The 471,067-nt window shown below is 34.7% G+C and overlaps 7 protein-coding genes, 3 long non-coding RNA genes and 1 pseudogene across 18 annotated transcripts; 7 read left to right on the top strand and 4 right to left on the bottom strand.

The window, feature by feature from the left end:
• Window positions 1–9,538: 9,538 nt before the first annotated feature.
• On the bottom strand, window positions 9,539–35,426 carry LOC141388639 (transmembrane protein 26). The gene is made up of 8 exons (XM_073958715.1): window positions 35,143–35,426; window positions 18,837–19,120; window positions 18,592–18,772; window positions 18,368–18,522; window positions 18,106–18,304; window positions 10,181–10,237; window positions 9,892–10,104; window positions 9,539–9,824 (listed from the first exon to the last, which is right to left on the bottom strand). Exons 1-8 carry the CDS (start codon window positions 35,334–35,336, stop codon window positions 9,632–9,634), a joined length of 1,476 nt encoding a protein of 491 aa, XP_073814816.1. The 5' UTR covers window positions 35,337–35,426; the 3' UTR covers window positions 9,539–9,631.
• A 16,849-nt stretch (window positions 35,427–52,275) lies between these two features.
• Window positions 52,276–54,801, top strand: LOC141388635 (uncharacterized). Its single transcript, XR_012408908.1, has 6 exons — window positions 52,276–52,306; window positions 52,382–52,491; window positions 52,558–52,786; window positions 53,266–53,421; window positions 53,541–54,068; window positions 54,139–54,801. It is a non-coding gene; the product is annotated as an uncharacterized lncRNA (long non-coding RNA).
• Window positions 54,802–68,315: 13,514 nt separating this feature from the next.
• LOC141388629 (uncharacterized) lies at window positions 68,316–341,576 on the top strand. Its single transcript, XM_073958657.1, has 5 exons — window positions 68,316–68,883; window positions 69,707–73,480; window positions 79,764–80,235; window positions 329,681–329,829; window positions 341,266–341,576. Exons 1-5 carry the CDS (start codon window positions 68,852–68,854, stop codon window positions 341,291–341,293), a joined length of 4,455 nt encoding a protein of 1,484 aa, XP_073814758.1. The 5' UTR covers window positions 68,316–68,851; the 3' UTR covers window positions 341,294–341,576.
• Window positions 80,273–326,766, top strand: Syx1A (Syntaxin 1A). Of its 4 annotated transcripts, none has more exons than XM_073958685.1 (3): window positions 80,273–85,113; window positions 103,460–104,878; window positions 319,523–326,766. In XM_073958685.1, exons 1-2 carry the CDS (start codon window positions 84,239–84,241, stop codon window positions 103,473–103,475), a joined length of 891 nt encoding a protein of 296 aa, XP_073814786.1. In that variant the 5' UTR covers window positions 80,273–84,238; the 3' UTR covers window positions 103,476–104,878; window positions 319,523–326,766. The 4 variants fall into 4 exon arrangements, with proteins under 4 accessions (XP_073814786.1, XP_073814785.1, XP_073814788.1 ...); XM_073958684.1 differs by having other exon boundaries at window positions 319,518–326,766; XM_073958687.1 differs by having other exon boundaries at window positions 80,273–104,878.
• Window positions 341,577–354,287: 12,711 nt separating the features above from the next.
• On the bottom strand, window positions 354,288–362,366 carry SMC1 (structural maintenance of chromosomes 1). Its single transcript, XM_073958656.1, has 14 exons — window positions 362,290–362,366; window positions 361,985–362,206; window positions 361,552–361,921; window positions 361,268–361,436; window positions 360,312–361,205; window positions 360,125–360,253; window positions 359,600–360,055; window positions 359,422–359,535; window positions 356,071–356,326; window positions 355,695–355,999; window positions 355,515–355,636; window positions 354,944–355,447; window positions 354,699–354,876; window positions 354,288–354,640 (listed from the first exon to the last, which is right to left on the bottom strand). Exons 2-14 carry the CDS (start codon window positions 362,163–362,165, stop codon window positions 354,578–354,580), a joined length of 3,741 nt encoding a protein of 1,246 aa, XP_073814757.1. The 5' UTR covers window positions 362,166–362,206; window positions 362,290–362,366; the 3' UTR covers window positions 354,288–354,577.
• Window positions 362,367–379,487: 17,121 nt separating this feature from the next.
• LOC141388631 (NADP-dependent malic enzyme-like) lies at window positions 379,488–418,470 on the top strand. 3 transcript variants are annotated; one of them, XM_073958660.1, is made up of 5 exons: window positions 379,488–379,643; window positions 379,826–379,993; window positions 403,770–404,105; window positions 404,171–405,332; window positions 418,285–418,470. In XM_073958660.1, exons 2-5 carry the CDS (start codon window positions 379,856–379,858, stop codon window positions 418,401–418,403), a joined length of 1,755 nt encoding a protein of 584 aa, XP_073814761.1. In that variant the 5' UTR covers window positions 379,488–379,643; window positions 379,826–379,855; the 3' UTR covers window positions 418,404–418,470. The 3 variants fall into 3 exon arrangements, with proteins under 3 accessions (XP_073814761.1, XP_073814760.1, XP_073814762.1); XM_073958659.1 differs by having other exon boundaries at window positions 379,491–379,643; window positions 379,795–379,993; XM_073958661.1 differs by having other exon boundaries at window positions 379,605–379,687.
• Window positions 418,471–424,427: 5,957 nt separating this feature from the next.
• LOC141390920 (guanine nucleotide-binding protein subunit alpha-11-like) lies at window positions 424,428–425,655 on the top strand. Its single transcript, XM_073963851.1, has one exon. The coding sequence runs from the start codon at window positions 424,514–424,516 to the stop codon at window positions 425,564–425,566; it is 1,053 nt and encodes a 350-aa protein (XP_073819952.1). The 5' UTR covers window positions 424,428–424,513; the 3' UTR covers window positions 425,567–425,655.
• An 8,043-nt stretch (window positions 425,656–433,698) lies between these two features.
• On the top strand, window positions 433,699–434,650 carry LOC141390918 (uncharacterized). The gene is made up of 2 exons (XR_012409515.1): window positions 433,699–433,886; window positions 433,957–434,650. It is a non-coding gene; the product is annotated as an uncharacterized lncRNA (long non-coding RNA).
• Window positions 434,651–434,790: 140 nt separating this feature from the next.
• On the bottom strand, window positions 434,791–435,783 carry LOC141390919 (uncharacterized). Its single transcript, XR_012409516.1, has 3 exons — window positions 435,464–435,783; window positions 435,243–435,376; window positions 434,791–435,181 (listed from the first exon to the last, which is right to left on the bottom strand). It is a non-coding gene; the product is annotated as an uncharacterized lncRNA (long non-coding RNA).
• Window positions 435,784–452,349: 16,566 nt separating this feature from the next.
• On the top strand, window positions 452,350–456,857 carry LOC141388627 (uncharacterized). 4 transcript variants are annotated; one of them, XM_073958654.1, is made up of 2 exons: window positions 452,350–452,368; window positions 452,590–456,857. In XM_073958654.1, exon 2 carries the CDS (start codon window positions 452,599–452,601, stop codon window positions 454,912–454,914), a length of 2,316 nt encoding a protein of 771 aa, XP_073814755.1. In that variant the 5' UTR covers window positions 452,350–452,368; window positions 452,590–452,598; the 3' UTR covers window positions 454,915–456,857. The 4 variants fall into 4 exon arrangements, 2 of the variants coding, with proteins under 2 accessions (XP_073814755.1, XP_073814756.1); XR_012408907.1 differs by lacking the exon at window positions 452,350–452,368 and having other exon boundaries at window positions 452,379–455,067; window positions 455,147–456,824; XR_012408906.1 differs by lacking the exon at window positions 452,350–452,368 and having other exon boundaries at window positions 452,379–455,067; window positions 455,130–456,824.
• A 5,894-nt stretch (window positions 456,858–462,751) lies between these two features.
• Window positions 462,752–464,314, bottom strand: LOC141390917 (guanine nucleotide-binding protein subunit alpha-11 pseudogene; annotated as a pseudogene).
• Window positions 464,315–471,067: the final 6,753 nt, after the last annotated feature.

The raw sequence follows: 471,067 nt of genomic DNA, 5'->3' as shown, positions 1-471,067 counted from the left end.
TGAGTGCGGCATGCCCTTGTAAACATAAATAAAATCCCTTACAAAACCTATGATTTTGGGAGGACTTTTTTTGCTGGGTACGACTAATAACACTTTGCAACAAAATGGAAGTGAAAGTCTGGGGCATGGAAAATTCCTGTTGGGGAAGAAAGGCCTTGGTGAGTATATTAAGAACCCTGAAGGACAGATCCGCCGTGAGTCGAACTTCAGCGTTATGGCGTGATGAAGTTTTTGCTAGAGACCCTGTAAGCCATCAGGAATTAGCGTTATATCTTTGTTCACTGTTGCTTTAGCTTCTTTTTGAGATAACATGTTTGCAATCAAATTGAATGAGGATTATTTTCGTAAAGCACTTCGACCTTCTAAAACGAAATAGACCCATAGTTCCTTTTGGGGATATACATACATATAATCACTTTCTGAGTCGATTTATGCATGTCCGTGCGTCTGTCCATGTATTTTTGTTCGCAACGTACAGGTCGCATTTTTTGTCCGATTCAGCTGATTGGGGACTGCAACTTTTTTAGCCATAGGAAGAACGCTTTTGAAAATCGGTTCAGATTTGGATATAGCTCCCATATATATTTTCGCCCGATTTCACGTATTTGCTGCACCAAACACGCTATATACGTCCAATTTTAATGAAATTTTGAATGTGAGACTGAATTCGGTCTACAAATAAATGTGTCAAATTATATAGAAATCGGGTCAGATTTGGATATAGCTCCCATATATATTTTCGGCCGATTTCACGTATTTTCTGTACCACACACGCAATATATGTCCGATTTCGATGAAATTTGGAATGTGTGACTGAATTTGGTCTAAAAATAAATGTGTCAAATTATATCGAAATCGGTTCAGATTTGGATATAGCTCCCATATATATTGTTACGAATGTAACTGATAGGTTTAATCATGTAATTATCGTTTAGATGAGAAGATTCTGGGCATAGAAAAGAAAATGTCGGAACTGGAAATTAAAGGCGGTCCAGTGAGAGCTATCCATAACGCGTTAAAAATTAAGTATTCGTGATCCAGAGATAAAATTTGCGACGTATGCGGCACCGATAGGAACATTTGCAGAAACCGTGTCGTTTGCCCTGGCCCAAGAAACCGCGAGGATGCTGGTGAAACCTAAAGCTTACAACGTGAGGAGGCTGCAAGTTGAGGACAACAATTCCCAGACCGTTGTCGATCCGCTAAAGGATGCACTAATGCGTGTGAAACGAGGGGCTGGCAAAACGAGAAAGACTTGCTACAACTGTCGTAAAGCTGGACACATTGCACGAGAATGCATATTGCAACGACCAAGGCTCAGATCCACCTCACCGCCTTCAAAACGCGACGACCAACCGCTGGCCAAGAATCTGGAAAGAGAGACATCAGGTGAATCAAATAAAATTAATTCCGTCAATCACGAGGCGCCGCTGGCAGAGGATGAAAACGATGGTCCCACAATTTCTATAGCCATAGTCCAGCAGGAGAATCACAACCTAACGGTTAAAGGCTTCATCAATGGTGTATTGCGTACCTAGACATTGGACACCGGTGCAACAAAGTCCATTATTAGACCGGATTTGGTAAAAGGGAAGGTATTGCCGTTAAATGGAGTCAAATTGCGAACGGCCACTGGCGAGACTGCAACAGTACATGGAAAGGCCTACCAAAGGCTGAGCATGGGTAGAAAATCTGTAAAGTTCGATTTTATAGTGGCCGATATTGTGGACGAAGTTATACTTGGCGTGGACTTCATGTTTGCCTTCGACATCAACCTGGACATAAAGCACCGTATGATGACTTGGTCCAATGTGGAAATACCGATAAATGTGGGCTACAACGAGAAAAGCAAACATCGCCCAAAAGGCAGAATCCGGCGAGATTGCTGTCGATGTCCGTACGCTGAAGGTGGAAGCCGTCGACAAATGGCGAAAAAGCGAAGATGTACGTCGAGGAAAGGTCCATCGAAAAGCAGCCGTACAGCAAGGAAGGACAAGTCCGAGGGAGACCAGGTGGCACTTAGGAAGGTGACCACGAAGAAAGAAGGTATAGCGTCGCGATTCCTGGAGAGAAAGCAACGACGTCCAGAAGAGCAAACATCCAAAGCTGACGGCGTAGAGGGTACGTCTAAATTGGTTGCCACCACTACGGAACGAGAACTGCGTCTAGTCAAGAGGAACAGGCTTAAGCGGGAGGCAGTGTTACCAATGCCCATACCACCGAGAGGGAACTGTGCCTATTCGGGACGAACAGGCTTAAGCGGGAGGCAATGTTACGAATGTAACTGATAGGTTTAATCATTTAATTATCGTTTAGTTTGTTACTTCTTTATTTCTTGCATTTGTTTGTTGTTGTAATTACGTCATTACTGTCCCTGTCGGACTTTTATTAACCAGTTGATAAAATGGTTGATAATAGATCGATAATTTGTAAACTGTCTAAAAACTGGCTGAAAAGTTATCTAGAGATGAACCACTTTGAACAGAAAATATTTTCGGCAATTGTCCATGTCTAGATAACTTTTCGACCAATATAAAGTTAGTCGAAAAGTTATCTAGAGATTAACCACTCTGCAAAGTATTTGTGTTTGTCGAAAAAATAAGGCACAAATGTATAAATAATTCGCACTTGCTTTTTCTTAATATTCTTCGTATAAATGCAACATCCAGTTATAGAATACAGTGTTGATGGACTGAACATATTCGTACATATTACTCATATTATTCTGGAATTAAAAAGGAACACAAAGGAAATATACAAATTTGCCTCTTCTTCTCTCTAACAAAAAAGAGAGAGACAAAGAGAGGGAGAGAGAGAATATGAAAAGTCAAAAATAAAAAACACACAAGAAACAAAAATTGTTTTTTTCACATTATGTTTTAAACTGACTACAAATAGGCAAAAAAAAGTTAGTTTATTACCAGTCGAAAAGTTATCTGGCGTTGGACAATACTGACTTCTCAGGCGCTCATCGCCTTGTAAAATTAGTCAGTTGGCATAAGGAAAAATTATCGATAAAACGCCACTTATGTTTAAAAAAAAGTTCACATTAAGCTAGCTTCCAGAATAATATGAGTAATATGTACGAATATGTTCAGTCCATCAACACTGTATTCTATAACTGGATGTTGCATTTATACGAAGAATATTAAGAAAAAGCAAGTGCGAATTATTTATACATTTGTGCCTTATTTTTTCGACAAACACAAATACTTTGCAGAGTGGTTAATCTCTAGATAACTTTTCGACTAACTTTATATTGGTCGAAAAGTTATCTAGACATGGACAATTGCCGAAAATATTTTCTGTTCAAAGTGGTTCATCTCTAGATTACTTTTCAGCCAGTTTTTAGACAGTTTACAAATTATCGATCTATTATCAACCATTTTATCAACTGGTTAATAAAAGTCCGACAGGGCCAATTGTATTTCCCCCATGTATGTATGTGAGTATGGTTGTTCGCTTAGTGCGAATGTGCGTCTGTGTGTTCGCTGCACAGATTCGAGGTGTTGCCAGACATGTTCGAGAGGATTCTCGACCAAGGAGATTTTGGGATATAAAACAGTTGGAACGAGTTAGTTGTGTTTTAAGCGTTGAACTGAACAAATCGGTTAAAGAAGTGCTGCGTGCTAACTAGAGACAAGCTGCGTGCTTAGTAATTAAAGTCGGTTCCGAATAAGTGTAATAAAGTAAATAAAGCATTGTAGAAACGTAATCTAAAACGAACCCTGTTTTATTTGGTACAAATCGTACTGGGGAATAAAACAACGTCTACACGGAGATTAGTTAAATCTAATTCCGTAACAATATTTTCGGCCGATTTCACGTATTTTCTGTACGAAACACGCTATTTATTTCCGATTTCGATGAAATTTGGAATGTGTGACTGAATTCAGCCTAGAAATAAATGTGCCAAATTATATCGAAATCGGTTCAGATTTGGATATAGCACCCATATATATTTTCGGCCGATTTCGCGTATTTGCTGCTCCAAACACGCTATATAAGTCCGATTTCAATGATATTTTGAATGTGTGACTGCATTCGGCCTGGAAATAAATGTGCCAAATTATATCAAAATCGGTTAAGATCTGGATATAGCTCCGATTTATATTTTACATATTCACAGTGGTGTAAGGTATCATATAGTCGGCCCCGCCTGACTTTGATCCTTTCCTTACTGGTTCAGCTTCGAAATGTTCTGCAAAAATGTCGCTCAGAAAATTTTGGGTGCGGCTCTCATTGACAACTAATCGATTTTGTCGCGTTTTCGTTGTCATTTTGTGCATTTACCCTGTTTTTGTTCAGAAAAATACTATATATTGTTTTTTGTATATTCGTATTGGCTTCAGTAGCGGGAGCACTCTGCCCATTTTCCAGACTTCGGGATTATGAGTTACTCATTACTCCCGGCACATCCAGCTGTTTCTGCATTACCATGGAGATTCCCTCAGAGCCCGACGCTTTAGATGACTTAGTTTCCTAATGACAACATCGGTAAAATGATATTTAATGCGACGTAGTACTTTTCGCTTCGCCATGTCACTCTCAGCGTGCTTGTAACGTCGCCAAACGTAACTGAGGTCCTATCTTCCTTTTTCCAGGGTTCGAGAGTAACTTAACCAATGACCACAATTCCCTTATTGTGTTTATTATTGTACACATAGGTGGCGTTTTATTGGGATAGCTGTTGCATTTTTTTACAAATAGTCTGTCTCAATCCCATTGTTGTTGTTTTAATACTTTAAATTCGTTGTTTTAAAATATTAAATAAAAATAAAAACGCCACGAATGTTCTGATTGAGAAGCACTGGCACAGGCCAACAAAATTTTGTTATCCCACCTTCGTTGTAATTCAACGACTCATAACAGTGGAGAGGGGTTGTCTTGTTTTGCAAACACGTTCGTTGGGGTTATATGGGTTTGCCAAAGAAAAACTTCTCATTGAGATTTTTTTCTTTGGTCACGCTTATATTTCGAGCCGACGCACATTGGGGCAAGATTCCAAAAAACGGAGATTAATTCAGGGAAGCATTTGAGTGAACTAATGTTAATATTTGTCGAATGTTTACACTTCAATCAATATAACGGAATACAGTTTTGGTACAAATTGAGGGATTGGAGAGGTATATTCGAAGCCCTCATAAATGGGTACCATAAAAACTATGACGTTTTTACGGGTTTGCCTTCATTTCTTATTTGATGAATCCAAAATCTTCTAATATGATAAATTATTGGTTAAGCTAATATTTGGCAAAAAATTATTAAGTTAGGTCAATATTTTAGTGTAGCTCCCATACAACGGTATCTCCCGATTTTATGTATTTCGAGGGTCTTGACCACATTTTTTAGTACATTTATCTGTAAATTAGGATTTATAGTTCTGAATGCCTAAGAATTCATAGTGTGAAAATTTGTCAATATAGGTCAATGTTTTGGTATAGGCCCCATATAGAGGTGCCGTCAAATTTGGGAGTTTTCGAATATTATATGCATATATTGCAACTAAACTGGTTCAAATTGTGAATTGTACATTTTGAAGGGATTGAAAATATTTCTATCAATCATCATCTCTATATATTCTCGTTTTGGAATAAGCTCCATATAAAATATTCCGCTACTTTTTAACTCTAAATACTTTTCAAAAATAGGGAAAATGGCTACATTTTAAATTAATTTTTAATATGCTTCTAAACTTCTTTTGCCATAAATATGTTTTTCTAAGACTTAGATTCCTAACTGAAGTTGACGATTCCATTCTAAAAGGGGCACTTTTGATGCGTAAAAAATATTACTCTTTATATACCAAAATTTAATTTAATTTTTTATGGTGCTCTTTAAATTATTAAAACTTCTTTAGCTTTATGACAGTGTAACTGTGAAGTAAACAATATATGATCTTGACATTTTGGTTAAAGACTTACAATTTTGTACCATATTACCATGTAACGACAGTTATACCAAAAATCGAATTAAATTTATTTTAATTAATCTTCATTTTTTGCTATTTCACCCCTTGTGCATCGCCATCATTTTATATAAATCATTATATATAGTAACTATAACATAATGGTAGACCTGCACAAGTTATGTAGGGTGACCACAGACATTTAACCAAAACACGACATACTGTACAACAGTAACAGGGAAAATGAAGACAAAAACCCCAAAATGCAAATATTTGACCCACAGCTATTTCCACCATTTTTGACATAACTCAAAATGAGCAAGTAGGGAGCAAGTTTTGTTTGCACAATATCAAAGAAAACAATCAAGAGAAAAATACAAAAAAAATTCTCACGACCTTCTCGACACTCTTTTTTGTTATACTCCAATACATTTCAAAATTATGCAAAATCTGGACACATTTTGAGGAATTTTTTAAACACATTTCTACAAGACTTTTTCAGTACAATTTTTTCCTAAAATATTAAGAATTACCTCTGCTTGAAATATCTATTTTGAAAATGCCAAGTTTATGTAGCAAAAACTACGTTATGGCGATTTAAAAGCAGCAAAATTTAATACTTTTCACCTGTTTCTTAAACTTTAAAAATATGTTCAACTTTAACACTGTGCTACACGAAAAGTAAACAACATACGACTTTGCTATTTTGGCTAGTGAGGTAGAATTTTGTACTCGTTAACCCTGTCAAGACAGATTATCAAAAATTTGTGTTTCAATTTTTCAATTAAGAGCCGTTTTTTTCAATCTTGCCCCAACGTGCGACGATTGATGTTTGGGTGTAAATCATTTTTTGTCAAATTTTCTCCACTAATAAATTCGTTGTTTTAAAATGTTAAAACAACAACAATGACATAAAATCAGACTATTTTGAAAAAAAAAAATGATTATTGTACACATCCTAATGCAATTACAAGGTGAACCTGTACGCCCAGCTGATGTCTTCTTTTGCTGTCAAAATACATTTTTGTTTTGACAAACAATTACAACGATCGTCGCATAGTGGTTGATTTGTAGGACTTCGCTAGATAAAATTTTTTCAATATAATCCCTTTAGGTCATACATCTCAATTAATTAAATTAAAAAAAAATCACAAATAATGGCCTTCGCCCTAAAAAGACAAAACCTTAATAATAAAAGTTTTTTAGTTCAACCAAAAATATTCTTGTGCAACTTTCTTCCAACAATATTTCGTGGTTTTATTCTTCTTTGGTGCATTTCTCGCTGCTAAAACTGTTGACAGCAAAAGAAGACTAACACACATGTTTGTTTTTATTTTTTGCCTAAGTCCGTGTTTAGACGTTCAAACTGGAATGGCAAATTTTCTTCTCAATTTCTTTTAAAATTTCCTTGCTGTTTAGACACGCAAATACGAGGGCTGTTCGGAAACTTCTTAGCCTAGCACAAAAAGCGCGGTATAAACAGAAAAAAGTTAAGTGTTTTGGAAACTTCCATCTCTGTTATGAACACATGTTAAATTTTGTTTCGATCTGGCAACTCCTTCATATAGAAACAGGTGTTCAAAAAAGACGCATCCGCAATTTTTTTACAATGGAAAAATTAGAAAACTGTCATTAAAATTACATAAAAAAGGTTTATCGGGACAAGAAATTCATAATGATATGGTGAATGTGTTAGGTGAAAGTGCCCCTTTATATGCAACAGTAAAAAATTGGGTTGCTGAATTTAAACGTGGTCGTACAAGCATTGAAGATGAACCACGTAGTGGACGTCCAAAAACAGCAACAACAACAGAAATTGTAGCCAAAGTGCATGATATGGTATTAAATGATCGACGAATAAAAGTGCGTGAAATTGCTAATATCATGGCCATCTCAAATGATCGAGTCCATTTAATTTTGCATGAAGAACTACAGATGAAAAAAGCTTTCTGCAAGATGGGTGCCGCATTTGTTAACAGTCGATCAAAAACGCATAAGAATGAACATTTCTCAAGCTTGTTTGGATCGTTTTAAGCGAAATAAAATGGATTTTAAGCGTCGTTTCATAACTGTTGATGAGACATGGATCCACCACTATACTCCAGAGACAAAAGAACAATCCAAACAATGGACTGAAGCTGGAGGAAGTGCCCCAAAGAAGGCAAAAACAATTCAATCGGCTGGTAAGGTTATGGCAACCGTTTTTTGGGACTTTCAAGGTATTTTATTGATTAACTATCTGCAAAAGGGTAAAACAATAAATTCAGAGTACTATTGCAACCTTTTGGATCAATTAAATGTACAAATTCGAGAAAAACGTCCTGGCTTACAACACAAAAAAATAATTTTTCATCAAGACAACGCACCAGTTCACAAAAGTGTTAAAACAATGGCTAAAATCAACAACAAACAAGCAATTACAGTTGTAAACCACTATTTTGAAGACTTTGAGGAAAACTATTTTAATCAAGGGATAGAATTGCTAGAAAAGCGTTGGACTAAGTGTATTGAAGTTTCAGGAGATTATATTGAAAAATAAAAATATTTTTGAAAAACTAACTATTCTCTTTCATTGAAGAACCGCCCTCGTAGTGTTTGTGTTAAATTTTTTATTCTTCTTCACACTCATTTTCTCGTTTGATCATTCAAAGACAATGCTAAGGCGACAATGCTTATAGAAATTAAATTAAAGTTCATTAAAAATTAAATAAGTACATATACATACATATACATACATATGTACTTATTTAATTTTTAATGAACTTTAATTTAATTTCTATAAGCATTGTCGCCTTAGCATTGCCTTTGAATGATCAAACGAGAAAATGAGTGTGAAGAAGAATAAAAAATTTAACACAAACACTACGAGGGCGGTTCTTCAATGAAAGAGAATAGTTAGTTTTTCAAAAATATTTTTATTTTTCAATATAATCTCCTGTTTACTATTAATTTTTACAGATAATTTTTTGTTCAATTTAGTTTTCATCACAAAAGTTTTTAATTCAAATGTATGCGTTGTTGTTTATTTGCCGGCGGAGAAAATAAAATGGAAGAAAATGCAAAACAATCTGCAAAGAATAAAGAAACAAAAAATAATTTGCAAGTACAGGGGTATGTGTACCCCCTCTTATTCCACTCTACTCCCTCGCCAATAAACTCAATTTTCTTTCCCATTAATTTTGAACGTCTAAACATCGACTAAGGAAACATGGGTTATGAAAGTGATTACTGTGTCTGCATCTACATATGAATTGTGTAAGGACAAAGTCCGAATTATCTGTTATATTTCTACCTATATTTTAATGCAAGCAATATAATAGATTTTAATTTTGTTTATTTATTTATTTTTCACAAAATCATTCTGTGTGTAAATGCTAATACAAATAATTTAATTTAGTCGATTGTTACAAAAGATTTCCTTAAAACTAAAATCGTAAATGTTCTATTTTTATGTACGTTTATGCTATAAAAATAACATTTATACCAAATTTCTTACTGATTACCAAAATTTACGCCCTCTTGGCGTTATGACAAATTTAATGTTTTCTCCATAAAATTATTACAAATTCTCTCTAAAACCGTTCAAATCAAAATTATTTTTTTCCATTAACGGTAATCCAATGAAAACATTTTTTATTCCTTTTGCCAATAGCAAAAAGAATTTTACCAAAAAACAAACTGTTAAACCAATTACTGGAATTGGTTTTTACCAAGTACAAGCGTTTACGAAGATTCCGAGGAGGATGTATCCGATGAATCACTGCTTGAGGAGGAACTTGAGTCACGTCTACGTCGTTTCGATTTCGTCTTCTTCTCATTGATAACTTCGTAACTGGGCAAAGTGGAGTGACTGGAATCAGTAGAACTGCTGGAACTACTCGACTCCTCAATGACGGCATCCACTCGCTTTGATTTCCTTAAAAATAATAAAATTTGAATTAATTTTATTCCTTTTAAAACGACTACTTCAATTTAACACATACTTCTTTTCGGACTTGTCCGATTTTTTATTGTGCTTGGATTTGCGAGCCTCCACAACATCACTGCTGCAAGGAGATTTACTGCGATCCCGCTTAGCTTTCTTAGCCTTTTTATCTTTATGTCGGGTTCCCTTTTCAGGATCACCTTTGGTGGAATAAAGATTTTGTGAACTGGCTGTCGAATATCCCGTATCTTTGCGCTTACGTTTCTTACTTCTGTAAAGTGTTAACAAAGCAGGAAATACATTATTTATGATTCTCCGATAAAATTATATATTTAATTTCAACTTACTTATCTTTTTTGGCTTTCTTTTTATATACAACCTCGTCGTCAGAATATTCCTTGGCTCTGAAATAACATGTTTTAAAAAGTGCGAAAAATCAATGTATTAATAAAATACTTATTTCAATAGTCATGCGTCAAAATCCTTCTCCACTTAAACTCAAAAAAAATTGTGATAAAATATTTTACAAGAAGATGGCGAAGATCCCAGGGAAACAATCCCCAACAGTATTGACTGTATTCCGGCATGATAACAATAAGTCGACTGAAGTATAATAAAACAGCAGTTATCCCCACAAAGTTCATACGGCTTGTCAAATGATAATAACTAATACTCCTCAATTAAAAATGGAATAACTCTCATTGACCTGTTCTGAATATGTTGCCAACTGATATGTTTGGAAATTGCTTGTGGTGCTGCTCAAGGGTTTAATTCAGCTCATCAGGCATATTTAGATGTGGTTCTAAACTAAGCCACCGCCAATCTATCAAACTTCCGAACTGGAAGGCATTACAATTCATGAAGGAAAAAAATCTTCGATTGAATATGTGTGTGTGTTAAAGAAGGATTCTATGAAGACCAGAGACACTAGGCTGACTTGATATTGAAAAGGCTTCAAAAATACTTTACAACTGCAAATTTGCAATAAGTTTAGTATATATACAAGTTGTCAAACTCAGTCTTTGTCTTGCACCACATCTAAATATGCCTGATGAGCTGAATTAAACCACCAGCGAAACGATCGTAGCATTGGTTGGATGTGTGTGGACTTCGCTAGATATCACTTTTTCAATACAAAACTCCTTAGGTCATGATAGCTCAATTAATGCAATTAAATAAAAACTCACAAATAAATAACATTCGTACTAATAAGACAACAATTAAATAAAAGTTATATATGATATAAAACCATATCATATATGTAATGATATGATGATAAAATTGGCGAGAAACACAAGCTTATGTCATTTTGGTTATGTTGTGTGGCTTTAAAGCTTGTTTTTAGTTATATGTAGACATCGGATTTTGCATATTTGCATATTTTTTAATATTAAAGATACGAAGATTCTGATTGGACCAAAATTCGTTTCAAAGAAATCTAAATTCAATGACAGGGTCATATTTCGTATTTATTTTGCATATTTGCATATTTTGCATATGCACAAAATATGCAAAAAATATGCAAAATATGCAAAAAATATGCAAAATATGCAAAAAAAATATGCAAAATATGCAAAAAATATGCAAAATATGCAAAAAAAAATATGCAAAATATGCAAAAAATATGCAGAATATGCAAAAAATATGCAAAATATGCAAACAGATTTTGGCCGAAAATCGTCATAAAAGTCGTAAAATTGTCATTTAAAGTTGGAAAAACCATCAAAAAATACATAACAGTGTTCTAAACTAAGACTGTTGACCGTATAATATCGTTTTTTTCAGCAGATTATTATGTTATTGAGACCATTTACGACAGTGTGGTGTAGGGTATAAAAATATGGTATCGTAATACCATTTTTTTTTTATTATTAAACTATGTAAAAATATAAAATTTGATAAAATATCAAACGTGTTATGTAAAATTCAATATTTTCTTTTTTTGGCTGGTTTTAACTCAAAGGACCAAATCGATCTCGGATTTTTTAGCCAGGGAGCCGCCTAAACCTTTTAGTATTATTAGATTTTAAGATTGCCAAAGTTTGAGCACAATTCGAATATGTTAACACGTGGTACTGGGGCCTCGAAGTTATGAAAATCTATTTTTTGCTATTTGGCGACTTCGAGGGCCTATATATGTGGAACGGTTAAAGGTACTTGCCCGTATTACGCATTTAATTAAAAGCTATTCTGTTCTTAACATTTCTTGCTGAACAACAATGTACGTAAGTGTTACTGAATTCGAATTAATAAACCCAATGTCCCGAAAAAGGCCTAAGGGCAAAAATGGAGTCTATTTAAAAAAAAACAACTTTTTTCTTCTAATATTATCGAATTTTAGCGAATGAAAACGAATATATTTTACTTTATTTGAAAGTGTTGCCTATTAGGGCGAAGATCTATTTTAATATTAATTTTAATTCATTTCTCGTTGGAGTCGAGCTTAATGACCGATGATGTTTGCAAGTGAAAAAGGAAAGCCGAAGATTCGAACCACCATTATGTGAGATGGTTCGCCTTTTGTAGAGACTCATCAGACATATCGGCCGTGGAATGGCATCGCTATCCATCAAACATTTCCTTTTTTAAATGCAATTTTGTTTTTACAAAGATGGACATTTGTACATTCATTGTATGGCTTCAATGACAAACGCTTACATTTTGTTCATACATATTTTAACTTACTTATGCCCGTAATTTCACCTATTAGTTATCTTTGCCTACGCGTTTGAATTAAATTGTGAAATGATGTGGTAATATTGGTGATTTTCATTCATTATTTCGCAAAATTATTGCCACATAGAAGTGTTTTACAACTTTTAACACATTGGCAACGATTAACCAGGTAAAATCCTTGGTGTAAGTAACACGGCCGTTTTTGACTCAGTAATTATACCTATGCGTTGAAATTATAAAATGTTGCTTACACGGGATATATCTGTGAACATGAAGGGACTGACATAATGTGGTTTTGGAGCCATCTGATGAAAATTTGGTGATAAATTCGACTCCTTGCTATCGCTCACAATTTTCAAGTTATTTACCATCCTTTACCCCTCCTGGTAATTGATGTTCTGTGGTCAAGTTTCAGAATCTTTTTCAAGAAATTCGGAGTTAAAGTTTAGTCTCTTGAACAACAATTAAGTCTCACTTGTAATTATGCCTGGTAAACCTTTTTCTAGGAATTTCGGCAGTTGATGTTTGTAAATTTGGATCGATTATTTCTGGAGAAATTTCTATCTTTGCTTTGTTAAGATTTTTGTCGGCCTCTTGTTCTTGGGAAGTGGGTTGGGCAGTAGTTTTAAAACACTCTCGCCTACTTCGATCTTGGATTTGTCAATCGCAGACTACTCTTATAGGAATCGTTTGAATATGTTTGGTTGATGTCCGGATGTGCTTCCAAACTTGCAGTCAAAAATTCCTCTTAACAATTTTCTAACAAGTTTGTACGGTGGTACAGAAGCTCTCTAATATCTGCTCGAGCTCTTGGACCCCGTGACTCCCAAGAGCTACTGTCAGTTTCAGGAACGCATACGCTTTACCCCCATGTGATACCAGAACAGCATCCCGTTTTTTCTTCTCTGTTTTGAGAATATCTGGTAATAGTTTTCCATGCCAGTGCACACAAATAGCCTCGTTCCTTGAAGCTGTTGAGTTTATTTTTCACGGTTTATTCTCCTCTGTTCACGGATAAAGCTTCAAGAGATTTTATATTTGTAGGGATCCTCTCCGATAGCTTCTACTGTAGCCATAATGATACTAGTGACGTTCCTATACACCTTACAGGGGTCCAGCACCAATGACAATTGCATAGTTACGATTTTCTTGAAGCCACGCTTGATTGTTTTCGGGACAGATGGTTCTTCAGATTCTACGATACGTTTAGCATAAAAACAAGAGCTAGACCTCATTGAAAATCTATTGAAATACGAAAACATAGACAAACAAGTATCAGAAAAAGGAAAAAGCAAAATAATAAATCACCTGTGATCTTAGTCCTGAACTTGTTGGCTTGGCATTGTTTGATCCAACGGTGCAAAACGCCGTAAAGAGCCAAAAGGCAACAAAAATCTTAACAGAGCAAAGATTCAAATTTCTTCAGAAATATTCGATCCAAACTTCCAAAAGAGCAACTGCCGAAAATCCTAGAAAAAGATCTGGCATACTTCTTGTTGTTCAAGAGATTAAACATTAACTCCGAATTTCCAGGAGGCGCAAAGTATGGTAAACAACTTGAAAGTTGCGAACTACATAGCAGAGCGTTCTTCAAGTAGTCAGCTGTACCCAGATAGCTCCAAAACCACATGATGTCTGACTCTTGAATAAATTTAATTTAGAACAAAATGTCAAAGACATTTGTTTTCATTCCAAAAATTGATAAAAATGAAGAAAAGGTTTGTAATAGTCTCCATTTTCGCACAAAGGCGTACCTAGTCACGTTTTTCGGGACATTGCCTTTATTATCTCGAATTCTGTAATATTTACGTAGTTTGTTGTTCAGCAAGAAATGTTAAGAACAGAATGGTCTTTAATTTAGTGCTTAATATGGACAAAAACCATTTAACCATTCCAGAGAAATGGGTCGCCGAAATCGCTAAATAGCCAAAAAAAATCGAGATTTTCATAACGTCAGGGCCCCAGTGGCACATGTTAACATATTCCAATTGTGCTCAAACTTTGACAGTCTTAAAATCTGACCCAACTAAAAACTTTATGTGGTTTCGGCCTTAAAAAATTTGTTCCCTTTGAACAATAACCAGCCCAACGCTACAAATTATTACAAAGAAAGTATTGAATTTTACATAGAGCGTTTGATATTCTATAAAATTTTATATTTTTGCATAGTTTAATAATAAAAAAATTGTATTACAATACCATACTTTTATACCCTACACCACACTGTTGTAAATGGTCTCAATAACATAATAATCTGCTGAAAAAAACGATGTTATACGGTCAACAGTCTTAGTTTAGAACACTGTTATGTATTTTTTGATGGGTTTTTCAACTTTAATTGTCAATTTTTCGACTTTTATGACGATTTTCAGCCAAAAACTGTTTGCATATTTTGCATATTTTTTGCATATTCTGCATATTTTTTGCATATTTTGCATATTTTTTGCATATTTTGCATATTTTGCATATTTTTTGGCATATTTTTTGCATATTTTTTGCATATATTTTGCATATTTTTTGCATATTTTTTGCATGTTTTTGATATGACCCCAAATATCGAAAAATTGACCCTTAAAACGCCTAGATCCAAAATTTGAGTCCAATCGGATGAGAAATAAAAAACATGCAAAAATCCGATGTCTAGTTATATGTATATGTGCTTATAGTGACTCCAAAAAATTCCAAAAATCTCATATGTAAATTTTAAAAGCTTTTTGTGAGTGAGCTTTTTTTATCGAATCACCTTATAATTAAGATTTTATCTAATCTTAGATAAAAGCTCATGAAAATATCGATACCTCCAAATAATAGTATACTAAGTCTGAAAAGTGAGTTTTGCAGGAAAAGCTCTCAAAGTTTACAGTTTTCTTTGACCTTCACTACTATTCTGAGTAAACATTTGTTTATAACTTCTGTTCGGATTGACCGATCATTACCAAAATTTGACAGAATTGAAGTTAAAGGACGTAAAATGTAAAAATGTAAAGAACTTGAAAACATGCTAAGTCGACTTAGCATACTATTGTTTGGAGGCGTCGATATGATACAGGGATACGAGGTTGTAAAAAAGTCATAACCCTAACGACCATTTGTTGGGTTGTTTACAGTGGCTTGATTGAGACACTTTCAAAACATGGTTTTTGAACGATTTTACAGCATATACTGGCGACGAAGACCGCTGACCACTCCTCTTTTTCTTGATGTGCTGGAATCATGTGAAGTCATTTGATCCCCAGTCAGGGCTGTACGGCGCATGACCCATCAATTCCACGTTTTGTCCGGTCAAGCAGGCGCTGGTTTGAATCGATGTGTGAGAGCTCGCATTGTCATGATACCGATGTCACCGATAAAACAGTTGATTTAATGTGCAGAGAATTCGCAAAGATGGCTCAGCGAGGCTCATATTGTGGTGATGTCCTAGAAAGTCTTTTGAACTGTCCGAACATCAGAAAGGTTAGACAGTAATCTGACGCGGTGATTTTGTTGTTGTAACACTATTTGATATGTCTGTATGTAGCCACAAATCTACTAGATTTAGTTGAGTAAGTTTGGCAGTTGAAAAGGCGCAGTGTTCTGCACGGTTTCACCGAACCTTGCCCTATAGGAATTCATACGAGCGTAGTTGAGCCAAAACTACTCAGGTTTGTTCTGGTTTGTCATGGCAGGTGATTTTCCTCAGGTGCGGTAGATGTTCTCCCAGAACGCATTCACCCGATAGTTATTTATGACATCTCCGACTGGGCATGTTGATCTAGGGTTCTTTTTTTAACGTTCGATCTCTCTTTCTAGATCATGAAGATCCCTCCTGACATGCCTGGTGATTAGGATGGTTCTCACTGTAACGACAAGGTGGTTAACGCGGTTCATTTCGTTCGAGCATGCCACATCTATCTGCGGCAAGCTGAGATGTAGGAACAAGGTCCTCAAATCCCTAGCCAGCAGCACTTGGAGTGCAGATAACCAAGTGCTGCCGGCTAAGGATTTGAGGATCTTGTTCCTACATCTCAGCTTGCCGCAGATAGCTGTGGCATGCTCAAACGAAATGAACATGCATGTGACCCCTAGAGTTTTTGGGTAGCTTGTGTTCGGAATTCAGCTACCATCGACCATGACATTAAACTCAGTTCTCCCCTCTGTCGTCCATGTGGTGAACAGAGTGGCCGTAGATTTAGTGTCGTATATTTGCATATTCCTCGAGTGGAAAAAGGTGGGTATTTGCTACGGGCGACAAAAGCGAAATCGGTCTGTAAGATTCACCTTTGCTGGCACACTGCTTCCCCCATAGATTTGTGTTGAATAGACTGCTGCAATAGGAAAGCTATCTCCCACCTTACTTCTGGTTCGATCCTTCCTCAGTACGTTGTAACCATCAAAACGCAAAAAGGATACATTTTCGGGGATTGGAACAGCAACGGCTGGCATTAAGTGCTTATGGAGAGCTTATGGGGGGCTGCGGGGGAGTCGCTATTCTGAATGCGACTCACTGGGGGCTATGTTTACACAACATGCAGCAACATAGTCCCTCGCATGGACAAGTCCAGAATAACCCCTGAGATGCGCCCACTCCCGACATCTATTGCATCTCACCAAAGTTTGGGTTTGGGTGAAGATGCGGATGAGGAAAACCGAGCACATATAAATTGGTCGTGCGTCCCGGCACGAACCAAAAAATCCGGAGCAGGTATTCCGGGAAAAACGATACAAATGCAAACATGTGTACACTGAGGTGGCAACCGCTGGCCGGAACAGGGTATTGAGTGGTTCCGGATCAATGCGGTATCGAAGAACCCGCCGCCGTGGTATTTATGCTAATCAGTCATTTGAGTTGGCGTTGGCAGGGTAATTAAGAGCTTTTGGGACATAATCTCAGGAATATGGAATCGCCCCGAAAGAAATTTTACTGTCTTAAATGGGGCCGCAATCACAACATGCTGCAAAAAATTCATGACGAGAAGTTATCCTAAACTGCACTTGTGTCAAATATATTGGAATTGTGTGGAAGAGTTACCCGAAGGAGTGGAACGAAAAAGTCCATATTCGAAGCTGTTTGGACATAATTATACTAGAAACAAATTTGGAAAAACTTGGAATTGTGTTGAGATAACCGAAGGACGGACCGCTATGTCCCATCTTCGAATTTGATCCAAGTTCGTAGAAAATATTACGAGAACAAAATTGTGGACCAAATCGAGATTTATGGTGCGTTCCAACCAGCCAGACAGACGGACATGGCCAAATCGACTCCAATTTTGCCGAAATGGATTTCGTCCAAACATACTAAAACCACTACTTCGATGAGGCACATTTTCACCGTATTAACGTGTATACCCTCATAAGCCTGAAGAGTGTGTCTATAAAAACGTCTTAGTTGACGGAGAACATTGGCCACAACGACACAGTATAACTTACTGAAGGACATCAGTCTTTTAAGTTGTCAAAAGCCACCCTCATCATTAGAAAAACCTCAAGTGGTTACAGAATACAAAGGCCCTTTGGAACGGAGATAAAACGACTAAACTCTGTCATTACTAAATTAATTTATAAATATCTAATTCCATAAAATATATCCATATAAAATAAAACAACAACTACGAACCTTTTGATTTTTCGTTTCATTTCACTGCCACGCTCCGAAGAAATCATATAAATGCCATTGGGGTCATCATCATTGCGCCGCTTTGATTTGTATTGGCGTTGACGGGCAGCCGCTTTCATTTCACGGCGGTTCTTCCAAAATTCTGCATTAACAACATACAAACGATATAATTGCAGAACAATAACCAGGGAGTTTTTGCCTAGAAACAAAAATCCAATCAAGATCCATATGGAAATTATCCTCCAATTAAATGAATACTTACATGTGAAGAAAACATTCATATAGCTAATAATGTCATATTGGAAAATAATGAGCAAACGGAAGGTCAAAAATGGAGCATCCTGCAGTATAACGTTCAACACAATGCCCCACACATCGATGCCACAACAACAATTATTGCAACAATCTGTGGGAGGTCTAAAAAACAAAAATAGTAGTTACTATTAATTGAATAATAGCCAGAAAAAAATCATTCCGGATACTTACTCATCCTTCTTATTAGAACCCCCTCCACGAGGTCTACGTGCCCTGGTGGCTGATAGTACTATTGTAAACTGCAATAAACTCCATGACCATATCCCCAAAGTCAAGTAAACCAGTAGAGGTATTTTTGCTATGGAATCATCTTTGTAGGAATCAAAAAATTCTATGATATCGGCAGCAGTACCTGTGGTTCAGATTTTATTTTATTTTAATTTTGCATTATATCGCCATATGTTTATACCACTTACCTATATAAACCAATAACAATTGACTTAATTGATCCCTAGTTAGGTCACCTTTGGGCAACATCCATCGGCCCACAATTAAAATTAACATTAAAAATTGTTCTATCAGCGTTATCCAGGTGTCTTCGTTTACTTTCGGCACACCTAATGCTTCGGTTATAATTACATTTGTAGTTGAGTTACCCTCAATACTTTTGCCCGACAAACGTCGTTCAACTTTGTGGAACTCCAATAACCAAATTGCTGGAACAATACTTCCCAAATACAGGAAGACTGAAGGACAAAACCTAAGAAATAAACATTGAAAAATAGTTTAAATAGATATATAAATATAGAGCAACCAAATAAATATCACGCAAGTGCTGAGGAGAGCTAATACTGCTACACGGGTTGGGACAAACAGCTTAATCCGCCAACTTACAACTCGGTGTCAATGTGTTGGAAGTTATTTTTGAGAGCTGCCCATTCAGATGCGGTGGCTGATACATAAACGGGGATTTCGGGTCAGCAGTTCCGCAGCTGTTCTACTGAGCCTTCGGGTCAATAGTTCCACTGGACCTTCAGGTTTGGTTTTTAAAAATCACTAACGTGGGTAGAAACTAGACCGTAGCCTTAGACTACCACCCGAACGCCGACTACTAGAACATCCACAGCCGAACATCGAACCCGATTTAGCCCCCAGAAAAAGGGAGAATATTAGTCTTATCATTCTGTAAGGTTTAGTGGGTCATCCGGCCCCCGCACAGTGGGAAAAATACAGATTTAGTGTGCAGAAAATTAAAGTCAATGTTTTATTCTATGTTTATCGATAATTTGGATAATAATAGCTTTATATTGACAATTTTACTTCATTTATTGATACGTTGTGTACATTTTTATTTTTTATATATATTTTTTGGAAAGCTTTCATACAACGGTACCTCCCGATTTTCTGTATTTTGATATGTTCTGCCACATTACCCATCTGAAATGGCTTAAATTTGATATTTAGCCTCAGTTGGGTGTACAAAATATTCCGACAGAGAATTTTCGGTACAGGTCCATGTTTTGACATAACCCCCATAGAACGGTACTATTTTAGTAGTTTTAAAGTTTTTAGCCACATTATTCAACAGAAGTAGCTGAAATTTGGCATTAGGTCTTCTTTTGGGTTCTAAAATATTCCGACAGATAATTGTCGGTACAGGTCCACGTTTTAACATAGCCCCCATAGCACGGTACCGCCCGATATTTGGTATTTTTACAATTCCCGCCACATCATCCAACTGAAATGGATGAAATCGGATTTGAATATACATACTTTATGGTGGAGGGTATGTTAAGAGTTCAAAATCATCCCATCCTACTCTTTTTTAATAATAAAAACTTGCATTTAGAAGTTTGTTTGGAGACGCTTTACTACCATCATTTACGTACTTCCCCCTTGTCCCAGGAACCTGGGACGGACATTTTTAATTTTTATCTGCTATGCTGTGACCAATTCCAAGTGATATCTGATATGTTAGATCAAAAATTTTCCTGGAATTATAATTTTATTTGGACCAAATTTAACGAACATCCTGCGATAACGTGGGCATTTTTTCTTAAAATGGCACAAAAAAATCAAAATCGAAAAAGTCGCAGGAAGTAATTTCAGAAGTTATATAACAAATAAAAAGATATATAAAAAATAAAACAACAAGTAAACAAGTATCAGTCGGCTTTGCCGACAGAGATATACCCTCAGCCTGTGTGAATTGAAACGTCCATCTATTGGCAATATTGAATCTACGTATTACGGATTTTGTGGCCCTTTTTGAAATTTGCCTACAAAAAATATATTTGGTTTGAAGCTTAAAACTGTTGTGGAGGATGTACTTGAAGGAATGGTGTCGGTCCAGGTTTGAAGTGGATCTTATTTTGGGATTGATTGCTTTTGATAGATTTTGTGCCCACCAGTTATTTCAGTTGGTCACCGTATAACTTAGAGGTTTTGGCTCACGATGTGAGGAAGCATGGACTTGCCCAAAGGTTCTTCGAAGTGATCCTAAACTGCGCTTAAACAAAAATGTGGAACTTTTGTCTGGGAGGTACTCTAAGGAGAATACTGATTTCTGAAATAAAACTACATATGGACAAAATATTAGGAGATCGAAGGAGAGTTGCTCCGTTCAGCAGGTATAGCGCGTACTATTTTAGTGGATTTTTTTTTGGTGGTGGGGGGAGTCAATGAAAGGTGCGCACCGATAGTGCCAATCTTCAAACATAAACTTAGTTCCGACAAAATATTACGAAGGCCAAATTTTGGACCGAATCGGCTGATCCGTTCGACAGTTATCGTACGCATAGTGCCATAGAGATTTTTACAGCTTTCGGCCTATTTTCTCATGAAGTATAGATTTGCCCCTGACAAAACTTGCACCGTCGTAATGGTGTCAGCGAATACAATTTGCTATAACAAAGATAAAAGCGATTCGAAGGCAGGCCTTAAACTGCATTTTCCGAAATTTTGTATGGGAGGTACCTGTAGGAGTTGACATATATAGTCCATATTCAAGCCTGACCTATGTCTCGTAGAAATGTTTCGATATGCAAAGTATGGACCAAATCCTTTACTGCCTTCAGGAGTTATCGTGGGCGCAAATTTTCCGAATAATTCGGAACTTTGTGGGAGAGGTACCTAAAGGAATGTACCGATATTGCTCACCTTCGGATTTAAACTAAGTTTAGACAAAATATTATGATGACCAAATTTTTGACCAAATAGGCAGATCCGTACGAGAGTTATCGTGCGCTCCAGCCACTACACATTGTACCAAAGGGGATTTTTACAAATTTCTGGTTATTTTCTCAGGAAGTATGGACTTGCGCCTAATAAAATGTTTACCTTCGTAATAAAGGCAGCGAATACAAGTTGCTGCAACAAAAATCAAAACGATCCGAGATCAGGTCCTAAACTGAACTTTTACGAAATTTTGTGTGGGAGGTACCCGAAGGAGTGGATCGTTATAATCTATATTGGAACCTCATCTATGTCTGGTAGAAATTTCACGATGTGCAATGTTTGGATTGAATCGGTTACTCCCTTCAAGAGTTATCATGCACACAAATTTTCCGAATACTTTCGAACTTTTGGTGGGGAAGGTACCTAAAGAGTGGACCGATATGGCCCATCTTCGAACTTAAACTAAGTTTGAACAAAATATTTCGAAAGCAAAAATCTTGGACAAAATCGGCTCCTCCGTTCGAGAGTTATCGTGCGCAGCATCCGTCAACACTCTACTTTAATACAGTACTAATGTTTCCTGTCTTCTTTCAAGTCCATTTTTTGATTTTCTGTACGCTAGATCGTATTTTTTCCCACTGTGCCCCGTCAAGCTGACTGCTGCAGCTGTACCAAAACCACACATTCTAGAGTCCTCCCCAAGCCATATGTCTACCCTAAAAGGATTGCTTGCGAGTCTACAGTAAAAATCCATCACGCTGAGACTAATCATTTTATGAAGTGATCTGGTAAACCCATAGGTACTGGTTCACCATGGACTCCAACAAAACCGAATTGGTGGATCAGAACCCCTGCATTTTTTTTGGTCGACATTTGTAGCACAGTGTTATGATATTAACATGTGGATATTTGAGTGATGTGGTGTTATTCTAGGATATATGTTAATATCATAACACGGTGCTACAAATGTCGATCAAAAAAAACATGCAGGGGTTCTGATGCACCAATTCGGTTTTGTTGGAGTCCATGGTGGGCCTATATATATATGGGTTTTCCAGATCACTTCATAAAATGATTTTATAACGTTAACTACATATAGGGAAAAATTAATTTCTTGAAATTTCAAGTTTAAACGGACTTATAGTTTTCTTTCGTTCAAACTTTAAAACGAGCCATTTTTTTTTTAAATCGGTTAAGAAATTACTATGTTACAGTGCGAAAAATCGCATGAAAACAAAAAAGTTATTTTCCTCGGGCTCTATGCTGCGTAGGGTCTGCAGTGGGTTCTTTCGTACCGGATTGAACGAAACCATAGTGTTTCGGCTAGCGGCTGCCAACCCAGCATCAAGCCTATGCTTCTACTTAGGTTTCTATGCTGCTACAACAACAAGAGTATAATTATTCATTTTTTCCAAAAAGGAAATTATGTTAGCTTTCGAAAATGGGAAATATTAATGAAATGCATTGAAAAATAAATGTGTATAGGGTTGGCGGAAATCAAACGTCTCCACTTAAAATTAAGGACTTAAGGGCGATTATGCAGATCTCTCTTGACGTGTCTGGGTGGGAGAAGCCTGCCCGTTGAATCGTGACAGTGATGCTCACGGCGATAACACCCATCGATAACATCCTGTGGTACAGATGCACCGGTAAAACCTCATGAAGAACGTTCACTGTGTCATGAGGAGGCATACTGTTGCAGTCCTCAGGACGGCATTCTGGCGGGTTTGAATATTCTTTCACTGCGTAGTGCTAACCGTTGCGGACCACGCTTGCGCCGCATAGCTTACCACAGACCGGTCTATTGCTTTGTAAGAGGTCAACAATGTTTCATGGTCAGTAGCCACATATCACATATGTCATCGACGATCCGCATCCATTACGATCTCTACGGCGTATGGAGGGTGTGAAATTTCAGAGTGGTAGAGGCTAAACAGTTCCGGAGATATCACCTCTCCTTGGAGAACTACCTGTTTCACTCTACGGGTTTTGTTTCACTCGTTGTTTCTGAATACCACAAATGGATGCACGGTGCTCTTGAACCAACTTTAAATGAAAAGAGCTTACACCTGGGAAGTTTTTGCGGATTTTGTAACTATAATGTTCATAGATGAGAAAAAAAACAAAAAAAAAACAAGTAAAAAAGTGTCAGTCGGCTTTGCCGACAGAGATATACCCTCAGCCTGTATATATTGAAACAATTTTTTTTCCAAAAAACGTATGTATTTAGGGATTTTTAAAAATTTTGGGAATTTGAACCGACAAACATTTTCATTAGGATTAGAGATGAAAAGTTTTGCGGAGGAGATACTAAAAGGTATGGATCTACATTGACCATTATGAAAGTGGATCTCCAGCCACTACATATGGTGCCATAGGGGGTTTTTACACCCTTCGGGATGTTTGCTCAAGAAGTATGGACTTGCCCCTGAAAAAGTGTTTACCATCGTAATTGAGGCAGCGATTTCAAGTTGCTTTAACAAAAATCAAAGTGATTCGATAGCAGGTCTTAAAGTGAACTTATCCGAACTTTTGTGTGGGAAGCACCGGATGGAGTGGACAAATATAGTCCATATTTGAACCTGATCTATATCTAGTAGATATATAAGGATTTGTAAAGTATGGACCAATTCGGCCACTCCCTTCAAGAGTTACGGTATGAACAAATTTTCCGAACATTTTTGAACTTTTGTGGGGGAGGTACCTGAAGGAGTGGACCGATATGGCTTATCTTCAAATTTAAACTATGTTTGGGCAAAATATTACTAAGGCCAAATTTTGGACAGAATCGGCAGATCCGTTCTAGAGTTATCTTGCGCTCCAACCACCTCACACGGTGTCATAGGGGTTTTTTGCAACTTTCAGGCTATTTTCTCAGGAAGTATGGGCTTGCCCCTAAGGAAACTTGTACCGTCGTATGGAGGGCAGCGAATACAAGTTTCTAAAACAAAAATTAGAGCGATTCGAGAGATGGCCCTAAACTGAACTTTTCCGAAATTTTGTGTGGGAGGTACCCGAAGGAGTGGGCCAATTGAGCTAATATTGAAACATTATCTAAGTCTGGTACACATTTTACGATGGGCAAAGTATGGACCAAATCAGTTACTCCCTTCAAGAGTTATCGTGCGCACACATTTTCCGAACATTTTCGAACTTTTGTGGGTAGGTACCGGGAGGAGTGGACCGATATAGCCCATCTTCGAACTTAAACTAAGTTTGGGCAAAATATTACGAAAGCCAAAATTTGAACCGAATCGGTTCATCCGTTCGAGAGTTATCGTGCGCTCCAGCCAGCCAGACAGACAGACGGACATTGCTCAATCGACTCCAAATCGTCTGAAACACATTTCGTCCAAACATACTTGGGGTCTAAAACTATTATTTCGATGAGGCACATTTTGCCCGTATGAAAGTGTATATACCCTCGTTAGCATGAATGCTGAGGGTATAAAAAATCCGGAGGGTTTTCACAATTTTCTTGGAAACCGCCAGTCCTATCGAAATGGGATTAAGGAACATACATATATATATATATATGTTACCATTTTTGAGATATAGAAGTTCAAATTGGGACAATTGGAAAAACCTAAAAAAACCCTAAAAATGTGAACTTTGATCTCGATTTATTTAAAAAGAGCTCCGAGATTTTTTTATTTTCTCATCTGTCAACATTGTAGTTTGAGAATCCGCAAGAACTTCCCAGGTGTAAGCTCCTTTCATTTGAAGTTGGTTAAAGAGCACCGTGACTAACGTCCACACATACAGCATTAACCAACGTACGACTGGAGTGTGGTATTCTCTATTTTCTCGAACAGCTTGAGGTGGTTGACGGGATCGAAGGCCTTCGATAGGTCAAGTGCCACTATGATTGTTCCGTCGCACTGCGAGTTCAGATTCAGTCCTCTACTGATATGTGTGGATATGTCGTCTTTCTCTCCCGGATTCGAGAGTGATTTAACCGTTGCCCAGAATTTTCATAATCCTATATCAAGGTTACATTGCTTCAGGTGGTCTAGCCACTTCTCCCGCTTATGTTTGTCTACCCGCAAATTGACTTCAAGAGTATATTCTCTAACTCTAGGGTCCTCATAGTTCGTACGATGAAGCTCATTATGCTCATTTGCTTGTCCCGTCGCCTCTGCTGTGAAATTTGGTCTTATTTCGACTATTCGACCAGCAGGTATGTAGCGAGCGCCTGCTGCAGTGATAATGTCCCGGAAAGTTCTCTTAGCTACCCGAGGATCTGAGGGAATGGGCTTCTCTCTGGAGCGGTGATTGGTAAATTCTCTGAAATCTTGATGAAAGGTGGTCTGAGCCAAGGGAAATGACGAATTTACAATATACGTTATTTACCAGACCTGGTGCCACAATGGCACAATAAAACAATTCATATCGTATACCCCCCTGCAGAGGGGAAAGAGGGGAGAGTTATACGCTCATGTTTTCTTAAAACAATCTTCGCAGCACCTCAAAGCTTAAACCAACGCATGATCTTGCTATTTGCACTTCCTCCATACAAGTGGAACCACTGTCCATTAGGGTGGTTTTAAAGTGTTTAGTTTTGTTAGATTTTAAGATTGCCAATGTTTGGGCACAATCGGAATATGTTAACACGTGCAACTGGGGCCTCAAATTTTCCATGGCCCTATATATAGCTAATATCAAAATCCGATGCGATTTTCACAATTTTTTGTAGGATTCGGTTTTTAGCCACAAACATGAACTGGTAAAAAAATGTTCATTGATTGGACCATAAATGTGGTTTTTAGAGAATTTTCGTAAAAATGCACCTTTGGTCCCATACAAACTACTATGGAAAACTTCGATGTCCCAGTGGCACGTGTTAACATATTCCGATTACGGGCTTTAAGGAGGTGCCGCATAAATGAATCCGACATCGATTTCCCCTTTGGGTTAAAACCAGCCTACTGCGCATCGAAGACAACCCACTGCAAACAATTTCAAAAACGATCCGAGGCATACGGTTTTGAAAATTTGTATGGTAGGTACCCGCAGGTTTCGACCATATTCAAACCCAATCTAATAATGTAAATTTAACATACGTTTTTGTATGTTTCTAAAATTCCAGTCGGTCTAGGCACGGTCTTGGGAATGTATTTTAGCTGAGGCTATAAGAAAGTATATTGAAAGAAACTAAGTAATTGCGTTTAAAAATGCTAGAATGTTTAGATTACACTGTACAACAAAATTAAACTTTTTTAAAATTACAAGAAACCCCGTGCTGATTATGAAAGATCACCGAAAAATAGAGACACGTGTAGGAGGTCCAATATTTCGCTTTGTGAACTGTTTTGTAAATATTCGGAGTAAGATTCCTCGTAATCCTTTGGCAATATTATTGAGAATGCTCTGCGGAACATTTATGTTAACCCTCTAGCGTCTCGCTAAAGGGGTCACTTTTATACCCTACACCACTATGTGGGGAGGGTATTATAATTTGGTTTTGGCCAAAAAGTTTGTAAAAGTTTGTCATAGACCCATACATATACACTCCGGTTCATCTGAGTAGAACTAACCATAATCCAAATTCTTAAAAATCCATCGAGTGCAATAACTTAGTTGACTAGCTGTAAAGAATAATTTTTTTCGCGCTACATTAAAGATTTTTGGTATAGAGATTAAGAACAAATACGAATCTGCTCGCGCGCCAGTTTTTGGTTGTTGCGGACAAAAGTTATGGCGGTTTTATTTCGGCTTTTAAGAAATAAAATATTATAGAAACGCTCGAAGTGACTTCAGCGAGTAGATTGCATATGCATAATACATGTAAAATGTTACTCAGAATTCGCGAAATGTACAAAAAATTGATAAATTATTGAATATAAGTCAACTTTTTTCAAAATAAAGGTCGACTTACAGGTGATAAAATTACGTAAAAATTTGTTGTGGATCAAAACCTTATAGCGAATGAAATGAGATTAAAATCATACAGATTGGTATTATCGTTTCGATGTTACAGCCAAAACAAGCAAATATTTGGTCAAAAAAATAATTTTTTGTTTGAAAAAATACTTTTTCACATGGGAATCAGTGTTCGGAAACAAACAGTACCTTATCATAAGGTACCGTACATGTACACAAACACTAAAAAAAATTATAAAGTTTATGTACACGTACACAAACATTACCCAACGAGATTCGAAAAGTTCGTCAAACACACATGTTTGGTACGCAACCTCCACCGTAATGTAACAACCACGTACCCAACCGAAAAGGTTGCGTACATCAGCGCGTACATTAAAAAACCACGTAGAGTACATCATAATGTACCTTTAGAAAGAAAGTGTTGGTAGGGTACACTTACATTTGTTTGGTTAATAAGGTATTAAAAATATTAACTTTAATTTTTGTGGAATATATTCAAATGAAATACAAGTAAATATAAATGAATATGTATCTTCACTTAATTAGGACGATAAATGCCATTATTTAAATGTCATAAATACATATGCAAGAAGTTAGTAATGCCTAAACAAAACGCTCTCATCATGGTTCATTTTCAATATTTTAGCAATGTCAAGAAAGCATCGAAGAACAGTTTCAAGTAAGTTGTTTTCAGTATAAACATCATTTTACAAAAAGAAATGTTACAACACCACATTAAGAATTACTTTTTGCTTTTTTGTGTTTTTCCAAATTATGAATTGGCGTTGAGGTACCCAAGGACTGGTACCTAGCTGTGAAGGCAACATCCGTTCTTTGGGTCTGCTATATTTTTAAAGTTTGTTTACAGGTAGAATTATCGGAGTTTTTGGTTTTGATAAGTTAGAAAGTCAGAATTAGGTGGAAATATTATTCCTCGCACACCAAAACCATAAAGTACCTATCCCTTCTTTTTGACATCATAAAAATTATGACTTAAAAAATTGTAAACCACAATATTGTTTTTTACCTTTCTTGTGTATTGTAATAAATTATAACCATTCAGGTACCACATGAATGATCTAGTTTTTGAGTTTGTTACAATCGTAGTCTTACTGTATAATTTACGGAAATTTTCGCGAAAACCCTTTGGAATAGTTGCAGGTAATTTAAATTTTTAAGAAAATTCATTTTTTGCAAACTGTATATGCAAAAAAACCCCGGCAATGCTGTTTAGTTAATTTTTAAACGTTAAGTGAAAATAATTATAAAAATGCCAAGACCAACAAATGTTGTTCTTCGTGATATGTTCAGTACAAACGAATCAAATCAAACAGTGTGTAATTTACAAAATTTCGTCAACAATGTTTTAAATTGGCATTCCGCAAATTTATAGCGACATTTGAAAAATGTGCATCCCGATTTGTATGCGAACTATATTGATCAAAAGCGGGAAAACGTAAAAGAAAAAAGTGTCATCAAAGTATTATTAAAAAAGTGTGAATACAAAAAATATTGAAACAGCATTGGTGGAACTTTTTACAAAAAATGGACGTCCTTTACATATGGCCGAAGATAAAGCCTTCAAAGTTCTTATAGAACCTGTTTTAAGTGTACTCGTGATAACGGTAAATGAACATAACGTAATGGAAGAATTATCGCTTTCTCAAAAAATATTAAAACGGAAATCTCAAACGATCTTAAAGGGATATTATTTTCCCTTAAGATGGATGTCGCGACAAGAGTGGACTTAAGTATGCTAGGTATTAATGTTCAATACATTAAACATGGTAAAATCGTTGTTAAAAAGTTGGTTATAAAGGAGAAAACGGTTATGTATATTGGATGTTCAAAAGGAATATGATGTTAATATACGTAATATTTTAACGATTACAACCGACAACGGATCAAATATGCTCAAAACTGTACGAATCCTGAACTCTGAAATGCAATTGTCGATAAATAATGATGCCGTGGATTTCGAAGAAGATGAAGATTATATCGATTGCCGAATAGCTATTGACACAATTGAATCAGATGATTTTAACATCTCATCGAACACAATTACTAGCATTCGTTGTGGTGCTCACACTCTCCAACTGTGTGTAAACGATGTTCTGAAACAGTCGGCAATAAAAGACAATGTCGATAAGATACGATTCGTGGTAAAAAAAACAAACTTAGAAGTAAAATGATTTTAAATTTTCTAAGAAGTGAACTCTACATACAAAAAACCCATCATTGATTGTGCAACACGTTGAAATTTTTTCAACATATAAAATGATTGAAAGAATCCTGGAAATGAAGGAAATTATAAATACACTAAGAAAGGATTATCCTGGTTTATTTCTTGAATCTGAAAAATGGTCTTTCGCAACTGAATTCTTGGGACTATTTAAACCTATTTACAATGCTACCGTTAAGTTACAAAGCGAACAGTTGTGCTATAGTGAACTATACATTATTGTTATGGATATAACATTTCAAATTGACGCTTTACCGGATAGCAATATGAAAACCCTTCTCAAGGAGTCCTTGAAGTTAAGAAAGGATAAACTTTTAGAAAATGAACTGTTTAACGCAGCTGTGTTCTTGGATCCACGAATCAAAGTATGCTTAACTTGCGAACAAAACCAAAGGGCGAAGAACTACATACTATCGTTATACATATATACGCATGAACTCAACAGTACACAATACAAGCCACTCAATATTAGAGGAAACTCCATCACCGAGCAGACCACATGCAGCCAAATCTTTTTCCGATTATCTGCAAATTATAGATCCTACCACAGAAATTCCGAGTTCATCTAATTTACACAATTTAGAAGCTGTTTTTGCCACTTATGAGCGGCAATCAAGATTACCACTAAATGAAAATATAATAACATTCTGGTACTCTCAGAAAACCATCATCAGTGAGATTGCTAATATTGTACAGGCAATACCGTCAACCCAAGTAAGCGTGGAACGCTTATTTTCTGCTATGAAATACATATTATCTGATCAGCGCAACCGCATGTCATCAACAAATCTTGAACATATATTAATAGTAAAAGGCAATGGGGATTTCAATTATGAAAGTTGAGCTTTCTTCTGTTAAATTCTATTTTCTTTAGTATTATATATAATCTGTTACATATTTTATCACATGTTAATCTTTTATATATTCGTTAATTTTTTATAAAATAAATAAATGTTTTCATATTTACTGGTTAAATATAAATATATATACTTTTGTATTTTATTTATATGATATTCACTCTTATTTTTATGGTTGTATTTTTCCTCATGCCATTCATATTTAGTATTTCTTTATAAATATCACTCAGGTGTACGCAACCTCTTCATAAACATCACTCAGGTGTACGCAACCTCTAATTGTTTTTTAGAGTACATAATGATGTACGCTACGTGGTTTTTTAATGTACACGCAACATTTATAACGTACGTACCCAACCATTTCGGTTGGGTACGTGGTTGTTACTTTACAATGGTGGTTGCGTACCAAACATGTACGCTACGATTATCGTTGGGCACATGTACACAAACGCTAAAATTTTTTTTAATGTTTGTGTACATGTACGTTACCTTATCGTAGTGTAACTTTTCATGCTAGGTACGCTACAAAACGTTATTGTACGGTACCTTAATGTAAGTTTTCGAACGCTGATGGGAATACTTCCTTCATTTTGCTTAAATCTCCCAAAATTCATATTAAAGCTTTCCCATTGAGGAAGATAATTGGGTTGCTGAGGATATATATCAAGGCTTCTGATATATATCTCAAGATTTTATGTAATCTTAAGTAAAAACTCATCAAAATATTATACAGGGATACGGGGTTGTAAAAAAGTCATAACCCTAATATACATATGGCGAAAAACAAAAATCCTTTGCAATTCCATTTGAAAAAAATTAAAAAATTTTTTTGCGAGCACATTTACAATTTTTGGCATAGAGGTTAAGAAAAAAATGCTGGTTTCAAATCTGTTAGCGTTCACAAAATTGGACGATGCGCGCAAAAGTTATGGCGGTTTTTATTCTCATATAAAGAAAAAATATTTAAAAATATCTTATTTGTTGTTATGAGAAAATTTATGCATAAATCGTTAACAGCATTCCATATCTATTCGTAGATGTTTATATAGTTTTTAAATCTATTATTATTTTCGCGGAAAATCAACAAATAGTACAAAAAATTTTAAGAAAATCCAAATTATCCTGTCCCAGATTCCGTACAAACATTTAAAAATAAATTAAAAAATATATGCCGAATCTAGACAATGCGTAGAAAAATATGATACCAAATTTATAGAGATTGGGTACATAAATTGCATATTATAGCAACAACAAAAGAGAAAAACTTATTGTTGAAAAATATTGTTGCAAATATATTTTTTGGTTTGATTCGAAAAATTAAAAAAAATATTTAGGAGTTCTCCAACTATTTCGCTGAAATCCCATACAATAATTAATGTGTACTACTAAAACTTCATCAAGAAATATGGTTTATCATCGTGAAAGCTTATTTGCTTACTGTGATAACTTGTAAGGATAGGAAATTAAGAGTAATATTGAAATTACAATCATTCAAAAAATGTGTAAATTAAAAAGCCTATTATTCGCGAATAAGTTAAAATCAGTTGATGCGCATCCGTTTTTGGATACAGCGAATCAATCTCTTTCAATATTTATGCATATTTCGATGTTTCACTCTGCGGTCAAAGTGTGCCGCCGGTTGCATCACACAATGCAAAAAACATTAAAGTGGGTAAAAATCGCGCAATTTGCATACGATTTTGATGCGCATCCGGTTTCAGTAGCACCCATCAAAAATATGTTTATCTACACCTATTTCAATCAGATTCTTCAAGAACCGCGGATGTGCCTCCACTTTCTATTTTTGGTAAAAATCCTATATTAATCGCGAATCTCTGTAATTTATAACACGCGTTTTCGCAAATATTGTAATCGCGTATAAAGGATTCCATTTACGTAAAAAAATTTAAAAAAATCGCGGTTTGGTACGCGGATTTGTCAAAATAAATTTTTGCTGATTTTCCTATTTTCAGGGTATCTATAACCGAGGTTTTAGTGGATGGATTCGATCGCGGATGGGCTCATTAGATCCGTCGCGTAAAAAAACTAAATTCACGCGGGGTACAAAGGAAATTGAATGACACTTGTAAATTTTAAACGCTAAAAATAGGTTTTTTTTAAAAAAAATCACACACAAATATTGGACTTTAGACTCCAATTACTAGGATGCTGTAAGGAGCACACTCATGAGATAAGCCATAAACGACGTAAAATCACGAGTTTTATAATCCTATTATGAGTTTGGAATATTATCTTGTTGCGCGTCCGGATTATTAAAAAAATTCAAAAAACCCCGAAATTCCGGCTTCAAAATGTCAGCATCAATTTTAGGTGGATGTAGTGGATATATCGAAAAATGATACACTAGTATCATATTGCCCATGAAGTATTCTTTGAGTCTTTCTTTGGGCATATGTCTATAAAATGTAAGGTTAAGCCAGAAATCGGAATGGAGCATAAAAAAACTTGTTGGCTTCAACCCATTTTTACCTATTTTTCTACATTGATGCCAACACAGCTTCCACGTAAATTAGTTTTAATGGTCGATATTATGGGATCCCTCCTAAAACACTTCATTATACCCTCAGCCTTTAGGCTATGAAGGGTATATACACTTTCATACGGGCAAAATGTGCCTCATCGAAATAATGGTTTTAGACCCCAAGTATGTTTGGACGAAATGTGTTTCAGACAATTTGGAGTCGATTGAGCAATGTCCGTCCGTCTGTCTGTCTGTCTGTCTGGCTGGCTGGAGCGCACGATAACTCTCGAAGGGATGAACCGATTCGGTTCAAATTTTGGCTTTCGTAATATTTTGTCCAAACTTAGTTTAAGTTCGAAGATGAGCTATATCGGTCCACTCCTTCCGGTACCTCCCCCACAAAAGTTCGAAAATGTTCGGAAAATTTGTACGAACGATAACTCTTGAAGGGTGTAACCGATTTGGTCCATACTTTGCCCATCGTGGAGCGTGTACCAGACTTAGATCAGGTTTTAATATGGACTCAATCGGTCCACTCCGTCGGGTACCTCCCACACAAATTTTTGGAAAAGTTCAGTTTAGGAACATCTCTCGAATCGCTTTGATTTTTGCATTAGCAACTTGTATTCACTGCCCTCCATACGACGGTATAAGTTTCATCAGGGGCAAGTCCATACTTCCTGAGAAAATAGCCTGAAAGTTGCAAAAAACCCCTATGACACCGTGTGAGGAGGTTGGAGGGCAAAAAACTCTCGAACAGGTCTGCCGATTCGGTCCAAAGTTTGGCCTTAGTAATATTTTGTCCAAACATAGTTTAAGTTCGAAGATAAGCCATATCGGTCCACTCCTTCAGGTACCTCCCTCACAAAAGTTCAAAAATGTTCGGAAACTCTTGAAGAGAGTGGCCGAATTGGTCCATACTTTACACATCCTAATATATCTACCAGATATAGATCAGGTTCAAATATGGACTATATTTGTCCACTCCATCCGGTACCTCCCACTCAAAATTTCGGATACATGTTCACTTTAAGACCTGCTTTCGAATCACTTTGATTTTTGTTGAAGCAACTTGCATTGCTACCTCAATTGCGATGGTAAAAGTTGTTTCAGGGGCAAGTTCATACTTCTTGAGCAAACATCCCTGAAGTTCTAAAAAAACCCCTATGGTACCATATGTAGTGGCTGGAGATCCATTCTTTTTAGTATCTCCTCCGCAAAACTTTTGATATTAAATCCTAATCAACATTTTTGTCAGTTCAAACGCCCAAAATTCTTAAAACTCCCTAAATACATGCGTTTTTTGGAAAAAAAATTGTTTCAATATACACAGGCTGAGGGTATATCTCTGTCGGCAAAGCCGACTGATACTTTTTTACTTGTTTTAAATAATGTTTATCATACTATATAGAATATGCTAACATTCCGCGAATTCTGAATGGGTGAAACTCGGATTCATCGATTGTAAAACATTTTTGTTTTTCGCCATATACATATTTTTGAACTTTAATTAGGATATACTAAAACTTTTCTTTTAAATTTTGCAGAAAATTGCCCCAGTTTACATCTTTTATAATACTACAAGCAAGAACAAATTGATGTGATCCATGAATGAGCAACATAAATTCGATTTTATTATCCACCTGGCTGTCTGGATGGATATCCCATCAACACCACTTTATTTACAAACAATGAAATCACACTAATACACCAACACATCATGGCAATACAAACAAATAAACACGGACAATGAACACTAATCGCCAAAACACTAAAAATGTTGTGGGAAAATGCGATTTATGTGAACGCATATCCATCCTTCCACCCGTAGGAACTATGGTTCTGATATTCCATTAAACCAAGTCAACAGCAACAACAACAGCAAGTAAAAACAAAGGTGTGTTCCTATATCCACTAAATAGAGTGGGAGAGACAATGAACATTTTGTGAGATTTAAGGTTTAATTGAAAATCAAAGAAGAAAATCCATGAATGAAATGTGACAGACAGAACAGAAGAACATGACGTCAACCAATTGTTTACTTTTGAAAAAAAAAAATCATAGAGTTTTGTGAAAATTTTGAAAAAATACATCACTTAATTTAGTAATGAAACAAAGGGTTTGAAAATAATTATTACCATCTCCACTCTTGTGTCTTCTTTATGAATATGGTAAATATGCCTTCGAAAAGTAACAGCAGCAAAGGACAACTAAGACTCCAGTACATCATGTCATCTTTATTTTTGACCACCTGCCAAATGGCTATGATACTGTGGGCACTGAAAATGATACGCGTTAGCGTTGCCTTAATTGTCGATATAATTTTGGCCATGTCGAATTTTTATTTTTCTGATTTTCTTAAGATTTGCTTCTTAAAATGCACTTGAAATTAATTCATTTTTTATTTCATCAATTTTTTTCAGATTTCTTAAGTCATCACTACCACCAACATCATTATCGCCATATTTAGAAACCGTTTAAACGAACTTTACCGTTAGAATCACAAACCGCAACTGAATGCAAAGACTAATCGTTCAATTAATTTTCACTAAAAGGATCTCTCCTGGAAAGTTCATCGTTTAAAAAAATGTACGTTACAGTGTTGTAAAAAAGTGTGTTTGTTGAAAACCGGTTATTTGAAACCGTTGGTAGACTTGATGTGAACTTTTTATTATGTCATGGCTAACGTAGGGTATAATGTGAGTATGCCAAAACTTATAATTTACGTCAACATGGCGAAGTCCTGGCTACTCCGAAATCATTTCAATTGAATAAATCTCTAATAGGTTAGGTAAGCTTGATAAGAGAGGTAATACAAAACAAGTATAAAGGCCGGGCCGAACTTTTTACACCCTCCACAATAAAATGCTAACAATTTAGTTGCAAAAATGTTTCGACCAAGGATACCTAAATTTTCTAATCTAATCTAAAAAATGTGTTCATGTGGTACCTTAATATGGGGGCTATATCGAAGTGTGGACCTTTCTTGACAATTTTTGGTGGAAACATTTTGGTGGTAGTTCCGACAAAAAATGTAGACAAGACCCTCAAAATACTGAAAATCGGGAGACCGCCTATATGGGGGCTATACCAAAACATGGACCTATGTTGAATAAGTTTAGTGACCACTGAGAACCTCAAATCAAATTACTGCTGGTTCGTTTAAAAATTATGCTAAAATTCTCAAAACTCCGAAAATCGGGAGACGCCGTTATATGGGGGCTATATCAAAACAGTAGGTCCCTGTATTGATATAGCCCCCATGTTGACGATTTTGCAGGTTGAGAAGTTTCGCGATCACATAGAACCTTAAATGTCAAATTACAGCTAGTTTGGTTAAAAATTGTAGCTAAAATCCTCACTGAGTACCTGAAATGTCAAATTACAGCTGGTTCGGTTAAATATTGTAGCCAAAATCCTCAAAATAAGGATGCCTGATCCTGCCTTCAGGATCAGACTTACATTGCTACAAGAAGATCATCTGGGGCCGATCATCCTCCCAGGTCTGAGTGGCTTATGTGGTTTCTCACTAGAAGGTTTTGGGGGGTTTTGGCCCCGGGCTACCTTGCAGGCATTCCCAGGTTGACTCCAGTTGATTACCGGACAGCTTGAGACCACCGATTTTTTTAACTTGATTGGCTCCGGTGTAGTCAAAGCAGTTTTTGGACTAGTGACTAACCCGGGCCAGAGAGCGGAATGCGGATACATCCTTTCAAAGCGCTTGCCGAAGCGAATCATTAACCTTATCTTCCGAAATTTAGCCTGTGAGATTTCTCCTGGGATTTATCCACAAATTCACAGCTCTTCTATATCCGTGCTTGTCCTTTTTCTCCCGGGCGTTACTACTGTTGGTGGTTCGTCTCATCCACCAAGGCATCCTGCTTGGGAAGGACAGGTCTGTCGGCACTGACCCACCTGTCCCCCCCCTGAGGGGGTTGCTCCCTGATCACCCGGGCTAGTGCCCGCTACAACAGCTGAGGAGGACATCTCCTTGTTTTATTGAGATGGGATAACCGTAGTGTCCATCTCACCATCCAACAGAGGGATATTCTTCCAATTGCTCATGGGAGAACTCTCCCGACTCAGATCTAGAGACACACTTTTCCCTAAGGAGATTGATCAATTCCCTGCTCTGAGTATTTAGGGAGTCATTCAAGTCGCCCACAGTCGGTTTAGAGTAATCGTCCCATATCGTATATGTCTATTGCATCAGGGGCAACCTTTACCGTAGTCGTAGCAGTGGTCTTTATCAAGAGTGTTTTGTTTTTATTTGGGGTGTTTTTTGTATTTATATTAATTTAGTCCATAGAGGGTTATAACTGGGAGAACTGAGGACGATCATGGCATAGCCCTCCAATTCCATGATTAGGGCTAGACAACTAAGCTTGCTAATCGTTGAGGCGACCAGGCATTATGAGGTCCCGTACTATTACACTGTGCAACATTTTTAAGGTGATATTGTGCAAACAATTCGAACTGAAGATTTTTTGAAAGTACAGACCCAAACGACAAGAAACCTTAGTTTGGTTTTGTTGTGTCAGATCCAGCTCGGATTTCATAGCCGCATCTAAACATGGTTAAATATTGAGTTTTTAAAGAAATTCGGGGCTATATCTCTGAAACCAATGCGAATCTTCTTCTGACCTCTGAAGCAAATTTGTAGATAAAGACAAGGACAACATATTTGGAGAATTAATGAACTCGAAAAACTACATCATTTGCCTCAAATTTCAAAATATATGCAAAAATTACACAATTTTTATACATTTCGCACCGTATTTCCAAAACCGTTAACTTTTTCTGAATATTTTCTTTTGGAAAAATATTCCCTCGAATGTTTTACACAACTCTTCAGAACATGTCATTGTTGTAAAATGCTTCTATGCCGTTGTTTTTAGCACATTTTTCAACGACGATTTAATAAAAATATCAATAATGTAGTGAAATCCGAAATGCGAGAAAAAACTGTTGGTGTGAACTGCGTTTGAAATACGTGTTGTAAAAGATATGACGCAAAATACCGCTGAAACAACATGAAGTAAGCATTTTAGAGGTTCAGAATGTTCTAAAGAATTGTTGAGAACTTTATTTGGAAGATTTTTGCAAAAGGTTACTTGGTTCAACACCCAATAGTTTAGCCGATACTGACCAGAATTTCAGCAATTATGTAAAATTTTCTATATTTTATAGATTTTGATGCTCTAGATGGAGTTTTTCTTATGTGGGTTTTTCAAAAGATAAGTTCTACTAGTTTAGGGCTACAATATTGTTAAAGACAGCAAGGCCAAATTCCTATTCGTTTCTGAGATAAAAGCCTGATAACTACAAAAAAGTGTAGATTTAGCCCGGTTTAGATGAGGCCATAAAATCCGAACTGGATCTGACAGGACAAAACCCTACTAGGGTTTCTATAGTCTAAATATGTACTTTCAAAAAATTCAGACTAGAAGTTGTTTGCATTTTCAGTGTTGCATAGTGTTACAGGCGGTACCCTGACTGAAAACCTGAAACACCGATGCGTACGTGGCGCTTAACACCCCGGTATTGGGGTTTTCTGTTTAGGTAGGAGATCGCTACCCGATCTAAGTACTATAAACTATTCAGTATATCTTGTTGGTTCGCGACAAGATCCCTTCTTCTTTCGTGGTGGAGATTCTTGTTTCTGGATCTTTAATATAGAAACCAAGTTTCGTTCTCCCTCTGGCGCAGCCTCATCTGTGAAACCGCAGCTTCCAGCGTGCGTCTGTGCTAGGGTTTAATAGACCCGCATGTCTCTATCCTGTTAGCGACTTCACTTGTTGATACAATATAATCTATTGACTCACCCGTTGAGATCCGTTTTTGTAACAGTAAATTATATGTTTGTAAGTTCCTTTTTCTGCTTAATCTGGCTCTGTGTCTATCTCCAGCTGTACGACTGTGGCTAATTCGATGGGTTGTTGGGATAGTTGGTAGTCGGAATTCTACTACCATCGCCCATGACATTCAACCCATCTCTGCCGTACATGTGGTGAACAGAGTGGCCGTAGTGGCGGTCATATTCCATGCGTGTGAAATGATGGTAAGATTAATCAAATCGGAGTTCGGGGAAAGTATCTGACGCCAAGATCGCATACTTTACAATCTCAATGCCGTCTGGAGGTGGTGGAATACACGAGAGGTAAAGGTTGACAGTTCCGAAGATATCAATCCACATTGAGGAACTCCCTGTTTCACTCTACGGCGCTTGGACTTCCTGTTCTTGAGCGGTCTGCTGATGTAGAAAACTATGGAGAGATGGTCTGCCCAAGAGGAAAGACGGATTCTCATTTACCGTGCAAAATATACATCTACTATCTGCTCAGCCTGCACTATACCCCTCTGGTCGTTTCAGAGGACCGAATGCCGCAACTCATGATGTGCATTAAAGTCTCCCAAGACTAGATGGTTATTACCTTCCAAAAGCGGGCTAATATTGGGCTAATATTGAGTACAGCTATTTATCGGCGGAATGTATACTAGGGTGGTTTTAAAAAATCGATGTCGGATTTTTTGCGACATCCCCTAAAGTGTTTGGTTTTGTTAAAGTTTAAGATTTCCAAAGTTTGAGCACAATCGGAATATGTAAACACGTGCCACTTGGGCCTCGAAGTTTCCATGGGTCCTACATATATAACATGTATTAAAATCCGAACCGATTTTCACAGTTTTTTGTAGGATTAGTTTTTTAGCCACAACAAATAACTGGTAAAATTTTTTCGTCAATTGGACGATCAATATGGTCTGTAGAGCGTTTTCGTGAAAATTCGCCTTTGGCACAATACAAATTACTATGGAAAATTCGAGGCCGCAGAGACAATTTAGGGGTTGCCGCCTAAAAAATCCGACATCCATTTTTCCCTTTGAGTTAAAAGCAGTCTAATGTATACGTTGAGAAACACTACCTCGACAGGGTAGCAGTCGGGTATCCGCATGTACAGGTCATTATAGTCAGGCTCAAGCGAGATACGTCTCTATTGAACAGACTGGTGAAATTGGAAAGCTAATCTCCAAACCTCACTTCTGGTGCGATCCTTCCTCTGATGACAACGACTCACTGGGGGATGTGTTCACGCACCATGCAGCAACATTATCCTAGCCGTAGTCCCTAACATGGATGCACCCAGAACAACCAATGAGATGCACCCACTCCCAGCATCTATTGCATGTCACCGAAGTTTGAGTTTTAAACTCTTATTTAGTACACAGAAGATATTTTAAGGTCTTCTCTAATATGCAGAAGATCTTCTCTAGAATTGTCTTCTATAGTAGAAATAAAACAGAAGACCTTTTAAGGTCTTCTACAGTAGACAAAGGATCTTTTTAAAGGATCTTCATTCTAAAAGACAAAAGACCTTTTAAGGTCTTCTCTAGTAAACAGAAGATTTTTTAAGTCGACTGTAGTAAAAAAGAAGACATAAGACCTTTCAAGGTCTTCTATAGAAGACAAAAGTCCTTTTAAGGACTTCTTCAGTTGACAGAAGACCTTTAAGGGTAAGCTATAGAAAACAGAAGACCTTTTATGGTCTTATCCAGTGGGCAGATGACTTTTTAAGGTCTTTTCTTGAAGACAAAATACCTTCTCTAGTAAATAGAAGATTTTTAAAGTCTGCTGTAGTAGAAAGAAGACAGAAGACCTTTAAAAGTCTTCTCTAGAAGACAAAAGTCCTTTCAAGGTCTTCTCTTGTAGACAGAGGAGTAAACGCAATAGGGTTATGACTTTTTGACATGTTTTCTCTTTTTTTTTGTGACCATATAAAGTATATATATTCTTGATCAGGATAAAATTCTAAGACGATTTAGTCATGTCTGTCTTTCCGTCTGTTGAGCTATTATTGAGCTAGACCGCTATATTTTTGTACCCGAGTGTCTTTCTTCCATAGGTCAATAGGGAATTTTAGCTATATTTTTTGACCGAACTACCTGTAATTTCACGTGTGGGGTTTCCAGTGGTCAAAAAAATCCCCACTAAAAACCATCAACATAGGTCCATGTTTTGGTATGGCCCCCATATAACGGTACCTCCCGATTTTCGGTATTTTGAGGATTTTAGCTACAATTTGTAACCGAACTATCTGCAATTTGACATTTGAGGTTCTCAGTGGTCATGAAACATCTCCACCAAACATCGTCAACATAGGTCCATGCTTTGGTATGGCCCCCATATAACGGTAGCTCCCGATTTTTGGTATTTTGAGGATTTTAGCTAAAATTTTTCACCGAACTACCTGTAATTTCACGTTTAAGGTTCCCAGTTGTCACATAATATCTCCACTAAAAACCGTCAACATAGGCCCATGTCTTGGTATAGTCCCCATATAACGGTGTCTCCCTATTTTCGGTATTTTTGACCGAACTATCTGCAATTCGAAAAACTGTCCACATAATTCCATGTGTTGGTAGTAGAGTTGGGCAATCTCGTTCAATTGAACGATCCGGATCACTGTCCTCGTTAAAGACGAATGAGTAACATCATAAAAAACCAACGTGTGAAATTAAGTATACGCAGTTTTTTTAGAGAAATTACTGGTGTCCATTGAACGAGATAGTGATCCGGATCTTTCAATTAAACGAGATTGCCCAACTCTAGTTGGTAGAGCCCTTATACAACGGTATTTCCTGATTTTCGGTTTTTTGGATTTAGCTAAAATTTTTGACCCAAGTATCTGCAATTCGACATTTGAGGTTCCCAGTGGTTACAAAACTTCTCCAACAAAAATATAGGTCCACACTTTGATATAGCCCCATAAAAGGTTCCCGACCGATTGAATACATTTTTTTATGATTTTTTACCTTATTTAGGTATCAGTGGTCACAAAATATCTCCGACTAAAATTGCGGACAGGAAAGAAAATAATTATTTCTTTTTACTTCAGAATATTTTATAATGGAGGGTATAAAAAGTTCGGCCCGGCCGAACTTAACACTTGTTTACCTGTTTTTTTTTAATAGTATGAAATGAAAAAAAAATCTCAATAAAATTAATTCCTTTTGCGCGAAAGAATGACCTTTTTTCTTTTAATGACTAAAATAAATTTTATTCTATTTAAATATTAAAAAGGACCCGCACAGAACACTTTTAATTTTCATGATATTGAAATAAACTTATATATAATATAAAATGATAATACAAAGATAAAATTAGTGAGAAACAAACGGTTATGTATTTTTTTTTTTCATCGAATCACATTATAATTAAGATTTTATATAATCTTAGATAAAAACTCATCAAAATATCATACAGCGCTAGGAGGTAGTAAAAAAGTTATAACCCTAATACGCAATCGTTGAAAATTCCGACCAATTTGGACAAAATATAATCCATTTCCTGAAGTTGTCGATTTTTGGTGCTCCTTCTAAAACGCTTATACTTTCTGTCGGTGACACTGTTTGAGCCGCTGTTCTCGACGGGAAGTTTGTCTTCATTAGAAGGCTTAGGATTTCTTCGATTGTTTCCATCTCTTTTCCCCATTGCATAAAGATAGAAACTTTTTGATTTTTGGGATATCATTTGCGCTAACAACATGTTCACAAAACAGTTTCCAAGTGTTTCGTTTGGCGCCTTTAATTATTGTATTCCTTTAATTTTGTTTGATAGTTGTCCCAGAATACAGCTGCCTGTTTGGCGTTTTTCCCCATTGTGAAGTCTTAGACCTCTTTGCTCTTGTTACGAATTTCGCGATTTATGTAACGCAAAGAACCGAGATACTTTTTCACCTTCGAACAAACTTAACGGAAATTCCATTACGCTAACCCGGTTCTTCTAATGACACTATCCAAGCAACATATCATACAGGTAGGGCATTAAATAGTTACTTAAACCATATAAACTATAAAAAGAATAATACACTTCCAATACAATTTTGTTCATTTTAAACGTTTCTCTCAGTTTTTATTTTCACAACCTGTCCAAGTCATTGTAGTATCCGTTGGACAGACAAACATTAAGAAACACCACAGACATTGTTTGTCCTTTGCACCCCTCCTTTGTTTTGTTTTTCCTTTTTTTTTTTTTTTTGCTGAAAATCTTCTCCAACCTCTCGTCACAAATCCCACAAAGTCAACGCATTAGCACCACATTAAATGTCTCATTAGAGACATGAGCGAAAGTTATTAAAACGCGGCATGCTCGTCGCAGTTTGACTGAATGAACCTTGGCCGCCAAAATCTAATACAGGGAAAGTGATTTTTATGAGGCTCGCACACCCACCCATTATTATCTATGTCCTGGAAGTGTGTTTGCGCTGCACTGTTGTGAAAAACCATGACACATATTTGCGATGTAGTTGTGCAGCATAACCCACGTTAAGTTGTCATCAACCCCCATTAACGGTCATAAATTTCTTGGCTCTAAAATCTGTCTTCAATTGGCCAACGAAGAAGGTTTTTGTGTCATCATTTCGTTGTTTAGTTGTCAGTTAGTCTTGTCGACTGAGTGAATCTCAACTGTTGATGTATTGGAGCAGAGGAAGTGGTCACAGACACCCACATGTTGCATTTCTCAGTTTTGAATAGTGAAAAAGATTGTAACGTTTATCACATAGGACACACATTAATTAATTTGCCGTCAGTGTCGGTAAATAATTTGGGTTATTAAAGTGCCAAATTGCAATCGATTCTGGAGGAAAATTTCAAAATACCCATTATCAGGCAGTAGTGTTGTTGGAAGATTATAGAAAGAAATTTCCATATTGTGAACATTTATTATTTTTTTTTTTGTTATCGACAAAATTGAAAAAAATAATAGATTATTGCATTTCTGGAACATACCAAATGTCATATAATTTAAAGTACAGGAATATAATTTCAAGTATTGATCCGACTTATTTAAATGTATGGCAAATACATATTATTCAATTGAGTTACGAAAATAGTCTTTCAATTTATTTTTAAATGTAAATACGTTACTGAGAAGCGGTTTGAAACTTACTTCATAAAGGGAAGTGGTATATTGAGAGACATGTTTCGACATTTTCAAGCTATTAAGTTTTCTTCAGGACGTAAATTGAAAATTTCCCGAGGGTGTTTGTCAGTTCTCCTACCGGGCGCGTCCCCACCAGCGGATAGGTGGATGTGAATGGTCATATACGAGGGAAATCACTTGTGACATGGCACGACCACCTACCTTTGGAATCCTCAGAGTTTCCCGCGGACAAAAAAACTGACCACGAGGGTGTTCCCCTAGAACAAAAAAGAAATATGGAGGACAAAGAAGAGATAAAAGTTACGGTGCAGGGCCTAAATAACCAAGTACCGGCGGGGAAAAGTGATCTGCCTGCGAGTCACACCTCGCCATCATCAAGCGATCGTGAGCAAACATTTCCCACAGATGTGGGTGCCTTGTGGTCGACTGTACTGCGAAAGGTAAAATGGAGGAGGAGAAAGGGTAGCAGCAGCAAAAACAACACCACCGTTGTGGAGAAGCCCGTTAATGAGGACGTCCACAAGATGGTAGCGGAGGTAAGAGAAAGCATATCTAAATTTACGACGGAGAAAAAAGCGCTGTGGACTGGAGCTCAGAGACGAAAGTACAAGAAGATCCAGGCGCGGCTAGACAAAGAACAGCGTTCTGCACCTAAAGAGATCAACACTCCCTCCACTTCCACGGAAGCGGCGAAGAGGTTCAGATCTACAGAGGAACAAAATACCGCCAAACCAAGTAAGAAGAAAAAGAGGTTCCCACACTCCAAAGACATAGAACAGTAAATATTGGACATAGTGCATAATGCAGTTCAATTTTACTATTAAACAATAAATGGTGTTTGTGTATAACAGACAACTAACAGAACACGATGGCAACAAAAACAAGTATAACATAATTTTATGTCCAGTGCCATCTGTCGATGTATAGTAGCATTGGAAATGTCCCATCTTGTATCTCCTCTTTTATCACGCTGCATTGCGAGAATATAGTTATTTTGTTCGTGGTAACTGAAACATACACAAAATCCACCACCATTATTCCACTTTTATCATCCACTTACCACCATAAAGACTGCCTGATTTTATGGTAATTTTTGCATAGGCATTGGGAACCACCGTGGTGCAGTGGTATGCACGTCCTCCTTACACTCATATTGTCTCCGGTTCAAACCCTGACCAGAGCATCAAAATTTTCAGCGATGGCAAATCCCCTCAGTGTTATGTCGGCTTACATTTCCGCAGTATTTCAACTTCACTAAAAAGTGGTGTCGTAAGACACGCCGTTACGGCTCGGCGATAAGAAGTGTTTCCCACATTATTGAGTCAATATTAATTGGTGTGCACTCATTGATAGGAGAGAAACCACCCATGTCCATTCCGGGGTATTGTAGAAGATATGTTTGTATATATTCTACTTTTATCCGTTCACCCAATGCCAAATAGTACTTAATTTAGTACCATTTAGCACTTTTCGTATATATTTCCAAATCACCTCCTTATATAAACAAAATATCTCAACCGATATTAGCATAACAATTTTGAAGATTTTAACTTTTAATTGTTCACTTTTAAGAAATTTTAGTAATTGTCGTAAACTTATTGTTCTAATTTTCGAAAACCCTTTAATACAACTATTTTGTACTCCGTCCCTGTCCCAATTTCTCGCTCAGAATCCTATCTCTACTCGTTCGCGTAATACGAAAGGTAATTTTTTTTTTTGCATTTTAGTACTTTTTTCATACGAACACACCTGCACTTCAATAGGAACCCTCACTCAGAAATTGAAGATTCTAAATTTGACGTTCAAAAACCCAGCCAAATCGACCACCTACACCACAAGACTAACCCGCACCCAAAATTTCAAGAACCTAGCTTCCGCCGATTGTCAGACAAACATTATTGCTCTGGTATTAACATACGAGTTTGAGGCAGTTATGAAAATAGGAGTGAATAAGATACGAGAATATATTTAATTAATATTTAGAGAACCGCGACAGCATATTGAGATAATAAGTGGTTGCGGTAATAAAACAGGTTGAGGAAGTAAGGCATCGATATGTACACATGGCAGAACTACCAGGTAGTGGTATCACACCAGCTGATCGAATATGAAAAGTCAAAGCCCTTTATAAAAAAATTATTTTTGTTGTAATTTCCCCAACAACATAAAGAAAGTTTTGACATAACATATTCAAAATTTTACGATGCCACTACCTGGGTAATTGTGCCATGTATGTACATAGTATAGTATATTATTTTTTATTCGAGTCTTCTTCTTTTCGGTGGTACAGGTATAGAACGTGAAATGATAACATTGATAATTCATAGAACTATTATTGTCTTGTTCTAACTAACTATTGCTCTGTTCCTTTACGCAAAGACATAAATACAATAAGATAAGACATTTTGTTTGCTATCATTCTTCAGTGAATGGCTTTTGAATTTAACATAATTGGCCTTTTCCCGTACTTTATAAAGTAGTAAAAGTCGTAAAAGTTGTAAAAGTCGTAAACGATTTTCATATAAATTTTGTGTACGGGAACGCAAAATGTGTAAAAGTGGTAAAAATTGTAAAAACTTTTTAGTTCTGGAACAGAGCTAATGTTATATCACGATATGGTGATATAACATTTTTTTTCTTTTATAAATTTTTACGTATTTAACCGAATTTACCGATCCAATTGACATAGAATTATTCTTGAATAGATCCTTGAATTCATAAATTTCGTTTCTGATACCATTACATGAAATGTTCCTCCTTGGTTGCGATTTTGAATAAACTGCAACCTGTTAAGGGTAATGTTTCTATACAAAGTTTCGTAAACATTTTTTTGTTGCATGCATTTTGTCTAGTCTTATACCCCGGTTATAGTTCATTTAGACTAGTCATAAATCCTCGACTGGATTTAATAAATCCAGTGCAAATCTCATTGCATTTAGATATACCTTTTGCAGGATTTAAATGGCAGTCAGCTGATTTTTGTTCATAGCACAATTACCAAGGTAGATGCATCAGCCCATCTGAACGAATGTGAAACGTTGTTTAATACTGAAAATGTTAGCACATTATGCTACTAATGCTAACTAAAGAGCAAATAAAGAATTATTTTATCGCAGTTTGCCCATCTAAAATAAATAAACGAATTATTTTATCGTTTAGACATCATAAATATTAGTTTTGGTTGATTAAAATCAACTTTGTACATCAAAACAAATTTAATTTTTCCGCCTTGTTTACAAATTTTTACATTTTAAATTATTTTTAGTGTAGCAATTCACCGATGCATCTACCTTGTTTCTTGTGCCAGCTTGCAACTTTTTGTATTTTCTAGCAACATGTTGCAAAAAACAGAGTTGTATACGAGGATTTATGCCAGATTTAAAACAAATCCACTCAATAGGAGGATTTATTTTTGTATGGGAAATCTGGTAGATTTTGGCTAGATTTAGCAAATAAAACCTGATAATGCGCTAAATCCGGCTAATGGTGTCATATCTAAATGGCATATTACACTATTGAAGGTTAACCCACTGGGTTTAATAGATCCAGTGGGTTTATCTTTGCTGGTTACACTTAGCTTTTCGAGGATATAAACTGTCAGCTGATGTTTGTTTACGTATACATACAGAATAACTAATAAAGTCGTGTTTTACACTTTTACGATTTCTCGTATGAGATATCGTCCCCTCATTGGTCATATTCGATTATTTTACACGCAGGGATACATTTTTTGTAACTTGGTATCAAGCGTACTTTTTGTTAAAAGTGTAATGTAAAAAAAAATAAATAATTTTATGATTTTCAAATAACTTTAGATTTATTAACACCATAACATCTCATGCGACCAATCGTAAATGTGTAAAACACGACAAACTCTGTTGCAAAAACAGTTGCAACTTTTGGTAGTTTTTGAGTAGAGTTGGATTTTTTTGCACAAATACCGAATACAACACTGTATTTTTTGTGGATTTGTGCCGGATTTAAAATAAACCCAGCCGTGAGAGGATTTAATTTTTGTATGGCAAATCTGGTCAGATTTGACCAGATTAAGCAATAAATCCTCATGAAGTGGGTTAACCCGGCAAAAATCTGTAGTGTAACCGTGCTATTAGTTGTATTTATGTCTTTGCTTTACGTGCCTGAGGTTACCATTTTTAACCTGTAAAGTGTTCCCTTACTTTTAATAACATACAATTTATATGAGAGCAGTTTACCACTTTTACCATTTTCTGCCACTGTTACCATTTTTAAAAGTAAAGGAACAAACCAAATGAATGTACAATATGCTACAATGCGAAGTAGTAAAAAAGCAAAAAAGAAATGTAAACAAAGATAAAGAAAACGAGACTTGCTCGAGGTCTCTCAACAGTATAGAACAGAGCCATGTCGTCTGTATAAAAAATAAATAAATAACAATAAACAAATTAAAAACTAAATAACAAACAGAGAGCTGTTCATACGAGGGCAGTTCGGAAACTTCTTAGCCTAGCACAAAAAGCGCGGTATAAACAGAAAAATTTAAGTTTTTTGGAAACTTCCATCTCTGTTATGAACACATGTTAAATTTTGTTTCGATCTGGCAACTCCTTCATATAGAAACAGGTGTTCAAAAAAGACGCATCCGCAATTTTTTTACAATGGAAAAAATTAGAAATGCGTGCTGTCATTTAATATTTACATAAAATAGGTTTATCGGGACAAGAAATTCATAATGATATGGTGAATATGTTAGGTGAAAGTGCTCCTAAATATGCAACAGTAAAAAATTGGGTTGCTGAATTTAAACGTGGTCGTACAAGCATTGAAGATGAACCACGTAGTGGACGTCCAAAAACAGCAACAACAACAGAAATTGTAGCCAAAGTGCATGATATGGTATTTAATGATCGACGAATAAAAGTGCGTGAAATTGCTAATATCATGGCCATCTCAAATGATCGAGTCCATTTAATTTTGCATGAAGAACTACAGATGAAAAAGCTTTCTGCAAGATGGGTGCCGCATTTGTTAACAGTCGATCAAAAACGCATAAGAATGTACATTTCTCAAGCTTGTTTGGATCGTTTTAAGCGAAATAAAATGGATTTTAAGCGTCGCACTGTGGGCGAAATCCAAATCTAGCGGGGAAAAATTAATAACTCCTAAACTAATTAAGGTAAGCGGCTATAATTTGGTACAGTTGTTACTTATTTGTATAGGTATGATTACACTGAGTATGGCGAATATAGGTCACCGTTAAAGCATATCGTCCTCGTAACGGTACCTCCGCATATAAGGTATTTTGGGTATGTGGGCCACATTTCACTGTTAATTTTGCTGTATTTTGGTATTTAGGATCTTCAGGGGGTACATAACAATAGTTCCTATGATGGGGGTCTTAGGTCCACGTTTTGGTCTATTCCCGAGATTATCGTTATTTTGAATGTATTCTTCATATTTTCGAATCAAATTGGCTGTACTTTGGTATTTCGGATTCTAAGCACACCCAAAACCTCTGTACAAAAAATGTTCGACCTACATCAACGTTTTGATATAGTTCCCATATGTAGGTATCTCCCGATATCCAGAATTGAGAAGGTTTTAGCAAAAATTTCCAACGGAAATGGCTGCAAATTTTGTTTCCGGATTTTTAATAGACAAAACATCTACACACCAAACATTATTCACTTAGGTTTACGTTTTGGTTATGGGTACTTTACACGATATGTTTTTTGCATATGAGTTGTCACTTCTCCCATACAAAATGTATATGCAAAGTGACAACTCATATGTAAAAAAACATATTGTGTAAAGTACCCATTAGGGTGTCCAAAACAAAACGGTTTTCGGTTAACCGAAATTTTCAATTTTTTCAAAAACCGGTTTTCGGTTTTCAAAAATTTTCAAAACCGGTTAACCGGTTTTATTATATAGGTACAAATTTGCTCATAATTGATATATATTTGATTAAAAATGTGCGGCAGGGGGCAAATTAAGTATAACGACTTCGTTATTATATAATTATATCATAATATCCGTGTTATTTGACAATAAACCTCAAAGTGGGGACAGCAAAATTAGGACCGAAATTCTTCCCTAAGAATAGTAAAAGCCCTTACAAATATAAAATTGTGTACCAAAAGATTTAAGTTTACATTTTATTAAGTTCCGGTACTTCGTCTTGCTTTGCCAACCTCAAATTATCGTGAAATGCCTGAAAATTCGGCGGTCATTTGAATAATGACTAAGTTGGACCAAACATTCGTTTTAAATTGTAGCTACTATAGCTCTAGTGCACTGTATTAGTTCCAAAATGTATGAGTAGCTTCATACAAACTAACGTATAATATCACGTATACGCAGATTTTTCATACAAATGGTGTGTACCATTGGAACTGCGTAGTGAACTATATTGGCAAAACTCAACATTTTACACAAAATATTTCTAAAATTTAAAGGTATCTGACATTTAAAACTTTGCCGTACCTTGTGTTAGTTAAGTTTAGCTTACCTTCAAGAATACAATTGTAATGAAATATTAAAAATATTACTATTTTTTTTAAACCGGTTATTCGACACAAATAACCGGTTTTTTCGGTTAACCGAAAATAACGTTTTTGACGGAAACCGGTTTCGGTTTTGTAACTCAAAACCGGGTAACCGGTTTCGGTTTTGGACACCCTAGTTTTGGTATATCCCCCATACAAATGTCCTACTTTATATTACGTATTTTCATGTAAAAATGGGTTTATAAAATTGTTGATAACATGAAAAAAGGCAAAAAAAAAGGCAGACGAAATTTTGGGAGTAGATACCTCGGAGTATGTAATTTAATATTAAAAAAGTCCTGTAGTGTTTCCGTGTGTTTCCCATAAGTTGCACTTTACTCAAAATGCTCTAAGTAGAAAAAATCTCATATAAATATTTACAGATTTTTTTCAGAATATTTACAACATCAAATAATGCTACAATTATTTTTTTAATAAACACTACTTCCAAGCTATCTGAAAAAATTCAATTACGGTCATATTTATTTTCATTTGTCCATATTACTTGTCAATATACAAATCATCAAAAAAGTCGATTTTATCACTTGCAAAAAAACTCCTAGTAAATGGACCGTTATAACGGCCAATAACCATTAAATGCAATATTGATTGTTATTTTTAGGTCTACCAGTATGTTTGGAAAAATACTGCATTAATGATTTTTACTTAGCTCTTGGTCAGTTTTCGGACTTTTTCCCCGCTAGATTTCACTTTCGCCCACAGTGCGTCGTTTCATAACTGTTGATGAGACATGGATCCACCACTATACTCAGAGACAAAAGAACAATCCAAACAATGGACTAAAGCTGGAGGAAGTGCCCCAAAGAATGCAAAAACAATTCAATCGGCTGGTAAGGTTATGACAACGGTTTTTTGGGACTTCAAAGGTATTTTATTGATTGACTATCTGCAAAAGGGTAAAACAATAAATTCAGAGTACTAGTGCATCCTTTTGGATCAATTAAATGTGCAAATTCGAGAAAAACGTCCTGGCTTACAACAAAAAAAATAATTTGTCATCAAGACAACGCACCAGCGCACAAGAGTGTTTTAACAATGGCTACAATCAACGAATTAAAGTACGAGTTGCTTGACCACCCACCTTATTCTCCTGATTTAGCTCCCAGTGACTTTTACTTGTTCCCAAATCTAAAAAAATTCCTTGCTGGCAAGCGTTTTACCTCAAATGAAGATGCAATTACAGTTGTAAACCACTATTTTGAAGACCTTGAGGAAAACTATTTTAATCAAGGGATAGAATTGCTAGAAAAGCGTTGGACTAAGTGTATTGAAGTTTCAGGAGATTATATTGAAAAATAAAAATATTTTTGAAAAACTAACTATTCTCTTTCATTGATAGGCTAAGAAGTTGCCGAACCGCCCTCGTAATGTGGAAAACAGCGGTAATGTAAGTAGAGTACAAATTGGTAAGTAGATATTACAGTCTAAAACGAACGCTCTTAAAGTACTGAGCAGTAGTATATACAAACAATATTATTATTGTAGACTGCAAATTTGTGTAACTAAATTTTAGTTTTTTTTTTTTTTTTTTAATCACAGAAATTAAAAATTATCCTCTATGGGAACCAGGCAGTGCGGTGGTGAAAAAATGTGGCATAATATAATCATCATTATCCAGCGGGTCCTCATTCAATATGCCTACTGATGATAGGTAAGGCGAATTATTCCATGAAGTGTCATATTCCAATTCATATATTGCGCTCATTAGGGAGTTCTAGTGCGCAGCCAGCGTTTCTATGGTGGTATGGTAAACTTTCTATGGTGGTGAAGAGCATACTTATAGAAAGGTATAACACCTGCAGAGTTATAAATGTAAGTATTGGAGTATCTTTTATGCTGATTTTCAAAGTTTTTATTGATGCATTTTCTTAAAACCTTTCTGTCGAGTATTTCCAATTCATTGGCAACTATGGGAGAAATAGTAAACCAGATTGGAAAACCATATATAAGGATGGATCGTATGGCCACTTTATATAGCAACAGTTTGGTGTTCTGTGGTAAATATTTGCTATTTAGAATATATGAAAACTTCCCCAGAATTTTCTTTGCTTTTATTATGTTAGATCGCGCGTGGACGTTGAACTTAAGCAGATTGTTGAAGTTGATGCCTAAGTATTTCATGGATGTTTTGAAGGGAATGTCTACTCCCTCCAGTTGCAAACTCAGCGTTTTGCTCTCTGGTACTACATACCTGGGGCATTTCCCAGATGCATTCCGAATACATATCCCGACGGATTTGGCAGCATTAATTTGTATTCCCCAACGCTTGTAATAGTCGTTGATGATGTTGAGGTGAGTTGACGCATAGTTTAGGGCACAAGATGGCGATGAGTTATGTGCGTAGATGAGACAGTCATCTGCGAATAAGATGGCTTTTGAATGGTGAGAGACATGCGGGAAATCGTGAATAAAAATGACGCTAAGATACTGCCCTGCGGGACACCACTTTTTACATCTCCCAACGAGGAGCACGTATCTTTAATTTGCACCATAAATTGTCTTGACGTGAAGAAACTCTGCATTATTTTTACAATAAAAGGATCAATGCCAATGTCAATTAATTTGTATAAGACTCCGATGTGGCATACTGAGTCAAACGCTTTCTGAATGTCCAGCGATATGGCGACCGTGCATTCTTGGTTGTTTAATTTCGACGTAATGTCATTGTGGAATTTAAGTAGGGCATGCTGAGTAGAGTGACCTCTCTTAAAACCAAATTGGAAATTAGAAATTAGATCAAGTGGAAATTCATTTTCAATCTTTTCTTTTAGGGCCAGTTCAAATAATTTCCCTATGTTTGATAGAAGAGAGATGGGACGGAAGTTGTCCATACTATCGGTGGCGGCCTTTTTTTAATTGGGATCAATTTGGCGATCTTCCACTGTGAGGGAAAATACCCATTGTTAATACAATTATTGAAGATGCAGGTAAGTAGATTTATTGTGGAATCCGGAAATCTCCTGATGATGAAATTGGAGATTCCATCAGGGCCATAAGATTTTTTTTTTTGCATTTACATTGCCAATTATACATTTTATCTTTTCAGGTGAAACGAAATGGTATGAATCTGGATTATCCAGAGCGTTATAAGCTTCATCAAAGGAGTAAATGTGCGGAGAAGTTGAATTTACACACGATGACACTCTAGAATTAAGATCATGAACAGGAAGTACGGGCAACGTTTCTTCAAAAATTGATGAATAAAAGTTTTGAAAATTAAGAGCAATGTCTGAACTATTTGTTATTGTATTATCTCCGACCTGTATTTTACTGCAGATGGGGGACTTGGATTTTCCAGTGATTTTTGCTATTTCCTTGAATGCTGAAGGACTTGGTTTAATTTTTTTCAGTCTGTTGAAAGTTTCCGAAATTTCAATATTAATAAGCTCTTTAATAATTACTTTCAAAAGCTGTATTTGTTTCGAGAGAATGGCATACTCACGGGTTGTTCTGTTGCCGTAGCGATGAAAAATTTTTTTTGAGATCTCTCTGCCACTGATGTTTGATCTTCAGAAAAAACGTACTCTGTCAGAAAGAGGCAATTTTCCATCCCTCAACTCAATTTTTTCTGAATGTGAGCTATGAACATCCTCAAATCTTTGATTAAAGTTGTTAATTATGCAATCAATTTCTTCATTTTCCAGGTTTCTGCAATGTGACGGCATTAATTGACGAGAAATTACGTCTAGATCTTGACAAAAGTTATCCCAATTAGTGTTTTTGTACGATGTAAAACATTGGGGAGGATTCAAAGATATATGAGGGTGTTCGAATTTTAACTCCAACTTGATAGGGAAATGATCCGAAAATGTCGGTTTAGTGGATATAGAGTAGTTCTGGTTTGAAGTATCCACTAGATGAGTACTGATTAAGAAATGGTCTAAAAAAGATGGACCATTCGGATAAGAAGGACTCGAATCACATATCCTGATGACCTCCATCGAATTATCGTCGAGCCATGAAACCAGAACTCTTCCGTTTGTATTTTCATAGATGTCGCCCCATGATGGGCTTTTTGAATTTAAATCGCCGCCAATGACAAAACCGTCGAAGTTGCTGGCCAGTTGAATTAATTTGTTCAGATCCGACTCTAGTCTTTGAGCAGGAAAGCTGCAGGGAATATATGCAGATCCAACCAGATATTTCTTGAGTGAGCCGTTGGAACGCATTTCAATTTGGATAAAAAATGTTTTTAAACCAATGTCTCCAGTGGGAATTCGTTGAAATTGAATTGATTTTCTAATGAGAACAGCAACACCAAGTGGAGAATTATCATAAATAAAGTTGTACCCATTAATCTTTACAAATTTATTTCTTCTTAAATGACATTCTTGAACAAATGCGATATCGATGTTGTAAGCATGAAGCATGTTAGTTAGCTCTACTTGCCGACTTTTTTCAACTAGGGATCTAAAGTTGAATGTAAGAAAGTTTACAGATCTATGGTCCATAATTAGATCTTACTTTTGACAGAAGCTTTTGAAATTGCTTTCTAAGAACAACTTTGCTAAGAACAACTTGATTTCGTCTTCCAGAGAGAGTTCTTCCGGTTCCATGAAAAAGTTTGCAAGCTCTAAAAACTGCTCAATGAATTGTGGTCTTGGTTTAGTTGCCGATTGTTTATTGTTTTCGTTTCTAAACATACTAGAGAAAGATTTGCCAGGAGAGATCTTGCCGGCGTTAAATATTTGGGATACATTTCTTTGAGCTGTCGCTTTATCTTCAAGGACTTTGGTCACCTTGTTTTTCTTGGCTTGAGCATATTTTTTGTAGGCGGGACAGCCTCTGAAATTCGCTGGATGCCCGTGCTTACCGCAATTGACGCAAAATGATTCAGTCGTGCCGGAACTCGTTCTTTGGCATTCATCAGGAAGGTGTGTTTGGTCACATTTTACACATTTGTACGATGAATTACAATTACGGGAAACGTGTCCCCACCGCTGACATCTGAAACATTGTAGATCAGCACTTTTCTTTTTGGGTTTCTCCCAGTAAACCTTTTGGCTAAAAATTTCATTGATGTGAGTAACTTCACCGAATTTCTTTCCTGGGTGTAAGGAAACCAACATGAGACCTGTGTCCTTTTTTATTTTTAATAGACCAAGGAGTTTTATATTTTGTTACATTAGAAACGGTGTTTGGCAGAAGTATATTCAGCTCTTGCTTCACTTGCTCAGGAGAAGCATGATCATACAGACCACGAAGAATTAAGGAAGTCTGTTTAAGCTCCTTCGGTGTATAAGAATAGGAATGAATATTCTTGTCTTTTAAATAGGCCATCATTGAGGCATGTACACTTGGATCAGTGAAGTATATTTTGCTTTTGTTTTTATTTACATTCCTAATTGTGAATGCAGATTCAGGTAATGACGATCTTAATCCATCAGCCAATGTCGTAATATTAACATTAAAGACAAAAATAGGCGGACACCATGAAGGTTTGGTTTTAGTTTTTGAGCTCACATCCTTGGGCTTGTTTGGAACGGAATTGCTGAGAGGGGGTGAAACATCTATGTCGATGTCAGCCAAAGCACCAAGAATACCATATTCATTCTGATCTTGCGGGACAAAGTTCTTTATCCTTGCATTAATATCAGAAACGTCTACATTTCTAGAAGACATTGCAACGTCTAGCCGTTGTCGTTTGCGCTCATTTTGTTTTATTGTTTTTGTTTGTGTGGTTATTGCATTTGCCAGTGCCGGTATAGGCATTAGGGTTATGACTTTTTGACATTTTTCCTCAAAAATGATTTCCTGTAGCAGGGATGAATGAATTTTTGCCTATTAATCACTATGCTATCGTTTATTCCATTGAAATATAAAAAAAGTTCACGCACAAATAGATTTTAAAAAAATATTTTTTTGAAAAAATATATGAAATGAAAAAAAAAATTTTTTCAAAAAATTATTTTTTGTTGCACGAATGAATAAATATAAGCCTACTAATAACTATAATAACGTTTATTTCATTCAAATTTAAAAAAGTCGCGAAAAAAGTCACTTTGAAAATATTTTAAATTTTTTGTTTTTTGTTAAAAAATTATATTTTTGAATAAAAGCGTTTACGACATTTTTACGATTCTCAGAATTGAAGAAAAATAGTGAGAAATAAACTTTATGTCATTTTAATTATCTCATGTGGCACTAAAGTTTATTTTCAATTATATATCTGTTTTCAGTGACTTCAAAAAATTGTCCATAATTTTAGCTGTGTTCCAGAACTAAAAAGTTTTTACAATTTTTACGACTTTTACACATTTTACTCGAAAAAGCGTTCCCGTACACAAAAAAGTTGTAAAATGTTCACTTCTCTTTAAACAAAAAAGGCGCTGAATGACGCTCTCTAAAAAACTTTTTACACGACAAATTTGGTCGAGTAAAAAAATAGTAACATGGTTGCCGGCGTCTGATTGGCTGATACGCCGACTTTGACATTTGTTCCAGTTTTTTTTGACGTATTTTCCATTTTTCCGTTCCCGAACTATTTCAAAAAACTTGTGTGTGATAACAAATTTTTTGCAGTTCTCTCTTTTACGAGTTTTACCATTAAAAAGTACGGGAACGAAGCTTTTGATAAATTCAAATTTTAAAATCATTTTGTGCGTGAGGTTTTTTCACCGAATCACCTTAAAATTAAGATTTTATGTAATCTTATGGCAAAACTCATCACGCTATGATACAGGGATATGAGGTTGTAAAAAAGTCATAACCCTAATAGGGATATTTGATGTTTGCGTAATTACTTCCGCGCAATCAAAATCCATATCAGGAGGGCGAGGATCAGGTTCCTCCATTGCAAAACAATGCAATAAGGATGCCTGTGCGTTTGTTTGATGTTTGAAAACTCAATATAATTTGGTAATATTTTTTGGTTAAAAAAATACGTCTTGTATGTTCAACTGTTGCCACCTTTTTCATGTATATACATAAATACAACAAGATAAGACATTTTTTGCTATCATTCTTCAGTGAATGGCTTTTGAATTCAAAGACATAGAACTGTAAAGATTGGACATAGTGTAGAGTTGTGTCGTTCATGAACGAACCGGCTCAAAGGAACGATTCCGTGAAAAGAACGAACGGATCCGTATCCAGCACATTCGTTTATGTCGTTCATTTAGATCTCTGATGGCCAAGCATTGCTGCTTACAAAATTTGCAGCAGAACCACCATAATTAGTTTTACACAAAAAATCTACTTACGCAAGCTGCGTTAGCGCAAGCATCACAAATTTGCACACAAAAAACAACAATGATTCAGTTAGCTCATATCGTTCAGTAAATCATATCGTTCATCTCGTTCTTTTAGCTTTTTTCGTTCATATTCAAAACCACCACCACGTTCAGAAAACCAACTCCAGTTTTATGCACACAAACAAACTCACACACGCTGCGTTAGCACAAGCATCACAAATTATCACACACAACACAATCAATGGTTCAGATAGCTGATATCGTTCAATAGGTCATATCGTTCAGTAGATCATATCGTTCATCTCGTTATTTTAGCTTCTCTGGTTCTTTTTGCTTCTTTCAAAATCACCACCACCACGTTCAGAAAACTCACACAAGCTGCGTTAACGCAAGCAGCACAAACTGACACACACAAAACAATCAAAGTAAAGAAGAGGAACCATGAACGATTTTTAAAAGAAAATGATGGACTAAAATGTTTTGTCGAATGAAAAAGAGCCAACGAACGAAGTGAAGGACCCGGATCTTTTTGATGAACGGAATGAAAAAGATCGATCCGCTCAATGAACGAGATTGCCCAACACTAACATAGTGCATAATGCAGTTCAATTTTACTATTATACCATAGATGGTGTTTGTGTATAACAGACAACTAACAGAACACGACGGCAACAAAAACAAGTGGTCTGTTCCAGTACTACAAGAATCAACTAATTTTTACTTTTTTTGTAGATAACACAAAGGAAAAAATGTTATCGTAGTAAAAAATAGTAGCTTCTTGCAGGTTCTGGAACAGAGCATATTATAACATAAATTCATGTCACCATATTGGAACATAACATTAGCTCTGTTCCAGAACTAAAAAGTTTTTACAATTTTTACCACTTTTACACATTTTGCGTTCCCGTACACAAAATTTATATGAAAATCGTTTACGACTTTTACCACTTTATAATGTACGGGAACAGGCCAATTATGTTAGACCTCCAGCGCCATCTGCTGATATATAGTAGCAATGGAAATGTCCCATCTTGTTATATTTTACGCTGCGTTTACAAATCACAAAACAGTTGAGTTCATGTATTGATTGTCAAAAACCCAAAACATGTCTGTGTGAAGTAGGCGTCCAGACATGGCAGAACTACCAGTAGTGGGATTCTGTAACTCATTTTTGCTGTTACCGACAAAAATCGGTAAAATGAAATCGCAAAATGATGATTAAAAACATAAAGAAAAGTTGTCATCACTGTTTGTGTCGGTAGAGACTAGCGTAGAGCTGGCAAAAAATCGATGGCACTATCGATAAAATCGATTGTTTTTTAAAAATTAAATATCGATAGATAGTTTTGTCTATCGATATTATCGGAACAAAACCACCCAACCCAAAACTCATTAAAATAAATGGAAATTTCGCTGCTTTTCGGTTTTGTATGTGTGAGAAAATAAGCCTGGGGCCTAATTACGACATTCGATTCGATCGAGAATTTGCTCGTGAATGAAAAAATCGAGCTATGAACACCTTTGTGCTCTCCAAAGAAAACTAAGAAGGTAGATGGTAAAAAATTTGTTTATTTTAAAGCAAAAACTAAAAAAGCAAAATTATTATCGAAAAAATGTAAATATTTGTTGAAATCGTTGAATAATACTTTCGGAATGAAGATGTGCTAGAAAACTCTACGAAATTATTTATTTTTGTAAAACTTTTTGACTTTGATGTAACAAATTTCTAATGCATATACCTTAGTAAATGGCGCGAATAGGTTTTCATAGTTTGATTTTTTCATTCTCGAGCAAATACTCGATCGAATCGAATGTCGTAATTAGGCCCCTGTAGTCACACGTACATGTTTTTCGGATAGGTAAAATGTATTTTTTTAATATTTTTATAAGATAAAAGCAATTTGTTATTCTCCTTTGCATTTCTGTGAACTACTTGTGCAAAATGTCAAGAAAAGCATTGACATATCCGCCATTTTCATCTCCAAATTAATAGTGTTGATAGCTTACCGATAATATCGATAGTAATCGATATTTTAAACTATTATATCGAAAATATCTAATGTTGGGAATATCGATGGTTTGCCAGCTCTAGACTAGCGACTACTTTTTATTCATCGTTAACTTACCGAAAAATTTCGTTAATTATCGAAATTATAATCGTTTTAATTTTACCGACAATTATCGATAACAGCAAAAATGAGTTACAGAATCCCACTACAGGTAGTGGTATCACACCAGCTGATTGAATATGAAAAGTCAAATCCCTTTATAAAAAAATTAATTTTGTTGTAATTTCCCCAACAACATAAAGAAAGTTTTGACATAACATATTCAAAATTTTACGATGCCACTACCTGGGTAATTGTGCCATGCGTCCAGACAACTGCAAAAACAGTTGTAAAATTACGAATGAAAATCGTCGATTTATTTTTGTTTTCCGTTCACACATTTTGTTTTTGTTCCTTTTCGTTTGTTTTCAACACATTTCAATTGCTATCTCACTTAATTTTGCAAAAATGTCAAAAATTAGTTAACACGGCTGTCTGTGAAAAAATGATGGACAGCTGGGAGACAAACGACAAATATATGTATGTGTTAGTAAATCAGAGTTGTATTTGAAGACAAACTGTCTGGTGTAAACGCCTAGTTATGTGTTTGTTGAATTCAAAAAAGTTTCCAATAAATTCAATCACATTAGAGTTTCCGTTTGCTTTGTTCCCGCATTTTTTAATGGTAAAGGTAGTAAAAGAGAAATCTGTGAAAAATGAGATACACATACCAAAAAATCTGGAACATATGTCACAGTCGGCATATCAGCCAATTAGAAGGCGGCAGCCGCGTTATTATTTTTTACACGCTCAAAATTGTCGAGCAAAAAGTTTTTAAAGAGAGCGCTTTCAGCGCCATTTTTGGTTAAGGAGAATTGAATCTTTTACTACTTTTTGGCGTACGGGAACGCTTACTGGTAAAAAATGTGTAAAAGTCGTAAAACTTGTAAAAACTTTTTAGTTCTGGAACACAATTTTTCTCTGTTCTCCAATTAATCCAAACCTTCCCATCACTAGTTCGGCTTTCGACATTCAATCCAACTGCACTCCACTCCATTAAAAATTTCCGTCTCGTGAACTACCACAAAAATATTCGCAACTTAAGGTTTTATTCCATTTTTTATAACAAATTCTTAGAAATGTATACACTCCCTCTTATTTTTGGAATAAATGATATCTCCAGCGGCGGGTAGGGATCAACCAACTGTTTTTTTTTTTGTAGGGATCTCTAAAGCAACTGCTTATAAATTGTATCCAACGGAGTCATTTTTCATAACTCCGTGTGGACTGCATCGAAGGATGTTGTGAAATCATAACTCCACATGCACAACTTCCAAAATTTTTTGCTGGGCGGATGCAAACGTTTTTTCTGGGTAGCTTATATGCTCTGTTCCAGAACCTGCAAGAAGCTACTATTTTTTACTACGATGAAAATTTCTCCTTTGTGTTATCGGAAAAAATAGTACAAATTAGTAGATTCTTCCAGTTCTGGAACAGGCCATATTACTACGATAACAATTTTTCCTTTATGTTATCGAAAAAACAAAAATGGGTAGATTCTTGCATTTCTGGAATACCCCGGTTACACCGGATTAACCCAGTGGGTTTGTATTTCAAATGTCAATTCCATAGCGCAAACGTCAAATAAATCCTCATGAAGTGTGTTAACCAGGCAAAAAACTCTTATGTAACCGTACTAGTACAGACCATATACTTAATTTATTTAATAATGTTAATGCAAAGAAAATACGAAAAATGGGACGTTTTAAAACAACACATTGTTTATATATGTACATATTTTTTATTATTAGATCTGTTCGGCGTCTTCGCAAGTAAAAAGTATTTGTAAGTTCTTGCAAGTACATGCAACAACTTCTCACTTCCCGTTTCCTGGTCAAATTTGTTATCGAACAGCATTTTTTAAAAGTTTGTTCAAACTTGTACAAACTTTTGGGTTGTCGAACAGACCTATTATTTTTTGTTTGTCTTGGTCTGTTCCAAAACTCCAAGAAGCAAAATGGAGTGCATCCTAGCTGCGCGCTCTCTTGTAAAATTCATAAGTGAATTCATAGAAAAAGATCAGTACAAGTGCCTTTGGATCTTTACCATTGTATGTCTTGGTAGTAGCTTCTTGTAGAGCTGGTAAAAAATCGATAGAACTACCGACTAGAGTTGTGTAGTTCCGGAACGAACTAGTTCCAAGGAACTATTCCGGACAAGGAACTATTGGAACTATATCCGGCTCTTTCATTTATATAGTTCCTTTAATTCATATAGTTCCAGCTCCAGCCGTGCATATAATTCCTTTCATTTATATAATTCATTTTCTTTTTCGATCTTTCACGTTCGGTTCCTTCATCATTCAGATGCGGCCACATTGTTAAATAAACTAAATCACATCCTCGTTACATTGCTGCAATTTATTTATTTGTATGTCAATTAATCCACCAAAAGATGAAAACAAAAAGAAAGAGAAAGATTCGTTAAACTACTTCATTCACGGAACTATTTGGAATGAAGGAAATAAAAAGAACGAGGAACGAGAAAGATGCATTGAACTATATCGATCTCGGAGCTATTTGGAACGAAGGAAGTAGAAAGTCCCTGTTTATACAGGGAAAGTTGATGGGAAAGAAAATTGAGTTTATGGGCGAGGGAGTAGAGAGGAATAAGAGGGGGTACACACACCTCTGTACTGGCAAATTCTGTTTTGTTTCGTATTTCTTCGTATACAACCTGAAGTTGGCTGCAGATTTGTTTTTGCATTTTCTTTCATTTTATTTTCTCTGTCGAGAAACACGCAACAGCGGATACAATTGAAAAAAAAACCATTTGGAGGAAAATCTATTTTTTTTAAGCTAAAAGAATTCGAAATAAGTGGAAATATCAAAATTTAAATGCAATTCAAGGGTTCCTTTAATAATTAATTGTTTATCACACACGTCCATTTTTACTTTTCATTACAATTTTGCCTTGGCTTTGTTTTTGAACGGCGCAATGAGAAAATGAGTGTGAAGAAGAATAAGAAAAATTATAAAATTGACACAAACTTGATTTCCGTGTCTAAACAACAAGGAAATTTTAAAAGAAATTGAGAAGAAAATTTTTCTTTCCAGTTTGAATGTCTAAACACGGTCAAAAAACGATGAAAGAGAAAGATTCATTGAACTATATCGATGTCGGAACTATTTGGAACTATGGAACTATATTAAGGAACTAGTTCCTTTTGGCAAAAGGAACTAGAAAGATCGATCCGCTCCAGGAACTATATTGCCCAACTCTACTACCGACAATATCGATTACTATTTAAAAATTCAATATCGCCAGATAGTTTTGCCTATCGGAATAAAACCCCCTAAGTCCCAATTTACATTAGGCGAGTTTACTTGCGGCAATTGTCAGTTTGTGGGTGAGAGAGGGTGTTAAGAGGCAAAGGGTTACCATATACCTCACCTCTCTCTCCATCAAACTGACAATTGCCGCAAGTAAACTCGCCTAATGTAAATTGGGACTAACCTGAAATCCATTGAAATAAATAGAAATTTCGCTACTTTTTGGTTATGTGTGTGTAAAAAATAAGTCCGTAGTCACATGAAAACATTTTTCGGTAATATAAAATGTAGTTTTTACATTTTTTATAAAATAAAAGCAGTTGTATATTCTCCTTTAAGTGGGGTACACACGATCAGTTTTGACTGGACAGTTATCGATAATTGCAAAAAATCGTCATTCAAAACTGACAATGTGTACCCAGCTTAATAGTTCATTTAGAGGCATTTTACACTTGCATTTAAAACAGGTGTTTTGGGAATTTACGTCATTTATTTGACAGATAATCTATGGAAATGACAACTTAAATTACGCATGTTTTATAAATCAGTGCAAGTGTAAATTGCGTTTAACAGCGTGTTTTTGTAAAAAGTTTTTGCCCATTCGTTCGTCGATTTCATGAACGAAGACACAATTTGGTTTTCATAGCGAATGACGTTTGTATTCGTGTGACAAACAAATGAAAGCTTTTCATTTTCATAATTTTTTTGGGCTTCCTAACAAAATCAGACGAAAGAATACGTCAGAAATAAACGAATGGAAAAGACCCATCGTTATGAATGAAAACTGAATTATTTGAGTAATAAATGACACAAAACACATGAAAACTGGAGGGAAATCTCATTTTATTTAATTTCACAGAAGAACAAAAGAAGAAGTATCGCCGATTCTTCATATTATGTGAATTATTTTTTGGCAAATTTGTTTACATTTTTGTCTGCCTTTTTGTTTGTCATCTGTTTATCGCCATCAAGCAACACATATTACGCACTGATGCAGATGCAAAATTCACAAAATAAGCATTATGGAAACCCTGAAATATAAAAGCTTTTCCGAAATAGACGAAAGCTTTTAGATAAAAACGAATGGTTCGTAAAATTTTACAAGAACCAAATTTTGAACGTATTCGTTTTAATACGAACGGCAAGCATTTTTACAAAAACACGCTGTTATAGGCCGTTTACATATAACCGGGTTAACCAAGTGGGTCTGGGTTTCAAATGTCATTTCCATTGTGTATACTTCAAATAAATCCTCATAAAGAAGGTTAACCCTGCAAAAAAACTATAATCTAAACGCCGTATTAGACTAGCCATAAATCCTCGACTGGATTTAAAAAATCCAGTACAAATCTCATTGCATTTAGATGTACATTTTGGAGGATTTAAATGGCAGTCAGTTGATTTTTGTTCATAGCACAGTTACCAAGGTAGATGCATCAGCCTAACTGATCGAATTTGAAAAGTCAAAAGAATGCTTTGCAAACTGAATTCGTTACAAAAAACATACGTCAAATTGCAAATTTATTGTTTAATACTGAAAATGTTAGCACATTATGCTACTAATGCTAACTAAAGAGCAAATAAAGAATTATTTTATCCTAGTTTGCGCATCTAAAATAAATAAACGAATTATTTTTATCGTTTAGACATCGTAAATATGACAGCCTGTTCATGTATGTCGACCGAAAGGTTTCTTGCGCTTCGGAAGTGGAAAAAAATCATTTTCTGTTCATGTAAACACCTTCGAAACGAAAATCTATGCGACCGACAAGCCCTACGAAATAACACGTAAACGTACACTTTTCTATTAAATTTGGGTTTATGTATTTCGAAAGGACTGTCTCTTATAGAAAGAGAATGTCAAAATCACTCACTTGCTTTGTAGCTGCCGAGTAGAACGTAAACTCGCGAATAACACCGAAAATCTTAAAACAAATTTATGCAACACATTCTTGAAACAAAATAAAAATTTTACAGATACGTTTCAATGGCGCTTTCATTCATTATTGTGAAGAAATCAATTAAATAAAATAATTCAAAATACCGACACATTTTATTTTTCGAACAAAACAAATCACACATATTCCAACATTTGTATGTATATGTGGATTTTGTTTTCATTTCTCATTTGGCTCTCATTTATGGAACATAGTTGTACAAATGTACATTCAAATTAGTAGTATTTCGCATAGGATACGTAACGGCAGTCGCACGATAGTTTGCGAAATACATGAACGCATTTTTAGACGGAAGCGAGTGACTGCTTTCCTTTCGTACAGGTTTCCGTGCGACATACATGAACAGGCGGTTAGTCTTGGTTGATTAAAATCAACTTTGTACATCAAAATAAATTTAATTTTTCCGCCTTATTTCCAAATGTTTACATTTTAAATTATTTTTAGTGTAGCAATTCACCGATGCATCTACCTTGTTTATTGTACCAGCTTGGAACTTTTTGTATTTTCGTGGTCTGTTCCTTTACTTTTGAAAATGGTAAAACCGGCAAAAGTAGTAAAAGTTGTAAACTGCCCCCATATGAATTGCATGGTGTCAAAAGTAAAGGAACGCTTTTCGAGTAAAAAGTGGCAAACTTGAAGATTCTTGCACGTAAAGGAACAAAGCTTCTAGCAACATGTTGCAAAAAACAGAGTTGTATTCGAGGATTTATGCCAGATTTAAAACAAATCCACTCAATAGAAGAATTTATTTTTGTATGGGAAATCTGGTAGATTTTGGCTGGATTTAGCAAATAAAACCTGATAATGTGCTGAATCCGGCTAATGAAGTCATATCTAAATGGGCTATAATAGTGCATTTAGTAGAGCTGGCAAATCATCGATATTGTCAACATTAGATATTTTCGATATAATGTTTTAAAATATCGATTGCTATCGATATTATCGTTAAGTTGTCATCGCCATTAATTTGGAGATGAATGGTCTGTTCCTTTACTTTTGAAAATGGTAAAACCGGCAAAAGTTGTAAACTGTTCCCATATGAATTGTATGGTCTCAGAAGTAAAGGAACGCTTTTCGAGTAAAAAGTGGTAAAACTTGAAGATTCTTGCACGTAAAGGAACAGAGCTGAAAATGGTGGAAATGTCAATGATTTTCTTGGCAAAACTATCTATCGATATTGAATTTTTAAATAATAATCGATATTATCGATAGTGCTATCGATTTTTTGCCAGCTCTAGCATTTAAGGGGAGTACACACTATCATTCAAAACTGACAGTCAACGTACTTTTAGGACAATTTTCCTGCAAGTAACAACTTTTATTTTGCTAAAAACGTTTGAAATACAGTATATACGGTAGAATTTAGAGATTACAAAATAAATTTGTCAGTTAGTCTTTGATATTCACGAAATAGACCTCGATGACTGTCAGTTTTGCTTGTCAGTGTGTACTATACTTTAGACTAGCCGTAAATCATCAACTGTATTTAATAAATCCAGTACAAATCTCATTGCATTTAGATATACCTTTGGAGGATTTAAATGGCAGTCAGCTGATTTTTGTTCATAGCACAATTACCAAGGTAGATGCATCAGCACATCTTATAGAATTTGAAACGCCAAAAGAAATTTTTGTAAATTGATTTCGTCTCGAAAAACATTACATATTAATTGTTTAATATTGAAAATGTTAGCGCATTATGTTACTAATGCTAACTAATAAGCAAATAAAGAATCATTTTATCGTTTAGGCATCGTAAATATTAGTCTTGGTTGATAAAAATCAACTTTGTATATCAAAGCAAATTTAATTTTTTCGCCTTGTTTAAAAATTCTGACATTTTAAATTATTTTTATTGCAGCAATTCACCGATGCATCTACCTTGTTTCATGTGCCAGCTTGCAATTTTTGTATTTTCTAGCAACATGTTGCAAAAAACAGAGTTGTATACGAGGATTTACGCCGGATTTAAAACAAATCCACTCAATACGACGATTTATTTTTGTATGGGAAATCTGGTAGATTTTTGCCGGATTTAGCAAATAAAACCTGATAATGCGCTAAATCCGGCTAATGATGTCATATCTAAATGGCCTATAATATTGGGAATATCGACGGTTTGCCAGCTCTAGTTTAATCATTAAGCTATCAAAAAATCTATGGCACTATCGATAATATCGATTATTATTTAGAAACTCAATATCGATAGATAGATATCGGAATAAAAAACCCCAAACAAGAAATCCATTGCAATAAACAGAAATTTCGCTGCTTTTCGGTTAAGCTGGGTACACATTGTCAGTTTTGAATGACAGCTTTGCGGGTGCTTGCTAGTGTGGCCGTTTATTTTTGTCATTCATCATGCAACCACAAAATATTTTGAGGTTGCTGGACGGTTGGACTGTTATCGATAATCGCGAAAAATCGGCATTCAAAACTGACAATGTGTACTGCACTTTATGTGTGTGTAAGAAAGTAAGTCTGTAGTCACACGTACACATTTTTCGGTTAAATAAAATTTATTTTTTTTTTAATTTTTTATAAAATAAAAGCAGTTGTTTATTCTCCTTTACATTTCTTGGTCTGTTCCAGTACTGCAAGAATCTACTAACTTTTACAAATTTTTTCGATAACATAAAGGAAAAATTGTTATCGTAGTAAAATATAGTAGCTTCTTGCAGGTTCTGGAACAGAGCATCTGTGAACTACTTTTGCATAATTTCAAGAAAATCATTGACATTTCCGCCATTTTCATCTCCAAATTAATGGCGATGACAACTTGGATCGATATTTTAAAACATTATAGCTGTGTTCCAGAACTAAAAAGTTTTTACAATTTTTACGACTTTTACACATTTTACTCGAGAAAGCGTTCCCGTACACAAAAAAGTTGTAAAATGTTCACTTCTCTTTAAACAAAAATGGCGCTGAATGACGCTCTCTTTAAAAACTTTTTACACGACAAATTTGGGCGAGTAAAAAAATATTAACATGGTTGCCGGCGTCTGATTGGGTGATACGCCGACTTTGACATTTGTTCCAGTTTTTTTTTTTTGACGTATTTCCCATTTTTCCGTTCCCGAACTATTTTAAAAAACTTGTGTGTGAGAACAATTTGTTTGCAGTTCTCTCTTTTACGAGTTTTACCATTAAAAAGTACGGGAACGAAGCTTATATCGAAAATATCTAATGTTGGGAATATCGATGGTTTGCCAGATCTAGCTTCTTGTCGTTTTTGTCCTCTACTTTCCCACATGCACAAAAGTTGAATAATCGCTTTATCGATTGTCGATTTGTGGATCCCTAATGATAAAAGAAACGTCAAATTGCGACATTCAATAAGAATGTTATTTGAAAAGCTATAAGGAGAGCATACTGAACACAAGAGACCTCAGCGAATCTTTATTGTCGTTAACTATTGGAATTTACTTAAATTTTTTACTTAAACTCTTTGAATTACTAAGAGTCGTCACTAAGATTAACAATTAGTGAATCTTTGAATAAGATTCCTAGTGTCGGATAAACTCGTGCCTGTGAAACACCAAACACCCACAACCACAACAGTCATTTTAAGCGGTGGACGACGAACAACATCAATCTACCAACCAACCAGCAACACATTTAGAAGCACATCGTGCCGTCGAGCAAGTGACGGTGTATTAATCAAACCAGCGTTCCAAAGGAGCTATCAACCAATAAATCCACAAGTGTTCAACACACATTTTTATCCAAGGGATAAGATCTAATCAGTGCTTTGGCGGAAGAACTCTAAGTAGAAGCCCCCACAACAAACAACACACCAATCAACCAACGTCTACTCACGATAATGGAAAAAGTGTCAGCAAAACAAAATGAAAAGTAAGTGGAGCAGCTGATGTCTGTGCTTGCTCAAAGGCTGACCACCGGTGGCAGCAGGCGCACAGTGTGGCAGACAAACGGACCAGTGTCCGGACGATCTATTGTGGCAAAACGCCAACTTTATTACTAAACCCCTGCCCCTGTCTGGTTAATGATCGTAGTTTTGTCATCTCTTCTATGTTCTTTTGCTGCCCAGTATGTTAGGTTATGTTACTCTGTGTGAAGTGAGTGCAAGTGTATGAAAGAGTGTGTGCGTGTGTCAGTGTTTTGATATAAAATTTGGGTCTACGTTTATGGCTATAGAAGCGATAATGCAGACTTCTAAGTCAAAATTGTGATGGATCTATTGATAAAGTGAATGATCCCGCTATATGGATTGGTATCGAAGGAAAGTTCTGTCAAAAAGCCTGTTTGACAAAACGAAAAACCTGTTGAATAATGTTCTACCCCACCGAATATTAGAGGGTGATGATGAGATGATGCGTTGAAGGAAACATTACGCACACACATACGCACTAGCGTATACAGATTCTAGTTAGGATAGGGCAGTTAATTTTGTGTGTTGCTGACATGCCAGCCATCCATCTATCCCATAAGAACTCGCCTGGCCGCTGAATAGGAAACCAATAAGAAGATTATTAACAGTCAAATAACCGCAACTTGTTTAGCACAAGTTATTAGAAAACATGTTTCCGTGTGTTTAGTGTGTGCATGATCTTGTTTTGAATTGCTTATGGACAAAAAAATACGTTGTTGTTTTTGTTTATATTTGAAAACAACAAAAGAAGACAATGAATTAATTTTCAATTTTGTTTATTTTCAGTTCAAAATTATCATCTACCACAGCTGCTAAGACAAAAAAGCAGCAGCAGAAACAAAACAAGCAGGAGCAAAAATTACAACAGCAGAAGGAGCTTCAGCAGCAGCAACAACAAAAGCAAAAACAGCAGCAACAACCACAACCCAAACCAAATCCTCAGCAGCAAAAGCAGCAACAAAAACAAAAGGAGAAAGATAAGCAGCAGCCGCAACAGCAGCAACAACAACAGCAAGCTAAAGCGAAAGATCAACAAAAACAAAAAGAGCAACAACAGTCGGCTCAAAAACAAAGCAAGAAGCAACAAAAGAAACAGCAGAAGCTGCTACAGCTTGATCAAAATGGCCAGAATGATGACGGTGAGTTGTCCGAGTTGGATTCTCAAAATCAACTCTCGAATTCGCCATCGCAAAATGATTTTGGTGGCGATTCATCGTCGCAAAATGACGATGGGATCGAAGCCTATGGGAACAATCAATCGTCGCATTCTCTATACGAGTTGCAGGGTTTGCCACCCCTGTCTCAATATGAGCTCCCGGAAACAATGTCCACCAAAGCACCATCGTTTTGGGAATACGAGTTGCCTAGAGAACAATCGTTTTGGCAATATAAACGAACCGAATCTCTTACAACTCAAACTCAGCCTTCGACAAAGCCACCATCCCAGCCTCAGCAGTATGAATTGCCTTTGGAGCCGTCTGTAGCTTTTCCCGAGCTACCAACATCTTCATCGCAATCGCATCACGCTGCACCCAAGGTGCCATCGGTTTGGCAGTATGGTTTGCCCATTGCTCAGCAACATGAGCATCCAAAGCCTACTCCGCCTCCACCAACTCAAGAAGAGTTTCCAAGTATCTTGCCACATAATGTGCAAAATGAGATACCAACAAGGAATCTGCCTTTGCCTCATATTGAGTATGCAAAGGCGGTATTGTCTGCCCACAAACTGCAACAGCATCATCAACAACAACAGGCAAAAGCCAAAGAGCAGCAACAACAGCAAGAACAAAACAATAAACAAGAAAAACAAAAAGAACAGCAACAAGCCGCGGCCAAGTCGAAAGATCAGCCACAGCCTCAACAACAACAGCAGCAGCAACAGGCTAAAACTACCAAACAAAGTAAAAAACAACAAAAGCAGCAACAAAAAACTCAACAGAAGCCTGAACAACAACAGCAAAAAGAAACCCAACAAAACAAAACAAATCAACAACAACAGCAAATGGAGCAACATGACAATAAAGATGATGTTGAACATCGTTTGGATTCACAAATGCAACAACAAAACCAAAATGCCACCAATTCGCAAACCACAACTGGTGAACTGTCCGAGTCATCTTCACAAAATGAATTGGAAAAGTCCGTTTCGAATTCACCAGTGGAAAATCAATTGCCAAATTCATTGGAGGCATCTGTTCAACAGCAAAATGAAATGCCTCACGTAGATATGGCGGCAACACAGGGCGAAATGGCTCTCCAGCATCAACAGCAGCAGCAACAACATCATCAACAGCAAATGCAACAACAGCAAGAACATCATCCACCACAATCACCAAACGATATTCCCCAAATTGCCTCTCAAATGCCATCATATGGTTTACCAATGCAACCATCACCACAGCAAATGTTCGATTTACAATTCGAACAAGCGAAATTGCAACAACAACAACAGCAGCAGCAACATTCACAGGCACAGTCAATGTACGATGTTCCCCGGCCTATGCCAATGCAACCGTTCGATATGCCGCTAACTCAATCGGTTTGGCAATATGAACAGCCCGATGGCCCAATGCCGTCCCATTTCCCATTGCCCAAACGAACATCTATGTCACCATTTGAGCAGATTCCACCACGACCACCACAATCTTTGTGGCAATATGAATTACCCAAAGCACCATCACGCTCTTTGTACGATATGCCTGAGTCCCCTTCGCTGTCGCAATATCAGCCTCCGCAATTCGATCTACAAGATCCCTCGCCTCAGTCGCAATATGATCTACCCAAGATTCCTTCGCGATCACTATATGACATGGCCAATGCTTCACTGATGTATAGATACGAAATGCAAAAGACTGCTGCGTTATCGCATAACGACATATCGAAGATGCCACCTACACAAATGCCAACGGATCTGCCTAAGGTGCCGCCACGCTCACTCTATGAGATGGCCGATTCAACGCCACAATCGCCATATGAACTACCGCAATCGCCATCACGGGCGCAGTATGAGTTGGCTAAGGCCACGCTGCAGGCTCAGTTATTGCTGCGAGAAGCGTCGACGTTGTCACCACAGGATTTGCAAAAGTTACCCCCACAAACAATCTATGAACTTCAGAGGGCCTTACTATTAACGCAGTACAGTGAGATGACACAGGCTCAGCAGTTGGCAGCGGCACAGGCGCAGGCGCAAGCACAAGCCCAGCAGCTGTCGCAGGCCCAACAACTGTCACAGGCTCAACAAATGGCACAACAAATCCAACAACTGTCCCAGGCTCAACAGATGGCATCTCATTTTTCCACGCAGAATGCAAGATCTTTGTATGACCAACAACAGCAACAACAACAGCAACAGCAGCAGCAGCAACAACAGCAACAGTCTCAAAAGGGCGTTCCATCCCTCGTACCCTTTGATTTGAACGACAACCATCAACAATCACAGGCACAATATCAGCAGCTGCAAAAATCGCCTTCTCTTTCGCAATTTGATATTCCCAAATCAACATCGCCACCCCAATTCGATTTATCCAAGACACCATCTTTGACACAATTCGATATGCCAAAATCCTCAACTCCTCCACAATACGACATTTCAAAGTCGTCATCATTTGAGGCACCCAAGGAGACATCATCGCCCTCGCAGTTTGACCAATCCAAACCATCGCCCAACTCGCAATACGATATGCCGGATTCATCACAACAATCCCAACAACCTCAGCAAAACGAGCAGACAACTAAATCTGATTCGTCTACAAATCAAGATGACGAGACACCCAAGACACCATCGCAAACGTCGCAAAACGAAATGACAAAATCAACTTCACCTTCACAATTTGAGTTGCAAAAGTCAACATCTCGTTTGCTCTATGAACTACCAAAGGGTCCTTCACGTCTTCTCTACGAACTGCCCAAGGGACCAAAGAGTGCCGAGAAACATGATATTTCTGAGAAACGCGAAAATCATGTAAAGTCGGACAGTCTCAATGAGAAGCACGAACGTTGGGAACGTGGTGATCGCAGCTTTGACAAGAGCGATCGTTTCTTTGATAGAAACGACAGATGGGAAAGAAGTGAGAGATTTGACAAAAGCGATCGTTTCTTCGATAGAACCGATAAATGGGAGCGTGGTGATAGTTTCCTCAGGAGTGACAGTAGATATGATAAAACCGAGCGATTCGAAAGAAGCGACAGCCGATTCGATAGAAGTGAAAGATTCGGTGGTATCCGTGATGAAAGATTTGACCGTGGAGGTGATAAACTTGATAGAAGTGATCGCTTTGATAGAAGTGATCGTTTTGATCGCAGTGATCGTTTCGATCGCAGCGAAAGATGGGAAAGAAATACTTCTGGTACAGCTGCAGGTGCTGCTGATGGCAGTGGTAGTAAGCTGGAGAAATCTGAGCGGCCATTTGACTATCATACAAGACAATTGAATACGTATCGTTCGTATATTGCCAAAAAGGATAGTTCTTTGACGGAGACTGGTGGATTGTCGACTAATAAGAATAATACTTCATTGGATACATCGATTTCGGATGGCATTAAACCGAATATTAAAGCCAGGTAAGTTTTGCTTTGCTATACTTTGTTAGTGATATATGTTTCAAAATTGTTTTTTTTTTTTTTATTTTATGTTAAAATGTTTTTAAATAAATGTCGGTCGGATAAGACTTTCGAGCGGTCAAATTTAGGAAGTGTTGGAACTCATATGATTAGAATTCGACAAAATGTTAGACTACTTTTCTGGGAAATTTTACAATACATTTCTTGTACGTTATAAGAATGCTGCCCACAAATTTCCAAAAACATCCCAAAGTGACGACCTATTTTCATTTTAGCTCAGTGGACGTACTTCCTATCACAAATCCGAAATACACAAAAATGCATCTACTATTTTAGATATGTTAAAGTTAAGGCAACTTAGGATAACAGACCTTTTAGGTTCATAGAGATATAAATACCAAAATGTGGACCTATAACAAAAAATATCTGGGAGAAAGATTAATGCTCCTAACGTAGACTACACACCGAATTTTAACTAATTCGGCGTGTTAATGAGGCTAAAATTTAAAAATTCCGAAAATCGGGCAGCTCTATGAGGGGCTATATCATAACCGATGTAGCCCATTTTAAATATCAAACATCCTAGGAGTAATATAAACTTATGTATCAAATTATAGAGCTCTCTCTTAAATATGGCTTGATTTCAACAGACAGAGGGACAGGCGGAGATATTTATATCGACTTAGAATTGTGTGCTGAATCAAGAATAATAATAATTGTTCCACAAACATCTCAGATGGGACAAGGGAGACTTCTCTAATATCAATGAGTGTACCTCGACTCATATTAGGTCAATGATATGGCACCTACTGTTTATCGTCGAGTCCGAACGGCGTGAATGATACTGATCAAGAATATATGTACATTATATGGTCTCCGACGAATATTTCGATGTGTTACGAACGGAATGACAATCTTACGTATTAGGGTATAAAAATAAGTCGTTCAAAAAGGGAATAAGTGGCTGCACACCAAACCAAATTCTGTAGTTTTCCCATCTTTACTGACGCTGAAAGTTTTCAAGAACTTAAAATGTTAAAGTGAAGGAAACAGATGCCTATTGGGTTTATTAGTGTCATAGGGTTTTACAGGACTGGCTTGGAAACCAGTATCATCCTCAATACTAAGGGAAATGAAATTTTCTAAACTGACCCCAGCCCCACACCAATTTTAGGCAGTATTTTAACAAGGCCACAGGTTCTATAAAGAGAAATAAGAAAGAGATTCTATCTCATGGGTAGTGACAGAGGAGATCTTCACAGAGACTGTAGCACTCAATATCGTTGTCCTTCCACTTGTTGCTCATAGATCTGTACTGTCAAGATCTCGGTACCTTGCATCATTGTCCTCCCACTTGTTGCTCGTAGATCTGAACTGTCAAGACCAGATGACCCTTTAAGGCAATTCTGATCTCTGACTGAGAGTAAGAACGCTGCTCTACGTCCTGATATTACCGGCCAGATTGATCTCGATCCGATACCGATATTGCATTGGAAGTTGTTGAATTTTTCGAGGAAGAAGCAAAACAGTGGTTTGACACAGTCAGCCCTCCACTAGTAGGTCGGAAGATTGATAACCCCGCCTTGTGGTTGACTTACATTCTGATTTCCCTTAATTTAACGGCTTACTACCCTGGTTTTTTAGAAAGATCTAAGATTGAGTCTTTATGCCAAAACACTCTTGCGCCTTTTTAGGTAGCCTGGCTATCTATATACAATTTCGTCATTCCCACTAACAAGTTTAAAGGTTTTGACACGTTTGTGTGAAAAACGCTGTTATCTCTAGCATTATATAATAGGGTGGTTTTATTGCTCATTACCACCAAACTAGACATCCATAAGTTAAGTTGGGACCGACCTATGCAAGCAGTGACGCTCCTATTCAAGCAGTGTATTACATATTAGTATAGATATAGAGTGTTCAATTGCACACCATCTAGTATTGGACCAGCGAGAGAGTTTTACTAATGTACCTTGCATTAGGTCCGAGAACATAGACAGAAATTTTCCACTGATCAAAAAGCAGTTTAAAATCAATGAAAATTCCAGGTTGTGATGGCCATCTTTGGCTATCGCTCTAGGATTAGAACTTGTAACGTATAATTATGTAAGGTGGAATTTCAGATCGATTACCGCCGTTTTCAATATGTGCCAACTCTGACCACCTACACCACCTCCAATATTTGAAGCGAATATATTCTCTAAACAATAATTGCCAATTTCCCAAAATGAGCTTCTTTCCCACTCGGACCGCCATCTCGTTATGATCCGATCAGCAGCATGATAATAAAATGTAGATGCACAGTTGCCTCAATTTACCATCAAGTTTGTCTTGAAACTTTGATAACCTCTAATAAAGGCCCCTAATCGGTGAAAGTTTGGTATACAAATGTTAGCTCTGCCCTAACGCGGGCACGAACGCCTCACTGAAGAGTGTAACATGATCGTTGTGCTCATTGATCTCAATGATCATGTTACAGTCTTCAGTGAGGCGTTCGGGCCCGCGATAGGGCAGCGCTAACATTTGTATACCAAACTTGAGGCAAGATTGAAAAGCATACATCAGCTGCAAGGGCAAACGATAAGCACGGTGCTCTTGAAACAATTTTAAATGGAAGGTGCTTACACCTCGTAAGTTTTTGCGGATTCTGAAACTACAATGTTTATAGATGAGAAAAATCAAAAAACAAAAAAAAATCGCCGGAGCGCTTTTTAAATAAATCGCGATTTATGTTGAAATTTTTAGAGGTTGTTTAGGTTTAAGCGATTTTGCGTAGAAACCGCAAGTCCTATCAAAATGGGACTAAAACAAATGATGTAGCTATGAACATTTTCTACAAGATTGACCTTTATGGTATTCTCATCGGTTTTACCGTTTTTGAGATATAGAAGTTCAAATTGGGACAATTCAAATTCAATTCAATTCTGTATAGCACCCTTATAAAACAATGTCATGACGGCAAATTCCCAACTTAAACATATATATCTAAAAAAATGTTACAACTTAGGATAAGTTACTTAAGTCAGTCTTGTAGAGAATTTTCACAGCTTTAAGATTTTCTCAGGTCCCATATCGATAAGACTTACCGTATTCAAGCAAAATCGCGAAACCCTAACAAAAAAACCTAAAAATGTAAACTGAGCTTCTTTATCTCAAAAATGGTACAGGCTGGGAACAAATGATAAACGTCAATCGTCTAGAGAATTTTTACAGCTACAACATTTTCTTTAGCTCCATTTCGATTGGACTTGCGGTTTCCAAGTAAAATCGTGAAAACCTAAAAAACACCTAAAAATGTGAATTTTGACCGCGATTTATTTAAAAATTCCTACAGCGATTTTTTCTTGTTTTTGGATTTTTCTTATCTATGAACACTGCTGTATCAGAATTCACAAAAACTTTCCCTGTGTAAGCGGTTTTCATCAAAAGTTAGTTAAGGCGCACCCTTCATGACATTGTTTTATAAGGGGCGATACAGTCAGTGCATTGTCCCAATTTGAACTTCTATATCTCAAAAATGGTAAAAACTACGAAAATACCATAAATGTCGATCTTGTAGAGTATTTTCATAGCTACAACATTTTCTTTAGTCTCATTTTGATAGGACTTGCGGTTTCTAAGCAAAATCGTGAAAATCTAAACAACCCCTAAAAATGTCAACTTAAATTTATTTAAAAAGCGCTTCGACGATTTTTTTGTTTTTTGATTTTTCTTATCTACGAACATTGTAGTTTCAGAATCCGCAAAAACTTCCAAGGTGTAAGCACCTTCCATTTAAAATTGTTTTAAGAGCACCGTGTAAGGGGTTTGGTCAAGTTAATTTCAGGATGGTGAATCATATTGCGCCCGAAATCCTGTGTCAAGCACTTCATATCCCTATTCCTCTATATATTTCTACATTGGGAGCGGTATGTCCCGGACTCCTTGCTCTGGAATTATCTGGTAAGTTCCGAAATTGAGAGTAATTCCCGACCCATCTCATCCACCATAGTTCAGTGCCGGGTGCCAAGATCTTAGAAATTGTTCAAACACAAATCTTCTCAGGGAGTTCAGCGCGCTGCCTAAATGTGATCCCCATCAAGTCCACATTAACATCATCTGAATATTAATTTCTTCCACAATCTCCCCAACAGCAGTAGCAATCGCAGTCGTTACAATTCTTTGTCTGGAATTGTAACAACATTCCTGCAGCTTAACTGCGATGACCTTCTTGAAAATATCAATGATACAGTCAATTTGAGGAGTCGAAGATGAATTGTGGTTGCGGCGATCTTGGAAACGAAGCTGAACTATACAAGGCAGACATAGCGCTGGCTGAGCAATTAAATTCTCCTCTCCATCATCGGACCACCCGACTTCATACTCTCTAAACGTCGTACTTTCGATGGTTAAGGAAAGTCAATTGGCTAAGAACTACTCAATCCCTCTGATGTTCGGCTAGCAGAGATAATTTTCCGTGACATCATCACTGCTGTAGTCGCTCGCCATATTCCAGCCTGAAATAGAACCTAACTTTCCAGCAGAGGCGATGGAATTTGCAAAGGAGGGTGATAAGTTACGCACCAGAGTCAGAGAACTGACACTGGTGGCTAGGGCATCTGAAGTGCGTGCTGCTACATTGAAACTGGTAGTAATAACTTGGGGAAAACTGCTAAGGAGCCATCGAACTCTAGATAAAAGGTTGATTGGACTTCTGGTTTAAGAGAAGAAATGCACTGATTTTTAAAAGGTCAGTCTATTGAGCACCCCTAAAGCGACCGGACGAAGAGAATATTATTACGTCTTGCGAACTCGTCCGGCCATCATCAACACAGATTCTGGAAACACTATTCGTGGATATCAAAATAACTATCCTCCAAACAGAGGCAACACTATGTGTAGGATGATGATTGTACGCTCTATGGGTACTGACGTTGATAACATTTTTGCTCGGCTGAATGCATATCTCATTGTTCGCGTAGCTTCCTTCCACACGAAAAATATATGAAACCACGTGGACTGCGGAGACCACTTAATAAAGTTCTAAGTCATCAAGACCCTAGTCGGCAGCACTTGAGGAATAAATAAAGAAACTTTGTAGATCCTTTACAACACGATCCTATATCTTCTTTGGATAATCACTATGGACCGGAAAGTCTCCGAGTGACGCAGTCACACTTAGTGGCTGCACATCCCAAAACCTAACCTAACGTAAAACACGATACGTATGTCTGTGGAAGCTATACGCCGCCATACAGTGCGAAATATGAGCACCTTAGCGGAACTTTACCAACACCGTTTAATGCAATGGGCTACTAAAATTTTGCAAAAATGATTCTCATAATTGTGGGTAGTGTGGGGCTCAATATGGGCCACATATACCCGCGGTTTCCTGTAGTGCTCAAGTAACGCTGGCGTTTTAGATTAATTTTTCAATCGATTTTGCATCAAATTGGTATATTGAGGTTTCAGTGGCACAAAATATTTTCAATATAGGTTCAGGTTTCGGTATTGCCCACAACGAGCGGTACCGTCAATATGCAATATTTTAAAGGTTCCATGCACATTTTCCAACCTATTTGGTTGTATTTTGGCATTTTATATTCTTCGTAAATAGAAAACCTTTGAACGAAGTTTTACCAACGTGACACAAACGTGAATCTAATTTTTTCGTATAGCCCAAAAGTAGGCTTATACCATCCATTTTATTTATAATGTCTCAGATAAAGTTAACATTGGCATTACAATTTTTACCGTATATTATTATTTGCTCCACAGCATTTAAATGCTGCACAATATATAAACGGCCAAAATTTTTAGGTCCAAACAACGAAAAATTGCGAGGGGATTCTTTAAATCACAGAAATCATCATTATATAAAATTTTCAATGTCAATTTGAAAAAAAGTTCAATATACACGAACACTGCAAATGACTGCATCCAATTTTTTGTTTATCAAGAGAGAAATAACCTCTTTACAGACTATGTGCTTATAAAGGCGGGAATCGGTTTTTAAATCTCCAAAGAAACTTAGAAATCCAATTTTACAAACTTCGTACATTTTTAATGCAAATCGCATAAAGACAAAAAGACAATTGTGAACTTTTTAATGACAAAATTTTGCAATATTGCAATTGTCTTATAAAACGTTATGGGGAACAATTCCTGGGTGTTTGAATGCGCCAATGTTTTGTTAACCTTTGTGGGGAATGTTGATTTCCTTTTTCCTACATGTTTACGATATTAATTTTATACCTACTTTTTACTTATGTAAAAACGTTTCACTTTCTTTGTTTTATTACAGTCACAATTTCAGTAATTACCGACACAGCTCGGAGATTTTCGAAAGTGATGAAGATGATATGGATGATTATGATGCCGACAAAATGCCACCCATGGAGATGGATCCCGATGATCATCCCTTGCAACATGAATACTGGTTGTGGTATTCACGTAAAGGTGCACACCGTGCCACCGATTATAGTAAATCGTTGCGCATGGTTGGACGTTGTGCCACCATTGAACATTGGCTGTCACTCTATTGTAAATTGAGACGTCCCACAGCCTTAAATCCCTTCCGTGAGTTGAGTCTCTTCAAAAAGGGTATACGTCCCATGTGGGAGGATCCAGCCAATTCCAAGGGTGGTCAGTGGTTAATACGTTTACGTAAAAACCAAATTGATAGAGCGTGGGAGGATATTTGTATGGCCATGTTGGGTGAGCAGTTTATGGTTGACGATGAGATTTGCGGTGTAGTATTGACTACAAAGATTCCGGTAAGTCCAAATGTTTGCTAATTTTTATATTCCCGACGAGACGATTATTAATCGATGATGATGATGATGTCAATCAACAAGAACCATATATGAAAAGGAAAGTTGGATCATTGTGGTAAATGTTTTCGAAAAAAATGGACGATATGTCCATTATTTCTGTGGTGATATATCTGAAATGTGAAGAATTTCAAATTTCTAAATACAAATGTTAAATGGCAAATGATAAAGTGATTATCGTAATAATGAGCGCCAGTATAAACGTAGATTTAAATATATTTTTTATACATATTTATTTTCTATTACAATTTTCAAGCAAATTTATACTTGCGTCTTTATTTCATGATGAAAAATACATCAATTATACGTCTGGCATGCTAATGAACGCTAATTTTTACTTTTTTGGGTTCATAAATGGATTTTATTTAAACTGAATCTTTTTATAGGAAAACCAACCACTGTGTTGTTAAATCATATATTAACATTCCTATATACATATTATGGCTAGCAAATCTAAAGTCCCGGTCCGCAATAGTGTGATTTTATTAAAAGATTTCAATAAATTAGTCGCTCTTAGATCGAATTCCATACTAAAGTAATTTTACGAAATTGCTGTAGTAGGGAAACTCGATCTAAGTACGCCTAATTTCATGAAATTATTTCATTGAAACTACTCAAGTGTGGAACGGGACAAAGAAAGCTCTATATATATTGGTTTATAAATACTAAGAATGGAAATATTGGTCGTTGTTGAAATCTGACCGAATTTTTTGTGTTCCTGAACACAAAACTATAGATTATTATTACAAATAAGGTATCACTCTTACGTCTTTTATGCTTATACATACCATGATTAAGAAAATTATCTCGATTTTTTTACATATATTGTATGAAAATGACAACTTGAATCCACTGGTTAACAAATCCAGCATAGTCTAAACGTACTATTACAGTGCGTTCACATATAACTGGATATTGGTAATCCAATGGGTTTTAATAGCCAGATCCATTGTTAAACGTCAAACAAATCCTTACAAAAGAAGTTAATAGCTGGTTTACCGTAGAACTATTTGTCGGGTTAACCTTCTTTATGATGATATGAAACCCACAGAGATTACTAAATCCAGTACAATTTAAACGACTGTTCCAGAATCTGCAAGAATTTAAAAATTTTTACTACGATAACAAATTTTCCTTTATGATATCGAAAAAATTAGTCAAAATTAGTAGATTCTTGCAGTTCTGGAACAGACCATAAATGTACTATTACCCGACAAAAATCTAATGTAAACATGGCATTGAAATTTGTCTTTCGTTGTTTAATTTTTAATCTCTCATTTCTAAATTTATCTTTCGAAGTTTCAAGTTAACGGTTTCTTTTTATGATGGGTATTCGATTAAAACCTACAAATAGTTGTTTAAACTGGCAATGCTGTTCGTTTTGACAATTCTCACGATTCTTCACTTATCGATAACATCCGATTAAACAAATTTTCGATTTCGATTTTAAACACCAAAGTGACATAAAATTTTTGACGTAATGGTTGGAAGCAAATAAAATAATCCGTAGTGAAAACAAAAAAAAATCGTGTTGCCGTGTAATAAATTGTGTTCCATTTTGTTTACAAATCAATCAAAATCTCCTGGGCAATACATGAAATGTGAGGAGGAAATGCAATAATCAATTGTGCGTGGAAACTGTTTAATTTGACCGGAAGATTTTAAGATTTTCCACTTTTTTCTTCTGTGGAAAGGGGTTAAAACAAAAAAGGTTAAAGAAGAAAATTGCAAAAAAAAAAAAGTGTCAGAGGTGCTTGCTTGCTGCACAGAAAATAAAGAGAACAAAGCAAACACTCCCTCGCTTTTTAAGAGTATTTTCAACGCATACTCCTCTCTGGCGGAAGATATTGGATTTTTTTATTATTGTTTTTGCGGACCCATCACTCTTTGACGGGCTGGTTGGTGTACGAACGTCTGGCATAGCTCCCCAATTTAGTCGAGAGTAAACCTTTGCGACGAGAGCAACGTTTCCCACGTAACGTTTTCCCCAAGCAAACGGGTGTAGCAATGTGAAAAATTCCCAAATTTCAAAGTGAATAAAAAGAAAAATCCATTACTGCTACAAGAATACAAAGAAAGTTCTGTGAATTGCTTGAAGAAAAGAAAAACGAGTTTAACAACAACAACAAATTGCAAATTAAAAAAAGAAATTCTTGTGATCATTTTTTGAAAAATTTTGAAAAAATACACCCACCGTTTGTTGAATTGGAGACAACCGACCAAATCAAATAGCCTACGCGCCGTGTATAAGCAAAAAAGTGTGCTATTAAAGCCTTAACCCGGAAAGTCTCTTTCTATAACGGCCGCCTGACGAAACAAAAAAAAGTTTTTTGCTTTAATACGTTTACGGTAGGCTTTGCGCAGAAAAATCGATATTTTTACATTGATTAAAAATCCCTCACCAAACGACAAGCAAGCAACAATAGCATCAGCAGCAGTAGGCATTATCAAGGCGTGTGAACCAAAGTGAAAATTAATATCCTCCTCCTTATTCAACGAAAAAAAGCAATTAATAAGTTTTGTGCAATAAAAATAAAAGAAATAACCATAAGCCGAGTGTGTATGAGTGTTAAACAAAAAGTAAAAGAAAATTCTAATCAAGTGTTGAACACGAACGACAGCAAGAAGAAGAAAAAGTAGTGGCATTGTGGTGTGGATACCAAAGAACCAACAACAACATCACGACGATACTAAGCAAAAAATACAACAAAAAAAACCTTAACACAATTGATTTACAACGGGATTTCTACAACGCCCCCTCTGCCTGCCGCCTTGTTCTTCCATCCTTGAGTGTTTTTTATCTTAGTCAAGGTTACGAAGGAATAAAATTTCAAACATTCCACAATAAATCGAATAGAAAAAATACAAAGTTTATTGTTTCTGCAAATAGGAAATAAAATAAAACTATCAACCAAATATTTGGTGCGTGAACGTCAAAGGAAATTATAATTAAAAAAACCCCAAAAGCAATACACACAAAAAATACCCCAAAACCAGTCTCTTTCCTTAATGTGAAATAAAGAGCATCACTCATTGCAAGAGAGTGAAGCCCCCCACAGTGAGAGTTTGACAAAGAAAAAACAAATACAAAGAGCACAAGTGTCATTCAATAAGATAAAAGAAATTGCTTGGTATAACAAATACTTGCAAAAAATAATAATTGTTTAACACATATATAAAAATAAAACAAACAAAAGGCAAACAATAAAACAATGTGTAGAATTTTATAAAAACAAAACTACGAATAAACAACATATTTTTGTAACAAATTTTCATTCACCAAAAAGTGAGTCACGTTTCGAGCCATATCAACTCAACGAGAGATAGGAGGCAGCAATCAAACAAAAAGAAGAAGAAGAAACAAAAAACGACATTCTCCCTCTCTATACGTGTTTTGTGCCCGGCTACCATCCCCCAAATCCCAACCACAACGACCAATGTCAGTCATCAGCAGCACACGCTACTCCACAAAAATCTCCAACAACAACAACTAAGGGGAGACCAACATACTTTTGATGCTCTCCAATCCCAATCAGAAAAAATATTGCCAGTGTATAATCATTAAGTGGATTTTATGTTAGAGTGGCATTGAAAAATCTTATTGGAAAGAGAATTAAAATATAAAAGAAACGAAACAAAAAACGAAAAACAAGAATAATAATACGACAAAAATATTTAACAAAGAGATCATCGATTAATCAATAAACAACAACAAACAAAATATCACAAAAATTCAACAAATGCCAGTTAAAAAAACAAGTATTGAACCTAGAAGCAGTGGAATTTAAACACCCTAGAATTATAATAGTTAAGAAAACCTTGGAAACATATTCAAGGCATCGAGGAGAGGCTATCAAACGAAGAAAAAGTAGCAACAAACCAAACCGGTCATCAACAACACTACCAGTAGTTTAATTTAACCAACGTTAATACCGCCGCCAGCACCATGACAAAAGACAGATTAGCCGCTTTACATGCCGCCCAATCGGACGATGAGGAAACCGAGGAGGTGGCCGTCAATGTTGACGCCACTCATGACTCTTATATGGATGACTTCTTTGCTCAAGTCGAGGAGATACGTAATATGATTGAAAAAGTCCAAGAAAACGTCGAAGAGGTAAAGAAAAAACACTCGGCCATCCTCTCGGCGCCCCAGTCCGATGAAAAAACCAAGCAGGAGCTTGAAGATCTAATGGCGGACATCAAGAAAAATGCCAATCGTGTGCGTGGCAAACTAAAAGGCATCGAACAAAACATCGAACAGGAAGAACAACAGAATAAATCCTCGGCCGATTTGCGTATACGCAAGACGCAGCATTCGACATTGTCGCGAAAGTTCGTCGAGGTAATGACCGAATATAATCGCACACAGACCGATTATCGTGAACGTTGCAAGGGTAGAATACAGCGTCAATTGGAAATTACTGGCCGTGCCACAACCAACGATGAACTTGAAGACATGTTGGAACAGGGCAATCCGGCCGTCTTTACACAGGGCATTATCATGGAAACGCAACAGGCCAAACAGACACTGGCCGATATTGAAGCCCGTCACGCCGATATCATGAAACTGGAGACATCCATTAAAGAGTTGCATGACATGTTTATGGATATGGCTATGTTGGTGGAGTCGCAGGGCGAAATGATTGATCGCATTGAATACCATGTGGAGCACGCTATGGACTACGTGCAGACAGCAACTCAGGATACAAAGAAAGCTTTGAAATACCAAAGTAAAGCTCGCCGAAAGAAGATTATGATTCTGCTTTGCTTGACTGTGTTGGGTATCATAGTTGCTGCATATGTTAGCAGTTATTTCATGTAAATGCCATATAAATTCTATATATTTCTAATTAAAGCGTATTATAATTTGAATTTTTTAAATTTATTATTATTATTATTAATTATATATAATATATTATTAAAAACAAAAACAAAATTAATTAGAAAAGCGAAAAGAATCAATGAAAATTTGCAATCCAAAAAATGTAGCAGCAGCAGAAGAGGAAGAAAAAATTTTTTTCGAGGAAAAACAAAAAATCTATTGCAAGAAAGGAATATTCTTAATATATCTACCTTACCTTACCTAACCTACCTACCTTATCCCTTCTACTACTACTACTCCTACCATACATATTATAAATATTTATCTCTGACAAAGCAAAAACAAAACAAAATTTACTACTACTACCTATATAAAAAATAATAACAAAGAAAAATAATTATATATCTCATATATTTATTAACAAGAACAAGAAGAAGAAAAACGATCAACAAATAAGGAAGAAAAGCAAAACAAATCCGTAGTAACAATTTCTCCAAACAAGCAAAAACATTAACTACTTTACATAATATTATAAAAAACAAAAAAAAAATATTCAAAACATAAATTATGGGAAGGTCAGCAGCAGAAGAAGAAGCATAAACAAATTATGATAATGACGATGAAGAAGAAAGACGAGAAGAGAACAATTTACAAAAGTAAACATGTTGTTGTTGCTAGATAATTAATTATAAACAAAAAATGACAACCACGAAACAAAATCGAAATACATAATAAATTGAGCAAAAGAAAACAAAATCCAAAAAGCCAGAACAGAAGAGAGAACAGTTTTCAAATTTTCATTACTACTAGGCCTTAAGCCTTAAATAAGCAATTATTGAAATTAACAACAAAGTGAAAAACAATTACTTTTAAATATTAAAAAAAAAACAAAATCGAAAACCAAAAACAAATATTTAACAAATACCAACCTGCCACAAAAAGGCCTTAAAAAACACATTATTCTTCTTCTAAGCCAAACTTGTTAAAGACAGGGCTGCTCTTTCATTCAACAACAACAACAAAAAAGACACTACAAGTTTTCTGGTTTTAGTTTTCAAATGGATTTCATTTTGACCTCCACAGCAGCTGCTATAAATCAAAACAATTTTAAGGCCTTTGTTTTTTGTTCTCTTCTTCATTAGTTAGTTTCTTCATTTTGTGATAGAATTGTTTTCTTCTTTTTTATTAATAGAACAAATAGAAACTCTACTATAACAGAATTAGTGAATATTTTTATATCAAATGATTTTTCTGCCTGTCGTTTTTCGCTTTTGTTCTTTCAAAAAAGGAAAAGGCAAGTTTAAAAACAGCAAACTAATTTTAGTTTTTGTCTACTACCTCTGCTCTATGTCTATACATATATCATGAATGAAGAAAACATAAACTCCCCCTATTCTCATCCTCCACTCCCCACAGAACCTAGCTCCAATGAAATTATCTTCTTGTAATTAAAAAATAGTTTCAATTTTATAGCTAAACATACTTACATACATTTATACATAGATGTCTAAAGTAACATTTCTTATATACCTACCTATTTCTCTATATTCTTTTCACTTGGAAAAGACAGCAAAACAAATTAGTTTTATAATAATTATTTTATTATTTTTAAAATAATCTATTGTGTAATTTTTCCCTATTTATTGTTATAACCTAAAAAAGTAGAATCTCTATCAAGAAAAAAAGAAACAACAATTGGAATTTAATGTTTTTGTTGTAGTTCATATATATCTTAATATGAGTTTGTACCTTCTTTATTGTTGGTTCCTTTTTTACTTTATTTGTTTATTTTTTTTTTAAGTTTTGATCGGTCAGAAGGGTCAGAAGGAACATTAGGCACATATAAAACTTGTTAATAAATTTCAAATAAACTATTTGAAATTATTTAAACTATTTAATTAGTTTTCTTGTATCCTAGAAATTTATTCAATTTAAGGCATTTATTACTTTAAATTTGCATATACGTTTTCTAGGCGGAATAAGATGTTATTCCCAAAAGACTTCAACGCATTCAATGTGGTAGATATGCTAATGTTTGTAAAATACATACATACTCGTACATATAAATTTCAGTCAATTTAATTTCAATCCAGTCTAAAAGCCATTCGGTTTTATTTTTTTCTTTAAAATTGCCACTGACTTGTGATGTGTTAATTCTTTTTGAGAAAATGACGTACCTCTCTCTGACCGGTCTATAATATTTTGTATTGTTTTTTCTGTTGAAATATTTTTATGAGAAATAGCTACATACATACTTACATTTATTCAATACGCTACTGTTTCAAGCAAAATAGAAGCAACAAATGAAATGCCACAATTTTTGGATTAAATATTTTTAACTATTCTTAGTGAATTTTTTGATTAGGGCGAAGATATTTACAATAATTTAAAGATTAGTTGGAAATGTAGCCATTTTTTTTTTTTGTTAAAATTGTAGATAAAGTAAATTTTTGGTCTCATACAAGATTTGTGTGCAATATTTCTTCTAAATTGAAGAATCTTCCGAGAATGGAGATCTTCTGATCCTGTCGATGAACTTTGAAGTTGGCGAAAATACATTTAAACTTATTACATTTTTCGATTAGGGTGAAAATATTTTCGTTTCCAGAGAAATATTTATAGTAATTTACAGTTTTGTTTGAAACGTAGCCAATGTAAATTTTTGACAGAAGTACAGAAAAAGTGAATTTTAAATCTCATGTGACATTACTATGAGAATTGCGATCTGGGCCAGAAACACGTTGGGAGTCCAGTAATAACGCTGTTCCGATATTTTCTTCGACAATCTACGTCAATTATGCGATGTAAATTGATGGGAAAACTGTGATATTCTTATTATAGTCCAATAGAAAAAAAAATTCATGTGTAGATTTGTCCTTCGTTCACCATCACTAGGTCTAGTATCAGATTGTTACTCTCGTAACTTCTGATTTATTATATGATACACTGCCAAGTTTCCATTAATTGCCAATGTCATAAGTCTTCCGTGTCAGATTCGCAGCTCTCATAGACAGCTGTTGGTGCTAAGTCTTCTATATCTAAGACGAATAAGGTCATCCTAATACCAAGATGAACCGTATGCATCTAAGGTCTCCGTGTGATCTCTCTGCGTATTATGACAGTTATTGTAATCTAACCCAATAGCGGATCATTTATCTAAGTTGGTACATTCAGGTGTATAATAAAATTTCATACAAATTTACAACATCTGAATTTGCATGTTTTATTGCTGCCAAGCAGTTGACTCATTATCCTTCGATACATTTGGGCCATAAAACACACCTTAGCATGTAATAGTCCCCAGTGTTTTCGTTCCATTGGCGAATCCTAAATATTATCAATAGTGTCCTGTTACATAGACTACCGCGAACATTTTATCGGACGCGACATTTCTTCTCAAACCTGTTTTTTAAACCTTCAGTCTTTAGGTTAATGAGATAAAAATATGCCGCCTCATCGAAATAATGGTTTTATATCCCAGGTATGTTTTGAAGAAATCCGTTTCAGAAAATTTCGAGTCGATTTAACTATGTTCGTCCGTCCGTCTGGCTGGCTAGAGCTCACGACAACTTTCGAACGGATAAACCGATTTGGACCAAAATTTGGCTCTCGCAATATTTTGTCCATACCATATCGATCCACTCCCCCGGGTACCTCCCCCACATAAGTTCTAAAATTTTCACTAAAATGGTGGTCACGATAAGTTTTGAAGAGAGTAACCAATTTGATCCATACTTTGCACATCGTAATATTTCTACCAGACATAGATCAGGATCGAATACGGACTATATTGGTCCACTCCTTCGGGTACCTTCCACACAAACTTTGGACAGACAATTTCGAGTCGATTTAACTATGCTCGTCCGTCGTAATATTTCTACCAGACATAGATCAGTAGCGAATACGGACTATATTGGTCCACTCCTTCGGGTACCTTCCACACAAACTTTGGAAAAAGTACGTACAAACAGCTCGTCTCGGATCGTTTTGAAATTTTTTCCAACAAGTTATTCTTGCGATCCAAAATTTTTTCGGAGGCAAGTCCATACATCCTGAGATAGTGGCCCAAAAGCTCCAAAAAAGCCTGCCGGCACCAACTAAATGGTATGTAAGTTCAAACGTTTTACATCTATTTTTTATAGACTCGGGTTATGTACGATTCCACAATTTCTTCGGGAGCAAGTCCATAATTCCTGAGAAATAGGCCCAAAAACTCAAAAAAACCTATAGGCGGCAGAAGTATTATGTTTACTTCATTTCTTTAGGTCCGAGGCTGAGTGTATATCTTTGTCAGCACATCTGACTGATATCTTCGTACTTGTTGGAGTCTTATTTAATACGAGAGTATTAAATAAACACGAAACAGTTTTTTTCAGTATCTGGGTTTATCGGTCTAATCCCGACAGTCTTGTCCGAGGAGAACTTGTCGGTTTACTTAAAACATAACGTCGGTGCTCTTTAAAATAATACTCGGAACTCAGTCAATTTCCCTTATAGAGATAGTCACACCGAGTCTTGGCAATTCAAAAGGCTTTCCATATATGAAAATTTAGCTTAGAATGAATACAGCTGTGATTCATTTTATCTTAGGTTATGATTTGTGGACGAGTGGCCGTTTATTGGTAATAGTCACTCACCATTTGTGTTAATGAGACATGATCAAAGTGTCTTTACATAAACATGCGACAAAGAATTTGTCATTCTTAAGAATGGAAAGAATTGCATACTTCCAATATGATGCTAGCGTTAAAAGAATGATTTTGTCTAAGCCACTCAGGTGTTAGCAACTGTGGCATTTGATGGATTTGTGAGGAAAAGTTGTATATTATACGGGGATTGAGAATTTTTTGGGATGATTGGTTTCATGTGGTTAAGGTATGTCTTTGGATTCTTAGAGAGTCGTGATTTGAGTTAGAAAATTATATAGGTTATCTCTTCATTTATTGATTTGGTTTGCAATAGAGTCCACTGTTGCTCCTCTAAAGCCATACCTTATTGGTGGATAGCATGATTGGGTTTGTAGTTAATAGGAGGATTTAGCCTGGGAATCGCCTAAATTTTATTGTCACAAAGTAGAGTTTTTTTTTTCTTCAAAGAAATATGTCTTTTTACAAAAGTAATGGATTTGAGGTCTGTTTCAAAGTAAGACAGTCCAAAGGAAAATACAAGAAATTTATTACAGATAGTGTTTTTCTTTTATTGTGGAAATGTTTACTTTCCAACCGCCTATTTAGGGAAAACATAATAGGGAATAATGAAGTTAAGTCATTGGGGGAATACTCCAGACCGAAGCGATTATAAGAAAACTTAAAATTTAAAAATAAATTTGTTTGCTTAGCCGAAATATGCTCCTATCCATGGGAGATAGATAGTTTTAAATCCCAACCAAAGTCCGGCCATTATTTTTGATTGACTTTTCTGCGAACTTTGGCTAAAGGACATTTGTTCCAAAGTTTAAGTGGTTGCTTTTATTTTGTCTTGTTACGAAATACATTAGACCTTTTTTGATTATTTATTGTTTTGTTTTTATTTGTTTCTTGTATATCTCCCCACAAATGTAATTACATATTTCTTACTTCTTTCCTATAAACTAAGTAATTAAGAGAAAAAATGTAAAAAATAATGCATTTAAAACTTTTGTATTATAGAAGAAAATTCTTTTGTTGTTAAGAATAGTTCTTATTTGTTTTGTTTTTTTTTTGTTTAATTTTTTGTTTTATCAAAATAAAACACAGAAGACATATGATGACGTCACTTCCTACTAGGACATACATACTTACAGCTACAAAATCACAAAACAAAAACAAATTATAATACAATTACTCAACATAATAATATGTATATTATTAATAATAATAGCAACATTTAACAATGCAAACAAACAATTATTAGCAAAGCAAAAATTACAAAAATAGAAATCACAAATACTTAGAGACAAAAACAAACACCATACAAAACACAAATTAATAAAAACACAATCACCCAAAACGTGTAGAGATTTTTTATGAATTTTGTTAATTTTTTTATATATATTTCACTTTAGATTTATAATATTTCTTCTTTTGCATATTCTATGAATCTCTTGTTTTGCTCTTCAATCTCTTTTTATCTGAATTTATTATTTTTATTATTTTTGTTTAGAATATCACTCTCAATCTTACCTCCCTGTTTATTTTTTCTTAAGAGATAAATTTTGTTTTGTTTTGCCTTGTGTTATCTTTGTACAATAATTTATTTTTTTATATATATGTATATTTTATTTATTGTTTTTTTTTATATTTGTATATCAAGTTAGTTTATAAGTTTATATTAAAACAAAATACAACAAAAAAACTGCATATGTGTGATTAGATTGTGTGTTAAATTGTAGTTATCACCAATTTGGTTTTTTTCTCTCTCTATAAATATTAAATGAAATATATTACACTTTTGTACAGGCTGTTCTATAATCAATGAATGAAAGTCAAATGCAAAATATAAAAATTTTATATATTTATAAAGTTTTATGATAAATTTTATGGTCAATTAACTAACTTTGTAATATGTTATGAATACACGTTGGAATTTTTGCATATTAGATTCCAAAAAGTTGCATTTTAAAGTTGTGTTGTATAAGAAAAGTTGTGTATTAATAAATATTGTTGTTATAAATATGAAGGAGTGTCGAAAACAGAATTTGTCTATTCTAAATTTAAAAAGTATGCAAAAACTGATGTTTGGTATGATAGTTAAGTATACAGACGAACTTCTCTATAACGAATAATTCACTGCAACGAAAAAAAAAAATCGGTTAGCACGCTTAACTGATCGCCATTAAATCTCATATATAAGATTTTTGGATCAAATCGAAAAATTTTAAGGGGTAGGATATAAAAAAATTTTGGTATGCCCTAATATACATACAATTTCATACGACCGAAATGTGCCTCATCGAAGTTATGGTTTTAGACCCCAAGTATGTTTGGACGAAATCCTTTTCAGACAATTTGGAGTTGGTTTAGCCAAGTCCGTCTGTCTAGCTGGTACCGGGTACCTCCCCCAAAGAACTTTTCGCAAGGGAGTAACCGCTTTGGTCCATACTTTATACATCGTAATATTTCTAGCTGACATAGATCAGGTTTGAATATGGACTATATCGTTCCACTCCTTCCAGTACCTCCAACACAAAATTTCAGAAAAGTGCAGTTTTAGAACTGCTCTCGAATAGCTTTGATATTTTTACAACAACTTCTATTAGCTACGCCCATTACGACAGTACATGTTTTTTGAGGAGCAAGTCCATACTTCCTGACAAAATGGCACGAAAACTGTAAAAACCTCCTATGGCACCATGTTTAGAGGCTTGTGCGCATGATAACAGATCAACCGATTGGGTCCAAAAATTGGACTACGCAATATTTTGTGCAAACTTAGTTTATATTCGATGATATAGCCCCATATAGCCCCATATAAAGGTGCCGCCCGATTAAAGATATTTTTTAGATTCATTTTTTTTACTTTATTTAGGCATTTGTGGTACACTTGCTCACAAAATATCCCCACCTAAAACTGTGAATTGGAAAGAAATTAATTATTCTATTTTAGTTCAGAATATTTTATGGTTGAGGATATAAAAAGGCCCTGCCGAACTTAACAATTTTTAACTTGTTCAATAATCAAATGGAATAAAACTTATTCCAGTTGTTAATAGGCTAAAGGTCATTCATTCGTGCAACAAGAAATATTTTTTTGAGAAACATACTTTTTCATTTCAAGGTATTTTGCAAAAAAAAAAGTGGTTTGTGCGTGGCCTTTTTAATAATTAAATGGAATGAACATTATTCATTCATTTTCGCAACAGGAATTCATTTATGATAAAAAGGGTCAAAAAGCCATAACCCTAGTGTGCCTAGTGTGTGTGTGTATCTTCGTCAAAAGCAACTGTGGAAAATGCATCACATGCCACAGATAAGGAACCAATGACAAAAAAAAAAGATATTTACGCTTCTTCCACTTTGCTCTTCCTTTTCTTCCTTCTCCACAAAGCCAATAAACCATAAATTTAATTATACGCTGCAGCAATAAGAGGATTTGTACATTCTTTTGTAGCAGAATTTGTCCTGCTCTACTAAACATAAAGGGAAATAGTTGTGTCCTTACACCTACTTACCACCTCCTTCGTGCTAAGCTATTTTCTCTCTTGCTCGGTTCACTGCCTCGGGTACCTCGCCCACAAAATTTTGAAAAAAGTGAAGTTTAACAGCTGCTCGCGAATCGCTTTGATTTTTGTTGTAACAATTTGTATTCGCTGCCCCATTACGATGGTGCAAATTTTGTCAAGGGCAAGTCCATACGTCACTAGAAAATGTCCCGAAAGCTGTAAAAAACTTGCCTACTGGAGCTAGATCAGCCGCTTTAATTGTTGTTGTAACAACTTGTATTCGCTGCCCCATTACGACGCTGCAAAATTTTTCAGGGGCAAGTCCATACGTCACTAGAAAATGTCTCGAAAGCTGTAAAAAAGCCCAATGGAGCAGGAGCGCATGATAGCTCTCGAACGGACCAACCGATTTGGTCCAAAATTTGGGCTTCGTAATATTTTGTCGAAACTTAGTTTAAATTCGAATATGGAGAACATCGGTTCACTCCCTCGGGTACCTCCCCACTAAAGTTGAAAAATATTTCCTAAAATGGTGCGCATGATAACTCTCAAAGGCAGTAACCTATTTGGTCCATACTTTGCACAACGAAATATTTCCAAGCGGCATAGATCAGATTCGAATGTGGACTATATCGGTCCACTCTTTAAGGTAGCTCCCCCAAAAAAGTTCAACATTTCGGTTTAAGTGCAGTTTACGAACTGTTCGAGGATCCTTTTGAAATTTTTATCCAAGTTATTCCTTGTGGGCCTGTTTACATTGATATAATATTTTTCGGTGTCCAACTGAATTGACTGGTAAGCGCGATATCTATCGGAAGGGATGATTCCCAAAATAAGATCCACTTTCAAAATGGACTATGTCGGCTCATTCCTTCTGGTACCTCCTCCGCAGCACTTTTGAGCTTTAATTTAAATCCATATTTTTGTCGGCATACGTAGCTAGTAATTCGAACGAATTTGAATTCGAATCGTTTAAGAGAAACAGGCCAATATTTTTTTTAAGGGAAATGAAAATTTCAATTCAGACAGACTGAGGGCATATCTCTGGCGACAAAGTCGACTTAAACTTTTTTCTTGTTTAACGAATTTTCTTTTAACCTAGAATTTATTCGTCCCCAGCAGCTTTATTATCGAGAAGTTCGACTGTGCTAAGACATTAATACTATAAAAATATGTTTATATACGAGTATATGTTGTATGAATTCATTGACTAAAACCTTTTTAAAGAAATTGTGGATACACCTTAAAATTATTGTAATTATTTTAGTAACATTTAAATATTTCAATACCGTTCTCATAGAACGTGTTATCCTTCACCTCTAAGCTGAGCAGAAATGAAATAAATTTATGGTGAGTATTTTCAATACCTGTCTCTTAGATGCTTGAAAAAAAAAAATTAGGGTTATCTCTTTACCATCAGACAACATTCAACATAAATTTCATATACATTATTCTCATCTTAAGCTCCGTACTTTACAACCTTCAAAACAACTTGTTAATATTATTTTCACTGCCTGACTTTTGGACATTCATTTTAGAACACCCTGTATAAAGTATTATAAAATAAAACAAGATTAGAAAAAACCAACAACAAACAAAAATCTCAGTAACAAAATGATGCTAAAAATGCTTCCTTTTGATAAGCATATATTCTAATATCCTTTTTTATTTGCAAAAGACAAAAAAGGAGAATGAAATTAAATCCCCAATTATTACAAAATGAAAAAACAACAACAACAAAACTTAATATTATATAAATTTCATTAACGAAAATAAAAAACACAGCAACAAAAAGCAAATAAACAAATATTGTAAACTAGTTTTTAGTAGTAGTTAATTTAAAATTCATAGAATTTTTAATTGTTTTCTTTTCCCCAAAATAAAAAAAAAAACAAAAACTTAAAACTTACAAAAAATTGTTTAAAAATTATACTCAAAAAACAAAATCACAAAAAAAAAACATTTTTCCAAAAAAATCATATTTAAAAATAAAAGAAAAAAAACTATATTATTAAATAAAAATTAATTATATACAACAACAAAATGCATAATTCTCGATATTTCAAAATAAAGTTTTAAAACGGACGTTTTTTATTGTTAAAATAAAACGAAAAATAATAAAAAATATTCCTTACCCCATTGGTTTTATTTCATTGCACATTCATGGACGGACATAATCAAGCGATGACCCATTGACATTATTCCAAGCTCTGCAAATAGAACAAACGTATCCCCTTCGAAAAACAAAATAAACAGGTAATCAAATTTCATGTTTCAAACATTGTACATTATTCTTCTAGATTCTAGAAGCATTCCGAAAACATTTCTTGTAAGTTACCATCCATCAATGAATGTTGTTGTATTATGTATTATTTTTTCTCTTAGCTTTGGAGTGTAGATTCATGTTTTTGTTAAAAAAAGTCACGACATAGCTTCCCCTTGTTCCCTCCTCTTTTTATCCCCTCTTGACTTCCGAGTTTAGTTAACTTTTTTTTTGTTATTTTCTCAATTTTATTTTCCAAACAAAATACAACTACATACATTTGTTTGTGTGTGTTTTTTTGTGTATTAAACTAATTGGACATCGATTAACAACGATATTTGTGTTTCTTCTTTTTTACATTTTACAAAACATGAGCTCTCCTCTTCTCCACGACTGTAGCAACTGACGACTGACCTTATTTTCAAAAGATATCATCAACATGAAATTGATTGCATGCCGAAAGTCTCTTTTCAAGTCATCAAACACACACAATTACATTTTACAACAAAAACAATTACAATACTAAACATTCTACAATTGAAACTAAAAAACTAACTGACCCGGATGCAACGATATGTTAAAATGTCAATACAATTTAACTTTCAACACGATTTCGGGGTAATTAAAAAATTGAGTGGTGGTTTTAAAATAGTGAAAATTTAATTTATTTTACATTCGGCGGGACTTTTGATTTTAGAGTAAGAATTATTGGGGAGTTACGATCAGTTTTTGGTTTTAGAATTAGGCCGCTTGTTGCAATACCATCAAAGTTGTATTAGGGTTGCAGTATGAGTAGCTAACATGTCGGAAAAGTTTTTCAGTTATCCTTTGGTTTTGGAGGCATCTAAAGATAACGGGATTGGGCGAAATGGTAAACATGCCCCCAAAAAACGTCGTTAGTTCAAGTCTTTGACAAGACATGTTTTTATGGTAAAATGTTAAAATTCCATAATAGCAGTGGGAGTTTGTTAAGTGTAGAGGTGTATTGCTCTAGGGTCTTTTGTAATCAAAAGACTTTTTTCCATATTTCCCGAGAAAATGGGCGGGCCGAAAGCTTAAAAATCCCATTCAGGATACTGGGTTGTTCCAAACATTGAATATCGTAATATGAATGCGTTTTTGCAATACACTTTTTATATGTTCCCACAACATCCATAAAGCAACGTCGCCCAAGAATTTCCATCAATGGTTTAGTATGTGTGTATGTATGGGTGAAGAAAACAACAACCACATGATGTTTATCGTTTGTTTTTATTCACCTACACTGTAGGTGAGAGAGAGAAGCAAATGCAAAAACAACCCAGTGGGCACCCTCACAATATTGTCTTTGCAAAGAAGTGCGTCTCTGCTCCAAAGCAAACAAACGGTCGCACATAAATAAATTTATAGACTCCCAAAAAACTATTGCCAGGGAAGAAAGGGAATAAAAGCAAACAATCAAATGCAAAAATTGATCTCCTACATTTCTGGTGACTAGTGAAAACCCCTGGAGATAGATGTACCTGCAACATAACCAAATGTCAATCACTACTTTATGAGAATCTCCTGATGTTGTGGACACGTTGCTCTTCATCCACCCAACCAATGACTCCAGTCTGCACAACTAGGGATAACTGGCGAGAAAAGTTCGATTTTCTGATAGTAACTGTGTTTTTACGTGATAATTAGTAATAATTATTACTAATGTTGCAAATTTTCACAGTTGTATAAAGGAAATGTTGCTGAAATATATATGTTTCAGCAACATAGACACCTAGTGTGTCTAGCAATTTTCAAATTTCAATAACACTGTCCAAAAATGATATTTTGTAAAAAATTTTACAAAATATTGAGAATGCAGAACAAGAAGATTTTCCATAAATTAATGGTGACTTTTGGAAATGTTTTTACAATGTCATGTTTTAGACCGCTATTTCCCTTTAAGTCCTTCAAAAATCCTTCTTTGAATCAAATGCTTTAAAGTCTTGGTCAGCGAACGCTGATTGAACCAAATTCGAACCGAAATATGAAAATATATAGATTCCTAAGTCTTTGGCTCCGGTCATCTTTCTTGATTTAAGAGAAGCTTGGCTATTATTATTAAAGATTTGGCTTCAATTGCAAAGCAAATAAATAAAATAAATAAAGATATCATAAACTCTTCTTGGTGGCTTAGACACTTTAAACGCCAGTCTCGTACTGTCTTTCACCTTTTGTAAGTCTGTTTAAATTGAAGTGCTGTAGAGCTATTTAGCATTCTTTTATAATTTCCACAAATGTTAAACACAAATCTATATCCATTTCAAATTTCAATAAATCAATAAATTTTGTAACTAATCATACCATCATTACCATAGAAACTCTCTAACATTTGACTGCCAAAACTGTATAAAAACGCATTAAATCATCTTTCACTAACGACCAAAAACAAAAACACAGAAAACAAGAATTACTATGAGAAAAGATCACTGATTTGAAATGAAAATTAATTAACATGGGAGGAACATGTTGATGCAACATTTCAATGTGTTGCTATAACATTTCAACATGTTTATTTATCACTGCAGCATTTTAAAGCAACATGTTTCCATATTTTATTGTATCATTGCAACATTATGATACAGCATTATGATACATAAATGTCCTTTTTTTAATTTTCTTTTCTCATTTTAAAAATGTTTTCTGTTTCAATCATTACAAATAAATCCAATAACAATTCTAAAAAAACTACTACTAATACTATTACAAATAACAAATAATTGTTACTAATCTTAGTTGTTAATCCATATGAAAATAATCACTGTAATTAAATAAATGTTTAAATGTTGTATGCAACAAATAAAAAAATATTTAAAAATGAAAAAAAAAACTATACAATAAGCATAACAAAACGAATTACTAACTACAAATTAACACACAATACTCTCTATTCTAACAATTCTTATTATGATTTCTTATAAATTCTTGACTACATATGTAATATACTACACATTATATGTAAATATGTATTATATATTTTGTTTTTTGTTTTTGTTTACTTTATTTTTATATCGAAACGCTCTCTCAAATGTTCAATGTTATTGCCATTATAATAAGCAGTAATGAAAAGAAGATGATATTACATTCAAAGTTCTAAATCTGCGGATACTACGTTTTTGATGACTTCAACTTTTTTTGAATTATCAGAAGAAAATTTAGGAACTCCTTTGTCCTCGTACTCGATAATTTTTACTAAATGTTGCTGAAACACAACCTTTTTTTTGCAACTTTTCCTTTGTACAACTGTCAATTTTAGAAACATTTGTAATAATTGTTACAAATTATGGAGTACGCGGACATGTACAAGTTATGTCTGAAAACTGCCAGTGGTACTTTTTTACTCGACTTTTCCATTCCCACAACTCTGACTAACTACTTAGGCGTCTACAAAAGAAACTTTGCTTTTATATCCACAGCCTTTAGGCTCAAGAGGGTAAATACACTTTGACACAACCAAAGTTGTGCCTTATCGAAATAACGGTTTTAGACCCCAAAGTGTGTTTGGACGAAATCCGTTTCGGACTATTTGGAGTTGATTTAGCCAAGTCCGTTCGTCCTTCTTTCCGGTTGGTGCGCACAATAATTCTCGAACAGATCAACCGAGTTGGGCCAAATATTGTTTGATAATATTTTGTCCATACTTAGTTTAAGTACAGTTTAACAACTCGTCTCGGATCGATTTGAATTTTTTGGAAAATGTTTTTCTTGCGGGCACTGTTACGACGGCGCAAGTCCATATTTCCTGGGATACTCGTAATGGCCCAAAAGCTAGAAAAAAAGCCTGCGGCTCCAACAAAATTGGATAGTACGTAAGATAACCCTCGAAGGGGGAAACCGATTTGGTCCAAAAGTTGTACAACGTATTATTTCTTACAGACGTATTATTTCCGAATATAGGATCACTCTTTCGGGTACCTCCCACACAAATTTTGGAAAGAGAGCAGTTTAAGGACTCGTCTGGAATCATTTTTAAATTTTTGGCCCTAGTTACAACAGTACAACTTTTTTTCGGGGGCAAGTCCATATTTCCTAAAAAATTGGCCCAACAATTAAAGAAGTCCCTAAAGACGTCAGAAGTATTGTGTTTATTTCTTTTCTTTAGGTCCGAGCCTGAGGGTATATCTCTGTTGGCACAGCAGACTGATACTTTCTTACTTATTTGCAGGTGAACTTAGGAAAGATCTCTTTTTGTGTATCGTGCTAAGGTTAGATTATATTAAAGGAGGCGTCGCTGTCGCTACTTCGCTCGGAGACATTATGGTGCCTTGAATTCATCCTGGAAAGTGTTGAAATATAATTTATAGAAAGTTAATACTGTGGAAAGAGAGAAGATTTAAACAAAAAATAATATAAATATTAAGAAGATATAGTGTTTGCGGTGGATCGTGGTGCGGCAATTTCTTCTTGTTGAAGCCATTTAAGACCTTTGGCAAAGAGAAAGAGACTTTTTTTTGGCTCGGTTTCACAGAAGGATCTGTATGCTCACCCATAATTCGCATGCCTGGCTGGGAGAAGCTTGATCATTAAATCGTGACAGGGATGCTCACTGCGATAACACCCAAGCTGGTCCTGCAACCTTCGTCTCTCCATGAGAAGGAACCCTGTTGCAGTCGTCAGGGCGGTATTCTGGCATCTTCGAATATTCTCCCATTGCGTACGTAGCGCCAACATTTGCATACCACGCTGGCGCCGCATAGCTTACCACAGAACTGCCTATTGCTTTGTAAGAGGTCAACAAGGTTTCTTTGTCAGCTAGATGATAGTTCTATTTGCCGTAGAGTTGCAGCGTGATCGTAACTGCAACTGCGGTTGACAAACTGCGCCGTAACTGATCTAGTGTGGAGATATGCTGTAGCACGTTTAGGGCAGGTTTTGGAGTGCTGTTCGTAGTACAAGTAATTAGAATTGATGTCATTCTTTGGACGTCTTTAAGGGATGACGTGTGGTCTCAGTTCCCAGATCTTGCAAATGAAATTCTTAAAGGAATACAGCGGCGCTATTAGACCTTTCTTATCCAGCCCATAATGATGCCGAGGTACTTAGATTCTGAAGAGGTCCACTGTCCAAAACCTCCTCATGAAAAGTAGATACTTTTTCTCCCATTTTAACCCAGATATGCCCAGCGTCCTATATGTAGGACACACAAAATTCTTGCTAATTTGATATGTTATGTTTATCAAAGTACCGTTTATTTTGGTGATATACTCAGTACACATCTGTAGCTCTTGGGATATTATGTGATTCCATTATTTTGAGCTACTATTTTTGAGTTTTGAGGTCTAGTTCATCGAAGTTGCCACCGATCGCTTAGTTTTTACAATGATTTGCGTTATGACCGATTAATTATTGGGTAGTTTTATAACGAAAACATACACGATGTGGAGCCTACTACGAAAAAACGTTAACTAGATGCCGAAAAGGTGTCTTTGGACTATATGTCAAATGTTTTGTGTCCCATAACTCCCAGTTATATGATAAAACCCTGTGTCAAAAAGTGGCCCCAAAAACCACTTTTTTCAAAAAATTTTTAAAAAACATATAAACATACTGTTATTATTTCACATTTGCTTCTAAAATAATATAAAAATACTTTTAAAATGATCACGATCAAGCAATGGGCATATCTGGGTTAAGTCATAATGTCCACTAGCATCGCTTTGCGTAAAGTGCTATGGATTTCCTGAAAACTTCAAACCATGGAAAACTTCTTAAACACATTAAAAATTATGTGTTTGTTGTGTAAAACTTCTTCACTAGTGATGTTGACACCCCGCTCAGACTCGTTCATAAAAATGTGATGCCAGGCTGCAATACTGACTGACTTCCCAATTCGGCCCGATAATCGGAAGAACCGTCCGATTTCAAATACTAGTTGGACCGTTCTCTATTCGGAAGTCATATGGAGTGGTTGATGTGTTCTCAGACCGAAAGGTCGAATGACAATCGGATATTTTTGCCTACTTTCTGATCGGTTTCGGTCCGAACTCCTCTTATTTACCGACTCTCGTACAGATGCCAGTCTGACTTCGGAAGTAAAGTCTTATGCAATTCTGAAGCTTTTACAGACTCTTCGGACGGAAATTGGTCAGAAATGAAATCCCGAATGAGATTTAACGTACAAAAAAGTGATCTCGCTGCTATATCGCATACGAAATGGCCGACTTCAAATATTCTACTTTTAAATAAAAATTCCTATTCCTTAAGATGCGATAAGACTTCTATGAAATAATTAAAAATAAACAATCATTCAAGGTCTGCATTAGCGTAAACACCCACATAATCATCATTGTAGCTTTGAAATATTGGACCATCAATATTGGACCTGAAATAAGAAGTCCGTCAATAATTTAAGGCCTAATGACCAGAGGTCCCATTTCGTTTCAAGAAATTAAGTTCAAACTTCTTTGTCGTCCCTCAATTCCTCCGACAAACTGTACAGAATTCGTGCAGAAGTCGGTCAGACACGTCGGAAAAAGCCTCCGGCTTTGAACAGATTGGCAATAAATCGCCGTTTAGGTGATTGTTTGCATATAGGCTTTTATATGAAGTCAGCCTATGCCTCAGTTACACTATCTTTTAATTAACAATTAAATCTGTTACAGCATGGAGTTAAAGTTTTGAGTTCCTTTTGGGTACTGTTCAAAATAGTTGAGCTCTTTTGATTGAACTAGTTCATTATCGACTATTTCAATTGTTCGGAACAGAATAGTTCACCGGCTCTGAATCATTTGTTCATTTACAAATTTAGAACGTTTGTGTAGTGACGTAACTGTTCAGCAAATATCTAAATTTCGTTTATCATTTGTTCGGCGTTTTGTTCAAAATCACAATAATTTGGGCTCACAACTACTAAATCCAATGATAACTCTCAAGGATGATTTCTATTGATTTTGAAATTTTGCACCAGATTAATAATCTTTCATTCAGTGATCTTACTTCAGCGAACTAAAAGGACTGGCCTAGTTCATGTGCTCCTTTCAATGAATCTTTAAATTGAACTAGTTCTTTCGTGAACTAAATACACCTTATATAGTTTAAACATTTGATATAAGGTGTATTTAAATAATCAATTCAAATGATGAAAAATCAATTTAAAAAGAATTTGTTAATTCGATTTTCGCTCTTCTTACAAAATCCTTCATTTTCTTTTAATTCATTGCAATACTTTGTGTCTTTGCAATGGAATCACACGAGCCGTTTTTCTTCTTCTTCTTTTCAAAGTGAACTCTTGTTCACACTGACTGGATAAATGTAATGTAATCTCACTTAATTTCATTGTATTTCGTTTTTCCCTTTTGTTTTATTTTTTCTTTTTGACCTTAATGACTTTTTCTGCTTAGACATAATGGCAATTGTTTTGTGTGGCAACATAAAATAGAAAAAAAAACACTGTGAGAGAGCGTGTTGTATTTTATCGATTACTTTTAAATCTGTAATTGGCTTTATAACAAATGCTTGTTAATAACAAAACACCCATCTACACCCCTCCAGAATACAGTTCCAAGTTTTATTAATCTATTATTTTGTTTTTTCTACAAACTTTTTTCTTTTTTCCCCATTTTTATTTTCTTTTCATTACGTTTCTGTTTTCTCATTTCCTTTTTGTTGCATATATTTATGTTGGCCATTAATTTTCATCCATCTTTTTTACCACCACACACCTATTATTACATGAATAAATGAAAAAACTATTCTTGCATGATGCTGTTGTTGACATTTCAATTTTCTTGCTATTCCCCTTTTCCTCTTTGGTCTCCAACATTGGCTAACTATAATTTACCGTAATTACCAACTCCAATAAAAAAACATAAAATTATGTTTGCTGCAATTAATTAATGCATTATACAAAATGTTGTGGAAACCGCAACACCAACAACAACTACAAATGTTTAATGGAAAATAAATGACTTCCACATTATAGCATGTTATCCAAATAAAAATAGTACAATTAATAGAATTAATGATAGCCAGCCCCCAACACCCACCCACACACACACTTCCATCCTTGAGCCTTGAAATATTTATATTTGTTCCTGCTAATGTTTTTTTGTTAGAAACATAAAATGAAATAATAAACCAAAGAAATATTTTTATTTAAAAAATACTCTATTCTTTTTTTAATATTTGCAAGTTTCCTTTTTAACATTTTTTTCAAACAATTGGAAAACTATTTTTTTCTGTCAAGCACTTGGCAAGTTCTTCAATAACATGTTGTAGCATATATGTACCTTTCACAATCAGTTTTTCATATCAAAATTGCACTATGGGGTCTTGGCAACAAAGCTGCCGTGGAAATGCAACGCGTTTCATTTTCGACCACTTTTCCGAACCAAAAGCAAACAAACTGCAATAGCCATTAAAAAAAGACCAACAACATAAGCAACTCGCCCACAATACAAAAACAAAAAAACTCTCCAGCCTGGGAATGCAACACCTTTGTTTTCCGACGATATGTTTTTTTCCTTTCTTTTCTAAGCACTTTTTCTTTCCCACCCACCACCACATACACTTGTGACACCTTTCGTTTCGTACAGTCATAACAAATGAATGGCCTTAACACCATCGTCTACACAGCAGCTACTAAAAACCGCAACCAAACAACAGTCAACACCTTTTTTTCGTACAACACTCTGTCTGTGATTCACACACCCAAACACACGCCCACGTACATTTGTTTGTCTTGTAAATTGTCCTTTGTCGAGGATAAAAACCACCAGAACACACATTACTACTAACCACATTAACAAGAATAACAGACTTTGCTACACATACTCTCTGAATGCATTTGACACAACAGATGACACTTCTTCTATTCTATTCTGAACTACAACAACAACATCACACACTGTCTATCCCCTACTATTTTATCTTATAACAATAAATGGGGGAAACCCCTTAACTGCAATGCGATTCATACGGGTGTTGAGAAAAAAAATTAAACAAAAAATGGAGCCATACTTCATAAATTTAATCAACTAACTACCACCAACATGGCTTAGCCAAATCGTCGTCAAATCTCTGCCAGAAATGAACCACAAATGTCACCAGTGTGAGTCTGTGTTGTCTTCTTCTATGTACGCATTTTCATCATTTGTTCGTTACTAATACAACATTTTCGACAGCAACCTCAGCTACTTCTACACTAACAACAGCAACAAAAATAACAACAACAACACCTTATTAACATCCTTCCTACTATACGCAATACCTCTTCTTGAACTAATCCATCCATCAAACCGACCGACTGCATAAATTAGACGACAGCAAAATGTGAAACGGAATGTTGGGAATAGAGAGAGAGAGAGCTAAAAGATAATGGATATAGATTTGCATAAAAAAGGTAAGTTTATTTTCTTTTCAATTTAATATGAAAATATATTTATATATTTTTCTTCCTCTTGCGAAACGTTGAAAATTGTGTGAGTCTTGTAAATCAAACAAACCAAACGCAAAATATATTTTTACAACTATTTTGTAATGGGAAAATTATGAATAAAAAACTATTAACTGAATTGAACTGGAAATTGTGAAAATTTGTTAAAAAAATAAATTTTTTTCAGAAAAAATTTGACATTTTTTTTTAACTAAAAAATAGCATAACTAATTCCGACTTTGTTTTAATTCGATTTCTCTCTTTAGAGCAAAAGACAAAAAATAACCGAAAAATAAAAATGAGTGCGGTCAGTGAATGAGAGAAATGAGAATCGTTCATTCTCCTAGCTAGCATTTTTTTCTTCAAATTCAGACTGAATTTATTAATATTTTATTAATTAATAATTTATTAATATTTTATTTCTATCATAAAATTCAATTTTAAGCCCTAGGGCCGATTAGAATTAAATTGCAAATTGAACTACTTCATGTTATATATAAAAAATATAAACATCATAAAAGTAAGTTGTAATTATGATAAATTATTTGAATATGACATACTGAATGTTTGACAAGTATTTTCAAGAATTTTCTGCACAAGTTGCCGATGCTGATTACGATTTCGGATGCAAAAAATATACAAAAGTTGTATGGACATGATTCACAATAACATAACATTTTGTCGAAAAATATTCGAAAGGATCATTCGAGTTTCGTTTAGAATTTTAAAGAAAATTCTTTGGAAATTCTGAGGGAAATATTGATTTTTTGTGGCAATTTCGGACAAAACTGTGAAAAATCCAATCAAAATCCGCCAGAAAATTAAACCAATTTTTCTCGCGAGAATATTTTTCCTTTAGAGTATGTGCAGATTATTTGGCAGATTTTCGGAAAAACAAGTACAGGAAAATACACAATTTCTGATGAAAATTTAGATAAATTGATAAATATCCTGATCAAACGTCAGAAAAACTCGAATAAAATATAATGACAGAAACTTCGGCAAAAATTATAACTTACAGAATATTTGTTCTATAAGCCGAACTAAGAAGTGATTTTTTATTATAATAAATATTTCAAATTCCATCGAAGACGGTACGAGTCCTTCAACCATTAGTGTAAATCGGCTCGGATTTTAATAAGCTATATATAAAGTCCAAATTACTTACAATTGGCCTGGCCACATATGAATATTGGAGCAACATCAAAATCTGGCCCGATTTTCATAATTTTTTGTAGAAATCGTTTTTTAGCCACAACAATAAATTGGTAATTTTTTTCATAGATTGGACCATAAATGCGGCCTTTAGAGAATTTTCTTGAAAATTCACCTTTGGTCCCATACAAATTACTATGAAAAAAAGATCACTTCGCTGACACGGGTCCCTGTCGGACTTTTATTAACCAGTTGATAAAATGATTGATAATAGATCGATAATTTTTAAACTGACTAAAAACTGGCTGCAAAGTTATCTAGAGATGAACCACTTTGAACAGAAAAAATTTTCGGCAATTGTCCATGTCTAGATAACTTTTCGACCAATATAAAGTTAGTCGAAAAGTTATCTAGAGATTAACCACTCTGAAAACAGAAACATGTACCGTCTGCAAAGTATTTGTGTTTGTCGAAGAAATGAGGCACAAATGTATAAATAATTCGCACTTGCTTTTTCTTAATATTCTTCGTATAAATGCAGCATCCAGGTATAGAATACAGTCACGGCTGCCAGATTTGGCGATTTATCGTCATTTTGACGATTTTTTGGTCAAAAAATGATAAATGACGATTTGACGATTTTTACCCAAAAAATGACGATTTTTGGATATTTTGCTAATGCAGTCATAAAAAATGTTGTAAAGTATGAAATTGTAAAAACTTGGTTGATTTTAAAAATTAATTGTTAAACAATAATTTTTATTTTTTAACTTAGAAGCTTGAAATTTTGCCAGAACATGTATTTTAGCTATATGTATCAGATTTCATCAATGGGAAAGGAATTGTTAACTAGAACCAAACAGAATTCAATGGAAACAAGCAAAATATATAATTGCCCTGCTCAAGAACCTGCAACAATCTCCTATTATTTTGGTAAATTTATAAAGGAACAAAAATCAAAATTTCAACAATAGTAGATTCTGTTCTCGGCAATTAACTGCGTTATATTGAGCTTTGTGCAGAAATTTTAAAAGTTTAATAGATTTGTTTTTGAAAATAGTTTTATTGATTTTTCGACATCCTTAACGAATTTTCACATTTTGTGAATAAGAAGGATCCAGCAACAAGCAACAATTGGATTCAGATTTTCTTAAAGTAAAGCTTTTGGATTGTGAGGAAATGTTTGAAAATAAGGTAACGGATTTATTTCGCATTTGTAAAATTTGATTTGAAACGTGTTGATGGTGGAGTAAATCTTCAAAAAAAAAAAAAATTAGTATTGTATGGCATTTCATCATGGAAAGACTTACGCCTGAACAACGTTTACAAATAGTTCAACTTTATTACGAAAATTCACGTTTATTGGGGGATGTGTTTCAAGCCAATTTTTGTTAGGTGAGGAGGCCTATTTCTTTCTGAATGGGTATGTAAACATGGAAAGTAGCCGCATTTGCCTTAAGAGAAACCTAAAGAGGTTCTAGAGGTATCACTTCATACAGAAAAAACAACTGTTTCATGTGGTTTGTCCGCTGGTGGAATCATCGGTCCATATTTCTTCAAAAATGATGTCGGTGAGAACATAAGCTTCAATTGCGACCATGATAGCCGATTATTTGATGTCTGAAAATGAAGCTCGTGACCTTGGCCACTTTTTGGTTTCAAGAAGACGGCCCATCTTCTCCTACATGGCATCAATCAAATGATTTATTGAGAGAATACTTCGATGAGCAGAAAATTTTACGTTTTGGGACGGTCGATTGGCCAAGATCGTATGATATCACATGCCAAAGAATGTTCTTTCAAATGATAATAAACATTTTCCATTCAAATGAAATTTTCTATGTTTTTTTCTTTACCTCTAAATGGATCACCCTTTATGTATTTAAATTCTGTTCATAAGGATTCAATGTAGAGTATACTTAACAAAACAAAGTGTTTGACACATTGATTAAACACTACATGTTAAGAACGTTGACTAAAATATTTATTTAAAAAATCGTTTAATTAATTATTTAATTTAATACTAATTTGAAATAAAAACATGTTTACTAACTTGAATATCCATTTTATGTTTATTTTAATTAAAAATATATTTAAATATTACTAAATATCCCCATTTTAATTTTTGACGATTTTTTTGACGATTTTGTAAAATAGATTTGACGATTTTAATTTTAAAAATCGTCATTTTGACGATTTTGCATAAAAATAATCTGGCAGCCCTGAATACAGTGTTGATGGACTGAACATATTCGTACATATTACTCATATTATTCTGGAATTAAAAAGAAACGCAAAGGAAATATACAAATTTGCCCCTTCTTCTCTCTAACAAAAAAGACAGAGAGAGAGAGAGAGACAAAGAGAGGGAGAGAGAATATGAAAAGTCAAAAATAAAAAAAAAACACACAGAAATAAAAATTGTTTTTTTTCACATTATGTTTTAAACTGACTAAAAATAGGCAAAAAAAAGTTAGTTTATTATCAGTCGAAAAGTTATCTGGCGTTGGACAATACTGACTACTCAGGCGCTCATCGCCTTGTAAAATTAGTCAGTTGGCATAAGGCAAAATTATCGATAAAATGCCACTTATGTTTAAAAAAAGCTAGCTTTATGTGAGCTTTAAATCGGCCACAGTCCCTACAGGGGTTATTCTTAACTGATCACCATACAATTTCATATAAAAAGTTTTTGTATAAAATGGAAAAGATTTTGGGGTAGGCCTTTCAAACAAATTTTTTGTCGTTTTTTTCTTGGGCTGCCCTAATCTACCTACCAGTATTAATGTCATCTAGTTATATCTTCAGCCCATAGGCTAACGAAATAATCGTTTTGACCCCAAGTACATTTGGACGAAATCGGTTTCTGGCAACTTGGAGTCGTTTAAGCCATGTCCGTCCGTCTGTATGACTGGTTGGAGCGACAACAACTCTCGAACGGATAAACCGATTTGGTCCAAAATTTGGCCTTCGTAACATTTTGTTCAAACATAGATAAAGTTCGAAGATGGACCACATCGATCCACTCCTTCGGGTATCTCGGCACAAAATAAATTTCGAAGGGAGTATGTAACTGATTGGGTCAAAATTTTGCACGTCATAATATTTCCTCCATTTCTTCGGGTACCTCTCACACAAAATATTGAAAAAGTGCAGTTAATGACCTGCTCTTGAATCGCTTTGGTTTTTTTCAAAAACGTGCATTCCATGGTACAATTTTTAGGAGGTTAAAGCCCACAATACCTGAGAAAATGTCTGGAAAGCTTTAAAAACGCCTACGGCTACAATATTCAATGGCTGGTGCGCACGACAACTTTCGAACTGCATACCGGATTGTTCCAAACTTTGCATTCCGTAATATGTTTGAAAATTTTAGACAAAGTTCGAAGATGGTACTTATTGGACCCTTCCTTAGGGTACCTCCCTCACAAAATTTTCACATTTTGGTTTAAGTTTAAGGTCTGTCCGAATTTTCTATGGCAATTTTACCCGAAGGTACTCCTTGTGGTCCAGTTTACAGCTATGCTTTTCATGGGCAAGTCCATGCTTCATGATTAATGTTCCAAAAGCTTTAAATTATACGGTGACCAACTTAAATGACTGGTGTGAGCAAAAGGATTGACTCCTAAAATAAGACCTATTTCGAAAATGGACTATGTCGGTTCATTCCTTCAGGTACCGCCTCCGCAACATGTGTGAGATATCGCATTGTCAATGATTCTCTCTCTTTTTTTGTTTGTTTTTTGAAACAAATTGTAGTGTACCACTCAGAATTAATCTTCCTACTTTATTCAAGCGGAATGGTTGCCACATGGTCAGTTTTGCCGAAGAAGCAGTCGAGCATTTGCTTCGAAGTGCTTTTTCCATGAACAACTTTCGTTGCTTTGAATCGTCTTCGAAGACCCACATGTTTGTTTTGTTTCGGACGTTTGTAAGTCTTTTGAAGCACCGCGGTCGTATTTTTTCCAAAATTTCTTTGCACCAATCGACGCGAGCCTTTTTTGAGCTGTTGTTGGCATGTGGTGGATCCAACGCAATGCAATATCGAATGTATGCTGGTGAAAGAAATGCCAAAGGATTCCTCCATCTCACGGTATGTCACATGACGATCTTGTATTATCAGTTCACGTACGGCACTACGATTGAATTCATTAAACCAGTGGTATAGGTGTTAAGTTATATGGAATAATTAGTTTTCTTCCTGTTACGAATGTACCAATGCCAACAACTTTTGTCCATTGGAAACCCTAAATTCCTAATTTAAGCTAATTCGGATTTTAGAGAAAAACTTTAAAAACCTGAAATCGGTCATACGTTTTTATGGGACCATTCCAAAACGTGGACCTTTCTCAATTTTCGGTGGAGAAGTTTGTTAACCACTTTAAACTTTGAATACCAAATAACTTAAACAACTGAAGTCGGGTGGTATCCTTATATGATGGAGGCTATTCCAAAACATGGACCTACATATGTCCATAAGATATGTAAGAGACTTTTTTTGAACACCTTGATCCCAGAACTAAAAATCATAGCTAATTCGGTCTAAAAACGCAGACACAAAAGTCAAAATACCTGAAATCTGGTTTCATGTTATATGAGGGTTATTCGAAAACTTAGACCTATATGGAAAGTGGACAAGATTTTGACCACTTCGAAACTTTAATGTCAATTTATAGCTATTTCGGTCCGAAAATGTAGCTAAAAACGTGAAAATACCTGAAATAAGGGGGATATTGCAATTTTTGCAAGGGGGCTATGGCAATTTTTGTTAAAGATTTTTTTTGACCCCTAGGATCCCTAAATGCCAAAATATTCGGTCCGAAAATGTGGCTAAAAATTCCAAAATACCTTAAATCGGGCGGTACCGATATATGGGGGCTATACCAAAACGAGGACCGAACTTAACCTACCCGCTAACCAAAGACACATCTTTCCTAAATTTCAGCGATGTACATTTCCTATGCTCATGAGGATAAGGAAGACGAACAGAAGCACAGGTACACTATTGGCAACATAGTGTGCTTTGAATTAAGTGCGACGAAGTCAGCAACTTTCAGTAGTTGGGCGTTCCACTATGAAGATACGATTTTCCAACAGTTGGGTTAACGATATTGGTGACAATGGTCTTCAAGTGTTCCATATACCAGATTTAAAGATTTATCTTTTGTCTTTTATTGTCTTCAGGCGAGGCATGAATGAACTCAAAAGATAAAACTGATGTTTTTATACGAATTACCATTATTCTTTTGTTCATGGAACCACACACACACTTAACTGAAAATAATATTTGATTTAAATTTATTATGACAATACATTTAAGCAAGTATTTATTTTCATTTCACTTCAAGATAATTTATGTGAGTCATTAAAGCCGATTCCACTCATACCAGCACAAATCAAACTTTAAACGTTTTTTAATTGAATTTGCATCAATTCGATTTGACACAAATTCGATTGAACTTGTGTGAGCTGCCATATGTTTAATTGGCTAATAACTTGATCGACGGTCAAGTTGGAATAACAAAATGCTGAGACACACACTTTCCGCGGATCACAATGATTTCTACGGACTCGGCGATAAACAGTAGGTCGGGGTGCACCTCTGGATATGAGAGAAGACTCCCTTGTCTCTTCTGGGATGTTTGTGGAACAGCTATTATAATAATTTGAAGTGTGGCTGTTTGAATTTAAAATGCTTTATGGAAATATTTACTCAAATCAGTTGTAAAAAACTTACAGCCTTGTATATTCTACACACTTCTATTCTAATCAGAGGAGGGGAAAATGCCTTACTTTTTCAAATGATTAATTACAACATATTAACATTTGTTTTTAACATGTGATCAATCGACCATATTGAAAAACATCAAAGTTAAACAAACTCTGTTCCAAGTTTTAACTAATTAATGCCAATTCATTACATAGAAGAATTGACAAATTAAAAAGGGAGAATAATTACAAAAAAAAAAAAAAAAAAAAAAAAAAAAAATACATTCAATGAATTACTCATTACTTAGGAAAGCTCTTCTTTTTTATATCAGCCATATGATAATGAATCATTCATGGCATGACATAATTAGAATTTATTTGTCTCTTTTTGAATAACCAGTCTAGAGAGGGAATAAATGACGACACAGCGCCATGTACTTCATGCTAAGAAAACTAATACAACAACATCTCAGCATCATTCATGACAACACATTACAATAACAATTGAGAAAACGAAATCATTTAACCCTATGCCAAATACCATTGACATCGAACTTTAATGTGTGAAACGAATCACTGTCCAGAGGCAAAATTTGATGCGGACATCATCGACTTCCATTGTTGGGGTTCATGTTGATAATTTTATCAGCAGCAAGCGAGTGTGGCGTTGATCGCATTTCTCTTGTTGTGTTGTTTGGAAACAAATTAAAAAAACTAATATTTTTTATAAAGAGAAGTGCCAATTTGCAGCGGTCTACTTATTTGGATGTTGCAGGCGAAATCAGGATAGTTTTTCAGGTGACTCAGGCTTATTCTTTATTCTGACGCAATGTTTCGAGAAGTCCTACTTGACTTGAGCTTTTCATTGACTTTTGAACATATCGATTCGTTATCTTTCATGTTTCAAATTCCTGTATCTGTTGTTGCTAAATTCAAGGTTTTTCGCAGCATCAACATCTTTAAGCCTGATTCCCTAGTCGGGTTGTTACTGTGGAGGAAACACTTTGCTATTCTTTCTTAAGATATTGTTTTTATACTCTCCGCCATAAAATGGAGGAGTATGTATATTAATTTCGGCGACACATCGAAATTTAGGTCTTTTAAAGGTTTTAGCCTCATTACTTACTTAGTTGGTCCTCAGCAGAACATTTGTCCAATAAGCCGAAGTAAAGAAAGATTTTCATTCCCCTCTATTTTTGTTTTCACTGACTATAGGCCACTTTATTATATGCAATATAGGGTGCAGACTTCTACCCCTATAGTTAGAACACAGTCTTATATTTCATGTTGACGGAGCACAGAATGCTCAGGTTCCAATCGTCGGGTACGCATTCTTCCTGCCAGGTGTGCTTTGATTGAGCAATTGGGCCAGTTGAGTGGAATATGCTTTGGCTATCTGTTGTGATTGCAGCTTACCGATGTCCAACTGCCGTTTTCAGCCTCATAATAATAAAAACATCCCATACGGTACAAGGGGGACTTCTCTCATATCAATGAGTGCATCCCGATTCATATTAGCTCAATGATATGGGATCTACAGTTTATCGCCGAGTCCGAACGGCGTGTCTTAAGACACCACTTGTAGAGAAGTTTTACATGGCTGAAATACTCAGGAAATGTCGCCAACATTACTGAGGGGTATTTTGCCACCGTTGATAATTGTTTGATGTTGCTTGGCCGTGGAATCGAACCCACGACCTTCCACGTGCAAGGCGGGTGTGCATACCATTCTACCACGGTGGCACCAGTCTCATTATCACATCGAAATGGCTAAAATTTGGTTTTAGGGGTCCAAAGTCCTGGCACCTTGTTGATTTCTAAGAAGATAAGACTATTTTTATTGACATTCGAATTTGATTATGTGGTCTCAAACAAAAGAATCCCAGAACTCCCCAACCTATACATAAGGCCGGCTACTATATATATTTCTGGTCCAATATTGAAAACCTGAATATTTATCATCAGAAATGGTTTAATTGTTTTCTAAAGTATTTTCCAGCATGATTTATACACTTTTGAAAGCGATCAAATCTCTGGCCATTGCTGTTTTGTTTCGGGCTCATACGCATAGATGAATGGTTCGACTCCTGCTACGATCTTATAAACGTTTTTTGAAGCACCGGGATATTAATTTTGCACCAATCGATACGGGATCCAACGAGAACAAACCTTTTTTGGGGCCCGGTGTTCATATCATTGGAGCAGCGAAAGTCCTGGCACCTTGTGCGGACGATTTCTAAGAAGATAGGACTATGTGCATTGTCATTTGAATTTGATTATGTGGTCTCAAACAAAAGAAACGTCCCCAACCAAAACATAAAGACGGTAAATTACGATTTCGGGGGCTACTATGTATATTTCTGGACTAATAATGAAAAAGCGAATTTATTCGAAACGTTCACAATCGTTAAGATAAGAAGCTGAACATTTTTGTCGGCAAGTTCTTATTTCCTTTACAAAATTCTGAAAACTAAATACATAATTTTTGGGAAATGAATTTCGAACGGTTCAACACTTTTGAGCTTTAATTCAAATCAGTATTGCGGTCTACCTACTACTACTACTATTACAAACCCAGCAAAATGTTTGATGCCAAAGATGCCATTCAGTCATGGGTGAAAGTGATCTGGCATGTCATCTTTTTAGCATCTTCATCGATGAATTTTATATGAGCGTGGACCCCAAAAGATGCTATTGATTTTTGGATCCAAAGCATGTCATTTACACCGATGCTTTGACATGTCATTTTCACCAATGCTTTGGCATGTCATTTCAACCAATGCTTTGGCATGTCATTTTCACCAACTCTTTGCAATGACACTATCATTACGACGAGAATTTTAACAACGTTGGTTGTGGTTTCGATTCTCCGACAACATCAAGCTTATTTTAAATAATTAATCGTATATCTGTAGATAATTTGTATAAATAAAAACTCAAAATTCATCCTCTATTGGATCGATGGAATGGGTTCAAATGCTGATGAAAAGATCGGATCTTTAACGACTTCCTTTGCATTGGTTCAAATGCTAATGAAAAGATCGGATCTTTCATGACTTTGTTTGAACCAATGTAAAAGATGCCATGAAATCACGTCATCGCATGGAGCCCCTTCCTTCAAATTTTGCTGGGAACTAGTCATTGGAGCAGCGAAAGTCCTGGCATCTTGTGCAGACGTTTCCTAAGAAGATAAGTCTATGTGTATTGACATTTGAATTTTATTATGTAATATCAAACAAGAGAAACGTCATATATATTTCTGGGAAAACGCGAATTTATTCGAAACGTCCACAATGGTTAAGATAAAAAGCTGAACATTGTTGTCGGCATGTTGGTACTTCCTGAAAAAGATAACACAATTCTGAAAACCCCCTTAATACATAACATTTGAGAAAACGATTTTCGATCTGTCCATAGATAGAAATCTTAATTCACAGAGGTTGAGGATCTTATTTCTTGCTTAGTTTGCACCGAAATCTATCTGAACTCTGAACGTAATTCATTCCCAGCAAAATGTTCGATGCCAAAGATGACATTCAATCATGGGTGCAAGTGATCTAGCATGTCATCTTTTTAGCATCTTCATCGATGAATTTTATATGAGCGTGGACCCCAAAAGATGACGTTCTTTTCTGGATCCTAAGCATGTCATTTTAACCAATGCGTTGGCATGTCATTTCCACCAATGCTTTGGCATGTCATTTCCACCAATGATTTGACATGTCATTTTCACCAATGCTTTGACACGTCATTTTCACCCATGCTTTGATATGTCATTTTAACCAATGCTTTGGCATGTCATTTTCATGTCTTGTTTGGAAAATGGAAATGCTGTATTGAAATATGGTTTTCATGAAAAGCAAAACTCTTTATTAATTCAAACGAATTCATGAAATAGCTACAATTAATTTATCAGTTTAGTTTTTCAAAAGTTTACATCCAAAATGTAATCACCACCGCTGCAACGCAAAAGATTACTTCCTCCGTTCTCCGCAACTGATATTCTTTCATCTTACAAAAGGTTTTTTCAATTATCTTCCCATCACCAGTTCAGATTTCAACATGGACTCTAAATGCACTCCTTTAAGAATTTTTATTTCGAAAATTACTTTTATTTTATAATTTTGTTATTTTATAACAACATTTTGGTAATTTATACTCTTTTGTTTAGTGACGGAAATATGTAGGGATCTACAACCCGGCTTGCTTTAGGGATCTCTAAGAACAAAATGTAACGAACGGGGAGGAGAGACTTTTTATGGAAAATACCATTTATGCTCAATTAATTTATTTTTAATTGTTTCTTTCCAAAAGTAGTTTCTTCTTTATTTTCAGATTCTTGTTCCTTTTCGTTTCGGACTTTTTTTCAAATTCCAAGAAGCGAGATTTGATTGATTTCATTCTATGTCAGATTTAGAACAGACAAGGGAACTTTTAAAATAGCAATGTGTGCAGTCCGATTCTATTTTTAGCTCCATTGGTTGTTTGATATGCAGGAAATGTTATGTCATGTTCACACGAGCGTTTCAATTACGTTGTTCGCTTGTCGAACGACGTACACGAATTAACCCGTTTCCACGACACTATTCGTATTTAACAGAAACATAAACAAAATTTCCTTAATTTTTGTTTCATTGTTTTCACGAAAATTTGAACCGAAAACACATAAAATATACATTAAATGAATAGGAAAAGCAATAGACTTTCCTTCAAATGTATCTTCTATATTTAACTACACATTTCATTCATTTTTTTCATCAATTCCGAATAATTTTGTATTTTCAATATCTTCTATATATATATAAAATTCTACTGTCACGGTGTTCGGCTTTGAACTCCCCCGAAACGGCTGGAACGAATTTGATGAAATTTTGTATATGGAATTTGTAGGTCTGAGAATAGGTTTTTAACTACTATTTATAGTGGTCAGTGGAGTGACCAGAGTACCTCCCACACAAATTTTTTTAATAAAACGTGAAATCAAAGATATTTTTCAACCTATTGTTTAAAAATTGTTTGCAATGCTATGGTAATTATTGCCCTGACCCTGAATGGTCATCGCGGAAGTGAAATATCGCGGTCCACAATTTTTTTTCAAAAATGTATAATTGCAGATAATATCCTTAATGTTAGTACGCGTGTCTTTAAAAGCGCTATAAACACTGGCTTCAATAAGTTAGACATTGCGGTCAACTTCACAATTTTCACAGTAAAATTCCGATAATTTGAAATGGCATTTGACCAAAATTCCAAAACAATCGATTGGGAAATCAGCCAAAGTTTTTCAAAATATCGAAATAACAGCTTTCAATGCAAATTCTCATAGTATAACGGGAAGAAGTGGTCTCGGGTGACCTCCCCCACAGCTCTTTTGACCATTGGTAAACATGACATTGGTATTGTGGTCTACATCATCAGTTGTTGTGTTGGTAGTAGAAATCCGTTGTAGAAAAAAGTTGTAGTTGTAAATGTTTATACCGGGACCTCAAAAACGGGGCAGCAACGCGGACCGGGTCAGCTAGTATTTTTATATTTTTCTATTTTCAAAATAAAAGTGAGGGAGACATGTCAAAACAATGTTTGTGTATACAGACTTTCAGTTATTTGTTTCCTTTTTGTTTCTGATTACGCGATTTTGAACTAATGGACAAGAAATTTGTGTGGAATTAAGGAGGAAACACAACCATTTTCCTTCTGCATCTATATAAAATGTTTACTTCATTATTTATCATTCATCTTTTTCCTTTATTCTAAAAATTTTTGTGTTTTCAACAAATTTTGAATTTAGACATGTCATAATTAATTTATTTCGATAAATGCTCTCATTTGTTAGAGATGGGACATATTTTATCGTTGTTCGTAGAGTATTTCTACTTGAACAACGTAGAAAAATCGTCGTTCGTTCTCAGAATTTTGTATGGGGGATCAAGTAATTTATTCGTATTTGAGGGTCGAACAACGAATAGAGAACGAACGACGTACCGTGGAAACGGGCTATAAGACAACATCACGACGACAGTTCTAACAACTTTGGTCTGTTCCAGAAACTGCAAGAATCTACTTATTTTTACTACGATAACAATTTTTCCTTTATGTTATCGAAAAAAATAGTAAAAATTAGTAGATTTTTGCAGTACTGGAACATACCAAAATTAAAATAAACAGGTGTGTAAATAAAAACACAAACATCATCTCTATTGGATCGATGGAATGGGTACAAATGCTGATGAAAAGATCGGATCTTTCACGACTTCCTTTGCATTGGTTCAAATCCTAATGAAAAGATCGGATCTTTCACGACATCCTTTGAACCAATGCAAAAGATGACATGAAATCACGTCATCGCAAAGAACCCCTTCCGTCAAATTTTGCTGGGATGGGGAAATTTGTGAAAAACATTTTAGAATATAAGCTTAAATGAGTTAAAACCAACCATAGATCTGAATTAAACTAATTGTTAGAGAATGGGATATGGAACTAACGAATCTCGTATTTAGTTCCCTTTGCCAGACGGAACTTTCAATAACAACGATTGTGTGTTTTGATATCCAGAGGCAGGGCACAGAGTAGAGCAGAAAATAATATTTTTTATCAAAAAGCAAAACACCACAAAAACTTTTGCAATTATTTGTTCTGTGTGCTTGTCTGAGATTCACTCACATCGATGCCCCATCCATCCATCAAAGCCATATAAACCAGCTAAAGGCAAAATGATGTAAAAGGGCGTTAACTAACGTCTGTCACATGCAGTGACTTCAAACACACACAAACTTATATTGAAATCATTGCTTTGAGGTGATTGAATTTTGAGTTGTTCACATAAAACGCCACACCAATAAATATCTGCAGATTAAGGCCAAATTGTGTAATTTTGAAAAAAAAAAAATTAAAAGCCATTAAAAAAATTACAAAGCTGGAAATTCACTCAAATATATGAATCACATCCAACAAAAGCTGTGTATTTGTGGATTTCTTTGGGGGGAGAGATAAAAATTAACTATTTTTTATCAACTGCTGCTTATCTTGGCAATAAAGAAATCACAAAATGTGGCTTTGGCATGAAATCTATATAATTTATGGCTTTTTATGTGTACCCTATACTAACTAAGCTAGAGAGGTTACAGCGAAAAAAATAGCAAAAAATAGCGCTTTTTTGCTCAGTGTATAAAATAATATATTAGAGAATGCGAACTTCAGCTGTACAAAAGTATTAAAGTAAGCTATACAACCCAATTATAAATGTTCTATTGCGGGAGAGTTCTTACTTTCACTATCTCGCCCTATTATAAAGGGAGACACCAAAAGTGGAAAGGGAGACTCCAAGTGATCATTTATAATTTGGCTGATAATTTATTTTTGATAACACTAATCTGTTTTCCTGGATTTGAATATGCAGTAAATACTTTGTACATTTTTCGATAAAGTATAGAAATCCTAAGTTAACTCTACTCCAACCTTAGCCAAACCAAAGTTCGCTCTATTTGCTTTGATTCATTGGCTTGTTTTGTTTATCAATTAATTGTACTCCACATGTGAGTGATATTGGGTATTATCTTTATTTTTTGTTGTTTAATATTAATTCACCTGCTCTTATAAAAATCGTTTACAACCTGTGTGCCCACATACATAATATTTCCAAAGTCAAATTCCCCGCCAGTCTATGTTCATATCTTTTTCGCAGTTGTGAGTGTCGATTCCAATGACGTATGCTTGCAAAACATTGACAAAGATAAACAAGCCATGTGAAGTCAAGTCGTCGATATGATGAAGCAAATTGCCAATAAACTTGCAAGCTTGAGGAATGACGGACGGGGGTTTTTTGTAAACACACAAAAAAATGGGTTAATGTCATCAAATGAATACAATAGTAATAACGCTTGAGGTATTGTTGTCGTCCGCTTGTATATACAATTAGTCATAGTTGTATTCACATGTTTGATAGCAGCCAGACAACCCACATGGTAGTTGAGGTAATGTGAATCAGTGAAGCAATTTAAGACCTGAATTTAACATGCTTCGCGTTGGTCAATAACGAATGTCAAGAAACATTTTAACATTACAGTTAAAAAAATGAGAAACATTTTTAAGTCATTTTGTTTTTCATTTTCAGTTATTCAAAATCGGCTCGGGTGAAAACATTGGATGATACGGATAGTCTTTTGAAATATTGGACGTCGATCTTGTTTGCAGCAAGGCGTATAATTGTCATTCACATCTCTGCCTATTTGTCTGATACCTCTTTTGGCATCTTGTGCAGACGATTTCTAAGAAGATGTGTGGTCTCAAACAAAAGAAATGTCCACAGCCCAAACCTAAAGGTGGTAAAATAAGAGGAATTTTTCTATTTCAACCTAAGGATCGTCTATCAGTTAAAATTGCCTGCGTTTAGCTGAGTCCTATCTTCATTTATGGTTTGAATTTGAGTATGTGCTGGTCTCATCCAACAGAACCAAAGTCCCCAATCTAAACCTAAAGGCGGTAAAATAAGAAATCGAAAGCTACTATGCATATTCCTGACGCAATAATAAAATCGAGAATATTTATGGTCAAATATTATTTTATTGTTTTTCAAAGTATTCTCCAACATGATTTATACACTTATGCATGCGCTCAAAGCAATTGTCGAAACACTTTTTCCGCTCCGATTAAGACACCTCAAAAACATAGTTTTTGAACGCTTCAACAACATCTTTTGGGGATTGCTGTTTTGCTTCGGGCTCATACCCATAGATTAATGCGACGATCTTAACAACGTCTTCTGAAGCACTGTGATCGTACTTTATTTTCAAGTTTCTTGCACTAAACGACACCGGATCCAACGAGAACAAACCTGTTTTGCGGCCAGGTGTTCATGTCATTGGGCCAACGAAAGTCTTGGCACCTTGTGCAGACGATTTCTAGGAATATAAGCCAGCAAAAACTCATTACCAAGTAATGGCTTTATTCAGTAAATTTTGGCAGTAGTAACTACTTAAAATACACCGTAAAAGTCATTATTTTTACATGGGGATGTCGTAGGAAGGAAGTACCTCCTTAAATATGTTTTTATACCCTCAGCATTTATGCTAACGAGGGTATATACACTTTCATACGGGCAAAATGTGCCTCATCGAAATAATGGTTTTAGACCCCAAGTATGTTTGGACGAAATGTGTTTCAGACAATTTGGAGTCGATTGAGCAATGTCCGTCCGTCTGTCTGTCTGGCTGGAGCGCACGATAACTCTCGAACGGATGAACCGATTCAATTCAAAATTTGGCTTTCGTAATATTTTGTCCAAATTTAGTTTAAGTTCGAAGATGGGTTATATCGGTCCACTCCTTCCAGTACCTCCCCCACAAAAGTTCGAAAATGTTCGGAAAATTTGTTCGTACGATAACTCTTGAAGGGGTTACTTTATTTGGTCCATACTTTGCAAATCGTGAAATGTCTACCAGACCTAGATGAGGTTCCAATATGGACTCAATCTGTCAACTCGTTCGGGTACCTCCCACACAAAATTTGGGATAAGTTCAGTTTAGGACCTGCTCTCGAATCGCTTTGATTTTTGTTTTAGCAACTTGTATTTACTGCCCTCCATACGGCGGTACAAGTTTCATCAGGGGCAAATCTACACTTCCTAAGTAAATAGCCTGAAAGTTGCAAAAAAAAACCCATGACACCGTGTGAGGTGGTTGGAGTGCAAGATAACTCTCGAAAGGATCTGCCGATGCGGTCCAAAATTTGGGCTAAGTAATATTTTGTCCAAACATAGTTTAAGTTCGAAGATATGCCATATCGGTCCACTCCTTCAGGTACCTCCCCCACAAAAGTTCAAAAATGTTCGGAAAAATTGTGCGTACGGTAACTATTGAAGGGAGTGGCTGAATTGGTCCATACTTTACACATCCTAATATATCTACCAGATATAGATCAGGTTCAAATATGGACTATATTTGTCCACTCCATCAGGTACCTCCCACACAAAATTTCGGATAAATTCACTTTAAGACCTGCAATCGAATCACTTTGATTTTTGTTGAAGCAACTTGCATTCGCTGCCTCAATTACGATGGTAAATTTTTTTCAATGGCAAGTCCACACTTCATGAGCAAACAGCTCGAAGGTTGTAAAAACCCCCTATGGCATCATATGTAGTGGCTGGAGATCCACTTCCATAATGGTCAATGTCGATCCATTTCTTTAAGTATCTCCTCCGCAAAACTTTTGATCTTTAATCATAATCAACATTTTTGTCGGTTCATATGCCCAACATTTTTAAAACCCCCTAAATACATACGTTTTTTGGGAAAACTTTTTTTCAATATACACAGGCTGAGGGTATATCTCTGTCGGGAAAGCTGACTAATACTTTTTTACTTGTTAAGTACATATTTGACCACATACTGGTAGTCGAAAAAGGTGAAAAGCATATGTTCTATTTTCAGAACAATTGAAGTGAAATTATATTCAAATTCAACACTCCACATTTTTAGTTTTTTCTTTTTTTTCGCTTCCTGCTGGTTTTGAACACACGAACTTCTGATTTTTAGCCAAACGCTAAACACATCCATGTACATCAACATTTCTTCGTAATTTTGTGAACAAAAAACTCCCATGCCGACGCTGAGCTTTGAACACACAAACCTAGGATTGGTAGTCGGACACACTAGCTCTGTGCCACCGTACTCATTACTTAGTAAGTAAGTAGTAAGCAAGGAAGTAATTGGTTATGTGCAAACCATTATATATACTGCCTGATAATGCGGAGTGTAATGAGCACTCATTAATCCGTAATGCATGCAGTAATGGCATGAGTTTACCAAATTTTTGCTGGGTGTGTATTGACATTTGAATTTTGTTATGTGGTCTCTTCCTTCTGTACGTTTTCACATTCCTGTTTCAAAAACATGTTCTGGAGATTGCTGTTTTGATTCGGGCTCATACCCAATAGATTCATGATTCGTCACCTGCGACAATAGCACGTTTATAAGTCCTATGAAGCACCGCGAGCGTATTTTTCTTGAAATTTGTTGATCGACAGGAAATCCAATGAGAATAAACCTTTTTTGTGGCCAGGTTTTCACTCAATATCGAAAGTATGCTGACGGAAGAAATGTCGCAAGGTGCCTCTATCTCTCTCTATGTCACATGTCGATCTTGCTTTATCACTTCACGCATGACACCAATGTTCGCTGCCACAACGGCCGTCTTTGAACGTCCTAAATTTCGCTTGGTACACATTTCGCATGCTACAATTTTCGGAACTCATTCTGGCTCCTTTACATATGGGTTTTCCACATTCCCGCTTTTCCATTTATCTCTTTTTCCTGCAGAAAATACATATCTCCTCTTCTATTTATACCACCCTCGTGCGCTACGTTTTGCTGCCGATTGTAGAGTACCGCTATATGTCGCATTATTCTCTCCGGAAACCGAACGACACTCCCGTTCATACCATGGTATCCAAATATGCATTTTGTGGCTGTTTACGTGGAGTGGGCCATACTTTGCTCCTGTGCTGATATGTTATCGGGACGAGTAGTGCTTTGATTAAGCAATTGGGTCAGTTGACTGGAATATGCTGTGGCTATCTATTGTGATTGCAGCTTACCGATGTCAAAAATTGTTTTATTGTTTTCTAACCGATTGTCGAAGCACTTTTCCCACTCTGATTAAGACACCTCCAAATTTCTTGCACCAATCGATACGGGATACAACGAGAAACTTCTAACACCGATCGACAGGGACAACAAGAACAAACCTTCTTTGCGGCCAGGTTTTCATGCAATATCAAATGTATGCTGGTGGATAAAATGTCGCAAGTTGCCTCTATCTCACATGACGATATTGCATTATCAGTTCACTCATGGCATCTATGTTTTCTGGCACAACGCCCGTTTTTGAACGACCTTTCTTTGAGCGAGCGTTGTCCACGACTGAATGGCTTCATCGCCATACAAAGATTTAATTTCTTCGATGCACTAGTGTCGTGAAAATCCACGTTGAAAGTTTTCAAAATGATCACACGAAAATTTCACAAGTTAATTCCATTTTTTTTTGCAAATTTCATTAAAATCTACTAAAAAAGTTGCCAATGACCATTAAATTTCTTAAAATCGGAGGAGTTATATGGGGACTATACCGAAATGTGGTCATATCTTGATAATTCTTTTGCTACATTATGTTTATTTCACTATGAACCTCAAATGAAAAACTCAGATGGATCGCATGTATAGAAATATCTTTATCACAGAGAAAAAAGTTTTCTGTTTTATTATTTGCGTTTCAGAAACACACATCGAAGCCGGCAATACAATTTGATTGGATGCAACACAAAGATTGTGTAAAGCTTCACTATAGCATTACAACCTGCTAATATATTTTTTTATTTTTCAAAACAATAATTAAATAGGGGATTTCCTGTCATTATTCGCTTGCGGAGAGACAGTAAAAGACAATGAAAATATCATGAGAACCTTCCTCTTTTTGACATTTACAAATAATGAGATCATTTAAATTAAATTGGCAATGACAGATTTGAATGTTACTCCAAAAACATTTAAAAGATGACTTCATTTTGATGATCGTTGTTCGTCGTCATTAAACAATAAACCAACAAAATGTGTAAAAAACAGTTAACATTTTTTTTTTTGCAAATTCATTTATTTATTCACAACTTTTTAACACTTGTCTGTTGGTGGACTCATTTGTTTTGTAGGTTGGTCGACTCTTTTAAATAAGTTTGTGTGAGAGAGAGTAAGGAGAGGCTTTGTTTGCTAAATCCACAACACAATGACAATAAAAAAGTAAATAAACAAATGAAAGTCAAAATATAAACAATCTCAATACTGCAAATTGTTGTTTTTAAGCAAAAAATATATCTACATTATAAACAAAGTTAAAAAGAAAACAAGGTACTAACAAGAAATATACAGTCAGGGACAAAAGTTTACATACACCCCATAAATCTCGGGTTTTAGGACAAGTAATGACTTTTACGAAATTCCAAGTATGCAGTTTTATTTCTTCTCACTAATAAACAATATCTGAAACAACAAAAGTATAATCCATAATACAAATAACGGTAAATTTTACAAAAACCAAAAAATGGTGGGGACAAAAGTTTACTGTAGGTAAACATCACCAAATTTTTTTGCATATGAAGTCATAAAGGGGGATTTATTTCTTGTTGATCTCTGAGAGTCAGCAAAAGACAAAGAGAAATTGAAAAAAAAAACACTGAAATTTTCTCAAACAAACAAGGTAAGCAAAGCAATTTGTGGAGCATTGTTTGCCAAGACTCACAAATCAAATTGATGTTGTTGTTGCTGCCCGCTTTGTTTGTTGTATTTCATTGTCTAATCAAGAAAACTGAGTCATCATAGCTCCACTCCATGGCTACACATGTGTAAGTTTGAATGACTATTTCTCATAGATAATGAAAATAGAAGTGCAGACATAAAAAACAACAAACATAAAAAACAAAAACGAAGCACCAGTACAAAATCTACCATTCCCCACCACAACAGAAAACGAAGTAAGGCCAAGTGAGACTGAATTTATTTTATCTTTATACCTGGGAGTAATGAAACAAGAAAGAAAAAATTCAAAACAAAAAAATTAGCTTTAATTTCGTTTAAGCATTTCTTCGTGAAATTAGTGTTTGTGTGCGTGTAAGTATTACATCAACACCACCACAACTAGAAAAATGCCATAACATAAACAATAAACAGTGTTATGTGAATTTTAGCGTAACACCGCCACACTCATAGCTTGAAAGAAAGAATCGGTAATGGAAGAAGTGGCAAAACAGCTGCATAAAATAAATCAACAACAAAAAACTGGTAACTAGTTTTTGTTTAATGAAATGCATAGTACGCCACACACATCACCCAACATTCGCTCTTGATTTTGTTAATAACTCGATGTAAATGAAATGATAATTTTTTACTAAGCGATTGGGTAATGGTGTTACAAAATTCCGAAAGCTTAGAAATTGTGGAAAATAATATAAGGGAACTTGTTTCCCTAATATCCCTGGCATATAATGTCAATTTTAATACAGGCTTTAGATATTGATTTCCATTTCTTGGAATGCGGCTGCTTCAATGGGATGTAACTAACCACAGATCTACTGGAGTTAGGTGAGTAGGTTTTGCAGGGCAGTTGAAAAGGTGCAGTGTGTCGTGTGGGCCGCATGCTGCACAGATGTTTTGTACGGTGTCATGGATCCTTGCCCTATAGGAATTTAGACGGCTGCACCATCCCGAGCGTAGTCACTGTCATGTCACTGCGTTGCTGTACTGGAAGAATTTTGCCTGGTGTTATTCTCAGGGCGGCATTCTGACAAGTTTGAATGTCTTTCCATCGCGTTGCACTTACATTCGCGGACCAAACTAGAGCCACATAGCTTACCACAGACCGGTCAACAAGGTTTCTTTATCTGCACCCCAAGTGCGGATTTTGTTACGGTTAGTAAGTCAAGTGCCACCATCACTGTTCTGTCACACGGCCTGATCTGGTGGAGTCATCTACTGATATGTGTGGAGATGGCGTGCAGCGCTGTTGTCGTGCTGTGCTGCTTATGGAACCCATGCTGATGATCGGTAGTTGGATAGCTATTTCTGACGCTGGGAAGGAGTAAAGCCTCAAGGGTCGTTGCTACGGGCGATAAAAGAGAAATCGGTCTGCCCTGCTCATTTTCCAGACTTTGACAGTTGTTTTTGGAGCTCAGTAGTGCGATTCTATAACACATTTTTTGAGTAAAATTAAAATGCTTATAAATTCGGTAATTAACGATATTTTTCGGTAAGTTAGCGACCAAGAGAAAGTAGTCGTAAAGTTCTACCGATAGCAACAGTGTTGTTAACTTTTATTTGAACTTTTCATTCATAATTTTGCGTTTTTATTTTACCGACATTTGTCGTTAACTCAAAAAATGAGTTAGAGAATCGCGCTACTGTAGTCGATTATTCGTAGACGACCTGGAACTCGATATTTGAATGTGGCCAATTTGAAGATGATGGGCAAATCTATGATTCGTAGATCGGTTTTATAACTAATCGGGAATTGTGGAGGATCTAACGTTCGATGTCCACGTTTTGAGATTATTGGGAACTCTGTGATTCGTTGATCGATGATTCCGATTTGATGTTCCGGTTTTTTTGAGTCCCGTGTTCATATTATGGTTGCTCGGGTACCCAATGTTTGTTTTGCAGCAGTTTTTTTTTTGTTGGGTTGTATGCACATTATCATGTTGTCACATTACACGAGGGGTGCGATGGTCCGGGTAGTCCTCGTGGGCAAGTTCATGCCTCCTGACCAAACCAAACCTGGTCTAAAAGCTCTTAAAAGTCCAACGTTGACAAACTAAAATAGCTCGTTGGCATGTCCATGCTTTCAGACACAAAGACCTAAAAGATGATTGGAACGTTGACAAAAGGAATGACCTCCAAAATTAGACCAGTTCCCTTCGAATTTAGTTCAACGCTTTTACGCTTAAATTATTATGGCTTTGTTTAGGGTAGACTGTATTGATCTGTCAGCGGAATAATCAGGTCCATTGTTTGTGATATATACCACATCCAAAACTTCTTTTGTCACCTACGAACATGTTTTTTAATTTAAAAATTATGAATCTGTTTGTAGGACATCTAAGTCCACCACTTTTGTAGTGGTATTCTTGCAATATAGGAGGAATTAAGTTTTTTTGGTGTTGATTATTCATTGCATCTGCAACCGTCATAACCAACGACTCAAAATTTGCGCTGGAAACTTCCTGTTCATAGGATGAGAGTATTTAGTTGTCGGCATTGTCGGTCAAAAAATTAAAAAAGATAAATTGTCTCGTTTAAAGAATTTTGATGAACCTAATAAGCCCACAAAAAATATGTGAAGTAAACATCGATTTTAAAAATACCATTTCCAGAAAAACACATTCAATGTTTTTATTTCCAAAACACAACGGATTCTCCTCTTTTGATGCTCATACTTCAGTCAAATGTTGTAGTTTTTTTTTTTTTTTGTTTACTGAAGGGGTAACCCTTACATTTCATACACATTTCCGAACTCTAAAGGTCCCACTCATTTATCAGTGTGTGCCGTCAGTCCGATGAACCCTTTCTATATGTGTGACTGACAAGTGTGTAGCAAGAACCATCAGTCAAGTCTAAAAATCTTTTTTGTGTTCCTACACCAACATTATTTCCTGTTTTTCAAAATTGTTTATTGACAATTTGAAAATAAACACAATACCTGCAGACTGATGGGGGTTAATTTTGAATTCAAAACTATTTTGATTTCCATCAGTCTTGCAAGTCACACATACATATGCACATTCTCAAATTTTCAAAAATTTACACATACATTCACAAATGTGACTGATAGGTGAGTGCCCAGCTAAACTCACAAATGTCATAATTTACATTGAATGGTCCATTCGTTGATTTTTTCTCTCCCACACATCACTTTATAGTTTATTAATTATGCGAAAATATCATTTGCAATTGCCATTCATTCGTGACGTTTTCGTTTTCCTCAAAACATTAAATTTCAGCAATTGTTTTTGATATTCGGTAGGAAGTTCATTGAAATTATCTTGCGTTAATTGAATTCAAAACAGAAGACACTCGCCGGTCGTAATACATTGAGCTGCGATCATTGAAATGTGAATTCATGCGTTCAAATTACGAATTTTCCAAAACCTTGAATGGGTTTTTTATGCAGCAACTTATCTGATTGTTGTTGGTGTTTTTTTTTTTGTATTGCTTTGTGCGCTGGAAATTGTATATCATTGTTTATATTATTATTTGTTGTTTTTTTCTTTCTATGCTGTAGTGTTGTGTTTTGATGAATCACTCCAATGAGTGGTGGTGGCCCTACCAGTAGCCATGAACTCCGCAATTTTTTGTTTTTCTTTAACTTACCTTCAATGGAAAACTTGTTGTTGCCAAACAAAACTTTCATTTTTTTCTTCTCAAAATCATTATTTTCATAAACTGCAACAGTTCAGCTCAGCGTCATGAACTGTAAGCACCAGGTACAAACAGCTCTATCCAAACAGCAGCGCAGCATCAAAGTTTATTTGCCAAGAGTGTGCGTTTTTTTGCAATCTTCTTTTTCGTGAATGATTTTTTTTGTAGGTATTCATGGGTGTATGTACCCCTGTATGTACCTGCAATTAACCTTGTGTTACAAGTTATGAGTTTATTTTGACTTTTGAGTGTCGTTTTGAGCCCTCTCTTTCTTCTATGGAAGAAAAATATTTAGTAGTTCCAATGAGAAAGGAAATGAAAACGTAAAACATATTTTTCTAACTGGTTTTAGGTTTGTTTTTGTACCCTCCTTTACTTTGCACCGCACAAATTCACAAAGTCTTGTCAACATTAAAGTCGTCGCGTCAAGTGCCAACAAATTCCCAAGAACAAAGCATTGGACTTTTCACACTTGCTGATTAAAATGCGAATATTTGAACTGGTGGAAGATGGTTGTGTGTGTTATGCTTGAAAGTTTTGGGGTGAAATTTTGTAGTAATTACTTGGAATTCATAAGAGTTTGTGAAAACCATGCGGAACCGTAGGTCTTATTTAAATGCTATACTTAAACCTATTAGTTTTTATAGGAAGACCTTTGTTCTTCTAAGACCTTTGGCCCTCTATAGGAAAGTATTCTATAAGAAAAGCCATGGCCTTCTATAATAAGCCCTTTGCTCTTCTGTAAGACAATCTTTGTTCTTCTATAACATCACCTTCTGTTTTCTATAAGAACACATTTGGTCTTCTATAACAAAGTTTTGATCTTCTATAAGAAAACCTTTTGGTCTTCTATAAAAAGATCTTTGGTATGCTATATAAATTCTATAACAAGACCTCTGGTCTTCTATAAGAAGGCCTTTGGTCTTCTATAAAAGACCTTTGCTCTTCTCTAAGACTCCTTTGGTCTGCTATAAGAAGGCCATTGGTCTTGTATGAGAAGACCCTTGTTCTTCTATAAAATCTTTAGGCTTCTATAAGAAGATCTCTGGTCTTCTATAAGAAGGCCTTTGTTCTTCTATGAGAAGACCTTTGTTCTTCTATAAGAATATAAGAAGCTCTTTGAGCTTCTATAAGATCTCTGGTCTTCTATAAGAAGACCTTTGTTCTTCTATAAGAAGACTTTTGTTCTTCTATAAGAAGGCCTTTGGTATTCTATAAGAATTCCTTTGTTCTTCTGTAAGAAGACCTTGGGCCTTCTGGTAGTAGACCATTGAATAAGACTTTTGTTGGTCTTCTATAAGAAGGCCTTTGGTGTGCTATAAGAAAACCTTTGGCCTTCTATAAGAAGATCTTGGGCCTTCTGATAGATGACCTTTGGCCTTCTATAAGAAGACCTTTTTCCTTCTATATGAAGACCTTTGGTCTTCTATAAGAATACTTTGGTAGTCTATAAGAAGACTTTGGTGCTTCTATAAGATCTCTGGTCTTCTATAAGAAGACCTTTGTTCTTCTATAAGAAGACCTTTGTTCTTCTATAAGAAGGCCTTTGGTATTCTATAAGAATCCCTTTGTTCTTCTGTAAGAAGACCTTGGGCCTTCTGGTAGTAGACCATTGAAGAAGACTTTTGTTGGTCTTCTATAAGAAGGCCTTTGGTCTGCTATAAGAAGACCTTTGGCCTTCTATAAGAAGATCTTGGGCCTTCTTTAAGAAGACTTTTGTTCTCCTACAAGAAGATCTTTAGTCTTCTATAAGAAGATCTTTGGTCTTCTATAAGAAGACCTTTGGTTTTCTATTAGTCGACCCTAGGTCTTCAATAAGGAGGACCTTTGTTCTTCTTCTTTGGTTTTCGGTAGGGGTTCTATAAGAAGAACTTTGGTCGTCTATAGAGGAGCTTTGATCTTCTGTAAGAGGAGCTTTGATTTTTATAAGTGGACTATTGGCCTTCTATAAGAAGAGCATCTTTGAAAAGAGGACCGTTGGTCATTTGTAAGAGAACCTTTAGAGTTTTGAGTCTTCTATATGAAGACCTTTTCTCTTCGATAAGGAGGTATTTGGTCTTCTATAAGAAGACCTTTCTTCTATAAGAAGACATTTGCTCATTTATAAGTGGACCTGTGGTCTTCTATAAAAAGACCTTTGGTCTTCTATGGGAGCATTTTGGTCTTCTATGAGAACACCTTTGGTCTTCTATAGGAAGACCTTTGGTCTTCTATGAGAAGATCTTTGGTATTCTATAGAAATACTTTAGGTCTTCTATGAGAAGACCCTTGGTCCTCTCAAAAAATACCCTTGGTCTTCTATAAGAAGACATTTTGTCTTCTATATGAAGACGTTTGGTTTTCTATAAGAAGACCCTTGGTCTTCTATAAGAAGATATTTGGTCGTCTATAAAAATACTTTTTGACTCCTATAAGAAGAACATTGGTCTTCTATATGAATACATTTGGTCTTCTATAAGAAGTCTTTTGGTCTATTATGAGAAGACCTTTGGTCTTCTGTAAGTAGACCTTTCTTCTTCTATAAGAAGGCAATTCTTCTTTTTCTACAAGAAGGTCCTTCTTCTATAAAAAAGACTTTTAGTCTTCTATAAGAAGACCTTTGGTCTTTCACCATATGGTAATTAGGATGGCCCTCATGGTAACACCTGAGCAAGTACGGCAACGAAAGCATTGCACTCTGTTGCTGTACTGGAAGAATCTTTGTCTCCTCATGTAGATGGCACACTGAACAGGCAACCTGTTGCTGTTCTCTGGGCGGCATTCTGACAAATTTGAACATTTTTCCATCGCGTTGCACTTACACTCGCGGACCAAATTGGCCACAAACTGATCTTTCGCGTTCTAAGTGGTCAACAAGGTTCCTTTATCTGCACACCAAGTACTGCCGGCTAGGGACTTGAGGACCTTGTTCCTACATTTCAGCTAGTCGCAGATAGTAGCTGTGGCATGCGCGGACGACGTGAACATGCTGTCCAATGTGACTCCTAGAATTTTGGGATAGTTTATGGTAGGAGTTCTGCTAGTGTAGCAGAGAACTTTGTGTTGTTGTTGTAGCAACATAGAAACCTACTTAGAAGCATAGGTTTGATGCTGGGTCGGCAGCCGCTGGCCAAAACACTATGGTTTCGGGTCAATCCGGTACGAAAGAACACGCTGCCGCGGGATTGGCAGAGATCTTTGGTCTTCTTTGGCGTCTATGATTTTTCTGGGTACAAATGTATGAACGTTGAATTTGTGCATAATTTGAAGATTCGTGGCTTTGATAAGCGCCTAAGGCAGCAAAGCTAAAATAAAAAAAAAAATCGCAAAATTTCTGTCGAGCTAGCTTAATTCGTAACCCATTGTAGCAAATCTACCCACGTTCAATAAGATTGGTTTTTCGAACTTTTCAATATTCTTTTTTTTGCAATATTTACCCAAATGACCAAAAAGAACGTGCCAACTTTGACTTTGTTTCAATCAAATTTCTGGTTAGTTAAACAATTGCTTAAAGCAATTTCGGGAGGTTTTTCCCCCTCCCCCCGTTCTTAGTTTTGCCTTCCGTTATGTTAATCAAAGTTTTAAAAGTAGATTGCCTTTCGTTGACTTCCTGTTATGCTAAACCCAAGTTGCTTGTCTTGTCGATTGAAAAAAAAAAAACATTGAAAGTTATTATTTTCCACCATTTTTGCTTCCCAATTTCTTGTTGTTTTTAAATAGATTACCGGATATTTTTGATTTTGAAAAAAAAGAAAAAATACCAAAACAATGTTATCAATTTTTTTTTACTTATTTAAAGTTAAGAGATTTTTCTGGATTTTATAGTCGCAAATATTTTGCAGACAGTAGTTGAGTGAGTTGCCATTCATTCTAGCGAACTCTGAACAAACCAATTTTATACAAATATGAGCACAAAACGTTTGATGACGAAAAAATGGTGTCATAAAATCCTTATATGTATATACACATGTGTGTATATACGAGCGACAGAATGTCATGCTGAACGGATGACAGCTTAACGCCATATCTTTCATGTTTCATGAACCAACCAACCATCCAACAAACAATTTTTTGTTCCCCTTCCCCATTTTGTGCCATTTGTCCGAATGTGTTATAAAACACATAAAATACTTACATGGCTTACAACTTCGTTTTTTTCGGCATGACTTCTTAAGAAAATATGACAAGGAAGCAAGGCACAAGTGGCCATAACATGAATGAACTTGCGTCATCTGGGACAAAATCTTATGGTTTTAGTCTTGTTGGCCAACACTACACATACTTGACCCATTTTGTGCGAAATGTGTTTTTTGGTTTTTTTCTTTTTTGTTATAACCCCCTTCTAACTCCCTCCCCTTGGTCATAAACTAAATTCCTTGCCATAAGAGCAACAAAAAAGGTTCATTCGCCTCTGGAATCCTTCATGATTTACATGAAAACATTTAGAGCTTGTAAGGCTCTGTATAATCGTAATGTATTTTTCTGCTTCTCCTTCTAGCTTCGTATATTGCTGAAGGGGTGGGAGGGAGGGTGTTGAGGCAGGGAGGCGAAGTAAATGAAAATATAGACTTTTGGAATGTTCCAAAATATTACAGCTAAATGTTTATGACATTACAACAGCCTTTCACTGTGAGCTCCGCATGTGAAATGCTTACACATTCTGGCCCATTGACTACAGCCAATGGCCGTACTTTAACTGCTAACACACTTACCTCCAACCAACCAGCAAAAAAAAGGGGTAATAATGTGTCCTTGTGTAGTTAGGAAACACTTGTGAGCCGAGAATTAGCACAGACTTTGGGAGAATTATTTAATGGCATTTTAGAAAAAATATTTTTTTTTCTTTTTGATGTGAATATTGTTTGCCTTGCATGAAAGTTTGTGTTTTAGGTATTGTTCGGCTGCAGGCTTTTTTAAATAAATAAAACTAGTTGTTTATTAAATTTTGTTTTTATTATCCAATATTTCGATTGGAATCTCCAATCATCCTCAGGGAATTGAAAGAGAGTTTGGTTTAATTGCTTCCAAGAGCTTTCTTCAAGAGTTGATAGCTGAGGGATGGGCTCACTTCCGTATCGTCAGTTGCTTTACAAATGACTGCAAATCTTTGAAGTATTATATTTCTTAACGCCGTTGTACTTAACAACTGCGAAGGTACGCGTTTCAAAACGTCAAAAATACGCATTTTTAACGCAGGTAAAGAGCAAACATGTATCATTTTTATTTCTGGTGCATTTATAGTTTCATTTTCGAGGAACAATGTATGAGTGTGCAACTGAAATATTTTGACGAAGTTTAAACAACACAAAGCAACTGACCTATCCTCCATATGTTTATTAGGATGACTGTCACGGTAACACTCGAACAAGTACTGCAAAGAGAACGTGCCATTGCCTTACTGTCCTCGAAGAATTTTCGTCTCCTCGTGTAGGTAATCCACAGAAGACATGACCAGTAATCGTGAATTTTTTACTACTTTTTACTTTTGTTGAGGCATATTCAAGTCCTCTATGTGTGGATTTTTGAGAATATATTTGAGGAATCTTCAAGAACTCTATGTTTGTATTTTTATAATTATTTCTTGAGGAATCTTAGCACCAACTAACCGTGCATTTTAGCCAATATTTTTAGAGGAATCTCCTAGCCCTCTATGTGTTTTTTGAGGAATCTTACTAAGCGTGGATTTTTAACAATAATTTGTTGTGGAATCTTCAAGCCTTCTATGTGTGGTTTTTAAGAATATTTTTTGAGGAATCGTAAGACCAACTAAGCTTGGATTTTTAAGATTGTTTTTTGAAGCAACTCCATAACCACTAAGCGGGACTTTTAAGAATATCAACTAAGCGTGGTTTTTTAACAATATTTTTGAGGATTTTTAAAAATATTTTCTTAAGAAATCTTCAAGCTCTCTATGTGTGGATTTTTAAGAATATTTTTTGAGTAAACTTAAGATCTACTAAGCGTAGATTTCTAACCATACTTTGTTGTAGATTTAGTGGCGGATATTTTCACAATCCCCGCGTGAAAGTAAAATAGGAGTTCAGACTTTCACAAATGATATCAGGGGATGTACCTGATGCAAAGATTTTAAAATCATCCGCCATCTGGAGGGGGTAGAATACTAGGTAGAGGTAGAGGTTAAACAATTTCGGAGATATAATTTCACCATTGGGAACTCTATGTTTCACTCTACGGGGTTTGGACTTCTGGTTCGTGAATTTCACGTACGACTGATTATCCAACGTTTAAAACTTTGCCACAGGGCTCGATGTCCTCAAACAGCGTGGAATGCTTGACAGTAACAAAGGCTTTTGACTGGACGAACGCCACCAACACTGTCCTATCGCACGTCTTGTTCTGGTTGAATCCTCGGCTAATATTTGTGGGGATGCCATGCAGGGCTGTTGTAGTGCTTATCAACCCCGTTCTGATGAACGGCAACAGAATAGCTATTCCTGAAGACTAAGGCCTCAAGGGTCTTTGCTACGGGTGACAGAATCTAAATAGGTCTGTATGATTTACCTTTGCTGGCATTCTTGCCATTTGCGGGACCGCCCTGCCCATAGACTTCGGGCAAGATGTGGGTGGCTAGCGACAGGTTGAGAAGTTTAGTGATATACTCGACTCTCGGCACAGCTGTTTCAGCATTACCATGGAGATTCCTACGCTTTGGATGATTTAGCGTTTCTGATGGCATTTGCAACATCATCCATTGTAAATTGTAGTGGTTGATGCGCGGCAGGAAAACATCTAATGCGACGTAGCACTCTTCTCGCCGCCCGGTGTGCTCGACAAACTGTCGATTAAAATTACTTCGCACTTCTTCGGATTAGTCGGCGTAACAACACCAAACGTGACTGACAGGCTTCGAGAGTGATTTAGCCGTTGTCAAAAATTATCTATTCCGGCTCCAATGTTACAACTCTTTAGATGATTTAACTACTTGTTTCGCGTATGCTCACCGACCAACCTGTTGACTTCCAGTGTCAGTTCCCTGACTCTGGGGAATCACACTCACTTGCTTATTCCGTCGCCTCTTCCGGAAAGTTTGGTCTCATTTCGGGTATTCGACCAGCAGGTATATGGCGAGCGGCTGCAGCAATAATGCCTCGGGACGTCCTCTCTGCTATGATTAGTGAAGTTTTTGAAACTAGGCCAAATAGCTTTCCCATGATTGATGAATGTGCGGCGTTCAGAGGTGATGAAGGTGAATTGGGCGGTCTGCTTATGGAGACAATTGTGGGCAGATGACGGGTTGTCAGGTGACGCCATTTGTCAGAATAGGTGACTCGATGGATATATTTGGCGAACTGTGACACTCTCTGCTAATTCTGGTAGGAGCGTCCTCTTTGATCTTGCAAAACTTTTAACTAACAATATACTCACCCATCTGATCATTGACGAGGGCCGAAGGCCACAACTCGAGATGAATATTTGTATGGCACTTTGTCGTTACGGGGTTTAACACCAACCATAAAAAGGTTATAAATTCTTGATCTGGGAAAGTTAGATTCGACGGACATGGCTATGTCTGCTCGTCTGCTGTTATCGCTTTTGACCAAACTACCTGTAATTTGACACTTGAAGTTCCCAGTGTTTGCAAAACTTCTCCATAAAAATTGTCAACATAGGTCAATTTTTTGGTATAGCCCCTAATATATCTCACTCCTACGATTTTACCTATTTTGAGAATTTTTGCTCCATTTTTGACCGAAGTACCTGTTATTTGACATATGAGGTTCCCTTGGGGCCACAAAAATTCTGTAACAAAAATTGTCAACTTAGGTCCATTTTTTGTATAATTTGGTATATTTTGAGGGGTTTATCTAACCTAAATAGCTGTAATTTCACATAGGCCCATGTTTAGGTATAGCGCCTATATAACAGTGGCTTTCGAATTTCGGTATTTTGAGGATTTTTGCTACATTTTTTGACCGAGCTACCTGTTATTTTACATTCCCAGTGGTCACAAAACTTCTCCATCAAAAATTGTCAGCATATGTCCATGTTTTGGTATAGCCCCAATATAATGGCACCTCCCGATTTTCGGTATTTTTGTATTTTAGCTACAGTTTCTAACCGAACTAGCTATAATTTGAGGTTCACAGTGGTCACAAACCTTCTCCATAAAAAATTGTCAACATAGGTCCATATCCCCCATATAACGGTATCTTCCGATTTCAGGTCCTTTAATGTTTTTTCAGTCCATATTGGCTGTACTTTGGCATTTAGAATTCTTAGTGGTAAAAAAAACTTCTACTCCAAAAATTGTGGACCTATGTCGTCATAAAACGGATCCGCCTGATTTTTGGTAGTTTGAAGTTTTCAACTGCCTTTGCCAACTAAATTGGTTATAACTTGGGATTTAGGGCTCGCAGGTTTCGAAAAACTTCTCCGCCACGTTTCGGTATAGCCTCCATATAATGGTGCCTCTCTTTAAATAATTTTAAGTTTTTACCTACAGTTTCTGACTGACCTAATTAGGTAAAATTTGACATTTAGGGCTCCCAGTGGCTAAAAAATGGCCCCCAAATATTCTGAATTAAAAAATGTTTCATGATGGAGGGTAAAAATTAACTAAATTGGTCGTCTAAAAACAATCAAATAGACAAAATTTTTTAAGTAATCGGTAAAATTTTACTGATTGTACATCCTGTAAAATTTTTCCCAACAATGTTCGCCACTGTAGTTCTTGCTTGTGATTATTCCCGATCAAATCCGAATACTGAAACACTGCTGTTGTCTTTCACACACCTGTCAAATTACCCATAGTAGAGGTACATACATGCTGACTTATTTCCGGTCTCATGCTAAAAATTGCAATAATATATGTGCCATAAAATTAACATATCCTTGAAATTTTATGGATACCCTGCAAACGTTTTATGGGCATGTGAAAGAAACAACAAAAGCAACTGAACAATTTTTTTGTTGTTTCAACATTTTTCCAAAGGCCTAGGAGGTAGTTTGTTTTATATGTAAGCATTTTAAAGCTATTAATTATTGTGTGTTGGTTGGTATGACATGTTCTATTTTGGGATTCTAGAAATTGTTGAGAATATAATTTGCAAGGGAATTTCCTATAAGTTCCTCCCTTTTCTCCTTCACGTTTGCCACCTTTTTTCTCCCAAAAGACATTTCTTCGATCATCTTGGCGTATGGTATATTTTAATTACACATACGCAACATGTGCCATATAATTATTATTACTCATTCGCCGCATTGGCATTGACTATTATTTATATAATTCTTTTAATTGTTGTTTTATATTGAAGTTTTTAAATTGCTAAAAATAGTTTAAATTCTTAAATTACCACCATTTAAGGTTTCCAAATCTATTTTTAAACACACAAAAAATAAGAAAACCGCAACTACAAAAGTAGTTCAACGGCACGTCATTTACTTACCGGATAATGACGAATGTAATTGCGAAAAAATAAATACTTGAGAAAATACGCAAAGTCGTGCAATTAAATAAACTTGGCGGCAATGAGAAGAAAAAAAAAAACAACCGACAATCAGACAAGTAGGTAAACAACAAGTGAACACCAACCAAACACCAGCAGCAGCAAGAGAACAGAAGAAAAAATTTCAATTATATTTGTTCAAGGGCCAAAGCCACCACAAAAAGGACATGCTTACCAACATCAGCAGCAGCTCCACCACCAGAAGCACTATCGTCATCCTCACCGCAAGAGTTTCTTGGTAATGACATATTTTAAATTTATTTGTGAGTAAGACATTGTACAAACAAACAAAAAAAAAATCTTGCAGTGATGCAGTAAAATATTTGCAGTTGCTGTAACTTTTAGTTGCTTCGTCAAGCAAATAATGTTACAGCTCACAGGATGCTGTGCATTTTATTCTCTCTTTCTCCCTGTCCTTTTTCTTATGTGCGTGTGTGTGTCTGACACATAAGAATGCATTTCTTATTTTAGATTATTCAGTTGTTTGCCAAATTGAAAATGAGAAAAAATACAAACAAACACAATAACAATCAACCACACACCGACACATTTATTATAACAAAGCAGAACAAGAAGAAGAAGGGTGATGATTGTCAGTTATATTATTTATCCAGATAGAACGTGAATTGAAAAAGAATTACACAAGATTTAATGACATTTGTATAAAAACACATATATGTACATACAGATCAACAAAAGCTAGTTCCCACGAACATCTCCAAAGGGTAAAAGGGAGACTTCACAGAAATACATACATACATAACCATATATATATGGTATTTAATGAAGGACATACCTTTTGTGTCTGTGTGTGGGTTTATTTATTGTTACAATTTGTTGCCCAGTGAAATGTGGGAATATGTGTGTGGGGTCCAGCGAACTTAAAGAACTTCATTATGCCCCCATCTCTCCAAACCTTTGCTGATTATTATTAGGGTTATGACTTTTTTACAACCTCGTATCCCTGTATCATATTTTGATGAGTTTTTACCTAAGATTAGATAAAATCTTAATTATAAGGTGATTCAATAAAAAAGCTCACGCACAAAAGCTTTCAAAGTGTTTATATATGAGCTTTTTTTTTAATATTTTTTGGAGTCACTTTAAGCACATGACATTAGCTTTTGTTTCTCAACAATTTTATCATTATATCATTTTATATCATATATAACTCTATTCCATACATCATATCAAATGAAAGTGGTTTGTGCGTAACCTTTTTATACCTACCACCATAGTACGGAGGGTATATTAAGTTTGTTTTCCCACTTTCTTCATTGAAATGGAAACGATCCACATAAAACATAATTAGTTAGCGATATTTTGAAAAACATTTTTCGTAAATTTTTCTATTTTTGCAGTAGCCATTTCCGCCGTTATAGTAGATGGATTTTTACGATCGGTGATTCATATGATCCGGATCGTCGCAAAACTAAAATATCGCGGAGTACCAGCACACTCAAAACAATATTGTAAATACTGTACCCAAAAAATAGGTTTTTTAGAAAAAATATCGCACTAAATTTTGGCCTTTGGCAGTAGATTACTCTGCTGCTGTGTGGGCTACATACTCAATATATATATCAGATTATGCGAAATCGCGAGCGCTTTAATTCTATAATTGGTTTTTCAAAATATCCGAATGCGCGTCCCAGTTACATAAAAAATACAAAAAACACCTTAAATCCGGCTTCAAAATGTCAGCATCCATAAAAGGTGGATGCAGTGGAAATTTTGGAAAGTGATACATTAGAAGTGTAATCTTCATTTTGTATTCTCCTACTTTTACTTTGGACAGATGTCCGTCATTTGAATGGTTTAATCAGAAATCGAATAGCAATGTAAAAAACCTGTTTAGCTTCAACGTGTTTTTACCTATGTTTTTTCCTTTACGCGGTCGTAACTACCACGTAAATTAAATTTTTTTGCTAAATTTTTGAGCTTTGTACAAAAACATCTAAATTAATCCGGCAATAGTCATAGCTACTGGTAAACTACAATAGTTCGCGTATTATAATAGTGCAAACCTTGGCTTCATGGAAACTAAAAAATTTTGACTTTTCCTCATATATTCTTGATCAGGGTGAAATTCTGAATCTATCTATTCATGTCCGTCAGATTGTCCTTCTGTGGTAATAACTCTAGCATCCACAAAATTAGAGATGGGAAATTGAAATTTTGGGAAGATGCGTCTTTTGTTTGCTGGCAGGTCAAATTCGATGATGGGCTATGTCCATGTTTTAATATAGCCCCCATATAACGGTACATCCCTATTTTCGGTATTTTGAGGATTTCATCTACATTTTTTGACCGAACTACCTGTAGTTTAACATTTGAGGTTCCCTGTGGTCACAGAACATCTACTCCAAAAATCGTCAACATAGGTCTACGTTTTGGTATAGCCCCCATATAACGGTACCTCCGGATTTTCGGTATTTTGAAGATTTTAGCTAAATTTTTTGACGGAACTACTTGCAATTTTACATTTGAGATTAACTGTGGTCACAAAACATTTCCAACAAAAATTGTCAACATTGGTCCACGTTTTGATATTGCCCCCATATAACGGTACCTCCCGATTTTCGGCATTTTGAGGATTTTAGCTACATTTTTTACCGAACTACTTGTAATTTAACATTTGAAATTCACTGTGGTCACAAAACATCTCCACCAAAAATGGTCAACATAGGTCCACGTTTTGGTATAGCCCGTATATAACGATTTTCGGTATTTTATTTTAGCTTCATTTTTGACCGAACTACCTGTAATTTAAGATTTGAGGTTCGTTGTGGCCGCAAATCTCCACTAAAAATTTTCACATATAATGGTACCTCCCTATTTTCGGTATTTTGAGGAATTAACAACATTTTTTAACCGAATTACCTGTTATTTATCATTTGAGTTTGCCTGTGGTCACCAAACATATTCATCTAAAATTTTCAATATGGGTCCATGTTTTGGTATAGCCCCTTATAATGGTACCTCCCGGTTTCCGATATTTTGAGGATATTAGCTACATTTTTAAACCGAATTTTCTCTTTTTTCCCATATAAAGTTCATAGCGGTCACAACAACTCTCCACTGAAAATTTTCAATATAGGCCCATGTTTTTGGTATAGGCCCCATATAAAGTTACTCCACGATTTTAGGTGTGTCAAAGAGTTTAGCTATATTTGTTGGCCGAACTATCTATAATCCGACATTTAAACTTCCCAGTGGTCACAAAATTTTTCCACGAAAATTTGTCAACAAATGTCTACCCTTTCATATAGCCCCACATAAAGGTGCTGCCCGTTTAAAGATATTTTTAGATTAATTTTTTTACTTTATTTAGGCTGTTGAGGTATACTTGCTCACAAAATATCTCCACCTAAAATTGTGGACTGGAAAGAAATAAATTATTCTACTTTAGTTCAGAATATTTTATGGTGGAGGGTATAAAAAGTTCGGCTCTGCCGAACTTAACAATTTTTAACTTGTTCAATATTCAAATGGAATAAAACTTATTCCATTTATTAATAGGCAAAAGGTTATTCATTCGTGCAACAAGAAATATTTTTTTGAGAAACATACTTTTTCATTTAATGGTATTTTTCAAAAAAAAAAAAAAAAAAAAATCAAAGTGGTTTGTGCGTGACCCTTTTTAATAATTAAATGGAATGAACATTATTCATTTATTTTCGAAACAGGAATTCATTTTTGAGAAAAAAGGTCAAAAAGTCATAACCCTAGTGTGCCTAGTATGTGTGTGTATCTTTTCGTCAAAAGCAACTGTGGAAAATGCATCACATGCCGCAGATAAGGAACCAAAGACAAAAATAAAAGATTTTTACGCTTCTTCCACTTCGCTCTTCTTTTTCTTCTTTCTCCACAAAGCCAATAAACCATAAATTTAATTATACGCTGCAACAATAAGAGGATTTGTACATTCTTTTGTAGCAGAATTTGTCCTGCTCTACTCAACATAAAGGGAAATAGTTGTGTCCTTACACCTACTTACCACCTCCTTCGTGCTAAGCTATTTTCTCGCTTGCTCTAAATCGCCCAGTTGCAATTTCACAGGAGGAAATTACATTGCATTAAAGCACGATATGTTCGTGTCACTAACGTCCGTCCAGTTATGAAGGCTATAAAATGGACGGGATATTATTACAGTTTGGCAATGTTGCTGTTATCTTCTTTGTTAAATAAGTAAATGGTGTAAAGACGGGTGTCAAATTTGTTGTGTGCAGATAAATATGTATCATAAAAGGAATTTTTAATTATATTTAAAATAGATTTTTTGTTGGGTGTTTTTAAGAATTTTTTCTTATATCAGGATAAATGACCAAAAAGACTTGAGAGGAACACTATAACGTCTATAATGTTCCTAAATCACATTTTAGATTAGATAATCACGTTTGTTTTGTTTATTGTTGAAGATTAAATCTCATTTGATTGCTTAAGCTGGAGTATTCCCCCAATGGCTTAACTTCATTTATTACCCTCTATTTTTGAAATGATGCCTTTTTTCAATCATTTGAGCTACTCCAACAGATAACAAGTTTCGAGGTGACCTTATACACTCTTTTTGGCCATTCACCTTCCCTTCCCTTTCGGAAATTTGTATTCAAACGACTGCTTAGCATTGTCGACATATATGGTAACATGGGGCGCCTTCGCCACGTTTTTGTTCAAAATGTTCTCATATCGACAACGTTAAAATTTTTCCAAATATTATTTTTGGTAAAAATATTAGCATATCTTGACTATAAGTTTTGATATATAAATGATTATAATTTTGTTTTTAAAATATTATTTTTGAGAATTTACAAAATGTCTAAAAAGTGGCGAAGCCTCCCCACCCATGGGGTAGGTTCGCCATCGACATAGGACATATATCAAGGGACTCTAAAACTGGCATTTACCATACTTCCTCCTCAAATATCAACATTATGCATAAAAGGAACATGTTTTCTATTTAATAATTAAAAATGATTCTAACATTTACAAAAAGAAACATATTCTAGCCGTTAATTGAAGTAGGTACCTTGAATTTAGGCATAAAAATGAAATTTTTGCCAAATTAGATAGGTTTAGCACAATATTTGATTTCAACTTCACATTATAGCGTGGTATATCAATAACATAAACAATTTAAGTTAAACCTGACATATTTCTCACATTAACCCACAACACCCCTATCATGGCGTAGCCGCCCACCCCCTACATAGTTCATAATATGAATATATTGACACTCATAATTACTTTTATCATGCAAATTATTTGGATTTATATTCTTCAGTAGTTGTCTATTAACGGTATAAAATATAATTTTGATATCACAAAAGGTATACAAGATATCACAAAATATACTTACCATGAATATTTTCCGCAATACCCCAAAAATATGAAACGGCGTGCATCAGCAATCATATATTTGATAGAAATGCCAATTTTTGGGAGATGAAAGATCTTCGTTAAACTCACAATTTTCCCTTTAACGGCATTTCCGTAGCAGTTATAACTATCAAGAAAATCGGCGCTGGCGAAGGCGCCCCAGTGGCGAAGCCGCCCCATGTTACCATACATAGCTCACCACAGTTCATACGACACCGATCATTTCGGGAGGGAAGATCGGGAACAACGATGTTGTTTAATGAATGGCAATGACGATGGTGATTGATTTACACGATTGCCGATGTTTGTTAATGACGAGATGTGTTGATTATCGGGCTCTACGTTGGTCGGGAAGGAGAACAATATGATGAAGTTAGTGAACTCGACTGATGATGATCGCGAATGATAGCTGGTGATAGGGATGGCTCTCATGGTAACACCTGAGTGCGAACGACATGAACATCTTATAGAATGTGACCCCTAGACTTTAGGGGTAGTTTGTGGTCGAAATTGTGCTACCTTCGACCATGACATTCAACTCAGTTCTCACCTCTGTGGCGAATTCCTCGGGTGGACAAATGTGGTAAACTCATTATCCAACGTTTGTAACTTGACCGGAAGGTAGTCTGTTCCATGTTCTCAAACAGCGTGGAGTGCTTGATAAGTCAAGCAACACCATCACTGTTCAATCAAATGGCTTGCTCTGGTTCAGTCCACGACTAATATGTGTCGAAATGGTGCGCAGATGATGCTGATGATCGGCAAATGGATAGCTATTTCTAACGCTGGGGGACGACTAAAGGCGCGAGACAAAAGCGAAATCGGTCGGTTCGATTCATCTTTGCTGGCCAGACTTCGGCAATGATGTGGGTGGCTAGCGACTGGTTGAGAACTTTTTATGATTCCCGGCACAGACAGCTGTTTCAGCATTACCTTGGAGATTCCACCAGGGCGCAATGCTTTGGATGATTTAGTGTTCCTAATAAAATTCACAACATCATGCATTGTAAATTGTGGGTTTTCATCCGCGGCAGGAATGGATTTAATGCGACATAGTAGTACGCCGTATCACTTCCTGGGTGCTCGACAAACTTCCGGTTAAAATAACTTGCGCATCTCTTCAGATCAGTAAGCGCAACGTCACCAAACGTGACTGAGGCCCTATCTTCCTTCTTTTCAGGGTTTGAGAGTGATATAACCGTTACCCACAATCCACTTATTCCGGTTCCAATGTTGGAAACTCTTTAGATGATTTAACCACTTGTTCTGCTTATTCTCACCGACCAACCCAAACATGTCAGCGCTCCCTGACTCTGGCATCATCACGTTCATTTGCTTATCCCGCCGACTCTGCTGGGAAGTTTGGTCTCACATCGGTTATGCAACCAGCAAGTATATGGCGAGCGGCTGCGGCAGTGATGATGTCTCGGAACGTTTCTGCTATCCGAACATCAGAAGGGTTGGGCAGGTCTCGGAAGCGGTTATTAGTGAACTCTCTGAAACTAGACCAATTAGCTTTGCCATGATTGATGAAAGTGCGGCGTTCAGAGGTGATGAAATAGGGCAGTGTGCTGATATAGACAAAAATGGGAGATCGCCTGAACCAAGAGAAACGACGGGTTACCACGTGACGTCGCACCACGATGGTTATGTCTGGCGAACTGTGACACTCTCCGCTAATTCTGATAAGGGCGTCATCATTGGCCGGGCAAAACGGGGAGCTTGGAATCTGCTCAGCCAGCGCTATACCGCTCTGGTCGTTTCCGAGGACCGAATGCCACAACTCATGATGAGCATAAGTCCCCCAAGACCAGACGGTTATGACCTTCCAAAAATGGGCTTATAACCTGAAGTACAGCTGATTATCGGCGGGATAGGTCTGTATTGAACAGACTGGTGCCATAGGAAAGCTAATCCGCCACATCCACTTCTGGTGCGATCCTTCCACAGTACGTTGGGACCATTACAGCGCTGTAAGCTGCAGTTGTTGTTGACCGTGGTTTCCTGCACCGCCGCAATCATGATATTCTTCCGACTCATGAAACTACTATTTGCTCGATCTTACCTCGGATTCCATTGCAATAAATTGGAAAAATAATGCTTTTTCAGGGATTGGAACAATAACGGCTGGTGTTAGGTGCTGCGTGTGCGGCCGCTGTGTATTCTGATGTCGACGACTTACTGGGGGTTGTGTTCAAGCAGCAAGCAGCAACATAGTCCATGTCGTAGTGTCTCTCATAGACGAGTCTAGAACATACCCTGTGATGCACCCACTTCCGGCATCTATTGCATTTTACGGAAGTTTGAGTGTGGTGGATGTGAATGTGACAAACTGTGAGCACATATAAATTGGTCCTGGGTTTTCGTCCGTCCCGGCACGGGCCAATAGAATCCGGAGCACGCATTCCGAGATATGCTGCTCCCAACACAGAAAACGATACAAATACAAACATGTGTACCCTGAGGTGGCAACCTGTGGCCGGAACACGGGTGTTGTTTGATTCAAACCGGTATCGAAGAACCCGTGGTCCTGTTTACAGCGATATAATGTTTTTCGTGTACAAGTCCATGTGTCATGACATAATAATGGCACGATAATTAACGAAAGGAGTGTCTGACTTATGTTGTTACAATCTTTGCGCATCGTAATATTTTTCTTAAATTAAGTTCGACGATAGACTATGTCGGACAATTCAATTCGGAAACTCTCTTACAAAACTTTAAAATGTTCGTTTCTGTGCAGATTAAGGTCTGTTCGAGAATTGTTTTGAAATTTTTACCGGAGGTACTCCTTGTGGTCCTGTTCACAACGACATAAAGCTCTAAAAATCCTACAGTAACTAACTAAAATGGTTTGTTGTCACGATAACTATAAAAATGTATCCATTTCCAAGATGAACTTTGTCGATCCATGTCTTTGGCTATAATTTAGTTAAAAAGCACTTCTCGGATCGTGTTGTGATTTTAGTAGCTGTTAGTTATTGTGATCATTCATTACTACAACATTATACCTTTTTATTTCCTGAGATATGAGCCCCGAAGTGTCACAATATTTAGGGCCATTACTTCACACACCTCCCGCACTAAAATTTGTAAAATTTCATTCTCAATAGTATCGAGTCTATACTCCTTTTATAAAAGTGCGTTCTTGTGGGTAATTAATATTTTGATTCCAAATACTCATACGCCCCTTTGGCAAAATGTTTTAATATCAATTATACGACACCTGACTTGTGAATCGTTTCTCCTATCGAAGATTCAATAATAAATTAAGCAATTTCTTTGAAATTTCCAAATAAGGATGTTTGTTTTTTTAATAGACATAAAAACACCATCGACGGTTTTTTTTTTGTTTTAAGGATCAATGATTTCCCTTTTGAATCTATTTTGCCATTCAATTAAAATCGCATTGAAATAATTTGTGGTTTAACAATTGCTTTTGTTTAATTCCATTTTAATTCCACTGAAGTGTCCTTTGAAAAACAAAACAAAAATCGTTTCAATAACTCGCCTTTGCCAAAGGACACTTATTTTTTTTATCGGAAAAACGTGTTTGATTTTTTACACCACAGCATGGCGTTTCCATTCATTTCTGTTATTTTACTTTTGTAGAGGGTTTTTGTTTAAAGAAAATTACAGCCAGATAGAAGGAATCTTGGAATTTTTAACCATTTCTTTGTTTGTTTCGTTCTGTTTTTTGCCACTTGCCTTCAAATGGTCAAACGAATCTCTTCCAGCCACAAAACTTTTTATGAGGACGCTGTTAATTAAGTCGTTTTTTCTTCCTCTTCTACTTCGTTTCATTACTTAAATTCGCATTGTTGTAAAGTGTGCTGCTGCTGTTGGAGTTGTGTTCGTTTTCCTTCTTTCTGTCCGTTTTATGATTTTTAATTCTATTTGCTTTTCTCATTTAAGAATATAATGATATTGTTATTGGATAGAAACAAAAAGAAAAGGTGCAGAGAAAGGAGAGAGTGTTTGTTATGAAATGTCCCTGAGCTGTTGTGAAGTGGTATACAGTCCATACTTACTTATCAGCCTGAGGGATATTGTGTGTGGGGTTTTCCTCTGCCATTCATTCTGTTGTATTTTGCCATTTCATTTTGCTTCCGTATCTTTTTTTGTAACGACATTAACAAGAATTTTAACAACGGGAAGTATATGAGTGTAAATATCTTTCTACGTTGCCATACATTAAAATGTATATTAGGGTGAATTAACAACAGATTCACTTCAGGAAATGTGAATTTTGTCACGTATTGTAAACATTTGATTAAAGTTTCTCATACGCCACCAGGCCATTGCAATTATAACAATTATACGCCATCATTAAAATACAAAATAAATAAACAAAAAAATAAATAAATACAAAATTAATAACACTTTTAACTTTATATTTTCTTGAATTTAGGGGGGGGGGGTGTTTACTTCCCTTTGCATATTTAAAACAAAAAACACCATATCTTTATGAATAAAAATCAAATGCCATCATAACCCAACTTAGGTTTTTAAGGAAAGAAAATTTTACGCGCCCACTTCTTTCAATTTTTATTTCAATTTTAAGTTTTTCTGCAAAAACTACTGCACAGATTTTTCTAAAACTGTCAGAGAATGTACAGTGGCGGCCATATAATTAAGAACGACAACGTATTAAAAAGTATTTGACTTGCTACGTCCCAAACATTTGAATATTTATATGGAATAAAATTTGTAAATAAAGTACACGGTAAGCACTTTAAAATAAAGCAAAAACATGTTTTAATTCCTCCTCGTTTATACGAAAGAAACCACGATTTATTAAAATAGTTATAATTCGACCTGGCCACATAATTAAGAACGATATATATAAAGTTTACTTAAAGGTAATTTTCATACACAATATGTGAATATATCGTTATGTATTTTAGAAATCGGTTGCTTTAATTCATTTTTGGTATCAAATGTCCTTATATGGTACATACTATTGAGTCTAAGTTTGATAATTAGGGCATACATAACGTTTTCAAAAATTTGCCCATAATTTGACGAATTTATTTTATTTTTGGGATCTAAAGCCACAGATTTGGCTTCCTCTCATCCCCTCGATGACGCTCCAAACGATACCCTGTGATTGTCGTTCCATAGTCGGCGCTTATTTACCCTTAAATTGGTTTTTACCCCACTTCTTTGAGTCCTTTACGAGGGAATTGTCTGGAAAATAATTTCGAATCAACCATTCCCACCCTATAAATCGCTAGGATTGTTGTCTGCGGGTAGTAGATAGGAAATAAAAAAATAATTTCGTTTTGTACAAAAAATTGGCCTAACGGTACACCGAACAAAAATGAAAGGTTTAATATTTTGAAAGCCTTCATTGCACAATGTCTTTGTGGTTGAGGTAGGCATAATTATGTAAGTCTTTTTAATAAACGAAGCTCATATTAATATCAAAAACAGTCAAATCAATCATTTTTATGGATGAAAATAAAATTTTTATATAAACTAATGTCTGATGTACAGACACAAAATTATTGTGGAATTCGAGCATTCAAAACATTATGTTAATAAATGTTATATTCGGTGTGGAATTCTTCCAATTTTTGTATAGACGTTATATTATTGTTTCATTTACTGCCTACTACCTGCAGACAAAAATCCTACCGCTTTCCCAGACAATTCCCTCGTAAAAGACTCAAAGAAGTAGGGTGAAAACCAATTTAAGGGTAAATAAGCGCCGACTATGGCACGACAATCACAGGGTATCGTTCAGAGCGTCATTAAAGGAATGAGAGGAAGCAAAAACTGTCGCTTTAGATCCCAAAAATAAAATAAATTCGTCAAATTATGGGCAAATTTTGGAAAACGTTAGGTATGCCCTAATTATCAAACTTAGACTCAATAATATGTACCATTGAAGGACATTTGATACCAGAAATATATCAAAGTAACCGATTTCTAAAATACATAACGATATATTCACATATTGTGCATGAAAATTACCTTTAGGTAACCTTTACTTATATCGTTCTTAATTATGTGGCCAGGTCGATTTATAACTATTTTAATAAATCGTCGTTTCTTTCGTATAAACGAGGGCGAATTAAAACATGTTTTGGCTTTATTTGAAAGTGCTTACCGTGTACTTTATATACACATTTTGTTCCATATAAATATTCAAATATTTGGAATGTAGCAAAGCAAATATTATTCAATACGATGTCGTTCTTAATTATATGGCCGCCACTGTACATGGAAGGCCCTGGAAAAAAGGCAACATATTTTATTCAATTCCAGAGGGGGCGGGGTACCTCCCCTATACTGAACCGATTTCCATCAAATTTGCAGTAAAAGCTCAATGTTTGCCGTTGTTATGTATATTTAACGAACTTCGAAGGAGGTGGGGTACCTTCCCCACACCTTTATATATGTATGTATAAGCCAAACTTATGATTATATATATATATTTTTTTTAACTTTTATAATTAGATCGCTTTAGGATAAAGATAAGGGACATGGACGATAGTGAATCCTAAACAGTATCAATAGGCGAAAAAAATCGCCAAAGTCCCTAAGTAAATAAATAAATAAAAAAGCGAATTTAAATAGTACCACGAAAGCATTAAGCCTTTACAATTTGTTGGAGAGGGACAATACGGCATAACACCATCAACTGATTTCCTTACACCTTTTCTACTATATTTTACTTTAATTCTCACATACTTTAAGCTTATTACTTTTAGTATAAATACATTTATTTTATGGGTTATCCACGAATGGGAACGAAACTTGCAAAGTAACCGCAAATTGTTGGACCATAAAAATCGCAAGAGAAAATTAAAACAAAAGCAATTCACATTTTCCCTACAGCTGTGCTATACCAAAAAAGGAATTTCTAGTTTTTCGTTATCGGTTTTATTTTGATTTTGTCATTGAGATTTTATGGCTCTTTAAAGTGGCTCGGTAAACAAGGAAAATTGTGTGCTCGACGGTAAATGTCATAAAAACATATTAATTAAATCACATCCGTAAATGGTTTTTTCCTTTTTGTCGGTTTCAAGGATAACTTGAAACACGTGTCAAAATATTCCATCCGTGCCTGACCACCGCAAACAGAAATAGAAAAAGATAATAAACATTAAATGATGATGAGGGAAGAAGAATGGAATGGAAAGTTTTATGCCATCTATTTGGTTGTGAATATAAATTAATTAAGGGTGTTAAACAAACATTCGTTAGTTGTTAATTTGTTCGTTTAAATATTTGTTGATATTAATGAAAGTATTTTGTTTTGGTTTTTGCTTGTGCGTTTTTCTTTCGCAAATACTATTTAGATAATATCACATTGTGATGATTTTTGTGGTAATGGAAATATTTTATTGCTTTAATATTTGTGAAGTATTAAGGATGAGTCACATGGGTATATACATGTTTATTCCTTTAAACTCCTATAAGAAGCATAGGGCCACGAGTCACATGTATAGTAGAAGAACAAAGACAAGGACGATAAAAATCGAATGTAAGAATGACCATACTGTTTTCTTTTACAATTGAAGTCATGCTGTGAAGCCATGTGCCTTAACCTTTAGTTTACTGTGATTTTCTATGTTTGCAAATCGTCACCATAAATGCCCGAACTCGTATTTCCAAAAAATCAAAATTAGTTTTCTGATTGAATCTAATACATAAGACTAAAATACATGTTCTTGCAAAATTTTTAGAAAGGCATGGGATAACTTTGAAGATTTGGTTTTGTTTTAATGGCGGATCCCAAAACCAAGCGTTTTCGCGGTTTTGGTATCATTACTTATGTACGTCCATTCGTATATGACTGATAATAACCCATATACTCGTCTTCATAAGATTAATATTCCATAAAACAGTTTTTCATTTTATAACGTTTTTTGCTTCTCCTGTAAAATTATTATTTTGTTAGTTACGACTTTTGGTATTTATGGTGACGAAATATAAATAAGTATACCTCAGACGTATAATTAATATTTTCACAAAAATGCCTCATACGCCTCCGACTCATTTAATCAATAGAAAGTATACGCCAGTAAAGCCAACTGCATGTAAATATTAAATCCTACAAACGGAATTGTGATTTTTTGTGAGTAGACGTCCTGGAAGGATTTGCCAATATAGTCCATCTTAGAATTTGTTAGAACGTTGAGAAAAAATTACGGTGTGCAAAGGTTGAACAAATGTCAGTCCCTCCTTTTAAAAATTAATTTTTGTTGTCACCCTATGATTTTTAAAACTTCGTAGGATGATTAAAAAGTCTTCTTCTGTCTTCTCTAGAAGATGTTAAAAGATTTTTTGTCCACTAGAAAATACCTAAAAAGGCCTTCTGTCTGCTAGAAAATACCTTAAATATTCTTCTGTCTACTAGGGGAGACTTTAATAGGTCTTCTGTTTCCTAGAGAAGACCTTAAAAGGTCTTCTGTCTACTATAAAAGACTTTGTAAGGATTTCTGGCAATGGGCTTTTGTCTCCTAAAAATACCTTAAAATCCTCTCTCTGCTAGAGACGACGTTAAAAGGTCTTCTGTCTACTAGAGAAGAACCTTAAAGGACTTATCTCTACTGGAGAAGACTTAAAAGTCTTCCCTCTTCTAGAGAAGACGTTAAAAGGCCTTCTGTCTACTAGAGAATATCACAAAAGGTCTGCTGTCTTCTAGAAAATACTTTAAAAGGTCTTCTGTCCACTAGGGACGATATTCTGTGTACTAGAGAAGACTTTATGTTCAGGGAGCTTCTACCGGGGGAATCTCATTTCATTTGTCCATGTGGCGATTTAGCGGCGGATATTTTGATATTCTCAGAATGAAAAACTGTACTAAGTCAGCTATGTAGAAATTGAACCTATCACATATGTATGTCATGGCACGACACCCAGATCGTACAATAATCCCCCATACGTTACGATTTCAATGCCGTCTGGAGGGAGAGGATTACATGAGAGGTAGAGGTTAAAAAGTTCTGGAGATGGGAACCTCACTGTTTCACTCTACGGGACTTGGAATTACTGTTACTGAATTCCACGTACGACTTGGCCTGAGGATAGTCTGCCCGATGTCATCAAACACCGTGGAATGCTTGACACTATCAACAACACTGTTCTATCACACGGCTTGCTCAGGTTGAGTCCTCGATTAATATGTGTGGAGATGGCGTGCAGCACTGTTGTTGTGGTGTGCTGCTTATGGAACTCGTGCTGATGATCGGCAATTGGATAGCTATTTCTGATGCTGAGGAGGACTCAAGCCTCAAGGGCCTTTGTTAGGGATGACTAAAGCGAAATCGCTCTGTACCACTCACCTTTGCTGGCATCCTTGCCTGGCTTCCGTAGCGGGACTACCCTGTCCATTTCCAGACTTCGGGAACGTTTTGGGTGGCTGGCGACTGGTGATATACTCGATTCCCGACACAACCAGCTGTTTCTGCATTGCCATGGAGATTCCATCACGGACCAACGCTTTGGATGATTTAGCGTTCCTGATGACAACATCGTCCATTGTAAATTGTGGTGATTTATCCTCGGCAGGAAGAGATCTAATGCGCCGTAGTAATTTTCTCTTCGCCCTCTCACTCCAGTCGCCAAAACGTAACTGAGGTCCTGTCTTCCTTTTCTTCAGGGTTCCAGAGTGACTTAACCGTTGCCCACAGTTAATTTATTCCGGCTACAATGTTGAAACTCTTCAGATGATTGAAACTCACCGACTAATCTGTTAACTTCCAGTGACTCTGGGGTCTTTGAGGATAGCACGTCGAAGCTCATCACGCTGCCGCCGTGTTATTGTGAGTAGAGGTGCTGAAATGATTTGCCCTATATAGTCCATCTAGGCATTTGTTATACCCTACACCACTATGTGGGGAGGGTATTATAAGTTGGTTTTGACCAAAAAGTTTGTAACGCATCGAAATAATGGTCGTAGACCCATACTTATATATACCAAAATGAATGTCTCGACGAGCTGAGTCGATCTGGCTATGTGTGTCCGTCCGTCCGTCCGTCTGTCCGTCTGTCCATCTAAACTTTGTAATCACGCTACAGGTCGCAATTTTGGTCGGATCGTCACGAAATTTTGGATGTCGATGGGGGTCCCGGAGGGGAAGAAGCCTATTGATTTTGGTGATGGTCGGATAATATTTAGGGTTCAGAATGGGCAAAAAACTTATGTGGATAAAAAGACAACGTTTTTATCCAAAGCGAATATCTCTGCTTCTATACGGGGTATACCAAAAGCAAAACCTGACAATAAAAGTAGAAAATATCACCTTTCTAATGATGTAAAATAGGTTCTCGTAGGTGATCAAACAACGAAGATATCTCAATAGTCGCAAATAAAACCCAAATTTTCATTTTTGCAATTTTAATTATAATGACGAAAATCACAGCTTTGGTTGGGGACTTTCCAAAAGCAAAGCCTAGCTGTGAAAGCAGAAGATCCCATCTTTACAATGATGTAAACTAGGTCGACGTAGGTGACCAAATAACGGAGATGTCGCAATAGTCGGTAATACGTCCCATTTTTCCTCTTTTTTGGAAATCACGCTATAGGTCTCAATTGTGATCGGATCGTCTCGAAATTTTGAGGGTTAATGGGGGTCACACAGATGAAGAAGCCTATTGATTTTGGTGATGGTCGGATAATATTTAGGGGTCGTAATGGGCAAAAAACTTATTTGGAGAAAAAGACAACGTTTTTTCTAAGCGAATATCTCAGCTTCAATATGAAGTATACCAAAAGTAGAACCTGGCCATGAAAGTAGAAAATATCGCCTTTCTAATGATGTAAGGTAGGTTCTCGCAGGTGATCAAACAACGAATATATCGCAATAGCCGCTAATAGAACCCAACTTTTTATTTTTGCGATTTTAATAATAATAATGACGAATATCACAGCTTCGGTTGGGGATCTTTCAAAAACAAAGTCTGACTATGAAAGTAGAAAATCCCATCTTTACAGTGATGCAAAGTAGGTTGGCGTATGTGGCCACATAACGGAGATATCACAATGGTCGGCAATACATCCCATTTTTTCATTTTTTTGTAATCACGCTACAGGTCGCAATTTTGTTCGGATCGTCACGAAATTTTGGGTGTTATTGGGGGTCCCACAGAGGAAAAAACCTTTTGATTTTTGATAATGGTCGGATATTATCCAGTGGTCGGAATGTGACAAAAAAAATATTTGGAAAAAAGACCAACGTTTTATTTCAAAGTTAATATCTCCTTCTGTAGGAGGTATATCGAAAGCAAAACCTGGCAAGGAAAGTAGAAAGTATCACCTTTACAACGATGTGAAGTAGGTTGTCATAGGTGGTCAAACAACAGAGATATCGCAATAGTCGGTAATGCATCCCTTTTTCCATTTTTGTGCAATCACACTACGAAATTTTGATCGGATCCTCACGAAATGTTTCCATTTTTTATTTGGGTTGTATTGTCGATGCACTTAAATGCGTTTCAAAAAAATGGACCCGTGTTAATGAAGACATTCAGAGCAAAGGCCCTAAGCTATCCCAATTTTAATATTTTGAATTTTATTAGTCAAAAGCTTATGAACAGGGGTAGTGGTGTAGGGTATCACATAGTCGGCCCCGACCCGACTATAGTCTTGGTTCACTTGTTTAAAGTTTAAGAGAAAAATTAGGATGTGCAGAGGTTGGACCACTTAGTTAAATAGTTGTAGTGACCACCAGCCATTTTTGTTGGTCACCGTAGACTTTTTTTAGAGCGTTTGGACTATGTTCGAATTTGCCTAAGAAAAAATTATATTGCTGCTAAAAGGGCCACAAGGAGTACAGTCCTTCGTGCCCCCCCAAAAAAATATATATATTGCTGTAAAACGGACCACAAGGAGAACGAATCTACGGTAAGAATTTTAAAACAATGCTCGAACAGCCCTTAAACTGCACTTATGCGTACATTTTGAACTCTTGTGAGTAAGGTGTTCGAAAGTGTTATCCGTTAGAGAACTTCTTGGAACTTAATGTACGACGGACGGAAGACGGCTTTCGTCCAAACACACTGGGGATCAAAATCTATTAATTTGATGAGACACATTTTTGATCATATCATGGTGTAGGGTAACGTGGGGCAGCTTCGCCACTGGTGTGTCCTCGCCAGCGCCGATTTTATTGATGCTATATAAGGATTGTCAAAGGGAAAATTGTAGATCTTAGACAAACTCACCATTTGCCCTTTCATTAATAAAGTCGTCGTTCCGAAGGCACAGCAGTGTCGAAGATGCCCCATGTTACCCCATATTCTCTCGTAAGCCTAAAACCTGAGGGTATAATTAAAAAATGTAAACAAATAAAGATATCAATCTGAAGGTGAAAATAGGATCAATCTTTGTGTCATTATGTGACCTGCTGTACACATGAACATCAATGTGTTCCGGCTTGCGCATAGAAGGTTGTGGGGTTTGAATCAAAATAACACCTTCATATAATCATTTAGCCTCTTGTGATCATTCGCTATAAGTGGTGTCGTACTTTAAATAAAAAGGGTGTTCCGAACTCCATAATATGAGATAAGTTTGCCTTTGATTTCTTTGGCAAAACAAATGAAAAGCGACGACGCTTACTATATTTTACGGCTTAATTCGAATCACTACATATCAACAAAATGGTATATTCAAATTTAAGACTCTTTAATAGCAGTCAACATACTCTAGGACTTCATAAATGGTACATTTGTAACCATGTTTGTGTGTATGTATGTGGAGAAACTTTTCTTTTATATGCCTTTTATTTATCGCCTACGCCGTTCGGTGTGGTTAAACTAGCCGTGGAACTGGAACTTGTAAAAGATGGTTGCCAGGCAAACAAAGAAAATACTCAAAAGGAAATGCAACAAAGCGACCACAACGAAACTACCCACTGCTGCTGATATACCAAGCCACATACACACATACGTCGAATTCACGCACATTGTTTGTTTACAAAAGGCAAATGACAATGGTGCCGCTACTGCTGCATGTTAACATTCCTTAAAGGACAATAAGAGAATATCCTTTATTGTATCCGCCGCTTTGGCAATGATGATGATGATGACGACGATGGTATTATTGCAACTTGGATTTGCAAAAAATTTTATCATCACCATTAGGATTAGGGTGCCTGGCGTTGGCAGTGTGGGATTTTGGGGTTATGGACCCCATAACACACTTGTACTAATAGCAATGCATGGATGGTTTGCCAGGCTAATGTGACTAGCTCCCTAGCACCATACTTGTGCAAACGCCTTGTATGGAGTTGTTATTGTAGCAAGGATAATGGAATAAAGCAAGCATTTTATGGCAACATGAACGAACGCACACAGGATCAAATCATTTAAAGCATGTTTAATAGTTGAATTTTTAAGGACAGCAAACACCATTCACATCATCATCCTATCCCACGCAAAATAAAATAAACAACACCAAACATCGATAGACAATGAATGGCTGATAATGTCAATGTAGGTGGCAGTGTTATCGCATGAACAGTCACAACAACAGCAGCTGAGGCAGCAACAGTAATTGAGTGTCGTTTGCGTAAATAAGAAACAATTGCTTGTGCGTATGTAAGTGTATCTATCTCATCTGGTGGGAGTTGGGAGTTTGAATGCGCCCTCCATGACAACATTAACAAATTATTTGCCGCTAGTAACCATTTCTGTTTTATTTTTTTTCACCCACAATAGAGAATTGAAGGTTTTGTTCAGCAAGCCATCGACATTAGAGGGGTTTTGTAGGCGTTATTTGTAGTTTATTTGTTCAGTGGCTTGGTTGGTTTGTTTGGCATGAATAAGATAATTTTTTGCAATGTGTAATTTATTTTTGGATTTTGTTTTCATCGCAACAAACCGAGACGGGGGATAGGCGCAGGCCTTCACTCACTCAGATAATAATAGTGATAATTTTGATAAGAATAGAAGATTCATTTTGGCGTCATTCTATATTTGTAACGTTGATATTGTTTGCACACTTGTAGATAACGTCACAAGTAAAGCACTTCATGTTGGCGTAAACTAGAAAAAGTAGGCGAATCGGGGGCAAGTAAATGGTAGTGAAATATGCAAATTATTGTTTTTTACATCCTTCAATATTTCCATATACCAATTGTGAAATGCAGAGAATAAGTAGCACTTTAAAACCTACCTAATCATATTTAATTCCAGTCTTTTGTTTGTAGGCAGTTCAGTTTTGATATAGCCCCCATATAATGGTATCACCCGATTTGATTACTCGATTTCTTTAGCCTAAAGGCTGAGAATATCATGAGGAAGGAATTGGATAACCAACCAACACTCTAGTTTCCAAACTATGTTAGCGGTTTAACCTCTGTGGATTACCTACGAACAGTTTGACTTATTTTTTTGTATCAATTAGTGTGTTAATAATTTTTATTTATTTCAAATCGAACTTATTCACATTCCACATGTTTTTTCATCTTAAGAAAATTTCAGACGACACGTTCTACGAATAATTGCTGATAAGAATATCATTATCACAATTAGGCATGCAAATCAGCTACAAATTACATTTGGCAAACATTATTTTTTGCATTATCTCTTTACATGAATCAATGCCTGACCTGAGTAGTGGCAATAATAATTTCCGTTTGTAATTTATTGACGTAAAAAAAAACAATAAATTTTCGTAGTAAAATGAAAGTTTTGAATATTTTAAAATATTGAAACATACATTTGTTCCAAAACTACAATAAAATAAATTGAAGGATGGGGACATACAGTTGTCTTAGTCACATGGGTAAAGACAATCGGCAATATCTTACCAATCCGAAACTGTTGTTTTCAGGCCACGATCCATCCTTTAACAAACTGCATTTTCAACATCATCTTCATATCCGAACTAATTTTGTTTTTTTTTCGGAAAGATTTAAATTTAGAAGCTCGATTAGAAGATGCAAAGAAATGTGCCTAGTATCATCGACCGGTTTTCTAATAAATATTAAATATTAGATAACTATGGGTTAGGGTGGGGCGATTTGTGTGGAAGGAAAAAAACCTTAATGAGCCCTTCGCGTTTCTGATTCCTGGGATTGAACTGAGCAAAAAAGTCCACTGGACCATATATCTACCGTGAAAATCGAGCCTCCCGATTTTGACTTTAAGTTTTTTATTGACGTTTTTTGGATATTTTGGCATATAACAGCCAAACCATTGAGATTTTCGATTCAACACAAAGGCAAAAATTGTAGCCAAGACAGTAATTGAAAACTCTCTAATAAATCGCAAAAGCATTGGAACGTTTTTTCAGGCAGTTTTGGCCTTAAGAATGTGCAAACTTTTCGGAAAATGTCGATAAATGACATTGTGCTACAAAATTTGACCAGAAAATTATTCAAGCGTTCTGATGCAAAATTCTATCGTGTTGGGATCCATGGACAACGAAAATGCCTTTATTTCAATTGGGTAACTCCGTTTTATTTTTTTATAACACTAAAAGTAGTGAAAATCTGGGTTTCTTACATTTTCAAATTTAAACGGACATATCTTCTTTTTTTCACAACGGATTTCTAGTGATCCTTCTTCCTTTCAAAGGGGTGAATAATATCTTTAGAACAAGTTATTATTTGTTTAAATCGGTTAACAAATGGCTAGGTTATAGTGGTTTAAGTCTGAAAACCCCCCTCAAAAAACTATAACTGAATATCTCATAATTATGAAAATAATTATTGAACAAACCAAAAAAACATTATATTTTTGAAAATTATGAGAAATTCAGTTATACTTTTTTGAAGAGGGTTTTCAGACTTAAATCACTATAACTTAGCCATTTGTTAACCGATTTTAACAAATAATAACTTGTTCTAAAGATATTATTCACCCCTTTAAAAGGAAGAAGGATCACTAGAAATCCGTTGTGAAAAAAAGAAGATATGTCCGTTTAAATTTGAAACTGTAAGAAACCAAGATTTTCACTACTTTTACCGTTATAAAAAAATAATACGAAGTGACCCCAACGAACTAAAGGCATTGTCGTTGTCCATGGATCCCACCACGATATAATTTTGCATCAGAACACTTGAATATTTTTCTGGTCAACTTTTGTAGCACAGTGTCATTTATCGACATTTTTCGAAAAGTTTGCACCTTATCAAGGCCAAAACTGCCTAAAGGAGCGTTCCAATGCTTTCGCGATATATTAAAGAGTTCTTAATTACTGTCTTGGCTACAATTTTTGTATTTTTGTTGGATCGAAAATCTCAATGGTTTGGCTGTTATATGCCAAAATATCCAAAAAACGTCAATAAAAAACTTAAAGTCAAAATCGGGAGGCTCGATTTTCACGGTAGATATATGGTCCAGTGGACTTTTTTGCTCAGTTCAATCCCAGGAATCAGAAACGCGAAGGGCTCATTAAGGTTTTCAAATCGCCCCAGCCTACTATGGGTACTTCGGTGTCTTAGTGTCTGCTTTACTACATTCCATTCTGCTGAATTAAACGGATTTTTGATATCAATGCTATAACGTCACAAGAACGTTTTTGGTAAATAGCCGAGCCTCATTATCCCCTACTCTCTTCTACAGGAGGTCTTAATACTCTTCCAGAAGCACAAATAATGCTGTTCTTTTGTAGGAAAGCTGCTGTCTGTATTGACAGGCTATCTGTACTTATTTGTGGCGACTTTAACAGCAAATCTTCCGAATGGTTCCTTTCTAGAACAACGGACAAAAAGAGAGGATTAGTTATCAGCGAAATGATTGTATTTATAGGGGAAATGCGCCTAGACCTAGATGCAACACTAGAAAGATGAACACTGTGGTATGAAAAGAAAAAGTACTAGAAATGGGAGATTGATATAAAATAAGCAGCCATACAGAAGTAAATAGCACTTGTGTAGGAGAACTTTTGGAAATACTCACGCAAGGTTGGAATCCCAAAAACTACGATTTCTGGAAAGACCAGAAAACAAGTCTAAAGATATCGCGAAACTACTTTAAAATGCCTTAAAGCGAAACAAGGAGAATAGGTGATTCTGAAGCATTAAAAGAGAAATGTGCAGACAAGCAAGAAAAATGTGCACAGAGAAAAAGAGCAAAGAAAAATCCTAAAATTATTGTGAAAAAGGTTAGAAACAAAAAAGAAATTTCAAGGATAAGAAACCACGAATGGACTCGTGCAATCGTTTCTACGCCACCACAGAAAATGTGAACTTCTTTACTCCCGCCGAAATTAGAGCTGCTACCCATAATCTTAAAAACGTTAAGCACAAGTGGCAGGCAGAATCCCGAATTAGATTACCTCAACTATGGGCGCGGATACACCTTTAACTATTACTCGTTCAAAAAATAAGCCGCTACGGACAATTCTCGTACGGACTTCTCTGTATGTTCGACTTCTGTGGTAAATTGCTAGAAAAGCGATTAAATAGGTTGGAAGAGGAACTAAACAAAAGTGAGAACTTCTCAACGCTGTTTGTGGTTTCATCAAAAGAAAGTCGACGGTAGATGTTATAAATAAAGTAGTGGAAGCAGCACCTCATTAGTGTAGCCACAGGGAGAATTAGTGATTAGCCAAGACACAATTGTTAGGTTGATAATCGATATCTACTATAACAAACAAATAAACTATATGCCCATAAAATCTTCACCATAATTTATTATGTTGCTATATTTTTCGCTAGAAGTGCTCCAAAGCAGGAACTGCTGAAGCAAAACAGAAAGATAGCCGAAATATAGAAAATGTAGTTATATTTTAGGGGGAATATATTATGATTTGGGTCTTGGTTATATTGGATAACGATGATACATATAAGGATTGTGTCTAGGATAACTACGAAATCATCCTCTAATGGCGATTCCTATGACTTATATTGTGATTTTACACTGAGCCTCATTATTTTCCTACTGAAAAAAAAAACAATTAGATCTTTTTTATGAAAGGCCATTAGCTATCTCCATAAACTTATCAAATAAGACCAATATGAACTAATAAAAAACACGAGCTCTTGGTAAGACGACATTCGATTTTCTAACACATCTTCTTCTCGTTGGGGAATATTTAGTCTTCTCCCAGATGATTTGATACCATTTCATTACGTTAGATCTTGTTAAAGAATGTCACCTCGTTTTGCACCGAACTTTTAAGGAGTTTATAACTAGGATCCTGCCTAACAATGGGGCGCAGTGTAACAAATCATTGTTATAGTTTCCAGAATCGACCCTAGAGGTGATAGTGTGCTCACAGGGTGATTCAGTCATTAGATAAGACACAATTTTTAGATCAGTAATCGTTAAAATCGTCACAATAATTTATTATGTTCCTATACTTTCCATCAGAATTGCTCGAAATCGCGGGCTGTCGAACCAAAACAAACAGATAACTGAATTATGGTAAATAGAGAAACATATTTTATGTCGTTATCATAGACACAATCCTTATATCATCTTTATCCAATATAATTAAGGCACAAACCAAAATATATTCAAGTTTGTGTCGTGGTTATATTGAATAACGATGGTTAATATCAGGATTGTGTCTAGGATAACGACGAAATCACCCTATGGCTACCCTAGCGCCTCTAAGGGCAATTTCTAGAACTTATTTTATGCGAGTTTGCACTAAGCCTCATAATCTTCCTACTATAGAAGATTAGAACATCTCGTAGAAAATCATTACACAATTTATAAAAAAAGTTGTAAATTCTGGTTCATTTTAAAAATTGCTCAATGAATCGTATAACTGAACTAGTTCGTTCTCGAACTAAACAACTCTATTAGGTATGTTTACTTGTGACCGTATTGGTTTTTTGTAGACGAAAAGCTCAGTATTATTTTGTGAGCCTTTTATGGTATTTGTTGTAGGGTGAAAAACCGATCATTTTTTGATGCATCGGGGTTTGGGTAAAGGTTTAAATGCAATTATTATGGAATTCGATGTTCACAATTTTCTAATACATACCCAACCACCGATGTATCAAAAAAATTAAAATTTGTTATATCTCTCCCGAATTTTTTTATTTTATAAAGATACAAGGTTGAGGAAGTATGTCATCGGTATATTATGGTTTGTGTTTTGGATATAGTGGATACCGATTGTACATTGTCGTTGTCCATGGATCTCACCACGATATAATTTTGCATCAGAACACTTGAATATTTTTCTGGTCAACTTTTGTAGCACAGTGTCATTTATCGACATTTTTCGAAAAGTTTGCACCTTATCAAGGCCAAAACTGCCTAAAGGAGCGTTCCAATGTTTTCGCGATATATTAAAGAGTTCTTAATTACTGTCTTGGCTACAATTTTTGTATTTTTGTTGGATCGAAAATCTCAATGGTTTGGCTGTTATATGCCAAAATATCCAAAAAACGTCAATAAAAAACTTAAAGTCAAAATCGGGAGGCTCGATTTTCACGGTAGATATATGGTCCAGTGGACTTTTTTGCTCAGTTCAATCCCAGGAATCAGAAACGCGAAGGGCTCATTAAGGTTTTCAAATCGCCCCAGCCTACTATGGGTACTTCGGTGTCTTAGTGTCTGCTTTACTACATTCCATTCTGCTGAATTAAACGGATTTTTGATATCAATGCTATAACGTCACAAGAACGTTTTTGGTAAATAGCCGAGCCTCATTATCCCCTACTCTCTTCTACAGGAGGTCTTAATACTCTTCCAGAAGCACAAATAATGCTGTTCTTTTGTAGGAAAGCTGCTGTCTGTATTGACAGGCTATCTGTACTTATTTGTGGCGACTTTAACAGCAAATCTTCCGAATGGTTCCTTTCTAGAACAACGGACAAAAAGAGAGGATTAGTTATCAGCGAAATGATTGTATTTATAGGGGAAATGCGCCTAGACCTAGATGCAACACTAGAAAGATGAACACTGTGGTATGAAAAGAAAAAGTACTAGAAATGGGAGATTGATATAAAATAAGCAGCCATACAGAAGTAAATAGCACTTGTGTAGGAGAACTTTTGGAAATACTCACGCAAGGTTGGAATCCCAAAAACTACGATTTCTGGAAAGACCAGAAAACAAGTCTAAAGATATCGCGAAACTACTTTAAAATGCCTTAAAGCGAAACAAGGAGAATAGGTGATTCTGAAGCATTAAAAGAGAAATGTGCAGACAAGCAAGAAAAATGTGCACAGAGAAAAAGAGCAAAGAAAAATCCTAAAATTATTGTGAAAAAGGTTAGAAACAAAAAAGAAATTTCAAGGATAAGAAACCACGAATGGACTCGTGCAATCGTTTCTACGCCACCACAGAAAATGTGAACTTCTTTACTCCCGCCGAAATTAGAGCTGCTACCCATAATCTTAAAAACGTTAAGCACAAGTGGCAGGCAGAATCCCGAATTAGATTACCTCAACTATGGGCGCGGATACACCTTTAACTATTACTCGTTCAAAAAATAAGCCGCTACGGACAATTCTCGTACGGACTTCTCTGTATGTTCGACTTCTGTGGTAAATTGCTAGAAAAGCGATTAAATAGGTTGGAAGAGGAACTAAACAAAAGTGAGAACTTCTCAACGCTGTTTGTGGTTTCATCAAAAGAAAGTCGACGGTAGATGTTATAAATAAAGTAGTGGAAGCAGCACCTCATTAGTGTAGCCACAGGGAGAATTAGTGATTAGCCAAGACACAATTGTTAGGTTGATAATCGATATCTACTATAACAAACAAATAAACTATATGCCCATAAAATCTTCACCATAATTTATTATGTTGCTATATTTTTCGCTAGAAGTGCTCCAAAGCAGGAACTGCTGAAGCAAAACAGAAAGATAGCCGAAATATAGAAAATGTAGTTATATTTTAGGGGGAATATATTATGATTTGGGTCTTGGTTATATTGGATAACGATGATACATATAAGGATTGTGTCTAGGATAACTACGAAATCATCCTCTAATGGCGATTCCTATGACTTATATTGTGATTTTACACTGAGCCTCATTATTTTCCTACTGAAAAAAAAAACAATTAGATCTTTTTTATGAAAGGCCATTAGCTATCTCCATAAACTTATCAAATAAGACCAATATGAACTAATAAAAAACACGAGCTCTTGGTAAGACGACATTCGATTTTCTAACACATCTTCTTCTCGTTGGGGAATATTTAGTCTTCTCCCAGATGATTTGATACCATTTCATTACGTTAGATCTTGTTAAAGAATGTCACCTCGTTTTGCACCGAACTTTTAAGGAGTTTATAACTAGGATCCTGCCTAACAATGGGGCGCAGTGTAACAAATCATTGTTATAGTTTCCAGAATCGACCCTAGAGGTGATAGTGTGCTCACAGTGTGATTCAGTCATTAGATAAGACACAATTTTTAGATCAGTAATCGTTAAAATCGTCACAATAATTTATTATGTTCCTATACTTTCCATCAGAATTGCTCGAAATCGCGGGCTGTCGAACCAAAACAAACAGATAACTGAATTATGGTAAATAGAGAAACATATTTTATGTCGTTATCATAGACACAATCCTTATATCATCTTTATCCAATATAATTAAGGCACAAACCAAAATATATTCAAGTTTGTGTCGTGGTTATATTGAATAACGATGGTTAATATCAGGATTGTGTCTAGGATAACGACGAAATCACCCTATGGCTACCCTAGCGCCTCTAAGGGCAATTTCTAGAACTTATTTTATGCGAGTTTGCACTAAGCCTCATAATCTTCCTACTATAGAAGATTAGAACATCTCGTAGAAAATCATTACACAATTTATAAAAAAAGTTGTAAATTCTGGTTCATTTTAAAAATTGCTCAATGAATCGTATAACTGAACTAGTTCGTTCTCGAACTAAACAACTCTATTAGGTATGTTTACTTGTGACCGTATTGGTTTTTTGTAGACGAAAAGCTCAGTATTATTTTGTGAGCCTTTTATGGTATTTGTTGTAGGGTGAAAAACCGATCATTTTTTGATGCATCGGGGTTTGGGTAAAGGTTTAAATGCAATTATTATGGAATTCGATGTTCACAATTTTCTAATACATACCCAACCACCGATGTATCAAAAAAATTAAAATTTGTTATATCTCTCCCGAATTTTTTTATTTTATAAAGATACAAGGTTGAGGAAGTATGTCATCGGTATATTATGGTTTGTGTTTTGGATATAGTGGATACCGATTGTACAGATAAGGATTATGTCTAGGATAACGACTGAAGGGTAAGCCTACCCAGCGCCTCAAGCTGGAATTGCTAGCGCTATTTTAATGCGGTTTTGCAATGTGCATCATTATTTTCCTACGGAGAAAATTGGGACATTACTAGAAAATCATTACCCATTTTATTAAAGAAAACAATTTGATTTTCTTAAGAAAGGCTTTCCCTTTGGGGAATATTTAGTATTTTCCTTGTCAAAGAAGGCCTCGTTTTGCACCGAAGGAGTTTATAACTAGGATACTGCCTAATAATGGGGCGCAGTCGAACAAATCATTGTTATAGTTTCCAGAATCGACCCTAAAGGTGATAGTGTGCTCACAGGGTGATTCAGTCATTAGATAAGACACAATTTTTAGATCAGTAATCGTTAAAATCGTCACAATACTTTATTATGTCCCTTTACTTTCCACCAGAATTCCTCGAAATTGCGGGCTGTCGAACCAAAACAAACAGATAACTGAAATATGATAAATATAGAAACATATTTTACGTCGTTATCCTAGACACAGTCCTTATATCATCGTTATCCAATATAACCAAGACACAAACCAAAATATATTCAAGTTTGTGTCGTGGTTATATTGAATAACGATGGTTAATATCAGGATTGTGTCTATGATAACGACGAAATCACCCTATGGCTAACCTAGCGCCTCTAAGGGCAATTTCTAGGACTTATTTTATGCGATTTTGCACTAATCCTCATAATCTCCCTACTATAGACAATTAGAAGATCTCGTAGGAAATCATTACACAATTTAAAAAAAAAAAAGTGGTATTCTTATGATAGATCATTGACATCTCTATAAACTCCTCGTAGAAGACAATATGAAGTACATAATAGGAAACCACTAGCTCATCGTAAGAAGATCTTATTTTATTTTATTATATATCCTAGTGGAACATTAAGTCTTCTTTTAGTATCTCGTTTTGTAGCAATAAGATCCTATATTCAGTTAATGTTGTCCGTTAGTTGAGCATTGGAGTTGTAAATTCTGGTTCATTTGAAAAATCGCGCAATGAATCGTATAAATGAACTAGTTCTTTCGTGAACTAAACAACTCTATTAGCTATGTTTACTTGTGACCGTATTGGGTTTTTTGTCGATGAAAAGCTATTATGTATTGATCAGTTTTCTTCTGTGAACCTTTTAAGGCACATATTTGTTGTAGGGTGAAAATTCCATTTATAGCGGCTTTACTAGGTCTAAAATTATTCAGACTGCTGGACGGTATTATCTTTGCGTTGTTAAGTAGACTTGTTGAATGCAGCCTTGTTTCCCGCTTCAGTTCCTTAGTCAATCAATCCTTATCGGGTTGTCGTCATTATGTTAAATATTTTGTTAAGTAAGCGATTTATTTCTGTGCTTCTGTCCTCACTTTGGCCAGATTATGTACTCCCAAACTTTAGTTTTTCGTCTTTTTTCTCTTTAAAGTTCTCTGCGTGCTTTCCCTCGATTATAATTATCTATTTTTAGATGTGTCCTAAATTTTCATTTAGCCTTATTGAAGGAATTCTAGCTAATTTCTCAAATTCCCTCGATTATAATTATCTATTTTTAGATGTGTCCTAAATTTTCATTTAGCCTTATTGAAGTAATTCTAGCTAATTTCTCAAATTCCATTGGATTTGCTGAGGATTCTATTTATACCCAGGTCAATGTGACCCCTGTAAACACAAATAGAAGTACGGGTGGTGGTATTTGGAGAAACAATTCGCAAGATTATTAGCACAAGAAAGTTACATTGTATTTAGAAATAAGAATACAGGGTTGAGAGTTGGAGGAGTAAATCTGAAAAGCCTTTCAATTATTATGCTACCCACATCCACTTTTACTCTCATCCTCTCTCTCTATCTAATACACCCATTAAGGTTATTATTGTAAAGCATATCAACAAATATTCCAACCGTGTATAATTTTACGCTTTTGTCACTTAAGAGTCATTTAGATGTGTTTAAAATAGTCACCAACATCGTTATAATGGTGGAAGGCTTCTTTCAGTCTCCCACTCATGCACCCAAACAATACACCACACACTTCTTGTCGTCGGGTCATTTTTTTGTGTAGGTTGTTGGTTGTAGCCGTAATGTAATAAATACCGGCGACAAACAAAATAATTATTTCTGTTGTCCCGGGAAACAGTTTCTGTTGCTGTCTGTAGAGGTGTTCGCTGCCTTTTCTTTGTGTTACGTTGTTGCTAATGAATAAATCTGCCAAAAGTATCACTGTGTCCCAAGAAGTTCATTATCACACAGGCCGGATGAGGGGTTAAATTCGATTTATTTTAATTTAGAAATAAATTTTGTAAACTTTTTAATTTGCTTAGTCTTTGACTTTCCACCAATATTCTTTGAGATACTTTATCAAGAGTATGAAAGAAAAGAAAATAATTGGAAAGGGGAAAAATGAAATACATTTTATTTTCTTGATGGATTTTTGACACTTTACATGAGTAATCGCTTTGAGAGAATAATTTTTGTAGCAGTCTTGTGGAGATTTTACTTAATTATAAATGTGACAAATTATTTCTTCTTTCAAAAGGTTGTTCTAAGTTCCAATAATTTTGGGGAGTTAATACATAACCACCTCGCAAAAAGACTTTTGAAAACTTCTTAAAATAACTTTTATCCCCAACAAAATTGGTTGCATTAGAAAATTTTATGGCAAACGTCACCATCACCATCACATACCTCTAGCTTCCTTACTAAACACGTGCAATGGTATAACTGTTTGTATCAACAAAACAGATATATCATATACATAACAGATATAATATGATATAAATGTGGGAATGAGTGTAACAGTTATGATATTGTTTGGGTTGTGTATACTCACAATAACATAACTGTTAGAAACAGTTCTGTGTTGTATATGAACGAGTTAGAACTTTATTTGTTTTTTCGTTCTCAAGTATCTGTTGTACAACAGATATTTTTCAAATACTACAGATACCAACAGATACTATAGGTGGGCTTGTGTGAATTACTTCTAAGGAACATTTCAAAAAACAAAATTTTCCACAATTTTTTTAGGGGATACATATGTTAATGACGTGAACAGTTACAACTGAACGCATCAATTTGAATGTTTTTCTGGTTTCAGCGAGAAGAATGTACGAGGGCTACTACAAAAGTTTCCGCCCTAATAATGAAAACACGGATATTTATAAAAAATAAAACGTATTATATTCCAAAGAATTCTCCAGCTTGATTTATACACTTTTTCACGCGCTCAAACCAATTGTTGAAGCGTTTTTTGTGGTTATTTTTTAACTAGATTTAAAATACAAATACATTTCTCACCATAACATATATGTCAATGGTATATTTGTTTTGTTAGCAGTTGCATATTTGGTGGAAAAGTTTTTAATCACTGAGAATCGTTAATGCCAAATTACGGCCAAGTATTTTGAAAATATTGATAAAACGTGAAAAATGTCAAACATGGTGGTACTGTTACATGGGATGTGGACCTATATAAACTAGTTTTTGTAGAAGCGTTTTTAGACTTTGCAAACACAAAATAAACGAATTGGCAGTCCAATAGGACTACCACCATCATCATTTTTATAGTGACGCTTCGATTTATATGTGCCTATACAAAAACGTTGACATAATTATAATACCTTCAAAAGGCCTTAAAACGGCTCGTCAATTTGGTCCAAGTTGAATGGACCTACAATACATTTACCAAAGTATTATACACCTACATACTTCGGACACTAAAGTGATTTGCACAGAAGGACAGTCATGACTATATCTGTGTAGAAGATCTGATCAAGAATATATACATATTATATGATCTTAAATTATTATTTCGAGGGGTTACAAACAGAGTGACAAACTTTATATACCCTCCATTACATCATTCAGAATTTGTTATTGGTCCATGATTCTGAAGAAATTCGAAATTCACATTTTTGATTTGTAGTAGTCGGCCCAATAGAACCAGGTCTAACCAGATTTTGTATCCTGACTTTCGAGTCAAATATGTTATATCTGCTTTATATGTGCATATCATTATTACGAGACTTTTAGGAAAGCGATATCTTATCAAGAATTTTACGATCTTTGTCTTTTGTTTTAGTCACTTTTGGTAAGGATCACCGTTTTTGAGATAAAAACAAAAAAACAAAAATAAAAATATGACCTATGATCATGAATAATTTTTTTCCACGCATAAGACCAACAGAAAATTTTAAGGAATACTTACGATGCGATAAATGTACATAAATATTAATTCTGGAACATTAAACATTAGAATTTAAGCTGCAAATATTTCTTTTATGTTTTTTTTCTTCTGTTGGGTTTTGGTTATGTTGCTGCTGTCATTTTTATTTGTTGCTACATCGAAGTGTCCACAAGCCATTTTGGCATAAAAGCCCAAGTACGAGGACACAGAAAGGACATTCATAAATTATAATGCCATACACATACATAAATATTTGTTTGGTTTTTATTTATATTTTTGCCATCTAGCTGCCGATGCTATCCCGCCATGCCTGTTCTCTCGTATAAACTGATGATTTTATTGGTTGTTGTTGCTGCTACTGCTATGTGACTTTGCTGTAATATTTTTGTCATATAAAAATATTAAATATTTTCTCATATTTCTTCTAAAAGCCAGTCATACACAGCCAGCCATCCAGCCAAGCCGGCAACAATTGCCACAGCAATAGAAAATGTGACAAAAAAAAAACGGCATGTTGGCTCAACACATTGGGATTCCATTCATGTACATATCAGCAACAAACCAACAACCAACCAACATGGCAGGCAGTCAGGACAGTACAGTTTATGAATACAGTAGCCACAGTAATTTACAAATACAAACAACACATACTTATATTCATGCGTACACATGCTGCTGGCTAGTTACACACAAGTTCAAGTAAAATAACCAACAGCTTCCGCTAGCTACTCGGATTGTCTACTTCCTCCAATTGTCTTGGGATGGTAAACACAGTAGGGAATTTTCCCCAATTGGGTTTTGTAACACATAGTCGGATAATAGGTAATTAACCAGTGGTGCCATAAAAATACAAAATGAATTCAATGCTCGAGAGAGAGCCAAAAACTCAAAGGAGGCCACAAAGTCTTTTCTATTCAGAGATGACAAGTAGGTCATTTTGTAAAAGGGTAGTAGGTCTTCTGATTAAGGGTTATTAAATTTTCTTAAAGAGGTATAGGGTCTCCACTAGGGTTATGCCTTTTTTACAACCTCGATCCCTCTATGGTATTTTAATGAGCTTTTACCTAAGATTACATAAAATATTAATTATAAAGTGATTCGGTAAAAAGGCTTCCGTACAAAAAGCTTTTAAAGTTTTTATTTTTCAGAAGTTCTGACAATTTCTTGAAGTCACTGTAAGCAGATATTTAACTGAAAACAAAGTATTGGGACGGACGACATAACTAAAATGAGAAAAAAATTTCAAAAAGTCATAACCCTAGTCTCCACTCCACCTCATAGAAGACCGAGCATAGGGTCATCCCACAAGGTTTTGTTTTCGATAACCACATGTCGTCTTATAAAATACCAATAAGTCTTCTCCCACAAGAAAACTAGTCTTCTCACAGAAGACAATTGAGCCTTCTCTAGAAGACCACATGGTGTACTCACAGAAGATTCTTGGTCTTCTCATAGAGGAATATAAGGGTTTTTCATAGAAGCCCGCGCGGTCTCCTCAAAGACGACAATGAGGTATTATCAAAGAAAACTATGAGGTATTCTCATAAATGGCAATCTCGTAGATGACAATGAGGTCTTCTCATAGAAAACCATGAGCAAGGACATCAAGACTGCTTATGGAAGACCATTAAGCCTTCTTACGGAAAACCATCAGGACTTCTTAAAGAAGACCATTAGGTCTTCAGCTCTTCTTATGGAAGATCACCCGGTCTTCTGATGGAGGACTACCAGGTCTTCTCATACAAGACCGTCAGGTCTTCTTATAGTCGTCCACAGGTCTTCTTATGGAAGACCCTCAGGTTTCAGGTCTTCTTATGAAACACCATCAGGCCTTCTAATGGAAGATCATTAGGTCTTCTTATAGGCGTTCTCAGATCTTTTTATAGACGATCTCAGATCTTCTTGTGGAAGACCATCAGGACTTCTGGTCTCATTTGGAAGACCATCAGGTCTTCTTTTAGACGTTCAAAAGTCTTCTTATGGAGGACCATCAGGTGTCCTTATGGAAGACCATCTAGTCTTCTTATGGAAGACCATTAGATCTTCAGGTTTTCTTATACAAGGCCATTAGGTCTTCTTATAGCCGTCCACAGGTCTTCTCATATAAGACCATGAGGTCATCTCATAGAAGTTCATGAGGTCTTCTCAAAGAAGAGAAGACCCTCAGGTTTCAGGTCTTCTTATGAAAGACCATCAGGCCTTCTAATGGAAGATCATTAGGTCTTCTTATAGGCGTTTGCAGATCTTTTTATAGACGATCTCAGATTTTCTTGTGGAAGACCATCAGGACTTCTGGTCTCATTTGGAAGACCATCAGGTCTTCTTATAGACGTTCAAAAGTTTTCTTATGGAGGACCATTAGGTCTCCTTATGGAAGACCATCTAGTCTTCTTATGGAAGACCATTAGATCTTCAGGTTTTCTTATACAAGGCCATTAGGTCTTCTTATAGCCGTCCACAGGTCTTCTCATATAAGACCATGAGGTCATCTCATAGAAGGCCATGAGGTCTTCTCAAAGAAGACCATCAGATCTTCTCATACAAGACCATCAGGTCTTCTCATGGAAGACCATGAGGTCTTCTCACAGAATTCCATGAGATCTTCTTATAGAACACCATGAGCGCTTCTGATAGAAGACCATAGAAGATTATGAAGATTTCTCCTAGAAGACCACGAAGTCTACTCATAGAAGACAATGAGACTTCATAAGGTCTTCTCGCAGAAGATCACAAGGTCTTTCCTTAGAAGACCACCTCTAGACCGTGAGGTCTTCTAATAAAAGAACATAGCTTTTCTCATAGAAAAACAAGTGGTCTTCCTATAACAGACCATGAAGTCTTCATAGAAGACCATGAGGTCTTTTCATGGAACACCATGATGTCTTCGCATAGACGACAATGAGCTCTTTTCTTAGAAGACCGTGAAGTCTTCTCATAGAAGATCATGAGGTCGTCTCATAGAAGACCATCAGGTTTTCTCATAATAGTCCATTAGGTCTTCTCATAGAAAGCCATGAAGTCTTCTCATTGAAGACCATGATGTCAACTCATAGAAGTTTATGAGGTCTTCTCATAGAGTACCATGAGGACAGGTCTTCACATGGAAAACCCGGAGGCCTTCACATAGAAGACCATGATGACTTCCCATAAAATACCTTCGTATATGAGACCATCTGTTCTTATTATTGTAGACCATCTTTTCTTATAAGAAGTCCCTACGGTCTTAAAAAACTGTAGGCTGTTGTGAGAAAATCTGATGGTCTCGATTTTCTCACAACAGCCTACAGTTTTTTAAGACCGTAGGGACTTCTTATAGTAGGCCTTTAGTTCTTCTTATGGAAGGCCATTAGTTCTTCTTAAAGAATAACATAAGGTCTTATAGAAGGTTATCACGTCTTCTTATCGAATACCTTGAGGCTCGTAATATAAGTCCATGACGACTTCTCATATAAATCCAAGAGGTCTTCTCATAGATGACCACGAAGTCTTCTCATAGCAGATTACGAAATGTTCTCATAGAAGACCATGAAGTTTTCTCATAGAAGACTAGAAGTCTTCTCATAGAAAACCAAGAGGACTTTTTATAAAAGACAAGTAGGTCTTCTCATGGAAGAACATGAGGTCTTCTCATAGAAGACCATGAGTTTTTCTCATAGGAAAGATTATCGTTGGGTTTTCAGTTGATTAGAAGTTTTCATGGGGGACAATTGAGTCTTTTCAGAAGAGGCCATTAGACGATTCGCCATATTTTCTTCACCACTGTGCAAAACATATTTTTTTCCTTTTAAATCAGGACGCCCACGATGTCGCATATCTCTCTCTGCCGCCAACATACCATCGATGCTTCTTTATGACTATGGGTGTCACTTCCCTGTTCCACAATCGTATCCTGTGTCATATTCCAGCTACGATTACTACTTAGTCTTGGTTGGTACGAAAAACAAGTGATATTTTTCCATTCATTGCTACTACTACAACCACTACTGCTACCATCAGTACAAAGAATAGTGCGCTTAATGGCAAAATCCTTCCTAGAACAACAACAACAGCAATGAAAGTGAGGAGTGAAACAAAACATGACATGTTTCCTCATCTTTTACTGCAGGAGCATTAACAGAGCTTAAAACAAAACAGGAAAATGGAACATCAAAACTCATTTCATTCATGAAAACAAAAATATGAAAGTGAAAAAGAAGAAAAAGAGGAAATATGAAATGAATTTCTATGGCTGGCGCATACCAAGCGGATTATGAGATTTTGTGGTTAGATATGGCATTGGTTGTAGGTAGTGAGTGAATGGCGTTTGGGATGATAGACACGGCAACAACAACAACAAGAATAATTGCATTTCTTTGTGCTGCACAGCAATTGCTAAAGTTTTCAGAATGCAATGCTGGCGGTGGAACACATTAGAAATGTATCAAAAGCGGCGTCTATGGTTTGCTGAGGTGGAAATAATAAAGTCATGAAAAAAATATATAGCGGACGGATGTTGTGTGTTGTGCTCATGGCTAAGAAGTTATTGGTATATTTATGCCAAGATAAAGTCCGACAAGTAAGAAAGTATCAGTCAGCTGTGCTGAATGAGATACACCCTCAGCCACTGACAAAAAGAAAAAAAAAAAACAAAAATATAAAATATATTGATTTTGTACCACGAGTTTGCTTTTAAATCAGTAGGTACCGTAATGTGGGGCTATACCAAATAATTGACATATACCAAACATTTTCAGTAACCAAACTTCTTCATAAAGAACTCGAAATATTAAAATACGTTAAACTAAGTTTGAAAGACATTTTTAAAAAGTTTTAGTGTAGGGTTTTGGAGCTTGGGCCATTATCTCAGGAAGTATTGTGACTCACTACGGAAAAAATTGTACTGTTGTAAATGAGGCCGCTAGAACAACCTACTGAAAAAGGAATCAAAGCGATGCGATAGGAGCTCTTCAACTTCACTTTATCCGAATTTTGTGTGGGAGGTACCCGATCTATATCTGGAAGGAATAATACGATGTGCAAAGTTTGGACCAAATCGATTGTTCACAACATTTAACAGAAAAATTTTGAACTTTTGTGGGGGAGATACCCGAAGGAGCGGACCGATATGGCTCATCTTCGAACTTAAATTAAGTTTCGAGAGTTATCGTGCGCAAAAACCAGACAGACAAACAAACGGGCAGACAGACGGACATGGCTAAATCGACTCCAAATTGTCTGAAACGAATTTCGTCCAAACATACTTGGGGTCTAAAACCGTTATTTCGATGAGGCACATTTTTGGTGGTATCAAAGTGTATATACCCTTTCTAGCCTAAAGGTTGAGGGTATAAAAATGTTAGAACGGAAGGGGGAGGCTGAGGAAATTTAGCTGTCGGTAAAACCTTATTTTTTACTTATTTTCTATTTTAAAATCCCATCCACCAAACCATATTTGCTAAATTCAAACAGCCAGGATTCCAAGAATCCTCCATGTTTGAACAAGCATACAGCTAATCTCTGTTTGATTATCCTTCGACCATAATTCACAATTATTGGTTAAAATCTTGCACACTTGCCTTGTGACATGGGCCATGCAATCATCAACTTTTGTCCACAAAAAGTTGTTACTCACAAATACACACAGACAGACAGATATACATACACCACACACTCTCAACGCGATGTCCAACATTTCAATTGTCAAAAGGTCAAAGTGTTATTGGAGGCAGCTAAAATTGTAGTTCCTGGAAATTGTTGCCTCCAAACTAAAATAATACTTCAAGGCAGCCAGTAGTTGGCTTGGTGTGTAGGAAGAAGAGGAGGACGCAAAGCCGTGTTACATGTTGCAGACAACGTGGAAAAATACTACAATGGTTAATCGGCAATGATTAGCCAAGTTTGAGACATGGTTTTCAGTTATAAATTTTCCTTTAGGACACATGTTTTTAAGAGGAAAATATTTTTGAAATTAATTAAGAGGAATTCTCAACGAAAACCCAAGGAACCACAGAGCCGAAGCAGGGAGCTGCTTAAAACATGACGGCATTTCAAGTATTTTGTTTTGCAACATTTTTAACATTTATTAAAGATGCCTTTCCCAACACAATTTTTGAAGGCAGCGACAAGAATTTCTTGTTAATTTTTTGTGTATGCTTCAAACGCACACATACTAACACATTTATGGGGCACGCAGATAAATGACATAAATCCATTGCTAACACACATTTAGCTGAATCAGAGGGGCTCATCTTCCGATTTTGTTTTTGTTTCCTACTTTTAAGGCAAAGCAAGGGGAAAAAGAGACAATAAGGACGGGTGTAGAACGTTTTAAAAGTATGTTTCTAAGCCTCTGTTCTCAGTCTAAGTGTGTGTGTGTGGGTGAGTGTGTTAATGTGACATGACTTGTGCGCATGTATGTTATTTTCAATAGGACACGCACACACACAACTACACATGGTCTGGTCCTTAGACAATTTCATTCCGCTCGTGTTTGCTACGTTTTTATTTTTTTCCTCATTCTTCCTCTTCGTTTTTGTTCATTTTCATTTCTATTTTGAACTTGTGTAAATGTGTTGTATGTGTGTGTCTGTGTGTTGGGAGAGTTTGTGCGTGCTTATGTTTTTTCGGCATTGTTGTTTGCCAAATTTCATTTTCTTTCTTGTTTTTTTGTTTTATGGAAGCTTTATTTTGTTTCACTTTTTATTTCGCCTTTCAAAAAGATTTCTTCAACTGTGAAAATAAAGAACAGCAACCAACCAACGTGCCAAGGGAAATGAATTAAGACCATCGTCGATTTGTTGATGAATTTGGGTGTGCGTATGCTTAGGCTTCGGGGATGGGGGGGTGTGGTAAAATGAAATCGTAAAACACTACAAACAGGATGTGAGACCAACGTAACAGGAAATTTGTGTTAGCCATGGCGGTGGTTAAATGGAATTTCCCAAAATGCAAATACAGAGGGTTAGAAAGATAATAAAAAATGTTTGTCTTTTGTTGTTAACATCATCTCCGGTTTGACTAATTTTTTGGCCTTCGTTTTATTGTCTAATTTATATTCATCATCATCTGTGCACAATGGGATAAAGAGAGTCGCTGCACAAACCCCCCTTACCACTGCTATCGCAAACGATTTGTTTTCGAATGTTTTTCGATAGTTTTGCGTATATTTTGTTCGAAAACGACACACGAGAACGAATTGATCGTTCATTCGTTGCTCAGTTTTGGCAGGAAAACCTTCGAATTCGAATATCGTTAATAATATTATTAGCGAATGAAAGATGATAGTTTTTACGGTAGTGGCGAAAAACATTTTTTGTGGAGTTTCTTGATGTTTCTGTTATGTACCTTTTCCGTTTTTATTTCTTTATGTTTACGACTCGATATGTAACTGTTGATAAACATTGTTGTCTAGTGTTTGGCAACCTACCCATATGTTGTCTTTATCAACACTTATTGTCTATATTATACGTAGCATTTATATCGAAATTATTTGAAACAAGTAAAAAAGTATCAGTCGGCTTGGCCGACAGAGATATACCCTCAGCCTGTGTATATTGAAACAATTTTTTCCCATAAAACGTAGGTATTTAGAGGGTTTTAAAAATTTTGAACGCATGAACCGACAAATATGTTGATTAGATTAAAGAGCAGAAGTTTTGCGGCGGAATTACTTAAAAGAATGGATCGACATTGACCATTATGGATGTCGATCTCCAGCCACTACATACGTTGCCATAGGGGGGTTTTACTCCCTTTGGGCTGTCTGCTTAAGAAGTGTGGTTTTGCCCCTGAAAAAACTTTTACCATCATAATTGAGGCAGCGAATGCAAGTTGCTTCAACAAAAATAAAGTGATTCGATAGCAGGTCTTAAAGTGAACTTATCCGAAATTTTGTTTGGGAGGTACTGGATGAAGTGGACAAATATAGTCCATATTTGGACCTGATCTATATCTCGTAGATATATTAAGATGTGTTAAGTATGGACCAATTCGGCCACTCCCTTCAAAAGTTACCGTACGAATAATTTTTCCTAACATTTTTGAAATTTTGTGGGGGAGGTACCTGAAGGAGTGGACCGATATGGCTTATCTTCAAACTTAAACTATGTTTGGACAAAATATTACTAAGGCCAAAATTTGGACCCAATCAGCAGATCCGTTGGAGAGTTATCTTGCGCTCCAACCACCCCACACGGTGTCATAGGGGTTTTGTGAAACTTTCAAGCTATTTTCTCAGGAAGTTTGGACTTGCCCCTGCTGAAACTTGTATTGTCGTATGGGGGGCAGTGAATACAAGTTGCTAAAACAAAAACCAAAGCGATTCGAGAGCAGGTCCTAAACTGAACTTATCCGAATTTTTGTGTGGGAGGTACCCGAAGGAGTAGACCTAAAACCATTATTTCGATGAGGCACATTTTCATCGTATCAAAGTGTATATACACTCCTTAACCTAAAGGCTGAGGGTATAAAAAGCAAATGGGAATTTTTTACAAACAATATAATTTTTTTTTTGAAACGAAAAAAATTTCAAAGTAAAAAATGTTTCTCGAAAAAATTTTTCTTGTGAAGAAAAAACATTCGCCAAATGTTCGAAAACGATATCGTTGTTAAACTTTTGACGAACAAAAGAACAACGTGCTTGTGTACACCCGAAAAACATTTGCCAATTCTTCGAATGTGATATCGTTTTCGAAAGTTGTGCCGAACATTCGAATAATATTCGCAATTGGTATGAGGGGAATATAGGAACAGGTTCGCCAGTTACAACATTCCACAGGAAAAGTCTCTCCAGTGCCATTTTTCTATAGGAAAAGTCTCAATAGTGAAACATTTCTATACAAAAAGTCTCACCAATGCCACTTTTCTATACGAAAAGTCTCACCAATGAAAGTTTTCTATCGGAAACATCTCACCAATGACACTTTTCTATAGGAAAAGTCTCATCAATGATACCTTTCTATAGGAAAAGTCTCATCAATGACAGTTTTCTATCGGAAAAATTTCACCAATGACACTTTATATAGGAAAAGTCGCACCAATGATACTTCTCTATAAAAAAAATTACACTTTTCTATATAAACACTCTCATCATTGCCATTTTCTATAGAAAAGGGTATATAGAATGACACTTTTCTTAAGAGCATTCTCACCACTGACCCCAATATAAGAAAAGTCTCACCAATGTCTGTAGGAGAAAGTCTCACCAATAACACTTTTCTATAGGAGAAGTCTCACCAATGAAATCCGTATATAGGACGAGTCTCAAAAGTGACATTTTTCTATAGGAAACGTCTCACCAATTGGAAATGTCTCACCAATGACACTTTTCTACACGAAAAGCCTCACCAATGACGCTCTTCTATAGGAAGAGTCTCTCCAATGACACCTTTCCATAAGAAAAGTCTCACCAATGACACTTTTCTACACAAAAAGTCTCACCAATGACACTTTTCTATAAGAAAAGTCTCACCAATGACAATTTTCTATAAGAAAAGTCTTACCAATGACACTTTTCTATAAAAAAAAGTCCCACCAATGACACTTTTCTATATTAATAGTCTCATCAGTGCCAGTTTGCTATAGAAAAGTGTCCATAAAATGACTTTTTTTAAAAGAATTCTCATTACTGACCCCAATATAAGAAAAGTCCCACCAATGTCTATAGGAGAAAGTCTCACCAATGACACTTTTCGATAGGAGAAATCTCACCAATGACATCCGTCTATAGGACGAGTCTAACAAGTGAAATTTTTCTATAAGAAACGTCTCACCACTTTTCTATACGAAAAGCCTCACCAATGACACTTTTCTATAGGAAAAGTCTCACCAATGACACTTTTCTATAGGAAAAGTCTCACCAATGACACTTTTCTATTGGAAAAGTCTCACCAATGACACTTATCTATAGGAAAAGTCTCACCAATGACACTTTTTTATAGGAAAAGTCTCACTAATGACACTTTTCTATAGGAAAAGTCTCACCACTTTTCTATACGAAAAGCCTCACCAATGACACTTTTCTATAGGAAAAGTCTCACCAATGACACTTTTTTATAGGAAAAGTCTCACTAATGACACTTTTCTATAGGAAAAGTCTCACCAATGACACCTTTCTATAAGAAAAGTCTCAACAATGACACTTTTCTGTAGGAAAAGTCTCACCAATGACACTTTTCTATAGGAAAAGTCTCACCAATGAGACTTTTCTATAGAAAAGCCTCACCAATGACACCTTTCTATAAGAAAATTCTCACCAATGACACCTTTCTATAAGAAAATTCTCACCAAGGACACTTTTCTGTAGAAAAAGTCTCACCAATGACACTTTTCCATAGGAATAGTTTCACCAATGACACTTTTCTATAGGAAAAGCCTCACCAATTACACTTTTCTATTCGAAAAGTCTCACCAATGACACCTTTCTATAAGAAAAGTCTCAACAATGACACTTTTCTGTAGGAAAAGTCTCACCAATGACACTTTTTTATGGCAAAAGTCATACCTATGACAGTTTTCTATAGGAAAAGTCTCACCAATGACACTTTTCTATAGGAAAAGTCTCACCAATGAGACTTCTCTATAGAAAAGCCTCACCAATGGCACTTTTCTATTCGAATAGTCTCACCAATGACACCTTTCTATAAGAAAATTCTCACCAAGGACACTTTTCTGTAGAAAAAGTCTCACCAATGACACTTTTCCATAGGAATGGTTTCACCAATGACACTTTTCTATAGGAAAAGTCTCACCAATGACACGTTTCTATACAAAAAGTCTCACCAATGCCACTTTCCTGTAGGAAAAATCTCACCAATGACACTTTTTCATAAGAAAAGGCTCACCAATGACACTTTTCTATACAAAAAGCCTCACCAATGACACTCTTCTAAAGGAAAAGTCTCACCAATGACACTTTTCTATAAGAAAAGTCTCACCAATGACAATTTTCTATAAGAAAAGTCTCACCAATGACACTTTTCTATAAGAAAAGTCTCACCAATGACACTTTTCTATAAGAAAAGTCTCACCAATGACACTTTTCTATAGGAAAAGTCTCACCAATGACACTTTTCTATAGGAAAAGTCTCACCAATGACACTTTTCTATAGGAAAAGTCTCACCAATGACACTTTTCTATAGGAAAAGTCTCACCAGTGACACTTTTCTTAGGAAAAGTCTCACCAATGACACTTTTCTATAGAAAAAGTCTCTTCAATGACGCCTTTCTATAGGAAAAGTCTCACCAATGACACTTTTTTATAGGAAAAGTCTCACTAATGGCACTTTTCTATAGGAAAAGTCTCACCAATGACACTTTTTTATGAGAAAAGTCTCTCCAATGACATTTTTCCATTCATAAGGTCTCACCAATGACACTTTTCTATTCGAAAAGTCTCACCAATGACACCTTTCTATTCGAAAAGTCTCACCAATGACACCTTTCTATAAGAAAAGTCTGAACAATGACACTTTTCTATGGCAAAAGTCTCACCAATGACACTTTTCTATATTAATAGTCTCATCAGTGCCAGTTTTCTATAGAAAAGTGTCCATAAAATGACTTTTTTTAAAAGAATTCTCATTACTGACCCCAATATAAGAAAAGTCCCACCAATGTCTATAGGAGAAAGTCTCACCAATGACACTTTTCGATAGGAGAAATCTCACCAATGACATCCTTCTATAGGACGAGTCTAACAAGTGAAATTTTTCTATAGGAAAAGTCTCACCAATGACACTTTTCTATAGGAAAAGTCTCACCAATGACACTTTTCTATAGGAAAAGTCTCACCAATGACACTTTTCTATAGGAAAAGTCTCACCAATGACACTTTTCATAGGAAAAGTCTCACCAATGACACTTTTCTTAGGAAAAGTCTCACCAATGACACTTATCTATAGGAAAAGTCTCACCAATGACACTTTTTTATAAGAAAAGTCTCAACAATGACACTTTTCTGTAGGAAAAGTCTCACCAATGACACCTTTCTATAAGAAAAGTCTCAACAATGACACTTTTCTGTAGGAAAAGTCTCACCAATGACACTTTTCTATAGGAAAAGTCTCACCAATGAGACTTTTCTATAGAAAAGCCTCACCAATGACACTTTTCTATTCGAAAAGTCTCACCAATGACACCTTTCTATAAGAAAAGTCTCAACAGTGACACTTTTCTGTAGGAAAAGTCTCACCAATGACACTTTTTTATGGCAAAAGTCATACCTATGACAGTTTTCTATAGGAAAAGTCTCACCAATGACACTTTTCTATAGGAAAAGTCTCACCAATGAGACTTCTCTATAGAAAAGCCTCACCAATGGCACTTTTCTATTCGAATAGTCTCACCAATGACACCTTTCTATAAGAAAATTCTCACCAAGGACACTTTTCTGTAGAAAAAGTCTCACCAAAGACACTTTTCCATAGGAATGGTTTCACCAATGACACTTTTCTATAGGAAAAGTCTCACCAATGACACGTTTCTATACAAAAAGTCTCACCAATGCCACTTTCCTGTAGGAAAAATCTCACCAATGACACTTTTTCATAAGAAAAGGCTCACCAATGGCACTTTTCTATAAGAAAAGTCTCACCAATGACACTTTTCTATAATAAAAGTCTCACCAATGACACTTTTCTATAAGAAAAGTCTCACCAATGACACTTTTCTATAAGAAAAGTCTCACCAATGACACTTTTCTATAAGAAAAGTCTCACCAATGACACTTTTCTATAAGAAAAGTCTCACCAATGACACTTTTCTATAAGAAAAGTCTCACCAATGACACTTTTCTATAAGAAAAGTCTCACCAATGACACTTTTCTATAGGAAAAGTCTCACCAATGACACTTTTCTATAGGAAAAGTCTCACCAATGACACTTTTCTATAGGAAAAGTCTCACCAGTGACACTTTTCTTAGGAAAAGTCTCACCAATGACACTTTTCTATAGAAAAAGTCTCACCAATGACGCCTTTCTATAGGAAAAGTCTTACCAATGACACTTTTTTATAGGAAAAGTCTCACTAATGGCACTTTTCTATAGGAAAAGTCTCACCAATGACACTTTTTTATGAGAAAAGTCTCTCCAATGACATTTTTCCATTCATAAGGTCTCACCAATGACACTTTTCTATTCGAAAAGTCTCACCAATGACACCTTTCTATAAGAAAAGTCTGAACAATGACACTTTTCTATGGCAAAAGTCTCACCAATGACACTTTTCTATGGCTAAAGTCATACCTATGACAGTATTCTATAGGAAAAGTCTCACCAATGACACTTCTATAAGAAAAGTCTCACCAATGACACTTTTCTATAAGAAAAGTCTCACCAAGGACACTTTTCTGTAGAAACATTTTCACCAATGACACTTTTCTATAGGAAAAGTCTCACCAATGACATCTTTCTATAAGAAAGGTCTCACCAATGACACTTTTCTATAAGAAAAGTCTCTCCACTGACACTTTTCTATAAGAAAAGTCTCACGAATGACAATTTTCTATAGGAAAAGTCTCACTAATGACATTTTTCTATAGGAAAAGTCTCACCAATGACACTTTTCTATGCCATATGACCTACCTATGACAGTTTTCTATGGGAAAAGTCTTACCAGTGACACTTTTCTATAAGAAAAGTCTCACCAGTATAAGAAAGGTCTCACCAATGACACTTTTCTATATATAAGAAAAATCTCACCAAGGACATTTTTCTGTAGAAAAAGTCTCACCAATAACACTTTTCTATAGGAAAAGTCTCACCAATTACAATTTTCAATAAGAAAGGTCTCACCAATGACACTTTTCTATAGGAAAAATCTCACCAATGACACTTTTCCATAGGAAGAGCCTCACCAATGACACTTTTCCATAAGAAAAGTCCCACCAATGACACATTGCTATACGAAATTTCTCACCAAAGACACTTTTCTATAGGATATTTCTCACCAATTAGGGAAAGATTTACCCTTGCCCTTTCATTGATGTTCGTATGAAATATGTAATTTTTATGTGGACTTTATAGAAACTTTGTAACACATTTATCCATCCTATAACCCATTGTGCAATGACATCATGTCTGTTTAACATAACATTCCTTTGTGTTTTCTTTTTCGTATAATTATTTTTACAAGACAGCAGTAGCAAAAGCTAATTTATTTGTTTGTTTGTTATTAGAGAGAATACATTACTAATTAGAGTGGCCAGATTCCGTAAAAGAATAAAGAGCAAACAAACAAACACCTAAGAATGTCAATTCTTAAGACATCTTTGGCATCATCATCATCTAACCCAAATGCCAGTAGAGAAGACAGCCAACCCAGTCAGTCAGCCAGCATTTATTTCAGTATACAAAAGCAACAAAACTCTTTGTATGAGAAAGGCGACATTTTGGGAAGACGTGTGGAAGAAAGTTGGGCGTTATGTAGAAAGCTCGACATTGGGTTGTGTGTGAATGGTGGCAGTATGCCCCGGCAGCAGCCATTGACAAAATGCTTTTGCTAATCCCTTTTGAATAGAAAATATGTTTATTATTGTCTTATGTTATTAAATGGCTTAGGATTTTCATGACATTTCTTATCAATTGATGTTGGGTTATGGATTTTTTTGTGTTATATTATGAGAGGAGATATTTTTGCTGACTGTCACAGTAGTTGGCAGTGTTGGTAGGAAGTGTAATGGAATCGTGGTAATTCGTAAACGAGAAGAACTAACGTTTTATCTTTCCTTGACATTATGAAACACTTCTTAAAGTATTCTCTCATTTTCAATTTTTCAATTTAGAACAAATTTTCAATTTCATTTGCTGAGACACAACCATTAATTCTTTCAAATGTGCACAGCTTTTATAGTATTTGAGAATTAATTATCCTCCTCCGTTCGTTCGTATTGCATTTCTAAATAAAAAAATGCAATAAAGAATCCTTGTTTTTGTGCCCTCACCATTTAATATCAAGGACACATTTAACGCCCCTCACCATAATAAGGACGATGACTACGGCATTGCAACAAGAATAATAACAGCAGCAGCAACAACAGCTGAAACAAAACTAGGATAACAACAACAACCAGAAAAGAGAACAATGATGGTTCACTCGTGTTGTTGGTGTTAAAAGCAAAATGTTGCTAAGGCAGACGAGCGAATAAGTAGGTTGGGGGGAAATAACATGGGAAAACTATTTTCATTTTGAAATATGTATATTTAAGTTTTTCAGTTTAATTTTTCTTTAAATAGATTTAACATGAATTTGGTGAACAATAAACGTATAAAAATAGGAAAATTGTACACATGGGAAAGAATGATTTACCCAAGGATAAGAATGCGACAAAATGTTGACGTTGGGATTTATTAAACATAAATTTGCATATCGGAAAGGCTTGCCCAGTACACAGTTGGGCTAGACTTTAATGTCCGTGGCCAAAACTATTTCGGGTCCCTTTTGATTAATTGTTATTATAATTAATGTCACCAAGTCTAATTAGACAGGCTAAATTGAAATTTTCTTATGGGAAAACCAACTCAGCCTATGGAAACGTCTATTCAGCCAGGCTGAATTGAAGTTTACCTATGGAAACGTCTATTCAGCCAGGCTGAATTGAAGTTTACCTATGGAAACGTCTATTCAGCCAGGCTGAATTGAAGTTTACCTATGGAAACGTCTATTCAGCCAGGCTGAATTGAAGTTTACCTATGGAAACGTCTATTCAGCCAGGCTGAATTGAAGTTTACCTATGGAAACGTCTATTCAATTTGAAGTTTCAGCCAGGCTGAATTGAAGTTTACCCATGGAAATTCTGTTCAACCAGGCTGCATTGAAGTTTACCCATGGAAACGTCTGTTCAGGGAGGCTGATTTAAAGTTTACCTATCGAAACGTCTATTCAGCCAGGCTGAATTGAAGTTTACCTATAGAAACGTCTATTCAGCCAGACTGAATAGAAGTTTACCTATGGAAACGTCTATTCAGCCAGGCTGAAATGAAGTTTACCTATAGAGACGTCTATTCAGCCAGGCTGAATTGAAGTTTAACTATGGAAACGTCTATTCAATTTGAAGTTTCAGCCAGGCTGAATTGAAGTTTACCCATGGAAATTCTGTTCAGCCAGGCTAAATTGAAGTTTACCCATGGAAATTCTGTTCAGCCAGGCTGAATTGAAGTTTACCCATGGAAACGTCTATTCAGGGAGGCTGAATTAAAGCTTACCTTTGGAAACGTCTATTCAGCCAGGCTGAATTGAAGTTTACCTATGGAAACGTCTATTCAGCCAGGCTGAATTGAAGTTTACCTATGGAAACTTCTATTCAGGCAGGCAGAATTGAAGTTTACCTATGGAAACGTCTATTCAACCAGGCTGAATTGAAGTTTTTCATTGCCCCATACCTTCCCCATCGAATTCCTACGGAACACTTCTCATAATTTAACAAATTATCAAAATAATTCATCTTTTGGAAACACATTATACAAATCTCTTTTAAATCAATACATTCATTCATGACCATCAAACTCTCTGTGTCATCTTTTAATTGGGTTGAAATACCCAACAGATTGTAAATTATTTTGCGGTTAATCACACAAAGATTTTCACATAAACACACACAGAGACAATCTGTGGTTGTCCCCCCAGCTTTAGGAAATAAATCTAAATTTCCATTCCATCTTCCGTCCTTAGAAGAGGAGAAGACCATTGTCGTTGTCTCTGAATGATGTTTTGTGCTGCCACTTCAACGTGACTTACAATAATAAATTTGCATTGTGCAACATTTCTATTAAGAAAAAATCCAATACAATTTGAATCCCTCCGTTTTTTGCCTTGAGCGCAAAAGGTTGATTGATTCTCTCTTTCCCTCCCTCCTCCTGCTTTGATCTGAATTGTGGTTCGACAATGAAAATCCCTACTTGACAAGAAAAATAATTTACATTGGACGGTGATGATGATGGTTGGTCGGTCTGCCTGTTGGGGTTTCCCTTCTGTGCATAAATAAACCTCAAGACATTTTTGCACACCCCAGAGAGGGAGGGAGAGAGACACCAAATCATTTACAAAGTCCAAAAGTGCTTTTCAACCGCAATTCTTTAGAAGCTTGAAGTTCGTTCTTCTTGTTCTTCATCATCGTTTGTGGTTGCATAATAATCACGAACGTCGTTTATTGCCACTTTTTTGTTGGCGAGGGAAGAGAGAGCGAGGGAGCGAGCGGAAGTCTGTTGTTATTGTTGCGCTGGAAGGAGAAAACTTGAAGTGTGCCATGCGACAACATTAAGGAGCTGTTTATGGTTTATAAGCTGAAACAGCAGCATGCAGCTGTTGCCACTTTGCTTTGAATACAAATTGTTCATTTGATGCACATTTCAGATTTGTTTTGAGTCGTCTTCGTTCCCATAACAAAATATATTTTTTGTTAATGTCAGTGGGAATGAAGAGGCATTGAAGTCAAATGATAATTAACTTGCCGTCAGTCAGACGGTGTTGCTTTAATTTGTATTTGAATTATTTGTAATAAAAGTGAAAAGTTAAAGGAGATTTACGGGTATGTTCTGAGACACACTTCATCTCTCACTTCACACCTCAAGCATTTTGTTTACCCCACTTACTCCTATTTTTTTGCGAATTTCTTGGGGCTAAGATTCATTATGGTATTTAAAAAGAAGAGTGTACCCTAGTCCGTCCATAAAATACTCGAAAAATAATCGTAAATGGGGTGAACAAAATGCTTGAGGCGTGAAGTCAGAGGTGAGGTGTGTCTCCGAACATACCTGTTAAATGAAAATATTTGGAAAATGTTCATTTTCATGCGACGAAAAAATACATATGGTTTTTTTCAGAATCTGCAAGCATCTAACATTTTAAACTTTTTTGTCAAATTTATACAGGAAAAAATCGCCAATATTTCAAAAATAGTAGACTCTTCAAGTTTCTGAAACAGGTTAAATTATTTAAAATTACAAATTAATTTATTTATTAAGGGCTTATCCCTAGTTGTGCAGACCAAAAAAACCTCATTGTTCATGATTTGTTTTTTAAAGAAACTGCCAATATTTTTAAGTAGTTCTTTCCTATATCTGAAAAAGCATATCTTATACTAGTTTTGGAATTTTTGTTGTTGAAAAAATATTGCACAGTTTTATGGTAAATGTCTACCTGCGAAACCCTTTTTTTTGTAAAAGCGTTTTACGGTGCCAACGATAGCTCGAAAACGGATGGACCGAAATTCATATATTTTTGTGGCCGTTTAAAGAACCTAACAATCTCGTCTTTAAACAAAACTGAATTAAAAAAAAAATATTTTAAATTTGGGAACAGTCAATATCAAATATTCGTTTTGTACAAAAAAAAAAAGAAAAATTGTTAAAAAATCGAAACTGAATTTAAAAAAAAAAAAAAAAAATATTTTAAATTTGGGAACTGTCAATATCAAAAATTCGTTTTGTACAAAAAAAAAAAAATGAAAAATTGTTAAAAAATCGGGCAAATAAATTTAAAAAACCTGTCTCCCTTAAATCGAAAGCTTTAAGCGAGACTGTTTTTTTTTTTTTATAATTTTTTGCCTGATTTCTGCCCAATTTTTTCATTTATGTATTTAATAAGCTGACTAAACCATATAAATATAAGTCAATTCATATACGAGCTATCGTTGGCACCGACTTCAAAAATGCCATTTCGAGAAACACGGGCTTAGAAATCCCAATAAATTGTCCCCTTGAAATTTGTTTGCGGCATACTCTATACTACCTGTACTTAAAAGTAAGCCAATATTTTTTTCGATTTTTTGAAAGTGATAAGTAGAGGTAACCCCTTAAAATAATATATTAAAATAGAAGATTAATTAAAGATTTTTAAAAATATGTACCTATTTTCGCAAAATGTAACAATGTCCTGCGAAGCGAAAACTTGTAAAATTTTGTTGAAGAAAAAATTGCAAAACTGACATGAATAACAGATTCTTGAACACACCAATTTTTAAAATATTTTGCAGCCAAACTATTTAAAGGTTTAAACAAAATATGTAAATCGTTTCTCTTGATTCTAAAAATTCATTTCCAAAATTAATATCGAAACTTTTCTACATTTAATCGTTGCTCTAGAATTTTTCAATTCCCTTAATTGTTATAACAAAATCCATCCATCCATCCAGGATAGAAACCTTATAAAAATAACTTTGCTTTTCTAATTTTGTCCACTACACGTGTGTGTGTGGGTGTGCGTACATGCTGGATGCTGTGTGTATGTGCGGTAATTCTCTTTAATCTAGAATTAATTAAAAACTTGTAACCATTTTGTTCGAAACATACACCACCGCCCGCCCATCACAATCCTGTAGAATGACATCAATTGTCAATTTGGGTGACATTTATGACACCATGACGGAAAAACAAGTTTTGGGATAAATTTATTTGTACAAGGGGTTACCTATACAGTTTCTAAATCGAAAATAGTTCAAAAGAGAAAAGTATTGCCAAAGAGTTGAAAAATACAAAATTGAGAATGTTGCAAAAGGGATGTATTTGCGTACCACAGTCAAGTGTTGTCTATAAAGACTTTAAGTTCGCATAAAAATTATTTCCCACCAACATTCGCAAAGGGACAAGAAAAATCGAGTCTATTTTCCAATTATTAATATTCGTTTCTTTAATCTTCCCCTTCTCGGTGTCATTACCAGATTGAGGTACAATTTATAAAGGACTCGGTCGAATGGTTCCGAATAAGTTTTTAAGGGTGCCTGATTAACCTGATTATGCCGAACCATCTATTATCTATGATATCGAAATATTCTGAGAGAAGTAATTGATTATTTTTAACTCGATGTAGCCCAATTTCCTTAGATTAAAATTTTCCTTTCCAATGCCAACATTATTTCTGAACTGTGTCGTATGATTAACGACATTACTTATATGAAACAATGTACCATAATTTCAATTTAAATAATACATACTGAACGAAAAAATTCTCAAATGTTGCAGAATTTTTGCTTACTTATTTGGGTTTCTTAAGGTTTTACGAAAGGAATTTTTGTCAGCAATAGAAGTAGTAGTTTCCGAATGAGAGGCTATGGGTAAGTGTCAACTCTATTTAACCCAATTTCTTACAGTTTTATTTTCAGTAATCCAAACATGGCTCTAGTGAAAACTTCGCTTGACTGGAATAAAAGTGAAATTTTTTCCGTTACGATTATGTGCTGGAAGAGTAGTATCGATTCTTTATATGCAGATTCCTTTGCAATGTACATTTATGAATGGAAACCACTATTACAAATCAGTCGTTTTTTCAGTAAAAGTTTTGAAATCTCCTGTACTCCATTTCTAAGCAGATAGGCCATGTGCATTTGCATTTGAATTTGGTTATGTGATCTCAAACAGAAGAAACTCTCCAACCTCTAACCTAAAAAACGGTAAAATAAGAACTCAGTGGACATAAAGGGTAGATAAATTTTAAGGGCCTATTATCATTTTTTTTATTATGATAATATTGGTATGGTTCAATTATGAAGACCTCAAAGTTTCAATAAACAAGACCTCAAAGGATATTCTGTTGTCTATGAAAGACCACAAGTCTTCTGTTGCATATAGAAGCCCTCAAAGGGTCTTCTGTTGTCTAAAGAAGACCACAAAGGCCTTCACTTGCTTATAGAAGACCTCTGGAGGACCTCTTTTATCTATACACCTTGAGGTCCTCTTTTGTACATAGAAAATCTCAAGAGTCTTTCTATTGTTCATTAAAGTCCTCAAGGGATCTTCTATATTTTACAGACCAAAGGGGCTTTTGTTGTTTAAAAAAAGACTTCAAATGTCTTCTTGCCTATACAAGACCCCTTGTGGTCCCCCTTTGTACATAGAAAATCTGAAGAGACTTTCATTGTCCATAGAAGACCTCAAAAGATTTTCTCTTTTCCATAGAACCTTAAGATACCTGTTGTCTATCTCAAAAGGTCTGTGTCTTCTTTTGTATATACAAAACCTCAAGGGATCTTTTTCTATAGAAGATCAGAAAGGATCTTTAGAAGATCTCTCTGTCCAAACGTTCCAGTAAGATATATATAGGACAACACGTTCGGGTACTTCCCTCACAAAAGTTCAAAAATTTCGCTTAAGTGCAGTTTAGGGACTGTTTGGAGACATTTGGACATTTTTACGGAATTAAAATTAAAATAAGAAATAACAAGTAAAAATACCCTCAGCCTGAATATATTGAAACTTTTTTTCCAAAAAACGTATGTATTTAGGGGGTTTTAAAAATTTTGGATGTATGAACCGACAAAAATGTTGATTAGGATTAAAGATCAAAAGTTTTGCGGAGGAGATACTTAAAGGAATGGGTCGACATTGACCATTATGGAAGTGGATCTCCAGCCACTACATATGGTGCCATAGGGGGTTTTTACACCCTTCGGGCTGTTTTCTCCAGAAGTATGGACTTGCCTCTGAAAAAAATTTTACCATCGTAATTGCGGCAGCGAATGCAAGTTGCTTCGTCGCCAACTAACAGACAATGTTGCTGACGTCTTAGCGTTCTAAACCACAATCCACTTAAAAAAAAAAAAAATCTTTCGATGTGAAAGACATACACATATACAGTCTACGATGGAAAAAAGCCATCGACTGTAATATGAATGCAACATTGAAAAAATTGATTTCTGGAATAGAAGCGGGACAAATGAGTCGTCTTTGGAAATAAAAAGCTTCAATTTGAACTTCACAAATGCAAAATTGCAATCTTGGATGTATAAATAGGAGCTCCAAATGGCGAACATTGTCTAGCAACAACAACAACATCTAATATGCCTGATGATGTTAGCCTAACCAGATAACGAAACGATCGTCGCATAGTGGTTGATGTGTGATATAGATAGATATCAATTTTTCAATGTAATCTCCTTAGGTCATAAAAAGCTCGATTAATTAAATTAAAAATCAAAGTGATTCGATAGCAGGTCTTAAAGTGAACTTATCCGAAATTTTGTGTGGGAGGTACCGGATGGAGTAGACAAATATAGTCCATATTTGAACCTGATCTATATCTGGTAGATATATTCGGATGTGTAACGTAAGGACCAATTCGGCCACTCCCTTCAAGAGTTACCGTACGAACAATTTTACCGAACATTTTTGAACTTTTGTGGGGGAGGTACCTGAAGGAGTGGACCGATATGGCTTATTTTCGAACTTAAACTATGTTTGGACAAAATATTACTAAGGCCAAATTTTGGACCGAATCGGCAGATCCGTTCGAGAGTTATCTTGCGCTCCAACCACCTCACACGGTGTCATAGGGTTATTTTGCAACTTTGGGGCTATTTTCTCAGGAAGTGTGGACTTGCCCCTGATGAAACTTGTATCGTCGTATGGGGGGGCAGTGAATAAAAGTTGCTAAAACAAAAATCAAAGCGATTCGAGAGAAGGTCCTAAACTGAACTTATCCCAAATTTTGTGTGGGAGGTACCCGAAGAAGTGGACCGATTAAGTCCATATTGGAAACTGGTAGACATTTCACGATTTGCAAAGTACGGACCAAATCAGTTACTCCCTTCAAGAGCTATCGTTCGTACAAATTTTCCGAACATTTTCGAACTTTTGTGGGGGAGGTACTGGAAGGAGTGGACCGATATAACCCATCTTCGAACTTAAACTAAGTTTGGACAAAATATTACGAAAGCCAAATTTTGGATTGAATCGATTGATCCGTTCGAGAGTTATCGTGCGCTCCAGCCAGCCAGACAGACGGACGGACATAGCTCAATCGACTCCATATTTTCTGAAACACATTTCGTCCAAACATACTTGGGGTCTAAAACCATTATTTCGATAGACACATTTTGCCCGTATGAAAGTGTATATACCCTCGTTAGCATAAATGCTGAGGGTATAAATACATAAAATGAAGTTTTCATTGAACAAAAAAAAAATCTAAAAAATCCCATCTTTGATGCTACCAGACTGATGTGGCGTATACTTGACGACATAACGTATAAGTTACGGTATGTCATCATTTCCCTAAAGGGGAAATAAATACATAATTTTGATTCAACGGTGTATCATTCATGATTTCGATTAAAGTACAACTTTTGTGGCAAAATAATTTACTTATTTTGATTTTTAAAAGATCTACAATGAAAAATTGGGCTCAGAAAGAAACTTAATTGACTTTGAAGACAAATTTCATGAAGAAGTTGGAATAAGACCAACGAAACATTGACCGAATTTATAGGAAACCAATTAGTTTCACTTACTCTATAAGCTATTGATGGATGTCATATTGATTCACATATACTGTGAATTTTCTCTCAGTCCAACACCCGCATTTTCTTTCAAATACCCAAGATTCTGGTTTATATATATGTATATCACCACTTTATTGGTACATCATATGGTAATATCTCATTTGTCTTCATGTTTTTGACCCTTTCACATGTTTCCTTTAAATCTGATGATTTATTCTTTGAGGCATTCCTTTAAATCCTTTTCTCTGATGACAAGTCCTCGATAGAAATTTTACAATTACATATCAAGTATATGCAATATTTTCCCCGCCTACTTTTCATAATTTACATAATCATAATATAAATGTCTCTTAATTACCAATTCGGAGCATGCTTTTATGACAACTTATCGGGCAATATTGCACGTGTTTATTACGCTGAAAAGGTCATTATTTTATTTTTCAACTGATATTTAAGACTTTTTGGTAAGTTGTGTTGTGGAATTGCTTTAGCGCCCATTAACATTAATTTTTTCCAAATCTTAGCACTCAAGTTTATTTTCATTAAGTTTGCAGGTAACCCTAGGATGAAAATTATTCGCTTGCTAGCAATTACCGTTGCCTTTAGAGAGGTATAAAAAGGAAGGTGTTTAAAATAGAAAATATCTAAAGGGCATGTTTTTAGCATGCCGCCACCCTCCACAGCACAGCATCATCTATGCGGCTTTAACAGTTCATTCATTAGAAGGGTTTAAAATGAGAGGCACAGTATTTTGATAAATAAAATATTTTCAAAAACATAGTATCGTATACCTAACAGCAGTACTCATCCACGCCGGTGAACCATAACAACAAATTATTTATTTTTGTTCCCATTTCAATTAAAAATATAAATTTTTATATATTTTTAACATTTTTCGCTGGGACCTTTAGAAATTAACCTACGTAACTGATATGGTCATTATGGCGTATACATTGTGTCATTAGTTATACCCACCAATGTACCAATCTCAAGAATCATACATTTTGATTACGATTTTAAATACAACTCCTTGATTTTAATCCTGCAAAACACTGTTCATAATTCGGTTCCCAGCCACGATTTCCTCTTCTCTTATGCTGCACACATTTAAATATTGCTAAAAACGACAAAAGGAAACTTTCTAAATTACAATAGATAAAAATTAATGCCACCCAACCACCACTTCTCCTTGAGGAGTCGAGACAAAACATAAACCCCCCAGGGAGAGGGCCAAATACATGGAGGAGCAACGGCAACAACAACAAAAACAAATGTCTACGATAATGATGATGGTGGTGACGACGACGACAACAAACTTTGTCTTGTTGTTTTTGTAACAGTCTCCAGATTCGTAACCCAAAATTTTTACAAGATATGGAAATTTAGTTTTTTTATGTCTTCAAGATAACACAGATGGTAGTAGGCAAACAATTGTAGGTGGTGGCGGTGGTAGTGGTTGGTGGAAGGAGGGATTTGAGAATGTGTAAGCCATATTATTGCACACAAGTAGAAAAAGAAACAAACAACAGACATACTCACACTCACACCGTAACCCATATATACTTTTATGTGAATGTGTGCGTGTGTACCCACAAACAAACCAACAACAGGAGCAGGTCATATAAAACACAGAACCTTTAGTCGACAACGACGACCCACATTTCTAATAGCCTGATGACGACGGACGACGACGAGTACACAACACAAATGAAAAGCAAACAAACGTACAAAATGCAGAACATGTTGGTCGAACAAGCAAACAGCAAATAAGTACAACAATAGCAGGAAAACAAGTAACATTTTCGCATAGAAATGTGTGTGTGGAATTATTGGGGTGTAATGGCAGGTTCAGGAAATTAGAAAATCGGAGCGAATTTTTGGTTTGGTCTTCTATGAGAACACATTTTGTTCTTCCATGAGAATACCTATTGGGCTTCTATACAAATTCTTCGGAGAGAAGACCTATTAGTCTTCTATAAGAAGTCTTTTTTAAGAAGACCTATTGATCTTCTATAATAAGTCGTCTATAAGAAGACCTATTAATCTTCGCTAAGAAAACCCATTGGCCTTCTATAATAAGACCTGTTGGTCTTCTAAAGAAGTCTTCTATAAGAAGACGTATTGTTCTTCGATAAGAATATGGCCTTTTTCTATAGGAAGGACTATTGGTACTCTACAGGAGAACTTATTGGTCTTTTATAAGAAGTCTTCTTAAAAAGGACCTGTTGGTATTCAAAAATAAGACCTAGTGATCTTCTATAAAAAGGCCCTATTGGTTTTCTATAACATATCTTCTAAGAGAATATCTATTGTTCTTCGATAAGAAGACATATTGGTATTCTATAAGAAGATCAAATGGACCGACCTATTGGTGTTTTATAAGACGTCTTCTTTAAGAAGATCTCTTCTATAAGATATCTTCTTTAGGAAGATCTATAGGTATTCTATAAGAAGACAATAATTTTTATAGAAGACCAATAAGTCTTCTTATAGAAGACCAATACATCTTGCAGAAGATCAATCGGTATTTTTATAGAAGACTTCTTTTAGAAGACTAGCAGGTATTCTTATAGAAGAATTCTAATAGAAGACCAATAGGTCTTCTTATAGAAGACCAATAGGTCTTCTCATAGAAGATTTTTTATAGAACACCAATAGGTCTTCCTATAGAAGACTTCTTTAAATCCTTGGTCTTCTATGAGACGACCTATTGGTCCTCTATAAGCGGACCAATTGGTCTTCTATGAGAAGACCTATTGGTCTTCAATAGGAATACCATTTGGTGTTCTATAAAAAATCTTCTCTAGAATCTACCGGTGTTTTATAAGAAAGCCTATTGGTCTTCTATAAGACGACCTATTGGTTTACTGAAGGAAGGCCGCCTATTGATATTTTATTAGTCTTCTGTAAGACGACCGATTGGTCTTCTATAAAAAGATTTATTGATCTTCTATAAGAAGGACTATTGGTCTTCTATAGGAAGTCTTATTCCTGAAAAATGTTTGGTAACATGTCTGATTAGACCATCATCTGATTAATCCATCAAAAGAATTCAATAAAATTATTTTCAAATATAGGTTTACCCTAATATTTGCCATTAATTTAGCACGCACACAATCTGACACTGACTCATTTGTCATTGTACGGAAAACCGCATACAATACAGCAGTTTTTTTTTTTTGGTAAAAACGTTTAGGTGGAGTTAGAGGGGAGGAGATACCTTTAAGCCATTTAAGGTTTAAGTTAAGGTGTCTCTAAATCAGTTATGACCTACTGTAAATGAACGTGAGAGACGCCTTGAGTGAGATAATGAAAACGACAGTTGAATAATTACAGATCTGATGGTTTTGTGTGATAAGGTACAGGTAAAATGATCTAAAAATCCCAAGAATTTTAGCATTTCCATTCTACCCTTTTTGCCGCACCAGCATTCAATATATTTCTGATGTTCTGTGATGGCATTTATGGTATAATGTGTGCTAATGAGAATGCTCTCTAATTCTCTTTATTTTTTGAGAAACAACAATAGAAAGCATGCAAACGTATGTATGCGTATAGTAAGGTGTATAGGTATACATACATATAAATATAGCACGCCACACTATGTCCTAACAGTAACTCAACATGATACTCAAGAAGGAAATTGCAACAAAACTCTTGTTAAATGAGAACATGAGAGTAAGAATTCTCAAGGATTTCTCTTGATTTTGTAACACTTCATGGCATATAAATTTAACTTCAAGAGCAACATCAACACCGCATCGAAAGTGTTAAGAGAATTCGATGTTAAAAGTAAGTCCTTACACAAGTCGGCAATGACTTAACCACACTTCCATTATTTAATACTGTGTGCGTGTGGCCAACCACACAGACATTAGTTCCTGCTTAGATAAAACAAATGTGGTTAAGATACCCACAACAACTTAGTATGGGACCATTACCATGACATGTTTGAATCAAACCTCGGTTAACAGTTCGAACAATGTAAGGCAGTAGTGTTATTGTATTTTGTGTGTGTGCCAAGACTTGGTGTTTTAAAAATAGCATAAATAAAAGGTTTTTCCTTTATTGTCCTTCTACAACATGCAAAAAAAGAACATGACAAACAAAAACATTAAAAATGGTAACATTTCTAGCAATTCTTTGGCCTGAGCAACACCACCAACAGCAGTAGCTAGAGAGTAAATGCCGCCACATGATAAATGCCTTGGGGTGGTAATGGTTGTTTGTATGCCGCCTTTTCTCCTTCTTCTTCTTCGTTTATGTCTGCCTTTCTTCCTTCCTTTCTATCTTTGCCAGGTTGATTCGGCTTATGTGGCCTTAGGCGAATGAAGCGTAAACGTAAGCGATGTAATGAAATAAAATAACACGAGGACAAACTCAAACTACAGCCCTATGTTAAAAAACAAAAAAGACTAACAACCAACCCATGGTTTTATTAGGGTAGGGTTACAAAATTAACGCAAATTCATGGAAATATTTTCTCTTGTTCTTGTTGCTGTACATGGCGGCAACTTAAGCCTTTTTGTGAAAATGTAAAATTTATTGGTCTTTTCTTGCAAGCAAGCATTTAATGTTAGAGGCCAACAATTAAGGTTGCTCGCGAAAATTTCGTTTTGAATCATTTTTATGATGATACTTCATACTTTTAGCAAACATTTATAAAGAAGATGGTCTTGTTCTTGGAAATTAGTCTGTGCACCAATGCTGGGATGCATTCAAACGTCTGCATAATTAAAAAAATGTCGGACGATTAGCAACAAAAATTATGTTTGTGTTAGGCTTTTTTGGAAGAAAGTAATTTAATGTGTATATTGAATATTTGGCGTATACCTAACGGCAGCAATCATACGCACTATCACGCCAATTTAAATTTCTCAAAATATTTGGAAAGTCTTTTATAAGAAGATCTAATGGTCTTCTATAAGAATACCGCTTGGTCTTCTATAGGAATAGCTTTTAATTTTCTGTAAGAAGACCTTTGGTCTTCTATAAGAAGGCCTTTGTTCTTCTATAAGACCATCTTTTTGTCTTCTATAAGAATACCTAAAGGCCTTCTATAAGAAGACCTACTGGTATTCTATAAGAAGGCCTATAGGTATTCTTTATAAAGAGCTATTAGTCTTTTATAAGAAGAACTATTGGTCTTCTGTAATAGGATCTATTGGTCTTCTATAAGAAGACTTTTTGGTGTTCAATAAAAGTCTTATATAAGAAGACCTATCGGCGTTTTACATCTTCTATGTGAATGTTTATTGGTCTTCTATAAGATCTTCTATAAGACCTATTTGACTTCTATAATTTGACTATTGGTCTTCTATAAGAAGACCTATTGATCTACAGCGAAAAGACCTGTTGGTCTTGTATAAGAAGACCTCTTTGTCTCATGTAAGAAGTCCTATAGGTCTTCTATAAAAAGTCTTCTATATGAAGACATACTAGCCTGCTATAAGAAGTCTTCTATAAGTTGACCTATAAGACGACCTGTTGGTCTTTTATAAGAAGATCTAAAGGCGACCTTCTATAAGAAGACCTAACTTAACGGCGGTCTTCTATAAGAAGATCTAACGGCGGTCTTCTATAAGAAGACCTAACGGTCTTCTATAAGAAGACCTAACGGCCATCTACGGGGCTTTCAAACTTGGCCGGAGGCTGTCTGTTCAATGTCTTCAAACAGCGTGTAGTGCTAGAAAGTATTAAATGCCTTTGAAAATTCAAGCGCCACCAACACTGTCCTATCGCATGACTTGGTCTGGTTGAAGACTGACTTCGACTGTTGTTGATGATCGGCAACTGAATAGCTATTTGTGACGTTGAGTAGGAATGAAGCCTAAAGAGTCTTTGCTACCGGCGAAAAGAGTGAAATCGGTCTATACGATTCACCTTTGCTGGCAATATTGCCTGGCTTCAGTAGCGGGACCACCCTGCCCAATTTCCAGACTTCGGGAACGATGTGGGTTGCTAGCCACAGGTTGAGAACTTTGGTGAGGTACTCGACTCCGGGCTCATCCAGCTGTTTCAGCATTACCATGGAGATTTCATCAGTGGCCCATGCTTTGGATGATTTAGCGTTCCTGATGACATCATCCATAATGAATTTGTTGAAGTACTGTGTTTAATCAATTAATATTTTACATTGTATAAGTAACCTTTGCTTTTTGTCTTTTATTCTACATACAAACTTCATTGTACTTTGTGTTTTCACTTCAATAAAATTATTCAACTCAATAGGTTATGGGCCCTCCATGACATTTGAAAAAGAAAAATAAGAAATTAATTCAAGAATTGTGAAAAAAGAAAATTTTCAATTTGTGAATAGAACTTGAACGTTAGAATCATGGAGTTTTGCAAGACCATCAAGCCATTAACAGGAGAATGCGATTGGGCAATTTGGAAGAGAAAAGTCAAAGATCTCCTAGATTTTTATGAAGGAGCTCTGGATGTGGTTTCAAGAAAAATTACAAAGCCAGAACCTTTAAAAGAGGGAGCAACTGAAGCTGTGGTGAAAGATTACAATACTCGGTCTGCGTTTTACAGGAAAACGAACGGTCTCGCCAAAACCCTTATTGCTAGTACCATATCTGATGAGATATATATGAAGGTAATGGACAAAGAATCGGCAGCTGATGTTTGGGAAGCATTACACCAACAATTCGAAGCAACATCCAAGGACCAATTGTTCAAGATGTGCACAGCACTTTTCTCGTTTGAGTGGGTTGAAAATTTGGATGTTTCAACGCACATTTCTAAACTTAAAAGTTTGTGGTTTGGAATTAAAAGGTAATCAAAAACTTCCAGAACTGCTTCTTATTTGCAAGATTCTGCACGTGCTACCATCATCGTTCGAAATGTTCAAATCGAGTTGGATGATGATAACTCGGGATGAGGATAAGTCCTTAGACGAACTTATTATGCAGCTTTGCCCATATGAACGCAATTTCAAGAAACCTGAGAATGTTGAAGGTCAAGAAGCTTTAGTCATCAATGAGAAGTATTCCAAAAGCAAGAATGTAAGTGCTAAAAATGACAGTATTTGCCATTACTGTAAGAAGAAAGGCCATTGGATAAAAGAATGTCGCAAGTGGATTGCAGATGGCAAGCCTTCCAAGTCGCAACCAGTTAAGAATCATACACATGTGGCACTACATGCGATGTCAAATGAAGTAAATATCGCAGATTCAAGTTTGGAATGGTGGTTCGACAACGGTGCAACAAAGCATGTTACCAATTCAGATAAGTATTTTGTGAAATACGAAGAATTTGAACAACCCAATTCAATACAGTCTGCAGGAAAAGAGTGTTTAAAAGTCATTGGAAAGGGAAAAATAGAGCTGTTATCGAAAGTCAACAATAAGGAAAGAATTGTAACTCTAAACGACGTATGGTATGTTCCAACTATATCTCGAAACCTTTTTTCGATTTTAGCTGCACACGATAGAAACCCAAATAGCAAATTTACATCTACCACAAATGAATGCAAAATGTACGTCGATGAAGAACTTGTGGTACATGGTCAACGAGAAATCAATGGCACACTATACAAGCTTAATGTCCGTCCAAATTCACACACACAGAATATATCCCTGCTTGAAGAAAAGTCGGTGTTACAGTTATACCACGAACGCTGGGGACATCAGGACTATCGCCATGTTAAAATGAAGCTTAAAAAGGAAATGGGAATTTCAGTGAAGAATACAAGTGAAAATTGTGAACCATGCATTTTTGGAAAGTCTTCTAGGAAACCTTTTGGAAGACGTGACGCTGCTAGTGAACCAGGAGAAATAGTATCAACAGATGTATGTGGCCCTTTTCCACCTTCATTCAGAGGATACAGGTACCTTGTAGTATTTAAAGATCATTATACGAAATATCGATATGGGTTTTTCTTAAAACAAAAATCAGAAGTGAAAGATTCGCTTAAAGAGATGTTGATTCACGCAAAATGTCAAAGTCACACAGTAAAAACGTTAATTAGCGACAACGGTGGCGAATTTGACAACGATGACGTCAGAAAAATTCTTGCTCAGCATGGAGTTACTCATAAGTTGACTGCTCCATATACCCCGCAGCAAAATGGGTGTGCTGAAAGAGAGAATAGAACGATCGTAGAAATGGCAAGGACTTTCAAGTACGCAAATAAGGAAATTGAATTTCCAGAATCAATATGGTGTGAATTTGTGAAATCGGCAATATATATTTTAAACAGAACAGGAAAGTCATCTGAAGCTGATATTAGCCCATTCGAAAAATGGTATGGTAAGAAACCTAGAATCCGACATTTGCGAATCATTGCGTCGACATGTTATATGCACATTCCAAGTCAAAAGCGAAAGAAAATGGACAAAAAGGCTGAAAAGGGATACCTGGTAGGATATGATGGGGACGAGCGATATCGTATTTATATACCAGAAAAGAGAGAAGTTCATGTTTCTAGAGATGTTAAATTTGTAGAGAAAACAAATAATAATCGCTTAGAAGAAAAAACCATAATAAAATCCAACGTAAATCCTGATACACAACGTATTGATTTGTCAAAGATTAGACGTTTCAATGATTTAATTCAAGATGATGAAATTCAGAGTGGACTGAATGAAGAGTTGGATCCAAACATAGAACCACAAGATGATCAATTAGCCAAAGATTCACCAAATTTAGAAGAACAAAATGATAAACCTTCGAGCAGCAACCCTGAAGATAATTTAGAGAGAAATGCAACATCTGACAGTGAGTTTGAAGATGCTATATCAGGAAGCAACGATGGACAAGAATCTGAAGAAGAGAATTGCAATTACAGGAAATTAAGAAATAGAAAGGTAATAATTTCTAAAACAACTCATGACGAATTGGCTATGGTTTCCCAGGAGTTTGTTAATAGCATAGAAACTCCAAATTCATATTCTGAAGCTACTAAAGGCGACCAAAGATCAGAGTGGGTAGCAGCCATGGAAAAGGAAATGAATTCTTTAATAGAAAACAAAACATGGGTACTTACCGAACTTCCGAAGGGTGCTAAAGCTCTCCCATCAAAATGGGTTTACAAAGTAAAAACCAAAGCGGATGGCAGTGTGGATACCTTCAAGGCGAGGCTAGTCATTAAAGGATATAATCAAACAAAAGGACTTGATTATGACCAAACTTTTAGTCCGGTAGCAAGGATGTCCACAATTCGGTCTCTGTTAAGTGTTGCAGTCACAGAAAAGATGTACTTAGCACAGTTCGATGTTTCGACTGCATTCCTTTATGGAGAGTTGGACGAAATAATTTTCATGAAACAGCCAAAAGGATTTGATGACGGAACAAATAGAGTTTGTTCTCTAAAAAGAAGTCTGTATGGTCTTAAACAAGCACCACGGTGCTGGAATACTAGAATGCGAAATTTTTTAACCAAATTGGGATTTAAAACAAGCTCGGCTGACAGTTGTCTATACATCAGAGAAAAACAGGGGAAGAAAATCATTCTTGCTCTGTATGTAGACGATGGTTTAGTTGCTGCGTCTGATGTAAACGACTTGAAGATCTTTCTAGATGAACTTAAAGCTGAATTCAAAATTACACACAAAGATGCAAATTACTTTCTTGGGTTAGAAATTGAAAAGTCGGATGATTCTGTAAAGATAAGTCAGAAGTCATATGCTAAGAAAATTTTGGAAAAATTTAACTTTTCTGAATGTAGAGCAGTATCAACTCCGATGGAAAGTACAACAACCTTTGCAGAAGTTCAAAAATCAACAAATGATTTTCCATATCGTCAAGCAGTTGGAGCAATAATGTATTTAATGTTGGGAACTAGGCCAGATTTGGCATTTAGTGTCGGTGTTCTGTCAAGATCTCTGGAATCCCCTACAAGTGAAGATGTACAAAGACTTAAGCGGGTTCTTCGTTACATTGCTGGCACACTTGACTATGGAATAATTTACAAAACGAACGGTTTAAAGAAATTGGAATGCTATAGTGATGCAGATTATGGAGGCTGTATGAGCACAGGACGATCAACAACTGGAGTAGTAGCATGTTATGCAGGCAGTCCTATATCATGGATAAGTCAAAGACAGCCAACCGTATCTACCTCAACAACCGAAGCTGAAATCATAGCAGCGAGTGAGGCCGCTAAGGAATTGATGTGGTTGAAAAGCCTGTACAATGACTTAATTAATTATAATGAAGTACCGGTAATACACATCGATAATACTGCTGCTATAAGACTGTCTCAAAATCCAGAGTTTCACAAGCGAACGAAGCACATTTCTTTAAAGCACTTCTTCATTCGTGAAAAGGTAATTGAAGGCGATATTATCGTGTCTCAAATCTCAACTGAATATCAAATTGCAGACATGATGACCAAACCGTTACCAAAACTTCGATTGCTGCACTTCGTAAATATTTTAAATATTAATCATTTAAACAAGGGGAAGTGTTGAAGTACTGTGTTTAATCAATTAATATTTTACATTGTATAAGTAACCTTTGCTTTTTGTCTTTTATTCTACATACAAACTTCATTGTACTTTGTGTTTTCACTTCAATAAAATTATTCAACTCAATAGTGGTGGTTCCTTCTCAACTAGAAGTGATCTAATGCGACGTAGTACTCTTCTTATCGCCCTGACAATCCCGGGGTGCTCGACAAACTGTCTGCACTTTCATTTTTTATTAATTTTTTCGTTGGAATTGAGTTGAATAATCGAAAAATTTTTGCAAGTGAAAAAGGAAAGCCGAAGATTCAGTTATGCGACCGGTTTAGCTTTTAGTTACGCAGCTTAGTGCCGACAGAATTTTTTAAGAGCTTCGCTCTATTATCTCAAGAAGAATGAAGTTGTCCCAGAAAAAAAATGTTCCTAAAAAACAACACGCTCCGAGATATGTCTTTAAACTAAACATTTGCAAAAAATATTGATATTTTGTGTGAGAGTTACTCGCAGAGATCGACCGGCATAGTTCATATTCGAAATCTGTTGATCCGGTCGAGAGAAGCCGGGCTGAATTGACCCCAAATTTTCTAAAACGGATTTCGTCCAAACATACTTGGGGTCCTAAACCATGAAAACATTTTAATACTAATTATATAAAATTCGTCTTCGTCTTCGATAGAAAATCAATTAATAGTACTAAGTCTTGTTGCTTTTAGTTAACAGTGTAGGAGAGGACTAAAAACACTATTTGTTCTACGGTCTACTATTATGTATGGTAATTGGGTATTTTAAAGACTTATGAGGAGGAATACAGCAGCACATATAAGTACTGCCGTTAAAGTCAACACTTAGAAATTTTACTATGTTTTCAAATTGTGCGTAACCAAATTGGAAGACTTTGTGCAACCTTTTTCTTTTCTTTAGAATTCCCCCAAAAAATATTCTTATAAATTTTTCATTAAATTTTCTTAAGATAGTCCTAAACGTTTCCCACAGGAAATTTTTGTCCCCCTCCTCCATCCCATTCATACATTTACACACCATTTGCCAATGTATTGTTTCTTTTATGACAAATTGGTGTTTAGGGGGGGGTGGTACGCTTCTTCCTTTGTTTTGTTTTTGTTGTCTTTTCAGGTCCTTAGACATTCATAATAAGCTATATAAATCCCTGCTTAAATATGTACACATTCTGTTGGTTGTTTTTGTTTTTTTTTCTCTTTGGATGATTGTTTTGTATGTATGCGGTTGTGAGTGAAAAATGAGAGCCAGCTTGCTGTTTATTTTACGTATATTTGTACAATAAAAATAATCCTGCCACATGGTCTTATTGATGATTACTGCTATTACTGTTACCACTATTGTCACTACTACTACTGCTGGGGAATACTTTTGGCCTAAAGCAACAGAATTTTGTTCGCACACCAAAAAATTGGCGGTCTCGAAACTTTGTGGCTACAAAAAGAAAAACTTTTGTCACAGAAATGTAATTTTATAATGGTCTTGGGTTTGCAATGAATGGCAGTGGTGGTATTGTCGTCTTCTTTTCTGTCCCAATAAAAGGCGAAACTTCTTAAGGCTTTACATGTGTTGTGTGTTGTTGGTAGCAAATGTGTATGTGTGTGAAATTGTTGCTGGATATGGGTATATCTGTGCGCCGATATTATGTGAGGTCATTCGAGTCATTTCTTAGTCATCTTCGGTTTCTTTGCTCTCTGTGCCATTATCCAATGCTTTACTGCCGTCGTCATCATCATTAACAGCAGAAACAGAGTTTGTTTTCATATTTATTTATATTGTTTGTTTTTGTAACGACGACAACAAAATGTTTGTCCATTGTAGTTGTAAATAGTTGTGTCTGGTGGTAACCTTTTGGAATGTCGTTGTGTGCTATGTGTGAGTGTTAATGTGAAATGTTGTGTTTTTGTCATAACAACAGCAACCCATAACTCAAAATAGATTTGACATTATTTATTAGAAAATTACAGTATAACGACGACGACGTCTTCCAAAAATTGAGTGTAATACACACCTTTTCTGGTGTTATGAATCCCTTTTGATGGGTGCGGAATCAAATATTTACATTTAACCCGGCTATTCATTTGGTGGCTATGACGTAAATATCAATTATAGTTATTTCCGTAATGTACCAAAAATTGTCGATGGAAGTAAACACAATTTCCCACTGAAGTTGAGTTTAATAGGAAATCAATTAATAAAAATTATCCTTGTTGGATTTTTAAGGACATAGTATAGTTCTTTGTTTAATCCTTTGTATGGAAGAGTTAATTGTTATAAATTGAGACAGAAACATTTTCCCATATAGCAATGTGATCAAAACAACAAAACAAGATTGATTTTTTATATATTTATTATTTTTATTTTCAATAGTCAAATATTGTAAAATATTGGGTGGAGTATTAGTTGTGACGTAAAGTATACGTCGCTGTGACTCACTTATTCATCAATTTTCTATTTCATTGTAAAAAGGCCATGTTAGTTGATATAAATTAAGGCAAAAACATATTCTCACTAGGCAATGAATGATATTAAACAATAAAGTATTCGAAATTCACGGTACCGAATTTATTATGCCTGCATATTGTCGATCAACTGCAGGTAAAATAAATAATTTGTAAATTATTGTAAGGAATGTTGACACAAATGGAATATTTAATGCGCTTAGGGGATTTTTTGTAGCTGTTTTATGTTTGAATAGCAACATATTTTATTTTATTCGATACCGTATTAGTGGTGACGTAAATTATAGACCACATTGACACACTTTTATTTCCTTGGAATTATGGCCTCATAATTAATTTTTCTTTGATGCTATTGATTTTGGTTAGATTATTTCAACAACAAACAAACAACTACAAATAAGTCCTTATATATTAAGATTCTAGATGTTATAGGCGAACATAAGGGAGTCTCAATCCTCAGAGTTTAAGTTTCTACGGTAAGTATAAGTTGTGCCGTATATTACTTCACAATGGTTCAATAGAAATGTGATTTCATCGCAATTAGGTCCAGAGAGAATTTCTTCTTGGAATTTATTGATCATCCGATTGACAAGACGATATACCTAAAACATTATACAAATAAGTGATTATAGATTTTAATTGAACCTTGATGGGATTGATATGACACTTTATTAAAAACACTTCAGAAAAAATATTGCCCAAACAATTCGATTTAAAGTTCAAATTTATCTTTAAGATATAATTTTCTAAGAAGCATTTGCCACTGATTTTGAATATTTACATTGAGATATAACCCAGTACGTATAAGTACTAAAGTAAAGTATACGCCTTTTAACTAAATAATGTTACGAATGTAACTGATAGGTTTAAGTTAGTTTAGTTTAATTTCCGTTAATTTAAAAATTTGAATTGTAACGTAACGTTTTTATTACGCAGTTACTTTATTTAAGCAACAACAACTACCATGTAGAATTCTCTTCATCATTCTAGTTCTTTACCTTTCATTAATGTGTTTTCATTTTGTTTTGCCATAATCATGTAATTATTGTTTAGTTTGTTACTTCGTTATTTCTTGCATCTGTTTGTTGTTGTAGTTACGTCATTACTGTGCTTTTCGTTCAATTGTATTCCCCCCCATGTATGTATGTGAGTATAGTTGTTCGCTTAGTGCGAATGTGCGTCTGTGTGTTCGTTGCATAGATTCGAGATGTTGCCAGATTTTGTGGATACTTCTAGAACAGGGAGACTTTGGGGTATAAATACAGGGGAAATGGCAATGACGTTTTAGTTGTGAACTTTATACCGAAGTGTAAACATCGACTAGTAAAGAAGTAAAGTAAAGCTGTGTACTTAGCTATAACAGTCAGCTCCGAATAAGTGTAATAAAGTAAATAAAGCATTGTAGAAACGTAATCTAAAACTAACCCTGTTTTATTTGGTACAAATCGTATCGGGGAATAAAACAACGTCTACACGGAGATTAGTTAAATCTAATTCCGTAACAATAACGTTATTCAAATTGTCTAAATGTGATTATTTGTGAAATATTTAAAGAATTTGAAATAATATAAAATCAATATTTTCTTTGGAAATATCCTCGGAGAGATCTCACATCCCTTTAGATAGGAATCAATTAACAATTGTTAGTCTTGTTTTTTTTTTTTGCTTGATTTAGAGAGCAGTTAGTGGAGGAGATTCTAAATTACTGCCTAAGGCAATATTTGTGCTCGATATTCGATCTAATGTATAATGTTATGTATGATAATACATATGAGATTTAAAAGAATTTTTAAAAGGAATACCACCGTTTGTATAAGTGTTATCGTTAAGTATACGCCTTGTAACTAAATTATGTTTATAAGACACTCCTAAACAGTTATGCTTTAAATAATTCGTGAATGCTAGCGTGAAAATATATTTTTGGTGGTCGAGGTAAACTATGAATTGCGACAATTTTTAAATATGTGATTATAAATTTAAGTGAGGGTCCAGAAATTTGGTTGAAATAAGCGTCTCCAAAATAATCTTTGAGAATGAATTAAAACATTTATTGGGGCCTAAGAATTCAATGCTATTATTGAAATTATTATAGTTGTTGCATTTACATTATTTTTTCATTTAATTACTATATGGGGATTCAAATCAAGTAAATATGTACTTCGGCGCGTATTAGTGCTGTCATTAGTTATACATCACAAGGGTTCAAATGCTTATCAATTTTATTCAATTTCAAGAGGGACCGGAGAATTTTCTACTGCGTTACTTCAACCCGGTTATAATGATTTTTCATATAATTGATTCCCAAGGCATGCTAGAAACATTTGGGAGTATTTATAAGTGTTTTTTTTTTTTTTTTTTTGAGACAAATGGCGGAATCCTTTAGTAAAAACAGAAATGGCTCGAGAAGAGTCGTTAATTCAAAGAAAGACATATCATATTTTCTAAGCCAAAATACGAGTATTTTTTGCCTATATATGGTCATAAATTGAGTATTTTCATTTCAGGCTATTAGAATAGTTTATTGATAGTTGGAGTTTGAAAATATCGGTCTCAGCCTTTTTCTGGAAAAGCATGGTGTATTGTAAATATTCTCAGTAAATACTATAAAAGAGTTTTTACAAACGGCCATAACAGAGAGGATTTAATAAACTAAATTGCATTTCAGAAAAATTTCAATTTTAATTTTATTTTTTAATCTGATTTTTTATTGTTAATTTTATATCGAAGACACTTATATTGTTTCAACGCACTAACGCATTTTATTATGAATCAAGCCTCAATTATCAATCAAGCCTCAAAAACAATGATGATTGACAAAAATCCCTTATAAAGATAACTCTTATACAAAATTTTTTCTTAAATTCTTTACAAAATTTATTCAATATGGTAAAAATTTCTTATTTTCAAATTATCGAAGGACATGAGCAGCAATGAAAAAATAAATATTAATTTGCCAACGGGGACAATGGAACAAATGGCTTGTCCTTTTTCTTCCATACAAATTTATACGTTTTTGGCAGTTAATTTTATCAATAATCAAGATATGACAAAGAAAGAACAAAAATTATTGCTCATATCTTTTGTTTTGTCTTAAGTAAATGTCCTTTTGTTTATGTTATACATATGTATATGCATGTACCTACAAAATTACCATATATTTATTAAACAAAGACGAAGCTTTGTTTGTTGTTGTTTCTGGTAAATCTTTCAAAAATAGAATATTTACTGAAAGAGATTTTTCTTTCGAATGTATCTTAAGAAAGAAAACAATTTGTTTTATTCCCATTTTTATTATGTTATTTGCAATCTAATAAAGTCATTGAGTTTTATTTATACATTGTTTTTTTTTTTTTTAATATTGAATTACATACTCATGTAAAACATTATTTATATCTTGGTTTTGATACACAACTACCAACAGAATTTATGTGAATGAACTTCAAGAAAAAATATTTGTATATTCAATAATAAGAGTCAGATTGTTGTAATTTTTACAATACACACAAAAGGAATTTATTGGAAATTTTTAAAGTAGAAGTGGGCATGTCATGCCTTCAATTCTTCTTTGATCTATAAAAATTTGCAAAATGTTAGGAGGCGTATAAGTAATGACGACAAGTATACGTTACATGTTATTGACTCTAAACGATTCTATTGACATGTGCATTACTCTGGGTTTCGTTGTGTAGTGTACTGAGGATTTAAGTCGACAAAAAATTATTATGTACCGATAATTATCTCTCGGATCTTTTCCAGACTTTGTCCATGCCATGCAAAAGGGTTGGCAAAGATGTCATGCTTAGGATCTTAAAATGAATCGGATCTTTTGGGGTCACGTTCTTGTAAAATAATGGGGAATAGTATATGCCAAACCAAACCAAAGAAGATATACCAAACCAGTTGCAACCTTGGCATCGAACATTTCGCTAAGAGTCGAAAGCTTAAAATAATGGGTCAATTGTTGTAAATTTTACAATACACCCTAAAGAAACTTATTACCAAATTTTAAAAAAGGAATGGACATGTGATGCTTTATATTTTTCATTGTTTTATAAATATTAGCAAAATGTTATGGTGCGTATAAGTAATGACAACAAGTATAAGCCACACACTAATGACTCTTAACGACTCTATTGACATGTAGATTACCCACAGTTTGGTGGCGACGAACATGTATGAGTGTATTAATCAGGTTTGAAGTCGACAAAAATCTATTGTGCATCGATCGGCATGCCTCTGTAGTTGCAACAGAAAAACCATTTTCCACGAAAATCTCCGAAAGGATGAAGGGAGACTTCTCTTATATCAATGAGTACAGCCCGATTCTATTTCAATGATATGAAGCCTCCATTTAACGCCGAGTCGGAAATATATTTTTAACGATACCACTTGTAGAGATGTTTTACATGACTGAAAAATACTCAGGAAATTTAAGCCAAACTTGAAATATACCTCAGCATATTATAGGCAGAGGTTTACAATCAGTGGGTATGCACTTCAATAGCAAATTACACCAAACTACTGCACAGTGGAAAAGAGTGTGGAAAATAGTTCAAATCGACCTACCATCACGAAATTTTTAGCAAAAATGTTTTCCAAAAATCAAGAAAAAAAAATCCAAAAAGAAAAAAATCAAAATTTCAAAATGTGCACGTTATATTTGGGTATAGCCCCTCATTTTTTGTACTTTGACGATTTGAGCCATTATTTTGAGTTCTGAGTGAACCAAAAATCTCTTTGCAGAAAATGTTCAATATAGCTTCACGTTTATGTATAGCTCCCAAGTAAAGTTACGTCCCGATTTCCGGTGAACTATTTTACCCGACATTTTCAACCGATTTGGCCGTAATTTTTCACTTTGAGTTCTCAGTGAACAAAAAACCTTGCAACAAATATTCAATATATGTAGGTATACGTTTAGGTATAGCTCCGATATAAAGGTTACGGTTAAGGCCCTTTAAGACCATCTACACTATATCGAAGACCTGTAAGGTCTTCGCTAGTAGACAGAAGACCTTTTAAGGTCTTGCAAAAAATATTCAATATATGTTCAAGTTTAGGTATAGCTCCCATATAAACGTTACGGTTTTCGGAAGAAGGTCCTTTAAGGTCTTCTACACTATACCGAAGACCTTTAAGCTCTTCTATACTAGACAGAAAACATTTTAAGATCTTCTACACTAGACAGAAGACCTTCGAAGTTATTCTATACTAGAGAGAAGATCTATTATGGCATTCTCTAGTAGAGAGAAAACCTTTAAAGGTCTTCCATACTAAGCAGAATGCTTCTATGCTACAAGGAAGACCTTTTAAGTTCTTCGGTACTAGACAGAAGACCTTTTAAGATCTTCTATACTAGACAGAAGACTTTTTGTGATCTTCGCTGGTAGATAGACCTTTGAGGGTTTTCTAGAGTAGACCGAAGATTTTTGTTGGTCTTCTCTAGTAGACAGAAGACATTTTTGGGCCTCTAGTGTATAGACTACCCTTTAAGGTCTTCCATGCTAGACAGAAGACGTTTTAAGGTACTCTCTAGTAGACTCTCTAGCAGACAGAATACCCTTTATGGTCTTCTCTAGCTAGTAGACAGAGGGCCTTTTAAGGTTTTCCCTAGTACACAGAAGATATTTAGAGGTCTTCCCTAGTACAGAGAAGACATTTTAAGGTCTAGTAGGCCGAATACCTTGTAAGGTCTTCTCTAATAGACAGAAGATCTTTTAGGGTCTTCTTTAATAGACTGAAGACCTTTCAAGGTCTTCTATACTAGACTAGTAGACCTTTTATGTTCTTCCCTAGTGCACAGAAGACATGTTAAGGTCTTCGGTTTGGTAGACCATTTAAGGTCTTCGCTAGTCGGCAGAAGACATTTTCAGGTCCTCTCTAGTAGACAGAATACCTTTTAAGGTCTCCTATGATAGACAGAAGATATTTTAAGTTCTTTACTAGTAGATAGCAAATGTCTTCTCTGGTAGACAGAAGACCTTTAGACCTGGCTTTAGTATTTTTTCCCTATGTTATACCATTTTCGAGATATATAAGTTTAAATTGGAACATTGCAGTCAAGTCACTGTTTTATAAGCAGACGATGGAGTTAGTGCGATGCCCCATTTTGAATTTCTATATCTCAAATATGGTAAAACCTAGGAAAAAATAAAGGTCAATCTTGTAGAGAATTTTCACAGCGGCAATATTTCCTTTATTCCCATTTCGATAGGACTTGCGGTTTCCAAGCAAAATTCTGAAAACCTAAAAAAACCCTACAAATGTGAACTTTAACTGCGATTTATTTAAAAATCCCTCCGTCGAATTTTGTTGTTTTTTTTAATTTCTTCATGTTTTTTTTTTAAATATTTGAATTGTTTTTATTTTCAACCAAACACGCATTTCCTACAACAACAGGAGTTTGGTAGTAATTCGAACGAATTGGAATTCGAAACGTCTTAGAGAAACAGGCCATTAGAATCCGCAAGAACTTCCCCTTCTTTTAAAGCTAGTTCAGTCGCATCGTGTGCCTTCTCTGTTAACATTATAGTTAATAACTATTCTAAAAGTTAAAATTTCTAAAAATAGGCATTCCTACGTATAAGTAATGACAATATGAATACGCTGCCATATACCAGGCAGATACACATAAACTATGATTTGCCAAATTGTCACAAAATTCATAAAATTGTAAAAAAAAAATAAGTAAAAAAGTAATCACGCTAGATAAAACCAAAATAAGGTTATCTGTGGAGTACTATTTTATATGTAACATATAAAGAAACAATCTTCCACAAGATAACACATTCCCTCACACAACATGATGAATTTTCCCACACAAATTCTATAACATTCCACATTTCAACCCTATGCGTTACTAAAGCAACAAGGAGCAAGGGATGAAGAAGATCGAATGCCGAACAAAAATAAATGCCTTTGGAATGTTTTATTTCCATAAGACACAATTAATATATTCCATATTTATTTATTTATATTCAACATCAACGACGGCTGCTGTTTCCAATTTCGTTTCTTTTTTTCTTTTTTGGGCTACAACTAAATTAAATTTTCCCATCCCCCTCAAACACATCATCCTATTTTTTTTCGTTCGGTTTTTTCTCTGCGTGGTTTATTTTAGGTCAATAAATTTCATTGATTGGAGCCAAGTTTGGAGAATTTGAAAATTGTTTGGTTTACTGAAATTCATTGGTGCTTTGCACTTTTATGGCTCCAATTTAAATGGACCAGAGTAATCCAGGCATTGGTCAGGGATGCTCATCCACCAACCACACACACATACACACACCCACAACAGTACACAAGGGTATTGTAACAAAAATGAAATATTGTGAGATACTGATGATGAAAAGAGCTTTAGGGTTAGCAGCCACAGTGGTATGGAAAAGAAGGACAGTTGATTTGTTTTTATCCTTGTTTTCTTTCTTTTTTGTTGCTGTTGTTGCTACTTTTTTTTGCCACGATTAAATTAAATGCAATCAATAAATTCCAATTTAACCCATTTAAATCATGATCTCATAGTTGTGGTAGGTATATGGGGTTTGTGGTGAATATTGAGGGGCGGGCGACACCCTCCGAGTATAGTGATGCTTTAAATTTAGCAGCAAAAATTTGTTTGGTTTTAAAGTCTTGGGCGTATTTTTATTGCAAAAGAACATTTCTCAAGGCTATTTTTTAAATATTTTTAACATGGCAGCAGCATAAGGCATTTTTAAAAACTTTATTCTCCTTGTGCCTTTATGGCGTCTGTAATATTCTGTACTCATACCCATATCTGTGTAGCAGAGCGCATAAGTAGTAACGCAAAGTATACGCATGAAGACAATGGAAATTATTTTCATAAGAATAATGCTTTAAATCTAAAAATCTTATACAAATCACTAAGTAGATTAGGTCAATGGACTCATTAGTGAGCCGTGTTCAAAGGCGAGCCATCTAAATTTAGCTTATATATCCAGCCCACGAACTTCATATAACTGATTGACGTCTAAATTGGGGTTATGACGTTTTGACATTTTTTCTCAAAAATGATTTACTGTAGTGAGAATGAATGAACTTTGGCCTATTAATGCCTAAAATAACATTCATTCCACTTTATTAAAAAAAAATTTTTTTGAAACAATTCTATGGAATGAAAAAAAAAATCTCGAAAAAATTGTTTCCTGTTGCGCGAATGAATGGTCTTTTTCCTATTAATGACTAAAAAAGTTATGAAAAACTTTAAAAGCTTTTTGTGCCGAAGCTTTTTTATCGAATCACTTTATAATTAAGATTTTATGTAGTCTTAGGTAAAAACTCATCAAAATATTATAGAGGGATATGAGGTTGTAAAAAGTCATAACCCTAGTCTAAATGCATTTTTTGTTCTTCTTCTTAATTTCTCCGACACAGGAACCCAGTCAATCTATTTATAATCTTTATATAAACTCAATAAATAGCTTTATTTTATTACCATTAATTTAATTTCCCATGCAAAAGTTTCCCAGTGGACTCAAAAAGAAAAAAAGAATTGAATTTTAAATGTTGTAAATGTGCTACAAATGAAAAGACACCATGCAATTGTTGCGGCCTATCAAATAAAATTAATTTTTAAATAAATAATCGGCAGCAATTCAATTGTAAAATCCTATGTACAAAAGCGGCACATGACGACACGCACGCATTGGGTAGTTTACAACATGACGTGGCAGGCTGGAAAAGTATTTTCGATTGTGGAATGGTATTTGCGACATATACTATTATTTTTAATAACTCTTGAATGGGGAAGAAGTTTGCAATTGTTTATACTAATTCATATTTTTCCCCTCTAAAAAAGGGGTGGAAATTATTTGTCTCATTATATCGTTGTGTAACATATTCTGGTCCACCCAGCAAACGTGATATCGGACTACACCTTTTTACGTGAAAAAAGTAAAAAACATATTTCTGACCAGTTTTTTTACATTTCTAAAAATATTCTAAATCTAAAAATATCTAATGAATTTATTTTGCACATTGATACGTATAAGTGATGACAACATGTATACGCCACATTGGTAATAAGCCCGAAATGGGATCCAAATTCTATAGAATTTAATTTATCTTAATTTAGAAGACTTTAAATTAATACCGATACAAGATATGCCCAACTCTTATCCTGCCTTTGTTTTCACATCTCACATTATCATTTTATAATAAATTGGCTTCGGAAGAACTTTTAATCAAAGTCACATTGAATATCAATTTGAGGTCACAGCTTGTCTTTTGATTCCCAAACCCATGAATTTTGTATCATCATCATATATCGAAATTGTCATAGTTCGTTTCACACTATTATGATGAAGTCTGCAAGCCTCCCATAATAGCTGTATTATTGTGGTCAATGTGTCATTTAGTTTCATATATTCTTTGGCAAGACAAACAACTGCGGCAGGCCAAATGAAAAATGATACAAATATATTAAGTCATTTCGATTTCATTGTTTCTCCCCCACAAGGGAAAAAACGAAACAAATCATTAGTATAGTTCACGACAAATGTTAATGTGGCAAATGGGAGGAAAAGGTGGGCGGCAGATTCATTGAAGCCGTTAGAAAGATATATTATGGGGAAGTTAGTGAAAAGCAAATAAAAAATAAAAAAACCTAGACTATTTTTTGCTTTATTTATTCATATTATGTTTACTTCTCCTTCTTTCATTTTAATAATAATTTTTAAAATTTTATATTCATTCATTTTATATTTTATTCTTCATTAAATACATAACCCCAAAGGTCAATATCAATATTGACTTATTTTGCAAAATCATTCAATTAATACAAAAGGGTCAAATCGCTCCTTAGCCCCAGGTGTCATTTGTCAATTGATTTCCGTAATTGTAAAATCACAAAACCCACCCACCCACTCACCCACAACGCCTTTTACTTCTTTAACTTCCCTTCTATCACCTTCTCCCTTCAAGTGATTCTTCGCCCAATAGCTTACATGTGGAGTAGAAAAGCTCTTTGTAAAGATGACTTTTTGTCAACTTTGAGGTTGACATCTATCAATGGCTCTGTCAACTAAAGTGAAAAATAAAGAATGAATAAATACAAAAAAGAGAATCTGAAGAAATCTATCAACACAAAGCTGTTTACGACACATGTCAATGTGGATATTTACAACTGTCGATGGAAGAGTGGCGGAGGAGATACAATTTAAATCGAAAAGAGCAAAAAAAACTATTTCTCAGCTCAAGGAAGTATTTTTTTTTTTTCAAAGAGTTTTGTAAAGATGTTCATAATTAAAGTGTCGAATCAAATGGACAATTTTCATGTTGTTGATATGTGTTGTATACTTTATGTCACCACTAATACGCTCCCAACATTCACGAAAAAATATTGCGTGAAAAAAATTTATGTTCATCAGTTGGAAATTTCTGCCTACGTTGTCCGACCAAATGCCGGGGCTTTGGTAAAACTTTTACGCTGGCCACATCATAATGACCATAGTGTAAATCCGTCTAAAACAGAGTTTGTACTATTCAGCGGGGAAAAATATTGCTGACTTGGCGTCGACAATACTAGATTGTGTACAGTTGAATCTTTCTTTGTACCTTGGTGTGGTACTTCACCATCGACTAAGATGGAAAAGGAACACCGAGGAACGCCCGAAGAGTGGCTTGATTGCACTATATTCCTGCAAGAACTCCATAGGCAAAATCTGGTGTCTCGGATCACATGTAATGTACTGCTTTTATATGATGGTCGGCCTTTTTTAATTTATGAATGTCTTGTTTGGTGGGGAGAAAATATTCACCCCCTGGATATTCTGGTTTAGGTCTACACATGTATCAATGTTCACGGCAGCGGCTTGCAAGCTTTTTTCAAGTTGGTCTACGTGACAAAGAAGGTGAAATTGACTACTTCCGCAGAGTCTAGATTTCGATATAGCATACCAATCCCGGACATTTTAGAGATTTTGTCGATGAAATAATTGAAAATACAAAGGCCCAAGAAATCCATCCTGCCTCGCAGGTTTTTATGTCTATAATAGCAGAATCGTATGTACAAAATTTGAGTTTCATGGGGCGTATACATAGTGTGCCTACTTATACGCAATGTTGGTGCTCGAATTATCTTTTTTAAACACTGACAAAAATACATATCCATGACTAAAATTACAAGTAACTCCATCCAAAAAATATACTAAAAATCCTAAGTTTTGTACTTGAGGTCTTTTATAAGCTTCTTAAAGCCTCCTATAGACAACATTAGACATCCTGAGGTCTTCTATAGACAACTGTAGGCCTCTTGGGGTCTTCTACATTAAACCTGTTGAAGTCTTCTGCAGGCAACATAAGAACTCTTGAAGTCTTCTGTAAGCAACATAAGACCTCCTGAAATCTTATGTAAGCAGCATAAGACCTCTTGAAGTGTTATGTAGGTAAGATAAGACCTGTTGAAGTCTTCTTTAGGCGATAGAATACTTCTTGAGGATTTCTATAGAGAGCAGAGTCTTCTTGAGGTCTTCTACAGACAGCAGAGACCTCTTGAGATCTGCTATAGGCATCAGAAGACCTCATGATGACTTCTATACGCAAGAGAAGACCTCTCGAAGTATTGTGTAGGCAACTAAAGTTCTCTTGAAATCTTCTATAGCCAACAGAACACTCCTTGTGGTCTTCTATAGACAAAAGACGAAGACCTCAGGGTCTTCCTCAGGTAACAGATGACCTCTTGAGTGCTTCTATAGGCCACAGAAGACCTCAACAAGTCTTCCCTCAAAAAGTCTTCTATAGGCAACATAAAACTCTTATATGGGTGACAGAAGACCTCTTAAAGTCTTCTAAAGGCAACAGAAAAGATTTGATGACTTCTATAGGAAACAGAAAACCGCTTGAAGCCTTTTGAAGGCACAGAACACCTCTTTATGACTTCTATAGGCAACAGAACACATTTGCATGACTTCTATGGGCAACATGAAAGCTCTTGAAGTCTTCTATAGGCGATAGAAGACCTTTTGAGGTCTTCTATAGTAAACAAAATTCTTCGTGAAATCTGCTGGTATCTTATAGACAACAGAAGACCTCTTTAGGCAACAGAAGACCTCTTTAAGTTTTCTTTAGGCAACAGAAGACAACTTAAAGTCTTCTGTTGCCCACAGAAGACCTCTTGAGGTCTTCTTTAGGCAACATAAGACCACTTGAAGTCTTCTATAGGCGATAAAAGACTTCTTGAGGTATTCTATAGACAACAGAATATTCTGGAGGTCTTCTGCAGGCAACATAAGAGCTCTTGAAGTCTTCTGTAAGCAGCATAAGACCTCTTGAAATCTTATGTAGGCAACATAAGACCTGTTGAAGTCTTCTATAGGCGCTAAAAGACTTCTTGCGGTATTCTATAGACAACAGAATCTTCTTGAGGTCTTCTAGAGGCATCAGAATACCTCATGATGACTTCTAGAGGCATCAAAATACCTCATGATGACTTCTATTCGCAACAGAAGACCTCTTGAAGTATTGTGTAGGCATCGAAAGTACTCTTGAAATCTTCTATAGCCAACGGAACACTCTTTGCTGTCTTCTATAGACAACAGACGAAGACTTCAAGGTCTTCATCAGGCAACAGATGACCTCAAAAAGTCTTCTATAGGCAACAGAAGACCTCAAAAAGTCTTCTATAGCCAACACAAAACTCTTATATGGATGACAGAAGACCTCTTGAAGTCTTCTAAAGGCAACAGAAAACATTTGAGGACTTCTTTAGGAAACAGAAAACCTCTTGAAGTCTTTTCTAGGCACAGAACACCTCTTTATGACTTCTATAGGCTACAGAACACATTTGTATGACTTCTATGGGAAACATGAAAGCTCTTGAAGTCTTCTATAGGCGATAGGAGACCTCTTGAGGTCGTCTAAAGTCCACAGAAGACTTCGTGAAATCTGCAGGTATTTTATAGACACAGAAGACCTCCTTAGGTATTTTTTAGGCAACAGAAGACAACTTGAAGTCTTCTATTGCCAACAGAAGATCTCTTGAGGCCTTCTTTAGGCAACAGAAGACCACTTGAAGTCTTCTATAGGCAACAGAAGATCTCTTAAGGTCTTCTATAGGCTTTTTGAGGCATTCTTCAATAGTCATCATATCATTTTCTATAGACAACTGAATACATCCTGAGGTCTTTCATAAACAACCTAAGTCCTCTTGAGGTATTTCGTAAACAACAGAAGAACTCTTGCGCTCTTCTATAGCCATCTCTTGATGTCCCCCTGATGGAGTTATTGTTGATGAAATAGTTAAAATTAATATAATGCCTATGGCAAAATGCTAACTGATGACGAAAATTACAAGCAACACTCAAGTTGTTCAAGTTGCCAAAAAAATGTGATGTTTTATCAGAACTTAGCAGCTACATCAGCCCCTAGCTCACCTTCTTTGCCCTCATAGGATAGTATATTTAACCGAATATGTAGAAAACATCCGTTCTTCTTTTCCATCGGCAGTGGACCAGTAATTATAGGTTATCACATAACTGCCGACTAGTGTTCCCACGAATATAAACATTTTTTTGCCAGACAAAAAAATCGACTGTGTCTCCCGGGACTTTACGCCTAAAATAGCAGATTTGTATGTACTTTTGTATTTCAAAGGGGCATATACATAGTGTCACTACTAATACGCCATGTTGCCTTTTTCAATACTGCACTGATACCATTGTTACCGCTGCAATGGACTAAATAAATGTAATGCCAACGACAAAAAGTCCTATCGGTGACTAAAATTAGAAGTCACACTCTTCAAGTTGTGCAAAAAAAAAATATATATATATAAACAAATCTTGATCTGGTTCGATATTTCTGCCTTTTGAGTTTGCAACTTTACGTTTTTCTATTTCTGTGCTTTCACAGCTGCAGTCAGCTAAATCAATCTCCTAGCAGACTGTCCTCATTGATTGTATCTGAATAGTTTATATTATCTTCCTCGTGGAATGGATTCGCTGACCTATTTACTTGCTCTCTTAGTTAGTATTCATAAGACAACACCTAACCGCTGGCCAGTATTTTGCACGGGTTAGCAAGAATTGGACCATTTTCTGAGTGCCCAAGTCTACCATGACTCCCATTTCTTTATTCCTAAAATTGCCAATTTGTATGCATACATTTTGCATTCTATGGGGCGTATACATAGTGTCACTACTTATACGTCATGGTGACAAACGAAGAATATATCTTTTTAATGCTGCTTTATATTACTGCGGGGCCTAGTGACCTGATTTTCTAGCAGTTTTGCTAATTTATATAGATTAAGTGACTATTATACTCTGCATTTGAGCTTATGAATGCAAAAGGATGAAGATAAATACCACAAACCCTACTCAAGTTGTTCCAAAAAATATTCTTACATATAAGTTAAAATTTTAAGGGTTCTTCTTTCAATGTCTGTACCAACATGTTTGGCACACATACATATATTTCAGTCATCTCTCTTTACCACATTTAGACTTTATTTTATTATATTTATATTGCTAATATTTCATATTTTTCCCCACAGTTAGTTAAACAGCTCTTGAGCCACATAGAAGCGGCAAAGTGATGATGCAAAGTTTGTTTGCCTTGCTTGGCTTGGCTTCTTAAGTAACATGTTGCATGTGAGGAGGGTATATGAAAACACCAAGTTTACCCATACACAGACACACATCATAATCACATTTACTTGCTGTTTAACTCTGCACAGAGTCTGTAGACACGCATTCACTCACACACATACACAATTTATAATATCAATTTCATCTTGAAAATAAATTTGTTTGAACATCACAACAAATTTCTTCTCTGCGAGCTACTGCTATATTGAGGTTGGGAGGGTATATTGGTTGGTTGGTCTTATTCCTGTGCTTTAGCATAGATTGCTGTTGCTTTTCCTGTCATTTTTCTTGTTAGTGTTATTCCATACCAGTTTCTGTTCTTGTTCTGTGCGATATTAAAAATGTCAACAACATATTTGTAAATTAATTGTATAGTTTGACAAGTGACATTGCCGAAAAGCAAGCATTAGAATGAATAGAGAGAAAGAGGCAGACTCTGTTGTATAAAAACCAAAACAGAAAATCTTCCCCAGAGTATCAGGCTCTGTTTTTCCATTCTGTTTGTCACTCGATTTATTGCTGCTGATGAAATTTAAGATTTTCTCCATCCCTACCAAGTAAATCTTCTTAAGTAAATTGGACAAGTGGTTAATGGTATTGTATAAACAAAAATAAAACCCCCCAAACTTTTGTGTGTAGACGGAGGAGGATCCTCCCTTTTCCCCGCAATTTTGCATGTTATATAGAGAAAACTTCTGGACAATAAAAAAGTTTAATATTTGAGAAAGGCAATAAATCTTATGACTGCTACAAACAACAATCAAGCATAGAACGTAAGTCTTCAATTAGTGAAAGAGTATTAATTAAAATTTTATTTCAATTCAAATTCTTGGGGACTTAAGGAATAAGAATAGACGATGAAAGGACTTCAAATATGTTTTGCAAAAGACAATTTAAATTGGTACTTGAAAGGGATTTAGTTTTATTGATTAAAGGGAGTGGGATATTTAAATATTTACAGAATATTTGATGGTACATTGTGTCGTATGACTACTGACACTATGTATACGCAACGCAAACCATGAACGGGGGCGTATACATTACATAACAAGATAGGCAGTAATGCTTTGCATTTGAGATCTAAAAGGTTAAAGTGAATTACGTGTTGCATTTTTTTAAAACCTTAACTTTTTAAAAAACATTTCTGTTTTGTGCAGCAAAACTTTTCAAGATAAAATTTCCTTAATTTTCTACAAATTAGATACAAGAAATTTCATTGAAACAACTGTGATTTAGTTGAGATAACAGAAAACCTATGCCATAGCCTTCACAAATGTTCATATGTATGTTACAATTCAAAGTTTTTCTTTCTTTTCTATACTTTGATGCATGCGGAAACTTTTTATTTCATTTGGGAATGAATGGACCAAAAAGAAGAAAAACTTAATAGAAATTCCAATAAGATAACCAAAAAAAAGGAAAGGAAATGCTGTTGCATTCTTGTTTCTTCTACACTTTCCACAAAGACAGCCAGACATGTGAAACGTTCTGTTGAAGATTGTTTTGATTCTCCTTCCTCTTTTACATTTTATACGCATGCCACCACTACACACAAAGGCTTTCTATTTCCGTTGTTATGCTTTGTTGCTGGTTAGTTGGCAACTGTATCATACGTACATGTTAAATTTAAACGTACAATGATAAGAAGAAGATTATGCCGCCATGAATGTCTTTTGTTTAAACAAAAAAAAAACTTTGTTCCAGAAGCTACAAGAGCCCACTATTTTGGCTGTCTTAGACAAACTTTTACATATTTTCCCTAATTATCCGAATTTTCATTTGTTTTAAAAAATATTTTTTCATCCACCATCAATCCATAAAAAGTGGATTTTTAAAGATTTTTTTTTCATTCATTACCATGAAACGTCGATTTTTTAAAGAATATTTTTCATTCACCATCAGACCATGAAATGCGCAAAGAATATTTTTTCGTCGAACATCAGACCATGTAACGTGGATTTTTAAAGAATATTTTTCATTCGCCATCAGACCATGAAATGTGGATTTTTTAAAGAATATTTTTTTGTCCACCATCAGACTATAAAACGTGGATTTTTAAATAATATTTTTTTGTCCACCTTCAGACCATGAAACGTGGAATTTTTAAAGAATATTTTTCATTCACCATCACACGATGAAACGTGGATTTTTAAAGAATATTTTTTCATCTACCATCAGACCTTGAAACGAGGATTTTTTAAAGAATAATTTTCCATCCACCATCAGGCCATGAAACGTGATTTTTTAAAGAATATTTTTCATCCATCATCACTGCAATAAACATAGATTTTTTTAAAGACCATAAAACGTGGCTTTTTTTAAGAATATTTTTCATCCATCATTGGATCATGAAACATGGATTTTTTATAGAATGTTTTATTATCCACCATCTATGGTCCGATAATTTTGTTAATATTGAAACTCGTTTTGCTCTGGGGCGTATAAGTGTGGTAACATGTATACGCCGCCTGCTTCCATGCATATTCGAATTGGACTTTTTTTGTAGAGAAACATGAACCAATTTAAATTGTTACGTTAAACTATGGTAACCAAAAATGTGGAAAACCCGAAAATTGCATTCGTAGTTTGCAAACATTGAAATTTGTTGATTACAATTTTCTGTTGTTCAGTAGTGGCAGTTCTCGGTTGTATAATTAAGAAATGTATTTGAATTTAGTAAACCACAAATAATTTATACAACATGACTTGTATTTTTTCTTCAGGTTAAAACAGCAAGAGATAAAAATATGATATACCTGTTGGCATCACTTGTACGCCAAATTCAATATCAATTTCTTTTTTAATATTGAAACAAATTATCTGTCCTTTCCATTTTTCCTTTTAAATGCTTCCATTTTAAAGCAGGAAGATGGTTTACTCTATTATTATAAAACAAGAAATTGATCCTGACAATTTTAAATAGTTTTCTCAACTTTCAATCAAGGCGTATAAGTGATGTCAACACGTATATGTCATGCGTCATTTATTGGATCGTTGCTGCTTTCAACTGAAAATATTCATGCGTTTTCATACCCTCCATCATAATATTGAGGGTATAATTAAATTTGTCATTCCGTTTGTAACATATGGAAATATTAATCGGAGACCCTATAAAGTATATATGGGGATTTCTGAGTGATATCGGACACTTGTTCAAAATGAGGTTTTTGTTTTCTTTTATGTTTTGCTGTGGTGATGCTGGCCATCAGCAAACCATTTCAGTATATTTTCAGATATTTTTTGACTAACGGCTCCAGAGATATCGCGCCTTGAAAATGTCGAATTCTGTAAAAACTCTAAATGCAAAGAAATACTCATAACTTCTTTAATATTGCTCCAATTTGAAAACATCTTCTTTTGTATGTTTTGTTGTTTTATCAACTATTTATTTAATTTCATTTTAAATGACGTAGGATTTAAGATATTTAAGATAGATTCCTAAATAAAACAACAAAACAAATGTTAAAAATGGTAATTTCGTTTTTTTTGTAAAGTAACAAATGTTTCACATTGGTATAATGGAAGAACATTTTATTGACAAATTTTAACAAGTAAAACAGCATTAAGTTCGGCCGGGCCGAACTTTTCATACCCTCCACCATAAAATATTCTAAACTAAAATGGAATAATTACTTTTCATTCCTGTCCCCAACTTTAAGTGGGTACGTTAAAATGTCAGATAATGTTTATGTACATTTATGCTTCATTCGGGAGGCCCTTTTTTATGGTGCCTATATCTAACTATGTATGTTGACAATTTTTGGTGGGCTAGAAATTGGGAGGTACTGTTATATAGAAGTTATAATAAAACATGGACCTATGTTGACAGTTTTTGATGGGAGCCCTTAATGTCAAATAACTCCTAATTCGGTTAAAAAATTTAGCTAGAATCTTCAAAATATCGAAAATCGGTACATAACGTGGGAACTTCAAATGTCATTAACAGCCAGTTCGGAGGTATCTGGGCTATACGAAAATATGAACTTAAATGAACCGTTATATGGGGGCTATACCAAAACGTGGACCTATGTCCACAAGTTTTGTCATATAAGTTTATTGACATTTAAGAACTTTAAATGTCAAATTATAGCTACATCGGTCTGAAAATGTAGCTACAAACGTCAAAACACCGCAAATCGGGGGGTACCGTTATATGGGGGCTATACCGAAACGTGGACCTATGTCCACAACTTTTGTTATATAAGTTTATTGATACTTAAGAACCCTAAATGTCAAGTTATAGCTAAATCGGTCTGAAAATGTAGCTAAAAATGTCAAAATACCGCAAATCGGGGGGTACCGTTATATGGGGGCTATACCAAACCGTGGACCTATGTCCACAAGTTTTGTTATATATGTTTATTGACACTTTAGAACCCTAAATGTCAAATTATAGCTACATCGGTCTGAAAATGTAGCTAAAAACGTCAACATACCGCAAATCGGAGGGTACCGTTATATGGGGGCTTTACCAAAACGTGGACCTATGTCCACAACTTTTGTTATATAAGTTTATTGACACTTAAGAACCCTAAATGTCAAATTATATCTATATCGGTCTGAGAATGTAGCTAAAAACATCAAAACACCGTAAATCGGGGGGCACCGTTATATGGGGGCTATACCAAAACGGGGACCTATGTCCACAACTTTTGTTATATAAGTTTATTGACACTTAAGAACCCTAAATGTTAAATTATAGCTACATCGGTCTGAAAATGTAGCTAAAAACGTCAAAATACCGTAAATTGGGGGGTACCGTTATATGGGGGCTATACCAAAACGGGGACCTATGTCCACAACTTTTGTTATATAAGTTTATTGATACTTAAGAACCCTAAATGTCAAGTTATAGCTAAATCGGTCTGAAAATGTAGCTAAAAACGTCAAAATACCGCAAATCGGGGGGTACCGTTATATGGGGGCTATACCAAACCGTGGACCTATGTCCACAAGTTTTGTTATATATGTTTATTGACACTTAAGAACCCTAAATGTCAAATTATAGCCAAATCGGTCTGAAAATGTAGCTGAAAACGTCAAAATACCGTAAATCGGGGGGGTACCGTTATATGGGGGCTATACCAAAACGTGGACCGATATATCCCATCTTCGAACTTGATCTTCCGACGGCAAAAAAAAGGTATTCCCCAATTTTCAGCGAAATCGGTCAACAAATGCGACCTGTATGTTGCGAACGGACGGACGGACGGACATGCATAAATCGACTCAGAAAGTGATTCTATGTATATCCCTAGAAGGAACTATGGGTCTATCTCGCTTCCTTTTGTATGTTACATACAAATGCACTAACACATAATACCCCTTACCACATAGTGGTGTAGGGTATAAAAATTAAAAAAAAAATATTAATCATTGGAATCCCACTACCAAATAGGACTTAAATTTTTTTTAATTGATCGTAATTTGATACAAAAAAAAAACTTCAAGAAAATCGAAGGGGTCTATCATTGTTAAAAAATTGATTTTAAATACTAAATGACGAAAATGGCATCCAAGCCCACTGTGCAATTTTTTTTTTTTCTATTTTTTATAGCTGATTTTTTTCATTTCAAATCGGACCAATATTAAAGAAGTTATTAGTATTTCTTAGCATATAGTTTTTCCAGAATTCGACTTTTTCAAGGCGCGATATCTTTGGAGCCGTTAGTAAAAAAACTGAAAATATACTGAAATGTTGCTGATGAGCAGCATCACCATAGCTAAAAATAAAGGAAATCAAAAACCTCATTTTAAAAAAGTATCCGATTTTACTCAAAAATCCCCAGATATTCTTAATCAGGGTAAAATTCTAAGTCGATATAACCATGTCCGCCTGTCCGTCCTTCTATTGAAATCAAGATACAGCTCGCAATTTTTAAGATAGAGCTTTGTAATTTGGTAAAGAAGTTTTTATTACTCCTAAGTTGTTTGGTATTTTAAATGGGCTTGGTGGTCTTCATTTAAGGTATAAAACTTTCCATATGAAATTTGTCTGTACAGGTCTACGCCTTAATAGAGCCCCCATAGAACGGTACCTCCCAATTTTCGGTATTTTGAAGGTTGTGGCCACAATAACCCACCGAAGTGGCTGAAATTTGGTATTTAGTCTTCATTGGGGGTACTTAACTTTCCCCTCCAAGTTTGTCGGTATACGTCCACGTCTTCATATAGCCCCCATAGAACGGTACCTACCAATTTTTTTTTTTTTGTTTCCTCAGTATTCCACCGAATTGGTGAGATTTTGTATTTAGTCTTCGTTGGAGGTAAAAACCTTTCCGACTGAAATTCGTCGGTATAGGTCCACGTTTCGATCTAGCCCCCATAGAACGGTACCACACGATTTTCGGTATTTTTAAGGTTTAGCCTCATTATCACACCGAAATGGCTGACATTTGGTACTTACTCTTCATTGGGGTATAAAACTTTCCATATGAAATTTGTCGGTATAGGTTTTCGCCTTCACATTGCCTCCATAAAATATTCCAGAAGGGAATTATCAGTATAGGTCAACGTCTTCCTATATCCAACATAGAAGCGCATTTCGGTATTTTGAAGGTTTTAGCCACATTATCTTACCGAATTTTTGGAAATTTGGTATTTAGTCTTCTTTGAGTCTAAAAACTTTTCGTCAGAAATTTGTCGCTATAGAGTGACGTTTTGATAAGCTGCATAAAACGATAGCTCCCGAATTTCGGTATTTTGAAGGTTAGCCACATTTGGTCTCTTCCAGTACTCCAAGAATCTATTCATTTTTACTATTTTTTCGATAACATAAAAATGGTATCGTAGTAAAAAATAGTAGCTTCTTACAGGTTCTGGAACAGAGTAATTGTTTTTCTGAAATTGCTGAAATTTGGCATTTAGTGTTCTTCATAAACGAAAGGAAACTAATTGTTCCATTTTACATCAGGCTGTAACAAGTTCGGCCGGGCCGAAATTCACGCAGTTTTTACTTGTTTAACCTAACGTGATGTTCCATGTAATTATTCCATTTTCTTTAAATTTTTTAAATTTAAAATTTCTCTATTATTTCTTTTCATCTTCTTTCATCTACATGATGCGTTAATATGTCTCTTTTTTGTTTCCGTTCTCAGTGGACCATAAATATATTATTTTTAAAGGGAATAGAAAATTGCATTCAATATTAAATTCCGTCATAATCAAATATTTGAGACACTGACTGCACTGTTGCTCTTTTCAAACACATTTCCAATGCATTTGCAATCTGTTTCGTAGCTTTCGTTACCTACCATAAAGGTGAGCAGATAACGCTCAATTTTTTTTTTTTTCTAAAATAACACAACTTAATTTCAAAACTTTAAAGCCATTTGTGCTGTTGATCCTAAACTTTTATAGAAAGTAGAAGAAAGAAAGAAACTGAAAACTTATTTTCTTCTTATCCTGGTAATCTTTAAATATGTACATGGAGAAGGCAAATGACACTGGCGGCGGCTCTCTCATACTTTATATCATCTTCATTGAAATGAAAATGATGAAGATGATGGTTTGGTTTGGTTGTGTGGAAAGTTTTGTTGGAATATGGAAACTCTACAAAGTAACAACAAAACTTTTACCATTTATATCTTAACTAAAGATGATTTATTTCTTTGTCATATTACCCGGTTAGTGGATAAAGTCAGTGGCATTTTGATATTATTTTTGCCTATGCGTGAAGCTACTATGTATAGGGAGAGAGTGTCGGTATGTGTGTGTGTTCCTAGAAGAACATCAACTTCTAAAGTGTCAACATGTGCTTAAGCCGCCAGTCAAGACAAACTTCGTTCCTGTATTCCACTAAGAAAAGGAAACGGGAATGAGATTGAAACTGAATGATTTATTGTTATTTTATAAATAAATATATTTTTTCCCTCCACATGACACCATACATACATATGACATTTTTAATTAAATAAAATATATCAATTTATTATTTTCCACAAAATTGTTACTAACAAAAAACATACACATAATTTATTTAATAACTGTTTCTTCTTCCATTTCCTGTGGTAGCAAAAAAATTCATAAATATTGTGGATTATTGTCAATCGTTTTGTTTCAAGTTTTTTCTGTCCATTATTGAAACGTACTCTTCAATATGTATCGCCCGACATACGTGTTATATAAAGGTTATATTAATTTGTTTATCAGACATCACGTATCCGCCAACCCCATTGTCACACGTTACACACTATTATTTTTTATGTTCAAATGAAAATAACTTTTTGGAATTTGGTTGAAATGAAATAATTCATCAGTTTTTATTTCGAAAACAATGACACATAAATTACGATTAACGTTATTGATTTAATGGGTACTTTATTTATGTTATTGTGCAAACTTTGAAGGATGAATGGTAATGAAGGTTCGACCGCTTGAATACAAATAGAAACAAATTGAGAAAATGAATCCTGAGAATTAATATGGAATCCTTATTTGTTGTCATTTACCGCCGTACAAAAAAGGATTCCATATTGATTCGACCTAACATTCCACGGATGGGCTACGTAAAGTTAATCCTTATTCTTCCATTTGGTTAAACACGTCATTCGGTAAAATGTCGATTTATTTCGCCCTAAATGCGCACGACAAATTACAAAGGAGTTCGTTCGAAAACAGGCATTTCCAGTATTGAGAAGTATTTTCGGATGTCCGGAGTGAACATTTCATCACGATTTTATAAACTTTTATACATTTGGAGTCGTCAAAACTTAATTTTTTCTGAAGAAATGCGGATATCCTGCAAGGGCCGCCATATTTTACAGTGTTAAATATTCTCTAAAACGTATGGAAATGGCTTATGCGTAAAAACTACGACTTTAGTAGGCAGTACGCTTCCCAAAATTAACTTGTTGAAGGAATAAGGCAAGCCTTGTTAGGCATTACACTTGATTATAAAAGGAATCCTTGCCAAAGCAGGATATACGGGTGTGTTCTTAGTCAGGAGGGATTTACTTGTACTCAATATTACTGAATGTACTTAATTTTCAATATGGAGTGAATATGCATCGATATTCTAACAGAATCTTTCTGTATGCCCAAGTTTTAATGGGGGTTCTATTATTCAAATGATCCAATTTTTTTACTTGAATTTTTGACTTTATTTTGCATTCGTTTTATAATTCTTATATAAATCCGATTTGAATACAAGTGAGTGACTGAGTTTACTCCATACACATGAAACAAGATATAAAAACTTCAATACATCACATCATGTATAAGTCGGAAAAAATGGAGGTTGAAAAAAAATTGGTAGGGGTGTTCTATTCATGTGAGCGGAAGTGCATATAATTCCCTGCCTAGGGAAATATGGTCTTCCCAAAAAGAAAAAAATTAAGCCCTTATAGATCGGTACACAAAGACTACATGCTGTAAAAATTAAACAACAAATTCGTCAGCCAGATCTTTGGGTTGCCTCGTCTAAGAGAAATCGTGCGTACTAAAGTGTGGACGAGCTCTCCGGCAATTACCTCTGGTGCCATAGGCGTTTTTTTACAACTTTCGGGCTGTTTTCTCAAGAAGTATGGATTTGCCCCTGAAAAAACTTTTACTGTCGTAATTGAGGCAGCGAATGCAAGTTGCTTTAACAAAAATCAAAGTGATTCGAGAGCAAGTCTTAAAGTGAATTTAACCAAAATTTTGTGTGGGACCTGATCTATATCTGGTAGATATATTAGGATGTGTAAAGTATGGACAAAATCGGTCACTCGCATTAGGAGTTATCGTGCGGACAATTTTTCCGAACATTTTTGAACTTTTGTGGGGGAGGTACCTGAAGGAGTGGACCGATATGGCTTATATTCGAACTTAAACTAAGTTTGCACAAAATATTACGAAGGCCACATTTTGGACCGAATCGACAGATCCGTTCGAGAGTTATCTTGCGCTTCAACCACTATACACGGTGTCATAGAGTTTTTTTGTACCTTTCAGGCTATTTTCTCAGGAAGTATGGAATTTCCCCTGATGAAACTTGTACCGTCGTATGGGGGGCAGTGAATACAAGTTGCTTCAACAAAAGTCAAAGCGATTCGAGAGCAGGTCCTAAACTGAACTTTTCCGAAATTTTGTGTGGGAGGTACCCGAACGAGTGGGCCGATTGAGTCCATATTGGAACCTCATCTAAGTCTAATAAAAATTTCACGACGTGCAACCGGAAGGAGTGGCCGATATAGTCCATCTTCGAGCTTAAACTAAGTTTCGACAAAATATTACGAATGCCAAATTTTGGACATAATCGGTTGATCCGTTCGAGAGTTATCGTGCGCTCCAGCCAGCCAGACAGACACACAGACGGACGGACATGGCTAAATCAACTCAAAATTGTCTAAAACGGATTTCGTCCAAACATACTTAGGGTCTAATAGACCGGTCCACAATGACTACACGCTGTTAAAATTAAACAAAATATTCGTCAGGCAGATCTTTGGGGAGATTTGTTATAACAATCTACAAAAGCATCAGAAATTAGGATAGATTGTAGTACTTCAGTCGATGACCAGCGATCCGTCCATTGTGCTCATACGGAAAAAAGCGAAGAAGAGAAAATGAAAAGGTATAATACTGCGGTTAAAACCTTCAATATACTGAAAATCGGGAGGTATCGTTCTTCGAACCCAACGAAGACTAAATACCAAATTCCAGCCATTTCTCCCCAACTAATATTTCGATGTATTACAAACGGAATAAAAAAAGTTAATATGCCTTCCATCTAAGGGTGGAGGGTATAAAAATTAAAAATTTCCCATCCATAGGCATTGAAGGCTCCTGCAATATTTTAGCAGTATGGCTGGTTCCATGGAAAACAAAACTACCTCTACCTTTATTTAATACGACTGGAACACCCACATAGAAGGTTTGGGATCATTTCGGTTCTGGGTTGTTAAGAAAGATTTGGGATGTTATACTTCGTCATGTCAGGTTCTTACGGGCTTCTCACAGTACAACTTGTTCAGTTTGTCAAGGAAGAAGTGGGGGAATATTGCAGTGCCACTACTGCAGTTCGTTGTATAATAATTGGCTTGAACAGTTTCGACTTATTGCATGCCTACGGACAATAATGCCTCTCTTGACACCTTCCTTGGCGTTCCTTTTCCAATCTTAGTCGATTGTTCAGTACTACCTCAAGGTACTTGGCTTCCGCATAAAGATTCATTCATTCCATTCAGTATTGGCGGCACGAAGTCTGCAATATTTATCTTTCTTTTGGATTCATACCAAAAGCAAGCGCCCTGCTTTAGGTCCCACAAGGTAGACGGAAATTGTTGACTGATTAAAGTGACTACGTCATCTGCATATATATCAACTCTAGTTTCTCAAACACCATAAAAAGCTTCTATCATTACCTGACGTCGATGCCTTCAATTCTGCGGACAAACAACCGACCTATTCCTATTCTGACTTTAGGGGTTATGGCCACTTTTTGACCACGAAAAATCCATTTTTCATGAATTTTGTACATGAAATCTACCAAGTTTAGAAGATTTTGTTTTCATCTGGAAGGTCACACCTTGAGCTAACTTCGGATTTTTGTTTTTGAAAAATATTGCACATTGTTCTGACAAATGGCCGCCTACGAAACACTGTTTTTATTAAATCAGTTAACGGTGCTCATTGTAGCTCGAAAAGCGAATAAACCGATCAGCATATATTTTTGTGGGATTATTAAGAACCTAATTATCTTGTCCTTACGCGAAAAGGAATTAAAAAATATCCATTTTGCAAAAATGGTGAACTGTCAAATTCAAAATTTCGATTTTAACCAAAAAATGTATAGTTCCTTCGCCATAAATCCGTCAAAAAATTGGTTTGAAAAAAGTCTCACGCTTAAGAAAGACAAGATTTTTATGTTTATAATAATTCCATAAATACATATGAAGATCGGATCATCTGTTTTCGAGCTACACTGGGCACCCCATTCAAAAATGTCATTTCGAGAAAACCGCGTTTAAAACTTCGGTGTTTTATGCAAATCAGAATATCTCTGCTAATGTTTGTCCGACCGTTCGATATTGTTTGCAACATAGTCTTTTCTACCTTCACTTTAAAATGAACCAATATTTTTTTCGATTTTGTCAAATTTGTAAGTCATCTTTTTATCCACTTAACGTTACGTTTTACTGTTAAACAAACAATATTAAAACCAAAAAACGGAGAAATAGTAATAGAAATGTAAATAGAGGACAAACTTGTTTAGAGAGGCTATGTAAACGCATGAAAAATTAGCAAGCCAAACATGCAACACGTTCTAAAAATATTCCGAATTCTAAACAACATGAAGTCGGAGTCATGTACAAGCAGAACCTATGTAAATGTTCCGAACCTCCCACACACACACTATGACATAAATGAATAGAAAAAAACATTGGGTCGTAAAAATGTTGTTCTTGTTATTGCTGTTTTGCCTTTTTCGCTTGAACGCATATTTTGTGCATAAATCAAATGCGTAAACAATGGCAACAACAAAATATACTAAAAGAGGGTACATATATCGCCAATTAACTCAAAGAGTGGCATAACTAAAAAAATACTTTTTAGAGTTAGCAATTTCCATTTTTTCTTCAAATTCTACTTTATCTTGTGTCAAGTTTTCATGTTGATATCTCTAAAACTCAACAAGTTACATCTTATTTTCTAGGAGTTTGGAAAAAATAAAAAAATGTTACGTTTTAAGTTTAACTTTATCGAGCCTTTTTTAAAACCATAAAAAGCATATAAGTACATAACAAAAATGTTTTTTTTTTAAGTTTATTAAGCACTAAAGTTGGTCAAATTATGCTTCATCTGGCACAGAAATTTAGCACTGATACCTCATTATCTCTTTAAAAAAATGGCCCAAGTGGTTTATTTATTTTTTTGTGTAATAATCTTTTTAGGTTGGAAAGTCAAATTTTTATCGGCAACTTAAAAAACGTTTTTCTCGAAACATGATTTTTTGAGATGTGACACTCTTTGAGTAAATGGGCAATATGTATGTTCATACTCATTATATACTCTCTTTATGTTTTAGTTAAGAAAACTTTACTGCAAATTTCAAAATGACTACTTGCGGCATGTTACTAATAATTCTGTCATTCTCTCTGTGTCTTTCTTAACTATAATGAAATATGTAAGTTTCAGTCTTTACTGGTGCCAAAGTTCCAATCTTTGCGGCTGTTTGTATGGAATGTAAGTCCGTGGTAATATCGGAAAGCAATATATTTCCACAAATTTTACACTAGTTCCATTTCCCACAAGTTGTTTAAATCTATAACTGGCAGCATGTATAACCATTTACATAAGCAAATATTTCACAACGACAACAAAACAAATCGAAAATATCCCTAGAATACCAGACTAGGCAACAACAAAAATACTCATGGCAGTCAATTGGATATGCCAAAAAAAAAAAAAAAACAACTTACCAAACAAAAAATGCCAACTAAAAAAGGAATCGTAAAGAATCGTTGTTAGGCAAATATATATTTTGAACTTCTTCCTATACTCCTTCTCCTCTACTTGGTATGAAAAACCCATAAAGCCAGAGAAAAAAGAGAATTTCTGGTGAGTAGCTTCTGGTTTTCGTTTTAACTACCACAAGTGCGTGTGTGTAGTGTTGAATAACTTTTGACTTGTGTTCTGTTCTGTTTTTTGTGTTTTTTATGGATGCGAGTAGTGTGAAAAAGGAAGGACTAAGCTAAAAAAAATGTTGTTTTAATTTTTGTTTTAGCTTTCTACAGTGGGGTACGTACAAAAAAATAAGCATGGATATGGAATAAAATATTAAGTGGTAATGTTTCTTGCTTTGTCATGCATATCAAGTGATTTGTAATTAAAAGGAAGGAAACCGGTGTTGGGGAAGGAAGACATTTGTCTGGACTGAAAGAAAGGAGGTAGCTAGGTTGCAATCATATTTGCACTTATGACATTAGTAATGTTCCTGTAAGGCGATTTGTACTAAAATCACCGATTCGTATTCTGAAATTCTAATATGTATATGAGCATTTTGGTGTTTTTAAACAAATTCCACTTTTTGAGAATTTACATTGAATGTACCAACCAACACAGTCTTCTTTTCTTCCCCAATTTCTTACACGTATTCTCAAGTACTATCTTCTTTTTGCACTTCTAATTAACAAAAGAATGCATTTCCATGTGGATGCCAGCCATAAAGTTGCTAAGCAAAAATTTGTTGCTACACGTCTTTGCCTTTGGGACAAGGTTTAGAAAACATTGTTTTTTTTTGTTTTTTGCAAAACTAAAAAACTTGTTGAGGCCAAAATGGAAGCAACTTTCGCATAATGCCTGTGTGTGCGTACTTCTAACTTTCCTTTACATCTTCTCAGTTCTTAATTAGAGTGTGAAATGAAATATTGCCTGCACTCCAGTGAATTCAAGAGAATGCATCCTATTCTCAGCAATGTTCCAGCTGAAGACGACAGAAAATATGGCGCTAATGATCTAAAGGAGGGCATAAAAAATCTGTAAAGTTTTTTTTTTCGTTTTTTTTTTTTTTTGCTGGCATCTTTTATGGTGTTTAGCTTAGGTCTTGGGCCATGGGGATTTAACTCATTTACTTCACTTGAGTTTAATTTTTTGTTATTTGCATTAAATTACAACTTTTTTCGTTTCGTAAGTAAACTTTAAAACTGGAGGAAATTGAAGATAAATTTTGAATTCATCATATTATATGTCATGAGATATGTTGATGGGATATGTTTAAATAAATATGAGTTAATCTACAATATTTTTTTTAATGTAAAGGCAATTTTGTGGAATTAATCTCATGGCGTATAAGTTGTGTCAGCAAGTATACGCCACCTATTTTAGAAGAGAAAACAAATTCGGATATAACATAAATTCCTCTCTATAGACAAAATCTTCCTAAGATCCTAGGAAAAAGAATTTATGAAATAGATCAAATTTCCAATTTACGAGCTGGGAGCAATGACTTCACAAAATGACATTTAAAGATTCTATGTATGTTATATACATATGTACAAAACACAATGAATATTTCTTCCAATTCCAATTTTTATTTCAATTTCGACCCAATTGACTTACAAACTTTACAACATACTCTATGCTATACCATTATTATTGTTTTTATTTTTGGAAATTACTGGTTGGGGAAGAGAAAAAAAATTATATTTTTCATTTTATCTTGCTTTTAGGACAAGAAGTGAAACTCGAATGACCGAAACATAAGAGGCAAATAGACAGCGATATTGCTTTACTCTAAAAAAATACCAACATTATAAAATACAAATATGTTCAATTTGTGGATTTTTTCATCTAAAGATTAAAATACTACAAGCGGTACCATATGGTACCACCGCAGCGATTGGGTTATCTTTTTGAGAATAGACGGCGTATACTTGCTGGCATAAATTACACGCTAAGGAAGTTTATTCGTACAAAACTACTATAAATTAATACGTTTCCGGACGTGAATGATGTGAAAGCTAGTATTCAAATTGCAAAGCCAATTTTTATTCAGTTAATTTTATGAAATTTTAAGTTTTTTGACTAATATACATTTTACGACTAATTTCAAAAATAAACTTATAGACCGTTTTATGAAAAAACAGAAACATCTCACAATAAATACTGGCCGATTCATTTTCTAGCTCTTTCGGGTACGATTTTTGGAAATTCTTATCCAAGACCGCGCCCCGATTAAGTTCTGCCCTGATACGACCAAGTATTCTCTTCTAACTTTTACAATTTAATGTTGGGTCAGTTTCCTGTTTTACTGTTATCCCTCCTCTTTTTATGATGTAATATGCATACTGTGCTGTATTGTCGCATCCGTTCCTTTGTTTGTATGTTTATATTTTAGTTTGTATTGCCTTGTTTGTTGTTGTTAAGTCGCTTTAGGCTGATTTGATTATTTTGTGCGTAACACTAACACATTAATAAGTTTTGGTTTTCATTGCTATTGTTGACTAACACAAACACACACCAACCAACCCAACCAACCCAACCACCCATAACCACACAAGGACAATAAATGACGCTACCGAATTTGTCGTTCGGCATAATTCACAGTGGTTAAAACGCTACAAAAAATTTTTCTAATTAAAAAAATAATTTGTAAAATATAAAACATTAAATTGAAGAAAATATGAAAATTAAAAATATAGAAGATCAATAACTTAAAAAAATAATATTAAAAATTATTAAAAATCATTCTATTGACAATTTTTTAAAAAATAAATTATTGTTTACATAAAAAAATAATTTATAAAATCTATTAAAAATTATAAAAATTAATAATATAGACGAACAATAAATAAAAAGATAATGTTAAAATTACAAAAATTGGGGATTTTTTAAATAAATTTATTGTAAAAAAAATTAAATATAGAAAAGAATTAAATTCGCTAAATTCACAACTGTAACTATAGTCTTCCCTACCTCCGCCCGCAACTAAACAATTTCATAACAACGTAAAGCATTTTGTTGTTATTAAAATGTTTGAATACGACAAAATATCGAGTCCATATTTTGTGGTATTCAAACATTTGAATAGGGGCTGGAAAAAAACAAAGATGTAAGAAAATAATTCATAAAATAAAAATATAACAAGTAAAAAAGTATCAGTCGGCTTTGCCGACAGAGATTTACCCTCAGCCTGAATATATTGAAACTTTTTTGTTCACAAAAAACGTATGTATTTAGGGGGTTTTAAAAATTTTGGGCGTTTGAACCGACAAAAATGTTGATTATGATTAAAGATCAAACGTTTTGCGGAGGAGATACAAAAAGGAATGGATCGACATTGACCATTGTGGAAGTGGATCTCCAGCCACTACATATGGTGCCATAGGGGGTTTTTACGCCCTTCGGGCTGTTTGCTCAAGAAGTATGGACTTGCCCCTGAAACAACTTTTACCATCGCAATTGAGGCAGCGAATGCAAGTTGCTTCAACAAAAATCAAAGTGATTCGAAAGCAGGTCTTAAAGTGAACATGTATCCGAAATTTTGTGTGGGAGGTACCGGATGGAGTGGACAAATATAGTCCATATTTGAACTTGATCTATATCTGGTAGATATATTAGGATGTGTAAAGTATGGTCCAATTCGGCCACTCTCTTCAAGAGTTATCGTACGCACAATTTTTCCGAACATTTTTGAACTTTTGTGGGGGAGGTACCTGAAGGAGTGGACCGATATGGCTTATCTTCGAACTTAAACTATGTTTGGACAAAATATTACTAAGGCCAAACTTTGGACCGAATCGGCAGACCTGTTCGAGAGTTATTTTGCCCTCCAACCTCCTCACACGGTGTCATAGGGGTTTTTTGCAACTTTCAGGCTATTTTCTCAGGAATTATGGACTTGCCCCTGATGAAACTTATACCGTCGTATGGAGGGCAGTGAATACAAGTAGCTAAAGCAAAAATCAAAGCGATTCGAGAGATGGTCCTAAACTGAACTTTTTCAAATTTTTGTGTGGGAGGTACCCGACGGAGTGGACCGATTGAGTCCATATTAAAACCTGATCTAAGTCTGGTACACGCTCCACGATGGGCAAAGTATGGACCAAATCGGTTACTCCCTTCAAGAGTTATCGTGCGCACAAATTTTCCGAACATTTCCGAACTTTTATGGGGGAGGTACCTGAAGGAGTGGACCGATATAGCTCATCTTCGAACTTAAACTAAGTTTGGGCAAAATATTACGAAAGCCAAAATTTGAACCGAATCGGTTCATCCGTTCGAGAGTTATCGTGCGCTCCAGCCAGACAGACGGACGGACATTGCTCAATCGACTCCAAATTGTCTGAAACACATTTCGTCCAAACATACTTAGGGTCTAAAACCATTATTTCGATGAGGCACATTTTGCCCGTATGAAAGTGTATATACCCTTCATAGCCTAAAGGCTGAGGGTATAAAAAATTAAATTGAAGAAATTTTAAAAATTAAAAATATAAAAGAACAAAATATAGAAAATATAGAGGAACAAAATTACAAAATTGGGGACGTTTTAAATAACAATAAATTAATTGTAGAAAAATTATATACATATATGAAAAATTTATTTCACTTTGGTATTTTTGTTGAGATGTGTAATACAATATATTAATTGTAGAAAAACTTGTATGTATAAAATCTAACTTCGCTTTGGTATTTTTGTTGAGATGTGTAATTTGTAAGGTAAAGCAGATTAATCTCAGTTTTGTTGTTTTTAAATTTTGAAACCACCTTTTTATATTTCGAGGAGATTATATTTAAATAATAATATAAAAATTGAAAACGCAACAAATTCATGTTTAATTTTCTTGAAATTATTAAATAAAAAAATTATGTCTACATATGTATGTATATTAGACACAAAAAAAAACATTTTTTTATCTCCTACCCCATATCCTTTTCCCAAAAACCTTATATATGAAATTTTATGGCGATTAGTTAACGTTATCCCATGGAACTCGAGCGATCTTTGTTTCCATAGTAATTTATGGGGGGCCAAATGTGAATCTTCACGAAAATTCTATAAAAGCCATATTTATGGTCCAATCGATGAACATTTTTTTACCAGATCATTGTTGTGGCTAAAAAATCCTACAAAATTTTGTGAAAATCTGATCAGATTTCGATATAGCTATATAGGGCTCAAAATACCCAAAATTGGCATATCGGAGCTATTTCAAAATCCGATCAGATTTTATCGGTCTTATGGGCGAACTTTACAGAAGAGTTTTTAATAGATAATATTTAAGACTCCCCTCGTCGTTCCATAGATGTCAGGTACTCGGATATTAAAATCAAAAACCTCTATTAAGGTCCATTGGCCCAACATTTTTCAAGGCAAACCAATTAAAGAGAAAATCGGAAAAAAGTTTTTTCCTTTGTTTTCTAAATAACTTTTGGCTTTGTTAATGTTTTCGCTGTTGTTGTTGTTGTTAAGACATTGTTTGCTTCAATTAAATTGTACATATTTTAAAAAGAATAACAATAACAAAGACAAAAGTTGGCTGTTATCTTTTACATTTTTGCCTTAATTAACCTTTGAGTTTTTTGTTTATAAAACAAAAACTTAGTAATTTTTTGCCATTGGAAAGAGTTTTGCCATTCAGAGGCAGGTTGAATGCTCCTGCTGCATTATTGTTTTTATTTGTGAAAATCGGTTCAACGGCAACAGCTTTGTTTTTGTTAACCTTGTCCAGTAACAACAACAACAACCTTCAAAGACATATTGACATTTTAATTTTTCACCAAAAAGATAATAAGTCACAAAACCCTGACGACGACTGAAGGCAGTCATGGTCATTATCCATTGTCATGAACAACAACATCATGGTTCTGTGTATGTATGTATATAATTTGAAGCCTACTACAGTGTCTAACCAGAATGCCCACCCACATGGTTGTTGGATATACAGTCAAGGTCTTGATGGTTGCTGTTCTTGTTGTTTGTTGTATAGTCAAAAAATAACTACAACAACTTCCAAAAACAAAAATTCAATTGTTGCTTTCTCATCAAAGCTTTTGTTTCAAGCCATCATTATTATCATCATTAGTAGTAGCTGCAGCAGCTGTTGCTGCTATTTGCCAAATATGTACCTGAAATAAGAAAAGTTTTTGAGATTTTTTCCTTAGAAAATTTAAATCTATTTAATCTTGAAAAATAATCTGCTTAATTTAAAAGCAAACAAAGATGTTTTGGTTTTTGGAAGGTAGATATTTAAGATTTTTTTACTAAAAATCAATGGTTGGTTTTGAGTGGAGTTTTTGAGAAAGTGAAAATGATTAGATACTTTTTTTGAATTTCCAGACGCCAACATTATCCAGCTTCCCAGAAAATGTTTTGCAAAGATTTTCATGGAATACTATTTAAAGAAAATAGTGGTGGTTTCTCTGAGGTTAGTGGTTAAAAACGAAATTTGTTCGAATTATGTACTACCAAAAAGTCTGTTTTTATACCCTCCACCATAAGATGGGGGTATATTAAGTTTGTCACTACGTTTGTAACTACCCGAAATAATCATTGTAGACCCCACAAAGTATATATATTCTTGATCAGCGTGCAATTCTACATCGATATAGCCATGTCCGTCCGTCTGTCTGTCTGTCCGTCTGTCCGTCTGTGGAAATCACTCTAGCGTCCGAACGGATTGACGTAGGTTGATGAAATTTTGGGAAAATATGTTATATTTACGTAGGACTTTTGGTATTGAAAGCGGGCTATGTAGGTCCACGCTTTCGTATAGCCCCCATACAAAATGACGCGTGACGCGTCGTCGTTTTAAGGAATTTTTAAGATATTTGGCCCATTTTACCACCGAATTGGTTGTAACTTAGTACTTTGTGTCTCCAGAGGCCAACAAATATTCCTACCAAAGTTGGGTTATATAGGTCCACGTTTTGGTTTAGCCCCCATATAAGGCCCCATATAAAGTACGCGTCATTTTAATATATTTTGAATGTATTAGACCCATTTGACCACAGAATTAGTTGTAATTTGGTATTTTGTGTCTTCAGAGGCCAGAAAACATTTCTACCAAAGTTGGGTTATATAGGTCCACGTTTTGGTATAGCCCCCACATAAGGCCCCTTATAAAGTACGCGTCATATTAATATATTTTGAATGTATTAGACCCATTTGACCAAAGAATCGGTTGTAACTTTGTATTTTGTGTTTCCAGAGGCTAAGAAACTTTTCTACCATAAACTGTTTATATAGGTCCACGTTTTGATATAGCCCCCATAGGACGACATCTCCCGATTTTCGATATTTTGAACGTTTTAGCCTCATTATCACACCGATATGGCTGAAATTTGGTATTTAATCTTCTTTAGGCGTATAAAACTTTCCCCCAGAATTTTGTAGGCATAGGTCCACGCCATCATATAGCCCCCATAGAACGGTACCTTCCGAATTTCGGTATTTTGAAGGTTGTGCCCACATTAATGCACCGAAATGGCTGAAATTTTTGGTGGAGGGTATAAAAAGTTCGGCCCGACCGAACTTAACGCTTTTCTTACTTGTTTTTTTTTTAATTTTTGTTCGAGGGAAATATGCCTATATTTCAATATATGCAATATACATATATCCCTTTCTATAAAAAAAAACATTTTTGAAAACAATTCATTGAGTTTCCGAGATATTTTTTAGTTTAGTTTTTTTTTTTTTTTTTTTTTTTTTTTTTGGCACTGATGATTGATTTGCAAGAAGTTCGACATTTCACTCACCCCCTCCTTTAAAATTAATACACTCTCTAATAAAGAAAACAACTTTCTAAAAAAATATAGAAAAATAAACCTTTTGTCAGTGATATATTCATATATCATCAATAGCATGATTATCATCCCCAAATGTCTGTTTTCAATTCCAAACACAGACACCAACAATTGAGTAGATTACAAAAACACAGAACTTTTTTCAAATCAATGTTAAAAAATATTGTCATCACACCCCCTCCTTGATAGCTGGTAGGTTCTACTACCCTGATGATGATTCATAAGTTTGCTATGAAAAAGTCCATAAAAAATAACTTGAAATAAACGCATGTTCTAAATTTCAGTTAAGTCTTGCGATATCAATAAAATGAAACAAACACACACATACATGGCAGCAGTTTATACTCCTCTCTTCTACTTTCTTGCAACTCAAACTCAATTGCGGGAAATTTGTAAATGCCAATAAAAGTTATATACGTACATATGTATATATGAAACGACAAAAAATAGACTTACTATCCGCGAATACATAGAGGGGCAAATAGAGTAGGGAATTCATAGCAAATCAAACCAACTTATCGTCGTTTTTGCAGCGTCGTCGTACATGGCAATTGAGACAAACGATTAAATGCTTTAAATTGCTCAGCGTATTTATTGTACACGACGCCACCGTACCACCATTTGAAACGATAAAAGATAACGTATTATAGCCAATTGTTTTAAACGTGGTAGAAGTAGCAGCAGCTACCACGGAGAGAGAGAGAGAGAGAGGGTCGATGACTGTTGTCCTTTGGTAATAGATATCAGCAATTATTGTTTAAAACTGTTTATATGTACGTGTGTATAATAAATAAAATTCGTTCAAAGTTTAAAATGGCATGGAAAAGATTTAAATGAAATGATTTAAATAGTATTTCAAATTGCAATAATAAACAATGAAATTATTTAATAGAGAAAATATAATTTAAGCTAGGTGCTTACACCTGGGAAGTTTTTGCAGATTCTGAAACTACAATGCTCATAGATGAGAAATATCAAGAAACAAAAAAATCGCCGGAGGGATTTTCAAATAAATCGCGTTTTAAATTCACTTTTTTAGGGGTTCTTTAGGGATTTTTAAATAAATCGCGGTCAAAATTCACATTTTTAGGTGTTTTTATGTTTTCACGATTTTGCTTGGAAACCGCAAGTCCTATCGGAATGGGACTAGAAAAAATTTTGTAGCTGTGAAAATTCTCTACAAGATTGGTTGATTTATTTTTTCTTAGGTTGTACCATTTTTGAGATATATACGTTTATGTTAGGAAATTGCAGTCATATCATTGTTTTATAAGGAGACTTGTCCCAATTTGAATTGTCGCAATTTGAACTTCTATATCTCAAAAACGGTAAAACCTACAAAAATATCATAAAGGTCAATCTTGTGGAGAATTATCACAGCTACAATATTTTCTTTAGGCCCATTTACATAGGGCTCGCGGTTTCCAAGCAAAATCGTGAAAACCTAAAGAACTCCTAAAAATGTGAACTTAAATCGCGATATATTTGAAAATCCCTCCGGCGATTTTTTTGTTTCTTGATATTTCTCATCTATGAGCATTTTATTTTCAGAATCTGCAAAAACTTCCCAGGTGTAAGCACCTTCCATTTAAAATTAGTTAAGGCGCACCGTGATATATGACTGGACTCTTTAATAAAACCACAAAGGAACCATTATATACGGGCATAACAAACCATGGCTTATCCTCAAGTGTATTAGTACGACAGCTTTCTACCCATTGAAAGCCCGAAGTGTCAGATTTGTAACTAAGCAGATATTAGGAGAGATTGAAAGTCGATTTAAAAGCATTTTAATAATTTAAGGCCTATAGAGATCAATTTAGCCCGAACATGTTGTTTACCCTTTGAGAATCCAAGAATATCTTCTACACTATGGAGGCACAAAATTCTAATTTACAGCCAATTTGGTGGAAAACTATGCCTAAAACCCCAAAATATCTTTATCCGTGCGGTACAATTATGTTGTACCTATGTTGTCAGTTCTCAAAAATTTTCTAATTCGGTATTTGAGGTCTTTAAAACCCAAAAAAAAAACATTTTTTCCGATACCAGTATATGGGGGCTATGGACCCATGGTCAAATTATTGGTGGATGAATTTTCCCAAATTTTATGTTATGGCTATTTCTGTCAGAAAATTTAACTTAAACCTTCAAAATACCCAAAATCGGGCGCTATTGTTTAAAGATTGAAGATTGGAAACCACAATTATCAAATTACAACTAATTCGGTTAGAAAATGTTGAAAAATATTTCAAAATATTCCCCACAAAAATTCAAAAGTAATGCGAACTAAAATCTTTACCGCCAAAATTCAAGATTACTCCTGATTTGGTCCAAAAATTGCACATAAACGTAATACTTATACCCTCAGCTTTTAGGCTAACGAATGAAATAATGGTTTTTAGACCTTAAGTATGTTTGAAGGAAATTCATTTCGGGCAATTTGGAGTCGATTTAGGACTGTCCATCCATCTTTCTGTCTGGTTGGCTGGCACGACTCTCGAAGGGAGTAACCGAATTGATCATAACTAGACATCGGACTTTACATATTTTTCAAAAATTCAAGTAGGAAAATTTGTTTATTTTACGTGATTTTGAATAAATTTTGTCAAATTTTATATTGAAGCAATCTATATTTCAATAATTACACTTTAATGCCCTCTACATTTCAATAGTAACAATTTTCATAGTTTTGTACGTTTGTCATTGTCAGTTTGTAAATATTCCCATTTCCTATTGTGATTGATTCATTGTATTTTAAAGTTAACTGACAGAATGCAACTATGTAAATAATTTATTCTACTACTCTTGTAAAACAACTCATTAATTACTACTTTCGACATACCATTTTATGCAACTGTAAACTATTACTAATATATTTACGCCCTACTATTTCTTCTCACGATTTGTACTTAAGCTAGAACAAAATTCAATAAAATCGCTCAGTTTGTGATCTACATTCTAACGCGTTACATAACCATCAGATAAGATCACAAGGGGTGATCTCCATTCTAACATGTTATGTAACTATCAGATAAGATCACAATGAGACAAAGTGCTCCTCCGGCAGTCTACACCAATCTTACTTGTGTTTCCTGAACAATCGACACCAGATTGTTATAATGGCGCCCAACTCGTGGCCATGTATCGCGACCACACCAACCATAATCTGTGAGTAAAAGCCGAGGACAACAACAACAAATTCAATAGCACAGCGTAATTCTTGGAACGATCAGTTGCCGCATTCGTATCCAAAGATGACCCACAAGAAGAAAATGCCTGTTGGAAAAGAAGCTTGATGAATCAACTATGTACGTGTACGATGTATGAGTTTTACTCCAGGGTGAGGTAAACATACATCCACCTCTGCTGTCAGTTATTCATCTTTACTCCTGCAAAATGAACCGCGAACCATGTTGAGAAAAAGAAGGTTGATGAATCACCAACAATGTACGTGTACGATGCAGTTTTACTCCAGGGGGAGGCAAAACACATCCACCTCTACCGTTAGTTAATCACCTTTACTCCAGGGGGAGGTTCCGGAGAAAGTCTTCAATGCCATCCTTATGCAATTAATATAGTCCTATTGGCACAATAGCAGTTTCAACATCCGATTGTTCTTGATCCAGTCCATCCTAAGCAGAAGCAACAATGATGTACAGTATCGGCCAAAACTAAAGCACCCCCTCAGTACATATTTTTAAAATGAAATTTTTTTTAAGAAAACAAAGTTGTAATTTTTATTTGTATTTTTCGTTTTCTTTATTTATATCCATATTAATAGAAAACACAATCAGAATGTATTCAGAATGTAATAAACAAAAGTTAAAATTCAAAAATCATTTTAGGTCGTAAATGTAACCGGACAAAACTAAAGCACCCCCCTATTTGAAGTATAACAAAAACCATTGAAATCAATATTTCGTTGGGCCTCCTCTATTCTGGATGACACAATCACATCTTTTAGACATAAAGGATTCTAAATAATTAATTATTGCAGGCGAAATAATTGATTTTCGGAAAATTTAGCTTAAATCCTCAAAATACTGAAAATCCGAACTTATCGCTATATGGGGGCTATACCCAAACGTGGACCTAGGACAGCGATCTTTGGTGGATATGTTTTGTGACCACTAGGAACCCTAAGTACCAAATTACAGCTAATTTAGTGGGGAAATATGGCTTAAAAATTCAAAATTCCGAAGATCGGAAGGTACCGCTATAACGATGCTATACCAAAACATTACCCGATATTGTTCATATCCATCCGAAAATGATACTACAGCCTCCTCTGGTGAAATACAAAATCGCTTAAGTTTAAAAATTAGAAAAAGAACGATTCACAAAAGAACGGTAGACGTCGACTTATTCAGTCGACGACCAGCAAGAAACCTTTAATATCGACTAAAAGTGAATTGGATTAGAAAATGGAGGATACTGCTATTTTCCGATGAAGCTATATTTAATTTAATGTATTCAGATGGTAAAAGACGTGTACCAAGTGGGCAACTGTTAAATCCTAAATATTGCTTGTTGGTCGTCGTCGACTGAATAAGCCGACGTCTACCGTTCTTTTGTGAATCGTTCTTTTGTTAATTTTTAAACTTAAGCGATTTTGTATTTGAACAGAAGAGGCTGTAGTATCTTTTTTAAATGGATATAAACAATATCGGGTAATGTTTTGGTATAGCATCCTTATAGCGGTACCTTCTGATCTTCGGTATTTTGAATTTTTAAGCCATATTTCCCCACTAAATTAGCTGTAATTTGGTACTTAGGGTTCCTAGTGGTCACAAAACCTATTCACCAAAGATCGTTGTCCTAGGTCCACGTTTGGGTATAGCCCCCATATAGCGATAAGTTCCGATTTTCAGTATTTTGAGGATTTAAGCTAAATTTTCCGAAAATCAATTATTTCGCCTGCAATAATTAATTATTTAGAATCCTTTATGTCTAAAAGATGTGATTGTGTCATCCAGAATAGAGGAGGCCCAACGAAATATTGATTTCAATGGTTTTTGTTATACTTCAAATAGGGGGGTGCTTTAGTTTTGTCCGGTTACATTTACGACCTAAAATGATTTTTGAATTTTAACTTTTGTTTATTACATTCTGAATACATTCTGATTGTGTTTTCTATTAATATGGATATAAATAAAGAAAACGAAAAATACAAATACAAATTACAACTTTGTTTTCTTAAAAAAAATTTCATTTTAAAAATATGTACTGAGGGGGTGCTTTAGTTTTGGCCGATACTGTATGTTACAATAGAAATTCAACAATCCGTAATTTCTGATGCTTCATCGGGACGCTTTCAGCATCAGAGGGGGAGACTGAAGCAATCCATATTTCAATAATTACACTTTAATGCATTTCAATAGTAACAATTTTCATAGTTTTGTACGTTTGTCATTGTCAGTTTGTAAATATTCCCATTTCCTATTGTGATTGATTCATTGTATTTTAAAGTTAACTGACAGAATGCAACTATGTAAATAATTTATTCTACTACTCTTGTAAAACAACTCATTAATTACTACTTTCGATATACCATTTTATGCAACTGTAAACTATTACTAATATATTTACGCCCTACTATTTCTTCTCACGATTTGTACTTAAGCTAGAACAAAATTCAATAAAATCGCTCAGTTTGTGATCTACATTCTAACGCGTTACATAACCATCAGATAAGATCACAAGGGGTGATCTCCATTCTAACATATTATGTAACTATCAGATAAGATCATATTGAGACAATTTGTCCCTCCGGCAGTATACAACAATCCTCACTTGTGTTATCATACACAATCTAAACCAGATTGTTATAATATATTTTATTATATTATGTGCAAATATGACAAAACTTTATATAAATCACCCAGAGATATCAGAATTTTTATATTTGAAATTGAAAAATATGCGAAATCCCAGTAAAAATTCGGATCCGTTAGTTATTATTACAGCCAATTACAAAGTAATGTAAACAAAAATAACTACTTATATTACTCCTTACTAAGTTATGCGTACGGTGGCACAAAGCATGTGTTTCCGACTACAAATGATAGGGTTATGTGTTCAACCCTCACCGTCGGCCGGGTACTTTTTGTTAACAACTCAAAGCACAATTGGTGGTGCACATGTAGGCATTTGTAAGCGTTTAAACAACCCTTAATGTTGGTATGCGTGGCAGAGTATGTAGTGTGATTGGTTACAAAACAGAAGTTCGTGTGTTCAAATCCAACAAAGAGCAAAATGAAATAAAAATATGAAGTGTGTTGAAATTGAAAACAAGTTTATACGCTTATAGCTTTTTTTCAACTTCCAGTGGCAATAGATTAACTAGTTATTCTAGTGGTCATAGAATAACTAGTAATTCAGTGCGACATGCCCTTGTTAAAATAATGGTTTAGTAGGGGGCTTTGTAAGTAGTTACGTCTACCAAAAAGTACTATAAGAAACCATTATTTTAAGGATTTTTTTGCTGGAATCCGATGTCTGGTCATAACTTTGCATATGCTAATCATAAATTCCAATTCCAATCATAGATCAGGTTTGAATGTGGGCTAAATCGGTATACTCCTTCTCGTGTACTTCCCACACAAAATTTGAGAAAAAATACAGTAGTCTCGGATAGTTCTGAATTTTTTTGCAACAAGGCGGCGCAATTTTTTTCGGCGGCAAGTCCATATTTCCTGAGATAATGGGCCAAAAGCTCCAAAAAAGCCTACCGGCACCAACTTTACTGGGCAGTAGGTAAGATAACCCTTGAAAGGAACCCCATACGTTGTATATCGTATTATTTCTTACAGACTCTTATTATAACCGAATTTTGACTACATCGGACCGCTCTTTCGGGTTCCTCCCACACAAACTTTGGAAAAGTTTGCGGCTCTAGTTACTGCGGTAAAATTTTTTCGGGGAAAAGTCCATATTTCCTGAAAAATTGGCCCAAAAATCAATGAAACTCTATAGGCGGATGAAATATTGTGTCCGAGGCAGAGGGTATATCTCATACGGCACTGCTGACTGATGCTTTCTTACTTCTCTACGGTTTATACCGATGTCCACTGACAACCGTGGAATAATTAGGCCCACTGTTTATGATGCCTACAATTTCATGTCTACAAATTTGACGATGGAAACTTCCAAAACCTCGTTTGTCAACTAAGAAAGTTATATTTCTTTTTTAAAATTAAGAAACATTTCATAGTGAATTTTTGTGTAGCCTTCGAATGAGGGCATTTACCACAGCCGGCTGATTCTTGTTTTACTTGCTTCGACTTTTTTCTAACACCTAGAACCAAGTTTTTTATATTCCTAAGGATGAATGGGAGTGATATTAGATTTTTTTTGTACATTCACAACCTCAACTACTTCTTTTTTACTTGCTTCAATTTTCTCAGCATATGGCTTAACCTGAGTTACGCGCCTAAACCTAAGTTTTTATCATTCTTAAGAGTGATTGTGAAATCAGATCGACATTTACCGCTCAACGCTGCTTAATTTATTCCAGGAACTTAAGACAGTTCTGGGCATTCCGCTATCCGCAGCTGAGAATAATGCCTACGTTAGTACTTACATAGCTTGCTTTTTCTCAACGAAATTCGTCCTACCGTCTGTTTTCCAAAATTTTATATAAATTAAGAGCTTAAAGCAAGGACATATATATTTATTTTGTTGTGTAGCATTTCGTTTCTTATGTATTGTCGTGCTGCAGTAGTGAATATGATAAAGATAAATTCGCTTTAAACAAAACTTAGTCTGTCAATCTTTATTTTCTTGGTAACGTCCTGTGGATTTATTTAAATTTATTTCAACATTTTTTTCTCAGAACCATGTTGAAATGAACTCTTCTTAAATGGCCTTCGTAACAATTTGTGGCATTTAAATCAATTCGAGTATAAGTCGGACAAGTTCCTTTGCCAAGTCTTGGCCATTTTAATGAACATTTGGACAATGAGAGGAAAAAATTAAATAAAAATGACCTACTTTTCAGCTTTTAAATAGTTTGCTTTTTTGGTGGAGACAGTTTTATACATATATGTACAGTCTGTCGCAAAAGTTAGTATACAACGTTGAAACCGAAATGTATTAGGGATAAATATCACTATAGCTTATTGAAAACAACAAACAATTAGTTTTATTTGATAGACAAGAAGGTTGTCTTCCGTAATAAAAATTAAAAGTGCGCAATATATGCATACATTAGCAAATGTACGGTTCGAATCCCAAAAATACCAAAATTTATGTCGCAAAAGTTAGTATACAATGGAGAATCCTCGTGGAACTGTGTAAAAAATTCTTGATATTTTTGAACAAAATGAAGCTAAATCTGTACTTAAGATCATAAAGAGTATATTAATTGGTTTTAATGACAGTTATAGTACTTATAGTGACAAGTCCAACGTACACTGGGTCGTAAAATCCACAAAAATTGGTCATGTACAAATGCAACAACTGTAGCGACAAAATTCCGGGTGTTATGCCCTTTTTATGAATTCCAATGCTCAGAAAGGCTCTTAAGTTTCAATATGGGGTGATCTTGATCGAGTTTCGACTTGTCCTGTTTGAAAAAACGGCAATTTATTGAAGGAAACCCATACTTTTGATGCCGATGTCCTTTTGAAACATGTAATAATCCTTAATCCTTACACATAAGGGCTTTCCTTTTGAGTTAATTTTCTCACAAATGTTACCCCTTTTCATATTCTCACCAAAAGTAAATAGTAGGAGAACCTCAAGGTCCGTTGTAAGCCCTACAGTTATACTGTCCTACCGGCCTTTTAGCAGTATCGGACATTCTTCTCGTGTCCCTAGTGTCTAATGTACTACTAATGTCTAATGAACTACTTCTAACTGATCCATTTGGTTGTATTTTGGCCCTAAGTAAAGCGAACACAGCTTTTCAGAACGTTGTTGCACAATCCATGCGTTATAATGAGCTATCATATCATTCTGTGGTGGTGGAGTATCACTGTAGAACTTACACCCGAACTTGAGGTTCTCCTACTATTTCTTTTTGGTGGGAATGTGAAAAGGTACATAACTTGTGAGAAAATTAACTGAAAAGGAAAGTCCTTATGTGTAAGGATTAAGGATTATTACACGTTTCAAAAGGACAACGCCCTCAAAAGTAAGGGTTTCCTTCAAGAAGTTCCCGTTTTTTCAAACAGGACAAGCCGAAACTCGATCAAGATCACCCCATGTTGAAACTTTAGAGCTTTTCTGAGCATTTCATAGCTTTAGAATCCATAAACAGGACATAACACCCGGAATTTTGTCGCTACAGTTGTTGTATTTGTAGATGACCAATTTTTGTGGATTTTACGACCCAGTGTACGTTGGACTTGTCACTATAAGTACTATAACTGCCATTAAAACCAATTAATATACTCTTTATGATCTTAAGTACAGATTTAGCTTCATTTTGTTCAAAAATATCAAGAATTTTTTACACAGTTCCACGAGGATTCTCCGTTGTATACTAACTTTTGCGACATAAATTTTGGTCTTTTTGGGTTTTGAACCCTACATTTGCTAATGTATGCAAATATTGCGCACTTTTAATTGTTATTACGGAAGACAACCTTCTTGTCTATCAAATAAAACTAATTGTTTGTTGTTTTCAATAAGTTATAGTGATATTTATCTCTAATACATTTTGGTTTCAACAGTGTATACTAACTTTTGCGACAGACTGTATGTATTTGTATGTGTTTGTACACAGTTTTTGGCACCTAACCAAATTGAATTTATTTTCATCATGCGCACACTTGGTTACATGAGATACTATTATTGTGAATGATATTTAAGGAGTCTGCAGCTTATTATTATTTTTTATTTTAATTTCTTTATCTCGTGGAACAATGTTTGTGTCTAGTTTAGGAATATATCACAGTTGAAATGAGGCTCCACTATGTTGGAATGGTTATGTTATCTGACTTGAAGGAAATCGGTATTGAGATCGAACCTCCGGCAACATCGGGATTTTCATCGGTGTCTGAATTCCTCCACGTATTAGTTACGCTTCCTGAGTATTGTTTAGTTAGAGCTGCCAGATTTTATGAGGTACTAAGTACCACTGTTCATCACAGACAATCTGCCCTACTGATAGGACAAAATATTAGGGTGGACTTTCCACGTTTTAAATATTTTGAGTTCTCAGATTGCCTCCATGATTTTTATGCCCTTTACCACAGTATCGAGGGTATATTAGTTTGTGTTTTCCCTACAAAGTATATTTATTCTGGATCAGGATAAAATTCTGAGTCGATCGATCGTCCACAGTAATTGATCTAGAGCGCTATATTTTTGCAGCCGAGTGTCTTTTTGTCATAGGCAGGTCAAGTTCGGTGCCACCGTGATGTAATGGTAACCACGCCCACCTTGCTCTTATAAGGTCTGCGGTTCGATTCCCAAGCCGGTCAAAAACATCATACTTTCCAACGGCGTAAAAACACCTCTCAGTGTAATGTAGGCGACATTTTCTGAGAATTCCAGCCATGTAAAAACTTCTCCATAGGTGGTAGGATACACCGTTCGCACTCAGCGATAAAAGGTAGGTCCCACAACATTGAGTTAATATGAATCGGTATGCACTTATTGATATGAGAGAAGTCTCCCGTGTCCCTTCGGGGATGTGTGTATGTAGGTCAAGTTCGAAGATGTTTTGGTATAGCCCTCATTTCACGATACATCCCGATTTTCTCTTTTTGAGGATTTTAACTACAATATTTAACCGAACTAGTTTAATTTAACATTTGAGCTTCTTAGTTGTCACAACACTTCTCTTGTCACCATTGCTCCATGTTTTGGTATAGCCCCGATAAAACGGTAGCTCCCAATTTTCGGTATTTTGAGGGATTTAGCTACATTTTTTTACTGAAATCCTTGTAATTTGCCATCTAAGCTTCCCTGAAGTCACGAAACTTCCCACAAAACATAGGTTTACGTCTAGGTATAAGGGTCTATAGAAGCGCCCTTTACTTCAAAAAGAGTATAGAACCGCATTTTCTTTTTCTATGGAAGCACCCTTTCTTCCAAAAAGGGTCTATGGAAGCACCATTTCTTCCAAAAAGGGTCTATGGAAGCACCCTTTCTTCCAAAAAGGGTCTATGGAAGTACCCTTTCTTCCAAAAAGGGTCTATGGAAGCACCCTTTCTTCCAAAAAGGGTCTATGGAAGTACCCTTTCTTCCAAAAAGGGTCTATGGAAGCACCCTTTCTTCCAAAAAGGGTCTATGGAAGCACCCTTTCTTCCAAAAAGGGTCTATGGAAGCACCCTTTCTTCCAAAAAGGGTCTATGGAAGCACCCTTTCTTCCAAAAAGGGTCTATGGAAGCACCCTTTCTTCCAAAAAGGGTCTATGGAAGCACCCTTTCTTCCAAAAAGGGTCTATGGAAGCACCCTTTCTTCCAAAAAGGGTCTATGGAAGCACCTTTTCTTCCAAAAAGGGTCTATGGAAGCACCCTTTCTTAAAAAGGGGTCTATGGAAGCACCCTTTCTTCCAAAAAGGGTCTATGGAAGCACCCTTTCTTCCAAAAAGGGTCTATGGAAGCACCCTTTCTTACAAAAAGGGTCTATGGAAGCACCCTTTCTTACAAAAAGGGTCCATGGAAGCACCCTTTCTTCCAAAAAGGGTCTATGGAAGCACCCTTTCTTCCAAAAAGGGTCTATGGAAGCACCCTTTCTTCCAAAAAGGGTCTATGGAAGCACCCTTTCTTCCAAAAAGGGTCTATGGAAGCACCCATTCTTCCAAAAAGGGTCTATGGAAGCACCCTTTCTTCCATAAAGGGTCTATGGAAGCACCGTTTCTTCCAAAATGGGTCTATGGATGCACCCTTTTTTCAGAAAGAGTCTATAGATGCATCCTTTCTTTCAGAAAGAGTCTATAGATGCACCCTTTCTTTCAGAAAGGGTCTATAGAAGCACCCTTTCTTTCAGAAAGGAACTATAGAAGCACCCTTTCTTTCAGAAAAGGTCCATAGAAGCAGGCTTTCTTTCAGAAAGGGTGTATAGAAGCACCCTTTCTTTCAGAAAGGGCCTATAGAAGCACACTTTCTCTATGAACTAATTTAGGAATTTGAGGAGGGTATAAAAAATGCGTCCGAACTTAACGATTTGTACTTGTTTATTTTAGAACATCCTGCGAATTTAGCCCACATTCCAATGAAAATTTTCGCTCTGACGTTCGGACAGGCGCACTAAATGTTTAAATTTTTAACATATGTTATACCATTAAACTAATGTCCTCACGTACCTTATGATTCCCAATAAATTTCCGAGAAAACTCCTTACTTTTTTGCCTGCAAAATGTGTATATCATAAATCTATTTTAAGGCTAATGCCTTGTAAAGTATGTCTATGAACCTAAAAATGTCTAACAATATAATTTAATAAAGAATGACTTTATTCAAAATCACAGACGGTAGCAATCAGACACAACAATTCCATTAACCCATTTCTTGAATGCGTTATAAGGAGCAACAACAAGGATAACAAAATATAGAGAAGTGTGTGAGTGCGTGTGTGTGTGCGTGTACAAAAGACATGTTCGCACAAACATGAGTGGCTTTTTGATATGCATTGTAATCTAATCAAATTCATTTTTATTCATTGCAAAGACACATTATTATTGTTCACACAGCATCAACGCCTTCTTCTCTACCTCCATCTTACTCTAAAGCTACATGCATATTTTTATTACCCCCCAATTATCCTCGCTCTTCGTTTAACAACAATTTTTTCCCCACTTTTTGCTAAAAGCACAAATCTCAGACAGACTTATAATCAGAGACAAGAAAAGGCCAAGCCATCATCGCAATACCTGCGGAATACATACAAAGTGGCGGTGAGGGTGTTTGTTGGCGTTGGCACACGTTCTCATGGCATTACATTGTAGTATTGCCTGGGGGAGCTAAATGTGTATTTCTAGATGCTATTGATTGCAGTGCCCTGTTCCGCAATGCTCTTGTTTCCGTTTCCTCTTTTTAGAGGTTAAGCAAGTGGTCCATATTGTACATGAGGGTATATACAGGCCACTAAATCACATGTGTTCATACCCTACTCCCGCCATGAAAGGTGTGTAAAACGAACGACTAATAACAACAAATATAATGCTGGTGATAATATTAGCGGAAAATATAAAATTCAAATCTGGTATTCTAAAAATGGAAATCCATATTCAGCAAAATAAGTGGAGGAAAGGGAAACAAAAATTCAAGTCGTTTTCCCTTGAGGGGATTTAAAAAAGAAAACATGACTTTTTCACTACAATTTGCAGAGGATGTGTTTTATTGTATTTTTTTTCTTTCAAAGGGACCTCCTGTTGGCAAGAAATGCTCGATTTCTAAAAATAAAATAATGGGAATTTAAGGCGAAAACTAAACATGATGACCAACTTGTCATCCACATAATGGTGAATGTCTGTCATTACAGTAGCCTTACTTTGGAAATGCGTTTACCTATCGTCCTGAGTAAAATGTTGCCAGGCAATCCGTTGATAAGTCTTGAAACATCTTTCTTCTTCTAGCCCAATTGACAGCTACTTTTGTCCATATGAGGGGATTTCTTCCAAATCAATGGTCACTATATTTTGTCATGTCATGGATAGGATTATTACACTATGGCGTTGTTGGACTATTAAACGCCTAGGGGATTTTCTTATCAGTGACAGTGTCCTTCGTCTGGCACGTGTGTAATGGAAGAGAATGAACATAAACCGACGACATCACACATGGGAGAGGGATTTTTTTTCGAGCAATAAAAAGAAAAACCAGGATGTAGTGAAATAACATTGGCATATAAACGTCACAGAAGTCTTAGAAGCATTCGAACAGCCGAACAGCGATAATGTTGAACTTTTGTAAGGGTGGTACCCGAAACTGTTGTTCAATATCAACCTTCCTGGAACTTAATGTACATACATACAGAAAATTTGGAAGTCTTCGAACAGCGAAAATGTTCAACTTTGGTAATATAGGTACCCGAAACTGTTGTCCGATATCGACCTTCCTGGAACTTGTTGTACGTTTCGAAATTATTTTACGATGTGTTATGTTTCGGCCAAGTGGGATACTCATTTATGGTGATCATCATTTGGCCATTACCTAAGGAATATAGTCTTGCCGCCGAAAAAAATTGTACTGTGGCCGTGTAGACAAATTGCTGAGCAACAATTTGAAAATGGTCCGAGTCATTTTTGAAATTTTGTGTGGGAGGTACGCGGAAGAGTGGATTACGAGAAAAAATTTTGGACCAAATTGATTCATCCGCTCGCGAATCATCTTGAACAAATTTTAAACTTTTATGCCCAGTTTCGAACATTATCTAGTTTTGGACAAAATATTACGAGAACCAAATTTTGGACCAAATCAGTTGATCCATTCGAGAGTTACTTCATCCAAACATATGTGGGGTCTATACGGATTACTTCTGTCTACTAGCGAATACCTTAAAAGGTCTTCTGTCGACTAGAGAAGACCCTAGAAAGTCTTCTGTATACTATAGAAGACTTTAAAAAGGTATTCTGTCTAGTATAAAGAAGACCTTAAAAATTCTTTTGTCTAGTACAGAAGGCCTTCTGTCTACTATAGAAGACCTTAAATGGTCTTTTGTCTATTACAGAAGACCTTGAAAATTCTTTTGTCTAATATATAAGTCTTTAAAAGGTCTTCTGTCCACTAGCGGAATCTTAAAAGGTGTTTTGTCTACTGGAAATACATTAAAGATCTTCTGTCTACTATAAAGAAGACCTTAAAAATTATTTTGTCTACTATGGAAGACCTTAACAGGCCTTCTGTCAACTATAGAAGACCTTGAACGGGCTTCTGTCCACTAGTGAAACCTTACAAGGTCTTCTGTATACCAGAGAAAATTTTAAAAGGTCTTCTATCTTCTAGAGATGACCTCAAAAGACCTTAAAATGTATTCTGTCTACTAGCGAACACCTTCAAAGGTCTTATAAAAAGTCTTGTCTATTAGGGAAAATAAAATGTATTGTTTCTACTATAGAAGACCTTGAAAGGTCTTCTGTCTATTATAGAAGACCTAAAAGAGGTCTTCTGGCAGCTACCGAACACCTTAAATTGTCTTCTTTCGATTAGAGAAGGACTTAAAAGGTCTTCTGTCTACTATAAAAGTCGTTAAAAGGTCCTCTTTCTACTAAAGAAGGCAAAAAATGTCTTCTGTCTACTGAAAAAGTCCTTAAACAGGTCTTCTGTATACTGTAGAAAACCTAAAAGGTCTTCTGTCTACTAGAGAAGACCTTAAATGGTCTTTTGTCTACTAGCGAACACCTTAAAATGCCTTCTTTCGGCTAGAGATGACCTTAAAAAATCTTCTGTCTGCTCGAGATGATTTCAAAAGAACTTTTCTCTACTATAGAAGACCTGTCTACTAGTGAAGACTTTAAAAGATCTTCTGTCTACCAGAGAAGACTTTAAAAGATCTTCTGCATACTAGCGAATACCTGTCTACTTGACAATGTCTTAAAAGCTCTTCCGTCCACTAGGGAGTACCTTAAAAGGTCTTTTTTCGACTAGAGAAGATCTTAAAAGGTACTCCGTCTACTACAGATGATTCTAAATGAACTTTTCTCTACTATAGGATACCTTAAAAGGTCATTTGCTTACCAGAGAAGAACCCTTTAAGATCTTTTGCCTACTAGCAAAAACGTCAAAAGGTCTTCTGTCTACTGTAGAATACCTTTAAAACTTCTCTGTCTACTTGGAGGAGATCCTAACTAGAGATGATTTTAAAAGATATTCTATCTTTTAAAGAAGACACAGGTACACATTCCCGGCTATATATCATCATTCTTCTTTAATGTGCCTTTTGCTAGTTTACGGTCTGCTGTTCTAATTAGATGTTGTTGTTTCCCCTGAACCCTTCCTCTCTCCCCTTTGATAAACAAAACACTTTTGTCTGTTTTAGTTTTAATTTCCACCGCTTAATATAATTGACCCAACTTCCTAAATCTCATTAAATTGATGTTCATAATTGTTCTGAAATGATGGGTTGGATTGGCGGCGACTCGGTATTGCATAATTATGCAATTTATATTTTTATTGGCTTCTTAAATTTTTGCATAACAGGAAAAGCCGGTATTGATTTTTCACATTTTAATTGCAGCAAATTCTTCCGAGCACCCGCTGCTGCTCTTCTAGCAGCAACTAAACTGCCACAGACAATTTATAATTACCAAGGGAGTGCGGGGAGGATTGAAGGATTCTCTTTCTTTGGTTAAACATAGCATAAAATTTACATTGTGAGGGTGGAGTGGATGTGTGAAAATTTTCTATAGATGAAAATACACTCAGGGGAAAATGTTTAATTTTATATTTGAAAGTTAAATAAATTCAATTAAAAATACTGTGTAAAGATGGCCGATGGAATTTACGCACTCTGTTTTAATTAAGAGAGAACTCAGAAAAAATATATGTATATGTAAGCTAAGATTAAGACCTCTGTAGTCATGGCTTCACTTCCTTTTTACTTGTAATTTAGTTATATGTAATGGTATGCATATATATGTATATATGCCTTGCACGCAGAAGGTCGGGGATTCGATTCCCCGGCCAAGCACCATCAAACATTTTTCAACGGTGGCAAAATACCCCCAGTAATGTTGGCGACATTTCCTGAGTATTTCAGCCATGAAAAACTTCTCCACAAGTGGTGTCTTAAGACACGCCGTTCAGAATGGGTGATAAACAGTAGGTCCCATATCATTGAGCTAAATATGAATCGGGGTGCACTCATTGATATGAGAGAAGTCTCCCTTGTCCCGTATGGGATGTTGTGGAACAATGTTGTTTTCGTAAATAAGAAATAAATATAAATATAAGGTTGCTACTCAATTGGTAGTGATACGTCTTATCGACAATTTTATTTTTGAGAGAAACATACCGACCATATCCGTTAGTTTTTAATGTTATGGGTACCATCACAGTGCAATGGTAAGCAAACATTGTTAGATTCCCAGGCGGGACAACTTTACATTTTCCACGGTGGAAAAATTACCCCTCAGCGTAATATTACCGAAATTTCCAGCCATGTGGTGTCTTCAAGCACCTCATTCGGATTCGGTGATAAAAAGTAGGTAACATATAATAGAACCAATATGAATCTGGGTGGAATCATTGATATGTTAGAAGTCTCCTTTGTATCTCGTTATATCTAAAAATTTGTCTCGAGTGTATGCACAAATCAGCAGATTAAACACATTAACATTATGTGTAAACACATGCATACATATGTATGATGTAGTATGTATACACACTAAAATAGGTTATGTGTATACGTAGTCAGGGCCAAATGTGTGCCACCACAATGTTTCTAACAAATTAAAACATACTTTCCGCGGTTTTTAGTCATGTTAAGCTATTATTTTTAATATTTCACCGTCGATATGTACGCTTGTGTATGTATGTATATGCAATATTCTTTAAAATATAATAAATGGGTTGATGATTTTTTAATTAAAATTTAGCGCTTAAATATTGCGAAAAGAAAATCTGCTTGAAAATGTCAAAATAAATAAATTATCAACACGTAATCAGTCCATCAATCTTATGAAGAAATTTTCTCTCAAATGCCGGTATGTTTGCCCTTGCCTCAGATCCATAGAAAATGTGATTTTTGTTTGTGGCTTAGTTTTACAACTGTTTACTTAGATCAAAATTTAAGCCACATCAAATGCGTGAGTAATCTGGCTATGCAAAACTTGGCGATAAAAATGTGGTCCAATATCATTGAGCTAAAAATAATACAGGTCTGCATTCATTAATATCTGAGAATTCTCCCATTGTCCCTTCAAAAGGTTCGCAGTTTGTTTCACATGGTGTCGAATGTGACTCCTGGAATTTTGGGGTAGTCAGAATTCTGCCACCATCGACCACTACATTCATGGCGAGCTTACGCAATCAATGCTGATGATCGGCAACTGGATAGCTATTTCTGACCGGACTAAGGTCTCAAGGGTCTTTGATACGGGCGACAAAAGCTAAATCGTCCTGTACGATGCTGGCATCGTTGTCTGGCTTCAGTAGCGGGACCATTTTCCATTTTCAAGACTTCGGGAACAATGAGGGTGGCTAGCGACAGGTTGAGAACTTTAGTGAGGTACTCCACTCCCGGCTCATCCAGCTGATTCAGCATTACCATGGAGATTCAATCAGGGTTCAACGCTTTGAATGATTTAGCGTTCCTGATGGCATTCGCAACATCATCCATTGTAAACTGTGGTAGTTCATCCACGGCAGAAAGAGATCTGATGTGACATAGTACTCTTCTCTTCGCCCTGTCTCTACTGGGTTGCACGACAAATTGTCGATTAAAAAAAACTCTCGCACCCCTTCGGGTCAGTCAACGTAACGTCGTCAAACTTGACTGAGGTGCTATCTACTTTCTTTCCAGGTTTCGACTTAACAGTTGCCCACAATTGACTTATACCGGCTCCAATGTAGCAATAAATCAAATGATTTAACCACTTGCTTCGTTTCTGCTTAACTACCAACCTGTTAACTAATTTTTGGTGTCATCTACACATATTTCGAATCGTAAGTTGTTCTTCCGGCCCCTATTGTGACGGTACAATTTGTTTCGAGGCAAGTCCATACTTCATAATATAATAGCCCTAATAAAATAAGCAAGGAGCACAATTACTTACAAATTGAGTACTCGATTTGGTCGAAACTTTGCAAATAACTTACAAACATAGCCCGCCGGTGGTGTGACCTTCATTTATCAAGTTCCACCTTCGGGTACCTCCCTCACAATAGTTCAAGATTTTCGCTTAAGTGCAGTTTAAGGACTGTTTAGAAATGTTTACCGAAGGTACTCCTGGTTTTCCTGCTTAAAGCGATTTTCGTGGGCAAGACCATATATAAGCAAGACTTGATTACCAAACAAATTGAGTGGTTGGCACGACAATTATCCAAAGGAATGACTACTAAACTTTGGAATTGACTACCCATTTCTCGGATAGTGTTGAAATTTGAATATCGTATGTTGTGATGGCTACTCGTACAATATTATTTTTTTTCTGAATAAAATTTATACTTTCTGTAATATGGGTCCCGAAATGTCCTCATATTTAGGATCACTTCTTAAGTTTGTTTCTCCATTAGTAAAAGGCCTCCCTATAATAACGTTTGATTAAATTTTGGAAATTGTCCTTTAAGGCCCATAAAACATTACATTGTGTAATTTGAACAATTTTCTCATGCAGTAGTGTTGGCAGAGCCAAACAATATGTAAACCAAACAACCAGAAAATTTGTTGACAACACATGTGTTGAGGTGTAGAATCAGTCCGGTGTGAAAAATCTATTGCGGATAATTTTTGAAGCGCTTATTCTGTATGAATTTTATCAACTGAAACAGCAATGGAAACCCCCATTGAAATGAACTAACTATTTTATGACTGCAGCGAAGTGAAAAGGACCAGAGGCCTTTCCTTGTAAAACACAAACATGGATGTATGTTGGGGAGGTGTATGGACATTTTGCAATGAATTTTAAACGCTGCAGATTAAATTTCCCAAAAAAAACTTGTTTAAAATAATTTCATGACAATGACAATAAATGGTTGAATTAAAATGGCACACAGTGAAATTTTCGTATGTCCAACAATTGTTGTAACGACATAAAAAAATAATTCAAATAGGCAACAGTGAACTTAAAATTACAACAAAGATAAAACGAAAAACTACGGAAATAATTTTAAGACTGAGACATAAGGCATGAAATAATAAATGTGCAGCAAAATTCATCGGCTGGAAATGTAAAAGAATTAACAAGTCCCATAGACGCAATTGCTTTATGTTGTAGTGTAATCGAATGTTATCCATACACGCTCCTACAGATCCCTATAGATCCCCACTTAATCAGCTGTTGCGCCAGCTGTTTCATCAACAGTTTTTTCATTTGATTGTGTTTTACTGCAAAGACGCCAATAACCTTTTGTTTATAGTCTTAACTTAAATTTTAATTTTTAATAAAAGTTACCGAAACCCAGAATGCACTTAAGAAAGTAAAATACCAAAAATCTCAATTTCATCCGACATTCTTTGCCAGCTTTATGCATCTTAAATGTGTAAAATCAGTTCCCTGAAATGTAGCTTAAGGCAATACAAAAAGTGAATCAAAAAAATCAAAATTCTGTGTAATATGCAAATATATAATGCAAAAAAGTTTAATGGTTGCTTGATGGAAGTATGCCATCACGTATCTTTGGTACAACAAAGCCATCTGCTAACGTTCACCATACTTTTTTATATTTCTTGGATTTTTTTTTTCCTTTTTTAACAAAAGTTACAATTTAATGTATGTTTCGAGTCAAAGTAAGAAAAATAAAAAAGAAAATTATGTATGCAATAATGTTGATGATGTTTTTATTCATTTTCTTATTCTCTGTGCGCAATACAACCTCAAATAGCTGTAGCAGTGTGTCAAACAGTCGTAGCAGTAACATCAACATCAGTTTAAAATTACAAGGACGAATTACAAAAGGAGACTGTGTAAATATTTGTGCAAGAACAATGCAACAGAAACCGGTGTGTGTGTGTGCATGTGAATGATGTGATATTGGTTGGGGCTTATGTTGAAATGAATTAAATGCATTTGATTGAAAATGTAAAACATTTTATTATAAATTCGTAGTAAAACTAATTTTAAATCGGAAAGTCAGCATTAGATTTTTTGTTATTGTCTTATTGAGCACGAAAAATTACGTTTTTCATGAGTTTTTTTTTTACAAGAAATCTACCAATTTTTTCAGAAGATTTTGTTTTCATCTGATAGATCACACCTTGAGCTACTTTCGGTTTTTTTTTTTTTTTTTTTTAAATATTGCACAGTGTTCTGACAAATGACCGCCTACGATACACTGTTTTTACTAAAGCAGTTTGCGGTTCCCACTGTAGCCCGAAAACGAATAAACCAATCAGCATATGTTTTTGTGGGATCATTAAGAACCTAAAAATCCTGTACTGAAACGAAACGAAATTAAAAAACATAAATTAAAAAAAAATGTGAACTGTCAAAGTCAAAATTTCGATTTTAACTAAAAAAATTGATAGTTTTCCCTCGCCACAAATCCGCCAAAAACTTTGTTTTAAAAAAATCTCTCGTTTTGTACAAGTTTTTTTATATGTATAATAATCCCAGAAAAACATATGAAGATCGGATCATGCGTTTTTGAGCTACAGTGGACACTGCATTCCGAAATGTCATTTTGAGAAAACCGCATTTCAAACTTCGATGTAACATACAAATCACAATGAATTTTCTCTTTCTAATGCTCATATCACAGCTAATTTTTGTCCGATCGACTTGAAATTTTTGCAACATATTCTATTCTACATGCACTTTAAAATGAGCCAAATAACAAAATATTCGATTTTGTAAAATTTTTAAGTGACCATAACCCTTTAATCTAAAATTGCAATATTCTCAATATTATTACTCCAAAGCATCTCCAGACTCGATTCTGGTTTCTTGAGCTACCACCAAACCAACGCTAGAAGAGATCAAAATGTATATAAGACAGAATTGCGCTTTTGAATTCACAGAGATGTAAGTCAAAAAAGTACGATAACTCTCGAACGTATTAACCGATTGGGCCAAAAATTTGGCATTTGTAATACTTTTGAGTACGAAGATGGCCATATCGGCCCACTTCTTGGCATACCTCCCCCCACAAAAAAATATATTAGGGTGGGGCTATTTGAACACCTTATTGGGCCTTTTTGCGTTTCTGATTCCTGGGATTGTACTGAGCAAAAAAGTCCACTAGAGCATACATACAGCAAAATTCAGATCCGTTAGTCATTACGTAACCCATTACAAAGTCATGTAAACAAGCTTCTTCTCGCATTACAAGTAATCTGAAAAGTAATGGGTTACTTCTTAAATAAATTACAAGGCAAACCTACTTACTTTACTCCTCACTAAGTAATGAGGACGGCGGTACAGTGTGCGTGTGTCCGACTATAAATCCTAGGGTTGTGTGTTCAACGCTCACCGTCGGCACGCGAGTTTTTGTTAATTAAAAAATAACAGTTCGTGGTGCACATGTGCACTGTACATTTACGTTCTTAAGCAACCCTTAATATTGGTGTGCGTGGCACAGTGTGTAGTGTCTTTGGCTAGAAATCAGAGGGTTCGTAGGTTCAATTTGGGCAGTCAGCGAAATAAAATAAAGTAAAATAAAAGTAAGAAGTGTGATGAAATTAAAAACAAATTCTCTACATCAACTGTTCTAAAAATAGAATTTTGTCAACTTACTGTTCAACTTCTAGTGGCCACAGAATAAGTAGTTATTCTAGTGGTCATAAAATAACTAGAAACTGAGTGCGACATGCCCTTGTAAAAATAAAGGGGAAGAAAGGGGGTTTGTGAGTAGTTACCGCTGCCAAAAATCCCTTACAAAACCCATGATTTTGGGAGGACTTTTTTTGCTGGGTATGTCTGCAGTGAAAATCGAACCTCCCGATTTTGACTTGAAGGTTTTTAGTCCCAAGGCCAAAACTGTAGGAGCATTCCAATGCTTTTACGACGTACCAGAAACTTCTTATTTATTGTCTAGGCTACAATTTGTATCTTAGTGTTGCATCGAAGATGTCAATTGTTTGGTTGTTATATGCCAAAATATCCAAAAAACGTTGATAAAAAACTTCAAAATCGGATGCCTCGATTTTCACCATAGACATATGGTCTAGTGGACTTATTTCCTCAATACAATCTCAGGAATCAAAAACGCGAAGGGGCCCAATATGGTGTTGTTCCTTCCAGACAAATCGCCCCGGTCTAATGTATATTCTTTATCAGAATAAAATTCCGAGTCGATATAGCCATTGTCCATCTGTTGTAATCACTCTAGCGTCCGCAATAATTGAGCTAGAACGCTATATTTCTGCACCCGAGTGTCTTTTTTCCATAGGCAGGTCAAGTTCGAAGATGGGCTATATCGGCCGACATTTTGATATCGTGTTGGTATATTGGTACCACCCAATTTTCGGTAGTTTGAGGATTTCAGCTACATTTTTACGGAAATATCTGTATTTTAACAATATGTTCAATATATGTAGGTCCATCTTGTGGCATAGCCCCTATATAATGGTAACCCCCGATTTTCGGTATTTTGAAATTTTTATACTGAAGTACCTATTATTTCACTGGTCTCAAAGTATCTTTACCAAAAAATCGTCAACAAAGGTCCATTTTTTGGAATAGCCCGCATATAACGTTACCTCCCGATTTTCGGTATTTTAAGGGTTTTAGCTACAAATTTTAACAGAACTAGCTGTAATTTGACATTTGAGGTTGCCAATGGTCTCAAAACATATCCACCAAAAATTGTTAACATAGGTCCATGTTTTGGTATATCCCCCATATAACGGCACCTCCCGATTTTAAGGGTTTTAGCTACAATTTTTAACCGAACTAGCTGTAATTTGACATATGAGGTTCCCAGTGGTCTCAAAACATATCCACCAAAATTGTTCAACATAGGTTTATGGTTTGGTATAGCCCTCATATAACGGTACCTCCTGTTTTTTAGCTACTTTTTGGCTGAACGACCTGTTATTTGATATTTAAGGTTTCCAATGGACACAAAACTTCTTCATCAAAAATTGTCAACATAGGTCCACACTAGTATATATCCCCCACCCGATTAAAGAAATTGTCTGATTTTATTTAGGCATTTTGGTATCCATGGTCACAAAATATCCCCACATAAAATTGTGGACAGGAAAGAAAACTAACCAATATTTTATGGTGGAGGTATAAAAAGTTCGGTCCGGCCGAACATAACGTTTTAACTAAGGGAGTATTTATATACATATATAAATTCGGAGAAGTGCAGTTTGAGGCCTGCTCTTGAATCACTTTGCTTCCTTTAGCAAAAACTTGTATTCGTTGCCCACGATAACTCTACTCCTTGTGGCCCAGTATGACATAGTGGTCCAAAAGCTCTAAAGGCCTGCGTACATAAGCTGCCTTGCCTGCTTACCTTGCTTACTTCTGATAAAAGAATAAAAAAGAAAAGGGCAACCCAGTTCGAAATTTGCTCGGCCTTCTTTATTCTTTTATTTTTATTATGTCAGAAATGAAGCAGGAAAGCAAGGCAATCAGGCAAGGCTGCTTATGTACGCAGGCCTTAAGTTAGTGGGTGACCAACTGAAATGCCTGAAGGGCGCGCTATCTGGCGCAAAGAACTGACTTCCAGATCAAGATCTAAAATGGACTAACCCCCTGTTTTTGTAATTAATTTCTGTATGTTCGTCTTTTTTCTTAATAATTTAGGCATCAATTGCTAAGAATGTCTCATTTAAAAATTAGCTCTCTATATCTGCGCTAAGGCGAGTAAATTGATATCCAAAATTTGACAATGCGTGTGAGTCTATCCATTCCTTCAGGTACCTCCACCGCAACCCTTTTGAGCTTTAATCCAAATATATATTTTTTTGTCGGCAAACCCTCTAACATGTAATTATTAGGGAAAAGAATTTTGGTTGCGTAGTGTATGAATGACAACGTGGTTGTGGTAAATACCCTTAGTGTAATGTAGGCGCTATTTCCTGTGTATTCTAACTACGAAAAACTTCTCTACAAGTGGTGTCATAAGACACGTCGTTCGGACTTGGCAATAAAAAGTACGTCCAATATCATTGAACCAGTATCATTGATATTAGAGAAGTCTCCCTTGTCACTTCGGGAACTTGGTGGGAACGTATGTATTCCATATCTGTACTTTCAAAAAATGCCTACCAGAAATTTTCAGTATTGCACAGGTTTGTGTCTGCGATAAAGCAGAATCACCCTGTCACACAGAGTTAATACTGGGACATCTAGCGGTCACTCTAACAAACTCCAAATTGGGCACAATCGTTACAATCTACCTACTATTACCAAAAGTAAAAACAAATAGGATTTAAACTGTCGACCAAACACAGTGGGACTTTACTGTAGGCAAGATTTACAAACATACTTATTTATTTTACAATTTCTTAAATACATTTTTATAAAATGTAAGCATATTATCCAAATTTGTATTGGTATGAATATTAAACTATTTTATCTTTTTATTTATATTCAATATTGTTTCGTTACTGTATGCTGGGCATATTTTTTTATAAAATCTACTTTATGCCAACCAACCAACCACTATGTCAACTGAATACAAAAAGAGGTGAATGCATAATTTACTACCGTTGCAAATGGAAAACTCTTCTCTACCTGTTAACGTACGTACAGCTATGGAAAATACCAACGCTATGCAAAATATTTGATATTCTCTGTGTGATAATGGTTGGATTTTATTTGCGTTACTATAATTGCAACAAAAAAGTCATGAGGGTGTTAAGCGTTTTACGAAACGACGAAGTAACAAAAAAAACTATGGAAATTTATAATGGATTTCAATGGTTTGATGATGCAAAGCGAAAAAAATTACAATAATAAATCTGAAAAGGATTCACCTGACATTGATGTCCATTCATGTTGAATGAAGTTATCATCAAGATTTGCAAAAAAAAATAATTCCTTTAAACCATTTCAAATAAATTCTTTAATTTTTTTCCGACAACAATGACAGTTGCCAATATTTTCTATGCAAATTGTTCGAACTCTAATGGTATGGTATTTAATTATTTATAATAAATTGTAAACTATTTTAGAATAGATGATAAATTCCAAAAAAACATTTATGGAGTTTGTGTGTGTATATCATCATAATCCTTCCTTCAACTGAATGTAAATTTACAGATAATTAAAGCATTTGTTTAACATTCATAGTTCGCTAACGAGACACAATCACTTCTACATATGTATTAACAGACAATGCATAACAAATAAGCCATTAGGCAACAAAAGCAATAGACCACATGTCGACGCAAATGTACTTCATTAGATGAATAACTGAATTTTTTATGTACGGTGGTTAAAATCGGGTATTTTTACAAGAATAATTTATCGGAGAAATTTTTATGAAGAAATTTAAAATTTAAACTTTAGAATTTAATTTGGTGGAAAAAACGAGATTCCAAAAGCATTTACCGCAAAAGGTTGAAGTTTAAAGTTCAAATTGGTATGGAAACGCTAAAAATAGTCAGTCCAATCATGAATATCAACTCCTCGTGAGATATCTCACTTTACCCTTTAAGGCGTAAGGAAAATCCCCAATATTGGACACATTAGCGACTGTCTAACGATGGAAAATTTCAGGTCATATGACATTGATGGCTAGTGTAAACACCCTTTTAGGGCCAATAACAAATTAGTCGCGATCTACAAAAAAAAGCTTTCGAAACCATGCAAGTTCACATAAGCTAGTTCTAGAATGTGAATTTAATCCAAAATATAGTATTCAAGTCAATCGCCCTGTTGCTACTCTCTCGTATTTATACCCGCTCGCCGATGCATAGACGGTTCTAGCATCCTTCATGTAGAATGTTCTACAATGATCGCGCGATATGCTAGTCGATTCACAAATACACATACACACATACTCCTATACAAACAGACGAATGAATGTAAACAACTAATAGGGCAGAGGTCATTTATAGGAGAGAGTAGAGAGGGTTACAATGAATGACGTCACAATGTAGAAGCATAACTGAATAGTCAAAATAAAACTGAGAGAAAGTGTTCAACAACAAAAACAATAGCTAAGTAAACAGTGCAAGTTAAGACTAGGCGAAAATTTCATGATTACAGTGAATTCCATACAGTAGTTGTTGTTGCAAAACTGATACAAATAATAACCTAAGTGCTTAATAAAAAATTGTGTTACAATTCAAATTTTTAAATTAACAGAAATTCATCTAAATTAACTTAAATCTACCAATTACGTTCGTAATAATATTCTTAATTATAAAATAACAACAAAGGAACCGTTTGATTTAATGGTTTCTTCGCCACTGTATTTGACTTGACGTCGACCCCTCAGTGTCAATATCATTGAAAACTTCTGACATTTTTGATTGGCTAATTTAATTGAAATGGTTTATGGATATGTTAAAGAGATGAAATGGATTGATGAAAGCGATGAAACGCTTGATCTATGCAATTGCTGCAATATGATAATGATCATGATGATGGTGATTATAGACAATCACTATTTCCGCCCCAGCAGTAGAAAGGCATGCGCTTGGGGAAAATTAAACGCAGATTTTAATTGAAATGGTAAACAGATACATGCGGCGGTTGCCATAATCAAAAAACAAAACAAAAAAAAGAAAGAAGCAAAGCCAATATCATAATGACAAATACATGCATCAGTGATTTATTCTGCTAACTATGTACTACTGCGGATCATTGTTATTGTCTCGACACAACAAATTCAGACAAATGAGGAAAACCAACCACTGCAGCTTTCTTTGTTGTTTGTTTTGGTTTTATTTTTTCAGAGATTCATATTTACATCACGTCTATAATCGATTGTTTTTTGTTGTTGTTTTTTATTCAAAGTACTTGGGTTTTGAGTATCTGTGCAGACGACACACATAGCGGACAAATTGCATGACATGACATTGCATTGTAAGCATTGTAAAATTATGGCATGTTTTTTTTTTTTTGTAGTATTAAACAAAAACAACAACTTGTACTGCATCTATGTACATCTGTCTGCTGCCTCCTCTTCCTATAGATAGTTTAACGATAACTTAGATGTCTAATAATGGTTGCCATGTATTCCTATTCCACCACAATTGGCGTTGTAACTCATTAAGTTGGTTGGGTGTGTTTGCAATCTGTTTAAACACAACTGGAATAATTTAATGATAAATCACCATTTATCTGTGGCGCGGCATATTATCATCATTATCTATTTTAAGAATTGTGAGAAGTTGTTATTAATAAAAAATTAAGCGGAATATTGTACGTAATTGGCTATAATAGAATATTGGTTTTTCAAACTGAATGTAGAACACATAACCTGGTGACTTGGCCTTTGACCCACCAAGTATGGAGTTGGCTTCCTCCATATCAGCTTTCCATTGGAGTTTTCCATAACAGTTCAATTATTTATTCATTTCGAGGGCAAATCGTTCCTAAAAAAGCTATTTTTTATTGAAATCGAATTCTTCAATATCGGACCATTGTACATTATTTGTTTCCAAATCGCGATATTTTATCTCCAATATATGTATGAGTATAAAATTTCTTCAAAAAGTTCAATTGTTCTTTATAACAAAAAATATATATCAAAATGCCTTTAAAAGTTACTTTCGGTGCAGTAACTGTTTCATCGAATTCATTGGGTACCACCGTGGTGTAATGGTATGCACACCCGCCTTGCACACATAAGGTCGTGGGTTGGATTCCCCGGCCAGGCAAGATCAAAACACTTTTCAACGGTAATGTTGGCGACATTTCCTGAGTATTTCAGCCATGTAAAACTTCTCTGCAAAAGTGGTGTCTTAGACACGCCGTTCGGACTCGGCGATAAACTGTATGTCCCATATCATTGAGCTAATATGAATCGGGGTGCACTCATTGATATGAGTGAAGTCTCCCTTGTCCCTTATGGGATGTTTGCGGAACAATTATTATTATTATAACTGTTTCATCGAATACACCCAAAAAGGGCGATTTCGTTTTTAGGACAATATTTCCCATATGCTACTGACGTGGTATTTACCCTTTTTAGTTATAGCCAATATCTTCCAATAGTGAATATACTTTGACGAACTAAATCCAGCATGGTGACAATAATGGCACATCTAGCGGTCATTCTAGCAAACATAAACTTTGTCACAGCCACTACAACCTATTTACAATTGCCAAAAGTAAATAAAGAGGGCAAAAAATCTCCCGTGCGCTCAATATACGAGTATAGCTATATAAAATGTTTGGCCTTTTTTAGAATGGACCATAAAATCCAAATAGAATTGTAAAAGACAAATTTTGCCTGATACAATTCCTTTGCATTTGCTGTGTTGCACAGTATTATCGACGTATGAATCACTGAATCACCCTGTAACATAGTGATAATACTGGGGACTCTAGCGGCCATTCTAGAAAATTCCAAAAGTGGATACAGCCGCTACAACTCACCTACTATTAGCTACAGTAAATAAAAATAAGATTTAAACAATGGGTCAAATAAAGTGGGAATGTTATTTGAATTAATTCTCTTTCGAGATGAGCTATTAGACCTAATAGGTACATTGAAAAATTAGGAATCCACCGAAGTCCCACACATTCAACCACTATGCTACGTTTCACGGGTGGTTAGACCGATCATCAGGCATATTGAATGGTGTTTTTAGTGGGTGGACGAAGGCTAAGCTTGGAGACTAGCATTTATATCACAAATCATTCGAAATTTGTATATTCGAATTATTTATTTATTTTTAATGTTAGTCATTAAATTCCAAACCTTTCCTATAGTCCGACTTGGCTGGTAACCCTATTTTTCAATGCTTTATTACAAATACTAAGGCAGCTTTTTTCCACCTTTATTTTATTTGTTCTTCTGTATCTGTTCTGTAAAATAAAGGTGGAAAAAAGCTGCCTTAGTATTTGTAATAAAGCATTGAAAAATAGGCAGCTTACGTACTCTAAAATTAGATCCAATTCCAATATGGTATCTATGTTGGTCCATTCAGTCGGCTACCTCGTCCGCAACAGTTAAAGACTTTTGAGCTTTATTCCAGTTTAAGGAAACTTCTCGGTTTGTGTTGAAATTTTAATAGATGGTAGCCATTGTTATCATGATTAGGGTTACGTAATCGATGCCAAAAATCATCTTCCGATTTTTACCGTCAACTGAAAAGTCGAACTTTCGATCTTTCGATTGTTCTGAAAGTCGACTAAAATAAATTTTTGATAGATTTTAGAGCTTTTTTACATATTGTTACGGAAATAGGTTTAACATAACTTTGTGTAGATGTTGTTTTATTCCCCAATACGATGCGTACCAACTAAAGCGAGGGTTCGTTTAGATTACGATTCTACAATGCTTTATTGCCGTTATTCACTTGTTCACTTACTTAGCTGGCCCATTACAGAACATCTGTTCCATAGACCAAATTAAGAAAAGATCTCCAATTCTCTCTGTTTAGTGCTTCGCTTTCTGGAATAGCGTGCCTTGTCATCTCTTTATCCACTTGTATGCACCATCTTTTCTTCGGTCTGCCAATTCTGCGTGCACCACCATGTGGCCTGAATTTATACGCCTTTTTAGCGGGTTCATCACTTGTTCACGCAAAACTTTATTTCTCTCCTAAGTGCCCAGTTTTACTCTACTCAGATTTTTCTTTACTTAGATTGCACTGAGGGTTTTAATGCGCAGTGTGAATTACAACTCAACTCACCCGCCTGCTAATCTCCCGCATTTATACTCGCTCACTGATGTATAGACTGTTCTAGCATCCTCAATATAGAATGTTTCACAGTGAACACGCGACATGTATGTCGATTCGCAAAGACACATACAAACAGACGGATGAATGTAAACAACAAATGGACAGAGGTAAAGGCCTCGGCAATTACGATTCGTTGATTGCCGCATTACGACGACCACAAGAAAACTTCAAGAACAAACTTGGCATCACTTACACACTTTTCATGTGGTTATTGTTTATGATGCGTGACGCGACTAACAACGGACCGATTGTGCCGAGACCTTAATAAATAAGACAGAGTAGAAAGGGTTAAAATCAATGACGTCACAATGTAGAAGCATAAATTTATAGAAGTAGTAAAAAGGGTTACAATGAAAATTACGTCACAATGTTGAAGCATAAATTTTTAATCAAAATAAGTATGAGAGAGAGAGAGAGTACAACAAAAGCGATAGCAAAATAAACATGGAAAATAACGGGTTAAATTCTACACAGTATAGTTGCTCTAGATCAGTTTCGACCAAGAAGAGAACACACACAATTGTGAATTTTTTCTAAATATTGGTAAGTTTTGACAGTGTGTTAGTAAGAATATATGCACGCAAGCTGCAAAGCAAAAACAAATCAAAACAGTTGCTCTCTTTTGTGCGCTCTTTCGGGTCGTGTTTGTGTATAAAAACTTCGTAACCGCATCAATATCAAAGAACAACACTGCTCTAGATTTTATTGAAATAAAGTAAATTCGTAATAAAAATTTACGTTACAATTTAAATTTCTTAAATTAATGGAAATTTATATAACATAACTTAACCCACTTAGCGCCGAGAATTTTTTTTTTTTTTGCGAGAAAACTTAAAATTTTTTGTGAAAATTATATTTTTGAGACTTTTTAAGCATTTATTAAATATTAATTTTTTTCTCTAAATTGAATAGTTTTACTGCAATCGGGCCTTCTTTTAAAAGTGCCGAAAACTTTGAAAGGTAATATAGGTGTATTCCTACATGTTACAATTTTGGTTTTTGATAGAGAAAATACTTTTACTACATTCCTAACAAATCCATGAATTTATTTGAATGTAACATTTACGATTACATTTTTATGGCATATTTAAATTTTTCACTAAAAGTCCAAAATTACAAAAAAGTCGATTTTTTGAAATACTTGCGTTTTACACCAAATGCGTGAAAATGCATTGGCCAAATGAAACTTTATAAGCGTGGAATGGTAGATAACAGACAATACTATAACAAAATGCAAAAAAAAAACACACAAAATTTTACGTCAATTATTGCAACCATTTTTCGGGGCTTTTAAATAAATTATCATAAATCATAAATTAATGGAAATTTGTGAAAAAAAAATTTAAATACGTCAGTTACTTCCTTAACAATATTACTGTCAACAGAGGGTGTCATTCTAAAACTTGTCATAGAAAAAATCATGGAAAGAAACACCGAATGTCGACGATGAAAAAGTCGAAGTTTCACCTTTTTGTTGAAATTTTCCGACTTCATTTTGATTGTCATATCTTGATTTTTTCGAATTCCTGTTTTTTCTATTTCTCATATTTCCATCTGTTTTATCCCACGTTTTTCCTCCAGTGCACTATAGGTAATTTGCCCTGTTTTTGAGGCAAAAATTCAATTTTGCAACTTTTAATAATAATAATTTTTAGTTGGCATTGAAAAAAGAACATGTCAAAATTTATTAATATGAATGACATTTTTCAAAATAGCGTCATTATGGCGGTTTAAAATGCAGTCAAAGTGAGAATTTCGAAGAAGAACTAAAAAAATATAAATTGTAAGGCATATTTCAATGTACTTAAAACCGCGGAAAAATAAACCATATATAAATATATGTAAAATGGAATAGATTGACAATTGCGAGAGGAAATTATTTCATATATAATATAGCTTAAACATTTTGGGTAGCGCCTAAAAACAACAAAAAGTCAGAAATAAATGTGTTATTTTTCTTAAACTCACTTCACATAGAATTATACTAAATTGGCCGTGTTTGGCCGTGATTTTCCCACCTAGAACAAATTACTGAAAGTCTTCTGCATTGGTATTACTAGATTTCAAAACCCGATTTTGCCCACTTTTTGAAATTTATGAGATTTTATTAGGTTACTTCTCAATAAAAACTCTTAAAATTGTGGAAGTTTGGTTTGAGGAAATAAATAATAAATGTAAAAAATATTGTTGTTTACAATTGCATTGCAAGTAAAATAAGTAATGGCGACAAATTGTTCGGTATATCCGCGTTTTCTATAAACGGTGCGGCAGTAGTAAGCTTTATTTTATCTCTCTATTACATATTAATCATTGATACGGTTTAAAGGAGTACTAAACTCGCCCTTATTAACATATATTCAAAAAATATACAAAACTGTAGTAACAATTCGTTGGAAAATCTACTCGCGGGGACAACATTTGTGTTACTTACTACCGTGGTCGTTTTCATCAGTTTGTTGTGTAAAAGAAAACCAATGAAAATGGCATCGGAAAAAATAGTTTTGTTCGTTATATACGTAGTTGCTTATAACCGTTGTTCCTTATATCCGAATTTATCTGTAAAAATCTTTGTTTTATCTCACTTTTACACATTAATAATTTAAAAAGTTAAAAAATCCGTTAATTCCGCTGTTATTATTTTTTGTCTCAAAAATAGGGCAAATTACCTATAGTGCAGTGTGCTAAGTCAGTAGCATGGTTGGTATCCAACAACGGATTGGCCATGAAACACTTTACTATTTGTTTAATATGTTGGCGAGAGGAGCAATCCTCCTCCCTGACTGGCTGTCTGTTGTGTTTGGGCTTTCCGACGTCAAATCAATGCGACTTGTTTCATCGTTCTCCTATAGGGCGGTAATATGGGACTTATGCTTTCCTAGTACTTTCGACTGTATACTGATTTTTCATTTTAGTTCACCAATAACAATGTACTATTTTTCCTTGTAATTAAATGTTGTTCAACATCAAATTTATTACACAAAAAGTGTTAAGCGACTACAATTATTCATTCTCCAAATAAAATTTTCTTTTTCTTTTAAATACCACAAAACTGTTGTATAAAATTGCAACAAACTTTCAACTTTACTGTGAAGAGGTTAAAAAATTTTCTGCTGCTGAATCTTCGAGTAGTTGTAAAAGTTACAAACGATAAGGAATTAATTAAAATGCAAAATAAATTTAAGCAATTATGTCCATGTATTTTTAGGAAATAAAACAAACCAACATTTGGTAAAAAAAAACTTCAAACTCAATTTACAGTTAGTTTGGGAAAGAGCAAAAATACACACTACGACTTTGGTGGTGTAGAAAACTACCGAAAACCACAATGTGGAATGAATTTCATTACAAAGCTCTAAAATTGTTGTAAAACATTACTGTTTTTGTTGTTGTTGCTGCACATAGCAAAGCCACAAGTCATTAGCATTAGTTTACCTTCTAACACCAACCAACAAGCACAACAAGCACCTGATCCCGTGTTACAATTTTGACAAGGACGTGTTTTTTGCTATTTGGGTGAAAATTAGAACAATAAAAAACACTCTATGTAATGGCCCATTGGCATGATAGAAAATTAAAAATTGATACTTGGCTTAAAGAGAATTTGCAAAAATTACTGCTACACAACACCTAGCTGCTACTGCGGTAATTATCATTGGCTTTTGATCTAAAAATAAATACATGTTTTCCAATGTAATTACTGTTGCTGCTTCAAAGTGCTTCAATGTGCATTTTTTGTTGGGTTTGTCATGAAATTTCCCAGAAATATGTATAATTCTCATTATTCTCTTCTCCACCCCAAAAACCGAAAAAAAAAACAAAATGAGAAACAACCGCATTTCCTATAATGCAAAAACAACAACGAATATGTTAATTCATCTCGTTCCACAAATAACCACTTATCCGTGAAATTATTGTACAATGACTCAGTGTACCGGTGCAGTCGGCCGGAATAATTTCCGCCGTCGTTGGTAAAGTGGTATGAGAAGAACAGGTGTTCGTGTTTTTTTGTTTGAAGGAATGTTTAAAATGACGCTACAACTATGAATTTCAACTTTAGTCGAACTATCGGGTGCCAGCAAGAAAAATATTTATTTTTGCCGATACATACTTGTAGCTCCAAATGGTAAATCAAGTTAAAGGGAATGATAAATACTCGTACATTAAAAACGAAGGGAGAAATTAATGTATTGTATCAACAATTGAATATCCAAATCCAACACTAGCCAATATTTTTATGTCTAATAACAATCTAATATTCCGCTGACACGTTCAGCATAATGCTGAACGTAAATTTCGCGCGAGTTTTGTCTCATGGCAGCATTCATATGTCATATCGGATCAAACGTATGGATATCGGCCCATTCCATAGGGTACCACCCCACAAAAGTTGAAAACTTTTCGCTAAATTCGTGCGATAACTCTCGAAGTCAGTAACCGATTTGGTCGTCCATACTTTGTACAATTTCTACCAGTTGTAGATCAGGCTCGAATATGGGCTATATCTTTCCACTCCTTCGGGTACATGTACAAACCTGTCCGAATGCCGCCCTGAGAGCAGCAACAGGCTGCCTCCTCAAGTCTTCAGTGGACCATCTACATGAGGAGGCAAAGATAGTTCCAGTAAAGCAACACAAGGTGATGCTTTCGTTGCAGTACTTGCTTGGGTGTTACCGTGAGAGCCATCCCAATCACCATCTGCTGGCTAAGCCCGACACATTCAGGCATATCAGGAAGGATATTCATGCTGTAGAGAGGGAGGCCCAATAATATAGGAGAGAACCCCTAGATCAACAGGCATATCAAGCAGGTTTAAATAGTATTCACACGGATGCAGTTGCTAAGGCCATAAGCAAATATAGTGTGAATAAAGTCCTCGGAGTACATCCCCCATCTATCGCAGCTGAGGAGCGTCAGCTGCCACGACAAACCAGAGTAGTTTTGGCTCAACTACGCTCGGGATATTGCAGTCGCCTAAATTCTTATTGGGCGGAAATCGACCGCGCCATGCAAGACATCTGTCCAGTATGAGATATGGGCCCGCACGACACAAAACTCCTTTTCAACTGCCCCGCCAAACCTACTCATCTAACTCCAAGGGATCTGTGATTACATCCTATCGCCAGAGCGAGTTTGAACAGAGGAGCGAACATTCAAACATAAACACTGTTACAACAACAACAACTCCTTCGGCAGTTTAAAACATCCTCTAGGATCGTTTTGATTTTTTTGCAACAACTTTCATTCGCTGCCCCCATTACGACGTTAAAAGTTCTTTCATGGACAAGTCCATAATTCCTGACAAAATGATTCGAAAGTTGTAAAAAACCCACGGTCACCATGTGTAGAGGCTGGTGCGCACAACAGCTTACGAACCGGATACTGCGTTGGTCCAACATCTGCGTATCGTAATATTTCTGTGAATCTTAGATAAAGTTCAACAATGTTCATCGGTCCACGTCAATCTCCCAGAGGGTCCATATCAGACAACATCTTCGGATATCTCCCTCACAAAAATTCAACATTTCGCCTTGAGTGCAGTCTAAGGGCTGTCTATAAATCGTTTTGAAATTTTTACTAAGGTAATCGTGACGATCTTGCTTTCAACGATATTATGTAGACATTTATTCGGAACGTCCACAACGTTCTGAAACTCCTCTAAATAAATAATTTTTGAGGAAAAGGTTGGCTAGCCGGTACTCGATATGTCAATAGATGTCTCAATTGCTACAGACTGAGAATCTGTCGGCAATGCCGGTTGATTCTCTTTCGACTTTTTTAAAGGTTTCAGTTACTTCTTTTACTGATCCACCCTTGATGTCAATGTCGTGGCACCACCAAGTAACATGTGCCTATTGTGCCATTTCTTTTAAGGTTCCCACAATCACGCGAACGATTGTCTCCTTTTCTGAAAACTCTTTTTGGGTACTTCGGAGAGATTTTTTCCGCTTTTAACTGAGGACCGAGTATCAGTTAAAGCCATCTTACAATGCGGAATGAGCTTTGCGTGGCTACCAAATTCAGACATGGCATGGAATACCTTTGGGCATATGGGTCTTGCGAATGCCGCTTAATAATCGACAACAAGATCTTAAGTGTCGATCTGCATCTCTTCCAGGATTTGCCTATGAACTGGGTCTTTTCCAGGTCTAAAACCGCATTGCTATGGCCCAGTTATTTCATTGGCTTTAGTCGTTTGCACAATATCCCCGACACTATCTTATAAGCAATAGGGAGCAGACTTATACCCCTATAGTTAGAGCACACAGTCTTATCACCTTTTTTGTGGAGGGGGCGCAACATGATACTCAGGTTTCAATGTCGGGTGCACATTCTTCCTGAAAAATTGTTTATTGGCGTGTCGTCTCCGGTCTTGAACAGCTCGTCCGGTAAGCCATCGGATCCGGCTGCCTTATTATTCTTCAGCCGTCTTTACCTTATCTTGGCCGGGCGTTATACCCAAAATACCATATTCTAGGATTGGATGTGTAGCAACTTCGTCGTATGCGCTAGTGTTAGATGTCAACAGTTTGTTCTGTTCTTTCCATATCCTGAGCACATTATGGCTGACTTCCGTATCGTCATTTGCTTTGTGTTGTTTAAAAGTCAATGCACACTCATGCATTGTTCTTCGAAAATTTAACTAAATGCATCAGAACTAAAAATGATAAATGTTTGTTTTTTACCTGCGTTAAAAATGCGTATTTTTGACTTCATGCATTTGCAGTCATTTGCCAAGCAACTGACGATGCGGTAGTCAACCCTCTGTAACCAAATTACCATGCTCGTCTTTGCAGGAGAATGTGCCTGTACCAAAGCCATCAATTTGATGTTTTACTCTTTGCTAGAATTTTCGGACTTCATCTGGCTCCTGTACATCTTGATTTTGGGGCCAGTTGAGTGGAATATTCTATTATCTGTTGTGATTACAGCTTACCGATGTGTAACATCGATATTGTGTATGTTTGTAGTTTGCTTTTCTACGTTTAATCGGGTATGTACCTTTGCTGCAACAAGGTGGTGCAACAAGGTGGTGTTTGCTCCTCGCAACAATCGGATATCCAACATGCTCGATGAACGTCTTCAAAAGATAGTATAGGTGATTTGTTGTTGTTTTTTTTTTTGGTCCGGTGACGGCAAGGTGCCCTTATTAATATTGAGATGCTTAAATTTGGTACTGCCTCACTTCATTGTCATACGTTTCACAGTGAAGACTGTATTTCCCGACTGTCAAGTCATCGGGGTGAAGCTGGAGACCACATGTTTTAGCCTCCGACTAACAACAAATCCGCATATATGTACATACATGTTCCCACAACATCCCCAAAGGGACAAGGGAGACTTCTCTCATATCAATGAGACCTACTTTTTATCCCCGATTCCGATCGGCGTGTCTTACGACACCAATTATAGAAAAGTTTTTCATGCCCGAAATACTCAGGAAATGCAAGCCAACATTAAACTGAGAGGATTTGCCACCGCTGAAAATTTTGATGTTCCACTCAGAAATTGAACCGAAGACCTTCTAAGTGCAAGGCTGACGTACTTATCACTGTACCACCGTGTGTCACCTTTAGGTGTTGTTGTGACGCCTTTCTTAGTCCATCGTATTTCCTTTATGACAGTAATATCGGCCTTGTACTTTGCAACTACACCTGCCAATGCTTCAACTGCACCTTCTCTATAAAAATTCTGAACATTCGCAAATCATGGTACATACAACATTTGCGGGAGTCGTCAACTTTATAGGTGTTGGTTGTTTCTTATGGGTGAACGCGCGGTACATGTTAGCTTACTACCTTTAAGAGGTGTTAAATGCAACTGTCTAGGTGACACCACGGGGAGGTTAGTGTCCACTTGAGATCGAAGAATGACCAAGATAAGTTCTGGTCTTTGTTATGTTAAACCCGGCGAGGGTCGTTGCTTAGTTATTTAGTTTCCATACAAGTTATTGCTAGTCCGCGGGGAATCTGGTGACGAGATATTTAGCCTCCGGTATACTACAAGCCCACAGCCAAACTCATGTCTTGTTTCATGACATGTGTAGAATGTTTTGCTTTTCCTAGTCCATTGTGATTGCATAAACTGTTCCTTCCCTGTAGAAGGTCTGGATATTTCAGATGCAGATTCGCAGATCACGAACCTTGAAACTCCTCTTATCCGCTGGTAGCACTCAACTATGGTTCCCTGAAAGGCATATAATCCGTCTTTTGTTTTTCAGTATTACAGGTTTTTCCCTCTTAAGGTAATTTTTCTTAAACGAAATCACCGCTGTCTATGAAGACATTAATCACTCCTGATACTTTAGCAATATTGGACTCCTTAAAACTTTTTTCCACATTTTTTCGTTCGTCCTTTTTATTGTACAATTTATTGTTGTTAACTAAATTTGCAAGAGAGATTTCTATCTGGAAAAAAGGGAAAACAAAGAAATTTGCGTTAGCAACTAAACGAAAAAAAATGTTTGTAACAAGTTATTTACGTTTAATGTCTTTTCCCTCCTCTGCTCTCTCACTCTTCCTTTTTCTTTGTTTTCCTGTGTTTTGCATTAAATTTACCGTTTATATCCTGCAGCAGGACATTGTTGTAATGTTACCGCATAAGATGTTTTACAGGTTTGTTGTATCAGGGATATCATTATCCCAAAAGGAAACACAAACAGAGAGGAAGAAGAAAATACCTACCATCCTACTTTTGGAATTTTCTTCTTTTTGCCTCAACGTTTTATTTGTTGGTCTCTGTTGTGTTCGATTTATGTTTCATTTTTATTTTTTCTTTGGTTATCGTTTATTTATTTGTGTGTGTGTTTATTTTTCTTTTTTCTTTAACTAAAAATAAACTACCAAGTACATGTTCTTGTTGCTGTTATTTTCATTTTTATTATTGTTATTGTTGTTGAAAAGTCGTCTTTGGTGGTGGTGTTGTAATTGTATATGGTCTAAGGATTTTTTCCCTCAGTTGAGGAGGTCGTTGCTATTGATGAAGATAATGTTGGTAATTTTAGTTGGTTGTATTTAATACAAGTTAAACGATTAAATATTCCATTTGTTGCCTTTCTTGGTATGGAGGAGAACTTGTATGTGTGTCTAGCCAATTAAATTTGTGCAAAAAAAAAAAACATGAAAACATTTTATTACCACCATAGTGGTGGTGTTGACCCCACACCGCTAGGTTTTCATAGATTATGGCGCCGCTAAACACGCAAATAAATATGTCGTAAAAATAAATGTACGTCACTAACTGACTAATCGTTGTTAATCTGACTTAATGAAATGTATATAGAAGAGAAACCGCAAGATACCAGGAATAGCCCAGTGTGGTTACTTGGCGCCAACCGGCAATTATGATAGGCAGATGGAATTGAAGGCAGATAGGTGGAGGTAGGTTTTTATTATTTAAAGGATTTATATCTTAAATTGTATATCCCCACAACTTTTAATGGTGGTTCTGAAATCAACAATTCTTATTTGAATCCACCATTTCTTTCGGGATATTTGTTCAAGTAACAAATTGTAAGGTGTGAAAATTTACATCATTTAAAGTTATTCATAAATTCTTCCACTGTTAATTAAGTTGTAAACCAAAGGGCGGATGCCTAATTTTGGATGGATTTTTCTCCATTATTATTTATTGCAGCAATTGTAAGTCTGTTTGTGAGTACGGTTTTGAGTGCTGTGTTAATAATTGCAAACCGCAAACAAGTACTTTGCATACAAATGCTGTTGATGCACTTTTCAGCCACCCCTAGAAAAGACCCTAAAAGAGTTTAGTTGGACGAGACAAACAAAACCATGAACCATACGTTGCGGTTCGGGATAGTTATACTTAACCTGATTGCAGTTAATGGTATGCGAATCCATGTGGAGTCGTAAAACGTTCGAAACGTTTGCATTAAACTCAAATACAGGTAAACACGGAGGGGATATTAGGTTGTCTTGGTGAAAGGGAAAAAATAAAAATAATAGAAAAAAGGAAAGATGAAATCGCAATAAAATACAAATGTATGTAGCTGTGACTTTATCATGGTGTTACATTTTCCAATACTCCAATATTTACACATTTCCATATTTTTATTTGTCTATTGCACAAATTTAGTATGCTGACACTAGTACTCGTATATTTGTGTTTGAGTGGCAATTTATAATTGCACGTGACAAACACAGACGACTGGGATGCGTCTACATTTGCTGGATATCAAGTGTTCCAAGTGGTGCCTGCATTGTGGCTGATGTAGGTGGGGGGAGTATTCGTATGTACATTGTGACAGTACCTTTAATGTACTTTTCAGCTTTCGTTAATATCAATGTTCAGATTCAGATCAACATTATCACCATCATCATAATCATTATTTGCCAAAGAATGGTATAGCAGAATTGCAAACTTGATAATCAAGTGTCAACTACAATTGCTCATGTAGTTGGTAGTGGTGATGGTGAAGGTATTGCTGCCATTCGAACACAACCACCACATTGGAAATGTCATCGTTTACAACGGTACTATTTGTGCATTTTTTTCTTTTTGAGGTTTCGGTTTGTGCGTGGTTGAAATGCAGCCACGTATACATTACGTTATGCAGCAATCTTTTGATGATGACATTTTCCCAGCACCAATCAGAAGACTTGAAAAAAAGACATCAGATAGGGATGCATGCATTTTCCTAGCTGTGGTACCTACAAGAAGAAATCAAATATTTCCAATGTTATTACGAAAATTAAAATGTCAGTAAATGAGTGATTGTGCGTTTAACTGAAAGTCACATCAAAACTACAAATTGCAACAATCTATCAATCAGTCAGTCAATTGAAAATTTAAACCACAAACAAAATGGTTTAAATGCATGCTTAGCATTAAGTTAATTCAAGTAATGCAGTAATCATGGGGAAAAAGACGTATTCAATAAACTATGTAAAACTTCTTAACAAAAGCTGACCAACTATGTTCGACACGCCTCACACCTAACAACATTTTAAAGCAATATTTTTGGGTACCAACGTGGTGCAATGGTATGCACACCCGCCCTAAACGCCGAAGGTCGTGTGTCGCTTTCCCGGCCCGTCAACATGTTGTCATGTTGGCGAAATTTTCCGAGTATTTAAGCCATGTAAAACTTCTCTACACTCCATTCGGAATCGGCGATAAGAAGTAGGTCCCATATTACAGGGCCAGTCCAAATCGGATTGCATTGATTGATATGAGAGAAGTCTCCCTTGTGTCGTCTGGGATGTTTGTGGAACAATTATATAACAATATTTTCTATAAAAAATCTTGTCGATAACAATATTATCTATAAAAAATCTTGTCGATAACAATATTTTCTATAAAAAATATTTTCGATAATGTCAATAGAAATTCCTCTTGATAACAAGACTTTCTTTAACATTCCTGTAGATACCAATATTTTCTACCAATAGCAATAATTAGTAGAGGAAATCTTGTTGATAACGACATTTTCTAGAGAAAATCTTCTCGATGACAATATTTTTCATTGAAAACATTTCGATAGGAATAATTTCTACTGCAATTCCTGTCAATAACAATATTTTCTATAAAAAAATCTTATCGATAACAGTATTTTCTATAGAAAATCTTGTCGATAAAGATATTCTCAATAAAAATCCTATCGACAACAGTATATTCTATAGCAAATCTTGTCGATGTCAATAGTTTCTATAAAAAATCTTGTCGTCAGCAAAAATTTTTATTGAAAACCTTGTCAATAACAATATGTTCTATAAAAGAATTGTCGACAACAATATTTTCTATATATATAAATTAGCATTATTTTCTATAGAAAATCTTGTCGGTAAAAATATTATCTGAAGGAAATCTTGTCAATAACAATATTTTCTATAGAAAATATTGCCGATAACAGTATTTTCGATACAAAACCTGGTCGATAGCAGTAATTTCCTATAAAAAATCTTGTCGATAACTATCTTTTCTATACAGAATCTTGTCGACAACAACACTTAACATAGAAAATTTTGTCAAAAACAGTATTTACTATAGAAAATCCTGTCGATAACAACATTTTCTATAGAAAATCTTGTCGATAACAACATTTTCTATAGAAAATCTTGTCGATAACAATATTTTCTATAGAAAATCTTGTCGATAACAATTTTTTCGATAGAAAATCTTGTCGATAACAATATTTTCTATAGAAAATTTTGTCGATAACAACAATTTCTATAGAAAATCTTATCGATAATAATATTTTCTAAGGAAACCCTGGTAGATAACTGTAATTTCTAATGAAATTCTCGTCGATAACAATAACATCTACTGAAATTCCTGTCTATAACAATATGTTGTATTAAATTTCTTGTCGATAACAAAATTCTCTATTAATATTCTTGTCGATAACAATATTGTCTATAAAAAATTTTGTCAATAACACTAATTTAAACTGAATATCCTGTCGATAGCAATATTTACCAGAGGATATATTGTCGATAATAAAATGTTCTAGGGGAAATCTTGTCGATAACAATATTTTTAAAAGAAGACCTTGCCAATAACAATATTTTCTATAAAAATCTTGTCCATAACAATAAGTTCTATAAAAAAATTATGTCGATAACAATATTATGTCGATAGCAATTTATATAGAAAATCTTATCGATAATAATATTCTCTAAGGAAACCCTGGTAGATAACAATAATTTCTAATGAAATTCCCATCGATAACAATAACTTCTACTGAAATTCCTGTCTATAACAATATTTTGTATTAAAATTCTTGTCGATAACAACATTTTCTATTAATATTCTTGTCGATAACAATATTGTCTATAAAAATTTTTGTCAATAACACTAATTTAAATGAATATCCTGTCGATAGCAATATTTACCAGAGGATATATTGTCGATAACAAAATTTTCTAGGAGAAATCTTGTCGATAACAATATTTTTAAAAGAAGACCTTGCCAATAACAATATTTTCTATAGAAATCTTGTCCATAACAATAAGTTCTATTAAAAATTATGTCGTTAACCATATTTTCTATAGAAATTCTTGTCGATAACAACAATTTCTATAAAAGATCTTATCGATAATAATATTCTCTTAGGAAACCTTGGTCGATAACAATAATTTCTACTGAAATTCCTGTCGATAACAATAACTTACTGAAATTCCTGTCAATAACAATGTTTTGTATTAAAATTTTTGTCGATAACAACATTTTCTATTAATATTCTTATCGATATTAATATTCTTATTGTCTACAAAAATCTTGTCGATAACACTACTTTATAGCAATATTTACTAGAGGATATCTTGTCGATAACAATATTTTCTAGGGGAAATCTTGTCGATAACAATTTTTCTAAAGTACAGTACACATTGTCAGTTTTGAAAGACGATTTTTTGCAATTATCGATAACTGTCCAACCGTCCAGCAACCACAAAATATTTTGTGGTTGCATGATGAATGGCAAAAATGAACGGCCACACTAGCAAGCAACAACAAAGCTGTCATTCAAAACTGACAATGTGTACCCAGCTTAAGGGAAATCTTGTCGATAACAATATTTTCTTGAAGAAACATTGCCGATAACAATATTTTTAAAAGAAAAACTTGTCGATAACAATATTTTCTAACAACATTTTTTATAGAAAATCTTGTCGATAACAATATTCTCTATAGAATATGTTGTCTTTAATGACACAATTATATTTTCTATAGAAAATGTTCTCTATTGCAATATTTTCTATAGAAAATCTTGTCGATAACAATACTTTCTACAGAAAATTATGTTGATAACAATATTTAGGAAATCTTGTCGATAGAAATAATTTCAGAAGAAGATCGTGTTGATAACAACATTTTCTGTTCAAGATCTTGTCAATAATATATTTTCTGGAGAAAATCTTGTCGGTAACAATATTTTCTAAAGAAACTCATATCGATAACAATATTTTATTTATTTTTTATTTACTTATTTATTTTTGCGTTGCGGTAGAAGCTTATTGGGCAATTGGCTTCGCCACACTTGTCTTGTCGATAACATTACTTTCTATTAAAATTCTTGTCGATAAAAATATTTGTATTCCTGTTAAAAATCTTGTCGATAATCATATTTTCTGTTGAAAATCTCTTTTTTCTCTATAGAAAATTTTGTCGATAACTATATTTTTATAAAAAATATATTTCCAATATTACAGAATACAGAATGAGATACATACAGTGAGTCAATTAAGTATTTCGCCTCTTTAGAAAATTGAACAATTTTCAATAAATTCGTTTGAAACCATCAAATTAGTGGTCAAAAAGTCGAATATTTATGTGTAGTATGTTTGTGGGTAGTTTAGTATCCAATATCTGCAAGAAACGCAGCGAAAGGCTTAATTAATGGTCTTCTAGATATTGACCAAAATCTATAACAACATAAAATATTTTACCTCAAAAAAGTATTTTGCCTTTTACATATTTTTTGAGAAAAACACATTTTTGTTAAACTCTAAAGATTTTTATTGTAACCGTTGGAGATTATGACATTATGCAACTGTTTCGGCACCAGTTCTACCACCATGCGACATGTTTACGCGGTTATTTTCTCCAATTTTCCTACATTAATTTCTTTGACAATATGTTTTATTAATTTTGGTCATTACCGACATTAATCTCTAAGAAAATCAGTGAAAAATGATTCGCCGCTACCTTCAAATCCTAACAAAAGCGTAAAAAATAAATAAAAAGCTAAGACGCATCGCGAATAGTGAAAGAAATTATAGTTTGGAACTATGAAAATTAAGAACAGAGACAAAAAAATATTTAAAAAATCGCGAAGATCACTCCTGACTGCTTCCAAAAATGAATCGTGTCTTCAATACTAATCTCGGAACCAATGTCTTGGATGAAGTGTCCACAAGGTTCCAAAATCCAAAGATATTGACGGTGTTATAGAAAGAAAAAAAAAACATATTTTTTTAATAAACAAGACAAAATAGATCGCTCTTTATTGGTATTTTCCCGCAACATGTGAGGGTCATCCGATGCAAATATATTTAAATACCTTCGCCACTAAACCGCACCATTTTTAAAATCCAATTTTATAACTTCAGATTTCTTGGCAAGGGATGATTGTTTCCCTATATTTTCCAATTATTTTCTAATGTTTTATTTGCTACAAAACCGTCAATATCTCTGGATTTTGGAAACTGGTGGGCAATTTATGCAAGACATTGGTTCCGAGATTAGTATTGAAGACACGATTCATTTTTGGAAGCAGTCAGGAGTGATCTTCGCGATTTTTTAAATATTTTTTTGTCTCTGTTCTTAATTTTCATAGTTCCAAACTATAATTTCTTTCACTATTCGCGATGCGTCTTAGCTTTTTATTTATTTTTTACGCTTTTGTTAGGATTTGAAGGTAGCGGCGAATCATTTTTCACTGATTTTCTTAGAGATTAATGTCGGTAATGACCAAAATTAATAAAACATATTGTCAAAGAAATTAATGTAGGAAAATTGGAGAAAATAACCGCGTAAACATGTCGCATGGTGGTAGAACTGGTGCCGAAACAGTTGCATAATGTCATAATCTCCAACGGTTACAATAAAAATCTTTAGAGTTTAACAAAAATGTGTTTTTCTCAAAAAATATGTAAAAGGCAAAATACTTTTTTGAGGTAAAATATTTTATGTTGTTATAGATTTTGGTCAATATCTAGAAGACCATTAATTAAGCCTTTCGCTGCGTTTCTTGCAGATATTGGATACTAAACTACCCACAAACATACTACACATAAATATTCGACTTTTTGACCACTAATTTGATGGTTTCAAACGAATTTATTGAAAATTTTACAATTTTCTAAAGAGGCAAAATACTTAATTGACTCACTGTATATTTCCAAATAGCATGTGAATTTTCATTGAGTTTTATGGGATAAAACAATATGACACACTGTCTTTATAATATTAAAAATAAAAGCTATTTTGTGAAATTAATTCGATTAAAATTATTGTGTTGTGAATATAATAATGATGATGATACATTTAATAGTCATATTAACAGCATAATTTTTATTCATTCATGTCGTATAAGTATTGAACGTATTGTATACGCCACCCAGACCAGAGCAATTATTTTTCTTGCTATCGCGTCATGCACAATATAAAAATTAATGCACATAAGCTTGTCGCTCTACCATAAAAATAATCCATCAAATGTTGTATAAAAGATAGATATAACTGTTCAAATAGGTTTTGTTTTTATTATTTAACCCCCCCATATATGGATCATTAAGTGCGTCAACAAATTAATAATATTTATATATGTACGAATGTGTGTATAGAAGAATATAATAATATTATATAATGAATATGTACATGTTTAATAAATAATTCTCATATGGCAAATTTTGTGATAATATACATACATACATATGTGAAATATTTAAATAAATGTTTAATTTCATAAAATCATTTGCAAGAATGATAATGTGAACAATGGTTCACACACTACCTTCAATGTATAATATGGATACACTACCTCTAATTAGCTGGAATAAAATTACACACCTTATTAAGCATCCCTTTAAAATTCATATTTGTAACATAAATTATAATTTTCAATACTCATGTCTACCACCTAATTAACAGTTGCAACCAAAACCCAAAACACCAAAAAAACGCAATATTCAAATTAAATATCAATTAAAAACACGTATGTATGTGTGACTGGCTGACACATTCAAACTTGTCTTTTTATGACTAATTTTTTTATATATTTCTATGGTTTATATTTCCATATCAATTTCATTAAAGTTTTAGTAATATGAACAATAGCCATAATAAAGCCATAAACAAATTAATGTGTTTTTTGCTGTTTTTTTTTACTTCATTGTTTTTCTTTTGTAACTCCTCTCAAGTGTTATGAATTATTAACTGTGTTTACTGCCACTTAAAGCTGCAGAAACAAACGTTGATATCAATTTAATTTTGTTTTCCTTTCATTCAACAACTTTTTCTCGTCGCCTTTTTTTCACATTAAACCAAGCGACACATGAAAGAAAAAATATGTGTATCCATTTGTACATAGTGCTGTGGAAGTTTCTGACATGAGAACTTAGCTGTCAGTTAGTTTAAAAATCAACCATGTCTACTACAACTAGTAGCAGGTGTTGTATATGTCAAAAGGGCATGAGTGATTGTTGTTGGTAAGGTAGATTGCTACCACAAATATTATTGTGAACTTTCAAATAGACATATAAAAAACAATCAACTAAACTGTTTTCAAAACATCCACGAAGAGACAAGAAGAGACTTCTCACATATTATTGTGAGTGCAGTGACATTTACCGGAAATATGTTTTATTTAAAAAATCTCTTGAAATCCCAAAAAAGTTACGCCTCCGATAACAATATTTTCCATAGAAAATCTTGTGGATAACGATATTTTCTATAAAAAGTCTGGTCGATAACGATATTTTCTATAGAAAATCTTGTCGATAACAGTCATTTTTATTGCAAATTTTGTCGATAACAATATTTTCCATAGAAAATCTCGCCGATAACAATATATCATTATTGAAATCTTGTCGATAACAATCATTTCTAGTGCAATTCATATCGATAACAGTATTTTTTATTAAAAATCTTGTCGAACACAATATTTTCTATATAAAATCTTGCAATTAACAACATGTTTTAAAGAAAATTCTGTCAATAACAATATTTCTATAGAAAACCCTGTTGATAACAATATTTTCTATAAAAATATTGACGACAAAAATAGTTTTTATTGAAAATCTTGTCAATAACAATATTTGCTAAAGAAAATCTTGTCTATAACAATAATTTTTATTGAAAATTTTGTCGATAGCAATATTTTCCAGAGAAAATCTTGTCGATAACAATATATTCTATAAAAAATCTTGTCGATAACAATAGTTTTTATTGAAAATCTTGTCATCTTGTCTTGTCAATATTTTTCATAGCACATCCTGTCGATAACAATAATATTTAAAGAAATCCTTAACAATAACAATATTTTCTATAGAAAATCTTGCCGATAACAATAATTTTTAATAAAAAATTTGTCGATAACAATATTTTCTATAGAAAATTTTGTTGATAACAATATTTTCTATAAAAACTCTTGTCGATAACAATATTTTCTATTAATAATCCTGTCGATACCAGTATTTTCTATTAAACTTCCTTTCGATAACAATATTTTCCGTTAAAATTTTTGTTTATTACAATATTTTCTATTAAATTTCTTGTCGATGACAATTTTTTCTATAGAAAATCATGTCGATAGGAATATTTTCTATAGAAAATCATGTCGATAACAATATTTTCTATAGAAAATCATGTCGATAACAATATTTTCTATAGAAAATCTTGACGATAACGATATTTTCTATAGAAAATCATGTCGATAACAATATTTTTTATAGAAAATCGTGTCGATAACAATATTTTCTATAGAAAATCTTGTCGATAAATATATTTTCTATACAAACCTAGACGAAAAAGTAGCTTTTATTGAAAATTTTAATAATTACATTATTTTCTAGCGAAAATATTGTCGATAACAATAAACTTTATTTAAAATTTTGTCGATAACAATATTATCCATAGAAAATCTTGTCGATAACAATATATTCTATAGAAAATCTTGTCGATAACAATAGTTTTTATTGTAAATCTTGTCGATGCAATTTCTATCGATAACAGTAATCTCTATTAAAAATCTTGCCGAACACAATATTTTCTATATAAAATCTTGCAAATAACAATATTTTCTGAAGTATATTCTGTCGATAAGAATATTTTCTATAGAAAAACCCTGTCGAAACACTATTTTCTTTAAAAATTTTGACGACAAAAATAGTTTTTATTGAAAATCTTGTCAATAACAATATATTCCATAGAAAATCTTGTCCTTATTGAAAATTTTGTCGATATCAATGTTTTTCATAAAAAAATTCTTGTCGACAACAATATTTTCTATAGAAAATCTTGTCGATAACAATAATTTTTATTGCAAATTTCATCCATAACAATAATTTTGAAAGAAATCCTTGCCGATAGCAATATTTTCTATAAATAATCCTATCGATAACAATAATTTCTACTGAAATTACTGTCGATTACAGTATTTTCTATTGAGCTTCCTGTCGATAACAATATTTTCCATTAAAATTCTTGTTTATTACAATATTTTCTATTCAATTTCTTGTCGATAAGAATATTTTCCATTAAATTCCTTGACGATAATAATTTTTTCTATAGAAAATGTGAAAATTTTAATAATAACAATATTTTCTATAAAAAATCTTGTCGATAACAATAATTTTTATTGAAAATTTTGTTGATAACAATATTATCCATAGAAAAGCTCGTCGATAAAAATATATTCTATAGAAAATCTTGTCGATAACAAAGTTTTTATAGAAAATCTTGTCGATAACAAGCATTTCTACTGTAATTCCTATCGATAACAGTATTCTCTATTAAAAATCTTGTCGAACACAATATTTTCTATATATAATCTTGCAAATAAAAACATTTTCTGAAGAAAATTCTGTCGATAACAATATTTTCTATAGAAAACCCTGTCAATAACAATATTTTCTACAGAAAATCTTGTCCTTATTGAAAACTTTATCGATAGCAATATTTCCATAAAAAATCTTGTCGATAACAATATCTTCTATAGAAAAACTTGTCGATAACAAAATTTTTATAGAAAATCTTGCCGATAACAATACTTTCTATAGAAAATCTTGTCGATAACGATATTTTCTATAGGAAATCTTGTCAATAAAAATGTTTTCTATAGAAAATCTTGCAGATAACAATATTTTCCATGGAAAAGTTGTCTATAACAATATGTTCCATGGAAAAAGTTGATGATAACAATATTTTCCACGAAAAAAGTTGTCGATAACAAAATTTTCTTTAAAAGAACCCTTTGTCGATAACAATAATTTCTACTGAAATTCCTGTCGATAGCAACATTTTCCATAAAAATTCCTGTCGCTAACAATATTTGCTATTAAAAAAACAACAACTAAACTATTTCCAAAACATATACGAAGAGACAACAATTGACTTCTCACCTATGATTTCCATAAACATTTTTTCTTCAAAAAATCTTTAAAACTCCCAAAAAGTTACGCCCCTGTATTTAGGAAGTTTGCTCTGCATTCGAAATTATTTCACTCGTCGTATTGGAATATGTCTAACGTGACAACCAAATTCAAACATTCTTTGGCATATATAAATTATTAATATCAATAACAACTGACAACAGCATACAAAAAAAAGAACAAAAAAAAAACAAATACCAAAAAAGGACAAATTTATTTTTATACTGATCCGCAATTTAACCCCCTTCAAATGAAAACAAATCTATCATTCAAACACTTATCCATTTCAATTGGCATAGAGAATAGAATAGAAAAAAACAATAATAGAAATCATAAAGTTTATCAAATTTAAATATAAAAATTGCATGATGGCAGCTTAATGTCAAAACATGATAGCAAAATGAAAAAAAAAAAAAAAACAAAATGGCAAACAAAAGCTGTTGCAAAACACAATTCACTGACACATACTTCCGTTTCCCGATGCCACAATGTTTCTTTATTGCCGATGACTTTTACCTCAAATGACTTCATGAATGTTATGACCCGAAACCCAGTCTCCCCGGTATTTTCTTCAAATAGGCTAGTTAAATTGCTTGAGAGTCGGAGAGAGAGTCAGTTACAAATGAAAAATGACTTCTAATAATGATACGGCAGGCAGGGCAATAACAATAATAAGGCCGGGCATGAATCATAATGGCAATTTCAATGGTGCTTCACCATCACACCATCTCGTTTTCCCCTCCCATTCCCAAGTACATACTTGTGCTTTTTGCGCCACGAACATTGTCCTGGCACTGTCGTTATAATCATTAAATTGTTATAAACACTCACATAAAAATGAATTGTATTTTTGCTCTGCTTTATTTATGTTAAGATTGCATATCAGCCAAGGATCTTGGGAATTAATGGGCGGCGGACTGCCTGGTTTGAATATGAATTTTGAGTCTTGTTATCATACTCTGGAGTCAGACTGTTGAATATTGAAAAAGCGAAATTTAATCTGCTCAAACCATTTTGCCGTCTAAATACCACCGCATAACACCAATGCAAAAGTTGTCGATAACAATATTTTCCTTGAAAAATGTTGTCGACAACAATATTTTTCTTGAAAAATGTTGTCGATAACAATATTTTCTATAGAAAATCTTGTCGATATCAATATTTTCTAAATCTAGTCGATTACAATATTTTCTTTTGAAAATGATGTTGATAACAATTGGTCTGTTCCAGAACTGCAAGAATCTTCTAATTTTTACTATTTATTTTGATATCATGAGGAAAAAAATGGTTATGGTAGTAAAAAAATTTAGATTCTGGAACAGTCATAATATTTTCTACAAAAAATCTTGCGGATATCAATATTTTTCTTTTAAAAATCTTACCGGTAACAATATTTTCGATAATTTTTTTTTGTATAAAAAACTTTTCGATTACCATATTTTCTAAAGAAATTCCTGTCATATTTTTTAATGGAAATCCTAGTCGATGACAATATTTTTTAAAGAAAATCTTGTCGATAATTATTTTCTATAGAAAATCTTGCCGGTAACAATATATATAAAAAGTCTTGTCGATAACAATTTTCCATTATAAAAACTTCTGTCGATAACTATAAAAAATCTTGTCGAAAACTATACCTTCTATTGCAAATCATGTCGGCAACAATATTTTTAGGTCAAATCTAGTCGATAAGAATATTTTCTAAAGAAAACCTTGCTTTCTTTAGAAAATCTTGATCATGAGGAAAAAATGGTTATGGTAGTAAAAACTTTTAGATTCTGGAACAGTCATAAATATTCTACAAAAAATCTTGCGGATAACAATATTTTTCTTTTGAAAAACTTACCGGTAACAATATTTTCGATAACAATTTTTTGTTTACCATATTTTCTAAAGAATTTCCTGTCGATATTATTTATGGAAATCCTAGTCGATGACAATATTCTTTATAGAAAATTTTGTCGATAACAATTTTCCATTATAAAAACTTCTGTCGATAACTATGAAAATTCTTGTCGAAAACAATACTTTCTATAGCAAATCATGTCGGCAACAATATTTTTAGATCAAATCTAGTCGATAAGAATATTTTCTAAAGAAAACCTTGTCGATAACAATACTTTCTTTAGAAAATCTTGTCGATAAAAATATTTTCTGTAGAAACCTTGTCTATAACATAAATACTTAATAAAGACAAAAAATCCTGTCGATAAAAATATGTTTTCTCTGAAAATCTTGCCGATAACAATATTTTCTTTTGAAAATAATGTTGATAACAACATTTTCTTTTGCGAATAATTTTTATAACAATATTTTCTATAGAAAATCTTGTCGATAACAATATTTTTCGTAGAAAATCTTGTCGATAACAATATTGCCTTGTCTATAAAAATATTTTATATAGACAATCGATAGTCGATAAAAAATATTTTATATTGAAAAATTAGTCGATAAAAATAGTTTAGTTTAAAAACTAGTCGATAACAGTAGTAGTCCGGTCAAAATAGACATTGAAATAGCAAAAATTCCCACAAAGCTGAATTTTGGTGGAGAGCTAGGGTTTGCCATTAGAAGCAACGTCCTAAAAGTCCCCATCGATCCCATGTGTGCAAAAAAAATTATTCGGGGTCAAAGGTCAAAATTTAAGGGTTTTTAGGTTTTCGGATTTATTTTTTGAAAACGGTTGACGTAACCAAAAAGTGACTAAAGTAAATATTGTAGACAGAAAAATTATCTACAAGTTTGACCCTTACAATTTTTTTCTAAGAAGGAACCATTCTTGAGATATAGCTGTTCTAAAAAAACACATGATTTTTATGCACTTATAAGGGAAATATGCACATATTCAGACGAACCGGCTAAAATAAGCGAATTAATCGGGTCTGTCCCCCAAAAATATATATTTTTTCTTGAAGAGCGAAATTATAGCTATCTTCTAAAAAAAATTCCAACAAAATCGGAGCATGTTTAGTAGAGTTATTCAATGTTAGAGTCATTTTATGCAAAAATAGCCCATTTAACCCACATGTATAATCGAAAGCCCAACGGGAACGACTCCATCGAAAACTCTCCGATTTTTTTCAAGTTTTGTCCGAAGGTAGGGTTTGTTGCGCTGATTACGAAAATGTATAATTTTCAACGGTTGCGGATCCGGTTCGCCGGTTATTAGACCCGAAAGGCCAAATTTAAAAACCGGGTTAGACCCGGTTCTACTGAACCGATTACTGCAAAGTGGATATCGTTTGAAAGCTTACGGAAGTATCTAACACATAGTGTCGTTACTTTAACCGGTTCGCCTCATAATGTACTTACGCGGCTAATTTTTTATTTGACCTTTAGATCGAGATATCTCGAAAATGGTAAGTCTTTTTTAAGAATCATAAGGACCAATCTTGTAGACAATTATTGAATCTACAACTTTTACTTTAGCGGGCTTTTTCTAAGTATTACCGTTTTTGAGGAATATTAAAAAAACTGAATAATGCCTACAAAAATGACCTTTGACCCCGAATAACTTGTTTTGCACACATGGGATCGATGGGGACTTTTAGGACGTTGCTTCTAATGGCCAACCCTAGCTCTCCACCAAAATTCAGCTTTGTGGGAATTTTTGCGATTTCCCCCTTATACGCATGTCTATTTTGACCGGACTATAGTTTCTGTAGAAAATGTTAATAACATTATTTTCTAAAGATTTGCCGAGAACAAAATTTTCTTTTGAAAATAATTTTGATAGCAATAGTTTCTATAGAAAATCCTGTCAATAACAATATTTACTTCAGAAAAATTGTCAATAACATTATTCTTATAGAAATACTTGTCGATAACAATATTTTCTTCGCGAAAGTAAAATTTTCCATGAAAAATCGTGTCGATATCGGCATTTCTATAGAATATCTTGTCGATAATATTTTCCACTGATAACAATATTTTCAATAGAAAATCATGTCTATAGGTATATTTTCTACAGCAAGACTTATCGATTACAATATTTTATATTGAGGAGAACGCCACCAGAAATTATTGTGGAGAACAAAACTTTCCATAAAGAAAACATTGTGGACAGAATATTTTATTTTTCCAATCTAATATTGTCTCTTAAAAATTGTATTTCAGTTTTATTTAATGTTGTCGTTAAAGTTTCAACAGGAAACTCTAAATTACAAACAAAACGTTAAAATCATTTCGATAACAGCATTTATATAGCATATCTTGTAGATTACAATGTTTTCTACAGAAAATGTTGTTGATAACAATATTTTCAATAGAAAATCTTGTCGATATTTTCCATAGCAAATCTTATCGATTACAATATTTTATATTGAAAATCTTCTCGATAACAGCAATTTTTATTGGAAATCTTTGCGATAGAATATTTTCCATAGAAAATCATGCCGATAACAATTTTTCTATAAAAAAATATGTCGACAACAATATCTTCTATAGGATATCATGTCGACAATAATATTTCTACAGAAAATCATGTCGATAACAATATATTCTATAGAAAATCTTATCGATTAATGTAGTTTCTATAAAGAATCTTGCAAGAATCTACAACTTTTTATTACGACAACAATTTTTCCTTTATCTTAACGAAAAAATTTAATAATAAGTGGATTCTTGCATAATTTGTATTGAAAATCTTTTCGATTACAATATTTGCAATAGAAAATCTTGTCCATAGCATTGGTCTGTTCCAGAACTGCAAGAATCTACCAATTTTTACAATAGTAAGTTCTTGCAGGACCATTTGTATAGAAAATTTTGTCGATAACAACAGAAAATAGCAATTTTTATTCGAAAATATTAAAATAAAAATCGGAAAAGAAAACATAATATTAAAATAATTGCTCTGTTCCAGAACCTGCAAGAAGCTACTACTTTTTACTACGATAACATTTTTTCCTTTATGTTATCGGAAAAAATAGTAAAAATTAGTAGGATCTTGCAGTACTGGAACAGACCAATTGACGTTAGCATAATTCTCATTAGAAAATGTTCAAAAAGTTTAAACTCCTTTCGTTTGTTTTTATGGTAGATATCACCCTTACTTTCTTCCCCAAAAACTAACAACATTATAATTCAAAACACCAATGTTTCATATAAGTCATTCATGTTCGCTTCATGGCATTATTTAAATCCACATAAAATTGCACGCATACTTGACGTGCCTAACAACTGATGGATGTAAGTACTCCTTCTATGTATGTATATATGTATGTAAGCATGTGTGAGTATTGGTATGTAGCACTGATGACAATGACTGATCCCTGACGTTATTCAACATTGCTTCTTTTGAAGAGTTTGAGAAGAGTGAGCGTTGGCATAGTAGTGTTGATGATTTACGATGTGACAGACGGCGCCTGCAATGCTATTTTGGGTTTTATATACCCTAACTCACACACAAGTAATTCCTCTACACGCACGCATAATTTCACATTAAAACTAAGAATGTAATCCTACTGGTGGTATGGTATAACTCTGCTCAACATGGCATAAGAAAACGTGCTTTACGGAAATTGAGACAAAAGTATGATGTCGTCAGTTGTCGTTAATGCAGCAGAGCTTTGTTTAAAAAAAACACCAAGTTTATCGATAAATTAGAAATCTCATCTGTTTGTAGTCATAACCGAAAATGGTTAAATTTTTTCAAAGGAAAAATGAAAGAAAACAATAAACGCGCTATCATCACACACGCACTCCACGTTGTGTTTTTCCCCAGGTACTTAAATTGGTTAAGATTTCAGTTGTTTCCCTTCCTTGTTGTTATTACATTTTTCCATGTTATTGTTATGTTTTGTTGTTATTGGATATCTTGTGAAAATGGCTTGAAGACACGAAAACACATTATTCCGAATCACATGTATCATATGACTGGGAATAAGGTTTATGTTTTCTGATTTGGATCCTTGTTGTGCAAGGATTCCTTTAGTTTGTAAGTGCGTGGGTCCATTGTTTGAATAAAGCAGAAGCCGGGAATAGTATTATTTATAAAGAATACAAATAGTGTTTTCTATATAGTCAGTATAGAGGAGAACGTCACCAGAACTAGAACTAGAGACGTTCTATGAGAACAAAAATTTCCATAAATAACATGTTGTGGGCAGAGCAATATTTTATTTTTCAAATGTAATATTCTCTATTAAAAATGTTATTAAACTTTTATGTGCTGTCGTTTTTGTTTAAATTTCAACAGGAAACTCTAAATTACAAACTATGAAACAAACTGTTACAATAGCCTTGTTGACAACCTGCAATCATTCACACAATGAAAGTTTCATTCCTGTTTAAGGCAACACCCATTTGTTACCAATTTTGTTTTTATATAGTTGAAAAAAATTGCATAAACAAAATTTTGTTTTGAAAATAAAAGACAAAGCAAAAACGGCATGCCTCAACTATAAAACTCATTTAATGGCAAAAAAATAAGTTGGGAGACCATTTAGAATGCCGCGTGCCTGAAACATAAAAAAGAATGCGTCGGTTTTCTAAAAAACAAAATACAAAAGGAGCAACGAACGATTGAAACGGCTGACGCTCACGCAAGCAAAATAAAGAAAAAAAAATGAATTAATACTCGAACGAATATTATGGTGTTATTGCGTGACATACATAACCAAAGACATGCATACTCCTATACATATATATCTGTGTGATACATATGCACAGGATGATATGAAACTAATATATCTAAGAGTTTGCATAGGAAATCCAGGAATGTATGAAAAGTTAAAGACAATCTAAGGCAATCGAAGCAAGTGCCTAAAAATAGGCTGTGATTTCTTTGTGTATTTTCTTAATTTCGAAGAAATCATTACAGCTGTGTATAAATAAAAAAAACCGCTGATTTCTATGATAAATGGAAAATGTGAGAATCTTCGATGGACATTTGCAATTTTTGTAATGAATGTTAATAAATTTTAACAAAAAATTAAAAATATAAAAAAATAAAGTATAATAAAAAGTATATAAAATATAAAACATATAAAAAAGAAATATTAAAAATAAATTTTATTTTAATACTGTTTATGTTTAGTTTTAAGGCCTTTGGTTTTTGCAGCAAATAAAACAAATTATTTTATTGCATATTACTCCCGACGTTTCGTCGCTTTTTTGGCGAATTATTCTGGGGAATTCGTCTATTTAAAATCAGAAAATACAATTTTTTTTTAAATAGACGAATTCCCCAGAAGATGTCGCCAAAAAGGCGACGAAACGTCGGGAGTAATATGCAATAAAATAATTTGTTTTATTTGCTGCAAAAACCAAAGGCCTTAAAGCTAAACATAAACAGTATTAATAACATAAAAAATTTGCCAAAGAACAAAACAATACATTTTATTTTATTTGTAGAAATTTTGTCTGTTAGGGCGAAGATCATTTTAATTTTTATTAATTTTCTCGTTGGAGTTGTGCTTAATGATCGAAGATTTTTTTTTGCAAGTGAAAAAGGAAAGCCGCAGATTCGAACCCACACAACCACCAAATGAGTGACCTAGTTTCGCTGTTGGTTTGGCAGCTCATCAGACATATCAGCTGTGTAGTGGCTTCTCTGTCAACGAACTTAATTTAGTTTTTTTTTTTTAATTTCAATCATTCAAAATTCCGCTTATCCTGCCTTTTTTTTGTCTAAAAATAAATTTATTTTTTTTCTTTTTTATTATCATTATTTTCTATCCATGAAAATAAAATAAAAAGACATAAATTACAAGTTCAAATAAAGAACAAACAACAAGGACAAAGAAAAAATTCATTGCATACTTTTAGAAGTTTATTGGCGACGTGCTCTAAGTTATGCATACTTTATGGCGGCAACTTTATGCGTGTGTTTTGCCAGCTATTCCCTAAGCATTTACATCATATCAAATACAAAATTCATTCAACACCACAGCCGCCTACCATACCGCCAACACTAGAATTAATTTCTGCAAAAACTTCTTCTGAGTAACATTCATAGATGACGTACTTATATCTAATCTGGAAATATACTTTAAGTATGAGCAGGAGATTTTCCTGACTAATGTAAGGTGGATATTGTTTGTGTTTCTATTTTCATTGCAGTCTTTAAGTTTTTCTGTGTGTATTTGTCAGCGTTCACTGAAATATCTTTAAAAGGAGAATATTTATTTCCATAATCCTTAATGCCTTAACTATGCAAGTGCTAGAGTACGAGTATAAGTGTCGTTAAGTTCTATAGAAAGATCTATTTACGCAAAAAGGCTTACAAAGTCATTTTATCGTTCACATATACACACATGAACGAGTGTAATTTTAAAATGGATTTATGCAACCATCACAAATCTGTGATAAGCGTTTTTTAGGTTTAACGGGTTAACATTTTAAGATAAGTGTTACTATCATGAGGGCGAAAGTCAAATGTGTGTCATTTTCCCGTATAAGTCTTTAAGCCACAGAACTCTTACAATTTCCATAAAAATCAATTACTGTATTGAAGAGAGGAATTGAAAAGGTTTTAGGGGTTTCTACACAACAAAATCAAGTTTTATTTATAAAAAACATGGACTTTTTCCTTTATAAAATTGTATGCAAGTGAAAAAGGAAAGCAGAACATTCGAACCCACACAACCACCAACCTTCTGTGCCATCGAACTTTTCATTTCCCAAATGCAAGTTGTTTTTTACAATGATGAGCTTTTTTTCTAATTCAGCCTGTGTGGCTTCCACGACAAACGTTTTAGCGCCGCCTTCGAAAGTTATGAGTTGGCTCTGAACGCCAACACTCCGTGAAAATATCCTACTTCATATGTCTTTCAAGGACATATTATATTAGATTTTATACTACAATAGGATTTATCTGCGAAAGTCAAATTAGTGAGCATACTTTTGGGCGGAATATTTAAATAATGTTAATTATTGGACTACTGGTTAGATCGGAGCATATTATACATACGAGTTATATTTTTTGACTTCTTAAAAAACCTTTTCGTAGTCATAAGATGACTTTTTGGTCGTCTTTATGGCAGTCTTTGACTTTCTATAACAAGACCTTTTAGTTTTGTCTAAGAATATGTTTTGGCCTTCTTTATAAAGACTTTGGGTATTTTATAACAGGTAAAAACGGTGTTTAGTTTGACCGACACTTCACCATAAATTATATTGAATACAGATTTCGTCCATTTCGATTGGATAACTTGGCTAAAACCTTCAAAATACGCACAAATCTGGAGATAGCGTTCTATAGGGAGCTATATCAAAACGTGAACCTGCACCTATAATTCTCAGCAGAAAATTTGACCCCAAGGAAGACTAATTTTAGCCTTTTATGTTGAATCATGTAGCTAGAACCTTCAATATACCGAAAATCGATGTTGTTGTTGTTGTTGTAGCAGCATATAATGTTGGGTTGGCAGCCGCTGGCCGAAACACTTTCGGTTTCGGGTCAATCCGGTACTTAAGAACCCGCTGCCGTGGGATTGACCGCAAATCGATAGGCCGTTCTCTGAGGCTATATCAAAACATGGACCTATACCGATAATTCTTTGCAGGTATGTTTTATAAACCCAAAAAAGATCACATTTTAGCTATTTCTGTTGGATAATGTGGTTGAAACATTATAAAATTACCAAAATCGGGAGGTACCGTTGTAGGGGGAGGTTGTATCAAAACGTGGGCCTATACCTAAAATTTTTACCCGGAATATTAGACCCCAGGAAAGAGTAAATATCAAATGTTTGCCTTTTATGTCATATAATAATGTGGCTATAGCTTTCAAAAGGTCCAAAATCGGCAGGTACCGTTCTCTGGTGGTATATCAAAACTTGGACCCCCCACGAAGACTTAATACCAAAATACAGCCATTTCGGTAAGATAAAGAGGCTAAAACCTTCAAAATAGCGAAAATCGAGCGGGAAAACGTGCACCTTACCCAACAATTCTCTGCAAGAATGTTTTATATTAGGGATAGGTAAGTCCACTTTTGATTAATCGATCAGTCGACTAGGGATAGGTAATGGAAAGCAATAATCGATTTTTCGACTTTTCGATTTCGGTTTAAAACTAAAAATGCGATTTTTCGATCTTGCAATTATTTAAAACTCGACTTTTTCATAAACGCAAAAGACTAAAAATCGCAGTCGAATTTTGTCTAGAGGGAAAATCGCATAATCGATTATCTAGTGATCGATTTTCGAGTTTCCCATAAATTTTTGACTTGGGGGTTTTACAGTTTTGGCGGCTTTATATATAATTGTTCCACAAACATCCCATACGGGACAAGGGAGACTTCTCTCATATCAATGAGTTCACCCCGATTCATATTAGCTCAATAATATGGGACCTACTGTTTATCACCGAGTCCGAACGGCGTGTCTTAAGACACCACTTGTAAAGAAGTTTTACATGGCTGAAATACTCAGGAAATGTCGGTTTTTTGGGGATTTACATTTTCAAAAAAAAAACTCGAAAATCGACGAATAATTGATTTTCTGCGGTTATGAAAAAGTTGAAAGTCGAGTTTTAGGACAAATTAAATAATCGCCAGACCGAAAAACCGCATTTTTATTTTCAGACCAAAATCGAAAAGTTGAAAAATCGATTATTTCTTTTCATTACCTATCCCCATTTTATATCTCCAAGGAGAGTTAATACAAAATTTCAACTACTTCTGTTTGATAATGTGGCTCCTTCAATATACTCAAAATCGGGAGGTGTTGTTCGAAATTCGGACAAGCCTTGAAATACTTTTAAACCAGCAGGTTTGTCGAAGGCTGGTTTGTTATCGGCAATAATATGTTAACTCTCGATCTGCATCTCTTGGATATTTGTCAGGGTTCCTGCAAGGCTGGCCGACTTCCGTGTTGTCAGTTGCTTTGTATTCGTGCATGAAACTAGGGGTTCTTAAATCGAGTTCTATACTAGAGTAATTTTATGAAATTGCAGTAGTGGGGAAATCGATTTCATGCACGAATACAAAGCAAATGACAATACGGAAATCGGCCGCTATTATCAGATCAATAGTGGATCTGCCGGGCCTGCAGCCGCACTGTTATGTCCCAATTATTTCTTTGATTATAGGCTTTAATCGTTCACACAACACCCTTGACTCTTATAAGCAATAGCGAGCAGATTTATGCCCCTATAATTTGAGCACACAGCATTATCATCGTTATTGTGGACGGGACATAGTATGATCACGGTCTAGAACAGCTCGATTGGTAGACCGTCGGCTCATACGCCCTTATTATTCTTAAGTCGGTTTATTGCTACCTCATTCTGACGGGGCGGTATGCAATCAATACCATCTTATGAGAAATACTCTTGCCATAATCTGATTACTAGGGTTATGACTTTGACTTTTTTTTCAAAAATTCTTTTCTGTTGCACCAATGAATAGACTCAAATAATGTTTATTCCATTTAAATATTGAAAAAGGTCACGCACTAACAACTTTGAAACTAAACCTTTTTTTTTTGAGATTTCATCGTATCACCTTATATGTAAGGTTTTATCTAATCTTAAATAAAAACTAACATGTAAGAAAAGCGTTAAGTTCGGTCGGGCCGAACTTTTTATACCCTCCACCACAAATTTCAGCCCTTTCGGTGGATTAATGTGGCCACTACCTTCAAAATACCGAAATTCGGAAGGTACCGTTCTATGGGGGCTATATGATGGCGTGGACCTATACCTACAAATTTCTGGGAGAAAGTTTTATACACCTAAAGAAGACTAAATACCAAATTTCAGCCATATCGGTGTGATAATGAGGCTAAAACGTTCAAAATATCGAAAATCGGGAGATATTGTATTATGGGGGCTATATCAACACGTGGTAGAAATGTTTCTTAGCCTCTGGAAATACAAAATACAAAGTTACAACCGATTCTTTGGTCAAATGGGTCTAATACATTCAAAATATATTAAAATGACGCGTACTTTATAAGGGGTCTTATGTGGGGACTATACCAAAACGTGGACCTATATAACCCTACTTTGGTAGGAATGTTTTCTGGCCTCTGAAGACACAAAGTACCAAATTAAAACCAATTCGGTGGTAAAATAGGCCAAATATCTTAAAAATTCCTTAAAACGACGACGCTTCACGCGTCATTTTGTATGGGGGCTATACGAAAGCGTGGAGCTACATAGCCCGCTTTCAATACCAAAAGTCCTACGTAAATATCACATATTGTCCCAAAATTTCATCAACCTACGTCAATCCGTTCGGACGCTAGAGTGATTTCCACAGACGGACAGACAGACGGACGGACATGGCTATATCGATGTAGAATTGATCAAGAATATATATACTTTGTGGGGTCTACAATGATTATTTCGAGTAGTTACAAACGTAGTGACAAACTTAATATACCCCCATCCTATGGTGGAGGGTATAAAAATGTGATACAAGGAGAATGTTCCTGTACCAAATCCATTTCTTTGATGTTTGAATTTTGATAATTTTTCGGACTTCGTACTGGTTCCCGTACATCTCAATTTTTTCACACTTCCTCTTTTCTATATCTCATTTTTCTTGCGGAAATGATGTTAATACTCTCTTATTCCCTCCAAACCATCTCTAGTGCGCTAATCGTTGATACAGAATGCAGATCCATTTGTGCCGATTTCATTTTATTTATTTATTTATTTATTTATTTGTTTATTTATTTATTGTTTATTTATTTGTTTATTTATTTTATTCATGTCCATGCTAGCCTATCTCCTCCTGTAATAGAAACTGTCGGATGTCCAGCTTCCGTTTTGGGTATTTTTATAAAAAATTATTGTCGTATTACTTCTCTTTAATTTTCACTTTGTTTGCTTTTTTGATCTTCTGTAGAACGTCAAGATAGTTTTGTTCTAAAAATTATTCTCTTTGAAAAGAGAAAATTATATTGTGAGATTTGTGTGTCCCAACATGCATATGTATGTCTGCATGTGTGTTACATAAACATTTAACATGTCATGTCTTAGAGGTCATAAACGCTGATTGCCAACACATTAAATCTTAGGGTAAATAGAAATTGCCAATTCCCTCGGACAGGACAGCAGCATGTTTGTCCGTCCGTCCATTGCCATCAATTTCAAACACAAATGTTGCCATTGAGATTTCATGGTTAAATTACAACTAAATAAGGTCAAAATAATAAATGACCAAATTATTTCTTCATGGGTGGTAGATGTACTCGTATGTACGGACATGTGTTTGTACAACCTTAGCTAAAGTGACCCTTTCATATAAAATTTATACTAAAATCAAGTCATATCAGTTAGACTCTGTTGGTGAGGCGAGGAGGGCTTTAGTAAATTATGTTTGCCAAGCAAAAAGCTTAAGACGGAATGTTGTAGATGTTTCTCGATTGTTTGAGAAATGAATAATTTAAAGTTGAAACATAAATTTGGTTATTCTGAACGAAAATTCCCCTTGAATTTTGTGTGTCAGCCGTTTCAACTTAAACGAGAAAATGAGACAACTCATGTAGAATTTAGGTTCACAATAACCCCAAAAATATTTATGTATTTTAAATGTCTAATATTTATCTATTCTCAAAAAGTAGTATTTTTTATGCTTCAGTATATAAAAGATATTATATAGTACATGTGTATTTGCATACAAACATAATGTACAACTTTTATTAATATGCAAATCTATTCCCTATCCTATCCCTCCATCCACATCCATTTGCATTATAAATAATGATGTCGTTATTTTTAAATTGATGTATGCATATTTTTAAAACATCCATTTATATTGTTGGTGCTATTTATAAACTGTAAAATTTTTCAAAAATTTCTCCTTCTGTCTCCGGTCCACCAGAAGCCATGACATTTGCAGCACAAGCATAAAATTATTATTATTACCTAGCCTTTCTCCCACGGTCACAGTGGATGATGAAACTAAAGGATAATTTAATATTTTGTGTCTGTGTACGTGTTTATGCATACATACATAGATATGTAGTTATTGTCTATGAACTTGAATGGAGGCGAATAGCTGCTCAATGGTCTGTAAACTATGTGAAAGGGGGATGGCACAAACACACACTAACATATGTACATGCGTATTGTGTTTGTAAAGGTCAACAATGGACCAGATAACAGATCATTTGTTTCATAGATGTTCATTGACATTATAAATTCTATTAAAACTTTTAAAATCAATTATACAGTGGGTGTTATAAAAAATTAAAGTATTGGTACGTCCAGTGAATTCACATTGTCAATTCCAATGAATATATGTCAAATAAAGGAGCTTAACCAGGGAATTTAAACATGATATAAACCCATTATTTAAAATTACACTTTAAATACAATAAAACTTAGAAACGTCAGTTAATAAAAGCCATAAATATCCTTACCGCCACAACAAAATGTTTTAAGAAAATTATTTTTAATAGCTCTTTTATGCCATAACAATTTGTTGCAATCAACAGCTGAAACCATTAAACGATGATTGCTTGGGATTTTGTATGACGGAGCCAAACAAAAGGATTTTCCTTGTCATTATTGTTGTTTTGTTGTATTGTTTAATACAATGCATTTTCTTTCTGTTCATGTCTTTGAATTTTAAATTTCTATTAAAATCTAAATGAATATCTTAATAAGTATTTATAGCGCACAAAGAAATTTATACATTTTTGTAGTACCTATGTATATGATAAGTATATTGTGTACTACAAATAATAGGATGATTTGAACATTTTAAGAGGTGCTTCGCGTTTCTGATTCTTGGGATTGTACTGAGCAAAAAAGTCTACTAGACCCTACGTCTACGGTGAAAATCGAGCTTCCACATTATGACTTGCAGTTTTTTCTTTTTTGGAAAATTTGCAAATTTTCTTGGGCTCATATTTCGTAAACTATTTGAATTTTTTACTTATTTTCCAAGTTGTAAAGTTTTAGCTATTGTCTCTGACTACAATTTCACTTAACATATTATTTAGAAAAAACTTCGTTTTATGGTCAAAAAATGAAAAATGTAGAAAATTCATCACTTTTTATATCATCGACGATAGTATTGAGGGTATATTATAGCCCAGTCAGACATTGAAATTGAAACATTGAAAAATTCCCACAAAGTTGAATTTTGGTGTAGAGCTATGGTTTGTCGTTAGAAGCAACGTCCTAATCAGTCCGATCCCACGTGTGCAAAAAAAAATTATTCGGGGTCAAAGGTGAAACTTAAAGGGTTTATTTAGGTTTTCGGATTTTTTTGAGAACGGCTGGTCTAATCAAAAAGTGATTAGAGTATATATTGTAGACAGAAAAATTATCCACAAATTTGGTTTTTATAATTTTTTTTTCCTAGAAGGAACCATTCTTTAGATATAGCGGTTCTAAAAAACACATAATTTTTATGCACATATTCTGGCGAAGCCGGCTAATATAACCGGGGTAAAAGGTTCTGTTCCCAACTCCCGACAGAGATATACCCTCAGCCTGTGTGAATTGAAACTTTAATCTACGAACAGATAGAATGTATTTAGGGTCTTTTCAGAAATTTGTGTCACTTTTTGGACATTTGAACTCTCCGATAAAGATGTGGATTAGGATTATAGTTCAAAAGTTTTGCGGAGGAGGAATGGACCGACATAATGCATTACGGAAGTGGGTCTTATTTTGAGAGTCATATGTTTCCCATAGATATCGCGCACACTAGTCATTTCAGTGGGTTATCGTATACCTGTTGGACCATAACGCCAGGAAGCATGGGCTTGTCAACGGAAAACATAATATGGTAGTAAACAGGACCACAAAGAACATCATCGGTATAAATTTCCAAAGGATCTCCGAACAGACCCTAAACTACACCTGGACACAAATGTTGAACCTTTCTGGGGGTGGTATCCTAAGGAGAGGACCGATATGCGCCATTTTAGAAGTTAAACTATGTTAGGACAATATATGACTAAGACCAAATTTAAGACTAAATCGGTTTATCAGTTCGAGAGTTATTGTACTTGCCACTGAAAAAACTTTTACCGTCGTAATTGAGACAGCGATTGCAAGTTGCTTCAACAGAATTCAAAGTTAGTCACGAGCAGGTCTTAAAGTGAACTTATCCGAAATTGTGTGTGGGAGGTACCCGAAGGAATGGACACATATAGTCCATATTCAAACCTGATCTATATCTGGTAGATATATTATTATGCGTAAAGTATAGACCAAATCGGCCCTTCCCTTCAAGAGTTGTCGGGCGCACAATTTTTCCGAACATTTTTGAACTTTTGTGCGGGAGGTACGTGAAGGAGTGAACCGATATGGCCCATCTTCGAACTTAAACTATGTTTGGACAAAATATTATGAAAGCCAAATTTTGGATCGAATAGGCTGATCCGTTCGAGAGTTATCTTGCGCTCCAACCAAGACACACGGTGTCATAGGGGTTTTGTGAACCTTTCAGGCTGTTTTCTCAGGAAGTATGGACTTGCCCCTGATACAATTGGTACCGTCGTATGGAGGGCAATGAGTACAAGTTGTTACAACAAAAGTCAAAACGATTCGAGAGCAGGTCCTAAACTGAACTTTTCCGAAATTTTGTGTGGGAGGTACCCGAAGGCGTGGACCGATTGAGTCCATATTGGAACCTCGTCTAAGTTTGGTATAAATTTCACGATGTGCAAAGTATGGACCAAATCGGTTACTGCCTTCAAGAGTTATCGTTCGCACAAATTTTCCGAACATTCTTGAACTTTATTAGGGGAGGTACCGGGAGGAGTGGACCGATATAACCCATCTTCGAACTTAAACTACGTGCGCAACAGCCAGACAGACAGACGGACGGACATTGCTAAATCGACTACAAATTGTCTGAAACACATTTCGTGCAAACATACTTGGGGTCTAAAACCATTATTTCGATGAGGCACATTTTGCCCGTATGAAAGTGTATACATATACCCTCGTTAGCATAAATGCTGAGGGTATAAAAATATTGTGTACAGGAAAGAAAATAATTATTGCATTTTAGTTCAGAATATTTTATGGTGGAGAGTATAAAAAGTTCGACCAGGCCGAACTTAACGCCTTTTTACCTGTTGTCACTTTTTTGATATTTGATATTTATAACAGCCAAACTCTCGAATATTTAATATTTTGTCCAAACTTGCATCAAATTCGAATAGGTACTAATCGGTCCACTCCTCCGGGTAACAACGAAAATATTAAAAAAATTCTAAAAAGTGAACTTTATGAAAGGTATCGGATCGTTTTGAGTTTTTTGCAGCAGATGGTCGTTGCAACCGCAATTAAGACGATACAAGTTCTTTGCGGACAGTCCCATAATTCCTAAGATAATGTCTTAAAAACTCAAAAGCCCCTCCGACACCAAATATAACTTACAAATTGATTACCCGATATGGCGGAAATTAAGCAATTCGTAAAATTTCTTCCAAATGATAATATTAATTATAAATAAAATATTATTATTATTATTATTATTATTATTATTATTATTATTATTATTATTATTATTATTATTATTATTATTATTATTATTATTATTATTCCCAGCAAAATGTTCGATGCCAAAGATGTCATTCAATCATGGGTGAAAGTGATCTGGCATGTCATCTTTTTAGCATCTTCATCGATGAATTTTATATGAGCGTGGACTCCAAAAGATGCTATTCATTTTTGGATCCAAAGCATGTCATTTTCACCAATGCTTTGGCATGTCATTTTCACCAACCCTTTGCAATGACATTATGATTACGATGAGAGTTTTCACAACGTTGGCTGTGATTTCGAGTATCCGACAATATCAAGCCTATTGTAAATAATAATCTTATATATTTAGAAAATGTGTAAAATGTGACTGATTACCAAACCTATGTGCCAACAAATTTTGAACGTACATAGGTCTCCGTTTTGCTATATGATCATCCCCCCTTCTTGTTATACTCTATTCCCCGCACCCCCTCCCTCGATTTGAGGTATTTGACATTGGTCACATTTGTAAACCTATTTTCCTGAAATTTAGCATATTGACTTCCAAATTTTTCAATAATCCGAAATATTCCATTATTTAGTTAGGGCCTTTCCTTCATACACCTCTCGCACCAAAGTTTTTAGTAGTCTTTCTGGTCTTTGCTACAACGCTTTAATTTTCTTTCCATTTTTCTCGATAATGACCAGTAATTCCCCGTAATTTAAGAATATACACATAATTTCTATCCAACAAAAAATCTAAAAATTCAGTTCATATGCGTGCATATATAAGATTTTTCATAACTCTCTTCAATATCAACCAACTACGATATTGAATAAACAAAATCACATTTGCATAAACAAATAACACGAACACATATATACATACATACGTATATGTGGGTGTATGAAATGCGAATTCACAACTAATCCTTAGATTATGTATTCACCTCCCTATTTTATTTTTTCTGATTTCATAAAGTTGTGAATTTGCATTCTCATCATAACGGCACATCAATTGACAGGGGATTAGATGGCCATTATTGGACAGAATTGTAAATGAATTTTTAAAAACTAAATACGGCTTACTTTACTGTAATGTAATGCGGCGACCGACATTAAGAAATAATGAGTTAAATAATTGTGTAATTTTCAAATCAACTATATAGGGAATTTATGCTAAATTGATTTGTGAACTTAGAATAAATTATTATTTACATATGGACAAAGGCTTAAATGTTATGCGTGATGTGTTATGTAAAGGCAAATATTGTAATACAATTTATGTGTATGTCAATTTAGATAATTAATGTGAAGTTTATGGACTGTTATGACAAATTTTGATTTAGTTGAATGAATTGTGTAAATTGAATTGTTTGAAATATTTTTTATCGAAAACATAGCTTGTGCGTACATCTCAGAAGTGTGACTTTTGTAAATCAATGAGTGAATACCGTTAGAATTTGTAGCTGAAGGATTTTTATATAAGGAACATTATTTAGGGAGTCCAGTTCAAACACGTTTTAGTTGGAGCATCTTTATACACTCTTTCAACATGACCTAGCCAGCGCAACCTTTGTAGTTTGATACGTTTAACTATTTAATTTGTAGCATATACCTCATACAGCTCCGGGTAATATAAGTAATACTAAAATATTACATTAAAATCTCCCTTGACTTTATTTGACTTTCCAGAAATGCATATTAAAAGAAAACATTTCATTTGTATTCATGTTATCCATTTTTCTTTCGAAAATATAACCTAAGGCTGACTTAGTACATGTGATATGCTTGTTATGTGATTTAATTTCCTTACTACATATGTTTTACATTGAATTAATTTGGAGTTTGAAGAGATTCAACAACAATCATCCATCTACCCACAAGCAGGCAACAATTTTATAGCCAAACACTTCCTCCTTCAAGTATACTATATACAACTACATACATACATATATCGTTGGTTTTTAGTAATCAACAGTTTTCTAAAACTAAAAGTGGATTAGAAATGAAAAACACTTCTTTTCGTTTACAATAAATTTACTCTGTGTAATCTCCCAACAATTTATATTGTTTGTGTCGCAATGTATGTAAATTTTGTAATTTTACAATTGTTAAATTCTAAAACCCGTAATGAATGAAGAATAAAATTGCTACATGCATAAAATTATTTCAGAAAATAAATTAAATATTCGTAGAAAATAGAGCATAAAAATGCATGCGAATTGCCAAGTGAATTGTTGGTTGTATCCCAGAGCAAATTCTCTTTTGTTGGCCAATTTATACATCTTTCTTTTTTTGCTCTTCATTAATAAGTGGAAACATGATGAGGGGGGTCCCCTTTGTATATGTATATCCTACTAGCTTTGTATTCACATTCATGGTTGGATTTCGTTGTAAAATCCCCATTTTACTACAAAATATTTAGTTAGTTCAAAGTGTTGAGAGTCATCATGGCCGGAAGGAAGTGTTGGTGTGGCACTGCGACAATAATAACAACAACATCAGCAGCTACTCTAACAAGTGAAATTGTTCGCCATAAATACTGGACGAGTTGTGACAACGACATTGGTGTGTGAATGCAGCATACATATGTACATACGTGCATATGACAAACTAAAGGTATATTAAGATGAGACGATACAAATTTGAAATAAGAATTTCCAAAAATAATGATAATTATCATAATAATAAAAAATAGTAATTATGATTATTATTTATTATTAATAATCATAATAATAGTAATAATAAATAATAATCTTAACAATAATAATAATAATAATAATAATAAAATAATAATACATTATAATAATAAATTATAATAATAATAATAATAGTAATAATAATAATAAAAAAAGTAATAATAATAAAAATATTAATAATAACAATAAAAATAATAATAATAATAATAATAATAATAATAATAATAATAATAATAATAGTAACAATATCTATTTAATAATAATATTACTAGGCGTTTACACCAGACAATTTGTCTTCAAATACAACTCTGATTTACTAACACATACATACATTTGTCGGTTGGCTCCAAGCTGTCCATCATTTTTACAGGCAGTAGGGTTGACAAATTTTTGATATTTTTTGTAAAAATGTGTGAGATAATAATTGAAATGTGTTGAAAACAAAAGAACATGAATAAAAACAAAATATATGAACGGAAAACAAAAAGAAATCGACGATTTTCATTCATAATTTTGCAACAGTTACTGCAGTTGTCTGGACGCGAACATCTCTATAACGAATAATTCTCTATAGCAAATCTATTTATAAAATAAAAATACGAGTTCCCGTACAAAATAGTCTATAACAAATTTTCTCTATAATATAGTATTTCTTCGACCCCAGCAGCAGCTACGCTATAGAGAAGTTTAACTGCAATACATTTCTTTATTTCATTCCCTCCTAATAATCCATTAATCCAATGAATAAATGGTAATTTTTCTTCTACAACCAAAAACAAAAGATATGTTTTACTTGCATATGTAGATATATCTGTATCATCCTTTATAGTTTCGGAGTCACTAGGATAACCATCCATACATACATATACACTGCACACATCTGTTCATTTAATATGAGCACGGAAACGAAATTGTATCCGGTCAATTTTGTTCATTCGTTCACTCATTCAATTCACTTTGTTAATGTCTGTTTCTGGTGTTGGTGTCCTTAAAGCTCCATAATCATCATCAGCAACTCGTGATGATGCCCATAATACAGCTGCGCTAACAAACTTGAAACAGTTCCATTATATTCTGTTTTTGTTGTTTTTGTATTTCCCATTTAATTCAATGTCTCTCTCCATTGAAATGTACTTTAAATGGATTAATAAAAGTTGAACAATTTATGGAATATTGTAAAAAAAATTACTTGGATGTGGAATGTAACAAAACAGAAAATATTTTATGTGATGCATACTTTTAGGGATATTAGATTTTTGGACTAAACATGGTTACTAAGTCCCGTTCTACACTAGAGTGATTTCATTGAAAAAATTTCATGAAATTATGCGATCGAGTTCCAATGTAGAATAATATCATGGGATTGGGAAGTGGGGAACACGATCTAAGATCGCCTAATTTCGTGACATTTTTTTTTATGAAATCGCTCTAGTGTGGAAAAGAGAGGAATAATTTTTTGCACAGTCACGGACTGATTGTGTTTTGCTTGCTGTCCAGTCGACTGATTCTTTTTTATTTATTTTACACAAAAATTCCGTTAAAATTAATTTTGCATTAAACACACAAAAATTCCTTATAAGGAAGTATAAATATATGTACATACGCGGTGTGTGTATGTACAACAAAAAGGGCAGCAATTTGAAATATTTTCGCGTAGTACAAAAAAATGCTCAGTGACTACTAATATCAACTGAATACTCAAAATGCCACTAGTTTATTGTACGTCAAGAAAGAAAGACTGAAGAAAAAACTTGACCCAAATTATTGTTGACAGTTCAAGGTTTTTGTTTTTACAAGAAAGAAACTGACGTGTAGACGTAAATATAGACATGATTGCGAACAACATACAAAGAATTGTTGCTCACAAGTCAGTGTTAACTTGCTTGTATACATGTTGGTCTAAACCCCCTTCCGTCCGATAAAAGTTATCGTCAAGAAAGGGGTAAAAAAGTTAATGGAATTTTTTTGATGGAAAGAATTTCAAAACAAAATGTTTTTCATTTTTAGTAAACATTGTTTTTTATGAATTTACTTTTGAAATATAAGGGGTGGAGAATATTAGAAAACATACATTATTTCCCTTTGCACAAATGTAGAAATCAAATTTATACAATTCAATTGTTTTGTAGTTGCTTTTTTGTTGTGGAGTTGCTGTTCCTAGAAGTTTTGTTCCTTAATGGATATGCAAAAAGTTTTATTGATTTGCCAAAATGGAAAGTACATAGCAATTTAGGGGAATGTAATATTAGTTTATTTTTTTATTTTAATATTGTGCAGAGTTTTTTTCTGGATTTAATGGAAGAATGAAATGGAATTTGACCATGTTATTATTATATTACTAAAAGGTTTTGTAATTTGAATTCAACAACAATAAATATTTATCAGTTTTGAGAAAAGTTTTCACTCACTGCTCGAATTCGAGCAAGCATTTCGGGGCTCTACCAATTATATAATTGTGCATCTATATATATAAAATAGAAAAATGTTTGTATGTTTGTTTGTTTGAAATTTATAGACTCAAAAACCTCTGAACCGATCTTGCTGAAATTTTCAGGGTATATTACTAAATCTCCTGAAAGTAACATAGGCTATAAAAAGTTTCGAAATTCCGCTTTGATCCGGAGATATAGCATCAGAATCGGAGGTACCTCCAAAAAATTTAAACTTTGTATGCAAATATCTATAGAACGGTTACAGATACAGACTCCAAATTTGAAATGTGTGATGGATTTTAGCCTAAAAATAAATGTGCCAAAATATATCGAAATCGGTCCAGATTTGGATATAGCTCCCATATATATTTTTTCCGTCCGATTTCAAGTATTTGGTGTACCAAACACGCTATATATATCCGATTTCCATGAAATTTGGAATGCGTGACGGAACGTGGCTTATAACAAAATGTGCCAAACAATTTCGAAATCGGTTCAGATTTGGATATAGATCCCATATATATTTTCGTCCGATTTCAAGTATTTGATATATCAAACACGCTACATATGTTCGATTTCAATGAAATTTGGAATGTGTGACTAAATTTGTTGCAGAAATGAGTATGCCAAATTATATTGAAATCGGTTCAGATTTGGATATATCTCCCATATATATATTTTCGTCCGATTTCATGTATTTGATGCAAAAACACGCTTTATATACCCGATTTTAATGAAAGTTGCAATGAGATGAAAATTGGCCTACAAATAAATTTGTCAAAATATATTTTACCTTATTCAGGGTAGCGAAGCGCACCGGGTTCAGCTAGTTCATTATAAATTCAAGCTTTGGACCTTGTAAATAATCCACTAACATATGCTGATGCACAACCTACACCTAAAATTGGGGAAAACTTATCAGAACCAGTTGAATGCCAAATAAGGTTTCGGATAAGTAGGCAGCCTATCGTGTGATGTTTTCAAAATCCTACTGCGAGATGCGAAATTTTATAAATATACTTATACCGTGGAAAGTAACATCATGAATCAATGCTTGAAAGAAGTAATAGATACCTTTAAAAAATTCGCAAAAGATCAAGCTGATGATGTCTACGCACTCAACGTCTGGACTCGAGAGAGTAAAAGTGGGAAATTATAGTACTGAGAAATGACATCTATTTTGAGATAAACAAGTAAAAAACGTATCAATCGGATTCGCCTACAGAGATATGTATACCCTCGAAGTTTGTGGCCTTATTTTGGACGTATGCACTTGCTGACAAGAATATATAAAATTTTCGGGTATTTATTTTAGGCATTTTTGACATTCCGAATAAATGCGAACATTTTGCTAATAAATTTGATTTCGATTAAAGAGCAAAAGTTTGGAACCTTAGCGGCGGAGGTATCTGAACAAATGGATCGAGATTCACTTTGGAAGTTTTGTTGAGATGTGTATTACTTTATTGTTGTAAGGTAATTCAGATTAATCTCAATTTTGTTGTTTTTATATTTAAAAAACGAATTTATCGGACACGTTTATTCTTGAGCTCTAGTCGTCATAAAATTGGGGAAGAGTTTTTCGTTTCAATACAAAGAACTAAGAGAACTGATGAGTCCAAGTGGCGTTGGACGAAACTAATCTTCTCTGCTTTTCCCGTAATTAAATCAATGTTAACTGCATAACTCTTAAAAAACTTGTTGTTTTAAACATTTAAAAACAGCAAAACTGAGATTAAGCTGAATTACCTTACAACAATAAAGTTATTGTGCCATTTTAGAGCTCTTAAGCGGGGTACACGCGATCAGTTTTGACTGTCGATTTTCCTGTTTTTTTTTCAGTAAAAACTTCAAAACGATCCTCGAACAGCCCTTAAACTACACTTAAGCTAATGTTGAACTTTTCTGAGGGATGCGTTGTTCTATATAGGTCGGATACTCAATTCGTACGTTATCGTGCTCCTTAGTTGCTGTTGTTGTTGTAACAGTATAGAAATCTACAACTAAGCATAGGTTTTATTGCTGGGTTGGCAGCCGCTTGTCGAAATACTATGGTTTCGGGTCAATCCGTTACGAAAAACCAGCTTCCGTGGGATTGCTTGCTCATCAGTCATTTTAGTTGGTGCCGTCAGGGTTTTTTGAAGCTTTCGAAGTATTGTCTTGCCCCTCCAAAAAATTTTACCAAAAATTTTACGAAAACCGACTAGCGAGAACAAGCTGCTGCAAATAATGATGATGCGAGGAGAGTCCTTGAATTGCACTTATGCGAACAATTTTGAAATTTTATGTAACGATGTGGATCAAATCCGTTAATATATTTAAGAATGATCGAATAGCAAAAACTTTTGAACTTTTGTGGGGGTGATGGTTCATCTTCAAGGTTAATCGAAGGTTAATCGAAGTATTGACTTGCCCCCTCAAAAAATTGTACCGCCGAAAAAGGGCTTGCGAGAACAACCTGGTGCAAAAAACAAAATCAATTCGATTCGAGAGCAGGCCTTAAACTGAATTTTTCCGAAATAATGTGAGGGAGATAAACGAAGTAGTGGATCGATAAAGTCCCTATTCGAACTTGATCTATGTCTGGTAGAAACATTACGATGTTCAAAGTATGGAACCTTTGTTGAACCTTTGTTTGGGAGGTACCCGAAGTAGCGGACTGATATGGCACATCTTCTAAATTGATCTACGTTTGAACAAAGTATGGACCAAATCGGTCACTCCCTTTGGAAAAGCATTAGAATGTTCCTTCAGGCAATTTTGGCTTTTTGAATGTGAACATTTTTCGTAAAAATATTGATAAATTACCAAAATTTGCACGTTCACGAGGCCAAAACTGTATGAGGGAGCGTTCCAATGCTTTCGCGATGTACAGAGAGCTCTTAACTATTGTCTTGGCTACAATTTTTGTCTGAGTATCTGAATGGTTTTGGTTGTTTTAGGCCAAAATATAAAAAACGTGCTATAAGTCAGTAATCAATGATCTCTTGGTACCCCATGAATAGTTTTCTTATTTAATGCAACCACATTAAACCATATTTTCATGTTGTTATTGGTTTATTGTTTGTGTTACTTTGTTTGATACACAAATTCCGAGTTAAACAATCACAAAAATCCTAAATTTGAATATAAGTTTTATACCCATTAACTGTCTTAATTCAAATTCATTCGTGCTTTATCCACATTCTTAATGCACAAAATAGGTATTTCAATATGGCAATGCTGTAAAGGAGAGCCATGAATATGCTCTGAGACACATGGAGTGGATACTGCAGTGTAAATGATAATGCGGTGTAAACAAATTGCAGTGCAAACAACAACAAACTACATGTTAACCAGCAATCAGCTGTTTCGTAAATGCAGAATTTGTCGTCTGTCAGGGTAAATCTAAATGCAGATCATAATGCAAATTAACGTTGCCGTCTGTCCGCATTTGGGGAAAAATACCAAACACCTTACAACGCAGTTTTATTTTTTTTTAACAGCTAATGACGTGTGAAACAATTAAGTCAACGTTATTTTGAATAACACATATCGATAGCTGTCTTAGTAAAGTAGCACTTCTATTATGGACTCCATAGGCGGAAATATTGTTGTTGTTGTCGTACAAGACATAATGCCTAAATGTGTCATGCATAATAAACAATTTGTTTTATTATAAATTACGTTAAAAATTTATAATTGTTAGTACAGTGAATAACTTTTGGTCATTTATAACTATAGTGGTAGTAAATAAATCACTTAAAATTGTACAATAACAACAAATGAACATAAAGTTTCACACAAATGTCAATGCTACTAAATTGCATTCCAAATATTTCCATTTACGCTAACAATTTGATTATTAAAAATACCAAACCTTTGTGTAATGGAATTTATGCATCGGGAAATTTAACATGAATTTCGCCTGAAGCTCTATATGCTGTGACACAGAGACAAAATGTTAACAACAATTTCTGGGAAAGAAGAAGAGAAACAACTACAATTTACCGAATTTTTGTATCAAATAAATTACATTAAAAATTATTTTGTTTGAAATTCATTAAAAATTCATAGCATATTTTAAGGGATTAATGGAATTTAATTGAAAACTGTTACTTTTTGTTGACACAAAATGAATACAAATTTATTGCATATTTCCATTATATTAAATATATTATTTATTGATTAAAGTGTTATTTTTAAGCAATAACATCAAGGATAAATATCATTAAAATTGCATTAACTTAATATATATTTTAAGTATTTGAGCTCTATGAAAAGCTTTAAAACTCTTTGTTTAAATAATATAAAATTATTTTGCTTTAGCAAACATACATCCATATATTGCATACTTAAAGGCGCATAATAAAAGGCTCATAAATAATGCAAAGTCAAATATGCTGCCGCCTACTTTACCGCTCCAAACAATAATGATAATTACATTAAAAGTTACAAAGTACAAACCAATGAACAAATTTTTCCCATTTCAAAAACTGAAAGCATTTCTTATTAAATGGAACAAATTAAAATATGAAAAATCACAAAGGAACGTGAGGCAATCAGTGAAAGAAAAACAGAAAAAAACGACGAAACATTGCAAATGGTTTGTTATAAAAGATTCACACAATTTTAGCGTTTCCACACACAATAATTTCATTTCGCATAACGTGAACTCTTTGTACCACAACGCCATATGGTTTCTTGTTTGTTTGTATTTCAGCACAGGAGCCACAAGGAAAGGCAAAAGGCAAAGCTAACAAATAACCCAAGTGTTGGCAACCATTTCAGCAACAATATAACCAAAGAGGAGGAACAGCTACCTAAATTTTTTAACAATTTTTGCAGGAGCAAAACCAACAAAAAAAAGTGTTGAAAGTTATATTAGCATTCCCGGGCGCAGGCGGGTGGGTTGGTGGAAGAGAATGTGTATGGTTTTTAAATAAATAATACAAAAAAAAAACTTGAAACAAAATTGTGCAGTTGTGTCATAAGAAGAAGTTTAAATGAATTAAAACTACTCACAAAAAAATAAGAAGGTTAAAAGTTTGATTGCAAAATGTAATTTAACTATTTTTAATTGTTTTTATAGTTTTTAATAATTTATAAGACTTAAATAATAAACAGACATTTTACAAAAATATCAAATAGTTGTAGCTGTGTTGTTCATCACAACAAAATTGAATTAATGATAATAATATGATAAATGAATTGAATTGAACACTAGCTAATTATCATAACTTCTACATTAACATCGTTCCGGTACTTTTTCCTATACCAATTTTTTGCAAAAAATTCTGTCAGAGTTTTTTTATGGTTGAGGCAAACGTACTTCAATAGCAGAATAATTACGTAGATAATGTTTTTACATTATCCAAATTACGTGGATAATGTATCTACAATATCCACATAACGTAAATAATGTATCTGCAGTATCCACATAACGTGGATAAAGTTTTTACATTATCCAAATTACGTGGATAATGTATCTACAATACTCATATTAAGTGGATAATGTATTTACATTATCCACATATCGTGGATAAGGTTTTTAGATTATCCAAATAACGTGAATAATGTCTTTACATTATCCAAATAAAGTGGATAATATGTTTACATTCAATAGTGTATCTAAATAACAAGGATAATGTATCTACATCATCCAAATAACGTGGATAATGTATCTGCAATATCCACATAACGTGGATAATGTATTTACAATATCCACATAACGTGGATAAGGTATCTGCAATACCCACATAACGAGGATAATGTACATACATTATCCATATAACGTGGACAAGGTGCATACATTATCCAAATAACGTAGATAATGTATCTGCAATATCCACATAACGTGGATAATGTATCTACATTATCCAAATAACGTGGATAATGTTTTTGCATTATCCAAATAACGTGAATAATATGTTTACATTCAAATAAGTTGGATAGTGTACCTATATTATCCAAATAACTTGGATAGTGTACCATATTATCCAAATAACGTGTATAATGTATTTACAATATCCACATAACGTGGATAATATATATACTTTATCCAAATTACATGGATAATGTATCTACAATATTCATATTAAGTGGATAATGTATCTACAATATCCACATAACGTAAATAATGTATCTGCAGTATCCACATAACGTGGATAAAATATTTACTTTATCCAAATTAAGTGGATAATGTATTTACATTATCCACATATCGTGGATAAGGTTTTTAGATTATCCAAATTACGCGAATAATGTCATTACATTATCCAAATAAAGTGGATAACATGTTTACATTCAATAGTGTATCCAAATAACAAGGATAGTGTATCTGCATTATCCAAATAACGTGGATAATGTATTTACAATATCCACATAACGTGGATAAGGTATCTGCAATACCCACATAACGAGGATAATGTACATACATTATCCATATAACGTGGATAAGGTGCATACATTATCCAAATAACGTGGGTAATGTATCTGCAATATCCTCATAACGTGGATAATGTATCTACATTATCCAAATAACGTGGATAAGGTACATAAATTATCTAAATAACGTGGATTAACAAAGTGGATAATATATTGGCATTATCCAAATTACGTGGATAATGTTTCTGCAACATTCACAGAGGGTGAATACAGTGTTTACATTATCCAAATTAAGTGTATAATGTATTTACATTATCCACATTATGTGGATTGTTTTCATTATCCAAATAACGTGGATAATGTATTTACATTATCTAAATAGTATTTACTTTATTCAAATAACGTGGATAATGTATCTACATTATCCGAATAATGCGGATAGTATATCTCTTTTATGCAAATAACGTGGATAATGTATCTACATTATCCGAATAATGTGGATGATGTATCTATATTATTATATACATATATCCAGATAACGTGAATAATGGAATATTATATATATTATCCAAATAGCATGGATAATGTATTTAAATAATGGAAATAACGTGGATAACGTATTTAAATTAGTCAAACAACGTTGATAATGAATTTACATTATCCAAATTACGTTTGCACTCTCTTAAACTTTGTTTCGATTTTTGCAACTTTTGTGCAAATGGAATTTTTTTATTCTTACCTGCAAAGGACCCCAGCTATAAATATATTTTTGATGGCATTGTTCCAACAAATAATGCTTATTTAACTTATTCATTTGAATTAAATGTACGAAGAAACTATTTGACTCCCATGTTTTGATTTATTATTGCAATATTAAACATGTTTAAATAACAAATTACAACGATTCTGTGTAGTAGTAGTTTATTAAGATTTATTATAATCGTATTTTTATTCAAATATTAATTTAAATATTCTTTTTTTTTCAATTTTATTAAGGAAATGGTTTATAAAATATTAAATAAATACAAAAAAGAAGAAGAGTATTACAAATTATCTATGTATGTGTACTTGTAAATAACTGTTACTTCCCGCCCCCTTTCTATTAATTCCATATTCCAAAAAAAAATATCTATCCAAAATATTTTTGTTATTAATTAAAACAAAAAAATAACAATTAAGTCATACCTCCACCCATGGAAATCAATAGCTTGCAATTCTTTATGTCTTATATAAGATAAAATATATATACAATTAGTACTAGATTTATAAATTTTTAGGTAAAAAAATTCTAAAACAAAAAATATTTTTCTTCTCAGTGTCTATGTTAATGTGTAATTATTATTGTAATTTATAATTTTATTACATTTTGCTTTATAAATAAATGAAAAATAAAAGAAACACACAACCAAAATGAGGCCACATTTTTTGGAAAAAAAAAAAAACAAAACAAACGAATAACCCTATAGACAATTGTGTATTCTTATATATAATAAAAACAAATTAAACATTTATAAATTTTCATTGATTAAAAAAAACAAATTTAATAAAAAAAACACTCAAGAGATCAATTAATACATTTAGGTAAAACAAAATTATAATAACAAAAAATAAAAACTAAACAAAACAACAACTTCTATAACCACAAATAAACTCATTGTTATGCATAAATCCATTGCATAATCTAAATCTTTAGTATTATGCCAATTTAATTGTAACAAAATTCAAAATGCAACCCGCAAACAATATACCCAGCAAACAATTTAGCATCTACAAGAACAACAACAAAAGGAAGACAAACAACAAATAGCACAATATATAAAATAATATGAAAATAAACAAATAAAACCAAAAATATTTTAATTTAATGTAAAAGAAAAAACAAAAAACAACAAATTCTTTTATTTTGAAATAAATATATTTAATTTTATTGACATTTTTTATGTACATCCTTATTTTTCATGTACAAAGCTTCTATGTTTGGAACTCTTATTTCATGCTTGAAGAGATGTTACCATAAACATAGCATAACTGTGAAGCTATAAATATGTAAACGTAGCATAAATGTGAGATACTCTCCCAAATTCTCTCTTTTTATACCCTCCACCATAGTATGGAGGGTATATTAAGTTTGTTTTTCCGTTTGTAACGCATTGAAATACTCATTTGCGACCCCATAAAGTATATATATTCTTGATCAGGGTAAAATTCTAAGTCGATCTGAGCACGTCCGTCCGTCCGTCCGTCCGTCTGTGGTAATCACTCTAGCATCCACAAAAATGGAGATAGGACGCTGAAATTTTGGGAAAATGCGTCTTTTGTTTGCAGGCAGGTCAAGTTCGATGATGGGCTATATCGGTCCACGTTTTGGTATAGCCCCCATATAACGGTACCCCCCGATTTACGGTATTTTGATGTTTTTAGCTACATTTTCAGACCGATTTGGCTCTAATTTGACATTTAGGGTTCTTAAGTGTCAGTAAATATATATAACAAAACTTGTGGGCATAGGTCCACGTTTTGGTATAGCCCCCATATAACGGTACCCCCCGATTTGCGGTATTTTGACGTTTTTAGCTACATTTTCAGGCCGATGTATCTATAATTTGACATTTAGGGTTCTTAAGTGTCAATAAACTTATATAACAAAAGTTGTGGACATAGGTCCACGTTTTGGTATAGCCCTCTTATAACGGTACCCCCGATTTAAGGTATTTTGACGGTTTTAGCTACATTTTCAGACCGATTTGGCTATAATTTGACATTTAGGGTTCTTATATGTCAATAAACTTATATAACAAAAGTTGTGGACATAGGTCCACGTTTTGGTATAGCCCCCATATAACGGTACCCCCCGATTTGCGGTATTTTGACGTTTTTAGCTACATTTTTAGACCGATTTAGCTAAAATTTGACATTTAGGGTTCTTAAGTATCAATAAATATATATAACGAAAGTTGTGGACATAGGTCCACGTTTTGGCTTAGCCCCCATATAACGGTACCCCCCGATATACGGTATTTTGACGTTTTTAGCTACATTATCAGACCGATGTAGCTATAATTTGACATATAGGGTTCTTAAGTGTTAATAAACTTATATATTAGAAGTTGTGGACATAGGTCCACGTTTTGGTATAGCCCCCATATAACGGTACCCCCCGATTTGCGGTAATTTGACGTTTTTAGCTACATTTTCAGACCGATGTAGCTATAATTTGACATTTAGGGTTCTTAAATGTCAATAAACTTATATAACAAAAGTTGTGTACATAGGTCCACGTTTTGGTATAGCCCCCATATAACGGTACCCCCGATTTACGGTATTTTGACGGTTTTAGTTACATTTTCAGACCGACTTAGCTATATTTTGACATTTAGGGTTCTTAAGTGTCATTAAACTTATTTAACAAAACTTGTGGACATAGGTCCACGTTTTGGTATAGCCCCCATATAACGGTACCCCTGATTTACGGTATTTTGACGTTTTTAGCAACATTTTCAGACCGATGTAGCTATAATTTGACATTTAGGGTTCTTAAACGTCAATAAACTTATATAACGAAAGTTGTGGACATAGGTCCACGTTTTGGTTTAGGCCCCATATAACGGTACCCCCCGATTTACGGTATTTTGACGGTTTTAGCTACATTTTCAGACCGATTTAGCTATAATTTGACATTTAGGGTTCTTAAGTATCAATAAACTTATATAGCAAAAGTTGTGGACATAGGTCCACGTTTTGGTTTAGCCCCCATATAACGGTACCCCCCGATTTACGGTATTTTGACGTTTTTAGCTACATTTTCAGACCGATGAAGCTATAATTTGACATTTGAAGTTCTTAAATGTCAATAAACTTATGTGACAAAACTTGTGGACATAGGTCCACGTTTTGGTATAGCCCCCATATAACGGTAACCCCCGATTTACGGCATTTTGAAGTTTTTATCTACATTTTCAGACCGATTTAGCTATCAATTGACATTTAGGGTTCTTAAATGTCAATAAACTTATATAACTAGTGGACATAGGTCCATGTTTTGGAATAGCCCCCATATAACGTTACCGCCCGATTTCAGGTATTTTGAGAATTTTACCAACGAGTTTTAACCAAATTATCTGTAATTTGAACATTTGATATTTGAAATTCTTAGTGGTCACCACACCTCTCCACCAAAAATTGTCAAGAAAGCCCCCATATAACGGTACCTCCCGATTTTCAGTAATTTGATGATTTTAGCTACAATATTAAACCGAACTAGCAGTAATTTGACATTTGAAGTTCATAGTGGTCACAACACCTCTCCATCAAAAATTGTCAACATAGGTCCATGTTCGGATATAGCTCCCATGTAACGGTACCTCCCAATTTTCAGTAATTTGGCAATTTTAGCTACAATTTTTAACAGAACTAACTGTAATTTGACATTTGAAGGTTGTAGTGGTCACCACACATCTGCATCAAAAATTTTCAACATAGCCGAAATATAACGACACTTCCCGATTTTCGGTACTTTGAGGATTTTACTTAAAATGTTTAACCGAACGTAGGTCCATGTTTTTGTATAGCCCCAAAACAAACCTCCCGATTTTCCGTACCTTAGCTTTATTTTTTGGACGAACTTTCTGTAATTTGAAATTTAAAAGTGAACAAAAACTCTGCAACAAAAATTGTTCATTTAAGTTCATATTTTCGTATAGCCCAGATACCTCCGACCTAGCTGTTAATGACATTTGAAGTTCCCACGTTATGTACCGATTTTCGATATTTTGAGGATTCTAGCTAAATTTTTAACCGAATTAGGAGTTATTTGACATTAAAGGCTCCCATCAAAAACTGTCAACATAGGCCCATGTTTTATTATAACCCCTATATAACAGTACCTCCCAATTTATAGCCCACCAAAAATTGTCAACAGTTAGATAAAGGCACCATAAAAAAGGGCCTCCCGAATGAAGCATTTTATGTACATTACCTGACATTTTAACATACTCACTTAAGTTTGGGACAGGAATGAATATTTTATGGTGGAGGGTATGAAAAGTTCGGCCCGGCCGAACTTAATGCTTTTTTACTTGTTTTCGCTGAAATAACAGTGAAAAGGCATTTACGCTCCACTTATTACAACAATAAACTTTTCTATTTCAATTTATTTGACGTAAATTCTATGAAAAGATCGTTCAAATAAATTAAGAAACATTGTGGGAATAAACGTAACGTAGACGTAACCTTAACAGACAAATGTGAGAAGATTTCATAATATTTCCATTTCTAAATTTTATTTCTGTTATAAATCAATTCCATTTTGTTTTAAAGTAAAGAAACACTTTCTTAACATATTGGCCCCCACTGTGCAGTGTGTAGCTGAATAAAAGCATATCAAATATTTCATTTAGAAAGCTAATTTTTTATATGGGGCCTAGTATTGAAACTAATCAACAATGCGAAACATGGTTTCTTTACCACAAAAAAGAACAACAAGGATGGACAAATTTTAAATTTATATAGTTTAGTTTATGACATAAAATAAATCAAACAAATAACACATTTTGATTTCTACTTACTAAGACAAAAAATAAAACAAACACACACACACATCAAAGTCATAAAAATGCAGTTTATGTGTATTGGAAAACAACGGAGTCAAGGATCAAACACCAACAATAACCCCACTGAGAATAAAACAATAAAAATGAAACAGAGATAAATATAAAAAACAAAACACATACAAATACCCATCCACTTACACTTAGGAAAATTGTGTGGATATTTCCACAATCCGAGATTGATGGTATTCTATGGAGGTCATGTAACCGATATTAAAATCTGAAATATTTTCTTTTTATTTTGTTAGATTTGTTTTAGAATACCCATTCTCTCAGGTGGAAATACCCATATCCACTCTCCCCCTCTCTCAACAACACAAATCAACTCTTTGCATAACGTTTATATCTGAAAATAAGCAATAATAGTATTTTTCAAATTTAAATTGAACATAAAATTAAATAAAAAAAACAAATGCAAAACTAAAGTGAATCACATAAAAGTACATATGTATGTGTGTAAATACAGTTATGTATTTGATAAATACATACATGAATATATTGTTTACATAAAAAAGAAACACACACACTTACAAAAAAGTATATGAAATATAAATATTAAATATTTAAAAACAATTTACATATAACATTAAAAAATCAAAACATAAAACAACAACAACATGTGACGAAACAACTTAGCCTGTACTTAGCATATTTATATATACATATATATAAAAAATATTATATATTGCATATACATACACACCTACACAGAACGAGAATAAAATGTTATATAACAACAACAAAAACAAACCAACAAAAAACTAAACATCAACCAATAACGATTAATAATCAATTAAAATTAAACAAAGCCTGGAAAAATGAAATATTTAAATTCAAAACAACAACAACAACAGAACACATGTATATCAATGTGCAATTTAAATTATTTCTCATTAAACAACAAAAAAAGAAACAAATATTAAACCGCTACAATTTAACATTTGTCATTTAACACCTACAACAAACACTACCCTATAAATTTGGTAGATTTTTCAATATCTTTTTTTTTTCAACAACAAAAGATAATAATTTAAATAAAATGTATTATTAATTGGTTCCAGAACTGCAAGAATCTACTATTTTTTACAAATTTTTTCGATAACATAAAGGAAAATTTTTATCGGAATAAAATTTTGTAGATTCTTGCAGGTTCTGAAACGGAGCAAATATTTCAATCATACCCTAGTACATACATATATGTACATGTATGTAAACAGTGGTTTGTATATGTTTATGTGTATGCAATATGAGATTGAAAAATCGAAGGGAAAACAACAATCAAATGGAAACCTCTCAACATTCAAGTGATGACCTCCTTAAGAACCCTTGATAATTGTTTTAAAGACATTTTCTATAAAATTAATGATCCGCAAGAAATGATTATAATTGGTCTGTTCCAGAACTGCATGAATTTGCCAATTTTCACTATTTTTTCGATAACATAAAGGAAAAATATTATCGTAGTAAAAAATTTTAGATTCTTGCAAGTTCTGGAACAGGCATAACATTTAAAATTATGGTTTTGAAATAATGAAAATCTGCCTGTAACTTTAATTCGAAACATTCCAAAATTTCCAATTCGAAACATTTCAAATGTTAGGGCGAAACCTATAGCTCTGCGTGTTGCGTGTGCGTTCAAAAATACAAAAACAATATACATGTATTTCAAATTGAAAACAACAACAAATACATGTATTTTGTTTTTGTATTTTTGAACGCACACGCAACACGCAGAGGTTAGGTTTCGCCCTTATACGAAAATTACATTCGTAATTTGCCATATTTCATTACAAATTCAAATGATGCCATTTGGATTTTAAAATAAAATCACATTGTGATTCACATTCTATCATTTATGATTTGAATTCTTGCATTTTTAATATATGTGTCTATATTTTGTTTTGTGTAACTCCATTTAATGTACTGCCATTTTAGTTAATTTGCGGAGGTAAAACAGAATTAGAAAGCTTTTCCATAAATCGTTAAATTTTTTCAAAATTGTCTCAAATTTTCTGCCCCTATTTAGACAACTTTACATAGACACAAGACACATTATTTCAATTTATAAACACTTCATTACACAAAAATAACAACAACAAAAACACACTATTATAATTGCAACATTTAATTACATAATAAAAAAATTTTAGAGAAAACAAATACTCATTTATTGTTAAAAAAATTAAATAAATATAAATATATATATTTAACAATTTAATATATAACAACAAATTATTATAAAAAATTAAAAAAAGAACAAAAAATAAAACTTATATATTTTTCTCTTTCCTTAGACAAAATAAAAATTAAAAACAAAACAACAAAATATTTAATAAAAAATTTACAAATATTAAACAAAGAAAAAGAAAAAATAAACAAATATTAGTTATTTATTGAATTACAAGTTAAGTGTTAGTAATACAAAAATATATATAAAACAACAAACAAAAAACGTGAGTAAAATTAACAACAATTTATATTAATTACATTAGTATTTCCTTTTTTATTTGGATTGATGAATAAAAACAAAAATAAAATGCAATTAATTGGTCTAATATACAAACAAAGAACATAACATAATAAACCAAAAAAAAAGAAAACAACCAAAAAACAAATTAATAATTACAAAAAAAATATTAATTTCAACAACAAATATTCAATTGATAAAGGTAACAAAAAAAATTATTAAATAAAGAAAAAAAAGCAAAAAACCATGAGTTTTATTTAAGTTGTCAATGATTAAATATATTGGTAAGAGTATTTCTTTTTCCAACGGTTGGTTCTCTTGGCATCATCGTCATCATCTCTACTCGTCGTCAAGTGTTATATGTAGTAGTTTCTCCCCACTCTAATAAACGTTGTCTAATTTTTTTATTTTAATTTTCTCTATTAGGAATGCACCCTATCTGTATGGAATCGCACTGCCTCTGATTATTTCAGTACGACACGTATCCGTGATACACTCCGGAGGATATTAAATTTACCTGCTTCTGTGCCAATGGAGTATAAGATACACTGTGATAGCCTTAAATATATAGCAATGTAAGTATGTATTGAAAACAGTATACTAATCTATGTATATAAATAAAAATCAAATGTCGTTCGTTGGTAATGGCATCAGTTGAGAACGGCTGGATCGATTTGAATAATTCGATTTGAATTAATTTGTGAAATGTTCGCCATAAACGACTTAGGTTTTTATGCAAAGAATATTTGGTCACGCCCATTTTTTCAATTTTCAATTTTTTTTCTTTTCTATGAATGTACAGGGATGGCCACCGGTTAAAATGGGCTACAATTTTTTTTTAATTTTGGAGGGGGCGGGGCACTTCCCCTATACCATATTTCTTTAAAAATGCTATGTTTAAAATAATAACGAATGTATCGGTTTGGCAATTAATTTGCGATACAATTGTGATTGTGTCTCTGGCCTTAACTACTTTTTAGGACCCAAAGACTTGACCACGCCCACTTTTTTAAAATATGTTACATCTACAAACCTACTGAACCGATTTTACTGAAATTTTTAGAGAATGTACATAGATGGCCTCCGGTGGAAATAGGTTGCATGTTTTCTTGAATTTCGAAGGGGCGGGGTACTTCCCTTTGCCATATTTAAAAAACGTCATATCTTAAAAAAACGTCATACTTCTTTGGGGCCTAAACACCCCACCACGCCCCCACCAAATCTGCAATAAAAGCTCAATGTTTGCCGTTGTCATGTATATTTTGTGCATTTCGGAGGAGGTGGGGTACCTTCCCCACGCCTTTCTTTTAAACGCTATATGTATAAGCCAAACTTATGATTATATCGGTTTCAGCATAAATTTTGGTAGGCAATGGGGTTGTGTGTGCCCTAGGTACATATTTGGAGCAAAATACCGGACCACGCACACTCTTTTAAATATGTTCCGTCTTGAAAACTGATGACCACGTCCACTCTTTTCAAAACATTATTTTTCCAAAACTACTGAACCTAATTTCATGCAATTTTCAGAAAATGTTCGGGAATGTCCTGTGGTCCAAATATATTTGCAGACGAATATCGGGGGCCTATTGTTTTATAATCGCTATATTTGATAAACTTATGAGTGTATCGGCTGCAAACTAATTTTCGAGACAATGGTGGTGGTGGGGGCCCCGATCGAGAAAAACGATATATTTACAAATTTTCTTTAATGGTGAGGTTCAGCGGTCCATCTGCCATGAAAAACTAAAACATATACATAAGTCTCAATAAGCGCGAGATAATTAGATCGCTTTAGGATAAAGACAGGGGACATTACGACAGTCCAGCAACACGGACCGGGATCTGCTAGTATATTAATATTTTTAAACAAAATCCCTAACCTGAGTTTAAGTTCTAAATGCAGTAAAAATAAATTCTTGATAATTGCAGTTTCTTGGGACTTTTTTAGTTTACTTTTAAAAGATGTTGAGTTCTAGTGAGTTTTTATGTTTCGAAAAATGTCGTTTCTGTATACCTCATCTGTTGCGCAATATGTCTTAAACGTCAAAATTCGACAAGGGGTTACCGCCGCACAATGGTTCAGGAATCGCTTTTCCTGGCCAAAAATCAAAATTTTGTTTTGTCAAATAATTTCTATATTCGATTCGATAGTAAACATATTGAAACTAAGGAAACTAACAAATTAGGTCCAAATATTGGAAGGTGTGGACGTGGTGTGCCACTAAAGACCAACATTTTCCCCCCTTTTGGGAAATTCGTAATTTTTGCAAATTTCTGGAGAAAGACGTAGCTATTTCTCGGAAACTATAACAGATATTGTATTCATTGTTTTTTTGTAAGGTAGGTAGGATTGTGGTCTTTAAAAACTAAAAAGGCGCCGAAATTGAGTTTCGAAAAAGAGAAGAAATACAACACGAACGTTTTAATTTTCAAATAATAAAAAGCAGAAGCTTTATTGAGTAAATAATAAATAATTATAAATTAACTAAAGGGAAAAGTATGGAGAACAGATTACCTATGTTACGGATGGCGATCGAAAACGAAGTGTCAATAATAATGCCGAAAGGTCGCGTAGGCGCCAAAACAACACTCGTTAGAAAACTCCTAGATGACAGATCACTGTTGTTACAAAAAGGGAGTAGGCAGTTTTCTAACGATTAAGGCAATCAAACACAATGCAAGTAAAGCGAAAGCGAGCATTTCCAAACAATGCAAATTAAAGCGAAATATATTAATTCTTACTTAAACAAAAACCGTTTTAGTAAATTACCGTAACATTTACACAACATGAGCTATTTTATTTTTCCTCCGGAACTAAATTTTATGAAATTCCAAATCCACTAAGAACTTTTGTGGAACAACATGGAGCAAAGTTCTGTTTTCACAGAAAGATGCCTGAGAGTCTTCTCTTTCAGCCTATATATACTTTTGTACCCGTCCCGTTCCGTCCGTTTAACACTTTTTGCAATTTATTGAAATTAAATGGGTAAAATTGTGTGTTTTTCTATACTGTTTCCATATGAATTGCAGTTTTTTCATACCAATTAACATTTTTTGAGTATATGAGTTTTTATACGAGTCATATAAGTTGTATAAAACCCCAAGGAGTATTTTTTTAATTTTTGAAAAAATTTAAATTTTTTGTAAAAATTTTTTTTACAAATTTTTGGAAAAAAAAATCGACTTTTTTATAAAGTTTTTTTAGTTCTTTGGTCATTTCATTGTTTATTGGTTGGTGTTTGGCCATCTTTAATACATAGAAAGATATAAAAAAAACTACAAAAACACTCATATTTTGATGAAAAATAGTTAAAAAAAAACAAAAGTTTAACTTTGACCTTGAATTTCTCTGCAACTAGACTATCTGTCTAACAAAAAAAGAATTATGAAAATATCTCTAACCGTTCAAAAGTTACAGAATTTTTATTGAATTGATTGAATTCAATTTTGACCAGGAAAAAACCATTCTGAACCACTGTGCGCCGTATGGGGGCTACACCTTAGCTAAAAATGTCTTTAAAATGTGACTAATGTCAAAGTACCTCAAATCGGGGAATACGGTTATATGGACCATATAACACAGTGGAGACCTAGGTAGACTATTTTTCCACATAAGTTTGGTATCAGATTCCAAATATGAAATTTCAATAAAATCGAGTGCATCGGCTTGCAAATTAATTTTCTAGATAACGTTGAAAAACTGAAACATATACATAAGTCTCAATAAGCGGGAGAATTCAACTTAACCATTTTTTAACTTCTATAATTAGATCGCTTTAGGATAAGGGAGGTAGAAAAGAACTATTTTTGAATTGTGAAACATAAAGTCCAAAAAAAGTTGCTAGTATGTTAATATTTTGAAACAAAATCCCTAGCCTAAGTTTTAGTTCTAACTGCAGTAAAAACAACTTCTTTGTAATTGCCGTTTCTTGGGCCTTTTTTAGTTTGCTCTTAAAAGACGTTGAGTTCTAGTAAGTTTTTATGTTCCGAAAATGTCGTTTCTGTATACCACATCTGTTGCACAATATGTCTTAAACGTCAAAATACGACAAGGAGTTACCGCCGCATTGGGGGCTACACCTTAGCTGTTATCAAAGTACATATTAATTGGAAAAGAAATACCAAATTACAGAAAAATATCTTTAAAATGTGACTAATATCGTCAAAGTACCTCAAATCGGGGAATACGGTTAAATGGACCATATAGCACAGCGGAGACCTAGGTATACTATTTTTCCACATAAGTTTGGTATCAGAATCCAAATATGAAATTTCAATTAAATCGAATGATAAATACGGTTAAAATCGTGGGACTACAATGCACTGGTTGCTTCCGGCACCGACGATCAATCCCACGGCAGCGGGTTCTTATGTACTGGATTGACACGAACATTTTTGTATATTTTACTCACAAAAGTTCGGTACAATTGTTTCGGAAGGTTTGTCGAAGGATGTCTTTGTGAATCCGATCACAACGATCTCATTTTTATACCCTACACCACTATGTGGGGAGGGTATTATAAGTTGGTTTTGGCCAAAAAGTTTGTAACGCATCGAAATAATGGTCGTAGACCCATACTTATATATATCAAAACAAGTGAGCAAAGGCTATAGTCGGGACGGGGCCGACCATGTGATACCCTACACCACTACCCCTGTGCATAAGCTTTTTACTGGTAAACATTTCTTTTAGGGAATATAATCCGACTACCACCAAACATAATATGCCTCTTTCTCTCTGGGACCCTCCATAAGCAACCAAAATTTCGTGACCATCCGATCAAAATTACGACCTGTAGCTTGATTGCAAAAAATGGAAGAATGGGATGCATCCCTTGTTTGACCGCCTTCGCCAATCTGCTTTACACCAATGTAAAGGTAATATATTCTCTTCTTCCATTGACAGGCTTTGCCGTTGGAATACCCCTACTAGAAGCCGATATATTCACAAAGAATAAAACTTTGAATTTGTCTCCAAATGAGTTTTTCCCCATTCCGACCCCTAAAAATTATCAGACTATCACCAAAATCAATAGGCTTCTCCCTATGTGGGTACCATCTACCCCCAAAAATTTCGTCACTATCCGATCAAAATTCCAACTTCTACAGTGATTACAAAAAATGGAAAAATTGGGTATATTACTGAATTTTGCAATATCTCGGCTCGCTCACTTACGCCAACATACTTTGCATCAATATAAACGAGATCTTTTCTTCTTTCATTGACGGGTAATCCTTTTGGAATACTCCAACCGGAAGCAGAGATATTCGCATAAAAAAACGTTGATTTTTTTCCACATAAGCTTTTCGCTTATTCCGACTCCTGAATAATATCCGACCATCACCAAACTAAGTAGGCTTCTTCCTCTGTGGGACCCGCATCAACTCCCAAAAAATTCGTGACGATTCGATCAAAATTGCGATCTGTAGCGTGATTACAAAAAAATCGGAAAATGGGATGCATTACCGAGTATTGCGATATCTCTGTTGTTTAAGCAGCTACGACAACCTACTTTACATCGTTGTAAAGGTGATATTTTCTACTTTCCTTGCCAGGTTTTGCTTTAGATATACCTCTTAAAGAAACAGAGATATTGGCTTTGAAATAAAACGTAGACCTTTTCTTCAAATAAGTTTTTGCCCATTCCGACCCCTGAATATTATCCGACCATCATTAAAATCAGTAGGTTTCTTCCTCTGTGGGACCCCCATTAACCACCAAAATTTCGTGACGATCCGATCAAAATTGCGACCTGTAGCGTGATTACAAAAAAATCGGAAAATAGGATGCATTATCGACTATTGCCATATCTCTGCTATTTGACCACCTACGACAACCTACTTTAGATCGTTATAAATGTGATATTTTCTACTTTCCTTGCCAGGTTTTGCTTTAGATATACCTCTTAAAGAAACAGAGATATTGACTTTGAAATAAAATGTTGACTTTTCTCCAAATAAGTGTTTGCCCATTCCGACCCCTAAATAATAACCGACCATCACCAAAATCAATAGGCTTCTTCCTCTGTGGGACCCCCATTAACCACCAAAATTTCGTGACGATCCGATCAAAATTGCGACCTGTAGCGTGATTACAAAAAAATCGGAAAATGGGATGTATTACCGACTATTGCGATATCTCTGTTATTTGGTTACCTACGCCTACCTAGTTTGCATTATTGTAAAGACGGGATCTTCTACTTTCATAGTCAGGCTTTGCTTTTGGAAAGTTTTCAACCAAAGCTGTGATATTCGTCAAAATAATTAAAATCGCAAAAATGAAAATTGGGGTTTTATTTGCTACTATTGTGATATCTTTGTTGTTTGATCACCTACGAGCACCTACTTTACATCATTAGAAAGTTGATATTTTCTACTATCATTGTCAGGTTTTGCTTTTGGCATACCCCATATAGAAGCTGAGATATTCGCTTTTGAAAAAAACGTTGTCTTTTTATCCACCTAAGTTTTTTGCCCTTTCCGACCCCTAAATATTATCCGACCATCACCAAAATCAATAGGCTTCTTCCCCTCCAGGACCCCCATCAGCGTTAAAAATTTCGTGACGATCCGATCAAAATTGCGACCTGTAGCGTGATTACAAGGTTTAGATGGACAGACGGACAGACGGACGGACGGACGGACTGACGGACGGACACACATAGCCAGATCGACTCATCTCGTCGAGACATTCATTTTGGTATATATAAGTATGGGTCTACGACCATTATTTCGATGCGTTACAAACTTTTTGGCCAAAACCAACTTATAATACCCTCCCCACATAGTGGTGTAGGGTATAATGAATGTCTCGACGAGCTGAGTCGATCTGGCTATGTTTGTCCGTCCGTCTGTCCATCTAAACCTTGTAATCACGCTACAGGTCGCAATTTTGATCGGATCGTCACGAAATTTTGGGTGTTGATGGGGGTCCCGGAGGGGAAGAAGCCTATTGATTTTGGTGATGGTCGGATAATATTTAGGGCTCGGAATGGGCAAAAAACTTATGTGGATAAAAAGACAACGTTTTTTTCCAAAGCGAATATCTCAGCTTCTATATGGGGTATACCAAAAGCAAAACCTGTCAATGAAAGTAGAAAATATCACCTTTCTAGTGATGTAAAGTAGGTTCTTGTACGTGTTCAAACAACGAAGATATCACAATAGTAGCAAATAAACCCCAAATTTTCATGTTTGCGATTTTAGTTATAATGACGAATATCACAGCTTTGGCTGGGGACTTTCCAAAAGGAAAGCCTGACTATGAAAGTAAAAGATTCCACCTTTACAATGATGCAAACTAGGTCGGCTTAGGTAACCAAATAACGGAGATATCGCAATAGTCGGTAATACATCCCATTTTTCTATTTTTTTTTTTTTGGAAATCACGCTACAGGTCGCAATTTTGATCGGATCGTCATGAAATTTCGAGGGTTAATGACGGTCTCACAGAGGAAGAAATCTATTGATTTTGATGATGGTCGGATAATATTTAGGGGTCGGAATGAGCAAAAACTTTATTTGGAGAAAAAGTCAACATTATATTCCAAAGCGAATATCTCAGCGTCTATAAGGGGTCTACAAAAAGCAAAACCTGGCAATGAAAGTATAATATATCGTCTTTACAACAATGTAACGTAGGTTGTCGTAGGTGGTCTAACAATGAAGATATCGCAATAGTCGCTAAAAAAACCCAACTTCTCATTTTTGCTATTTTAATTATAATGACGAATATCACACCTTTGGTTGGGGACCATCTAAAAGCAAAGCCTGAATAAGAAAGTAGAATATCCCATCTTTGAAATTATGCAAAGTAGGTTGGCGTTGGCACTTTTTCTGCAATCACACTACAGGTCGGAATTTTGATCGGATCATCACGAAATTTTCTCACAGAGATAGAAGCCTATTGATGTTGGTGATGTCGACAGTAGTCAAATATAAAATTAAATATTAATTATTTTGGTTCAGTTCGCCTTAAGTAATTTGATATAAAAGCCAGATAGGTGAAAACTTTCGTATCTCCATAAAAGAAATGTTTTCGAGTGAAAAGATTATTCACAGAGGTAGTGGTGTAGGGTATCACATAGTCAGCCCCGTACCGACTATAGCCTTTTCTCACTTGTTTTCATTGGCAAGTCCATGATCTCTCTGACGTAATGGCACAAATGTTCTAAAAATCCTACCGTAACCAACTAAAAGGGACCGGTTGTGCCGATTACTATCGAAAGGAATGACTCCCAATAATAGATCCAGTTCAAGGATAGACGAGTAGTACTAGTTTGCACAACTTTATGCCTATTCCAGAACTTGCAATTTTTCCTTTAAGTTATCGAAAAAATAGTAAAAATTTGTAGATTCTTGCAGTTCTGGAACAGACCATTTATCAATCCAAACTACTAATTTTGATGCTTCAACGATGTTTTCTTGTACATTTGTTAGGAATTATGACATACATATCTATACACAAATTTACGATGAATTTCGAAATAAAGCTGTACATTTCTATATTGTCGTATATTTTTAACGACAAATTAAAAAATTGTTCTCACACACAAGTTTTTTGAAATAGTTCGGGAACGGAAAAATGGAAAATACGTCAAAAAAACTGGAACAAATGTCAAAGTCGGCGTATCAGCCAATCAGACGCCGGCAACCATGTTACTATTTTTTTACTCGCCCAAATTTGTCGTGTAAAAAGTTTTTAAAGAGAGCGTCATTCAGCGCCATTTTTGTTTAAAGAGAAGTGAACATTTTACAACTTTTTTGTGTACGGGAACGCTTTTTCGAGTAAAATGTGTAAAAGTCGTAAAAGTTGTAAAAACTTTTTAGTTCTGGAACACAGCTTAAATTTGCAAAAACTTATTTTGAAAATTCATGTTCGATCAGCTGCACATATCGCTCATTTACTCAAAAAGTGACACATTTCAAAAAATCAAGTTTTGAGAAAAACGCGTTTTAAATTGTCGATTGAAATTTGACTTCCCAACTTAAAAAGATTATTACACAAAAACTAAAATAACTAGGTAGACCATATTTTGCAGAGAACTAGCCAGATATCAGTGCTAAATTTCTCTGCAAGATAAAGCATGACTTGAAGTGTTTTAGTGCTTCATAAATGCAAAAAACTTTTTTGATGGTCTATGCCAAACTCCTAGAAAATAAGCTGTAACTTGTTGAGTTTTAGAGATATCAACTTGAAAATTTGACACAAGATAAAGTAGAAGTCGTAGCAAAAATAGAAATTGCTAAGTCAAAAAACCCATTTTTTGAGTTATGCCACTCTTTGAGTAAATGAGCGATATGCAGCTTGATTAGTGGGACATGTTTGAAATCATCAAAAAAAAAATGAGTGTAAACAGCGGGGTGTATTTCAGGATTTCGAGAAATCTAATGGACTTCGGAGCATAAGTATAAACCAGCTATAACCCTCATATATCGGTACCGCCCGATTTCACGTATTTTGACGTTTCTAACTACATTTTCTGGCCGAATTAGCTATAATTTGACACTTAGGGTTTCCAGTGATCAAAAATTCTCAACCAAAAATTATGGGCATACATATATGCACGTTTTATTTTAGCCCTCATATAACGGTACCATTCGATTTCAGGTATTTTTGACGTTTTAAGCTAAATTTTTAGACCGAATCAACTATAACTTTGCATTTAGGTTTCCTAGTGGTCAAGTAACTACTCCACCTAAAATTGTGGGCATAAATACTTTGGAAGCAGAAAGAAAACTAATAATCCCATTTAAGTTCAGAAGTTCAGAATATTTTATGGTTGATTATGAAAAGTTCAGCCCGGCCGAACTTAACACTTTTTAAGATTTTTTAATTAATTTAATTAATCGAATATACACATCATCCACTATGCGACGATCGTTTCGTTAACTGATTAGGTTAACATCATCAGTAGTGGGATTCTGTAACTCATGTTTGCTGTTACCGACAAAAATCGGTAAAATTAAATCGCAAAATTATGACTAAAAACATAAAGAATAGTTGGCATCACTGTTTGTGTCGGTAGAGGCTAGCGTCTACTTTTTATTCATCGTTAATAGCCCGTTTCCACGGTACGTCGTTCGTTCTCTATTCGTCGTTCGACCCATAACTACGAATAAATTACTTATTTTCCCACACAAAATTCTATGAACGAACGACGAGTTTTCTACGTTGTTCGATTAGAAATACTCCCTGAACGACGAATAAGTATGTCCCATCCCTAAAGTGCAGTACACATTGTCAGTTTTGAATGATGATTTTTTACAATTATCGATAACTGCGAAATATCGACATTCAAAACTGACAATGTGTACTGCTCCTAACAAATGAGAGAATTTATCGAAAAAATGAATTAAGACATGTCTAAATTCAAAATTGAAAAATTTGTTGAAAACACAAAAATTTTTAGAGAAAAGGAAAAAGATGAATGAAAATTAATGAACTAAACATTTTATATAGATGCAGAAGGAAGACGGTTGTGTTTCCTTCTTAATTCCACACACATTTCTTATCCATTAGTTCAAAATCGCGTAAAAAATCAGAAACAAAATGGAAACAAATACCTGAAAGTCTGTAAACACAAATATTGTTTGGACATGTCTCTCTCTTTTCAATTCTGAAAATAGAAACATATAACAATATATTGAAAATACAAAATTATTCAGAATTTATTAAAAAATGAATGAAATGTGTGTAGTTAAATATAGATGATACATTTGAAGGAAAGTCTATTGCTTTTCCTATTCATTTAATGTATATTTTATGTGTTTTCGGTTCAAATTTACTTAAAAACAAGAAAACAAAAATGAAAGAAATTTTGTTTATGTTTCTGTTAATTACGAATGGTGTCGTGGAAACGGGTTAATTCGTGTACGTCGTTCGACAGGCGAACAACGCAATTGAAACGCTCGTGTGAACATGACAAAACTTACCGAAAAATTTCGTTAATTATCGAAGTTATAAGCATTTTAATTTTACCGACAATTATCGATAACAGCAAAAATGCGTTACAGAATCCCACTACAGGCATATTAGATGTTGTTGTTGCTAGGCAATTTTCGGCATTTGGAGCGCATATTTATACGTACACCATTGCAAATTTGCATTTGTGAATTTTAAATTGAAACTTTTTTCCAAAGACTAGTCATTTGTCCCCCTTCATTACTAGAAATCTTTTTTTTTTCAATATGTATTTCATCATATTAGTCCCAATTTACATTAGGCGAGTTTACTTGCGGCAATTGTCAGTTTGTTGGTGAGAGAGGGTGTTGAGAGGCAAAGGGTTACCATATGCCTCACCTCTCTCTCCTACAAAATGACAATTGCCGCAAGTAAACTCGCCTAATGTAAATTGGGACTTACAATCGACAGCTTTTTTCACATCGTATTGTTGTATGTCTTTCAGTCGAAAGATTTAAGGTGGATTTTACTAGTTTTTTTTTTTTTTGTTTTTGCGTAGACTTTTTTAATCATTTCTGTAAATGAATTAATTATGCCCACTGCCTTGAAACCTACTCCCTAAAGCGCATAATAATTTACGTTAAGAAATTCCAAAACTTTTTTCTTCTTAAGGGGAGTACACACTATCATTCAAAACTGAGAGTCAAGGTACTTTTAGGACAATTTTCCGGCAAATAACAAATTTTATTTAGCTAAAAATGTTTGAAATACATTATATATGGCATTATTTAGAGATTACAAAAGAAAATTTTCAGTTAGGCTTTGATATTTACGAAATATACCTCGATGACTGTCAGTTTTGCTTGTCAATGTGTACTATACTTTAAAATTTGGGAATGTTCATTGTACTTTAAGGTCATAAGTGAAGCATTTTCCTAACACCAAAAAGAACCAAAAAATGCTAATGTAATATTTATTAGTTTTTCAGTAATAAATATAGTTGTATAAAAAAGCGAATACTTATTTTCATGTTTTAAATTAAAATTATTTTTTTACAACTTTAGGCTAATAATATATTTTGTTGTTTTATTTGTTTTCTTTATAGAAATAACAAAGGGACTGCAAAAAGCTGAAATTTGATGAATTTGTGTTATAACAATAAATAAAAAGAAACAAAAAAAAAAAACGGAAAACACTTTAAAACGAAACTTCAAAACAACCAACAACAAAATATCAACACATAAGGACTACAGAGACAACAACAAAAACAAAATTAAACATGCTAAATGATGTTTACCCAATTAAAGTTATGTAAAAAAGTTACAAAAAAAATATTCAAATTGATTACTGTAAATCAAACATTCAAATGTTAAAAAAAAAACAATAAAAATAAAAAAACATGTAAACAGCAAAAAATAGACTTTTCTTTCTTTATTACTCTAGGATAAGTGTGTAAGTATGTATGGGTAGATGTGATCTTTAGAGTATATTTAACCACAAATGCATTGTGAGGTACATAGGTTATGATTAATATCAGAGAACGTTCGCGAATCTCCTCTTCCACTGAGAAGTAGTGACACAAATGCAAGAGGTGAGTCCACATTTCATTTTAAGCTATAATTGAGAATATATAATATGGGATTAGAATTAGGTCCATTATTATATGTGTTCTTTTACTATCTGACGGATTTGAAAACGCAAAATAAATTAATTTTGAGACATTAAAAATATTATTTTTACATTGAATGTTAATGCCAAGAAGCTCCTTCTTGAAATTCAATCATCACTTTCAACTTTAAGTTAACCGGAACGCTATAAATCTGTTCGGTAAATCCAAACTATACCAAAAGAAGACTTATAACAATTGGGGTTAGACAATGATTTAAAAAATGGAAATGAAAACAAGTAAAAAAGTTTCAGTTGGCTTTGCCAACAGCATGTCTGAATTTAAACTTGCATATATGGATAGAATACAGAGTACACAGCCAAGGTCCTTTTCCCTAAAAAATATATATATTATGGGAATTTTGTGGACGTACGAACATGCCGGCAAAAATATGGATTTATATTAAAGCTCACACGTGGTGCGAAGAAGGTACCAGAAGGAATGCATTGATATAGTGTAGTTTGGAAGTAGATCTTATTTTGGGAATCATTTCTTTACGACAGATATCACGCCCACCAGTAATTTCACTTGGTTACGTATAACATAGAGGTTTTGGACCACTATGTCAGGAAGCATGCCCACGAAAACCTAATATCGCAGTAAACAGGAGTAGGATCGGCATAAATTTTCAAAATGTCTTTGAACAGAACCTAAACTGAACTTTGGTTGGGGGTAGGTACCTTAAGGAAAAGACCGATGTAGACCATTTTCAAAGTTAAACTTAATTTGGACAAAATATTTGGAGATCCAAAGATTGGACCAAATCGATTGCTCCGTTCAAGATAATTGTGTACGCCCAAAATTAATTTTGGGCGTTATGTCCGCACTGACCCCGGACTTAACGCCCAAAATAAAATTGGGTGTTATGTCCGCCCTAACTCCGGACATAAGGCCCAAAAAAAATCGGACACAACGCCCAAAATGTTATAATATGTTTTTTTTCGTATTTTAATGATTTAAAATTAATATTTGTAATGCAGCGCCGGTTTCAATTGCTGTGTTCCAAAACCTACAATAAACTATTATTTTTTGAAATTTCTGTCAAACTTTATTATAAAGAAAAATTTTTTAAAATTTTCGAAATGGTAGTTTTATAATGGATAAGTAGATTTTAAAAATAATTTGATTGATCCCTAAAAAAATAAACATCATTCAGTTGATTTTAAACCAGTTGGACGCATAAGGAGCCAAGCTATGATGTCGAAATCTCCCTCAGAAATTTATTAACACATTTCCAGCGTTGAGTGATTGACAGCGTGTTGAGTGATTTATTTCTTATTGTGAATTAAAAATTGAGTCATACAGGTATGTGATGAAAATCGATTTCGATTTCAAAACGAGTCGAAAACGATTGTAGGTGTGATGCATGTACATTTTTCGATCTCGAATCGTTTTCGATATCGGTTTCATATTCCATTGTGTTCTATGGAAATTTGATCAAAAAAGGGTGTGATGCAATCCGATAATCGTTTGTTTTTCTCGTTTTGAAAACGGTCATATTTTTGTGGTCGATTTATAAACGATGTAATGAATGTAAGCTCGTTTAGAGAATAGATAAATTTCGATTTATTTTCCCTACTTTTGGCATATTTTGTTGAGAAAATGTTTGATATTTTGATAAAAAAAAAGCATAGAACAAAAAATGTACTTTTAACATCCAAATTGGTGAATGCACCCGCTTAATATGTTGTTATGCACTGTTTGTAGATCTCATTATGTAATATCACAAGAATTCCCTCACTAAGCTTCCATATAGGCCCATTTAAATAAGAACACACATTTATCTTATTTTTCAGTCAATTTGTTTCGGTTTTTGCTTTCGCCACAGCAAAAAAATTGTATGCCGCTTTCATCTGAGGATTTGGGGTCACTAGTCTGTTTTTTGTTGGGGGAATTTAATGAAATTGAAACAACGTGGAATTGAAATTCGATGCGGTTTCCGTCACATCTAAATACGATTCACTCGTTTTGGGCAAATCGTTTTTATCCCAAATCGATTGGGAATTCATCACATACCTGATAGATAAAATTGAAAGATGTTGAAAGTGATCGAGCGAAAGTCGAAAACGGTATATTTTATAAAAAATCGCGCGCGCGATTTCTTATAAAATATACCGTTTTCGACTTTTGCTCGATCGCTTTCGTAAGTTGTTATGTTGAATGTTAATATGTATTTAAAATTGTTTGCTTATTGTAAATAAATTAAGTTATAGAACAAATCTGAATATGCTGGAAGCGATGGAGCAAAAGTCAAAAAATGTATATTTTATAAAAAATCGCGCGCGCGATTTCTTATAAAATATACCGTTTTCGACTTTTGCTCCATCGCTTCCAGCATAACATTCGAAAATCGGAAAAAATTCGGAAGATTATCGGATGTTTGATCCGATATTCGGAAAAAAATCGGAAGATTATCGGATGTTTGATCCGATATTCGGAAAAAAATCGGAAGATTATCGGATGTTTGATCCGATATTCGGAAAAAAATCGGAAGATTATCGGATATTTTATCCGATATATGGAAAAAAAAATCTGAATATTTTCGTAAGGTTTTATCCGAAAATCGGAAAAAAATTCCGGTGATTTATATTTCGGAAAATGTTCGGATGTTTAATGCGAATTTTTTTATTCTTTATTTCATCATCTTCACAAGTTGGATTTAATAGTATTCATTGCTGCTGCCCGCTGATATTGTGTGTTTGCAAAATTATAAAACACAACTTTTCCTAATAAAGTTTCCATGTGTCATCACGATGTTGTTCTTTATTTGGCGTATCTAAAATAGAATTAACAATCCCCCTTATTACGGTTGGCGTAGTCGTATGTATTCAAATGTCGTAGGCGTAGTCGTAGTTTGCATTTTGTATATGATGACAAATTATATACTACGAACATTTTTATATTTTACAGTATCATAGATTCATAAAATATCGAAAGAAACAAATTCATCATTCCCTGGACGGATTTCTTAGGCTATAAATAAAATTTATTTTTTTGATACGACAAATCGGTATCACGTATGGCGTTGAAATGCGAGGAAAGAGTCGTGACCGATTTTGTTAACGACTGCATATAAAAATAAAAACAAATCAATTTCAAAACAATTTTTTGGCAATGATTAATGAAATATATTGGAAAATAACTAAAATAAATAAAAATTTTACTTCTTTAATTCATTTTCGTATGACAACTTTCTTGTTTTTATCAGATGACAAACTTCCTATTGAAAATCTGTTAGAGTCCTCGTATAAAGATTCAAGCAATGCAAATTTCTTAGTTCTTGTTCAAAAGATGACTTCGAACGAATTATTTTACAATTAAAAAAATATTTTTTTTTAAATGAGAAAAAAATTGTCGTTGTCGTAAATTTTTCGTGATACCATAAAATAACCCTACGACAACGACTACGCCAATTACTACAAAAACGTCTACGCCGAACAATTATTTTGATTGTAAAAACTGTAGGGTTGGTTTTTCTTCTGGATTAAAAGCTTAAACATGATCTACTAACAATTCTATTATTTTTTTTATTAAAAGAATTCTTTAAAATGTGATATTTTAGCTTTTAAGGACGAATATATTCATTATACCAATCAGTCGTTTCGACACGTCAACTTGCAATTTTGGATACGACTACGCCAATCGTAATAAGGCTGAATATTTGTTATTATAAACAGCTTTTTACAAAATGTGTATGCAAACTTCCAATTTTAATTTGTTTTGAAACACACAATAATTTGTTCCGCTACGTCTTACTCACTTAAATGCTGCGAAATAACTAAAAAACAAGGTACAGCATGCAAACAAAGCAAAGAAATTTCCCTTGCCGCTGGCGTTGTTTGTATACAATCAACTCTCAACCGGAGTTCGGGATTTTTGCTCGCGAGAAAAATACACAGATCAAAAATTCTTTCAGATTATGTGCAGAGTACTCGGAAACTAATCGGAAAGAAAACAAATCAAAATTTCCCTTCCGAGATTGTGCAGAGCACTCGGAAAATAATCGGAAAGAAAGGTTACGAAATCTCGGAAAAAAATCGGATATCAGAGCCATCGGCAAAAATTGTTGGGTTCTCTCAATTATATATACATATAATAATTTATTTATTACATACACATATAATTCAATTCTATTTCTAAATAAATCTAAATTTTAATTATGAACAGGGAAAATCTTTAATTTTGGAAAACGGACACAACGCCCAATGGGCCTTATGTCCGCTATGGTGGAGGACTAAACGCCCAATTTCACTTTGGACGTTAAGTCCGGGTTCAGGGCGGACATAACGCCCAAAATTGATTTTGGGCTTTATGTCCGTTGGGCGTTAAGTCAGGTCGCCTTATTTCTCAGGTCGGGCAAAAACATCATACTTTCCAACGGTGGCAAAATATCCCTCAGCGTAATGTAGACGACATTTCCGGATCAACCATAAAAAACTTTTATACAAATGGTGTCGTAAACACGCCGTTCGGAATTGTCGATAACAAGTATGTCATTAAGCCAATATGAAGCGGCATGCACTCATTAATATGAGAGAAATCTTCCATGTCCCTTAGAAAATGGGTTTGGGAACATATGTATGAATGTCAAATATATAATTATTCGTAGTTTCGTCACTTTCACTATGTTCGCATTCACTTCTAGATTCATCACAACCACTATTTACATCACAAATCCTGAAAAATTCTTCAGGTTCATATTTTTTTATGATTCCAAAGTTCAATGACTTTTTTGTCTTTTAAGACTGTTTTATATTTTGTAGGCATCGGCAATTATATTTTAGCACAACACGGATATAATTATTTAGTTCACACAACGCGGATATACATTTAATCACATAAAAACTAAGAGATCGATGTAAAGTACAAAAAAAATTCTACGAAAACTAATTTATCAACAAATGTCAGACTTTAGAAAAGTTTGTGCCAGTAATAGTTTTACAAGCATTGTTATAAATTGATTGTGAATTTTCTATTTTTATAATATTAGTCTCAAGTGCTATTACTTTTTATTTTTATTTGGTATGTTGGGATATCATAGACAACCAGAGACATTCGATAAAGCAATAAAATGTAAAATTTGTATTGCTTATTCCATAAATTGTACGGTAATCTTAATATTTCATTGGGTGTATGTACACTTTTTCCCTATTATTTTTTTAATTTTTATAGAATTTACCGTTATTCGTATTATGGAATAAATTTCTGTTGTATGTAATATTGTTTATTAGGGATATGAGATAGAACTATGTACTTGGATTTTCATAAAAATGCTTCCTTACCCTAAAGTATAGTACACATTGACAAGCAAAACTGACAGTCATCGAGGTCTATTTCGTAAATATCAAAGCCTAACTGAAAAATTTCTTTTGTAATCTCTAAATAATGCCATATATATATTGTATTTCAAACGTTTTTAGCTAAATAAAAGTTGTTATTTGCCCGAAAATTGTCCTAAAAGTACGTTGACTGTCAGTTTTGAATGATGGTGTGTACTCCCCTTTAAAACCCGATATTTATAGGTTGTATGTAGACTTTTTTTGTTGACTGTATGTACGTTTGTGTGATCATTGTCGTAGTCGTTGAGGAGAATCTGACAGAACAAAATGCATCAGAAGTAAAAATGATACATGTTTGCATTTTACCTGTGTTAAAAATGCGTGTTTTGACGTTTTGAAACACGTTGATTCGCAATTGTTAAGTACTATGGCGTTAAAAAACATAACCCGCACATTTCCAGACATTTGTTAAGCGATGTACGATACGGAAGTAAGCCATGATCTTTTTAACCCAAGAAATTCGTCCATTTCCATCTAATAAGAATATACAAAATCCGAAGTCTACTATTGACATTTTTACAGTACATTTTGTATGATTTTATTAAGCAAACACATGTCGTTTATAAATATTTGCAATAATTTTGTCTTGTAGATGTCTCAAAATATGAAATTTCATAAAAATATGAAATTTCTTGAAACTTTTTTTTTCAAAGTCCCAATTTACATTAGGCGAGTTTACTTGCGGCAATTGTCAGTTTGTAGGTGAGAGAGGGTGCTGAGAGGCAAAGGGTTACCATATGCCTCACCTCTCTCTCCTACAAAATGACAATTGCCGCAAGTAAACTCGCCCAATGTAAATTGGGACAAACTCTCATGCTGTTTGCTGGGGAGATTTTTTCCACAAAAGACACCAAATTCTCCCACAATTTAATATAGAGATTCGAACTTCATTCAGAATGAGGGAAGCTGGGAAATGGGGAAAACACTCCCACAAAATTTTATTCAGAATACGAAAATGTGGGAATGGGAAAAAATTCCCCACTCCCATGCGTTCAGAATAGAGCTGCTTATGTAAACATGCCTTGAATACGATGATAAAATTAGCGAGAAGCAAACGGTTATGTTATTTTGGTTGTGTGCCCCCTATACGCAAAGGAATTGACAGTTGAAACCTAGTGGATTTCGTAAATGTAAACCAAGCATAAAGCCACTTTTGATGAGGTGTGGAAGGATGTTGCGTAGCAATTAAGTAGTAGTGGTCCATCAACCTGTACACCAGATGAATGTCTTTTTCGTACGTCCCACTATCACAATGTATATATGAATGACACATATACAGCCCTATTCTGAACGCATGGGAGTTGGGAATTTTTTCCCATTCCCACATTTTCGTATTCTGAATAAAATTTTGTGGGAGTTTTTTTCCCATTTCCCATCTCCCCTCATTCTGAATGAAGTTCGAATTGGGAATTTGTTCCCATGGGAAAAAAGTATACATTCTCTATCTTGAATTGTGGGAGAATTTTGTGTCTTTTTGTGGGAAAAATCTCCCCAGCAAACAGTGTGGGAGTTTGAAAAAAATGTTCAAGAAATTTCATATTTTTATGAAATTTCATATTATAAGACATCTACACGACAAAATTATTGCAAATATTTATAATCGCCATGTGTTTGCTTAATAAAAGCATACAAAATGTACTGTAAAATATGCCATTAGTAGACTTCGGATTTTGCATATTCTTATATGATACAAAAACCTGCAAGAATCTAACATGTTTTACACCGATAAAAATTTTCCTTTATGTTATCGAACAAAACAAAAAAAAAATGTAGTAAAAATTAGTAGATTTTTGCAGTTCTGGAACAGACCATATGTATTGAAATACGAGAAAAAGAGTCATGGTTGATTCTGTTAACGCAGCACAGCAAATAAAAACAAATCAATTTCAAAAGAATTTTTGGCAATAATTATTAAAATATATTGGAAAATAACCATAATATATACAATCTTTACAACTTGTATTCATTTTCGTAATATAATCTTCCGGTTTTTTAAATCAGACGACTAACGTTCTATTGAAAACGTATTAGTCTCCTCAACGACACGACAACTATCACACAAACGTACATACATATATGCTAAATTATTGCAATGCTATTCCATTTTCCGAAATGCCTTTTCTTGAATAGGATCGTTATTTTTGAACGTAGAAGCTTGAAATTTTGCAAGGGCATGTGTTTTAGTTTTAGATTCAATCAAAAACGTATTTTATTTCTTTTTTTTGAGATACGTTTTCTGAAATACATATGTAATAATCGAGAAAAAAAATATCCGAATTTTTCTTTTTGAATTTTTTTTAAAATATGCAAAATACGAGTTCTAGCGATCATTAGGAATAAGTAAAACTAGCGATATACGCCTTAAACCCCTAACTAAAATTATTCCGAATCAACATACAATTTTTAAATTAGTTGCAAACTTAAAAAGTTCCTATTACTTTATACACAAAACTTATGTTTGCCTACTAATTAAAAAAATGCTTACACCAATTCGCAAATTCTGAAGAAAATGTGCTTATTAGAACAACACCACACATCGTTGACTCCATTCGCTTAAAAAATCCATAAATCAATGCACGGTTGTTGAAGTGAGTTGTGCTTTGCTAATCTAATTCAAAAACCGCGAATTCAATGCAAATAGGCATTTTGTATTACAAAACAAAATTACATCCCCCCAAAAGTATGCTATAATAATTTGGAGTAACTGATTTCGAATTTCGAAATTCCAGCTCCCATCATTTGCTGTTCCCACGTCGTTGAGAATATGGAAAACGTGGGAATGGGAAATTTCGCTCCCATGGGAAACAGTTCCCATGGGAATGTTCAGAATAGGGCTGATAGTCTGAATATATTTCAATCAAAATTCCAAAAGTATTCCATAGCTATTCGCGCAGGCGGTAGAAAACTTTGCAACTTGGTTTTTTGCGGGTTCGGAATACGTCATCCTCCACACTGTTGAATGGAGAACCAGAAACAATCTGACAAAATCAATGACATGTGTTATAGTACGTTTATATATAGCCGGATTTAACAAACTCACTGGGTTTCAAATGTCAATTTCATTGCTTTTATTTCAAATAAATCCTCATAAAGAAGGATAACCCTCCAAAAAGCTATAATATAAACATGGCCTTAGTCATTAGGGATACGTAAAATCGATTTCGGTTAATCGATTATTAACCGTAAAATTTCCAAAAGTCTTCTTAGTCGACTTTCGGAAGACAGAGTCAACTATTAGTCGTAGTCTGTTATTATTCGTAGTCGTCTATTAATCGTGGTCGACTATTAGTCGTAGTTGACTATTGGGTGTGCTAAAACCGCATAATCGACGGTACTTTTTTATACATATAACCATCACGGATCTCATCAACGAAAATGGTCGATTATATTCGATTATAATCGGTTTTCGGCGGTTAACGATTAATCGAAAGTCGAGTTTTAAGTTTTTTACGAAAACCGAATAATCGATTATTGCAATTCACTGGGTATCCCTAATAGTCATGTACATACTGCGAATTTCACATTCTTCTATTACATTGAGGCTTGGGTACATAAGCTGCCTCGCTTGGTTGCCTTGCTTTCCTGCTTCATTTCTGACATAACATAAAATAAAAGAATAAAGAAGGCCGAGACAATTTCGAACTATGTTTTTTTTATTCTTTTATTTTTGTTATGTCAGAAATGAAGCAGGAAAGCAAGACAACCAGGCGATGCAGCGTATGTACCCAGGCCTTTATCACCTCTAAAATTTTTATTTTGCTTATTTTGTTTTTCAGTCATTTTTTGGTCAAAGTAAAAAAACGCTCCTCTCAGTAACCATAACTCGTTATCGGCGATTATTTTCGATCGCTTTACGTAATACAAATTTTAAATTTTGTTGCAGAGACGACTGACAACGTGGCAAGAACATATCCCCAGTTTTAGAAATAAATAGGGTTTACGTACATATGTAGGTGACAAAAGTAGTTTTGGAAATTTTCAGCGTAATTTTTAGCAGTTTGTGGGGTAGGTATCATAAACATTGGGCATAATTTGTCCAAATCAGCACAACACAGTTGTCTCCATCACCAGACCGCCCAATTTCATCACCTCTGAACGCCACACTTTCATCAATCATGAGAAAGCTAATTGGTCGAGTTTCAGAGAGTTCACTAATCACGGTTTCAGAGATCCTTCTGATGTTTGGGTAGCAGAACGCACGTTCCGAGACATCATCACTGCTGCAGTCGCTCGCCATATACCTGCTGGTCGAATACCCGAAGTGAGACCAATCTTCCCGGCAGAGGCGACGGAATTAGCAAATGAGCGTTATGAGCTTCGTCGTGCCAACCCCAGTGACCCCAGAGTCAATGAGCTGACACTGCAGGTTAATAGGATGGTCGGTGAGCATAAGCGGAATAAGTGGTTAAATCATCTAAAGAGTTGCAACATTGCACCCGCATAGGTACATGATTAATATTCCCGTCCGGGATGTTTTAGCCTAAACTAAAAAATTATTGAGATTAGACAGATATGATGATCAATCATAATTTCATATGGTCTTACATATTTTATTATAGTAGAAAACGCTTGATACTTTTTTACATTTTATTATTTACTTAAACCGTAATCTTTGTGCATTAACCTAAGTTGGTTCTAAACATTAAAAATACGTCAAAATCGGAAATTAAACAATGTTCTGCTTTAGACTCTACAAATCAACATTTACACGACAAATATAACTAGTGATAGGTGCATCCTTCTAAACCTTGTAATCACGCTACAGGTCGCAATTTTGATCGGATCGTCGGATCGGGTGTTGATGGGAGTCCCGGAGTCAAAATACTTATTTGGAGAAAAAGTCAACGTTTTTTTTCCAAAGCGAATATCTCAGCTTCTATAAGGGGTACACAAAAAGCAAAAAGCCGTAGGTGGTCAAACAACGAAGATATCACAATAATCGCAAATAAAATCCAAATTTAATTTTTGCGATTTTTCGATTGTTTGAGTGGAGTATTCCCCCATTGGCTCAACTTCATTTTATTACCCTCTATTACAGAGAGTAATGTTTTTCAAAACGAACTGATAGTGTTGCAAAATTTTACTGATCGCTACCAATATCATGATTTCATCCCGGCGAAGGGAATTATCAATTGGCTTCTCAGTTTTTGAAATGATGCCTTTTTAGCGAAAAACCGAACTCTTTAAGTGTCTAGTATTCTCGTATGAATGAGAATCACACTCACTTTTCGGCTTTTCCAAAGAAACACCAAAATCAAAATATTTTGCAACATGTCAGCACGTATCAACTAAGAATTCTTCGAATTCTGTGAGTTGAAAAGAACACCAACACAGTTGCCTGTGATGTTGTTATTGGAATTTTGTTTTTTTTTTTTTTAACAAAGCTCCATTCATTCGCCCGTGCCTCGGCTGTTTTTTGTTTTAATTATAATGACGAATATCACAGCTTTGGTTATGGACTTCGCAAAAGCAAAGCCTGACTATGAAAGTAGAAAATCCCATCTTTACAATGATGCAAAGCAGGTTGGCGTAGGTGGCCAAATAACAGAGATATCGCAATAGTCGGTAATACATCCCATTTTTCCATTTTTTTAATTACGCTACAAGTCGCAATTTTGATCGGATCGTCACGAAATTTTGATGGTTAATGGTTAGAGGAAGGATGATGGTAGGATAATATGCAGGGGTCGGAACGGACAAAAAACTCATTTGGATAAAAAGTCAACGTTTTAATCCATCACAAATATCTCAGCGTCTATAAGGGTGGACCAAAAGCAAAACCTGACAATGAAAGTAGAAAATATCACCTTTCTAACGATGTAAAGTTGTTGTTGTTGTTGCAGTATATAATGCTGGGATGGCAGCCGCTGGCCGAAACACTTTTGGTTTCGGGTCAATCCGGTACGTAAGAACCCGCTGCCTTGGGATTGACGATGTAAAGTAGGTTGTCGTTGGTGGTCAAACAATGAATATATCGCAATAGTCTCTAATGATTTTCAACTTTTCATTTTTGCGATTTTAATTATAATGACGAATATCACAGCTTTAGTTGGGGACTTTCCAAAAGCAAAATCCGACTATGAAAGTAGAAAATCCCATCTTTAAAATGGTGCAAAGCAGGTTGTCGCAATAGTCAGTAATACATCCCATTTTTCCATTTTTTAATCACGCTTCAGGTGGCAATTTTGATCGGATTGTGACGAAATTTTGTGGGTTAATGGGGGCCCATAGAGGAAGAGGCCTATTGATTTTTGTGATGGTAGGATAATATGCAGGGGACGGAATGGACATAAAATTTATGTGCACAAAAATTCAACGTTTTATTCTTATGCGAATATCTCCGTTTTTAGTAGACGTATTCCAAAAGCAAAAACCGTTAATGGATGAGGAAAATATCACCTTTATTTTGATGCAAAATAGGTTGGCGCACATCCTACTTTCCCATTTTTTTATTTGAATTGTACTAATGGGTATCTCATCTTTGTTTGGATGCGTTTCAGCAATGAACATTCTGATCTTTAAAATGTTCCCAATTTCGTTACCAAAATTGGTGAAATGCTTGTGATGTTGAAAAAGACATCACAATTTATGGAAATTTATTTCCATGTCAGTTATTTCTGGTTCTGTTGTACATTAGGGCTATAAACCCTTTTGATATTTTTTCTACTTAAAATTTTAAATTTGCTTAAAATATTTGCCACCGTGTAGAACATTTTCTAAATCAATCTGTCTTCTTATAAGCAATCTGATCTATCCTCTACAGTTACTTATTCTTCTCTCTTGTCTTACCATTTTCCACTTCCCTCATTTCCCACCTATCCAACTTAATTCAACATCTCCTCCCACATACCAATACCGAAACAAATCAGTCACACATCACAATCTGCAGTCACACAGCATCATGTAGCCGCATCCACAATAACCAACACACACAGCTACATCATCACATCACAACAACAACATCATCTCTACAATAAATAACTCCAATGAACCTCAAGGTCTCCGAGTGGAGTGGCTGTCAGCACGGCAGCTGCGCATCCTAAACCTAACCTACCCGTCGGGGATTTTTTAGCCTAAACTAAAAAATTATTAAGATTAGACAGATATGATGATCAATCATAATTTCATATGGTCTTACATATTTTATTATAGTAGAAAACGCTTGATACTTTTTTACATTTTATTATTTACTTAAACCGTAATCTTTGTGCATTAACCTAAGTTGGTTCTAAACATTAAAAATACGTCAAAATCGGAAATTAAACAATGTTCTGCTTTAGACTCTACAAATCAACATTTACACGACAAATATAACTAGTGATAGGTGCATCATAATTATCAAATAATACAATAACTATGTAGGTTGGTTTTGTGAAACACGTATCGAACGTGGAAGGCTGCTACTCCTATTATTACTTATCCGCGAATCGAGTCAAATCAAACATATAAACATTTGAAACCAAACAATCACCATCCTGAAAATAAAAAATTTGTTACAGTTTTAGTGGAAACAGAATTTAAATTTAAACATACTCCCGGCGTTATGCCAACTAAGGCATCAGCATGTCCATAAAACTCTTCTTTCAAGGAAATAACAATGGTTTGCAAGTTGGTAGTGTGATCTCGTATATACGAGGCAACTTTGCCAATGTTTGTATTATCTAAAGCGGCATCGATTTCATCAAGTACAAAAAATGGAGCAGGTTGATAACTGAAATGTGTAAAAAAAATTAATACAAAATGCATTATTTAGGCATTAGATATTATCCTCAACGTACTTGTGTATGGAAAATAGTAAAGCTAAGGCTGCAATTGTTTTTTCACCACCACTTAAATTGCTCATGGGTTGGAAACGTTTGCCTGGTGCTACGCAATTATAATTGATACCATCCAAATAGGGCTCTTCGGGATTATCTGGACCCAAATAGGCTTGGGCCGCTTCATTACGTGCAAGTTTCTTGTAAATGCCATCAATTGCATCGGATATATGATTACAACACTGGGTAAAGCGGTCAGAGCGTTCATTCTTCACACGTTCAAATGCAGCTTTAGCCTTTTTCGCTTTGCGACGGGCATTTTCAAACTCCTCATTTGTTAGTTGCACTTTTTCTGTAACAGCGTCAAGTTTCTGAACAGCTTTTAGATTTGGTGTTTGTATACGCTCCAAAACATCCAACTTAGCTTGTAGATCTTTTTGTAATCTTTCATTTGTTTTCTTAAAATTCGAATCATCTTTAAGTTTGCAAATATCACGTGGTAAACTTGAATAATCAACCTCAATGCTGAAAAGTGAATAATAAGAAGATTAGGAAGGCGTAAATGTTAAATTTTGAATTAAAAGTCTCCTACTTGGTTTCCTTATCTACAACAGCATTAGCGGATGTTGAGGGTGTATTACTGTCAATTTCTCCACCTTGACCCACACAATCGTCCAGCGATCCTCTTAACAGTGGTATAGAAATACAGTCCATCTGAAACATTTTCGTGTTAATGACAATTAAATAAAAATAGTAAGTTATCCCATCCTACCTTTGCCTGCATCAACAGATTGTGACGTTCATTTTTCTTTGTTTCAATTTTTGCCTCAATTGATGACACCATTGATCCAACATTATGAATTTCCTTGGCCAAATTAGCAACATCTTTGCGTGCTTTGGCAATTTCTTCTTCCATGTCATCGACAGCCTGCTTTTTCTCAGCTTTTTGTTGTTTTAATTTTTCCATTTTTTCTTTGTCTTCGTCGATTTCGCTTAGATAGCGTTTTTCAGCCGCACGAAGCTTTTCCAAAGAATCTTCTTCGTCCTGAACACTACGTTCCCAACGATCAACATTTTCTGTACAAAATAAATAAAATTGTGTTAATAATTTTGTATGTATATAAAGAGTCAATAATATGTTGTTGTACTTCGTGTGTCCTTTTGCTTTTCAAAATCTAACTGGGTGTTAATTGCATCAATTTGCTGTTCAAATTCGGCACGTTTGCGAGCCCTCTCCTGCTGCATTACCAATTCACGTTCTTCGTATTGACGTATATTTTTAACGCCTAAACGGCGACAGAAGGCAGCGAATACTTTATCTTCGACATTATTCATATTTTCCTTGATTTCTTGGATATGCTCTTCACGCTTTTCCATGCGCCTTTCAATTTCAGTTATTTTTGGCTGAAAATAATAAATTGATTTATTATTGTGTTATTTTTATCAACTTTCTATTAAATGTTATATGTGTATGTATTTATTTCCCGGCAATGGCGACGGGATGATCTTCGTCGTGTCAATCCCAGTGACCCCAGAGTCAGGGAGCTGACACTGGAAGTGAACAGGTTGGTCCGTGAGCATTAACGGAAAAATCATCTGAAGAGTTGCAACATTGTAGCCGGAATAAGTGAATTGTGGGCAACGGTTAAGTCACTCTCGAACCCTAGAAAGAAGGAACACAGAGCATCAGTCACCTTTGGCGACGTTACGCTGACTGATCCAAAGAGGTGGGCAAATCATTTTAGTCGGCAGTTTGTGGACCACCCAGGGAGTGACAGGGTGAGGAGGAGAGTACTACGTCGCATTAGATCTCTTCCTGCCGAGGATGAACAACCACAATTTACAATGTTTGCAAATGTCATCAGGATGCGATGCTGCGAATGTCATCGGGAACGCTAAGTCATCTAAAGCGTTCGGCACTGATGGAATCTCCATGGTAATGCGGAAACAGGATGTGCCGGGAGTTGAGTATATCACTAAAGTTTTCAACCTGTCGTTGGCCGCCCATATCGTTCCCGAAGTCAGGACAATGGGCAGGGTGGTCCCGCTACTGAAGCCAGGCAAGGATGCCAGCAATGGAGAATCATACAGACCTATTTCGCTTTTGTCGCTCGTGGCAAAGACCCTTGAGGCTTTAGTCCTCCCCAGCGTTAGAAATAGCTATCCAGTTGCCGATCATCAGCATGGGTTCCGTAAGCAGCACAGCACGGCAACAGCGCTGCACGCCATCTCCTCACATATCAGAGCAGGCCGTGTGACAGCACAGTGATCGTGACACTTAACTTATCAAAAGCCTTTGATACTCTTCTGTATACCGCGCCCTCTAGACGGCATTGAGATCGTAATGTATGCACACGATTGTACGATCTTGGCGTCGGGTTCCTTTCCTGATGTCATTTGTGAAAAGCTGAACTCCTTCTTTCACCGATCTTACCATCTTTTCCACGCGAAGAATATGCAAATATCCGCCTCTAAATCTACGGCCAGTCCGTTCACCATATGGACGGCACAGGTGAGTACAGCGTTGAATGTAATGGCCGATAGTAACAGAATTCCGACTACAAACTACAACTATGTGTCACGTCATATTCACGTCGTCCGCACGTGCCACAACTAGGTGCAGATAAAGAAACCTTGGTGACCACATATAACGCGATAGGTCGATCTGTGGTAAGCTATGCGGCGCCAGTTTGGTCCGCGAATGTAAATGGAACGCGATGGAAAGATATTCAAACTTGTCAGAATCTACATGAGGAGGTAAAGTTCTTCCAGTACAGCAACACAATGGCATGCTTTCGTTACAGTACTTGCTCGGGTGTTACCGTGAGAGCCATCCTAATCACCATATGGTAGATAGGACCCCCACCTAGGCAGGTCAAGAGAGATCTTCATGATCTAGAAAGATAGGTCCAGCGTTGCAAGAGAGAACTCCTAGATCAACAGGCATATCAAGCCGGTTCGAACAGCATTCAAACAAATGCAACGGAGATGCCATAAACAACTATCGTACGAATGCGATCCTCAGAGGACATTCTCCATCTATCGCAGCTGAGAAGCGTCAAATAACTCCAGTATATCTGCGGTTAAATCCCATCGAAGTCGCAGCATTCCTAAAACTGGAGATAGACCCTGAGCCAGATTAAGCAGAAGAATGAACATAGAAACATATAATAAAATCACTGCTACAACAACGACCGGTTTATAAGTTGCTATTAATCATTCTCTATCTCTGTCGGAGGTTATGAAGAGGTTGTGTGATAGTGTCAATCTGGATGGCCTGGATGGAAAGATTTGTGTCGGAGGAGAAATTCTGTACACTTAAAATTAGCGCTTTGTCTCTTTGAGAACCGTTTTTCTAAATATGTGTCTGAATCGATCGGACACATAAAAGTACTGATGGGCCTCAACAAAATCTCTGGATTTCTCTACAATCGCCAGGATTGAATTTAAGGTAATCGGGAACTCTTTACAAATCTCCGATGGTAGGGAAGGGCAATACCTTAAAAGACATAAATATGTTACAATTGGAGTAAGGTTACAGACAGAATGCGCAGCTGCCGTTGATTATTGGCAGCCACTTTACTCGGAGACGACCAGTGGTCCAGAAGAGATAAAAAAGGTGGGAATGCGAAAGGAAGGGAAAAGGAAAGAGGTAGGGAAGAGAAACGGGGTTTGTTGAACTTGCAGAGTCTATGATGTCCCGCTCCATAGCCACTTAAGGCTCCTGCAATTAGTTAACAGGGCTGCAGGATCTATGGAGGAAAATAATAGAGATACAATCTCATACACCCCCAACAGCCTGTGTCTTTTAATTTCCAGGACATTAGCAGAGAAGGTGCTTGATTGTTTCAGTCTATTCCACATTTTAGCATTGCATGTTATGTGATGATGCAATGCTAAATGTTGTTGTCCTCACATTTGCCTGTCGTATATCGATGCCTTACTTCCTCAGCCTCGTATCTTAAAAAATAAACATTTTAAGAAAAGATATAAACGGTCATTTATTATAGATTGGAGTTTGGGTAACGGTTTAAATGCAATTATTGGGGGATTAGATGTACTCAATTTTCTAATAATTGCATTGAAACTTTTACCCTACCTACGATGTATCAAAAAATTAATCGTTTTATATCTCTCCGGAAAAAAATTATTTTTTAAGATACGAGGTTGAGGAGGAGGGCATCGATATTTAATGCTGCAATGACCCGTCTATAACCGGAACCGACACCACCCTGTCGATATTCAGTATGTTAAGTGTGTCTATGGACAAATTGAGTACTTTTGATGAGGCATTCGACTGATTCGGTCTTACATCGAAAATTCGTCCGGCTGAGATAAAGTTAGCGATTACAACAGGGGCAGTTTCCCTGGAATTTCTTTGACAAACCGAAATGGCAAATTGTTCCCTTCCGCAACGATATTTCGAAAGTATATTGCACACGAAATTAAAGCCTTCTCTTTTATGGCTTTTATCGTTATTAACAAATAAAAAAACTTACCCCAAATGCATCTAATTGACTTTGGACTTGTTGCAATTGTTTGTCAAATTGTGATATTGACTTCTTCGATGACTCCAAATCCACCATACTGTATTTTAAACGATTTTCCAGACCCTAGAAAATATAAACCAAAAAATGTGGTACTAAATATGCTAGTGCTAGGAATGGCAATTCCTACCTTAATTTGAGATTCCACAGTGGCCAGCTCACTTTGCTTGCGGGATTTCTTAACGAGTTCTTTAAGCTCTTCGCTCAATTTTTCCTTTTGCATTTTCAGCTGAGCCATATGCTTTTCGTCCCACCGTTTAGCTTTACGGGCCAAATCGTGACTACCACCAGATATAAGTCCAGATTTTTGATAAAATGTACCATCCAGAGCCAAGGCATCATATCGTGAGCGATCTAATTCGTAGGCAACTTTCATGGCATCTTCCGGAGTTTCACAGACCAGAGCATTGCCAGTGGCAAAAAGTACGGCACGTTCAATTTCCTTAGGTTCGAATTTTAGAACATCAAACACCAGTTTTACGTTACGTGGTTCACTAATATTCCTCAGTCGTTCTTTAAGTGGTTTCACTTGTAAGTAATCCAGCGGTAAAAAAGTTTCTACTTCCAACATTTGCTCCTTAAGTATCTGCAAACATTTTTGAAAAATTATATTGTAAACGTTTATATAACATAAACTCTATGTTGTCTTAATTACCTGAATACATTGACGGGCGGTTTTTTCGGTATCCACAATTATGGCTTCCATAAATTTACCCAAGACTTTGGTTACAGCCACATTGTAACGTTTATGAGTCGGTTGACACATATTTATCATACGATCATACTATAAAGATACAGATTTATTTCATAATACGCCTCACAAACAACAACATGAAACTTACCACCCCCGGTACTTGTTTCTTAAAAAGTTCCACAACTTCTTGTTTCTTTTTTCTACGGGCATCTTCATGTTTATCACTTCTCGCATCACCCAATTGATCTCTAACGTCTTCCAATATACTTTGAATTTCCGCAATTTTCTCTTTCGAACAACCCACATCACGTTTTAATTCATCTTTGATACGATTTTGCTCCTCCAAGGCTGCTTCTGAAGATTTTATATGATCCATTAATTTGTCACGCCTCTTTATGGCTTCTTCACGTTGCAACGTAAGTTTCTTCAGTGCCTCTTCTACAGATGCTCGACGATTTGTTTCACCATCAAGTAAATCTTGATCAGATTTTTGTTCTCGATTAACAGAGTCCAATTGTGAGCGATATTTGGTAGCGGTCGCTTCAGCTTCTTGTTTGAGACTATCATATTCCTGAACTAGACCTTCTTCCATGTGTACACTTTTACCACGACGTGTTGATTCATTCGCTATTTCATCCTCAAATCGTTTCTTAAGCTGTTCCACCTCGTTCAGTTGCTTCTCCAGCTTGCGTATATCTTGCTGATGTGCATTATCAGCTTCCCGCGCTGTTTCTAGTGTTTTCGCCAATGATTTTAACTTTTTCTGACAATGTGCAACTTTTTCTTTGGCTTTAATGTAAAGCGGATGCTTCTTATTCATTTGTGTTTCAAATTCACGTATCTCCTGATCCACTTTAGCCAAATCACGATTCAGTTTTCCCGACTCTTTTTTCTTATCTTTAAGCACATCGTCTACAGCAGCTTTACGGCTTTCCACTTCTTTGACATCTTTTTGCTTTAGCTCTAATTCTTCATTAAGTTTTTCTATGTCCTTTTCCACATGATAGAGCCGAAATAGTTGATATTCCACCTTTTTCTCATTCTGAAATATGAGCAAAGTAAAAATTATATCCGATTCATTACAAATTGAGTGCAATTTCTTACATATTCATTTTTTAAACGGGCATAACGTTCTGCTTCCATCTTTTCATGTTTGGCTTCTTTCCGTTCAGCTGCAATGCCTTTCTTCTTTTGATATGTATATTGTGTCTCCTCTTCCGCCAGTACCATTTCTTGCTTAAGGCGATTATAGTCTTCCTTTAGTAAACCAGAACTGAAAAAATAATGTACAAAAGTCGTAGTTCGGATTTACACTGTTCCTTCTAGGATATTTCGAAATATATCTCAAAATAATAACATTTTTATCAACGGTCCTCCTAAACACCTACCCACTAATCTCTTCAAATAAAGCTGTCCTCTCCTTTGGCGTTTTCATAGCAATGTTTTCAACAGCCCCTTGAAATACTAAGAAATTTTTAGCTTTTACATTAATGCCCATCTTTTCCAATCTCGCCAGGTAGGCTGAACTTGAGACGCTATTGCCATTAATCCTATATTCAGATGATCCGCCAATAACTGCACGCTGGAAATCAAGTTTATAATCACCATTCACAATAAACTTGGCGGTAACATAACAGCTACGTGCCACAGGTCTTCCAATCGAAGAACCATGTATAAGATCATTCAAACGTTTTACACGCAAACTTGTAGTTTTTTCACCCATAACAAAACTGATTGCATCCATAAAGTTGGACTTGCCTGAAAAGAAATCAAAGAAATATATTAACCATTCAACTCGACATATTTCCGTCCAATCCTTACCAGAACCATTGGGACCAATAACAGCTGTAAATTGCTTAAGTGGACCCACTAGAACATGTCCTCGATAAGACTTGAAATTTTCCATCTCAATGTATTGGAGGAATGAGGCTTCGATCTCGTTGGGCGGTGTTGTTTGAGCAGATGTTAGTGTCACATCGGCAGCATTCTCTTCCTCTGCCATAGTGGCGCTATTTTTATGTCACACTGTTGATTGACGTAGATCTGTTGATTTGTAAAATGTAGAAATGTAGTTCAATGGTTCCTTTATTTACTTTTCTCTTCAGTAAATGCAATAATTGTTGCACCTTTCCAATGAATCTGTTGAAGATGTTGGTAAAACGACGCGCTTTCTAGTGATGTTATGCCTTTGACTAGCGTTGCCAGCATTTTCGATTTTGTCCCCATACTGGGATGTGGGGTTCTGTATGAAATGAATGTGTGGGTTAGATCAAATAAAAATTTATGAGTTTTAAGAATGCTAATACTCTTTCTTGCATTGTAACATCACAACGTTGTATTTCTTGTGATGAAATATTGTTTTTTTTTAGTATTTGTGGAAGAATTTTTCTGATCATAATAAAAGTGGTGGCAACGCTGGCTGCGACAACAACATGTTATCGTTTTGTTATCGAATTAATTGCTGCCACTAAAAAGTAATGCCAACTTCCATCGGAATGGCGATTTTATTTTTCTAATTTATAACCCCCTGTTTTCGTAAAAAAAAATTATTGTTCTCACACGAATTGTCAAATTTTGTAGATCGATTTACTCGCCTTAGCGCAAATTTGGAACGCTGATTTTCGTTACTTAAGTGGAACAAGGCAAAACGGAATTTTCCTTTGAAGTCAGTACCACGTCCAGTTGTAGCGATGGGGGAGTGGGAGAGAGGGCCTTTCATACAAAGGTTTCGCAAATGTTGGTGGAGCGGAGGTCATGATACCAAATAGAGGGATTTAACAGCATACCAAGAATATGAAGAGCTTATTGCGGACCATAGCACTTTCTCTCGGAATTGGATCTTGTGTTCGGGTTTCGGCCATTTCGAAATCTAAATAAATAGGAGTGGCATATCCACGATAGTATCGATTTTATCTATATTTTGAAACGAAAATATCGAAAAAATCGAATGGGGCCGATATCGATAGTTTGTCATCTAGGTGCCGAGCTAGGGATGCCCAAATTATTACGAATATAGACGAACGAACAAAAAATAGTTACAAAAACAGGGGGTAAGTCTGTACGATAATCCAATAATTTGTACAAATTTTTACTGAATGCTGTTCGATAACAAAATTATCCAGCAAGAGGAGAGAGATTTTTGGAGTGTTCTGTGAATGAGAACTTCCAAATTTTTGCTGGGAAAATGTGTCCCGTAAAAATTTGTAAGTTCGGCCAGCTGACTTTTAATCAGCTGTTCAATGTAAAGGGGTGTTTACAATATCTATCAATGTCATATGAGCTGCCACTTCTTTTATCCATTCGACATCCTTTATGTTTGTCAAAGTCCATACCACTTTTACTTTTTGCCGTCCCACTAGCATAAAATTTCATATGACCACAAAATAACACAATTTATATTGTTAAAAACTTTAATCGCACTCACACTTTCGTTTTCTTTACCTATTTTCTTAATTTTTTGGTAAAATTGTTTTCTTCTAACAATTAATTTCTCAACTGCATACGAAAATAAATGGCCGAATAGAGCGCCCACTTAATGAAAAATGTACATATGAGTTGCCACATCATTTTGATAGATGAAAATTTTCATAGTGGTCACACTATAGCTCTGTTCCAGAACTAAAAAGTTTTTACAATTTTTACCACTTACACATTTTGCGTTCCCGTACACAAAATTTATATGAAAATCGTTTACGACTTTTACCACTTTATAAAGTACGGGAACAGGCCATATGTGTACAACATTCAGAGGTAACAAATTTGACATCTCGTATGGCATTCATAGATAGTGTAAACACTCCTTAAACAACTTGAAATGTTAACATTTTTGACTAAGAAAATTCCACAATTTCACATTTTTTTAGATTTTAAAGCGTTTTTTTTAATTTATATTTTTGTTCCATTTGGTTTAAAATTGGAGTGTGTTTTTACGTGATAACTAGTAATAGCTGTGTCTTTCTACGTGATAATTTGTAATAATTATTACTAATGTTGCAAATTTTGACAATTTCATAAAGGAAAAATTGCTGAAAAAATTTTCAGCAACATTTCGACACCTCCAAATAATAGTATGCTAGTCTAAAAAGTGAGTTTTGCAGGAGAAGCTCTCAAAATTTGGAAATTTTTTTGAACTTCAGTACTATGCTAAGTCAATATTTGTTTATAACTTCTTTTCGGATTGACCGATCATTACCAAAATTAAACAGAATTTAACAGCGTGTTTTTGAAAAATGTTTTTGCCCATTCGTTCGTCGATTTCATGAACGAAGACACAATTTGGTTTTCATAGCGGTTGACGTTTGTATTCGTGTGACAAACAAATGAAAGCTTTTTATTTTCGTAATTTTTTTGGTTTTCGTAACAAAATCAGACGAACGAATACGTCAAAAATAAACGAATGGAAAAGACCCATCGTTTTGAATGAAAATTAAATAATTTGAGTAATAAATGGCACAAAACACACGAAAACTGGAAGGGAATGCAATTTTATTTATTTCTATAGAAGCACACGCGTATATGTACATCCGTTTCTTCATATTATCACAATTATTTTTGGACAAATTTGATTACATTTTTTTATTTTTTGTTTGTCATCTGTTTATCGGGGTTGCCATCAAGTAGCACATTTTACGTGCAGATGCCTATGCAAAATTCACAAAATAAGTATAATGGAAACCCTGAAATATAAAAGCTTTTATAAAATAGACGAAAGCTTTTAGATAAAAACGAATGGTTCGTAAAATTTTACAAGAACCAAATTTTGAACGTATACGTTTTAGTACGAAGGGTTCGAAGGGCTTGGACGGTTTGATCGAGATAGCAGACTTCATTAAACTGGCAAAAATTGAGATATAAAACGGCTTTCCTTGTTGATTGAACCAACGACCACATTTTGGATACATATCTGGCATAATATGTGGTTTAATACGTCATCATGCAGTTTATTTACTATCGCTACTCATTACTCATCCAATATTTAAAAATACAACATCTATATTTGCACAACACTGTGAATTCATCGTCATCATAGTCACACACACATATCATCTTTAATTTGGCTTAACATCTCACTCCATCATCCTTCATTAAAAACGCAACATAATCAACACAACATTACGATTTCATCGCACACATTAATTCACTAACATCATACATCCATAACATCATATGTTCTGCCATCATCATATGTTCTGAAATTAATCTTCTGTATAATCGCAGGTCACGTTGCTTTTTGTCAACAACTTGCAATACCACAACCATATTTGGAAGTTCAACTGCCGTAGTAAAGAGTCATCATCATCATCATACGTACAACTGTAGACTAAGTCTGCATAATTGGTGGTGGCTTTAAACTCCCCTCCAACGTTCGGGAATTGGCCAAGGAGGTTTTCGCTCTGAAGTTAATAAGGAAAAAAAAAAAAAATAGTACGAACGGTTCGTGTGACGGGCAAGCATTTTTACAAAAACACGCTGTAAGTTAATGCACGTTCGACACCTCCAAATAATAGTATGCTAATTCTGAACAGTGAGTTTTGCAGGACAAGCTCTAAAAGTTTGGAAATTTCTTTGACCTTCAGTACTATGCTAAGTAAATATTTGTTTATAACTTCTGTTCGGATTGTCCGATCATTACCAAAATTTGACAGAATTTAAGTTAAAGGACGTTAAATATAAAAATGTAAAAAACTTGAAAACATGCTAAGTCGACTTACCCTGCGTTTACAAATGACAGGAAAGTTGATTTCATGTATTGATTGTCAAAATCCCACAACTTGCCTGTGTGACGTAGGCGTCCAGACAACTGCGAAAACAGTTGTAAAATTATGAATGAAAATCACCGATTTCTTTTTGTGTTCCGTTCACATGTTTTGTTTTGTACATATTCTTTTGTTTTCAGCACATTTGAATTATCATCTCACTACTTTTTCACAAAAATGTCAAAAATTTGTCAACCTGTCTGTGAAAAACTGATGGACAGCTGAGAGACAAACGACAAATGTATGCATGTGTTAGTAAATCAGAGTTGTAATTGAAGACAAACTGTCTGGTGTAAACGCCTAGTTACTTCCCGGTTAGCATACTATTGTTTGGAGGCGTCGATTTAGTAAGTAAAAAGACACCCCTAATAATTAGCTGTGTCTTTTTACGTGATAATTAGTAATAATTATTACTAATGTTGAAGGTTTTGACAGTTGTATTAAGGAAAAGTTGCCAAAAAAATGTTTCAACTACATTTATGGGTACTTTACACGATATGTTTATTACATATGAGTTGTCATTTTTTATCCCCTATTATTACTAATGTTGCAGATTTTGACAGTTGTATAAAGGAAAAGTTGCTGAAAAGCATGTTTCAGCAACATTTAGTAAGTAAAAAAGAAACAAAACCAATTTTCATACATTTTCGGAAACAGCTGACTTTCTTGCAAGTTTTTGCAAAATCTTGTCCGATAACTTTCTGCAATTTTTCTTGCTTGGGAGAGTAAAATTCACTGAGAGAAGTTGCTGGAACTAGCTGAGTAATTTTACTGCTGATTTGACAATTAAGACAAAAGATGAAAGAAAACACGCGCACTGTCAAAGCAAAATTAAAAAAATAAAATTAATAAAAAAATTGAACCAGTGAAATAAAAACTAAAAAAAAGTGAAATTTATTCTGTTTCTTCTTATTTTTTAATAGAGTTGGTTTTTTTTTGCATTGCTGCCATATCTACTATTTTTCCGTTCCTTTACTTTTGTGCAAAACTTGTTACGTGAGAGCAATTTTTACAGTTCTCTCTTTTGCTACTTTTCTATTAAAAAAGTAAAGGAACAAAGCTATATTTTAATGTATTTTTAAGGTTAGAGAATGAAATACATCTGAAAGGTATAAATGCTCCCTTTCGGAACCAGTCGATTTAAATGGTCATTTTCATACAATATATGTATGTCAAATAAATCGAGAAAATAGGTCTGTTCCATAACCTCGCGAGTAAAAAGTACTTGAAACCACTTGCAAGTTCTTGCAACTACTTCTCATTTCTCTTTTACTGAACACGTTTGTTATCGAACAGCATTTTGTACAAACTTTTGGGTTATCGAACAGGCCTAAAGGGGAGTACACACTATCATTCAAAACTGACAGTCAACGTACTTTTAGGACGATTTTCGGGCAAATAACAACTTTTATTTAGCTAAAAACGTTTGAAATTCAATATATACGGTGTTATTTAGAGATTACAAAAGAAATTTTTCAGTTAGGCTTTGATATTCACGAAATAGACCTCGATGACTGTCAGTTTTGCTTGTCAATGTGTACTATACTTAATGTTCTTAAACATCATATAAAGTCCAATTTACATATGCACATTAAATGATTTCGTTTTACGAAATCCAGGAATCAAATGAAGCGCATTTACATCTGTTTTTGCGTCATTTGCTTACGCACACAATCGCACATACACACATATAAAATAACACAAACACACGCACACAATATATTTATTCAAAAAATAGGAATTTCAACACAAATGTGTATCAAATAACTTGAATTAATTCCAAAAACAAAAAACATAATTTTTGTAAGTTGTTTAACCATTTATTTTCACTTTTGTCATCGTTTGAGTATTTTTGTTTTTCTACAACACACACACAAACAAACAAAGACATCATAAAACAGTTGCATTTTTTGGTAGTTTATGACGAAAAAGCAGGGTTGCGTACAATAGTATGGTGTTTTCGTGCGTTGTTTAGAATAAATGACGTAGCTGTCATTTATTTTTGTATGGTAAATGACGCAAAGTGTTGCCTGTTTTAGCAAATAAATGACGAAACAGCTCTAAATGACGAAAAAGTTGCTAATGTAAATTGGACATAAGTGTATAGTCTAATGCTTGTTTTACATTTACGAAATCCACTCGATTTCAACTGTCAATTCCTTTGCGTATACGTCAATTGAAAACTCATCTGAAATCAATTGGATTTCATTTGCCGTTTAAGCAATGAAATTGACAGTTGAAATCGAGTGGATGTCGTAAATGTAAACTAACTATAACAGGCATTTAAAGGCATCTGCACACACGGCGCGTTGAAGGCCGCGTTATAACATCCACACGAAAAAAATGAAATGAAAATTTTTTTGAGGAAAATTTGAAGATTTCGATTGCAGACATGATGAAATAATAATAATAATGAAATAGATCTTGATTGCAGATTGAAGGTTGATTGAATGCTTTGCTACACACTTATCAAGCACACACGTAGGTAAGGGGTTCATCGACTGGACAACCCAATTTGATAGTGTATGGGCCGCTTTAAGTTCATTCATTTGAGGAAATTTTGAAGTTTTCGGTTGCAGATTGAATACTTTGCTACACACTTGTCAAACACACACGTACAGAAGGAGTTCATCGGTTGGACAAGCCAATTTGATAGTGTATGGGCCGCTTAAGGAACTATACTACTACTTCCTATTCTCCCATCAATACATTCAAGACTTCTTTGAATATAGCAAAGATATAAACATAGGACCGTGGATTTTTTCTAAAATAATCTTTTATTTGTAAAGTTTACTTGACAAACGGTTAATAAACGGTAAATAAATCAGAGTAGCATTGCGATTTTTAAACGTAAAACATATTAAATATTTCCATATAAAAATAAAGTGTTTATTTGATATAATACTGCAATAAAATGTTAACATTAATCTAAAATAAACTATAAATATATATCTGTCCCAGAACCTGCAACATTTGTTATCGTAGTAATTGCAGGTTCTGAAACAGAGCAATAATTTATTTCTGTTGTGCCATTCTAATTTTATTTTTATGTTGATATTTACGAATCAACTTATGAACATCCCAGGCAAAATCACATCTGTCATCTGGATGTATGCTGTCCAGCTGAGTGAGGACCAATTGACCGAGCCAACTGTGTTTTTTTGCATGACGTGATGGATTGGCACTTGTCGCCTTTTGCATTGATTGATCGGTGTCAACGGTTTCAGGATACTCGTACAAATACGGTTCTTCTGGGGTTTCTACTTTTGTGCATTCGAAAGTCATTTCTTCGTTTTCCGCTTCCACTTGAGACTGGTCCATATCATCTTCGTTAGAATCTTGCGATGTAGGATCACTGTTTGCCCAGCTAACATCGCAAAGTTCTGTTTTAACATCAGCTTTTAAAATGTCATCAATGTCAGCGATTTCAATGTCATTTTCCATCTCTAATTCCTTAGTGGAACGAACAAGATTTACATTTGTCCTATTCCGCCATCTAAAGACCCACGTTGAGGATGGAACAAATTTAGAACCCGAACGTATTGCAATTTCCTGAGCCGCTTTCAAAACCAGTTCTCGAGTTAAAACTCGATTTTTTATTTGTTGCCTCTTTACCCAAATATTGAGGTAACCTTCAATATTTTGGTGGACACTTTTACGATTACGTTTTCTATTTCCATTTAAATTCGAACCGCATTGACGTATTTTCTCCTCTTCCCGAATGATACGATATACAGTACTTTTGTCACATTTGTACTTTTCCATTAACGTGACCTTGTCCATGCCAGATTTGGCATCATTCAGCAGCTCAATCTTCTCCTGAATAGTCATAGATGATCTGCTCATGTTTGTATTAAAAAAACGTTTTTAGCTAAAAGTTCACTTAATTGCAACAATTTAAACCAAAAGAACAGATAAAAAGAAATTTGCTTGTAAGCAGAAATTATAATTATTGTTAGGGTACTGTAAATTGACATTTCATGACACAATAAACAAGGTACCATGCATGGCACAATTACCTAGGTAGATGCATCGGCGAATTGCCACAACGAAGAAATGTAAAATGTCAAAATTTGTAAATGTTTCTTACCCTGCGTTTACACATGACAGGACAGTTGAGTACATGTATTGATTGTCAAAACTTGCCTGTGTGACGTAGGCGTCCAGACAACAGCAAAAACAGTTCTAAAATTATGAATGAACATCGTCGATTTCTTTTTATTTTCCGTTCACATATTTTGTTTTTGTTCATGTTCTTTTGTTTTAAACACATTTCAATTATTATCCCACTTATTTTTACAAAAATGTCAAAAATTTGTTAAAGGGTTGTTTACACCATCTATCAATGTCGTATGAGATGTCAAATTTTCTACCTGCGAATGTTGTACACATAGTGTGACCACTATGAAAATTTTCATCTATCAAAATGATTTGGCAACTCATATGTAAATTTTTCATTTAGGGAGCGCTCTATTTGATACGGCATTCTCGTATGTAAACATAAATTTATCAGCTGTTTTCTGGCATTCTCAAAAAAAAAAAAATTGAAAAACTAAATCTTTTAAAAAAAGAAAATGGGAAGTTATGTATATTTAAATATTTAGAAAAGTAAATAAAGGGTGTTTATAATGTTATTTTTAGATCGATTGGTCGAAAGAAGCAGTCTTGGAAATGATTGCTTTGTGGCAAAAACATGAATGCCTCTATAACCCCAAAAACCTATTCTACCACAACAAACATGCTAGATATTCATTTTCCTTCTACCAAAATTAAAATTTGCCCAAATTTGCAACTCAACAATAAATGTAAACAATGACAAAAACAGCTGTTTTTATATTTATAGGTTATGTCATACGAAAATAACACTTGAAGGTATGAACGCACAAATTGAAAGTTGTATGGATGACGTCAATTTTGACAAACATAGAGAATGTCGAATGGGTGAAAGAAATGACAGCTCATGTTACATTGATATATGGTGTAAACAGCCCTTAACCCGACTGGCTGTGAAAAAATGATGGACAGCTGGGAGACAGCCGACAAATGTATGTGTTCCTTTACTTACCTGCGGTTACCATTTTTACCATTTGTTACCATTTTTAACCTGCAAAGCGTTCCTTAACCCCGAAAAGTGACAAAACTGGAAGCAATTTTTAAGAGGGCGAGAGTGGAGAGAGAGAGCGAAAATGGCTTTCTCTTCTACCACAGGCTACCAGCAAAATTTCTGCAGGTAAAAAATGGCAGAACTGATTTTTCGACTTTTGTTTGACGATTATTTCACAATGAAGAAGAAAATGGACGAAAAACAGAAGAAAAAGTCGAACGCTGACAAAACTAAATTAAAAAACTGTGCAATAAAAGACGAAAATTGATTTTTTATGTTTCTTTTTGACATTGCTGCCAGTTCTGCCATTTTTCCGTTCCTTTACTTTTCTGGTAAAAATGTTCATGAGAGGGCAATTTCATGAAATCTCATCTGGATTTCATTTGACGTTTAACCTATGGATTTGACAGTTGAAATCGAGTGGATTTCGTAAATGTAAACCAAGCATAATGATGCAATTAAAATACAAGCCATTGCGAAATATCCCAAAATAAATAAAATTTATTATTTATGTAAAACAAGAACACAAAGAACACAAATTAAAAAAAGTTTCCATTAAATGCAATCACATTTGAGCTTATTTCCTCCGTTCTCGATTTAATCCAAGCGCATCTGATTATGTTGCCTTCCCATCACTAGCGCAGCTTTCGACATGGACTCCAACTCCACTCCATTAAAAATTCCCATCTCGTGAATTACCGCAAAATGTTCGCAACTTAAGTTTTTATTTCATTATTTTATAACAAATTCTTCGAAATGTATACACTCTTGCTTATCTTTTGAAGAGATGTGTAGGGATCAACCTGTAGGGACCTCTACAACAACTGCTTATAAAATGTATCGAACGGAGTGGATTTTTCATAACTCTGTTGGACTACATCGAAAGATGTTGTGAAATCATAACTCCAATTGCACAACTTCCAAAATTTTTTGCTGGGTATTTTTTTAAGTTTTATGAGCACTGCAAGAAAAACCTATAATACCTTTCTTCTTCTACCATGCTCCATATTTTTACATTAAAAAAATCTAATGTAAATATATGGTATGTTCCAGAATTGGAAGAATCTACTAATTTTTACTATTTTCTTTTTCTTCGATTATATAAAGGAGAAATTGTAATCGTAGTAAAAATTTGTAGATTCTTGCAGGTTCTAGAACAGACATATAATATTTCTTGGAGAGTTTTGAAATGTGGGACATTTGCTGTTATTTCTTAAAGCGAAATGTATTTAAGTCCCGGTCCACACTAGCGTGAATTTCATTAACAAATTTCATGAAATTAGGCGTTCTTAAATCGAATTCCCCACTACAACAATTTTATGATTTTACTTTACTATGAAACTCGATCTAGAATCGCCTATTTTCATGAAATTTTTTCAATTAAATCTCTCTAGTGTGGACCGGGACTAATATGCCATTTAGATATGACACCATTAGCCGGATTTAGCGCATTATCAGGTTTTATTTGCTAAATCCAGCCAAAATCTACCAGAAATACAAAAAGTTGCAAGCTGGCACAAGAAACAAGGTAGATGCATCGGTGAATTGCTACACTAAAAATAATTTAAAATGTAAAAATGTGTAAACAAGGCTGAAAATTAAATTTGTTTTGATGTACAAAGTTGATTTTAATCAACCAAGACTAATATTTATGATGTCTAAACGATAAAATAATTCTTTTATTTATTTTAGATGGGCAAACTGCGATAAAATAATAATTTATTTGCTCTTTATTTAACATTAGTAGCATAATGTGCTAACATTTTCAGTATTAAACAATACATTTGTAATTTGACGTATGTTTTTTGAGACGAATTCAATTTACAAAAAATTCTTTTGACGTTTCACATTCGTTCAGATGGGCTGATGCATCTACCTTGGTAATTGTGCTATGAACAAAAATCAGCTGACTGCCATTTAAATCCTCCAAAATGTATATCTAAATGCAATGAGATTTGTACTGGATTTATTAAATCCAGTCGAGGATTTATGGCTAGTCTAAATGAGCTATAAGCGAAGACATATATACGACAAGATAAGATATTTTTTGTATTAATGCTCGTAATTTCTAGCCCTAGGTAACCGGGTAGGTAGCTACCTATTAGTTATCTTTACCTACGCGTTTGGTAATTTTTACGTGCCATTTACCGAGGCGTGTAAATTTTGAACACATGTGGTAACATTGGTGATTTTCATTCATGATTTCGTAAAAACATTGCCACATAAAAGTGTTTTAAAATTTTTAACACATTGGCAACGATCAACCAGGCAAAATCCTTGGTGTAAGTAACACGGCCGTTTTCGACCCGGTAACGTTACCTATGAATTGAAACTATGAAATTTTGCCTACACGGGGGATATCTATGAACTCATAGATAACTACACGTAGAAATTACGGGCATAATTCTTCTGTTGCCCATAATTTCCACGCGTAGTTATCTATGAGTTCAAAGCAAAATGTCATAATTTCAATCCATACGTAACGTTACCGGGACGAAAACGGCCGTGTAAATGGCACGGTAAATGGCACGTAGAAATTACCAAACGCGTAGGTAAAGATAACTAAGAGGTAGCTACCTACCCGGTTATCTAGGGCTAGAAATTACGGGCATGTGAATGGCTTTTGAATTTAACATAACTAGGCGTTTACACCAGACAGTTTGTCTTCAAATACAACTCTGATTTACTAACACATACATACATTTGTCTCCCAGCTGTCCATCATTTTTTCACAGACAGTAAGGAAGACAAATTTTTGGCATTTTTGTAAAAATAAGTGAGATAATAATTGAAATGAGTTGAAAACAAAAGAACATGAACAAACACAAAATATGTGAATGGAAAACAAAAAGATGTCGATGATTCCCATTCAAAATTTTACAACTGTTTTTGCAGTTGTCGGGACGCCTACGTCACACAGGCAAGTTGTGGGATTTTGACAATCAATACAAGAACTCAACTGTCCTGTCATTTGTAAACGCAGGGTAATAGGTCTGTACCATGGTGCAAGAAAGAAGGTGATACAATAGTTTAATTCCAGAACTAAAAAGTTTTTACATATTTAACACATTTTGAACATTTTTCCCCGAAATGCGTTTTCGTACACAAAAAAAGTTGCAAAATGTTCACTTCTCTTTGAACAAATATGGCGCTGAATGGCTTTCTCTTTAGAAACTTTTTACACGACAAATTTGAGCGAGCAAAAATGTGCAACATGTTTGCCGGCTTCCGATTCGCTGACACGCCGACTTTGACATTTGTTCCAGATTTTTTGACGTTTCTGCCATTTTCCGTTCCCGTACATTTTGGAAAAATGTGTGCGTTGAACTCATTTTTGACAGTTTTCTCTTTTGAACATTTTACCATTAAAAAAGTACTGGAACGAAGCTAATAATACCAACTGATGTCTTCATTTGCAGCCAAAACATACCCACCCAGCAAAAATTTTGGAAGTTGTGCAATTGGAGTTATGATTTCACAACATCTTTCGATGTAGTCCAACAGAGTTATAAAAACTGCACTCCGTTCGATACATTTTATAAGCAGTTGCTGTAGAGATCCCTACAGAAAAAACAGTTGTGTTCTTGTTTTACACAAATAATAAATGCATTTTATTTATTTTGGGATATTTCGCAATGGCTTGCATTTTAATTGCATCTTTGGACTGATTAAAAATGCAATACGAAGAGTGGTTTTAAATTCAATCCAAAACATTACATCAAAAACTGTGATTTGGATCGAAAATGGGGTGCATCCTAGCTGTGTGCTGCGATGTCTAAACGATACAATAATTCGTATATTTATTTTAGATGTGCAAGCAATAAAATAATTCTTTATTTGTTCTTTAGTTAGCATTAGTAGCATAATGTGCTAACATTTTCAGTATTAAACAATAAATTTTTTAATTTGACGAATGTTTTTTGAGACGAATTCAATTTACAAAAATTCTTTTAACGTTTCAAATTCGATCAGATGGGCTGATGCATCTACCTTGGTAATTGTGCTATGAACAAAAAACAGCTGACTGCCATTTAAATCCTCCAAAATGTGTATCTAATGCAATGAGATTTGTGCTGGATTTATTAAATCCAGTCGAGGATTTATGGCTAGTCTAAATGAGCTATAAAATCAACTTTGTACATCAAAACAAATTTAATTTGTCCGCCAAATTGTTACATTTAAATTATTTTTAGTGTAGGAATTCACCAATGCATCTACCTTGTTTCTTGTGCCAGCTTGCAACTTTTTGTATTTTCTAGCAAAATGTTGCAAAAAACAGAGTTGTATACGAGGATTTATGCCAGATTTAAAACAAATCTACCCAATACGAGGATTTATTTTTGTATGGGAAATACGACAGATTTTGGCTGGATTTAGCAAATAAATCCTGATAATGTACTAAATCCCGCTAATGAAGTCATATCTAAATGGGCTATAACTTATTTTATAGTTTGTGGTGATTGTTTTATTTCTAACTTGGCGTTTACACAAGACAGACTGTCTGCAAATACAACTCTGATTTACTAATATATACAAACATTTGGCTAGTTGCCTCGGCACTGTCTGGTAATTTTCGTAGACAGTAAACATGGACATTTTTGAAAAAATGAAAACAAATCTATTTCAAATAACAAAAAAGACAACAGGACTGGGATGCAGCAAAACAAAATATGTGAACGGAAAACAAAAAGAAATCGACGATTTTCATTTATAATTTTACAACTGGTTTTGCAGTTGTCTGGACGCCTACGTCACACAGGCAAGTTTTGGTTTTTTGACAATCAATACAAGTACTCAACTGTCCTGTCATGTGTAATCGCAGGGTAAGGTATCAAAACACGGCGTATCCAAGGCGAATTTAACAAGGTGATCCAATAGTTGACGTTAGGTTGTAGTCTTCATTTGCTGTCAAATTTTTTTGCGCGAAATATCCACAAAAGTTAGAAGAAAACGTTAAAATATTATTCGCGAAGCTTAAGCAAAGGTGTTGTACACAGATATTTTTTATAGAAGCGAAATATTTGTTATTTATTTTTGATTAAAAATATGTTTTGACAGCAAATGAAGACATAGGTTGCTAGTATTGTATCACCTTCTTTCTTACACCATGGGCGTATCCATGGAGTAGAAGGAATACCATGTGGACCGTTAATTTTTGATATGGAAAGATAATTATTTTTGTATCAATCGAAAATCAAATAATTTTCGTAAACAACCTTCGGTTAGGAGGGTTGGCGTTTTTTATTTTGGATGACGACTTCTATTTTGTTCGGTTGTTAAGTCAAATCTTATAGCCCGTTTAGACTATACCCTTATACGATGATTAAGGGCATTATCTCCATTTAAGTGTTTAATCCACCCAAATCCACCCTGATTTACCATACAAAATTAAATCAACTCAAAACTTGGATTTGTTTTAAATCAAATGTTAAATCAAAATATTTTGATATACAACACTGCTTTTTGCTCCTAAAAATGCAACTATTATGTTTGGTTTACATTCGGCGTCTTTTCGTGATTTCGCGCGTATTTAGATGATAATGAACATGTTGCTAGTTTCTACTATGCCAAAATTGTATGGCAAAAAACAGGAGAATAGGGTGTTATTCGGCGCTATTTTTGTTTAAAGAGAAGTGCAAGTCTTTCTAAACTTCGGAGTACGGGAACGCATTTTTAGCACTAAACGGGAAAACTGCTGCAAGTTCTGAACACAACTTTTATCTATCAAAATTTATTATTATGATGTCTCAACGATAAAATCATTTTTTATTTTTTCATTTGTTATTACTATACACAATTAATACGATATATAGATAATTTTACGATAATTTTCGAAATAAAGTTGTAAAGTTCTATATTGTCGTATATTTTTGATGACTAATTCAATTTACAACTTGTTTTGAAAATTCATGTTCGATCAGCTGCGCATATGCATCTACCTTGATCATTGTGATATGTTTGAAATCAACAAAAAATAAGTGTAAACACCGGGATGTATTTCAGGATTTCGGGAAATCCAGTGGATTTTAGAGCGCAAGTGTAAACTTGGCATTACAGTCTGTACCAATATTGGCAACAATAGCCCTGTTCCTTTACGTGCAAGAATCTTCAAGTTTTACAATTTTTTACTCGAAAAGCGTTCCTTTACTTCAGACACCATACTATTCATATGGAAGTTGATTACAACTTTTGCCAGTTTTACCATTTTCAAAAGTAAAGGAACAGACCATAGCTGTGTTCCCTTACTTACCTGAGGTTACCATTTTTACCATTTGTTACCATTTTTAACCTGCAAAGCGTTCCTTAACCCCGAAAAGTGGCAAAACTGGAAGCAATTTTTAAGAGTGGAGAGAGAGCGAAATTGGCTTTCTCTTCTTCCACAGGCTACCAGACAAATTTCTGCAGGTAAAAAATGGCAGAACTGATTTTTCGACTTTTGTTTGACAATTATTTCACAATGAGAAAGAAAATGGAAGAAAAACAGAAGGAAAAGTCGAACGCTGACAAAACTAAATTAAAAACTGTGAAATAAAAGACGAAAATTGACTTTTTTATGTTTCTTTTTGACATTGCTGCCAGATCTACCATTTTTCCGTTCCTTTACTTTTCTGGTAAAAATGTTCATGAGAGAGCAATTTTAAGCAATTTTGACACTTTTCTCTTTTTCAAAGCTCATATGTTCGTGTGTCGTTTATTTACTAGTGTTATGACTTTATGACCTTTTTCTCAAAAATGATTTCCTGTAGCGAGAGTGAATGAACTTTTGCCTATTAATGCCAAAAATAACGTTCATTCCATTTAATTACTAAAAAAGGTCACGCACAAACCACTTTGACAATTTGTTTTTTTTTTTGGAAAATCGTATGAAATGAAAAAAAAATTTGCTCCAAAATTTTTTTTCTGTTGCGCGAATAAGTGACATTTTGCCTATTAATGACTAAAATAATTTTTATCCATTTAAATATTGAAAAATGTCCTGCACAAACCACTTTCAATTTATGTGATACATGGAATAAAGCTATATATGATATAAAATGAAATATGTAATAATATGACGATAAAATTGGTGAGAAACAAAAGCTTATGTCATTCTGGATATGTCGTGTGACTTTAACGATTGTTTTGAGTTATTTATTTGCTTAAAGTGACTCCAAAATTTTTTCCAAAAATCTCATCTATAAAAACTTTAAAAGCTTTTTGTGAGTGAGCTTTTTTCTATCAAATCACCTTGTAATTAAGATTTTACCTAATCTTATGCAAAAGCTCATCCAAATTTGACACAGGGATATGAGGTTGTAAAAAAAGTCATAACCCTATTATTTACATTTTTCAAATAACTGTAAACACAAACACACAAATACAAACAGAAGCGGAAAAATAGAAAAAATATTAAATAAAAATAAAATGGATGTAGATTTAATTTAATGTAAATTGTAAACAACATATTTAATAGCAATTTGTCAGATTATTTTTTGCAGTATTCCATTCCATTTTTAATTTTCATGCAATTCAAATTTAATTCAAAGATCAGCTGACAGGCATCTTATATCATTTTAGACTAGTCTAAACAACTAGGATTTGAAAGTTGGATTTAGAAATCGAGTCGATTTAAAATGACTAGTCTAAACGGGCTATTATCCGCCAAACTTCTTGTTTGTGAAATCAGCTGACTTCTTGCAAGTGTTTGCAAATTATTAGGTCTGTTCGATAACTTCGCAAGTAAAAAGTACTTGAAAGTTCTTGCAAATACTTGCAATTACTGCTTATTTCTATATTACCGAACAAGTTTGTTATCGAAGAACAGTTTGTAAAAGTTTGTACAAATTTGTACAAACTTTTGGGTTATCGAACAGATCTATTATTCGATAACAATCTTCAAATTTTTAGCTTCGAGAGAGTAAAATTAGTGTAAAGAGGTTACTGAGAACTTGCTCAGTGCTTACAAGTTCAAATGTAATTTTTTTAATTTTGTACGTATTTAACCGAATTTAACTATCCAATTGACATGGAATTCTTCTGGAATAGATTCTTGAATTCATAAATTTCGTTTCTGATACTATTACATGAAATGTTCCTCCCAGATTGCGATTTTAAATTACATGCGACCTGCATTGTTTCTGTTAAGGTTAATGCTTCTATACATTTTTTCATAAACATTGATTTGTTCCTTTACTTTTAAAAATGGTAACAGTGGCAGAAAATGGTAAAAGTGGTAAACTGCTATCATATAAATTGTATGCTATTAAAAGTAAGGGAACACTTTACAGGTTAAAGGAACAGAGCAATTTTTTGTTCCGTGCATTATGTCTTATCTTTGATTTAAGTCAATGGTGGGCACATTGCGAGAGACTCATGTATTTTTTACACTTTTGTGTATGAGGCCGAGCATTTCTGCCCAACAGTGATTTAAGTTTACATTTAGTTAACATAGTTCGCCCAATCTCTATGTATAAATTAACAATTCGTCATACGACTGTCGGTTAAACAGCAACAACAAACACTGAACTAATACTATTTCCGATTGTCTTCGCGATGTTTTGTTGTTAGTGATAGTGCAGAGCATTTTGCTAACAAACAGTTCTATTCGTACTATTGCCCGTGAAAGTCACATTGACGCTTGGTTTGTACTAAAAACGAAACAAGGAAATCTGTTTTACACTTGTCGTAATTTGAAAAAGAAAAAAATTCAAAACAATTCTTTTGGAAATTGTTTTGTGTTCAAATTCTTTTCAAATCCATTTTTAATGCAAATTTAAAATCTTTTCAACTAGAATAAATTTTGTAACGATTTTAATTACAAAGGCACAGTGCAAAAGTACAGAAATTGTTGCAATGGATCATTGCAATAGAAATAAATTGTCAAATAGCGCTCCTTGTGATCGTCTTGGGCTCTGGAATGCCAGCGGTGATACTGATGTCCCTGGCAACGTGTCCGGTCTCCAGCGTTTGCAACAAAAGAAATTTAATAAGGTAAGTGTGGAAAATTGCAGAACAACAACTATTTACATGCAGTGGATGATACACATACTAAATAATTCGTATATAAAGATGAGTCGATTGAAAAAAAAAAATATAGTTTGAAAAGTTGTATCGAATATTTGTTTTGTGCTAATAATCATGGTAATCTTTCAATTCCAATCAAATATGTGTACATGTACATGCTACGTCGTGTATTTACCATGTGTAAATCTGTTAAATGTTATTATGGCGAGAGATTTTATCTTAATTCATGGAGAGATGTCTTCTTTTGTGATTAAGATTTCTGATATTTATTTAATTACTTATAGTACGTTTGCATATATCTGGATTTAATAAAGCCACTTGATTTCAAATGTAAATTCCATATAGTATACATCATGGTTTAATAAGAAAGGTTAGCCAAAGCTTTATGTCAATTTAAATTTTTTCATTCGAGTATTCCTAAAACTTCAAAACAATATACACAAACTGTGTATGTGTGTGTGGTGTTTGAATAATATGTCAAACAATTTTAAAAACAATCGAATTCAATGATTTTTAAAATTATTTTTGGAACATTTGTATGGAAATAATTCTTCAGGTTATCATTGAAACAAACATTTTATCATATCCACAACTTGATTATGCGGAGAAACATTGGTCCTTCATTCATTTTTCGCGATTTTTATAAAATGCTCATAATTGGTGTTGTAAACAAACCCACTTGTTGCTTAATTTTGAAGTTTTAGGAATTCAGGAAAAACAAGGGTTCTATAGATTTTTTTCATTTAAATCTACCTCTTTACTTATACCATGGTATACATCAAATAAATCCTCATAAAGAAGGTAATAACTGATTTACTCTATTCATAAATTAAATGGTAATCAGCTGATTGTTGTTTATATATATACCATGGTGGAATAAGAAGGTGTTACATCAATAACAATAATTATGGCATTTACCACATGGTATAATAAGTAGAGGTAGGTCACGTATGAAAATCGCTGAAAAATACAACTCTGTAGCCATGGCTTAAAACGTCCAAGGACATGGAGCAATAATAAAGGTAGATTTATATGTATAGTTAGTCGGTTTTACAAAAATATACGAAATTTAGAACATCACTGTTTTACATACCAAATAGAGTAAAAAATAAAAATCACTTCAGTTATGCTCCAGAATATTATTGCTAGATTAGTGTTCCAAAAATAGCAAAAGTTGTATCCAAAACTTAAGACAGCGAAAACAAATATGACATTCTCTTATCTTCTACTTGAAAAATATTGGATGTCAATACTTGACAAATCGTTCATTCGCAAGTATTACTGCATATTAAAAAATCAATAATTTTATTTAGCCACGGGATTAAAATTCTTTTCCTTGTTTTCAATTTTAAGATATAGTGTTAAAGCAGTTTTGTGCATGCATCTAACTTTATAATTACATAATGTCAACAACTGTAAAAAATGTCAAACCTGATTTTGGCAGAATAGGCCATAACAAGAAAAAATTGTAATCAACTGTTAGCTGTGACCTACCTTATACATTATTGTACCGTTGATTTACCATACCAAACGTCAAATTTGTTCACAATAACGCATTATTGTGGATAGCTTGTTTATCTTTTGTATGTGATTTTATTCACAACAATGAATTTTGACAACTAGTGTGATAATCAGCTGTTTTTGCCGTATACCTGTATTTGTGTTCTCAATTACAACTTTTGACTGCTTTCAGTGCATCAGCTTTGCTGATGCGGGTACCTTGTATGATTGTGCCATCATACATACACAACAGTAGATACAAAAGTGCATTGCATTCTCTTGCCATCGCCACATGTTGCAACAGTTGGGATTTTTTGATACAGTGTTGTATAAGAGGATGTAAGCCAGACTAAAAACAAATCCACTCAATACGAGGATTTAGTTTTGTATGAAAATCTGGATAATGGCAAATTAAACCTGATAATGCGCTAAATCCGGCTAATGAATGTCATGGGTATGTCATGATTATATATATAATATAAACATTCATTGCAAGTTGTTATTGGTTGAGTTTTAAAGAAAAAACTAAAACGCATTTTACACTTGCACTTAAAACAGGTGTTTTGCCAGTTTACGTCATTTCTTGATAGATATTGTATGGAATTGACAACTTAAATGACTCATATTTTATAAAACTTGTTAAATGTAAAATGCGTTTTACACATTTGGTGGCTATAAATTTGTAAGCCTACTTTAATTTTGCACGTAAAACGCCGTACACATTAGAGCTTTTTTGCCAGGTTAACCTTCTTTATGAGGATTTGTTTGACATATAACTAATGGAATTGACATTTGAAACCCAGTGGATTTATTAAATCCGATTATATATAAAAATACTATAATATGACCCACCATATAAAGATGCAATAATAAAAATATAATAGGCGTATTTATTCTAATGTATATAACGGCGTCTGCATTAGAGCTTTCTGCCGGTTTAACCTTCTTTATGAGGATTTATTTGGCGTTTGCGCTATGGAATTAACATTTGAAACGCAGTAAGTTATGTACTAACGGCGTATAAAATAATAGTTGTGTCCCAGAAGCCGCAAAATATAACTATCTAGTACTGAACGATAATCTCTTCTACTATTTTCTACCACAAATTTGGGTTTGTAGAAACTACCAACTTCTTTTCTGACATCTGATTTTGGCTGATACTCAATAATTTGTACAAGTCCAGTAACTCCTTGTAAACAACTAAGGTATTTTGCACTTTTCAACAATTTTTGAGTAAACGAAAACATTGGTAACCGAAACATTGAGAAAACGAGAGTATTGGTGGTGTTTTTTATTGGGATAGCTGTTGCAATTTTGTTTATTTAAAATAGTCTGGCTTAATCCCATTATTGTTGTTTTAATATTTTTAAACAACTAATTTATTAATACTTTTTAAACAAATCTCTATGGCGAAGAAAGTTTTGACGGTGCTAGCATTACCATTTAAATAGAACAAAAGAACAAAGCAAATATATTTTCTTATTTCGTTATGACATTTTTGCTTAAATCAAAACGTGCAAAAATTATAAAAGCAAGTTCAATTCTAAGATGTATACGCCTAATTGTAATATTTTGTGTATACATAAGTATGTTTTAAACAAAGACCGCATTTACTCAATACACTATACACTGACGCTCGATATTGTGGTATGTAGTTCTATAGTGATTTATTTGACTTTCATAATTTTACGTGAATTGAATGAAGCAATGTATAGCTTCAATGTTACTTAACTTATTTCTGACTTCTATGTACATTTATCCTTTAGGATACCTATAATGGTTTATACTTACATATGTCCCGAAATCCACTGGATTTCACGAAATCCTGAAATACACCCCGTTGTTTACACTTCTTTTTTAGCTTTGTTCCTTTACTTTTTTAATGGTAAGTGTGGTAAAAGAGAAAAGTGTCAAAATTGCTCAAAATTGCTCTCTCATGAACATTTTTACCAGAAAAGTAGAGGAACGGAAAAATTGGTAGATCTGGTAGCAATGTCAAAAAGAAACATAAAAAATCAATTTTCGTCTTTTATTTCACAGTTTTTTATTCCCGCACAAACCACATTAAATTTGTATGATATATGAAATAAAGTTATATATAATATAAAATTATGTATATAAAATTATGTATAATACGACGATAAAACTACTGAGAAACAAACGGTTATATCATTTTGGATATGTCGTTTGCCCCTATACCTTGTTTTTAGTTGAATATAGGCTGACAGTGACTCCAAAAATTTTTAAAAGTTCTGAAAAATAAAAACTTTAAAAGCTTTTTGTGCGGAAGCTTTTTATACCCTCAGCGTTTATGCTAACGAGGGTATATACACTTTCATACGGGCAAAATGTGCCTCATCGAAATAATGGTTTTAGACCCCAAGTATGTTTGGACGAAATGTGTTTCAGACAACTCTCGAACGGAGCAACCGATTTGGTTCAAAATTTGGCTTTCGTAATATTTTGCCCAAACTTAGTTTAAGTTCGAAGATGGGTTATATCGGTCCACTCCTTCCGGTACCTCCCCCACAAAAGTTCGAAAATGTTCGGAAAATTTGTGCGCACGATAACTTTTGAAGGGAGTAACCGATTTGGTCCACACTTTGTACATCGTGAAAGTTCTACCAGACTTAGATAAAGTTTATATATGGACTCAATCGGTCCACTCCTTCGGGTACCTCCCACACAAAATTTCGGAAAAGTTCAGTTTAGGACCTGCTCTCGAATCGCTTTGATTTTTGTTGTAGCAACTTGTATTCGCTGTCCCTCATGCGACGGTTCAAGTTTCATAAGGGGCAAGTACATACTTCCAGAGAAAATGACCTGAAAGGTGCAAAAAACCCCTATGACACCGTGTGTAGTGGTTGGAGCGCAAGATAAATCTCGAACGGATCTGCCAATTCGGTCCAATATATGGCCTTCGTAATATTTTGTCCAAACATAGTTTAAGTTCGAAGATAAACCATGTCGGTCCACTCCGTCAGGTACCTGCCTTTCAGTCTAATTAATAGGAAGCTTATGACACTTTACGAATTGGAAATGGATACGTTTTATAAAATAATGGATATTTTCAGTACGAACAAAATATGTTTAAGGATATATTCCGTTTTTACCCATATGTCCCGGTCCACACTAGAGTGATTTCATTGAAAAAATTGCATGAAATTATGAGTCTCTAGATCGACTTCCATAGTAGAGTAAAATCATAAAAATTGCTGTAATGGGGAATTCGATTTAAGAACGCCTAATTTCATGAAATTTTTTAATGAAATTCACTCTAGTGTGGACCGGGACTATGAAAATTTATTGGTGGCTTCGATTAGCATCAACAATAAAAGAATATCACCATGATCGTCGTATTCCCTGATAATACGTAATTCGAAATAACAGATCAATAAACAAAATTTAAAAAACCTGTTCAAAATACACATATTAAATGTTAGAATTATACATCTTCTTTTTCGCTCTATATTCGATCTTATTAAAAACACACCTCCACATCAAAAAAATTCTGAAAACAAAAAACAATTCGGGTTATGAGAATTTATATGTACGTATACCCAATGGATTTGACAATAAAAATCCACTGGAATAAATAAAAAATAAAATAAATATAGTTATATGTAAACGTACATTTATAGTTTTAACTACGATTTTTATACCCTCCACCATAGTATGGAGGGTATATTAAGTTTGTTTTTCCGTTTGTAACGCATTGAAATACTCATTTGCGACCCTATAAAGTATATATATTCTTGATCAGGGTAAAATTCTAAGTCGATCTGAGCTCGTCCGTCCGTCCGTCCGTCCGTCTGTGGTAATCACTCTAGCATCCACAAAAATGGAGATAGGACGCTGAAATTTTGGGAAAATGCGTCTTTTGTTTGCAGGCAGGTCAAGTTCGATGATGGGCTATATCGGTCCACGTTTTGGTATAGCCCCCATATAACGGTACCCCCCCGATTTACGGTATTTTGACGTTTTTAGCTACATTTTCAGACCGATTTGGCTATAATTTGACATTTAGGGTTCCTAAGTGTCAATAAACTTATATAACAAAAGTTGTGGGCATAGGTCCACGTTTTGGTATAGCCCCCATATAACGGTACCCCCCGATATACGGTATTTTGAGGTTTTTAGCTACATTATCAGACCGATGTAGCTATAATTTGACATTTAGGGTTCTTAAGTGTTGATAAACTTATATATTAGAAGTTGTGGACATAGGTCCACGTTTTGGTATAGCCCCCATATAACGGTACCCCCGATTTGCGGTATTTTGACGTTTTTAGCTACATTTTCAGACCGATGCACGGTGGTCGAAACCACTGATCTAGCGGCGCTAAATTAATAACTTGCAAACGAATTGAGATACGTTACTGAAATTTTGCACAAACTCAGCCTGTATCTGTGGGTAATAATGGGCCAGATATGAACAATATCGGCTAATGTTTTGGTATAGCCCCCATATAACGGTACCTTCCGATTTTCGGTATTTTGACGATTTAAGCCACATTTTCGTAGCAAATTAGCTGTAATTTGGTACTTAGGGTTCCTAGTGGTCACAAAATATTTCCACCAAAAATGACGGACATAGGTGCACGTTTTGATATAGCCCCCACGTAAACGTACCTCTCGATTTAAGTTATTTTGAATATCATGACCACATTTTTAAACCGACTTGGCTGTAATTTGGCATTCCGTGTTCTCACTGCGTATAAAATCTTCTTACAAAACATTTTCAATACGGATTTATGTTTCGATGTAGCCCCTTTTATGGTACCCCGATTCGTTGAATTTGTATTTGTTATCCCACATTTATTAACATATTTATCTATAATATGGTATTATAGTGTCTCCAGTGGTAGAACTCCTCCTTGCAAACATTTCTGAAGATAGGTCCATATTTTGATATAGTTCCCATACAAATGCACAGCTAAATTTTTATGAATTTCATGCAAAATCCCTTATTTTAAAAGTGCAGTCATCAAAAGATTTGCAAATATTTGCAGCCCGAATGTGGTTATTCAGTATCCAGAGAGTCCAATTTCAGTCCCCAAAAAATAATCGGACCTAAGTTCGGCCAAGTTTACAAGATGCACTCTATGGAACAAGCGCGTACAACCCATAAAAACACTAAAAAATTGAATTTTTTGAAAATTTATTGCTATATAACTAAGTACCTCCAGACCCCCAACTAATTTTTATAATTTAAATCACACCCTCTGCTATTAATTAAAAATTAATATTGTCCATTTTCATTACGAATTTATTTAACATTTAAACAAATATGAAGTTAATTTTTTTGCAACAATTTTTTAAAATCTGATGCAACAAAAACTCTTGTATTTGATAGTGAATAACTGAGTGAATATTTACAACAACAAAAATGAAAAAACAAAATCTTTGTCTGCAAAGTGTCTGTAATCGATACAATGGAAAATATTTCGCAATTTTATAGTCCGATTTTTTGACTTTCGCGCCGCTAGATCAGTGGTTTCGACCAGTGTGCGATGTAGCTATAATTTGACATTTAGGGTTCTTAAATGTCAATAAACTTATATAACAAAAGTTGTGGACATAGGTCCACGTTTTGGTATAGCCCCCATATAACGGTACCCCCCGATTTACGGTATTTTGACGGTTTTAGCTACATTTTCAGACCGATGTAGCTATAATTTGACATTTAGGGTTCTTAAGTGTAAATAAATATATATAACAAAACTTGTGGACATAGGTCCACGTTTTGGTATAGCCCCCATATAACGGTACCCCCCCATATACGGTATTTTGACGTTTTTAGCTACATTATCAGACCGATGTAGCTATAATTTGACATTTAGGGTTCTTAAGTGTTAATAAACTTATATAACAAAAGTTGTGGACATAGGTCCACGTTCTGGTATAGCCCCCATATAACGGTAGCCCCCGATTTACGGTATTTTGACGGTTTTAGCTACATTTTCAGACCGACTTAGCTATATTTTGACATTTAGGGTTCTTAAGTGTCATTAAAGTTATTTAACAAAACTTGTGGACATAGGTCCACGTTTTGGTATAGCCCCCATATAACGGTAACCCCCGATTTACGGTATTTTGACGTTGTTAGCTACATTTTCAGACCGATGTAGCTATAATTTGACATTTAGGGTTCTTAAATGTCAATAAACTTATATAACAAAAGTTGTGGACATAGGTCCACGTTTTGGTATAGCCCCCATATAACGGTACCCCCGATTACGATTTAGACCGATTTAGCTATAATTTGACATTTGAAGTTCTTAAATGTCAATAAACTTATGTGACAAAACTTGTGGACATAGGTCCACGTTTTGGTATAGCCCCCATATAACGGTACCCCCCGATTTACGGTATTTTGACGTTTTTGGCTACATTTTCAGACCGATTTGGCTATAATTTGACATTTAGGGTTCTTAAGTGTCAATAAATATATATAACAAAACTTGTGGACATAGGTCCACGTTTTGGTATAGCCCCCATATAACGGTACCCCCCATATACGGTATTTTGACGTTTTTAGCTACATTATCAGACCGATGTAGCTATAATTTGACATTTAGGGTTCTTAAGTGTTAATAAACTTATATATTAGAAGTTGTGGACATAGGTCCACGTTTTGGTATAGCCCCCATATAACGGTACCCCCCGATTTGCGGTATTTTGACGTTTTTAGCTACATTTTCAGACCGATGTAGCTATAATTTGACATTTAAGGTTCTTGAGTGCCATTAAACTTATTTAACAAAACTTGTGGACATAGGTCCACGTTTTGGTATAGCCCCCATATAACGGTGCCCCGATTTACGGCATTTTGACGTTTTTATCTACATTTTCAGACCGATTTAGCTATCAATTGACATTTAGGGTTCTAAAATGTCAATAAACTTATATAACTAGTGGACATAGGTCCATGTTTTGGAATAGCCCCCATATAACGTTACCGCCCGATTTCAGGTATTTTGAGAATTTTACCAACAAGTTTTAACCGAATTATCTGTAATTTGAACATTTGACATTTGAAATTCTTAGTGGTCACCACACCTCTCCACCAAAAATTGTCAAGAAAGCCCCCATATAACGGTACCTCCCGATTTTCAGTAATTTGATGATTTTAGCTACAATATTAAACCGAACTAGCAGTAATTTGACATTTGAAGTTCTTAGTGGTCGCAACACCTCTCCATCAAAAATTGTCAACATAGGTCCATGTTCGGATATAGCTCCCATGTAACGGTACCTCCCAATTTTCAGTAATTTGGCAATTTTAGCTACAATTTTTAACAGAACTAACTGTAATTTGACATTTGAAGGTTGTAGTGGTCACCACACATCTGCATCAACAATTTTCAACATAGCCCCAATATAACGATACTTTCCGATTTTCGGTACTTTGAGGATTTTACTTAAAATGTTTAACCGAACGTAGGTCCATGTTTTTGTATAGCCCCAAAACAAACCTCCCGATTTTCCGTACCTTAGCTTTATTTTTTGGACGAACTTTCTGTAATTTGAAATTTAAAAGTCAACAAAAATTCTGCAACAAAAATTGTTCATTTAAGTTCATATTTTCGTAAAGCCCAGATACCTCCGAACTAGCTGTTAATGACATTTGAAGTTCCCACGTTATGTACCGATTTTCAATATTTTGAGGATTCTAGATAAATTTTTTAACCGAATTAGGAGTTATTTGACATTAAAGGCTCCCATCAAAAACTGTCAACATAGGCCCATGTTTTATTATAACCCCTATATAACAGTACCTCCCAATTTCTAGCCCACCAAAAATTGTCAACAGTTAGATATAGGCACCATAAAAAAGGGCCTCCCGAATGAAGCATTTTATGTACATTATCTGACATTTTAACGTACTCACTTAAAGTTGGGGACAGGAAAGAATATTTTATGGTGGAGGGTATGAAAAGTTCGGCCCGGCCGAACTTAATGCTTTTTTACTTGTTAATTTTTAGTTTGAATTTTTCTACATGTAATTTGAAAAATAATTATTTTATATACAATTGTGATTTAAATAATTTCATTAGAAATTTGAATTATGTTAATTTTGAATAAGCATTATGTCGTTTAAAGTGTGATTTTTATACCCTCCACCATAGGATGGGGGTATATTAAGTTTGTCACTACGTTTGTAACTACTCGAAATAATCATTGTAGACCCCACAAAGTATATATATTCTTGATCAGCGTGCAATTCTACATCGATATAGCCATGTCCGTCCGTCTGTCCGTCTGTCCGTCTGTGGAAATCACTCTAGCGTCCGAACGGATTGACGTAGGTTGATGACATTTTGGGAAAATATGTTATATTTACGTAGGACTTTTGGTATTGAAAGCGGGCTATGTAGGTCCACGCTTTCGTATAGCCCCCATACAAAATGACTCGTGACGCGTCGTCGTTTTAAGGAATTTTTAAGATATTTGGCCCATTTTACCACCGAATTGGTTGTAATTTGGTACTTTGTGTCTCCAGAGGCCAAACAATATTCCTACCAAAGTTGGGTTATATAGGTCCACGTTTTGATATAGCCCCCATATAAGGCCCCATATAAAGTACGCGTCGTTTTAAGGAATTTTTAAGATATTTGGCCCATTTTACCACCGAATTGGTTGTAATTTGGTACTTTGTGTCTCCAGAGGCCAAAAAATATTTCTACCAAAGTTGGGTTATATAGGTCCACGTTTTGGTATAGCCCCCATATAAGGCCCCATATAAAGTACGCGTCATTTTAACATATTTTGAATGTATTAGACCCATTTGACCACAGAATTAGTTGTAATTTGGTATTTTGTGTCTTCAGAGGCCAGAAAACATTCTTACCAAAGTTGGGTTATATAGGTCCACGTTTTGGTATAGTCCCCACATAAGACCCCTTATAAAGTACGCGTCATTTTAATATATTTTGAATGTATTAGACCCATTTGACCAAAGAATCGGTTGCAACTTTGTATTTTGTGTTTCCAGAGGCTAAGAAACATTTCTACCATAAAATGTTTATATAGGTCCACGTGTTGATATAGCCCCCATAATACAAATCTCCCGATTTTCGATATTTTGAACGTTTTAGCCTCATTATCACACCGATATGGCTGAAATTTGGTATTTAGTCTTCTTTAGGCGTATAAAACTTTACCCCAGAAATTTGTAGGTATAGGTCCACGCCATCATATAGCCCCCATAGAACGGTACCTTCCGAATTTCGGTATTTTGAAGGTAGTGGCCACATTAATCCACCGAAACGGCTGAAATTTGTGGTGGAGGGTATAAAAAGTTCGGCCCGACCGAACTTAACGCTTTTCTTACTTGTTTTTCATTCCATTTTGAAATGACCTGCATCTTCTTTAAAATTCCGTCATTCTACCGATATTCGTCGGTAAAATTTTTGTATCGATAACATTGAAATACAGAATAGCACTTTCGGTAATTCAACCGAAAATTTTCGTTAATTATCAATATCGGTTCTGTAGAAAAAAAAAGTTACAGAATCCCACTACTGCTCTCGAATCACTTTGATTTTTGTTGAAGCTATTTGCATTCGCTACCTCCATTACGACGGTAAAAGTTTTTTCAGGAGCAGGTCCATATTTCTTGGGAAAACATCCCGAAAGGTGTAAAAAGCCCTATGTCACCATATGTGGCTCTCGAACTGTTCTACCGATTTGGTGCAAAATTTGGTATTCGTCATATTTTATCCAAACTTAGTTTCATTGGGTAATACCGGTCCCAAACTTCCGGCACTTCTCCCCAATATTTAAAAATAGTCACTGAAATGTTAGGACGATATCACTTGAATGGTGCAACCAATTTGGACCAAACTTTGGATCTCCTAATATTTTGTTAACATTTAGTTTAACTTCTAAAATGGCCCATATCGGTCCTCCCTAAGGGTACCTCCCCCACAAAAGTTCAACATTTGTGTTAATTCCTAATCCACATTTTTGTCGGCAAGTTCAAATGTTGAAAAAGGGCCACAAAATTCTGAAGAGACGATAAATACATTCTATCTGTCCGTAGATGAAAGTTTCAATTCACATTGGTTGAGGGTATATCTCTGTCGGCAAAGCCGACTGACACTTTTTTACTTGTTTATCGAATCACTTTATAATTAAGATTGTATGTAATCTTATGTAAAAACTCATCACGCTATGATACAGGGATATGAGGTTGTAAAAAAGTCATAATCCTAATGTGCAGCTGATCGAACATGAATTTTCAAAATAAGTTTTCGCAAATTTTTATTAATTTTCTCGTTTCTTTACCAGAAATGAATTAAGTAAGAAAGACGAGCGGCTTATGTGTCGAGGCCTTAATACTAACAAATGTACAAAAAAATTATTTGATCGTTGAAGCATCAAAATTAGAAGTTTTGATTGATAAATGGTATGTTCCAGAACTGCAAGAATCTACAAATGCTTACTAATTTTTTGATATCTAAAAGCAAAAATTGCAAGTTCTGGAACAGGCATAAAGTTGTGTTCGAGAACAGGCAAACTAATACTGCTTGCACTATTTTTGTTTCGATTTGTGCCAGAAAGCGTTCCCGTACAAAACTCGCACTTCTCTTTAAACAAAAAATGGAGCAGAATAAAATTTTCTGCAATGCAATTTTGGCCGAGTAGAAACTAGCAGCTTGTTTGCTGTCATCTGACGGATTATACGTCGAATTTGACATTTCTGCTATAGTTTTTACAAATTCTGTCATTTTCCCGTTCCCGCACTGTTTGAACGAACTTGACATTTCGCTCATTTGCTAATTTTACCACGAAAAAGTACAGGAACACAATGAAAAATTAATATTGTAACAAAGTAATTTAATTTTTTACTTTGTTTACAAATTTTGATATTACTGCTTAAGTCTTGAGTATTTGATATTACAATTTTTTATTGCAGCAATTCGTCATCTACCTTGTTTATTGTGATACATGAAAAGAGTTGCAGCTTTTGGTACTTTTTTAGGCAAAATAGGTTGTAATGCCAAGTTTACACTTGCGATCCAAAATCCACTGGATTTCACGAAATCCTGAAATACACCCCGATGTTTACATTTATTTTTTGTTGATTTCAAACATATCACAATGATCAAGGTAGATGCATATGCGCAGCTGATCGAACACGAAATTTCAAAACAAGTTGTTGTAAATTGAATTAATCATCAAAAATATACGACAATATAGAACTTTACAACTTTATTTGGAAACTTATCGTAAAATTATCTATATATCGTATTAATTGTGTATAGTACTAACAAATGAAAAAATAAAAAAATGATTTTATTGTTGAGACATCGTTATAATAAATTTTGATAGGTTAAAGTTGTGCTCAGAACCTGCACAATATTAGTACTTGCAGTAGTTTTCCCGTTTAGTGCTAAAAATGCGTTCCCGTACTCCGAAATCTAGCAAGACTTGCACTTATCTTTAAACAAAAATAGCGCCGAATAACACCCTCTTCTCCTGTTTTCTGCCATACAATTTTGGCCTAGTAGAAACTAGCAGCAAGCATGTTCATTGGCATCTAATATGATAGCTGATACGTTAATTTTGACGTTTATGATGGAGTTTTTGCAATTTCCGTCATTTTTTCGTTCCCGTATTTTTTAAGAAATTTGTATTGGGAAGCAATTTTTGACAATTCGCTCTTTTTCTAACATTACCATTAAAAAAGTACGGGAACACAATAAAAAATAGCATTGTAACAAAGTAATTTAAAATTTTTTTTCACATTGTTTACAAATTTTGACACTAAAATTTTTTGTTGCAGCAATTGACCATCTACCTTGTTTATTGTGATACGTGAAAAGTGTTGCAACTTTTGGTACTTTTTTAGGCAAAAGCAGGGTTGTATATCATGTGTACTGTGATTTCGATGTTGATTTCGCTGAAATCACGAAATGAGATGATTTCATTTTTGTATGCGAAATCATGAAAAATTTTGCTTGATTCCGCGCGAAATCACGAAACGCCTTCGAAATCACGAAACGACGCCAAATGTAAACTAAGCATAAGTCATGAGTACTGTGATTTCGATGTTGTGTCCAATTTACATATGCACATTAAATGATTTCGTTTTACGAAATCCCAGAATCAAATGAAGTGTATTGTTACGAATGTAACTGATAGGTTTAAGTTAGCTTAGTTTAATTTCCGTTAATTTAAAAATTTGAATTGTAACGTAAAGTTTTATTACGCAGTTACTTTATTTAAGCAACAACAATTATCATGTAGAATTATCTTCATTATTCTAGATGTTCTTTACCTTTCATTAATGTGCTTTTATTTTGTTTTGCCATAATCATGTAATTATCGTTTAGATTCTACTTCTCGTATTTCGTGTATTTGTTTGTTGTTGTAATTACGTCATTACTGTGCTGGTCTACTTGTATGTATGTGAGTATGGTTGTTCGCTTAGTGCGAATGTGCGTCTGTGTGTTCGCTGCACAGATTCGAGAAGTTGCCAGATTACTGGATAATTCTAGACCAAGGAGATTTTGGATATAAATAGCGGTAGGAACGGCAACATGAGTTGAGTTGTGTTTTAAGCGTTGAACTGAACAGATCGGTAAAAGAATAGCTGCGTGCTAACTAGAGACAAGCTGCGTGCTTAGTAATTAAAGTCGGTTACGAATAAGTGTAATAAAGTAAATAAAGCATTGTAGAAACGTAATCTAAAACGAACCCTGTTTTATTTGGTACAAATCGTACTGGGGAATAAAACAACGTCTACACGGAGATTAGTTAAATCTAATTCCGTAACAATTGGTGTCAGCAGAGAGATTACGATCATCCTACAATGAAGTTTAAGGATCTACGAGTGGAAGACTTGAAGAAGGAGCTAAGTAAGTTGGAGTTGTGTTCTACTGGCAACAAGGCCGAACTACAAAAACGCTTGTTGGAAGAGTTCGAGCGCCGTGGAATGAACATCGATGAATATGAGTTCGACGGTAAGGAAGAAGTCGAGTTACCGGCAAAGGGCGAATCCACTGTTGAGGAAGTTTCATCGGTAGCTGCCAGGGGTGACGATTTGAAATCAATGCTGGCTATGATGATGCTGGAAATGAAATCTGACAACAGTAAGATGTTAGAAGAGATGTCTAGAAAGAATGAAGAAACTTCCAGACTTGTGATGGAAATGAAAGCAGAAAATTGCAGAATGGTTGAAGAAAATTCCAGTAGAATGATGGAGAAATTAGATGCTAAAATGGAAGAAAATTCCAGAAAGAGTGAAGAATATTCCAGAAAATTGGAGGAAAAGTTAGAAGAGAACTCTAGAAAAATCGCTAAGGTCATGGAAGAGAAATTAGAGGTGAATTCTAGAACAATTAACGAGAAACTCGAAAACATCACGATGGTGATTGAAAAGAGAGCAGAAAACATGGAGGTACAAATTAAAGAGTTGGATAAAAAGATTTTGTCTGTTGACGAGAAATTTCTGGCTCAAGAAGAGAAGATTCTGGGCATAGAAAAGAAAATGTCGGAACTGGAAATTAAAGGCGGTCCAGTGAGAGCTATTCATAACACGATAAAAATCAAGCCTCCAGTGTTCGACGGCTCTACCTCTTTAAATGTGTTCAAATTACAGTTCGAGACATTGGCTGCTAGGGATGCTTGGAACGACAACGACAAGGCGGTATCACTCCTTATGGCATTGAAGGGTGATGCTGCTGACGTATTACAGAGTATTCCCGCCGCTTCTAGGAACAGCTATGGAGATATAATGGCTGCTCTTGAACGTAAGTACGGTAGTGAACACAAGCAAGAGATCTACCAAATGGAACTGAGGGGAAGAGTCCAGAAGCCAAATGAGACCTTACAAGACTTTGCGGCTGATATAGAGCGGTTGGCGCAGTTGGCATATCCAGGAGAGACACATCCATTGGTGGACCGCATAAAGATTGAGACATTTGCAAGTGGTATTCGTGATCCAGAGATAAAATTTGCGGCGTATGCGGCACCGATAGGAACATTTGCAATAACCGTGTCATTTGCCCTGGCCCAAGAAACCGCGAGGATGCTGGTGAAACCTAAAGCTTACAACGTGAGGAGGCTGCAAGTTGAGGACAACAATTCCCAGACCGTTGTCGATCCGCTAAAGGATGCACTAATGCGTGTGAAACGAGGGGCTGGTAAAACGAGAAAGACTTGCTACAACTGTCGTAAAGCTGGACACATTGCACGAGAATGCATATTGCAACGACCAAGGCTCAGATCCACCTCACCGCCTTCAAAAAGCGACGACCAACCGGTGGCCAAGAATCTGGAAAGAGAGACATCAGGTGAATCAAATAAAATGAATTCCGTCGATCACGAGGCGCCGCTGGCAGAGGATGAAAACGATGGTCCCACAATTTCTATAGCCATAGTCCAGCAGAAGAACCACAACTTAACGGTGAAAGGCTTCGTCAATGGTGTATTGCGTACCTTGACATTGGACACCGGTGCAACAAAGTCCATTATTAGACCGGATTTGGTGAAAGGGAAGGTATTGCCGTTAAATGGAGTCAAATTGCGGACGGCCACAGGCGAGACTACAACGGTGCATGGAAAGGCCTACCAAAGACTGAGTATGGGTAGGAAATCGGTAAATTTCGATTTGATAGTGGCCGATATTGTAGACGAAGTTATACTTGGTGTAGACTTCATGATTGCCTTCGATATCAACCTGGACATAAAGCACCGTGTGATGACTTGGTCCAATGTGGAAATACCGATTAATGTGGGCTACAAAGAGAAGAAAAGCATGTGTCGCCCTAGTGCAGAATCTGACGAAATCGCTGTAGATGTCCGTACGCTGAAGGTGGAAGCCGCCGAAAAATGGCCAGTACGAAAGCGGAACAACTTCGCAACGAGGAGGAAAAAGCGAAGATGTACGTCGAGGAAACGTCCATCGAAAAGCGGCCGTACAACAAGGAAGGACAAGTCCGATGAAGACCAGGTGGCACGTAGGAAGGTGACCACAAAGAAAGAAGGTATAACGTCAAGATTCCTGGAGAGAAAGCAACGTCGTCCAGAAGAGCAAAAGTCCAGAGCTGACGCAGTAGAGGGTACATCTAAATTGGTTGCCACCACTACGGAACGAGAACTGCGTCTAGTCAAGAGGAACAGGCTTAAGCGGGAGGCAGTGTTACCAATGCCCATACCACAGAGAGGGAACTGTGTCTATTCGGGACGAACAGGCTTAAGCGGGAGGCAATGTTACGAATGTAACTGATAGGTTTAAGTTAGCTTAGTTTAATTTCCGTTAATTTAAAAATTTGAATTGTAACGTAAAGTTTTATTACGCAGTTACTTTATTTAAGCAACAACAATTATCATGTAGAATTATCTTCATTATTCTAGATGTTCTTTACCTTTCATTAATGTGCTTTTATTTTGTTTTGCCATAATCATGTAATTATCGTTTAGTTTCTACTTCTCGTATTTCGTGTATTTGTTTGTTGTTGTAATTACGTCATTACTGTGCTGGTCTACTTGTATGTATGTGAGTATGGTTGTTCGCTTAGTGCGAATGTGCGTCTGTGTGTTCGCTGCACAGATTCGAGAAGTTGCCAGATTACTGGATAATTCTAGACCAAGGAGATTTTGGATATAAATAGCGGTAGGAACGGCAACATGAGTTGAGTTGTGTTTTAAGCGTTGAACTGAACAGATCGGTAAAAGAATAGCTGCGTGCTAACTAGAGACAAGCTGCGTGCTTAGTAATTAAAGTCGGTTACGAATAAGTGTAATAAAGTAAATAAAGCATTGTAGAAACGTAATCTAAAACGAACCCTGTTTTATTTGGTACAAATCGTACTGGGGAATAAAACAACGTCTACACGGAGATTAGTTAAATCTAATTCCGTAACAGTATTTACATCTGTTTTTTGCGTCATTTGCTTACGCACACAATCGCACATACACACTTATACAATAACACAAACACACGCACACAATATATTTATTCAGAGAAATAGGAATTTCACAACACAAATGTGTATCAAATAACTCAAATTAATTCTAAAAACAAAAAAACATAATTTTTGCAAGTTTTTTAAACCTTTATTTTCACTTTTGTCATCGTTTGAGTATTTTTGTTTTTCTACAACACACACAAACAAAGACATCATAAAACAGTTGTATTTTTTGGTAGTTTATAACAAAAAAACTGGGCTGCTTATAATAGTATGGTGTTTTCGTGCGTGGTTTGGAATAAATGACGCAGCTATCGTCATTTATTTCTGTATGGTATATGACGCAAAATGTTGCCTGTTTTAGCAAATAAATGACGAAACAGCTCCAAATGACGAAAATGTTGCTAATGTAAATTGGACATTGATTTCGCTGAAATCACGATATGAGATGATTTCATTTTTGTATGCAAAATCATGGTAAATTTTTTCTTGATTCGCGCGAAATCACGAAACTCCTGCGAAATCACGAAACGATGTAACCAATTCTTGTCCTTGTCCTTCGGTTTGTTTTCGCATCACAACATTTCTGTAGTTCTTTTGTAAAAATTATATACCCTACAATAGACATTCTCTCTGGTTCCATGATTTACAGGTAGAATTAAGTGCCAGCTGTTTTGATTCTCCTGTAATACTAATACTACAAAATTGCAAAAGACATTTTGTATTCTTATTTCTATCAAAGCCATACAAACATAAAGACTAGACATAATGCATGCAACAATAAAATGTTATGAAACATTACCCCTAACAGAAACAATTGCAGTTAATTTGAAATCGCAACCAAGGAGGAAAATTTCATGTAATGGTATCAGAAACGAAATTTATGAATTCAAGGATCTATTCAAGAAAAATTCCATGTCAATTGGATTGTTAAATTCGGTTAAATACGTGAAAGACATAGAAGAAATAAGACTAGACAAAATGCATGCAACAAAAAAATGTTTATGAAACAATGTATAGAAACATTACCCTTAACAGAAACAATGCAGGTTGCAGGTAATTTTTTTGTTGCATGCATTTTGTCTAGTCTTATTTCTTCTACGTTTTTGCTTTGTACTTACTAAATGTTGCTGAAAAATGTTTGTCAACTGTCAAAATCTGCAACATTAGTAATAATTATTAATACTTATCACGTAAAAAGACACAGCTATTTTTGTAAGATTTTAGAATGCATAAAAAGGAGATATTGTAGATGTATTGTAGATAAAAAGCTTTGTACAATCATGTGTCTCATCCTTATACCAGCCCAGTTAACTAAAGTTCAGATACCTTTTGCAGAGCTTATACATATGTCGCGATTTTCCATGAAATCGCTATTTCAGTTAGTTTGCTGTAAGTGTTCTGTACCCGAATTTCATAATAGAAAACAACTCTTACAGTACGTTTACATTTGCAAAATCCACTTGATTTCAACTGGCATTCCAAGAAGAAAGAAATGAAATCCAATGGATTTCGGATAGTTTTCATTTGAAGTATACACAAAGAAATTGACAGTTGAAATCCACTCGATCTCATAAATGTAAACGTACTATTATCTTCATATTATCAGTAATCGCATAATAATTGGTACTTTAGTTTTGAAAATGGTAAAACCGGCAAAAGCAGGAAAAATTGTAAACTGTAGTGGAATTCCGAGTTACCGATAAAACCCGGTAAAATTAATGCCTTGTTCATACTAAGGCTAATTCGCTCTCTATTCGTTGTTCGAACCCAAATTACGATATAATTACTTCATTTCCCATACAACATTTTAAGAACTAACAACGATTTTTGTACATTGTTCAATTTAAATTACTCTCTGAGCGACGATAAAATATGTCCAATCCCAAACATTTTTAGAAAAACTGCAAAACATGAATGAAAAATAAACGGTTTAACGACTAGTATACATTCAAATCATAGCAAATTTTGTCTTCTCTTTCATTGCATTTGCATTTCTTGTCCATCGTTTTAAATTCGCGTACAAATTTAGAAACAAAAATCTAATGCCTGTCAGAAAGTGTGTATACCAAAAAGTTATTTTGGCAGGTCTCTCACTCTCTCTCTCGTTAATTTTGAAAATAGAAAAATTAAAAAATGTACTGAAAACACCAAAATTGTGAAAAAAAAGAAAATGTGAATGAAAATATTATAATTTAATGCCATGTTCATACCAGCATTTGAATCACTTTGTTCGCTCTAATAATTATGTAGACGAATTAACCCGTTCATACGACATGGTACATAATTCATAGCAACATGATTCATATTATCATACTTTTTATTTTCTGATTTTAAAGAAAGTTTCAGCCAAAAGACGAGTAAAATTAATTCATATGAACTGAAAAAAATAGTTGTCCTTCTTTCTGATATCTATTTTATATTAAATTATATTATTTTCATTCATATTTTCTATTTTTTCTCACAATGTTGGTGCTTTCAGCACAGTTTTTAATTTTTCTATTTTCAAAATTAACGAGGGAGACCTGCCAAAATACCTCTTTGTTATACAGACTTTCTGGCAGGAATTTGATTTTTGTTTTTAAATTTGTACGCGAATTTGAAACGATTGACAAGAAATGCAACTGCAATAAAATAAAAGAGAAAATTTGATATGATTTGAATGTATACTAGTCGTTAAAAAGTTTACTTTTTATTCATGTTTTGCAGTTTTCCTAAAAATTTTTGGGTTTTTAATGAAATTTAAATTTTATATTTTTTCTGTCATAATTAATTTATTTCGATAAATTCTCTCATTTGTTAGAGATGGGACATATTTTATCGTCGTTCTGAGAGTAATTTAAATTGAACAATGTACACAAATCGTTGTTCGTTCTCAAAATTTTGTATGGGAAATGAAGTCATTATATCGTAATTTGAGGTCGAACAACGAATAGAGAGTGAATTACCGCCAGTCTGAACAAGGCATAATATTAAATAGATATCTGAAAGAAGAACAAATATTTTTTCAGTTCATATCAATTATTTTTACTCGTCTTTTGGCTGAAAATTTATTTTAAATCAGTCAATAAAAAGTTAAGAATATGAATCATGTTGCTATGAATTGTGTACCATGTCGTATGAACGGTTTAATTCGTGTACATAATTATGAGAGCGAACAACGTGATTCAAATTCTAGTATGAACATGGCATAAAATGCTTATAATTTCGGTAATTAAAGAAATTTTTGGGTAAGTTAACAACCAAAACAAAGTTATCGCTAACTCCTACCGGTAACAACACTATTGTCAACTTTTATTGATACTTTTCATTCATAATTTTGCGTTGTAATTTTACCGATTTTTGTCTGTAACTCAAAAAATGAGTTACAGAATTTCACTACTAATCCCATATGAATTGTATTTTGTCTGAAGTAAGGGAACGCTTTTCGAGTAAAAAGTCGTTAAACTTGAAGATCCTTGCACGTAAAGGAACAGAGCTAATAATAGTTACTTTCACTTTTTCCTAAATACATTTACCAAAGACGTAAATACAACAAGATAAGACATTTCTTTTGCATTCTTCAGTGAATGGCTTTTGAATTTAACATAATGTTATGTTACGATATGGTGATATAACATTTTTTTCTTTTATACATTTTTACGTATTTAACCGAATTTACCGGTCCAATTGACATGGAATTATTCTTGAATAGATCCTTAAATTCATAAATTTCGTTTCTGATACCATTACATGAAATGTTCCTCCTTGGTTGCGATTTTTAATTAACTGCAACCTGTTCAGGGTAATGTTCCTATAGTCCCAATTTACATTAGGCGAGTTTACTTGCGGCAATTGTCAGTTTGTAGGTGAGAGAGGGTGCTGAAAGGCAAAGGGTTACCATATGCCTCACCTCTCTCTCCTACAAAATGACAATTGCCGCAAGTAAACTCGCCCAATGTAAATTGGGACTTACATAGTTTCGTAAACATTTTTTGTTGCATGCATTTTGTCAGGTCTTTATTACTTTATGTCTTTGCATTTACCAATTTGAAAATAAACAAAACAATACAAAAATGATTAGACGATTTTTAACCCGTCATAGTTGCCATGATTCTTATCTACAAATAATCACCCAACAAATTTGAATGAAAATAGCTCACCTATATAGGTTAATTGACAGAAGTATGAAAAGAGTAATTTAGGATCACTTCAACCTTTACCCAATCAATCTTTATGACATTCACCTATTGATTTCAGATAAGGTTTGGCCTTGCCATTGAACTAGTAATAAGAGGAAAATAATTCTACTTATAATAAGCGGATGTAAACATCAGGTGATTTTAATATGCTTTAATATTAATCAGCATTTATACAGAGCTTACCTTAGTGATATAATAATATCTGATTTATACCCCATTTGCATTTAACCGGATTTAATAGACCCACTGGGTTTCAAATGTCAATTCCATAGGGCAAACGTCAAATAAATCCTCATAAAGAAGGTTAACCCGGAAAAAGTCATAAAACCTCATCTGTATTTAAAAAATCCTGTATAACAGCCTGTTTATGTATGTCGATAAAAAAATGAATTCGTAAGAAACACTACCAAAATCGAGTGTGTTTTTAAAATTTGTTTTTTGTTTTGAAGCAAAAGCAAAGGAAATAATAGCTGTCTTTTTACGTGATAATAGCTGTGTCTTTTTACGTGATAATTAGTAATAAGTCTGTCTGGTTACTTTCCCAGCAAGAATTTTCCAGCAAGAACTTTCTCAGAGAGTAAGGGGTTTTTATTCTCTTTTGCTAGAAAATTGTAAAAAGTAAACAGACTCCTTCCCAGCAAAAACAAGAAAGCAATCAGCTGACTTGCCAAAACAGAGCAATTTGTCCGCCAATAAAGAAACCAAAGGAAGCAAACATGTTGTATTTTATTAAAAATAAAAAAGAAAATGAACTGAAAAATGATTTTTCCACTTTGCAAATTTGTTTTGTAAAACACAATACAATTAGGCTTTTCTAATTCCACAATAAAATTGTTTTTCATTTTCACAAACATAAATCAACAAAAAATTAAAAACAGATGATTGATTGTTTGCTAGAAGAAATTTGTCCAGAAAGAATTTGCAAACTCTAAGTGAAAGAACTGTTAAAATGTCTCTCTCGAATCGCTCTGTTTTGCTGGTTTTTTGTGTTAACAGACGACTTCCAGCAACAATTGGTACAAATTGTTACAAATTTTAGGGTAACCAGACAGACCTAATAATTATTACTAATGTTGCAGATTTTGACAGTTGTATAAAGGAAAAGTTGCCGAAAAAATGTTTCTGCAACATTTAGTAAGTAAAAAGACACCCCTAATAAGTGTGGCTGCGTCAAAGACATAAATACAACTAAGACTAGACAAAATGCATGCAACAAAAAAATGTTTACGAAACTTTGTATAGAAACATTACCCTTAACAGATTGCAGTTAATTCAAAATCGCAACCAAGGAGGAACATTTCATGTAATGGTATCAGAAACGAAATTTATGAATTCAAGGATCTATTCAAGAATAATTCTATGTCAATTGGATCGGTAAATTCGGTTAAATACGTAAAAATGTATAAAAGAAAAAAATGTTATATCACCATATCGTAATATAACATTATGTTAAATTCAAAAGCCATTCACTGAAGAATGATAGCAAAAAAATGTCTTGTTGTATTTATGTCTTTGGCTGCGTTTCAAATTTTGACAGTAGGTGTGTCTGTTTACTTACTAAATGTTGCTGAAACATTTTTTTCAGTAACTTTCCCTTTATACAACTGTCAAAATCTGCAACATTAGTAATAATTATTACTAATTATCACGTAAAAAGACACAGCTAGTAGTATAAAGGAAAAGTTGCTGAAAAAAATGTTTCAGAAACATTTAGTAAGTAAAAAGACGCACCAATTATCGACTACACGGACAGGCTTAATATTTCCAAAGCTAAAGTTTGGGTGTATTTCATGCGCTCACATTTTCGATTCGGAATAAGAGGATTAAAGTGACAGTCCGTTACTTTTTGTTTACATTTAAATACTAATTTTTGTATTTATTAATTTGCGCAACGAAAATTGTGTGAAATCCAAATTTTCTATACATCTATTTGCTCTTCTCATTCTATTTTCTTTATTTTATTTCATTCTTTCACAGAACATTATCATTTATTTTGTAATGTCAACTCAATTCTTATCGAAATTTATGTAAATATGCACACCAAAGTGTATATCAATATGCCTTGATACATACATATATGTATATTCACATTTGTAAAGACATACCCACTACAAAAATCATGTTGTTTTCATTTTTCAGGGTCTTGCATTTACATTGGAAGAACGCCAACTCTTGGGCATTCACGGCCTCCTACCGGCCGTGGTGAAAACCGAAGAACAACAAATACAACATTGTTTGTTGCTGTTAGATCGACTGGAATCAGATTTGGATAAATATATGTATTTGAGTAGTCTTGCCGAACGTAATGAACGTCTATTCTATAAAATTTTGGCAACTGATGTATCTAAAATGATGCCCTTGGTTTATACGCCCACTGTTGGTTTAGCTTGTCAGAAATTCAGTTTGATATTTCAATATCCCAAAGGTCTATATATTACAATCAAGGATAAGGGCCATGTCTATGAAGTACTCAAGGTGAGTTTTAATACACTTAGGTTTTATCACATCACTCATACATATTTGCTCTTATTCCTTTACAGAATTGGCCTGAAACCGATGTACGCGCCATTGTCGTCACAGATGGTGAACGGATTTTGGGTTTAGGTGATTTGGGTGCCAATGGCATGGGCATTCCTGTGGGTAAATTATCTCTGTACACAGCTCTGGCTGGCATCAAACCTAGTCAATGCTTACCCATTACCTTGGATGTTGGTACCAACACAGAAACCTTGCTTAACGATCCCCTCTACATTGGATTGCGCCACAAAAGAATCACAGGCAAAGAGTATGATGAATTTATTGACGAATTTATGCATGCTGCCGTTAGACGATTTGGACAAAATTGCCTCATACAATTCGAAGACTTTGCAAATGCCAATGCATTCCGTTTCTTGGCTAAATATCGTCATGATTTTTGTACATTTAATGATGATATTCAGGGCACTGCATCTGTAGCAGTAGCAGGTCTACTGGCGTCACTGAAAATCAAAAACACTAAACTGAAAGAGAATAAAATATTATTCCTGGGTGCTGGCGAAGCTGCCTTAGGCATAGCTGGTTTATGTCTTATGGCTTTAATGAAAGAAGGTCTGACCGAGACAGAAGCAAAGAAACTTATCTGGATGGTTGATAGTAAGGGCCTAATCGTAAAAAATCGTCCCGCTGGTGGCATAACAGAGCATAAACAACATTTTGCCCAGGATCACGCACCCATCGATTCATTGGAAGAGACAGTCAAAACAATTAGACCCTCAGTGCTAATTGGAGCCGCAGCAATTGGCGGAGCTTTCACCAAATCTATTCTAGAAATGATGGTGGAGTTCAATGAAACCCCCATAATATTTGCTCTTTCGAATCCCACAAGTAAAGCAGAATGTACAGCGGAACAGGCTTATCAATATACCAAAGGAAAATGTATTTTTGCCTCTGGTTCACCATTCAAACCAGTAGAATATGCTGGTAAAACATACTATCCCGGCCAAGGAAATAATTCATACATTTTCCCTGGAGTGGCATTAGGTGTTCTCTGTGCCGGCATGTTAACCATACCGGAAGAAGTGTTCCTGATGTCAGCTGAATGTCTATCAAGTCTATGTACAGCTGAAGATTTGAAGAAAGGATCTTTATATCCGCCATTAAATCGTATTACTGAATGTTCAATTGAAATTGCTGCCTACATAATGGAATATGCTTATAAAAATGGTGAGTACGATGAGAAAAAATGCATGATAAAAAATGTTTTTGTAACAATGTATAGAAACATTACCCTTAACAGAAACAATGCAGTTTGCTGGAAATTTAAAATTTTCAAGTAATAGTATCAGCAAAGACATAGAACAAATAAGACTAGACAAAATGCATGCAACAATAAAATGTGTACGAAACTATGTATAGAAACATTACCCTTAACAGGTTGCAGTTAATTCAAAATCGCAACCAAGGTGGGACATTTCATGTAATGGTATCAGAAACGAAATTTATGAATTCAAAGATCTATTCAAGAATAATTCCATGTCAATTGGACCGGTAAAATTCGGTTAAATACGTAAAAATGTATAAAAAGAAAAAATGTTAGCTTTGTTCCTTTACTTTTTTAATGGTATGGGTGCTAAAAGAGAAAAGTGTCAAAATTGCTCAAAATTGCTCTCTCATGAACATTTTTACCAGAAAAGTAAAGGAACGGAAAATGGTAGATCTGGCAGCAATGTCAAAAAGAAAAATAAAAAACAATTTTCGTCTTTTATTTCACAGTTTTTAATTTAGTTTTGTCAGCGTTCGACTTTTTCTTCTGTTTTTCGTCCATTTTCTATTTCATTGTGAAATAATCGTCAAACAAAAGTCGAAAAATCAGTTCTGCCATTTTTTACCTGCAGGAATTTTGCTGGTAGCCTGTGGTAGAAGAGAAAGCCATTTTCACTCTCTCTCCACTCTCATTCTCTTAAAAATTGCTTCCAGTTTTGCCACTTTACGGGGTTAAGGAACGCTTTGCAGGTTAAAAATGGTAACAAATGGTAAAAATGGCAACCTCAGGTAAGTAAAGGAACACAGCTGTTATTTCACCATATCGTAACATAACATTATGTTAAATTCAAAAGCCATTCACTGAAGAATGATGACAAAAAATGTCTTATCTTGTTGTATTTACGTCTTTGGTATCAGAAAGAAAATTTATGGGCTCAAGGATCTATTCTAGCGCAATTCGTTGTACATTAGGGTTATGACTTTTTGACCTTTTTTCTTAAAAATGATTTCCTGTAGCAGGAATGAATAATGCCAATGGTAACGTTCATTCCATTTAATTATTAAAAAAGCTCACACACAAACCACTTTGAAATTATATTTTTGTAAAAAGTCAGCCACATAACCTATGAACAAAATGAGACATTGATCATAAAAATTTATGAACATCTCACTTTTTATTTACAATTAAGTGAAGGTATTACATGTTGAATCGAATGTATCTCTCGGAAAAAAACTTTGACGATTTTTAAGAATCTCACAATTTGCAAATTAGTAAAAAAGGAAAAAAGGATAAACTCTCATAAATTTATGACTATTTGCTCTACTGGTTCATTTATGGGAGTTACTCATTTACATTCAATGTATGAAGGAAAGGATTTGCATTTTTATTGATGCGTGTTTTTCCGTTGACGGCAGAAACCACATTTATTAGCCTTATTTTTGGGCATTTTTTAAAAATTTTACAACGCACACGTGCTGAATCAGGTAAAATGTCACCATAAATAAGCCCATTTATAAGCACCTGTCAGAAAAATATTGAAAAATGCTTGTATAAATAGGTGTTCATTGATAGTTTTGTGTCATTCAACAAGTGTCGAAAATCCCGATAAGAACAAATATAAAAAGTGAAGTGAAAAGTGAATTATAACATGTCATTCAAGAAGAGTGCTTCCAACGAGGAGAAGAACAAAGAACCTAGTCCAGTTTCAAGCGCCATTAAGAAGAGGCATAGTGGCAATTGGGGAAACAGCACTGAGTGAACGGAGTCGCATGCCCCTGAGGGAACTGTTTGACATCACTAATGTAAAGGACGAGTGGATGTGCAAAGAAGACGAGAAACTATACAAACTACAAATTGAGAGCAAAGGCCGCGTTGGTTATTCAAGCGGCAAACCAGCAGGTGTCAATACCATTCACCCGTCCAAGCGAAAGAAGACAATAGAAGTGAAAGTAGCTCGGATTTTTACGACAATAGTACAGATAGTCCCTGGGAGGATGAAAATGCAGCATCAACGAGCAAAAGGAAGCATAACCAAACAGGCATTGCAAGACGCCTTTTTTACAAGTTCAAAGATTTCGTCCAATAAAGCAGCTACGATGTTCCGCAGCTTTCCGCTGAAGGCATTGAAATCCCAACCCCATGTCAGCCAGGAATCCACAGGGCTATATACAAGGAAGCTGCTCGGTTGAAGAACCACTTGGTAAACACGCTTTATCTGGAGAAGTGGAGCATGCATTTTGACTGCAAACACTTTGAGAGCTATGAATATCAGGAAGTGGTCCTCAATAACGAATTTAAAGAAATTAGATTAACTGTGCTCAAATTGAAGGATGGGAAAGCTAAAACAACCGCAGAAGGTCTTTAGAATGTCTTAGAGGGGTTCAACCTCAATTGTGATGATTGTTGCCGATACAACAAGAGTGAATACCAGCAAAAAAGACAGGCGTTGTAGTTCGACTGCAGCAAATGTTTGAAGCGAAAGGTTACACCGTACCCAAGTTCATCAGTTGCCAGCACCATGTGCTGGATCGAGTTCATGTGTCTACAACATCACCAAACATCGAATACTTTTTTGTGAAGGATTTGATGAAAAACTATGCTCAATTGAAAGCAGCCTTCATTAATGATCCAACTTTGATTAAGGAAACAGGTGGCTGGAGAGACGACAGGAAGTTTCTCTGCTACCTTACTCATGTTTTCCGCCATTTCACTGAGAAGAGTGAGATTCCTTTTGTAGATTTTAAGCAGATCCCAAACATTTGCAATGCACGCTGGAACTCTCGTGCCATTCTAGCTCTACTTGCTTTTATGCTGATGCCTGAAACTCGGAGCAGTTTGCGTAAAATCTGTTTATTCATTTCTTATTCATGGGTTCAGTAGTCAATTGTTCGGCTCTGAAGATTTCGAAGAACTAATGCAGCTCTGAATGACTACCCAAAAGCTCTCACATGCTTGAATACTCATTGGAAAAAGATGAATCTCCAATAAACATTGCCCGAAGCAACCAGTTTTGTGAGCGCGCGATCAAAGATATGCAAGACTTATACAACTCCTACCGCAACAAGCAAAACCTTCCGCTAATATTCGTCCTCTCCAACGACAATGTGAATATTTAACATTCTTTTGTGTTTTATGATCCTTGTTATGTTAGTATATTTATTTTAGTTATTATTTATTTTATTATTAATATATTTTTTTTCATATCTACTTATAGTGACTCCAAAAAATGTCAAAAATGCATAAATAAAATTGTTAAAATGATTTTGTGCGTACGGTTTTTTTATCCAATACCTTAAAATGAAGATTTTATGTAATCTTATGTAAAAGTTCATCCCAATATAATACAGGGATATGAGGTTGTGAAAAAGTCATAACCCTATTGTACATATTATTATAAATAACGTCTAAATTACGTATAAAAGTTTTAACTCTCTTATATATAACGTCAAGTTATATAATAGTACGTTTATATCGTCATCACAAATGCCCGAAGAAGTAACCCACATGGAAATCGAAAATAGTTTTTTGATGGAATCTGATACATAAAGCTAAATACATGCTCTGGCAAATTTCTATGTTTAAAAATAACGATTCTATTCAAGAAATGCCAATAGACGAAACAGCATACTGTAATTTTCATAAAACACAAAGGGCGTAACCCACATTATTTGAAAATTAAACAGCAGTACAAACAATGTAGTCTTTGATTTTTGCACCAATTATAATGCCAGAGGGAGGGTTTATTGAGTATAATGTATAATTTCCAAGGGGGCGGATCCGGTCACCCGGTTATTTGACCCGAAAGTGCAGGTTCAAAACCGAGCTAGATCCGGTTCTACTGAACCGATTACTACAAATACCTGTACCACGGTATAGTTACTTTAACTCTTACTCGGCTTATTTCTCCATATGTGTAATTTGACTCTTAGGTGACGATATCTCAAGAATAGTAGTTTTTTTTTCAAAAATCACAAAGACTATTCTTTTATTTAATTTTTAAATCAACAACTTTTACTTTAGACGGTATTTAATGGTCTTACAGAAAAATCCATACTTGAAATAATTGAAGATGATGACAGAATACATATGCCCTGATTTAAATAAACATCTAAAACGCACATTTGGAAAGCAATATGTTAGCCGAACAAAAGGAAGTGGTAATTCGGAAGGCAATACAAGGCAAATGAAGCTCGGATGTAAAGCAGGTCGTCTCGATATTGCACATTTTCCAGGAGAAAGAACGAACGGAAATATTCAATATTGTGGCCTTGATACAAAAACGTGTATATGCTCAAAATTCTCGTCGTTCTAATACAAAGATGTATTCTTTAAAGACGGATACGATTAGGCTGCAAGTTTGCAAAAGATGTTCTTGTCAACCAATCCATGGTATAATAGAGATATTTGGATAAATTCAACTGATTGTAGTAATCAAATATGTGGGTCCAGAGAAAAAACGCAAATTTTCTGGATTGGTTTACTTCGACAAAAAGACTGCGAGCATTGACTTATGATCCTAGCAGTATAATCTTTTTTAAAACTGATATCAAAGACGACTAGCAGATTCTACCGCAGAGAAATTTTGAGACAGTACAGATGTACACACAAAGGCTAAAAGCACTGATGGGCAGAAATGCTCTGCCTCACACACAAAAGTGTAAAAAATACATGAGTCTCTCGCAATTTGCCCATCAGTGGCTAAAAGTATCAAAAAAGAAATGTCAACACCTGCAAAACTTAAAACGCTTTATTTCAAGTGATTGTCACTACTTTTATGACAACATTCCTTATGGGAATTAAAATTTACATTTATGCTATGTTTACATTTATGAAATCCACTCGATTTCAACTGTCAATTACATTGCTCAAACGTCAAATGAAATCGAATCGATTTCAGTTGAGTTTTCATTTGACGTATACGCAAAGAAATTGACAGTTGAAATCGAGTGGATTTCCTAAATGTAAACATAGTTTTAAATTGTTACAGATCACTTAATTTATATTAACTATACTTTGTCCATAAATTGACTTAAATACAACAATAAATATAATATTCCAGATTTAAATATCGTCTAACACAATAGGAATTATAAGTAATTATAGTGATGGTTGGAATAGACAGTTCACATTGAAGTCCATTGAAATATCACCGTTAATACTGGGAATTGAACCCAACACCTTCAGAATGCTAGTTTTAAGTTCGCTTAACCGCGTAGCCAATAAGTCATTTCTAATTTGATTATAATTTTTGATTTATACTAGTTTCTTTAAATGTATGCTCAGTAAACTGTGGGTTACGTCTTTTGGCATTTCAGAAAAATACAATACCAAAAGACGTAACCCACACAGCTCCTGAAATTCTGAAAAAAAATTTAATTTTTCCCAAAAAATATATGTATTTCTTCTCTGTCTTAGAACGCGATACTACAAATTTTCGATACTTTATAACACCGTTTTCATTTTATAAAGTTTTTTGCCTCTCTTGTAGAGTTTTAGTTTTGTGGGTTACGTCTTCAGGCATTTATGGTGACGATATATAACCAGATTTTACAAACCCACTGGGTTTCAAATGCCAATTTCATTGCTTATATTTCAAATAAATCCTCATAAAGAAGGTTAATAGCTCATTTAGACTAGCCATAAATCCTTGACTGGATTTAAATTTAAATGGCAGTCAGCTGATTTTTGTTCATAGCACAATTACAAAGGAACACAATTAAAAACTGAAAATGTTAGCACATTATGCTACTAATGCTAACTAAAGAGCAAATAAGGAATTATTTTATCGCAGTTTGCCCATATAAATTAAATAAACGAATTATTTATCGTTTTTCAAAATAGTCAGGCTTAATCCCATAGTCGTTGTCTTAATATTTTATTAAAACAACTTTAATTTATTAGTGGGAAAAAATTGGCGATGTATACCAAGGGGTAAGGCAGGGAATACTATAGTTTCAGATCTCGCCACAGATCTTCATCAGTTCCCTTATTTCTTGTTTTTCAACAAGAAACTTTTTATACCCAAGTGTCAATTGCTAGCTCAAATAGATACGTGCGCAAAGAAACACTCTGATCGAGAATTTCTTTGGCACTACCTAAACTCTAGCAACTTCACTTGCAAACAAATCCAAATTTTTCCCACTGCTATGCGTTCGTCGATTCTCGACGAAAAAGCACATAACAATTTTGTTGGTATTGCATACTACAGCAATAAACAACATTTTGACGGTGCCCGGTCTCACAATATGGGATTAAGCCTGACTATTTTGAAAAACAAAATAGAAGTCGTCATCCCAAACAAAAAACGCCAACCCTCCTAATTGTGAGACCGGGCACCGTCAAAATGTTGTTTATTGCTGAAGTATGCAATACCAACAAAATAGTTATGTGCTTTTTCGTCGAGAATCGACGAACGCATAGCAGTGGGAAAAATTTGGATTTGTTTGCAAGTGAAGTTGCTAGAGTTTAGGTAGTGCCAAAGAAATTCTCGATCAGAGTGTTTCTTTGCGCACGTATCTATTTGAGCTAGCAATTGACACTTGGGTATAGAAAGTTTCTTGTTGAAAAACAAGAAATAAGGGAACTGATGAAGATCTGTGGCGAGATCTGAAACTATAGTATTCCCTGCCTTACCCCTTGGTATACATCGCCAATTTTTTTCCCACTAATAAATTAAAGTTGTTTTAATAAAATATTAAGACAACGACTATGGGATTAAGCTTGACTATTTTGAAAAACAAAATAGAAGTCGTCATCCCAAACAAAAAACGCCAACCCTCCGAATTATTTATCGCTTAAGCTGTAAACAGATACAACGTTTGGGTAAAGTTTTGTGTCGTTTTGGCCGTTTTTACACTGTTGGGCATGATGCCGAAAAATTCAAATTCATTTGAAATATATGCCGGCAAACAGATAAACGCTGGACTTTGGTATCGTCGTCGCCCTGTTGTTGTTGTTTTTTCTCGACGCCCAACGCAAATCTTTAATCAAACGTTGTATCTGTTTTCAGCTTTAGACATCGTAAATATTAGTCTTGGTTGATTAAAATCAACATTGTACATCAAAACAAATTTAATTTTCCCGCCTTGTTTACAAATTTTTACATTTTAAATTATTTTTAGTGTAGATATTCACCGATGCATCTACATTTTTTCTTGTGCCAGCTTGCAACTTTTTGCATTTTCTAGCAACATGTTGCAAAAAACAGAGTTGTATACGAGGATTTATGCCAGATTTAAAAAAAATCCACTCAATAGGAGGATTTATTTTTGTATGGGAAATCTGGTAGATTTTGGCTGGATTTAGCAAATAAAACCTGATAATGTGCTAAATCCGGCCAATGAAGTCGATCAGATGGGCTGATGCATCTACCTTGGTAATTGTGCTATGAACAAAAATCAGCTGACTGCCATTTAAATCCTCCAAAATGTATATCTAAATGCAATGAGATTTGTACTGGATTTATTAAATCCAGTCGAGGATTTATGGCTAGTTTAAATGAGCTATTAGTTGTATTTATGTCTTTGTTTGTTGATTTATGTTTGTGAACATTAAAACAATTTTATTGTGGAAATAACATAGTAGGTTTGTCTTCGTACTTACTAAATGTTGCTGAAACATTTTTTTCAGCAACTTTTCCTTTATACAACTGTCAAAATCTGCAACATTAGTAATAATTATTTACAAATTATCACGTAAAAAGACACAGCTATTATTACAAATTATCGAGTACGCAGACAGGCATAGTCTAATTGTATCCCAGATAGCATTTAGAAGACTGTTTTTTCAAAAATCACATTGAGGAGTCTTTTTAGAGTCCTTTTGGTGATCAAAAATTGATTAAGTCGCTTGTGTGATAAGAAAGGGACTCGAAAGTGACTCCCTGTAATGATTAAAAAGAGTTCAATTTAAAATACAACAACAAATGTGTAGTAATCACAAATAAATCATTGAGGTGTTTAAAATGTGACAATTTTTTGTTATTTATTGTCACATTTTGATCATCTGGAAGATTGAAAAATGCTTAATCAAAAAAGGGTCATACAGGTGTTTGAAAAGTGATTATAATTATGTATACTCTGATCATATTTTGAACAGTTAGGTGATAAAAAAACTGATTGCTTTGTTTTATTTTTATTTGGTTGTAAATAAAAAAATAAAATTCTCATATACACTTTCTACAAAATTTTGATATAAATGTAACGTATAATATTAAAGGTACAGACAAACACAACACAACAGGTTTTGCCAAGTGAAATGAAGAAGCAGTATACTAACCACCAAGCAACATAAAGGATAATTAAAAGACATAACAAAGCAGAAAAGACTATAAAACAAAGGAAAGAAACAAAGAAGAATAAAAAGAAAATTTTTTTAATTTATTTCGTCTAACAAAAAGACTCATAAATGACTCCCTAAAGACTCATAAATGATTATAAACATGACTCTAAAAAGACTCGAAAAAGGGTCCGAAATTAATCAACAAAACACCAATATTTTTTGAAATTTTGCCTGTTAGGGCGAAGATCATTTTTTTTATTTTTGAATTATTTTATTTTTATTATTGAAATACGACTCGAAAAAGACTCATTTGTGATTTGTTTAGAAGAGTCGCCTGAGGTTATGTTTTCCTACCGACAAAGGAGTCATTTATGATCAGAAAATGAGCTCATATTCTAGCTTTTTAATCGTGCAGTCGGATCAAAAAAGACTCGAATTTGATTAAAATTTTCAAAAAATTCTGACTGGGATTGTTTTATGGAGAACAAATTTGTAAAGTGGAAAAATACTTTTTTGTTTAATTTTCTTTTTTATTTTTAATATTGTCTTTTATCTGGATAAAAGTTAAAAAATGTATTGTTATTGTCATTTAAAAAATTGAGGGCATATTAAACTGTCATAAATCACATTCAGTGAGAGAATTTCTTCGGCTGTACTTTCATTATCGGTACTTTACACAATTTGTTTCTTTCATATGAGTTGTCATTTTTATATACAAAATGTACAGTGACTGTCACTGAAAATGATGCAACCTGAAATAAATGTTAACGTTGATAAGATGGGAACGAGTTGAGATTTTTTAACAATTCAAAAAAAAAAATTGTATGCTGAAAATTTTTAACTTTTGAAGATATTTTCCAACAAATGACTATGAAGAATCATTAACGGTCATGTCTAGTGTACGTACAAACATTTTAATGATATATGGAAAGTCCTGTATCAGAAATTTCTAGCCAAATTACCTACAAAGCGCAGTGGATGCATTTAGGACAATGAGACAAAAATAGTAAACATTGGTATATCATCTTAAAACTTTATGGACTATGTATTTATCACTACAGAAGAATCATAACAAATTTTCAGCACGATCGGACATGCTTAAGGTATCCTTTCGATGCTATAACCATCCATATACATACCAATTAGTAATATGTACCAACTAATGTTGTTTTAAACATCTATATAAAAACCAGCAAAATTATACAAAAAAAAAGAAATGGTCATTTATTAACAAGAAAATAACGCTGTGTGTAATTTTTTGAGCCATTTAAAATTAACCATATTCTGACACGGCAGCGTAATAGAAGACCAAAAATAAGAAGACACGTGTCCCGGCGTTTTCCCTGTTACTTCGACTTTCGCTGTTATGGGCCCCAAATACGAAAAGGGATCATTTGCCAGGCTCATATCTCCTAAACCGCTAAGAATTTTGGTTCACTCGTGGAAGCAAAGTTGTAGCTCTCATCTTAAAGAATAATAATTGTGGACACATAAAATCAATTCAGCCTCATCTTCAAGGTCAAATTTCCGTTATAATTTTTTCTCGGATTTTGGTGTACAGATATCAAACCGATCAAAATTGAATCAAACAACCAATTAAAACAAATGTACCTTACATCTCAATTAACAACTTTCTAGAACATACGAAATCTGTAGAAATGGTTTTTTAATGTCAAAATGACAAAACAAATGCGATCTGTATCCTCTTTTTTCGGTTTCTGCTCCAGAGAAACTAAACCATTCAAAATTCAAAAAAACAATCAACCACAATAATATGTGTGTTCGTTTACTCAAAATTTGTACGAATTGTTACTGGAAGTTGTTCGTTTACTCTACAGCACAATGCAAAAGACCTTAGTCGTTTACAAGAAGTTACTGGACTTGTACAAATTTGTACAAATTGTTGAGTAAACGAACACACCTAATGTCGCAAAGATTTCAATAAACAACTTTCTAAAACATTCGAACTCTCTATGAACGGTTCTTAAAGGTCAAAATATCGAAAAAAAACTTTAGAAAATAATTGATTCAAATTTCAAGATTGTGTACAAACAACTACAAAAATTTACCTAAGATCACAGTTAACGACTTTCTAGAACAGTGATGGCCAAAAACACACATTATAACTTGCGCTAGTGTGAGTGGAAACGTTGTTGTTGGTGGCCATCACTGTTCTAGAACATATGAATATTCTAGGAACGGTCCTTCATAACAACAACACATAAATACAAACATTAAACACCCCCCCATACCATTGCTATCGCAAACTATTTGTTTTCGAATGTTTTTCGATAGTTTTGCGGATATTTTGTTCGAGATCGACACACGAGAACGAATTGAAAACGATTCATTCGCCGCTCAGTTTGTGGCAGGAAAACCCTCGAATTCGAATATCTTTAATCATATTATTAGCGAATGAAAGATGATAGTTTTTACGATAGTGCCGAAAAAGCATTTTTGGCGGAGTTTCTGTGATTAACTTTTGGCCTGTTCCTTTACTTTTGAAAATGGTATAACCGGCAAAAGTAGTAAAAGTTGTAAACTGCTCCCATATGAATCGTATGGTGTCTGAAGTAAAGGAACGCTTTTCGAGTAAAAAGTGGTAAAACTTGAAGAATCTTGCACGTAAAGGAACAGAGCTTTTATCTGAAGTCTCTTGATATTTTTGTTATATACCTTTTTCTTCTTTGTAATGTTTGCGATACGATGTGCGGTAACTGATTATAAACATTGTTGTTTTGTATTTTGTAACCCAGGCATATGTTGTGTTTATCAACACTTCTTGTTTATATGATACGTAGCATTTATATCGAAACTATTTGAAAAAAGCAAATGGGAATTTTATACGAACTACATAAAATTATTTTTTAAAACAAACAAATTTCCGAATTACAAATTGTTTCTCGAAACAATTTTTCCTGTAAAGAAAAAAACATTCGCCAAATGTTCGAAAATGATATCGTTTTTAAACTTTTGACGAACAAATGAACAACGTGCTTGTGTAAACCCGAAAAACATTTGCCAATCCTTCGAATGTGATATCGTTTTCGAAAGTTGTGCCGGACATTCGAATAATATCCGCATCTGGTATGGGGGCCGGTACAGAAATCCGTACCAACACCCAAAAACGATTGTGAAGGTTAGGTCACAACATTGATTATAACACGCGGCGATGGAAACGGATGGAACTAATATACTTTTTAAATGTAGATACCGAAAGTTAAAATTAGTACAAATATGGCCGCGGATATAAATGGCACAAGTAGTTAAATGTTTATGGACATTTAATCAAAATACAAAAAAAAATTAATTTGACAATATTTTGGCTAAAATTATTATGAACACCAGGACCACTATACTGTCATGTATTTATACACAAAATATGCTAATACCTTCAGTAACAACTTCCATTTCATAAATCGAGATTAAGGTTTATATTGATTTAGATATCAAAATTTTTGTAAATACACTTTATTTGGTTTATTCAATATGTTTTTTTGACGCTTGCAAAACAAGATACTGTGATAATTTGATTTTTGTCATATGGGAGCATCCACTGTGCAAAGGGACATTAATTACAAACATGCCAAAATTACGTCAGGAACATCATTTTCTCTACCGGAATCAATAACAAAGCTACTGAAAACGATATGCAACCAAAAATTGGAAATTATTAATCGATTATTGTGGTGCATCATTTTCAATGTTCAATTATAAAGTATAGTACACATTGACAAGCAAAACTGACAGTCATCGAGGTCTATTTCGTGAATATCAAAGCCTAACTGAAAAATTTCTTTTGTAATCTCTAAATAATACCGTAAATATTGTATTTTAAACGTTTTTAGCTAAATAAAAGTTGTTATTTGCCGGAAAATTGTCCTAAAAGTACGTTGACTGTCAGTTTTGACTGTTAGTGTGTACTCCCCTTAAAATGCCTGTTTTTTTTTGTTTTCCGATAAAATTTTAGTATAACGGTACTGTAAACGGAATATTTTTGTATACCACTACATGTATTACATTTTTTATTTCAGGTTGCATCATTTTCAGTGACAGTCACTGTATATGCAAAATGATAACACATATCGCTCATAACTCAAAAAAGGCGTTTTCTGAGTTAGCAATTTCTATTCTTTCTACGCCTTCTAATTTATCTTGTGTCATTTCATGCTGATATATCTAAAACTCGACGAGTTACAGCTCATGCTTGATCTTGCACAAAAATTTAGTACTGACATCTGGCTAGCTGTTTGCAAAATATGCTCCAAGTAGTTATTTTAGTTTTTGTCTAATAATTTTTTTAAGTTCGAAAGTTAAATTTCCTCTTAAAACGCGTTTTTCTCGAAACTGGATTTTTTGAGATATGTCACTCTTTTAGTAAGTGAGCGATATGTAAAATAACATATTGTGTAAAGTACCCATTTGCCTATGGTCCCATCTTTAAGTCAAATTGCATTTTTCCTATTAAAGATAAAGTTTATATACTCGTACATTATTTCATAAAAATTTTTTTTTGTATCATGGATTTTGTCTGGTCTTTCTAACTTGTCCATTATGTTTTTGTTCTACAGTTTATAGTTTTATGTCCTTGAATTAAAATAATACATTTTCCTATTTATTATATCATTTTAGGTTTATCAACAGTGCGCCCTGAACCAAAAGATAAGAGAGCATTTATAAGATCCCAAATGTACAACTTATCATATCCACCTGCCGTTCCCGAAGTCTATATGTGGCAACAGAAATTATAATTCTATACTAAACATAAATAACATTTACTTATGTATATGTCATATTTATAATAAATCTATTAGTAAATTTGGTGTGTCTTTTGCTGAAACAATTTTTTCATAACCTTTTTGAAAATATACATGAAATCTTTGCATTCATAAAAGAAACAAAAATGTACATGGATTAAAAACACCTTTTACATTTTCGACATATCACTGGTAGCCAGTTCAAAATTTTACTGGCATGAAAAATCAAGTGCCAGTGGAGTCGAGAATTCAAAAAATTTAATTGTGGTAGTAAAATATTGTGTATGTATTGAATTTTTCGAACTGTCACTGGCATGTGTAAACGCTGGGTTAGGGGTACTTTACACGGTATGTTTTTTACATATGAGTTGTCACTTCTGCCATACAAAATGTATATGCAAAGTGACAACTCATATGTAAAAAACATATCGTGTAAAGTACCCATTAGTAAAAACAAAAATTTCAAATTCATTGTTGCCATTCAAGATCAAACAATAATACTCCTTCACAAGTGTTTAGAAACCGACAGTTCATTTATTTAAACGCAGGTGTGTGTTGACAAAGACGTAGAATTGTAAAGACCGGAAAAGGTGCATAATGCAAATATAGCTTCGTTCCAGAACTAAAAAGTTTTTACACATTTAACACATTTTTTACCAAACCAAAAAAGTTGCAAAATGTTCACTTCTCTTTGAACAAAAATGAAACTTTTTACACGACAAATTTTGGCGAGCAAAAACGAGCAACATGTTTGCCGGCTTCTGATTGGTTGATCAGCCGCCTTTGACACTTGTTCCAGTTATTTTGACGTTTCTGCCATTTTTCCGTTCCCGTACATTTTGGAAAAATGTGTATGTGGAACTCATTTTATGTTTATGAAATAAAGTATATAAACGTTTTATCAACAACAGGGGTATGTTAATGTTAAAAACTCCATTAAAGCGCATTTTGGCTTATACGAATTGTAGGAAAGCAAAAAGTTGGACTTAGGATTGTATTCCATAGCAGTTACCAGTTCATTGAGTATGAACTTAGTGGTTAAAATCGCCTGAAATGGTAAACTACTTAACAGAATGTTGTTATGATATCGTAACAACAGAACTTCTATCTATCATCTATTGACAAATGTTAACAATTGACTTTTCCCATATTAGTATAAGTCTGTCTGGTTACTTTCCCAGCAAGAATTGTCCAGCAAGAACTTTCTCAGAGAGTAAGGGGTTTTTATTCTCTTTTGCTAGAAAATTGTAAAAAGTAAACAGACACCTTCCCAGCAAAAACCAGCAAGCAATCAGCTGGCTTGCCAAAACAGAACAATTTGTCCGCCAATAAAGGAAGCAAACACGTTGTATTTTATTAAAAATACAAAAGAAAATGAAACAAATAAGTATTTTTCCACTTTACAAATTTGTTCTCCATAAAACAATACAATTAGACTATGTTATTTCCACAATAAAATTGTTTTTTATGTTCACAAACATAAATAAACAAAAAACTAAAAACAGATGATTGACTTTTTCAGGAAGAAGAAGCATTGCTAGTGCTTGCTAGAAGAAATTTGACCAGCAAGAATTTGCAGACTCTCAGTGAAAGAACTGTCGAAATGTCTCTCTCGAATCGCTCTCTTTTGCTGGTTTTTTGTGTTAACAGACGACTTCCAGCAACAATTGGTAGAAGTTGTTACAAATTTTAGGGTAACCAGACAGACCTTATATTTACATATGCTGATTTTCATCTGAACTAAGAATGTTACACCGCATAATGCCCGCAAAAATACGACATAACTTGAAATAAACCTCTATCAGGGCAGTGGCGTTAAAGACTAGTCTAATATGGGGCAAGCCTGACTGATACAGGACTTTCCATATAGACATAACCGTTAATGATTCTTCATAGTAGTTTTTTGGAAAATAACTTCAAAAACTAGAAATTTCTAGCCAAATTCTAGCGAACTACGCCAGGAACACCATTCTTTCTCTCAATGACAAAACTACTGAAAACTATTGAAAACTATGATTCTGATTACTAAAATCGCGAAAAAAAACGAAAAAATCGGAACTTATTAATCGATTATTGTGGTGCATCCTTCTCAATGCTCAGTTTAACTGCTAAACCTAAATGACGACGGGACGTACACAAATATTTCACCAACCTACCAAAACAACGCTCTCTGAGCGTCCGTATTACCCAAATACGTAGTCCCAAAATCACATTTAAAACAAAAAATCCACGACCGATACTTACTTAAATGTTTTCATTCGTAAAATAAATAATTTTCCTTTCAAATGAATTGTATTTCACGTTTTGTTGAGCTTTTGTTCTTAAAATACAAAACACACACACATACAAACAATAACGTTCTGTCAAAGTTAAACTTTTTCTACTTACAAAAAGTATACGCTCGACGTATTTCGGTAGTTCTCATAAGAATACATGTGTTCTACTTTATTCACCACACACGCCCTGGGTATACGTCCGTATATAGGTATGGGCCTAAAAATGCCAATTTTTTGTTTTCCAGTAAAATTTTACTAGGCGTTTACACCAGACAGTTTGTCTTTAAATACAACTCTGATTTACTAACACATACATACATTTGTCGGCTGTCTCCCAGCTGTCCCTCAGTTTTTCACAGACAGTATGGTTAACAAATTTTTGAAATTTTTTTTAAAAATGTGTAAGATAATAATTGAAATGTGTTGAAAACAAAAGAACATGAACAAAAACAAAATTTGTGAACGGGAAACAAAAGGAAATCGATGATTTTCATTCATAATTTTACAACTGTTTTTGCAGTTGTCGGGACGCCTACGTCACACAGGCAAGTTGTGGGGTTTTGACAATCAATACATGAAGTCAACTGTCCTGTCATTTGTAAACGCAGGGTTAGTATATCGGTACAGTAAACGAAATACTTTTCTATGCCATCTTAAAGATTTTTCAGCCTACAAATTTATATTTTGAATTGTTAAAAAATCTCAACTCGTTTCGAAGTTATAAACGATTACATTTTTTATTTCATGTTTCATCATTTTCAGTGACAGTCACTGTATGTGTGTTGTTACTGGATGTTCCCAGCAAACCAATCGTACCGATATCGTAACGAAATCGGAACAAAATTCAGACGTTACGTCCGATATCTGATCCGAAATCGTAACGATATCTTTACGAAAGTTGTATGAAGTGGTTGACATAATTTCGGAACGAAATGTCGGAGGGTAATCGTATGGATTTCGGTCAGAATTCGGAACGAAATCGGAAGAAAATCCTTCGGAAATTTGGAATGCGAATTTTTTCCTCCGAATTTTCGTACAGATTTCTGAACGATTTCGAAATAATGTCGTATGAAAATCTGAGGTACCTTCCGAACTTTCGTCAAGATTTGTGAACGATTTTGGAATAATTTCGTATGATTATCGAAGGAAAAAATTTTTCTCTGATGCCTCTTTTTTATTGATAAATTTTCTTTGTTATTTTTTCTATTGGAATATTATAATTTCAAAGATACAGTTAGGCAAGAAAAGTATTGCAAAAACCAAAATTGTAGAAAATTTCATATCAATTGTTCGTTTATGGCAACAAATTATGTAAAAACTATACGGTTTTTTGTGCAAATCTGTTGCTACAGGTCCTTCCAACAATATTGCGTCAAAATATGCAAAGGTTATTTGCGATTTTTAACAAATACGGTCAAAATTAAGAATTAACTACTACTTGGGGGTGACAATAAAAGTATTGCAACGGGAAAATCAGTACTTTAAACTATAAAATTTTTGCAATTTTTTGCGGTCATTATGCATTTTTATGACTTTTGCGGCTAATAATAGACTAATAGTATTGAATGTAATAAAGTTCAGTGATATAAAATGCGGTCATGGAGGGTCTTCAGACTGGTAAAAAAACGCATGGGACCATATTAACAATAAACAATGACGAATCGGCCACAGGCAAGTATGCCAAGAATGAATATTTGACTCAATATGTATTGTAGGATAATGGAACAATGCAAAATAGTCCGATTTTGGCTTTAAGAACATCGAAATTCCTCTGGAAAGTATATGGAAAAAATTGACACCAGTGTAGTATTTTGAAGCAACCTACGACAGAGCACTAGTTCGTCTCTCAATGGTATTGATATGATTTAATTTGTACTAAGTGGATAGATATTATCCTCTGTTATCATAATAAATCCAAAAAATTGCGCCAAATCCAATAAAACCCATCAAATATGGAAATTAAACCGCTACTGGAGAAGCTGGAATACCGAATATTTTGTACTATATTCTTTACCATGGAAAATAGTATGCCAAATTGATTGGGAAGACATCCCCACTGACATCATTAAGAAATATTTAATAGTCATTAGTCTGAAAGTCAGAAAAGTCGATCCCGAAAGCTCAAACAAAGTCAACTACCACCATTCCAAAGACCAGATCATTACATGTTAATGTTATTTGTGTAAATTGCCGATGTAATATAACAACACAAAACTCTTAAATACATCGGGCCAACATCCTGATGCCATTCCTAATAAAATGTTTGGGTCCAATTTAACAAAAAACTCCGAAAACATTCTCCAACGAAGGATCAAGATTTACTAAAAATTGGGGAACCAGTATCCTTAGAGTGGAACATACCGAATCTTAATTTTTGGTTTAACTAAGCTCATTAATGCTCCAATGAATGTCCAAAGTGGATAGACGAAGCAATAAGGAACATACCTTTGGTAATTCTCGAAGAAACCATCGATTTGGCAATTTTTGCAATACTTTTATAGTAGTTAATTCTTATTTTTGACCGCATTTGTTATAAATCGCAAATAACCTTTGCATATTTTGACGGAATATTGTTGTAAGGACCTATAGCAAGAGATTTGCACAAAAAACCGTATAGTTTTTACATAATTTTTTGCCATAAACGAACAATTAATATGAAATTTTCTACAATTTTGGTTTTTGCAATACATTTCTTGCCTAACTGTATCTAATGGTTTTCACTGTTGTTATCATTTCGTAGTTATATTAGAACAATGTAAACTTTGTGTACGTTGAGTCTATCAGCACTGGCTTGAATTATTATATGTTGCATTAATATTTAAAATATTTAAAAAATGTATATGCGAATTTTATAGCCGACCATTTTGTTTTTCGACAACAAACTAAAATGTTGCTTGTTAGATATATACAAAAGGCGGTTGTTGTGCGAAGGGAAATTTGTTTCCGACATATAGATCCGAATTCCTAACGAAATCGGCAGAAAAACATTAGCATATTCGAAGGGAAATTTACTTCCGACATTTTCTCCGAAATCTGAACGAAATCCCCTACGAAAAATCGTATAGAAATCGAAACGAAATCTGTAGTGCGATTCTCTAACACATTTTTTGAGTTACCGACAAAAATCGGTAACATTAAAACGAAAAATTATGAATGAAAATTTCAAAGTTGACAACACTCTTGCAATCGGTAGAACTTTTCGACTGCTTTCTATTCGTCGCTAACTTACCGAAAAACATCGGTAATTACCGAAATTATAAGCATTTTAATTTTACCGACAATTGTCGGTAACTCAAAAAATGAGTTAGAGAATCGCACTACTGAACGATTGTGCTTCCGAAATTGTGCCGATATGTCGGACATCCGACATTTGGTTTGCTGGGTTGTTCGATTACTCACCAGTACAATGTAAAAGACCTTGGTCGCCTACAAGAAGTTACTGGATTTGTACAAATTATCGAGTAAACGAACACAACTATGACGTGTCCGGTTACTTGCAAGTTCTTGCTAGAAGAAATTTGTCCAGCAAAATCTTGCAAGTTCTCAATGAATAACAGAGAACAAAGTGAGTTAACAGACAACTTTTTGTAACAATTTGTACAAATTGTTGCAATCTTTTGAGTAACCAGACAGACCCATAGTTTAACCACAATAAATAATGGTTTTGAATGTACGAATGAGCTAATACTAACAAGAAAAAATGACCACAAATATTTTATGAACATAACGCAGTAAAATTTTATTTCGTTCACATCAAAACAAACGGAAGTTCTTCATCTTCGGAATTAACGGATCTAATAGTCTATAGTTCAAACATTTTAACGGAAAATGTTGTGTTCTTCCTGTTGCTCTGGTGAGGCAGATATTCACAGCAAAAGGATCGACGAAATACTTGAACGAGATGCACGAAAGGAATCGTCGAAAATTAAGCTATTACTCTTGGGTGCCGGCGAATCTGGCAAATCAACATTTATACGACAAATGCAAATTATATACAAGGATGGGTTTTCTGAAAAAACGAGACGAGCTTATTCACTAAGTATTAAGGAGAATATACTTGACGCAATGCAGACAATGCTGAGAGCAATGAGTACGCTCAACATCGACTTTGAATTACAAATGAATAAACGAAATGCTGAGCTAATTATGTCCGCTGATTACGAAACTTTTGCATCTTCCCTGGAAATGCATATTTTGGCTATAAAAGAATTGTGGTATGATGCAGGTATTCAAGAATGTTATAGAAATCGTAACCAATATCAACTAATTGACTCGGCCAGATATTATGTGGAAAATATTGATCGAATAGCGAAACCATCTTATCTGCCAACCGACGATGATATACTGCACGTAAGAATCAGGACAACTGGCCTGATAGATCACTTCTTTACGGTGGACACTGTTGTCTTTCAAATGACGGATGTTGGAGGACAACGTTCGGAACGCCGGAAATGGCTGCATTGTTTCGACTCCGTAAAAGCCATTATATTTTTGACTGCAATTTCCGAATATGACCAAGTGCTGCGAGAAGATGAACAGCAGAATCGGCTTATTGAGTCGAAACTTTTATTTCAAAAAATCACCGATAGCAAATGGTTTATCGATACATCAGTTGTAGTCTTCTTTAATAAAATTGATGTGCTCGAAGAAAAAATAAAATACTCGGACTTAAGAAGATATTTTCCCGAATATGACGGCCCCCATCAGGATCATATAACGGCAAGGGAATTTATAGCAAATATGTTCCTTGATGAAATGTCAGTGCGGAAACTATATAAACATTTCACATGCGCCACCGACACTTCAAATATTCGAGTTGTTTTCGTTGTTGTTCGAAATGCCATATTAAGTCAACGTTTAACTGATACCGGCGTACTTTAACCAAGGTCACTGTTTGTGGGTTATAGTATTTTTATTTTAAATGAATGTGTAATTTGTTGTTATTTTGTTATATAAATAGATATTTCAATCTGATTAAACAAAGAAAAATGATTCAACTCAGTTTCTTATTTGAGCTGACAAATTCTCATGGTAAAATACTTGTTATACCATGCAAATTCCTATAAAAAGAATTTAACAAAGAATGTATATTTATATGAAGAAAAGACAAAATTTTTTAGTTTTCCATCGAAAAAAAAATTAAAAATTTTTTTTAAAGCTACATGAATGATTTTTGGTACACGGCTTGAGAAAAAATTCCCATTCTCAAATCTGTTCGAGATACTAATTTCGGTTATTGCGCGCAAAAGTTATGGCGGTTTCAATTCTGATAATAAGAAAAAAATCTTTAAAAATCACTACTCATTATATTGAGAAAAACTGTTAACTAATGGCTTCCTACGTACTATATTATTACTGAGGTGCTATAACATTAGTAAAAATTTTGTAATTTTTCGCGGAAAATAAGAAAGAATTAAAAAAATTGTAGTTTGCAATATGTTTTAATAGAATTCAAGTTGTTTATGCATCCTAAAAATATTATAAAAATATGTGCGTAATGTAAACATCACGAGTATTGAAATGAAACCAAAACTTTACAAATCTATTTAGCGGTTCGCATATTATAGCAAAAACAAAAATTATATTGAGCAAATTCAAAAAAGAAAAAAATATTTTTCAAATTTATTTTATGAAATAGTTGAAGAAAATATGGGAAAAATAGGTAGGAGTTCATTATCTATTTTAGGTAAAATTCACGCGAAAAGGCACATTTATTATTGTAATCACTTCAGTACACACGCTAACACCTTGCGGAACATATGGAAGACCTTCAAATAAATGATGGGTTCCCTTAAATAGGGAATAATTTTGAAGGAAAACTGTATCAGGTAATATACATTTTGAAATGCGTGAAAATAGCGAAATCCTCAAAATCAGTTGATGCGCATGCGGTTTCCCGATACAAGGAATTGTTTTCTTTTCGTTTGTATACTTTTAACAAGATTTACTTTGGCGGCTGCGATGTAGCATCGTCTACAGTTTAGTGTGCCAAAAACTGTATAATGCTCATAATTTGCACAAAGTGCATACACTTTTTATGCGCATCCGATTTCACTATCAACCGTGAAAAAATACATCGATCTAAAGATATTTCAATAAAATCCATCAAGAACCGTGGATGTAGCATCACACAGTATTTTTTGGATAAATCGGATACAGCTCCCATGCCACTAAATTTTTTAAACCGCTGTTTTCGCACAAACGCGAGTGATGATTCAGTTTCTTCATTGCAATGGAAACGATCCACATAAAACGCGAATTAGTCAGCGATATTTTGAAAAACATTTTTCGCAAATTTTTCAATTTTTGCAGTAGCCATTTCCGCCTTTCTAGTAGATGGATTTTTACGATCTGTGATTCATATGATCCGGATAGTCGAAAAACTAAAATATCGCGGGGTACCAGCACACTCAAAACGATATTGTAAATACTGTACCCAAAAAATAGTTTTTTTTAGAAAAAATATCGCACTAAATTTTGGCCTTTGGCAGTAGATTACTCTGCTGCTGTGTGGGCTACATACTCAATATACATATCAGATTATGCGAAATCGCGAGTTCTTTAATCCTATTATTGGTTCTTCGAAATATCCGAATGCGCGTCCCAGTTACATAAAAAATACAAAAAACACCTGAAATCCGGCTTCAAAATGTCAGCATGCATAAAAGGTGGATGCAGTGGAAATTTTGAAAAGAGATACATTAGAAGTGTAATCATCATTTTGTATTCTCCTACTTTTACTTTGGACAGATGCCCGTCATTTGAATGGTTTAATCAGAAATCGAATAGCAATGTAAAAAACCAGTTTGGCTTCAACGTGTTTTTACCTATGTTTTTTCCTTTACGCGGTCGTAACTACCACGTAAATTAAACTTTTTTGCTAAATTTTTGAGCTTTGTACAAAAACATCTAAATTAATCCAGCAATAGTCATAGTTACTGGTAAACTACAATAGTTCGCGTATTATAATAGTGCAAACCTTGGCTTCATGGAAACTAAAAAATTTTGACTTTTCCTCATATACATTATTCAAATCTATTCACTTCCTGAGAAATCTGAGGGAAAACGTGCATTAATCGACGTTCAGGAAGGTATATTATGCACAAAAACAACTTCAAAGCATTCTAGGGTCTCAAGATTTGCCATCTGATACGAATTTTGTGCTTTTTATAAAGTGCAATACCTAAAAACGCAAAAAATTAAGCAAGGATCAGCTTTAACGAGGTATATAAGAAATTTGACCCTAAATAACGGCATTTGACCCCCAAAAATTATTTTCTTTTCTCTAAAATATATCTCAGACACCCAAAGACATTCGCCAAAACTAAAAAATGTATACATTTTGCTACTAATTCCATAAATTTTACGATAATACTCGTATTTCTTTGGGGTGTATGTATACTTTTCTGTGTTGTGAAAATTGAATTTCTTTAATTGTATTAAATACATATATTTAGATTAAAACAAATTTGTGTAATTATGGTTATTTTGTCACCAAGGAGCCACACAGTGCAGTTGTTGCTGTAAAAAATCCAACGATTTAGCCAAAACTGCATTTTTGTAAGGTGTATGTATGCTTTTCTGTGTCACTGTATATCCAAATGCTGTTAAAATGTAAGGAATTGGTGTGTCTTCTTCACGACTCCGATTGAACTGCATCCAGATGCTGTTAAAATGTGAGTGGGTTAACCCACTTCATGAGGATTAATTTGCTTTATCTGGTCAAATCTGACCAGATTTGCCATACAAAAATTAAATCCTCTCACGGCTAGGTTTATTTTAAATCCGGCACAAATTCACCAAAAATGCAGTGTTGTATTCGATGTTTGTATGTGCAAAAAATGCTACTATGCTCAAAAAGCACGAAAAGTTGGAACTGTTTTTACAACAGAGTTTGTCGTGTTTTACACTTTTACGATTGGTCGTATGAGATATTATGGCATTTATAAATCTAAAGTTATTTGAAAATCATCAAATTATTTATTTTTTTACATTAGACACTTTTTTAACAGAAAGTACCATGATACAAAAATGTATCCCTGCGTGTAAAATATATGAATATGATCAAAGAGGGGACGATATCTCATAAGAGAAATCGTACAAGTGTAAAACACGACTTTATTACTATTTTCGGTAAATGTTTTCTTTGCTCACTATTTATGCATTTTGTCCCATATTTTTTGTTTTCCAATCAATCACAATACTGTTTAAATACTTGTTGTAATGCATTAATAGTTACCATTTTAATTTTTGGAAGCTATTTTTTAGATATTTATGTGTTATTTTGTATGTATACGTAAACAAACATCAGCTGACAGTTTATATCCTCGAAAAGCTAAGTGTAACCAATTTGTTGACCGATATTGCCCATATTCGAACTTAAGTTTCGAGAGAGTTATCGTGCGCTCCAAGCACCATATATGGTGCCGTAGAGTTTTTTTTTATAGATTTTAGGCTATTTTCTCAAAAAGTATGGAATTGTCCCTGAAAAAAACTTGTAAAATGAGTGAAAGTGATTCGAGAGCAGGTCTTTAAATGCACTTTTCGGAATTTTTGTGTGGTAGGTACTCGAAGGAGTGGACCGATAGAGATCATATTGGAACCTCATCTATGTCAGGTACTAATTTTACGATGCGCAAAGTATGAACCAACTCAGTTACTACCTTCGAGAGTAAGGGTGCGCGCAAATTTAGCGTATTTTAGTATGGACGAGGGCCAAATTTTGGACCAAATCGGTTGATCCGTTCGAACGTTATTGTGCGCTCCAGCCAGACGGACGGACATGGCCAAATCAACTGCAAATTGTCTGAAACGGATTTCGTCCAAACATACTTGGGGTCTAAAACCATTATTTCGATGAGACACATTTTGCCCGTATGAAAGTTTATATACCCTCGTTAGAATAAATGCTGAGGATATAAAAACCAAATATTTAACTTAGGAATGGATGGCGCCTGTATGGGTGGTAAAGTTCGTAGTCGTACAACTAGAAGCACTATACACAGAAAAAAAAATTCATTCAATATATGAATAGTGTTCAAAAAAATTTTCCAATGTTCAGATTTTTGTATTTTATGAACCTAGTTCATAAAGCAATAAATACCGGTTTCTTTTTTGAATGAATCATAAACATGTAATATATGTATTCTATTTTGCAAAATGTGAACAAATTCATTTATTTCAAAATAATCTTCTTTAAAGAAAAAAAATTGCTTATATTCCAAAACTCTTTTTATATTTTTCAAAAATTTATTTTTCTATACAAATTTTTGTTTTTTTTTTATTTTGAAACTATTTTTTATTTTATTTTCAAATTAGTTTCAACTTTGTAATTCCTGTTCTTTTAAAGGGTTCTCTCCTAATTGATTTTCCTAATTAATTATGTGTCTTGTAAATCAGAACAATGTGACCCATACGTACATACAGTTGCGTTCAAAATAATAGGAGCGCCCATACAAAAAAAGAAATATGTCAAAAAATATGGCTAAACTTACCCATTTTGGTTTATTTTAAATTTGTTTAACATTGTTGACATCCCAACAGTTAATTCATCAGCAGAAATGTGACAATCTACTTTAAATTATTTACTGTTTACCCCAACATTATAAATCGTGTTTAAAGTTTTTGTTCAAAAAAATAGGAGTGTGGAAGAAAAAGGACGATAAAAATAGTTTTAGTTGAGTTTAGGATCAAAACTGTCAATATTTTAGTTAACAGCATTAAATCCAATAGATTTTATGAGATTTGATTGTTGTTTGAAAACAAAAGTCCTTTGGAGGTAGCCAAAAAAACAGACGATTGTCCTTGCAGAAATTGTTGCCATAAATTGAGCACTTATTGGGCAACTCAATGGATTTTGTAGACAAAAGCTTTAACGATTAGATTTGTTTGATGCTATGAATGTTATTTATCTCTAACAATATATAATGATTGGTATCCCATAAATTTGTGTATTTTGATCCTTGATCCAAGTTTAAGACAGTTTACATTAGCCCTTAAGGTAAGGATCGGCCAAAAAAAGCGTATCTATAGGAATTTATTCCCCAACCAAATAATATTTGGAAGTCCTTAGGGTGCTAACCTTGTGTATGCAATCAATTTCGCTTCCATTCAAAAAATGTTTAAAACGTGAACGATTGAAATGTACTTTGAACCATTTAGTGATAGGCAGGTTGGGATTGCACTATGGTTGGTATACGTCGTAATATATTTTGCAATATAAACTTACGTTTTTCACTCAAAAATACTTCATTTAGGTTAGTTTCATTAGAAAACTGTTTATTATACGATGTAAAACCTAATAAAAATAATCTTAGGCCAACTTCAAGAGTTTGTCTTTAAATTTTCCTTCTCAACAAAGCGTTTTGAAAAATGTCTCATATGTGCCAATTATTCAATTATTCAAAAATGAACCATATAATCAATTCTGCGTGCAGTTAAGATGCTAAGGACCTCAAAACATCACTTGACTGGGAAATTAATGCCTTATAGATACGCTTTTTTAACCGATCCTTACGTAAAGAGTTAATGGAAACCGGCTTTAACTTGGCTCAAGGATCAAAATACACGAATTTCCGGGATACCGATAATTATATATTGTTCGAAATAACAGCCAGAACATCAAAAAACTCTAATCACTAAAGTTCTGTCTACAAAATCGATTGAGTTACCCAATAAGTGCTCAATTTATGGAAAAAATCGCTGCAAGGACAATCACCTGTTTTTAGGCTACCTCCAAAAGAACTTTTGTTTTCAAACAGCCATCAAATCTCATAAAATCTATTATATTCACTACTGTCAACAATTTTGATCTTAAACTCAACTAAAAATATTTTTATTGTCCTTTTTTTTCCGCACTCCTATTTTTTTGAACAACAAATTTGAAGGCGATTTATAATGTTGGTGTAAACAGTAAATAATTTAAAACAGATTACCACATTTCTGCTGATGAATTAACTGTTATGATGGCAACAATGTTAAATAAATTCAAAATAAACCAAAATGGGTAAGTTTAACCATGTTTAATCCACCATTTCCTTGGTATGAATGAGCACTCCTATTATTTTGAACACAGCTGTACATACTGAGTCCATCAGCACTAGCTTGAATTTATAGATGTTGCATTTATATTAAAGTAATTCAAAAATTGTATCTGCGAATGCAGATTGCAATTGATATGGTGAGTGTTTTCCGAAAACAAACGAAATCTATGGTGGTTAGTTAGTGTGGTAGCGGTGAGTAGTGGTGGTTGTTTAGGCTGTTGTGTTTTGTTGACACACAGTCAATGTGCGTGTAGATACGATGGAGGGGAGGAAAGACAAAAACTATAGAAGCGAATCCACCATATCTTTGTAGACAAAGCACAAAAACCGGTTTTGCCAGAAAATAGTGGTTAACGTAGGAGAAACTATGAAATTTATTTTTGTATTTTAGAAAAGCATTCATACTTTTGCAAAAATAGTATTGTGTGCATGAGTAAAGAAATTTGTCAATTCACTTTAAAAGTGGTACGTTCAAATTATGGACAACAAAAATTATGAACGGAATTAGTAAAAAAATTCATACTTTTGTTTTTTCTGTGTATACAGTACCGTGCAAAATAGTAGCAGTGCGAAACTGCTATGTACGATTATTGCAATAATACTGCTATAAATCCTTAAAGCAATTTAATTATCTGCATAAGGCGAATGGTTATAAGGTGCCAGACCTCACGGGCTAAAATATTTTACATTAATATGAAACTATTAAGAAACGTCATTAAAGTTTTATGCTCAGAAGGGTTTTTTCGTGTGCAAAATAATTGCAGTTCAAGTAAGCCAAGTAAAATGACCTTGTTAAAAGCTATTCATTTATAACTATTTAGAGTTGAAAAGTATTTTGGAATGAAAATAAGAAGGAATATAGACAATATATGTACAAATGCCTTTAGTGCATCACTGCAGCACAGATGGTCATAAATATAAAAATGTAAATTTTCCAAGGAAAAACTTACCACATAGTGGAATATATCGGTGGTATTTTCTCAAAAACAAGTGAGGCAAAGCAATAGTCGGGACGGGGCTGACTATGTGATACCCTACACCACAACCCCTTTGCATAAGCTTTTGACTGGTAAAATTCAAAATATAAAAATTGGAATAGCTTATCGCCTTTGCTTATAATGTCTTCATTAATACAGGTCAATTTTGTGGAAACGCATTCAAGTGCATCGTCAGTACAACTCAAATAAAACAAGTAAAAAAGCATTAAGTTCGGCCGGGCCGAACTTTTCATACCCTCCACCATAAAATATTCATTCCTGTCCCCAACTTTAAGTGAGTACGTTAAAATGTCAGATAATGTACATAAAATGCTTCATTCGGGAGGCCCTTTTTATGGTGCCTATATCTAACTGTTGACAATTTTTGGTGGGCTAGACATTGGGAGGTACTGTTATATAGGGGTTATAATAAAACATGGGCCTATGTTGACAGTTTTTGATGGGAGCCTTTAATGTCAAATACCTCCTAATTCGGTTAAAAAATTTAGCTAGAATCCTCAAAATATCGAAAATCGGTACATAACATGAGAACTTCAAATGTCATTAACAGCTAGTTCGGAGGTATCTGGGCTATACGAAAATATGAACTTAAATGAACAATTTTTGTTGCAGAATTTTTGTTGACTTTTAAATTTCAAATTACAGAAAGTTCGTCCAAAAAATAAAGCTAAGGTACGGAAAATCGGGAGGTTTGTTTTGGGGCTATACAAAAACATGGACCTACGTTCGGTTAAACATTTTAAGTAAAATCCTCAAAGTACCGAAAATAGGGAAGTATCGTTATATTCATGATACAATGATACAAGGTAACCTCACGCTCAGAGCTCACAGAGTTGTATTCGCTCTGCCGTCCCTTCATTGCCAACAAGAGTTTGACAAACTTTTTATGTATATGTTAAAACATACATACGTCAGGTTTATTTACATTTCAAATCTGAAAACAATTTAATTTAAAATTTTTAAATTTAAAATTTTCAGACCATTTGCAGTCGATTATGTCTTGTCTGTCCTCCCGTCTGAAGGATAAATCTCGAACGGATCTGCTGATGTGGTCCAAATATCGGTCTTCGTCATATTTTTTAAAAATGTTTAATCAATTTCGAGAATGGGGGAAATGTTTACTTCTTCCCCTATAAAGGTTGAAAGATTTTCGCTAAAATGGTGCGTACAATAACTTACGAGCAGATCAACAGATTTTGTCAAAAATTAATCCTCGCAATATTTTTTCCAGACATAGATTAAGGATGGACTATATCGAGGCAGTCCTTTGAGTACCTCCACACAAAGTTTTCGCTTAAGGGGTGTTCGAGAAACGTTTATAAATTTCGTGTGGTCCTGTTTACAGAGGTATGATGTGTTTCGTGATCAAGTCCATGCTTTCAGACGTACATTTTTGTTCAAGCCTTAACAAATCCTATTGCGACAAATATAAATGGCTGTTGGTCACAATAATTGAAAGAATTAGTGTCAAGCATCCTATTCGATATCGCAGTGATACAGAATTAATGCGAAGTATTGAAATCCACAGCGTCACTGATGCGCATTTTAAACGCAGAATACACACAAAATAAGCAACAGGAAGAAAACTGAGGTAGCTTTTGCAACGGTGTGCATTTTAAAGTACTTTTAAAAAGCATGTGCAACAACTGAAAAAAATCCTGCGGTGACAACCTAAAATGGCTGTTTGGCAAGACAACAATTAAAATGACTCCACAAGATCCAGCTTTTACAATCATGACTACAATAATATAGTATTTTTCCCTTGGGAAGGTTTTATTTTCTAAAGATAAAACAAACATACATAGATGTCAGTTTTTTAAGAAATATGTAAAACTTTAGTTAGTTATATATACCAATTCTTAAATTTTATACAGAATCATACATTCTGCTGCATTAAAAAATATATTCTAACAAAGTTTATAAAATTTCAAAAGTTTACATCTTCTTGGGGGTTTGCGGGCATCTTCTTTCTAGATTCAAAGACCTTCTGTAACATTTTAGCGCGGTTGGCAGCAGCTTTGCTGGCAACAACAGCAAAGTGGTTTTTAGCCAATTCAATTAACATTGGATTGAGACGACGAATACGGCCAAAGATCTTCTTGCGTGGGTCACGAAGTACCTGCGGATTTAAAATTGGGATACAAATCGGTGTTAGCAATCTTGGAATGAGGAAGCTTCAAGGTGGAACCACATTTGCAAAAAACCTTCATCTTTGTGGTATATGATAAGGGGTCCACGATGGCCACGTATGGTACCACTGCCCGCACGGAATCTTTGGGGTTTGTACACCTTTTGGATTCTAGCCCAGATTTTCAAGCACATGATTAAATTGGCAGATACATTAACCTCCAGCGGCGGAAATTCTTAGTAGAGGTAACCATTTTTTTATTTATATCGCCGAAGACCTTCCCCGTGTCCGCGACGAGTTTGCCAAGATTCCGTAGAGGTTTGATGATCTGCAACAAGGAACACATATGAATTTAAGCAATTCATCATCACTCCAACCCATTTACTTACCGGGTTCTTGCTGTCATCATTATGCGCATTATGCTTGCTGTTGGTTGCGAAACGCTTTTGGTATCAGGTCAATCAATTGGTGTATTCGTTGACGGCATGTAAGCAAAAGTTTCTTTTCCTCCATTTGTTCATTGCTTTTCGAGTGTATCCCGAGGAGCGTGATACAGAAAAACACGTATTATTTTAAGGATTTTTCACAGAATTTCTTTTTGAACGCTTACCATCTTTCTTGACAATTTTCCCATAATTATTGCGTTCTGCAGCCCTGAATTGCATTAACAAGAAAAAGCGCGAAAAAAAACTTAATGCGAATTCTTCCGAAATTGTGCCAAAGATTGTCGCATCATCACTTAATTGGAATTTATTTGTTCCAATAAAAATTATATACATACATACACACTAAATAAAATAAAATGTAAATAAACAATTGTTGTTGTCATTGCCATACAATAACAAAAACAACTTTCATTTCGTTTCGAATGCATGGTTGTATTTGGCAGCTCAAGGACGGGTTTTTCAAATGAGATTACCTTCTTATTCTGCCATGCGTTATATTGGGGCTATGTTGAAAATTGTTGATGCAGATGTGTGGTGACCACTACAACCTTCAAATGTCAAATTACAGTTAGTTCTGTTAAAAATTGTAGCTAAAATTGCCAAATTACTGAAAATTGGGAGGTACCGTTACATGGGAGCTATATCCGAACATGGACCTATGTTGACAATTTTTGATGGAGAGGTGTTGTGACCACTAAGAACTTCAAATGTCAAATTACTGCTTGTTCGGTTTAATATTGTAGCTAAAATCATCAAATTACTGAAAATCGGGAGGTACCGTTATATGGGGGCTTTCTTGACAATTTTTGGTGGAGAGGTGTGGTGACCACTAAGAATTTCAAATGTCAAATGTTCAAATTACAGATAATTCGGCTAAAACTTGTTGGTAAAATTCTCAAAATACCTGAAATCGGGCGGTAACGTTATATGGGGGCTATTCCAAAACATGGACCTATGTCCACTAGTTATATAAGTTTATTGACATTTAAGAACCCTAAATGTCAATTGATAGCTAAATCGGTCTGAAAATGTAGATAAAAACGTCAAAATGCCGTAAATCGGGGGTACCGTTATATGGGGGCTATACCAAAACTTGGACCTAGGTCCACAGCTTTTGTTATATAAGTTTAGTTACACTTAAGAACCCTAAATGTCAAATTATAGCTATATCGGTCTGAAAATGTAGCTAAAAACGTCAAAATACCGTAAATCGGGGGGTACCGTTATATGGGGGCTATACCAAAACGTGGACCTATGTCCACAAGTTTTGTCACATACGTTTATTGACATTTAAGAACTTCAAATGTCAAATTATAGCTAAATCGGTCTGAAAATGTAGCTAAACCCGTCAAAATACCGTAAATCGGGGGGTACCGTTATATGGGGGCTATACCAATACGTGGACCTATGTCCACAGCATTTGTTATATAAGTTTACTGACTTTTAAGAACCCCAAATGCCAAATTATAGCTACATCGGTCTGAAAATGTAGCTAAAAACGTCAAAATACCGCAAATTGGGGGTACCGTTATATGGGGGCTATACCAAAACGTGGACCTATGACCACAACTTCTAATTTATAAGTTTATTAACACTTAAGAACCCTAAATGTCAAATTATAGCTACATCGGTCTGATAATGTAGCTAAAAACGTCAATATACCGTATATCGGGGGGTACCGTTATATGGGGGCTATACCAAAACGTGGACCTATGTCCACAAGCTTTGTGATATATGTTTGTTGACACATAAGAACCCTAAATGTCAAATTATAGCCAAATCGGTCTGAAAATGTAGCTAAAAACGTCAAAATACCGTAAATCGGGGGTACCGTTATATGGGGGCTATACCAAAACGTGGACCGATATAGCCCATCATCGAACTTGACCTGCCTGCAAACAAAAGACGCATTTTCCCAAAATTTCAGCGTCCTATCTCTATTTTTGTGGATGCTAGAGTGATTACCACAGACGGACGGACGGACGGACGTGCTCAGATCGACTTAGAATTTTACCCTGATCAAGAATATATATACTTTATAGGGTCGCAAATGAGTATTTCAATGCGTTACAAACGGAAAAACAAACTTAATATACCCTCCATACTATGGTGGAGGGTATAAAAATGGTATAGTACGATGTACGCCATCCACCAATAGGCTTATTTCTCTGTGAGACACCCATCAACCTCCAAAATTTCGTGAGGATCTGATCAAAATTCCGACCTGTAGTGTGATTGCACAAAAAATGGAAAAAGGGATGCATTACCGACTATTCCTATATCTCTGTTGTTTGACCACCTACCTATTGTCTACTTTTCTTGCCAGGTTTTGCTTTCGGTATACATACCTCTTACAGAAGCAGAGATATTCGCTATGAAATGAAACGTTGACCTTTTCTCCAAATAAGTTTTTTCACATTCCGAATTAACAAAATCAATAGGTTTCTTCCTCTGTGGGATCCCCATTAACACCCAAAATTTCGTGACGATCCAATCAAAATTGCGACGTGTAGCGTGATTACAAAACAAATTGAAAAATTGAATGTATTACCGACTATTGCGATATCTCTGTTATTTGGCTACCTACGCCAACCTACTTTGCATCATTGTTATGATAGGATTTTCTACGTTCATATTCAGACTTAGCTTTTGGAAGGTCCCCAACCAAAGCTGTGATATTCGTCATTATTATTAAAATCGCAAAAATGAACAGTTGGGTTTTATTAGCGGCTATTGCGATATCTTCGTTGTATGACGACCTACGTTACATCGTTGCAAAGGAGATATTTTCTACTTTCATTAGCAGGTTTTGCTTTTGATATACTTCTTATAGAAGTGGAGATATTAAACGAACATCACCAAAATCAATAGGCTTTTTCCCTTCCCATCAACACCCAAAATTAGGTGACGATCGGATTGAAATTTCGACCTGTAGCGTGATTACAAGGTTTATATGGACAGACGGACACACATAGCCAGCTCGTCGAGACATTCATTTTGATATATATACATATGTATGGGTCTAACTTATAATAGTGGTGTAGGGTATAATTATTTGTTATGGTCGAAAATCGTGCTAAGTATCCTCAAAGCAACTAACATCCATAGTACGGACACTATTTTTGGACATGACCTTAGTTTTTGTCATGGTGGAATATCACTATGTTTACATTTACGAAATCCACTCGATTTCAACTGTCAATTCCATTTCTCAAACGTCAAATGAAATCCAGTCGATTTTAGATGGGGTTTCATTTGACGTATAGGCAAAGGAATTGACAGTTGTAATCGAGTGGATTTCGTAAATGTAAACAAACGTCAAATTTGCTCACAATAATGCATTACTGTGAATTGCTTGTTTACATTTTGTATGTGATTTTATTCACAATAATGCATTTTGACAACTGGTATGAAGATCAGCTGTTTTTGGCGTTACACCTCATTATTCCACCATGGTTTTTGTTATCCAGAACTAGAGCTACAAGATCCAAAAATGAATATCAAATCGGATTCGGAGATATGAAACCATCAACTTATAAATAGACATCGGATTTTGCATATTTGCATATTTTTTTAATAATTAAGAAACGAAGATTCTGATTTGACCAAAATTCGATTAAAAAAAACTGAATTCAATAACAGAGTCATATTGTGAATTTTGGTTGCATATTCGCATATTTTGAATATGCATAAAATATGATAAATATGCAGAATATGCAACCAATATGCTAACAGTTTTTGGCCGAAAATCGTCATAAAATTTTGTTAATCATATGATTAGCTTTTTGAAATATCAGTGTGCGAGTCGCAGCCACATCAAAAACACAACAGAAAAAAAACATAAAATCCGTCTTCAATATGTCTGCATCCAAAAAAAAAGTGCACTCAGTAATCTTTATTTTATGCTCTTCTAGTTATACCCTCCACCATAATATGGAGGGTATAATTAAATTTGTCATTCCGTTTGTAACACATCGAAATATTCATCGGAGACTTTAAAGTATATATATTTTTGATCAGAGTAAAATTCCAAGTCGATATGACCATGTCCGTCTGTTGAAATCAAGATACAGCTCGCAATTTTTAAGATAGAGCTTTGTACTTTGGTATAGAAGTTTCTACTACTCCTAGGATGTTTGGTATTGCAAATGGGCTATATCGGTCCACGTTTTGATATAGCCCCCATAGAAAGGTACCACCCGATTTTCGGTATTTTGAAGGTTTTAGCTTCATTATCACACCGAAATTGCTGAAATTTGGTACTTAGTCTTAGTTGGGGTTATAAAACTTTCCCCCAGAATTTTGTTTGTATGGGTACACGCCTTCATATAGCCTCCATAGAACGGTACCTCCCAATTTTCGGTATTTTAAAGGTTGTGGCCTTAATATTCCTCGGAAATAGCTGAAATTTGGTATTTAGTCTTCGTCGGGGGTATTCAACTTCCCCCTCTGAATTTGTCGGTATAGATCCACGCCTTCGTATAGTCCCCATAAAAGGTTACCTCTCGATGTTCGGTATTTTGAAGGTTATGGCCACAATAATCCATTGAAATGGCTGAAATTTGGTATTTAGTCTTCGTTGGAGGTATACATTTGTTGGTATAGGTCCACTCCTTAATACAGCCCCCAAATTTGGTCTTCGTTGGTGGTATAAAACTTTCCCCCAAGTTTTGTTGGTATGGGTCCACGCCTTCATATAGCCCCCATAGAACGGTACCTCCCGATTTTCGGTATTTTAAAGGTTGTGGCCTCAATGTTCCTCCGAAATGGCTGACATTTGGTATTTACTCTTCGTTGGGGGTACAAAATTTTCCCTCAGAAATTTGTCGGTACAGGTCCACGTCTTCATATAGCCCCTATAGAACGGTATCTCCCGATTTTCGGTATTTTGAAGGTTGTGGCCTCAATATTCATCCTAAGTGGCTGAAACTTGGTATTTGGTTTTCGTTGGGTGTATTGAACTTTCCCCGATTTTCGGTATTTTGAAGGTTATGGCCACAATAATCCATTGAAATGGCTGAAATTTGGTATTTAGTTTTTAACCAGCAATCGAATAACAATTTAAAAAAATCTTTAGCTTTATCATGCTTTTACTTATTTTTATTCATTTACGCGGTGATAGCGTCCAAGTATTAACTTTTTATCCACATATTTGAGCTTTGTTCAAAATCACTCCGTTTGGACCAACTATAGTCATATTTTGTAGTGTACTTACTAGAATAGTTCGCGAATTATAATAGTGAGAACCTTGGCTTTATCTGTGTTATTTTTTTTCTCATCTATCTATTATATATTTGAGCTTGGTGATAAGTGACTGACTGACACATCATCAACGCCCAGCCAAAACGGCTAAAGCTAGGAGCTTGAAATTTTACCAGTGGGTCACTGTTGATCACCGACGTAGCCAGGGGGAGGGCCCGGGAGGCCCGGGCCCCCCCCCCCCCGTAATGATTTTCATTCCCATAGGATATTAGCTTATATTACACATTTTTTAATTTTTGAGTAAAGTATTTGGAGGAAGTATTAAAGAGAATTATTTAACTACATTGTTATACTTATTGTCCATTATATTTGAAAGTATAAAAATAATGAAATGATTGAAAGTATAAAAATTTAGCAATTTTCTGCATAGTTTTTGTTAAGTTTTAAGGTGTTGTTTAAGCGTTTAATCGTAATTTTTGGCTGACAGTAAGAGTTACGGAATTCTGAAGAAGACGTTTATTTGTGTTTATTGAACGTTTGTAGGATATTACGTCAAAAATTTGGCTTATACACAACATCTAGAAAAAAACATCCTAGCGATCTTTTGTTTTTGAAATTTTTGATTACAGCAATTCATAAATAAAAGATAAAATAAAGATTAAATCGTTGCTTAATTTTTGTGGTTATAACCATTTTTTATGAAATAATTTCTGACACTGCGGTGTCGTCCGTTGAGATTATTTGAAACTGGTCTCTTGCTACAAATTAGTAAATGTCTATTTTACAAAAAAGGATTTTTCTGTCGTATTTTTATGTTTTGTTCGACCTTTCGAATGTTAATAAAATCATGATTATTGAGTTCGAGGTCAATGTTTTTATTTTATTTTTTGCATATTATTTCTAATATTTCGAAATTACATTGAATTTCATCTTCAGGGATTTTTCTTTGTGTCAGGACTTTGTGACGACAAACGAAATAAAAAAACTGATCGGAAACAGATTCTTCTTCGTCAAAATCTCAACAAGTATCAGTCGACTTTGCTGACAGGAATATACCATGAGCCTGTGTGAACTGAAACTTTCATCTATAGACAGATCGAATAGCGGCTACACAACCAAAATCCTTTAACCCAAAGCTATGTATTAGCCGATTTTCAGAATTGTGTAGCCATTTTCGGACGTATGAACTTGCCAACAAAATATGGATTTTATCATTGATCACAAGTGTTGCGGAGGAGGTACCTGAAGAAATGGACCGGGCCGACATAGTTCATTTTGAAAGTAGATCTTATTTTGCGAGTCATTCCTTTTAAAAGTTATTGCGCCAACCAGCCATTTCAGTTCTTCACAGTACAATTGTCACAAACACAAGGAATGCCTTCAGTAAAAATTTCAAAGGATCCTCGAACAGACCTTAAACTGCACTAAACAACTATTTTCAAGGTTTGTGAGGGATGTACCCAGTATGGTCCATTTTCGAGCTAAAACTAAGTTTGTACAAAATATTACTTAATCCAAAGTTTGGACCAAATCTTGAAATTTGGGGGAAAATACCAAAAGAAGTAGGCCGAAAATCACCAACTTCGAACTTTATATAAGGCTCGCAGAAATATTGCGATAAACAAAGCCGTGATTTTGAACTTTGTGAATTAGGAAACAAAAGAAAAGGTCCTCAGCATTCCATGTAAACAAAAAACAAACAAACAACAATTTTGTCGAGGTCTTAGCGTTGTACGCCACTGCCAATCTATCATATCAACAAACTTCTAAATATGATATCAACAAAATTTCCGAAATGGAAGGCATTACAATTCATGTATGTATTGAGAAAATGATTCCTAGACAAGGCACTAGGTTGACTTGATAAAGAAAAAGATTTCATATCTACAAATTTGTAAAAATGATTGTATAAATAGAAGTTATCAAAATCAGCCTTTGTCATCTAGCCATTTCACATTCAAATATGCCTGATGAGCTGACTTAAACCACCAGCGAAACGATCGTAGCATATTGGTTGGGTGTATGGTACTTCGCTAGAATTAATTTTTCAATAGAAACTCCTTAGGCCATGTTAGCTCGATTAATTCAATTAATTAATTGAAAAATTAAATGTTAAGAATTTTCTATGGTTTTCCGATTGTATTACCTTTCTTTTGGTCTTACCGAAGTGATATCACTGTATTACATAACATTAACTGTAGTTGTGGTATTTTTGATAAATGATACATCCAAAAATATATGCGATTATTAATATATCCATTGTTTTGAACACATATTAATTCTGATACATTGTCAAAAAAGTTCTGAAAGCAAGGGGAAGTTGGCCAATAATTCTTACGTCATTTTAATTAAAAAATAGTAATGAAAATTATTTTATCAGTAATATAAGTCTAAAATAAGGTTAACATCATTGCTAAATAAGAAATTTTCGCTAACATGAACTTTCAAAATTTTGGTCAGGTGGGCCCCCCCGAAATGAAATCCTGGCTACGTCCCTGCTGTTGATGCAAATGTGCGAGATAAGGCCGGGTTTTAGAAAATTCGTCCTGGAACCACAAAAAATAACAACAACAAAAATCCTTATTTTTCATTATTATTACGTACTTATTCACTTAGTTGGCCCTCTGCAAGACATGTGTCAAATTAACAATGCTATAACTTCTTGATACCGTAAACGATCACACATAATTTCAAATTTTGTAGTTTACTTCTAGGCGCACTTATTTTATCGTAAACCACTAAATAATAGAAAGACAAAACATTTGTTATCTTCCATTGCAACAGATGTCGCAGTTGGTGATAATGGTATAAACATCAATTACGCAAAAAATACAAACCGATCCTGATTTTGTTTTCACATAACAGGTGTCGCACAAAAGATTTTCATTCGTTAAAATCCAGTTAGAAAAAATGATTACAAACGATGCATTTGTAAAAATTTTGATTTTCAATTTAAAATTAAAACAAAAATTCTTTCAATAAATAATATGCCTGTCTGCGTACTCGATAATTTGTAATAATTATTACAAATGTTTCCAATTTCGACAGTTGTATAAAAGAAAAGTTGCTGAAAAAATTGTTTCAGCAACATTTAGTAAGTAAAAAGACACACCTAATGTTGGGTTTGTTGAACAAATGAGTTGCTGTTGAAGACAACATTAGGGGAATAAATTCAGAAATCGGTCAGAAATAACAACAACTAAAAACTGTATGGACCTGACTTTTTGGTAATAACTAAATGTTTGCAAATCAATGAAAGTGCAATAAAATTGTGCATATTACCACGATTTATTTGCAATTAAGAATTTTATCAATTTCAAAATCTGTAATTTGAAGAAATCGCAAAATAATAAAGAAATCAATAATAGGCCCCAAACACAAAAGATTGGTACTGTAATTGAAAACGATTTTGGAGTATGTGTGTTACGTGAAAAAGGCAGAAAAGTATTACATAACAAGTATTCATCACGAAGGGTTAGGAAAAAGTTCTCTCCCCGCAAAATATAAAGCAACGAATCAGATTTGCTACTAAGAAGGTTTCAAGCCCGTTAAAGTACTTTGATGACGTTATATTTTCTGATGAGATGAAAATTATGTTGCACTATTGCGACGGAACCCAAAAAATATGGCGCAACCCTCTCACAGCCCTGGAAAATAAAAATGCAATACATACTGTAAAGTTCGGAGAACTGTAATAGTACGTTTATATATAACCGGATTTAACAAACCCACTGGGTTTCAAATGTCAATTCCCTTGTATATACGTCAAATAAATCCTCATTATGAAGGTTAACCCTTCAAAAGGCTATAATATAAACATGGCCTAAGTTATGGTATGGGCATAGACAAATGAAGTGTATAGACAAAGGATTACTCATGTTGGGTGCTGTCAACAGACTCAAACCAAAATACTCAACATTTTTCGAAGTCGATTTTTGAGAAAAATTGCCAGATTTTCTTTTACATCTGAGTATGTAGATTTCGTCAAAAACTAACCCCATACAGTTTTTGTTAGAACAAAATGTTTTTAAAATTGTGTTTTTAATTGAGTTGTTCTGAAAACGAAATCGATGTTAACAAATGAATCGTATAGACAAAGGATTACTCATTCGATTTGTTCCTAGGTTTTACCATTTTTGAGATTTAGCAGTTCAGATCACAGTTTTAGGTTATTTGTTAGGTTTTCGCGAGTTTGCTTGAAAACGGCAAGTATTATCAAAATGGGACTTATAGTTGTGAAAATTTCGTAATTTTTTCCTGGGTTGTACCATTTTTGCGATATATAAGTTAAAGTAGGGAAATTGCAGTCATGACATTGTTTCATATGGAGACGATACAGTCAGTGAATTTTCCTAATCTGAACATCTATATCTTAAAAATGGTAAAACCTACAAAAATATCATAAAGGACAACTTTGTAGAGAATTTTCGATGCTACAACAATTTCTTTTAATGTTGGTTCAAGAGCACCGCATCATGTTATATGCTGTTAACCGACCCAAACAAAAATACTCAACGTTTTTCGAAGGTGATTTAAAAAATGCAATATTTTCATTTATACATTTATCTGAGGATGTAGATTTCGTCAAAAACTAACCCCATACCGTTTTTGTTTAAACAAAATATGATTACAATTGTATTTTTAATTCAGTTGTTCTGTCAACAAACTCAATGTTAATAAAATTGGTGCGAGCAGTTCTTTGTCTATACAATCCGTTTTTCTGTGGCATGGGGTTGTATATAAAGCAAGGGCTTTGGTAAAATACGGATTTCGGAGGAAACATTGAAAAATTATTTAATCGACAACGTCAAAATTGGGTTTTTGGACACTGAAAATTATAAATTATAATATAAATACAAGACACTCTAGACAGACGTAAGTCTTATTTACGTAGGATTTAGTTGTTATACAACTACAACGAAGACATCGACACTAAAGTCCAAAGACCAAATATTAACCCCATTGAAAATTTATGGGTTCATCTGAAGACAGAAGTCGGGAATAAGACAGCCCACTAATATGAGAGACTTAATAAAGATCAATGGCACAAATACCAATAAAATATGAAATTTCGAATTGTATTTTTAAATCCCAGGCTGTAATTGATACCCAAAGTAGGTATACGTTGTATTAAGACCAACTTTTCCTGAAAGTCCCGATACGATAAATGTTATACAAATAAAATTTGTATAACATTTAGATAACTAAAACAGTCAAATGTATACATTTTTCGCAGAATACTTTCTTCGGACATCCTCAATGTTCATGTGAAAAAGAATGACAAAAGTCGACCAACCCTAAATATGTACATACAAAATGTATATGAAAAGTTTCAACACATATGTAAAAACATATCGTGTAAAGTATCCATTGCATATTTAAAATTACAACGAAAATAAATACATTTGTGCTGTGCAGAAAAATTGCAATACATTTACTTTACAGTGAAAAAAATCTGCGTTTTTGAATAATGATTATTGAATGATTATAGTATAGTAGATTTCTATTAACGCTAAATATTTTTATTTTGTCGCATTTATTATCCTATCCGAGTTAATATTTATGATGGTCGCAATTTTGACCAAAGGACTATAGCTATTGCTTTTGACGAGAATCAGTTGAGATTTGGATATAGCTCCCATATATTCTCCCGATTCCGTATATTCTATCCACCAAAGAACTATTTTATAACAAATGTGTAATGAAATCGGTTCAGTAGTGCGATTCACTAACTAATTTTGTGAGTTACCGACAATTGTCGGTAAAATTAAAATGCTTATAATTTTGGTAATTACCGATGTTTTTCGGTAAGTAAGCGATGAATAAAAAGCAGTCGTAAGGTTATACCGATAGCAACAGTGTTGTCAACTTTTATTTGAACTTTTCATTTATAATTTTGCGTTTTAATTTTACCGATTTTTGTCGGTAACTCAAAAAATGTGTTAGAGAATCGCACTACAGATTTGGATATAGCTCCATACATTTGAATTCCGAAGTCCCGGTCCATACTAGAGTGATTTCATTGAAAAATTTGCATGAAATTATGCGTCTCTAGATCGACTTCCATAGTAGAGTAAAATTATAAAATTGCTGTAGTGGGGAATTCGATTTAAGAACGCCTAGTTTCATGGCACTAATTACTGCTTGATATGTTTAAGACATTGTCATTGTTTGCACTTATTTGTAATGCCAATAATACTGTAAGTGAGCAGATAATCGAGACATGTTAAATAAAATACTGCTTAGTGTAGTACAATTCAACTGCTTTGCCCCTCCGAGGAACATTGAAGTGACGGTTGAGCTAAGTACTTTCATTACTAAAGGGATTAAGTTATGCCATATTCGAAGTAGTGTAGGGTACCAAATGTTAAAGGAATATGTAGTTTTAACAATAGTCGTTGAGAATATAGTTTAAAAAATACTACGGCCCACATTTTTTGAAAACAAAATTTTGCCGTTGATAGCTTCTAGCTACTTCTACGCGGCATCAATAAAGCAAAATTAACACAAATCGATTAATCCATTTATGTATTTCTATTTGAAAACCACAGGTATGATTTTTAGAAAGAATATGTGGTAAAACCTTAAACTGTCTTACTTTACTGGATAAAGAATTTGTAAATAGGAACGGGTGAAACTATACTCTGCATTTTAATTTATTAATTTATTATCCTCCTTTATATTCGTGTGAATTCTCCGCTAACGAAGTAGCGGGCACTTGCTAGTATATATATAAAGTTTTGTATTTTTAAACAAAAATCCTTAAACATTTTAGAGTACGTTTATAATAACAAAACCAATGGGGTTCAAATTGACGAGCATTTTAAATAAATCCTTATAAAGAAGGTTATCCATTCAAACAGCTATAATATAATCAGCCTATTACATTTCCTAATATTAAAATAAACGCATGTATGGCACACTACAGGTGTATTATTATTTTTTTATTGATATAACAATGAACGGAAAAAATGAAAAAAAAATATGCAGTACTGTAACAGACCAATTGTAATCGGCTAAGGTCTTTTGCATTGCACTAAACGAACAACATCCAGTAAACGAACAACATCCAGTACATGGCAGAACTACCAGGTAGTGGTATCACACCAGCTGATCGAATATGAAAAGTCAAATCCCTTTATAAAAAAATTATTTTTGTTGTAATTTCCCCAACAACATAAAGAAAGTTTTGACATATTCAAAATTTTACGATGCCACTACCTGGGTAATTGTGCCATGATCCAGTAACAATTTGCACAAATTTTGAGTAAACGAACACACATAACAACTGTCTTCAAATACAACTCTGATTTACTAACACATACATACATTTGTCGTATGTCTCCCAGCTGTCCATCATTTTTTCAGAGACAGCAGGGTTAGCAATTTTTTGACATTTTTGTAAAAAAGAAGTGAAACGATAATTGAAATGTGTTTGTTGGAGGAGATCATCATTTAAATGTTTTGTGTTTTATGTCGATTTGTTGTCCATTTTATTTTTTATAAATTATTATATTTATTGGGTCTTAAATCTTATTATTGTATTTGAAATTATTTGAAATTTATTAATTATTCATTTATATATTTTATTCGACCCACACTAATGTTCTATTTGTTCGTCCCACCCTAATGTGTGTAGTACTTGTACTTATTCCCTTTTGTGTCGTGTCCGTCGCAACGAGAAACAACAACAACAATGCCTACACAGCTTAGGCATTTGTCTGTTATTAGTTTCGTCGTCCGTTTTGTGTTGGATGGGCAATCACAACAACGACACTTCTTCTTCTTTTATTTGCCCATCCGTTGTTCGGATATAAGCGATCATACATTAAATAGTTTTACAATAAAAGAATTACATTTCAATTTACATTTAAATTTTTTTATTTATAAAGTCGGCAGTTCTCTGTTTTTGGCCGCCCTGAACAAGTTCCTTTCATCGTCGTAGCCAGTCCAGTCTTGAATATTCTTTAACCAGGAGAGTTCTCTTCTTCCTCTGCTGGGCCTTCCTTCAATTTTCCCTTTAAGAATCTTTTGGATGAGTTGGTATTTGTCATTTCTCATTATGTGTCCAAAATAAGAGATTTTTCGATTTTTTATTGTTTTAATCAATAGTCGATCCACGTTCATTCTTCTTAAGACTTCATTGTTCGTTATTCGAGCGGTCCAGGGTATTTTTAAAATTCTTCTATATATCCACAATTCAAATGCCTCTATCTTTTTTTCATCTTTGGCTTTAATTGTCCATGTCTCCGCTGCATATAGTAGTATGGACCATACGTAACATTTCACAAATCTGATTTTGGTTTGAATTCCGATATCATGGCTTGTTAGTAGCTTGTTGTATTTATAAAACGTTCCTCTGGCCATCTCTATTCGACATCGAATTTCATGTGATACGTCCCATTTGTCATTTATCAAAACCCCCAAATATTTGAACGTAGTTACTCTTTCAATTTCTGTATTGTGAATTGTCAGCGATGTGTTATTATAGATGTTCTTTCTGCTGATAATCATGTATTTTGTTTTTGTGATGTTAATTTTAAGCCCATATAGTTCGCTTACGGTTGTAAGTTTGTCTAATGCTTTTTGTAGGCCATTTATACTGCTTGCTAGGATTGTCGTGTCGTCTGCATATCGTATGTTATTTATTAGAACCCCATTTGTTCGTATTCCACTTTTCTCATTTTGCAAGGCCTCTGTAAATATTTTTTGGGAGTAAATATTAAATAAAAGTGGCGATAATATACATCCCTGTCTGACGCCCTTCGATATGCTGATTTCGTCGGTGAGTTCGCCGTTAACATCAATACATGCAGTCTGGTTCCAATACAAATTTTTTATACATTGAATTTCTTTTCCATCTATACCGATTGATACAAGTATATCAATAAGTTTATGGTGCTGGACTGTATCAAAAGCTTTAGCATAATCTATGAAACATATAAAAACATCTTTTTGCACATCACGGCAGTTTTGGATCAGCGAGTGTATGCTGAGTAGAGCTTCTCTGGTACCCATTCCTTCTTTGAAACCAAATTGTGACTGGCCCATATGGAGTTCGCATTTTGCATAAATTCTTCTATGAATAATTCTTAGGAAAATTTTCAAGACGTGGTTCATTATACTTATAAGTCTGTATTCATCGCATTTCTTTGCATTTTTCTTCTTCGGGATGGTTATGAAGATTGATTTTAGCCAGTCTTGTGGGTATTGGCCGGTGTCATATATATAATTAAAAAGAGTAACTAATATATCAACGTTTTCTCCATCTATTAATTTAAGAATTTCGGAGGGTATTTCATCAGGACCAACAGCTTTTCTGTCCTTAAGAGAAGCAATTGCGTATTCGACTTCACATTTGTTTATTTGTGTTCCTGTCAGGGCGGGTTGATTAAAATCATAGGTTGACCTCTCGTCATCTGTAAAAATTCTAGTGACGTAATCTTTCCAAATTCGTTTTCTCTCTGATGTTTCAAATGCGGCAATATTATTTTCGTCTAATAATATTCCCGATGATGAATGCCTGTATATTCCTGCAGCTTCTTTTAACTTTTTGTGTAAGTTAAAATCATCATGTATGTTTTGCAGCATTTCAATTTCTTGGCACTTCTGTTGTAGCATTGCATTTTTTGCTGTTCTGGTAGCATTTCTAATTTCTTTGTTAATTTCCCAGTATCTTTCAAAGTTGGTGTTTCGATATTTATTTCTTCCTTGACGAAGCTCTCTTATTTCGTCAGTAATCCATTCTTCTTGTTTTTGTTGGGTTTGATTTCCTAAGTTGTTCTTTGTAATTGTGTTAATTTTGTGTTTTATATTGTTCCAAATATTTTCGAGGTCTTCTCTGCGATGTTCTCAAGTGTGGAATTTACTCGCTCTTTTATGTCTCTTTTTATTGAGGGGTCTTTAAGTTTATCTACGTTAATCTTTGGCCTTCGATTTTTTCTCGTTTTTCGGACGGCAGAAATTTTAATTTTTAAATTGGCCAACAAGAGGTTGTGGTCAGACGGATCGTCTGCTCCTGGGAACGTCGTGCATTTTGTTACACTTGTACAATATCGGCTGTTTATTATTATATAGTCGATTTGATTCCGTATAATGTTGTCCTTATTGTCTCTTGGAGATTTGCAAGTGTATAGCCTTCTTGGGTGTATATGAAAAAGGGTATTTGTGACTGTCATTTTATGTGCTTGACAGAATTCTACTAGTCTGTCTCCTCTATCGTTTCTTGTTCCCAGTCCATATCTTCCTGTAATGCCACGTATTTCATCATTTCCGACTTTTGCATTGAAATCACCTTGTATTATGGTTATTTCGTGCGGCTTTGTCATTTTTAAGAGCTGTTCTATTTCATGGTAGAATTGTTCAATTTCCTCCGAACTTGAATCAGTTGTTGGGGCATAAACTTGTATAATATTTATATTAAGTGGGCTAGCATCAATTTTAACAAGCATAGTTCTGTCTGACATCGGAACATATCCAGCAACACATGCAGCTATACCGTCTTTCATAATAACTGCAACGCCTTTTCGGTGATGTCCATCTTTATTCCCTGAGTGGTATACTACATGAGTATTTTCTGACTTGAAATCTCCACAGTCTTCCCACCATGTTTCACTTATTCCAAGTATATCTATATTGAGTCTTTTCATCTCACTTATGGTGTTATTAAGCTTTCCGATTTCAAAAAGACTCCTTACATTCCATGTTCCGATTTTTAGGTTATGTTTGGTTTTACCTCCGGGGATTCTTAGCACCCTCGTTTGGCCGGAGACTGAGGGCCGTGCGTTATGTATTGTAGGCTTCATAATGTATGATTTTCAAGGAAGAGTACTTCAGTGGTTTCCCGTTGCCTTCTGAAGGGTTTATAGTTTTCCTTCTGTGTTCAGCCGATCGATTCGGGTCAGACGCTGTTTACAGCCGCCCAATGTGGATACAGTCGCTGTTGTGTAAGTTTTTCGCTGTGCAGAAGCCGTAGTTGTGGATTCCACAGCGCCTTCTGTATTTCAAATGCAGCCATTCCAGCTGTCTCAGCCTCTGCCTGCCATTTGTACTAAGGGACCAGCTGCCGACCCTTAGGCTAGATTTTGGTCACCCCCGGGTATTTTATTTCCCCGATGTCCGCCATAGAAATTTATGATGAACGTTCCCCAATTCGCCAATGGGAGGGTCCCGATGGAGGATCTAGCAAACCCCACACGAGAACAACGACACTGTTGTTGTGATTATTCGCCAGTTCTGTATGTATGTCTGTTGACATATGTACATATTAGTAACTGTGGCCCTTCTCTTTGTTTTGTTTTGTGCGAATACTCTCGTTTCTGATGTTTCGATCGTTTTGTTTGTTTTGATCGTTTTAATTCGCTTGTGTTCCTTTTTTTATTTATGTGGCCCTACAAGAGGGATTAGAAATAAGATTAGGTTTAGTTGACAAATAACCGGCATTTGATAGTGAACAACTTAAAGCTAATAAATTTGTAAAATATAAAATTGAAAACTCAAGTGTTTTTATTAAATATTTCGGCCGGAAAACAAATCTACCTTTCTGTGCGAACATTTTGGCGACCGTGACAGGACGGTAGTCATAAAATTAAAGTAAATTAATTATTAAAATAATTAATTGAACAAATTAAGGTGGAAAAACAATTATTGTGCCTCAGTGGTTTTCGTCGTTGTTGTTATTCTGCACATTCGGTGTAACAACAGAACAAATAATTCGCCGCCTTAATAACCAACCGTGGTTTTGATTAGTTTTAATTTCTACCGTCGTTCAAAAAATTATATTGTTTTCGAAAAGAATAATTTTTAAATATTCTTTAGCAGAAAGTGGATTTTTGTTGCTCGAAGAACTTTGGTGTTACGCAATCGCGGTAAACACATACATACATTGATCGTCGTTCGTGGAAAGTGTTGGAAAATACACTTATACAATCAAGAATTTTCTAATTTGTATTAGAAAATAAAATACTTCGACAAAAATGTCTCCATCTTGAGTGAAATTTTGTGGTCTTGCATAAACATTTTTGGCGCTTTTATTTGAAAATAGAAGCCAAGTTCTCTTTTGTTGTTCGATTGTTATTCTCTCGTATAGTTTCTCAAAATGCCAAAAGACGACATTGAAGTGGAAGAGAATGCTAGTGGTTCGGATCTAGCTTCTCTTAAACAACAACGTAGTTTGATAAAGAAAAACATTACAAACATACAAAAGAAAGTGGAAAAAGATGGTTCGAAAATGGATTCGACCATTTTAGAATGTCGGCTCGAAATATTAGAAGAATATTTTAAACAGTTGTGCACAATACAAAGTCAGATAGAAACTATTAATACTAATGACAATGGAAGAAGTGATTTAGAAGAAACATTTATTGTTGCCAAAGCCAAAATATTGAAATTGATAAACAAAAATCGTGGTTCAGTGGCAGTGGACAATAGTTTGATGAATGTTTCTATGGCTTGTGGTTCAAATTCTCGTTTGCCTTCACTTAAGTTGCCCAATTTTGATGGAAAATATAGTGAATACCAGAGATTTATCACAGCGTTTAACAATATCGTGCGTGATCACCCAACAATAAGTTTGATTGAAAAATTCAACTACTTGTTGAACTGTCTTTCGGGTCAAGCTTTAGCTGTTGTGCAACCATTTCAAGTTTGTGAAGAGAATTATGAAAAGGCTTTACAAAGATTGCAAGAAAGATATGACAATAAAGTGCTCATATTCTTAGAACATATCGAGTCGTTGTTCAATGTTCCACAAATGCAAAAGAGTGATAGTGTCTCATTACGCCATCTTATTGATACCGTATCTGCTGTTCGTGGTTCGTTATTGTCGCTCGGATCAGAGGCAGATGTTATGAATGCAATTTTAGTGCATATGGTTCTATCAAAAGTGGACAATGAAACAAAAGAGAATTATGATGAAAAACAAGATTTCAAATCGTTGCCTTCATGGGACTTGTGCTATGAAATTTTAAGTCGTCGTTGTCAGTTTCTCGAAAGTCATAGAAAGAGAACTGAACTTGTTGAAAAAGTCATTCCAAACAAACATAACTCTCCTAGATTCAATCGGTCGGCTCATACATTTGTCAACTCAAATTCGAACTGTTCATATTGTAACTCAAGTGAACATAATATATCAACTTGCTCGTCGTTCGCAAACATTGTCGTCTCAGAACGTTTTAATTTCGTAAAACGTAGCGGACATTGCATCAACTGCCTTCGAAAAGGTCATATGGTGTCCAAGTGTTCCTCAAAATCTCGATGCAGAGTTTGTAGTTCTGCACATCACACGCTTTTGCACATCTACAGTAGCCCAGAACAACCTACTACATCGAATTCGAATGGTAACTCACCACAACCATCAACCAGCTCTAATCCAGTGTCGTTCGTGGCTCGTTCGTTTAAAAGAGCGATTATTCCAACAGCTGTAATTTTGATGAAGGATAATTGTGGCACATTTCAGACGGTAAGAGCTCTGTTAGATTCTTGTTCTGAATTGAATTTCATTTCGGAGGAAACAGCGAAAAGGCTGAAGCTCAAATTTAGGCCATTTTCTCAAGAAATATCGGGAATTGGAGAAGTTCGGACAGCAATCAAATTTTCTATCGATGCGACCATTAAATCCAGAAGTAGTTCGTTCCAGTGGTCCTCTAATTTCGCAGTTACTAAAACAATCTCGTCTCGTCAACCTGGTGAATTGATGAATACATCACAATGGAAGATTCCGCAGAATATTGAACTCGCAGATCCGTCATTCTACAAACCTGAACGTATAGATGTGCTTCTCAGTGCAGAAGTTTTCTTCGATTTGTTGTTGGATGGCAAAATTTCGTTGGGAAATGGTCACCCTTCACTCACAAATACTGTTTTCGGATGGATAGTTGGTGGTTCGTCGCCCAGTCGTCCCCATTCAAATTCGTTGACGTGTAACTTAATCGTAAGTACACGAGAACAAAATATTGATGAAACTTTGAACCAATTCTGGAAAGCTGAGAAGTATTCCAAGTCTCCTTCAACATACACTGAAGCAGAAAAGGTAATCGAAGATCACATTATTGAAAATAGTCGATTTGATTCTTATGGAAGGGTACAAGTTCGTCTTCCATTCAAGAAATTACCCAATTATCTTGGTAACTCATTGGAAATATCTCGTAGACGGTTTTTGTCGCTCGAAAGACGACTTGAACGTGACTCAACTTTGAAATCGATGTATGAAGCAATCATGCAAGAATATGTGTCGCTCGGGCACATGTCGCCCTACAACCGATCGTCGAATAATTCGTCTTATATAATACCTCATCATTGTGTTCTCAAGCCTCAAAGTTGTTCTACAAAACTTCGAGTCGTATTTGATGCTATCGCTCACACTTCGTCGAATCATTCGTTGAATGATATATTGATGGTCGTTCCAACAATTTAGCAGGATCTGATCACCACACTATTTTCGTTTCGTTTACACAAATACGCTCTCACTGCAGATGTCTCAAAAATATATCGGCAGTGTCGCATTGATGAACAAGATAAAAGGATTCAAATAGTTTTGTGGAGAAATAACAGAGATGATTATATAAAGGTATTCCAACTTAACATTATAACTAATGGCTTATCGGCCGCCTCTTTTTTCGCATATCGTAGTTCGTTTCTCATTGCAGATAAACATGGCACATATCATTCCTGTGGTTCGGAGGTCTTACAAGAAGATCTTTACGTCGATGACGTACTAACTGGCGCCGATAACATTGAAACTCTAGCCCTTAAGAAGGACGAGTTATTACAAATCTTGAAATTAAATGGTATCGAATTCGCTGAGCAGAATAGTAACCATGCGTCTTTCATTTCGAATGATGATACTAAAATCATCATTAATACATCGGACAACGACATTACCAAAACCTTAGGGATGTCCTGGAAACCTCTGGAAGATTATCTTATCTTATTTTATCGCTACGACTTGCCCGATGTCACAAATCCTACAAAAATATCAATTTCGTGGCTCGTATTCAAAAATCTAAAATTTTCTTGGAATTTTAAATCATCGAAAGTTGTTGGCATCAAATTTCAGCCCTTACCTTGTCGATCTGCCGTTTTTCTCAGTAAAACGTGGCTCAAAATCAAACTCAAATTTGAAAATTTCGTCTCGTCGTTGCACTTTTGGACAGATTCTAAGATTGTCCTCCAGTGGCTCAAACTTAATTTATCGATTTTGAACTGTTTTGTGGCAAATCATGTCACAAAACTCCGTGAAAAAACGAGGAACATGTTTTGGAAACATGTACTAGCAAGAAGTACTCCAGCTGTAGTTGTTGCCTATTCTGAGTCTACTGTTTGTGGAAATAACGCATTTCCAGTCATTATGGATAAGCACTTAACTTATTTGAAGTGGATTCGATTAATTGTTTTTGTTTTTTGTATCCCAAACATATGTCCACTAGATCTTTTCATGAAGGTTATAGATGTCGCCCATGTGCTTCCATCGGGAATAGAAGTTGTACTCTGGAAAGTCAATAGCATTCAGGAGTCATTGCCGACAATTGCGTTGTCTTTGGAAAACTTGCAAGATAGCACTGTCATTGAGGACTGTGTTCCAATTGCTAGACGTTTAACGATCTTACCATCGACACATTGCATTTTTCTACAACGAGGTTGTCCATCGATACTGACCCCGTATATTATTATCCCACCCCAGGCAAATTGGATCCTCCATCGCTATATACGGTTTTTGAACCTTACACGCTTCAACGGGCGGAGGATGTTGGAGGAGATCATCATTTAAATGTTTTGTGTTTTATGTCGATTTGTTGTCCATTTTATTTTGTATAAATTATTATATTTATTGGGTCTTAAATCTTATTATTGTATTTGAAATTATTTGAAATTTATTAATTATTCATTTATATATTTTATTCGACCCACACTAATGTTCTATTTGTTCGTCCCACCCTAATGTGTGTAGTACTTGTACTTATTCCCTTTTGTGTCGTGTCCGTCGCAACGAGAAACAACAACAACAATGCCTACACAGCTTAGGCATTTGTCTGTTATTAGTTTCGTCGTCCGTTTTGTGTTGGATGGGCAATCACAACAACGACACTGTTGTTGTGATTATTCGCCAGTTCTGTATGTATGTCTGTTGACATACATATTAGTAACTGTGGCCCTTCTCTTTGTTTTGTTTTGTGCGAATATTCTCGTTTCTGATGTTTCGATCGTTTTGTTTGTTTTGATCGTTTTAATTCGCTTGTGTTCCTTTTTTATTTATGTGGCCCTACAAGAGGGATTAGAAATAAGATTAGGTTTAGTTGACAAATAACCGGCATTTGATAGTGAACAACTTAAAGCTAATAAATTTGTAAAATATAAAATTGAAAACTCAAGTGTTTTTATTAAATATTTCGGGCGGAAAACAAATCTACCTTTCTGTGCGAACAGTGTTGAACATAAAAAAATATGAACAAAAACAAAATATGTGAACGGAAAACAAAAAGATATTGATGATTTCCATTCATAATTTTACAACTGTTTTTGCAGTTGTCTGGACGCCTACGTCACATAGCACAATGGTTCCAAATCCAAATTTTCTGGCCAAAACTATTTCAACGTCCATTTTGTATTGAAATTAATTATTATTTTTAATAAATGTGTACAAACAGCAATTCTTACGTTTTATCGACAAAGATGACCAAAAACTGCCAAAATTTTTTGAACAGGGTGGTCCCGTTGTGTGGGGTCTAAACCAAAGCATTGACCTATGTTAACAATTTTTGGTACGAAAGATTCAAGTCTTCCAAGAGGTCTAAATACCAAATTTCAGCCGAATCGGTCATAAAGTGTCGCTAAAATTCACAAAATATCTAAAATCGGACGGTACTTTTATGTGGGGGCTATGACAAAAAATGGACCTATTTTCAAAAAACTAACAGATACTTGTTTCCTACACTCTGAAACCCTTAAATATGAATTTTAAGAAAAATCGGTTGATAGATGTGGGTATTATCGTTCTATTTCAATTGGATACTACGTACAGTCACAACAGGTATTTACAAAAAATTCTCCCACCTTAAAATAGAAAAATCCACTTTATTTTAACTGTGGCAAATTTGAGCAAGAATTTATTTCTCAATTTATTAGTTCAGACCCCCAGCTATCTTTCAAAATCAATTTGGAGGTGAACAAACTTGGACATTTTTTTAAAAGTTTAAATATATTTTAAAAATATTTGTAAAAAATAATTTTTAATATATATAAAAATTGATTTTATTACGCTAATTTTACAAATTTCATCGACCTTTTTGTAAATATTATGAAAGTACTCATTAACAGCTTCCCGATTCATAATAACTTTGGTCTCACTTCTGTATATTTATGCAGCGACGCATACAACAAAAATTGTATATTTTACAGCACAAAGTCTGTTTTATTTTTACATAAAAAAGTGTCAACTTTGGTACTGCGTCAATCAACGAATACTAACGTTATTTACAAAAACTAATTATTTTTAGATGACTTGAGGTCTTTTTTATTATTCTGTGCAAAAAAAAAAAGTTAAAATTTCGAAACTTCAAAAATAGGGTTTTGGCCAAAAATTTCCTGATTGAAACCTATGTGCATAGGCAAGTTTTGGGTTTTTGACTATCAATACATTCACTCAACTGTCCTGTCATGTGTAAACGCAGGGTAATATTTGGTGTGTCTTTTTACTTAATAAATGTTGCTGAAACATTTTTTCAGCAACTTTTCCTTTATACAAATGTCAAAATCAGTAACATAGTAATAATTATTACTAATTATCACGTAAAAAGACACAGCTATTATTACAAATTATCACGTAAAAAGACACAGCTACCCAGCAAAATTTGACGGAAGGTGTTCTTTGCGATGACGTGATTTCATGTCATCTTTTGCATTGGTTCAAAGGAAGTCGTGAAAGATCCGATCTTTTCATTAGGATTTGAACCAATGCAAAGGAAGTCGTGAAAGATCCGATCTTTTCATCAGCATTTGTACCCATTCCATCGATCCAATAGAGATGATGTTTGTGTTTTTATTTACACACCTGTTTATTTTCATTTTGGTACGTTCCAGTACTGCAAAAATCTACTAATTTTTACTATTTTTTCCGATAACATAAAGGAAAAATTGTTATCGTAGTAAAAATAAGTAGATTCTTGCAGTTTCTGGAACAGACCAAAGTTGATAGAACTGTCGTCGTGATGTTGTCTTACATTTCCTGCATATCAAACAACTAAAACTTCTAAACAATTGGTATTATATGACGTCCCATCGAGCTAAAAATAGAATCGGACTGCACACATTGCTATTTTAAAAGTTCCCTTGTCTGTTCTAAATCTGACATAGAATGAAATCAATCAAATCTCGCTTCTTGGAATTTGAAAAAAAAGTCCGAAACGAAAAGGAACAAGAATCTGAAAATAAAGAAGAAACTACTTTTGGAAAGAAACAATTAAAAATAAATTAATTAAGCATAAATGGTATTTTCCATAAAAAGTCTCTCCTCCCCGTTCGTTACATTTTGTTCTTAGAGATCCCTAAAGCAAGCCGGGTTGTAGATCCCTACATATTTCCGTCACTAAACAAAAGAGTATAAATTACCAAAATGTTGTTATAAAATAACAAAATTATAAAATAAAAGTAATTTACGAAATAAAAATACTTAAAGGAGTGCATTTGGAGTCCATTTCGAAATCTGAACTGGTGATGGGAAGATAATTGAAAAAACCTTTTGTAAGATGAAAGAATATCAGTTGCGGAGAACGGAGGAAGTAATCTTTTGCGTTGCAGTGGTGGTGATTACATTGCAATTTTGGATGTAAACTTTTGAAAAACTAAACTGATAAATTAATTGTAGTTATTTCATGAATTCGTTTGAATTAATAAAGAGTTTTGTTTTTCATGAAAACCATATTTCAATACAGCATTTCCATTTTCCAAACAAGACATGAAAATTTCATGCCAAGGGGTTGGTGAAAATGACATGCCAAAGCATTGGTTAAAATGACATGTCAAAGCATGGGTGAAAATGACATGCTTAGGATCCAGAAAAGAACGTCATCTTTTGGGGTCCACGCTCATATAAAATTCATCGATGAAGATGCTAAAAAGATGACATGCTAGATCACTTGCACCCATGATTGAATGCCATCTTTGGCATCGAATGCCAAGTTTACACTTGCGCTCCAAAATCCACTGGATTTCACGAAATCCTGAAATACACCCCGATGTTTACATTTATTTTTTGTTGATTTCAAACATATCACAATGATCAAGGTAGATGCATATGCGCAGCTGATCGCACCCGAAATTTCTAAACAAGTTGTTGTAAATTGAATTAATCATCAAAAATATACGACAATATAGAACTTTAAAACTTTATTTGGAAACTTATCGTAAAATTATCTATATATCGTATTAATTGTGTATAGTACTAACAAATGAAAAAATAAAAAAATGATTTTATTGTTGAGACATCGTTATAATAAATTTTGATAGGTAAAAGTTGTGCTCAGAACCTGCACAATATTAGTACTTGCAGTAGTTTTCCCGTTTAGTGCTAAAAATGCGTTCCCGTACTCCGAAATCTAGCAAGACTTGCACTTATCTTTAAACAAAAATAGCGCCGAATAACACCCTCTTCTCCTGTTTTCGCCATACAATTTTGGCCTAGTAGAAACTAGCAGCAAGCATGTTCATTGGCATCTAATATGATAGCTGATACGTTGATTTTGACGTTTATGATGGAGTTTTTGCAATTACCGCCATTTTTTCGTTCCCGTATTTTTTAAGAAATTTGTATTGGGAAGCAATTTTTGACAATTCGCTCTTTTTCTAACATTACCATTAAAAAAGTACGGGAACACAATGAAAAATAGCATTGTAACAAAGTAATTTAATATTTTTTTCACATTGTTTACAAATTTTGACACTAACATTTTTTGTTGCAGCAATTGACCATCTACCTTGTTTATTGTGATACGTGAAAAGTGTTGCAACTTTTGGTACTTTCTTAGGCAAAAGCAGGGTTGTATATCATGTGTGCTGTGATTTCGATGTTGATTTCGCTGAAATCACGAAATGAGATGATTTCATTTTTGTATGCGAAATCATGAAAAATTTTGCTTGATTCCGCGCGAAATCACGAAACGCCTTCGAAATCACGAAACGACGCCAAATGTAAACTAAGCAGAACATTTTGCTGGGTAATGTTGTCTTGCTCTTATAGCTCATTTAGACTAGCCATAAATCCTCGACTGGATTTAATAAATCCAGTACAAATCTCATTGCATTTAGATATACATTTTGGAGGATTTAAATGACAGTCAGCTGATTTTTGTTCATAGCACAATTACCAAGGTAGATGCATCAGCCCATCTGACCGAATTTGAAACGTCAAAAGAATTTTTTGTAAATTGAATTCGGCTCAAAAAACATACGCCAAATTACAAATTTATTGTTTAATACAGAAAATGTTAGCACATTATGCTACTAATGCTAACTAAAGAGCAACTAAAGAATTATTTTATCGCAGTTTGCCCATCAAAAATAAATAAACGAATAATGTTATCGTTTAGACATCGTAAATATTAGTCTTGGTTGATTAAAATCAACTTTGTACATCAAAACAAATTTAATTTTTCCGCCTTGTTTACAAATTTTTACATTTTAAATTATTTTTAGTACAAAGACATATGGTATGTTCCAGTACTGCAAGAATCTATTAATTTTTACTATTTTTTCCGATAACATAAAGGAAAAAATGTTATCGTAGTAAAAAATAGTAGCTTCTTGCAGGTTCTGGAACAGAGCAATAAATACAACAAGATAAGACATAATTTTGCTATCATTCTTCAGTGAATGGCTTTTAAATTTAACATATGGTCTGTTCCCGTACTACACATTTCTACACATTTTTACTCCGATAACCGATTTTTCCTTTATGTTATCGAAAAAAATAGTAAAAATGTGTAGAAATGTGCATTACTGGAACAGACCAATAATGTTATATTACGATATGGTGATATAACATTTTTTTCTTTTATACATTTTTACGTATTTAACCGAATTTACCGATCCAATTGACATAGAATTATTCCTGAATAGATCCTTGAATTCATAAATTTCGTTTCTGATACCATTACATGAAATGTTCCTCCTTGGTTGCGATTTTGAATTAACTGCAACCTGTTAAGGGTAATGTTCCTATACAAAGTTTCGTAAACATTTTTTTGTTGCATGCATTTTGTCTAGTCTTAGTTGTATTTCTGTCTTTGTTTAGTATAGCAATTCACCGATGCATCTACCTTGTTTCTTGTGTCAGCTTGCAACTTTTTGTAGTTTCTAGCAACATGTTGCAAAAAACAGAGTTGTATACGAGGATTTATGCCAGATTTAAAACAAATCCACTCAATACGAGGTTATTTTTGTATGGGAAATCTGGTAGATTTTTCCTGGATTTAGTAAATAAAACCTGATAATGTGCTAAATCCGGCTAATGAAGTCATATCTATATTTCTTATTCGTAGCCCATCAAAAAGTCAAAACAGAATTGATCTTTCGATTTCCACTGAAAAAAACTAAAAATCTTTATAGAAAATCGATCTTTCGATTTTCTATGAAGTCAACAGTCCACTTCGATTAAATGAGTAAAATGAGTAAAAATCGTAAAAATTTTTTAAACTTTTTATTTCTGGAACAAAGCTTATATTATGTGTAGTCTTTACTGCTAAACCTAAATAACGACGGGATGTACACAAATATTTCACCTTTCTACCACAACAACGCTCTCTGAGCGTCCGTATTACCCAAACACGTTGAGTACAAAATCACATTTAAAACACTAAATCCGCGACCAAAACTTATTTAAATGTTTTCGTTCGTAAAGGAAATAATTTTCCTTTGCAATTAATTGGATTTCAGGTTTTATTGGGCATAGCAGGTCACACTAGAGTGGTTTCATTGAGACAATTTCATGAAATCAATTGTAATACATATGATGAAGAAACAACTCAATGAAATCACTCTAGTGTGGACCGAGACTTTTATACAATAGTTGCAATTCTAACTTTAGTACATCAATATTTGCTCTGTTCCAGAATCTGCAAGAATCTACTATTTTTGAGATATTGAAAATTTTTCCTTTATAAATTTGTCAGCAAATCCAAAAATAGTAGATTCTGAAACGGAGCATTTCTTTGATAAAATTCTTTTTATAAGAGCTTGTAATAAGAAACTCAGAGGAAATATTTGATATTTGTCTTTGTTTATTCACATTACAATTTCTATTTCTATAACAACTAAATACACACACATTCATTTACAATAAAAATAATACAGACCACAAAAACCGAGCGTGGTTAAAACAAGCCAATAAAATTTAAACGTTCTTCTAATATGGTTTCTCGAACAATATCGAAAACAACTCGAATATTTGAAGTGTCGGTGGCGCATGTGAAATGTTTAAATAGTTTCCGCACGGGCATTTCATCAAGGAACATATTTGCTATAAATTCCCTTGCCGCTATATGATCCTGATGGGGGCCGTCATATTCGGGAAAATATCTTCTTAAGTCCGAGTATTTTATTTTTTCTTCGAGCACATCAATTTTATTAAAGAAGACTACAACTGATGTATCGATAAACCATTTGCTATCGGTGATTTTTTGAAATAAAAGTTTCGACTCAATAAGCCGATTCTGCTGTTCATCTTCTCGCAGCACTTGGTCATATTCGGAAATTGCAGTCAAAAATATAATGGCTTTTACGGAGTCGAAACAATGCAGCCATTTCCGGCGTTCCGAACGTTGTCCTCCAACATCTGTCATTTGAAAAACAACTTTGTCCACCGTAAAGAAGTGATCTATCAGGCCAGTTGTCCTGATTCTTACGTGCAGTATATCATCGTCGGTTGGTAGATAAGATGGTGCCGCTATTCGATCAATATTTTCCAGATAATATCTGGCCGAGTCAATTAATTGATATCGATTACGATTTCTATAACATTCTTGAATACCTGCATCATGCCACAATTCTTCTATAGCCAAAATATACATTTCCAGCGAGCACGCAAACGTTTCATAATCAGCGGACATAATTAGCTCAGCATTTCGTTTATTCATTTTTGATTCAAAGTCAATGTTGAGCGTACTCATTGCCGCCACCATTGTCTGCATTGCGTTAAGTATATTCTGCTTAATATTTAGACAATAAGTTTGTCTTTTCTCTTCAGAAAATCCATCCTTGTATATAATTTGCATTTGTCGTATAAATGTTGATTTGCCAGATTCCCCGGCACCCAAGAGTAATAGCTTAATTTTAGTTGTTTCCTTTCGAGCATCTCGGCGAATTTCTTCATCGATCTTTTTGCTTTTAATTTCTTCCTCACTAAAACAACAGGGACAACACAACATTTTCCGTTAAAAGGCTTGAAATGTTCACTTTTAGACTCGTTTATTTCTATGCTCTTCCGATTCGATTGGTTTATATTAATGTGAACGATATCAGATTTTACTGTGTTATGGTTATAAAAATCTTGTGGTGATTTGTTATTTTCTTCTTATTAGTATTAGTTCATCATATATTGTGGTTGATGTGCTATAAGTATACAATGGCGAACGTATTTGATTGTGACCACAATTTTTTAAACGCACTTGTGTCACGGATTTTAATACGCTTTCTGGCTTTTAGCTCATTTCGAATAGCCATAAATCATCGACTGGATTTAATAAATCCAGTACCATGGTACAATTACATAGATGCCTCAGCCCAGCTGATCGAATCTAAAACGTCAAAAAACTAGGAATTCGCCATGAAAAATCAAAACAAAAAAAGTAAGTAAGAGATAGCATGTCTACACTTTATAGACAAACACAAGCTATAAAAAGAGACAACAAGAGACCATTTGGCGAAGAGAATAGAGAAGTCTTGCAAGTAGTTGCAAGAACTTGCAAAAACTTTTTACTTGCAAAGTTATCGAACAGGCATAATGGCAGTCAGCTGATTTTTGTTCATAGCACAATTACCAAGGTAGATGCTTCAGTCCATCTGATGGAATTTGAAATGTCAAAAGAAATTTTTGTAAATTGAATTCGTCCCAAAAACATACCTCAAATTGCCAATATATTGTTTAATACTGAAAATGTGAGCACCATGGCACAATAATACAGGTACAGCGGCAAAAACAGCTGATTATTACACTAGTTGTCAAAATTCATCATTGTGAATAAAAACACATACAAAATGTAAACAAGCAATTCACAATAATACATTATTGTGACCAAATTTGACGTTTGGTATGATTTGATGTAACACCTTCTTATTCCACCATGATTAGCACATTATGCTACTAATGCTAACTAAAGAGCAAATAAGGAATTATTTTATCGCTGTTTGCCCATCTTAAATAAATAAACGAATTATTTTATCGTTTAGACATCATAAATATTAGTCTTGGTTGAATTAAATCAACTTTGTACATCAAAACAAATTTCATTTTTCCGTCTTGTTTACAAATTTTTGCATTTTAAATTATTTTTAGTGTAGCAATTCACCGATGCATCTACCTTGTTTCTTGTGCCAGCTCGCAACTTTTTGTATTTTCTAGCAACATGTTGCAAAAAACAGAGTTATATACGAGTTAGAGTTCTTTTTGGAAATCTGAACTGGAGTTGGAGGAAAAATGAAATACCATTTGGATGATGAGCAATATCAGTTGCGGCAGAGGAAGTAAACTCAGTTATGATCAAATTTAATGGAGAGTTTTTATAATTTGTATAAGTGTAATAAAGTTAATATTCTTGTTTACACGAATAAGCAATGTATTTTATTTATTTTGGGATATTTGCAATGGCTTGCATTTTATAGCATCTTTAGACTGCATAGATTGAATTTAATCTAAAACACTACATCAAAGGCTGTGATTTGGATCGAAAATGGAGTGCATCCTAGTTGTGTGCCGTGGAAGCAAAATGGAGTGCATCCTAGCTGCGCGCTCTCTTGTAAAATTCATAGGTGAATTCATAGGAAAAGATGTACTCCAGCGGCAATTGTTCTAGTGATTTAAGTGCTGGGTTCCGTTCCAAACTATCGATAAAATCGATACTATCGTAGATTTGTCACCCATATTTATTTAGAAGCCAAAATTGACAACAAACGTGTTTTGTTTACATTTCATACGCCAATACCGTTGTAAAATTCAATATTAAAACGTTGGTAAGTTACGTTTTCGTGCTCTCGAGGTGGACTTTGAGGAGATTTGTTCCAGCCCTTAACCCTAAAATATGTTTTTAGTTTTGCATATTTCTGGAGTTTATGTAATACCACGGTTACAATTAACCGGATTAACCCAGTGGATTTGGATTTCATATGTCAATTCCATAGCGCAAACCATGGTTTAATAAGAAAGGTTAGCCAAAGCTTTTTGTCAATTTAAATTTTTTCATTCGAGTATGCCTAAAACTTCAAAACAATATAACCAAACTGTGTATGTGTGTGTGGTGTTTGAATAATATGCCAAACAATTTTAAAAACAATCGAATTCAATGATTTTTAAAATTGTTTTTAGACCATTTGTATGGAAGAAATTGGTGAGATTTGCATTGAAACAATCAGTTTATCATATTCACAACCCGATTATGTGGAGAAAACTTAACTATTCATTCATTTTTCGCGTTTTTTATAAAATGCTCAAAAAATGGATTGTAAACAAACCCACTTGTTGCTTTTATTTTGAAGTTTTAGGAATTCAAGAAAAACAAGGGTTTTATAGATTTTTTTCATTTAAATCTACCTCTTTACTTATACCATGGCGCAAACGTCAAATAAATCCTCTCGAAGTGCCGGGTTAACGGCAAAAAAAACTCTAGTGTAACCTTACTATAACCTTCTTTATGAGGGTTACTTTTTATACGCAATGGAGTTGATAATTGAAACCCAGTGGGTACATTAAATTCGGTTATATGTAAACGTACTATTAAACGTATTTTAAACGCATTTTGCACTTTCACTTAAACAGTTGTTTTTGGAGTTTAAGCAATTTATTTGACAGATATTGTATGGAATTGACGACTTAAATGATGCATGTTTTATAAAACATGTTAGGTTAGGGGATGTGCAGCAACTAACTTGTGACTGCGTCACTCGGAGACCTTCCGGTCCATTGTGATCATCCAGTAGAAAAAAGCTGCAAGAAAAGAGGAGATGGAAAAGAGAGGATAGGGGGAAGGAATAAAAAGAGGAAGTTGTAAGAAAAGTAAAGAACGAATAAATTACAAGAAAGTTTAAGAGGGGAGGAATAGTTTTAGAGGAGGAAAAAAGATTTATTATTAATGGTAGGCAGAATAGTTGAATTAATTTACGCGTTCAGGTTGCGCTGTCCCATCCACTTCAGATTTTTGATGATGTTGTAGATCACAGCAGGTTCCACAGTTGAGTAGAAAGTTAGACACGGTGGAAAGTGAACACCTACTAACCTATGTCGTCTACGAGCCAAGGCTGGACAACGACACAGGATGTGCTCGATCGTCTCTAACTCCTCCTCGTCCTCACAGAGTCTGCATTTGTTGGTATGGGCCCTGATGTAGCAGTGTCCAGTAATGACTCCCGTCGTTACTCTAACTTCAGCTTTACTCAGGTTCAACAGAGAGTTCGTTCTTTTGACTGACAGAGACGGCCATATGGATCTTGCCACAATGCACCTAGGTTCATTATGCCACAATTCACTGGCTCTTTCGTCAGAGAACGTTTAAATTTTTTGAAAGAAATGACAAATGGGTGGTTTGATAGAGTCAGCGATAGCTAGATCTGTAGACTGCGATCCTCGTCTAGCTAATTCTTCTGCTCTTTCATTACCCAAATAGTCGCGGTGTCCTGGTACCCAGCATAGGCGGAAGCCGTTAGTTAGCATTTCCAAGGCTGATCTACACTTAAGGACGACATCGGATTTGATGTAGCAGGATTTGATGGCTTTAAGAGCCGCTTGACTATCCACAAAGACAGTCACCGGTTCAAAGATTTCTGCATCCAAACTTTTTATCAATTCCGCTGCCTTCCAAATCGCGAAGATTTCAGCCTGGAAAACACTACAGTTGCTGTCTAGCCGGTAGGTGTACTCAAGAGATAGCTTTTCACAGTAGACGCCAGCCCCGGTACCTTGCTCCATCTTGGAACCGTCTCTATAAAAGCCAGACCGTCCAGAGGGAGGTTACTGCGGTTCCAGTCGTCTCTATATCGTCAAATCTCAGGACTGTTGATATATAGTCGCTCAGTTTTCCACGTTGGTTCACATTTATGCCTGATTCGTTCAGGATACATCCATGCCCATAGGTACAACCGCGGAGAGATCCTGTTCATGCAGCCGTAGGGCACTGCGAGTTGCGAATGCTGAGACTCAGTGGTTTTATGTTCAGCATTGCGTTCAGAGCAGCCTGCGGTGTGCTCCTGGTGGTTCCAGTTATGAGAATCGAAGCAGCTCTTTGTACTACCTTGTCAAGCCTACCGGATGTCGATTTTTGGCGCAGTGAGTGCCACCTAACAAGAGATAAGATGGGTCTAACCACGGTGTTATACAACCAGTGTATAATCGATGGGTTTAGACCCCAATTTTTCCCAATAGAATTCTTACATGAATAAAGTGCAATCAATCCTCTCTTCGCCCTTTCCTCAGCATTCCTGTTCCATTGCAATTGACAGTCCAGGATTGTGCCAAGGTACTTTGCCTCGGGCGAGAGCTGAAGCTGCACTCCATACAGTGTTGGTGGTACAAATACGCCGAGCTTACGCTTTCTCGTAAACATTACCAGTTCTGTCTTGGTTGGGTTTACTCCAAGGCCATTGGCCTTAGCCCGTCGATACTGCTCCTTGCATAAGCTCCGAAATGGTTGACGGAAACTTACCGGAAATCAGTAGTACAACGTCGTCCACATAGGCAACAACTTTTATACCTTGATTGTCCAGATCAGTCAAAAAAAGTCAAAAAGGCAGCCAAGGTAAAGTTTGAGTTTTCCATATTCCTCTCAATGAAGCCAACCACCTCATGCAAGGCAGACTCCACAGATTTGCCTTTAATATAGGCGTGTTGTGAGTTGCTTATAGAGGCGGTGTCTACATGGCTCCTTATCTCCAGATCGATCAGTCTTTCGAGAGTCTTAAGGAGAAAGGATGATAAACTGATGGGTCTGTAGTCCTTTGGTGCAGAGTGACTAGGTTTTCCCGCTTTGGGAATGTAAGTAACTTTTACCTCTCTCCACAGACCCGGTACATATGAGAGAGTCAAACACGCCCTATAGATCTCCTCCAGGATTTGATATTAGCGTGGAGATGCAAATTGAAGCATCACCGGCGTTATACTATTCGGTCCAGGTGACTTATATGGCTTGAAAGTGTTGACAGCCCATTTAATCTTTTTTCTGTTAACCACCTTATCAATGAGATCCGAATCCATAGGCTCTTGAATTTGGAGGTCGTCACATTCATTATTGACGGTGTCCGCATCCTTACAGCCTGGGAAGTGGGTCTCTGCCAAGAGGTTAAGAGTCTCGGTAGCAGAGTCTGTCCACGCACCATCTTGCTTCTTGATACTTCCGATGGATTTAGGGTCCTTGGAAAGTAACCTTCGAAACCTAGCTGCATCGTTGACTCCTTCTACTGACTCACAGAAATTAACCCAAGATTTTTTCTTAGCTCGCTTGATCTCACTCTTGTATTTATTGAAACTCACCTTGTGCCCTGTTAAACAGTCGCCTGGTGGTTTTTCTAAGCTCGCCAAGTTCCTTGTTCCACCACACAGGCTGAGATTTCTTCCCAGGATAGGTTAGTGGACAGGATTCCTTATGGCAACGTTGGATCATTACCCCTGTTACATATTCGTAAATTATATGATAAAATAAAATCGAATATAGACTCACCACTTTTGTTGGTGTCCTTGCTGCCCCATTGGAAATGTTGAGCGTTTGCATCGCATCCCAGTATCACGTTGCCGAGCAACCGTCGGACATCCAGGTTTGGTGGGTCTGGGGCCTCAAAAGGCATGTATACGGATGACAGCAGCGTGGCCATCCCCGTACCATGCTCCAGCCTAACCGTGAGGGACAAGAGTAATTCAGCGGCGGCAGTTTGCAATGATGCAGATTAATCTGCAAGATGCGCAGCCTTTGCCGCTTCCCTACCCTTACTGAGTTTCAGGGGTGGACTCAGTCGAAACCGAACCCATCCTGAACCGAAATTCAGTTTTCCCTGACGTTCTCTAAGATATAACTCCCCAGGGGGGTCAACCGCCACTCTTGCAACCAAACCACCATCCTAGTTACAGTGTACTAGACTTATTACAGTCCAGCCCGAAGTAGTGAGGTTGGGATTTTGCAATCTCAGCATTTTCAGCAGGAGCTCCTTATCCACAGTAGGAGGGAATATCGGATAGGGAGACCGCCGCAAGATCAGCTCCTTCCCACAGAGCGCCAAAGCCCTCAACTGTCCGAAGAAGAAAATCTCGTGACTTCTTGTTCAGACAGTTAATATCCTTGACACCCTTTCGTAAGAAGGCGCTGCCAAATTGTCGGTCTTCCTGATCTTCCGGTCCAGAAACTATGGCAGACCGAAGACCAGTTTCAAAAAGCAACCAGTGACTGTCGCTGATTCTACCATTTGGGTCAGCTCTGTCGATGATTGCAAAATGAAGGTCTTTATCATCTGCCACTGCAACCGGTCTACTGTATGGCTTCTTGCGTCCTTGACCGTGCGCCTTGGGGTTAACTTTTCCAGAGGAGGTGGATGACTTCTCTGTACTTAGTTGCTTCCCCTTGGTTGTACGCTCAACAGCCGCCACATACGAGGTTGATGGTTCAACCAGCTGAGAAGTCATTGTCTTCTTTGAAGGCTGTGGACCCTCGGAGGAACGAACGCGCTTCACAGATTTATGCTGAGGGGCATTGTTCGTTCCTCCAGAAGACAATGTTTCCTTAGCTGGCCTAACCATCTTCCTATTGAGACCAGCATTTCCAGCCGCTTCACATTTGCCTTTAGGAGCAGAATCAGGCTTTGAGGCAGAGTCCTTTACCGGTCGGTCATCACTAGGGGTGCCTGTAGGTTTGGGGGTGCACTCATCAGCCTTTTCCTTTACCTGTCGGTTCGGGTTAAGCTTCTGAGTAGCTTTCGGCGCAGCACATTTGCCAGAGGCAGTAGGCTTAGCCGGCTCCACTACTTTATCAGGGAGGAACATCCTTTCCACCTGGAGCTCGCGATGAAATTCACGCGGGTAAGTTCTCTCGAACTTCCTTATGAATTTCACCTTACCCCTGATGAGGTGGACCTCCCTCGCCGAATGCAAGTTCGCATCTCTCCCTACGAACTTGCGGAGATAGGATACAGCACGTTTATAGTGCTTCGTATCCGATGCTTCTCGTGCAGATGCAACTTTCGAGTCGCTGCCCGTTGTCGGGGTCTCGTTAGATTCCCCGTCGTCTGACATCGTTTCAGTTGCAGTCTGCCTTTGAAGCCTATTGTCGGCAAGTGCCGACACAGGACCAGTCGGAATCAGACTTGCATCCAGTTGGGTATCAGGGTTCGCA

This window comes from Musca autumnalis, unplaced genomic scaffold (genome assembly GCF_047663935.1).
Source record: "Musca autumnalis isolate F117 unplaced genomic scaffold, ASM4766393v1 scaffold_1, whole genome shotgun sequence".
Taxonomy (NCBI): domain Eukaryota; kingdom Metazoa; phylum Arthropoda; class Insecta; order Diptera; family Muscidae; genus Musca; species Musca autumnalis.
The sequence above is the reverse complement of the archived record's forward strand: the minus strand, read 5'-3'. Positions and strand labels throughout refer to the sequence as shown.

Coding starts and splice junctions, on each gene's coding strand:
- LOC141388639 (XM_073958715.1), bottom strand. CDS start 35,336: ATGGCCAAAATTATATCGACAATTAAGGCAACGCTAACGCGTATCATT. Junction 19,121..35,142: donor AAGACACAAGAGTGGAGATG/GTAATAATTATT, acceptor TTTATTTCTTAG/GTTTTGTCCTTCAGTCTTCC. Junction 18,773..18,836: donor ATTGTTATTGGTTTATATAG/GTAAGTGGTATA, acceptor TCTGAACCACAG/GTACTGCTGCCGATATCATA.
- LOC141388629 (XM_073958657.1), top strand. CDS start 68,852: ATGGAAAAAGTGTCAGCAAAACAAAATGAAAA. Junction 73,481..79,763: donor AAACCGAATATTAAAGCCAG/GTAAGTTTTGCT, acceptor GTTTTATTACAG/TCACAATTTCAGTAATTACC. Junction 80,236..329,680: donor TATTGACTACAAAGATTCCG/GTAAGTCCAAAT, acceptor TTTCTCTATTAG/GAATGCACCCTATCTGTATG.
- Syx1A (XM_073958685.1), top strand. CDS start 84,239: ATGACAAAAGACAGATTAGCCGCTTTACATGCCGCCCAATCGGACGAT.
- SMC1 (XM_073958656.1), bottom strand. CDS start 362,165: ATGGCAGAGGAAGAGAATGCTGCCGATGTGACACTAACATCTGCTCAA. Junction 355,448..355,514: donor GTTGTAGATAAGGAAACCAA/GTAGGAGACTTT, acceptor TTCACTTTTCAG/CATTGAGGTTGATTATTCAA. Junction 354,877..354,943: donor TTACTATTTTCCATACACAA/GTACGTTGAGGA, acceptor TACACATTTCAG/TTATCAACCTGCTCCATTTT.
- LOC141388631 (XM_073958660.1), top strand. CDS start 379,856: ATGGATCATTGCAATAGAAATAAATTGTCAAATAGCGCTCCTTGTGAT. Junction 404,106..404,170: donor ATGTCTATGAAGTACTCAAG/GTGAGTTTTAAT, acceptor ATTCCTTTACAG/AATTGGCCTGAAACCGATGT. Junction 405,333..418,284: donor GGAATATGCTTATAAAAATG/GTGAGTACGATG, acceptor ATATCATTTTAG/GTTTATCAACAGTGCGCCCT.
- LOC141390920 (XM_073963851.1), top strand. CDS start 424,514: ATGTTGTGTTCTTCCTGTTGCTCTGGTGAGGCAGATATTCACAGCAAA.
- LOC141388627 (XM_073958654.1), top strand. CDS start 452,599: ATGCCAAAAGACGACATTGAAGTGGAAGAGAATGCTAGTGGTTCGGAT.